We start from the raw sequence: 576,716 nt of genomic DNA, 5'->3' as shown, positions 1-576,716 counted from the left end.
TCCTGCTCTAGATTTTGCTTCAAACAGAATTCAGTACTAGACAGGTTCCAAAGTCTCATCTGGATCATCTCCAGCATAAAGAAGGGTGCAGACTTTTGCTCGCACTTACATTTTATGATTCACTGGATGAGCCATAACATAACCTTTGCTGATTTAAACCAAAATAGACAGCAAATGACTACAGCATCCCCAGAGGTCTAAAACAGGTCATGCTATTATTATTATTCTTTATTGCAGATTTCAACTTCTACATTTCCAGGAACAGGTCTTTGTTTTTTTGGTTTAAACTAGGGACAGAATCCAGCCCTAAATGTGCAGATAATGACCTGCCACATAAAAATAATCACTTGACTCGTTATGGCTGGAAATTTCATTTATGTAAAATGAGAAATAATTTAATTAAATCTGAACTGCGAGCCCCATATGTTTAATTGGATCCAAGCTGCATGTCTCTGGGTGGATTCTCAGGGCACTTCCTAGGGAGCATTTAGAAGAATAATTATTTGGCTGCAATGACATTCTGTGACAATGACCACATTCTTGATTATGGTTATACATCCAAGGAACATGCTCTCATGAGGACAGACACATCAGATCTCAGCACTGCAAATATGTAGTCATTTCAAGAGAGTCCAGGTTTCAAGGTCTGCCTCTCAAATCCACACAGGCAATATTGTAATGTGGGATTACGCCTCTATTAATCCCACTTGTATATTGGCTTTCATTCAGGATTTGATGGGTAGAATACATGCAGCTATTTTGTATTATCCACACAACATCCCTGTGAGGTAGGTTTGGCCGATAGAGAATAAGGGCTCCTCCAGACTTCGTTCCATGGGTTTAAAAAAAAAAAAAGGTGAGCCCTAAATTGGGCAAAGTCAGTTATGAAGCTTTGTAGCTGATTTGGGAACAGAAGAGAGGCTTAAATAGCACCTCATCCCATATCATCAAAAGACAGAAGTTTGGTGGTATTGCTCAGTGATAGAGTGATATTGCTCAGTGATAGAGTATGTGCTTTCCATGCAGAAGGTCTCAAATTCAATTCCAATGGCCAGGGATGATGTCAGTTGTATTTCAGCAACATCTGGTCGGTCAGGGGTTTCCTACTCCTGGGAATAAAACCAGAGAGTGCCTACCAGTGAGCTGATGTAGACAATACTGAGCGAGATGTACCAATGGTCTGGCTCAGGTCCATTAAGGGGATTCAACTTTTACCAAGTCCCCTCTATCCAGTCACCACATGGTTTATCCCAGATGACATGGGGGCCCACAGGAGAGCCTCTGGATCAGGGTTTCCCAAACTTGTGTCTCTAGCTGTTTTTTGGACTATGGTTCCCATCATTCATGACTACTGGCCCTCCTAGCTAGGGATGATGGGAGTTGTAGTCCGAAAACAGCAAGAGAAGCAAGTTTGGGAAAACCTGCTCTGGATGATTCAGTGGCTTGGTCGGCTGATCAGTGACCCAAGAACTGGATCTCAAGCCATGTAGACATCTGACTTTCCTTTCCCTTTCCCTCACATTCATTACAAAAGAGAGCTTCAGTTTAGTAGTGCCTGAAGACACAATAAATGGAGGGACTGGGATTTAAATGTTTTGAACAACTTTTAAAAAAAAAATTGTCGCTGTGCATGCAATGAACGTGACCCTGAATGAATGTGAGGGAAAGGAATCCACATGGCAGGGGATAAATTCTTGGCCAGTTCCAACCCCTCTGGCATGTTCTCTCTTCTCAGAACTGCGGGAGCCACCATTTCCACTCCTGGGGCAGGTGGGTGGGGAAGAACTTGGCTGACAGTAGAGTTACACAATCATCACCTGCTGCTAGTAAATCTAGATCATATTCTCCTGGCCGGTAACATTTAAAAAACCCTTCCTGGATAACAATAAAACTGTTTAGGGTATCGAAGCCAGGAACCACTGCTTAAGGAGATGTAAGTTAGAAGGAACTTCAGCAGTGTTGGCTTGCAGTTGAAATGAGATGTGAATATGGTGGCCATGTGTCCTACTTTACAAAGAGCAGTCCTCTATCTGAAGGTGCTTTCTGCTTGAAGCGCTGTCCAAGTGTGGTTTTAAGATAAAGACATTTAAGAAGGGACAGCAGGAGGGGCCTTGAAGTTGTCTGTTGTCAGTTACTATCTGGACAGTGGACTGAACAGGCATACAGGTGACCACAGGTCAAAGTCTTCCCTGCTACACCAAGCATAGGCATATTGTAAGAACCCCAGCTAAAATTAACCTAATTCTGCAGGCTACGGCTAGCTGGAACCAACTCTTTTGTGGCTTCCTCCCAAAATAGCACTTTTTCTGGGCAAGGTGCTCAAATGCACACGTTTTTGAGAACCGCACAAAATCATGGCCCCAAAATCGCGCCGAAAAATCACACAAGATTATGGCAACCAAAATGGCTGCCGTTCTCTTCCAAAAAAAAGTGGAATGTCTTGGTTCTTCCCCTGATCAGCCTTCCTTTTTTAATTTCTCTTCACTGGCCAAGGCTCTTGGATAAGGCCTGAGAGCCTTATCCAAAGTGGAAGGCAAACAATACTGTAAACAAAGAGAGGTAGTGACTGATTTTCAAGGGAGCAGTAAATACTCAGAGTTCAACACCATTCAAACAATTATGCTTTTGTCTGCTGTGATGTGAAGCCTTCTCATGTAGAACATATTGTATCACGTGGCTTTGGCTGCTGATTCTTAGCTTCCATGACATGGAGATGATGCCTTCAGGGCAGCTCTTTTCAAAAAGAGAAGGTTGTATTTCATATGTAAAACTGTCAATCTGACCTTTGGGCTGTGGTAGTGAACTGTGAGAAAACAAAACAGGGCCTGTGTCCTGGGATGTATGTGAAAGACAACGGTGTATTGCTGGTCGGAGGCATCACAAGGAATGTGTCTTGAGACTACCCAATGATCAAGAATCTAGATGGCGGATTGCTGGCATCACCTACATATGTATAGGCAGCAGGTTTCCCTGTCTTCCAGCCTGAAGTGAAAGGCCAATGCAGGCACAAGATATGCCTTGAAACGGGCACCCTGGGCAACCAAGCTGAAAGAGGAGCTGGAAACCAAGCCTTATGAGGATCAGTTGAGGGTGAAGAGAAGACTGAGAGATGACATGATAGCCAGGCGAAAATGTTTCTCTACAACCAGGCTTTTGGTTGATTGAACATTCAGTGGCCTTTTAGATGTCTTTGTGGGAGCGGGGTTATTGGTTCACTTTTCTTGTTTTAGTATGCATTTTGTATTTTTATGTTGTGAAGCACCTTAATCAACAACAGTCATCTTCAAATATCTGAAGGTCCTTCACATGGAAGATGGCTTGTTTTCTGCTGCTGTAGAGGGTAGGACCCCAACTAATGGATTGAAATGATGTCCCTAAATATCACTTCCTGAGAACTGAAAGTGGGAAGACTGCTGTTGAGTTAAGGTCTTGGTTGCAGGCTTTTTTCTTTTTCTTTTAATTCTTTATTGAGTCCAAAAGGAAAACAAACAGTCAACATAAGAATAATACACATTACCAAAAGATAAAATAGTTTCATCATTCATAACTTCCATAATGACTTCCGATCACCCCATTGTGGGTCCTAAGTAGTTTTTGCATATCACACTTATCTTTTATCAGTCAAATAAAATCTCAAATCTCTGAAATTCCTAAGATTTTCTACTTTCCTTCAGAGGTCACTCCAGACCTGCCAACAAGTTTTTTACAATGCTCCCTGAGATATTTTCTGTACATGTCCCCTTCTCTCATAAACGTTTGTTCTGTGTGGTCCCTTAGTTTTTCTGTCATCCTTGCTAGTTCTGCGTATTCTAACAGTTTCGATTGCCACTCCAGTTTAGTCGGAGTTGAATCTTCCTTCCAATTTTTGACTATTAGAATTCTTGCTGCGACTGTGGCGTACAGAAATATATTCCTCACCTTTTTTGGAATATCTGTGCCCATTATACCCAAAAGGAAGGCTTCAGGTTTTTTTGTAAAGGAAATCTTAAATATCTTTTTGAGCTCATTGTATACTGTTTCCCAAAATTCCTTTACTTTCCTACAGTTCCATCACATATGTAACATTGAGCCTTCCGCCTCTCTACATGTCCAACAACTGCTTGAGATATTTCTATACATTTTTGCAAACTTTGATGGTGTTAAATACCAATGATAAAGCATCTTCATAAAGTTTTCTTTCAAAGTATAGCATGCAGTAAACCTCAAGTCCTCCTTCCATAATCTTTCCCATGCCTCCATTGGAATGTTATATCCAAAGTCTTGGGCCCATTTGACCATCACAGATTTTTCCTCCTCCTCCTTGACTTCCCAGTCAAGGAGAAGTCTATACATTTTAGAGAGTGTTTTCTCTTTAGATTGAATTAACTCTTTTTCTAGGCATGCCAGCCATATCAATTGTCGAAGCCTTCCAAATCTAACAAATCTGTATTTTGTAATATCAACCATTTCCAGATCCAGGAGAGACAGGCTGCTTCGTGGTATAGTTTTAAATCTGGTTGCAGGCTTCCCATCTTCCCATAGTGGCATCTAGTTGGTCGTTATGAAAACAGGATGCTGGACTGGATGGGCCTCTGGTATGATCCAGCACAGCTGTTCTTATGTGTCCCTGTAATAGTTTTCAAAGACCCTCAAATTGATTTAGAAAAAATTATAGGTTTTTAATGTGAAAAATCAAATAATTGTCAAGTGAATCTAGGGTAGCCCATATAAGGGACAGCTGGAGAGAAGATAATTTTCAAGTTGCAATAGGATGCATTAATGAAACAAAGGTCATCCTTGAAAATAACTGGGGATATTATGCTGACCAAACAGCTAAATCTCAGATCTTATCATACTTCACGTGTGGTGTTTTCTGTGCTTTTGTTTTACCCCCTACACCCACCTCGATTGGATTAAAAAAGCTTCAAAGAGTAACGACAATAGAAAGAAAACACTTTTTTCTGAAGGTCTTCCTCTTGTAGCTCTTTATGGCTCATTCTTCTTATATAGCTTTGCAGCCTGAGTCTATTTTAAAAGTATTAGGATTGTGCACCAAATTCCTGAGGAGTTCCAGGAGTGGTTCATAGAATCATCTAGTCCAGCCCTTTGCAATGCAGGAATCTCAACTAAGGCCTCCGTTACAGATGGTCATCCCACCTCTCCTTAAAAACCTCCAAGGAAGGAGACTCCACCACCTTCCACTATTGAAGTTCTTCCTGATGTTTAGTTGGAATCTCATTTCTTGTAACTTGAAGCCATTGGTTTGAGCCCTACCCTCCAGAACAGGAGAAAACAAGCCCATTAGAAACTTGAAGATGGCTGTCATAGCTCCTCTCAGTCTCCTCTTTTCCAGGCTAAACATACCCAACTTCCTCAACTGTTCCTCATAAGGCTTAGGACAGCTTAACCGGTAAAGCAGGAAACTCTTAATATCAGGGTCATGGGTTCAAGCCCACGTTGGACAAAAGTTTCCTGAGTTGCAGGGGGTTTGACTAGATGACTACATGAACTCTATGATTCTATGGTTCTGTCATTGCCCTCCTCTGCACTCATTCCAGCTTGTCAATAAGCTTCTTAAATTGTGGTGTCCTGAACTGGACATAGTACTCCAGATGCAGTCTGACCAAGACAGAATACAGCAGAACTATTAATTCCATTGGTTGAGGCACTATACTTCTGTTCATGCAGCTGCTTCCTTCTTGTAGTTTCCTGACCTTTAGCAGGCTTCTGTAGCACCACATCAGTTTCCTGAGCATCAGAGTGGTTAATTCCACCCTGCCTATCAAGATTAATATGTGGTCTTTCCTGTGGTCTTTCCATTTCCCACTACAGTGGTACCTCAGGTTACATACGCTTCAGGTTACAGACTCCGCTAACCCAGAAATAGTGCTTCAGGTTAAGAACTTTGCTTCAGGATGAGAACAGAAATCGTGCTCCAGCGGTGCAGTAACAGCAGCAGCAGGCCCCATAAGCTAAAGTGGTGCTTCAGGTTAAGAACAGTTTCAGGTTAAGTACGGACCTCTGGAACGAATTAAGTTCTTAACCCGAGGTACCACTGTATAGAAAACAAGATGCTAGACTGTTGGTTAGATCCAGCAGGACTCTTCCTATATTCTTGGAGGTGTTCTTGTCTTTCACGCTGGTTCCTAACTCAGAAAAGTTTATTCTTCCCTATCTCTTCCGCTAGCTCGACTCTGACATATGGGTTGTCTTACACTGTTGGGGTTTCATGGAGGGTAGCAATGCAACAGCTATTCTATTCCCTTGGTCATCTGTGACCTACTTATAAGAAGCCCAGATACAAGGCACTTGAAGCCCTTTCTACATGTATTCTATTTTTAGAGAGCACTCACTTTATGGGGGCACTTATGTCTGTCATCAACAGATCAATGGCCAACGTCTTATTTCTGCTACTGTACCGCGACACAATGTCAAGCCTACAATTTCGGTGGTCCATTGAAGGTCAACACTTTTCTCGCATTGTGACAAGCACTGTCTTGTTAGCTCTGCAAGCTGAGCAGAAAGAACTTCAGAACTTCATCGAGCCCAAACTTGCTATGTAAAACAAGAGTGAATGATACCTACCATGCCACCAGCAGCTGTCTTGTTCACAACACAAAGAAGAAGGTGAAAGCCAAGGCGCTTTATGGCTGTGGTGTCCTTCAGAACAACAAAATGTGGAGAGACATAGGCAGTTGCTTTCTACTAAGCCAGATCTATGCGGTTCAGTAGTGTCTCCTCATACGGTTGGCTGCTGTGAGAACAGGAGGCTGGACTAGATGGGCTCAAACATCTCTGGCAGATCTTTCTCATTGTCCATTACCTGTTCCTTTTTAAAAACTGGATATAAGTAATGGGAGAGAAAGTCAATTCAGTTTGCATTAAGCTGAATTTACAAAATATGCAGTTTCTGAGCGCTGCCGCATTTGAGCGGCTAAACCCTGTCCCCAAGCCTCGACCTGATTGGTTGGCTGCCCGGGGGCGTGGCACGGCAGCCGGGATAGCTGGGCAGGGTCCGAAACGCCCCCTGCCAATGCGGGAAATGGCTCTTGCTCACAACTCCTGCCCTCTGCAAGGAGGAGATGCTTTTCTGAAACAAGATGAGAAACACTTCTCTGACCAAACAGTTGCTGCATTGAGCAACCATACTGTCCTACCCTGGAAACTGGCCCCCCTCCTGCCCCAGGCCGAGCCTATATTTGGCTATATCACATGCCTCAGGCCCTTTTGAGCATCATTTGTTTGTGCAAGCCCCCGACTCCAGCCTGTGCTGGATCTTGGCCAAGATCTGACAGGTCTTTTTTGGCTTGTATTTGCTGCAGCTGAAGAGAGGAATAGGATCAGATTGTGAGTCTATTTATACTTTTCCTCATTCATCAGCTTGACTTCAGATACCTGATTATCTACTTACAGAAAAGACATTGTCATTTGCAATCCTCTGTCCAAGCGATCTTCCTACTACCATCGCTGTGGACTTTGTGCTTTTATACAATATAGCTGGGATAGTAGCTTTGTTTAGATTCGTGTTCTTGAGGTTGATGCTCTCCTCATAACAAAGTTAACAGCTGGTGGATAGCATGGTACTCATGGCGAAAATAACCCTGGGTTTAAAAAAAGGCTGTTTTGTCCCATTTTTGGAAACAACACAGTGCTGTTTAGCCATGGCAATTATTTGTATAGACAGAAGGTTTCTGGTGTCAGAATTGTGGGTGAGTGTATGGGCCAAAATGGGGATTAAAATATACTGTTTCCTGGATTCCAGCGTTAAGCATAATTTTAGCATGTCCATCCCTGTTGTGTAAATATAGTACAATCAAAATTCCTTATTATCAATGGACAGTTGGTTAGCAGCTTCATATAACTTACTTGATTGAGTTTCTCATTAAAATCTTCCCAGGTAATCAGGGGCATCATATATGTATGGAGATGCACAAGAGAAGCACGATTGTTCTTTTGTTATTCATATCAAGAGAAACATTAAACTAGAATCATAGAGTTGGAAGGAACCCTGAGGATCATCTAGTCAAACCCCCTTCAATGCAGGAATATGCAGCTGCCCCATATAGGGATCGAACCTTCAACCTTGGCATTATCAGCACTGCACTCTAACCAAATGAGCTATCCAGTGCTCAGTTAGAAGCAAACATTTGATGTCCACATCAAAATGGCAAGATACAATACACAGCAAAAGCCACACTGGACAGAAATATTAAAATTGATCTAATGGTGGTGTATGTCTTATTTCTGGAGGAAGACTATTCCAGAGGGCAGGTGTCACCACAGAAAAGGTCCTCTTCCTGGTTGTGACCAGATGGATGTCTACAGGATGCTGCATAACCATGATCTTAAGTAAGTAAGTCTGTATGGGAGAAGGTGTTCTCTCAGATATGTGGTACTTTTATAAGATTGTGTATAAAAATATAGTATAGGCGTACTTTTAGTGGCATAGAATAGTGAATTGATGGAAAGTTTTGTTTGGTCATTGACAGGCAACAAAGACCTATGGGATAAAGCCAGTAATCAGGCACAAAGTGTCAAGGCTGAATGATGATTCAAGGGAGAGGCTCAAGAAGCAAGTTAGAAGTCAGAATTAAAGGATAGCTAAGGATACTGAAATACACCATAGCTCAGGAAAACAACTTATACACCTTCCTGCCCATTCTCAGCTGGAATAGGGAGCACCAATGGCCAGTCTGGGAGGACAGTCAATCCAGAGTTTAAGAGTATTCCACTGACAAGTTGCCACCTACATTTGCGTGGCTTAGCACATGGGGCAGCTGCCCCCAGTTCCCAACTCTTTGATTCTGAAGACCCTCTATGCAATAGAGTTTTAAAAGAAACAAGCAAATTAATATCCTTGCCATTATGACCACTGCCATTCTAGCGGTAGACAATTGTGAGCGTAAAGTATCTGTAAACAATAGTTTGTACTTTCACTGTTTATTGTTCATCCAATAGAGCAAATACTTCCAAGGTTAGGTGTGTTATGCAATGCATTTTTGATGGTATCTGCATTTTGTTATCAACACTGAATGCTGACATTGCACCTGCTGTTTCTAAAAAGTGGCAGAGGAAATCCTATAATATACTCTGCGATTGCATTACAGATCCTGAGGCATGTAGCTAAGAGCTCCATAAAGCCCCCAATGACAGATTGCCGAGTTAAAAATAGACTGAAAACCCACATAACCTGTCCAACATGTAGGTTGCAAATGAAAGACATTTATGAAGTTCGTGTCTATGATTGGTTTGACGGATAGTGGATGTCTGGCTGACCTTGCCGACTCAGCTGCAACTTACTTTCAAGGAGTCAGCAGGCAAAGCAAACAAGCTAATAATGAACCAAAACCAGCAATATTTTTGCTCTGTTTGTCCTCACAGAAGCTCCTGAGCTGATGCCTCAGTATGCAACCCAAGGTATATGAAAGAGGGGAAGATGTGTGCTGGGTTGCGTGTGGATTTTATACACTTGGAATCCAAACAAGGATTTCCCATGTCCATTAAGGAGAGCCGTTGAGAACCATGCCTTGTGTTTTCTGAGCCTCATATATGCTGGATCAATTAACTGGAGAAACACACCCTGCCCTGCAGTAAAATAAATCCCAGTTGAATATGCCTTAATACTTGAGTTTCATGGCATTTCCCCCTCAAAATCCGCCCCAAGATAGCTAAAATGACCCCCTTTTCATAGGCTCCAAATGGGGGGCATATTTTCTCCATGATGGATAAAAGTGTAAGTCTACAAGTTGTATCAACCAAATTACACAATAGGCATGACTGCAGCAGGTAGGCCGAGAAGCAGAAAAACAGTCTCGATTAGGCATCCCCAACCTGCGGACCTCCAGATGTTTTGGCCTACAGCTCCCAAGATCCCTAGCTAACAGGATCAGTGGTCAAGGATGATGGGAATTGTAGTCCAAAACATCTGGAGGGCCGAAGGTTGGGGATGCCTGGTCTAGATCACCAGGCCATCTTAGAAATGGATAGAACACATGTGGGACTCACAAAGCACAGGATGGAGTGCTGCTGTTCAGAATCCAGACCACTCCACTTGATTCCTCATGCCTCCCACCCATTTTCCATTCACCTCCTACACATAGTTAGGATCTGGTGCCACAGAGCATGCTCAATCCTCATGAGAGTGTTTTTAGGGCTCCCTCCAAATTTAGGAATAGCTTTCTGATTTTTTATTTTGTTTGCATTTCTGCAAAACTTGGAGTTCTAAGCTTACTGATAAATTTATTGTTCTAAGCGGTTTAGTCATGCTGGCCACATGACCCAAAAAGCTGTCTGTGGACCAACACTGGCTCCCCTGGTCTGAAAGTAGAGATGAGTGCTGTACCGCATGGTCGAATTCGACTGGACTTAACCATCATGGGGTCCTTTCCCTTTCCCTTTTACCTACCATTTGGGCTACAGAAACAATGTAACTCTTCCTGAACATCATCATCATCATTCACAGCAGGTCTCAGCGCAGGTTATAACAATTTATAATTAAAAACAGTTAAAAAAAACGACAGTCACAGGAATAGGGTGGGTCCTATACATCAGAAACACAGGGAAGAAAGTGACTCATGCTTCCTGTTTTCTGTGCGTCTTTGCAGCATCCACGGAGGAGCTCTCATTTCTTCCCCTGTGGTGAGACATCTGAACTGTCCACACATTAGGACCTTGTGTACATCACTATCAGGGGAAGTTGCAAGATTTGCATGGATGTCAGATGTTACAAAGAAGTACAGAGAACAGGAAGCACTTGCCACTCACGCACTCTTATTTCCATGCAGCCTTTATGTGGGGATGACAAACCGCAGATTCCTCATAACTAAGGTACAGATCTCTGGAACCTCCCTTGGTCACCAAGCCTTATGTGACCTGATATGTGTGTCTTTTTCATTCCAGTCCTGACCATGATAAATGATATACTCCCATTACCTAAGTGATTTGTAAGTCGTTATTGTGCAGGCAGGATCTTGCTCCAGGGCAGGAAGCTGTACTAGAAAACTTTCAAGTCTCTTCTAGACCAGGATTCTGCTAGCCCCAGTTGTTATTGGACTCCACAGCCAAGATGGCTGCTCCCAAACATTGGAGCTCCCTTCCTAGAGAAGTTAGACTGGCTCCTTCCTTATTGTCCTTTCACCGGCAGGTGGAGACTTTTATTTCGAAAGGATTTTGGGAACTGAATGTTTCTGGGTTTTTTAAGGAAAGGGCTTTAATAGTGCTGTGCTGATTTTATTATCTGTGTTTTAAAAGATTCATTTTTCGTGTTGTTTTAATTCTATTACAGTTTATCTATTTATTTTATTTATTTAGCTGATATACCACCCCTTCATCAGCAGATCAAAGGGCGGTTTACTGTAGGAATTACTTTATATGGAGTTTAATTACCTTTTAACAACGATATATAATTACTTTTTATATATACTTCTCTTTTGTATTTTATCTCTCTTTTAATTTGCATAAGCCACCTTGAGTTCTGGGCTGGGGAAAAGGCAGGATCTAAATAAATATAGTACCAACAACAACAACTTGGTCAATGGTCAGGGCTGATTCAAGTTGCCTTCCAAAATATCTGAGGGTGTTTCCAGTTGGAGAAAGCTACTCTGCTATAACATGATGGTTATCCAGAAACATTTGGTGGGGCACAACTTCCACATTCTTATTCTACTTCCTTTTCTATGATTACCTACCATTTTCCCTTATGACTATGGCTTTCACTCTCCTTCGTATTCAGCGCCCCTCTTGAATCATAGCTGACTTTTTCTCTGATGACACATTGGCTTTCTATAGCTGCCTATAAGGGAGCTGTCTGTGAGGAAGCCAGTTAAGGCCAGTCGAAACCCTTTGGAAAGCCTTGCCTCTCTTAACCTTTGACAGCAGAGAGAGTTCCTCTGATGATACAGGTTACTAAGTACAAGGAGGGCACTGTTGCTATGTATTACACAAGGGTCCATCTGGGGATAAGTAGACAACAGGTTACATTACAGCAGACCTTGGCCTTAAATCCCAGTGACTATACTTGAAAAGAGTTCGACTAATTTGCCAGACTGGCCCAGGAATGGAGCGTATTAATCCAATTACTTGACCTAGCTTCTCAAGCCAACACACAACCAATTGTCAGAAGAGTTTACACTCCTGCTGTTGGGATGAAAAGTTAGACTTTGTGTGTTTATGGCAGGCCTAAAAATACATGAGAAAGAATTCAGAGCACCTGACATCATTATGAGGCCCTTCTATTTCAACCAAGCCCAATTACGCATTTGCTAAAATTTGCAGTTTGTCAGTGGTGCAAGCCAGACTGTTTTAGCTCTCCCCAAGATTATATCAGACATGTTTTGCTCACTATAATGGAACAAGAATACACCCCCCACCCCCCCACCCCCAAATATTTACACTAGGGAGAGTGGGGGCAGGGGACGATGTGTAGGTATTTCAGGTAGATATTGCAAGTGACCCATAATTCAGCACCTGCTATAATTTCTTCTTCTTGATTCTCCAGTGACAAGTAAGTGTCAAGCTAAAAAAAAATAAATCAGGTTGTTTGTGATTTTCAGAGGGAAAGGCAACTGGTGGCTAGAGAACTCTGAGATGCCAGGGGGTAAAAAAAGTTCCTCTTTAAACAGGCCTTTGGCTGAGTGACAGCCAATGTCCTTTTAAAATGTGTTGGGGGTTTATTGGGTTGGTTTCGTTTTCATTTTTATTATGTATTTTGCATTTTTATATTGTGATTTTAGGTTTTAACCTTCCTGAGACCTGCAGGCAAAAAGCAGTATACAAATCTAATTGATTAATTAAAATAATAGTAATTATTTTATTATTATCCTGTCAAGCTCCTAGCATTGTTCTAGATCACAAGTGCATCCTTCTACCATCATGACCCTAAGTCATACACACTTTTATACAGAGTTACCTCTAGTTACGAACTTAATTCGTTCCGGAGGTCCGTTCTTAACCTGAAACTGTTCTTAACTAGAGACATGCTTTTGCTAATGGGGCCTCTTGCTGCTGCTGCGCTGCTGGCACACGATTTCCATTCTCATCCTGGGGCAAAGTTCTCAACTCAAGGTAACTCTTCCAGGTTAGCAGAGTTTGTAACCTGAAGCGTTTGTAACCTGAGGCGTTTGTAACTCGAGGTACCACTGTACACGCTTTCTGCAAAGCAATTTCCCCGAGAGAATACATTTTATATGCTATTTTCACAAATATACACTTTTTTATGTACACTTTATTCCAGTACCTGCATTTTTGTGCCTATCACTTTGGGCTGTAGAACTGCATCACAATATTCAGAGAAGTGCAAATTTCAAAGGAGGGCTGTGTTTCGGTTCATATATTGTTCTGGAAAGTGTGTGACTGATCAGGTTGGTTTGCATTTAGATGCAAATTGAATGGAATTCCTAGGGAAGGAGACCTTGGGAAATGCTGTTCATAGTAAGAGCCACCAACCATTTTGGGTCCCTCAGCTCTGCCTATGGAGTCTTGTCTTTTTTTGTATATGCCCATAGCATTACATTCACTGTTTACAAAGCTCTCCCCGGGATCCATCTGTCTATGCTGAGAGCTGGTTGTTCTCAAGTGAGAACACAAGCATTTAGAAAAGGGCCTGCGTTTGTCTGAAGTTTGTAACATCTCAATGGCTAAGATATACAGCATGATATCCTTTGGACTGATGGAGCCATAAAAGTGAACCTTGTAAATTCCCATCTAATGAGCTAGCTGCTGTTTTATAAGAAGCCCCCTCATGAGATCCTTGGGGACTATGTGGCAAAAAGAGGGGGAGCATTATAATCAGGAAACCAGAGTGATCTCATGCAGTACAGTGGTACCTCGGGTTAAGTACTTAATTCGTTCTGGAGGTCTGTACTTAACCTGAAACTGTTCTTAACCTGAAGCACCACTTTAGCTAGTGGGGCCTTCTGCTGCCGCCGCGCCGCCAGAGCACAATTTCTGTTCTCATCCTGAAGCAAAGTTCTTAACCTGAAGCACTATTTCTGGGTTAGGGGAGTCTGTAACCTGAAGCGTATGTAACCTGAAGCATATGTAACCCGAGGTACCACTGTAGTGTTTCAGGCATGCAGTTCCTTTTAACTACTAGTTATCATTCTTCCTTCCTTCTTGGATATACACAAATTTATATATTTATTGCCTGCGGGGTCTACCTTTAGCTTGGAGAAAGGCCTGAACAAGGTCCTTCTTTTTTACTTTTTTACTCAACCCTAATAAGTCTCAGTAGGAGAAACATCTACCACACAAAAAACTGGCCATGAATATGAGCCTTAAACCAGGGGTGAGGAACCTGTGAACCTCCAGATGCTGTAGGACTACAACTCCCATCATCCCTAGCTGTTGGCTATGCTGGCTGGGGGTTGGGAGTCCAGTGACATCTGCAGGGCCACCAGCTCCTCCTCCCTGACTTAATTGCAGCTAGAATCTCAGCACATCTCAGTGCATTTCCACTGACAGTGGTGAGGGTGAAGGGAATCTAACTGCCATCAAATCAGCTGCCTAAGAGAAGAATTGTGTGGTGGAAACTGTCCTCATCTCTTGGCTGGGCCATTGACACCAGCTTTGCTGGTGATGTAGCAGGGAGAGTCCTTCTGGGACAGGGCTGCTCTTTGTCAAGAGCAAGACAGCCAGAACCACCCCTGATCTTGGCAGGGAGTTGTTGCTTTGCTAGGCAGCCAGAATCTGCTAAAGAAAACTATATAATTGCACTGTAAGAACTGTAGCTTTAAGAATTTATGCTTGAGCTTGCTTTTTCCTCTTCCCTCCCATTCCATTTTTCTCGTATGTCATGACTTGTTCAATTGTGAGCCTGAATGCAGGAAGCATCTTAAGTACTGATTTTTGAAAGCCATTCTGAGTACCCTTTGGCTAAGGGGCAGGGTATAAATGCACAAATTAAATAAACAAAGCTTTACACTTACACTTGTCCTGACAGATTCCTGCTCACCTTCGTCACAGAAAGGTGAATATATCCTCACCCCTCTGTTCTGATATTTGCCATCTTCTCTTCTTTTTTTGCCATTAAAAACTTAATATCAGCATGAAAAAAACCCTATGTGGAATTAATCAAAGGAAGGCAACCCCCACTCCCTTTCCAAGTTATCATTCAGCCAAAACCACATATATAGTACTATGCATTTTTCATCGTCTTGCCTTTGTGTTGCTATTAAAAATGATGGGTGATGTTTTAATGTTGCTGGAATGATGCAGCGCCCTGTGAATGCTGTGAGCCTGCCAATGAGAGTGAGATAAATGGGCTAGGATTCATCAACTATTATTCATTCAAAACTAACCAGTCATAATAGTCCTAATGTGTGTGCATTAATGCATTAGTGTCTGTGTGTGGAGGGGGGAGGAATAAATGGACCCACACACAAGCCACATTCAGCCCCGATGCTGAGATAATCTAGAGTGGCCTCACAATCCATCCCCCTACCTAAATGATTAGGTAAAGGTAAAGGGACCCCTGACCATTAGGTCCAGTCGTGGCCAACTCTGGGGTTGCGGCCCTCATCTCGCTTTATTGGCCGAGGGAGCCAGCGTACAGCTTCCGGGTCATGTGGCCAGCATGACTAAGCCGCTTCTGGTGAACCAGAGCAGCAAACGGAAACACTGTTTACCTTCCCACCGGAGCGGTACCTATTTATCTACTTGTACTTTGATGTGCTTTCAAACTGCTAGGTTGGCAGGAGCAGGGACCGAGCAATGGGAGCTCACCCCGTCGCAGGGATTCGAACCGCCAACATTCTGATCGGCAAGTCCTAGGCTCTGTGGTTTAACCCACAGCGCCACCCGCATTCCTTTCCCCTAAATGATTACTATAACTTAAAAAGAAATGCAATACGTCTCACCACAGTGGGGAAGACTGTGAACAAGTGACCTGGGTGCCTGCCGAGTCTGCTTGTTTAGGTGTCAGTTCTTAACTTCAAGGCCCTTGCCATCCCTTCTCCTGGTTCTTTTATCTTTAATTCAGTCAGCACGTCAAATAGAGGGCTGTCCTCTGTACAGTAGGATGCATTGTCGCACTGTCGCACTGGTTTCACAGAGGATTTCTGCATGATTACAGCATGGCCATGATATATTGGATTTGAAAAATAGATGGAATCTTGCACCCAAACATCCTCCGGAACAGAGAGAAAGCAGATGCCATCTATCAAAACTGTGCAGTGCAGTCAGCAGTTCATTCCATAATTGCTTTGTCAAGGCCAGGACTTAAGGAGGCCCCCATCTGATGCCCATGTAATTCAGACTGCAACTGTCAGCCAGTCAAGGAGAAGCACTGCAGTTGGCACAAGTTTCTTCTCTCTAACAAAAGTTTGCTTGCAATGTGTTGACCGTTTACTCCAGAGAAGTCCTACTAACTGAAGACAACTGAAGAAGTGACTAGAACAAGCTCGTACCCAGAGCCACAAAGATTGCACAGGTGAACCTGAAGGTGGTTATTTTGCAAATCACCATGTCTTTAAAAAAAATAAATCATTGAAAGCATAGTTAGAATAGCAACAAATTGTGATTGCAGTGATGGCATGGGGTTTCCCTTTTCTTTGTTTTAAAAATGAAGCTAGCTTGAAAAGGAGGGTCCCTAGCTTAGAGGTGGAGCGTGCCCAATGGATGCAGAAGACCCTCCCCCAGGTATCCTGATGGCTATGGAAAACACTAATGGCAAGGTGTAGTCAGTGAAAGAGACTTGAATGATAAAATGGAAAGCTATTTTGGTACTTGAAAGGAACTTGAAAGGCAACCTATTGGCACATGGGAAAAAGGCTTCATTGCATGTGCTTTGAAATGAACGGTGTGGAATTATGTAACAAATTCTTTAAAACTGCAGCACAGACTGAGAGGGAAAATGGCAAAGACAGGTTATTTATTGGGACAGTGTGATTTTTGCAGCTGATGTTAAAGTTGCAAAACACGGGACAGAACAATGGAGAATTTCTGAAACAACAATGGGATATTAGCTCTTCCCAAGGCATGATGGAAAACAGCAACAACCAGGAAAAGATAGACATAACGTTTTACAAGGACGGGAAGAAACATCATGGACAGAAAGATTGTCACACAAACTTGGAGAACAAAGAACCCCTTGGGAAGAGAGGGAACCTTCTTTTCTGAAGCTAAGATGACATGGACTAGAATTGACCAAATATGGGTAACTAGAGGAATGGCACTAAAGATAAAGAAAGTGGAAATCTGCCCAAAAACCTGCTCCGACCATAATGCGGTAAGGATGGAGTTGAAACTAACATCAACTGGCTCCTTCAGATGGAGGATGAATGACACCCTATTTAGAGATGAAGAAGTTTATAAAAAGGCCCAAAAAACCTTGAGAGACTATTTTGAAATAAATATGAACACTAATGTAGAAAAAAGAGTAATCTGGGACGCAAGTAAAGCTGTCATGAGAGGGTTTCTGATACAACAGAATGCAATAAAGAAGAGAAGTCAAAATGAGAAGAAAGATAAAATTTTGGGGAAAATAAAAGAAAGTGAAAATAAATTGAGAGCAAAACCAAAGTCGCAGGAGATTTTGAGAGAAATAAAGTTATATCAAGTACAATATACGGAAATGATGAATCAGGAAATAGAATGGAAAATTAAACAAATGAGACAAAAAACATTTGAATCAGCTAACAAATGTGGGAAATTGCTGGCCTGGCAAATGGAAAAAAGACAAAAATTAAATACTATCACAAATTTAGAAGTGGAAGGAAAGAATATACATAACCCAACTGAGATTAGAAATTGTTTCCAGAGGTACTTTAAGCAACTATATACACAAGGGCCACAGAAGGAAATGGATATAGACCGATTTCTGAAGACAAATGGATTACAAAAAATATCCCAAGAAAGTAAGTTAATGCTGAACTATAAAATATCTGAACAGGAAGTAGAAGGTGCCATTCAAAATATGCAATTAGGCAAATCTCCAGGACCGGATGGGCTGACTTCTAGATATTATAGATCTTTGAAAGAGTGGTTATTACAACCTTTAAAGGAAGTCTGCAATGAAATATTGGAAGGGAAAAGGGCACCAGAGTCTTGGAAAGAGGCGTACATTACACTTATACCGAAGACAGAGACTGAAAAGACTCAGCTTAAGAACTACCGCCCCATATCGTTACTTAATGTGGATTACAAAATTTTTGCAGACATTTTGGCCAAGAGATTGAAAAAAGTATTGATGGAAGAGATTCATAAAGACCAAGCGGGCTTTCTCCTGGGAAGACACTTGTCCGATAATTTGAGGAATATAATTGATATTTTGGAAAAACTAGAAGTGAACATAAATACTAAAGCAGTTTTGATATTTGTGGACGCGGAGAAAGCTTTTGATAATATCTCTTGGAGTTTTATGAAGAAGAACCTACAGGGGATGGGGGTAGGCCAAGGTTTTGAAAACGGTATAAGTGCAATTTATTCAGAACAAAAGGCTAAACTAATTGTAAATAATGTGGTGACGGAAGAATTTAGGATAGAAAAAGGGACAAGACAAGGTTGCCCAATTTCCCCATTGCTTTTTATATCTGTCCTGGAGGTTCTGTTGAACATGATTAGAAGGGACCGGTTGGTTAAAGGTACAAATTGAGAGCATTTGCAGATGACTTAGTATTGACGTTACAGGAGCCAGAATCTAGTACCAAAAGAGTTTTAGAACTGATTCAAGAATTTGGTCAAGTTGCAGGATTTAAGTTGAATAAGTTAAAGACCAAGGTTTTAGAGAAAAATTTAACACCAATGGAGAGAGAGAGTTTTCAGAATGAGACAGGTTTAACAGTGGTTAAGAAAGTTAAATACTTGGGGATTAACATGACAGCAAAAAATGGGAATTTATTTAAAGACAACTATGAAAAATGCTGGGCTGAAGTGAAAAAAGATTTAGAAATTTGGTCAAATTTGAAGCTTTCACTGCTGGGCCGTATTGCTGCGGTAAAAATGAATGTATTGCCTAGAATGTTGTTTTTGTTTCAAACACTGCAAATTGTGGACAAAATGGACTGTTTCAAGAGGTGGCAGAGAGATATTTCTAAATTTGTCTGGCAGGGCAAGAAGCCTAGAATAAAATTTAAAATATTAACAGATGCAAAGGAAAGAGGTGGATTTGCCCTGCCAGACTTTAAACTTTACTATGAATCAGCAGCTTTTTGCTGGTTGAAAGAATGGTTGCTTCTTGAAAACACTGACATTTTGGATCTAGAAGGGTTCAACAATGTATTTGGATGGCATGCATATCTGTGGTATGATAAGGTCAAAGCACATAAAGCATTTAAAAATCACATTGTCAGGAAAGCATTGTTTAATGTCTGGATAAGATACAAGGACTTATTGGAAAATAAAACTCCAAGGTGGCTGTCACCGATGGAAGCAAAAGCTCTGAAAAAGCTCAATATGGAGGCCAAATGGCCGAAATATTGGGAAATTTTGGAACAAGACGGAGATAGACTGAAATTGCAGAGTTTTGAGAAATTAAAAAACAAAGTGCGAGATTGGCTTCATTATTATCAGATAATGGAGGCATATAAGTTGGATAAGAAAATTGGTTTCCAGGTGGAAAAATCAAAATTAGAAACAGAACTATTAGAACCCAAAACTAAGATTTTGTCAAAGATGTATAACTTGCTGTTGAAATGGAATACTCAGGATGAAATGGTGAAATCTGCTATGATTAAATGGGCACAAGATGTTGGACATAACATAATGATGGCTGCCTGGGAACAGTTATGGACCACAGGTATGAAGTTTACGGCACGTAATGCCTTAAGAGAGAATATTATGAAAATGATATACAGGTGGTACATGACCCCAGTCAAGCTTGCAAAAATTTATCATTTGCCCGATAACAAATGTTGGAAATGTAAAGAAACTGAAGGTACATTCCTTCACCTTTGGTGGACGTGCCCAAGGATTAAGGCTTTCTGGGAAATGATATACAATGAACTGAAAAAAGTATTTAAATATACCTTCTTGAAAAAACCAGAGGCCTTTCTCCTGGGCATAGTCGGTCAATTGGTGCCAAAGAAGGATAGAACTTTTTTCATGTATGCCACAACAGCAGCAAGAATACTCATTGCAAAGTATTGGAAGACACAAGATCTACCCACTCTGGAAGAATGGCAGATGAAGTTGATGGACTATATGGAACTGGCAGAAATGACTGGCAGTATCCGAGACCAGGGAGAAGAGTCGGTGGAAGAAGATTGGAAGAAGTTCAAAGATTATCTACAGAAATATTGTAAAATTAATGAATGTTAGAACGATGTTGGATAGAAATTAAGTGGTTTCCAGCTGTAATGCTTTAAGGGAATATGAAAAATGGGTTGTTAAGAGGTAAAAATCTAACATTACTATTTTAAGACCAAAGATTAGGACAAATAAAGAGGGTAAGGATTTGCTGAACCAACAAACTGAACTGGAATACAAAAAAGGGAGGTATGAGGAGGTCCGGGAAACAAGCTAAGGAAAAATAAGCAATGGAAAAATTGAGTGGTTTTTAATCATTTTTATTTTGTATTTTTTTTTCTTTTTCATTTGTTATTGTAATATTTAAAAAAATCTTAATAAATATCTTATAAAAAAAAGAAAGAAAGATTGTCACACACAGGAAGAACAAGGACACAGTTTGAGTGCCTCACTTGTAGATTTATATATTATTTAATGTGTCAAGATGAATGGAAGTTGTTAATATGGCAGTTGTTGTATAAAGGATTGTTATTTTGACTGGAGTGTGATTGAAATTAATAAGATTCTGGAACACAGAAATAAAGTAAATCATCAAACCATCAATTCTAGCATGCAGGCGGCCACCTAAATTATATAATTTGGTATTTGAATGATTGGTATTAGTAATTGTATTATAATTTGGCACTGTTATAATGAGGCTATTATTGGAATGTAATTGAAAACTAATAAAAATTATTATCAAAAAAATTGCAGCACAGTGAACAGCAAGCTGAATAACATTGTTTTTGCAGGAAAGTGAACTGCAGCAGAACAAGAACAACGCTGCATGTGATGCATGTATGCATGTGGGATAGAATGGAAACTGATACCTTACATCCCTAGTTATAACTCAACTAATATTCCTTGGACACTCACATTCCAGCATTCATTTTTACCCACCTTTCTTCATTGTGTATCCTTTTCTATCAATCTCCAGTGTCTTTTTAGTTATGCCACTTATTGCCATTTGTGCCTAATTCCAAAGTCTCACAGAAAGCCTCACCTTGTTTTAGTGACAGTTAACTCTACACAAAGAGCTCAGGGTCACAGAGTCCCCTCACAGAGTAACTAATTTATCCTGAAAAGGCATGATTGCTTTTAAGCACAGGATAGAAGCATAAAAGGTCTGAGGACACTAATGGTCATAATAGTGTGCTCTTGTGTTCTGACACCTGTCTGGTTGAGGCATAAAAAGTCCTTCATGGCAGTTTAAGAAATGGTGTATGTTTGTGAAGCCACTCTTATTGTGTTTTGGGGGTAGATCAGGGGTTGGCAAGGTTTACCTCACCTGGGCTGGTTCACTCCAGCGGAGATCCCTCCGTGGGCCACAATTTCCGGCGTCTGTGTCTGCGCAGACACAATTTTCGGCGTCTGAGCATGCACAGATGCGATTTCCGGCACTGTGTAAGCGAGTCCCCGCGCCGCACTGCACTGGTTTAGCGCAGCGTGCGGGGACTCGCCGAGCGGGCAGCTCGGTTTGGGGGCGGCTCGTGGGCTAGTTAAACAACCCCCATGGGCCACTTGTGGCCCATGGGCCTTAGGTTGCCTACCCCTGGGGTAGATCAATCCCATATTTAAAAAGGTTGAAATGCTTATGTTTAAGGGCTTGATTAATTACTCCATCATTTGCCAACAACTTTGGGCCAGTGGAGACATTTTGAATTTTGATGGTGCTGTAGGTGCTACTCACAAGATGGCCATCATGGGTTGTGTGGCCACAAAATGGCTGCCACATCTAAAAGAGCAGAAAAAGAGACAGGACCACAAAATGATATAGTCAGGCCCCTACATCTGCCACTGCAACACCCGTTCACAGAGAGAAGCTCTTTGCATCCTGGTATCCTGTTATGTAGTGTAGTTTCACCCTGGGCCAACAGGGGGATACTGTATATAGTTTTCACTCAGGTCTGTAGATAGTTTTCACTCAGGTCCGCGCCAGTTATTTTAGGCGGGAACTCTGGGCTGTTGTGGTTACAATGTTGACAGCCGGCTGCCTATAAATACAGGCCGGCTGAGCTGTTCGCAGTCAGTTCTATTCCAGCTTACCATAATAAAGAGCTACTTGAAGAAATCGCTGTGCCGGCTGCTATGTCAACCCACGACTTAACACTGGCGACGAGGATGGGATGGATGGACATCAGAGCACAGCCAGATGCGGCCAGCCTCTGAACTAAGCTGAATCACTGAGCTGAATCACAGAGCGAAATCACTGAGCGAAATCACTGGGCAGAACCAATTCAGAGCTGACTGTTCTGGCTAGAGCACTGTGTTCCATCCATCGCCCTTCACGCCGGCATCGGAATCATGGCTTCACTTGTGCCTCTACCGCCGTTTGCGCCAGCCTCTGAATCATGGGACTCCTACCTCGCTCGGTTCGACTGCTACCTCCAAGCCAACGAGCTGACAGCAGTATCAAAGGATCGGAAGCGGGGCCTATTCCTCAGCCTCTGTGGGCCTGAGGTGTTTGAGACGGCCCGAGCGTTGGTTGCGCCTGAAGCAGTCCAGGCAACACCATGGGACACGATCCAAGAGAAGCTCCGCAACCACTACGCACCAAAGCCGTCCAAGATTGCTGCCCGCCATGCGTTCTACTACCGGAACCAGGTAGAGGGGGAGTCAATCAACAACTACACCACCGCCCTGCGACAGGCTGCAATGCACTGTGAGTTCCGAGACTTAGACGATGCCCTGATGGATCGAATCGTCTGCGGGGTCCGGGACATCCATCTGCAACGGCGCCTCCTAGCCAAGCCAGACCTCACGCTACAGAAAGCCATTGAGGAAGCTGTGGCCTCAGAAGCTGCTGAACGCTCCGCCCAGGAGATCCGCAAGTCCAGCAGCCCGCGTCTTGCTAGGGAGCCAGTTCCGGTGCATCATGAAGAGGACAGCAGTGAGGAGGCATCCTCCAGTGAAGACGATGACGTGCACCAGACAAAGCGGGAGCGCAGGAAGTTCCAACAGAAGTCCAAGGGCCAACCGGAATGTGCTGGCTGCGGAGGCAACCATTCCCGTGCCAAGTGTCGATTCAGAGACGCCATCTGTAGGAAGTGTTCCAGAAGGGGCCACATCGCTAAGGTCTGCCGATCGGCTCCGTCTGACACCCCCCCTTCATCGACTCGCAAGTCCAAGTCTTCACTCCAGTCTGCCAAGGAAAGTTGTTTCGCTCCGACCAACTGCCGCTGCCCGTCTGGAACCACGATTGGCCAAACCGACTCGCCTACGCGACGCAAGCTGAACGTCACGGTGCTCATTGAAGGAGCTCCATGTGACATGGAGATCGACACCGGGTCTGCCCTGTCCATCGTGTCATGGAGCACCATCAAAAGACTGGTACCCAGAGTGTCCAAAAGGCAACTTGACTCTCACCGCGTACACCTGAGAGACTACCAGGGAAACGACATTCCCGTGGTAGGCGTTGGCCGGTTCCGGATCGCCTTCAAGGATTTTTCGGGCCTGCTCCGGTTGGTGGTGGTCGAAGGTCAGCGGCCAAGCCTCCTAGGGCTAGACTGGTTTGATGCCCTCGGCCTGGAAGTCACCGGCATCAACTGCATCTCTAACGCAGAGACTGAGGGTCTGGTCAAAGACTTTGCCGAGGTTTTTGACGGCACCTTGGGCCAATATACAGGTACGCCCATCTCCTTTAGCCTTGATCCACAAGTCGCCCCCATCAAGCTAAAGCCACGCCGGGTTCCCTTTGCTCTCAAGGCTAAGGTGGACGAACAACTGGACAAACTGATCGCCCAAGGAGTTTTGGAGCCGGTTGACCACGCAAAGTGGGAAACCCCCATTGTCACGCCTGTCAAGCCAGATGGGTCGGTGAGAATCTGCGCTGACTACAAGTGCACGATCAACAAGGCACTTCAGCAGCACGCTTATCCGGTTCCTGTTGTCCAACACCTGCTGCATTCCCTGGGTGAGGGTAAGGTCTTCGCTAAGCTGGACCTTGCCCAAGCCTATCAACAACTGCCAGTCGATGATGCCACTGCTGAAGCCCAGACGATCGTCACCCACCGGGGGGCATTCCGTTGCCGCCGGTTGCAGTTCGGGGTGAGTGTGGCTCCTGGCATCTTCCAAAGCCTTATGGAGCGTCTCCTGCAAGGGCTTCCGGGCGTGGTACCATATTTTGATGACGTCTTGGTGTCTGCAGACTCACACCAGCAGCTGTTCGAGCGCCTCCGTGCCGTGCTGACCAGGTTCCAGGAGGCCGGGCTCAAGGTAAAGAGGGAGAAGTGCCAGATCGCCGTTCCACAGGTAGAGTTCCTGGGCTATCTTATCGATGCCTCCGGTCTTCATCCAACCACATCCAAGATCCGCGCTATCCAGCAGGCCCCCACCCCAAAGAACAAAACGGAGTTGCAGGCATTCCTGGGACTGCTGAACTTTTATAACATGTTCCTGCCCCACAAAGCCACAGTGGCTGAGCCTCTTCACCGACTCCTTAGCACTAAGACGCCTTGGGCCTGGGGTCATCGGGAGACAGCGGCCTTCAACGCGGTCAAGGCTCTCCTTTCTTCAGACAGTGTGCTGGTACAGTACAGTGAATCCAGGCCGCTGGTCCTTGCCTGCGACGCCTCACCTTTTGGCATCGGTGCTGTCCTTAGTCACCGTTTTCCAGATGGAAGAGAAGCAGCGCTCGCCTACTTTTCCAGGACTCTATCTCCGACGGAACGGAATTACAGCCAGCTCGACAAGGAGGCGTTGGCACTTGTGGCTGGAGTGAAGAGGTTCCATGAATACCTCTATGGCAGGACTTTTGACCTCATCACTGACCACAAGCCACTCCTGGGCCTCCTCGCCGGTGATCGTCCAACTCCACCGGTCCTCTCACCACGCATGCTGCGCTGGACTGTTTTCCTGGCTGCCTACCACTACCGGCTCATCCATCGCCCGGGGAAATCGATGGGCCATGCCGACGCCCTCAGCCGTTGCCCTCTTCCAGCATTTGTGGAAGACCCGGCTCCAGCTTCATCGCTCCTTCTGATTGAGGATCTTCCGGCAGCGCCTGTATCGGCTGCCACTGTGGCCTCCGCATCTGCCCAGGATCGCACCATCAGCCGGGTGCTCAACTGGGTGTGGAGGGGGTGGCCACAAGGGCCTTTTGCATCGGAGTTCCAGCCCTTCGCAACCAGACAACAGGAACTCTCAGCTCATCGCGGCTGTCTGCTGTGGGGAGACCGCGTCGTGATTCCCCAGGGACTCCGTCAGCGCGTCCTGGAGGCTCTGCACGTTGGCCACCCGGGAATTGTCAAAATGAAGGCGTTGGCTCGGTGTTACGTCTGGTGGCCTAATATGGACGATGCCATCACTGCCTGGGTGTCCGCCTGTCAAGCGTGCCAGGAGTCGAGGCCTGCACCACCGGCAGCTAAGGGACACACCTGGGAGACGCCAAAGACACCCTGGTCGAGGGTGCACATCGATCTGGCTGGCCCCTTTCACGGCCGGACTTTTATGGTAGTGGTGGACGCCTATTCCAAATGGCTGGAGGTCGCCCTGATGCCCTCCACCACTACCGAAGCTGTCATCCGGGTGCTGCGAGGCCTGTTTGCAACGCATGGGTGTCCTGATGTCCTTGTCTCTGACAACGGACCGCAGTTCACGTCAGGCACGTTTGAGCGGTATCTTTTGGGACTGGGCATCCGCCATGCCCTAACGGCACCCTTTCATCCATCCAGCAACGGGCAAGCGGAAAGAATGGTGCGCTCGACAAAAGAGGCACTGGCGCGCCTGGACCGGGGAGACTGGCATGAGCGGTCGCCGAATACTTGTTCGTGCAACACATCACCCCTCATGCGGCCACAGGGAGGAGTCCTGCTGAGCTGCTTATGGGCCGCCGCCTCAGGTCACCGCTCGACCGGCTACACCCAGACTTTGCCGTGGCTGAACCCCCAGGCTGTGCCAACGCACCACGGTCATTTGTCCCAGGAAACCAGGTCTTTGCCCGGAACTATGTGGGGGACATCCCTTGGGTGCCAGCCACAGTAGTGGGAGTCACTGGACCTCGCTCGTACCAGGTGGCACTCGAAGACGGACGCTTGTGGCGACGGCACATAGACCAGCTTAGACGCAGGGTTGGGGACTTGGACACTACCGAGGTGCCCCCAACTGCGCTTGCGGCTCCAGAAGAGACACGTACAGATGGCGAGGCCCCACCTACACCTCCCTCGCAAACTGCCAGCGTGGAGCCGAACCAAGCCGTTTCAGAACAGACTCAGACCACTCCACTTGCGGAGGCTCCACCCACAGCAGCGGATCCAGGGGAGTTGGTTCCAACGCCACCTAGGGTCGCACCACAGCCTCAGCGAGAACTGTGTGGCCCTCCGGACTTGGCTACCAGTCCCCGGCGGTCTGGCAGAGTTTCCAAGCGCCCAACTTATTTAAAGGACTATGTTGTTGGACAGGTATCACTGTTGGTCTAAGTATGGGAAATGTAACCGATATGCTTTTGTGCCTAATTGAACCATTACGCGTAGTGCTGTATATAAGGAAACCATTACGATTGTAACTAACGCCTTATCTCGGTGGGGAGGGGTGTTATGTAGTGTAGTTTCACCCTGGGCCAACAGGGGGATACTGTATATAGTTTTCACTCAGGTCTGTAGATAGTTTTCACTCAGGTCCGCGCCAGTTATTTTAGGCGGGAACTCTGGGCTGTTGTGGTTACAATGTTGACAGCCGGCTGCCTATAAATACAGGCCGGCTGAGCTGTTCGCAGTCAGTTCTATTCCAGCTTACCATAATAAAGAGCTACTTGAAGAAATCGCTGTGCCGGCTGCTATGTCAACCCACGACTTAACAATCCTATGAAATGTTGCCATGTTCAAAGGGACATGTCCAGTACAGGAGAGCCTGGACCTGGAACCAAACTGGAAGAGCAAACATTCATTCACACACTGTGGATTTCTGAGGGGGTATTTACTGAGACCTTTTGGATGCACTGTAGCAGGCACTTGTGGGCATATTGGTACCTGCAGGCACCATGCTGACAAGCTCTGAATTATTCACGCTGGTGGAGCTTCACAAACTGCTGAAGAGCAATGCTGTCCAATGGGGTGGCAAGTCTTGCTCGAATTATCTTTCTCTGGCAGGGCACCTGGGATTTTATCAGCCCTGTGGCAAGCAGAAAAGATCATCTCACACCAAGGAGGTGAAACAATGCAGGAATATAATCAATTCCCAGAGTGGTTTAACAGTCTGGGAACTCTGGGAATTGTAGTCCTGGGCGGGGGGAATAGGGGTCTCCTGACAACTGTCAAGAGTCTAGCTCCCAGAATTCTTTGGGGGGAAGCCATGGCTGTTTAAAGCGGCATCATAGTGCTTTAAATGTAGTGTGTAAATGTGGACAGAGTTCCTGGAGGGGCTGCCATTGAAGTAACGTGATAGTGGGCCTCGCCTTCTGACCTATTCAGTGCTGCTCGGAATGGGAATGTGAGTTTGTGGTTCTCACGTGCTTCTTTTGCTTTCTGACAAAACAACATATAATTTTGTGCCATGTGTCCTGTTTTCCTCTCAGTAAAGGGACCCTCTATTAAAAGAAGGGAGAGAAGGGGGTCTTTAGGACCCAGGCGGCAGAATGAGCAGGTACACAAGATGTCACCTGGCCACAGTCTTGCCAACCATGGGGAAGATGCATTCTATTTTGGTTTAAAATAACAGCCCTGATGTCTAAACTAGCATGTGCAAATTGTATGCAAATATATGTCTTCTTTTGCTCTCTCTCTCTCTCTCTCTGATGCCTGACTCTGCCTTTCCACGGCCATCTCTTTGAACACATGGAATGCGCACAGCCCTGAGCTACAGCCAACCCAACACTTCAGAGGGGCGTTACGTGATTTATTTATTAGCAACAATGGATTCTTTTCATAATTCAAGTGTGCGCTCAATTATTTATTTCTCCTCTAAATAGGGAAAGGATCTTCAATATTTGATGGCCCCAGCTTCCCTAGCTCCCACTGCATTTACTAGGACTCTCCTTGTTCCTGGTACATTTCATGGACACTGGCAAACAGGAGCAGATCCACAGGAGCTGTAAAAAGCTTTAAAATCTGTTAAAAGAGGATTGGACAAGTTCATGGAGGAGAGGGCTCTCAGTGGCTACTGGGAATGATGGCTTTGCTCTGCCTTGAGAGCTAGTAATGTTTCTTTTCAGGGAACTCTGGGAACTGTAGCTCTGGTAGGGCATCTCTTAACAACTCTCAGCACCCTTAACAGACTCAGGTTCCTTTGATGCGGTTGGGGGAAGAGCCATGACTAGGCAATCCATCCATCTCAAACCTTCATTGGCATATAGACAAAACTCCGAAAGGTTCAATACAGTAAAACCGCTCAGCAAAATCTACACCTAACAGTTAAAACACTGCTGTATAATATTCATGAATCCTCATTGCGTGTTACAGAAACCTGGCTACTATCTCCATCTTATCCCCATCTTGAGGAACCCATCCATTAGGAAGGTTACCTTACATTTGTCTGAGAGCCACTGTCTGATAACAACTAACTGATTAATGAACATAGTTCAAATTGTGTGATACAAGAGGTAGTGCAAAAGAACATGCATGACTGGTTCTATACCATTCAGTCCACGGGGGCATAGTCTTTCTGTGAGGAGTATTTTCTGGACTCCTCCCTCTAGCATTGCTGAAGGTAGCACATTCAGTCTTGCTAGCATGTATGCCCTGTGTTGATTCGGGTTGGTCAAATGGGAGAGATAAGTCGCTGTTGGCTATTCACATCGCACCATTCCCAGACATGCACAGTCACTATTCCTGATTTGGCTACTAATTTCTTGAAATTCGTTGTCTAACAATCTACGTTTAATGATCTCAAATGCAGCCTTTTCTGATAACTAGTCCAGGGAGTCTAGTGAGATTCCTATCGGTTTAATTTTGTTCTCAATCCCTCTTAACCCTCCTGATGATTGGCATTCAGCTAACAGGGCCGCAACAAGACTATTAGATTCAGATCTGTAATGCAGCCGAAACTAGTCGACATGGTATTGTAGTGCTTTAAATGTCTAGGGTGAATGTGGTCAGGGTCTGTATGCTGAGGTGAGCCACTACCATGGTTCTCTCATTCTTTTCTTTCTTTCTTAATTTTTTTTTATTTTGACAAAGTAATAATAATAAATGAATAAGACCATTCTATTGTAACTATCCAACCTCCCAAAATTTCAACACCTCTTGTGACAGTTTGACTCTTTTCTGTTTTAACAGTACAAATTCTACAAACACCCTCCATATCTCCTCAAAATCATTTCTCCTGCATATTCCCCGTCTTACCTTAATAGCATATTAATTTATCATTAATAGCTATATCCCACACTTCTTTATACCATTCTTTCATTTTATATTCTGCTTGCCCCTTCCAGTTCCTAGCTATAATAACATGTGTAGCTGTCAATAAATTTGTAGGCAAGTCTATAGCCTGCGAACCTTCCACCCAATCGTAAATTGATAATAATGCTACCTCTGGACTTTCAGTCAGCTTTAACCCAGTGATTTCTGTTATCTCCTTAAACACCCTTTGCCAGAAAAATTGTACATATTTACACCCCCACCACATGTGAACATAATTCCCCGTTTCCTGGTATCTCCTCCAACATAACACCGAATATTCCTTATTTATTTGATTTAATCTGACTGGTGTTAAATACCATCTCCAAACTGATTCATAATAATTTTCTTTTATTCTTATAGACAACATTATCAATGTACCGTATGTTTCACCACCTTCTCTCTCCACCTGCTGCCACTGCTCCACCCTTTTTGCCTTGCACACACTTTTGTTTTGTTTTGTTTTGTTTTGTTTTGTTTTGTTTTATTTTATTATTTTGTTTTGTTTTGTTTTGTTTTGTTTTGTTTTGTTTTGTTTTGTTTTGTTATTTTATTTTATTTTATTTTATTTTATTTTATTTTTTTATTTTATTTTATTTTATTGCATTCCCCTCTATTTCTCTCCCTCTGGGCTTCTTCCCCCAGCTGCTGAGAGACATAGGGACACAAAAGGCATATGCTGTTGCCATGGTTGCAGCATTGCTGGAAAGCCAGGGTTCAAATCCCCACTGAGCCGGTGACCTTGGGCCAGTCACTGTCTCTTAGCCTAACTTACCCTCACAGGGTTGTCGTGAGGATAAAATGGTGAGGGGGGAGAACCATGGGTGGCCCCTTGTGCTCCTTGGGGAGAAAGCCAGATATAAATGTGCAAATAAATAATATAATATAATGGGTTCCCAATCCCTAATTTAAATCAATGCATCCTGCCTTGAATTCTCTGCTGCTATTCTAGACTGTCTATAGGAGCAGTCCAATTCTAGGAGCCTTATCTACAAGAGAGGCATGAAATTTGCTCCCTGCACATTAAAAGGTATTGGTCCAGTAACTGCAGCAAAGACTGCAATGCCCATTTGACCGGCATTCCATCTCGAAAAGATTAATACAAATAAAAAAAAATAAAAAGTGAACTTGTAAATCAGCAGATATTTAGGTGGTTAAATCTTCTATAGTGGAAGGAGTGTGGGGAGAAGAGGAGAAAAAAATAAAATATTTCGGCTTTCCCCTTTCAAACCCAGAGCATGGTTTGCTATCGTGTTCCAAAAGAAAGAAAAATAAAAGACATCTGCTAAATAATGTGGTTGGAAAAGATTCCGCTAAATAATGCCAACTTAAAGAGCACTGATGTATTTTCTTACGAAATGACATAAACCTCGGTGGGTGATGCGCGGCCTCGACTATATATAAAGCCAGCTCAGTCAAGTAGAAGTCCCCTTGGGCCTGTGGTGGAAACTTGCCTTTCCCAAATACGTTGAACACACAAGCCCAAGGCTGAAATGCAGGATTCCTGAGATCAGGGCTATTCTGGTGCAGACAAGTTATGCACTGCTGATAGGGGAGGATTAATGAGCCAGTCTGCTCATCCGTTGCAATTAGAAACAACACACTGGAACTATTCTGGGGCTGTTTCTGCGCCGAGAACGACAGCTTATCAGAGCCCAGCCTCTTGTAGGCCTCCATGGAAAATGAGGCGAGTTATAAATATAGGGTAATCAAACTGGGAGCAGAATCATACATGCTGCTCTTTGTTTATCGAGGCAAAGGGCTGTTTCTTAGCAGTCACGGAACAGTGTTCATAAAGGATAGAATGAGGGAGCAGCCATAGCAGGATTTTTAGTGTCTCTTTATCAAGAAACTCAGGTTGTCCGAGTATTGTTTACCCACAGAAGGGTGCGCAACAGCTCACAGCTCAGTGGCAAGAGCAACTGATTCAGCTGAAGAAGATCCCAGGTTCAATTCCCAGCACTGACATGGAGAGGTCTGTGGCCTCAGAACCTGGAGGTTTCATATTGCCACCACGGCTAGAAACATTTCCCTTCTTTATCTACAATCCCCTTTTAAATCCTCACAGAATCAGAGAATAGTAGGAAGGGACCCCAAGGGTCATCTAGCCCAACCCCAGCAGGAACTTCCTAAATTAGTATCACCACACCTTGTTGCAGTCGGTTCCATCAGTTAGGAATCTAGGAAGCTGTCTTATACTGAGACTGACCATTGCTCTACCTAGTTCAATGTTGTCTACCCTGACAGAAACCGTCCTCATGAACTTCCCATGGTATTCAGAGTCTGCCAATGGTTTAGAATTACATTTGGAAGATTCTGGAAATTTGCAACCTAAAAATTGCACACCACTGACTGCTTAAGAGGTATGTGGTCCCTTACTATTGGCCAAGTTGCATACATATAAAAAGACACTGTAAATATAACCATTGTGAAATTTGGAGAGCAGCAACAGAAACCCTTTCCTCTTTACGCTTTCTGAAATTTAGTCTACGTGCTGTTAAGCATATGTTTAACAAATTGTTGAATGAAACGTGCGCTTTGTATTTTAGTTATTATGATATAGAGGCATGTGCTAAGTTTAATGGGTTGTGCCCAGTGTTAGTCATACTCAGCAGAAACCCGCTGAAATTAATGGACATGACTAACATACATGCATCAATTTCAGTGGGTCGAGTTCCAGTAGAATGGAGCTTGATGCAGTCCAATATTTATAACTTTTTCAGGATGGGTGCAAAGAATTGGAGAAGCAGCCCTAGAAATTAGCCAGCTCATTTTAGTCTAATGTTCTCTCACCATTTTTTCCTGAAACTCAGGAGCCATCTACTTGTGGCCCTTCTTTGTATTAACAAAATTCCTTGAGAAACAAAACCCAGACAGAAAGTCTACTACTGTTCAGAGAAAGCAAAAATAATCAATCCTTGTATAAAAATAGTTTAATAAAGGCATAAATTTTCAAGAAAATATATGTATAGTAACAACATTGTTGAGTAAAAGTGCACAGCAATTTACACATCTGGGGTCAATATACACAGTGTTCTTTTGGCACACCTCACTTCACTTTATTCTGCCTGTACAGAATTTGATCTGAAGCAGTGGGGTGGGGAGCCTTCACTGCAGTACAAAAATCCCACAAAGGTCATCTAACTGGAACATCTCTCTAATCATTCCAAATTCATACTAATAGGAGGCACAACTCACTGGGAAGTTCTTCAGCATGCTCCATTGAAATGAACGGAAACTGCATAAAAGCACTCATTTTAATGGCACGAGCAGCAGAACTTTACCATGGATTATCTCCAAGCTTTGGACTGGCAAAGGGAGCAAAATAAAAAAAATCCTTCCAGTAGCACCTTTAAGACCAACTAAGTTAGTTCTTGGTATGAGCTTTCGTGTGCAAGCACACTTCTTCAGATCTGAAGAAGTGTGCTTGCACACGAAAGCTCATACCAAGAACTAACTTAGTTGGTCTTAAAGGTGCTACTGGAAGGATTTTTTTTATTTTGACTATGGCAGACCAACACGGCTACCTATCTGTAACTGGAAAGGGAGCAAAGACTAGCATATCTAAATGAGAGATCAGTGATAGCCGCATCTCACACTGATGTGACCATGGCCAAAAAAAATAAAATAAGGCTGGGTGGGCAAATGAAGTCAGCTATAGCTCAAACACACAAAAAACTACTCAAAAGCACAAGGAGCTGGACACCAAAAGGCCTTTTCTATGTGGGTGTTAAAATTAGTCAGCGAACTAGTGGAGGAATGGGGAAAGCAAGGCTCTGCAGTGTTTTCCACAGAATGGATTGTTACTGAGCATCCATTCTGCTTCTATCCTGCTGTTTCCCCAATTGAAATTCTAGCAAATGCAATCGAATCATGTTTGTTTTTTTAATGTGGAAAATGCTCCAAGTGATGCAAAACGGTAACTGGTTAGCAGGCTGCTGACCGAAAGGAAATCCCACGTTACTGAGGAAATCCCTCATGTTACTGATTCATCTCTTATACTTAAAATGGAGGCATGGATACCTCCTAGGGTTGCCATATTTTGAAGAGCAAAAAAAGAGGACGCTATGACGACTCTCATTTTAAATACCCCTACTATATGTAGGCTATAGAAGCTGTGATATATTGCTGAGGGGAACTGGAGAAGAGAAGAAGGAAGGAAGGAAGTCTTCAACCACCAGTTATGTCTATGTCTCATCCAGAAAGTATACCTTCAACATTCAAGCATATGCACTGAAATTCTCCCTTCAGGTATGCGGACAACTAGGGATCAGTGCATGTGCTTGGCAAGTGTTAGCGATGTGTGAAAAACCACTAGCTAAAAACCCTAGGTGGATGTAGCCTACAATAATCAATATTTTCCCTACCTAGCTCCGCATATACTCATCACAAAAATAGCAGCTCTCTGGAAAATGCTGGAGTTGGCAAGCTTGCAGAATAAACCTGGAGTGAAAAAGGAGAATGGGAGCAATATAAAATTGACCCAATATGGAATAAAATGGGATTGGACGTCTGTATTACAGAGTACTCAAGGCCTGTTTAAGACTGCATGGGAGCCACGAAAGCAGCATTCACCAGTGTGCCCTGTAGCTGCCATCTCGTATGAGCATCTGGACACACATATGCAGTCTGGGCCAGGTTGGGGTATGCCAATTCTACATGCAGATCAACTTGTTGCCCAGGCCCTTTCAGACAAGAGGAACTTGGTCTGAATAAACCATGGTTTATCAGACTGAAAACGAGTTATATTAACATGCATCCTCTTCCCTTTCTGTTGTGCATCTAGGACTTTTTTTTAAAAAAAAAACCGCCATTTCTTATTAAGTCTGAGAAACTGTCCTTTAAGAAACCCCAGAAGGTAGGGTTGGGGAACTTTGTGGTTCTCCAGATGTTGCCAGCTCCACTGCCGATCTCTCTTGACCATTGGCCAAGCTGGCGAGAGTTGGACTCTGAACAACGTTGGGAGGACCACAGGTTCCCTATCCCTGAGAGAAAGGGAGAAGGAAGTGTATGGGCATCATATGCATTCTTTGTCCAACAAACCATGGTTTCACTGGACCAAGGCCATAGTTAGATGAGATAGGAGCCACATGGAACATCTGCATGGCAAGTACTACCCCCCCGTGCCACAATCTGCCCTCCCACCACCGCACCATGCCCTGCTGCATCTTGCAAGTGGAAAGCTACCTACACAGGAGCGTTCACGAAAGAAATAAGGAAAGGGAGACACACGCACAATTTCTAAAACAGTTTTCATTTTTATAATCAAACTTTTTACATGAACAGAAAAACACACCAGTATTTTGTGCGAAAAAATATTTTAAATAAACTTTGCTTGCTCTTGATCTTTGTACATTCTGATATACATATTTAACAAGGTGTATGGCACTATAACCAGAATCGGAAAAAGGGGAAAAAATAATTGCTTTTTTTGTTGTTGTATACCTTCTTCTAAATCAAGCCAGCCACCTTTATGCTATTTAAAAATATTATTAATATTATTAATGGGCAGCCAGCTGTAACTGGTTTGAACACTCAAAATAAAGAACTCTTTCCATTACTCAAAACTATTATTGCACAAGAAGCCAGTAAAGGCATATGGCGTAAAATGGTCAAGTCCCTTGGTGTTAGCCTACCCCCAACCCCCAAATAGAAAAATAGTACCAGAAGATGAAACACAGCAAATAAAAAGATTTTCTCTAGTCAAGAGGGCGAGAAGGGATTTGCAGATAGTTTTAAGCTGCTCTGATCTTCTTTGCACCAGCAAGCATTTTGCTTAGGGTTTCTTTAGCAAAGCCTTTGCAAACTCAAGGCCGCCCGTGGGTTTTAGTTGTCTTTTCGCTTTTTTATTTTGGCTGGTTGTATTTTATTTTGGGGAGAAAACATAACTGTCTTCGGTCTATGAACCTGCACAGACTACTTAGTCATAATCTCTACAAGTAGCTGAATAACCAAAAAGGGAAGAAAAAAATATATATTGTCCAGTTTCTCTCTTACACGCATGGAGACTTTTAAAACTGGTTTCTTCAAAGCATCCCCACATCATCCACTTTTCAAGAAGGGACTTCCAAAGGTATCTTGCCCAACGCTTGTGAAGTCCTTGTATTTTTAAAACCTTTTCTTCAAAAAGGTTCCTGTCCAAAGTTTTGTCTTATAATAAACCCTTCTCAATAAAGCTAAAAAGAAAAAAAAATGGGGGAAATCCAAGCCTTCCAAGTCCATGTCAAGTGAAGAACACGAACATCTTTTTTTAGTCACGTGCTTCTTTGCCATCACACGACAGTCTCTACCCCAATCAGCTTTGGCGTGAGAATTCGCGGCGTGACTCCGTTGTTCAGATCTTCCTCAAACTCCAATAACTGCCCCATAAAATTAAGATTAGGAGAAATGATTGGTCGCTTGCCTTTGACAAACTTATAGGCATCAGTCATGGTCATTCGCGTGTGCTTCATAAGGTAAGCGATGACAATGGTGGCAGAGCGGGACACACCAGCCTGGCAGTGGATGAGGAGGCCTTTTCCACACTGGTGAGCTTCCTCTGGAAAAAAAGCACAGAAATAAAATGTAAACATTCACTTCAGCGAGTGAAAGCTAGAGGTCAAGAGACCTGAGCTCCTAATGCATTCCTCAAAATAAGCAGCAGCCAGAGATTCACTCGCTTAGAGTTGGGAAGCCTACAGCCCCTGCAGAGGTCACTGGGCTAGAACTTCACCTATGAATCTAATTTCTCTCATTTGCAACTCGGAAGTGGCCAAAAATCATTGTGCCCCTCTCCCTCCCTAGATCTGTAGATTATTCTTGCTATTACCAATTCCAGGCTAATGCATTTGTAAAATATTTCTCCCTAGAGAAATGCACGTTTCTATGAACTCACACATTATATTATTCATTTTGTACTTCTAACAATGTTGGACATGTAGAATATGCCACAAAACCAGCTCCTGACATCAGGGAGAATGTGCTCAAATGAACAGAATAAACAGCGGGTTTTGAAAACTAGGTGCAGCGCCTCCAAATGATGTAAGGCTTTCACACCATACCAAGTGAACCCACAGACAGGACAAACTGGAGAATATGTTAGACATACCATTGCCATCATTTGCAATATGCAAGTCCCACTTTTTTAATACCACTTTGTTCATGCACATTTTAGGGGTGGTGTCTGGACCATGGTCACAATGGCCTCTGTTAGTGCACATTCTTCGTTCAACAACATAACACAACCATTGTGGAATGCCAGGGGGGAGGGGGGGAGCTTTAGATCTGTGAAACTGCAATTATATAATAAAACAAAAAGTGCTGATTTTATATTAAAACATAATGTCGTGGTGTGGAATGCACCTGTTCTGGGGGTATTTGTGTATGTGCACCATAGGAGCCAACTCCTAGGGGTCAAATAAAATATGTGAGCCCCCCTCCCACTTGGTGGGCATTGTAATTCAAATAGTGTGCATGTGCCAGGTCTTGTTATCAGTTGTGGGGGGCGGGACGTGCCTGCTTCCCCCCCCCCCCCAATATTTTATTCAAGTTGGCATCCTGGGTACACATTCACATTGATCTTCTCTTGAAACACAGGGAACAGCAAGAAGGAAAAATGAAGTGCTGCCTTAAGGGAAGGGGAAATCATTATTAGATAAATTCTGGGTGGCAGATGTGGTTTGTTCTACATGCCACAGGTGACCCACCCCACACAACCTTTTCTCCCAATAGCCCTTCTGATCTGGTAGGGGGGAAATATTCATCTTTTTTTTACACTCCAGCAAGTCATGTGTGCCTTTTATCCAAGGCTCACCAAAGCCAGCTGAATTATGGAAACCACATAGAATCCAGAATTTTTGTTTCGAAATTGTTAAGTTTTTGTCATTCATGAGTTTTGCAAGGGCCAATTCACACATTAAGGGACAGCAACCTGGGAATGCTGGGAAGCCACATTTCCCCTGCAGCAAACCTCCAGTTCCTAATGTGTTGAGCGTGTGCTTCTCCACATTTGCATATATGTTTAGCTGCAGAAAAGGTGATGTGAAAGTGACCTTCAAAGTGACCTAAGCCAGGTGGATTGGTGGCCTGATCCAGCACGGCTTGTCTTACGGAACCAGACTCTGCTCAGGTTGATTCTTGGGAAGGACACACATTTATTTTCCACAGGCCTTCTGCCTTTATTTCAGCCTTCATAAAACCCTGCTTTGGGAGCAGGGAGAAAATCTATTTAAGACACCCAGATCTTTGCAGATCCAATTTAAACTGTCCCTAGGGCAAAGCTAAGCTCTGACTAGTTACTTAACAGAATATTTATCCTACTAAAAAGTCAAGACAAAGAAATATATGTTCATCAAACATGCAGGCATAGCTCTAGGATATAGTCACCAAAGTGAAAAGGGTGGGGTGTAAGAATTTAATTTAGATAGATAGATAGATGATAGATGATAGATAGATAGAATTGCCCATCGTATAGCCTTAAGTGGTATTTAAGAGACAGTCTGTAAAAGTATTGGTTAAAAAAGGACCAGTCAAGGGTAGACATTTTTTGCCCTCTATTTCATTGTCCTCCCATATTTATGACACAGTGGTAAAAGAAAGATGCAAAAAGGGACCAAGATTTCCAAAAAGACAACACTGCCTCTGCTTTCCTTTATTATGAACATCTGCCATAAACACAAGAAGGCATTAACGGTATGTTAAACAGGAAAAAATACTGGGCCTCAAAACATTGAACAAGCTTTTGAGTTCTCCAGAACTCTTCATCATTGTATTGTATGTCTATGCAAAGTCTATACAGGGTGGGGGTGGGAGAGGAAAAACACAACAAAAGAACTTTAAAAGCTTGCTCACTATTTTTGTGATGTTTTGGTTGGTCCAAATAAAAGGTATTGCTCAACTGTGGATTTCAGAACTCTGGCACTGAGTAAACATTTTTGTCATTTGGTGAGATCAGTGACTTCAAGAGAGAAAGGCTTGCAATCTCCTTTGGTTGTGGTTAAAAGCAGTTAAATTTTCAAATGGGAGAAATCCTGTAGTCGTATCTCTTACTGTAGTAGAATTTAGGATTAGTAATATCAGGTGGTACCTTTCTAGGAAGAAAGCCACCAAATTATTTTTCCCTGATAGGAAGGATAGGAAAACTGACTAAGAGCCACAGCAGATCAGCCCAAAGGCTGATCCTCCTTCGTACAGTGACTAATCAGATGCCTCTGGGAAGCCCCCAGGCACGACATGCATGGGGGCAACTGGCTTCTCTCACTGCTGATCATCACAAAAGGTTTTTAGAGGCCTAATGCCCCTGAAACCAAAGGTAGTATACAGTTAGGGATGGGGAAATAAGTTGTTCAGTCTGCTTTTCACAGCAGACTGATGTGATCCAGCGCTCCCAAAAGTGCAGGCAGATCAGAATGTAAATCCCCTGTCAATTATGTACTTTTCTAGATGTTGCAGTGTAGCTTGTGTGCAGATTGTGTGAGAGATACAAGCAAATTGCATATGTTACAGATTGGAGAAGCATTAAAAAGTGTGCATTCTGCATACAAAATGCACAAAATTTAAATGTGGATTATATTTATCACCTATCGATCTAGCTATCATCTATCTATCATCTCCATCCCAGAACAAAATGAGCCTGTGTCTGAGCACCATCAAGATTGAAATGAGAAAGAGTTAGGCTATTCTATCCATCTCCTATGTAGAGCTGCCATGACTAGCAGTCATTGATAGCCTTATCTTCCACGAATTGGTATATTCCTTCTTTTTAGAAATATTCACATTGGTGGCCATCGCCACATCTTCTGGCAGCAAAATCCCCTATTTCTACCACCCCTTTAGCCAATATTCTTACTCTGAAAGGTAAAGCCAAACGGGAACACCCTCCCATCAGATGTCAAAGAGATAAACAACTACCTGACATTTAGAAGACATCTGAAGGCAGCCCTGTTCAGAGAAGTTTTTAATGTGTGACATTTTAATGTATTTTTAATCTTTGTTGGAAGCCGCCCAGAGTGGCTGGGGAAGCCCAGCCAGATTTGCGAGGTACAAATAATATATTATTATTATTATTATTATTATTATTATTATTATTATTTTCAGCGTATGCCCAAAATACCCCACTGATGTCACCTACTGTGCACTGGGGTGTTCATAGAAACTCCTTGCTGTCTATACTGTACAGTGGTACCTCAGGTTACAGACGCTTCAGGTTATAGACTCCACTAACCTAGAAATAGTACCTCGGGTTAAGAACTTTGCTTCAGGATGAGAACAGAAATCGTGCTCCAGCGGCGCAGCGGCAGCGGGAGGCCCCCTTAGCTAAAGTGGTAAAGGTAAAGGTAAAGGGACCCCTGACCATTAGGTCCAGTCGTGACCGACTCTGGGGTTGCGGCGCTCATCTCGCTTTATTGGCCAAGGGAGCCGGCATACAGCTTCCGGGTCATGTGGCCAGCATGACTAAACCGCTTCTGGTGAACCAGAGCAGCGCACGGAAACACCGTTTACCTTCCAGCTGGGGCGGTACCTATTTATCTACTAGCACTTTTGATGTGATTTGAACTGCTAGGTTGGCAGGAGCAGGGACCCAGCAACAGGAGCTCACCCCATTGTGGGGATTCGTACCGCCGACCTTATGATCGGCAAGTCCTAGGCTCTGTGATTTAACCCACAGCTCCACCTGTGTCCCCCCAGCTAAAGTGGTACCTCAGGTTAAAAACAGTTTCAGGTTAAGAACGGACTTCCGGAACGAATTAAGTTCTTAACCCGAGGTACCACTGTATGTCATATGTGGAGGTGGAAGCAGGATCACACCCATTGGCCCCACTCATAATGTCCACATGTTTCTGGCTTCCTCCCCACTAACATCCACACACTCAATGCAATGCACCAATGAGTTGCCAACAGATTAATGCACTGCAGGTGTGACTGTGGACATGATCTTCCTGCCACCAGTACCCAATGGCTTGGCTTTTATGTCAGCCTATGTTTCTCATTCTATCCTCCCTCTTGCAGCCACATTTCCTACCCCCAAAGCCTCAATGTATAATTGAGGCTGCAGGAGGTTGCTGGGGGCACTCGTTTCCATGCAATTTAATTCCAGGAAAAAGATCCATTTGCAGCCACCTTAACCAAGAAAATGATGGAAGTGAAGTGATGAAATTTGGGATGTTATACTGGCATACTGTTCTTTCCTGAAGAGAAGCACACATGTGTAGAAAGGGCGTGGGAGGAGCAACATTGTCCAATGACATTTGTTCTTGTGTCACACCATGGCCACTGTTGGGAATGATGTTTAGTGTTTAGTGTGACATGCTGGTATATCCATCAAAACACTGCTCCATAACAGGTACTGCAGTGTGCAAGGTGCAGAAGTGCTAGCGTTATAATCAGGAAAACAAACACAATATTCCCCATGTCCAAAGGCAGCCAAAGTGTGAATGTGAGAAACAGGTGTTTTGCAAACATCTGGCTCATACGAGAATGGGCGCTGTCAGCAGCTGCCCATTTAGCACGCCCCCTCCAGAAAACACAGATGTGCTCCTGAAATCTTGCAAGTTTAAACACACATGCACATTACAGAATCAGAGTTGGAAGGGACTGCCAAGGGTCATCTATTCCAACCCTCTGCAATGGGGAAATCTCTTGCCCATTGTAGGGCTTGAACCCACAACCCTGAGATTGCAAGTCTCATTCTCTACCAACTGAGCTACCCCAGCTGTCATTATGCTGCATAATGTACAAAGAGGCCCGGAAAACAATAATAAAACACGGGAAGCGACCAGATTTCTTTGGCAGCCCTACCATAGGCCGATGGAAAGTTCTGCAAGCGCCGAAATGCTCAGACAACAACACAACATGATAAAGCTGCTTCCCACCCCCTTGGGCAAAGATAATCAGTTCCACGCCTGTCAGCCCGGAACTAAATGCATTTGCGCCGCCAAAGCAGCCATTGCGGCCGTTTTGCTAGGATAGTTACCAATGAATTCGAAAGCCTCTTCGAAGTACTGCCTGAGATTCTGCTTGTTGCTGTCTGTGGCCGGGAGCCGCTTGTAGTTGAGCAAGCCTTTCTCGTAATGGTAGAGAGGGAGGTGAGTGGTGACGTTGATGACGTAGCCGATGTTCAGCCGCTGCATCTTCTCCAAGTCCTGAGCGTCGTGCTCATTGCCAAGAAACAAGAAGGGCAAGATGGGCGTGAGCTCGGCGTTCTCAATGTCTGGGGTGGTCGGGATGGACTGAGGTAGCGTGCAGGTCACCGCGGCAGCAGCACCGCCCCCTCCTCCGCCTTCGGGGCACTCTTGGAGTTGGAGGGAGTTGTCACAGAGGTTTTCGTGGTTCTGTTTAAAACTGCTGAGTCCACCTGCAGCACAGAGAGATTTTAAAAAGGAGAAGGTCAGGAACCTGAGATATTATTTAGTTAGTATCATCATTATTAATATTTATATCCCACTCGTCTACCCTAAGGAGCCCAGGCAGACAAGCACACAAATGATAAAATGTTACAATTCCATTATTATTATTATTATTATTATTATTATTATTTATACCCTGCCCATCTGGCTGGGTTTACCCAGCCACTCTGGGCTGCTCCCAACAGAATATTAAAAACACAATAAAACATCAAACATTAAAATCTTCCCTAAACAGGACTGCCTTCAGATGTCTTCTAAAAGTCAGATAGTTGTTTATTTCCTTGACATCTAATGGGAGGGCATTCCACAGGGTGGGCACCACTACTGAGAAGGCCCTCTGCCTGGTTCCCTGTAACCTCACTTCTCACAGTGAGGGAACTGCCAGAAGGCCCTCGGAGCTGGATCTCACGTGTCCCGACTGAACAGTGGGAGTGGAGACACTCCTTCGGGTATACAGTGGTACCTCGGGTTACATATGCTTCAGGTTACATACGCTTCAGGTTACAGACTCCGCTAACCCAGAAATAGAACCTCGGGTTAAGAACTTTGCTTCAGGATGAGAACAGAAATCATGCTCCGGCGGCGCAGCAGCAGCAGCAGGAGGCCCCATTAGCTAAAGTGGTGCTTCAGGTTAAGAACAGTTTCAGTTTAAGAATGGACCTCCGGAACGAATTAAGTACTTAACCCGAGGTACCACTGTACAGGGCCAAAGCCATTTATGGATTTAAAGGGCCGGCACCAACACTTTGAATTGTGCTTGGAAACGTACTGGGAGCCAATGTAGGACTTTCAGGACCAGTGTTATATGGTCTTGGCAGCCACTCCCAGTCATATAGATGCAGACTTGGAAATATTTCTACTTGAAAGGCTTGTTGGAAGACAATGGTCTTCAGTAGATGGTCTTCAGTGATGGCACCTATGTGATATTTAACAGAGCAGAAATTCCAAAGGGTAGGGGAGGCGCCTCAACACTAAAGTTTTGAGTTATACACTGTGTAGAGCCTGGATAGCTCCGTTGGTTAGAGCATGGTACTGATGACCCCAAGGTTGCAAGTTCGATCCCCGTATGGGACAGTTGCATATTCCTGCATTGCAGGGGGTTGGACTATAGATGATCCTCAGGGTCCCTTCTATGATTTACCCATTAGATTTGGAGGTTTGCTTTCAATCAACTCTAGGATCTCCTAAAGGCATCTGCAGGAGGCTCTCAACTTCCGAGTGCACTGATTGATTGAGTATATAAGGGGTGAGATGAACTTTCTGGTATCCTGGTCCCCCAACTGTAGGGTGTTATACACTGGTAGCTAATTGGCACACAGAAAAAGTGGAATACTCCCAATACTTACCTGGGAATTGTAGTTTGTTAAGGATGCTGAGAGTTGTTAGGAGTCCTCTATTCCCAGAGGGGTTTAACAACCATTCCCTCTTTCTAGATATTTCTAGTACTGTCTCCTAACGACAATTAGCACCCTGGACAAACTACATTTCCCAGGATTATTTGGTGAAAGCCATGCTTGTTTAAAATGGCCTGCTTTAAATGTATAGTGCATATGCAGCCTCCCCTACATCCAATGATTTCAATGGGTCTACTCTGAGTCTTACTAACAGTGGATATCACCCAATATATTTTAAGCATGCCTATTCTGAATGCACTCCAGTGACTGCTAAACTATTTTTCAAAAACATAGTTTTTCAAACTTTTCAAACACACACACATACACACACACACGGTTGTATTACACAGGTATTTTATAATTTTTTCACTTCCCAGATAGCACTTTTTTCAAATGCAGGAAAGGGCTAAATAAATACCGCCCCACCTCTCTCAAATCAGGGAGATGATCCATTTAGATTCCACAATAACATTTTTGTTTTGCCTGTGAAATGGTAATACTCCTTATGTAGTTCCATAATTGATTATTCTGCTTCATAAAAGATGATTTCTCAAAGAGAGGACACTTGAAGGGTGAGGGGGTTTCAACAAATGCACCCCAGACTGATACACTTTTTAAAAGAATATTGTCCTAATGTACTTTGGGATTTTCCAATCTGTTGTCTAACGCTGTTCCACAAAATCTGAAGAGAAAAACAGAAGCTTAAGAACTTTCTACACCTCGTTCTGAGATGACATCAGCTCAGGCTCCCCACCTGCCTGGTTTCCATGGCAATTACACAAAGACATACAATGACATCAGCTGGGCATGACATCAGCTCTTTGAGAGCAAACAATGCAAGAAGAGCTACTTTGTTTCAGGCCTTTTGGTACAACTGTGTTCTTGGGAGCCAGTGATGTAATGCTAACAGGTGGTTGGAGCAGCATTTGCCTAACAGGGAGGAGGAAAAATACAGCTATATCCCTTGTGTACACATGGGTGATTATAGGTTAAGCTTTCACTAACGGCATGTGAAATAAGGCACTAATGCAAGAGAAATGTAGCTTTATGCAAACTGACAAAGATAAGAGAAAATTGCAAGAACCAGAGACACCTTGTCTAAAAAGTGATGTAACTCTTGGAAAGAAGGTTGAAAAATAATAATAATTGCTTTTGGTAAAAGGCAAAGGTTCAAACTATGGCAGCTCAGAGACTTTTTAGTAACAACTCTTTATATTCTTATCTTGTCTATAAGCCTATGTGCCAGAATAAAAACCTTTAGACATTCCAGCTAAGATCCGCCCAAACATAAGACACTTATATTTTATACTAACAACAACAAGAATTTATTATTTGTACCCCACCCATCTAGCTGGGTTTCCCCAGCCACTCTGGGCGGCTTCCAACAAAGATTAAAAATATATTAAAATGTCAAACATTAAAAAATTCCCTGAACAGGGCTGCCTTCAGATGTCTTCTAAACGTCAGGTAGTTGTTTATCTCTTTGACATCTGATGGGAAGGCGTTTCACCTTAACAGAGATGCTTTTACACCATGTGAAATAATGAAACACCAACCGGTTATTTTAAGAGAACACAAGGTAATAAGAACACAGGTAAAGAGGTGGTGGACAGAGATCTGATTAACCTTTTGGCATTTTTGTTTGCTCCCTTATGAATCAGAAAAAGGCATTTCAGAAAGTTTGGCATAAGTGAGCTTATTTTGCTTTGGGCTGCATCCAAGTCCTTAATGGTCCCTTTCAGCCAATTCAGAGCAAAGGTAGCTGGATAACTATTTTTACCTATGTCTTCCCTTATTACACAAGAAAGGTTAGTAGCATCAATAGATCACAACTCTGGCTTTAACCACAGCTGCAAACATTTTTTCTACTAACTCTCAGTGCTTATTTAACCATACCCTATTGTTCTTTTGGGGGGGGGAGTATGGTTGTCACTCCCCTCAACACACACTGGAAGCCAGTGCAGGCTGGTCCATTAATGCTAAAGGGGCCCAGGCCCAGTAGCCTCAGTTTACCCTCAGTCCGCCTCAACCTACCTGCCTTCTTACTTACAAACAGCCTGACAGCTTCCTCCTCTTTAGTTTCAGTGCTGAAACAAACTTTGTAAGAGCTCATCAGGGAATAGGGTGGGAGAGAAGATTAGAATTAGTTGGCTCCGCCTGTCATTGGCTCCGACTCCAACTACCCTTGGTTTCTGCCCTACTAGTCCCAATGGGCACCAGCCAATCGGGACAGAAGCTCCATCTCTTTAACAGCCACAGGATGGCAAACTGCAATCTGTGCAGACTTTCTTATCTCTATACTGTACCTGATTCATTTTCCTTGCTATGCAGCTCCTAAAAAACACAGAGCCTCTGCCCAAAGAGAGGGAGCAACCTCTTCAGTACTTCCTAGAAATATAAGAGCATTTCCGACTTACAAAAATGTATTATTAGGGGAAATTTCTTGCAGAAAATTCTGTGTTATTTTCCCTAACATTTGCATTTTTGTGCACAATACACACATTTCTTGCAAACCCAAAAGGCGTTTGATGGTTGCTGCAGGAGAGGGACTGCGAGGAACAACATGGGAGGGATGTTTCTAGGACTAACGTCAAACTGAAGCTCCCTTGTTCTTATTGCTTTAGGATGTTGCATGTTGTTTAAAGAATCTTCTTATATTTACAGTATTGAAATATGGTTTTGGAGTAGGTTGTCATATTTATGTTTTGCTATGTTATTATGAAATGGTTTTTGTAGTGTTTGAAATGCATCCCTGCTTCTTTGTTGTGAGCCACTTTGAGCATGTTTTATTTTCTGTAGAAAATCAGCATACAAATAAAATGAATAAATAAATGAATAAAAGACAGCTATGTTTCACATTGTTTTGAGAAGTGCAAATTAGGTAGGTTCACCTTGAAATGCAAAGGGAAATCAAATTTCTCCTCTCTCTCTACTAAAATGGCAAGCAAGCAAGGGAATGCAGCCACCTTAAAAGGGATACCAGTATAAGGGGTAGCCAATAGTCAACCCTAAGCCTATACAAAAACACCCTTTCCTAATTCCAAAAAGCATAGGGCCAGGAAAGTCACCAGCAACCATAATATGGGAGAGGGCAGGCGATTATGAACCATAGAAACTGATGAAGGGCAGCATATAAACATTTTAAATCAACAGTGCAGATTCCAAATTTCTATTTCAGGGAAGTGTACAACAGTAAATAGCAACAACATAAGCAGAAGTGAATAAAACAGAAACACAGAAGTACTATACACATTATTTTAAAAAACCTGGGTAAATAAGAATGCCTCAGCTACTGTCTAGCAGGCCTCCTTTCCCCATACAGAGCAGGCCAGTCTTTAAAACCCCCTGGGGAAACCATACTGGTTGTTCAACGACCACCCCATTGTGACTTCCTACAAGGCAGAAGTGCGCCTCCTGCGGCCTAACCCTCTGTAGAATCCTCCCTTGTGTAATTCATGAGTTAAGAGACTGTCGTGACCTTTAAACACTTCTGCTTTCCTGGACTCTTACCGTTTTTATTTTCGTTTTGTTTTGTTTGGTACACCACTCTGTTTAATTTGAGATAAACAGCTGCATTTTATTTCCCTCTTGCTTTTAAGGAAATTTTACTGGCATGTATTGTTTTTATGCAAGCCACTTTTTGCATAAATAAAAGTGAAAATCAATAAAATAGAAATAGACATTTTTATTCTTTTATTAAGGAGCACAAGGGGTCATCCTGAGTGATCCAAGCACCTTGTCTACATGCGCAAGCCTTACTAACTGAAACTCATCCGACACAACAGGACTAGAGAGTGCTCCGGACACCCCTTGAAATTAATCTGCTGTAGTAGCAGAGTCAGGATCCTGGGGGATGCAAACGATTTTCAAAATGCTTTGCAAACAAGCAAAAGATAAAATCTACCCGGGAAGGACTAAAGTTTATTTTTTTTAATTGTTTTTATTAAAGATTTTCTTGGGTTACAAAATTACACCTTGGTTTCCAAGCATTTTGGAAGTTGAATGGACTTGTGGAACGGATTCTGTTCGACTTCCGAGGTATGACTGTATAAAATTGGGGGAAGAGACGTGGAGAGGGGGGTTGTAAACTTCCATTCTTGTACGTGTGAGGTTTTACAACAGTAAACAGGTTCAGACAGTCCATGCTTAAAGCATGGAGGGGGGAAATAGGAAAACTGGCTAAAGCAGATACATAAAGGCTTACATTTAGCATACATTTATTTATAAATGAAAAGATTAATGTTTTTGGAATCTGACTGTATCAGTAACAATATGTATTGAAGTCCCCGCCAAAACATGCACCTGGGAACTATTGGGTTGCATCTGATTAAGTCAAACTCAGAGTTGTCCCATTGAAAAATCAGCTCTTTCAGTTGATCTGCTCCAAGTATGACTTAAGACACAATCCATTGGTTGTAATTGAGTTCAGAGTATGTTGTTGTTTCTAAACATATCTGTGTCATCATGTTGTTAGCCAGAGAGTAAACCAAAATTATATCCTGCTCGGAGATTATTGCAAGCAAGCTCACAGAGACCACCCAGTTATCTGAAGCTATCTTTTGGATGTATCTATACAGAATCATAAAAAGAAGTTATCAGATCCTTTCTGCTAGCAATGCCCCACAGCCCATCAACAATGATCATGGAATATGTGCTGCAAAGTTCACTAACATCTAGTGATGGCATTAAAATATAAGTTTCGAGTCTGAAAAACAAGCACTTGATATTCCGAAAAGTGTTGCCGTCCTTGCCCATGACAGTTGATGAACTTTATATTTAAAAAATGTATTTTCAGCATAGCCCATTCCTGAAGGCCTTGGGGCCTGTGCTGTGTAATGTTTTATAGCTCCATTGATTTATTTTAATTCACCCAAAAGCAAGTTAACCAACCACCAGAAAGCCCTTCTTCTCCCAAGGACTTTCTGCGACACACTCTGGTTTATACTAGTTCAGCTATGTCTTCATTAGAATGTACCACTGAGGATAAAAGATCCTCACTAAAGCTAGTAAATGATCACGATGATCAGTAACAAGTTGTGTTGGGGGATGGCATAAAGACGGCTCAGTTTTTTTGGGGTGCAACCGATAATTCTCTCATGCTGCCTCCAACCTTTCTCTGTGTCCTATGTAAAGCAGATATGGCAATGCTCTTAGATGTACAGTGGTACCTTGGGTTACATACGCTTCAGGTTACAGACTCCGCTAACCCAGAAATAGTACCTTGGGTTAAGAACTTTGCTTCAGGATGAGAACAGAAATCGCGTGGCGGCAGCGGGAGGCCCCATTAGCTAAAGTGGTACCTCAGGTTAAGAACAGTTTCAGGTTAAGAACGGACCTCCAGAATGAATTAAGTTCTTAACCCGAGGTACCACTGTATTGGGTATTCTTTGTGTTTAGGTTGTAAACCACACTGTGAACTTTGGATGAAGAGTGGTATAAAAAATTAACAAATGATAACAATAATCTCACAAATGCCAGACCTCAACCTGCCTCTGAACTTGGCTGGGATTATCGCAAAACAGTACCATTTTAAAGCAAGAAAGAAAAAAGTGCTGTGCGGAATTATGGTGTACAGGTAACTTATACTTATTTTATTTACATGATGGCAGCGAGTGGGTGCGAGGGGAATAAATAAATAAATGGAGAGAAGAGAAAACCCACTCATCATTTATTTACACACACTCGCCCCTCAACACACATACCTGCACAAAACTTCAGCTGCCGGCTTATCCAGCTTTGGGAAGGCAGCGTGAGGCTTGGCCTTTGGGAAGGAGGTACGAGGGCTCTGGCAGACTCCTAGTGCTTACTGGGCTTTGGGAAGGTAGTGGGAGGGCTCTGGAAACCTGTTACAGCCCTTGTGCCAGCTTTCAAAAGCCAGGCAAGCAGCCCTCCACCTTGCAAGGGGGCAGGATCCAGGGGTTCCTGGCTTTATGTTATTTTACTTATTCATACAACGGCCAGGAATATAACCCCCCCCCCCCGCATTCTAAATATGTTCAGGAGGATTTTTTTTATTATTATTTTTAAGTTTGGAAAACTATGCTATTTTGTTCATGCTCTCTACCTGAGTCAGCAGGCCATTTTGGAAGTTCTGAAGTTTCCCCAGCATCACCCTTTCAAAAAAAAAAAAAAAGCTGCAGAAAACATAGAACCGTTATCCTGACATTGGGTGGCGTTTATCCTCCCCACTCTCCGGAAATTCAGACCGGAGAGATCTTCTTGTGGCTCAAACAAAAAAGAGCTATCAATTTATATAACTCATATTAGTAGCCTCATAACGTCAGATCTATTCCCTCCAGCAGTGAAGCTGCTGAACCTGACAGTTCATTCACAAACACTTTGCTTAGTTCACTCTCAGAAGAGCCTCTGTCTGGACGGTCGGAGTGGTAGAGTGGGTGGTGTTGGACTTAACACAGGCAGGAACTGGGTTTATATGCCCATTCAGCTGGTAAGCTCACAGGCAGACTGACCTAGAGTAATAGGGTGGCCACTTGCACATTGTCAAAAAGACAGAGATTTGCACAAAAATTGCACATGCCAATTGATACTGTAAGTATAGGTGCAAATTTAGAAATAGCTGCTGTATTCTGCTGACAGCACACAGAATGCTCTAGTAGGATTCCCAAAGCATGTCCACTCTCCACTGAGCAACAACAACAGCAACAACAACACCACAACCCTATAGCTTTGTGGAGTTTTGTGGGGGGAGGAGAATGAATGGCTATTAAACCAGTTTAACTCTTCAGTATAGATATACCTGCATGCATCAGTTTCAAAACTAAATGGACAACTTAACTTTGTGTGTGTTTGTGTGTGCGGATCCTGTCCTAGTGCATCTTTTTCTCCCAGGTTTATTTTTAGAGTCACATCACTGCACAAGATAGAAGTTCAGCTGCTGAGCAATATTAGATGATTGACAGGAGATGGTACAGATGGAATTAGTTCAGACAGTCTGGGGATTTAAAAGACGGTTATTTCCAAAACTGGTATCAAATAAGTAACATTGGGGCAGTAAATTTCAAAATGTAGGCATATAAATACACACACACTGTTTTGAGTGCACACTTGTGAGGTCCTGCAAGTACAGCCTGTTTAAGAACTGTGACCTCATTTATTTATACTGCTGCAGAAAGCCTTGCCAGAGCAACAGCTGATGACAGCCTTATGTATTTTTCCACTAAGCCAACAATTAAATGGCTTCTGTGGTTTTAATGAGCAGAGGACATTATGTCAAAACTGATTCAAAGCATGAGATGGTTGAAGGATAAGGCAATGTCATTTAAAGTACAGAAAAACAAAACACACACAGCAGGAATATACTTTGAGCTTGGGACCTTTCCGGGATACTGATCTCTGTAAGAGTATGAAAAATTGCTTAAGCCAATGTGGAAACACCCGCTGGTCCTTGCTTAATGGGCTAAAATTCGAAGTGACATCACCGAACAAAAATGTTAAGGTGGGGAGATATGAAAAAAATGTTTTGTAATCCACTCACATGTGCTGACTCTGCTCAGGCAATCAGTCCTGGGGTTCATTCCGAAGTATACATTGCAGGGACGGGGAACCTTTGATCCTCCAGATGCTGCTAGACTACAACTCCCATCATTCCTGGCCATTAGGCATACAGGCTGGGGCTTGTGGGAGTTGGGAGTCCAGCAACATACAGGTTCTTTGACTTTTAGGGTATAGGACTGCAGCCTTACTTGTCCATTCAACAGTGCATTTCCAGGCATAGGCACCAGGTATACAAAATTGTACTCGCCAGAGGTGGTGAGAGAAGAGCAAAATATAGATGTCATTAACTGGCAGGATGATGGGGAGGAGGAAAAGGATCCCAGCAAGGTGCGTAGCCAGGGTTGGGAGATGCTGAGGCAAGGAAGGGTTGGGGAAGGAAGCACAAACAGGGTGACTGAGGGTGGCAAGGGGATGGAGGTCAATGCACAGGAACCAGAGCAGGAGGACTCACCACCGTAACCAGAGGGGACCTGTCTCCATGAACACGGCAGGCTCTAAGGCCTAGGGAGCAGCAGGAGGGGTGCTCTAAGAGGCTGAGGCAGGCAAGGGCCTACAGCTCAGCTTCCTAGCTGGCCAGGTAGGGCTCGTTAGCTCTGGGAGAAGGTGTGTAATTCCTCTGCTAGAGTGGGTTTGGAACAGGTGAGGGTCACCTGCCTCGTGGTGTGACAATAAGCATGCAAAGTATGAAAGGGAAGCAGAGCTGAGGTGCTGTGTCTGCTCAAGCTCCCCTGTTGGTGGACCTTGGCTTGGATGCTCCTGGACTGTGCTTCAGGTTTGACTCTGGACTGCATCCTGACTGCTGGACTTGGCTTACTTGGACTGACCCTGGACTGCGTTTCCTGACCTTTGGTCTTTGCTTGCTTGGATTGATGCCGGGACTCTGAACTTTGGACTTGACATACTGACTTGCTACCAGGTAGGCCAGAGGTTTAGGACAGCAGAAGTCAGTGGTGCTGTCAGGGCAGGCCTTGGGGACTGAAGCCTAGGGTCTTGTCCTGCAGAACGAGCCTTTTTTTAAAAAAGGAGAACCATGATAATTCTTGGATTACAGTTGCTGAAGTTCTACCTGTTGGTTCTTGGATAGAAGCCAAGCAGACTATTATTGCTTACCTTCCACATAACCTTTACAGATGATGCACAATACAGGGCTATCAACCTGCAGGGCACAGGTTTCATTAGGCAGGTTGCCCCATGCGTCAATTATAATTATGCACAAGGCAAGATGAAACGCTCCAGCAGAACTCCAAAAGGAAGACACACTCCCTTCTTGCTCAAGGCAAACTCAATTCAAGCGAGTCTTCATTACAGCCTCCACCAAACTTTTAAAGTAATTTCACCCACCAGCGTTAATCCATCAGTATCACCCAGGGATGTCAAGGAGAGGTTTACTCTAAGGAAATTCAGCCCTTGGGTTTTAACTAAGGCAAACCACTCTGTTACTGTCTTATTGTCTCTGGCAATATCAGAAAATGGAAAAAGTACTACATATATCTTTAGGGTTACCACTAATCTGGATTCCTCATTGTTCTTCTAATCAAGCCATCAGGCATTCTGGTCAAGGAGGTCAGGTCAGGGAGGTCAAACTATTCCATAAAGGGAGGGAATCCAGGTTTAGAATTTATGTTTGACTCACAGTGTTATTTTTTAACTAACGTTTGTACTTCCATTCTAGTTGTACAGTTTGCGCTGAAGATCAGAACAAGGAATGGTTAGGTCAATGGAGGCTGAAGCAATGATAAAGGGTTGATTCTTGGCTTCTTGGCTGAACTTGTGGGAGGGGGAGAGAAATGGATCACAAATTATTATGTCCAGCATCACCCTACCTAGAATAAGCCTTTAGCCTTCCTATGATTCTTACAGCCAACAGGTCCAGAAATTTATTTTCCAGCTCACAGAACCCATCTTGCTACATCTTTTTTTTTCAGAATTCAAAGTTAAATTACCTTTTATCCTCCAAGAGAAAAAGGGGGAAGCTTGTTATCTTAGTTAACATCCTTCCACATACACACACTCTAAAAAACACACCCAAGTTGTTCAGAAAGCAAAAGATATCCAGGCAGGGATCAAGGGAGCTGAGAACTCTAGATGTAATTATTTTCCCCAATACAGCCATTACTAATTTTGAGAAGTAGTAAAAGTGCAACATTGATAATAATGGAGTACATTTGTACACCTATATCTGCATTGTATAATTATTCTAATCAAAGATTTTGGCAGAATTTTATGGCCGAATCCTGTGTATATTTACTTGGAAGTGGTCCCACTGATTTTAATGAGACTGGAAAACACTAGAAATGTGTACAAGTTTTCAGCCTTAAAAGCAGCAACCTTTGCTTAATGATCAAAGAAAAGGAGCACCCTCACACACTTCAGCCTGTGTGTCATCATCTCTACATGTGGGGTGGGCAACAAGGGGCATGGTCAGGGACCACATGTCAGTGGGCATGGCCAGAATAGACCATGGGTGGAGCATGGGCTGCAGATAGGTAAGGCCACTGATACTTATTCCTCTGTATGCTATCCAGCACCACAGGTAGACTCCACTCAGCCTGCAAAACAATGATTGGGCAAACTGGGGGAGTGAGATTTACCTGCAACACTCAGTGGGTGAGGATTCAGAAGTATGGGTGGGCTTGTAAGAACATCTGGGGACCCAAGGTTGAAAAATGCTGCTCTAAAGCAATACTGTGACGACTCTAAACAAACTGTACTATAGAACTTACTCTATAGGAGGGATTGTGGTTTCATCGTTGGTTGCTTTTTTAAGATAAAGGAAGCTAACACTGAAAAGCTGGGGCGTGCAACCAGCAAAGAAAATCAAGTGGCAGGCCTCTGCAATAAGAGGAAGTGGGTAACCTGATATGTTTCCACTCTTTTAAAAAGGCCTACAGGAATTGCATAACATGACAGCTCGAAGCCTATGGTGGAAGAATGCTCGAGATCTAAATAAGAAAAGAGACGTGTGCCAAGACAGCATGAGTAGAAGATAGTTGTTCATCACCACCACCAGTAATGTTACGGTCACTATCCAAGCATTGCTTTGGATTTTCACAGTTATGTTCTACTAGGGTTGTCATGCACCCAGAATTTCCCAGACATTGCCAGGATTCAGCCATTGGAAACAGTGTCTGGGCAGGAATTGCTTTAATTTCTGGGAAAATCCAGACTTATGGCAACCAAGTGTGTTTTAATAGATCTTGCAAAACTAAAAGAAGCTCAACGACTTTGGCCAAAAACAAAAAGCTCAACAACGTTTGTGTCCGGATTTCCACTTTTTGAAATACAGCAACCCTAGTTCTACACATGCTCCAAAAACCTAATGAAAACAGAGGCTGAAAAGCATAGGGTTCTGCCTGCTGTCAAATAATTGTTCTCTGGAGCCTTCAAAATGCACAGGGTTCTCTGCTGTGGCAGAGGCGCGGCATGGAACAGATATCTAGATTCTTTCCAGAGCAGAACACATGCATTTGTACCTTTCTTTAAAAAGTACAAAAGTACAAACTTCCACAGCCCATGCAACCAACAGACGAACATGGCAAAAAAACCTTGTGAGTATTTCTTAACTCTCCAATGGGGGTGGGACACTTGGGGCCCCCCGAATCATTTCTGGACTCCAACTCACATCAGCCTCGGTCAGTGGCCAGGGATGATATGAACTGCACTCTAGCTATATCTGGCAGGGGGGGGTGTCACAGGTTGCCCACCCCATATACTCTGCAATAGGGGGAGAAAGATGTGGCAGCTAACTGACAACCAGAAGAGTTCCTTGGAAGCCACATTTTCCCCGAGAGCTTCAAAGGAGGAAAAAGGAAATTCCATTAGGACAGTTCTTCCTCCTACCCAAGTGTCAGAAGAGTAAGCTCATAGACTTACTCTTGAGTTCCTACTCAATTCCAATACTCAGGTTGTGTGTCATTTGCCACTAGCCGTGATGGCTATGGTCTGCCTCCGCTGTCGGAGGCAGTTTCCCTCCAAAGACCAGTTGCTGGAAATCACAGGCGGGAGTGTGAGCTGTGCTGCTTATGTTCCGCTTGTGAGTTTCCCATAGGCATCTCTGGTTGGCCACTGTGAGAACAGGATGCTGGACGAGATGGGCTTTTGGCCTGATCTGGCAGGATTCTTCTCTTCTCAACGATATAGCCAGTATTGATTAACAACTACCCAAATTACAATTCCTAGACACTGACACACACCCAACATCTCCACCATTAATACTTGAAATGCAACATTCCTCACTAAGCTTCCATTCTAGAAAGTTAGGGTTAACACCAAATGGATTTGTTTAGACATGGGTTTTATTTATAGCAAATGGGGGTGAAATTCCAGGATCATACACGACCTTATATACCATAGTCTCTTTCTAAGTATAACTGTACTTGGGTACGCATATCTAAAAAAAGATTCAAGAACCACTGCGAATTATATGAACTTTCACTTCAGATGTAGGTTGTGGGTAGGTATGAAATTCCCCTGCATACCAAGCTCTTACCCTACAATGACAGAGTGTCATTATAGGCTTGTTCACATGTTACTCTTGAACACAGGTACAAGCAATCTCTGCAAAAGTGTTTCTGTGAGAGTGTCCACTTGCTGATGGGCGGGGTGTAATTATTTATTATTATTATTATTATTATTATTATTATTATTAAGCATGTGAACACCACTTATGTGATAAACATAGCATTGCTTTAGGGGCTTCAAAGGGGGTATGGAAACAACCAGCCCTTAGCAGCTGGCTTCATACACCTCACCTCCACCGCCCAACATAACACCTCCAAAAAAATGACAATATGCCCCGTGTTTTACTTTTGAAATCAGGCTGTGAAACAGGGGGCATTTTGACTAAAGCCCAGCCTGTATCAAATGTGTGAAGGAAGCACATGGATAATTAAATGTTCCTCCCTCCAGAAGCTGAGCACAATTTATGCCAATATCTACTCTGTCCACCATTTTGATGGTTTTATGCCATGAAGCAGTCTATAAGCTTGGTTCATAATAACACACATTTTTCACTCAGAGGGGAGGAGGCAAGTGTGTATATTTTACGTTTTTCATTTATTATTATGTAATAAGAGGAGATTCTAGCTAAACATCAGGAAGAACTTGCTGACATTAAGAGCTGTTTGACAGTGGAAAGGTCTCCCTCAGGAGGTTGCGGACTCTCCTTCCTTGGAGGTTTTTAAGCAAAGGTTGGGTGACCGTCCGTCATGTAATGATCTAGTTAAGATCCCTACATTGCAAGGGGTTGGACTAGATGACCGCTGGGGTGCCTTCCAACTCTATGAGTCTATGGCATTTATATCCCTCCTTTTCTCCAAGGAGCTCCAAGTGGCATACATAGTCCCACCCCATTGAAATTACCCTCCAGTCCAGCATCCTGTTCTCACAGTGGCCAACCAGATGCCTGCAGAAAACCAGCAAGCAGGACACGAGCGCAAGAGGCCTTTTCCATCCTGTGGCTTCCAGCAACTGGTACCGTGGTACCTCAGGTTAAGAACTTAATTCGTTCTGGAGGTCCGTTCTTAACCTGAAACTGTTCTTAACTTGAGGTACCACTTTAGCTAATGGGTCCTCCCGCTGCCACCGCCACACAATTTCTGTTCTCATCCTGAGGTAAAGTTCTTAAGTGGAGGTGCTACTTCCAGGTTAGTGGAATCTGTAACCTGAAGCGTCTGTAACCCGAGGTACCACTGTATTCAGAAGCATTACTGCTGCATATGCTTTACTCACTCGAAATATTTTGCACATGTCACACAACCAGCCTCAGAAAAAAGAACTTCTTGAACTTTCTACAACATGACATGCTCCTCAGAATTGTTGGCTGTGACACATGAAAGGCCACTTCACACAGGCATGGACATCGCTCAGAATCTAGATGATTAACAACTGAACCTGTGAACCACACGCCAGAAGAGGGGACATTTGCCTGAGGTTTTCCCATCTGCAATTGGATTTACAAAGCCACTGGTCACTCAAATGTTTCAGTCACAGAGTGACTCGACAAACTTGCGAACCCTGACACACTTGTTTTTGGAAAGCAGTGATACATTACACAATGCTTCAAAATCAAGACTTCTCTACCTTCTAGAACAAGGGTCATTGTTGCTGTTGTGTCTACAGCCCCCTTCATCCATTAGTCCTGCAGGCTGAGGCAGGCTGGGAGTACAATGGGACAGCGTTCTTCAACCATGTGTCTCCCATCTTCCTCAGCTCACTTAGCCAGTGGTCAGGAAAAATGGGAGTTGTAGTTCAAAACCTGGGGACACAAGGTTGAAAAGCACCAATCCAGAGAGCCCCATATTAGCCACCCCTAGTCAGGCTCCCTTCTAACTGCAATTCTGTGATATTATCAGGCACTGAAATGCTAGATCCCAAGCGCTATACCTTTTCAGAATGTCTGAACTCATATTTACTAGCTAAGTTGGTAGAGGACTACACACTAAGGCTCTGCTTGGAGCACACACCCCCCCAAGTGCCGTGCAGGGGACAATATCTCCACTCTGCATGCCTTGGAATCCTTTGTACATGTGCTGAGAAGCTTAGCTGCACTAGCTTTCTCTGTGCTCGTCCAGGGTCAATTGAGGAATCCATTCTGGGTGCTGCAATCCACTCCAGAGTTTGGGTAGAACAGAACTGGATTCCACTCTCCACCAAAAACTCCCCAAGCAAAATTGCTAGAGAGGAAGCCAGTTATCTAATCAGCCAAATATGTGCAGTTTGAACACGAGCGCCTATATTAGTTAAACAGCGGCAACTAGAACACAGAGAGAAAAAGGGTAGGTGATGTTTGCACTGTGGGAAAGCATGCCACTCATATGAATCCGGTTTCTCTCCGTGCTCAGACATCATGTGGCAGAGGGCAAAAGGGTCCGTTTCACTTTTCCATTTCTCAAAGGGGTTTGGAAAGAGGAGCCTTCTGCACGGCCCCTCCCGTTCCCAATCGCCAGCATTCAAGCACATCCACCCCTCCAGTTAAGCTGTCAGGGTGAATAATTTGCAGCGCTCTGGAACAAATGAACTGGGAGCGTTCCATCCACTGGCAAGGTCAATTCCCCACCTCCACCCCCATTCCATTCGCTAGTTACCTGGAAAGGCAGGTTCATAACCAAACTCAGTCCTAAAGTAGATCATGACATAGCACTGCAGTCCCTTTTGGGTATTCGAAGCAGCTAGTTTATAAAGGATTCACACCCCTGGGCATAGCCAGGATTTTTGTTAGGGGGGTAGGCTTTTGTTAGGAGGGGGCAGAACCTCAGATTTGTATTGATTTTGATTGATTTGGGGGGGGGGACAGCTGCCCCCTGCCTCCCCGGCTACACCCATGTCCAGACCCTGCCCTTTCATCATTCTTCGCAGAGTGCCTTCTCTCCACAAAACCTAGACTTCGGGTGGGGAAACATTGCCCTCAGATATATAATTTAATCGCCAAATGGTGTCTTAAACCTAGGTTATGGCCGCCACAATGGAATGTCTAGGCACCATCACCCCGCCATGGAGTTTATTGTTGTCATTTCTTTACCGTTTTGTATGTTAAAGAACTGATCTCAAAGTGGTTTACAACACATCAAAACATCAAATAAAACAAATTCAGGCTTCAAGGAAAATATTTCAGGTCCTTCTCTAAGTGATATTTTGCTCCCCCCCCCCCCCCCCCAGTCACCAGCCTGGCATCCAGAGATCTCCACATGGTCACAATTGGACATGAGCTAGTCGTAAAATGCACCTGGCGCCTGGCTAATTTCTAACACTGATCAAAGGTGGTGGGAGTTGTAAGTCCAGCAACGTCTGAAGGACCATAAACTCCCAATTCCTGATTTAGAATCATAGAATTGTAATTTGGAAGGGACACACAGGGTCATTTGGTCCAACCCCACGCAACGCAGAAATCCTGCCCTCAGCTATCCTTGGGTGGGCTTGAACCACCAGCCTTCTGGTTAACAGCCAAATGGAAGCACTGAACAATTAAGACCATCATTTTCTTTTACTCCCAAGTCTTCAGTATATGAATGCAAAACAAGGTTGTATCAACTAGAAGTTGAAGGCGGGGGTGGGGGGGGTGGGATCAGGATGAATGATGGGTGGGAAAGGAAATATAAGATTTCCCCCCACTTTTGAGCTATTGCTATTCTTTAACTGTACTTCAGAATTTAGTTCTCTCTCCTTCTATCACGAATGCATACATTAATTAAAATGTATATCCAGAGAGATATTTGTTTCTGCATGACAATGCTGAGGTCAACATAACCATTTAAGACTAGATGAAAGCAAACATTCCCCCCTGTTTTCCCCCAATTAGCAAAACCTAAGAAACCTTAAGGCAATTCTGGGATGATGCAGAAGCCTGCAGCTATATCAACATGGGTATACTGTATTTGGAATGACTGTTTGAATAAAGCTAGGGCATTCATATTTTTTAAATACATAAATTAAATATGTGTTGTGTGTGCTAAATTGTACATAATACATGTTGATGTTTCTGTCTGCAGAAAAGCAGAGTTGCCTGTATTGGTTTAAGGCTCAACCCTTGAACTCTAGCCCAACACAAGACAACTTTTTCGGAGGATTGCCACTGCTCCAAGTTACCCAAGCATCTTCAGTCTCTAAAGCAGCGGGACCTTGCCTTTTACAAACTGGTTGCTCCAATGGAATCTTGCGCCTGGGGTCAATGAATCAGTTAAGCTTCACTGGGCTGGTACAAGCACTTATTCAAGCCATATTGCTGGTTCTTATCATCGTAGTTTAGAACCACTGGCTGTAGGGATTCCTCCATGGAGGAGAAATGGAAGAAACAATTCCAGGAAATTTCTTTCATACAGAACAGGATGATGGATATTCTGGAGTAGCAGCAGTCTGAAATAATTTCCCCCAATAAAGCCCATGAATGCCCAACCTCATACTTTTAAGATGACGTTTTTATTCTGGAAGGTTAACAACCCCTCAACACTGTAAACTGATCTCAGTATGATTTTGTATTGTTTACAATGTTGAATATTAATGGTGGAGTTGTTATAGCTATATTAGTAATTTACTGTGAGGAGTATACAATGCTAAAAATGCTTTGAATTAAAGAAAAGCAGGAGGAAATTTCTCTCTCATCTTAATCACGATATAGTGCTCTTTTTGTTTGACTACATATTCATTTCTTTCCAACCTCTGTTTACAGTCCCCCAAATTTGTGTGTGTGTGTGTGTGTGTGTGTGTGTGTGTGTAGACCTGCAATTCCTGATTAACATGTAAGATGAAGTGGACTGTAGTCTACAAAAGCGTATGCCATAATAAATTTGGTAGGCTTTAAGTTGCTACAAGACCCTCTGCTATAGTGGGGGGTGTGCGGGGAGAAACTTGGTTTGGTTTCCGTTTTAATTCATTAATGGCTCTAATTTACACATCCCATAAGAATGTGCAAACCAAATTGCATCGATCTTCACAATCCTCCAATTTTTGTGATGCAATTCTCCAACTAATGTATATACACTGTGCATATTAGGGACACTGTACATATTAGGGAAATGTGTATGTAAAAAAATGCATTTATTTGTGAAAAATCAAATATGCAAAAAAAGCAGTAAACCGGGGACACTACCTGACCCTTGAGGTCCCTTCCAACTCTATGATTCTACATTCAAAAATGTGTCCTGTTAGGAGAAATGCAGACTAAAGTAATGAATTCTTATTAAAGACTTAACAAACTGATGCAGAAAAGTGGCGAACCAAATTCAAGATTTGAGAAATGATATAAGTGAAGAAACTGACAGATCCTTCGATCCTGCTTGCAACAGCTGAACATGGTTGTCCCTCTGGAAGTCGTTACAGATTTGTTCCCCTCTCTTCAAGTCAGCAGATGCAACAAATATGTTAGCATGTAATATCTAACTAGTCTCAGAAAACCTTTTCTCTAGATTAAAGGAGACCTCTCTTTCTAACTCGAGTCACTGTAGAGAACAACTAGATATTTGTTTTTGTTTGTCCACTGGGCTCAAGGAACCCACAGGCTGATTAAAGCAACAGAGAACTATAAATGCCACAGAATTTCCCCTGAAGCAAGACTGGAGCCAAATTTGGAGGCTCCTCTGAAATGAAGCATCTGTAGCAATTTCTGGGAAAAGATCTAATACTTCAGTTAAGATCAAAGGTATTTCCTGCCAGGGAAGAGTTCACACCCCTCTAAGCGAAACAAAATACTCTGCCGATAATAGAGCAATATCAGAGACTAGGACACTCTAACTTTACAGCATCAAATACTGAGTAGTACAGTGGTACCTCGGTTTAAGAACAGCCCTGTTTATGAACTATTCGGTATACGAACTCCACAAAACCGGAAGTAGTGTTCCGGTTAGCAAACTTTACCTCGGTCTACGAACAGAAGCCGAATGGTGGAAGGCCACCAGCAGCAAGAGGCCTCATTAGGGAAAGCTTGCCTTGCTTTAAGAATGGCTTTGGTTTAAGAACAGACTTCCGGAACGGATTAAGTTTGTAAACTGAGGTACCACTGTAGTACTCTGGTGTGCTAGAGAGGTGTCACCGCATCTTAAATCTGGACCACCAAATTAAAGAAATTGCTCTCAGATGGAGAGAATTTCAGAGGAAAGGCAGTTCAGGGGGCTTGATCTAATCAAAGTTTAACTAAGAGAAATGAAACACAAGAAAAAAGATTGAGATTTGCCCCCTTAAGCAAAACAGACAACAAAATGCAGTGTGGAGTATTCCTGTTCACTGTTTTAGCCAGCCATGCCTTTTCCAAAAACACTCCCTTTGATTTCTACACCCTCCTAGTTTTTTGCTCCAGCAGTCAGAATTTTGCACTCACAGAGCATGCTCAGGCTAATTTTGGGTCATCCTCCTTCTACACCCAACCCTTAGGATTCCCTCCTCAATGTTTTTCTGCTCCTGCAAATCCTAGGGTTCTCCCAAGCCCGCTGATCCCATATGGCTAATAAGGATGGGCACTTTTAAGAATGCGTGCACTAGAATCTTGCAATATGCTTTACATGCGACTGCCTTTAGAGAGACGTCTAAAACTCCAAACTGGTACAGAGTGCAGCAGGAAGAATGCTTGTGGGAATCAAACATCAGAGCATATTGCTCTAGTTTTGACTACCAGCTCCCATATGCATCTGTGCAAACTCTACAACCAGTTTCAGAAGCCCTGCACACATCCATCAATAAAAGGGGGTTAGGGCTGATGGGTACAAGGCCTTTTTAACTGTGGCTCCATATTTATAGAATATGTTTTCTCATGAAATGCACACGGCCCTGTCATTAGTGACTTTTCAAGGAAGTATCAACACATTTTAATTTTGATCCAGTTATTAACTGCCATGTCTTAATGGTGTTATATTGCTCATTTTTCCATTTTTGAACACACCACCTAGATCTGGTGTGCAGAACCTTTGGCCCTTCAGATGCTGCTGAGCTGCAACTCCCATCATCCCTGGCCATTGACCATGCTGGCTGGGGATTATGTTCAGCAACATCTTGAAAGCCAACAGTTCCCCACACCTGACTTAGAGGAAGAACTGCATTTAAAGTTCAGAGAGGTGCAAATTTCCAAGGGTGGCTCTGTTTTGGCCCATGCATCATTTCCAGAAGTGCAAATCAAGTAGGTTCACCTTTAAATGTGAACTGAACTACACCCCACCCTTCTCACTACTTCTAGTGCACCTACATGGTACCATATCCTCCTTTCATCAAATTCCTCCTCAAGACCCGCCTTTCCCATGGAGACTAGGGAACAGACTCCCCATAGCCATACAAACCAAGCGCAAGCATGTGGAAGTAGAATAAATGCATACAGGCACACAGGCCCCATTTACGCAGGTGTTACATTTCAAGGCACCACGTGCATCAGTGAAATCCTGTATATTTGAAAAGCCTGCAAACCCTCCATTTTGTCTCTGCCCTGCCCTGTTCTGCCCCCCTTTTGGTGACATTTTTGGGTCACTTCCTGGTTTGGTGCAATGTGTGTATGTGCAGTTGCACACGTAAAAAGAGGGGGGCTGCCTGTATACTTACCTGTCTCCCTCATTCGTCCATGATGAATTTTAGACTGTGGCCCAGACCTGTCCTCTGGTTTGGAACAAACCAATAATGAGGCCATGTGGACATTCTTGGAGGAAGAACTCACAGCGGCTCATTTTGCCCACCATCCGTGATGAGGAGTGGGGCAGAAAATGGAGGGGCACCAACTGAAAATACAGTATTAGACAAGCTTGGTGGCTTCAATGTTTCTAAGCTTTGTTTACAAAATGCATGTTAAACAAACATGCTAAACTAGGTCACTCTCCAGGGCATCGGGGGGGGGGGACCCATGCAAATTACCCTATGCAAATTAGCCTAATTTGCACAGGATTTTTCTCCCCAGGAAGGAAAACTTATATCACTGCCAAAGATATCTAATTCCCACTAAAGAGCTCTCTGCTGGATCAGAACAAAAGTCTATTTATTCCAGACCACATTTCCATAGTGATCAGCCAGATGTTCCTGGGAAGCCCAAAGAGGTAGGAACCAAGGACGACAGCCCTGTCCTGCTCTTCCTTTCTGCCCAGCTGTGATTTTCTGCCTAACTTTAGCAGGATTGGAGCCTATTCCCTATAGAGTTAATCATTACAATGACGGAGTGGCGGATTGAAACAGGGATTCCAATGTGAGAACCTCTGCATGATCTTTCGCATGCAGAATATAAGAACAGAAAGGCCTGCCACCTCCATTGTGCTCACACCCTGAACCCTCTGCATCTGTTACCTTATTCCCTTTCACCAAGGTGATTTCCCCCTCCATTGCAAAGAAGGACAAACCTGAGGATGCTGGATAGCTCAGTTGGTCGAGTGTGAGACTCTTAACCTCAGGGTTGCGGGTTTGAGCCCCACGTTGGGAAAAAGACCTTGTGGTTTCTTCCAATTCTACAATCCTATGTGGCCCTTCCAGTTGTCGTTGGGCTATAACTCACGTTTCCCCCAACCATTGGACATGCTGGCTGAGGGCGCTGGGAACTGTAGCCCCAAAACATTTGGAGGGCCACAAGTCTACCATCTCTACCTTGGAGCAGTTCTGCATGCAACCAAATTGTTCAAAGGCCTATGTATTTTGCAGAGGAAGCCCTGGGCTTTTTGCCCATCGCTACATTTTCAGGATCCTTACCCTTTTCACAGAAATATACTTTCCTTGGATGATGGGGGAATGTTAAGGAACAGTCTCCCTCGGGAAGTTGTGAACTCTCCTTCCTTGGAGTTTTTTAAGCAGAGGTTGGGTGGCCATCTGTCCTGGGTGCTTTAGTTGAGATCTCTGAATTGTAGACTAGATGACCCCTGGGATCTCCCTATTCTGTGATTCAAAAGCATATTCTCTGAAAATTACCTATACAGAACATAAATGTCTATGTGCTTCGACTCTGGAATATTTACATTAGACTCTGATTTGAAGTGAAACAGTGGAGAGGAAATCCAAAAGAGCAAGGCATTAAAGCATGTGCCTCATTTTTTACATAAGCTGAAGGTGCTTTATCACTTTGCACAGACTTAGTCAGCACACGTGTCTGCACTGAGCACTCAGAAAGGGACTTGTATGAAATATTAATCTGCCCATTTGGGGATTTTAGTGCTGATTCGCTCCTTCATCCAGCCAGCCGGGTATTGGTATCTAATGCAACACTGACTGTTTGCCCTTCATTGCAGCCCTCGTTCCGAAACAAAATCAGCAGCTGGCGCTGTCATGTGGGGGATTATGTGAGCATTAAGACAACACAAAGGGCAACATTCAGCGATTTGGAAGAGGGGCGACGTAAGAATCTCCTTGGGTGGATTTAGAGATCTGAAACCCTGTGAAAGGTAGAGAATGCTCATTTTACTTAAGCCGCAGGTTTAATGAAAAAAAACCATGTTTACAACAACTGTGATGCATAAGTCAGCTTTTTTTACAGCAAGGAACAGAGCATCACCACCTCCTAAAGTCCACAGATGAAGTACAAGAGCAGCGGCCGGCCAAAAGTTGGCAATCCCAAGTGTGCCCTTCCTTCAGCTGCAATGTTATCTGTGTTCTCCTTCTCCAGCATTTCTCAAAAGGCTTGTGACTAAAGCTGGGGAGGGGAAGAGAGTTACTTTGCCCATATAATAATTCTACCCTTTATTCATTATGTGGCCCTGGATCCCAGCCAACGCTAACACTAAAATGGAATTGTTGTTGTCTGGAAGCAGGGCTGTCACCACAGGAGAGGCAGGGCCCTTCAGGGATATTCCAGGCCCTCACCCTGTTTGCTCAGCTCTCAGCAGGAAGCCATCCCCTGGCTTCTTCACTCCTGGAGATATACAGTAAGGAAAACCAATCAGATGGTATTTGAGCCTACTGCTCGCTCAGTAGTTCTTAAGGAGCATTGATGCGTACTCGCCTACTCTCAGTCTGAAATAGTACAGTCCAAGGGCTATAGCATGTGATTCCCCTGATCATCAATTTCAGTTTTAACTCCCAGACTTCCTACATCAAACTGCCTGTTTTTCTCAAGATGAGCATAAAAGGGGACCAAGTACGTATTCCATTTGAATAGTGAACCAAGCAGTGTTTGAAATTAGCCAGGTGTATTTTACACTTGGCTTTCGACCACTTGTGACCAAGTGAATATGCCTGGGCTCCAGGATGGCACCTGACATCTCCACCATCTGGAGGTGCCTGCCTGGGAACCACTGGATCTGGACTGTTTTCGCACACTAATACCCCATTCTGTAGAATTCTACCAGTTATATTTTATCTGCACAATTGGAATGAATTTCTGGAACCAAAATGTTTTACTATGTTTTTATATATGCTGGAAGCCGCCCAGAGTGGCTGCGGCAACCCAGTCAAGTGGGCGGGGTACAAATAATAAAATTATTAATTATTGTTTATTATTTCTGTGCAGCCTGAGCAGAGGTCAGAATAGGCCTATAGATATGTGGACTGTCCCTGGGTCAAGTGACTTTTCTTCTTTAAGTTATTAGAGTTCTTAACCTAGCTCAAGGTTGTCATCTGAACTAGCCAGATGTTAAACTGATAATCTCAGTCAGTCCATCATTTGAAAAATAAGACTTTAGAACTCTCTTGCCCCTAAATTCCAACTAGACATTCCATTTTGGTGACTGCAACCTTGGTTTAAGGAGCCATTTGGTGCATGGCTTATATATACAGTGGTACCTCGGGTTACAGATGCTTCAGGTTATGCGTTTTCGGGTTGCGCACCGCGCCAAACCCAGAAGTACTGGAATGGGTTACTTCCAGGTTTCGGCGCTCGTGCAGAAGTGCTAAATTGTGCTTTGTGCATGCGTAGAAGCACCGAATCGCGACCCGCATGTGCGCAGACACAGCACTGCGGGTTGCGAACGCTGGGGGTTGTGAACACGCCTCCCGCACGGATCACGTTCGCAACCGAAGGTTCCACTGTATCCGAGTTTCCAACACTAAAACCAAGGATGATAAAAACATTGATGGCCACCAGTTTGGATGGCATTAAAAAAGGACCAGACAAATTCATGGAGGATAAGGCTATCAGTGGCTACTAGCCACGATGGCTCTACTCTGCCTCTATAGTCAGAAGCAGTAATGTTTCTGAATGACAATTGCTGGAAACCACAGGAGGGACGACTGCTCTTGTGCTTGGGTCCTGCTTACCAGTTTCCCACAAGCATCTGGTTGGCCACTGTGAGAACAGGATGCTGGCCTAGATGGGCCAGTGGCCTGATCCAGGAAGCTGTTCTTATGAAATGCCAAAAACAATGTAATCAGTTCTGACACACACAACAAATGGCCTTGCCCAAGTCAGGGGGACTGTCTTGATCTCTGCTTCTCAATCTTCACTTATTCTGAAAACACAATGAAGGTTTAAGAATAAAAATGGCACTCACACACCATTTTTAATTTCGAATGTGCATTTCGAAAGCCATTTCAAAAGTATAATTCATTTAAAATTGAAAGAAGCAATCAAATGTCCAGTGGAAGAAAACGAATGCTCCTGGCAAAGCTATTTATATGAACAAACCTGGCAAAGGCCTAAAAGCTGGAGAGAACAGCCAACAAGAACTTTGATGGAAAATCCTGGCAGGACATGAGAAAGCGCACGATAGAGCATGATGAGTGCTCCTGTGGGGAGGAACATGGCACACACATCCCCAAGATGCCTTTGTGTAAATATTGGCATCTCTTTAACTAGGAAGTAGCTCAACCAAGTGATTACATGCTGAAGCGGTGAGTGGAGTTCTAGCCCATTTTACAGAGAATCCAAAATTTAGGGATGTAGAGAAAATAATTGACTGGATAGCTCAGTTGGTAGAACATGAGATTATTAATCTCAGGGTTGTGGGTTTGAGACCCATGGTGGGCAAAAGGTTCCTGCATTGCAGGAGTTTGATGACCCTCATAGTCCCTTCCAACTCTACAATTCTCTGATTCTCACTCAGGCTGACACTAGCAAGACTGTCCTGCAGAGAGCTCCTTACAGTAGTGTGGTCACCTTCTAGCATCCTTACAAGTAGCATGGACAGCTTTACTGCAGGGCAGATGTGGACAAGTTTTAAAGGGGTCATCAGGGTAGGCTCAGATAATGGCCTAACCCTGGTAATTAAGAACATAACAGGAGCCTGCTGAGTCAGGTCAGTGTCCCATCTAGTCCAGCCAACCAAGATGTCTATGGGAATCCTGCAAGCACGAAATGTGTTGGCTAACCAGTTCCATGGTTTAACTAGGTGCTGCATTCATGCCATGTGGCTCCTATAAGCAGGGACCATGGGACAATGGAACTTCAAAAGTTGCCTTATAGGTAAAAAGGTGAAGGTAAAGGACCCCTGGACAGTTAAGTCCAGTCAAAGGTAACTATGGGGTTGTGGCTCATTGTGCTTTCACGCTGAGGAAGCCAGTGTTTGTCCACAGACAGCTTTCCGGGTCATGTGGCCAGCATGACTTAACAGCTTCTGGTGCAACGGGACACCATGGCAGAAACCAGAGTGGACGGAAACACAGTTTACCTTTCTGCCGCAGCAGTCCCTATTTATCTACAGTCCTATCTCGGGTTAAGAACTTAATTCGTTCTGGAGGTCTGTTCTTAACCTGAAACTGTTCTTAACCTGAGGTATCGCTTTAGCTAGTGGGGCCTCCTGCTGCCACCGCTGCACAATTTCTGTTCTCATCCTGAAGCAAAGTTCTTAACTCGAGGTACTATTTCTGGGTTAGCAGAGTCTGTAACCTGAAGCGTCTGTAACCCGAGGTACCACTGTACTTGCACTGGCATGCTTTCAAACTGCTAGGCTGGCAGGAGCTGGGAGAGAACAACAGGAGCTCACTCCGTCGCAGGGATTTGAACCACCGACCTTCCGATCAGCAAGCCCAAGAGGCTCAGTGCTTTAGACCACAGCGCCATCCGCATCCCAGGTCATCAATTCCTGTGTTGTCCCCACTGACTGATGGCAGCTCTCCAGGGTTTTAGACAACGTCTTCCCAGGTGCCTGGAATCGAACTAGGGACCTTCCGCATGCAGAGCATGAGCTCTACCACAGCCCTGCTCAGATTCTGACAATGGGGGGGGGGGAGCCTATGGTCACCTTTGCTTCTCCTCCACATCCACTGACATGTCATGCTGACTGCTGAGCCTTGCCTGCTGGATTCAGACTCTAGTAGTCAAGGTTCAACAGTAGCCTATCAGGCTGAGTAATAGCTCCTTGGCAGAGTTCTACAGACAGGCCTCCTAGAAAAATGGGAGGACACCGCCTGTGCTGGATTTAAAGGGACAGTGCAGAGAACACTTAATATATTATCCATTCAGGGGCCACTGAAATTGTAGCAATGTGTTACACAGCAAGGTCTGCCAACACCTGTACCTGCCAGCTTCTAGGAAAGAGCATAAGATAGATTATTTATGAGCTTTCCAGGACTTTTTCATCCATTATGCTTTCCATTCTCTCACAAAAAGACTGTGCTGTGTCTAGTAATTCACAAGCTTCCCTTATGGAAATTCTGGACCCTTAGATTAAGAAGCTAGCCTTGCACAGGGTCCCTGCATGTATAAAAACAGCCCCCTCCCAATCCATTAATACTATAATTCCATTCTTTCTCTAAATGAGCAGAAGACTGCATGAGCAAACATTCTCCAGAACCCTGTAGCCAGAATTATTTGCCTCTCATTGCTCTGATCCTGCAACACCCCTACAACATTGCCCCTTCCACTTTCCAGCACAAATGCCTCATTTCCTTCATTGTTCATTTAAACCCAATTTAACACCCACCCTAACCATTGTAAAGACCTACTGGGATGCCTCTTAATCAGGGTTTACAAAACCCAGGAAGCTATACAAGTTAGATTGGCAAACCTGCCAACGCTGACTAGCAGCAATTCTCCAGGTTCTCAGACAAGAGACATTCCCAGTCCTACCTGGAGATGCCAGGGAATGAACTTGGGACTTTCTGCATGTAAAACAGTTGCCCTACCACTGAGAGCCCTACCCCAACCTAATTAAAGGCCAGCTCCAAATCGTATTGGCCACAGATTAGCACTCATGCAAATGTTAAACACTAACCACAGTTAAGGCTGACAAATGAAGAGCGGCAAGTTTTGTCATCCGAGAGAGGAGTCCACCAGTCCCTTAACCGTGGTAAGAGATTAGCAAATATTGCATCTGCACTGCAACTGCTTTTAGACCAATACAGCTCTGAAAGTTTGTAGAACATGATCTCAGTAGTACAATCTCACTAAGCCACCTCAGTAACACCAAGTGTGAGTCATCTACTTGTCTTTGGGGATGACAACCCTTCCAAAAATTGCTAAGAAAGCAAAGCTTTGCTCAAAGAGAGTTGTCATTTCACAAATATCGCACCATAGGCTGTTCTCAGTTCTGTATCAGGAGCTGCAGGAAGAAAAACATGATGTTCAAAGAAAGGAATCCGCTCGAGAAACGGTTTTTTGGTTAGAAGAGTCACATGATAGGTATCTTCTTAAAGGGACCGAGGAGGAAGACTGCGCACATCAAACTAAGAAGCCAGATGCAGGAGGAACTGCATGGAGCACAGCTGAGTCCGTCCAAAATTGCAGCAGGCTAGCTTGGGACTCTCAACCACCATTCACTCTCTGTTATGAAGGGGTCACTCTCTATCAAAGCTTGTAATTTACAAGTCAGAAACAAAAACTAACCATGGATTAAAAAAAAAACATTCCATAGCTAATGTCTCAGGAACGTTCCAAACGCCTTTGGAGCAAGAGAGAAAGGATAAGTGTCAGGCGTGACAATGAAGAATTTCAGAACAAGGTGCACTGGAGGAGGGAGAGAGGGCTCACCTGAAAATATCAGCATAAATTATCCATTTGATAGGAAAGAGTGTGTCCATCTATAACACCTGTCCCAAGGTCACTGCCATTGTATTATAGTATAGCAGCTTTGCCCACCAGGTGCCCTACAGATATTTTGGACTACAACTTCCATCATCCTTGACCACAGGTCATGTCGGCCGGGGCTGATGAAGTTGGAGTCCAACAGCAACTGGAAGGCACCATGTTGGGAAAGGTTCAGCCTCAAGACAAATTTGTTATTTCTGTTTTAAGAAGCAGCTGTGAGCCATTCATGGTACTTGCAGTGGCCTACTGGTCAACACGTCACTTAACTCTTAAGAACTGCAGCCCGGCTGCAAAGAACACATGGCCATGGTGCTCCATACTCTGCTAACTTCCAGACTGGATTATTGCAGCGCACTTTATGCAGGGCTGCCCTTGAAGACAACTCAGAAACATCACCTGGTCCAAAATGCAGTGGCCAGACTACTGGCTGAAGTTGCCTTTAGAACTCTCATAATCCCTGTTCTAAAGTACAGTAACTGCATTGGCTGCCAGTTCATTTCTAGGCCCAATTCAAAGTGCTTGTGTAGGTTTTCAAAGCCCTAAATGACTTTGGTCCCAAAATATCTGAAATATCCCTTCTTCCCCTACGGTCCCTCTGGCATTAAGATCAGTAGAGGGGGTCCTCTTGATAGTTCTGCCTCCCTCTGAAGTTTGGGGTGGGAGGTGGCATTCTCTATGGCAGTCCCTGAGTTGTGGAATTCCCTCCCCATAGAGGTGAGTCTGGCTTCCTCATTATTGTATGTGGCTTTCAGTGAATGATGATGAAGATATGGCCCTTTATTCTGGCCTTTGACACGTGTAAGATAAGCGTTTCAGGAAGACCCACCCTGTTCGTTGTTTTAACTGTTTTTTTTAATTCTGAATTTTAAATTATTGTAACCCACCATACGATCATGAAAGGTGGGTAATAAATACAACAACAAAGCAGATGACTATTAGCCCTTTTCAGTGCTGCATTTCACCCAGCAGAGGTGATGGGTAAACAGTGGTTCTCAGCTTTAGCAACAAAATCATCTCCTCTGCAGGCACAAGTCCCTTGCATAAACACGACTCCCTTGAATCAGGGCCACTTCATATCTACTCATTATAATGCATGCACAAGCTGTTAATTTTGCAGAGTGCTTTAATGTATTTTTTCTCCTTCAAAACCCTGTTAGAAAGTCTCACTGTATAAAGCATGGGACCAAGGCTCCAGTTCATATTTAAGATGAGGAGATCCACGTTCAAACCCCTGCTCAGTTATGGACTCTCTAGGAGGCAACCACTACCTCAAAGACTAACCTAGATCATCATATCATGGGAGAGAATTGGCTAACCTGAGATCCTTAGAGAAAGAGTCGCTAATCTAGTGGCCCTATGCATATTGCTAGGAATACAATTCCCACCAGCCAGCACACGCCATACAGAGAGACACAGGGAGAACAAGCTAGAAATGTAATGAAACCGAACCAGTGTTTTCAAATCTATATTCCAGTGGACACATTTCAACTGTATTTTAACAAAAGGGCAGCCTGGCCTTCTATTGGAATTGTCACATTTCTGCACATCACAGAGCACCAGCAAAAAAAAGGCACTAGACGTCTAGAACAGGAATATATATTTGATCGAGGTCACCAGCCAGAGCTGTAAATTAAGCCTGTAATTTAATCCCTAGGGGCCAGGGCCCTCTGATCAGTTTCTCCTCTGTGTGACACTGTACCACTGAAATGGCAACAGAGAGCTGCCTGCTTGACAGGCAGCACCAAACATGGAGAACATGGCACTGGATCAGTGGATGTGGGGAGGGGGGGCGGGACAAACTTGGATGGGGCAGTTAGCAACCAATGTTTACAAACATAAACTGGGAAGATCAGATGGGCCAGCCATAAATTATGACTGGATCGCAGTCAAGGCAAGAGCCTCACTCAACATTAAAAGCAAGAGGGGCTTTAGAGCCCAGCTTCAGTTTTAGTTCAAACTCTAAAAACAAAAATTGCATCACATGCAGGACATTAAGAGCTACTGAAGCATGATGGAAAAAATTCCATCCGACAAGTGAAATTGAATAACAAACACCTCTCTGGCCACACTGCAAGCACAGATGCTGAAGCAGAGCCTTATTATGTCTCCTCGGTCCAGATCACACTTCCAAACAAGGCAGGGATGAGAAAGGGGCTTTTCGTTTGTTGTCCTCGCCTTTAAGCACTGCTGCTTTAAAAAGAACATATGGAGATGTGGCCATCGCTCCCTTTCCTGCTCACTCTTTTTTCTGGCCACCGTTAAGTAAAAAAAAAACCTGCAGCATTAATCCCTTGATCTCTACCCACAATTTTTCCTAGCTGGCAGAAGGGGAGGAAAAAATTAATCTTTTCTTCTAAAGCTTCTTTAGATCAAGCGGCTAAGTGCTTTTGGCTAATTTTAAAACTCCCAGCTTCAGAGCAGGGCCAGAACAGCGTTTGCTGGGTGACATTGTGAGGATTCTTTTCCCTCCCAAATGATGCAATCAAGGACTAAGAGGCAACCCAAGCCTTTGAAACTCTGGGGACTTCATTCCTAAGGACTACCTGTCATATTTCAGCCATCACATAGACATATTCACTGTTCTATTGGACCCCAGTTTTCTAATAGTTAAGGCAGAATTCGAGCAGTGCACTAAGTCATGGATTTTTGAATTTGTGTCTCTGTGTGTGTCCTTTCACAATTCCTATAGACTCAAGATTGCTAGCAGAGACGGTAATTTGAGATGGATTATTTCTCTATAATCTCTGTTCTCAATAGTCTTAGTGATTCAACATAAGCTAAAGGTGCACATAGGGCAATAAACTGTTATTATTGTGCTACTCAGATGATATTCACATCTAAAACATATCTAAATCCCAAGTAGCTTCACTCCAGATGTCTACCTGTGCAAAGGAGCCCATCCTGCTGGTGGCTCTGTGCTCCAGATGAAGTGCATAGAAGTCTTTGTGCATATGGAATATGGATGCAAAGCTGTGTCACTGAAGACAGTCACACTGTATGTATGGACACCAGGAGGAGGAGCTACTCGAGGGTGCGGCTACTCAGTCCCTCTCTTCACATGTTGGTTTTATATACAAATACAGTAACAAACCGTAACCATTTAAAAACATTCATGCACCACTTAATGTTTCAGAAACCTCTAAGTGGCATAGAGTCTAAAACACCAAACAATATATCATTATAACAGAAGCATAGCCTAAAAACAGGTCACCACTTTGAGTAGAATTTTCTTAGGTGATACAAAGGATTTCATGAGTCTGTACGAGGGCAGGAGGCCCAAATGGGGTGTAAATATAAGTTTCAGCAATTATCACTACAATTTACATTCCATGTATACCTTCTTCATGTTGTTTATCTGTTTAGTACATTTATACCCCACCTTTCTACTATCATGGAACTCAAGGTGGAAATGATGGGGACATAGTTCAGCCCAGACACGGAGGTCCAGCTCCGAGGGCCTTCTGGAGGTTCCCTCACTGTGAGAAGTGAGGTTACAGGAAACCAGGTAGAGGGCCTTCTCACAGTGGTGCCTACCCTGTGGAACGCCCTCCCTTCCGATGTCAAGAAAATAAACAACGATCTGACTTTTAGAAGACATCTGAAGGCAACCCTGTATTGGGAAGTTTTTAATGTCTAACGTTTTACATTTTTTATGTGCTTTAAGCCACCCAGAGTGGCTGGGGAAACCCAGCCAGATGGGCTGGGTATAAATAAAAAAATCATTATTATATTATTTAAAATATCTGCATGATGGACTTAATTTGGTAGGTCTTCAGAACATAAGGAGAGTGGTGTTACTTGCAAAGTTTACTGCTGGCTGTTAGACTAGGTATATTGTGTGCAAACACAAACCACAACTTAACAGTAAGTGCAACCATGTCCTCCAAGAGATTAAGCTGTCTGTTAAGCACCTGTTTATCACCACCCATTTATTAGCGCTTAAAGTGGTGCAGAATACCATCCCACTTCTTTTCAGTGAATGCAACAGTCAGGCTTCATCTGTAACAAAGCCACCTCACCAGTTCTTCCCCGCACCCCTTCCGACTTATGCTGAGCCTATGCATATTCCTCCAGAAGGCAGGGCAGGGCAAGTAATTGAAAACTGGTCCATCTAGCTGAATATTGTCTGCTCTGCCTGGTTGCATCTCTCCAAGATCTCAGGCCAAGGTCTTCCCAAGGCCTACCTGGAGACGCCAGGGATTGGATGCCAGACCTTTTGCAAGCAAATCATGCACTTTACCACCAAGTAAAGTTCTTCCCCAGTGTGTGATGCAGCGCTCACATTACAGGGGAAATGATGCTGCGCCCCCTACCTTTGTGATTGCCTACTTCTACAGGTCGGCCTTCATACTTTTGACTAAAATCAAAGCAAGTCAGAAGCTGGAGGTTGTGGTTTTCATTAAAGGACCTATTGCTTTTTCTCCCCATTAATGAATTAAAATAAATTATTATATTCAAATCCCAACTTTTCTGCTATGAAGTCATGGTAGCATACATGGTTCTGAGTGAGATGAGTCAGATCCTAAGATAGTGACTGGCCCAAGGTCACCCTGGGAGTATCATTACTGAGTGGGAATTTAAACCAGAATCTTCCTATTCCGATACTGTGCTCACAATTCATTGGTTCCCACAAGGATTATAACTCCAACTCCCATCAGCCCCAGCCAGCATGTGCAGCAGTCAGGGTTGGTGCATGTTGTAGCCCACAACATCTGCAGGGCCACAGGTTCCCCAACCCTGCTTTAACGAGAGATGCTGGTGGTTGTATCTGGGACCTCCCTAATGCCAACATGTGTTCTGCCAAGAAACTGTGGCTTCTCCCTAAAGAATGCTGAGACCATCGGGTGAATCAAATTTTCAGCTTCTAGTTTATTGATTATCTAGTCCAGCAGTTGCCAACCTTTTGGGGGTTTGTGGACATATTCTGGAATTTTGAGAGGTGTGCTATGGAAACTACCCTCTCTCGTTGATTCTCCCTCCCCCTTTTCCCTGGATCACATCCACCACCCTGACAAAAAGAGAGAAAGCCAACACACACATATAGATTATTTGCTTTTCCCATGAGGTCTGGGTAAAAGCTGGATCCAGTAGAATTAAAATGGATTTTACAGAATTTGCATGAATTTATGGCAGGTCCTCCGAAACATCACCAAATTAAAGCTTACACTGGTAGACTGCTGTACAAAAATTTGCTTAGGTGCTTGCCAGCACCACAAATACATTGACGCAAGGCACAGATCATGATTTGTACACAGGATGACAACAAAACCACCAAATCACAGAACACATCTGTGGACACAGATGTGACCTATGATTTGGTTCTAGCTTTGAGGGGAACCTTTGCAAAATTATGAGCATCATACCATCTGTGCCTCAAACCCATGTTTTCACATCATTTATTTAGGCTACTTATATACTTAATTACCAAAGTCTGTATGGTGTACATAATTAAAAAATGTGTAATAGATAAGATCATTTAAAACAGACATAAAAATAAACATGGCAGTACTGAGTCTTTTACCTTCAGTCAAAAGACAGATATGATCTGATGCAGGGAGGAACCCTTTACAAATTATGCAATTTCATGAGGATCATGTGGTGGTATGAGTATGGGCCCCACCACAACCTTCTCCCTCTCTCTCTCCAGTCTGTCTTGCAAATCTTGTGGCACCCTCTTCTTCCCGCTATCCTGTCTACCCCCTTACTCACTATACTTTCTTTTCAGCAGCTCATGTAATAATCTAAGTTTTGAGAAGCATATTGATCTGAAAGAGGAAGTAGAGAACATTTCTTCTTTAAACTTCCTCCTTCAGTTCTATGCATTTTCAAAGGAAAGAAAAAGGTACGCTGCCCTCACCAACTCATTACAAAGGGGTCAGCAAGGAGGGGCTCAGAAGCAACAGGAGATGTCCTCAAAGGCACCATTGATCCCTCAAGTGCCACACTGGTGACCATAACTCTAGCCACTGGATCTATGATCACCTATTCCTGCAAATGACGTTCTAGTGGTTAAGTTTCTCAATCACAATGACCTTGTTTTATTGCATGACCTTTGTCTAAAACCATATTCTGTCAATAGATTAATGCAGTTCTTGGTTGCTGTATGCACACGCAAAGTCATAGCTAACCTTCATGGCTCACTAAAGTAAAACATGGATGCTAATTGGTTCTAGTTAATACATGAACACACAAAAAAGGCACACAATTACTTTAATTACTGGTAACAGTTTACTGTAGTAGTTACCAGTGTTGTCCAACACAACGCTAAGCCCATAAACAGGCAATCCTAAACACACACTCACAATTCCATTGCACTAATGAAGCTTCATAGCTATGTACTGTAAATGTGTTCAGGTTGCTGGGCCAATAAGATCAATAACCATTTCCATAAGCGGGCCATCTCAACTATATTACCTTTTAGGAACTCTGTTCCATCATTCCATTTCAAAGTCACTCTGACTATTTCATATGTTACTAGAAAGTGGCAAAAAAAGGAACCGTAGTTGACTTGCACTACCTCCACAGCACAGTGAGCAGAACTCATCTTACTAGCTTCAAGACCCATGATCTCCATAAGCTACCTGGGCCCCATAGCTTTCAGAGCTTTCCACTTCCATGTTCAAAAGGAAACAAGGAAGCAGGAAGTTTCAGTCACTTGCCCTTCTTCCTCTTTGGGCTCATGCTGTGAAGCGGCTAACAAGGGACTCATCAGTCTTCAGTGTAGTTCTCGTCAAGGTCAAGCTCTACTCCTGCCCCTAGATTCGCTGATGCTACCGAATTTGCCTTCTAATTATTCTGGACCCAGAACATTTCCCAACATTCATCTCCAGCTTTGCTAACATGAAAGTTATCGGGTGTTTTTTTTTGCAAGGGACCTGAGAGTTTAAGTGCCAAGGACAGTTGCTGATTCTTTAGGGTTTTTTCTCATTTCCAAAAAGGATGTCCTCATTTGCTTCTGTAGGCTAATGCGCCTCCACATAACCCACCAGATGTTGAAGAAGGCATGGTTCTAACAGTTACCACCATTAAGACTGAAAGAAAATATACAACAGGCTTAACCAAATGCCTCTCCAATCTCTATTAGGAAAATTATCAAGCCCAAGATAAATCCTGCAAAACCTAGAAGTTTGCATACCACATTGTGAGCATTAATCCCAAGGAAAGGCACTCCGTCCGCTAGCCTTTGGATTAACCTTAACCTCACAACCATATTAAGAAATGGAAAAAGGTACCAAGACCACATCCTTCCTTTTTCAAGTCCTTCTGCATCAAGAGATCATGAACTATCTCCACAAGAACATGCAGAGCTTTGCCTTCCCAGTGGCCTGGCAAATCGCCGCATCCCTAGAAAAGGAGAGAAGAAAGGCAGCAGAATATGGGTCATAAATACCTTTGAGAACCAGTGGCTCCTTGCCTTCTCGCTTGAGAGACTCCAGCACTATGTGCAATGGCTGCGAAGGTATGACTCTGCTTGGCTCATTGGTATTCTCGTCATAAACAACTATTTCTTTGGAAAAGATCCTCTTGAAGGAGTCCTTGCCTTCCCGGCAAGAGATCAAGTCCAAGACGGTAATCTTGCCCTGCTGAAGCCTTCGCCGGCTGATCTTGTCCGAGCAATTGATGTGGACAGCTCCTTGGATGTGGCTCTTGTTGTATTCCATGAAGGGCCGGCAATCGATGATGACCGGCCCTTGGTGGCTCTTGCTGCATTTGGTCATCTTCTTTGCCAGTTCATTGGGATAGATGATTTTGACACTAGGCAACTGCTTGGTTGGGCCCGAGACTGGGCTCCCTACGCCGCTGGAGGGACTCAACGGGCCAGAGTTCTCATTGTTGTTGACCATTTGGTTAGCAGGGCACGTGGTCGAGGTTCCTACGTTGGCAGAAGTGCTGCTGGTGCTGGCTTGAGTCTGGGCCTGATTGTCTTTGTCGTACGTTGCCACAGTGCAGCAACTGGCACTGCTGCATCCACAACTCAAGGAGCGAGCAGAGCCGTTGGATGAGGGCATATACGTCAGATTCGCAGCCTTGAGGGACACAACAGCTGTGCTGAGGAGACTCACGTGGCTCTCGCTGGCAGAAGAGGCAGAATCCAGATAGCTGGAATCTAAGCAAAGGTTGAGATCCTGAGGTCGGACGGGCCTGGAGAGTGCCACTACTACCCTGTCGTCTAGTGGAGATGGAGGCATGAGGAAGCTGAGAATGGCAAGTCAAAAGGAACTCAAGCTCTCTGTTAAAAGGGGGAGGGAAATAAAATAACAATAAGAAAGTATCTCGCAACACACAAGAGTTCCATCATTATTCCCGGATAGCAATGCTCTAAATATTGTTGATCAAATGCTTTGTTTTTCATAGAACAAGGGGAGAGCCATTCTAAAAGGCACACAGTCACCAAACATGGAGTCATAAAACTGTAAGAAGCTGGGAAATTATCTATCCCAACCTTTATGCCATGGCAGAAACTGCCACACACTGGCTGCCTCCAACCCAGGATTGCGAGTCTGCTGCAGTTGTGGGGGTGCACAATAAATGCTTGCTGGTCACTAACAGAATTCAGCTTCAGCATCTCAGCGTGCACTTACATTAGAAGGCTGTTTTATAGTCCTTATTGCTAAAAAATATATTAAGGGCTGTAAGGGGTCAGTATCAGAAAGCAGAGAAGTTGCTAAATAAGCCTCCCAGAGAGTAGAGGGCTTCTGCACCCTGTAAGGACGGAGGGATTTGGAAAAGTGGCAAAAGATGATATAATAAATAATGGAAAAAACGGGAGATTGTGCAAATCTTAATTGGCATAATTTATGCAAATTTTAATTGATATGCACATTGAATCATTTTCTTCTTCTGCTACAGAAATTAGGTTAACTTGGTGCAGAATGTTGATGCTTTATCTATGTTTTGAGAATATTCAGGCCCGATGAAGACTAACCTAAATAGTCCACATTACATAGGCCAAACACCAAAAGGTATTTGCAGAGCAACTACCATCATGTACCCAAGGCTTTCTTGCTCCAAGGGAAGGAAGCTCATTGTGGAAAAGGACCTGCCCTTACTTTATCCTCCCTTCTGCAAATTAAAAATAGACAGAAGCGACCAGTGTGATGTTAACAATTATCAATAATGCAGGGCAGCCAAATCTGGCCTGAGGTGATGTTCTAACTCCCTCCTAGCACACAGTTTTCAATACTGTTGGCTTCCTGTAAAAATCCACCAAAAAGGGGGGGGGGGGGAGAGAGAGAAGTTCGCCAGTAATCTGAACACATACTGAAAAGAAATGAGAGATAAGAAACAGAGGCTGCCATGCATCCCTTATGAGCAGAACTGCTATTCCGGAACTGCCATTTATTCAGATACTAGCACACTCCTCATAAAAGGACAGGCCTGGAATATCAAAGAATTCAGGTCCCAACCTTCCTGCTCTTATACCTTAGTTATCACTACCATAACACAAGGAGGGACAGACTGAGATGATCCACTGTCCTAAATTCAGAGTTCCCTGCAACTCCCACCCGCAAGCAAGTTCATAATATATATTGGTTTTATAACATTCATTTAATGACCAATTATGTTGACATTTGGCAGAGTCCAATTGAGGTCAGTCAAATGACACTCACTTTTTAAAAAAAGTTATTACATCACCCTCTCAGCATCTTTTAAGGCTGAAAGCATAAGCATACTTATCAAGAACTCCCATTTGACTCAAAAAGGGATTTTAAATTTTTTTACTAAGCTTGCTTAAACTGGACGAAGTACAGGATGACACAAAATTAAGGACAGTCATGTGGAAACGTGTGGTGCCTCCAGTCAAAGAAGAACGCAATTTAACTCAATTCAAGAATACTTTTTAAAAATGTGAATTCCCTTCCCTACATTCTGCTATCTGTTTCTATAATCTAACTATGTCCTACCCCCTCAAAACCCCAATACACACACTTTCCATTAGGATGGGTCACTATCCTAGGATAAGAAACCAGAAAACATAAAAACCCCATCTATCTCCTCCTGAGGATGAATGGAGAGAGAGAGAAGTATTTGCAGAATGGTCTTAAATTGTGACCAGAGGAAATACCATTTATCAACTATGGGGAATCAGAAAACATGAATTAAATAAAGGGAGAGGAAATGTAATATATAGAAAACAAGTTTCCTTTCCCCACCTTCTATTTGTGAAGAGCAACAAATAAATGTACAGAGAAAAACAACACAACACCATGCATTCCTGAGAAATAAGAGAAGCAAGGATCGCGAGAAGGGAAATAGTACCCTTTTTCTCTTTTACAAAAAGAGAAAACAAGGGGTTAGTTTAGTAACCAAATCACGTGCGAGACCAGTAACGTTATGTTTGAGTTTGGTTTTTTAATGTTTGGATTTTTTTTTTTTTAAAAAGAAACTAATAAAGTATTTGGAGACCGGCTAAGGGAACCCTGTTTGCCTTAGGATGGCAAAGATATTTGGGGAGCTCTGCATCTCTGCAGCAGAGGTAATATATTTCCAGCCAAGCCATGAAGTCAGACTTGGGAGTTAAAAGAGCCCAGCCAAATTGAGGCACCTTTTCACGCTCACCGATCCGGAGCTGGTTCAGGACCTCACGGAGGGGGGAGGCGTTTTACAGAACAGGCGTAAAAAGGAGGGGGGGAGGAAGAGAAGCGCTACAAGAGATGCTGCTCCGGAGAGCCTCTTCTGCACTCCGATCCCCCCCCTACCCCCCTAGATACTGCAGCAATCCCGGACGAGAAAAGCCTCCGTTTCTGACAATCCAGTCGGCGAAACGCACGCAAGTCGGCGGGCTCCAAGCGCAGACCGGCGCGGGGACGGATAACAGTGCTAGTTCCCATTGCTCCCCAACATTTTTTCGCATTTCCCAGTTTGTTTCCAAACAGGCATCTCTCTCTCTTCCCCAAGACAGGGCAGATTTATTCTAGGAGACGCTACGCGGTCGACCTACGCACCACAACCGCTCCTCTCCGTAAGGAACCGAAGTCTCCCACTTACTTCATAAAGAAATATTTCCCTCCAGCACCCGGCGCTCGTCTGTGGCTATCGATTTACGCATTAAGCCCCCATTCACTCGGCTTCATTGATCTCCACCAGCAACATACTTACTTTCTCTTTTGCTACACAGTAAATGTAAGGTTCGAAAAGGGCGTGGCCAGGGGAGGGATAGACAGCGCGCTCCCCCAATAGGGGCTCTCCGGGAGGAGCTGCTCGAGCCCCCCCTCGCGGGGATGCTCGGGATTGGCGGCGGGTGGGCAAGGGGGAGGAGCCACGCAACTCTTAAGGGATGGCTCGCCCGCCGCTGCTTCGGGTCCTGTGTCAGAAGCAGCGGAGGGAGTGATGTCATTGGCAGCCAATCAAAGGCACGAGTGGGCCAGCCGGAGCCGGAGCGGAGCAGCTGCTCACTATTTACATGTAAACTTAACCAGGAGGATGCGGTTAACTCTTCCCTGCGCTTAGTTTTCAATGGAGCATACTTTTAACTGCCTTCTCCAAATGGTCTTTTTTTCTCGCCCGGCACCTTCGCTTAAATGTCTTTATTCGCTCTGCCCGTATTTCCCCAGCTTCGCTTTCTCGCCTCCTCTCCCTTTAAGATCCACTCCCCCCACACCCCGGCTTCAATGAATGAATGAATGAATCAATGAATGAATCTCACGTCCGCTGAATTCTTCTTACACAGCAGGCGACACACCAGAAGCTTGAATGGTGATTAGTTGCTGAGTTGGCCACCTGAGGACCACGCAGCAAAAAACAAAAACAACTCTCCGAAACGATGCAGTTTTATACAATTTTCATATTTACCTGCTATCGCTCAGAAACTGAAAATGGGGGGGGGGGAGTCGATAGGAGTTACGTGCCTAGATATGGTAACATCCCCCCCCCCATCTGTTTCATAATGAATGCAAGGGAAGGGAGGGGACGGACCAGAGAGCAAACTGCATGCATAAGCCATTCATGGTAAATTCTTTGAATAAGAGACCCAAAATGATGGGCTGAGACTGCAGTCCTAGGTGTGCTTAGTGGGAATAAGTGCCATTGAACTCAAGGAGACTTCTACCAAGACATGCATAAAATGGCCCAGTAAATCAAATGTTCTGGATATCCCTGCATTTTAAATATATCTGCAGAACCATCATTTTGCAATAATCAGACCTGCACCATCAGTGCTCAAATTGCAGAGGTTGGTGGACATGCTGCTGCTGCAGCAGCAGAAATGCATCACACATGCATAAGAGGCCTGAGGTTTGTTCAAAATTTGTAGATGCTAATTTAAATGCACATTGAGAAATAACCATGGCAATTTAAATAAAAATAGAATGCATCTCATTACAGTGGGGGAAAGTGACCTGCTTGCCTGCCTACTCTGTCTTGCTTTCCAGTTGCTAACCGCAAGTAGGCAAGCTCAAAGCCCATCCTGCTCTCCCTAATGGTCTTTTATCATTAAATCAGACTCGGTCTAGACAGCCCATGGAAAAGAGGACTGTCCTCTGTAAACTAGGAGGTGCAAAGATGGAATCAAGCCCCCTTACCTGTGGTGTTGGCTTTTGAGAAGGCAGTTGTCAAGAAGCCTAGTTCTTCTGCTAGGCCTTGCCCTCCAAGGATGGTTCTAATGGGAGCTTAGACTTCTGGGTAAAGAGCTGAACTCATGAGGAAGCTGTTTCTTGCTTGGCTAATTGCCAAGTGTTCTCATGGCTTGCACCTGTGTGTTGTTTTGTCTTGGCTGAAGATGGCCGGTTAGCTAGCTGGGAAAATTCCACAGCTTTGTAGTCACATGTACACTCAGAGACTCTCTGTTCTGGAAAGTTACAGTTTAGATGACTAGTTGTTGAAGACCCGTGCTGGTTGCTAAGCCACAAAGTTACCCATATTCGCTTTTTGTTCCATACCTTCCTCACTGGTACCTTTTGTAGGGTCTTTAATGGTTAGCAATGTATTAGACTGGATTAGCTTGTATCCTTAACCATGTTTTCCCTGTTCTGTTCTCCTACTGGTAAACAGGTTCCATTCTATGCTGCTACCCTGTTTATTGTTAATAAAACCTCTGTTTCCATTCTGATGTTTCCTTGGATTAAGCCTCAGTACTAAACCAGTCCCTTGGCCTGCTACTGTATAATTTGGTTTTCTGCTTGAGACCTCAGAAGCAGAGAGTGGTACTTTGAACTCTTGATTCTTGGGATCTTAAAGATGTTTGTTGTACAGCCTGAGATTCTCCTGGCTCTGATTGGGTGGGATGACAGGAGAGGTGATGGCTTCTATGGACAAGGGTTGGTTTTAACTCCTAGACTTTCAGGCACCATCTGAACCAACAAGAGCTCTGGCCTGGGTTTTGCGGGCCGGGTTCAAGACTGCAATAGTGGGAGATGATTTGCCAAAAATTGGAGTGTCAAGACATGTAGATTTCACCCCTACCTTCAGGATCTGTCAACAAATACGGATTTTTGTGAGTTCATTCTGCACTCCATGTCCATTCCTAGTTCAGCATTTGCCTCCCTACTGGTACCATCAAAGAGAGCAGTTGAAGCCAGTACAAGCCCTTGGGCTCCCTAACAGACTTGTACTTTGATAGGGTTACCATATCTTAAGGAGCAAAAAAGAGGACAGCCTGAGCCACTGCCAGTCAGAGCCGGGGAAAGGGGTGTGCGGCTGCACAGGGCTGTTGACGCACCTCTTTTCATAGTAGCCCCAGCCCAAAAAACACAGAAATTTCTATTAAAATGTAAAAATCTGCCTGGATGGGCATGTTGTCCCCCAAAAGAGGACATGTCCGGGTTTTCCTGGACATATGGCAACCCCAACTTTGAGCATGGAAAGATAAGCACCGCACTGTCTGTTACGCAATGGTCTGAGGACCTCACTGTCCTTGCTACATTAGAACATAGGTAAAGGGTAAAGGGGACCCCTGACCATTAGGTCCAGCCGTGGCCAACTCTGGGGTTGCGGCTCTCATCTCGCTTTATAGGCCAAGGGAGCCGGCGTACAGTCATGTGGCCAGCATGACTAAACCGCTTCTGGTGAACCATAGCAGCGCACGGAAACGCTGTTTACCTTCCTGCCAGAGTGGTGCCTATTTATCTACTTGCACTTTGACGGGCTTTCGAACTGCTAGGTGGGCAGGAGCAGGGACCGAGCAATGGAAGCTCACGCCGTCGCGGGGATTCCAACTGCTGACCTTCTGATCGGTAAGTACTAGGCTCTGTGGTTTAACCCACAGCACCACCCGTGTCCCACACATTAGAACATATTTCCTATGAATGTCAATCTCAGGTGGATAAAAATGTGGACATCTGGGTGGCTTGTATCAACTTACATATTTAATTTAAGATGAAAGTTCTGGTATCCTTAATTTGAGCTGATGACATTATTTATTTATTCCCTCTCCTTTGCTTTTTTTTCATTTTCTTTTCACCATTGTTAAATCTGCTAATGAAAGCCTATGAGATGGCTATGAAAGCTGCTAAGAAATCTTACTTTGCAGCTTCCATTGCATCCGCTAGCTCTCGCCCGGCACAACTTTTTAGAATAATTAGGTCAATAACGTGCTTAGGAGGACAACCAAATTTAAGCACAAATTCGACCCACAGCTGTGAGGCATTCGCGAGCTTTTTTGCAGAGAAAGTCCTGTTGCTCCGCCGTGACCTCCCTGCCAATTTAGATACAGTGACTGAACTGGAGGCCCCTCGACTGACTTCAGGTCCAGTGTTGGACCATTTCGATCGGATACTCCCTACTGATGTGGATAGATTCCTCCAAGTTGGTAGGCCCACCACCTGCCTCCTTGATCCGTGCCCGTCTTGGCTGATTAGGGAGTGTCCAGATGTTGCGTGGACCCCCCTGGTTGAAATTATCAATTTGTCCCTTGACACAGGGACATTTCCAGGGGAACTGAAGGAAGCAGTGGTGTGTCCACTCTTAAAGAAAACTTCATTAGATCCCTTAGACCTATCCAATTACCGCCCAGTTTCAAATCTTCCATACCTGGGTAAGGTAATTGAGAGAGCGGTTGCTGAACAGCTTGGTAGGTTTCTGGAGGAAACATCGGCATTAGATCCATTTCAGTCCGGTTTCCGTCCTGGTTTTGGGATGGAGACGGCTCTGGTTGCCCTAACAGATGATCTCCGTAGACAACTGGATCAAGGCGGGTCAGGACTGCTGATCCTTTTAGATTTGTCAGCAGCCTTTGACATGGTCGATCATGATCTTCTGGACCACCGCCTCGCAGACGTGGGGATACAGGGCATAGCCCGTAACTGGTTGTGCTCTTTTATCTCTGGTCGGGGACAGAGGGTGGCACTAGGGAGGGAGATGTTGTCGCGCCACTCCTTGGTGTGTGGAGTGCCGCAGGGCGCAATCCTCTCCCCGATGCTTTTTAACATCTTTATGCGCCCCCTTGCCCAGATTATCCGGAGCTTTGGGCTGGGCTGTCACCAATATGCTGATGACACTCAGCTCTATCTGTTGATGGATGGCCACACTGACTCGGCCCCGAACACACTGACCAGATGCTTGGAAGCTGTGGCTGAATGGTTTCGTGGGAGCCGATTGAAACTAAATCCTTCGAAGACAGAGGTCCTATCGCTAGGTCGGGATGGCATGGGGATGAGGGACCAACTCCCTTCTCTTGCGGGGGCCCAATTAGTGCCATTGCCTTCCATTAAGAGTTTGGGTGTAATCCTTGACGCCTCCCTTTCCATGGAGGCACAAGTTACAGCAACAGCCAAGGCGAAATTTTTCCATCTTCGCTGCATCAAGCAGTTGGTCCCTTACCTTTCCCGCCCCGCCCTGGCCACAGTGATCCATGTGACGGTCATCTCCAGGCTTGACTACTGTAATTCGCTCTACGCGGGGCTGCCCTTGAAGCTGTCCCAGAAACTCCAGCGGGTGCAGAATGCTGCAGCGAGGCTCCTCACGGGGTCTCTGCCATGGGAGCATATTCACCCAGTGCTTTTCAAGCTGCACTGGCTCCTGGTGGAGTACACGGTCAGATTTAAGGTGCTGCTTTTGACCTTTAAAGCCCTTCACGGCCTAGGACCCTCGTACCTACGGGACCGCCTCTCCTGGTATGCCCCACGCAGAGCCTCAAGGTCCATAAATAACAACACCCTAGTGGTCCCAGGCCCTAAGGAAGTTAGACTGGCTTCAACCAGAGCCAGGGCCTTTTCAACTCTGGCTCCGGCCTGGTAGAACGCTCTGCCTCATGAGACCAGGGCCCGGCAGGATCTGATTTCTTTCCGCAGGGCCTGTAAGACAGAGTTGTTCCGCCTGGCCTTTGGCTTGGAGCCAATTTGATTCCCTCCCTCCTTCCCTCTCTTTCTTTTTTCTTTTCCTTCTCCTCCTGCGATGAGGCTACATTTTAATATTTTAATGTTCCATTATTTTAATGTTGTATTTTATTTTTGTTTTTAAGTTGTAATCATTCATCTTGTTTTTATTATTGCTTGTAAGTCGCTCTGAGCCCGGCCTTGGCTGGGGAGGGCGGGGTATAAATAAAAAATTATTATTATTAATGAAAAATTTATTAAAAGGAAAAGGTACCAGACTATATGAGGTATTGCTGCAAGGTGTTTTGAGAACTTATAAAGTGTGACAGAAATGCAATCAACAAGCGACAGATGAGCAGACATGGTATAAGAAGCTTTAGTTGTTTTTGTCATAAGTGTGTTTTGGTTTTAGATTCTTTTTTGGACACACACATGTCACATTGGTCATATGAATAAACTAAGTTCAGTCTAGTGGAATTACCAACAGTACATCATGATTATGATAATTAAAAACAGAATAGAGAGTTTGGAATACAAGGACAACATAATTAAACAACACAATAGCCATTTACAGTAATATAGAGCTTTCTGCACCAGGTCCTTAATCTTAGCTAGCTAATTGGCAGCCAGTGCAATTTTTTCAGGAGTGTTGTGACATTGCTCCAAAAAAGAAGAAAAGAAAAGAAAGACACAGTTGAGCCCCTGCATTTTGTATTAAGTGCAGCTTCCAGGACAATATACAAATGCAATGATTGCTTACACCGACTGTTCAGTTTGCCTGTTAAAAGGCTAGCTGTGTTATTTAATTATGAATTAATGTGCATCTTTCTCAGACTTTGCCACCGAGTGGAAAACACATGGACAATAATGTGTTAGGTAGCACTGTTAAGGAGGGATTTGAAGTGACTGCCAAAATAAAATAAAACAAACAAAACCCACAATGAAGACATAGGCTCAGTTTTGGAAATCACTCTAGCAAGATTAGAGAAAAATGTGGGGGGAAATATACTGTTTGTATATATTTGCATTTAGCTACTCGCTGGATGCAGTTTTGGTTTGAGTTCCTTGGTCTGGCCAGCTATTGAAATCTTGCTGAATTGTGCTGTGGTTTTAGATAACTAATCTAGTTCTTTGCCTGCTAGACTCCAAGGGCAAAAACGATGACAGATCCCTGTTCACTGCACTGCAGGTAAACGTGTATCCGAAATAGGGAAATGTAGATTTAACATGGGTGTGTCAAGGGATATTATTTGTCTATTTGTACTGTTCATAGGACACTCTGTCATGGAAGTTCTCTGGGTGGTTTACAAGATAAAAACAAGTTAAAACAATCACAGTGACATTAAAGATAGAATAAAAGGAAGCAAAAAAATTGCAACTGTAGGACCAAAAAAGACCACTTTAAATACAAAAGAGCAGAGGAAAGGATATATAAATAACAACACAAAGCAGAAGGATAAATATTTACAGAGGTAAAGCAAATTGCCCATGTTTAAGACCGAAAAAAGTGGTTTTGTGTATTTATTTGCACTCCAGGCAAAGCTTCACTTGCTTACATTGACTGGGGAATTGAGTTACTAGCTTATAAAAAATGTGAAATGTTGCTGTGATCCAAAATTCATTCATGGAAGGCTAATCTGCTTCTCCTAATTGCCAATGACATTATTTCTTTATTCAGGTTTCCTACATAAACCCCTCTGTTAAGACTTCACAGGAGGAGATAGATCAGAGCCAGCTATGGGCAGTTTGAGATGTGCCCTTGACATCTCTGAAGGCTGAAGTGCTGCTTCAAAGCCAGTTATCAGCAGCGTGAAGAGTCTGCATATTGAGGAATAAAAGCCTACATTTATGAACAGACCTTGGTTTTTTACAATGATGATGTGCAATATTTCACACCAATTTTCAGAAGGCGTGTAAGTTTTTAATCCCTTCTGTAAGAACATGCCCAATAAATTAAAACACAATTAGCAAGAGAGTAGGCCAGCCCCTGATCTCAACTAAACCACAAAACATCATTGATTCCTGCCCCCCTCCCCCGCAAATAAACATCAGTGGCTCTGCATCTATGCATTTGTAAAGTCTCCTTCCCAGAGGCATATATCTGATTGCCCTTTCCTGGTGGCTGGTACTTTGTGAATAACAAAGTCCTCTGTGTTGGGTGTGAATTAGCCACTTCTGCAGCTGTCCTGCTTGTCAAGGTTTAAAAATAGGACCAAGATTTTCAAGGCATGTATAGTCTGCTCCAGAAGATGCAATGATGGCACACAGAGCGCTCTTACACCAGAGTCTGGTTAGAAGGAAGATCTGGATCAACTGATCACTGGGGAACAATTTTTTTTTTTTTTCATTTTCTGTTGCATGAGATTTTTCAACTGTTCTTATATGTTCTTTCAATGCTGATTTCAAATCTGAAATCGATTTTCGTGTACATGCTATACGTAGTTATCTTTCAATTTCCGACTTCTGCCGATATGTTGTATTTACACTGTGGATAAGTGGACACTGACACGTTAATCTACCCTAACCACATGGTGATTATTGTTTTGTAAACTTAATTTTTCTTTATTTTTATAGTTTTGTAACCTACATATTTGTATTTTTCAGATCGGACCATGGCTTCTTCAAGTAGACAAAAATGTGTAAATCTTGAGGTGATTTGCAGTAGATTGGCAAGAATTTGTGTCTCCCAGTCAATAGCAGAAATAAAACTCCCCTCTCCCCTCCACCCTAAATTATACTGCTGAAATGAAGAAAGCTTGATGTTTTTGTGTATAAAGTCCATGGACTCCATTTGACTCTGGTACTCAAAACTCAAAACAAATTCCTGGGCTCAACATTATTGGTGCCCGCCCTGTGGAATGCCCTCCCATCAGATGTCAAAGAAATAAAAAAACTATCTGACATTTAGAAGACATCTGAAGGCAGCCCTGTTTAGGGAAGTTTTTAATGACTGATGTTTTAATGTATTTTTAATCTCTTGTTGGAAGCCGCCCAGAGTGGCTGGGGAAACCCAGCCAGAGGAACGGGGTATAAGTAATAAATTATTATTATATATTATTATTTAATTCAAAGTGTCACTTTTAAAAACCTGGCTGAATAATAGAAGGATAGAGTTGCAAGGGACCCAATGGATCATGCAATGTAGAAATATCCATCCATACAGGGATCAAACCTGTGACCGTGGCATTATCAGTGCCACACTCTAACCAACTGAGCTAACTGGCAAGACAGGATGGTGATTCTCAAGGTTCTAGTTTAAAAAACAAATCAAATTCCAAAAGCATAAGGTCTACCCACCCTTATCATAGCAGCTTCTCCACAGCCTCTCTACACCAGTGTTACTTGTAGAGTAGCACATGGAGTCAGCAGGGGATTATGTATTGTTGATTCCACAATGTCCATCTCCGCTTATCTGGGCAATTTATCTTCTGACCACTGAGGCCACTGTCTGAGTGAATCCCTTTCCTTTCTGTCATAGAAACATGGAATCGTAGAGTTGGAAGGTACCCCCGAATATCATCTAGTCCAACCCCCTGCAACGCAGGAATATGCAGCCTTGAACCTGCAACCCTGGTGTTATCAGCACCATGCTCTAACCAACCGAGCCAAGAGTAAATTTGTGGTGTTCCTTTCTAAGGCCAGTACCAACTCTCTCCCTGGGTCCCTGCGATTTTCAGGCTTTCTACCCAACCCCATCATGCTGGCAGGCAATTTGTGTGTGTGAAAATTTAGCGGGGTGGTGGAGGGGGGGAGTGACAAAGCCTGCAGAAGAATCAGCTTGCTGATTCCACCAATGCATTATACAAGGAAAGGAAAAACATACACAGTATGTGCAGAGAATAAGATGCTGTTACTATTAGCCGGGCTGCTATCTTTCCTTTGCAGGTGTTTCAGACAGCCTTGATTGAAAGGCCCTAAAATTACACTGAGTGCTTGTCCTAAGCAAACAGGTTAACAAATTTGTGTTCCCGTAGGAATTTTGCCTTGCAAAATTAAGGCTCATTTTTGTACTCAAAACCCATCCATCCGCTCCCCGCCCCCTCTGCTGTTTCTTTCTGTCATGCTGGGATGTCAGCATCTTTTCCGCAGTTAAAATAGTCTCAATATATCCTGTGGTGGAGGGTATTAGGAAGAATCATAAGAACCTGAAGCTTTAACTGCCCTGAGACCCCCGGGTATAGGGCAGTATATAAATAAATAATAAAAATAATTAATAATAATAATAATAATAATAATAATAATAATAATAATACAGTGGTACCTTGGGTTAAGAACTTAATTCGCTCTGGAGGTCCGTTCTTAACCTGAAACGGTTCTTAACCTGAGGTACCACTTTAACTAATGGGGCCTCCCACTGCCACCGCGCCACCGCCGCACGATTTCTGTTCTCATCCTGAAGCAAAGTTCTTAACCCGAGGTACTATTTCTGGGTTAGCCGAGTCTGTAACCTGAAGCGTCTGTAACCCAAGGTACCACTGTAATAATAATAATAATAATAATAATAATAATAATAATAATAAATAACAACAACATTTGAGATACATGAGGTCATCCACATGGAGTATGGGGTGTGTGTGTTCCTTCTCCATCACATGAAGAGAAGCATTGCATAGCCAACTTATGAACCTGAGACTAGTCCTACTACATGTCTGCCACAACCTGACTGGAAGATATTTTGCTGCCTCTCTTCATGGGTTGTGCACTGGGTATGGAATAACTGAGACCATCTTAGGATAAGAAGGGTTTTCCGGACAAAAACAGTCTCCATTTGCCATGGTGAGTGATAGACTTTGTTCCTAGAGTTGTTGCTTGAGAGATGCAGAGATGGGTCCTGCAAATATACTTCTGTTCTAGTTTATGCATCAGTGTCCCAGCCTTAAAATATTGCCATTGCCAGTCTAAGTGTGTGTTCTGTATATCCCTATAGGGAAGTCAGGCAGAGCGATCTGCTATGAGCTGTGACAGAAGGCTGCACTGGGTTGTCACTGCGTCAATCATTCATGACACATAAGGAACAAGTCAGGGGTGCCTCAGCAGTCTATATACATGTCTGTTGTTAATATGATTAATGCATCGGCTCCATATTAATCTGTTTAGCTATTTAGTAAATTGAACAAAAGCACTCCCGACATTCCCCCCTCTCTCAAACACACAGCGTGATGCAAGCTGTTATTTTTAATGGAAGCTGCTGCTTTGCTAGAGTAGTCATCATAAAGCTTTCTTCCAATATTTCTTCCTCTTCTTGCCCTGACACTGAGAAATTTACTTTCATTTCTTTTCTAAACACTGACTAAATTATTTCTGAGAGTTCTTTTCCCTTTCTTATCTACTGAGTATTAAATTTGCATGTGATTTAGCTCAGCCAAGGCTCATGTTTTTAATCAACATTAATTAACTAATCCCTGGAGGGTCAGCGTAGAATTCCTGTTTTAAACATCTAGAAGGAAAGGAAACAGAGGGAAATCAGTGGCAAAGCATGGGTAACCAGAGTCGGATATCGGGGGTTGAAGATTAGGTAGTTGCACTTTATTCTCCTACGCCGATGATCATTTTATTAAGTAACACTGCCTGGCACTGAAATGGTTAAATCTTATTAGCTAACGTGATAATGCCACTTCATATTCCTGCAACTCAAAAATGGATAACCATTATTTGTGTAGCCAAGTAATTGACAAAAAGATGAGGGAAAGGCAACCAGGTTCCACACTATGCAAGTCTCATGGAGGAAAAGTGAAACAACTCCTGCCTTGTGGCTTCTGTACACAGCAGGTTCATACCTTCCAATATTCCTCAGGTGTAGGGACATCAGTGACCCCCTAGGGACATCAGTGACCCCCATTCCCACCCCACGCCTCTTCCTCAGAGGCTGGTGCAGGGACACAGATGTAGCAGCTGAACGAAGCAAGCTAGAACCAAGTGACCATAGTAGCTGCTGTTCAACACCCATGACCCCTCAGCATCCCTCACAGATATGGCAGTGACCTCACAGTGACCCTGCCCCCTTCACTCTCCAACCCACCACTTTCTTTATGGGAGACTGGCTGACTGAGGAGTGGGGAAACTGAAAAAGTTTCTTAGGGACATTGAAGTGACCCAGACTCCCCCCCCATAAAAACAGGAAGTGACATCATAATGAGTGGTGGGTGGTGGAGGAAAGGGAGCAGGAAACATAGATATAAGAAATGAGTAAGAGAGATGCTTGGATCTGACGTCATGCTGAAGGGATGCTGTGCTGATGGGAATTTGGGAAAAAGTGAGAAGCCATGATGGCTTAAGGGGTTTTGTGATGATCTTGGTATTTTCAGGTCAGTTGGAGGGTCTTAGAGGATTACTGTGTAGTGCAATTTGCCACTCAGAGGATGTACTAGCAGCTAGAGGAAGGGGTTCTTGCAATTCTAACACAGGGGAAGTCAACATGATGCTGCCCCATAATCCTTGCCCATTGGCCATGCTGGAGAGGGCCGATGGGAGTTGGAGTTCAAGAACATCTGAAGGGCTCCATGTTGGCTCCCTCTACATAAGAACATAAAAGCCTGCTGTATCAGGCCAGTGGCCCAGCTGGTCCAGAATCCTGTTGTCACTGTGGCCACCCAGATGCCTTTGGGAAACCCACAAGCTAGACCTGAGCCCAAGACCACTATGTCCTCCTTTGGTTTCCAGCAGCTGATGTTCAGAAGCACACTGCCTCCGACTACCCTTGATCTAGCGGAATACATTGCATGATGTTGTGTAAGCGATTAAGCTGTGCTAGCAAGCATCTTGACCTTCCCCAAGAGAGATGGTGCAAACAGAAGCACACCTGTGGATATCAGTTTTCATTTGTGAGGATCTTCAAGTAAGTAAGAAAAAAACCCTTCTGTGGGTAAAATACACCTCCAGTTTGTAGAGGGACATCTCTGAATCTAATCCAGATGATACAGAGAATCTCCATGCCGCCATCAGCAGGAAACTTTGCCAGTGACGTGGAAGTTTTCCAAGTGCACTATATCTTATCCCTGTCATGTGGAGAAGCTGATATGCAGAAGCTGTTTCAATCAGTTGTCCTTGTGACTGACAAGACTGTAATGTGTGGTCCCTATGGACAGGCTGTGGTGGTAAAGCTATTTAAGAAGTGGTTGATTTCATGATGGGGGGGTGTCATCCATTAGCATGAATGTTTTGTTGAGAATAACTTTTCCCTTCCATTATTAGTACCTCACTTATTGCAGATGCTTTTAAAAGTGCCACAAGACCAAAGCTCTCCTAATAATTATTAACTCATGCGACCTGCTGTATACTAAACTGAGGTGAGCGTAATAGTGACAAGGCCAATACAATAAGAAAACCCACCAGGGCATTTTACTATCTGAGGCAAAGGACAAGATGGCACTCCCCACATTCACCATAGAGAAGACAACTAAACCACCAGCTGAATCTTTCTTCAACACTGGGGACTGGACAGTGCGCCTGAGAGCAGCAAGCTAGGTTGAGAGGCACTGAGTGGCTGGTGCGGCACAAATAGCTATATTCTCCAACAGAGGGAAGTGACCAGGGGGCTCGGGAGGAACATCCAAGGGGTCTGCCATTGCTGTCCACTCCTGCCACCCCCACCAGCATCCATTGCCTGAGAAGGCTGCCTCATGTTGTCTTATGGTATGTCTGGCCCTGATATTCACATGGTTCAGCCAATGAAGACATCACTATGTGAATACTCCAAGCATTAGGGGTAGGATTTGTTCTCTCAGTTGCAGCCCTTTCCATCTTGACTAGGAAAGAAGTGTGTGTCAAAAACTCTTTCCATACACAGATCCCTTTTCCTGGTTTAGGATGTGCATGTTTATATCTCTACCCCAAAGCATATACAGCTCTGCTGCTGTTGTTCTCAGGATTCAAAATGTCAGTCTTCTTCCGCTTCAGGTTCTGTGATGTCTGTGAAATGAAGTTCTCCAACAGCGGAGCAAAGGAAAGGCTCACAACCTCTTATCTCTCGTGCTGCTGCCAGCTGTTCTTGCTCTTGTATAAGAACCCTTGGTGTGGAGATATCTCCATTCATCCTTAACACAGCCAAACCCAGGGTGGTGACATTCACCTCAAAATTGTTTCAGATCTTCAGAGATGAATCACCAAAGCTTCTCCAGCTCAGGAGCAGCACATAGTCCCACCATGCACCCCCAAGTAACTGTTATAGCTGTTCTGATTACACACCAAGGTAGTCACCACATTTCCCGCATGGTATTTCCATGTTGTGCTTTGCAGTTCTTACAATCCTTTTCCAAGAAGCAATCAGCCCAATGACAAATGGAACAAAATGTTCTGATGATACATGGATTTTAAGCTGATTCCCATCAGTTTCAATGGGCTTAATTGAACAGGTGATTGAGCTCAATGGCTGGTAGCCATTTCATTTCCCTTTGGGCTGATGTATTAATTGGAAACAAAGGAATTCAGTGAAACTCAAAGTCTGAGATGAAATTTTGCAAAAGTGTTCATTTAATAATTTGGTGTTTTCAATGGGCTGAAGTCAATCAAGTTGTCTGCTTGTGCAATGGGACTTTTCCATCTTTCCTCACCACAGATTCTCCCCTCCCCCTAACCTGTTCCAGAGAGTTAGGGAATCACCAGAATAAATTTAGGGCCTGTGTTGGGCTCAGGGAAACAAGAAGAGGAAAGTCCCACTGTGTGTGTGTGTGGACCTCATTTCCCACATGCATACCCCACTTAGCAGTATATTAAATTCCACCAAATGTTTTCAATTAATTTTAAAATGTGGTTTGAGCACTAAATTTACCAATCACAATCACATGCCCAGTATCAGGTTGCCGATTTCAATACTTTTGTATTTTGATGATTTAGCTGTAACATTCTTAGATATAGCAACATCTGTAACACGGAATATTGGGGTGGGAAAATGAATTAGAATACAGTGGTACCTCAGGTTAAGTACTTAATTCGTTCCGGAGGTCCGTTCTTAACCTGAAACTGTTCTTAACCTGAAGCACCACTTTAGCTAATGGGGCCACCTGCTGCCGCCGTGACACCGGAGCACGATTTCTGTTCTCATACTAAAGCAAAGTTCTTAACCCGAGGTACTATTTCTGGGTTAGCGGAGTCTGTAACCTGAAGCGTATGTAACCTGAAGCGTATGTAACCCGAGGTACCACTGTATAAATTTACAGTTTTTCAAAGAAATGGTAACTAGGCAAATCTTGGATTTGCCCCCTCTCATCCAAAGTCTGCGGGAGGCAGTGGAAGACAGAAGTGCCTGGCGTGCTCTGGTCCATGGGGTCACGAAGAGTTGGACGCGACTAAACGACTAAACAACAACAACATCCAAAGTCATTTCAGTGAGGAGTAGGGTTGAAATGCATTTGGATGGTTTAAAAATCAATTGATTATTGATATTCCAATAATATAGTTATCTTCTGCTGAGTCCACCACCCCTCACCTATCAACCTCCAACCTGGATTGGTGCAGCTACATTTTAACCTAATGATGCACCTGGTAGGTCATGGACTGGTAACCATAATACCCCACCACTCTCAGTTTCATTGGTTTGCATGTTGGGAATCTGGATATTGGATTATTTGACTCTGCAAATAGTTTGGTTACAAATGCAGGGGGAGGTCAATGCAAAATATATGCGAATCAAAACAATCATATTATGTGTTCTATTAATGATTGTTAAGTCTACATCAACTGTTGACTGTACACTCCTAAAACAGGAATAGGAAACCTTCCCTCTTGTAGACAACATTCCAGCACGGCATGCCAGTGGTGGGTGGGACCAAAGATCAAAGTAAGTGGGGCCAAAGAGTGGGCAGGGCCAAAATCATTCTGCAACACTATTCAAACACACATACACACCCCATCAAACTCACAGTTAATGTTCATGAAATACAAATTATTAAGGGGGCATATTTTTAAAATGCATGCAGATATAGCGTGTGTGTTTAAAAACGACGTGTTGTTCATCTGTTTCATTTGTAATCTTGAACATTTGTTGTTGACTCATAAAGAATTTAGTCATTTTTGGTATTGTTTATCAGAGAATGAAATGTACTCTCAGGTTAGGCTGTCTTTCAATACCTATCACAGTTTTGTTTTCTTTTAAAAAAAGTTTTATTGCCTTTTCAGATGAACATAACAATGAGAACAAAACCAGATCATAACAATGTTGTCCACAAAGAAATTAAGCTCTATTACTGTGCCCACATCCCTATGTGTCTTTCCACAACAGGGTATCTGTTGCAGGTGGCTGTCATTGTCTTCATTTGAGACAATGTCCTCATGTGTGGTTTGAGTTCTCCGTGCCTTTAATGTCTTGTCAGTTTCCCCATCAGAGTGGGACTCCAAATTTGCTGGTACCACTCCCCCAGCAAGTGTATACTGAATGGTCTCCAGTGTCGGGTTAGAAGAAGTTCAGCCACTACAAAATGAATTGCCTCCAGCTCTTTGTACACAAATGCCCTGGTCTCACCCTCATAAATTGATATGAGTGCTATCTTGGAGTCCAACGGTACTGTTTGAGCAATGATCATGCCTGCTCCCTTGGTCACCATCACCCAAAATCTTCACACTACGTCACACACACACCACATGTGGGAATGTGCTTCTCCAGTGCAGTAGGCTAGTGTTTTTTGTTATCTTACTAAGGACATAGCGAGAAAGGTACAGACTATGTGTAGCCTTTATAGCTGTCTGTAGAGGAGTGGTGGGAGGCACCTGCTGGGAAACCCCCAAGGGAACCTCCAGGGGAAGAAGGCTCAGAGCCAGGGTACTGGTGGTGGGATGACAATGTGTGGTCAGAGAGAGAAGAGGGAGCAGGCTGGGAGAAGGAGGTGGTGTTGGAAGCTGAAGAGGCAACAGGGTTTAGTGAGCAGAAAGAGGCTGTGGAAGAGAGCCGTCCAAAATCAGAGGCAAAAGCAGAGGGCAGTCAAGAGGCAGACAGCAAGCAGGATGCTAAAGATCTAAAGGAATCTCCCCCTCCTGCTGTGACTAGCTCCCCTCCCCTTTGGTGTTCCAGAACACACAGAGAAATGAAGAGGGCGGAGGCTCAGATTGCTGGGGAAGGACCCAGGGGAGGAGTCTTAGAGAGCGCTGCCTCACTTGGGCAAGGCCTATTAGGAAGATTTGCTGTGATCACTAGGTCTGTACAGTTTCTTTGAATAAAGAGTTAAATTCACTGACACTGGGTGTTTTATTGCTGACCAGCCCCTAACTCTGGCTCCTGACAGCAGCATTTCCTCAGACCAGCGCTGACACTGATTTAAATCAGGGATGGTTCCCACCATCTGCCCCAATATTTTCTGACAATTACACTTCCTGAGTCCTGCTCCCATGCTATTTTCAAATATTTCTGGGACCCCGTCATTTCTTTCAAAAGTATTTTGTATAGCTGAGACATCTGTCCCTGTTCTGCCAAGCTCTTCTGAGAAATCAGGATCTCAATAGAAGTTAATGTCAGTTATAACCTAAGGTGTTCTAATGTTATTAATTCTGAATTTCTTGTCCTTGTGAATAAAATGTAGAGGATTTTTCGGCCAACATTTTAGCTAATCTCTTTCCATCAATATTGGTATTTTCGTGAGGGGGAAGGAAATTTGTGGAGGATCAATTTTCTGGGGGTCAGTGAGGGAAGGCTCCCGTGCTACAGGCCAATACAAAACACTCCAGGTAGTTTATCCGTCTCTTCTTTGGAGCTGCAGTTGCTGGAAGACTCTGCCTCTGAGGAGTTCTGGCCCAAGGCCATGACAGCACTACGTGCTCCCTAAGGTATTTGTTGTCTCCAGGTATTTGTCTGCTTTAGAAGCTTCTGGAGAAAAGTAGGAGAAACTAAAACTCAGTTGAATGAAGCTATCTGAGGTCACCAAGCATACTATCCCACTCCTCATATCTTACAAGTCTGAACTGCTGTGTTATTAATTTTAAGTGACAACTCCACTCGTGCGCAAATGAGTGTAGCTGAAGTCTTGTTCCAGATTTGTAGCCTGAGCTCCAATTTCAGCTGTCACTCTTTCCTAGTGTGCATTGGGTCTTAATCCTCAGTATTGCAGGAGATGTTGCTTTTAGGTTTTCTCTTCTTTTGGTGCCAGTCATAAGGGTCTCTGGATCAATCCTCCTTGTTATCCTCTTCACCCGCTGTGCTGGTTCCAGTCTCTCCTTGTTCCAGCCCCAATGATTTTGGGGTTTTTCTTGTCTCTCAGCATGAGGAGACAGTTTCAGTTTTATTGTCACGGCTAATAATAAGCTGAAAGGGATAACTGCACTGTAGCAGATCCCCACCTTAATTTAACTGTTATGTGCAGGATTTGAATTCCCTCCAACTGCATGAAATTTTAATGCTTAAACCCTGAAAGAGTAAAATTTAGGCTTCCTCACACTCTGATTTATCCAGGGCCTTTGCTTTTTGTGTTATTGATTATTTCACAAAATATTTGGGAAATCTTGACATTATAACCTATGGCTTTCCAACAGGGGGAGGTCTTGGGGGAGCGATCTATGCACCCGTTCTACATCTCTCGATACCACATTTAGATCAGGAAAAGCTAAATCATCCACTCCATATATTTAACTGGCAAGTCATGGGTCCTAAAAGAGTCCATGATGTCCTGATCCTTTAAATCCTGCATTTGAAAGCAGAGATCCATTTGTGATCTCATCAGAACTATTACGGCTATTTTGTGTTTGATCTTGATATGGAATTGTCCGGGCTGTCAATTTTGCAGACATCGCCACCAACCCTTCCCTTCAAAGATTTAATTGCATGTGGCCATTCTTCAGAGAGCTCTTTTCAAAACTGATTTCCCATATGACCACCATTGTGCTTAAGCATTGATGGGATGCGGGTGGTGCTGTGGTCTAAACCACTGAGCCTCTTGGGCTTGCTGATCAGAAGGTCAGTGGTTCGAATCCCCGTGACAGGGTGAGCTCCCATTGCTCAGACCCTGCTCCTGCCAACCTAGCAGTTCGAAAGCACATCAAAGTGCAAGTAGATAAATAGGTACTGCTCCGGCGGGAAGGTAAACGGTGTTTCCGTGCATTGCTCTGGTTCTCCAGAAGTGGCTTAGTCATGCTGGCCACATGACCTGGAAGCTGTACGCCGGCTCCCTCGGCCAGTAAAGCGAGATGAGTGCCACAACCCCAGAGTCGTCCGCAACTGGACCTAACGGTCAGGGGTCCCTTTACCTTACTGTGTTACAAAACTCAGGGACTGTGTTAGGGATCTCAGTTCCTGTTCCTTTGGTACCCAAAATCCTTGATTTATTCCCTGCTTAATCCTGGACTCATGACTGTTTATAGCAGCGATGAGATATAATTAATTTTTGTGGGGATGAGCTCTAGATTAGCATGCCATCTTGGATTTATGATGTCATCACCCCATTCATCACTTTTTAAAATAAACAAACAACTGAATGAGTTTATAGGTGTGTCATCTTGACCGTAACATTTTTGGACTATCCTTGAATAAAATCTAGCATTAATCTGGTCCGAGGAGATTAATACCAATATAATTTATTGGGCAAGGTACAACATTTGCAGTCTGATCTCCACTGAGAAAGAGAGAGAAACTGTGAAAGGGATGTTGAGGGAAAAGAACCAACACATATGCTTCACCACACTTCAAGCTTCAAGAGCCTTGCTCTACCCTGCTGCAGTTGATTTCCATCTGTACCCACCTCTCAATAGGTCTAATATATTATAGCAATTAAACTTCAGAAGGCAGCTGTATGGGCAATCATAAAGGTAATATCTATTTAAATGTGACTAGAAGAAAATGTGAGATCTTGGTCATACTGGACAATATATCACACCATATGGCAGAGGTGGCCAAGATGGGGTACTGTCAGACTATAATACCCAAGGGGTAGTACCTCTGGTGGTATGCTCATTCTACTGTACAGTGGTACCTCAGGTTACATACGCTTCAGGTTACAGACTCCGCTAATCCAGAAATATTACCTCGGGTTAAGAACTTTGCTTCAGGATGAGAACAGAAATCGTGTAGCGACGGCACAACGGCAGCAGGAGGCCCCATTAGCTAAAGTGGTTAAGAACAGTTTCAGGTTAAGGACAGACCTCCAGAACGAATTAAGTTCTTAACCCCAGGTACCACTGTAGTTTGTTCACCTTTGGTCCCCACCCTGCTCTCAGCTCTCACCTGTGGCTCCTAGAAGCTGTCAGCATGTTACAGAGGCCACACTGCAGGAAACAGCTTCAAGCGGCTGGCTAAACCAGGTGAGGGTAGCCTATGAGTCTCAAACCCTTGGTGAATTAGGGACCTCCCCTGTATGTGAAGGTAGGCTCCAGTGAATTGAGTGGACAAGACCAAGAGTGGGTCCAATGGTCAAGAAGGCAGTTTCTGCAAGATAGGGCTTGTCAACCTGAGAAGGCAGCCTGTCTTGGAGAAAGAAAACTCTGATCCTAAGCCTCTGCTGCCTTGTGGTATATCTTTAGGGGAAGAAAAAGCTAAGGAGTAAACCCAACACAAATCTGTAGCCCGAGTGCCTTATACACCTCCTTCCGGGCAACTCCTGCAGCTAAGTTGGTGCCAAACATATTGCTCTGCTTTCCTTTCCCCCACATCAGGGGGGTTTTGTCATCTGAGCATCCCAGCACCTCCATACACACTGTCTGGGCTTGTGTCCCAGAGAAGTCACTTTGGCGCTGCTAATGCAGCGGTTTGACTTCACCCCTGGAAGTGCACTCCATTGTTTCTTGAGACAAATGGATGTCAACCAACAACATAATTCTCATCATTGCCGACTATTGGCAATGCTGACTGGGGCTGATGGGAACTGGAGTCCAACAACATCAGGAGGGTGGGATGTTGGCTAATTCCTGCTCTGTGGGAATTTAGCACATTTTGGTGACCTACTCCTAAGACTTTATATATATATAGAACTTCAAATCAGCTACTCTATTCTTCCTAGGATCTCTAACTGCAACATATGGTCTGGTCATTATTTTCTGCCAATGCAACACATAGCTTACTCTTATTCCTGTTTCCTCAGAAGTAAGACCACACAATTTCAATGGGCCTTACTCCAAGATAAATGTGGATAGGATTCATTTTAAAAAACTATCTCTAAACTTTTAATGAGCTGCTATATTCCGGCTAGAACATTCACCCCACACCCACTTACTCACCTGCTGTTCTCTCCTGATCTTTAAAACATTTTTTTTAATTGACCAGTTTATATTTGTCAACCGAGCTCTGTCTTGAAATGTGTTGCTTCTGCATTCAACTTAACAATTTGTAACGCGTCAGAATATTTAGTGCCCTGTTCTCCATGAGGAAGAGAGAGTTGAATATTTTGGATCTAGGTGCAGTCCCCAGCAGAAGTGAGGTCCCAGTTGCCCTCACCCTGGCACTAGCTGGCAGCTACAGCAAATGTTCTCCTCCTGCTCTGTGCAGTGAGCAGATCTCAGGAGAAAGGAAAGGACATTGGCATTTCCCCATTGCCATTCTCAGCTGGCACTGTAGTCCTGGAGGGATCATCTCCAGCTGTCATAAATTAGTGCTGCCCTAAGGAACTTGCAGTGAAGCAGCAGGGCTTCTTGCTGGAGCATTCAGAAAGCGCATTATGATTTGTTGGCATTCCTTGGTTTCTCCCTTGATGAAGCAAGAGGGAAGGACTGGGCTAAATGAATGGAGCTAGCAACGGAATTAGACATTTGCTAAATCAGTGCAAATTCACACCTGCTGCCCTTAAGTCCTAAGGCATCAGCATGGTCTGGACATCCACTTACCTCTACAAACAACAGTAATTTGGCTTTGGATCCATTTCAGTCTGGCTTCCATCCTGGTTATGGGGCCGAGACGGCTCTGGTCACCCTAACAGATGGGCTCCATAGACAGCTGGATTGAGGTGGGTTGGGACTACTGATTCTTTTAGATTTGTCAGCAGCCTTCGACATGGTCGACCATGAACTTTGGGACCACGGCCTTACCGACGTGGGGATTCAGGGCACAGTCTTACAATGGCTGCGATCTTTCCTTTCAGGTCGGGGACAGAGGGTGGCACTAGGGGAGGAGTTGTCATCGCGGCACCCCTTGATGTGTGGAGTACAGCAGGGCACAATCCTCTCCCTGATGCTTTTTAACATTTTTATGTGCCCCCTTGCCCAGCTTGTCTGGAATTTTGGGCTGGGTTGCCATCAATATGCTGATGACACCCAGCTTTATCTGTTGATGGACAGCCATCCTGACTCGGCCCCGGATACCCTGACCAGATGCTTGGAAGCTGTGGCTGGATGGCTGCGTGGTAGCCGTTTGAAGTTAAATCCTTCGAAGACAGAGGTCCTTTGGCTGGGTCAGGATGACATGGGGTTGGGGGACCAACTCCCATCTCTTGCGGGGGCTCAATTAGTGCCAGTGCCTTCCGTCAGGAGTTTGGGTGTAACCTTCGATGCCTCCCTCTCTATGGAGGCGCAGGTTGCAGCTACAGCAAAAGGCATTTTTCCACCTTCACAGTGCTAAGCACCTTTCTCACCCTGATCTAGCCACAGTGATCCATGTGATAGTCACCTCCAGGCTCGATTGTTGTAACTCGCTCTACGCGGGGCTGCCCTTGAAGCTGACCCAGAAACTCCAGCGGGTGCAGAATGCTGCTGCGAGGCTCCTTACAGGGTCCTTGCTGCAGGACCACATTCATCCAGTGCTATACCAGCTGCACTGACTCCCGGTGGAGCACAGGGTCAGGTTTAAGGTGCTGGTTTTAACCTTTAAAGCCCTATACGGCCTAGGACCCTCGTACTTACAGGACCGCCTCTCTTGGTATGCCCCGCGGAGGACCTTACGGTCCACAAATAATAATATCTTGGAGGTCCCAGGCCTCAAGGAGGTTAAACTGGCCTCAACCAGGGCCAAGTCCTTTTCTGCTTTGGCCCCAGCCTGGTGGAACGCTCTATGGCAGGAGACCAGGGCCCTGCGGGATTTGACAACCTTCCGCAGGGCTTGCAAGATAGAGCTGTTCCACCTGGCCTCTCGTCCGGGCCCAGTTTTACCCCTCTCTATGGGACCCTGTAAGTTACCTCTTTGGCCCTTTTATCGGCTTATGTGGGATCAACATGGGAAGCTGGCCCTGATGAATACTTGAGGTTCCCGACCCCTATGGTTGTAATTCATGGGCAGTCATTTAATTTTATCCTGATTCTAATTTTTATGCTGTATTTTAATCAATTGTTTGATTGTGTTTTAATGTATTTGATATTTGATGTTAGCCACCCTGAGCTCAGTCTTGGCTGGGGAGGGCGGGGTATAAATAAAAATTTACTTACTTTACTTACTTACTTACTAATTTAATCCCACAATAATTTTGGCAGTGAAATAATCCACTTCTTTCGCTTTTAAATATATCTCTATCTGTAGGATCGCCTCTCAGCCTGTGAAATATTTTTAAAAGAATATTGGAAATCTTGTTAATGTTCCTAATTTGAAATCCACTTTCTGTGATATCTGAACTTTTCTTTTGCCTTTACTTCAGTTTCACGCATGTAGACATGTTTGATCTTTAATGATGTGTTGATACTGACCAACCTGAGGTTGATTGGCGTGGTTGTTTAGCTCATAGCAGACAGAAACAGCATGTGTAAACCATACAGAAGAAAATTGCTTATTTAATCTTTGTTAGAAGTGGTTTTACAACATTTTCATTTTCTAAACAGCCAAGAATATATTCTAGAATGTCAAGAATACGGTTGATATTTTATTCATTCATTTATATGTGTATTTACAGAGTGCTTTTCAACCTTCCTAATGGCTCACAAAAACAATAAATCTGTAGATCTCATGCTACAGATGGAGATCTCATAGTAGAGATGGGAGAAAAATTTGATTTGGTTCACATTTAAAGGGGAACCTGTCCAATTCACACTTTCTGAAATAACACATGCATCAAAACACACCCATCCTTCAAAATTTGCAATTGTCTGAATTTTGCAATGTAGTTCTCCAGCCAAGTAATGTATACAAAAGTGCATATTATAGGGTAAAGTGTGTATAAAAATGCACATATTAGTGAAAATAACATACATTATGTTAGGGAACACTGCTTTGCAAAAGTATGGTTACTGGAGAAAATTGTGTGCAAGTAAGTGCATATTTGGAGAAATGTGCACTTGGATGCTGATGAATTTTCATGAGCACTTAAAAAAAAATCACAAGCAGATGTGGAAATGCGGAGGTCTGAACTTAAGAATGGAAAAATGAAGAATGGAAAGAAGCCAACATTGACAGAGTCACCCATGATAGATTCACCTATCTCTATCTTGTAGTTCATAACAGACTTATCGAAGATTCAGTTTCATAGAGGAATTTTGCATTATCAGTTCAGTCAGTGGCTTTTTTGTGGGGTGGGACTACAACATGAGCCTATGTCACATGTGTTTTTATAATTACTGTGGGATATTATAGAGCTATTTCCATTAATAACATCCATGTTTCTCGTATTATTCACAGCCCCCATTAACTTTGTCTGTTTTTGGCCTGCTTATGTAGGTGCATGTAAGGATTCAGGCAGGATATCTGATCTGGCCCAAATTAAGTTCCTCCTAGCATCACACCTAAACTTGTGGATCCAGCCTCATCCCCATATAGCAAGTTGCCAAGCCGTAAGGAATGCATATGCCAATGTTGTAGGCTTGCATGAAAATAAACCACTCTTCTATATACAGAGGGCCTTTACTGAGCTGGATCTAGTCACTGAGATTCATTCCAGTTGTTCTGCTAGTGAGTGGAAACAATTCCTTTTCCCTTCTGTGCTCACGTTTGGCTTCTGGTGAAGAACTCCAAGCCCCCAGCAAGACATTGTCTGTCTCTCCTCTTCTGGTTTTCAGTACAGAACAATGAAGTTCAATCAGCTTAAATGCTGGAGATTACATTCCTAATTATTATTAGGGAAGTCAGGCATCATATCCACTCCAGCGCTTTTGCCACGGCCAAGGCTCGGTCAGATTATTAAAAGGCATTAATGAGAAGGCAAGCCATAACTTTTCAACACTGCTGTCATTCCTTTGCTGCCCACTGCATTCAGATCAAAGTCATGAGGCCAGCAGCGGCTAGTGGGACTGTGCAGCTCTCCTGTATGGGGCAGGTGGGAGCTGTGGCAGAGCCAATCCAATGCTCCTGATCCATGCTGTGGTTGTGCCACACTGAGCTCCTGCTGCCTTTGTTGGGGTTGTTGGGTGTATGCACTGCAGAGGTTTAGTCAGGTGGTTAAGCTCACCACAGAAAACAGCCATTTGGTAGAGTTATCTTTATTAGGCCAACACCACCGTACACTGCATTTCATACATATGCACGCTATTTACAGATGGTACAAGTAGTCTTCTCTTTCTGAGCCCAGATAAGGTTCATTGTTTCAAAGTCCTTGCAGTCCACAGCCAAGTCATTAGTTCTGTTGCTTGCAAAGTCCTGCTACTGATAGAGTCCTACTCTGAGCTCTGAAGTCTGGCAATTTTCCAGGGATTCTTCAGCAGTGAATTCTGCTTTGCAGGGAGTTGGACTAGATGACTCCAACTCAGCACCTTTAAACCCTGGTTTTGGTTTGAACTATTTTAACCTTGTGAATTTTACGTCTACATTTTTCCATCTACAGGCAACCAACGCCGACAAAGAAAGCAACCTGTTCCTTGGTTTTCATCTCGTTACTCTTAGTGCTTTTTCATTTCCTTTTTCCTGCTTTCACTCTCAGTTGACCTCATTTGGTTCACCTTTTATTTCTGCTATTGTTGTTGTTGTTGTTCAGTCATTTAGTCGTGTCCGACTCTTCGTGACCCCATGGACCAGAGCATGCCAGGCACTCCTGTCTTCCACTGCCTCCCACAGTTTGGTCAAACTCATACTGGTAGCTTCGAGAACACTATCCAACCATCTCATCCTCTGTCGTCCCCTTTTCCTTATGCCCTCCATCTTCCCCAACATCAGGGTCTTTTCCAGGGAGTCTTCTCTTCTCATGAGGTGGCCAAAGTATTGGAGCCTCAGCTTCAGGATCTGTCCTTCCAGTGAGCCCAAGGGCTGATTTCCTTAAGAATGGAGAGGTTTGATCTTCTTGCAGTCCATGGGACTCTCAAGAGTCTCCTCCAGCACCATAATTCAAAAGCATCAATTCTTCGGCCATCAGCCTTCTTTATGGTCCAGCTCTCACTTCCATACATCACTACTGGGGAAAACTATTTCTACTATAGTTCACCAAAAACATTCAGAAATGACACACAAGAGATTCAGGGGTATGTCTTACTGTGCTTTAAATTATTGGAAGCCACCTAGATTGGCTGGGGTATAGTGATGGTGATGATGTCCAGCATCCTGTTCTCACAGTGACCAGCCAGATGCCTACTGAAATCTCACAAGCAGGACCCATGTGCAGCAGCAGCACTCTCCCTAGATGTGATTCCCATAAACTAGTATTCTGAAGCATAAGGCATCTGGCAGTGAAGGTGAGACATAGCCAGCATAGTTAGTGGCTGGTAACCATTTCCCCAAGGGCTTGAGGGCATATGTACAATATTCTCCTTCCTTTGTTATTCTTTGGTGCTATAGATGCTGCCATATCAGTGCTTCCCTCCTCTCTCAGGCTCACATTACTTCTTCTCTTTTTTATTAATATCATGATTAATCTCACCAAAACAAGAGTAACACCCTGAAAAGGATGGTGTCATAAGACTATGCATATTTGGTCACCGAGGACAAGTGAAGACAGTTGCATGTGAAAGTAAATAATGGTAATATGAAGGCAGAATGGAACATTTTTTCAAAGACATTTCTCCCCCAAATCACTGGAAATGGGAAATATTCACCAACATACACACACACTCCCCGGTAAGTACTTTCAGCTCCAGCACAGAAGAATTCAGGTGCTGCAGAGAACCCCCCCAAAAAGATCTTGAGGTTTCATTGTCCCTCATACAGATCAGTAAAGAAGATGCAAAGCAAGAATAAATCTATACGAGTCAACAGTTCAGGCTCTCTATGATTTATATTTCATATTTATAATTATATTAAAGATTATTGGTTGCATTAATAAAGTACTGCACTTGTGGTTGGCTTTCTAATTGATGTTTACTTTGAATTGCCTATCTTCTTGTGCTAGTTTTACAACCAGGTACAGCCAACTGGCAAAAACGTGCAAATCATTTGTCCTTCATGCCTCAATTCACAGCAGCCTTTCATTAAGGCATTCATTCACGCACATCCAGGTAAGCACAGATCAGCAACTGCTCTGTTTGTTTTAGGTGTGAACAGTTCACAGAATATGGAAACGATTATCGCTCCCCTGCCCTATCTTCTGCGATGCTTGTCCACAACTTAAAACAGAGAGAGGTTTTCTCTAGGCACCAGGAATCCTTGCCAGATCATTGGCTCTTCACCCTTGATCCTTGGGCAATATTCCCGAGTGTCTGAATGCCTGTTTCTAAAAGATTTGCCACTTCATATGCAAAGTCAGGCCAGCCCAATATATTTTGCTGCCTGTGGCGCTAAGTGATGACGTCTCTCCCTTCCACATACAAACTGGACTGCCAACTGAGTCTTACTTCAACACTGGCAAAGGGATATTGTCCTCCACTTAGGGAAGCAGACTAGCCTAGGGAGTACAGGGTAGGCCACATGGCACACACTGCTCTGTCCTCCATCATGGACATATGTCATGAATGTTCTAGTTGAAATTCCTACATTGCAGAGAGCTGGGCTGCATGATCTTCAGGGTTCCTTCCAACTCTACAATTCTAACATTCTAAGACTGCAATAATAGGAATAGAGGAAGCTTTTCTTCTACTGAGATAGGCCATGGGCCCATCTAGCTCAGCAGTGCTATCACTGAGTGATAGTAGCTACCTAGGCTTTGAGACAGATGCCACTCCTAGTTCTATCTGGACATACCAGGGATTGAACTCAGGACCTTCTGCATGCAAGGAAAGATGCTCTGCCACTGAGCTATGGACCTTCCATGGTGGACAAAGGTCACAAGACAACCCAAAGCTTTCTTGGCTCTTAGGATTTTCTCCCAATCTGCAGTCAATTGAGCTAGGCTCAAGTTAGGGTTCAGTCCTATTGGAGCATCATCAGGATGTTAGAGAGATGGTTTTCTCCACTCTCATAAATACCAAAATAAGGACAAATGCAAAATGCTTGTGGGGTTTCTCTTGAAGGCAGCATACCCTAGACAACATGATGCATTGTTTACAGGCAATATATGTATGCATATTAATACATGCTATTATATAAGATTATGTATTGAGTGTTAGGGGAGGGGTTTATGCAATTTAGTTTATAGTTTAGCTTATTAAACTTGTTCATTGCTTCCCACATTGAAAGGAGTCCTGAAGCAACTTACAAAAATACAGAAATACCACTGATAACAAAATATTCATTAAAACAATCCTAGTATACAAAAAATGCTCATCCGGAGCAATCTCTGACTTTTTTTCTTTTCTTGTTCTGCTTGTTTCTCTGCAGAAGCCACAGCCGCATGAACTGAATCTCTCTTCTGATCTTTATGCATGAGGCAAAACATAAGGCGGCAGGAAACAACTGTCATTTACTGTATCAAGTATCAGAGCACGACAATGGTGTATAAATGTTGCCTTTTTTTGATTACAGACTCTCTGCAAAACTTTGGCAACAAGAAATAGCTGCAGTTTGTGAAACCCTTCTCTTTGGCCTCCCACCAAAGTGACAGATTTCTCAATTGTGGAGACTGTGAGTGAAGTGCAGAATGCGTTTCGGAATAGCAAAACAAATACACCAATTCTGTTTATAATGACACAGTAAGCCAGTCGCCGGCGGGAGGAGAGTGCAGCTGTTTTGTAAGGATAACAAATGGCCAACTGTAAGAGAACACAGCAAACTATCAGGGAAAACAGTGATGAGGAACCATAAGTCATTTTCTTTACAGTCTTCTATACGTGGTCAAAGGCTGTAAGGAAATAGGGAACAGGAAGCCAAAACTCTGCTTCATGACTGGCACTTAACTCTGTTATTTTGTCTAGCTTGTATCCTTCATAACACTGAAAATTGCCTTGCAAGGTTTATATTACATGGCTCCTGTATTTTTAAAATATGTATAACTATAATCTGGTTTGCTATATAGCCATTGTTCTGTTGTTTCATTTTTACCTTATTCCATTCAGACTTCTAAACTGCCTTGATGAGAAGACTTGGTTGCATACAAAAATCCATATAAAATTCAGAGTAAATTAAACATATGCTAAATAAGGCCCCACAAACACTACATATTTAATGCACTATAAGACCACTTTATGGCTTCATGACTTCCCCCAGAGAATCATGGGAAGTGTCATTTGTGAAGGGCACTGAAAGGTGTTAGGAGACCTCTATTCCCCTCACAAAGCTACAATTCCCAGAGTTCCCTGGGAAGAGGGATTAATTGTTAAGCCACTCTAGGAACTATATCTCTCTGAGGGAAATAAGGGTCTCCCAACATCTCTCGGCACCCTTCACAAATTAAAGCTCTCATGTTTTTTTCTGACATGACTTCTTGCCTTCATCTGCTTCCTCTTTGCTGTACCACCTGAATGGAGTTGCTTCTCCCTGTTGCCTGGAAGTGCTGGCCCCATGTTGAAAGCCAGGATTTCTTGAATCAATCACTGGACAAAGCAGGGCTGCCATAAGTCCAGGGGGAGTTACTGGGATTTCAAAGGCGGAATTGACGTCCAGGGGGAATTTCTGAAAGGTGGACTTAGGCAAGTCAATTGAAAAAGCTCAACAATTTCAGTGGTTTCCTGGTTTTTACTTCTTGAAATATGGCAACCCTAGGATAAAGCCTAGCTGATGAATGAGTGAAGGACAGCTGTGTTGGTTATAGAATGGCAATTTGAACGGGTGAGTTTTGTGTCTGTGGCCCTCTAGACGTTGCTGCTCCAACTCCCTTCCTCCCTGACCATTGCCCAGGCTGGCCGAGGCTGATGAGAGTTGGGAGCTGTTTTCTTCAAAGTCCAAGGCCTGCGCTACACTTGGATAACCTTGTGCTGTTTCTGCCAGGGTTCATTGCATGTCAGATGCTTCGAGAGTAGGGGGTTCTTGGGAGTATGCTCATGGTGAATGGGACTGAATTAATGGGGTGAGGTGAGTGATCTACTTCATGGTGGATCTGAGTTGCTATGTTCTTGGGACCTGAAGGTCCAATGTGCTTGATACTGTAAATGTCAGAGAGAGGAAGTGGGGGAAGACTTGGTACTCATGGATCATTTTCAGGTTCAAGATCACTATTGAGACCTGTTTCATCTGGGGTAACTCTGTAGATTCCTATCTTCTGATATTAGTGTAGGTGTGGGGGGCTTTGGGCTCACCAGGTATTGCTGAACTTTGACTCCCGTCAGCCCCAGCAAGCATGGCAAAATACCTGCATCCATGCCTGTTGGAGGGCTCCCCAGAGCCAGTCCTACCATAGCAGTTGCTGCGGATGAGGAGTGGCATGAGGCAGAGCAGAGCTTTGTATGCCACACAGCCTATCCTGCTCCCCCTAAGCTAGCCTTCTGCAAGGCAGGAATAGCATCAAGGCTCAGTATTGTCTTCCAGGCACCATGCTTGGGGGGGGGGGAGACTAACAAGAGACCCTGGAACAGCTGCAGCAAGGAAGTTGACTCATAGAGTCTTGCTCAAGGACCCTCCAAAAACTGGAGTCAACATTGAGTGGAGGACACCATTCCTTTGACAGTGTTGCAATAAGACTCTAGTGCCGGTGTGCTTGGCTTCTCAACAGGGATGGAACTTGAGGTATGGGGAGAACAATCTCATCCTTCCCCTCAAGCAGCAAAATGTCCTGGGCTGGCTCTGGACCTGCTTCGTAACACCAACAGGTCATCAGATCTTCTGTGGAGCCTTGTCACACAAGAAGAGGGCAATTTCCTCATGCGCTTTCTCATCATTTCCTCTGCATCATCATTTCTACTGGATGTTTTCGAGCACATGCAACCCCTTGCTTGTCGCTGTATTAGATTGCCACTGTACCATCTGTCTTCGCGGACAAATAGTCTTGCCCACCACTGGTAGGAATGCACTTGTTGGCTACCCTGAGAGAAGACATATGGAAGGGGAACAAGCAAATGAACAGTAGGGGGTTGGGAGCTGTTGTTTCACAAGCAACGTTGAGTTGCTGCTTACTGCCAGTTGTACATATTTGGGGGATTTGGAATTAAGTCAGTTGCAGGATCACGTTTCAAGCAAAAAGCCACTTCCTTTCCGGTATGTTGCTACAAGCGTTTGCCACAGTTTTATCAGCATCTGTATCAGCACATCGACATCAAAACCTCAAATGTCAAACTACGCCAAAGTGATTTTCGTAGTAGCTTGTGTGTGTCACTAAATGTGTCATCCAAAAGCATGTCAGGGATTTTTGATTCTTCAGTACCCAGGCATGAAGACTGCAACACAAGGGGAAGGGAGGCTTAACCTTTTCCTTCCCAGTCGTGATCCCAGTGAAAAAACCCCCAGCTGCTATTAGCCCTAGAAAATAACTGGCATGGGCACCAATGGTAGCTTTGGCCCCCTTCCTGTAATGGCTAAGAGTACCATTGAGAGGGGAAAGAATTTTCATCAGAATTGTGGCTGGGGAAGGAAGGGTTAAACCTCTCCATGCGGTGCAGTCCAGATGAAAATCGGAGTCCCATGCCTATTGTTCAATGATTTTTAAAAACTGACATGCTTTCTGATGGTGCATTTAGTGTCACGTGTAATTTGTCCCTAGACTGCTCAATACACAAAGCAATTGCTAGATTAAACACTAGTCAAAAAGGCACTTGTGCATAGTTTACATGGGAAGACTCCTCCTTACTGGTGGTGCAGGGGAGGGAGAATTGCAGGGGAGTGCGGCTCTAGGACTGGTTTCAAAGCAAAAGCAATGACATCATCTCCCAGAGTACCGCCAGGGTAGTTGACAGACCCTCCTTGCTCTGGGGAGTGAATGAGGTGAGGAAGAGGCTAAGCAGTTTATTTGCTTCACTTTAGCATAGCAGGGAATGAGGAAAATAATCAGACTGGCTATTTCTTCCCTTCCCTTTGAGGGTGTTCCTATGGGATGTGAGCAGTGTACAAATCAAAACAAAACTACATGTAACTCCTTGATATGGTATTCTATCAATGATAATAAAAATATAACAAAGATTTATTGCACCACATGACAAAATTTGACTTCCTCACATTATTCCTGTTTGTGGAATGCTCTCCCCAGGAAGGTTTGGCTGGTGCTTTCACTATACACCTTTAGGCACCAGGCCTCGGGCTGATTGACATCTGATGTCCTTTTAAATGAGTTGTGGAAGGAGGAGATTATTGGGTGGTCTTTGTTCTTATTTTTATTGTGTATTTTGTGTTTTTTATATTGTAATCTTAAGTTGTGAACTGCCCTAAAATCTACAGCTATAGGGCGGTATACAAATTTAATTAAGAAATAATAATAATATTTTGATCTATGTTAGTAGGAGGCCCCTTGTTTTGCTGGGAAAAAGTAATAAAAAAGACCAGAAAAAATGGGAGATGCATGTGTAGTGGAGTGTAAGGAAGTCTAGCAAAGTTTTGATTTCCCCCCCATGATGACTGCATTGCAGCGGAAGGAAATAGATGAACTTTTTTTGAGGGGGTGTCCCTTCTCAATCTACAATTCTATGACTATTTTGAAGTTCTTTTTGAAATATCAAATGTCACCCTCCCCCCAAAAAAAACACCGGTCAATTTTTTAATGCCCCTCCTTTGCTGCTGCCCTAAACACAAGCTCGGTCTGCCGCTTGCGTAATCTAACAATGGATCCCTGAGAATACTCAGGTTAATGCATGCAAGTACCAAATGTGAGACCTTTGTTGGATATTGTTTTGGTAGCACCATCTCCATTTTTTATTTTCAGAACCATGAGGCCAAGAATTCAAGTGGCGTTTGAAAAGCTACTGCAGATGCCCAGAGCATCACTACACTAGTCAGAAAGTTGGGCTGCTTGAACATGCATCTACTCTTTTTTACTGTTTACTGTTTTACTGAATACATACAGTGTTTCTGCTTTCAGTTCATAGAGCCCTTTCTACAGCTCAGTTATAGTCAATGTGAGCCACTAATGTTTTAGACAATACTCTTGTGTTTCTTTCTCTTATTCTCAGATTCGTGAGTTTTACTCATCGCTAGTGCAGCCACCTTGTAATTAGCCGACCACTTAAAAACTCATTTAAATAAGATTTTATGGAACCATTTTTTCAATCACTTAAGGTAATTGCTTTGCGGCTAATTTAAGTTTCCCTGGGAGCAGTTTTGATTCCCCCCACTGAACTTTATCTAAAAGGGACTGATGTATAGTCTCATGATATTTTCTGGATGTCTATCTGCAAGCGCTGTTATTCAAAAGGCTTGAGAAAGAGGTAAGGCAGAATTGGGGGAAATGTGCCAAAGACTTTACTGAGATACAGATCGGAAGCATTTCCAGTTGCATGTGTTCAACTGAAACATACATTTCCCTCTTCAAGCGAAGTATGTGTACATGGTCAGGTGGAACAATGCAATGCCAGCAGCAGATGCGCTAGTAATATCTTGTGGTTGCCTGGCAACATTCAGAAGATGTGATAAAGCAGTGGTCATGAATGAACGAGTGAGTGAATGAATGGGAGAATGAATGAATGTTGGCTGTTTAATATAATAAACAAGCAAGTTATTGCTTGGAAAAATTATTCATGTCGGTAAAGCAATATAGTCATTTATGTTCTGCTATGTTACTAAGAAAGCCAGTATAATATACTGTAGTGGTTAGAGTGCTAGACCCGGGTTCAAATCCCCACTTGGCCATGAAGCTGACAGGGTGACCCTGGGCCAGCCATTGCCTCTCAGCCTAACCTACTTTGTTTGGGGGATTAAATGAGGAGAGGGAGAATCATGTACACCACCTTGGAGAAAGGGAGGGGGCTATAAATCCAATAAATAAATACAAATATCCTAGGGCTTATTAAATTCTCCCTTCCATTATGCATTTGCATTTTACAGACTTAGTTGGGTTACACGCCACCCCAATCTCTGCTGAGCAGTGCAAGAGGTACCAGGCACACTCACCAGGCTCTGTGTTTCCCTTTGCACAATGAGGCACAGAGGAGACTGTGGTGTCTTTATGATATGTGGTTTATTTGCACATATATACAGCCTGATTCTATTTTTTTTTAAATGATATTTATTGAGAATTTAAAATTACAAAGAAAGAAAGGAAGAAACAAGAAAGAAAGAAAAAGAAAGAAAAAAATAGACAAAAATAGCAATTGAACAATACAAGTCAATAAAAACCAAAGTCAAAGAAAAAAACAAAACACACAATACATCAAAATCAAAAAACAAAAATAAACAAAAAATTTAAAAACAAATCCAATATTCCCAAATCTTTATCTTTCATTAGTTTGTTTCACCGACCTCCTCGCACCTCCCTTTTTTGTATTCTAGTTATTAATTATCTCAGCAAATCCCTTCCATCTTTCACAATATTCTGTCATTAAATTACCTTATCTTACCATAAAAAACCCTAAAGCTTAAAACTTAAGTCTTATTTATACCTAATTCTTTTTAGCATAACATATTCTTACATAATTCTTTTTAACATTTCTACTAAAGCCAAATAATTTCATCCCAACATTTTTCTAATACTCATTAATTTTACAAAGATTTTCTAAATGAATTTTTAAAACTTTCTTCCAATCTTCATCCATCGTCTCTTCTTCCTGGTCTCGGGTTTTGTCAGTCCTTTCTATCCCATCCATCTAGTCCATCAACCTGGTGACCTTCTATCCGAGGCTCTTAAGTCTTTTCCATGTCCCTTCCGCAGGTCTTCTTCATGTTTATACCTGTACTTTACTTTATCTTCTGCTGATCTTATTCTTAATTTCCTTCCTTTCTCTCGGGGAGACTCCAACTTGACAATATCTTTATCCCTTCTCGACAAGTCAGCCCATTCTCCATAGTCGACACTGAAATCCATATGATATTTAAAGGCATGTTTCAAAGTCCCTCCAAGGTTAAGGGCCCCCACAACTCCAAACTCCCCCTGGCCCAAAGCCAAATTCGAAAAGCCAAAACATCCCTGCATAGGGGGATCTATCCAGCTTCCCATCTCCAAGCCAAACAGAACTCCATCTCTCCAAATCTGACTTTCTCCAGGTTCATTCGTCAAAACCAACAACTTATGTTCCTGCAGGGCCGCAGCTCTCTCCATTTCTGCTACTTGAGGTTCAGCAACAACCTCCTCCTTTATCTTCTTCACCACTTGATCTGTCAAAGCACATTCCTGGATTAATTCCTGAGTGGGTTCTATATAGGTATTCACTGCTTGTCCAAAATTTCCGACTGCAACAGTCATCAAATCCATCTTCTCATGTAGCTGTTCCAGTAAAGCGCTTGTCTTGCAAAGAGCAAGCACTAAAGCTTCTTCTGGGCACATTCTTGTTCAAGGTCAAAGTCTGGTCCCACGATCTTTAATCTCTACAGCTGCAAAGTTCCCCAGATCGTCTCTAATAACAGTTTCACAGGCTCCCTCTAGGGGAAACAATTTCTATTTGTATCCGTCTTTTTAAAAGCAGATCTAGCAACAAAGTTCCTTTCCTTTTTCGGATATTTTGTTCCTTTTAAATGCAAAAGGGAACACTGGAATCAATATGTTTCTCTTTTTTAACTATCTGTCAAAAACGTTTTATCCACAGTCAATGAACTTCCCCAAAGTGTCTGTCCTGACACCCCGCTCCCAGGTTCAAGACGGTGGAAATTTATCTTTCTTTACTCTCTCTTCTGCAGGTTTAAACAGTCTAAAAAGATTCACCCCTCTTCTCCTGCTTCCAAGGGGGGTTTAGTAATTTTAACTGATGGAAATTTAGTCCTTTACAAATGACTTTCCAGACTCTAGCTTGCAATGTCTTTGCTTCAATCTATTTACAAAAGCGGAAGGCGGACTTCCTGTTTAGACCTTCCCACTTCGGTGCCAAATTAAGAAATTTCATAGTCCAATTTTCCGTTCTACTCACGGGCAGTTGTTTAAAATCCAATTGTCCACAGGAAAAAGTCAGCGCTCTCCGGCAACAGCAATGCGGCTTCACTCCGTGAAAAGAGCAGTCGATTCGAAGCACCGCGCCATTCACCCCACGTCGCTCCGGATCCCCGAAACCGGGTTTCCCCGCGAGTAGGGGAGGCGCGAAAGGTGCCAGCTGAATCCCATGTCCACAGGCTTCTCCCGCCTGTGGTTTTTAGTGGGTCTCCGCCTCGCCGCGGCGGTCCAGACCCTAATTCTCACGAAGCGGATTCCTCCCGATCAGAGGAAATCCGCCATTGCCAGAGGCGCTAACCTGGAAGTCTTATATACAGCCTGATTCTAGTTGGACAGAGTTCAGAGCATTCACATGCCAAGAGAACCTCTTGCTTCTCCCAGAAGCGCAGCAGACGTGGGTTTCAGAACAGAGAAATCAGCCATGGTCATTCAAAATGCTGGTTTTGACCTATAATGCCTTAAACAGCTCAGGACCACAATTTCATTAAAAAGAAAAGTCAAAACAGTCTGCAACAATTATATACATATAATAAAAACTAAAAACACAGATCACCAGCTAACTATTACAGAAAGATATACCCCCCTTAATTGTCTGCACAACCTGGAAGCATAAAAAAGTGTTCAGCAAACATTTAGAAGCACAGAATACACCTGCTGAATCTTTATTGGGAGTGCATTCCACTTTGCTGGGCTGATGACCCTGGAGGCTCAGTTTCTTGTTGACATCAGATTAGCCTCACCAATCTGGGGGGCAACCAGTGATGTTCCTACAGATGATCTATGTGATTGAGCTGGGGAATTAGGATTTGGGTCTCTTCACTCACTTTCCTAGGGCTCCAAGTGCCTTTCCCCCATTCCATCTTTGTGTTATACTCTGGAATCCATTCCCTCTCTGTTTCTTTGTTCTTCCACTCAGGGTTTCCCACTGCCTCTCATCTCTCCACCACCTGCTCCTTGTTTGTGTCCACTAGTCTCTCCCTCTGCCCTTCTTCTCTAGGAATCCCATTCACAAACTCTGTGGTCTCTCCTTTTCCTTTCCCTCCTCCTCTCTCCCACCTCTATGTCACCCCTCTTGTCTGCCTTTTCTTCTCTATAGGCCTCTCTTATATCTTGAGCCCAATTGCAAACTGATGTGGAAATGGGGAGAACTGAAGATTGGAAAACTGGGAAAATGAGAAACTGAGAAAAATTAAAAGAGAGATATAACAACCATCCCAAGTGAATACTCACTTAGCATTATGGCTTAGCATTACGAACAAATTGCACCATAGACAAGGGTGCCTGGCCATTCAAATACCTGAATTAGAGCCACTGACAAAAGAGCAACAGGGCTGGTCCAAGACTGGCTGTGCTTAAGACAAAGAACAAGATGGCTCACACACCAGCGCCGTTTCCACACATGGATGTCAACTGAACTGGCAGCTGACTCTTACTTCAGCACTGGCAATGGAACAGCATCCTTCACTGCACCTGAAGGTCTGTATGACACACCCAGCTCTGTCCCCCAACCTTGTTGCTGCTCCCTGCCCGCCCCCCAGCCTGAGGCAGCTGCCTTACTCTTCCTAATGGTAGGGCTGGCCTGGGAACGTAGCTCTCATGCAGCTGGGGTAACATTTAAAGGGCATCTGACTCTAGCCTCCTTCAGCCACATATGGCCATATAGTTGAATGAGTCATTGAGATAATTGCTGGTTATCGCTGGGTCTTCTTCACCCAGCTCTTAATGCATATGTGTGTTTTGCATTTAATCTTTTTTGGCTATCTTTGTTTTTAAGTGGCCCTGCTGGATGTCTGTATTTTTAGCAAGTGCCCTGGAGGCGCTTGGCATAAAGGGCATCCCACAAATATGCAGGTTGATTGATTGACCTTTTTGGAGACGCTGATGTTAATAGCGCTCATTGGCAAGTCACCAAGAGACATAGAGCAAATGCCATCTATGTCCTTCCCCCAGAGACTAAACCACCTTTCTCATGCTTTCAGCCTTAGCATGACTGCAAATGCCAAGGACATGGCCTCGTTCGCATCTCTGTCCCTATGGGTGCTGGTTAACTTTTTCCTCTGAATCACGGTGCAGAGGATGACCAAGTAAATGTGATCAGCCATTCTCACACATGCATCTCAAGGTTGCTGTAAACAAGTCCCAGTTTCTCAAAATAAAGAAGGTGCATTTTGAGTTATAACAGAGATTGCCTTCTCTATACAATTCAAGCAAAACTTGGATATTCGTAGGGCCATGGCAATAGTTTGCTCGCTGCAGTAGTGCTTCAGCCTCAGAACACTTCCCTGGAATGAAGTCTCTTGAAATTATCCAGGTTTCCTTCTGCTGAAACATGGCTCTGTTCAGGATTTCAGGATCTGCGTGGCTCAGATCCAAAGCACCTACCTCAGAGAAGGTGCATGGGTCCGAGCCCAGGTGGCAGCAACAGCCTTTCTCCCAATGCGCAGCTGCCAGCCCAGCCCAGCACCTGCTACTGCTGCTGCTGCTTGCCCAGTTCCATGAAAAGGCAGTGAGCAAGGTTAGGTCCCCGAAGGGCATGAAGCAAAACAGGAAGCAGGAAGCAAAGCCATATTGAGTAGGTGGGAGGGAGCGGGAGGCAGAGGTCTAAGAAATGTGGTCAAGGGATGCACTGATCTGAACTTTCGGTAACTTGTTGAAATGCTGTACTGAAGGGAAGACTCCTTGGGAAATTGGGACTCACTGTGAGAAGCTGTGGTGGTTTTTCAGGACGGTCCCAGCATTTTCAGGACAGTTGGAGCATATGTGGTGGTAGTGCACATACTATCACAGGCCTAGGAAGGCCCTTCCTGAGCTGAGGGCAAGCCCAAATTCTCCATCTCTGCAGCAAAGATAATGGAACAGAAATGGGTCCCCAGCTTTGCCAGTTGCTGACAGCCTTTGGGTACAGAACTTTGATTCTCCATTTTCATCTTTCTTTACAAGAGTATCAGTCAAACTGGCTAGAAGTCTGATAAGAATGATCAAGGAAGGAATCACAGGGCTTTCAGGTGTCCCATTGGTATTAGAAGGAAAGCAGATTTTTTTCATGAATGAGACCACGCTCTTCTTGAAGGGCAGACAAAACTTGCTAGTGGAGACATTTGCTCCCACATTACGCATCTCAGCTAATTCCAAGGGAAAGATTGTTCACTCAGAGTGCAGGTTATTCTGCTTTGAACAATTGCAGCCTTTGGGAGGAGAGATATTTTGACACATGCAGGTGTACGATGATTAGGGCAAGGTTATGAAAAACAAGTTGAGCTGCATTGCATCCAGGAAAAAACCATTCTACAACATGCTTAGTTCTAAAACCAGACAAGATGACTTCAGAACTTTCAGAACTCCTTTGGTGTTAGCGTGGCTATCTCCTCCTGCCAACTTGTCCCTATCTTACATTTACAGTCACTGCTCCTTTGGAAAAGGGTCTGTCACATTCATTAGGGCTTGATACTGACGAATGTTCCTTTATCTCCCTCGTAAGATGAAGGAATCGAAGGGCAGCCTTTGCAACTAGCCTAATATGAACAGACTTTGTGAGAAGGTATCACTTCTAAAACAATATCCAGACAAATCACTTGTGGGAAATGTTCTGGGCTCCGAAAGGATGACATTCAGAGGAAGACTTTAGCTTGAATTTTGGGAGTTTGGGACTTGAATATTGGTGGCGCAACAGACTTCCACAATTACATTGGATGTGTTTGTTAAGTTTTTAGAAAGCCTAAGGAATCCTTTTGGAATACCTACTCACACAGACCCTCAGTCAAGGCCCTGCAAGTGGGAAGATAAACCATGACCCTAAGTTCAGGTTGGGCAGGGCTGAGGGCCACTGTGAGAACAGGATGCTGGACTAGATGGGCCATTGGCCTGATCCAGCAGGCTCTTCTTATCTTCTAACATTCTTATACAGTAGTAAGCAAGGATTCAAACCCAAGATTTTCACTTTCCAAATCCAACTCTCATTGAACTGCTTAGCACACTGGCTCTCATGCCCTGTGCTGAAGAAATGGCCATACCAGCTATTTTTATCTGTAATTTGACATAGCTCCTTGCTGCTTTCCCCGTGGTGTTTCTTTTTCCTCCTATCTCTGCTGATGCTACCCTTCTGTGGTGTGAGATTTTGTCTTCTGGCATTTTCAGCCTTCTTTCTCAATAGTCAGGTTTCGTCACCTGTCAACAGGCAGGATGCACAGGTTGCAGAGGGCTTGCTTTAGGCAAAGCCCCCTTTGGTGTGGAAGAAATGCCTTCAGCTTCACTGGCCCAGCCCACATTCCGCCTTATTTCAGTTTCACCTCTCTGCTCACTAATTCAGAAGAAGAAGCTTGCCTCTCTTGTTCTGCTTCTGTTTCTATTTCAAGAGCCTCAGCATGGGGCTGTTTGTGTCTCTTTATTTCCCCCCATATAGGTTTTATTTATTTATTTATTTATTTATTTATTTATTTATTTCAATTGTTGCGTTTATATCCTACCTTCGACTTCAAGGAGCTGAAGGTGATGTGCATGGCTCTCCCACTACTCATTAAATCCCCCACAACAACCGTATGTTAGGCTGAGAGACTGACTGGTGCAAGGTCACCCAGTGAGTTTCATGGCTGGGCAGGGCTTTGAATCCTGGTCTCCCAGGTCTGCAGGGAATCTGAGGTGCGGTACTCACATAGCAGAATTTGCCCCCAGTTCCAGTCACCACACAGAGGCAGCTTAAGGTCCAACATAGTTTACTGCTGCAGAAGATAAGGCTTCAGTAATACAGTTCCAGACACTGATACATACTTTCAGCTTGTAGGAGTTGCAGATACAGATACAGTTTTATAGAAGTACATAATATATCTGTTGCTCCAGCAGACCAAGACAACACAGACTCCGACTCACTTCACAAGTCTGACCCCAACACTCAGACAGCATGAGGTCCCAGACCTAAGGAGCTGACATGCCTTAATCGCTTATATAGTCAGCATTGGGTCATTGCCAATTCAACCGGCTTGGCTGACCTTGAACCTGTTATCTCATCCATAGGGTGATTTGCACTCATGAAAGAAATGAACCCCTTCCCCATGACCAGTTCCTCCAACAAGGTCCTATTCCAACGCTTTAAGCTCTGGCTCTAAGATGAGTTTTGAGATGAGTTGGTTGTTGTTTAGTCGTTTAGTCGTGTCTGACTCTTCATGACCCCATGGATCAGAGCACGCCAGGCACTCCTGTCTTCCACTGCCTCCCACAGTTTGGTCAAACTCATGTTAGTAGCTTCGAGAACACTGTCAAACCATCTCATCCTCTGTCATCCCCTTCTCCTTGTGCCCTCCATCTTTCCCAACATCAGGGTCTTTTCCAGGGAGTCTTCTCTTCTCATGAGGTGGCCAAAGTATTGAAGCCTCAGCTTCAGGATCTGTCCTTCCAGTGAGTAGTTAGGGCTGATTTCCTTAATAATGGATAGATTTGATCTTCTTGCAGTCCATGGGACTCTCAAGAGTCTCCTCCAGATGAGTTTAGGGATGGGTAATGATATTATCATGAGGATGGATGAATAGAGGGAGAGATGGGAAGCAGGGTCACTCCTTTGGCTCTGCTGAGAGATCGACACCCTTGGCATCCTCCCTCCATCAGCTGTAACCTGGCAGCAGGCCTTCCATCAGGCTTCAGGCGAGAGAGCAGGGGAGGGGAGGATGGGAAGGAGAAACAGCAGTGGCTGGTGCCCATTGGATTGGCGCTGATAGGGTGGAAGGCAGGGAGACCAACAGTAGGAAGAGTGAGAGTCAATGACAGGCAGAGCCAGAACCAATGATGAGCAGAGCAAACTAATTCAAGTTTTGCCCTCATCCTTCTCCTTGCTTCGTTCTGCAGAAGCAACAATGAGACTAAAGAGGATAGAGCTAACAGGCCCCCTGGAATGGATGTAAGTAAGAGGGCAGGCAGATGAGGGCAAGCAGAAGTCGTGGGGCAATGCCTCATTCACCCCAATGGACCAGCCTCCACCACCAAAAAGCAGTGGCACTTCATCAACTCAGCTGAGAGTCCAGCTTCACACACAACTGTGAACTATTTCCATCTCAGTTGCTTATTATTGGTAGCATCATTATTATTTGTAACTTTTAGAACTGGTGTCCACGTTTGTTTGTTTTCTCCTCCCTCCCTACCTCTGTTTCTGTTTGTGTTGTGTCTTTTTATATTGCAACCCAGATTTTTGATTATCTGTAAGCCACTTAGGGAATCCTTTTAGCTTAAGAGCAGGTTATTAATGCATTAAATAAATAAATGCATTGGCTTATGGGGGGGAGGCTAGGATAGTTCATGTGAAAAAGACAACTGGTGAGCGATTTATATATGCACACACACACATATGAATGCACACTAATGTACATATACAGGAGAGGGAGGGGGAGAGAAAAGAATCATAGAATCATAGAATCATAGAATCATAGAGTTGGAAGAGACCACAAGGGCCATCGAGTCCAACCCCCTGCCAAGCAGGAAACACCATCAGAGCACTCCTGACATATGGTTGTCAAGCCTCTGCTTAAAGACCTCCAAAGAAGGAGACTCCACCACACTCCTTGGCAGCAAATTCCACTGTCGAACAGCTCTTACTGTCAGGAAGTTCTTCCTAATGTTTAGGTGGAATCTTCTTTCTTGTAGTTTGGATCCATTGCTCCGTGTCCGCTTCTCTGGAGCAGCAGAAAACAACCTTTCTCCCTCCTCTATGTGACATCCTTTTATATATTTGAACATGGCTATCATATCACCCCTTAACCTCCTCTTCTCCAGGCTAAACATGCCCAGCTCTCTTAGCCGTTCCTCATAAGGCATCGTTTCCAGGCCTTTGACCATTTTGGTTGCCCTCCTCTGGACACGTTCCAGTTTGTCAATGTCCTTCTTGAACTGTGGTGCCCAGAACTGGACACAGTACTCCAGGTGAGGTCTGACCAGAGCAGAATACAGTGGCACTATTACTTCCCTTGATCTAGATGCTATACTCCTATTGATGCAGCCCAGAATTGCATTGGCTTTTTTAGCTGCCGCGTCACACTGTTGGCTCATGTCAAGTTTGTGGTCAACCAAGACTCCTAGATCCTTTTCACATGTACTGCTCTCAAGCCAGGTGTCCTCCATCTTGTATTTGTGCCTCTCATTTTTTTTGCCCAAGTGCAATACTTTACATTTCTCCCTGTTAAAATTCATCTTGTTTGTTTTGGCCCAGTTCTCTAATCTGTCAAGGTCGTTTTGAAGTGTGATCCTGTCCTCTAGGGTGTTAGCCACCCCTCCCAATTTGGTGTCATCTGCAAATTTGATCAGGATGCCCTTGAGTCCATCATCCAAGTCGTTGATAAAGATGTTGAATAAGACCGGGCCCAAGACAGAACCCTGTGGCACCCCACTAGTCACTCTTCTCCAGGATGAAGAGGAACCATTGATAAGCACCCTTTGGGTTCGGTCAGTCAGCCAGTTACAAATCCACTGAGTGGTAGCATAGTCAAGACTGCATTTTACCAGCTTCTTTACAAGAATATCATGGGGCACCTTGTCAAATGCCTTGCTGAAATCAAGGTAGGCTACATCCACTGCGTTCCCTTCATCTACCAGGCTTGTAATTCTGTCAAAAAATGAGATCAGGTTAGTCTGACATGACTTATTTTTCAGAAATCCATGCTGACTATTGGTGATCACAGCATTCCTTTCTAGGTGCTCACAGACTGTTTGCTTAATGATCTGCTCCAGAATCTTCCCTGGTATTGATGTCAGACTGACTGGGTGGTAATTATTTGGGTCCTCTCTTTTCCCCTTTTTGAAAATAGGGACAACATTTGCCCTCCTCCAGTCTGCCGGGACTTCGCCTGTTCTCCAGGAATTCTCAAAGATGACTGCCAGTGGTTCTGAGATCACATCTGCCAGTTCTTTTAATACTCTTGGATGCAGTTCATCTGGCCCTGGAGACTTGAATACATCTAAACTAGCCAAGTATTCTTGTACTATCTCCTTAGTTATTCTGGGCTGTGTTTCCTTTGCTGAATAATTTGCTCCAAATTCTTCAGGTCGGGCATTGTTTTCTTTATCGGAGAAGACTGAGGCAAAGAAGGCATTGAGGAGTTCAGCTCTTTCTGTGTCCCCTGTTTGCATTTCACCATCTTCTCCTCTGAGTGACCCCGCTGTTTCTTTGTTCTTCCTTTTGCTACGGACATACCCATAAAAGCCTTTTTTGTTGCTTTTAACCTCTCTAGCAAGCCTGAGTTCATTCTGTGCTTTAGCTTTTCTGATTTTGTGTCTACACGTGCTGGCTATTTGTTTGAATTCCTCTTTGGTGGTTTCCCCCCTTTTCCATTTTTTGTACACATCCTTTTTTAATCTTAACTCAGTTAAAAGTTCTTTAGATAGCCACCCTGGCTTCTTTAGGCACCTTCCATGTTTCTGTCTCATTGGTATTGCCTGATGTTGTGCTTTTAGTATCTCCCTCTTAACAAACTCCCAGCCATCATGAACTCCCTTTCCTTTTAGTATTACTGTCCATGGGATCTCACCCAGCACTTCCCTAAGTTTTATGAAGTCAGCTTTCTTAAAGTCAAGAAATTGAGTCCTAGTATGCTTGGCTGCTCCTTTCCACTGTATAGTAAACTTCAGAAGAGCATGATCACTCGCGCCTAATGATCCTTCCACTTCTACCCCACTAACCAGGTCATCAACATTGGTTAGGACCAGATCTAAAATGGCTGTTCCTCTTGTTGCTTCTCCCACTTTCTGGACAATGAAGTTGTCTGCAAGGCCAGTGAGGAATCTGTTTGACCTTATGCTCTTGGCTGAGTTTGACATCCAACAAATATCCGGGTAATTGAAGTCCCCCATTACTACTATCTCCCTTCCTTTTGCATGCTTGGCCATCTGTTCCAGGAAGGCATCATCTATGTCCTCCGTTTGGCTTGGGGATCTATAGTAAACTCCCACAATGAGGTCACTGTTATTCTTCTCTCCCTTAATTTTGACCCAAATGCTCTCACTTTGGCTTTGAGGTTCTAAATCTTGGATCTCTTCACAGGTATACACATCCCTGACATATAACGCCACTCCTCCTCCTTTCTTGTCTGGTCTGTTTCTCTGAAATAGATTGTATCCCCCCATTATTACATTCCAATCGTGGGACTTATCCCACCAGGTTTCAGTGATGCCTATTATGTCATATTTAGTTTGCTGTACCAAGAGCTCAAGCTCATCTTGTTTATTTCCCATGCTTTGCGCATTAGTGTACAGACATTGAAGTCCATTAATCATTCCCCCGTGACTCTTATTTAAGGATTTTTTCCTCCCACCACTAGGTCTGCGTGCTGTTTGCTCCATTTGGTCTATGACATTTGGATGATCATCTTCATCAATTGATAGACTCCTACCTTCAGGAGCACTGTCTCCCTCCCCCACATTAGTCAGTTTAAAGCCCTCCTGATGAGGTTTCTGAGATTTTTGGCAAAAACATTCCTCCCAACCGTTGTGAGGTGCAGCCCATCGCTTGCCAGAAGTCCATCTTCAAGAAACTGCAGTCCGTGATCTAAGAATCCAAACCGTTCCTGTTTACACCATTTGCGAAGCCAGCTGTTCACTTCCACTATTTTCCCCTCTCTCCCTGGGCCACGTCGTTCAACTGGGAGGACAGATGAGATCACAATTTGTGCATTTAATTGCTTCAATTTCCTGCCCAGAGCCTCGTAGTCTCTTTTGATCTTCTGGAGGCTATTGCTTGCAGTGTCATTGGTTCCCACATGAACCAAGAGGAAGGGGTATTTGTCAGTGGGTTTTATGATTCCTTGCAGTCGTTCAGTTACATCTTGGATCTTAGCCCCGGGGAGACAGCACACTTCCCGAGACATCTTGTCAGGCCCACAGATCACTGCTTCTGTTCCCCTCAGTAGGGAATCCCCTATCACCACTACACGCCTCCTCTTAGGTTTGGTCGGGGTTCTTCCGTGAGCTGTCCGCTCCAAGGTCGCCTGCACATTCCCTGAGGACTGACTTTGCTGCTCGTCTTCATATACCTGATCGACTGTAATGAGGGAGAGATCCTCAAATGGAGTCTGCTCTTCGTCTTCCATGCTAGGGGAGAGGACCTCAAAGCGATTGTGTATTTCTAAACAATCAGAGCGAACCCTGGGCCTCCTACTTCTTTGAGTCACGTTTCTCCATATATCTGGCTCCTGTGTTGGTGAACTAGCGTCCTTCTCAGGGGAGTCCCCTGTCTCCTCCTTGGTGGAGACGGTGTGCTCTGTTGCTTCCAAGAAGAGCTCCAGCTCTCTAATTCTTTGGAGCGTAGCTACACGTTCCTCCAGTTGCTGGACTTTGTCTTTTAAGAGGGCAATCAACATGCAATTGCTGCAGGTAAAGCTGCCTGCAACCTTTGGCAAGAAAATTCAGAGTAAATAAGAAATTATGTTTGCTTTCTCAGAACAGATCTCACTCTCATGCAGCTACTTTCTTAAAAACAGCACTGGTTATCTATGGAATTCATTGACACAGCTCATTGATTCTCATAAATGCTCACTATAAAGAAGGATGAAATAATAGTTCTATTGGCCACTACCAGCCATAGCAACTAGAAATAAACTCTCCAGTGTTCAGGGACAATGCATCTGTGAGTACCGGGTTCTGGGAATTAGAAAAACAAAACAAAACAGGGGGCTTAATTTTGTCATCTTGCCTAACTTCCTCTGAGCATCTACATGGCCAATATCAAAATAAGAATGATATGCTAGATTAACAGTCGCCTGACTCAGCATGTCAGCTGCTTTGTACGAACATGCATCTCAATGTGGGCTGGGTGTTTTTTGTTTAGCTATGATGATAACAATTCTATCAAATAGCTAGAAAGCTGTTCAGCACTTCCCTATGTCGGTCATGCTTCAATGGTGCGCCAGAAACGTTGCCTGAAAGCTAATATTTAGTGCTAAGAAATGGAACGTTCTTTCACCTTGTCAACCACCTGCTTTCTGTCATGAAGACACTTCCATTGCTATCATTTTGCTGTGATTACCCTTGGAATTACACATTGTGCCCTGGTGCAGTTACAGGTGACCATCGTATTCGCACCAAGCTCAAATCTCATTGTTTAGGTGCCATAGCCCTGATTCTAGCAGGCAAGGAACTTTCAAATCTATGCCTCGCTTGTGTGCTCATTTTCTTTCACTTCCCCATGTGAACTATGTCACACAGAGATTTACTTTTCCCTGGGGCAGGGTATTTAATTAATTCATCAGTTAAACTGGTGAAATAAAAAACCATTTTCACTGACACCCCGGATTAATTGGGAGAATATGCTTTTAAGATCTTTTACAATTATTTCTAATAAAAGGATGGGGCAGTGGTGCCCCTCCATGCTGCCTGGGGCTGATCGGAGAACATAAGGGCATAAGAAGAGCCTGCTGGATCAGGCCAATGGCCCATCTTAGTACCGTAAGCAGGAGCTGGGCACAAGGGCACTCTCCCCTCCTGTAGCTCAGCCATCATGGTTAGTAGCCATAACAGCCCTTTCCTCCATGAATTCGTCCAATCCTCTTTTGAAGCCACCCAAGTTGGTGGCCATCACTGCCTCCTATGGGAGAGTTCCATAGCTTAAATATGACGGTGTCCAGCAACAGCTAGACTGGTGACTGGAAGTGGCCGCCGAGACCATATAACACCGGTCCTGAAAGACCTACATTGGCTCCCAGTACGTTTCTGAGCACAATTCAAAGTGTTGGTGCTGACCTTTAAAGCCCTAAATGGCCTCAGCCCAGTGTACCTGAAGGAGCAACTCCAACCCCATCGTTGAGCCCAGACACTGAGGTCCATCACTGCCCCATTCCTGCTACCATCATTGCCCCCATTCTTGCTGCCATCACTGCCCCACAACAGGGAAGAGGAGAAGGCATATGGGGTGACGGTTTTCAGCAGTGGGAATCCCTACCAGGGTGTTAACCTCAGGAAGTGGCCAACCCTGCTGACTTTTGCCATTGACCATGGACAGAGGTAATTCCTCCCCCCAAAATGTGCAAGAGCCACTTGAGAAAAGTGCCAAGGAAGCCGTAGTCTGGTGCATCCCAGTAGGATCAGAGATTACAGATCACTGTTACAGAGAGAGCAGCAGCACGGGAAACAAAAGAGCTGGATGGGAATTACCTTAGCAGTTGCTCAGTCCAGCCTTCTAAGCTATTCACTTCTATCCAGAGAAAATAGCTGGTTTCTAGGAGCCCGGCATTGAAATGACTTCTCAAACATATCATCAGTGCAGCAGTTTGTCCCCTGAAGTCTATCTTCAGGGAGCAGAACAAAATATATATAGTTTTGCAACACATCCTGGAAACATGCTTAATGGTTTGTGCTGTAACCTTTAGAGAATAGGGAAGAGTGACTTGTGAGCAGCTGAACTCATAGCAAACAGCAAATGGTGCATGGGCAGAATCCAGCCAAAACGAAGCACTTTCAGTCTCCCAGATTTCAATGAGTGCATGCTTAAGTTCCCCATGAAAAGCAATGGGATTTAGTCATTTAATTGTGGCCAGCCAATGCCCTATGTTCAGCATGTACAAGGGAGTGTGTGTTCTGTTCAGGACTGAGTGAGATCAGCCAACTGACCCTGTTTTGTTTTGTTTGTAGGTGAAGCTGCAGAATAAGTTGTTGCCCATGAATTGTGCTGTTGCACTGAGTGAGGAACCCCTTTGCCAGGGGGATTGTCAGCTGGCACAAGACTATTTATGCTCAGACTCTATTTTTGATAAATTTAGTTACAGATAGGTAGCCGTGTTGGTCTGCTGTAAAAAGGTAAAGGTAAAGGTACCCCTGCCCGTACGGGCCAGTTGTGTCTGACTCTGGGGTTGTGCGCCCATCTTGCTTAAGAGGCCGGGGGCCAGCGCTGTCCGAAGACACTTCCGGGTCACGTGGCCAGCGTGACAAGCTGCATCTGGCGAGCCAGCGCAGCACACGGAAACGCCATTTACCTTCCCGCCAGAGCGGTACCTATTTATCTACTTGCACCCAAGGGTGCTTTTGAACTGCTAGGTTGGCAGGCGCTGGGACCGAGCAACGGGAGAGCACCCCGCCGCAGGGATTCGAACCGCCGACCTGATGATCGGCAAGTCCTAGGCGCTGAGGTTTTACCCACAGCGCCACCCGCGTCCCTTGGTCTGCTGTAGTCGAAACAAAATAAAAAATTTCCTTCCAGTAGCACCCTAGAGACCAACTAAGGTTGTTATTGGTATGAGCTTTTGTGTGCATGCTCACGAAAGCTCCTACCAATAACAAACGTAGTTGGTCTCTAAGGTGCTACTGGAAGGAATTTTGTTATGATAAATTTGATTGTCTGCAACACGTTTTATATGTGGGGCTGCCCTTATATCTGGTCCAGAAGCTGCAACTGGTACAGAAGGCAGCGGCCGAACTGTTCATAAGTTACTGGCAACACCTTACCGCCCTGCTGGCGGAGCTGCACTGGTTGCCAGTTTGCTACTGGGCCAGGTTCACATGGGTTTTTTTGTGTTCATTCACAAAGCCCTAAACAACTTGAGCTTGAAGTACTTTATGATTCCTTATGCTCCACCTCCATCACTGGTTCTGTACACGCAATCCATTTAACACACCTGACTTTCCCCAAAGAATCCTGGGGAATCTAGTTTGTTAAGGGTGCTAGGAACTGCAGCTCCCAGCATTCCTTGGGGGAAGTCATGTGCTTTAAATTCATGAAGTGTGTACAGGCACTGAGATCCTCTGATGGGGCACTTCATGTTCCCCATGTCCCTGAGGTTTGGTCATCATTTACTAAGGACCAACTCTTTAGTGTGGTAGGCCCTGCCCTGTGGAACTCCCTGCCAGTAGAGGCTTGGCAGGAATCATTCGTGTCTTCTTTTAGATGCCATGGGAAAACTGTTAATTCAGACATGCTGTTGAAATGTGAAATTCTTTTCCCCAACCAGTATTTACTGACGTTTTTATTGACCTTACTGTAGCTTTGTATGTTGTGTGCCGCAAATATTTAAATAAATAAATGTTTTTAAAATGTGTTTTATTTTGTTTTTTCATCTCCAAGGTCCTAGGCTGACACTCTAGCCACAACACCACACCAGCTCTGGTGGGTGAGGCTAAAGAAATGGGTGTGAAGCGGCAATTTTCACACACAATTCCCCATCCAATTTCAGATAACTCATGCCAGAAGAAAGCTTCAATAATGCTCATGGACTTTCGCTGGATTGGGGCGATTGTCCTTGTGGGTTGTTTTTTTTAAAGCTTGCACAAAGTTTCTCTCTAGAGAACATTGAACCAAGTTGGGGTGAAGTGAGGAGATTTCTGAATTGATTTTTTGGCGTCATGATGTGGTCTCTGGGAAGCAGAAATAAAGGATTTCAGAGAGTTATAACACATGCCATTTATCTCCTAAACACCTTATTGATTTATGCTTGCAGATCCTACCTTTGGCTCTGTCTGCTGTTGAACTTTATTTGTATTGATTGTGCCGAAACTGACAAGGTAGTAACATGTATTAGAGGGCAGCTTTTCAGCTTTTGATGTGAAGTTGCACCAGAGCATAGCTAAAACAGGCAAGGAAGCCACTAAGCTTTGTCTGCTGAAGAGTGTGGCACAAATGGGGAGCAGCTATGTTGCAATAGTGAATGTCCAAAAAAAAAGGGCGTTTTGTCTGTGTGAGGTATTGAACCTGGGACCTTCTGTCTGTGAAGCAGTTGCTCTGCCCCTGAGCTATGGCCTTTCCCCATCTCTAAAGCCCTCTTTTAACGAGATATTTTTTTTTAAAAAAAATACTTTTTATCAAATTTCGACAAATTTCACATATAATTCCAATACTTAATTTTTGTTTGTTTGTTTTATCGAGTTCCCATCCCATTTTCTGTGGTGTTTTTTATTCTGTCTCTGCTGTATCTTGTTTTCACTTTTTTATATCATGACCATAATACAATAATCTGTAATTATTTCTGTTGCCCATAGTTCATATCCTGGTTGCAAATTCATCATATTATAATATTTCTTTAAACAGTCCAAAAAAGGCTTCCATTCTTCCATAAAACAGATCTTTGTATGAGGCTCATACAACAAAAAATAATAGAGAGAATATACTGGACCCCTTTACATTTGTTTTAAAAAGGGGCTATCTAATGCATCTAACTGTTGGAGATGCAATAGGGATAATGCTTCTCTAGAACATATGTTTTTCATTGTCCTATATTGAAAGAGTTTTGGCTGAAGGTAACGGAAACCATCAACAGAACTGTACGGAACAACCTTACATTTACAGAGCAAAATATCCTCTTGAATTATATGCCCAGGACATGGAACCTTACAAAAGGACAATATGAGCGGACTCTCTGTGCCCTTACCACAGCAAAAAGACTGATAATGATGAATTGGAAAAATAAAAATGCGGCTCCCTTCTAAGATTGGATTAAAGACTTATACAAACTCACAACATATGAACAACTTGCATATAAATGCAGACTTGCCATGGACAAATTCAAAGATATTTGGAATCCATCTTACACTGTTATGTACTGAAGTTCTTACCCTGGGCCAGCAGGGGGATACTGTAGATAGTTATGCAAATGAAGGATCGAAAGTGACGTTCAGTGATTGGATAGTTTTAGAAAATGGCAACAGTTACATTGTTTTGGAGCCAGTGGCGTAGCGTGGGGGTGCAGGGGGGGCCGGCCGCACCGGGCGCAACATCTGGGGGGGGCACGCTCGCACTCGCAGCTCTCTGCCCCTACCTGGCTCACTCACTCTCTCTCACTGCAGTGCTGGCTGTGCGAATCCGATCCGAGCCGCTGGGTCGCCGCCCACTGTGGAGGGGGTGGGTGCCAGGCGTGTGGTGCGGAGAGAGAGCGAGGGACTATCTGGGGGAGGGACAGTGCAGCGGCCGCCCAGCGCAGCGCTGAGCGCGGGAGAGAACCACACCAGACCAGACCAGGCAGCAGCAAGAAGAAGCTGGCAGCGGCGGCAGGTTAGGGGTTAGGGGGCGCAAATTACTTGCCTTCAACGCGGTCAAGGCTCTCCTTTCATCGGACAGTGTGCTGGTACAGTACAGTGAATCCAGGCCGCTGGTCCTTGCCTGTGATGCCTCACCTTTTGGCATCGGCGCTGTCCTTAGTCACCGTTTTCCAGACGGAAGAGAAGCACTGCTTGCCTACTTTTCCAGGACGCTATCTCCAACGGAACGGAATTACAGCCAGCTCGACAAGGAGGCACTGGCACTTGTGGCTGGAGTGAAGAGGTTCCATGAATACCTCTACGGCAGGACTTTTGACCTCATCACTGACCACAAGCCGCTCCTGGGCCTCCTCGCCGGTGATCGTCCAACTCCACCGGTCCTCTCGCTGCGCGTGCTGCGATGGACTGTTTTCCTGGCTGTCTACCACTACCGGCTCGTCCATCGCCCGGGGAAATTGATGGGCCATGCCGACGCCCTCAGCCGTTGCCCTCTTCCAGCGTTTGTGGAAGACCCGGCTCCAGCTTCATCGCTCCTCCTGATTGAGGATCTTCCGGCAGAGCCTGTATCGGCTGCCACTGTGGCCTCCGCATCTGCCCAGGATCGCACCGTCAGCCGTGTGCTCAACTGGGTGTGGAGGGGGTGGCCACAAGGGCCTTTTGCATCGGAGTTCCAGCCTTTCGCAACCAGACAACATGAACTCTCAGCTCATCACGCCTGTCTGCTGTGGGGAGACCGCGTCGTGATTCCCCAAAGACTCCGTCAACGCGTCCTGGAGGCTCTGCACGTTGGCCACCCGGGAATTGTCAAAATGAAGGCGTTGGCTCGGTGTTACGTCTGGTGGCCTAACATGGACGATGCCATCATTGCCTGGGTGTCCGCCTGTCAAGCGTGCCAAGAATCGAGGCCTGCACCACCGGCAGCTAAGGGACACACCTGGGAGACGCCCAAGACACCCTGGTCGAGGGTGCACATCGATCTGGCTGGCCCCTTTCACGGCCGGACCTTTATGGTAGTGGTGGACGCCTATTCCAAATGGCTGGAGGTGGCCCTGATGCCCTCCACCACTACCGAGGCCATCATCCGGGTGCTGCGAGGCCTGTTTGCGACGCATGGGTGTCCTGATGTCCTTGTTTCCGACAACGGACCGCAGTTCATGTCAGGCACTTTTGAGCGGTATCTTTTGGGACTGGGCATCCGCCATGCCCTAACGGCACATTTCATCCATCCAGCAACGGGCAAGCGGAGAGAATGGTGCGCTCGGCAAAAGAGGCACTGGCGCGCCTGGACCGGGGAGACTGGCACGAGCGGGTCACCGAATACTTGTTCGTGCAACACATCACCCCTCATGCGGCCACAGGGCGGAGTCCTGCTGAACTGCTTATGGGCCGCCGCCTCAGGTCCCCGCTCAACCGGCTGTACCCGGACTTTGCCGTGGCCGAACCCCCAGGCTGTGCCAATGCGCCACGGTCATTTGTTCCAGGAAACCAGGTCTTTGCCCGGAACTATGTGGGGGACATTCCTTGGGTGCCAGCCACAATAGTGGGAGTCACTGGACCTCGCTCGTACCAGGTGGCACTCGAAGACGGACGCTTGTGGCGCCAGCACATAGACCAGCTTAGGCGCAGGGTTGGGGACTTGGACACTACCGTGGTGCCCCCAACTGCACTCGTGGCTCCGGAAGAGACACTTACAGATGGTGAGGCTCCACCTACACCTCTCTCGCAAACTGCCAGCGTGGAGCCGAACCAAGCCACTTCAGAGGGTCTGCCAGACTTACCACAGACTCAGACCACTCCACTTGCGGAGGCTCCACCCACAGCAGCAGATCCAGGGGACTTGGTTTCAACACCACCTAGGGTCGCACCACAGCCTCAGCAAGAATTGGGTGGCCCCCCGGACTTGGCTACCAGTCCCCGGCAGTCTGGCAGAGTTTCCAAGCACCCAACTTATTTAAAGGACTATGTTGTTCGACATGTATCACTGTTGGTCTAAGTATGTGAAATGTAACCGATATGCTTTTGTGCCTACTTGAACCATTACGTATAGTGCTGTATATAAGGAAACCATTACGATTGTAACTGACGCCTTATCTCGGTGGGGAGGGGTGTTATGTACTGAAGTTCTTACCCTGGGCCAGCAGGGGGATACTGTAGATAGTTATGCAAATGAAGGATCGAAAGTGACGTTCAGTGATTGGATAGTTTGTATGCAAATGAAGGATCGAAAGTGACGTTCAGTGATTGGATAGTTTTAGAAAATGGCAACAGTTACATTGTTCTGGAGTTCTATATAAGCAGGCTGACTGAGCTCCTCAGTTAGTTCTGTTCCAGCTTACAAATAAAGAGCTGTTTTGGAAGAATCGCTGTGTCGTCTGATATGTTTGCCCACAACTTAACATACACATACTGTAATAGGTTAAGATCTGGTGAAGTACAACAACAACCTTGTAAAGTATACAGTTTTGGGTTTTTTCCTCTCCCCCCTTTATTTTCCCTTCTACAAGGGTTCTGTTTCTCTTTTTCTTCTTTTTCTCTTTTTTTATTTACGCCTCACCATGTTTAGTGCACATATAATTATGTACTTTTTGAATTTTCAATAAAGATGTTTAAAACAAAAAAACAGATCTTTGTTAACAAGATCTTATGTAGCAAGCATGATTACAACAGGAAAGCCGGGCGACACAAGTTCATCTTTATGGATCATGTTTCCATCTCTTGTCCTTCATCTCTCTCTCTCTCTTTCTCTTCTCCTACCCAAAACCAGCCCAGCAGTACAAGCTGCCAACCCGAGTGGGCTAGGCTGTGCTTCAATATCACACATTGTGTCAGTGTGGCTGTAGCGACAACAGGCACTTTGGAATCAATAACATGATGTGACTGACAATCCTGACAGCCTGTCAGCCACTACATGGCACGAAGAATACTGGGCCTGAAAAGTACTCTCTGTACGATCCTTGCTGCTGTGGCTGCTAAATTCGACATGGCGCCCGCATCAGAAAACATGGCTGTTTTCATGATCATCCGGACCCTAATGAGAACCTATCATTATAACACTTACAGGCCTGTCAGGTCTTGTCAGCCTCCCCCTGTGTCAGCCATCAGGTTTCGTTGGCGCTGACGTGATGTGGGGGAGGTGACTAGATATTTTCTCTATAATTAAGGCCAAATCCATTAAAAGGTCGTGGAGGGTGGAATATCTTCAACTGTCCTGAGGCTAACTTTAGAGTGGGGCTTTGGGGCAACGTCAAATGCACATTATAGCCCAGCTAGAGGAATTCCTGACATAATGGCAGCCAGTGAAGCAAATGGTATGGGGTTAGGTCGACAGGAGTGAGGCCTTGTCAGCATATAGCACCTGTTCTCGGAGATGCACATGGGTTACCAATTTGCTATCGAGTCAGGTTCAAGGCTTCTTTCCAGCTGGAACTCTCTGGAACTCAGTTCTGGAACCTCTCAGGTGGGCACCATTGCCATTACAGGAGAACAAGGGAGGTGTTCATGGTGAGTTCCGGCACCTCTTTCTAGATATAATGCCCTTTAAAACTTGGGACCAGTTTATCTGTGAGATTGCCTTCCCCCACATGTGCCCACTCAAGTGCCTTGATTGGTGGAATTGACACCACTACAGATGCCACAGAATACCTGTTCCACATTTGTAAAAAAATTGATCATTTAGTATGGCTGCATCTACACTTTGGATTTCCCTGCCTATTGAGCTCAAGCAGGTGCCTTTTGGTCCCTGCTAAAAACATTCCTGTTCAGACAGACCTACCCAGATGATTAGAAAGTTGAGGTAATTTTAATCAGTTTTAGTATTTTAAATTTTGCATATTATAAAGTAGGATTGTGACCCCCCCCCTTATTTCATCTTTTGTAAACTGCTTTTAGGGTTTGTTTGTTTGTTTGTTTGTTTGTTTGTTTGTTTTTACAACCAAGCAGTCTATAAATTTTATGAAATAAATGAACCAGGCAGCTACAACTGACAGCAGATTGCTTTTCAGAAGGGATAAAGGTAAAAAGGTAAAGGGACCCCTGACCATGAGGTCCAATTGTGATCGACTCTAGGGTTGCAGCACTCATCTCACTTTATTGGCCGAGGGAGCTGGTGTACAGCTTCCGGGTCATGTGGCCAGCATGACTAAGCCGCTTCTGGAGAACCAGAGCAGCACACGGAAATGCCGTTTACCTTCCCGCTGGAGCGGTTCCTATTTATCTACTTGCACTTTGACGTGCTTTCGAACTGCTAGGTTGGCAGGAGCAGAGACCAAGCAATGGGAGCTCACCCCGTCGCGGGGATTCGAACCACCAACCTTCTGATCAGCAAGTCCTAGGCTCTGTGGTTTAACCCACAGCGCCACCCGCGTCCCTTCAGAAGGGATATGAGCCCCCCCAAAATGGTACTTCCTGGTCCCATCCTTTTCAGTTGCCCCAGAAGAATGTCAGTGCTTGATATTATCAGGCACTACCAAGAGATCCAGGAGGAGCAACAACATGGTCATGCTCCCTGTAGTATCACTGTCTCTGGTAAGCTTCTAGCTACATTTAACTGAATATGGTTAGACTCTCCAGTCAGGGATGATCATGCCCTACTAATCATGCCGAGATCACATGACTTCGCTTGAATGCCTGAATAGCCTTAACATTTATTTAACAAAGCTGAGGATACAGGATATCATATCATCTGCACTCATTACATTGTGGTAATGGTGGGAGTCCATCTGTATTGATGCTTCCCCACCACAGCTGCAAAGTGGCTGCTCTAAGTTAATGTACTAACCAAGCCTATGTTTCTAGCCGGTGGTATAGCAAATTCTCTGCTATATGAGTCATGATTCACTGTTATGTTCCAGCTGGAGAAAGGTATAAGCATTCGTGCTTCACAAATGCTTCTAGGAGGACTTGTGAAATAAACATAGAAACGTTCTTCTTCTTTTCTTTTGAAAGTTGTGTTGATCTTTTGGGTGTAAGACAAGCGGCTTGTGGGATTTGCATAAAGAACCTTGTGGCTAATAAGCCAATGTTATGACACCAAGGACTCCAGAGATGCCGCAGGAGCTATAAATACCAGTTGACATCATTCACCATGTCTGCCCACATAAGCTAAGTTGCGTCCAAGGAGTGGGACGTTCTAATTTTATAAATATTGTGGCACTCTAAACCCTTCAAATGGTTTGTTTATTTCTGATGTTCCCACAGCAATGTATTCCTCCCCCCAGTCTGAATTGCCCTCCTTCCCTCCAAAGAAAACACTTCAGTGGGGATTATGTAATGGGTGCTGATTGCAATCACACAAAAACCCTCTGCCCTCACTGAGAATTAGCATCTCAAAACCCCTTCTTCAACATTTTGTGGCAGCTGTGAACATCGTTGAACAGTTAAGTGTACCTTCTCTCTGCAGTACCATTATAAGAACATAAGAAGAACATACTGGACTAGGCCAGTCCAGCATCCTCTTCTCACAGTGGCCAACCAGATGCCTGAGTGAAACCTCCAAGCAGGACCAAAGCACAAGAGCCCTTTCATCTTCCTGTGATTTCCAGAAACTGATATTCAGAAGCATTACCGCCTCCAACTATTGAGGCAGAGCAAAGCCATCATGGCTATTAGCAATTCATGTCTTCCACGAATTTGTTCAATTATTTGTCACGTGTCTTGATTCTGATAGCTGTGAATGCTGAGGCAAGAGGAGCAGACGTCATTGGACAGCTGTGCCCCCACCCCAAACAAGCAGGTGATCTATTATTGTCCCTTGGCCCTGCCCTCTTTCTCCTCCTTCTCCTCCTGTTCCTCTTCCTTCCTGTCATTTCCTGCTCACCTGTCCTCTCCAGTGATAAAATGAGGAGACAGAGCAACATCTTCCATTTAATGTCTTTTGTTCTGGGAAGTTATACAGACTTTGCAAGTGAATGGATTGCAGGGACAGCTGGTGAGCCCAATCATGAAGGGGACTCACTGACTGCACCTTGCCCAAGGCCCCCCCCCCCCAAATGGGCTTCGGTTGAGTCATGTCTTAATAGGATGTCTTTAAAGATGCAAAAATGAGCTACTGAGTTGCTCTGATGGTCGGATTTTTGTCCTGCCTTAAATACTAATTACAGTGGTACCTCCACTTACGAATGCGATCCGTTCCGGGGTGCCGTTTGCACCCTGAAAAGTCTGTAAGTAGAGCGCCACTACTGCACGTGCGTGAAGCGTGCAGATTGCTTCTGCACATGTGCGAAGCACGCAAATCGCTTCTGTGCCGCATTCATAACCTGAACGTTACGTAACCAGAGCGGTACGTAACTAGAGGTATGACTGTATAACATCAGAGAAGCGTGAACGTCATCTCATAGTTACTGACTCAATTAATAGTCAGGAGTTAATGTGAACTGTATACAAACCAAGTCCATGATTGTCATTGTAACCTTGCAGGTAGAAGTATGAATAATCAAATATGGTAAACACTGGTCTTGCTGCACCTGGTAACCTTTATATGTTGCTGGACTCTAAGCTCCTGTAATCTAGGACCTTGGCAATACTAGCTAAGGCTGATGGGAATTGGAATCCTGCAATATATGGGGGCACCAGGTGGAGAAAGGCCAGTCTACATTCGGCGAAATATGGTTCACCAAATCATTTATTGTAGTTTGATAAGCCTCCTCCTGTTTTTCGTCACTTACTTAGGGAAGCAAAAACGGGAGTTGTTGCCAAACAGGTTAGGATGATGGCCACAATACAAGACAGATAGGCTGCATTCAGCCACAAGTTGGAGTAAAAAATAAACACTCTGTAAAACACCACAATTTCAGTTGTTAAATTTAAGCCCGGTCCACGCCCGGGTTTACTCCTCTGTGTGATTGCTTTAGCAGTGAACAGAGCTGCCATCAAGCTGACAGCCTAGCTGGAACCACACAGCGACAGTGCTGGAGTGAACCACTGTCTTCTTCTAGGCAGGCTGTGAGCTTATCAGGTGCTAGGCAAGGCCTGGGGAGAACTGAACTTGAGCAAGACAACAAGAAACAGGTTGTGCAAGATCTGGGAGGGCTCCAAGTTTTTGCAGATGCTGACCCAACAAGGCTCAAAGCAGGAGCAACTGGTGGGAAAGGGCAGCCCCATGCACCTGGCCTCTTGGAAGGAGCATCACTACTGCCTATTGATCTGGACCAGGAGTGGGACACAACAGTGATGTAGTCAGGGCAGTACGGGGGCATCCAGGGCCGGATTTAGGTTTGATGAGGCCCCAAGCTACTGAAGGTAATGGGGCCCTTTATATGTCCAGCTGTCCTTTGTCAACAACAAATTGTCACCGTTTATTGTGTTGAATATATGGTAATTTATGGACCTAATGGGTATCTAAAGACATTTGCACATAACAAAATATATTATCAAAGTAATTGTTGAACTGAAATACAATTAAGAAATATATTAATAGTGAAATATATGCTATGCAACCGGTCCATGCAGAACGAAGGCACCCTATATATAGAAATGAGCAAACCAGTGATATTTTAGGGAGCAGGCTAGCAGGTGGGGCCCATTACTTACATCACAGGAGCCTACACAACACAAAACACTGTCGGTGTATGTATGTTTTATTTTATTTGTTTTTTATCTTATATTTTGGAAATGTACATCAAGGTTTTTTTCCTTTAATTTTTGGGGGGGTCCCCAAGAGAGTGGGGCCCTAAGCTATAGCTTGTTTAGCTTATACGTAAATCCGGCACTGGGCATCGGTGTAGCCAATCTGGTGCTCCCACTTGTGCGTCTGCAACACCATGACACTGTTGCTGCCCCATTCTGCCCCATCCAGATACACAGCAATGACACTGATTCTGGGAGGTCATAGACACAGTGGCATCCCTCTCCACTGGTCACTCCTAGTTCAAAACTGGGCCTTTTAATTCCAGCCATCAAAGAATGTGAAGGTATGGCTCAGAACTCTGCACTTTGGTACCATTGGATGGCCTCAGATTTTGTCCTCTGCCTTGTCCAGTGAGGCCCAGAGAAGAGCAAACAGCCTTGGGAGGTAGAGGTTTGTCACAGGAGGGATGTTTCCAGCTATGCCATCTACTTTTAGAAGCTCTATAAGAAGCTGTGGCAGGAGAGGGACACTGGGCAACATCATGGGAGGATGTTTCCAGGCCCACGGTGAAACGGTCAAGCTCCTTTGTTAATTTGGCTGTTTCCTGGAGGTTTAGTGTTGTTAATGCCATCTTCTTATATTTATAGTACTGAAATGGTTTCATTTTTGTGCATGTTGGTTATTATGTTGTTTTATTACATTACTATGAAATTGTTCTTACCTTGGTTGATTTTGAGATGCATCCCTTTGTTGGAAGCTGCTTTGAGCATGATTCTTTTTGTGGAAAGGTGGCATACAAATCAAATGAGGAGGAGGAGACTCCGTTCAGATTCCTCATCTTAGAAGTTTGAGCTTCTATTTCCAAGTTTGGTAACATTACCTCTCCTCCTCAGAGAAGTGTTTACTAAGAGGCCCACCTCAAACTCTAGGGTTGGCTGATGATGAAGCCATAGAGCTTCCTGGGCAGATGAGTCTGGCTTGCGCTGAGATGGGTCACAGGGATTACTCAGATCTTGTAACATGTACAGAGTATATGTAAACCCCATGAAACAGGCGGAAACAGGGCTGTCACCCTGTCAAGTGAATCTTCGTTCATTAATCAAATATTTTTATTACATTAAACCTCCATGCCTTTCTGTATGATTAAAGCAACTTTTTTTGAAGAATAAACACGATGCATGTACATGTTGCAGCATGAACTATTTTAGGCAAGACATTCCCTTCCGTGTGAGAGTGAAAATGGAATGTGTCTTCTAAGATGACACCAACCATCGGAATCTGCATGTTTTTGTAAGTACAGTACTTCTATTAAAAATACTTAACTTTTTTTCAGATACACATTTTAGTCCTCACTTAAAAAGTCTTTAACTGATTAATCGAATCCAGATAACAGATTAATTAATTAGCGGTTGCAACACTAAAGAGAAGTGCTTACGTAACAGAAGTGTGATTGTATAAGGCGACAATTCCCTATACACTTACCTGACAGTTATTTCTGAACAAATAGCTGAAAGATTGCACGGTTAATTATTATTATATTATCCAAGATGCTCAGGGCCAGAAACATGCTTTCCCCTCCCAAGTCAATCTCACAACTACCCTATGTGGTAGTTTATGCTGACAAAGGAGCTTTGTATCTAAGTGGTGATTTGATCTGCTTAATCCAATACTCTGAACTGGTTTGCAATTAACATGACATATTTATGCCCTAGGACCTTGGGGTGATGGGCGGATTATAAATACTTGGAATACATCATAAATAAAATTGTTTGTACAACAATGCTCTATGGCCTTCACATTGGCCCATCGCAATGTGAAGGATCATTGCTCATTAATTCTCCTCACAGGGATGTGTCTAGCTCCTTCACTGTGCAGCTTTCCTTATATGTTGAAGCTGCACCTCTGCCCTGGCCTTTGACGCCCCAGATATCTATTGGATGGCTTTAAAAGAAGATTTGAAAAATAAGGCTATCGGTGGCTACTACCTTAATGCAGATATTCTGCCTCTTCTGTCAGAGGCAGTAGGCCTCTGAATACAAGTTGCTGGGAACTAAAAGGAGGCGAAAGTGCTCTTACAGGCTTCCCACAGGCATCTGGTTAGACTCTGTGAGAACTGGATCCTGAACTTGATGGGCTGCTGGCCTGGCCCCGCAGGGTCCTTCTTATGTTTTTATATTCTTAAAGCAAAAGTTATGGATAGGATACTTCTGAGTTTCCCATGTGTCATTTCTGAATGTTTTAAAGGATTTATAGCAGATATAAAAAGCTGGACCAAATGAGGCTTGTTTTATGTTCTGATATTTTGGAGCGCCCCCTATTATCTTAATTGCAATCTACTTTGACTTTTCTTTGGCTGAAATACTATTTGTGAGCAAGCCTTTCATAGCCTGCGAACCTTCCACCCAATCGTAAATTGATAATAATGCTACCACTGGACTTCCAATCAGCTTTAACCCAGTGATTTCTGTTATCTCCTTCAACACCCTTTGCCAAAAAAAAAATTGCTCACAAACTTATTGACAGCCGCACAAATTATTATAGCTAGGAAGTAGAAGGGGCAAGCAGAATATAAAATGGAATAATGGTATAAAGAGGTGTGGGATATAGCTATTAATGATAAATTAACATGTGCCATTAAGGTAAGACGGGGAATATGCAGGAGAAATGATTTTGAGGAGATATGGAGGGTGTTTGTAGAATTTGTACTGTTAAAACGGAAAGGGGTTAAACCATCACAAGAGGTGTTGAAATTTTGGGATGTTGGATAGTTACAATGGAATGGTCTCAGGAGTGGAGTGCACATTTTTATTCTAATTTATTTATGATTATTACTATGTCAAAATAAAAAATAAAAAGTTATTTGTGAATTGTTGTAACCCATCCTGGGATGTCATGGGGAAGCACAGGGAAGAAATCAAAATCAGTAGCATCAGTACTGTATGAACTGAAGCAGATGCTGGCAGGCTGCACTGATATGAGATCTATGCTGGTCAACAAACTGCACACCAGTCATATTTTATGTTTGCTTCCTCCATTCCACGTGTGGCTTAAAACCAGTGCAGTGTAGGGGATAGAGTGTCAGGTTTGGACCTGGGGGACCTGGCTTCAAATCCCCACTCAGCTGTAAAGCATAGCTGTCAACGTTTCCCTTTTTTAAAGGGAAATTCCCTTATTCCAAATAGGATTCCTCACAAGAAAAGGGGAAAGTTGAAAGCTATGCTGTAAAGCTGACTGGGCGACCTTGGGCCAGCCACTGCCTCTCAGCCTAACCTACCTCACAGGCTTGTTGTGAGGATTAAATGATGAGAGAGAGAACCATGTAAGTCACCTCAAGCTCCTTGGAGAAAAAATGTGGGATACAAGTACAAAAAAATAAAATATAAATAAGTAAAAATGACCCCCAAGTGGAGCAAATGCTGGTTCAGCAAAAGGAGTATAATTTGTGTTTATTTGTAGAGTTAGATAATCTGTTGGTAACACTGAAAATATCCTCTGTGGCTTTGCTTTGTAAAGTGAAAACCATGCCCAACTTTCACAGCAAAACCAACATCACTGTTCCTGGTTTGCCGGGTAGATTTTTGCCCTTTGTCTTCTTACCTTGTTAGCGTGCCAAAAACAAAGGCAAGGAGAAGTCTTGGAAGCGACTGTGTGTGTGATGTCATCTCAAAGCCATTCCGTAATCTAAATATTGAAGGAAACTATCCGACAGCCATTCAGAGTTTACATTAGCCTGCCTGAGATAGGATTTCAAAGAACTGGGTCCACTGGTCTAACGAGAAAAAGTCAATCTTAATTTCCAAGAAGGGGGGCAGGGAACTGTGTCAGAGAGCTAGCCCCATGGCTACCTATTTAGACTGCAATCCTAACTCCATTTGCATGATAGTAAGCCCTGCTGAATTTTAAAAGGCTTCCTTCTGAGCAGATATGGTTAGGTTCACCGCCTAAGTCTCCTTAATTAAAGGCTAGAAGGACTCCAGGCACCCAAAGGAGGAAGAGATAGATACTGATCTTCTCTTGAAATCCACCTGCTTTTGCTGGGGGGAAGGGAAAAAAAGAGGATTTCCATTTTCTGATGTTGTGCCAAGAGGAGGAAAACAACATTTCCTGATCTGTTGTGATATTAGATTTTACTCAAGGCATTTTGTGAACCAGTGGCAGGAAGAACAAGGCAAAATCAACGGCTTCTGGTCTCATGATACTGTCTGCAACATGTGCTTCAAGGAAAATTAAAACTGTAGGAAAAATAAATGTCTCCACAATTATGCTAGAGGGTAAATAGGTGACGTTCTCCAGTAGGCATCCCTTTTGTAGAACATTCACCTGGTTGTTTAAGATCACTTCTCTACCTCCCAATAGAGATGTCATCCTTTTGATAATCTGGAGGACAGAAACCTGCTCACCTTCAAGGACGTTCTGTTACAGACCCAGTGGGACACGGTGGTTAGAGTGTGCCAAACTAGGACATGGGACATCAGGGCTCAAATCCACACTCAGCCATAGAGCTCACCTTGGGCCAGTCACTCTTAGCCTAGCCTACCTCATAGGGTTGTGGTGAGGATAAAATGGAGAGGAGGAGAAGTCTGTGCATCACCTGAAGCTCTTTGGAGAACAGGTGGGATATAAATGTAGTAATTAATAATAAAAGCAAAGATGGTCATTGGGAGTCCTTCATTGTGATTATATTATAATAAATGGGAATTATAATGGTGTAGGCTAGGAAGGAGGGATTCTGTCAATTTTAGTTCCTTATTTTCCCAGTATTAAATTAAATTTGCCCTGCTCCCACATTAGTTTGCAATAATTAAAAAACTCAGCTCAAATATTTATATTCATTCATGTGCACTTTTTCCCCTAATATGTGCAGTTTTATAGAAAATTTTATTTATTTACAAAAATATTTTATATATCATAAAATTCATAAAAATATTTTGCCACATGTATACATTTTACTAAGCCGTTTCTCCTAATATAGAGCATTTTTCTGCACTATTTTCACTAATATACCTATTTGTGTTTGCACTTTCCTCCAATACATACATTTTGTACAAATGTTTCGGTTGGTGAACTGCATTGCAAAATTCAGAATACTGTGGATTTCAAAGGACAGCTGAGTTTCTTTCTATGCACTGATTCAGGAAGTGCGAATTAGGTTTGTTTGCATTACAATTAGCAAACAAACAAAAAATCTCTAGCTTGGGCCACATCTCAGTGGTACAACATCTGCTTGGCATGCAGAAGGAAATGGGCATGTAGCCCATTTCTAGCTAAAAGACCTCTGGTAACAGGACTGGAAAAAATCTCAGGCTTTCCCTGAGCCGCGATCCAGCCATGTTGATGTATTAAGCTGATCTGCTGATTTTCAGTGTATTTTGTTTCAGGAATGCAGTTTGATTGTTGATTTTATGCTCTTGACTTCCATAATGTTTTTTCTTAATGTTGGTGGTAAATATTTTTTTGCAAATGAATAAATGCATGAATGCTAAGGCAGGGGATGGGGAACCACCACTGCTTCCCCCACAAAGGATGCATTCACACTGAGGAAAGTCGCCAGGGACTACGTACCAGTGGTGGGGAGGAGCAAAACCCAAGTGGGTGGGGCCAAACCTTACAAATATACACCCACCTTTACACTCTCTCTCTCTCTCTCTCTGTGTGTGTGTGTGTGTGTGAGAGAGAGAGAGAGAGAGAGAGAGAGAGAGAGAGAGAGAGAGGAATGACAACACCAGAGATGATAATGTTTTCTACTACATAACACAAGTGACAAGTATGGTGGGAGAAAGTAAAAGGAAGAGAAAAAGAGAAGAATTCATGAGCGATCTTGCAAACAGAGGGAAAGTACAGCATTCTGAAGGGAATGCAAAGCCTCAGTTTGCTGGATGTCCTCAAATGACTAGTTCCTGAGATATATTGCCCACATAAAAGTTCATGTGCTGCCCGTATTTTGCTGTAGGCCATTTTGTGCAATGGGAAAAGTCTGAGGTGACTAAATTTATGGATCCCATTGACAATACATGCATCATAGATAAAATCATAGTGCTGAGAGAAGAGGAAGAAATAAATTCCAGTGATATCAGAGTGGTGAGAAGCATCATCGTATAAGTACAGAAAGAAGATTCCTTCTGGATCAGACCAAAGGTCCAGCCAGTCCAGCATTTCCCCCCATCCCCAACAGTGGTCAACCACATACCTTGGGAAGCTTCCAAGCAGGAAACAAAAGCCACTTGCAGCATCTGAAATTCCCTAGCCTCCAAGGCCACCTGAGTATCCAGTGAAGATGCTGGATGCAAGAATAACCCCAAGCTACAAATCAGCTCCCTCCAGATGAGGCTGTTTCCTTACCTCCTGGGACTAGGAACTCAAAATGATTAACATCTTTGTCTTTTCAGGCTTCAGCTTCAGTTAGTTGACCCACATCCGGCCCATAAGTGCCTCCAAGCACCAGTCTAGGACCTCATCTGCCTCTTTTGATTGAGATGGAACAGAGGGATAATACTGGTTATCATCAGCAAATTGGTGATACCTCATTCCAAATCTCCTGATGACCGTTCCCGGTGGTTTTCGGTAGATGTTAAATTTCAAGGAAAACTATTTGTAATTTGAATAGGTGGTGTATCACTGTAATGATACATATGTGTAACCACAACTTGCAAAATGACTTGAAGGGCTACACAGAACTAGGTTCCTCTTGCCTATGTGGTGGAACTGCCCTCAAATCCAAATTTCCCCCAAATTTCTTTGAGCATTGAAACAACACAATTTATTTATACCAACATAATCCAACATTGGGCCTGGATGAAGAAAAGCTCTTGGCCATTCACTAAAAAAATGCAAAAGAAGAAAACAAGAAGATGGTCGTGATATGCAATAGGAATGTAAATATTGCATTAAAAATTATTTCCAGCAGGCATACTTTGGGCATACTTGCATAGATTTAACGCCAGCTAAATTCCCCGAGAAACAAACATTGCTGTCAGACTGCGTGCATGTGACAAATGCATTTGGAACAATTAGGTGCAAAGGCTTGTTTGAGGATAAGAGCTAGATAATGCACTTTTGATGTAAAAGTCTGCATTTTTCATCGCTGTCATCACTGGTTTATTCATCTCGTGCAATTCATGCAGAAACATCCCCTTAGCACTGTGCAATCCAGGACACAGGCGAGCTGAAAGTCACAGCTGATAAATGCAGAGTTCACTTAGGCAAAGAAAGAAATTATGACCCAAAGACCTTCAGGGATTTTACCTCCTTACAGGCTTCTGGAAACACATGATGTTCTTAAAACTCAGGTGCTTGGATTGCACATCAAAGGGGCTCTGCCCAAGGGGCTAAAAGCTGTAATTGCAGCTACCTGCATCTGTGAGTGACTTGGATATGGTTAAGCTCTTGACAGCAAAGTGTCAACCTTGAAAGGATTGATTAATCTTTTCTTTCTGAATGTCAATAGCTCTTTCAAGTGTGAATGCGTGGAAATGGAATCTTTCTGATGTAACAACCTGGAAGAACACGCTTAGCTTGCTTTCCACTCTCCCAGCACTGTTGAAAAACCCTGGGAACCTATCACAGATCTGGCTCTGCCAAATGGAGCAGGTGTCCCAGGTGTGGAGCTGATGAAGGCTGCCTAAGGGCTAGGTGCAACAGGACAGAGATAGGGCGGAATGAAATCCACAATCCCACAACAATTTCTTGTGGTAAAAGGTAAAGGACCCCTGGGTGGTTAAGTCCAGTCAAAGGTTACTATGGGGTTGTGGCGCTCATTTCACTTTCAGGCCGAGAGAGCCAGCATTTGTCCACAGACAGCTTTCCGGGTCATGTGGCCAGCATGACTAAGCTGCTTCTGGCACAATGGAACACCATGATGGAAACCAGACTGCATGGAAACGCTGTTTACCTTCCTGCCGCAGTGGTACCTATTTATCTAGTTGCACTGGTGTGCTTTTGAACTGCTAGGTTGGCAGGAGCTGGGACAGAGCAACGGGAGCTCATCCCATCATAGGGATTCGAACCACCAACCTTCCAATCAGCAAGCCCAAGAGGCTCAGTGGTTTAGACCACAGTGCCATCCGCGTCCTTTTACCTTTTACTACCTTTTACCTTTACCTTAATTTCTTATGGAGAGTACAAGGATCAGTAGGCCTTTAGGGCAGAAGTCCAGGACCCCAATCTGATGTGGCAATAGGACTTCTTCTCTTGGCTCTTACCCTCTGCCTTTCCATCTTTGAGCGGAAACCACCATCCATCAGTGGACCTGGAAGAAGGAAGAAGGGGATGGAATGGGGACAGGGCATAACGGAGCAGGGACACTTAAAGCCACTCCGCTGACGCATGTGTGGGGCAGGAACAGAACCCTCATGCAAAACGGTCACCACCTGTAAGTGTAACAATAAATGTTACAAAATCAATTTTTAATAATACCAGCAAGGATGTACACTTCATAACTTTTAAAAGGAGGTTAGAACAGCGCTCCCCATGTTTTGGGCTACAACTTCCATTTCATTGGCTAGCAGAAGCTCTGGGTGGCATCAAGCCAAGTTATAGTCAGAGTAGACCCACTGAAATTAATGGACCTAAGTTAGTCATGTCTGTTGGTCTGCTCTGAGTACGACTAATGTTTGATACAATCCTCTGGTTTTTAGAAATCTGATCAATTATCACCGTCTCCCAACAAATGGGGGAGAAACATTTACACATTAAGTAATGGAATATCTAGGAAAGTTTATGTCCTCAGTCTCTCCGTTACGACAGACAAAAACACATAAATTATAAAGATATATCCCTTCAAGCACAGGAGGGGGCATTTAGTTAAATGCTGAAAAGGGTCAGCACATTTTTCAGTGTGAGATTATTAATTCCAGTGAAATAATTCTCCAGTCCGTGTGGGTATTTAAACATGACATACCAACAAGCAATCTTGGCATTAGTTAAGGAGAATAAATCAGGCTGAGAATGTGAATGTACATCTCTCACCCACTTTTAAGAAATCCAGTTTTGCAATATTAGACTTGGATCCTAAAAAAATAATCAAGGGGGAAACCAGATGACTCAATCAACTGCCTAAGGTTCCAAAAAAATACCTTTTACCGGCTTTGGTTGGTAAGACAACTACCGCCATTTCTGGATCAGGATAGCCTGACCACTGTCATCCATGTGCTGGTAACTTCCAGACTGGATTGCTGCAATGCACACCATGTGGGGCTGCCCTTGAGGCTGACCCAGAAATAGCAACTCATGCAAAACGCTTGACATCTCATTGGGGGCAGAATTTTACCATCATATTACACCACTGTGGATACAAGTGCACTGGGTGCCAGTTAGATACTGGGGTAGCTTCAAGGTGCTCCTAGTGGCGTACACATGCTTTGGCATGTACATAGATTGTGTGCAGAACTGATTTACACTCCAAGGCCACCACACAAACAACAAGGACTTGGGAGACCACCGACGTGGTCTGTGTATGTTGTTCCTAATTGCTACTGCCAGTATGAACACATTCAAGAGTTTTGCCAGATATCTCCCCTATCATTCTTGGGCTCATTTGGGATTGTGGTGAATTTTGTTGTCATTGTCATCCCCTTGAAGGAGGGAAGTGCCATAGCTTAGTGGAAGAGCATCTGCTTTGCATGTAGAAAGTTCCCAGTTCAAATCCTGGCACCCCCAGGGCTGAATCTAGACATAAAAAAAAAGTTTCAGGAAAACGTGTTCTAACGCTCATAATGGGAAATCACGTTGCTGAAGGATCGCACTCTATGGCGCTATCGGGTGTCACAGTGTTATGATGCATTTAAAACACTCCCCTCCCCCCAGTAATGTAACTGAGTCCCAGGTAGAACTGGGAGAGGCCCAGGTCTGAAAACCACTGAGAGCCACTGCCAGTCAGGGCAGATAATACAGAGCTAAATAGACCAGTGCCTCAGTATAAGGCAGCTTCCTACATTACATTTGTGGACTTGAAAAATGACAGCAAATGTGGGTTGCATTCGCTTGCCTGATTGAAGGTGGACATACAAATTAAAATGATTTCTGGTACCATTTCTGAATCCATCAGAATTCTCATTCATCCCTAATGGAGCTTAAGTAAGAGTCAAGGGCCAGTTCATTTGGCTTCCATATGTGGAACAGAGGTTTAATCTCCTCCTCAGGCAACAAAATGTCTGCTGTTTGGCACTTCCGCATTCAGGCGAACTTCCTGCTGATGTGTTGTGAACAGGGAGGAGTGTCAGCCGCAATCCTTTCTCGAGAGCAGCTGAACAGCCCGCTCTCCATGAGGATTGTGAGCGATTTTCTCTCTCTTTGGAAGATGAGAGACAAGCAGAGCCAGCCTCTCAGAGCAACACTGAGCTGTCTAAGTGAAGCCATCTGAGTCAAGCAGGCCTGTGGCGGTGTTTTTCCCTCCAGAGAGCAGCACGCTTGCCTGTAGGCTCCTTGTCTATCTCCACCCCCTCAACTAAGTGTGTGTTTGTAACTGTGCCTTGAGAACAAAGCAGATAGCTCAGTCCATAGAGCATGAGTCTCATAATCTCCAGGTCATGGGTTTGAGCCCCATGTTGGGCAAAACGATTCCTGCATTGCAGGGAGTTGGACCCAATAACCCGCGTGGTCCCTTCCAATTCTATGGTTTTATATGACAGCTACTTTTCTATATGAGAGCTACCAGGTGGGGTGTGTTTGTGCACTGCATTCGGACATAACGTTATGCCTGCACACTGTCATGTCACCCTCAGAGGCGTGGTCAACCCGCTGGCCAAAGAAGGTGAGTCAGCTAATATCAGAATAGCTAGACTGGCCCAACCTTTTATCTTTTTGTTATGTTCTGATCTGTCACCTCAACCTGTCTTGGGTTTCAGAGGATCACAGTGTGTGTACGGGGGAGAACGAACAATAAATAAACTCATTGGCTGAAAAGAAGCTGCACGCTTGGTCAAACCACCCCATGTTTCAAGAGCTGGGCTTTTTTTGTCTTCGCATCCCAAGGGGCTTGCTCTGTAAGCTGATCCTTAGAAATGCTTGCGCAAAACATTCTAGACATAATAATTTCCATATTTTTGGCAAATCTTTGTATGTTTGAAGAATTTTAGTAGGTTGTCTAAAGTTCAGAGGCCAGTCAAATGATATCATGTTTCTTTCCTCAAGTCTCTGTGGTTTTTCCAGTCAGGCGGTGGAGATTCATAGGCAGAAGGACTCCGGGCTTCTAGTTTTAACTATTTAAGAGCTGCCTTTAAGATGCTCTCTTTGTGAATGTTAGGAAAATGTTGGAATGAAGTTATATGGCTTTAGTAGAAATGTTATAAGGAATTAAGTATAAATAGATTAATAGAGTATTAAAGGGAAAAATAAGGTTAGAATGTGTTAAGATAATTAAAGCAGAGGAAGATGGAAAGGAATTGCTGAAACAATTAACAGAAGTGGAATACAAAAAGGGAGGTGTGAGGAGGTCATGGAAATAAGTGAATGAAAGATAAGATATTGAAACTGTTTGATGTGTTTTAAACTGTTTTTGTTTTGTTTTGTTAGTTTAATGTGTTAGTGTGATGTACTGTTTTTGTATTGTATTGTTTATTTTATTTTTTGTAGTGTTTAAATTGTTGGAAAAGTAATAAATACTATTTTAAAAAAAATTAAGATGCTCTCTTTGTAGCTCCCATGCCTTGGTCCCATGCTTTGCCTCTGGCCTACAGAGGTAGGGAGCAGGCAGCTCTCTGCCACCCACATCACTCAAAAAGCTCTAATGTTTCAAAATAATCTGAGATAATCTGAGCCCACTCCATCATCTTGGCTGCCATTTAGCTTCTCCTCTCCTAGAACGGTCATCTATGCAGCCATTGCACTGGGTTGTAGCAGACAGAGCATTGTGTCAGCACAGCCAACTCCATTGGTCAGCTGGGACCAGTTGCCATTTGTCTCCAGCTGCCCCAGGCTGTCGTGTATTCACCACATGTAATTGGAGGAAAGGTGGAGGCAGGGCTAAGAGGAAGGCTTGCAGAGAACATAAAATAGGAACCCTGTCTACCTCAGGGACTACATAATAACAATAACAACAATAACAATAACAATTTATTATTTATACCCCGCCCATCTGGCTGGGTTTCCCCAGCCACTCTGGGAGGCTTCCAACAGAATATTAAAATACAATAGTCTATTAAACATTAAAAGCTTCTCTAAACAGGGCTGCCTTCAGATGTCTTCTAAAAGTCTAGTAGTTGTTTTTCTCTTTGACATCTGGTGGGAGGGCATTCCACAGGGCGGGTGCCACTACCGAGAAGGCCCTCTGCCTGGTTCCCTGTAACCTGGTTTCTCACGGCGAGGGAACCGTCAGAAGGCCCTTGGCACTGGACCTCAGTGTCCGGGCAGAACGATGGGGGTGGAGATGCTCCTTCAGGTATACTGGGCCGAGGCATTTTAGGGCTTTAAAGGTCAGCACCAACACTTTGAATTGTGCTCAGAAATGTACTGGGAGCACAATTATCTGAGGCCTTTGAGCCAACCTTTAGGAGCTTTCACACACAGTATTATATGTGTACAGGCAATGACTGATTTAGGAGCATCCGATTGACACATGAATCACAGTGACCCAGAAATGACTGGAAAAGGGGACAGAATGGGGCTCGGTCAGGGTAGGGGTGGAACAGGAAGGGTGGACTTATGTCCCCCCCCCCCATTGTGCACGATGACCTGGAACACAACTCCCATACAAATTGGGGGTTGCCTGTACTAATAGAGATTTTATGTTCCAAGTGCCTATGCACAAGAGGGAAGTTTCAGCATTTCCAGGGCAGAATCCCAAATTTAGAGATGTGCAAAAAACCCCCACAAGATCGCTTAGGGAAGGAACCCAAAGGATCCTCATATGGGCTGAGCATCCTCAGTGGGCAAAACATCAAAGGTTTGTAGGGTGGGGGACAAAAACTCAGGGAGGGAAGGGAGTATGGAATGGCATATCTTGGAAAGGGGCATGGCTGGCTGGCTGGCTGGCTGGCTGGAACTCTGAAGCCCTCTGATTGAACGCAGAAGCCCTTTCTGACACTAGGGAAGTAGAAAAGCTCAAAAGACAGTTTCAGTGCTGCTCTCATCCTTCAAAATCCTCGGTGGTTGCGTTTAGTTTTTTCCTCTCTGCATTTTGAGGTCAGCCTGGGCCGATGGTCATGGGAGCTCACCCCTTACCAGCCATTCCATGACAGTGTCAGAACAGGAATGGCTGATGGCAGGGAATTACACATTTCACCATGCCTGTGGCTCAAATCCTCCGGAAATTCTCCCTGTGACCCAACCAGGGTAAGGCTGATGTCAGTGAGCCGGCTGCTGGAGTGCTTGCATGGGCTAACCCATATATAGGTCTCTGGAATCTGCCAGCTGTGACAGCTGTTTGCTGTGTAGCTTTTTGTTCCAAGGGCATCGGCACTCTGTTTTCTATGGAGCCTGGTACAATAAGCCCTGGCTCTCGTTCGGCGCTAATACAGCTTGTCGTCAGAAAAAAATAATCGTTTAAAATAATAGGGCCAGCAGGACTCTAAATTACCACGAAATGTTCATTTAAAATAGCCGTGTTTCAGAATTCAGTCTGTTTATTGAAAGAGCCGAGGAGACAAATCTGATTTTTAGGTGTGTCTGTAAGATGGCTGTGCTTGGTGCAGCCTTCATCAGCCTAGTGCCCTTCAGATGTTCTGGACTACAATTCCCATCATCCCTGATCATAGCAGTGCCAGGTGGGGGTGATGGAAGTTGTAGTCTGGAAGGCACCAGGTTGAGGAAAGCTGGTTTCAGAGAGTGGTAGGATTAGATGATGTTGGGTTTAGGTTTTCTTTACTCCATTTATTTATTTATTTATTTATTTATAATAAATTTATTTATTTGGTTTTTCAGATTAAAATTTTACAGTCACATATCGAACATACAACATAACAACAAGATTCCAAGGAATCTCCTGGACTTCTCTCCTCCCCTCCTATTAATCATTTCCTCCTGCATCTTTGATGATAATCCTTTTTTTTTTTTTTTTACATCGCCATTGTACCCAAAATTCACCATTAAACTACAAGTGATATTCCAATCCTGCTAACGATTTTAACTGTTTACGATGGTTTTTAAGATAGGTTATAAATTTCCCCCATTCCTTATTAAAATCTTGATCTTCCTGATTTCTGACTCTTCCGGTCATTTTAGCCATTTTAGCATGATCCATCAACTTGATCTGCCATTCTTCTCTGGTAGGGACTTTATCTTCTTTCCATCTCCAGGCCAATAACATTCGCACAGCCGTGGTTGCATACATAGTCTTTTCTGGTCCCTTGGGATTTCAGCCCTAGCATTCCTAAAAGGAAGGCTTCGGGTTTTTTAAGAAAAGCTTATTTTAAACATTTTTTTCAACCCATTATATATCATTTCCCAGAATTCTTTTACTCCGGGCATGTCCAAAGTCCATTTCGGGGGCCTAATCTGGCCCACCGGTCATTTTAATCTGGCCCTAGTTAATCCTAGTTTATTTCCTGTGGTAAAATCCTAAAATATAAAGAAAGCTCAACAACTTCAATCCTAAAAAAGGTCAACAACTTTGCTCGGCCATTTGGTCGGCCCTCACGGCCCTTCACTTCATCAAATCTGGACCTCTTTGAAAAAAGTTTGGACACCACTGTTTTACTCCATTACATTTCCAGCATACATTTGACCCTGTTTTATACATTTTTGCTAATTTACTAGGATGGTATACTGTTTATACCATCAGTGCATCACTTTCATTCTTTACTCCTTTTACAGAAGGTTCCTGTTTTCATCGCAGATGTGTCTGTGAGCACTTATTCTTGCTGTGACTTTATTCATCACCATAAGCAGCCTCTTGGTTGCTTGGAAGTTTGCACAGGCCATATTAGGGGGGGTGGGATGAGGCCTGTGGGAGTCAAATGGATGAGGTGTTCCTGGCAACATCTTAGGCCATCTCCCCTGCCAGCAACAGCTGAAAATGAAAGAGGATAATGAAGTGCCAAATGATGGAGGAGCACCCAGGACTGCCACAATTGCGTTCATACGTCAACAGTCACTAAAAAGCCATTATCCTGGGATATTATCTCTTTACAACCTTTCGCTGAAGGAGAAACAGGATTGCAAAACAGCAGTTTGCATCTGCAACCGGTGGTTTAAGGCTTACAGGGAACCGTGTTTTAGCAGAAGCAACAAAGGTGAACATATCACAACCCAAATCTATCACCACCACTGAGGGTGTCAAGGTCATCATTTGGCATTGAAGATCCAAATTACTTTTGTTACAAGATAGGTTTTCCCTAACACGGCCAGCCGATTCGACTCAAAAGATGTAATTACACATTGACTTTTCCTGTTTTCTTTTCGTAAGCAATTACAAGTTCCTGGTCTTGTTTGCAAGATGGGGAAGCTCTGTCAACTGTGAAGACAAACACATCTGTAGGCCTGTCAGGTCCTTTCCCAGAGATGGTGCTTACAACTTTAAATATTCTATCCATCCAGTGACCATGTCTCTTACTTTACCTAGCGTACACCGCTAGTTGAAAGGCTCTATCCAGGCCGTGCCTGTTCTAAACCCCCCTTTAAATCCATATCAACGAAAAGAAAAGAACTCACACTGAAACTCACCTGCAGGTGGTACCTAACACCAAGGAAACTAGCGCTAATACACCCAGGAACCTCACCAAAATGCTGGAGAGGGTGCACCTCCACAGGCACATACCTCCACATGTGGTGGGAGTGTCCCAAAATCCAACTATTCTGGACAACAGCCATACAAGAAATATGTAAAATAACTAAGCAAGTAATAGACATCACCCCAGAATTGGCCCTACTAAACATCTTCCAAGACAACAATGCCCATTTACACCACAAAGAACTCATAACCCACCTGCTCTCAGCAGCCAGAAACACCATAACCAGACACTGGAGAGACCTGTCAGGAGTAAGCATGGACCAATGGTACCAAATAGTATGGGAAACAGCACTACTAGAAAAATTAACTAATAAACTGAAACTGACACGGGGACAAACAGAAGAAGACTCCTTCACCCCGGTATGGCTCCCCTTTATCACATACACAGCCCAACAGGAAAATGACAATAATCCACCAACAGCATACAAATCAATATGGCTAACCTGATCCAAAACACCCACCCACCTCACTCACACACGAAAACAAAGATCACCACAGCCAATCACAAGCAAACAATCACACCCTAGGCCAACCCCAACCTCTCTCACCACCAAAGGCACACAAGTGAACAACACAAGCAACGCTGACACCAAACTCTACATGCATTAAACATAATAGAAACACTGCCACCCGACCCCACCCCATCCATCTTCCCTCTCTCCACCCCCCCTTTCTTTTTTCTTTTTCTTTTTTTCCTTCTCCCCCTAATGCCTCAACAAATGAAATGGATTTGTAAAAATGTTACATGGAAAGAAAAAAATACGAGGCACTACACTTCTGTAAAACAAGAAAATCCTTAATAAAATATTTAATAAAAAAAAAAAGAACGGGGGGGGGGGGGGAAAGAGAGCAGGGTATTTAAGTTGACTATCCACAGGTCACCTGTCACAATCTTCCCATGATGGTGAGATGTATTATTAGACTGCTATTATTTCCAAATTTGCATTCCTCATATTCACATTTCGGGTAAATCTGTGTCATATTTTATCCTCCTTTTTGGAAGGGATCAGGACTGACCTGCCCTGATAGGCTCCATAAAGGACTACTGCTGCTGCTGCTGCTGCTGCTGCTGCTGGGCAGAGAGGCCTCTGTTTTTGTTTTGGTTTTTTTCAGTTAAAAAATGCTTTTATTTTTTATCTATGTCATTTTAACTTGTGATTTATATTAATGCTGTATTCTTCATTTTAGATTTTATGGTTTATGTGGAAATTGTTTTCCATTTGGCTGTGTACTTTTTGATGTGTTTTATTTATTGTTTATGACTTTTGTTATGTTGGTAATGGTGCATATCTTGTCATGTTGTAAGCCGCCTTGAGCATTGTTTTAACTATGGAAAGGCAGCATACTAATAAAATGATGAATGGATGGATGGATGGACCACAGTGGGAGAGCCAATATAGTGTAGTGGTTAAAGCATTGGACTAGGACCTAGTAATCCTGAGTTCAAATCCCCACTCAGCCATGAAGCTCACTGGGAAACCTTGAACCAGTAACTGGCGGAGGAAGATGGGGGCGGGGGGGAGTGTACCACCCCCGGCACCACGATCCTGATGGGGTGCCATTGCAGCTGCCCCCCCCTTACTGGATGCCACGCCCCCACAGGCGGTGCGCCACTCCCCCGGACGCAAGACATGCCCCCCAGATGCGTGTCACGGCCACGGGACACACGCCAGCCATGCCCCCGCCTGCTCTACGCCCCCGGTGCCGGAGCATGAAGCTCCGCCACTGGAACCAGTCACACGTCTTCTGCATCTAACCTACCTGATATGTTTGCTGTGGGATCGAATGAGGAGCAGGGGAACTGTGTATGCCACCTTGAGCTCCCTGGAAAATAAATACAAGAGATAATTCTATCATTTCATTTCCCAACTGCTCCTCTCCTGCAGTCAGAGAGTGAGTGAGAGGGCTGGCAGATAAAAGCAGAAAGGGTGGGTCCAGGGACCAGAAAAAGAATGGGAAGGTATTTGTGAACTATTTATTCAATTTATATCCTGCCCTTCCTCTGAGGGAGCCCAGGGCAGCAAACACATAATAAATTATAAACCATTCTAAAAACAGTTAAAAGTATTCTCTCAACCATCGCATCTCAGAGTTGCTAGGAACAGAGTCAAATGTTTAAGTAAACAGGAATTGGTATAATTCCTCCTAAAAGTCAATACTGAGGGAGACAGACACACCTCACCATGAAAGGGATTCCACAAAGGGGAAAAAGAGCACTGAAAAGGCCCTATTACAGGTCAATGCCAATGGGGCAGCTCCCAGTTGAGCTAGGTGCAGTAATTGCGTGCTGTCTCTGTATCAAGGACTGGGCTTTTTAAATGTCTCCCATGTTAAGGATTTTAGATCTCAGTCTGTATTGTTTGCTTTCATGATAGCAGTCTTTCACATTTTTATTGACATTTTCATTTAAACTTCCTGAGATGAGATCTCTTTGGATATAGGGTGGTAATGTAATAAAGGGTGGTAATGTATTGTAATATAGTCATACCTTGGAAGTCAAACAGAATCCATTCCGGAAGTCCGTTAGACTTCCAAAACATTCGGAAACCAAGACATGGCTTCCGATTGGCTGCAGGAAGCTCCTACAGCCAATTGGAAACTGCGGAAGCCCCATCGGACATTCAGGTTCCAAAGAACATTTGCAAACCGGAACACTCACTTCCGGGTTTGCGGCATTTGGGAGCCAAAACGTCCAAGTACCAAGGGGTTCGGGATCCAAGGTACGACTGTATAATATAATATAATATAATATAATATAATATAATATAATATAATATAGTATAATAATATAATATAATATAATATAATATAATATAATATAATATAATAATATAATATAAATATAATAATATTATGATACGAATGTATAGACCAGTGGTAGCCAGTATAGTGCCTTTCAGATGCTAGGAACTACAACTTCCACCAACTTTGGCCTTTGGAAGTGATAAGAATTTTAGTCTAAAGCAACTAGAGCAGGCACCCCCAAACTCAGCCCTCCAGCTGTTTTGGGACTACAGTTCCCATCATCCCTGACCACTGGTCCTGTTAGCTAGGGATGATGGGAGTTGTAGTCCCAAAACAGCTGGAGGGCCGAGTTTAGGGATGCCTGAACTGGAGGGCCCCACCTTGGCTACCTCTGGAATAGTCAGACACTGAATCCTGCCAAATGACCTGATAACTCACCAGGGACATTTTCTGAATTTGAAGATTTGATAGAAAGCAAGTATTCACATTTGGGATATGAAAAAGAATTTTACCTAAAAATTCATGTGCTATGAAGTTTTGGCATCTCTGGATTGTTTTGACAGGCATCAAAGATGATGATCATGACGGATGGATGTGACCTCCTGGATCAGAGGCAATGTTGCTAGGACAACGCCGTCTCCAAGGCATCTAGTTGGCCACCATAGGAGACAAGAAGCTGGAACTTTGGTCTGATCCATCAGAGCTCTACTTATGTTCTTAATAATGTAACGAAACCTGTCTTCTCTCTCGCTCCCTCCATTACTTTCTACTCCATCATATCAACATGTTTCCCTGCTCTCCCATCTCCCAATATTCCTTGCTTATTCGCTTACTCCAAATATTTATGCCCTCCTCAGCCAGGAGATCTCTTGATAGCACCCATCCATCTTCAGGCTCTGACTCAGCGTTGAAGAGAATGTTTTCTCAGCTGGCGCTGATCTCTCAATTGGAGCTAATTAATCAATATCTGCTTGGCTGGCTCACCCAAACCTCCTGAAAGCCCCAACAGAGTCCCCACTGGGAGGTTTCAACCTGCAATGACTCTGACACCCTCCACTATTCACCCTGGTTCACGGGATCACCACAGCCATACACTCCATTTTCCTCTGTCATTAAATTTAATTGAAAAGGTTTTTTAAGGATAGTTTTTTAACCACAGTTAAAATGCATCCTTTTGTGACTTACTCTCCATGTAGCAACTTAAATGGCAGACACCTTGTTAAACAGAGCATTTTGTAGCTAATTTCTTTTTCTTTTATTTGGTATCTTGAAATCCATCTTTTTGCATCTGTCCAGTATTCAACCACAGTTTTGACTAATCGGCTGCATTCACTGACTTTTTTTATTTTAAGTAATGCACTCTTAATATTATTGTGAGTTTGGGGGGAGAGGTTAGGCTGAATGCCCAAGTCCCTTCTAATTCCTGGATCCAGCAAGGATTCAGTTCCTGGAATAGCCAGGCCTTGGTGAGTTAATGGCCCCTAGGTATGGACTCTGCCCTTCCATCATAGGCTCATGTTATATATGTGTTTGTAAATAAACCATATATCATAAAGACACCAAGGTCTCCACTGAGCCTCGTTTCCAAAGGAAGCACAAACCCTGGGTAAGCACTGTGACCCCTGGAATCTCACACTTCCTGGAGATTGGGGTGGAATACAGCAACATGGTTCATAATGAATGGAACCTTTATTTGTGCGTTTCTTGCATTTCACATTCTGAAGATAATATTTTGAGATTGCAGCTTTCTAAAGACAGTCTTCTCACCACTGTTTTGCCCTGAATTGATGCCTGATCATTCGGAGGCAGGACAAAGAAGAATTAATGGCACAGGATGGGCAGGATTTTTTTTTTGAGAAATACAGAATTGCAGAGTTGGAAGGGGTTGGGTGTCATGAAAGAGCAGGAAATTGAATGGTTTAATGTCGTCTTCTTCTTCCATTTATATCCTACCTTTCTTCCAAGGAGCTCAAGGTGGTGTTCATGGTTCTCCACCTTCTCATTTTATCCTTACAACAACTCTGTGACAGAGAATGACTGGTGTAAGCTTTTCACAGCATCCGCGTGATGTCATTGACACCCCATTATTAGCCCATTTCCCCCTCTCTCCCGTTTAATCTGGATTTACCTTTGCTGTGAGCAGTCTGTGAACAGTCTGAAAAGTTGGGGGTGGGCAGAACCTGTTGCCAACAATCCATTTGTGATATCTGAATGACCTATTTGTGCTATTAAGCCCTATCTGGAAATCCACTCTTTCGGTTCTTCCACAACAGGCATTTAGAGTTGAATAGGGTGGCGCTGTGGGTTAAACCACAGAGCCTAGGGCTTGCCGATCGGAAGGTCAGTGGTTCGAATCACCGTGATGGGGTGAACTCCCGTTGCTTGGTCCCTGCTCCTGCCCACCTAGCAGTTCGAAAGCACATCGAAGTGCAAGTAGATAAATAGGTACCGCTGTGGCGGGAAGGTAAATGGCACCCACATGGCAACATTACCCAATAATGGTCCTCTTTGTAGTTACTTTGTCTCTTGAAACTGCAGAAAATATTCCATCATCATCACCATCGTTATTAGCAATGCAATCATCACAGGCATAGATCATTCTTAGATACATTTCTCATTAGCTCTTCTTGAAAGTTGTTGAGCTAAGTCTAGTTATTAGATTTGTTGCTGTTGTTTTAATAGATGAGAAACAAAAACCTTGAGGTGGCAGAGAAATATGTTTCAATGATCCATATCATCGTGCATATGTATGCTTAGATCTGGGTGGGTTAAAAATGCAACAGAATTAGAAGGCATTCCTTAAGTTAATAAAGATATATATTTGGCTCTTGCAGTGATTTCAGTTACTTACCCCTCATCTTCCACTTACCTAGATCTGGCCCTGGTGGTAGTAAGAATTGGCCTGGTTAGTAAGTATTTGAAAGGCTCTTACTGCGGACACGGAGATGTTCATGAATCAGCATTTTCCAGCAGAAAATGCTTCTCTTGGAGATTTACTGGCCAGCTCAGTAGCGTAACTAGGAAACAAAAGCAAAACAAAATTTGCTTGCCAGACGCAGAGTATTGTTCATCATCTGAACCATACTTTTCAGAGTTACAATAACAATTATTTTTATTTTTATATCTATTTAGCTAGGTGCTAGGCGCCACACAAAATATACAGAAAAAGCCAATGCGCCTCCAGTTAACCCCTAAATGGGAAAGTCTCAACAAACATTGCTATATATGACATTGGAATGCCAATGGGGTTGTTTCACTGGTGATTTGAAGTGGCATAAATGGGCCATGGAAAGTGCCTTGCAGACATTTTGTCATGAAGACCTTTATGAGGAGGGAGATTATCTTCTGCTGTGTTCTTTGGTGAACTTGTAAACTACAAATCACATGGTGCCCTATCTAGATCTCTAATTTATGCACATGGCAGATACAGAATGCTTCAGAACAAATTTTTAACACAGAGAGGATACTTCCAGACATAGATGATTGTTTTGGTGCAAATATACATAGAGAAAGGATCATTTATGGATGCCCATATCCAAGATTGGATGGAAAGGCAATTTGTGTCGTGTGGAAGAGTTAAATACTGTCAGGGACTGGGCAGAGAAGGAACGGTGGAGGCCTCCCCATCCTGACTCTTCCCGGGAGGAGGAAGAGGAAAACAGTATAGATTTACAACATGGGTTTGAGAGAGGTCACAGCTTGGAGGCAGATGAAGGGAAAAGTTGGGAAATCATGGGAGAGCCAGAACATTCCAGACCCTCCATCTCCCAGAACCCGGTGAGCCTTAAAAGTAGGAGAGCAAAGAGCTCAAAGACAAAGGGCACATAGCAGCACCCATAGAGGAGATGATGGGGGGGGTGGAGATTCACTTGGGACAATGCCATTATCCAAGAGGCTGGGTTCTATAGTTTCTCTCTGTAAAGACTGAAATAAAAAAGGACTGTAAGAAACATTTCCTTGTCTTTGTACTTTCCTGGGCAACCAGCTGGGAGCCGCTGATAGCATCCTGACAAATACTGCCCCCTCTCTCCACTGTAATATGAAGGAGGAAGAAACTGATATAGATTTGATTTCTAGGGTGAAAAGATGAACCATAAAGAAGGAAATAATTGAAGCAATATATATAGAGAGAGGACATAACCACCCAAACAACCTGCTGAACAGCTATAGAATAGGTTACCTACACCTGGGGCAACTGTACAGCTGTTACACTGTTTTAGGAACCTCTCCAGATGTCCTGTTTTATTGCACGTTCATTATACAATGGTACCTCGGGTTAAGTACTTAATTCGTTCCGGAGGTCCGTTCTTAACTTGAAACTGTTCTTAACCTGAAGCACCACTTTAGCTAATGGGGCCTCCTGCTGCTGCCGCGCCGCCGGACCACAATTTCTGTTCTCATCCTGAAGCAAAGTTCTTAACCCGAGGTACCATTTCTGGGTTAGCAGAGTGTGTAACCTGAAGTGTATGTAACCCGAGTTACCACTGTAATTTGTGCTCATGGTGTTACCAGGGCAGTTACAAGCAGTCCCACTTTCCTTTGAGGTGTTTGCCAGCCCCACTGCTTCATTTCCTACCTGTTCATATCCTGTAACTTCCTGCTGATATCTCATTCTTTTTTACTTCTCGAATGTTCTGTTCATTTTTGTCCCACTTTTATTGAGGTGTAGCCTGTCCAGATGGCAGTAAAGTGGTAGCATTCGGGAAGCATCACAAGCAAAAGCAGAATAAATCCACCACAAAGGTGCTATTATTGTGTTAAGGATGGGTTGCATTTGCCATAAAATATCAGCCTGGACTGGAGGGACCCAAATAAAGTCAGGTTTTCTGAGCTCGATGTGGGGTTGGGGAGTCAAGTAAGGAAAACACAGGGGCAAGATGCTTTGTTCACAACATCATGCCCTTTTAAAATGCCCCTTTAAAACATGTTAGTGGGACCATTGGGTTGTTTTTGTTACTATTATGTATTTTGTATTTTTATTTTGTGATTTTATGTTGTAACCGCCCTGAGACCTACGGGTATAGGGTGACATGCAAATTTAATTAATAAAATAATAAAATAAAATAAATGCAGGTGTAGTGTAAAAAGTGAGTGAACAAAACACAAGTATTGCACAGAAAAATGGCCAGTGTGGAAATGGACTCACGCCTGTGCTCATTACTAATCATGCACTATTACTTACACTGTTATGAGAGCCTGACATGACATACTGGGGGGGGGGGGGGATATAATATTTGCTTCTCGACATGGATGAATAAAGCACAACTCAGCAAGCACTGTGTTCCTTAAGCACACTCAGTGCTACTTTTTGCATAGCTGAACAGGTGACAGCCAGCGCTGTTGGTAATTTCACTGAATAGCATAAAGGTATGCATTAGCATTAGCAGCCGTTACGCTGTCAAACTGCAGTTGACTTTTTCATTATTTCTCCTCCACTGCCTTCGCTGATAATCACTCATTTTACAAAGCTGTTCTCTCCCGTCGGTTCACAGGAAAAAGCAAAGCATTCCTAGAATCCCTCCCAGTGGTAGCGATGACTGAAGCTTCAGCAATGGGCAAAAAGAAAAAGAAAAAGAGTTGGAGGTGGCCCCAAAACATTTATAAAATCAGTCGCAAGAGACTGTCAGTACTGTCAGCATCCATACTTTGCCAGTCTTCCAAACTTTTAATGACGCTCCGGGGTCCAGTCTAGAATTACATGAGGATGGACAAGTCACTTCCTCTCCAAAGCTAGCTGATTACTTCTGGATATGCTGGCTATCTCAATATTTCAACATTGAGTACTTCCTGTTCATTGTCCAGATTTGGATGGACTCCTGATCTAACTTGCAGAACTGTTATAAGTATTATGGCCTAAAGAGTACTTCTGACACATGGACACCCCCATCCCAATAAAAAAAAATGTGGTCCATGACCAGCAGTCTGAGATGAGTCAGGAGAAAGAACTTGGGGACATCCAAGAAAAATGAATGTTGGAAGTTTCAGGACAGACAAAAGAAAGAATTTCTTCACAAATGTATGGTTGCAGTATGGAATTCAAGAAGCAGTGGTGGACACCAATTTGGATGGTATTAGAAGAGGATTTGATAAATTCATGGAGCATAAGGCTCTCAGTGACTACTGGCCATGGTGGCTGTTCTACCTGAACTGTCATAGGTTGTTTGCTTCTGAATACCAGTTGTCAGAAACTGCAAGAGGGGAGAAGTGCTGTTGAACTCAGGTCCTTCTCGCATCATCCTATGGTGGGTGGTGCTGTGGTCTAAACCACTGAGCCTCTTGGGTTTGCTGATCAGAAGGTTGGTGGTTCGAATCCCCACAACGGAGTGAGCTCCCGTTGCTTTGTCCCAGCTTCTGCCAACCTAGCAGCTCAAAAACATGCCAGTGCAAGTAGATAAATAGGTACTGCTGCGGTGGGAAGGTAAACAGCATTTCCGTGTGCTCTGGTTTCTGTCACGGTGTCCTGTTGTGCCAGAAGCTGTTAAGTCATGCTGGCCACATGACCCAGAAAGCTGTCTGTGGACAAACGCCGGCTTCCTCAGCCTGAAAGCATGATGAACCGCAACCCCATAGTCGCCTTTGACTGGACTTAACCGTCCAAGGTTCCTTTACTTTTACTTTTTTACCTATTGTCCTCTCTTAACTGAGCTCACAACCCTAAATTTCACCACTTGTGGCACCTTAAAGACTAAGTCCAAACACCATTCACCTTTAATAAGCTGCACTGAATGCAATAGGATTTACTATTTAGTAGATGTGGTCAGGATTACTCTGTTAGGAGCCTATCCAACTAAGTCATACCCAGAGGAGATCTAGTACAATCGATGTTCATGGCCAACTTAAACCCACAGATTTCAACAGGTATCCTTGAGTATGACATAGTTTGATGCCACCCTAACACAATAAACTTGTTAGTCTTTAAGGTGCCGCAAGACTCATAAAAAAAACAACACCTCCACATTTAATTTCCTCATTTGGAAGGACTTTCTGCATGTGAGCTGTATTTTTAAAGCCCATTGCTGAAAATATGGCAGCTCCCTCTTCTCCACACAGCAGTTGTGACTCTATAGTAAGTACAGTCGTACCTTGGAAGGTCGAACAGAATCCATTCCAGAAGTCCGTTCGACTTCCAAAGCTTGGCTGATTGGCTGCAGGAAGCTCCTGCAGCCAACTGGAAGCCACAGAAGCCCATTTGGATGTTCAGCTTCCAAAAATAGTTCACAAACCGGAACAATCACTTCTGGGTTTGCGGCGTTCAGGAGCCAAAACATTTGGGAACTAAGCTGTTTGAAAACCAAGGTACAACTGTATGTGAAACTGTTGAACAGAAGCCAAGACTTCCACTTGCCTGTTTAAGCCTTAAAACAGGCTCAAGTTTCAGAGCGCAGCTTGAGGAGAAGGGTTTGTGCAGGGTCTGACTTTTGCACTGTACACCAGTGACGTCTTCACACTCAGTCAGTTCCAACCTCATAAAGGCTCAGGACGGCTTTCCCCATGGAGGTCAAATACCTTTAGGTTGCTTCACTCAAGGGGAAACCAGTGCAGGGTTGGCTTAGGTTGGAGAGTTCAAAGGGTCTTCTTTAACGTTGCTTAGATCTGGGGAGGGAGAACTTTTCCAGGGTGGGGTGGCAGCACCAAGCATACATGAAGCTACAAAAGCTCCCTGAACCCAACAGAGAAGGGAAAACTGCCGCTGTACTCTCTGACCTGTATTCCCAATGTTCTTTTATTTATTAACAGGTTGCCAAAAATAAAAACTCAGCTGGCTTGGAGCAAAGTAGCAACATGGGTCTTTTAAAATAAACATGGCCCCTGGAGTCATCTGGTACAGCGCATGACACTGACAGTTGACACAGTCCAGCTTCAGATGCTCTCCTCTCCAGCAGCACAAACAGAGAACCACGAAGAGTTCAGAAGGCAAGAAGCCAGTTATTAATGCTTTGCTCCCTTTGATTGTGCCTGCTTATAAGATGCAATCTTCTTTTCTCACTCCTCTGGTTTGTCCTCATTCTGGGGGTTTGTGGGTGCTGCAATCTCAGATCTGCCATAAAGCTTAGATGTCAGAAGTTAGCCTAGCCAAAGGCACTAATCCTGAATCCAGTGCTATTTTTCTAGAAAAAGAGGTGCTGCAACTCTCATCCTACTTGTCCTCTTACAATGGCAATGGTGCCCACCTGAGAGGTGCTGGAACTGAGTTCCTTTGGGGGGGAAAACCCTGACTAAATGCCTTTTCATTTTAGCTGCCCTGTTCTCTGTTTCCTTATCAATACCTGCCCTCCACCAAGCCTGGAGGCCTCAGAAGAGAAACAACAGCGCTTACACTGGCAATCATGAAGCATCCTTTCACATGGCCAGCAGCCATACTGTCCAACTTTTTCAGATAAAAAACCGGGACGCATCTTTTCTGGGACACACTCCTGGGCAAGGCATGTGGCCCGTGCCATGTTCTTGTCCTGAAAAAGCACTTTTCCAGGGCAAGATAGTGGCATGAGAGAGCACGAGAGCACGGCACCCAAAATGGCCGCTGTGATCTCGGGGGGGAAATGGGATTTCCCTTTTTTCTGGGACACTTGGTGGGTGTGCTACACTACACAACCCATGACCCCTTCACAGGTTCTGTTACTATGTGACATAATTAATGCCCACCTCACTCTGCAATCCATTCAAGAAGTATGCCTTGTTGAATTCAATGACATTTACTCCAGGATAAGTGTGTACAGCTGCAGGCTTCTTCACAGTAATCAGGCAACTTAACAACTGCAGTAAGTGCTTTGCATATGTGAAATGTGCTAAATATTATTTATTCATTGCATTTACATCCCACCTTTTTCTCTGAGGAGCTCAAGGTGGCATATACGGTTCACTCTTCCCTCACAACGCTTCTGTAAGGTAGGTTAGATTAGGAGGCCGTGACCGACCAGCTGAAGGTCACCCTGTGAGCTTCAAGGCCTAGTGGGGATGTGAACTTTTGTCTCCTAGGTCCTGGTCTGACACTCTAACGCCTACACTGGCTCTATTCCTCTGTTCGTTTCCTCTGTCTAAAACAAGTCCTGTCTTCCTCAGCCTCTCTCATAATGTTTCAGGTTTCTCTCAGGTCCATTCATGTCTACAAATGAAGAAAGATCTTTCAAAGGGAACAAATCTGGACTAATTTAGCTATACAGAAGCAAAGGTCCCATTGCAATCAAGTTTTCATCTAGTCATTTGTGAGGGCCTTACTTTAATACGAGGAAGCCGGTTACCCGGTGACATTTCTATAATGTGGTATGGGGAGATAAGAGGCCATCTGAGAACAAACTGTTCTGCCCTGGCAGTACACAGGAGACCAATTACCTCCGAATTCTTTTCTCATTTGGATGAAGTGATGTAATCATTTAAGCAGAATGACCCTAGTTATTCTCTTTTACTAGCTTCTCCCTTCTGTTCATCGGTCACATGGAACTCTGAGGTCAGGGTCCACCATTTAATAGAGGTGAAGCAAGAAATTCACCATTTACAAATACATACACTGGGGCATAGCCTGCAATTTTCCTTGAGCAAACAGAGGTCATGGATCTATTTCCTACCGCTGCAGGAGAGAGAGAGACGATCACCGAGAAAAATAAAATAATAATCTACTAGTGTAGTTTGGAAGTTTGTTTCCTTGCTATGCTTTAGACACCTCTTCAGATATTTTAACCAAATTTTGCATGATCGTTCCTGAGTTGAAGGAGCAGGGGTTTTTTTTACTGTGTTTGGTTACAATTGGACACCATTTTGAATCAAGAGTAAGGCAATCTCACTTACATGCTCTCCAACATTTCTCTGATGGAAATAGGGACATCCAAAGGGACATTCCGGGATCTAATCGGAAACCAGGACGGCTTCTGTAAATTTGGTACTGTCCCTGGAAAATAGGAACACCTGGAGGGTCTGCACTCACTTCTAAACCACACTTACAAAACACATCAAGAAGATAACAGGATTTGGCCCGTGCCCCACCCAAGGTCTGTACATTCAGCAGATGGTGCAGCTGGGGCTCTTCAAACCCACAACAATGTATGCATACTGGATATTTAATATGTTCCTTGACTCTGCAGACATAGCCTATGTATCTACATAGAGCTCCATTCACACCTTCTGTAGCGCATACATCTGTGGGGATGATCCTGCTGCCTCCTCCATGTTTTCAGTGAACATGGTTTGAAGATAGAAATAGTCCTATGCCTTTACCGTTTTGCCACAGCCTCTAATTCTAATTCTGTTCCTCCAGAACAGGATAGCAGTGAACGAATAGGAGATAGAGGATTAGCTCCCCGTTGGAATCAAGCAGCAATTCCTTCTTCGTGTCACTATGACTAGCATACATGGCACAAAGGGAAGCCTGGATGAGTCCTTAGACTCTCATGCATCTCCCACCAACGGGAAGAAGAAGAATGTCCCAGTGCCATCGAGTGACAAGATATCAAGTGATGAACATTCACACGTGAATCAGCCCTCCATTCAGCGCAAGGTTTTCATATTTGCATGGCTGCCAGCAAACTAGGGATCATGACTGCACTACTATAGCCATATTCCTTAGGCAAAACAGGATCAGGAGGATCAGATGGGAAGAGCAAATGCCACACCCCCACACGCTGACATTCAGCAGCTTTGAAATCAATTTGTGAATGAATGCTTCAGTAGAGATTTGTGTGCATCAAAGAGCAACCGGCTACAAGCTTTCTCCTACAAACTGAATTATTAATACTGATTATGTAAGCGTACAATTCACCTTCAGAGCACTGCAGTGAGTGTTTAGGAAAGGCACAGCCAGAGAGATCATCCCAAAATGCAACTTTCCCTGGCTGTTGTTGTTTTTTAAACAGAGTAACAATTTCATGTGAAGATCCGCTGTTCAAGTTCAGGTGTCATTTTCCAAAGTGATAGGATTTCCCACTGCCAGGGGTAGTTGAAAAACATGCATTCCATATGCTTTTTGCTTTTTTTTTTTTTAAGTGGGAAGAGAACAGGATTGATCCTAAGATGCCACTTAGAGATGGTTGAATCTGACAATTTCAATTTCTCCCTGTTTCTCATTTTTCCACACTTGAGTTCAGTTTTCCACACTTACACATCAGCATTTTACTGCAATTTTCTCAAAATGTGCACATTTTTCTATGCATTTTTGCCTAATCCACACATTTTTGTAAATCAGTTTCCCCTAATACAACGCATTTGTTATCCTCACCGATACATGGATTTGGATGTGGCATTTCCCTTGGTAAAAAAAAAGTGTACACATTACTTGGCTGGAGAACCAAGCTGGAAAAAAAAATCTGAGAAATGCAAATTTCAAAGGATGGCTGTGTTTCAGTTTGCGTATTGTTTCAGGAAGTGTGGATTTGGTGAGCTGTCCTTTAAATGCAAAATGGATCAAAAATCCCCACCCCACCATGCTTGGCCCTCACCCAGTCCACCATTGCTTCCATTGACCGTCCTGGCACCCAAATATCCTCACATTAGAATGATGGAGCGGTGGAGGTGGGGGTGAAATACCTGATTAGGGCTTGTGAAATTTCCAAATCCTCTCCGTAATGATAGTCGCTGCTTGGCCTGCACTTGGTATCATTCTAAATCCTCTCCAGTATCAGATGCCTAGAACTATTAGGTTTTTGGAGGGAAATCAGCATTATAGATGGGAAGCTGTCTTCCACCAAAAGCATTGCAGCAACCTGCACTGAAGAGCCTGAAATATATGCAATTATAGTAATTCAAAACACCAGCAATGTGAACTATTTATTTATTTATTTATTTATTTATTTATTTACGATATTTACGGTATATACCACTTCATTATCTTCTAGTGATAGTAAGAACAATCCATAGAAAATGGGACAATGAGAGACTTAAAAAAAATTCTTGAAAAACCCAAACCTTGCAAACAACAGTAAATACTATGAACCACCAATTGCCTTTCTTTTGTATTTTTTTCAAAAAATCTGTTTCAGCTCCAAGGCTTTCACAAGTTTAAGCAACCGAGGAATGGCTTCTCACTCCTTAAGAAAAGTTCTTTATCAGATTCCAGCCTGAGTCAATAATAAGCTTTGGTCTCCTCAGGTAAGTTGTGGTAGGAGCAATTCTTCACTCTTGCAATATCAATCTTTATAACAGGCTGCTTCTTACAAAAAAAGTAATTTTCCTCCTTGATAGTGTCTGTATAATATTAGAAATAACAGGCATATATTAGGAATATCAGACAAGGCTACACATTCAACTGACTTTTAGCCAATTCTGCTTCTATAGAAAACAGACGCTTCTATAGAAAAACTCTGTTATGTCTAATTATACTCAATTCTAAATCCTAAATAACACAATTCCAATCACATGTTGGGAACGAAACATCCAACAAGGTCTTATGTTGAATCTGTATGTAGGAAGTTCAGGTTCAGATTCCCCTCTCAATGGCAAAGCCTGCTGGGTGGCTTTGAGCAAGGAGCCATCTCTTTGCATACTCCACCTCACAGGGTTGTTGTGTTGTGGCTTGAGATCTCCTGTGACCCACTTAGAGGAAGGGAGGAGGAGGAGGAGGAGGAGGAGGAGGGTGGGATACAAAGAGAACAGTGATTTTTAGGACTCCTTCATTATTCTACTTTATTTTTTTCCTACCCACACTCTCAGCTTTGTAAGTAAGCTGCTGTTGTTGTTTAGTTGTTTAGTCGTTTAGTCGTGTCCGACTCTTCGTGACCCCATGGACCAGAGCACGCCAGGCACTCCTGTCTTCCACTGCCTCCCGCAGTTTGCTCAAACTCATGTTAGTAGCTTTGAGAACACTGTCCAACCAGTAAGTAAGCTAGGCTTGTCATTTATACATTTAAAGCAGTACCTTGTTGTTGTTGTTGTTGTTGTTGTTGTTGTTGTTGTTGTTGTCATCCATCTGTCTTGGGAGACAAAGGAGGAGTGTGCCTTTGGGGGCGAAGTCAAACTGTTGGAAGTTTGCAGTACCTGCTGTGGCTGTAGAGACTGATATAGGAGATATGTGTTCTGTTGCAGCTGGGGCAGATGAAGGAATCCAGTTCTGCTGCCATAGATGCACCATTTCTTCTCTCTGCACTCCTCCCAGCAGTCATTCCTCCTTTGGTCACTTCTATGGATACAAGCAAGGGACACGGGTGGCACTATGGTGTAAACCACTGAGCCCTGGGCTTGCCGATTGGAAGGTCAGCGGTTCGAATCCCTGTGACAGGATCAGCTCCCTTTGTTCGGTCCCTGCTCCTGCCAACCTAGCAGTTCAAAACCATGTCAAAGTGCAAGTAGATAAATAGGTGCCGCTCTGACGGGAAGGTAAACGGCATTTCTGTGCGCTGCTCTGGTTCGCCAGAAGCGGCTTAGTCATGGTGGCCACATGACCCGGAAAAACTGTCTGCGGACAAACGTCAGCTCCCTCGGCCAGTAAAGCGAGATGGGGGCCGCAACCCCAGAGTCGTTCGCGACTGGACTTAACTGTCAGGGGTCCTTTACCTTTACCTTTTTATGGATACAAGACCTGTCTGTCCGTCTCCAGGCCCTGCCGTCATCTGCAAGGGATTCCATACCACTTTAAACAGGCATGCCTGCCCTCCCAAAATCATGGGAACAGTAGTCTGTTAGGGCTGCCAAGCATTCCTAAGTGCCACTATCCCCTTCACAGATCCACAATTCCCAGAGTTTTCCCTGAGAAGAGGGATTTGTTAAATCACCAGCAGGCTCCCAAACCAATTTAGGAGCCTTTCTGGCTAAAGAACAGGGTAGAAATGCTCTAGATAAATGAATAATTACAGCCTCCAAGGTTGGCTGCAGATTGACCAGAAGTTCTTCTTGTTGTTTTTAATGATAGTTAATGTTCAGGAATTTTAATTAGACCCTGCCATGCTACATGCTAGTTTGCTTTTGCAAGCAGAAGTTCAATCCCGAAGTGTGACTCAGGCTCTCCCTAATAGTTGTTGACTGATTTAATTCATAAGAAGTCTCCCCAACACTTGTCTCAAATGATCAAATGATTCCCTGCATTATCTCTCTTTTGCAGCATTTTTTAAATGTACATTTGCAATGCAAATCGGAATGTTGCTCATGGATATATTTGATGAGCCAATGGCCCTGGTTAGCTGAGGAAATGCTGATGTGTTGGTCATCACCGTGCTACATAATCAATGCTTAATTGCTTCCAACAGCTTTGCTGACAGAATGCTAACTAGCAAAATTATTAATTGCAGTAAATCACTTTTTTTTTTTAGAAGAATGCTAGGGAGGGAATAGGGATAACCCAAAGAATAGAGAATATCTTCGGTTTTGATGTATTTCGTGCAGAGAATAAATTCAGGAGGCATTCAATAAACCTATAGTTCATCTCATAAAGACATGCTAAGTCTCAGCACTGTCATCTCTTACTTTCCCATCTGCATGTGGCATGAGGTGAAGTGGCGTTTTCATTCAAAGAAGAGCTTTGTATGATGGGATTATGCGCTATGCAGGGCTTCCCCTGAGGTTGGCCTGGAAGTTTCAGCTAATGCAAAATGCAGCACTTCAGCTGCTCACTGGCGCGGAATATCACCCCCATGTTACACCACTGCTGAAAGAGTAGTACTAGCTGCCAATTAGCTACCAAGGTATGATCAAGGCCTTCGTACTGGTGTATAAACCCTTCTGCATCTTGGGACCAGAGTGCCTAAAGATCATCTCATCCATCATATAGCCAAGAAACCACTGCATTCTGCAGGAGGCCTCCTGGAGATATCATCTCACCAGGAAGCTTGTTCCATCCAGTGTAGGAAACAGTCCTTTAGTATCGGAGCATCTTTCCTTTGGACCTCGATCCTGTTACATATCTCTGTTGCCTTTGTGGCACTTGCTGGCCCCTTTTCCAAAAGCTTTAAAAGTAGAGATTCTCATTCCAGTCTGAATCTGTATTGGAACTGCATTTTTTTATATAGATAAATGTTTTGTTTATTGTTCATATTTTATTGAAGTTTTATTGTCCATCACTTTGGGGTGTTTCATGGAAAGTGATTCATAAATGAAATGAAATAAATAAAAGACAAATTTTGAGTTGTCTTATAGTGCGCAGATTAGGCATTAGAATCATAGAATTCTAGAATTGTGGAGTTTGAAGGGACCACCAGGGTCATCTAATCCAACCCCCTGCAATACAGGAATATTTTGCCCAACGTTGGGCTCAAACCCAAGACCCTGAGATGAAGAGTCTCATGCTCTACCAACTGAGCTATAATGAAGGCTCAGGCAGTGAGGCTCCATTAGTGCCTGAAAGCAGTTCACAGGAGCTTCATTTGTTGCTGACTCATCCCTTTAGCATAAAACGACAACTGTATCCCACTGAGAACTTCTTATAGATAAGTAGGGATGGCATTCAAAAGATGAAAGTCAAGAGCAAAAACGTCTGCTGAATTTCTGCAGGAAGTATATTCCACAGCGGCTAGTGACGCTCAATGCCTGGCTTCTAGTTGAAGCCAGCTGGGCTTCTGAAACACAGGGAACAACGAACAGTGCTCCTCTGGATGATTTCAGCGATTGAGCTGGCATGTAAGGACACAAATGGGCCTTAAGATATCCTGGACCCAAGTTTGGTCTTTGACAAGAGCCTTGAACTTCACCTGGGAGCTTATGGGCAGCCCATGCAGATTTTTAAGCAGAGGTGTTACATGCTGTCAACCATCTGTCTCCCTTAGCAGTCTAGCTGATGCCTTCTGTGCTAGATGGAGTTTCTGGACCAGGCTGAAGGGCACATAGGCAAACTGGATAATCGGTTGCGGGAACCACACGCATAAACACTACAACCAAGCACAAGCTCTAAATTATTTTATTGGGTCCAATAGAATGCCTAATTTCAGTAGAGGGAGGGGGCATGTGGGCACCAGAGAAGGCCTCTGCAGGCTAACTAGTGGGCACCATATTGGCAAACCCTGAATTTGTGAATGAAGAAGGTCCTACAAAGCTATTTTGCTCCACCAAGGAATAAATACATTCAACCATGAAAATTGTAGAAACTACAATCCTAAATGCAATGGGAGTAAGTCCCGTTGAATTCAGAGGGGCTTACTTCTGCATAGAGCTGTATAGAATTGCACTGCTGGTGATATTAAAGAGATGCTAAATACATACTGCAAGCAAAAGAGAAGCAAAATGCGGCAGAGGTGTCAAGGGTCAATAGAAATGCAGTATCTATGAAGGAAGCACGATGGTTTGCCCTTGTGCCAGGTCATTTTTCTCCCCATTTTCTACACCGTACTAATGGAGCATAATTACTAGCTGTCATTATCTCCAGAATCAAACACTTGCTGTCCCTGGAGCATGAGCATCAACACCCACATTTATCCTTCCATCTTTGGTGATGATTCAAGACAAGTGAGGTGGGACCAGGTCACTGGTTTCTCTAGGTAGGGGAGCTTAATGCAATGGCAGTTATCCTTCTCAATTTCTACAAAGTTATCCATCTTAAAAAAAAAACCAGGAGAACTGCCAGTTGGCTGAAGCAAGGGTTGCAAGAAGAAAACTTCCCTCAGCACAACTTGGAGAACTTCCTCCCTTTAACAACTTAGACCATGTTGGGCCCAATCCAGATATCCATTGTGTTTGCTCCACCCCACTCCCACAAGCATGTTATTGTCAACCTACCAGAGGTTATTGAGCAGTATAAAAAATGTTATAATTAAATAAAACAATAACTGGCAAAATGGAGTGCATTTGCTCTGAAAATAAAAACCCACAAAGTCTGCGAACTGGCATATTAATTAAGAAGCAATTGTTAATGAGGACATCCACCAAAAGGGGTGTAATCTTTGAAACACAGAGTAAGTGTTAATTGCTGCAGAGACAATATGCTCAGCATCAGGATCCTGATGAAATAATTATTCTTTTTCTGCATCTATTTATTTCTCTATTATTTATTAAATTTGCATACCGTAGATCTCACAGGGAGTTCACAACATAAAATTCCTATATATAAAACACAAAATACATAATAAAAGTAAGAGCAAAGACAACCCAGTAATCCCTTATAATAAACATACTGTGCCCATTCCGTTTTTCTCATGTACTGAAACCAGATGAGCAATTTTTCTTTCCATCTTATATCAAGACCATGCATCAAATCCATACCAGAAATGTATAAATGCTGCAAAATGAGAGGACAACCCACCTTTCAGCTGGGAAAAGCTTGTGTCCACTAAGTGGGAACTTTTAGCTATTGGATAGAAAGGAGTTCTAAAAATGCAGGGTTTGGGAAAAAAATTGCTCAGTAATAAAGAAGAGTGGCAAATCTGCTACCACCAGACATAAACCAGTTATGAAATACAAATTGATTTCTGATAGCAGAGTTGTGAAACTTGAATGGAAATATAACAGCCTTAATTTAGCTGCAAACAACTTTCTGATCTGGGAATTCAGTCTGCCCTCTCTTGCCTGACATTCATCTCATGGAGGAAAGGAACAGTTGCCAAGACAAACAACTTAAACAATTGCATTTTTCATTCATCATGGTAGCGCGGCCATATGGAAAAGAAGGCTGAGTTGAAATCTGAGAGCTTATCAAAAACAACTGTGTTTGAAACTGTCCCAGGAACGAATGTGAAAGGCAAACAGCTCAGCAAATGGAGATTGGTACTGGATCATTGTCATTAATCATTTGAAATAAGTGTCATGTTTTAAATAGAGGTCTACTGAAGATACAATCTCATTTTCCCAAGCTTCACCAATCCAGCAAGGAAGATCTATGAGCAGAGGCAGGGGGGCTGCAAACACATTTCCTCTGAGTGGTTGCTTGCTTCCAGCCACTGGGGCTATGCACACAGTTCCTGATGTGATGCTGAGAGCTGTATGCACAGTGCCCAATGCATGCGGGACTCACAGCAGATCTGGGAACGCACCATCTGATTCCCATCAGTACTGCACAGCATGGATGAGGATGCTACATGTTACCATAAAGCACCAATGCTGCAGCAAGCAAAGGCTCTAGCAGCTCAGCCAGCTGCTTGTGGCTGGAAAGCCAGACAGGATGTTTGTGACTGTTGCCATGGGAACAAAGGGGCAGTCCATTCTGTACTGAGCACCGGATGTTAGCTCAGTGTGTGTGTGTCATATGACCCGTACTGGATGTACTTGGGAGGAGTTTCTTCTTGCTGTTGTTGAGTGCAGACATGATTCTCTGTACTGATGTAAGAGGCAGAAATAAATGATGTAAATAGTTTTCTGTCTGCTTCTTTCCCCTCCCTGGGGACACCAAAGGGGAGAGAGGAAGAACGGTGTGTTCCTCTCATACATCTGAGAAGAATCGCCGGACCTCGCCTGCTTATCAGCAGAGTGGAGACGCGGGGAGGTCGACAGGAATATCTGCCGGTGCCTACGCTGTGGCACATTCCTCTGACCCAGGCAGAATTCCAACAGTGGCAGCCTTCGGATGGTTGCGATTCATCGGACATCTGCATGAGAGGCTGGTGGATTGTCCTCCTCTGCTCCAAGGAGGAAGGCAAGCGTCTGACAGAAGCCAGAGGCTCCACAGACAGCTGGTGGAAAGAAGAGGTGTTTTCCAAGCAACGGAGCTCAAGGTATGCTGCATTTCGGGCTAAAAGTGTGAACGCAGGAAGATTAATTCCCTGGTTCACGGGGCTGCGTTTCAAAGAAAACAAGAGCTCCGGAGGAAGAGGCCTGCAGCTTGAAGGCTGAAGCCTGCATTCCACAAATTTTTGTGGTAGATAAGATGTCCTATTGAAATGCATTGTTGCTAGGTAACGGTCCTGGAAAGTTACTGGCAAAGGGGCTGGACTCTGAGTGTAAGCCTGGGAAAGCGAAACAAAACCAGAGAATGTTTTGGCTACAAGGTTTACGAGCTCTTCGAAGGGACTTTTCAATAGCAGCCTGAGTTTAGCTGCCAGGTGCAAAAAGCACAAACAACTTGCAGTTTTGCTGCGTGAGAAAGGAAAAAACAACTGTTGGATTTTACAGTTTGTTTGACATTGTGAGCTGGAGGCTTGGCTTCAAGATGGATGCCAAGAAAGGGGGAGGTTTGCCTTGCCCACCTCCCTTAACCAATGACAATTATTCATCTTGGTCTGTAAAGATGAAGGCCCTGCTGCAGAATCAGAGGCTTTTTGATGTAATTGAAAACCCCATCCCTGCAGCACCAACCAGAGGTTGGGAGTCACAGAATGTAAGGGCCAGGACTGCTATAATTCTGTGTGTCTCAGATGATCAGTTGGTGCATGTTCAGCATTTAGAAAATGCGAAAGAGGTATGGGACACGCTGCGTACAACGCATCAGAGAGATGCTGGTTCTTCAGCGTTGCTGTATTTTGAGAAATTGACCAATCTGAGACTTGCGCCTGATGGAGATGTTCAAGCACACCTGACAGAAATGAAGTTTCTGCGTCAACAGATGGTGGAACGCAATTTTCGTCTTCAGGAGGAAGTGTTTTGCTTCATGATGATAAACAGCCTTAGCCGCACCTACAAGGTTGTTGCCAGTCAGCTTGGTTCCCTACCGGCCGCGCAGCTGACCGCGGAGAGAGTTTGTGCTGTGGTCCTGAATGAACACGACAGACTTGCTGCACTGGAAGAAAAAGACAGGGGGAGGGAAGAACAGAGTTCTAATTCCCCCACTGCTGATGCTACTGGGGAGCATGGTGTAGCATTGAGTGCTGTCCGATGCTACAATTGTGGACAGACTGGGCATCTACAGCGAAACTGTAAGAAGCCGCGCCAGTCAAGAGGAGCAAAGAGCAGCTCTACGAAGCCTCAGGCGTCAGGCAAAAGCCGTACCAAGTGCCAGGTGAAACCTGCAAAGGCTATGATGGCGAAAGGAACCACGCCAGATGTTGGGAACGCATTCATAATCGACACGGGCTGTACAAAACATTTGTGCCCGCACAGAGGACTGTTTTCGACGTTGAAGAAGCAAAGCTTCACTGTGAAACAGGCCAACGGTCAGGAGTTGGAAGCGACTGGAATTGGGACTGTGTATCTTGAGAGTCTGAACTTGACTATAAGTGATGTTTACCTGGTTCCAGAACTGAGATTTAATCTGCTGAGCGTGTCGCAGATTGCAAAGAAAGGACTGAAACTGTCCTATGATGCTAAAAGCTGCAAGATCTACAAAGATGGAGAACTGTTTCTTACTGCCAAAGAGAAAGATGGACTGTATTTGTTGACTTTTGATCAAAGTGATTACATGAAATGTAATTCTTCTGATGTTTCTAACGAAATCTCTCTTGCAGGTGTGACCAGTGTGAGCACCAGGAAGGTGACCAAGACCAAGAAGGTCGACAGAGCATTTCAGCGGGTGTATGCTGATGTGATTGGTCCTCTAGAACCATCTAGAGGCGGTGCACGATATTACCTTTTGTGTGTGGATTGTTTCACTAATTATTCTTGGGTTTATATGATGGAGAAACCACAAGAAACTTTAGAAAAGTTTCAGGAGTTTTGTGACAAGGTTAAAAATATGCATGATGCTAACATTGATTGTCTTTTCACAGATGACAAACAAGTTTTTCTGTTACAGAAGTTTCAGAAGTTCCTGGATGGAAAAGGGATAGACCACAAAGTGGCAGTTTCGCAAGAAGCGTGGAACAGGGGGGTCTGTGTAAAAGTGAACAAAGAATTGCAAAAGGGGATGAATGCGCAATTGCTGAGTTCACATTTGCCACATGAATATTGGGCCGAATCGCTAGCGTCCTATCTTCATGTGTGGCTGAGAAAAGTCTCAACAGAGTTGGGATGTTCTCCTTTTGAGAAGCTGTTCAATAGAAAACCTTCTGTTGCCTATTTTAAGGTTTTTGGGTCTCATGTGAGAACAGAAGCTCCAGGTGGTGTAAAGAATGCCAGAGGCATTTTTGTGGGATATGAAAAGGGTCTCTACAGAGTAATTTTGTCTGAATCTGGTCAGGTGATTCTCACAAAGTTTCTAGAAAGTGCTCCTGAACAGGAGAGGTTGATTGTTCACGCATTTCCCACAGAGGATTCTGATGATGATGAGTTTGATCTTATTGAGTTCAGTAGTACTGATGATGACAGCGATAGCTCAGACAGCTCAGTTGTCACAGTCATTGAGAGGAAATCTCACATAATGACTAGACCCTCAGAAGAAGAGGATGAACCATTGATTAAGCTTAGTACTGGTTCTCCAGAGAGTTCAGAGGTTGAACCAGTGAGCACAGAGGATCAGAACCTCTTACGTAGGTCTGAGAGAGCAACGAAGGGTGTACCACCCAAGAGGTATTCAAAGGAGTTTGCTAACCTTGCATATGTTGCTATTGTAAACGACCAAGGACAGATTGAAGCTGTGTCTGAGTCAGAGACAAAGGCACAACAGAGAGTTGTTAACCGAGGTAATGCGAAGTCACACAACCAGAGAGGTACATTGGTTAAACCAGTGGCGGGTAGTTCCAAGGGTGGAACTGAAACAACAGGGGAATGTTATAAATATAACAACTGTTTGTTTTCTTCTCTGGATGACGCTTTGCTCGCGGCACACATTGATACTTTAGGGGGAGTATGTTACCATAAAGCACCAATGCTGCAGCAAGCAAAGGCTCTAGCAGCTCAGCCAGCTGCTTGTGGCTGGAAAGCCAGACAGGATGTTTGTGACTGTTGCCATGGGAACAAAGGGGCAGTCCATTCTGTACTGAGCACCGGATGTTAGCTCAGTGTGTGTGTGTCATATGACCCGTACTGGATGTACTTGGGAGGAGTTTCTTCTTGCTGTTGTTGAGTGCAGACATGATTCTCTGTACTGATGTAAGAGGCAGAAATAAATGATGTAAATAGTTTTCTGTCTGCTTCTTTCCCCTCCCTGGGGACACCAAAGGGGAGAGAGGAAGAACGGTGTGTTCCTCTCATACATCTGAGAAGAATCGCCGGACCTCGCCTGCTTATCAGCAGAGTGGAGACGCGGGGAGGTCGACAGGAATATCTGCCGGTGCCTACGCTGTGGCACATTCCTCTGACCCAGGCAGAATTCCAACAATTCCATCTGCTTTATGGTTTCGCTTCTTGTTCTCAGTCATCTTTCGTGTGGGACAAGGTCAATACATATACCATGAACTGAAAGGCTGGTTTTAAGTCTGTTGGGGAAAAGGGACTAATCCTGAGCCCGCTAAAGACAACAACAAGAAGAGTGTTCACACGTCTCAGAATTCAATCATTTGCAAGCTGTTTGTGCAGCAAAATTAATCTAATTTGTTTCAGTCCACGGAAAGTTAGGTGTTCCTAAGTCTCACTGAAATCAATGGGAGTGGATTACAGTGAAGTCAATATAACAACTCCTAATCTGCTTCTGCTTCTTTTTTTTTACTCTTTTATTCTTTCAGTCTGTTTAGAAGAAAATTTGCAACATTAATTTGCTTGTCTTGGGCCAGTGCTAATCTTTAAACCCATTAAAGTGTTGAATATAAGTACCTGAAGGACTGTGATGTCCCATATAGTAAGTTCATACTCGGAGGCCCATCTTTGGGTTTCTCCCACCTTCAAAGCTCAGAAGGTGATGACTGGGAAGTGGGGCTGTGCACAGACCCCACAACCCACCCCACCGCCCCAATTTTTGGCCCCCAAGTCAAGTTGATCTGACCTGTGCTGACCTGAGGAGCACCCACCCTGGATCCATCCCCAAAGCAATTTGGGGCACAGGGTTTAAAAAAACCTTGTTTTCAGCATATGGTCAGACAAGGGAAGAAAGAGATATTGCATCTTCCCAGGCTGAAAGAGCAGGTGGGTTCGATCCTGCAGAGTGTTTCACCTTCACAAGCAGGTTCCATGCATGCAAGGAACAGCAACCAGCACCCTGCAGGACAGAATTCTTCCACTTACCTGCAAACATGAAGATTCCACCCTGTGGGGTGTTGTTGCTTCACAAGCAGTTTCCCTGCGCTGACACCATACAAGATCTAATTCTCCCACTTACCAGCCAATAAGTAGGATGATTTCATCCTATGGGATTGTTGCTGTTGTTGTTTAGTCGTGTCCGACTCTTCTGGCGCCCATGGACCAGAGCACGCCAGGCACTCCTGTCTTCCACTGCCTCCCACAGTTTGGTCAAAGTCATGTTGGTAGCTTCGAGAACACTGTCCAACCATCTCGTCCTCTGTCTTCCCCTCCTCCTTGTGCCCTCCATCTTTCCCAACATCAGGGCCTTTCCAGGAAGTCTTTTCTTCTCATGAGGTGGCCAAAGTATTGGAGCCTCAGCTTCAGGATCTGTCCTTCCAGTGAGCACTCAGGGCTGATTTCCTTAAGAATAGATAGGTTTGATCTTCTTGAAGTCCATGGGACTCTCAAGAGTCTCTTCCGGATGAGTTTAGGGATGGGTAATGAAATGATCATGAGGATGGATGAATGGAGGGAGAGATGGGAAACAGGGTCACTCCTTTGGCTCTGCTGAGAGATCAACACCATTGGGATCCTCCCTCCATCAGCTGTAACCTGGCAGCGGGCCTTCCATCAGGCTTCAGGAGAGAGCAGGGGAGGGCACTCAGATAGGTTTGATCTTCTTGCAGTCCATGGGACTCTAAAGAGTCTCCTCCAGCACCATAATTCAAAAGCATCAATTCTTCAGCGAGAATTAATTAATTAATTAATTAATTGTATTTATACCCTGCCCATCTGGCTGGGTTTCCCCAGCCACTCTGGGTGGCTACCAAGAGAATACTAAAAACAGAATAAAACATTAAAAACTTCCCTAAACAGGGCTGCCTTCAGATGTTTTCTAAAAGTCAGTTAGTTGTTTATTTCCTTGACATCTGATGAGAGGGCGTTCCACAGGGCAGATGCCACCACTGAGAAGGCCCTCTGCATGGTTCCCTGTAACTTCACTTCTTGCAGTGAGGGAACCGCCATATGGCCCTCAGTGCTGGACCTCTGTGTCCGGGCTGAATGATGGGGGTGGAGACACTCCTTCAGGTACAGTGGGCCGAGGCCTTTTAGGGCTTTAAAGGTCAGCACCAACACTCTGAATTGTGCTCAGAAACGTACTGGTGAGCGATTTGCCTATGTGCAGGGAAGCCTCTCACAAAGGGGAGCAACTGGCACTGTGCAGGATTGAATCCTCCCACTCGATCCAGATGGTAAGCAGGAGGATTTGATCTTGTGTGGTGCTGTTTCAGGGGGCAGGAAGGAGAATGAGGAGCCTGGTGGAAGAAGGAAAGTTAAGCAGGGAAAACATTCACCTAAGTCTACCTTCTCCTGCAAAGATGTAGGCTCCTCCTTTTCACAGTTCGTCCTTCTCATGCATGCTTGCCTCTCATTCTAGGTCATGCAACCAAACCTGTGGTGATCTTGAACTATCTCAATCCGATGTGACTGACACCTGGATCCCCCCCAATTCAGCCTGATTCAGCCCATTCCAGTGCACAGATCACCGGGAAAGAGGGTGTTCTTTGTGCTCTCTTCCTACTTTTGGTGTGCTTTCCCTTGGGAGACTCACCTGGTGCTTACTCATATCTTAGTGATGCCAGGTGAAGCCTTTCTTCCCCCAGGCTTTCTGAAATTGTGATTTAAATTGCTTTTGTTCCACTGCTGTGGTTTTATGTCTTTTATTGTTGTGTTTTTATTGTTTGATATATGATTTTATTCTTCTTGACTCTTTTTATATGATTTGTTCGCTGCCCTGGAAGTAGCAGCAGTGAAAGCTGGGCTATTAATCCTACAAATGAAACAGAATAAAAGCTCTGAAGCCTCAACTTTGTAATATTCTTATGATCAAATGCAGGTGGTGTTATGCATATTTAATTAGATTAGATTAGAGCATGCTAGGTGCAAGGCAGATTTCACATCAAATCTACGGCGACTGAGACAATGAAGCAAACAAAAGCTACACACAAACGTGTTGATGGAAATATTTTCTTTAAAAAGTTACGTAGGTCATCTTTGTGTTGAATTAGACACAACAGCTAATACAGTATCTGGGATTACTTCCCTGTGTGGTGCACTCTGTGGTGGGTCGAGGGAAGTGCTCTGATACAGTCAAGCACACCCGATCTCTGTGGAAGGGGTGAGGGGAGAACGAGGGCGACGTAGACACCCCCAGAAAAAAGCCAGAGAAGAGGTCCTTAGCATTTCTAGGAGCTGCAGTTCATAGGAGCCAACTCCTAGGGGCCCAGGAGTCTTCATCCCCCCATAAAATATTTGAGGGAACCAGCCATTCAAATGGTGTGTGTGCACCGTGTCATGTGATCGATTATGTGGAGAATGGCTTACTTGGCCTCCCTCACCACCAATATTTTACTCAACTTGGCACCCCTGCTGTAGATAATGAAGCAGGCCATAAGATGAAAAAGCAAGTAAAAGGGGACATGATAGAAGTGCATCAAATTATTCATGATATAGAGAAAGAAGGCAGATAATAGTTTTTCTCCCTCTCTCGTGACATTAGTGTCATTGAAATTCTACTCAGTATTGACCCAGAGCAGATTCCAATGTATAGTTAGCAGAGTGAAAACTTAAACACATTCCAGGATTCTCCACAAAAATAGACCAGAGACAATTGTATTTCATCCAGCAGAGCTTTACTGCTACTGAAGGCAAATGGACAAAATGGTCACAAATCCAATACAGTACATTCAGGATTGGTACTGTTCATAAGAAATCCAGTTGCAGCAGACTTAACTTAAACTTACAATAACTTACAATAAGACTAAACCTTAACACTATATATAGAACACCACACCAGAAGGAAAAGAGATAGAAAGAGAAAGTGAAGCCGAGGCTCCTTCTGGCCCTACTTTTATAGTCAGCATGACCTTGACAGAAGAGATAACAAAACTAGCTGTACTCAGCTTCTCTGAAGGAATAACCCAAACATCATGAACTTTCTGCTTGTTTCTTTCACACAAAGAAGCTTCCAGAAGCTTCCAGAACCCTCTTGAATTAAGTAAAAGGTAAAGGTAAAGGTACCCCTGCCCGTACGGGCCAGTCTTGTCAGACTCTAGGGTTGTGCGCTCATCTCACTTAAGAGGCCGGGAGCCAGCGCTGTCCGCAGACACTTCCGGGTCACGTGGCCAGCGTGACATAGCTGCTCTGGCGAGCCTGCACCAGCGCAGTGTTGAATGGTTTCTTTAAATGTAAAGGTTCATCATTGTTTCACCCGATGTGTATGTCCTTAAGGGGCCAGAGCAAGGGCCAGAGCAAAATAACGAGACCCAGCTTTACAGCTGTGAAACATAGCAGGTGCTGCTGAGTTGTATTGATTAAGTTGTATCGGCATTTGGGTGTAGTATATAAGGAGCAGCACCTAGCTCTCCCATTATCCTGGGGGATGGGTTGGTGGTTGGGTCTGGTTTGTTGTTGATGTATTTAGTGTATAAGGAGTTTTTGTTTTTGTAATTAAAACCTTGTTTAAGCTATTTTTGAGTCCCTTTTTAATGCATGGTCTCCCCAGTAAGCTCTCTGCAGCGCTACCATACTGCAAATAGCTAACACGCAGCACACGGAACGCCGTTTACCTTCCCGCTATAAAGCGGTACCTATTTATCTACTTGCACTTAAAGGTGCTTTCGAACTGCTAGGTGGGCAGGAGCTGGGACCGAAAGACGGGAGCTCACCCCGCCGCGGGGATTCGAACCGCCGACCATACGATCGGCAAGTCCTAGGCACTGAGGTTTTACCCACAGCGCCACCCGCGTCCTTGAATTAAGTAGAATAGGAAAAATCTCTACACATCAGATCAATACTTTCTGTACTAAGAAATGCAAACTGACCATTAGGATGTCCATTGTAGCTGAATGTTGGAACAGGGCATATGAAAGAAAGTCCAGTGCATAGTTAAACTACGAGAGGTACTGATGGCCACCAACTTGGATGGCTTCTTTAAAAAAGGGTTAAATTTATGGTACAAGGTTCAGGCTAGGCTACCAAGGGATACTAAACCGTGTGGCAAGGTTCTAGCGCCAAAGATCTCAGAAGCTCACTCTGCAATAACTCTGAGCAGGGCTTTTAGTGTGGCTGTCCCTGTCCTGTGAAATAGCATTCCTGTTGAGATACAAGAGGCCCCTAATACCTGCCCTTCCGGGGGGGAGGGGGGGAGGATAAAGACATTTTTCTTCTGCCAGGTCTCTGAAATAGGCATATATTTTGTATTGTGTTTTGTTTTAAATATATCGGCTGGTTTTCCCCCGGTTGTTTTTTAGCTGTTTTCATTGATACATATGTGTGGAAGGCGATAAATAAATAGTACCTCCTCGGCAGTGTCCTTCTGAACACCAGTTGCTGGGAAACACAGGAGGGAAGAATCCTGTTGTGCTCAGGACCTGTTCTTATGTTCTCATGGCTAGAGTGCAAATGGTGGAGGACTTGTAGCGAAGCTGACCGAACACACCTTAGAGCACAGAATCATGTCTGTTACGTGGCAGTGAAGGCAAAAAGGTGAGTAACTTTGCTGTTTTCATTGCCTCCTCAAGTAGCCACGCAGCAGAGCATTTCTAAGCGGGGAAAGGTTTATTATCATTTAAACCAAGGGATGAGGTGTTACAGCCGTCAGAGGCCTACTGTGACAGATTTGCTAGGCAGTTTGAGGATAAAATTACTCCTCTCAGCAGCAACTTATATGTCATGGTTACGACAGGTCCTGTTGAGAAGGCAGTGCACCATGTAGTCTGGTTTTATCGATCCATTTCAGCTTTACATGCCTGGCAATGCAGTCAAGGTGCTTGAAACAATTAAGGCAACCGCATCTCTTCTCAGTGTTTGCCTGTTGTGGCTTATTTGGGCTAACCGGGTGTGGTAAACTTCTCATTACATGGAGGGGAAGGTGCCTGTGGCAACATCCTTCAATAAAGGTGGGAGTGACTGGATTTCTGGATGGTTTAAAACTCTAGACTCTCCCTGTCAGAACACTTGAACAGTCCATTACAGTGGTACCTCGGATTACATATGCTTTCAGGTTACATACGCTTCAGGTTACACACTCCACCAACCCAGAAATAGTGCTTCAGGTTAAACACTTTGCTTCAGGATAAGAACAGAAATTGTGCTCCGGCAGCGCGGCAGCAGCAGGAGGCCCCATTAGCTAAAGTGGTGTTTCAGGTTAAGAACAGTTTCAGGTTAAGTACGGACCTCCGGAACGAATTAAGTACTTAACCCGAGGTACTAATGTATTAGGTATTGTTTCTTCATAACTCTGTTATCTTTGCTTGATCTCACAGTGACTTCTGATACCGTCAATTAGCTATGTAAGATGGGAACCATAGGCATAGTTTTACAGTGATTCTTTCCCTACTTATAGGACCTGGTTCTCTAAGCTGAGGCTTAAATCACTTTACTAGAAAAAACTAACTAGTATGCAGGGGCATACTTACAATGACATCAAGGTCAAGTGCATCAGTAAAAAGCTATATGAGCAAAGAAAGCTTCTCCCATCAGCACATCAGGCCCAGCGAACTTTGATAAGTTGGCAACCCTGATCCAAGCCTAGGAGCAAACTGAAGTTCTCAAACCTCTGCAAAGTCCTAGTAAGCTCTTTCCCTTCCTCCTGCAGTGTCATGAAACACAACAGTGGATATATGTGAGCTACAAATATATTGTTGTGCGCCACCCAAGCGGTGCAAGATTCTAGGGGTTCCAGCAACTTACCCAGGGTTCAATTTCCTTAGAATGAGGGACAGTGGAGACTGTGTGGGGTCTTCAGGATATATGGTTTATTTACACTCATATATACAACCTGAGCCTATGATGGAGGGGCTCACAACATCAATACCCCAGAAGGTCTTGCTTCACTCATAGCCACAAGTCTTGGTTTCAAGCAAAAATCACTCTCGGGTTTCTGCCTGCTTCCTGCTTCTAGCTCAGCTCTCTCACACACTCAGCTATGGCTTTTGTTTTCTCACTATCAGCGCGGTGATGCAGGGAAGCACAGAGGGACTTCATTTCTTAAACTAATAACACACACTTAAGGCCATTACCAGGAAGCTGGCCTGGCTACTTCAACAATGGGATCATCCGTTAGATTTTAACCCCTGCTGGATTCGGGAATGAGAAAGTATTCAGGCATACCACGCCCACCCCACCCCTGAAATAAAGAAACTCAAAACAATATATATGTTTGATAAGAGTTATAGGTTATAAATGCCACAGACTCCCCTAAAGGGAATGATAGTTTGGTGAGGGTGCTATACCTTTTTAGAGATCTCTAATTTCCCTCAGAGAACTACAAAAGAAGAAGAGGAGTTTGGATTTGATATCCCGCTTTATCACTACCCGAAGGAGTCTCAAAGCGGCTAACATTCTCCTTTCCCTTCCTCCCCCAAAACAAACACTCTGTGAGGTGAGTGGGGCTGAGAGACTTCAGAGAAGTGTGACTAGCCCAAGGTCACCCAGCAGCTGCATGTGGAGGAGAGGAGACGCGAACCCGGTTCAGAGTCTCCTGCTCTTAACCACTACACCATCAGTGCACAAGATTCCTTGGGAAGAACGAATAACCAATAGATCAGTTACGCCTAGAGCAGGGGTCAGCAAACTTTTTCAGCAGGGGGCCAGTCCACTGTCCCTCAGACCTTGTGGGGGGCAGACTATATTTGGAGGGGAGAAATGAACGAATTCCTATGCCCCACAAATAACCCAGAGATGATTTTAAAGAAAAGCACACATTCTACCCATGTAAAAACACACTGATCCCCGGACCATCTGTGGGCTGGATTTAGAAGGCGATTGGGCTGGATCCGGGCCCCAGGCCTTAGTTTGCCTACCCATGGCCTAGAGGGTAGATGAAGAGGCCCTGTGACAGACAAGCATAGGAACTTCAGCTGTGGTCTAAAAATCCATGCTAATACATCTTCCTACACCATCAAGGTGATGTTGCCACAGTCCTGGAATAACATTGTGCTCTGCTCTGTTGCACTGATAAGTCCCCATGGGTGCTGGTCTTGGTAAACCCAAACACCCTCTTAAGGGTTTGGTGCCAGTCTTTCTAAGGAAATGATCAAACAGATTGTGTGCCTCCAGTTCTCCTGCTCAAACTCATTGAAATTCATCGGCTTTGATGGAAATGTGTTGTAAATCTGATTGATGTAGATTTTCTGGAGGGGGGGGTGTATTGCACAGAAAGCTAATATTTCCCTGGGTGAAAAGAACCAATCATTTCAATAGCCTTTATAAATTAAACTTTGAATATTGCATAGATTGCGTGCATGATCTATAAAATTTAAATTCAAAATGCTTTTTAAAAATAATATTTGCAAATTTTGTTTGCATATTCGTTGCCATAGAGGATGTTAGTTCCTTTTAATGTAAGATGCAGAGATAGGGGAATAAATATAAGTAGGTTCTAAGTCATGGTTTCTTAAACGCACACCAGACCACTTAATTTCTAGGAACCTCCTCGATGTAGTGCCTTCTTTATTCTCAGCTCTCCACATGGAAATGTAGTGTGGTTTCGGATGAAATGCAAATGAGGTGGGAACAGGAAGTGCAAGTGCTTCCTACTTCCTGTTCATTTAATAGAAATGATAATAATAATAATAATAATAATAATAATAATAATAATTCTATAACTCCCTTTATACAAGGATCACAGGGCTCCTGTCATCAAGTTCCAGCATTGTAATCATACTTAATTACTTGTATTATTTTGTCAACAATTCCCCCATCATGTTTTGCCATGTGAGACAGGAGTTAAAAGCACATTTGCTTGCAAATTGATAGCTTATTATCACAAATTTTATTATTCAGAAAATGTGTTTCAGTCCCCTTTTGTAGTGATGCGTTACATCAGTATGATTAATTGCTACTGAATTTCGGTATAAATAACTAGGATGTCAGGTGAAGATAAAGCACGTTTGGCTGTAAGTAGAAAAACAAATTAAATATATTCTACTTGATACAGTTTTCAAGCCATTAATAATCAGCTTGTATTTCACTGTTTTAAGAGCAGACAAATGGAAGACAGCAAGCAGATTCATCAGTTTTTAGACATCATTCATTTGCTTTGGTGGAATGATTTGGCAAAGGTGGTTCATTTCCCAGTGGAGTGTTGGCAGGAGGTCTTCATTTCAGCTGGAGTTTGCCTGCTTCTGAATCTATTTTCAATGTCAGGACTCTGTCCTGGAGCACATAAAATAGATCAAAATCTGGTAGTCCATATTAGTCTAGCAGAATAAAAAACATAAAATGAAGAGAACAATTTCACCTGTCAGGAAAAACCTGCCTTCAAAATGCAGTATGCTCAAACTTATATCAATATTCAACTCCCCCCACCCCACGAAGACTTCAAACTTTTGAATGCAAATTGTCAAATTTGAAGTCCCATTCTAATTTTGAATGTGAAACTTTTCGTCAAGATTTGGCTTTTGAGTGCATTAAACATGTCGATATCCCTTTGGATTGCGCCAGGCATCCCCATGTAAAATCTCAGGAGCTGTCACTTGGTGATTCCTGTGAAAGAAACAGCCCAAGCCGAAAAACTGCTTAGCACCTGGCCGAGGCTAATCTAATTAAGTCTATACAACTCCCTGAAACTATTTTAAGACAGTTTCAATTCACAGGTGTAATAGCATGCCCGGTTTTTATCTCTTGTCGGCCCCCGCCCCACTGTTTTGCTTGTCTAGTTGAAGTAAAATCTTGCTCATTATTTTGTGACTTTTTGATGACTCACAATGAAGGTATTGTCCTACTGTGGATTTTGAATTCGACCCTTCCTTTTTTCTTTTTTTAAATATTTATTTATACAACAAGAAGAAAAAAACACAAATACCAAATTACACACATATTACAAAAATAACCATAGACACATAATTTTCTTGGCAAACAATAAAACATCTATTGGTCTTAACACTAAAGACCCAACTTCCCGTCTATTACATATTTCAAATTCATATTACTTATTGCCAATACACATTTTTTTCATAATTAAACTTATTCTCAATAAATCTAATTTCTTCTATCTACCCAGCAACTATTACTGAAGTTCCTCGGAATTCGACCCTTCTCATTAGAACAGCATGGTTATCTTTTCCTTTTGCATGTTAAATAAATTGCCCTGTTATCAGTCAAAAATGTTACGTTTCAGCATAAGTGCATAAGTGAAAATCACGTAAATATGGCGCACCCTCTAAACACCCTTTAATTGCCCTCTTTTCTGCTCTTTCTCCAATCCAGATCAAAAATAAGTTCTGAGACAGGAAGGTTGAATAGCCTATACAAAGTCCCGCTGCACCTCCAGTCTCTTCTCTGTCCGCACTGAAGTCCTCTTCAGGCTCCAGGGAGGGTCTCCTCATGACCCATGAGGACTCTCCAGCTCTCTCCCATCATTTCTAGGTTTGAATTGAATTACTTAATTATTCCCCGGAGCCACGCAGTCACGAGCAAGTCAATCACACTCAAGTATTAAACACTGCAGCTATCAAATAGTGTCAGATATCAATATCATCATAATCATCTCACCCTTCACACCAAGGTTCCAGGGTAGGTTACAACTACCAATCACAGAAATATGATGCATTTTTAAATATTATTTTCATAAATATATGCATTTTATGCGCCATCTCCCCTAACATTGGCCTTTCTGTACACATTGCTTCGCTAAAGAGCTGCAAAATTCAGACAAGCTCAAATTTCAAAGGATTGCTGCATTTTGATTCGCAAACTATTTCATGACCTGCAAGTTTGACAGGTTCACCACAGAATGTGAACTGAACTGGATTTCTCTTCCAGTCATAAACATAGCAAAGGTACTGTTGAACTGCTGGTTTTTATCTGCATAGATCATGCATCAAAAAGAGTAGATATGAAGACAAATAGATCAAGTGTTATGAGTTAGCACAGTGATAGATTTACGTTCATGCAGGATAAATTGAGTGAACAAGAGCACTATTAATGAGTAGGAAAAGGAAGAAGCCAATACTGGAAGCTTTGCCAAATAAAAGCTGCTGTGTCCCTCCCAATTTTGTTCATTTGCATCTCCTGTGCTGTCCAGCGCATTATCTTTACATCACGAGGTTTATTTTGGAACATGTCAACACATTTCTGAAAAGGTCAGGCATATGATGGCCCAATCACTTCAATCCAAGAAGCACTAGAGATAAAACTGTTTTCCCTGAAAATACTAATTAGAAGGCCTTCTTTGCCAGGGAAGATCTGATGAAGCAGGTAAGAGTGGAAAGCACGAACCCATTTCAGCTCTCTGGTTATAAACTCCAGGGTTCTCTGCTTCACTCAGAAGTGTCGTCTTTGGCTTGGAAGGATAAGTGTTGCCAGCTGGTTTTAAAGCCTTGCCACGGAAGTAAGGACTCCAACCACTTGCAAAGCAAACTATATTTATCAGTGTGTGTTCAGTGGAGCAAAAAACCCGAGAAGCCTTTCATCTTAAACTTCCCCTTCTTTAAGAGGCAGCTGGTTAAGAGTGGTTTTATAGTGAAGAAAGACTCTCCTTCCAAGCCAGTAATCCTAATGGTGCAGGAAATGTAGGGCATTTTGCATGCGGCTAAGTGAATAACACTTTGATTAAGCAGTTAATTGATTCCACTTATGATTCAAATTTGCCAGGGTTTTCCACTTTAATTGCTGATTGGGAAGATTCACATACTCTATTTCGTAGACCAAGAAAGAAAATTTCAAGAGCATTCCTCTTCTTGGTTGAAAAACCATCCACCTTGGAGCCTTCAGTTCATCTTCAGTGGCCCCCCAACTTTTCTCACAAGCTCATATAAGATCAGTATAAACAGTTAGGCCTGGTGAGCATTTAAGGTCCCCATCCCTAATTTGCTGGGCTGCCATCTGATTGGATTTCACTTTGATTCTGATTTTATTTTAGGATGCATTTTTATTGATTCTTTGATTTTATGGTAATATGTTATTTATTGGATGTTAGCTGCTCTGAGCCTAGTTTTGGCTGGGGAAGGCGGATATAAATATATTATTATTATTATTATTATTATTCAGGACCATGTCTGCACTGCCTAATTCCTGCTGTGTTTCCTGCATTGCAGGGGGTTCAGCTAGATGGCCCCTTGGGATCCCTTCCAACCCTAGAATTCTACTATTCCTATTTGGTCATCTGCTTCTTACGTGGTCTCTGCATTAGAACAGCAGCTAACATTCATATGGACAGGGTTATTTGAAGTTAACTGGTTTAGCCCTAAAACAGATGTGCTTTTTGACTCCTAAGGGTCAAGGATATGCCTCCTAAGGGCAAATGGAGACAATATCACAGACAGGAGAAACCTGGTACTGAGGAGAATAGCTTCATTGATTGCCAGGAGCCAGAGTCAGGAGTAGGTCAGTGATAAAACACCCAATGTCAGTGAGTTAACTCTTTATTCAAAGAGACCAATGAAGCAGTTGCAAGGACTGAAGGTCCCCACCTTCCCAGCAATCTCTAAGACTCCTCTCACAGTTCCTTCCTCATAAGCCTAAGGCTCTGTCGTCTTGTCTCTCTTTGTTCCACCCTCTTTGTTTCTCTGGATGTTCAGGGAGATCAGGGAGGAGGGGAGATGGTCGCAGCAGGAGGTGGTGAGACTCCCTGGCTTCTTCAGCAGCCTGCCTCCACTCTGCCTCTTGACCCCTCCCCTCCTGCCTCTGCTTCTGGACTGCTCTCTGCCACAGCCTCTTCCTGTTCAGTAGACCCTGTTGCCTCTTCAACTTCTGGCACCTCCTCCTCCCAATCTGCCCCCTCTTCTCCTTTTGACCACTCATCGTTGTCCCACCACCAGTCCCTTGGCTCTGAGCCTTCCCCTTGGGGTTTCCACCCAGAAATATGCAACTGTCCCATACAGGGATCAAACCTGTAAACTTGGCCTTACCAGCACCATGCTCTAACCAACTGAGCTATCTTGGCAAGGGAAATCTGAGTGTAGTTGGACATGCACTCTGTCTGACTAGGACACCTGGCTTGCCAGAAGTACATGTGAAACGGCTCTAGGGGCCTTAGTAGACCACCAGCTTAACATGAATTCACAGTGTGATGCAACAGCAAAAACTGCTAATGCTATTCTAGGCTACATCAGCAGAAGAATAGTGTCTAGATCAAGGGAAGGCATAGTACTGCTCTATTCTGCCTTGATCAGACCATATCTGGAATCCTGTGTCCAGCTCTGGGCACCACAATTTAATAAGGATATTGACAAGCTGGAATGTGCACAGAGGAGGGTGGCCAAGATGATAAAGTCTGGAAACCAAACCTTCTGAGGAACGTTTGAGGGAGTTGGGTATGTTTTGTCTGAAAAAGAGGATAGTGAGAGGAGCTGTGATGGCCATCTTCAAATATCTCAAGGGCTGTCACATGGAAGATGGAATAATCTTGTCTTCTCCTGCTCCAGAGGGTAGGACCCAAACCAATGGCTTCAAGTTACAAGAAAGGAGATTCTGATTCAACAGCAGGAAGAACTTTCTGACTGTAAGAGCTGTTTGACAGTGGAACTGACTTCCTGGGAAGGTGGTGGACTCTCCTTCCTTGGAAGTTTTTAAGCAGAAGTTGGATGATCACCTGTCATAGTTGCTTTAGTTGAGATTTCTGCATTGCAGGGGGTTGGACTAGATGACTCTTGGGGTCCCTTCCAACTCTACAATTCTGTGATACAGCAGGGGTAATCAATGCGGTGCCCTCCATGTGCCACTGACTATGTTGGCGGGGCTGATGGGATTTGTAGTCCAAAACGTCGAGAAGGTACCACACCTGCTGTTTGTTTGTTTGTTTGCTTGCTTGTTTGTTTGTTTGTTTGTTTGTTTGTTTGATTAAAAGAATCCTTCCCTTAAAAAATTAGGTGAGAAAATTATATTACTGATGTCCAAGATTAGGACATACAGAATAAAATAAGACTGGAATAATATGGCTTTTTAAGGTTTTTAAAAGAGATTTCATCACTGTTCACTCTCTGTTTTCTTGTGCCACTCATCTGTGATGCTGCTTCAGTGGAAGTGGCAATACTTTCATGACATCACACCATCTTTGTTGATCTCGCAAATGCCAGCATGGGAAGCAGTGGATGAGCTGGGAGTTACAAATCACAGGGAAACTGGCACTCCTCTCATAAGCAATTATCTCATGATGGGGTGACGTTGAGTTAAAGAAACTGTGGATGAGTGCTTTCTCTGAGTAATCTCAACAGACATATGTCTAAATGTGTCACTCTCAAGATGAATGAGGGAGGGGGTCACCCAAGCTTTCCTCTACACATAAGGGAATAGTGTGTTTCCACCAGGGATGGTGAGTGCAAGTCTTAGAGGAGCCCAGGCAGACAAATGCCGGAGCACATCAGCATCTACACACACACACACACACACTGTATATTTCAGCAGTGGCTCAGCCTTCTGTCTACTATCTAGAATGTAGATCATAGTAAATTTCTCACTGGGAGATGAGGGACTGTGATGTAACACTTGCTGTGGCCTACAGCTAAAGCCTCCCATTAGGTGTATACAAAAATTCAGTCCAACAAGAATGGAAAGCGGGGGAAGCTATTGGAAACAAAAGCAAAACAAAACAAGAAAGGAGTTTATTGAGCCAACACATTTTGGACTCTAGCGGTTCTTCTTTGGGGCAATTCAGAGAGCAAGGATTCACAGGTGAGTCTCCTATTTCCATCTTCGGTCTCCTCTGCAACCTCTTTCTTGTGGAAACCATTGTTTCATGCTTTTGATTCCAGTTTGCAAGGGTGGGGGGAAACAGCCTAGTTGGTTACCAAAAAACAAATTGCAAGTCTGATTCATTTGTAAAAAAAAGTGTAAGAGAGAGAGGAAGGGAGGGGCAGATATTATATCAGATGGATATGAAATCTTCTCTTAGTGGTTCAAGTCTTTGTTCTTCAGTTCCAGAGCTTGAGACTAAACCACCTTAGGCAACTTCTGCCACAGCAGCAAAGGAGTCAGGGTTTAACTCTGAATCACAGGAAATATAGTTCAATTATTGAAATGCAGCAGCAAATTAAATTTGAGAACTCATGCAATGGGAAACGGCACAAGCTAGGGAAGAACATATTCCATACCTTTTGGGATTTTATTTTTTTATTTAACAAATATATTTGTGGTATAACCTCAAGGTGGTTTACAAACAAACAACAACCAAGGAGATCTGTTAGAAATCCCCTCCCAAAAAAATGTGTAGGAGGATGAAAATTAGACCCCACTCTGAGCCAAATGTTACTCTTCTCAAAGAGATATTTGTGTTGACGTTGAACTATTGAAAATAAAAATTCCACATCTGCATTAATGATCCAGTGTCCCTCAAGATTGTAACCAGAGACACAGAGAGAGCAGAAAGAACATTTGAGTTTATGATGCTAAGAGTTTATGAATGCGTCTTAAGGAGAGTTTTATCCCAATTGGCTCTTTGCCCCTGAATAATATGCATACCAAGGTAAAAAGCACATTACTTTATGTAAAAAAACCACCAAGAACAAATCAATACACATCTGCTGCTTCTCACTAAACATCATTAAATTAATCTCTTCCGAAATGCTCTGCTGTAAATGCATTTCATCTGAACAATAATGGTGTTTGAGTAGATGCCTAACACAATTCCCTGAATGAATAAACAAACAAACAAATAGGTTCCCCCCCCCCAAACTCTGATTTTTAGGAGGCACTTTTAATTCTAAGCCCTATAGAATTAAGGGAAAGGGAGCAAACCAAACAATAATGAGCAGTCTGCTTTTTTCCCCAAACTACAATTAAGAAGAGTTTGTTTCCATCCTGAGGTCTGGCTGTGATGCCTTCTCTAATGCCATATTGATCTACTTGCAATCCAGTTGAAGCCTCAGTGTTTCCCCAGGCCCAACCCTGTGGAAATTCTTTTGAAAACACTTTCCAGAATGAAGACCTCTGGTGCAAAAGAAAGGAATATATTACGCTGTGCATCTATTTTATTACAGCTAAAATATGTACACGCACGAATAATTCAACTAAAATGTCTATCAACCATCACACATTGATGACCCTGAGATGGATACATAGGGGACATTACAGATTGAACACTGACTGAGTACTGATAACAAGTCACTTGGGAGGCTGCCAAGCCAGAGTTCTTGGCATAATGATATTAGAGATGACATTTCACCAAATATATAAAATGGTCTCCAAACAATGATCTCTAAAAATCTTTCTCAACAGGAAAGAGAGATTAGACGGGGCAAGGAAGGTAACAAGAACTTGGATCACTAGAAAATCTACATGCCCCATAATAACCCTTCAAAAACCCTTCTTAGGTCAAACAATCAAATCCCCCTGGAAAAGATGTAATTGACAACTCTATAATGTGCAATTTATGCAAGATCTGGCTGGCTGGGGTTCTTTATGAATCCAGATTTATTCTGATGACAATAGTGGTTGTAGGTTCCACTAAGTTCATTTATTCATAGGTCACATTTCTGGAATTTTCAGTGTAAAAAGAAATATCTTCAAGTTCTTTTACAGATTAATTAATTACATTGGAAATTCTCATGGAGACAGAGAGAGGAAGAGAAGATTTGTTTCATTTATTTATCACATTCATATTCCACATTTTTTCTCCAAGGATCTCAAGATAGCATACGTAGTTCTCCCTCTCCTCACTTAACTCCCACAATAACCCTGTGATGTTGGTAGGGCTAGGAGGCAGTGACTGGCTGAGTAGGAATCTGAATCCTGGTCTTCCAGGTCCTAGTCTGACACTTCAACCACTACACAATGCTGGAACGATCCGGGTTCATTCTCCTTGTCAGCCGGCATGCTGAGTTGGGCCCAACATGGGGAGGGAGGTGTCCTGCATGTATGACATCACACGCACAATGCCCCACCCAGTCCAGCCAGGCCGTGAGGGTGTCCCTTTGAAGGAAGGCACTCTGGTGATCATGGTGGGGAGTGTGGAGGGTGAAAATTGCCCTCCATGCTTCCTTTTTTGTTGATGATGATGAATTTTCTTTTTTAAAAAAAAATAAATTATATACTTTTCAAGTTTATACTTTTCACTAATTTTACAATCATTTTGACATTTCAAAGCTTGACTTCCTTCCCCCTCTTCCTGCAGTTCCTTAATTTATTTTTAATATCTTCTGCATATCCAAATTAACGCAATTTACTCATTTTTTCATCTTCTTTAAATATATACTCTTATAAAGCTGCAGGTTATTACAATAATCCCACCAATGTTCTAATCTTTAAATATTCAATAAACCGTTTCCATTCTTTTATAAAAAGTTTGTTCTCTTGATTTCTTATTCTTCTGGTAGGTTTCGCCATTTCTGCATATTGTATTCCATAAGTTTTTGTATCCATTCTTCCTTTGCTAGGACTTCTGCTTCTTTCCATTTTGGGGCAAGTAACATTCTTGCCGCTGTTGTAGCATACGTGAATAAGTTTCTATACAGTATAGGTAGTTCTGTCCCTATAATTCCCAAAAGAAAAGCTTCTGGGTTGTTGTTTTTTACAAAGGTTATTTTAAACATCTTTTTCATTTCATTATATATCATTTCCCAGTAAGCTTGAACCTTACTAGATGTCACAGTGCAGCTCACAGGCGATCGAAGTCCCGGCTGGGGACATCGGGACCGGGGGCAAGATGGCGGGGTGGGAGCAGGAACGGGAGTCCAGAAGCCAGGAGTCGGGAAGCCAAGAGTCCGAGGGTCAGAGAGCTGGGAGTCAAGAAGCCAAGGGTCCGAGGGTCAAGAAACAAGGAGTCACAAAGGCAGGGGTCCGAGGAGCAAGGAGCAAGGAGTCACGAAGGCAAGGGTCCGAGGAGCAAGGAGTCAAGAAACCAGACCCCGCAAGGCAGGGAACATGTTGCTGTGGCAAAGAGCTGAAAGGAAAATGCTGACCTTATATCCCTTCCCAGCTCTTGCCACCAGGTGCTGTGAGTTACCAAGCGGCGTCACCTGTGCGGCCGCGCCTTGCCTCTTCAGAACAAATTTAGGAAGGCCCCAGTCCTGCTCACAGGGCCTGGCTCCTGCATGCACACCTGACACTACAAGAGCACGGCCTCCATGCTTCCTGCCCCCGCCTGGCGGGCCAGCATTTGCCCAAGGATTCTGCCCCGGCAGTATCCTCACATGGCACTGCGCAGCCGAGGAGAGACCTGACCCAGGAGCTGCAGATGGGCACGAGGGAGCTGGTTGTTCCCTCACAAACACAGCCCTGTACAGGAGAGGGGCAGTGCCTCTCCTCCACTCTGCCCTGGCTTCTGTTCCCAATCCCAAATGCCCCCATTTTGTCAGTTTTGGAAGCCTGCTCCATCCTATTTCTGCATTAATCTGCAATGTTTTTAAAAACCTGTGCAAACCTTCTCTCTCTCTCTCTCTCTCTCTCTCTCTCTCTCTCTCTCTCTCTCTCTTCTCTCCTTGCTACAAAATAGCAGCAATTATTTGGTTTCTGGGTTAGTGAATATTTCCAAAACTGTGGGAGGCATCTAGATGAGGAAGGCACACGAGGTAAAGTGTAGAGTATATATAATTGTTGGTCAAGATGCCTAGATTGTGGCATGAAAGAAAAGGCAGTCCCTTTGATTCGTCTCTTCCACCTGCTATTTCGAAACTCAAAGCTGGCATGGTTCAAAAGATATGTATGACCGAGGGGTCTCACTTAATTCACCTGGCTCTTTCAGCCACAGCTCTCCCCACATCTTTTTTTGTTATCTGCGCTGAAGACTACAATAAAAAGTCTAAGCTATCTCTTTCTACATCATATAATAATAATAATAAATGAAGCAGCGTTGTAGATTGGCATTGTTTCATTTTGATGAAAGCAGCGCCTGAGCACAAAGGCATGTTATTGAATCTGAGAGAAACAGATCACCATCATTAATTTAATGCAAATCAGGCCAAGAAACTATTTGCAGAGCGGTCCCCACAATGTAGCTCTCATAGTACCATAGAATAGTAGAGGTGGAAGGGACCCCAACGGTCATCTAGTCCAACCCCCTGCAAGGCAGGAATCTCAGCTAAAGCATCCATGACAGACAGCCATCCAACCTCTGCCTGATAACCTCCAAGGAAGGAGAGTCCACCACCTCCTGAGGGAGACCATTCCACTGTCAGAAAGCTCATACAGTGGTACCTTGGGTTAAGAACTTAATTTGTTCTGGAGGTCCGTTCCTAAGCTGAAACTGTTCTTAACCTGAGGTACCACTTTAGCTAATGGGGCCTCCCGCTGCCGCCGCATGATTTCTGTTCTCATCCTGAGGTAAAGTTCTTAGCCCGGGGTACTACTTCCAAGTTAGTGGAGTCTGTAACCTGAAGCGTCTGTAACCCGAGGTACCACTGTATTATGAAATGAGAGGGACAAGAGCTGGTGCAGTATATGGGCTAAGGCATGAAGTCCCTGGTTAAAATCTCACCTTTGCTGTGAGCGCACTACTTGGTCTTAAGCAAGCCGTTCTCTCGCTTGGCCATGGAACCCCACCCACATCTCCAATATGGGAGATAACGACACTGGCTTGTTTTTACACAGGATGGGAAGCCAGATATTGTTAAGACTGCAATTTCCATCGTTTCTGTTCATTGGCCATGCAAGTTGGGGCTGAAGGGGCCTGCAGTCCAATGATCCATGGAAGAACACAGGCTCCTCACCCCTTGCTTACAGGGCTGCTGTACACATTGCAACTAGAGAATGGATGTGAAGCACTGTACAAACATTAAGTGTTATTACGTGTTTTAAGTGTTTTCCCCACCTCATATGTGGGGGTTTAGTGACATTGTTCCCAGTGTAAATGCTTTTGAATCTGAATGTATGCCTTTCGAGACATTTTGTGAAGATAGGAAAGAACTTAGAATGCCCAGGATTTATGGATTTTCTTTATATTTACAAACTGGAACTCGGAGTGGATGAGTAATGTTGATCAGAACAAATTGTTTTCATTACATTACAGCTAGCACTCTTGGATCCGAGTCAGCTAATATGCTTATTGGCTTTTTATTGTGTTATATCATTGGGTTGGCACTGTTTTGTTCTGGGTTTCTTTTTGCATATCCACTCACCATTGTAACATTTTATAACAGTCGTATAGTTACACATGCATGTGCTCTAGGGCCGTGCTGCTTGTTAGAAGGAGTTCCGGGATTCTTTGGGGGCATTGTTACATAATGCAGTTGTTTAAATGGTAATTTGAAATAGAAGAGCTTCTTCAGTCTTTCTGCCTGTGTCTTTTTTCTGCAGGAAAGTAGTGTGTGTGTGTGTGCAGAGTGTGTGTGTGTGTGTGTGTGTGTGTGTGTATGCGCAGAGGCTTTTACCTCCCACTGGGGCGATTGATTTTCATTGAAAAAGCATGCTGGTAGGGAAGCCACAATCCTGTTTACAGTGGTACCTCGGGTTACATACGCTTCAGGTTACAAACTCCGCTAACCCAGAAATAGTACCTCGGATTAAGAACTTTGCTTCAGGATGAGAACAGAAATCGTGCTCCGGCGGCACGGCGGCAGCAGGAGGCTCCATTAGCTAAAGTGGTGCTTCAGGTTAAGAACAGTTTCAGGTTAAGAACGGAGCTCCGGAACGAATTAAGTACGTAACCAGAGGTACCACTGTACTTGTTTTTTCCAGTTGGGTTAGCTAGGTCATAATGTTGGCCTGATTACATACACACAGCGCGGGTGGCGCTGTGGGTAAAACCTCAGCGCCTAGGACTTGCCGATCGTTAGGTCGGCGGTTTGAATCCCCATGGTGGGGTGTGCTCCCGTCGTTCGGTCCTAGCGCCTGCCAACCTAGCAGTTCAAAAGCACCCCCGGGTGCAAGTAGATAAATAGGGACCGCTTACTAGCGGGAAGGTAAACGGCGTTTCCGTGTGCTGCGCTGGCTCGCCAGATGCAGCTTGTCACGCTGGCCACGTGACCCGGAAGTGTCTTCGGACAGCGCTGGCCCCTGGCCTCTTAAGTGAAATGGGCGCACAACCCCAGAGTCGGACACGACAGGCCCGTACGGGCAGGGGTACCTTTACCTTTACCTAGATTTTTTTCTTTCTGTGTAGTCTTACATTCCCTTGAGGGTAACCTGTCAGGGACTGCATGACAGCATAAGTGGGACTGAAACCAATGCATGGAGCCAATGCATGTAGAGCCAGTGTGGTGTAGTGGTTAAGAGCGGTGGGCTTGTAATCTGGTGAACCGGGTTCGTGTCTCCACTCCTCCACATGCAGCTGCTGGGTGACCTTGGGCCAGTCACACTTCTCTGAAGTTTCTCAGCCCCACTCACCTCACACAGTGTTTGTTGTGTGGGAGGAAGGGAAAGGAGAATGTTAGCCGCTTTGAGACTCCTTCGGGTAGTGATAAAGCGGGATATCAAATCCAAGCTCTTCTTTTCTCTCTCTGTCTCTCTCTGTCTCTCTCTCTCTCTCTCTCTCTCTCTCTCTCTCTCTTCCTTTTTCTATTTCCTTCTGACACCTACTTTTCTCCCATCTTCCGCCTTCCCTAATGCCCTGCCAGGGAGGAATAGATTGCTCTTGCTGGAGGGCTCAACTAATTACTTAAAGAAAAGATTTTGACATTGGGCCAAGGGGTGCCTGCAGCCCCAGGGCCCCAGGTTGCCCATCCTTGGTGTAAAGAAACCATCAACACAACTCCGTTATGGATTTCTGGACATTAATGCTCAACTTCCTTTTGGTCTTCCACTCAATAGTAGGTCCACTTTTCATACATAACTCTTGTCAATGTGTTACAGAAAGGAACACAAAATAAAAAATAAAAAAGGAACACAGTTAGATTAGGTCCTGAATCCTGATCGATAGCATATATCACCATATGGTAAATCTTGTCATGACTGCATCAGTAGTACTAAAATGAATAAGCACCAGGCCAATTAGAGCATAATGGGATACTTCTTTAAAAAATAAAAAAACCTTCCAGTTTTCAGTCTCAAAAGAGACTTTACAGCAAGGTCTGGTTCATCTGCCCAGCGCACAACGCTCTTCGCAGCTGCCCTTTCATCCTGTGAGCCAATTTAGCCACCCCTTCCCACCATGACTCATGCAATAAATTACACTTTAATCTGAATCTTGTGCATTATTGCTACTACAATAGCTGGGCAATTTCATCATTGCTTCATTCCTCGGCGTCTCCCTTGGATCCTCTTTATCAACTGTATTGTTTCATATTTAATAAGTTACCGGCTCTTGGCATGGAAATGAGTACCTGAGAGACGGTGCTCACTTCAGGAAACTGAGACCGCCTTCTAAGATCCAGCTTTTGCTAAGGGACAACACACACGACAGTACATCCCATTTGAAGATAACGAAGTCAAGGAACTCTGAACTGCACCAGGCTGTTAAGTTCTCCATTAAAGCAAAGAGTTCTTAAGCTGCTCAGCTTTGAGGAGCAGATTATAAAGAAAGCCAGAGCATCATAAGAACAGTACGTTGTACAGCATTTCTAACAATGGAGTGTTCAACTGGACCATGGTGTGTGTATATGTGTGTGTGCTCGCGCATACATTTTGGGTTGAATCCACACAAGGTTGGTTAAACTTAGGGCTCACTAAATCACTGGGGGAAAATACAGGGTGCCAACTTGAATAAAATATTGGGGGGGCAGGTAAGCCCTGCTCACATAATCAATCACATGATTCAGTGCATGCATACCATTTGAATGGCAATGCCCATCAGCATGGGGGGTGGCCCCCTCAAATATTTTATGGGGGGCAAAGCCCCCTCAGCCCCTGTTATAGGGCTGACTCTATAACAAAATCAGTCACACTGATTTAGCGGTTATCAACCTGTGGGTCCCCAAATGTTGTTGGACTACAACTCCCATCATCCCTGAGCTCTGGCCTTGCTAGCTAGGGGTGATGGGAGTTGTAGTTCAACAACATCTGGGGATCCACATGTTGAGAAAGGCTGGAAATTCAACTAACTTAGTCTGGGTTTGAGCCCTTGGGCAGGATGCATCTAGCAAGTCCCATTGGGGCTTGCACAATGGGGATTTTCAGAGGGAACAGATTTGTGCAACATTTTCCACAGGCTAATTTATAGATGTAGATGCAAACATAGAAAGGGTTGTTGTAATTTTAACAGAAATCCAAGACCACAGTGTGGATGGCTGTAGCTAGATGGCCTGAGTCTCTTGCTTAGTCCGCTGTCCAGGTATTAATAAGCAACTTCAAAGCCCCTGATTTCCCTTCTCACAGATCTTCATCATTAAACTGGATTTGAACCAGGCAGCCCTTGAAATAGAAAACTTGATCAAATACAGGGCTGTGTTCTGACCGCCCTTCAAACGTAGGACTGCCCTCTATAAAGGCCATGCATGGCCTGTACTGTGTACCTAAGAACCCAGAAATAAATAAATTAAATTAATTAAACAAACAATCTCCAGGTATTTTACAGATCCAGTATATATTGGAACCAGTCACAGCTGCAAGATAAAGATATACACATAGACATACATTTATATTAACTTCCTTGTTTTTAACATCTCTCTTCCTCTCCAGAGAAGAGCTGCATGGAAATATATTCCTCTCCCATGTTTCCCTCTCTGGACTGAACTTCACTGATAAATGCACAACTCCCGTTTAATTAGGCATGGTCTGTGCACAAGAAGCTGAGCCAGAAGCTCCTCAAATTCTCTTGCCAGTTCTGACATTGGCAGCTTCTGATTGTAGCCTTGGGCAATCACTCTAGCTCTTTCCTACCATTTCTGTTGCTTAAAATAATGAGAGAGAGAGAGAGAGAGAGAGAGAGAGAGAGAATAAACTCCCTGGGATAATCACCCTCATTCCATCAAGACATGAAGGTTCTTGGAAGAATTAATCAGCCATTTCCATCAGGCATGTACATAGTGGGTCAAATATCCAGGAGTGGGACCTTTTAGGACCACTTCCCTCCTTATGCAGCAGCCACATCCCACCAATGTCTATTGTAATGAACAAATAAAGAAGATGGGTGCATGAGAGTGGCAGGAGCTGACTGGAAAAAAACCCACCCTGGACCTGATGGTATTTAACAACCACAGTGGTACCTCGGGTTAAGTACTTAATTCGTTCCGGAGGTCTGTTCTTAACCTGAAATTGATCTTAACCTGAAGCACCACTTTAGCTAATGGGGCCTCCTGCTGCCGCCGCGCCACCGGAGCCCGATTTCTGTTCTTATCCTGAAACAAATTTCTTAACCTGAAGCACTATTTCTGGGTTAGTGTAGTGTGTAACCTGAAGTGTATGTAACCTGAAGCGTATGTAACCCGAGATACCACTGTATTATCCTGTTGCAAATACCTTCTTTTTGAACAAAGTATCCAAGAGGGTTGTGGTGACGCAGCTGCAGGCATTCTGGGAAGAAACTGAATGTCTGTCTGTCTGTCTCTCTCTCTCTCTCCCTCTCTCTCTGTATATATTGAGTTTTACATAACAAATTTAAATTCAAACATTAAACATCCACATCGTCATTTAGGATTCCCTGAATCTTACAACTCCCCTCCGCCCTTCCACTGTCACCATTATCAATCTGTTTTTCCAACTGCTTCCCTTAATTTCTCCATTTTTAAAGAAAAATAATCCATTTTTTGCATAGTTTTTCGTACATTACAAGCATTACTCAACTCCTGCCAAAGTTTTTAGCTGTTTACAGTGTTCTCTTAAATACATTATAAATTTTTCCCATTCCTTCTTAAAATTCTTCTCTTCCTGGTTTCTGATTTTCCCAGTCAACTTTGCCATTTCGGCGTGGTCCATCATCTTCATCAGCCATTCGTCTCTGGTCAGGACTTTGTCTTCTTTCCATCTCTGGGCCAGTAGTATCCATGCTGCTGTCATCAGAAACTGAATGTCTCAATCCATTTCACTCTGGGTTCAGACCCAGATTCAGGACTGAAACTGTCTCCTCCTCTATTGTGAGAGGTACAGGGGGAGTGTTGCTCTTAATTGCTCTCTTTTGAAACCATTGACCATGGTATTTTCCTCAACTGGTCATTCCACAATCAGGGGGCCATGAATAAGAGGGCCCTCTCACGCACTGCTGCTCCTTCAACCACAGATGGTAGTGTTGCTATCAACAGGGGCTTCCCAAGGAGAGTGGGAGGTTGCTACTCCAACCAAGCTAGGGAATTTGGTTTAATGTCAGTTGATAAAGCAAGAAAAATAAAAGACAAAGAAACCTTCCTTGCTGGATTATGCTCCCAGTCGTTTTGGTTCTTTCTTGTATTCCATATCACTGTCACGGACGGTGGGGGGTGGGGGAAGCACATGTAACTATAAGTCAAATAAATCTTTGCTGCAATTCTTATGTGAAACACAACTTTGAATAGCTTGACTATTAAGCATTTAAATCCTCTCCCATAATCTTACATTAACTTTTTGAATAATGTTTACATCAACTACAGTTTCATTTCCTACTCATGAAGAGTGAAGATTTGTTGTTTCTTTGATGCAGAAACTGTGCATTGTAAATAATATCAAAAGATTCCATGGAACTCACAGAGAAGTGTTAATTTATGGAAATCGCTTTCTCTCTCTCTCTCTCTAAATCCCCTTCAAGTCTAAAATGAATATTTTGAATTCCTCCTGGGGCTACTACATGCCATATTCACAAAAACATTAAAGGACCATTGCAGGAGAGATATTTAGTGATTATTATTATTATTATTATTATTATTTTAAAAAGATAGGAACTATAATTACTAAGGTTTGGTGAATCAGTCAGCTTTCTATTCATGACATGTTCTCATGTGTTCACCCATAAGTCTGTTCTACCACGTTGACACATTAATCTGTGAATATGTTTTGTTCCGCAGAAAACTTTGTGCTTAGATACACATTTCCAAATGTTACTTTATCTCACCATACACACATTTAATATATTCTGAAATGGTTTTTTGAACCAGGATGTGTAATAGCTGGTGGAAAACGGAGTTCCACTCTGCATATCAGTGCAGATCAGGACAGTTCATAATAGAATTACAAAATAACAAACTACTGAACTGATATGCTTATTACAGACACTGTTGTATTTCCTACAATCATTTTTCCAAAACAATGACCCATGTGTCCAGCTGAATATGTTCTGGCAAATTATAGACCAGTTTACACATTGACTGCTTGCTTTCTCGTCCCTTCTTTAACCAACCTTCTATGACTGATTGCATGAAACACTCTAGTGTTTGAGAAGATGTTGGCTGACATAGAATTGTAGAGTTGGAAGAGACACTTAGGGTCACCGAGTCCAAATCTCAACTAAAGCAGCTGTGACAGGTGGCAATCTAAATTCTGTTTAAAAACTTCCAAGGAAGGAGAGTCCACCACCTTCCAAGGGAGACCTTCCACCACTGAAAAAGCTCTTACTGTCAGATAGTTTTTTCTGATGTTTAGTCAGAATCTCCTTTCTCATAATTTGAATCCAGTGGTTTGGGTCCAACACTCTGGAGCATTTCGTACAAAGATTACCGTAATAAAGGACAAACTGCCTCCCGCAGTTTGGTCAAACTCATGCTGGTAGCTTCGATAACACTGTCCAACCATCTCATCCTCTGTCATCCCCTTCTTCTTGTGCCCTCCATCTTTCCCAACATCAGGGTCTTTTCCAGGGAGTCTTCTCTTCTCATGAGGTGGCCAAAGTACTGGAGCCTCAGCTTCATGATCTGTCCTTCCAGTGAACACTCAGGGCTGATTTCCTTAAGAATGGATAGGTTTGATCTTCTTGCAGTCCATGGGACTCTCAAGAGTCTCCTCCAGCACCATAATTCAAAAGCATTCCCACAAACACTAGGTCCCAACAATATAATGTATATAAAGTCATGAAATACAGATCGGCCATTTCTTTCTCATTATTCCACAATGGCTAAATGGTTGTCTTCTATATTTTTTCCCCTATATACACACAGACACACAGACACTCTTCTCTATTATTCCTGCACAGAGACTTCTCATTTTGCTTCCAGCTGAGAGGAAGGTGAGCAAGTGGCTGCATTTGTGCAACTGATGTAAAATGACATCTCTGACTTGCCTTGCTGAATAGCCATTGTCTGTTGTGCACCTACAGGGAAAATCTTTTTTTGTTGTTGTTTTAGATTGCAGGGCAGCCGAGGTTACACAATGAACCCGAATCTTGCTTCAAGGTAGAATACATGTGCTGCGGTTTTAATTCTAGTCTAGCAAGAGCAAAGCCACCTGAAGAGTAGGAATCGATGGATCCCTCTACTTCCATTCCATTTTGCATGTTTTCATTCATAACATCCATTTTGTCCATCATCCCTGACCACTGATCCTGCTAGCTAAGGATCATGGGAGTTGTAGTCCAACAACAACTTTGAGACACACTGGTCTAAATAATATTTAGCACAAGAGGATAGGAAAGAAGAACAGAAATTAAGAAAAAATAAAGAGAAAAAGAAATGATATATAATTAAGAGCACACCAAGTAATTAAAAAATACCGATGCAAATCTTAATTCAGATTTTTTTTAAAAAATGTAATTTTTTATTATCATTATTTCTATTTATTGTTCACTTTCTCCCAAAAAATGACTCATAGTGACTTTAAAAAAAAATGTTGTTGTTTAGTCATTTAGTCGTGTCTGACTCTTCATGACCCAGAGCACGCCAGGCACTCCTGTCTTCCACTGCCTCCCACAGCTTGGTCAAACTCATGCTCATAGCTTCAAGAACACTGTCCAACCATCTCGTCCTCTGTCGTCCCCTTCTCCTTGTGCCCTCCATCTTTCCTAATAACAGGGTCTTTCCAGGGAGTCTTCTCTTCTCATGAGGTAGCCAAAGTATTGGAGCCTCAGCTTCACGATCTGTCCTTCCAGTGAGCACTCAGGGCTGATTTCCTTCAGAATGCATAGATTTGATCTTCTTGCAGTCCATGGGACTTTCAAGAGTCTCCTCCAGCACCATAATTCAAAAGCATTAATACAGAACATTAAAAATATTTTTTTTAAAAAAAAACAGCCTAAAATACACAGGTAAAAAACAGATCCAACTCCACCACACCTCGCTAAAATTAAGATCCAAAAGACTGTGAATAATAATATTTTTGCTGGGTGCATAAAAATAGCTAGTGATGGCACCAGGCGTAACAGAATAGACCAGATCTCAGATGACAATGTGTTTGAAGTATAGCAAGTGACTTAAGGGAAAAGGGAACAGGGTTAAGGAAGTGAAAATGCAAGATTTAACATGAAGAAAAGGGAATGCAGAGCTGAAAGAATGAAGAAGGAAATAAAATGCCAGGAAGGGTGGAAAGAATGATGGAACCAACAAATGAATACATTCATACATTAAAAGGGAAAGTAGATCTGAAATGTGTAAATTTACCGAATGAGGAATAAACTTAGATAAGAGCAGTATGAATATACCGTATTTTTCGCCCTATAGGACGCACCGTCCCATAAGGCGCACCTAGTTTTTTGGGGGGGAAATAAAGGGGGGAAAAATTTATTTCCCCCCCAGGCGCGGGGCTGGGGCGGGGGAAGCCCGAGCTTCCCCCGACCCCAGCCCCCAGAACAGGCAACTCTCCGCAAGCAGTGGGAGCCCAGCGCCGGGCTCCCGCGCCTGGCAGAGAGGTGCGCGAAGTCTGGGCGTGCTGAGCTCAGCGCGCCCAGCCTTCGGCATGCAGGCAACTCTCCACAAGCAGCAGGAGCCCAGCGCCAGGCTCCTGCGCCTTGCGGAGAGGTGCACGAAGCCTGGAGAGCGAGAGGGGTCGGTGCGCACCAACGCATCTCGCTCTCCAGGCTTCAGCGAAAGCCTGCATTCGCCCCATAGGACGCACACACATTTCCCCTTCATTTTTGGAGGGGGAAAAGTGCGTCCTATGGGACGAAAAATACGGTACTTACGAATGGAATGAGTCAAGTAGAAGAAAGCAGAAGAGACAGAAAGTGAGACAGAGGAAAACACATTTGTAATCTGACTTTAAACTACTCATGGTGATGACTGAGACTTCATTTCCGTTGCTTTGAAGAAGTATAAATAGTTACACTCCTCAATTACACTTATCCTCTAGCATCTGTAACTGCATGACCTAGAAATTGATTAAAGAGGTGTACTTGTATTTCTGTTTTAAAAAAATGACTCTGCCATAAATGATTTGTAAAAGAGCACTTTGAACAACCAGCAAGACAGCATTAAGAGAAGTACCAAAATACTAAGGTATTACGGGATTTATCATGTATTACATTTGGAGCCTGCCTTTCTCCTCCCTCAAATCATCACAACAATGGGTAGGTTAGACCAAGAGAGAGTGAACAGGCCCAAAGTCAGCCCAGAAGCTTCAGAGTTGAGTGGTGATTTGAACACGGGTCTCCCAAGTCCTAGGCCAACACACTAAGCCACTGTATCACATTGGCAAACCCTCTAAGTGCCCCCATTTTCCAGGGACAGTCCCAGATTTACAGAAGTCATTCCGGTTTCTGATTTGATCCCGCAATATCCTGCTTTTCCTTAGGGCATCCCTATTTTCATCAGAGAAATGTTGGAGGGTATAACTCATGTGACCCCTGAGCCAAGGAGATAAGTGACTGTACAACCTTTAGAAGACATCTGAAGGGAGCCCTGTCGAGGGATTATTTTTTTAAAAAAAAATGTTTAATTGTGTTTTTATATATGTTGGAATCTGCCCAGAGTGGCTGGGACAAGCCAGTGAGATGGGTGAGATATTATTATTATTATTATTATTATTATTATTATTATTATTATTATTTAGGGCATCTCTATTTTCATCGGAAAAATGTTGGAGGGCATGCACTGACTCATAAAAGGAGCATGAAAATTGTGTGAACTGGATTCCTTGAAAAAAGGATTGACTCGACTGCTATATATTAAAGAAACATACTGTTTTCACACGTTGGCTTCAGAACAACGAACCAAAACTTTCAGCCTTGCAGCGACTTATCCCATTGCCTGCACTGCATTTTGGGTAAGAGGAAGCATATGGCATGCCAGCTCGTGAGTTGTTTCCATCCAGCAGCTCATGCTTCCAAGGTCACAGAAGACAAAGAATAAGCTGAACAACTGCTAATTTTATAGACCAAAAAAATGCTTTCAAAATGGATGAAATGCAGATATACGCACATGAATCCCCCAAAGCAGACTTCTAACGTATCAACTGTTTCCTTGCAATACTAACTGATTACTAACTTTAGTAATCAGAAACCAGATATTGATCTCGCTGGTAGTTGACAGCAGCTTGAATTACGATACGACACATACAATTATTATTATTTTTGGTCACACCCATAGGCTGGAACAATGCAGTCTGAATTATGAATTATCAAGATCAGGTTTAAGTGAACTGATACTTCCATCAGATGATCATGTCAGTCTTTTTCTGAAGTCTCTTTACTGGCTCCCAGGCACGTTTTGTGTCATCGTCAAGATTATAGTTATAACTTTAAAACTCCGCACCTCTCTGCCCTGGGCAATATGTCCTCACACGATTCCTCTTCTGTTCCCTCCAGCACACACCACACTCTGCTGGAGTTCATCTCCTGTTCTTGTCTCCACTTTCATCCCTGCCTTGATTCAGACATCCAGTACTGAAATGAATAGCAGGAGAACCTACCCTCCGCTACACAACCTCCAGGGAGAATCTCACCCTTCAAGGAATCTCCCGGCTGTATAGTAACCCTGATCACATGATTTTTTGGTGGAAAGGAAATGTGAAATCTCCTCACATATACTGATCACCATTCTCAGAAAGGTTATCAAATTTGCTAGCAGCACCTACCCTCGTCTTAAAGCCAAGCTACCCCCTCATCCACACCACCAGACTCTCAGTCTTTTGTCACATTTTATGTATTCTAAATGATTGCCTTGGTGGCTCTTCTATAACATTTCATCCATCCATTCATTCTTAAAAGCAAAAGGGCTCGTTTAATTGGTTGGCAGGTCTGTAAGTAGTATCTCCACTGATCATAACTTTTATATTTTCTGGATGTTCTCCCAGTCTAGTGAGCTTTATTTTTTATTGCACACTTCCAAATTTTATATATATACCGGTAATCAAGTTCTACAATGTTCGCAATTAGTTCTCAAAGCAATGAAATGCAGTCGGGCCCCAAGTTATTCTGAAATAATTTTCCAAGGTGGCAAACGTTTTCTTCATTTCAAAGAGAACATTAGATATGCTGGATAAAAGCTTAGCAGAACTTCTAGCCAGACAGTGTGTATTCCACCTTCATTATTCCTCGCTATCCCCATAACTCCACATAAGCCAGTAAATTGCTCGTGAATATAACTGCTTCTTCTGGAACTGAATTTCATCTCGAGACCTGAATTCAAATCCCCACATGACTGCAAGCTAAAAACATCCCACGGAATATGGGCATTCCCCAACCACAAGATTTAACTCATATCTGTAGCTTTGGAAGCAGCCCAATCTGCTGTGGAGTTACTTAATGACCGATCAGGATCAAAGTGAATCTTTTAGAAACAAAGCTATATTTTCTTCCCATTCACTGTAATGGAGAATCTCAAAATCTGAAATTTGTAGACATAACAGTCCCTCCTGACAGGAGGCATAGGCAGATATATGTAGGGATGCTCATGAAGGCACCTTGAAATTTGTTTTCCTGAAGACAAAAAGTCTATAACTTTTTCATTTTCTGCCACAATTGGATGCAATTTGCAAGCTTGGTCACCCATTTCAAGGGGATGAAGCCTGACCATTTTCAGAATAAGAGATTCAGTAGTTCTTCCACAAGGGCAGATTTTATTTTGGGGGGGGGCGGAATCATAGGAGGTGCTAGTGAAAAAAAGACCATGGCTCCCCAGAGAAGACTGGGGTGCAGGAAATGTCACCCTCCCAGAAAGGATCACCTAAAAAACATTGGGGGGATAACCTTCTGCCCCTGCACATGGATTGGTGATGGTGGATAAAGCCTTGCCTCTTTGGGAGAGGAGATCTCTAAGTTGATTTGCTTAGGTGAAGGACTGGGCTAGTGATGGTCCGATTCTTTCAATGATCTCCCATGTAAAAAGCTTTCTGCATGATAATAATAATAAGTAGTAGTAGTAGTAGTAGTAGTAGTAGTAGTAAATTATTTACATGCTATCTATCTGACTGGATTGCCCCAGCTGCTCAGCAGCTTCCAATAAATTAAAACATCAAACACAGTAAAACATCAAACATTAAAAACTTCCCAAAACAGGGCTGCCTTCAGATGTCTTCCAAAAGTCAGATATTTATTTCCTTGATATCTCATGGGATGGAGTTCCACAGGACAGCCGCCACTACCAAGAAGGCCCTCTGCCTGGTTCCCTGTAGCCTCACTTCTTGCAGTGAGGGAACCACAAGAAGGCCCTCGGAGCTGGACCTCAGTGTCTGGGCAGAACGATGGGGGTGGAGACACTCCTTCAGGTATACAGGGCCAAAGCCGTTTAGGGTTTTAAAGATCAGCACCAACACCTTGATTTGTGCTTGGAAACATACTGGGAGCCAATGTAGATCTTTTAGAACCAGTGTTACATAGTTTGGGCAGCTGCTCTCAGTCCCTAGTCTGGCAACTGCTTTCTACCTGGTGTGCTAGTTTTCTACATACAGGGGGCTTTGTGCGCTAGGGAGCATTTAAGGCTATAGCTCCTATGCACTCTGAAACTGGCAATGCAGAGCTCTACCTCTTATTCTGTATAACAGGTCAAATAATGTTAAATGGGTCTAAAAAATAAAATAATAGCCACAAAGGTGGGGAGAGGCAGTAATTATTAGAACTGCAACAACCCAGGAGAGGTTTAATCATCTTCCCCCTGTTGTGGTTCCTATGATAATCTCTCCTTTGAAGCTGCTAGTTGCACTGGTAGGGCACTCGCCATTGTCTTTCCACCATGGCGCATTTGACATCACTTCTAGTTTGATCCTGCATAAACCATGATTTCCATACCAATGAGAGAGTCATCATGACTGACAGGGCAATGAAAGTGGCCACTTTTAATCTACCAGAACACACACACACACACACACACATTAAAGCATTGCAGACAGGTTTATATAACCTCTTTCATACCTAAGATAAACTCAGAGTTAAAAAGGAAGAAGCCGTCTGTTAGTAAAGCAAGCAAACACAGCTCTTCCCGCTGAATTATTTCCAGGCCACGGAACACGAGTGCACAATGTGAAATGCTAGCCACACTGTGTAAAAGGGTTGCATAACCAGCGACGTGCCGGTGTCTTAAGCAAATGCTTTCTTTTGCCAGGGGACAAAGTCACCTGCAGAGTTTGCTTCGCTGGAAAAAAAGATGTCCTTAGGTAAGGAGGGCTGCATCTCACCAAATGTACTATCTTCCCTTGACATCAAGGGCAGGCAGTATGGGTGGTGCAGCTGAGGAAGAGTGAAGCCAGATCCTACTGATACGTTTCTGTGAGTCTTTCCAGCTCTTCCATTCCAAAGGTAAGCATAACAGCCAGTAGATCCATCTCTGTCCTATGTTTGGGAATTTAGCCAATTGGCTCCCAGTTGGAGTGCTACTGAGTTTCTTTCTTTTTAACCAGGAGTGGGGAACCTGTGGCCCTCCATAGGTTGTTGGGTTCTAATTCACATCAGTCCTATGGTTGATGAGAGTTGTACTCTGAGACCATTCAGAGAGTACCAGGTAGCCTACACCTAATCTAGCCATTGATGTGGTTCACATGACACGGTAAGCCAAACTAAACCCTTTCCTGTGACACCTCACTGATAATAATAGTAATAATAATAATAATAATAATAATAATAATAATAATAATAATTTATTATTTGTACCCCGCTCATCTGGCTGGGTTTCCCCAGCTACTCTGGGCGGCTTCCACAAAGACAAAAAATACACTAAGGTGTCACACATTAAAAACTTCCCTGAACAGGGCTGCCTTCAGATGTCTTCTGAATGTCAGGTAGTTGTTGAGTGAAGCCAAGGCTGATCTTAGGATGCCATCAAACCAGGACCTGTGGTTCAGGGACTCAGCTACATTAGCCAAGAAACAGCATTGTAAACATGCAACACCAGATAGCGCCAGAGAGCAAAAAAAAAAAAAATTCTAAGTGATTTTCCATTGTGTGTTTTTTTCTTAAATTATAACAATTTAATTCCTGACTTATTTATAATGTTCTTTTCCTGTGTGTAGATCCACCCCAGGGCTATCCTCACTAACTATGAGCCACTTTGGACAATATACTAATCTAAACCTTGGCCTAGCTCTGCAGGCTCAGGGTGCGTAAAGGCCCAGGGAGGAACAAAGTGGCTGCAAGCACACTGGTCCCAAATAATTCCGCATTTAACTGGGCATTTGCTTCCAGTCTTTTCTATCAGTTGGCACATACTTTCTCTACAGTTCTATGATTCTATGTTGAGATTCCTGCATTGCAGGGGATTAGAATAGATGACGCTCGGGGTCCCTTCCAACTCTACAATTCTGTGATTCTATGATCTAGTCTTCGATCGAGTCCTTTGTTTTCAAATCACTTATTCCTTCATTTCCAGAAAAGTGTTCTTTCCTCATCGGAACGGGGGTGTTGGCAATAGCAGCGGAGGGAGAAAATAACTAGAGAGAGATAATGACATATAATTCCCTTCTATGGAAGTTTTGAAGCCAAAATCACACACATATACACACAAATATCTCCCCCAGTGCGGTCCCTTCAATAACAATTTCATATTAATGAGGCAAGGATGATTGAAAGGCTCTCAATAGCTCTACGATGCTTTTCTATTCGCGTCTGAGGAGTGTGTGTTACAGGAAGCAGTTGGATAATAAAGACTTCAGCTGGCTTCAGTATTTTTAGCAAGGCTTACAAAGAGCAATAACACCACATCATTTTATTCCCCATTAAAATGTTAATTAACAAGGGGACAATCCAAACACCCTTCACGTCAAGGGAAGTCTTTATGCTGAACAAGACTCTTTTGTGCAGTGTCAATAAAAGTTATATCGGCTAGTATCGTGTGGAAAACTTCCACAGCTGAAGACGAAGGCTGGATCTATACACCCAGCAGAATAACAGGCTAGGGACTTGCGGGATGAGAGTGGTTGGTAGCATTCAGAGTGCAGGTGGAGGTGTCATTTTGAATGTTCTCCCATGGTGTATGGAGATCCCCAGGGAGAAAGTTCTGTCCCAGTCCTTTTCCTTGTCAGGCAAGTTTTCTGCTTGCCATAACTTTGTTGCTGCTTTTTTTACATGACAAAGATTTCAAAAATAGAGGGTGGAATTCAACACCACACTCTTTCAGTAGTTATGTCTGCAAAAGCAGTTCAGCTTGCCAGATGGAATGATCCCCCTCTCCTCCCCCATGTCCTGTTTGGGAGTTCTCCCAATCCCCCACAGAGGCAATTTTGGAGGGTATGGGGGCACATGGGGGAGGAGAGTGGGAAAGCACCATTGCACAAGTAGATGTCCTTGCTCAGGGCTTCTGCTGATGGGGTGAAACTATATTTTAATATTTTGTTGGAAGCTGCCCAGAGTGGCTGGGGGAGCCCAGCCAGATGGGTGGGGTATAAATAATAAATTGTTGTTGTTGTTGTTGTTGTTGTCGTTGTCGTTGTTAACACTGATGGGATTCACCTTCTGCTAGAAGAATCCCTCCCAAACTCTTCTGGCCTAGTGCAAATCTGTAATATCCCCCCCCCCCCCCGCCCATTTACAAATTGTTGTGTTCTTTGGTTTCTTTTTCTTCCCTTTGTCTCTTGCATCTCTGCTTGCATGCCAAGGCCCCATGACCCCACAGTTCTCTAGGAAAATGAGTAACCACACATGGTCAACAACCTTTGGGTTTGGGCTTGAAAAAACAGGGCAGAGCGCCAGGCAGGCTGCACCCCTAGGAGTGGGCCCAAGCCTCCTGATTGGTTAGTTGGGTCTGCTGCCTGGGGAATGTCTGACCAAAGCCTACTGGCATAGGCCAATTAGCCAGCAGCTGGTTCATCTGGCCTGCCATTTGCTGGATCACTTGCGTGGCCCAGGGCCTGGCCCCAACACCACCCACCAAGGAAGGTGAGCGGACTTGTGTGGTTTGAATGGTCAGCCATAGCAACAGTGTGTGTGTGTGTGTGTGTGTGTGTGTGTGTGTGTGTGTAAAAATGACAAATGCCCTTAGACAGTGCTATCTATGGTTTCATGCACTCTGAAGGTCAGAGGCCTAACTAAAGTACACATAGATGCTGTTGCACCCATAAATCTCCCAGCTCTAGGAGTACAATATCCCCAATTTTTATAGGGCTTGTCTCTCCCTCCTACTGCCAGTCAGATGACACACTTTGTTGGCTTCTTCTGTCTGTGCACAGGAGCTGCTCACAAGTTCCAAGGAATTCTGGGACTTGTAGTTTTTGAGAGAGTACTGTAGAATGGTACACTTTCTTCCATTGTTCCCTTGCTAGAATTTATTTTACAAGTCTCTGCATGTTGTCTCATGGGTCTAGAGAAGGGCTGAAGTCAGCAGCTGCTCGCTGTACTTTCAGGCATGTCCAACAGGTAGATTGTGATCTACCGGTAGATCACTTGACGTCTGTGGTAGATCACAAAGCTCAACAACTTTGGCTATCAATAACAATGGGTAGATCACAGCCAATATTTTTATACTGTGAGTAGATCACAGTCTCTTGGGAGTTGGAGATGCCTGTTAGCTTGTTCTGTTCTACCACTCCTTACATCATGAATCAGGACTCCTGACCCTAGGACTTTGCCATGTAGAGGATTCTGACCCTTCCATGGCAGGAGAACTGTTGGTTCCTGATTCAGGGACCTTCTGCCTGGAGGATGTAATTGTGCCACTACCTTCAGATTCAGAAGATGAGTCTCTTGCAGTACCTCCATCTTCCTAGCCTTGCAGAAGTCAGATAATACAAGACCAAGCAAGGGCTTTTTAACAAAGCAGCCAACTTGTTGGTGTGGTTGGGTGTGCAGGATGGAGCCAACAATAGCACAGGTCAGCCTTCATAAGGCTTCAGTTTGCATCAGCCTTCTGCTGAGACATCATCCTACAGCAACTATAGGAGGGAGGGAGCTTCAACCAGCAAGGATCACTTGGAGCTGTTCAAGGTCCTGCTTTTTGTCCTCTGTAAAAGGGATACTTTGGTCTGACTTGCCTTTTCTTGAACTAACTCAGCCTACGGTAGTTTGACTTTTGCTGGGTTGGACTTTGCTTGCCCTAGAGGAAGGCCACACAAGGATTCAAAGAAGTGTTTCGAATTCATGCTCCATTCTGGAAGTATAAAGTTGTAGTTCTATGTTCTAAATCCTGTCAAGTCTCTTACTGCTTTTTTTGGTGTCAGATTCTCAAACTTGTATGGTGAAAAAGAGAGGGGCAGTTGCTTGGACATGAAATGACCATTTGTCTGTTGGTTGGAATTTGAGAGAAACCTTGCTTGAGAATACAACACCGAAGCATCTGTGATCATGGAACGGGGACTGAGATGAAATGCTGAATCATATTTAAAATATTAATTACTAATGTTCCCCCAAATGATCACATGCCTTGTAGGCAGGAGTTGAGAGAACAATATCTAGAACACCACGACATTGCTGAATGATGAAATTTTAACTAAGACATCTCCATTATAAAACATGAATAGCATCTTACCATGCAATATTCTACATGTTTTAGTAATAATTGCTTAAGAGGATGTCTCATACACTATTTAATGAATGTCAAAATTTCAGCCCATTTGTCCTTCCTGTCACTTGTGATTCTCTGCCCAGGACTCTTCCTTAGAATCATGAATAAAAGCTTTGGTATTTCAAACATGCTTTTTCTTGTAGTGAGTCTGTTAAAAGTATCCTTTGTGTTGTAAGTTAGAGAGAGCCTCATTTCTTCTTCATTTTTAAATGTATTTGACCGGAGGATTTGAAGTGCTGATAGGCTGCTGTTGGTCATCGCTGGTTATGCTAGCCACTTTACGTAGAACCACACTGGCAAAAAGTAAATTTGATTTTCAATTGGTTCTCATCTGCTTTCTACTAAAAACACATACACATAATTTTTAAAAGAGACATTCTCACTCCATCTACATGTAGTAATAATGAGCAGCCTGTGCTTTGTTGTTCTGTAGCCTCATTTTCCTTCGCCCCACACCTACAGGGTTGGGGAGCCTGTGATACTTCAGATGTCACTCTACTCCAACTCCCATCATTCCTGATCACTGGCCATGTGGGCTGGAGCTGAAGGGAGTTGGAGTCCAACAGCATCTGGAGAGCTGCAGATTCTTCATTCCTGACCTCCCCCAGCTAATTTTCTGGAATTCAGTCCCTAGTTAAAGTCTCTAATAGCTGTGAACCCTGAAACACACAAGCTCTTGTTAAGCTGACTGGAGGCCAAAGATTGTATCCAACAAAGTTGTCCCTTTTGTGAAGGAACTTCCCCTCCCTCCCTCTCCTCTCCTTTCCCCACATATGTCCTGCAAAATCTGAGAGCTAGGGGAAGCATATATTCGGAGAGTTGATGGGTGGAGGAAAGTGAGGGGAAGTTCTGTTGTGCAAGCAGAAGTCCTTGTGCAGATGGGACAGCTTGGATACAACCCCAAAAGTTTGCAGATGGGTCTGATTCTACATGATACAATTTCCAGTCCCTCTGTGAAGCAAGTCACAGCTTTGCTGACTGCTTTAGGTTCTGTTTTCTGACTAAATGCGCAGCAAGCAAAAAAGAATAAAATAAAAACAACCTAAAATAAAACACACACACACACAATCTGTTGTGAACACAAAGAATCAGCTGCTCAGAAGTGCCAGCTGTCTTTATGGCACATGGGGCTTGAAGTCATCCAGACGGGTTCATTCTGAGAGAGGAAAATATGTGCATTCCTTGAGAATCAAAATAGTTAATGTTAGCAGGGATGCTGTGTGTATACATATCGCCTGATCTTCAGTCCCTTCAGTTGCAGCAAATGTTTGATGGGAGTTGAGGCGATGTAGTACTCAAGCGCAAACATGCGTGAGGTTAAGCATCCTTTGCCATCAAAATTCCTTTTCCTGAATCACTTGGGATGCTAACAGATGGGTTCTCCCAATTTAGAAAAGGATCAGTAGCCTGAAAGCATGCAAACTGAACCAGACTGTAGCAAACATATTGTCCATTGTGTCCATGGAGATAAAGTGTTTTGTCAGATGAACACATGCCAGAGATAAAAAGAAGCTAACAGGGTAGTCTGATTTTGGTAAATGTACATCAACCAGAACAACAGGAGTCTCCCCAACAGACATTTGGGCATTTGCATAATATGAATGAGATTGCAAGGGCCAGACTCTAGCCACATTTTAATCAATACTCAACCTTCTCAATCTAATGGTAGTGCATGTGTAGACTATATTCATGATGCTATAACAAAGACCAGCATCACCCACGCATATTCCACTCAGAAACCTAAAAAGACAGTAACAGAGACATCCTGGTCATTGACATAACCATGCAATCACCCAATTGACCACAACATCACGGAAGAGGCTTGGATATTTAATCAAATTAAGACCCCAGCAAGCAGAAGTAAGGCAAGAGCATCCCAAAGTAGGGTGCCACCACCAAGAAGGTGCTTTCCCTGACCATCTCCCCACCTGTGGATGCCAGGAATTGAACCTGGGAGGTTCTGCATGCATAGTCACTGTCATTCCTCCAAAGTGTGCTAAAAGCCACCAGGCCTAACAAATTATTAGCAAGTATTTTTCCAAGTTTAGCTGTTATTTCTTTCCTTCCTATCACAGACCCCTCGCTCTAACCACAACCTCACCTTTTTTGTAAACTGTTTTGAGGGTTTTTGCAATCAAGCGGTGTATAAATTTTGTGAAATAAATACACCTCTTCCACAATTGTTAACACATTCTCCAACTGTCCCTCACTCTTGCCGTCCTTCCGCTTTCTGTAATGCTGGCCTAAAGAGATCTTGAAATGCTTTCTCCAGAAGGTGCTCCAGGCCTTTGTGAAGCTGGTCACCTAAGGAAAGAAACAATGTGCTGATGAATTTAGAAGCAGTAACTTTACATCTTGCTCCAGTAAAGGTGGACATTGAAATAACATTGTCTCAAACAGTCAAGTAACTCACTAGCTAAGGACATAATGTGTAATCAGCAACCACTTGCAGAAAAAGCAATATGTATATCCCAGAACACCCTTATTGTCAAAGTCAAATTCATTTCATTTTAGAAGTTATGCTTTAAAGGCCCAGTTGCCTCGTTCTACAGAAAGACAGCAGAATCTGGGAAATGGGAGAATGTAATTTATTACGCAGCATGGTGCATACTCAGAAAGGTATGCACTGTAATTCATGATCAGAGACAAACAATATAAATGCAATAACTGCCATCTAAGAGTCATATAATTTCCATCTGATGGTACCCTGTAAGTATACAATGGTGACCAGTACAGCAAGTTCATAGTGCCCTCTGGAGGCAAAGCTGTTCTTTTCTCTTACATGTCAGATAGCATCCCATAAACCTCCCCCCAAAAAAGGTTTGCCCAGTGGTACAACATCTGTGACTTCTCCCAAAAACCTCACATTCCACTAGCTCATAGTGAGTCAACCCAACTAAATAAAAACAACATACCTGCAAGAACAGAGTCCAAACAAGTGCCAGAAAGCCAATTGCCTCAAATGGGGTTGACCACATTTTGCAATTTGGTGGCAAATACTTGGTTGCATCCAATGTCTCATTTGTTTTATACCCAACCCTCCCATCCTAGGCACTCCTTATCCCCTTTACCTGATTATGTGATTTTGTTACATCTTAAAGACGACCAGATTTAGGCTGCAATCCTATATACACTTATCTGGGAAGGAGCCCATTGAACGCAGCACATTTTATTTATGAGTAGATATGCATAGAAGCTCAAAGTTTAAAAAAATGGATCAGTTAATTGTTACATTTGACTGCATATTTGTCAGTAGGAGGTGTTTTCATTAGCTTATTGGTTATGACTGTTTAAATTTTGTTACATCTTGTAACTGTTAATGAGTCATGTAAACTTTTGATGTTGGCTTACTACAGAAAGGTGGCATACAAAGCTGGTGGTGGTGCAGTAAAATATAAGTAAAAATAAGAAGATTAGCAACACAACAGTGCAGGGGGAAGTGTGTGTGTGTGTGTGTGTGTGTGTGTGTGTGTGTGCAGGCGGGCGCCAGGAGAGCAACGGCACGTTGATACATTTCCCAAAGCTGCAATAAAATTCACCTTGCCCTTTATAGAGATTAAATGTTTTATCAAATCCTCACACCCATAAAATGTGTATTAAGCTGTAACGTTTATGGCGAACAGCCAGTTTGCTGCTGCAGTGCTCAATCTTATCTGGTGCTACGAAATGCCTTTCGTCCCTGCAAATAACACAGCTGGCACTGTTCCGTATTTGCGTGAGCAAGATGGCAAGACAGGCAGCTGGGACCCCTGTATGTAAAGCCACAACCAATCTTGCCTCCTCTTCAGACTGAAAGTTACCAGCAGGTCAGGTCTGGGAGCACTGGCAACCCAGGCATGCAGATGTGACTGGAAGCTCCTGCCCATTTAATCGCTGTGAAGAAGAGGGCACTTTGGTGGGTACAGCTGCTCATGCAGGCACGGGGCAAGCCTAGGTCTACTGAGATGTCCTTTTCTGATATAACAGAGGTCAACAGAAATGATCTCGCATCAGCAAATGTTCTCAGAATTCACTGCTTTATTACCATTTAAAATTGGGGTTTTGTGCCTTTAATTTCCCTTTGTCGGTGTGTTTGCTTGTCTAACTCTTCATATTTGCATTTATGTGTCCTGCACTGTACTGAGTCAGTTCCCTTCTTTTTATCAGTTTCCTTCCTTACACCTATTCCACTGAGAGTGCCCTAGCAGCTTGCGTATTTGACCTGTATTTAAAACATACATAGGAACATAGGCAGTGGCTTCGTATTGATATAGAACCTTGGTTCCTCTAGTTTGGTCTACCCTGACCAGTAGTGGCTCTCCAAGGTTTCAGACAGGGGGCATCCCCAGCCCTATGTGGCGATGTTGGGCATTGAACCTGGAACTTTCTCCCTGCAAAGCAGATGATTTACTACTAAGCTATGGCCCTCCCTATTTACCTTACACTGTTTATTTACAGTCCTCATTGTGTACTTAGCAAATGATGTCTCTATGCAGGAACAGGCCTTTGACCATTGTTCTCATCCTTGCCCCTACTAAATTTGATGTGACACCTTCTAGGTGCCAACACCTAAGGACAGCTAAGCCCCACACCAAAGTATGTGGGACGGGGCTGAGAACACCCCCCCCCAAGCATGAGGGGCTGGGCCACGGTGGGCCTTTCTGAGGCAATGGAGGGCCTTGTTGGGCCTCGCAGCCTCCTCCCAATGTGCATGACATCACACGTGTGTGCCCCCCCCATGTCACATGGAACTTGACATCTCTGTTTCTCATCTTCTGCACTGATAAAGCAGGAAATATTAGGAAGTCTGTGGTTTCATAGGAACTTGGAGGGAACATGCCATTAATCCAAACTCAAAAGAATCCCCTATGTAGGGTCTGTTATTCCACATGATCGTGGCTAATCACAATAGCGAATCCATAATTGTCATTCATGATCAGCTGTAAGAGTGTAGATAACAGTCGAACCAATCCTGAAATCCATACTTTGCTTTGTTCATTACATCACTTTCATTTCTCAACAGTAGAATCAATTTTTACAGAGCTTATAGCTGTTTCACATTAGATGTTCCCTCCCGATCTTCAAGGGCTGCTCTTTTGTTCCCCGATATCCTTGCAAAGCTTCCTCTTTAAGCAGGAGAAGATAACATTCTGCCGCTCTTATAAGTCAGTGTCATGTCGCTAGAGACTCTCACACGCTCTCTATGCCAGATTGGCTTTTACAAAAGAAATTGAACTCAATTGCATGTAGTACACATCCCATGTCTATGATTTTATGGGCAGATGGCTCTTCCTTAGCACTGAGAAGCCAGCATTGCAGCAGTCCACTCACCTAAGAGCCTATCCACACCACATATTTGTATTAGCTTCCTTTAAGGAGGCATGATTCAACATGGAAAGCCTTTTATAAGTGCCTGATTGGAACAGTCACAAAAAGCTCAAGGATATGTGGGCTGCCCACTTCTGCAGCTTCCATGCAGAAAGTCCTTCTCAACTGAACTCATACAGTTTACTTCGCTGTGGGGACCTACCATTTTATCCTCACAACAAACCTGTGAAGGGAGAGTAGAGCTGTCAAGAGCTGCATTTTCCTTGAGCATAATCTCTTGGGGGCACATTATTGAAGGTGGTGATGGAGGAACCAGAGGCAGAAGTCCAGAGCCAAAAGGTGGACAGAACCACCTCCTTCCTCACTCTATTTCTGCTACTCCCTTTCCACACATTTCCCCCCTTGTTGCCAAGGGCTGTGTATGGTTGACCCCCCAGTCCAAGGGCCACAGGTTGCTAATCCCTAGAGTGGAGAGTAAGAGGGCTACTAGCTCAAGGTTATCCAGTGAGTTTCATGGCTGAGACCAGATGTAAGAGCCTGCCTCCACAATCTATGCCATCTTCACTTTTTGTTTAGCTAGCCAACGGAGCCCCAATAGATCCTTCCTCCAATCCTCCTCGAGTGCAGGAAGGGGAGGGTGTTTGCAAATTTGTGAGAGGACTGATGTCTGGTGAAACACACAAATCAAATCCTAAGTTTTTTGGGAAACAGAGGAGACAGGAACCAGCATGGGTGAGAGAATCACGGTCTCCAGATGAACCTGGCAGAGTGGCAAGGTTAAAAATTAGGTTTTGTAAATGATTTGGAAAAATAAGAAAGCTCATCTGTATGGAAGCAATAACAGTAAATGGGGGGGGGGAGTACTGCTGTATATCGTTTTGATGGAGAGTTTTCTTCCATCAGACTGGATGTAAAATGAAATGAATAGCATGCTGCATAATTGAACCCATATAAATCAAAGCCAATGTTTGCCACTAAAGCAAATTATACAGACTTTACCGCCCATGAAGAACAATTAGGAAGCCAGGAAAGACATTTAGATTAGAGAAGGAATGAAAAAAGCAGAACCAAGTTCTCATTCCAGGTGACTGACGAGTTGGCAAGGATAAATGATGCCCCCAAAGTACAAGAGACCCCACTTCGGCTGAGTTCTCTTGCTTAGAAAAAAAAATCTAGAAGATGGGTGGGCTTCATTGGTTCCAGCCTAATTCTGGATTCTATGAAGGGCATCTGTCATATGTCCCATTTGTTAATCCTGAGGCTAAAATAGTTAAATAGCTAAAATAGTTCTGAAACTGGGCTGCCCCATCCCATTGCCTCTCAGCCCAACCCCACCCACACTCTTACTGCAAGGCTATGGTGAGATGGCCCCACTACTGTTCTCAGCTTCTTAAAGAACAAGCAATATATAACTCAGGGGTGGGAAATCTTTGGCCCTCCAGATGTAGCTGTACTTCAACTCCCAGAATCCCCAGCTCTTGGCCATGGTAGCTAGGGCTGGTGGAGTCCAGGACCATCTGGAGAACTTCAGGTTATCCACCTTTTATATGAATGAAATAATCGTATTGATGGGGGAGGGGAGAGAGAGCAGGAGAAATGACAGACTTGGGGTATATGGGTATATGGGAGAGGGTTCCAGCTGAGAATCAGGGCAGAAAAGATGTCGCTGAGCTACTTAAAATCACCCATATGTAAGACACACTATCACAGCTTCTAATTGCCATTTGTCACAGTGGCAGAACCAGTAATACGGAAATGCAGGTAAGTGCTACTGCATACGGATGTCCACTTCATTCCCATTTCTGAGATCAGCAGTAATTCTAAAACTTCCAGGTGTCTTAATCTCCATCTCTCACAGTCCAAGGCTGCTGAAGCCTTGTTGTTTTATAGTCCAAGAATCCCAGAAGTGACAAGGGCTACCACGAAACCACCCATCTTTTCTTCCTCTCTTTTACGTTATGTCTAGAATCCTCGACTGCAGACATGAATCATGTATCCTATATTTGTAAAGGGTTTAGTGGCTAAGCCACACCATGAGGAAAACCTACCGGTCTCTGCACTAAATTCTCAGCAGAAAGCCTTCTCTCTGTTGTAATAGATTTGTGGTCTCCCTTTGTGTGTGGGTATCTATTGACTCAGCACTCACACCAGACAGGCAAGGCTGTGAAATGATTCTTCAAGATAAAACTCACAACTGAGAAACCTTCATAATCCTTCTGACTGATTATAGAATGTATGTTAATACCACTCCTTGCCCACAATAGATTATGTAACTTGGAGAACATCGATCACCCTCACTTCAGAGGGGTCAGGATGCCAGCCAGCCACAGGCAAACTTTATAATTTTACAGAATTGTGCATTGCATGGAGAAAAGTGGACAGAGAAAGGTGTTTTTTCCCTCCCACTCTGATAACACTGGAACTTGTGGAAGTCCAATGAAGCTGAATGTTGAATTCAGGAGAGGCAAAAGAAAGTTCTTTTCCAAATAGCACTTAGTTTGGAATTCACTCTCGGGGAAGGCAGGGACAGCTACCAACTTGGATGGCTTGAAAAGAGAATTACATGAAATACTGCAAAATAGAGAAAGAAGAGAGATTAGTTATGAGATTTAAAGATAATAATTAAAGTAAGAAATGTATATTAAGTGAATAGATTGGAAAATTTTCAGATGTGATTGATGGAAGTCCAAAAAAATTTGTATAATATGTAAAAGTATGTTTAATTATTTGAAAATGATATGTTTAAAAAAAACTAATAAAAATTTATAAAAAGGAAAAAGAAAAGAGAATTAGGCAAATTCTGGAGAATAAGGCAATTAACACCTACTAGCCATGAAACTATGCTCTACCTTCTTCCACGCTCAGAGGGAGCACTGTTTCTGAATGCCAATTGCTGGAAAACACAAAAGGGGAGAGTGTTCTTGCGCTCAAATCTTGCTTGTGGATTTTCCACAGGCACCTGGTTGGCCATCAGTGGTGGACCTTTAGGTCTGGAATTTCAGTGGTGCCCTGTGCAACACCAAAATTCGGTGTGTGTGTGTCCCCACCACCACCTCTTGCGCTCCGTATGAGAACATGCAACCCCACGGTGCAGACCCAGTGCAACTGAACTGGTCCCACTCCCCTAAATCTGTCTCTGTTGGCCACTGTCAGAAAAGGATGCTGGACTAGATGGACCATTGGCCTGATCCAATAGGCTTTTCATCTCTGCCTGTGTGCAGCCATTATGATGATGATGATGATGATGATGTTGATGATGATGTTGATGATGTTATATGCTGCCCATCTGACTGGGTTACCCCAGCCACGCTGGGCAGCTTCCAACAAATAAAAATACAATAAGACATCAAACATTAAAAACTTTTCTATACAGGGCTGCCTTCAGGTGTCTTTTAAAAGCCAGATAGTTGTTTATTTCCTTGACGTCTGGGAGTTCCACAGGGCAGGCGCCACTACCAAGAAGGCCCTTTGCCTAGCTAGAAAATAAAACCGCTACTGAAGTATCCTTCTAGGATTCAGCATCTAAGGACTGTGCCATCCTTGCCTAAATTAAAGCATCAAGCAATAATTCCTAATAAGAGTAGTCAGTAGTGCAGAGCCAAAGCTAGATTTAAGGGAGCTCTCTGGAAAGAGCCCTTCCATTGGTTTCTTCTTGTGTTGGTGGGCTCCTGGCAGATTTTTCTGGACTGCATACACACCAAATATTTAAAGCACATGCCTTCCCCCAAAGCATCCTGGGAACTGGAGTCTATTAAGGATGTTGGGAATTGTAGTTCCATGAATGGCACAGCATTATTTAATCCCCTTTAATTAGACAAACCTAGAGTTTCAGTTTGTGTTTGAGTCCCTCTTGCAAAATAGTGCCAGCTTTGTGGTGACTCCTGTTCAGAATTAATGCCTGCAAAGGGCTCTGGTCCACCTACATTAAATAAAAGCAAAATCTATCTTTCATATTTCTGTATATATCAGTAGCCTCCCTTAATATTTTTAAGATTCTGTGTCTAAATTACACAAGACAGCCCACTAATGAAATTGAAATGAAGTTTTGTGCCGAGATATCTAAAAAGCAGATTTTTCAGGTGAACCCAATAACCAAAAAATATGGCACTTTAAGGTCCCAGAGGAGCTATAGCTCCATGATAATGTTTGCAAATTGCAAGACTATGTTGTCAAAAAGAATAGTAAATTGGTTTTTCCATGAATGATAGCTTTCGATGCTGAAATGAAGCACAGCAGGTAGAGAGATCTTTCCCAGATATCAAGCAACATTGCTCAATCATGCATTAAATGAAAGTTTCATAAAGCCATGAGCTGCACCGGTTGGCAGAGATGACCTCAAATAGCTGCAAGAATCTTTGGAGCATTTCCCACTAATTTTTTATATCTTTGTAATGGAAGAACCTGAATTTAGTTAGGGCTTAACAATGAACAGTATATCAGCCTAATCAAATCCTGCAAGATCAGCAGGCAGAGAGCTTTGCAAAAAAGCAACTCAAAGGGAGGAAAGGGATTATTTGCAAATACAGCTCAGGGGTTTGATAACCCAGATGTAAAATAAAAATGTGTCAGAAGAAGAAGCGGGGGTTGCATTCTACAAAGATATAGCACACAGGCAGCCCTATCATCAACAAACAAACTGGGCCTAGCTAATGTGATTTAAACAGCTAGAGTGTCATTTAGGTTTTTTTTGGAATAAATCTATTGAAATGCAAGAGCTCAGATGCGGTTTACCATTTGTGGATAAAAGGCCCAGTCTCTAAGTGCCGCATGTTAGCATACCCCACAACCATCCATCCTGTTTTTTGTGTAAGAACATGGTGGCCATTTTGGGCACCATGATCTCATGCTATCTCACCCCAGAAAAGTGGGTTTTTTAGTGGTCACATCCACTTCTAGCCATACCCACTGCTGGGTCTTGTAGTTTTTTAATCTTTACTCTGGAAGAAGAGGAAGAGGAGGAGGAGTTTGGATTTGATATCCCACTTTATCACTACCCTAAGGAGTCTCAAAGTGGCTAACATTCTCCTTTCCCTTCCTCCCCCACAGCAAAGACTCTGTGAGGTGAGTGGGGCTGAGAGACTTCAGAAAAGTGTGACTAGCCCAAGGTCACCCAGCAGCTGCATGTGGAGGAGCGGAGACACGAACCCGGTTCACCAGTTTACGACTTCACTGCTGTAACCACTACACCACACTGGCTTTCTATGCAAGCACCACAGAGGCTGGCACAAAGTAGCAGGCACCTCTCAGCACATGCAGACAGCTACGAAGGAGTAGGAGAAGAGGGCATCTGCTCGGAGCAAACTGATGTTCCAGCTGACTTTCCCTTGCTCTGCCACACATGGCGCATCAGCCTTTCTCCTTGCTAACTTCTCTTAACATGAAAAACCAGTGCGAAGAAAGGCAGCAGAGACTGGCAAGTATGTTCTAATCAGTAATGCCGGCCTGCCCATGAGTCAGACTGAAGCAGCCACCTCGGGCATCAGATTATCACGGGGCTGCACCCCCTCTGCCACTGCCGCCAGGGTCACATGGCAGTGGCACCTTCTAGTGGGTTTTTTTTTAATTGGTTTGGGGGTTTTTTATTGGTTTATTGTTTTTGGTTTGATTTTATATGCTGTGGTCTTGTCTGTGAACCACCCTGAGACCTCCGGGTACAGGGAGGTGTATAAATGGAATAAATAATAAAATAACAATAATAGTGAGATCTCACAAGATCTTGCCAGAAGACACCGCCACATGACCCCGGAAAGCAAGGCTGTGGCAGGGAGGCAGCAGGGGAGGCGGCATCTTCCCATTTTACCTCAGGTAGCGAAACAGGACTGGACAGGACGGCCCACTTAATCAGCAATGAATGGTCCCAAGTTCTCCAGAGAACTTGGGAAAGAAAGAAAGAAAGAAAGAAAGAAAGAAAGAAAGAAAGAAAGAAAGAAAGAAATCACAAACTGATGTGGAAAATTGAACTTAAGACTGGTAAAATAAAAAACTGAGAGAAACCAACATTGACAGATTCAGTCATCCCTACGGGATGGGGAGCAGTATTTAAGCTCTTTCTCCTGCTCCATTTCTCCAGTCTAAGCCCCCCTCCTCTTCACTATTAGGTCTGCAAGGAGGGAAACAGTGCTGAGGAGTCCCTTCCTCCCCGTGCTCCTTTCCCAATATTCCATCAGCTGCGCCGGGGCTGTGACTTTGGTTAAAAGAAGAGGGAATCCTAAATCACAGATCTGCGCATGACTCAAGACCATCTGGTCTACAGACTTTGGCTGAGCACTGGAAAGAAATTTCCAGACAGATGGAGGTAGAATCATAGGGTTGCCATTGGTTATGGTCCCGCTGATCATTTTTACTCTCCTGCTGTGGTCTCCCTCTGGTCAAATGGCAGGTTTCTGTTGCACTTTGAGCAATAGTTGGGAGAAGCTGAAACTTGTTCACAGCAGCAAAGCTAAAGTGGCCAGGTGAAAAAAGAAGACTTTAAAAAGTTGCACATTTCAGCAGGTCTGCTTGCTATTAAAGGTGCAGGAGCCCTGACCTGTTTTTCTTTTAACCACGGTGAGCCCAGCCCACACTGCTACAAACGGATGTGTGGCATTGAGTGTGAGTGTCATCTTGGCTGAGGTGTGAAACATGCAGACACACTTCCCTGCACACATACAACCACTATGCCTGGAGTAGTTCTGGAACTGCTTTTAAATGTTTCACAAACGGTTGCGCAAAGATGTGCACTTAGCGAGATACCTGCACATCTAGGTCTAAAAACAACCACCAAAAACCCTCTTCCTTCCCTTTAGTGTACTGCTGTTCTGCCGTTTTCTCTTGAATGCGCAGTGTTAATGCCAGATGCCATCTAGATGGCACTTGAGGGGAGGGGAGACGGAAGGAGTGAAGTGGTTCAGGTTCTGTTGAGCGGATGTTGACTCATGAAGAACTGAAAATGAGGGGGAAAGCCTGAGATATAGCCAGATCTCTCACTAAATCTCAATTCAAAGTGCTATTCGATAGCCCTGCAGAAAACTGTGAGTGGAAACTGTACAGGGGATTCAATTAGCAGGCATTTAGTCCTATTATGCTGCACACCAGTGAACCTATCCACTCTAATTATTTCCCCAGGCTTAAGCATGGTACACTCTAAAGCACATGGGGTCAGGGACACGGTGGGGTTTTTTCCTTTCGGTAAATTTATGCTAGAATGGGCCCATGTGGGGATGATGAAGCCGAACTCCTCTGAACTTTGCAAAATATGGATCTGAATTCAGAGCTGTTCCTTCATTTCCCAATTTCACTCCTGCAAAATGCTTTATCTATGGTTCCCACAACCCTTTTTTGGACACTCAATCCAATTCCCCTTATTAGTGAGGAAAGGGGATGGAATAAAACTCAGAATGCATGAATTTTGCCAGATGTATACATTTCCAGTTTCCCTACAAGAACTTCATGTAGAAAAAGCACACGGAGATTTGACAGCGACAGTGGCCTCTTCCGTTGACAAGATAATAGGAACTGTTGTGTATGTTTTTCATAACTTAGCCTTTCCCCCACTTAAATGGTTTTGTAATGCACTTAGACAGTTGACCTTGGTCAGATTGCTCATTTGCATTACAAATGCCTCTCCTTTCTATTCCATGTGTACAGGAGGGATGTTCAGATAAACATCTCTCACCCATTGGGGGAGTGCGGAAGGTCATGCCCAGGAGTTACATGCTCACTGCCAGCTCACACAGTGGTCTTGCCACCTGGGTCTTTGTCATACAGGAAGGCGAGTTGTATAGGTGTTTGTTGGGCCAATCAGGACTTCCCTTGCATGGAGGAGCACATGCATCACTATGCACATGTGGCTTCATGCATGCAATCAACTTGATACATACAATTGTGTATCATCTGACCCGTCTACTGCAATTATTAAGTTTGCAGATGACATCACCATAATGGGTTTAATAACAGGTGAAGACAAATCAGCGTATAGAGGGGAGGTCCAAAAAATATCTACATGGTGCCTAGGGAATAACTTGCACCTTAATATCAGCAAGACAAAGGAGATGGTGTTGAACTTTTGGAGGAAGAAAGGAGAACAAGCCCCGCTGTACATTGGGGAGGGCTGTGTGGAGAGAGTCTCTTCCTTTAAATTCCTAGGAGTTTATCTCAGTGAAGACCCTACTTGGAAAATCAATACAACCCAGGTGGTTAAGAAAGCCCAACAGAGACTCCATCTCCTCAGAGTATTGCGAAAGAACGATGTCAGTCAACATTTGATGATCTCCTTCTACCGGTCCTTTCATACTGCATCACGGTATGGTACGCTGGTTTAACATCAACTGATAGGAAGTGCCTACAGAGGGTGGTGAATACAGCACAAGATATTAAGGGCTGTCCCGTGAATCCGCTGGATGAAATAGTGGAAGAACGTTGCCTCAGAAGAGTGAGGAAAATTCTCAGGGCACTTTCTTGATCTGCTGCCCTCAGGCAGAAGATATAGAAGCATGATTAGTCACACCAACAGGGTAAAGAACAGCTTCTATCTGTGGGCTGTTAGGCTGATGAATGAAAAGATAACAACAGGGCAACAAACTTTTGGGTTTGGTGGGTGTGTGTCAGTAAACGAGGGGAATTAAGACTAAGAGAGCTAAGAGCCGAGTGGGGGGTGCTCATGCAATCTCACTGTATACAAGTTGTACAAGTGACAATAAAGTATTTCAAATAAGGGCCTTCACGCTTTTCAAATCATGCTGTCCTGCTCACAGATTAGTAAAGTTCAGTCATTTCCCCCAACGCTTGCAGTTCATGCTTAATCAAAGACGCTAACCAACATTAGCCATGCAGTGCAGGCTGAGATGCACAGTGAGCCTGTACACAAACTCCCAATGGGTACAGCTTCAAGGAGCTTCAGCCTGATGGCTACATTATGCAATGTTTCTCTGAGAAGGACAAAGCTGCAAGCTAATTCTGAATGCATGCAACAAAACCCCACCAGCAGCCACTTCTGTTGAGGGAGGGAGAGGATGGGCGCTTCAGCGTGGGACAATTGGGAGTAGAAAAGTGGTGGGAGGGAAGGGGTCCTTCCATCTTTTCTCACCCATATCGCTTTTCCACTACAATACCTTTCCCCTAAGCTTTTCTCTTTTTTCTATTAAACTGCTCTTGCATTGGTAAACACATGACTGGAACACTGTGAAGAGAAAAACAGCTTGCAGTGCAATATTCAGAAGCAAAGTGAGCATTATGGGAGAGGGTTAAGCACTCAACCACTCACCCTCCATTCCAAATTGCCCTCTTCCAAAGCAGCTTCCCCCCAATGTTGTGGTACACGTGTTTGCAGGTGACACGTCGTTCTGCACTAAGAATTTAGAACTTCAGAGAGTGACACAGCTGACATTTGTTAGGTCTGAATGACTGTTGCAGTGAGAACAGAGCACAGCATGGTCACATTCTGTCCCCCTCAAGATAACTTGGAATGGCATCTCACCAGCGCCCCTGTTTTGCTAAATATACAGCTCAAGAGTCGGGTGACCTTCTCCTGCCATTTCTTATCTGATTTCTCAGCTGCCAAACCAAAGATATCCATTCGTATTACTCTTCAGATCTGTCTAATTCTAGAAAGCACCTGCAGATTCCACATGAAATCTGTGTTTTCCTTAAGTTCTTCCACCTTGAATGCAGCTGCCAGGACACTGGCTTGCTTATACGGGATGCTATGACTTACACATAGCAGAAACTACTTGAGCTGCCATCACTCATGTTTGGCAACCACACCTAAACACACACACACACACACACACACACACACCCCTCAGAAATAGTCAATTTGGAACCTCCAGATGCTGTGGATTACAAACCCTCCAATTATCCCTGGACATTGGCTAAGCTGGGCTAGTGGGAACTGTAGTCTGAAACATCTGGAGGGCACCAGGTTGGCAAAGGCTGTCTTTACCTATGCTATACCTGGCTTTGAGCCAGAGGAAGGGCTGTGGTGGAGCACGTCCTTTGCATGCAGGAAGTTCCAGGTTCAGTCCTACATATTCTCACAAGTTGTCACAACTGACAAGAGTCACAACTGTTCATATTTCAGTTGCCAACTAACTAGAAGGAAGTGCCCTGAAACCACAGTGGTGGTACATCTAGGGCTGGACCTCAGGGCTGATGCTCACATTATTATATTATCCTTTTCTACAACCAAATGCTGCTTATTCCCAAGCAAATATATGAGACAGCAGGAGCAAAGTTCATTTTCTTCCTGAAGTCACAATGGTGCTATAATTTCAGAGAGCTGGAAATGCTAAATTGTGCATGCTCAGAACCTTACTTTTTTTTATCATGTTTGGCATGCTGTTTTTGTGTAGAATCACAAACTCAGGAAGGGTGGGGGGCATTAATTGTGCGCTTCAACAACTCAAATAATGTACACGGGAATCTAAAGAGGGACCCCATATAACCATTAGGTTTTGGGTCTAAAATTACCAAGTTACTGGCCTCCTTCCATGCCTTGAATGGTGGCCTGATCTACAGAAATGAGCAGGGAAAGGTCTTCACAGCATGGAAAGAAACAAGATCACCTGCCCTTCAAACCATTGCTAACGACACAGCTACAGAGACCAGCTGAAGTGTTGGCAACCCTAATTAATATTCCAAACTGAATTGCACATTTAAAACAGGCACGTTGAGAAGCCACGGAAGATAAAGTTACAGAGTTTTCCTCTTGGTCATTAAGAAAGCAGTAAAGCATCTCTGTCCATATGCTTCAGAAGTTCCACTCGGTAAAGCAGAAGGAAGTGACCTCAGCCCAGATGTAAGATCAAGCAGTCCAGTGACTTCATCAGAGCAGTTCTGGTGCTCATCTGCAGCACAGAGTGACTATGCCACAGCACTGCCTATGTTCCTCTAGGCTGCAAGCTGAATGCATTCTGCAGGAAGAGGGGGATACTGGGTGGTATTCAACTACGTTTTACTCAGAGCAGAACCATTGAAAACAATGGCCCCTATTTACTCATGTTCATTCATTTCAATCGATCTACTCTGAGTAAAATTTAGTTGACTGCCACCCTTTATTTCTCTCACACACAACTAGTTACAGGTAGGTAGCCGTGTTGGTCTGCCGTGGTCGATACAAAATTTAAAAATTCATTCCAGTAGTGCATGCATACTTCTTCAGATGACACTTCTTCACACTTCATGTGCATGCACATGAAAGCTCATACCAATAACAAACTTAGCTGGTCTCTAAGGTGCTTCTGGAAGGAATTTTTTTTATTTTGTTTTGACATACAATAACTGGCAGTGGGTTTTGGGGGGAAAATGTTTACCTTCTTCAACAGAGCAAGAACAACCTCAGCTTGTCTCAGCCTCTTGGTTTCCTTCCCCCTCCTTTTTCTGCACCTTTTCCCAGCTCCACAATTTCAAATTTGGGGTGCATCAACCAGAATGGCACTTGATACAGCAGATGCACCTTGAACCCCTTTCATACATTCAGTGAACATATGAAGGGGGGTCACAGGATCAGAGAGAGAGTCCTCCTCCCCCAGCCTATGCTTGTTACTTTCTAAGGTACAAAGAAAGGCCTATGACTGTACAGTTGCACTTACATAGCCATATCTTCAACGTAAAGTTATGTAGGTTGTGGGAGCGAGCGGAATGTGGCCACAATCCCACTCTCTCACCCCATGCACATTAATTTAATGTCTGGAAGGGATGGTGATGAATCAGTAATGCCTGTCATAGCTGCCTGACCACCACATATGAAATGTTGTGGGGCAGAAAAATGTCAATTGCTGGACCCCAAACGGCAGCAAATATGCGCTGAAATTCTTGGAGACTTCCTCCCTGGAAAATCTGTGATGAAATGCCTGCACTCCAAATACATTAAAATTTCAAGCATGAAAACTGCAGTTGGTGTTCCCCATCCTCCCAAATGCTATATGATTATCCTTAGGTATTAAGCACCCTAATGTCAGGGGATGGCTTTCATTGAAATGCAGTCTATGTTCCTTCCTGTATCCAAACCTTTGGTCCTGCCTCCTTGCCATTTCATTCTACTGTGTTCAGCCTTGTGTGGGAAGGAACATAGGAAATGGTTGCAGCTTTTTTTAAAAAAAAAACAACAACAACCAAAACCTATTTTAGCAACTCTATCAGCGTGACAGTGACATATATGAGATTACATACACAGTTAACACATCCTAATTATCAGCCTGATGGATTAAAAGCATTGATAAGTGTTCTCATCCATGACCTTGTCTGACGCAAGATATTGATCTGCCTCACATTTTGTTTGCATGCAGCAACTATTCCTCTCAAGCAAGAGAGAAATGGCTTCTTCCTCCCTCTCCCAAGAGAAGCGTTTTGCTGATTGTAGCTGCTAAATCAAGACACACCATTTTTCTTCTCTCTTTTCTTCCAAAAATGACGCAGGCCAAAGCACCGCGTCTGCGCATGCATGCGGAGTGGTTTTGAGCTTCTGTGCATGTGTGAGCGGCAAACCTGGAAGTAACCCGTTCCGGTATTTCTGGGTTTGCCACGGATGTTCACCAGAATGGACGCAAATGGAGGCAGACGCCACAGGACGAGGTTTGACTGTATTGTGAAAACTTTAACAGAAATGTCTGCAAAAACAAAAAAAGACATACCATTTTCCATTTGAACTCTGTACACATCAATGACTTAAAACACAGTGAAATCATTTTCCTCATGGCATTTCAAGTCGTGCTTTACACACACACTAGAGAGGGATCAAGAATGTCTTCGCCTGAAGCGCATTACAGTACCCAGGCTGTTTTCCCCCACACCAGCGAGCCCCTTGAACTCCTACTCCCTGTAGCTGTCATCTGCGCATGCACAACAGCTGCCTCCACCGTACATGCCTCAGCTTAACTGCAAAGTGAATGTGGCTTACATTTTCAAATCGGATGGAAGCTGCTTTGAGGGAAAGTGCATCAAGCAGCAGGAATTTTCAAAAAACGACAGGATCAGGGCTGACTTAAACATATGCGGTGCAGGGGTGCAAAGATACACCCAGCACGTGCCCTCCCCTGGTTGCCCAGTCCCAGGCTTGCAGGAGGGTGGAGCCAGTCACCTCAACGTCTCGCTGGCTCAGTCACCCCCAAACTCGTGCCGCAGCAGAAGAGCCCACCGCGGCGCTCCAACTGACAGATGAGCTCTTCCCTGGATTCAACTCTCGGGCCCCGGACTCTTGGCCTGGCGCCCCTGAGAGCCCTGCGCCCGGGTGCCCCACACCCTGAGCACCTATGGGTAAGAGGGCCCTGGACAGGATAGATGTGGATTGTGGCCAACGCCATTGCTGGGAGCCATGACGCAGTCCCTCCAAGTGTCCCTATTTTCAAGGGACAGTCCCAGAACTACAGAAGCTGCTTAGTTTCTGATTTGATCCCAGAATATCCTGCTTTTCTTTAGGACGTCCCTATTTTCGCCAGAGAAAAGTTGGAGGGGATGCGGGAGACGAGAGGGCTCATCTGGTTGGCCACTGTGAGAACAGGATGCAGGACCAGATAGGCCACTGGTGGCAATAAGTTCACCATCCCTGCCTTACAGCTTCCTGAGTGATCTACTTTGGAAGTGTGGGGTGCGGGAAGAGCTATACAGTGATAATAGTAAAGGCTCTGTAGTTTTAAAATCACCTGGTCATCAGAGGATGTGTGTGTGTGTTCATGTATGCTTCCCCCCCAAAAAAAACTGCTCTGATCATTAGACCCTTCATAAGAAAGGAGAGCAGATGGGTCCTTTTCTTTGTGTCTGAAAAGAGATGTCATTGAATAAAGATGTTTTAATAGAGATGTCTGATGTTTCCTTGTTCTCCCCTGGTGTAGAACAAGCTGTTTCTTGCATCGCAGGGGATGAGATAGAGAGGGTTTCATAAATGCAAAGGCGCCTACCTATCTCCATGATGCCTTGAGTTTTCCTGTTGCTGCAAAAACCATTATCATACATTTCTTTGTTGGCTTGGAAGCTGGGGTCAAGCAAACGGAAGTTTGGGGTTTTTTAAGAGTTATGTGTTAGCCATTTCAACAGAGTTGTAGCGGAATGTTTCATCATACAACAGAACCATTGCAGCCCAATCCAAACCATGTGTACTCAGAAATAAGTCAAACTGATGTCAACAAGACTTGCCTTTAAGTATTTTATCATTTATTCATTTAAAGTATTTCCATGTCACCTTTAAGAGTGAAAACTCTCTTATGGCAGTCTCATTGAAAGCTGTAATATTCAACTAGCAATTCTTTCCCTGTTGAACATGTTGTGTTAAGAGCTTTCTATGTTCACTGCAAAATGCTGCAAAATGGCGGCTGTTAAAGGCTACACACTACCTTGAATCTGGATGGCTGTCAGTGGTGGAGGGGTGGGCCCAAGTCTCTGTTTTTTCCATCACTGGAATAGACACATTGAGCCTATGCAAGTGAAGCTACCATGCACCAGAAGCTACCATTCCGTGTTACAAGAACCCAAATAGCAACAAATACCATTCACACACAATGGATTTTGGAACAAGTCCAAAACAATCCAATGGGAGGGATTCTGACAGGGCCCTAGAGTCCTCCTGCCTCCTTCCCAAAGCCTAGGTTAGAGCTTTCCCAGCTTTGGGAAGGAGCTGGTATGGCTCTAGGACCCTGCCAGAGCCTCATGCATCCAATCCAAAGCCCAGTGCCTTGCTTAGCCGACTTTGGGGAAACAGCGCCAGGGCTGGGGGGCATCAAATTTTGGCCTTGCTCCCCCCCCACACACACATGACAAGGCAGTGTGTGTCCCGCTCGTTCTGTGTCAAAGTACTCTTGCGGCCTACTTGGTATAAAAAGTTGGGCTGCCCTGGGCTAGACTCTACTGTCTAGATGGATAAATAGCCTGACCTGGTTCAGTAAGACCATCTATGAGAGTTGCAATTAGAAGATATGAAACCTGGACATCTGAGGTAGCTCTTAGTACATAAAAGTCATCAGGAAATTTTATTTCTGTAATCAAGAGAGGGAGCCAGAACATCCCCTCCCTTGTTTTTATTCTAACACACTGTGTTACCTCTGGAGAAGTCTGTTAACCTCGTTGCTCTATTTAGTTGTAATCGCTGTTCATGAAGCAGACTCCAGATGAACAGTAATGCTTGCTGAGAAAGGAATCTGTCCCATATAAGAGGATCACCAAATGTCGCCACTCATAATTAAGCTGAGCTCGAATCCTGGCAAGATGGAGGCACTGCGGGCGAGTTGTTCCCATGTCCAAGAAATTGGTCAATTGCCTGCCCTGGAATGGGTTGCACACCTCTGTGCGACCACATTCACAATCTGGAGGTTCTTCTGGATCCAACTTTGTCACTGGAGGTCCAGGAAGCCTCAGTAGATAGAAGTACCTGTTACCAGCTATGGCTACAGCCATTCCAGGACCAGAAGAGCTTGACCACAGCAGTTAAGGCATTGGTGGCATAAAGACTAGATTACTAAAATGCACTCTGTGTAGGGCTCTGACAGGAGAAGGACCCTGTCAGCATATCACGCCTCAGCTCAGAGATTGGCCGATTTGCTACCAGATCAAGCTCAAGGTGTTATAGTTCGTGTAGTCCTTAACAACTTGGAACCAGTTTATTTGTGGAATTGCTTTAACCCATATATGCCCAGTGTGGAACTAGGACTGTTATGGGTGCCATATAATACTTACATTCCCTCCAACATTTCTCTGATGAAAATAGGGACATCGCATTCCACAATGATAATTTTACTATTTAGACCCCACACATCTTACTGGGTTGCCCCAACCACTGTGAGCAGCTTCCAGCTTATATAAAAACATAATAAAACATTAAACATTATTTTTAAAAAAACTTCCCTATACCGGATTGCTTTCAGACAGCTCAGGGGTCGGAAAACTCCATACCCTCCAACATTTCTCCAATGAAAATAGGGATGTCCTAAGGAAAAGCAGGACATTCTGAGATCAAATCAGAAACTGGGACAGCTTCTCTCCATCAGGGACATCACTGGAAAACAGGGGCAATTGAAGGGTCTGTACTCGTTCCACATTTGTAAGAAAGTGTGACAGTGCCTGCACTTTGGAACATAAAGCACCTAGCTCTGCTGTACTCTTTCCGGTGCCTGCTCCCATTTTTATTTATTTTATTTTTTTGTTTAGGCAAGCCTACCCAGACATGCTGAATGCTGACGTGGGTTTTAATCTGGTCTTCAGTTTACCAGTGATTTTAATAATCTTTGAATTGTTTCTAACTACCTGTTTTTAACTGCCTTTGATTGATAATGTTAACATTTGGTGTTTGCTTTAGTAAAACACTTAGAGTTTTTAGTACAGTCAAGTGATATAAAAATTTTTGTTGAATGTATAAATAAAATAAAATTCAAAAAAAAACTGGGAGGAGACTAAGGTGTTTTAGAGCAGGCTGTTTGCTTGTGCTTTCCATAAAGACTTTTGAAACCTGCCTCCAGTTTAAACAGACTGAAGCAGAGCATAATAATGTCCATGGTTAAGTGACATTATTTGGAAGGCAGAACATCTCTGTACTTATTAGTGAGCAGAGCTCCCACTTAGGCTTTTAAAATGAGCTATAGTGCTGCATGTGGTCTCCAAGTACCAGAATCAATTGTACTTTTGTGTTATGAGCCCACATGCATGATTGTCGTCTTGCTTATTAAGCTGTTATCAAGTGAACAAACATCAAAGCATGACTAACAAATGACATGGCAAGACAGAATATCGCTGATTCATTTGCACCTGTTCCTTTTCTATGGGGCGAAGTGACAATTTTGCTGTGACTAAGTTGATATATTCCAACACAAATTTGTTCCAACACAACCTCCTCATGCTCCGTTCTACAACCAAATTCCTGTGTCAGATCCAGGGCACGGCGTTCCATTTCAGTCTGACTCCTACTCAAACTGACGGGGAAGAAATTGGGCTCAGGTCTCATTTAAAGTTGAACCTACCTAATTTGAACTTTTTTAAACAATACAAGAACCAAATTTGCACTTCTCTGAATTTTCCAGGGCAGCTCTCCCATTATGGAATGTGTACAAAAATTCATATACCGGGGTGAAGTGTCTACTAAAAGGCATTTATTCATGAAAGTAACTTTTACATATGCATTATTTTGGAGAAACTTGCTGGCAAAAATGCATGCAAACATGTCTATATTTGGAGAAATTCACACTAGAATGATGAAGAATTTTTATGAGGACTTTTAAAAAAAGAAAAAGAAAATAACAGTTTATGTGGAAATGTGGAGAGCTGAACTTAAGATTCAGAAAAATGAGAAACAGGGACACTGAAATGGACAAAACGAAGAGTGGCATTGCAAGGCCTCTTTAAAGCGCTTCTCAAAAGTGCTGCTTGCCCACTGCTGCCACCCACCTGTTCTTGTGAGAATTGCACAAAGTCTTTCAAGCAGTGCTTTTGAGCAGGACCAGGAGATATTGCAGCTAGAAAGCCCTTCATCCTTGGGGCATAGCTATGTGATGCAAACATACCACTATTTGACAGGGATGGAGCTCTAAGAATGAGAAACACATAACTAGAAAGTGGTGATATCACTTTCTGCTCAGACTAGCACTTTCCACATGGATAAAACCACAGAGGGATCCATCGGAACTAGCCTCGGCTTGCAAATTCCTGCTGTCTTTTACAGACCACATCCTGATAGAAAGAACAAATATGGAAATATATCACATAGTGGAAACTGCAGTCCCTCACCAAAGGCTCCTGAATAAAATTGGTTGCCATGGGAGAAGTGGAAGGGTCCTCTTATAGATCGGTAACTACTTTAAAAACTAGGCAGTTGTGAATAGAAATTTATGGGCAATTTTCCCAATGAAAGGAAGCAAGCTGTGGTGGCTCTTAAGGATCTGCCTTGGGAACAACTTGAGGATAAGATAGTGTATTAGCTACATATGCAAATAACGTCAAATTATTCAAAATGGTGGATACAAGGGCTTTTTATCAGCTGGAGCTCAGCTCTGGCACCTCTCAGGTGGGCACCACTGCCATTCTAAGACAACAAGGCAGAAGTTCATAGTGAGCTCCGTCACCTTTTTCTAGAAAAATAGCACTGGTGGATACCCACGTGCGTTACAAGTAGCTTCAGAAGGAAGTCTCCAGATTAGATGAATGGGATATCACAGAACAGGCAGATGATCAGCAGTTTAGCTGGCATTAAAGGCAAGCAAGCAAATTCATGGAGGGCGAGTCTATCAAAATAGTCTTGAGAGTTCAGAACCATCACATGCAGAGGCAGAGGTGCCACCTCCCTCAGACAACGCCACTTCTGCACACCCACCCCAATGGGGGAGGGGGGTTCTTCCCATTTCTAAACAAAACAAGCAGGAAAGAGGGACGATTGCAATCAGATCCATGACAGAGACAAAGGATTAATGGCTTGCCCTGTGCCAAAGTGGTAATCTGGACCAGCACTAGGCTGCACTGGCTACTGTTCAAGGGGGGGGGGGAGAGAGAACTAAGCAAATGTCACGCCTTGTTTTGTTCTGAGGCTTGCCAGCCTGAAAACCATTGCAAAGCATTTACCCATTTTTTAAAGCCGATGTACTTTGTGCTCTGACATCACTTTATTCTCTGCCTCTGCACTTATTTCTTTTAATGCAACCACCTCGTCACTGAGGGCTCTCTTTGACTGCTAAACGAGCCGATCACGTTCTTTAATCCTGTGAATGGGATTCATACATTGAGTCAAGCAGGCAGAATCATCTTTCTTCACATTGATTTTTAGTTCAACATACTAAAGCTGGCTGTCGCTAATCAATAAGGCACCGCAGGGAGCCCTCTTTGAATTCCATTTCCTTAGAAAGAGAGTCAAGTAGTTTTTTAAAATAATAAAAATAATAATATATTGCTGGCTCTTCAGAGCTTGCAATTGTTGCTATTGCTTAAAAACACAACCCATCGCTGATGTATAGCAAAAAAAAAAAAGCCTTCTTGGTTTTCTTTTTTGTCTTCTAGGATTTTTCTTGTTCATGGAGTTTTAAAGGCATCACCATCTTCAGTTATTAATCACCTTCAATCATCTCAAGCTGAATAAAAGCAAGAAAAAACAGCTTCCTCAGGCTGCTCACATCCATGTTCCAATCAGCTGTACCCCTCACACCCAGTTGCAGACTACAACAGCCATAGTAAGTTTCCCAGAGTGGGGAGCAAATTATGCCAAATAGGATTCCCCCCACTCCAGCTCTGACTCCATCCACCACCAACATATGTTCCCCCACCCCCATATCATAGATTTGGGGGGGTATGAGGCTGTCTCAAAAGAGAAGTTGCCCACCATCACCACACAAAGACAATGGGGTCCTTTTACAGCTATGTATGAGTTAAAAATGGGTTAAAAATACAGCCGAGGTTTTTAAAGCACATGGAAGTCCTTCCCAATTGCTGTATCCTTGATAGGGAAGCTGTCTTGCTAAAATCAATTCTCACAATAAACGGCTCCTATTTCAGTTTATGGTTGCAGTAGGCTGACACCTTGATTGCTCAATGTCTCTCCTCCCCATTAAAAGAGGAACAGCAACATCTTGCTTGCAGCTCAGGTTTACTTACCTAAATAGAAGTATCTTTTTAGGGAATTTCACACTATGTGGAATAATTGCATGGCACACAGTCAAAGTATCTGTACTTTCAGACAAACACCTCTCAGAGCTAAAATAATATTGACACTATTTGATTTCCTTCCTCTTTTTACATTTTTCTATCCATTCCGATGTTTGGCGATTATCACCAAGCATTCCAAAGTAAAAATATGACAGGCAACCAATTAGTGAGATTTTAAAATGTACCGATAACCCCACCCCACCCCCACCCCTAAACACACACATACTAATGTATTCAATTTGAACTCATTCATATATTCCAAGCAAGGTCTTGTTGATGTTGCCTTAATGTTGATGTGTTCCAAGCCCAGGTCATGGTCTGCAACTGTGACCATGAGCTAAAGGGGCCTCTCCTGGTAGTTCTGTATTATCCAAACCAGAGACAAACCTTCAGGAAGAACCCTCTAAAAACCACTATGAGGCAGGTTGTCAGCTACTGTACCTGAAACTTCCATCATCCCATCTGGGCGAGAGATATGGGATATACTATTCAGCTTTCATTATGGGAGAAGTTATGGAAAATTGATTTGAAGTTTACGGCATGCTATACGTTGAAAGAAAATTATATGAAAATGATGGACCATTGGTATTTAATTCCTAGTAAGTTAGCAAAAATGTATGACAGGTACAAAGATCTGTTGGGAGTGCAAAAAAAAAGGAAGGCACCTTTTATCATATGTGGTGCACTCTGGGAAATGATATATAATGAACTGAAAAAAATGTTTAAAATAACTTTTCCCAAAAAAACAAACCCAAAGGCTTTTTCATTAGGAATTGTAGATGCTGAAATTCCAAGGGAGCAGAAAAGACTGTTCATGTATGTGACGATAGCTGCATGAATGTTGCTAGCCCAGAGATGGCAAGAAGACAAAGTCCCTATCAGAGAAGAATGGCAGATCAAGTTGATGGACCATGCCAAAATGGCAAAAATGACCAGAAAGATCAGATATCAGGAAGAACAAAACTTTAACGAGGAATGGGGAAAATTTATAACTTACCTTGGAGACCACTGTAAACACTTAAAATTGTTAGCAGGATTGCAATAACACTTGTAATGTAACGAGAACTATGGAGATATAAAAATTTGGACTATTATCAAAGATGCAGTAGAAAGGGTTTAACAATGGGACCCACAGAGAGGGAGGTTGGAAGTCCAGAGATTCATGGGAATCTTGTACTGTAAATGTGTTGTGGTATGATTGTTAATTTTAATATGTAAAACCAAATAAATAAATTGGGGGGGGGATTTCCATCATCCCCGACCATTGGCCACTCTGGCTGGGGCTGATGGGAGTTGTAGTCCAACACCTGGAGGGTGCCATGTTAGCTATCCCTGCTATATCCCCTGGAACTCAGATCCCATATCATTTTAGCTCCTCCACCCTGTTGAGGTTGACACCTTGTTTTTGATAGGCTGCTCTGCCAGCTTGGGTGACCTCTGCAGGTTCGCTCCTGCCTCGCTTGCTCTTTGATGCGAACGAATCATGAAGGAAGAAACAAAAGGGAGAGTTCAAACGCTAGAATATCCTCTAGGAGGACTGAATGGAGGACTGAATGGAGAAGGTGAAATCTGACCTGGCAGATACCAATTCCCAGCAGCAATAAACAAGAACAGTGGCTGAGAAACATGCTGCTGTGCTCTGACAAATTGCCACTGGAAAGTGCAGTTCATAATTACAGAAATGTTTGGGCAGATGTTTGTTCATCCATCCAGTTTCATCTCGCAAGGCTGCTCTGCATGGGGAATTCTCTTGCATGTTTGCCGGCCCAGATTCTCTTCGGTCTGAGATAACTTGTTCTGAACTGCATAACATATAAGCTTTATTGCCGAGTGCTCTATTTAGGCTGCCCTGTGCATCCTTAAGTGGCAGTCATTCGCACATTTGCAATTTCATAACAATGTCATAAACGCTTTCCAACTCAGTTGATGGCATTAAAGGCTTTCATTGCATGACACTGAGTTTGAGGGCAACTGCAAAAGAATAATGTTCTTTAATGTCAATCAAGTATCATTAAATATGGGATCTTGTGGGCTGGTTTGCTGTACTGTGAAATAGGATAATTTGCTATTATTAAGAGTGTTAAAACACTCATAATACAATTCCATCAACAGGTATAGTGAATAAGGCACAGACCCCCATTATGTGAGCATTAATTAAGACAGCCGAGCTTGACCTTTAAGAACAATTAGGTCATATTTATAGTGCATACATATTGGGTTTTAATATTGCCACAGTATTTTCCAAGGAATCCTCAGCATGTTAGTTCAGTTCAGAGCTCAGAACAGAGCCCAAGGAAGAGACCCACATTTTACTGGGGCCCAGAAATCCAGGCTTTAATCCTCTTACCATGAAGGGGGGAACTGGATCTAAACTGTAAATTTTGCTTGAGGGTATTTATGGAAATGTATTCCCCTGTGTCCTGTATTTATTGTCCAGAATCAGTGCTAGAGCTGAACTAGCAATCTTCTCAACACTTAGATAACATTAACAGAGGATTAGATGAATTCATGGAAGATAATGTTATCGTTGACTATGTTCTACCTCCACAGTCAGAGGGAGTGTTCTCTTGGGGCTGGTGGGAATCCAACAACATCCAGATGGCCACAAGTTCCCCATACCTGGTCTCATGACATGACTATAGCTGTCAACTTACAGATTTGAAAATAAGGGACCAGCAGCCTCGAAAATAAGGGATCAGCAGCCCAAATAAGGGATTTTCCAAGCACAAGTATGTTCGACTTCTGAGCCCCTCTGAGCCAAAGGCAGAAAGCCCAGCCAGCAGCCAAATGAAGCCATAAGCGGTGGTTCTCACAGCACAGCAACTGGCAAAGGGGATGCAGCAAGGAAAACCACCGTCACCTCTCCGCTGGGAAGCACTGAGCAAAGGCGAGTCCCCAGGCAACGTGGCCAATTTGATCGGCACAAGGCATGCAAGCTCCACCCCCCAGTCCTTGTCAGACTCCTTATTGGGTTAGCAACGTAGCCAAGCAATACAGTTGGAGCCTCCCTCCTCCCTGGCCGGCAGGGAGGGAAGGAGAGGAGCTGCTTCCTTTGAAACCCGGGAAATTTAAGGGACATTATCAATAAGGGACAGCAGCGGGACACAGCACTGGGATAAGGGACTTTCCCGCCAAATAAGGGACGGTTGACAGCTATGGACATGACTGTCATCCATTCCGTACTGTTTTGTTTTGTCTCTCCCAGAGGAAAGTCTCAGGTTCTCAAATACAGCAGATCACTTCTCATACCTCTTGGCTTTTGCTTACAGTATCTCTTCTTGTTCCTTCCCTTTATTTGCAAGCATTTTATTATTATTATCGCTTAATTCTGTTTGTGATATCAATGCAAATCATATTGATTTTGAAAAGATCTCACTCATCTGATTTCTTCCCTGCCGTGACTGTTTATAACTGGTAATCTTATTCCTTTGTACAATATTTTAGCCCTTCCTCGGCCAATGGCTCATTTATAGAGCTTCTCCAAGTTTTTGCAATCAGATGTGCCAGCTGCTATTAACATACGGGATACCAAACCAAACCTTTAACTCCTAATCTGATGTTTCACGTCCTAGAAGGATTGTCTGTTTCAAAGTCACATCTCAACATCCCTCTAATAATATCATTCATTTGTTCCATATTCCTTAATTATTCCTACATTATATGGACAAAAGTGTCCTTTTTATTACATCTCCAACATAATTTAGACACTGATGGAAACATTAGTAATAGTCGGTCTGGAGCATAATGACATTGATGAAGTGTTTTTTTAAAGTTATTTCAATAATAGGTTTATCAAATTTTTTCCCCATCCCATACTGATTCCATTCTTCCTCTGATGTGATAACCTTACCTTCTTTTTTCTTGTTTCAGTTTTATTGAACTAGTGCTAGTGTTATTAAGTCTAATGAAGCTCTATATCTTTTAAAGGGATGACCTTTTGGCTGTTCTGAAAGAAACAATTTATGAAAATCAGTAAGATTTCTTCATGTACTTATTCCTCTTACGGTGTACTGAATATAATTGTAAATATTGATAAAATGGGAAGCTAACTTCAGGATGTCTTTACGCTATTTGATTGTGTGGCATTAGGACACCATGAATCATGAAACCTCCTTGCTTCCAAACTCCTTGATTTTATTAAACTCAGTGAAACACTTACGGAGGAGTTAGGTAAAAACACAGAGGCATGAAGAGAGAACTACATACCCGCTATGCGTTTAAAGCACAGTCATCGTTGCCTAAGAATTGTGGGAACTGTAGTTTAGCACCTCCTAGAGCTACAGTTCTCAGCACCCTTCACAAACTACATTTCACATGATTCTTTTTTTGGGGGGGGGGAGATATGCTTTAATTATATGGTATGTACACAGCCTGAGACATCTGAGGTGCTTATTATTCTGAACTCTTTCTACCATTCCATCAGTGGTCCATGACTGGATGACAAGCCAAAAGGAGAAGTCTTTGTCCCGAGGATCTTACAATCTAACAACAGACAGTCCAGAGGAGCAGCCTTCTGGGAGAGGCAAGAATCCATCTGATTTCCCACTCCAACTCCCATTGCATCTGACCATAAAGGAAATTAGAGAGAGATCGAGATCTCTTGTTTCCTTCTTTATTAAAGAAACAATCTCCCGTTTAAGTCTTTGAAAGCTTTTTCGCAGCCTCTGTCATTCTCAGAATAAATTCAGTGACAGCCCTGCAAAAACATTCAGAAGCAAATGGCCAAAATATGTTTTGCAGGCATCAGAAAAATACCCTGAGGAGGAAGTTAATGGGAACAAGCAGAATAAAGCTTTTGCAGAAGAGTGAGATAGTGCGTGCATTTTATCTCAATAGCATTTTTTTATTTTAAAAAAAACCTAAAGGTGCTTTGTGATGTTTCTTCATTTCAGGGTAAATGATTCAAAAGACTACTTTTAAATGTATATGTTTAACATTAATGAAAATTCTAGCTTATTTTATGCCTGTTTATTACATTCTCCACACCAAATATTTATATTTCCACATTGAGTATTTAGCTTAGATGTATCATGCTTCCGGGAGAGCTAGAATAGATGGTAAGATACAAAACGGCTTTCTTTCACTGCTGCTCCAGAATATTTCCCCTGGAAATGCTGGAATATCCACACACACCCATCTATGTTGCTCATCACAAATGATTAAACCAATATGCAGGTGAAATGAGCCTTTCCGCTGTAAATTTGAATTGTATTTGAATAAAAGAGCATTTCAGAAAAATTGATATTTCCGACTAAAATTAAACTTTAAAAACACCTCTGGGATTGGAATTCATCAATGCAATAAGTGGGCTATGCATGCATGCAATGAGGTCTGGTGGCACAACAAAGTTTTCTCCCCTCTCCTTCCCCCCCCCCCCAGGTACCCCCTAAACACATTCTGAGAGTCTCCCCAACCCTCCAGTGCAAATTTAGGGAGGGGAGTGATGCGGGAGGAGAGTAGGGAATGATGTCCCATTGTGCAAAAAGATCTCATTCCGTGCACACAATGTGTGTTCTGTTCTGACTGACAAGGGGTGATTCATGAAGAAGAAGAAGAAGAAGAAGAAGAAGAAGAAGAAGAAGAAGAAGAAGAAGTAGTAGTTATGGTGGTAATGATGATAATAATAATTATAATAATGGTAACAAACATCACAAAGTACAATACAGGAAACTTCCCATTTTTGTGGGGGTTATGTTCCGAGGCACCACACATTTATGTGAAATTGCGGATATTTGAAACACCATTGGAAAAGCCTGCAAACACCCTCTAAACCTCTGGAAACCCTTGAAAAACACTCTAAAAAGAACCTACAGAGCCAGTGTGGTGTAGTGGTTAAGAGCGGTAGTCTCGTAATCTGGGGAACCAGGTTCGCGTCTCCGCTCCTCCACGTGCAACTGCTGGGTGACCTTGGGCTAGTCACACTGAAGTCTGAAGTCTCTCAGCCCCACTCACCTCGCAGAGTGTTTGTTGTGGGGGAGGAAGGGAAAGGAGAATGTTAGCCGCTTTGAGACTACTTCGGGTAGTGATAAAGCAGGATATCAAATCCAAACTCTTCTTCTACAGCACTTACCAGATGCCAAACTTCACCACAATTGCTCCCTCCAAACCTCTTTGCTCAAATTCCAACTCTCCACAAGCTTCAATGGTCAGTGCAAGGGGTCATGGGATTGCACTTACAAAGGCTTGTGGGATTGAAGGCCCTGTTCTGTGCCTTTTCTGCACTTTCTGGGCTCTTTTAGGGCCATTCTGGTCATTTTTAAAGTCACTTCCAGGTTCAGCTCAATTAGTGTGTTCACACATGCGGGCAGTTGCACATCAATTGGGTGCTAGTAAATTGGTTGTTACATATATTTAAAAAAAAAAAAAAAAAACAGAAGAGGACATGTGAAGACAAATGTCCCGAAGAATCCAGGTTGATCACATCATAATTTGAATCTGAATCCCACAGAACATGATTGATTCATCTATTGAGCCAATCTATATGATTTGGAACTGTCAAGGAATAGGACTTTCAACCATGTTGTGTTTGGGTTTTGGTCATAAACCTTGAGCTTTTTTTGTTTTAAAGGCTGTTCTGCACAGTGATGTCAAAAGTTCACAGGGAGATTGAATGTACAAGGGGATTTTTGCGCAGAAAATTCAGCACAGGAGGGTCAAAAGCTTAAAGGGGGTATTTGCTCAGGAGGTTTTGCATAGGGCAGTCAAAAGTTCAGTCTGGAAGCCTAAGGACAAATAGAAACTTAACCAGGAACCTACTCTCTAGCTGATTAATTAAAAAGATGGAGGGGTGAAAATATTGTACATAAGTTGAACTGGAAGCAGTTATTTTGGTAAGGTAGTTATTTGAATGAATTGAAGAGTCAGAAGGCTCTGGAGTAAAAAACAAAACAAAATGAGTGGCTGGATTTGAAGAGCGGAGAGAGAGAGAGACTGCTTTAAGAGAACTGGAACACTAGGAAATATTAAGAGAGTGCAGTTGGGTACTGCAGCAAAAATGAGCTATATAAAAATAAAGATATCCACTTTAGTGGCAGTAGTGAAGTTAAGAAGAGGTAGGGTAGTTTGGCAGGTTTGCTTGTCTCCTTTCCCTCTCATGGCACAGGATACAGCCTGAGCTGTCAAAGAGACCAAAGGAGTTACCTTTTTGAACATTATTGGCAATGTCAGAAAGCTATTTTCTCGTTGCACATTCTAGCACAGATGTGAATGAGGAAAATATATTCCGACGCAGAAGGGGAACCAACTTGTTTCCAAGCATCTCCTAAAATGTTTTCGCAAGCCTGAGCTTTTATGTGCTGCCTAGATCATTCTAGCAGGAATCGAAAGAGCCCAGAGCAAATGTGATTCATCCCATTCCAATTAAAACTCTTGGAGTTTATCGCCCACTGAACTTCCAGTGGTAAGAGCTCTCGCCAAGCAAAAAGATATATCTTTAAATGCCCAAATGATGTATCATTAAAAACAGTCCTTTGGGACTTTTTTAAAACAGTCCAACAATCTAAACTTAGAAGCTGTGGCATTCCAGTGCTTCTGAACTTCCGATGCCAGCCTTCCACAACCTGGCAGTTCACTTCCAAATATTTTGGACTACAATTCCCATCAACCCCAGCCAGCCCAGCCAACAACTCTCATGGGAGGTGCTGTCAAAAATATGTGCAAGGCACTGGCCAGATTGGGGAAAACTGGGGTCAAAATGCTTGATCACCACAGAAGTTTTGGAGCACCTCAGTTTCCAAGTTGTGCTGCCCAGTTTGTGGAACTGAGTGCCATATGGAGATCAGGAGAGCACCAACAATGGGGTGCTTTTGCAACTAGCTAGAGATATTTCAGATATTCCAGCATTTTCAGACTGTTGATACTGAACTATTTTTGTTGTTCTGGAGGCTGCTGTTGTTGGGGTGATATGACTATTTGGATGTTTTAACTCATTGTTTATTGATTTTAATGGTTTTGTGCATACTGTGAACTGCTTTGAGATTTTAAAGCAAATAATAATAAATAAATAAAGAGAGATCCACATATTATTTTTTGCTGACTGAGAGTTTTTACTGCACTCAGTTTCAAGAGCTGCAGCCCCAGACAGCACAGCCTACATCTCTGATGGGAGAATTATAGAGCTGGAAGGGAGCTCAAGGGTAATCTAATCTAACCCCCCAGCAATTCAGGAATCTCAATACACAGTGTCCCATCCAATTTAAAACCATACCAAACCCTGCTTAGCTTTGCAAATGTGCTGGCAGTTTTATTGCTGCACCACCAGGAGGAGTACCAAGGAATGCAGATCTCAGGTGTCAAGATTTGCAGCAGGGAATGACATCACTCCAAACCCATATCAATATCTACATAACTAGGAGACATTGATGATGGGAGGTTTGATGATGGGACCCTTTCACAAACAAGCAAACAAAATTCCAAAAGCCAGGGAGAACAAGAAATGGAGAAGTGATGAATCACACATTTTCAAAACTCTTACCAGTACTCTGATAAGAAGCTGGTAAGTTTCCCCCATGCATCAGAGAAGGCAGCTCTGTTGGTGAACACCAGACACTCCACTCCACCTATTATAATTGCTGCATGAACAGTACTCATGACTAACTTTGCCGTATAGGATTTGTGTCAGGGCAACATGGAGCAAAAGAAGCAGAGGCAAAGACAGAGGGCCAAACTACTCATTACATTAAATGCATCTTCACAAGACAACAGATTGCACACCATACAAAGTGCGAACAGCTTATGTAAAATAACTTTTCCCTTGAGAAAGAATAGTGTTCAAAACACTTTGGAAATTAAAGAAGGCAGACAGGCAGGCAAGGTCTGGCTGAGGAGGACATATTGAGGTTGGTGAGGCAGTGTCCCCTTTGCCCTAACGGACTAGCCTCTGTTGATGGAGGCCCCCTACCATTGGCTGAGCATGTTCCAGCTACTTAGCCCTTCACTCTTGCTTCAGAGAAGCGCTCGGTGAGAGTGGATATTTAATAAGCCATGACATCACGGAAGAGCAAGGACAAAAGCAGGAGATGCCATCTCAACATTCCCAGCCCCATACAGACAATGCATACTAGGCTTGAATGTTTTATTGTAAGAATATTTTGTAAGCTGCTTTGAGAGCCACTTGAGACTTCAACGTGGGATATAAGTGGTCTAAATAAATACACAGGAAGAGCCTGTTCATCCTGGATCTGGGCTTCTGTGTTTGGCTCCTGAACTCCGCTGAAACAACAAGCTCCTCTAGCCTTACATTGCAGCTCCCAATCATTTCATGTTTCAAGAGGGTTGAGATACAGTTCATGAAATGAATAGTGAATCAGAGTAGGGGCGGAAATGTGTTCAGCTGACCTTATTTGTCATACCTTACGCAACTTCATCAAGCGAGGGGCCTCATCTGCACAATACATTTAAAGCAATATTGCATACCCTCCAAGCGTCCCGATTTTCCAAGGACAGCCCCAGGATTACGAAAGCCACCCCAGCTTCTGATCTGTCCCTATTTCCCCTGCCAGCGCCACTGCCACTGAGCTCAGGGAGGAAATGAGCTGGCGCTTGTCCAGGGCGGCAGCTGCAGTGGCTGCGAAGAAGCACCCCAAGGCTTCCATGGCCACTGCTGCTGGCCTCCTCCCTTTGGGCAGCTTGTAGTGACCGCTGGAGAACGGAGGAGTAAGAGGGGAGCCTGCCGCTGCCAAGGCCCAGCCCCACGTGATGCACCAACTCTGGGGGCAGGCAGAGGGCAAATAATAATAATAATTTATTTATACCCCACCCTTCCTGGTTCAAAAACCGGGCTCAGGGCGGCTAACAACAAATTTAAAACACTTAATTGTAAAAGCAGCATAAAATACAGTATAAAAACATGAATAACAATAAAATTCAAAATTCAGAAATCAATTTAGGGGAAATAAGCATTAGATAATCCCCAGGGCTAGCTGGCTGAATTGGTCCTACTTGGGCCAGCGAGGAGGCCAAGGGAGAATTAGCTGTGGGGTCTCAGAGTGGGTAATCTTCATAAAAGAGGAGGGGGAGGGAAGGGAAGGGAAGGGAAATAAGAGATCAGGCTGAATTCAAATTAAAGGCCAGGCAGAATAGCTCTGTCTTACAGGCCCAACGTTTTTAAAAAATACTTTGTGCAACCGTGTCTGCTCTGTCCCCTTTCTAAAGTGTATTTATTGGTGTATAAGAATAAAATAAAATCAGGATTAAGGGGTTTTCTTAGGATGGCAGAGGATATGTGTGCTGTTTCCCATTGGTGTAGCGGTGATGGCACCCACCCTTATTCTGATAGGAAATGCTCTGTGGAGAGGGACAAAAAATGGGGGGGGTCGAGGGGGTCATTTGTGGGGGAGAGAGAAATGTCCCTCTTTTCATCTGAGGAATGTTGGAGGGTATGGTATCACTTTAAGTAGCCATTGCTTCTCCCCAAAGAAGTGTAGTTTGTAAAGGCTACTGAGAGTGGTGAGGAGATCCCTATTCCCCTCAGAAGGTCCCCTTGGAAGATAGATTGGTTGTTAAAATACTGTGAAAATTGAAACCCTGTGGGGGGAAATATGAGTCTCAGCACCCTTAACAAACTTCATTTCCCAGGATTCCTTGTGATGAAACCATGACTGTTTAAAGTGGTACGATACTGCTTTAAATGTATAGTGCAGACAGAGCCAGGGGAAAAAGAAATTTCTTTAGGAGGAGAACTATTGGTGTAAACCAACTTTCACCAATCTGGTGCTCTTTGGCTGCTTTGGACAACAACTCCCAGTCCCATCAGCCACAGCCAGCACAAATGCACATTTTAGTCCAAAGCATTTGGAAGGCAGCACTTTGGCAAAGGCTGAAGCAAGCTGTATTTTACACACCATGGCAATCTTCAGCTTGGACGATTACATAGTCTAAGATGTGCCAGTGGTTCGACCAAAGGAAGCTCCATGATGTTTTAAATGTTTTGGGTTTTTTTTGTCAAAAGAGTGTGTTGGTAATAACAAGGTGGTGCGCTGCACATAGAGTCAAAAGTAAGATTCCGTTCTGGTTGCTGTTGCCAATTCCTTCTTTCCCCATAGTCCCAGGCAACAGATCGAAATCTCACTCAATTCTTGCATTAAAATCACCCAGAAGCGTTATTTTATCCTCCGTAGGTGTCTCTGATGGGATGGCATCCAGCTGAGAATTAAAAAATTTCTTTATTGTCTTCATTGGCATCCAGTGTTGGCGCATAGGCATTTAAAATAGTAGCCTGTTTGTTTGGGGTGAGTTTTATTTGAAGGCTTGAAAGTCACTCATTAATGCTGGGAGGGATTCCTGGCAACAGCTTCACAAGATCGTTTTTGATAGCAAGGCCTACTCCATGTATTCGAAGTTCTTGTTCAGGTAGACCTTTCCAGAAGAATGTGTAGCCTCCTTTTTCTTCCTTCAGTTGTCCTTCACCTGCTCTTCGAATTTCTTAAAGCGCTGCAATATCAATGTTAAAATGTCGCAGCTCTCTTGCAATGATGGCAGTCCTGCATTTGGGGTGCTCATTATCTGTGTTATCCAACAAAGTCCTTATATTACATGTTCCAAAGTTCAATTGCCTTTTACGGCTGCTGGGTGGTGACCCCACTGGGCACGGTAATCCAGTCAGGGAAAAAGGGAGGCAGACTACCATATGTTTAGGGCACATTTTCTAGCCCCTCCTCCTTTTGGGGATGAGCAGAGTGGATCCTAAACTGGACTGCTGTGTCATGGATACAGCTGGAAGGAAATGTTAATCCCCCTCTTCCTCCTGCATGGGGGACGATGGGGATTTTAATTTTTTTTAAGCACATAAAATTTAGACCCTCTAGCATGCCTAGAGTTGGATGATCTATGCACCATTTGTGATCCCCTCTCAAAGAAATACTTTCCATCTGCACATCTGAAGCAGCTCTGGAAATCTTGTAAAAATGCACTCAAACATATAACTCTGGAGAATCAGAACTCTGTCCACAGACGGCTGTATACACCCTATACCTTTAAAGCACCTTTAAAGCACACAACATCCCCCAAAGAATTCTAAGCTACAGTTCCCAGATTCCTTGAAGGGAGTCATGTGCTTTAAATGTATGGTGCACAGACAGCCTATGGGAGAGGTCCTTGCAACATATGCACCTCAAGGCACAGTCTTACATTCAGCAACCTGAAAATATGCCATAAATGTACGGTATTCATTTCTACTGATACAGTACAAGAGTAATCCTGCTGGGTGACATTTTCCAGTAAACATTTTTGAACGACACTTTTAAGATATTTTACTTCTGAATGTATCGGATGCGCATCAGCATCAGAAGACACCCATATAAACAGCTGGTTTTTATATCATTTTTGCTAAGTAAAATAATCCAATCAGATGACCTGAACTGAGATGATTTGATCCCCATGACTGTGTCCTTGCAGATATTTGCATGTGTAAAGCAATTTCAAATCTCAATTGATCAGCTTAACCTCTGGCACTAGAGATAAAAAATAATTTGCTTTGACTCCTGGCGCATTGGGCTACATCTGGCAAAACTGATATTGTAATGACCTCGAAGCCAAACAACACAAAGCTGTCGCGTCACTTTCAAAGCCGGGATCTGCTTGGCTTAGAGTAAGGGTAATTAACCTCCGAATAACCTGTAAATATACAGGCTTCAAGAGCATCCGCGGAGACTCGTAGATCAGATCTACACAAATATATCTTTTAAAAACTCGTATGCTCCAATAAGTTGTCCATCACATGTTTCCTACCGGGTTTACAAAAGGCTTTGAATGGTCTGCGGTAACCTCGTAGTTCTGGCTATATCTGCATCTGCTGTGTTTCATGTGATATTTTCTTGAATGGGCAGTAGTTACGTTGTTTAACCCAGACATTTTTTAACATTCATGTCCCAGATTAGGGTTAGACTAGGACAGTGTATTACTGTCAATAGTGGCTGTCCCGTTCCAATAAGTCTGATTCCTGCTCCCTGACACACTTTCCCCAACTCTGCAATAACTACATTAAATAAAGTTTAGGCAAGAACCACATGCTACAAAACTAGAGCATCAAGCACTTATTCCATATAGCAGGTATTTAGATCGTTCTATAGTTCAGTGGTGTCTGACAGATACCTTGAGACGTTAATTGGAGCAATCTTTGTGTCACTTTCCATGGAAGGTTGATTGTTTGCTGCAAATTCTGAATCATGAAGCCTTTTCATGGAGGTATATGCGGGGGGAGCACCCATTGATTCCATGTTTCCATTGTGCAGAAACAAGAGAAAATGCCACCTGCCCGTCTACTTTTGCAAAGAAGGATTGCACGGGGGGGGGGCGTATTTAATTGCACTTGGCATTTCTGATCTCAAATTATGGCATCTTCCTCTGCCCAGGACATACTCGTAGCAGAGGGTCATAAAACAAGTCATCCTGCCTCCTTAATAGATTATGATATGGTGCCATTGTCTGCCACAGGATTTCCTGCTTACAGAAAGCTAGTAAAAAGTACTCCACTGTTACAAATAGCATGACACCCAAGAGCTCATAATGGCTTTCCCAGCAGAAATCAGCCTTCACTGACTTACATAGCCTGTTTCAGCAGCTGCCTGAAACTTTCATTAAATACATTTTACTGGCTCCATAATTCAGCTGGTGCACTTCTGGAGATGATGTCTTCTGTTATAGCACTTGGAAAAAGGAAATGCTTTTCTATTTATCTAGCTACTTTCACCCCAGATAATTTATGTCCGGTTCTCGAGCACAGCATCCTACTATTGAGATTGAGGGGAGGGGCTGTAGCTGCATGGTATAGACTTGTTCACAAGAGCCCACGGTCAATCTACCCACTCTGCATCACCAAGTAAGGGCTGGACATTTATTATTGTATGTATTTATTCTACTATATCTCTCCTTCCTTCATGCAGGAGCCCAGGGTGGCAAACACATAAGTAATAAAGGTTTGGGGAGGGGCTGGCGCAGGTTTTTAGAGCACGTAGGCAGAGGAGAGGAAGGAGGAGTCCTGTCGCCTGAGCAGAATACTGCTTGTGCAGCATTGTATGCAATCCTGGGGCTTTTTGCTTAGGGCAAAATCATGCATTGAATGTGTGTGTTCTGTTTTTTTAAAAAACAAAAACCCTACAGTGGGGTAATCAGAAATGAAACCATGGCTTGCAAGAAGGGGTCCATTCTCCTTTTTAAAAAATAAAAATAAAATAATATTTATTAAAATTTCAGAAGAAAAAGATTACATTAATAAGAAAAATAACAATAAAGAAAGAAAAATACATAGTACAAAAAAGAAAAAACAGTTAAAAACAATTCCATCTTTTCATCGCTTCTCTTACGTTTACTTGTTTCCCGGACCTCCTCATACCTCCCTCTTTTGTATTCCAATTCAATTTGTTAGTCCAGCAATTCCTTTCCCTCCTTTTTAATCCTGATCTTTACTCTTAATATATTATAACATTAAATTTTTACGTATTAAAAACCAATTTTTCCATATTCTTTTATACCAGTACAGCTAGAAACCACTTAACTTCAATCCAACATCATTCTAACATTCATTAATTTTACAATATTTCTGTAAATAGTCTTTAAATTTCTTCCAATCTTCTTCCACCGACTCTTCTCCCTGGTCTCGGATTCTGCCAGTCATTTCCGCCAATTCCATGTAGTCCATCAATTTCATCTGCCATTCCTCCAGTGTGGGTAAGTCTTGTGTCTTCCAATGCTTTGCAATAAGTATTCTTGCTGCTGTTGTAGCATACATAAAGAAAGTTCTGTCCTTCTTTAACACCGATTGGCCGACTATGCCCAGGAGAAAGGCCTCTGGTTTCTTCAAGAAATACCTTTTTTAATTCATTATAAATCATCTCCCAGAAAACCTTAATCCTTGGGCACGTCCACCAAAGGTGAAAGAATGTACCTTCAGTTTCTTTACATTTCCAACATTTATTATAGGGCAAATGGTAGATTTTTGCAAGCTTGACTGGGGTTATGTACCACCTGTATATCATTTTCATAATATTCTCTCTTAAGGCATTACATGCCGTAAACTTCATACCTGTGGTCCACAACTGTTCCCAGTCAGCCATCATTATGTTATGTCCAACGTCTTGTGCCCATTTAATCATAGCAGATTTCACCGTTTCATCCTGAGTATTCCATTTCAACAGCAAGTTATACATCTTTGACAAAATCTTAGTTTTGGCTTCTAACAATTCTGTTTCTAATTTTGATTTTTCCACCTGGAAGCCGATTTTCTTGTCCAAATTGTATGCCTCCATTATCTGATAATAATGAAGCCAGTCTCGCACTTTGTTTTTTAATTTTTCAAAACTCTGCAGTTTCAATCTATCTCCATCTTGTTCCAAAATTTCCCAATATTTCGGCCAATTGACCTCCATATTGAGCTTTTTCAGAGCTTTCGCTTCCATCGGTGACAGCCACCTTGGGGTTTTATTTTCCAATAAATCCTTATATCTTATCCAGACATTAAACAATGCTTTCCTGACAATATGGTTTTTAAATGCTTTATGTGCTTTGACCTTATCGTACCACAGATATGCATGCCATCCAAATACATTGTTAAAACCTTCTAGATCCAAAATGTCAGTGTTTTCAAGAAGCAGCCATTCTTTCAACCAGCAAAAAGCTGCTGATTCATAATAAAGTTTAAGGTCTGGCAGGGCAAATCCACCTCTTTCCTTTGCATCTATTAATACTAACTAAATTTTATTCTGGGCTTCTTGCCCTGCCAGACAAATCTAGAAATATCTCTCTGCCACCTCTTGAAACAGTCCATTTTGTCCACAATTTGCAATGTTTGAAACAAAAACAACATTCTAGGCAATACATTCATTTTTACAGCAGCAATACGGCCCAGCAGTGAAAGCTTCAAATTTGACCAAATTTCTAAATCTTTTTTCACTTCAGCCCAACATTTTTCATAATTATCTTTAAATAAATTCCCATTTTTTGCTGTCATGTTAATCCCCAGGTATTTAACTTTCTTAACCACTGTTAAACCTGTCTCATTCTGAAACTTCTCTCTCTCCATTGGTGTTAAACTTTTCTCTAAAACCTTAGTTTTTAACTTATTCAATTTAAACCCTGCAACTTGACCAAATTCTTGAATCAGTTCTAGAACCCTTTTGGTACTAGATAGAAGGGGTCCATTCTCCCACCCCATGTTGTGCTCCTGACAAAAATCACCCCCTGGTTATTTACCAGGGGAGCAAAGCTGCCCCTGAATGTGCCAGAGTCTTGCTCCTGCTCCCCCACAACTGCTATTCGAGTATGTGGCGGGGTGGAAATAGACACATTAAATGCAAGAATGTATACATAGGTTTCACTTTACGGACATTCTCAGTGCTAAAATTCATTTATCTGAACACATGGAATTAGCACCCAAACCTTCCATCGCAGATTCAGATATCCAAACAGAAAGCAAGTTTTTACTTCCTTGCTTGCCTTTTGCTGGTTGGCTGAGGAAAGGAGGGAAGCTGGGGGGGCAGGAGTGTTCAAAGAAATCAGAGAACATTTTTGGGGAGATTACCTGAGTATTTTTTGCTTTTTAGAGTCAAAATTTCATGGTTGGGAATGCATTAGGAATTTCCCCATAGGAATCAATGGAAACTGATGGCTCATAATGCAAACACTCAGCTTATGAACAGTTTCCAGGGAACACATTGTGTTTGATAAGCGGGACCTGCATGTACTTAATGCAACATGCAGTTATGTTTGGGGGAAAGTCGGGTGGGGGGGTCATGGAAAGTAATGAAGGCTTAGTCCTGAGTCCTGCTTGCTGGCTTCCTATAGACACCTGCTTGGCCACTGTGGGAACAGGATGCTGGACTAAATGGGTCATTGGCCTGATCCACCATGGCTCTTTTTACATTCTTATGAAATAAGGAATGCTATGTGATAATTACTGGGGGGGGGGGTGGTCTTCCTCTGAACACCAGAATTCAGCAACTGCCTAATGCATCTGTTTGGAATTTGGTGGGGACAAATGCAAAGAACTACATCCTTGCACAAGCATAATGATTTTGTGGGATTTATGGTGACAATATATTGTGATTAGGATTGCCCCGCTTTTCCTTTGCTTTTAAGAGCTGCAAGGCAAGGAGGCTTATCCAGGTGTACAGAGCACTGTAATGAAAATGACAGGACAACGGAGGGTGGGAGGGTGAGGGTCAAGTTAACACAGATAAATCTGAAGAATTTCAAAGGAAATGAGACATGGTGTTAGAAAGAAAATACACGATCAGAGCGTTGGCTGCAGGAAGAGTGTTGCAGAAAGCTTAAAGAGCTGGTATGATCATAACAATGTTTTGGGGAGAGATGTTTGGCAGAGGCATTCAGCACTGATTGAAGTGGGGTGATATGCCAGAAGGCTTGTTCGCTTATTGGCTTCCAGGAGACTCTGGTTATTTCTGGGTCACATAGAGGCAACTCTGTTCTGACTAAATTCCTTCCACCTGACCTGGAAATAATGAAGGTCGGACGGATTCCATTCAGGTGAGAAGCACAGTGTTAAGACACCCCCTCGAGGAATCTGCATATTTTCTATCCATTTCTCAGCCATTTTCCTATATGCATACACAAAAGTCTAATCTTTTGCTACCAGGTACACATCTTGCCTCAAAAACTAACGCCCAAAAGCTATAAGAACTCAAATAGAATTTTTAAAGTAACTGTTTTCACAGATGGATAGATAATGGAATGTGAACTAGATAACTAAACCTAATCATAAGACACACACCCCACCTCACCAGCTCCCAGGTTAAATATTCATAGCTTTATACTATTCATTCCTGTTTTAGGCTTTCTCTTGCAGGATTCTCCTATGTTATTCTGTCCAAGTTGCATGAAAGCCTCCGTCCACATCTTACCCAACTGAAGTACCAAGAGGTATACATGGCTGTGATATCCAGATTTATAGCAATGCAGCTGATAACATATCTTGTAGACCGTTTCCACTAGCCAAACTAAGAGATAAATAAAAAGACATATGATTGCAGAATTCTTTTTAAAGAGATACACACACACACACACACACACACACACACACTTTTACACTGAAGCTGAAAATTGAAGAAGAAGATGGCCATTTGGAAAGAGGGTCTTCCTAACCCTTCCCCTCCTGCCATTTTCCTACGGAAGCTTGCCCACCCCAAAACTATTTTTGCTCCTGCTGGATAAAAAGTAGGACAAGTGCCTGTATCTTTTCCCTGTAGTGGTTAAAGCAGCTCAAGGGCAAAACAATGGAAGATTAAGAAGGCCCTCTTCTCCCTTCCAATTGCAGCCTTGGGGGCTGAAATGTGTTTTCAGAAGACTCTGCAAAAAGAAAGCAGAGAATGACATGGAACATGACTTTCCACCCCTAAAATATAATCGAAAAGCTGTTAGCAAGCAGCAATATAAATAAAGAGCTCAAAGAGAAAGAAAGCCTGATAGATTTCCTCAGAAAGCACTTTTCATAATATAGGTGCCATCATTGAAGAGGCCCTGTTCCAGGCCCCATCCACTCTTATTCCAACACCCAAAGACATATGGAGCAAGGACATATCCACAAGAGCTCAAACAACAGGAGGAATATACTGGACATTTTGGAACTATGCTGCTACAAAGAAGGCCACTTGCCTTTCATTTCAAGGTAAGGACACTAGGAAGAAGACTTCAATGACCAGAGAGCCTTGTATGGGAGTAAGTTGTCCTTGAAATACCGAAGTCCCAAACCTAGATGTACTTCCAGCAACAAGTGCCTTGACACCACAAGCTGGGTCTTCCAGACTGACTTCTCTTCAGTGACATGAAGAAGGCAGAGAGGAAGACCCAATCTGCTGTGTGAAGACTGCAGTAGTCTCTGAAGGCTCCAAGCAAATCTGTTTTAACTAGATCTGCAGAATCTGTTTCTGGTGGGATGGAGAGAACTGTAAAATCTGTCCAGATACGGTAACATAGCTATTTTTCAAAAACATTTTTTGATTCTTTTATAATAAAGCTTCTCCTCTTGATTTATACTCATTTGTATTTTTAAGTCTAAATGGAAATGTTCAGCCAATTTGACCAAAACCATTTATTATACTATTGAACTGGGAGTGGGGTCCATAACTTACGATGACATCCTTGCAAAATATGAAATAAAATTGCTGATAATAAGTCAGGCATTTAAGGAAGTCAGTAGCAAGGGCATTAATGTAATGTCTATGGGTAACCTTGTGATGAAGGTGGGGACCCCTTAGATATTGTCTTGAATAATAAAGTACACATCAGATATAATATAAAGGATCAGAAAGTATTGTTTCCTTACATTGACCTTAGTACAGAATTTAAGTTGCTCTACTAAATCATTCCCAACTCCCCTGAGCTGCCAAGATCAACATAGGAACTAAGCAAGTGTTATCTTGTTGCGGCATAACATTTTACTTACTTACTTTAATTATTTAACGTGGAGACAGAACAACATGCCAACTAGCCAAAGAAAAGTTTCGTTCACTCAAATGATCAATACCTTCCTCTGTAAAGGTAAAGGTACCCTGACCGTTAGGTCCAGTTGCGGATGACTCTGGGGTTGTGCACTCATCTCGCTTTATTGGCTGAGAGAGCCAGCGTTTGTCCGTAGACAGCTTCCAGGTCATGTGGCCAGCATGACTAAGCCGCTTCTGGCGAACCAGAGCAGCGCACAGAAACACTGTTTACCTTCCCGCTGGAGTGGTACCTATTTATCTACTTGCACTTGACGTGCTTTTGAATTGCTAGGTGGGCAGGAGATCTTCCTCTGTATGATACTCTAAAAACAATGGAGGCAGATTTTTGCTTTTTACAGAAACTTACCATATCCACCTATGCATGTTAAACTGATGTTAGAAAGGGAAGAAAGCAACAGTCATAAAAGGCTAAAGATAAACACAGCTTTGCCCTCAAATAAGGGTTATGATGGCTCAATATGCTCAGGTATACAACTGAGGCATGCAAGAAAACATATGCACACAGACCCCTCAAAAAGTATGCCAACTCCAATAATAAATTTAGGCTGGTTCAGATGTAAATGCTAACCCATGGTTTGGAGAAAACCTTATTGAGAAAATGCCTTATTGTGGACCCTGTACACACATCTGGAGCTGAAGCATTCAGGAGCGGTCCTACCATTAGGCAAAGTGAGGTAATTGCCTCAAGTGGAAGAAACCAAGGGGGCAACAGTTGCATCCATCCTCCACTGCCCCCCTAAGCTACTGGGATCCCTTAAGCTTCATCCAGGCACAGATGAGAATGCTACCCCATTCCAGTGCTGAAGTACAGTAACTTCAAATCTACTTCAGCTTTTGTAAGGAGAAACTGTATCTCAGTAGTAGACCCTCTGCACTGTGTGCAGAAAGTCCCAGATTGAAACCCCAGCCTCTGCAGGGAGTCCTGGAAGAGAACCCTGTCTGGAATCCTGGAGAGCCATTGCCAATTAATGAAGATGGTCCTGAGCTAAATGGACCAATGAGCTGGCTCGGTTTAAGGCAGCCTCCTGTGTTCTATGTCCATGGAATGACAGGGACATCATCCTGTCCTTTGCCTCAGGCAGCAAAATGTTTTGGGCTAGCCCTAGAAACAGTCACTGCAGAACATAGAGTGCAGGGAAGAGAAGGTAATTTAAAAAGGAATACAAGCTCAAAGCATCTGCGGCTGAAACGGAAGCAGAGGGATGCAACAGAATGATTATTCTAGTAAATAATCCTCACACACCAGAGGCAATAATATCCCTCAGATGCCGGAAAGACCATTCCTTCTCCATTGGCTTTGTGTTCCAGCTCACTGAATCTCAGTTTAGCTTACATTAGCCACAAGGAGGTATAATTGCCTGAGGGGATTTATTAGTCCAGTGGAGAAAAGCAAAACAATGGGCAAGAGAAAGCAGCAGCAAATTGTGCTGTATCCAGACTTACAACAGGATCAATGTTGCGTTTTTGGAGTACGTGCTCTTGCTTTACAAAAGTAAAACACATTGGTGGGCTGCAGGGATTGCAAAGCGTGGAAAGTGGATTGTGCAAGACTGAAGTTGACCCAACCCTGTTTCAAACCAGAGAGCATTCTGACCTCTGTGGACTTGTGGAAATATGGGAAGGGGAACTGAAAAGGAAGGGGAACAGGACCAGGCGCACACAAGTCCTATTCAATAACCCTATGCCATGGAGAATTCCTGGAAAGGCCTACAGAGATCATTTTGCATTGCCTTGATTTCTGGCATCCCAGTGCTGCCTGGGGCTGATGGGAGTTGCACTTCAAAACCTCCAGAAGGCACTAGGATGGGCATGGCTGGTGCAGACCAGGAGTGGCCAAGACAAGGGCTTTTTGTCAGCAGGAACTTACCAGAACTCAGTTCTGGCACCTCTCAGGTGGGCACCATTGCCATTCTAATAAAACGAGGGAGGCATTCATGGTGAGTTCCAGTCGCTATTTTTCAAGAAAAATAGCACTGGCCAGGACAGTATCCTCCAGATGCTGCTTCACTACAACTCCCATCGTCCCTGATAGTTGGCCATGCCGACTGGAACTGATGGGATTTGTAGTCCAAAACATCTGGAAGGTGCTACCCATGGTGTGTAGACAGTTTTGAGCTAGATAGATCAATAATCTGGTTTGGTGTACATTCCTATGTGTTTAATGTGATGGATTTGTATTTCTTCTGTCCTTGCTTGCTTACAGCATGCAAAGCCACTCTCAATCGCTTGCCATAGTTCTGAAGGACACTCAGACAGCCATCATATTTCAGGTTGTCCATCATGTATGGTTTAGAGCAGGGTTGGGGTGCCCCTCCAGATGTCATTGGGCTCCAGTTCCTATCAGCCACTGCCAGCATGCCCATATATATGAATGAGTATATGATTACATCTGAATGCCCATATATATGAATGCTACCGGGGGGGGGCATTCCGGCAGCAGTGGAAGTAGTGGGGCCGGCAGAGCACAGCCTCCTGTACTTCTGCCACCTGAGGTGAGTGCTTCACCCCACCTCATGAGTGGGCCAGCTCTGAAGCCAGATTATCCATCTAAATTTCCTCTCATAATTTCAGGCTGTCCGGTCCAGAACAGTGTTATCAGCAAATACTAGATAAATTGGCAAAGTCAAGACCACTGTACATGTCCCACAGCTAAGCCAATCCACAGAGGATCATATATATGATCCAAAGCCTGCTGGATCAGGCCAATGGCCCATCTAGACCAGCATCCTGGTCTCACAGGGGCTAACCAGATGCCTGTGGGAAGCCTGCAAAAGTCCTCTACCCACCTGAGATTCCTAGAAACAAGTATTCAGAGACAATCTTTTGCAATCCTGGAGGGCCACATGTACAGGCTAGTGGGAAGGCCTCAGAATACAATTGTCATAACTCTACATAAATGTGCTGTCTGGCCTTAATCACTGAATAATTCATTGTATCCAATTCCTTTCCAACCTATGTATGTGCCTGTTAAGGAAAATGTAACTTTAACAAACATACCACTGCCATATCAGGGGTTTTTTCTGGGCAAACAGATCAGGAGGCAACTTCACCGCTCTAGCAAATGTATTATTCATCCTTTTAAAAAAACACACCATATTTAATAAGCAACACATTATTGCCATTGAATTATTCATTTTATTGCACATTCGCCACATCCATTTCTGGTTCGGAATTGATTGCCAGAGCAGAGGTAAGAGCAGTGATGTGAAATTGTTTATCCACATTACGCAGGAATAACAAATACTTGAGGGGATGAGTTGTTTGAGCAAACGTAAAAACATAAAAAAAATGCAAGCATCTTCTTAGCAGCGTATAACGTTATCAAGACATTGGCCCTGACCCACAAATGTTCACACACAGCATCCTGCCCTCCCTCCAAGACAAAAGACAGAGAGGCACATTTGGGTGAAGAGAGAAATCTGTGCCCTTGCACATTGCAATGCAGAGGTGCATCATGTGGGCATTCAGGCTAGGCATGCAGCTCCCCATTCAGCAAGAAAACAGATCTATGCAAATCACTTCTGTGGGCTTATCTCCCTAGCTAGATCAGAGCATGAACCTGTAACTAAGCAAGGGTATTTGAATGCATTATGTGTAGGAAGCTTTGGAGAGGGGCTACTACTTAACAGCAGAGCATGTGCTTAGCTCTCATAGGACCCAGGTTCTGTTTCCAGCAGCAAGAGTTGCACAATAAAGTTGCAGGGCCTCTGCCAGATACCATGAAGAGTCTGTGCCACTTGGCACACTTGATGGTGCTGGCCTAAACAGACCAATTTGTTAACTGAAGCTATACGGTCCATGGGGGCAATTTGCAAATCTTCAGTGGCATTCAGGATTGTAGGCAGTCCTATCTCTCCTCTTGCAATGGCTTCTGGCAGCCAGTGGAGAATTGTGTGATATATGCGGCTCATCCCACCCTGAGGATAAAATCTCAGTGATAAAATGGCCAATACAGTACAGTCATACCTCGTGTTGCGTTTGCTTCATGATACGTTTTTTTCAGGTTGCGTCCCGCGGTGACCCAGAAGTACTGGAAAGGGTTACTGCCAGGTTTCACCACTCACGCATGTGCAGGCATGCAAAATGACATCACGCGCATGTGCAGACATGGCGAATCGCAACCCACACACACGCAGACGCACAGACACGGGTTGCGTTCTGCTCATGTTGCGAATGGGACTCCGGAATGATCCCATTCACAACCAGAGGTACCACTATAATTATCTTCAAGGAATTGTTTGTATGAACAGAGCCTGCTTATGTTGGTTTCTGCTTCCTCACTGAGCAGCGAATGCATGTCACAAGACATTGTTTTGCATTCCACAGTAAGAGTTACTGTTGGGTTCCCACGGGAATGGGAGACTGGATGTGACGTACACTGGTTTCCTGTTTTTCAGTGTTCTCTCGGTTTCTTTGTTAGAGAGACAGTTGCTTCTCTGCTCTCACAGAGGCAGGATGCATGTTTGTATGCTCTCAGCATAGCTTGTAAATAAAGTCAGCATGTGGCACATTATCTGCTTATCCTTCTGCTGTGTGACGACGCTCTGCTTGGGCTCAAGATAAGGCGAGCCTGTATCAGCTTCAGAGGGGCCGAAGCTGGTCAAAATCTCACATTTTTGGTTATGGGCCCAGAAAAACGGAATCAGACTGAAGAATGACTGCTGGCAGAGGAACAGAGGAACGGATCGGACGTTATCTGCTCTGCGTGTCAAGATGATTGATGAGAGGTATGTGCTCTTACAACGGGCAGCCTGCCAGTTCCTAATTAATGGCTATAAGGCTGGACTTTGAACTTTTCAAGCCGTTTGCAGCGGCAGAGGCTCAAAGGCTTGAGAGGCTTGAAAACCGAAAGTGCTTTTACAAGTGCTTTTGGAAGCAGCTGTACTCAGACGCAGCTTGATTGATGACGCCGAAGGCTAATGCCAGAGTCATGGCGGCCCTTCGGGATGCTTTCGGGATTCCAAAGCTCGATAAGAAGAATTATGCGGAGTGGGCATTGTATGCAGAAGATTTGCTACGAAAAGAGGGTCTGTTTGAAGTCATAACAGGTACCCCCCCAGCTCCAATGACGGATGAATGGGCAGCTAAGGATTCCAAAGCAAGGGGAACTCTTACATTGATGGTATCCCCAGAAGAGTTATGCCTGTTGCGTGATAAGACCTCAGCCAGAGAAATTTGGGACACTTTGAGAGATGCTCATTTGAGAACAGAAGCTGGTGCTTCTTTGTTCTACTATGCCAAGCTGCATGATATGGCACTTGCTGAAGGTGCAGATGTGCGTACACATCTGATGGAGATGCAGAATCTGAGAAATGAGCTGCAACAGAGAGGACTCACCTTTCCAGAGGCTGTGTATTCCTTCTTGATACTACATTCTTTGGGTTCAAGTTGGGAGTCCGTTGCCACTCAGATTGCTGTTCAACCAACTGCTCAGCTCACAGTAGCCCATGTTACTGCTGTTGTTCTGAATGAAGCGGACAGGTGGGGTGCTAGCTGCATCGGTAAGGGGGAGTCTTCACAGACGTCATCCCAGAATGCAGTGGAACCACCAGATGGCGCCAAAGCTTTGAAGGCAGTAAAATGCTACTCGTGTGGACGTCTAGGCCATATGAAGAGGGAATGCAGATATCCCAGGGCCAAGACAACAGAGCAGCGCAGCGAAAGCTCAACGCGTGGAAAAGGCAAAGGCAAAGGTCCGGTGTCCAGAACAACGCAGCACAAGGCAATGGTCTCACGCTTCACTCCAAAGGTTGCAAAGGTCCATAAGACGTCTAGATCTTTCTTCGTGGTGGGTTCGGGCGCAACGCGCCACTTATGCAACGACAAGCGACTGTTCGTGTCTTTTACACCGCAGGAAGGTGCGATTCACCAGGCGGATGACCACACGATCTCCAGTCAAGGCTACGGAACTGTTGTTCTTCACAGTTTGGACTTGTCGATTCACGATGTTCTCTACGTTCCAGATGCTGCACACAATCTACTCAGCGTTGCGCAGCTGAATGAACGGAACACTGACGTTTCCTTCAAGAACAAGAAGTGCACCATCACAAAGAAAAACGATTCTGTATTGTATGCTGAATATATTGATCATTTGTTTGTTTTGTATTTTGATGATGTTGTGCAGGATGAAACTTGTTGCATTGCAGGTTCTAACAAAACTTTGCATGCAGGATGTATTCATGATTTTCACAGGAAATTTGGTCATTTACATTTTGAGGCAGTATCAAAAATGCCTGCCTTGGTTGAAGGTATGACTATTAAACCCTGCAGGTACCACATGAAGTGCAAGGCATGCGCAGCAAACAAGGTGAAAATGGCTGCGAAAGGTAAGGTGTCTAGTAGACAAGCTACAGAACCATACCAGGTAGTGCATGCTGATTTAGTTGGTCCACTATCGCCCTCTTTGGGTGGAAACAGGTACTTCATGGTTCTCATTGATGCATTTTCCAGGTATATTTATGTGTACAATCTCGAGCAGAAATCAGAGGCTTTTCCAAGGTTCAAGGAATTCTGTGCTTGGTTGGAAAATGTGCATGGTAAGAAGATAAAAACTCTTTTCACTGATCGCGGGGGGGAGTTCACTTCTCAGCAGTTTGAAGCTTTTCTGACTGAGAAAGGAATTCAACATGATTTGTCAAGTCCTCGTTCGCCATGGCAGAACGGACTTTGTGAGAGAGCAAATCAAACATTGCTTCAAGAGTTGAAAACCTTGCTGCATGATGCCAATCTTCCAGAGAGTTATTGGGCGGAATCTTTGGCCTGTTTTGTTTACAGTTACAATCGCAGATTATCATCATTGATTGGTTGTACCCCCTATGAGAACCTTACATCAAACACATGAGAATTTTTGGTTCTGACATGTGGGTTCACACACCACAAAGCTCCAAGTTAGGCAAGCATGGATTGCATGGTATCTTTCTAGGTTATCAGAAAGGTTCTTACAGAATAATGATGACTGACTCTAAGACAATTAGGCTCACAAGAAGTGTTGAGTACAATGCCAAGTGGGGGGAGAATGTGGGAATTTTCCAATGTTATCCTGATGACAGTGATGAGACTGAGGATAGGCCACAGCAACAGCAGCAGCAACAGCCACAGCTGCCACAACAACCCACACCCACTGATGAAGGTCCTGATTCTGAGTCTGAGACTGAATCAGATGATTCAGAGGATTTCAAGAGTGCGAAAGCCTCAGTGCGACCCTCTGAAGGCTCTGATCAAGAATTGGAGGAACCATTGTTCACAATAGGTCACTTTTCTCCTAAGAAGGAAGAGGAGAGTGTTGAAGACTTATGGCTAATTCACAGGTCTCAGAGAGCCACTAAAGGCAGACCTCCAAAGAGATTTGCTGATGAATTTGCTAAAACAGCAGTAGCAGCTGTTAAAAGCTCCAAGAAGGTATTTGAACCTTCAAGTTTCCAAGAAATCCAGGATTTGGATTCAAAGGATGCTGAGCCATGGTTAAATGCCATGAAGGCTGAGCTTGATTCCTTAGAGAAGAACAAAACATGGGAGCTAGTTCCAGTAGTTCCAGGAATGAAACTGCTTGGAAGCAAATGGGTCTTCAAAGCGAAGACTGATCAAAATGGCAAGATAGTCAGACACAAAGCCAGATTGGTAGCCAGAGGTTTTTCACAGGTACCAGGAGAAGACTATCACGAGACCTACTCACCCACCATGAGATATGAGAGCATTAGGCTTATGCTCAAGCTTGCTGCAGAAGAGAATCTTCACGTTAGTCACCACGATGTGAATACAGCGTTTTTGTACGGATCTCTAGGTGAATCTCTTTATATGCTTCCACCTGATGGCGTACAGGTAAAACAGGGATTTGTTTGTGCTCTGAAGAAGTCCCTTTATGGTCTCAAACAAACTGCACGGTGCTGGCACACTAAACTCACTGAGGTATTGTTTTCTCTAGGTTTTCAGCAAGGGAAAGTTGAACCATGTGTATTTGTCAAAGGGGAGGGGCAAAAGAAGCTGTATTGCTTGTTTTATGTTGATGATATTTTGTTCTTTTGGAAAGATGTCACAATGTACAATAACGCCCTAGCTCAACTGAAAGAGCACTTTGACATGAAAGATCTTGGTGAGGTAAACAACTACCTATCTCTGGAAATAAAGAGAGATCAAGATGGTAACATTCTAGTACACCAGTCACGGAAAATTGCTGATGTGTTAAGCAAACTAAACCTGATGGATGCTAACCCTGTAGACACACCGATGACAACAGGTTATCAGGTAGATGACACTGAAGAAACATTTTCTGACACTACACTGTACAGAAGTATGCTAGGCAAACTAAACTTCATTGCCAGATGTTCAAGACCTGACATTGCGGTTAGCTGTAATTTGCTAAGCAGACAAGTCAACAATCCTACTGTTAAGGATTGGAAAGCTCTGAAACGCATAGCTCGCTATTTGAAAGGCACTATGCATTACAGACTGAGATTTAGCAATCAGAAGTCTGGTGGTCTTGAGATATTTGCAGATGCAAGTTTTGGAAGTGACACTACAGACAGGAAAAGTACATCTGGAGTTTGCTATATGTACAATCAGGGTCTATTTGATTGGTCATGCAAGAAGCAAACAACAGTTAACTTAAGTACTTGTGAAGCTGAACTGAATGCACTGTCTTATTCAATGAAGGATTGTGAATGGTTATTACAATTGTGCAAAGACATGAAAATTCCTGTCAAATGTCCAATCCAGGTTTATCAAGACAACAAAGCATGTTTGGCTTTGCTGAATTCTGAAGGTTGTAAGCAAAGCACGAAGCACTTGCAATTGATACAGCAACATGCTAGGGAATGTGTTCAGAAGGGACTCGTAATGGTGTCCTATATGCCAGGTAATGAAATTCCTGCTGATGTATTGTCCAAGATTGTATCAAGGGATCAACACTGTACCTGTGTGCAGAAGTTGGGTTTGTACTAATATTGTACGAACACGCTGCCCAGTGATGTTCACAGAAAGGGGGAGGATGTTGGTTTCTGCTTCCTCACTGAGCAGTGAATGCATGTCACAAGACATTGTTTTGCATTCCAGTCAGAGTTACTGTTGGGTTCCCACGGGAATGGGAGACTGGATGTGACGTACACTGGTTTCCTGTTTTTCAGTGTTCTCTCGGTTTCTTTGTTAGAGAGGCAGTTGCTTCTCTGCTCTCACAGAGGCAGGATGCATGTTTGTATGCTCTCAGCATAGCTTGTAAATAAAGTCAGCATGTGGCACATTATCTGCTTATCCGTCTGCTGTGTGACGACGCTCTGCTTGGGCTCAAGATAAGGCGAGCCTGTATCAGCTTCAGAGGGGACGAAGCTGGTCAAAATCTCACAGCTTTTGCCTCGTCATATATAGTAGACTTTGTATTCTGTACACATGCATCTGATATGCTTCGCCAGAAACGAGACCTCTTGAGTACCACAGATCGCAGAGACTGCCTGCTAACACGAAAGAGTTGGCTGATGGTCGTCATCAGGCACGAGGGTTTCACTGAAAATATGCCTGATATCTATGTGTATTGTTATAGGTTTGGGAGGTTCAGTCTGGATTATTCCCTTGTTGTTGTTGTTTAGTCGTTTAGTTGTGTCCGACTCTTCGTGACCCCATGGACCAGAGCACACCAGGCACTCCTGTCTTCCACTGCCTCCCGCAGTTTGGTCAAACTCATTTTGGTAGCTTCGAGAACACTGTCCAACCATCTCATCCTCTGTCGTCCCCTTCTCCTTGTTCATCCAATCTTTCCCAACATCAGGGTCTTTTCCAGGGAGTCTTCTCTTCTCATGAGGTGGCCAAAGTACTGGAGCCTCAGCTTCAGGATCTGTCCTTCCAGTGAGCACTCAGGGCTGATTTCCTTAAGAATGGATAGGTTTGGTCTTCTTGCAGTCCATGGGACTCTCAAGAGTCTCCTCCAGCACCATAATTCAAAAGCATCAATTCTTCAGTGATCAGCCTTGAGTCCTTTCCAAACATGAGATTCTTTGACTGTGAGGGTCGAAGCTACAAGATGAAATCTGGTAAAGCAGTCAGTCCATATCGAGCAATACATCCCTCTTTTTCTTTTTCTTTTTTTGCAAGAGGACAGCAGCCATTTCAGGCTCTGTGAACTCATGGTGATCTCCTCCTGGAAAAAGTGCCACAGCATCCCAAAAACACACAGGCTATTTCCACACCCGGTGCTCCTGTAGTCTCTCTGCGCTCCTTTCTTTATGGTCAGTGGAGGCACAAAACTACACTTTTCACAGAGAGATTAAGAGAGGATGAGCATGCAGATATTACCCATGCCATGAAGATGCCCAGTAAAAACAGTATCTCTCTGGTAGGTTTATCCACCCCACTTTCTCCCCCTGTAATATTTAGAATCATTAACTTCACAATGCAGCAACCCTGCCTCTGGCAGCCAATCATGTAGTCTGAAGGCAAAGAAACTCACAAGAAAATGAATGCTGGGAAAGGGTCGTAGCTCACTGACAGAGCGTATGCTTTGAGTGCAAAAAAACCCAAGCCCCAGGCTTGATCCCCTGAATCTCCAGTCAGGGCATGGAAAGGCGATGTTCTTTCACCTTAGGCCCCCCAGATGTTTTTGGACTCCAACTCCCATCATCGCCAGTCAGCATAGCCAATGGTCAAGTATAATGGGATCAGTCGTCCAACAACATTTGGATGGCCAAGGTTGAAAAACACTGTAGACATGTGAGAACATTGTAGACAACAATTTGACCCAATTTAAGGCAGCTTTCTGAATCCTTTGAGATGAGTGTACCTAAGTAATATTAAAGAAGGAATGGTCAGAAGTAACTTCTGCTCACACATTGATTTTATTCACAGCTAGGTCTGTGTCTAAAGGCCACAGAAAACACATTTCATGATTTTACTGTTTTAAGAGTGCACCTAAATTAAATGAGTGCACACTTACTGCATGTTATGTGTGAATGCAACAAACAGGTTTGCAAGCACGGGTCTCATAAAGCTTCTCTTCTCACTATGCCAATGGAATCTATGCAATGCAGGAATCTTTTTGCCCAATGTGGGGCTCGAACCACATGGAACCTGAGATTATCATACTCTACCAACTGAGCTGAGCTTATTCATACTGGCAAACCTACATTTGCTTCCACATAACACATGAAAAGGCCTGAAAAGCATGTTTCCCTCATCTGCTCTTGATTCTGTAGCAGGTTCCATAGCGTTTTTGACCGCAGCAGATGTTGAAATACTCTTCCTTTTCGCTGCAAAGGGCATCTGCTTTCTTTGTTTGTCAAAGCTCTTGGAGCTGCTCACAGAGCTTCCTAAAATATACATGTAATAATAGCATGGCCCCACTGCATGAACATTAACCTGACCATTTGAAGTATTCCCCTCTCCTAATTGACTTCCATAAATTTGGCCAAAGCAGCCATTTTTGCTAAGTAATTACCTTTGGAGCATCTTGCTGATTACATTTTAAATTCTTAGAAACCCATCAGCCTGTCTTCTGACTCACACTTGCCATTCTGATGTATTACAGCCATCCATCACCCTGACATCTTTTCACTGATGACAACTTCCTCCAAGCTTGTAGCCAGAGAGATCCATTGTGGCTTTTCATTTAATTCCGCGCCCCCCATTGTAAATGAGCTGGAACTAATCAGGCCTCCCTCATTCAGCTAGCATGTCCCTCTGTGGATGTCTGTGTTATCAACAACTGTTTTGTGAATGACCACTGTTAATTATCACAGTCCGGTTTTTTCTGCATTTCATTTCCTTCTGACCTCACGGTAACTCAGGATGCCACTTCAAGCATCTGATGAAGTGGGCTGCAGTCCATGAAAGCTTATTCTGCAATAAATTTGTTTGCTTTTAAGATGCTGTAGGGCTCGTTGTTCTTTTTGCTGCAGCCTATTGATAACGCCAAGAAACAGCAATGAACCTCAGCAGCTTCCAGGTGTCCTGAGACCTAAATCAGTGAGAAATTAAACAAGTAGAACCTGCAACAAAATGAAAACATTTTAACAACCACCAGTCGCAGCAGCCAAACGTGAATTCATGAGGTGGCAGCCACTCTAAATCATTCCAAAGGCTTTCCTGAAAAGCCACGTTCTGGCTGCCCATCGGAAGACCAGCAATGAGGTAGATCTGTGGGCCGGTCCTACTGTTAGGAAGGAGTGAGGAAGCTACCACAGGTGGTTGATTTTTTGGTTGTCATTAGAAATGGCAATTTTATAGTTAGTTAATTTATTATTATTGCATTTTTTTACTGCCAGGGAAGGAGGGAGAGAGGGGCAGGTGGGATTTTTCTGCCTCAGGTACCAAAATAACTTGGCAGGCCTTGAACTCTATGCCCCTTGAGTGGGGTGAGAGTCTGTAGGGATACCAATTGTTACTCCATCTCAGGCAGCAAAAAACTTGGGCTGGTCTTGGCTTTTCCCAAACAAGGTGCTCAAACAGAAAGATCCTGTCACACATTCCCACTCACTTGACTTTAAACACTGAGAGGACAGTTAACTGGGCCTGCACTGTTGAACAAAGAGTCCTAGTGGCAACACCCCCCTGTGCCAGAGGCACTGCATTTGGCAAAATGGCCACGAGGTCAAGGAGGTTTGGGATTGGTCACACTGCTGTCTCACCCCACCCCATCCCCACCCTGGTAAACAGTGCTTCTGGCACTCTGCCTTCCCCAAATGCACTACAGATGGATCCACGCACGACTGTTTGTTGCAGTGAGGGATGCAAGAAGGCATTACTTCCCATTCTAAGCCACATTCGTCCCACGCAGTGCTGTCTCTGTTCCACTGCAGTTTGGCTTCCAACAAAAAAACTACAACTCACTGTTTGCAGTCAAGGAATTTTACGCATTTAATTACATTATCATTATGTTATTCCACACTGTTCCTTTCAGTGCAAAGGAAACACAATGCAAATGGCAAAGGAGTCGGCAGTTATGCCTGTGGACTGAAAATAACAACAGCAGCAAATACGGATTGGATTCATCGGGTTGATTTCCATTCTGGACAAGGGATGACTAAGCAGACATTGGCAATTTCTGCTCTCATTTCCGTTAGAGTTCTCCAACACCCCTTGTTGCAGTAAACATGTAGGTGGAGGGAAGGGATGCATCCTATAATAATAATAATAATATATTTTTATTTATACCCCGCCCTTCCAGTTTAGAACCAGGCTCAGGGCGGCTAACAGCAAATATAAAACATTGATTAAAATGCGACTTAAAAACAGCATAAAATACAACATAAAATGCAGCATCAATATCAATAAAATTCAAAAATTCAGGGGTCATTGGGGGGGCGCGGGGGAGAAAACCCAGTCAGTAGACATCAAATGATCACTAGGGCTAACTGGCCAAGTTGGTCCTACTAGGGCCAGCAAGGAGACCAGGGAAGAATTTAAATGTGGGGTCCCAGAAAGGGTTTCTTTATAGAAGAGGAAAGGGGGAAAGGGAATGGAGGATCAGGCTTATTCAATTTGAAGGCCAGGCGGAATGGCTCTGTCTCACAGGCCCTGCAGAAGGAGATCAAGTTCTGCAGGGCCCTAGTCTCAAGGGACAGAGCATTCCACCAGGTCGGAGCCGTCACTGAAAAAGTCCTGGCCCTGGTGGAGGATAGTCTGGCTTCCTTAGGGCCCGGGACCTTCAAGCTATTATTATTCATGGACCTTAAGGTCCTCTGCAGGGCATACCAGGAGAACTAGGGGACTTGAGCCAGAGGCTCCACAAGCTATATACCAGAGTGTTTAGGCCTGCATGTCTGGCCTTCATCCTGTTACAGATGAACGGCAGAATTACTGCAGGAAACACGGATGTCATACTCCTGCTGCTATGGCAGACATGACAGTTGGTACATGAAGTACGATGTAGGGGTGGAGGAAGGGGGTGTGGTGGGGCGGGCCACCCCGGGTGTCACCACTGAGGGGGGTGACAAAATGCTGGGCAGCACTCACCGTGGGACCTGCAGCACACCCAAGCCACATGTCTCTTCTGGGAGTGACGCAGTGGCTTGGGTGCCCGCAGGCTCCGCGCTGCCCCAAACAGTCCGCCCGCTGCCTCCCCCTCTACTGTAGGGTGGCTGAGTGGGAGGAGGCAAGCAGACTCCTCAGAGGCCTGTGGAGCGTCCGGGCCTGGCTCGCTCCAGGCAACCGATCGGCTTGCTCTGCCGCTGGTACGATGCAGCTCCAAGTCATGTCAGTATTGTGAACAAAGCTTGCATAACCACCAAGTGTCGCCCCCAAAAAGGGACATTCTGTTTTCTGTGTGAGATTGTGGCACCCATTTTGGGAGCTGCGCTCTCACATGCTCTCATGCCGCAATCTCACCCTGAAAAGAACACTTTTGGGTGCCCACAATCTCACGTGGCACCCAAAAACATGAGTTTTGGGGCCCTGCATGAGATTGCACCCCCAAAAGTGCTTTTTTCAGGGTGAGATCATAGCACAGGTCATGTGACTCACCCACGAGTGAATCCCGGAAAACGAGCATCCCAGTTTTTTATCTGAAAAAGTGGGATGGTATGAGCTAGCTGTACTCAGGGGAGATATTGAAGCAGGCTGAAAATTTGGATCTGTGATTTGCATAACATATGAAGCAAAGTGGACGGTTTCATAGACCTCTGTTTCAAAAAGACTTGTGCAACTGCTGATGATTTTCCTCTTGCATCCAATATTCCAGCTAAAGAATTATTGCTTTCATCAACAAGGCTCAGGGATGATCAAAATGAACAGCGTGAAGAACAGTTTTTTGTTTTCTTTGATTACAGGAAACAAAGAGTGTTTGCTGCCTTTTGCCTAACAGCAATGACAGCTTTTAATTAAATACGGTTTGGTGGTGGGGGAGGAAGTATCCATAAAACTGGAAGTAATGTGTGAAAGGTAATCTGAGTGTGCCTCAAATTTACGTACAACCATTTGCCTTAAACTATGTCCTTACTGTTAATTTGTTGTTGTTGTTGTTGTTTAGTCATTTGGTCGTGTCCGACTCTTCGTGACCTCATGGACCAGAGCACGCCAGGCACTCCTGTCTTCCACTGCCTCCCGCAGTTTGGTCAAACTCATGCTGGTAGCTTCGAGATCACTGTCCAACCATCTCTTCCTCTGTCGTCCCCTTCTCCTTGTGCCCTCCATCTTTCCCAACATCAGGGTCTTTGCCAGGGAGTCTTCTCTTCTCATGAGGTGGCCAAAGTATTGGAGTCTCAGCTTCAGGATCTGTCCTTCCAGTGAGCACTCAGGGCTGATTTCCTTAAGAATAGAGAGGTTTGATCTTCTTAGAATGGATAGATTTGATCTTCTTGTTAATTTGTTACTGTCCCTTTAAGTAAAAACCAAGTACAACTCTGGGAAAAGAGAGAAAAGGAACAGAATTCTGGCACCATTACGGAGGAATTCTAGCACAGAATTCAGAGAATTAAAGAGCCTTGTGCAAACTGAAGGATGCCGCTGGATACAACCCATATAATTTAAATGTCCACTCCTGTGAGTCAGAGAACTAATCCCTATAAAAACAGGGTTGAGCATGCAGGCTTTGACAGGTTGCTAAAGATAGCATGAAGACCACAGGTGTTGCTTCCTTGGAGATCTATTCCTAGATTCTTTATCTTCCTTCAACACCTCCTTGGGGTTTATAGGATGCTTTGCTCACCCAGGAAATAGGTGAAATAAGAGCTAGCTCCTAGAGTTCCTCGCAGTAAATCCATCAACAGCATCTGAAGGTTGGAGGATGGAAGTGTATTAGGTCACGGTAAACTTGACAGTGTTACTGAGCCCTCACTACTGGCCATTTTATGAACCATCAGGGGTTAGATAGTTGGCCAGCAATATAAGATGATTTTATCCAGGAGTCTTAAGAGTTGTTTTTTCACCCATTAAGAATATGACTTGTAAAGGTGATTGATAGATAGATAGATGATAGATAGATTAGATAGATAGATAGATAGATAGATAGATAGATGATAGATGACAGATAGATAGATAGATAGATAGATAGATAGATAGATAGATAGATGATAGATAAGATATAGAATTATAGAATTGTAGAGTTGGAAAGGACTCCTTTGGTCAAACCCTTTGCAATTCAGGAATCTCAGCTAAAGCATCCATGACTGATGGCCATCGAACCTCTGCTTAAATACTGCCAAGGAAAGGGAGCCCACAACCTCCCAAGGGAGACTGCCCCACTGTCAAACAGCTCTTACTGTAAGAAGCTTTTTCCTGATGTTCAGTCAGAATCTCCTTTCTAGCAACTTAAATCCATTGGTTCAAGTCCTACCCTACAGGGCAAGAGAAAACAAGCTTGTTCCCTCTTCCATGTGACAGCCCTTATGATAGCCATCTTCAAATATCTCATCACCTTTCAGTCTCCTCTTTCTCAGGCTAAACATACCCCGCTCCTTCAAACATTCCTCATAAGGAACAGTTCCAGACCCTTGATCATATCGGTCACCCACCTCTGGGCGTTCCAGCTTGTCAACATCCTTCTTAAATTGTGGTGCCCAGAACTGGACACAATATTCCAGGTGTAGTCTAACCAAGGCAGAATAGAGTGGTACTGTTACTTGATCTGGACATAAACGTACATAAAGTCAAGCTGAGCCAAACTATTGCTTAGTATGAACGCATGAGTGTGCAGGTTCACAGAGAGATCACGGGAGCTTTGCTTGTCCATAGTCATTTTGCATGGCATCTGAACCTTGGCTCATAGTTTATCTCTCTCCAAACTAACCAAGAGATGTAACCAAGGTTTGTCCTATGGTTTAGGACTCATGGTTTCTCTGGGATAGTTAATCCATGAGCCTGGGTTTAGATGACACCCTAAACTGTGGCTTAGCTCAGCACAGCATCCAAATGAGTAGAGAATAGCAAAGCTATTGCAATCTTCCCCCCCCCCCGGCACTTGCACATTTCCTCACTTGCGCAAAGCCGCAGTTTGACATGTAAAGAAGCCAGTGTCTTATATTTCCACAAGTTCTCAGTCTAAATATAATTTTGTACATTGGGGTTGGCAAAGCACAGCCCATGGGTTGCACCCACCTTATGTCTCAGTCAAGCACCATCAATCAAGCTGCATAAACTACCTCTCAGTTGCATTATTATAATAGTGATCTATCTTTCAATCTATCTTTCTCTCTTGTTGACGAGGCTGGAGTTTTTATGTGGTGCAACAGCTACCTCTGCAAATGGAATTGCTAATGAGCAACCAAGTGGTAGAGTTTGTCCTTGTTCTAGTGACCTAAAGAAAAGAAAAAAAGAAAAAGGAGTGCAAACACTAGAAAGGAAAAGTGCTATGCTCTAATGAAAGTCAGGAGATTAAAGTACAAGACTTCATTTAAGCTCTTGATGTATTTCATTTGTCAAGTGTATTGGCACACTCCAGAATAATTTTTCATCCTCTGCTGTCAGATTTCCTATACCGGAGGAACAGTATAGGTCTTATCTCAGCCTGTTTAATTGAACAGAATACAACAAGGATAGCCCAATACATTTTGTCTATATAGACTAACAACAGATTGGGACAAAGGGTGCTTCATTTGTCTGAGCTTGATGCAATACCAGTAGCATTAATACTTCAGTAATCTCTCCATTGAGCCGGAGCCAAGGAAAACTCAAGATTTTATCTCTGAAATTGTTATATCAAGCTCTGCAATGTCTGCCCTGTTATGTCAAGGATCCTGCTTGGTGCATTTATTTTCTAGTGTATAACCAATAAATATATTCCACTCACTAGATTTCTGAGAGAACACAAAATTAATATTCTGTTGCCACCTTCATTTCAAGGTGTCTCTTTCCTTCCCCCCCTTTTTAAAGTTTGGTTACATTTGACTACATTGTAATGGATTAAAAATAGTGCACTCCTTAAATTCTAATAGTGCACATCTAGTCAGAAATAATCCCAACAGGGGTCACTTTCAGGAAAGGGAGTATAGTCATACCTCGGAATCCGTTCCGGAAGTCCGTTCCACTTCCTTTAAAAAAAAAAAATCATTTTTATTGATTTTCCAATAAAAAACATCCAATTAATATATCCAATTACTTCCAAAACATTCGGAAACCAAGACATGGTTTCTGATTGGCTACAGGAAGCTCCTGCAGCCAATTGGAAGCTGCGGAACCCACGTTGGACGTTCGAGTCCCAAAGAACATTCACAAACCGGAACACCCACTTCTGGGTTTACGGCGTTTGGAAGCCAAAACATTTGACTTGCAAGGCATTCGCCTTCCAAGGTACGACTGTATAGGATTGTAGCATAAACAGGGGTGCCAACTTGAATAAAATATTGGGGGGAGGTGAGCCCCACCCCACATAATCAGGTTGCACACACACCATTTGAATGGCAATGCCCATCAACTTGGGGGGGCAGCCCCCTCAAATATTTTATTGGGATCTCAAAGGGACCTTGGTTCCTATGAGCATAAAAGACTATGGGATGACAGGCAGGGAATGACCCTTGTTAAGTAATTGTTTAATTCACACTGAATTGGAGAATTCCTGTATGTATTGCTCAAAAGGGTTTAACTGGAAGATTCCATTGAAGCTTAAGTAGTGGTCTCTGTGCTTTAGCTGGCTGATAATTCTCTGTCATGTTCCTGACTTAGATCACATGGAAGAGACAGGATTGCACTCTGTGCATATGTTAATCTGTGGGTCTGCAGTTCGAAAGCACGTCAAAGTGCAAGTAGATAAATAGGTACCACTCCGGCGGAAAGGTAAACGGCGTTTCCGTGCGCTGCTCTGGTTCGCAGGAAGCGGCTTAGTCATGCTGGCCACATGACCCGGAAGCTGTATGCCAGCTCCCTCGGCCAGTAAAGCGAGATGAGTGCCGCAACCCCAGAGTTGTCTGCGACTGGACCCAACGGTCAGGGATCCCTTTACCTTTACCTTTATTTCTCTGAATGCCACAGAGGAAACAAAGGAGGTGTAAATGATGAAGCTCTCCAGGAGCACACAACCTCAGACTGCAATGGAGGCTAGAATGCGGGGAGGGGGAGAGAGTTTTGATCTCAATCCTGTTTAAAGAGGCTGAACCTATGCTGGATATGCACAAAATATTGTACAACTGTTTGGGTGTATCATTTACTGTTTTTTGGTTTTGTTTTGAAGAAAGTTCTGCAAGTAAAGCTTGAATCAAATCTATGGGAATGGACAATGTTTTATTCCGAAAGGAGTCAGTTTTTATGCATCCACTTCAAGCTGCACAGTATTCCTATCTGCAATAACCCTTGTCTGAAGCCCCAGAATTCTGCTGTTGGTCAGACAATGCAGAGCTGGACAGCTCAATGGTCGAACTCTGTATAATACATCTTCGTATGTTCCTGTGTTCCAGTCCCAGGCACTCATGTCCCCCTTGTCCCTGACATGTCTGGCTCATAATGGCAATACAATAATCAAATACAATTTGCCATTCTGAACCACCATGGTCCCATCCCATGCCATCGCCTAGCCATGGCCCCAAATATCCATAAAAAACAAAAGCCCATCTGAAACTTTTGTGCAGTGACTTTCTTATGACTGTCTCGTGTCTGTTATCATGGGAAATTTACTACATCCTCCTGAAGAGATAAATCTTCCAGGATGTGGTTGACCTCATGTGCATAACAGCACAGTCAAAAGAAAAGCTTGCAATTGCCAGTGGCTCCAAAGTTCAAGCCAGGAACTTCATGAGCTAGGCCTGGAAACTGAACTGGTTAGTTATGGTTTGGGAACAGAAAGGAACAGGGGGCTGCAATATGAGCCCCTGCCATCAGCAGGCAATATTAAGCTTCTGGACTGGCCTAGCCTGGTAAAAATAGTAAGAGATGGGGCCAATTTTGTCTCAACATGTAGGGCTCCAGCTCCCAGTTCAGGCCACTGACTGTGGAGTGTCCCAGCCAAGCTTCTGGCATGGCTCTAAAAATGAGGAAAATAATGAGTCCCTTTACTACATCGGAAATAAATGTGAGTGGCTGGCCTGAGTCAGCTATTTATTGTTGCATGTGAAGGCATATATTTGCTTAGTGATTAAATATGATGCTTGTTTCGCTGGCCTGTAAAAAGCAGCAACACTTATCACGTAAAACACTTAACCTCTGTTTTCGTAGTGGAGCAATTATGTCTGTAGCTGAGGGACAGAGAACCAATCACGGCAGCAGTCACAGAGCAGAATAGGGAACAGAAGTCAGCAGTAGCAGATAGCATAGAGGGACAGCAACACTCACCTGACCTCCTGACAGGGGTGTTGCTGCTGCTCAGGAGAGAGCGAAAGTTGGTGGGGTACACAGTCTTGCCCTTCCCCCATCTCCCTCCCAGTAAGTAGTAACGACTCAGCTGTCAGGAGGGCAGGGGGATACTGCAGCCCGTCACACCTCCTGCTAATAGAAGCCAAATCTCTTCTCTCTTAAGGTCCGTCCCACACCCTCCAACATGCTGAGTCCCCAAACCAGGATGCATGTCTTCCTATCCATGTTCCGGCACGAGTCATGTGACCCGCACAAGATCACGGAACCCAAAAGACACACTTTTTCAGGGCAGCGATATCACGGCGTCCAAAAACATGCATTTTGGGGCAGTGTGAGATCATGGCCTCAAAAAAAAGTGCTTTATGTGGGGCAAGATCTTGGGGCAAAATTGCATGATGTCATACTGCCCAAAATGGCTGCCATGCTCAGAAAAAGTGGAGTATAGGACTTACAGGGTATGTGTCCGCATCACACTCCTGCTAAGATTGCCACCTGATGTTCTCCCATCAGAATGAAACATGGTCCGTGTGTCGTGGGGCATCTCCAGACTGTGGCAGTTTCAAACCCGTCTCTCACACTTTATTTATTATGAATTCTTACAGCAACATATTAATGCAGTATTGAAATCAGCTTAAACCGTTTACATTAGGAAACCAATGTAGAAAGTAAACCAATGCCAAACGGAAACCAAAACAGGGACTCTCAAATATAAACAGCTATTGCAACACTACCCTAAAACCGCCTCTGAGATCAGGCACTGGCTGTGGTTCCCAGCTAGGCTGCCCCTGGCTGCCCTCCTTGCTGAGCCTCCAGATGACAGTTTGAGTGGTGGGTGCGAAGCAATGTCAACTTCTGAATGGCAGCCAAACATGCCTCCCATCCACAGCAGCTTCCCACCATTTTCATTTCCCCAAAATGTCATACCTCAGCTCTCTTGGCCTGGGCCTGGGTGACTTATTATGGCGGGCAGCCATTGCAGATGGGAACTGTTAAGTTGTGGGCAAACATATCAGACGACACAGCAATTCTTCAAACAGCTCTTCTTTATTCAGATGCCAGAACAGAACTAACGGAGGAGCTCAGTCAGCCTGCTTATATAGAGCTCCAGAACAATTGTAACTGTTGCCATTTTCTAAAACTATCCAATCACTGAACGTCACTTTTCGATCCTTCATTTGCATACAAAACTATCCAATCACTGAACGTCACTTTTCGATCCTTCATTTGCATAACTATCTACAGTATCCCCCTGCTGGCCCAGGGTGAGAACATCAGTACATAACAGGAACCAAGACTAACTTCCTTTCAAAAGGCACCACCACCCACCCACCATGATAATGTTGTCTAGGGTCCCAGTGTGGAAGGTGATAAGAAAAAATGTGTGCTATATGGCAGGGTATTGGGCAGTGGGAACCCATCAACACCCTCATTCTAAGGACCCCCTGAAGTCTGGCTGTGGTCCAGCATGGCAGACAGATATTTAATCAAATTAAAACATCAGTCAGACATCAGTCTTTCTTCTCCCCATCAAGCATCGGGTAGGCTGTTCACCCTTTTATTTTTTTAAAGGTGCCACATATACATATATCCATTTGTGCGTTTATCATTTGTCTTGTTTTTAAAAAGCTGGTAACATTTTTAAAAAGTTGCATAGCTGCTCTTGGAATTAGTGTGTGCAGCTGGGCTGGTGATAATATGGGCACTAGCCAATCAGCACTGTTCACAGATGGCCCTTCCTACAAACTTGTAAATATTATTATTATTTAGAATTTGACCCTGAAAGGGGGGGGGGGGCATTTGCAGCAAAAGTACTTCCAAACCAGCCCCACTGCTGAACAAAAGTTAAATTGATCACCCTTTTTTTGCCAGGCAGCTCTGCAGATCTCTATGACAATTTGCCCAAAGCCTTAATGGGTCACATCAGGCCATTGACTGGGAATAGTCCTTCCTCTAAAACCCACAGTGTGATAGTTTTGTAGAGTTTAAACTTGTGATGCTGTCAAATAAGTGCTCAAGGTTCCTTGTTGCTCCTCTGCCTCCCCAAAGAACTCAATTCTCAGAGTAATGCACCAGGGTAATAATTTAATTCTACAGCGAACAAAAGCAGTCATACAGAAAATTAAAATGTTTCCCTCCCTCTCCCCTCGAAACCAGCAACAACAGAACAAGGTTGCATCAATACTAGCTCAAGAGCAGAAAAGCACTTCAGTGCTTTAGCCTCGGCTGTTCTTTTCATTCAGCCTATTGGTGACGTCAGTCTGGCACTCATAAAATCCTAATTAGCATATCACCTTGTGCGTTGGAATGTACAAGTGGAGCAGTTCCTGATTCTCTCTGGCATGCTAGCTAAAAGAGATTAAGAATCATAAAAATCCTCTGCGCTTCACGCAGTGACAACAGCCCAACGAGGCTAACATATGAAAAAATCCTGACATGATCCTCCAAGGGGATCAAGATAAAATGTAAGCGTTCCAGTTTCTGAACTACATTTAGTTGAGTCTGGTTCTGGGATTTCCTACAATACTTCTAGATGCCTGCATCCAAGCAGCAAGTCTGCCCACATCAAGAGCCAGGGTGGTGTAGTGATTAAAGCATCTGACTAGGACCTGGGTTCAAATCTGCACCCGGCCATAAAGCTCACAGGGTGACCTTGGGCAGGTCACTGTCTTCTCTCAGCCTAACCTACCTCACAGGGTTGTTGTGGAGATTAAATGAGATGAGGGGAACCACGTACGCCACCTTGAGCTCCTTGGCAGAAAGATACCTACAGCCCCCAGCTGTCATGTGTGGGTGGGGCAGCTGTGGAATCTGTCAAGATCAGTAAAATTAATTCTCAAATTTCATATGTTGAAAGGAGCTCTTGGCAAAGCAGATTGTATAGCTGGCTGCATTCTATCCGTGTACGCGGGATGTGTACTGAGTGCTAATATGCCTTCTAGCTTTCCAGACTGCACTGGGGGAAAGTGCCAGGCCTAGCAATCTAAGAGTGAAAATTTTCAATCTGGACTCTTAACACAAACAGCTCTGTCACTAAGCGCCCAGACATTGCAAGAAAAAGTTGGCCTTCATCTAGCAAAAGGCCATTATTAATAGTTCTTCCACACTGCCAATCTTTTTTTATGGTGATTCATCAAAATAAGATGTGTCCTTCAGCTTCTTCCCAGGCTCCAGAATGATAAGATGTTTTATTGTCCTGAGAGTTTAAAAAACAGTCAAAAGTGCCAGCAGCCATAACATTCAGATAACTCACTCCAGGAAGGAAGGAAGTTATGTTCAACACGATCCTATTTTCAGGTTATTTTTCAGTGTCTCTCCTCTGAGAACCAACTTAACCTGACAACCAAAGCAGGAAAAATAACACACACAAACCAACGTACCTTTCCCCATCTTCTATCTAGAATTGATTCAATAAATTTATCATTTCCCAAGTTCCCCTGAACAAATTATTAATGAAAAAAGAATGAAGATGTAAAAAAAATCAAATCAGTAGCATCTTGCTTTGCGTGAAAAGTTTTTACACCTTCACTGAGAGTCAAAGTTGCTGACAACTTTTCTGGCTCCACCAAAGAGGACAATATCTAGCCTCTCACCACCGACATCATCCGCACAGGTTATTTCAGTTAGTTTAATTGAATGGCTTTTATTTTGTCAATTTCCTGACATTTATGCATATTTGTGAAGGCTGGGTGGTGCACTTTGCGAAGGGCTGAGGCCTCTGGGAATTTGCCTCCAGCAGAAAATCAGATCTATGGGCTGTGAAGACATGCCAGTTGAAGGCATAATAATAGTAGTAGTAGTAGTAATAATAATAATAATAATAATAATAATAATAATAATTTATTATTTATACCCTGCCCATCTGGCTGGGTTTCCCCAGCCACTCTGGGCGGCTTTCAACAGAAACACAATGGCTAAAAAGGTACAGTATCCTAGGGACACAACTGAGAGCTCAAATTAAAGCATGAATAATAGACAGCAGTTTGAAAATATATGACAGATAGCAGGTCAAATTGAACAGTACCTGACAGACGACTTGCAAAAGAATTTAGTACATTTTATATTTCTCTTAGGGACGTGGGTGGCGCTGTGGGTTAAACCACAGAGCCTAGGACTTGCCGATCAGAAGGTCGCGGTTCGAATCCCCACGACGGGGTGAGCTCCCATTGCTCGGTCCCTGCTCCTGCCCACCTAGCAGTTTGAAAGCACTTCAAAGTGCAAGTAGATAAATAGGGACCGCTCCAGCGGGAAGGTAAACGGCGTTTCCATGTACTGCTCTGGTTCGCCAGAAGGGGCTTAGTCATGCTGGCCACATGACCCAGAAGCTGTACGCCGGCTCCCTTGGCCAATAAAGTGAGATGAGCGCCGCAACCCCAGAGTCGGCCACAACTGGATCTAATGGTCAGGGGTCCCTTTACCTTTACTATATTTCTCTTAAGAGTAGGGGCTGCTGACCCTGCTTGCTGCATTTACCAATCCCACTTACCCCTTGGCCCTTCCTCCACACCTGACCAGCCCCCTCCCGTTACACCTCACCCCCTACTTATCCCACCACAGCTTGACCCAAGCCCCATCCCCTTTCAAAAAGGGGGGTGCTTCACAAAGCAGCTTGCTAAACCACCATGTGAAGGGCCTCGGTTAAACCTCGCTGCAGGTACATTTAACCAGAGGCGGAGCTAGATGCTCCAGTTCCCGGAGCTGCGTACATGCTGTGCACCTGGGGTCGGGGCCAGCATCCCAGGGGGTGGGGCAAGATGCTCAGGGGGGCGGAACGAGCCATCCATGGGGCTGGAGTGAGCCACCCATGAGGGGGCTGCTTCCTGGGCAGGGAGGAGAAGGGAGTCGTGCCACTTTGCCAGCAGCCTTCCTCCCTTCCATCTTCCTTTTGACAGCTCAGGGGAGGCTTCCTCCCCACAGGAAGCATTCTGGGAGCGGGGGGCAATGGCGCGCCACCTGCCCGCAACTCCCAAGCCTCCCCATAGCTGTCAAAATGAAGGGGGAAGGAGGGAAGGCTGCCGGCAAGGCGACGCAGCTCCACCCCTTCCCCTGACGGCTCGGGGTAGGCTTGGGAGTCGCGGGCGGGCGGCACGCCGAATGTCACCCCCCTCAGTGATGACACCCGGGGCAGACTGCCCCCCCCGCCCTCCTTCCTCCGCCCCTGCATTTAACAGAGGGGGGAGGCTTCCCCCACTCCATTAAACAGCTTGCCTGGACCTGCCTGCTGTTACCCGTTCTGATATTAAATTTCAGTGCCAAATTCAGACATCACATGCTGACATCAAACCCTGATATCAAAATCCTAACTCTGCAATTTTGAAACATTTTCCTTTCGTCTCTCATTTAAAACATCATATTCTTGTCTCCTGTTGCCTCGGGAGCCATCCAATCAAACCGACAAACCTAAAGGATGCTTAAACTTGGTAAACTCAGATTTAAGCAAATGCAAAAAGTAAAGAGCATGGCTTCATGACCAAAACAATAAAGATTTTGTTGACTTTCCCACTTATGCCTAACCAATGAGCTACAGTCCTGTTCTTTATTTAGCTGCTTAAAAGAAAAGCTCTTTTATTGAGACATTGTAATAGTGTGTGTTAATGTGCTTGTGTTGTGCTGAACAGAAAGAGAATTAAATGAAAACAAAGGAGTAATCAAGGTTGCTACATAACAAATAGCTGCTGACCGCTATGAAATTCTCGACAAATAAATGAAATAGCTTTGAGGATCTCTAACAGATGCATCAAACCTACGGACAGGAGAAAACATTGAATATGATGTATGTTACTATTACAGCAACATTAATCATCTACTACACCAGCTCATTGATTGTGACCTTCAACAGAGGCCAGGACATCAAAGATACTCATTTTGTTAGATTAGCAATGTTACATCTTGTAGAAGCATGCTGAGATTGTCGTTACTCTCTTGGTTCTGTGTTTTAATTAAAGGTGTTCCTTCACCTGGGTAAGAACAAGTGGTGTAGAAGTAAATTCTTACCATACACCTGAAAAGGACTATGTTTCCTTCTGAATATACATTTGAATTAGCTGCATAATAAAACTCAATTAAATAGACATATTTGCACATCGAAAATCAGTCCCTGCACCTTTCCTTGTTACTTATGTACTCGTAGTAATAACCTGCCCTTCAGCAAATGGTCCCAGGATGTGTTACAAACAAATGCAAATTCTGATAAAATTGTAACGTTAAACCACAAAATTAAACCAATAACGAAGTTGACAAGACAAAAGAGCAATGCATCAAGAGGGAACCCACCCAGCCAAAGGCCTGGGCAAAGATTGAAAAGCATACAATGATAACACAAGACACGCCTTGGAAGGGAGAGCATTCTACAACCTCGGGGCCACCACAAAGAAATCCCTTAGAATGTGGCCCAAAAGACATATGAATCAGCTGTTCTGTATCTGAAAAAAGTAATGTCAAGCTCATCTGGCGTCTTAGTTACCTACATTTAGGCGCCAGGCAAAAATTTTCCTCTTATCCCAGGCCTTTGGCCAATTAAACAATCTATAGCCTTTATGTGTTGGTGGGGGGGTATTGTTTTTGTTTGTTGTGGTGGTATTTCTGTGGTTTTATGTTGTAAACTGCCCTGTAATCTATGGGAGAAGGGCAGTATAGAAATTTAATTAATAATAATAACAATGACCCAGATTCTCATGAATTGTTCTCTGTAAGGTCAAGGAGATAGTAAATAATAATGCTCTGGAACAGAGTTGGAAGGGACCACCAGGGTCATCTAGTCCAACCCCCTGCAATGCAAGAATCTTCTGCCCAACGTGGGGCTCGAACCCACAACCCTGAGATTAAGAATCTCACGCTCTACCGACTGAGCTATCCCAGCCCTCTTTGATAGTGGTTCCAATGGCATCTAATGACATCATAGCTGATATTTGTGTTTGTGGTCTTGCATTTAGTTCCCATTCCTTTTAACTTCTGTGCTTTCCTTGGTACTACAGAGGAATGATTCCAAGCAGACAATCGGTCCAGACATTGGTTTCCCACTGGAAGAAGAAACCACCAGGAATGTGGTGCATGTGGGATGCCCTTGCAGTCCCCCCTGCAAACCAGCAGTGAGAACCAAAGGCATAGCACTGGGCCCCGTCAGTTTGGTGGGCTGGCAGGAAGGAACACAGGCAAAGGCAGCTGTAGGATCTGAACTGAGCTGAGGAGACTGGGAGCTCTTGAAACAATACTTTGCCATTTGCAATTAGAGCTGTCTGGACATACCTTTAGGCCTGCACTACTTACATTTATTCTAGTTCTCAGGAGATCACTTGACCAAATTATTTCTTTTAAAGTTGGTTAGTCAGTAATCACGGGTAACACTTCCTCCACTCAAACTAGAATTGGGCTTTCCATAATTCCCACACACCTTTAATTTTTAAAAAATCAGAAAATACATCCAAAAGAAATTTTGAGCCTAATTCTGAGCCAGTGTGGTGTAGTGGTTAAGAGCGGTGGACTCGTAATCTGGTGAACCGGGTTTGCTTCCCCGCTCCTCCACATGCAGCTGCTGGGTGACTAGTCACACTTCTCTGAAGTCTCTCAGCCTCACTCACCTCACAGAGTGTTTGTTGCGGGAAAGGAAGGGAAAGGAGAATGTTAGCCAAACTCTTCTTTTTCTGCTTCTTCTTGGAAACCCACCATGCTCTTCATACCTTCCCTGGGCATGTGATGGGAGCCAGGTTACTTCCAGGCCAATATCTCCCTTTCGAAGCCTCAGTTTTTGAGCCTGACTCTGCCACTGGCTTCTCTTTGCCCAAACGTTACATACGTCAGTGTTGCAGTGGTGACTGACCAGGATTCCCCTCTGCAAGGCACCCGTCCCTTCCTGGTCCCTAGAAAACCAAAAACAGCCTCCTGTGCACCAGGGTCACTGTAGTTTCCATGGGTTCCTCAGTATTCAGTAGGGTAATCAGACCCCCCTCCCCCCAGGAAACAACATGTTCCATAACTCTTTGCTGATCTATGCATTCCCAGAACCCAAGAGAGCCCAGTCTATTAGGGCAATGGGTCACTGTCCCACCAACCTCAGTCTGCCCTCAGCCAGCCTCCACCTGCCTAACTCCAGAGGTTATCTCTGGCTGTCAGCTTCCTCTTCCCTGGTCTCAGAGGAACCCTTGAAGAACTCAGCAGGGAGGAGGATGGGAACAAAACCTGAATGGGATTTGCTTATCATTGGCTCTGGCTCCACCTACTGTTGACCTCCTGCATTACACCATACCACTTCCAATGGACACCTGCCACCATTGCCAGAAACTCTGTTTATTTTCCAGGCTGGAGCACTTCTCAGAACATGTTGCTTCATCCATAAAGGCAGCAGAGAATTACAAACTGTTTTTCCCCCAAGCAAGGCAAATGCCAATTTTGGCAACATTGCAGTGACCAACGGTTGCGCTCCATTCAGTGCCGATGAATGCCAATCCCTCTGTACCGTGAAATGAATTTTTGATGTGGACAAACGTGAAGTCTTAATTTCCAACACTTTACATCCTGGCAACTGGAATTTGTCAGCCCTGCCTTGGCCTTATCAGATATCTGAATCTCAAGTACTGATTTGTCAAGCTCATGTAATGTTTCCACTGTAAATCACTTGGTGGGACAGAATCTGACTTCCATTGTAAACAATAGCAAACCTTCACTCTTCCTCTGTGTTACAGTGCTTGTATTATATTCTGAGGATTATATTGCTTGATCCTGATCTCGTTACCTGAAGCTACATAAAATCAGTTTTCATTTTTTTTTAATTAAGTCTTTTGTTTTGCTTTGGGTTTTTTAATAGTAATATTTTGGGGGAGGGTTAAAAAATATATATTAGCAGGAAATCTCAGGATTCTACAGACACCATCAGTCAACGGAATAAGGCTCATCTCGCACCCCACCATCACTAAAAGCCTGCAACAATTTGATGAGTTTGGTGCAATTCTCTCACAGTTCCTGAGCAGCCAGCAGGCTGATGAATTCAAATGGATCCATATTGGTAGGAACAGAAGAGGTTTCTTTGTGCCAGGTCAGACCATTGATCCATCTAGCTCAATATTGTCTGCTCTGACTGGCAGCTGCTCCCTGAAGTTTCAGAAAGGTGTCTAGCCTGGAGATGCCAGGGACTGAGTCTGGAACATTTTGCATGCAAGGCATGTATTCTTACACTGAGCTACAGCCCTTCCAAGAACTCCCATTCAGAGCCAGCAATTCTAACCCAACAGCATAAATCAAGAAGACGACAAAGGTAGTAACAGCAACCTTTCCCTTAATTTCCCATCTCTAAACCAGGAATGAGGTAGCCCTGAAATACCTTTTGTACAACAGGCATGCTAATGATCAGTGCTCTTCTTTTCAGGGGGTATTCAAGGGAACGCAGTACCAGCACCCCTTGGGGGGGTTAAAAAATGTGGCACTTACTGTTAACAACTTCATGGTGAGTACCAGCACCTATTTTTCTAGGGAAAAGGCACTGGTAATGATTGCAGAAGTACTCAGACAGCTGCAGTAATAATAAGAAAAGGACAGGATGGAACATGTGCTCCCTCTTCTGGCCAGCCATGAAAATGCCTGCAGCAGGTGGCAAAACTACCACGAAATATTGCCATTTCTTTTGAGTATCATAGAACCAAAGCGTTGGAAGGGACCCCGAGGGTCATCTAGTCCAAACCCCGGCAATGCAGGGATCCTGTCCACAGCTGTCCCCGGGTGGACTCAAACCACCAACCTTCTGGTTAGCAGTCAGACACACTAACCCACTGTGCCACCTGAGCTTGAGGACTCTTTTCTATTACGAAAGCCTTAACTCATATTTCTCAATATATTTTTATCAGTTGATCCGATATCTTGCTCTTTCCCACATATACTGGCAAAGCAGCACCCAAGGGGATTGACCCCTTGCCCATCAAGTGGTGTGATTGACAGGTCGGCATGGTTTGGGGGGAAATGGCTTTGCAAGCCAAATTGGACCCCCAGGACGGAGGTTCCCCACTCTTGCTCTAGAAGAAGATGAAAACCTGGTTCACCTTATCGGTTGTTGCTGTTTTTGATGCCCAATCTCTTGTGCCCTTTGGCGAACTCCTTCTCCCCCAACCCCACACACACTTTGAGTGGTTGTATGGAAGTGTAGATGTCAAGTGGGATTTTGGCGACAGCTCAGAAAAGAAAGAAAAGTAAGCTGCGACCATGCCGTTCGTCCTCATGGAAATCTATTTTATGGGTTTCTCAGTCTGCATCACTGGTTTTTCTCCACATGAAAGAGCCAAAGACAACATAAGCGAAAATGTCACTTGTAGTAGAAAGGAAATCAACAGGAGGAAAGGTCAGTGCACACAAAACAGTTTGTCTCTATAGGCTGTTTTCATTTGCTCTTGAACTAGAACTGAGACAAAAAATAAATAAATCAGAAAAAAATATTTCCAAGAAATTAACCAAGAATTTTATTTCTTGTGCACCCCCTGAACTGTTAAGAGAATTTGCAGAGGTGGGGTGGCTTGGAGAATATTTAGCAATGCACACACACAGTGCCAATTTTGCCACCTGTCAATAGGGTGGTGAATTTGGGGCACGACAGTGGGTGCACAGCAATATATTTGAATATTGCTGAAGGAAGCATCAGGGCTTGGCTCCTACACATTCCAGTCCTCCTCCAAGCCCATGGTTTCATTCGGTATTAAACTGAGCCAAAATTTCTCAGTAGAGAAGTTCCTTGGAATTGTTCTTTTGGGGGTCTGTTTAAGAATTCACACCCCAGGAGGAATTGGCACAGTGCAATATCATTGATGTGACATTGCTGTTACTTATCGGGACAAGACAGGGTGGCAGCAAAGTTGGGGTGGCTGAGGCACACCAGTGAGAGTGTCAGAAAGCACTTGTCCCTGTTAGAATTCCTGATCCATGATTGCAGTCATGGGATTGTTGTCTATCACATGACGGTGTATGTTTTGACTCCACAGAGTGGGAAGTGACGGAGACAGGATGTTTGTGTTACTGTGCTCCATGAAGTGGGACTGTTGGCCTTTGTTCTTTTTCTCTTTGCTGTCTGATGCTAGAGAGAGAGGGAGCCATGTTGCAGTGCTCCGTGTGTGTTTATATGTAAATAAAGTAGATTAGCTAAAATGCTGAGTTGGCGAAGTCTGTCACGCAAGATGCACAAACTCTGCGGATCCCAAAGTGTGCCGGTGTCAGTTGGCATTGGTCGCTGTGATATTCAGGCTGAAGAAAGCTTATGAAGCTCCCAAATGCTCGACCAGAAGGGAGGGAACATGCCAGTCGGGTATGTGTCTCTGCCAGAGTCCTACTCAAATGTAGGCTGAACTCCTGACAGTCCCACCCATCCTAGCAGTGACACCGCATCCAGAAGGCCAATTCTGTGGCAGTGCCGCATCCCACTGGCCACCACTGCCACCCATACACAGGTACGGAGAATATCTGATGAAATGCCAGCTGCCCAATTTCACCACTCACCAGTAGGATGGCAATTTATGGGAGACCATTTTTGCTCAGCTCTCTGCACAGAATTGGGCCGTTTTTCACAGCACCAAAGGCTGACATTCAGGTGTGTCTGAAGTAATATACAAAAGAGCTTTAAAAGGCGGTTAGTTAGGCTGTGAGAGAGGGTACCGCAGCAGAAACAGCTCAGAGCTGCAACAGAGATAAGAACGGAGACCTGTGAATCAAGCAACCAAGTTCAGACCCTCCAAGTGTCCCTGATTTCCAGGGGTGTCCCTAATTTAGAGAAGCTGTCCCAGTTTCTGATTTGATTCCGAATGTCCTGCTTTTCCATAGGACATCCCTGTTTTCATCAGAGAAATGTTGGAGGGTATGGAATTATCCAACCCCCCAAGCCGTCCAAAGGCAATCCTGTATAGGGAAGGGTTTTTTTTTAATTTTAATGTTGTACTATGTTTTTATATATGTTGGAAGCTGCCCACAGCAGCTGGGGCAACCCAGTCAGTAAGAGGTGTGGGGTATAAATAGTAAAATTATCATGATGGAATGGGGTGCCCCTATTTTCATTGGAAGATTGTTGGAGGGTATGCAAGTTCTTCTTTGAGAAACATGGGTCCAGAACTCTAGCTGGGGGGAAAGAAGTTGTGAGGGAGAGCTGCAGAAAGAAAGGAACTCTTATTTTTGCAGCATTTCTCCCACTACAAATTGCTCCCTCCTGACATCACTTTGCAGATTTGCAGGCCAATTAGGCTAAAGAGGGGGCTGACAATATACCTTTTGATTCTGTGATACTGAATGCTAACATCATATGGTGGCTAGCAGTGTGTCTACCTAGGATCAGCAAGAGCCGAGTTCAAGTCCTCACTCAGATTTGTATACACACACATATATTGAATTACATGCCACTCAGATGTACTGCACAGCTGCTGCCAACTTTCGCAAAGCTGTCCTTGTGAATTATAGTTTGCATCCCTAAGTATTCCTTTGTGTTTTGTTTTAATGCTGTAACTGTTGCCAACAGAGTAATGTTAAGAAAACGAGAATGCTTTCTGTTTCCAGATCGTGCCGTATGATTGTCTGCTCTAATGCCTTTATAATGGAAGGCATTTTTTCATAACTTTTGCTAGTGGGAATAATTGGGTTGTATGCAAGATTTTAAAATTTGTTATATGCAGTAGACAGGGTGGAATTTTTTGCTCTTAAATATTGCGCAGATTAAAGGGCCTGTTTCTGTATGGATCTGCCTGTTCACCAAGGGCATCCTTGGAGGTCCATCGCTGACTGTCTCCACCCTCTGAATTTGGTGGACAGTGATTACAGAGAAGACCACCTCAGAAGAAGCAGCTTCCAATTCCTCTCACAACTGGTAGTCTCCAAACTCCAGCCATCTGACGTGGCTCTACCCAGTTAAGATTCCTTTGCTTCAGGGCGAATATTTCAAAGTCATTATAATCACCCTGACAAAGTCTTCTTTTACCTACTATGGATGAGTGCATGAGTTAGGGTTCTCCAAGGACATGTCGCAGAAGCACAGAAAAGATTCACCTGAGGGGTTTGACATCCCCTTTCTTCCCTTTGCATTTCCGCAACATTTACTCCCTGAAGCTGCCCTCACCCCAGAATTTCTTATGGGGCCTTCAGTCTCCCACAGGCAGTTTTCAGTTTCTGTTCCTAAAAGAGAAGGCACCTATTTCAGGACAATGTGGGAATAGGTTCTAAGAACATCATAGGACTCTTCAATCTCTCTGGGCACTGGCTCCATCCAGCCCTGACTAAGTTAGGCTTGTTTTTCAAATTAAAATTTTACAAAGATATATCAAACATAAATAATAAAAACAAGATTCCAAGGAATCTCCATCCTTCCCTTTGTAGGTCCTACTATTCATCATTTCCTTCTGCATCTTTTATGATAGATTCTGAGTAAACTTTAGTTGGATCCTCTAGGCTGGCCCACCCATAAGGCAAGGTGAAGCAACCGCCTCAGGCAGCAGGACCCACAGGGGCAGAAGATCCCAATGCAGATCTTTATTACCCCTTTGTTCCTCATGTTGATCTTCATTCATCCATTCTTATCTGGCGAGGAAGGGCCGCCATTTTGTGGTTCACCTTAGGAGCCAAAATGTCTCTAGCCTGACTTACTTATCCTCACCAACAGGGAAGAACTGATCAATAAGGAGAAGTAGTGGGTTCCTTAGGAGGAAGTGACCACCACCCATGATCAATAACCACATGAAGCAATTCTTTGGAAACCAATCAGTATGGAACAACATCTGTCTCACCTGTTTTACAGATCAGCATCCATCCTCCTGCTAAACACCTGGGTCAGTATATCTGCTTTGGGCACTAATACAATGTCTCAGTTTGTGAAGCTGCATACATTTTTGGAACTGAGCACATTTGCAGGAGAAATTTAGTTCTGAGGAAGAATCCTAAGTCAGCTATCAACTATTTCCTTTCTCTTGCTTTTCCAACTAAAATTGCTGCCAGGTCTTTGGCCAAACCTTGATTAAATTCTGATAAGGCTACAGGGACCAAATAAAATTCATTTTGAGGCCAAATCTGGCCTGCAGGCCACCTAAAGTTTTTTTTATATATATAAGCTCACTATTATTGCTTATTGCTCTTTTCATTGCTATACACTGGTGGTCTCATAGCTGAAGAATTAATATCTAGCAAAATCTACATCTTGTGGTTTGAAAAACCAGGAAAGCACTCGCCTTTTTAAACATTAACTGCTGATCCATACCTGTATAAGCACCAAAAGAACAGTTTTCTATGTGTTTACTCATAAGTAAAAACCACTGTGTTCAATGGGACTAACTCCTTAATACTTCAGTGTCCTCAGTAATGACTGGATGGTCAGTTTTGTAGCCAATTAAATCTGAAATGTCAAATGCAGGTCTTGGACTAGAAAACCATTTTGTTGCAACCCAGTAAGAAGCTGATGTTGTGATGTTGGTGTTGTGCGTGCAACCCTTCTTGGTTAATCAGCTCAAACAAAAGTGGGGGAAAGATCCCAAAAGGAAAGGAAAGAAAGTTATGGTGGAGGCAGAACATAGCACAAAATTAAAACAACAGAGAATATGCTTGATTTCCCTCCAACCCTCTGCAAATAACAGTATAGCCTTTGCTAAGAAATTAAACAGAAGTGAATTTGGTTTAATCACTTGCAGAGTCCTGAGGAACTGGTCTGAAGTGCACAACCTGAACAACCAGCAAAATCAGCTTGTTGGGAGAAGGCAGAATCGGAGCCAGGTGAGTTCTAGGAAGAGCTCAGCATCTCAAACAGCAGTTGCCAGTCAAGGTAGATCATACTGTGGGGAAGGGTATTGTTTTTGTCTGTTATACTCCATTACGAATTTTTGTGTTTTTATATTGGAAACCATTCCTGTGATCCTCGGATGAAGGGCAGTATATATATTTAATATATACATTTAATTGATTGATTGATCAATGGATTAATTAATAAATTTATAGATGGGCCAATAAAATTATAGATGGACCAACTTGTTTGGTATAAAGCAGCTTTCTCTTTTCCTATGACTGAGAGCATAAATTTATATCAGTGTCTCCAGGTGTGCTGAGGGTGGGATAACTGCTGCTTCCCTGATAACATAAACAGAGGCTGCAATAATGAGAACACCCATCCTTTGTCCCTAGTCTCTGGACTCCTCCCTTAAAACTTCACACTACCAGCTTGGAACCTGCATATCCAAGCCTGTCTTCTCCATGTTGCATATAAGGCACGTTTCAGCTTGCCCTGCCAAGAGGAGTAGGGATTGCATTTTATTTATGTTTGCGGTGTCACTTTTTATAGAGCAATCTGTTTTAATGCAGCTTAATATAAACCTGTAAATGTCTTTGAGACTTTACTACCCCGATCAGTCACCCGGCCCAGCCATCTGCTGAGAAAGCGTCTACAATGCAGCTTGCAGAATACAGGAAAAGCTTGGCAGCTGATTGGCCCAGCCAATAAAAATGTGCCTTTGGAGTGTTTCTGCTCCTGTCCTGGGCAGGCAGGTGTCACTAGAGGGGGTTTAGTTCCTGAATTCCCACCCCACACACGTTCAAAGAACATTCTCCAGCCACCTGTATGAGTGTACCAATGCACATAACAACACATGTAACATTTTGTGCACATTAAACTTACCTATAACAAAAAAGTCATGTTTGCCAAAGTTCCCATTCCTCTCATTTTCTGCAATACCAACTATGTGGAAGTACTCTCTCCATACCATTTAATGTGTTTGTTTTAATACTGTTCTGGGCCTTTATTGCCGTTTCAACAGAAAGGTGATTAATACATTTTAAAATATATAAATGCATACCATATTCCCAGGTTGCTAGCTTTCACTGGTTTAATAGTTGGACATATGAACTAATGCTTTACTTGATTAATGAGAGCACATTTTAACTGTTGAACCTGAAAGCTAAAGGGCACTGTTTTTATATTTTTTGAGAATATTTTAGTTCAGGTTTACAATATAAAATATACAGTGAATAGCAGAGTTGGTTTAATAAAATCAAGTCCTTGCACATTTTTCAGTATCAATCTACTATATGAAGGTATTAGTGAGATGCATGTTTAATTAAATGTGATAGAAAGTGAATCACTTAAAAGCCATCCGGTTAGGTCACTAAAGATTATTTAATGCAATACCTATATTGCAGATATAAATCACACCTAAATTGGAGATAGAACGAGCCAAAATGGCTGTGTTCTGCCTCCGAATATCACTTCCTGGGAATGTATTATTTTATTATTATTTATTGCATTTACAGTCATACCTCGAGTTGAAGTAGCTTCAGGTTAAGCATTTTTGGGTTGCACTCCGTGGCAACAGAGCGCATTACTTCCGGGTTTTGCCGCTCACGCATGCGCAGATGCTCAAAATGACATCACGCGCATGCGCGGAAGCGGCGAATCGCGGCCCGCACACGCGCAGATGCATGGACGTGGGTTGCATTTGCTTCAGGATGCGAACGGGGCTCCGGAACAGATCCTGTTCGCATCCAGACGTACCACTGTATATATCCAATCTCCACAAAAACCCTGTGAGGTAGGCTAGGCTGAGAGAAGACAGTTCCCAAAATCACACAGTGAGCTTCATGGCCAAGTGGGGATTTGAACCCTGGTCTCCCAGGTCCTAGTCCGACACTCTAACCACTACACCACACTGGCTCTTGATGGCGCATCCGCCATAGGTAGCGAAGCAGACAAAAAAGCAGACAGACTTGCTACTTGGAAGTGGGTATCTGGAAAGTTATTGTATGAAATCCTAGAACTAGGCCTAAACGAGAAGGAAGCAGAGAATGTTATGCAACCTGAATAATCGCCACATTAGCCTTGCCGAATTAGTTGTTCAAAATCATAACTTCTCTTTAAAGAAAAATGGTAAGGGTTTTAACACAGAGTGCGAAAGGAACTGCTATCTTTTAGCCTGATTAATCAAAACTAATGAGTTCCAAATGCCGTCTGTTTCTCTCGACCCACATCCCATCTTCAGCAAAGCCCATTCCAGAACAGCCAAAGGGCCTGTGCTTGCAACCGCAGAGCAATTGCCTTTTCTCTCGTCAAGTACAGCTTGCATAAATTTCTAGAGCAGATGGTGGAGCTGTGAGACAATCAGATGCCTCTGAAGTGTTTAATACAATTAAGGATATGCAATGTGTAAATGCCCCAGGCCCAGACATTTTGTCCACTGATTTCTGTAATGCTTTCAAAAAACAAATCTGCATAGCCAACCACCACTCCATTTTTTTTCTTTTTGCATGAGCTTACTACTGATTTCTATGCCAACAGCAGGAAATTTCAGCAGTTCTTTCTAAGTAAACCATATATTGATTCTCCTTGATGAACTCTTTCAGTTCTGTTAATTAGGGCTGCCATACGTCCGGAAAATCCCAGACACGGCAAGGATCATGATCCCTAAAATGGCATCCAGGCAGAATTTGTTGTGTCCATTCTAAATGACCGGGCAAACCCGGGTTTATGGCAAAGTGGGGTTTTTTTTGCCAATTTTCTTAAAAACAGCCCAAAAACTTTTTTTTTCTGGCAGTTTTGCAAAAAAAAAAAAAAAGCCCAACAACTTGGACAAAAAACTCAACAACTTTGCCCCCTAAAAACACTTTTTTGTCCAGATTTTCACTTTCTGATATATGGCAACCCTATAATGAACATACTTTGGTTGTGTTAGGCCCCACACCAATGGGTCTTCTAGCACCTATTTCACACATTAGGCAGCAGCAAATTTTGGTTTGCTATCAAATGTATGCCCAACTACTAATGCCTGTATAATTCCAAGTTGTACCTGTATGTCTTCCTATATACATATAAATGTTAGGCTGCCGCCATGCTGCAATTTTTCTGATCACCAGCAGGTGGCTACACCAAGGCAAGCATGATGACAGAATGGCAGGCAGACAAGCAGTTCAGCAAACCCCTTTCTGGAGCACTCTGTTAAATACGGCAGCAGCAAGCTTTAATAGAGGAGGGGAGGAGCTTCAGAGAGCAGTTTGGCAAACAACTTTTCTGTCCAGATTTTCACTGTTTGAAATATGGCAACCCTAGTTGACACAATAATAGTAAAGGACGCCTGACAGTTAAGTCCAGTCACAAACGACTCTGGGGTTGTGGTGCTCATCTCGCTTTACTGGCCGAGGGAGCCGACATTTGTCCGCAAACAGCTTTTCCGGGTCATGTGGCCAGCATGACTAAGCTGCTTCTGGCGAAACCAGAGCAGCGCACAGAAATGCCGTTTACCTTCCCGCCGGAGCAGTACCTATTTATCTACTTGCACTGCTTTAGTTTTTTTTCTGGGATGCTTCCCCAATGCTACCATGTTGTTGTTATCCAGAAGGGCTACAGTGCAAACACTCTTTCCCTTTGTCTCCTCTCCACCCAGTTGTCCTCTTCTAAACCTGCTTTTGATTTTGATTTTCAAAAGCTCATTGGAGAAATATTCCCCCAGGTCTGCATGTAATCCATCGAGTTCAGCCTTGAAGCCAGCACTCGGAAAAGCTGGCCATTGATTAAAAACTCCGCGAAAGAATGAATCCATTAGACACCATACCTCTGAGTCATAATCCCAGAATGCACTTCCATAACCTTTTTTTTTTACTGTTGTTATTCAGCACTATTGATCAGAACCACTGGACTGACAGTGATAAATAGGACAGAGCCCACAAATGTACTCACATTCTCCCAAGGACTCGCTTTTAGCATTGGACTGTAGGAGTAATACGTGAGCAGCTGCTTCACTTTGGCTGGAGCATCAAAAAGGCGGCTTGGGGAGAGGAATTACGCTCAGTATATGTCCCCTGCGAATAACAGAGGCTTCATTGTGTTCTAAATATGTAAGGTGTGACGTTCTGCACGGACTTAGATCTTCCCTTCTTTTTTCTTTTCTTTTTTTGATAGCAGTTTGTACAGGTTATGGTGCACAGAATGTTGATATTCTCCTGTGAACCACTTTGAACCATGCTTGCGTAAATGTAAAAGGAATAATATTTATAGTTGTTTTTCAGGGCTTAATTTAAAACTTTGCTCACTATTTGACTGAGGTCAGAAAAGGGCTTGTTTGCGACGCTCAGTTCCCCAGTGAGATAATGGGATGGAGGGATGGAGGTTAATCAAAACATGAGATTGTAAAGAGATACTTGACAGACATAATAGAGCAAATGTAAAGGAAAAACAAGGAGAAAGGGGGGGAAATATATACAGCAAAAATTAAAAGCCAAATACTGATTGTCAATCACACGAACTTAAAAACTGGCGAGAAGGGAAATAGTTCAGTGGCAGAGCATGGTGTTTGCATGCAAAATATCCCATGTTTAAATATCTGGTGTCCTCAGATAGGGCTGGGAAGCAGTTTTCCCCCAAAACCCCTCAGCTTGACCACAGCTTCTGTTTTCTAATTGAATGGAAGCTAGCTTGAGGAAAAGCACATCCAATAGGAGTATTTCCCAAGAAGCTACAGGATACAGTGGTACCTCAGGTTACAGACACTTCAGGTTACAGACTCCGATAACCCAGAAATAGTACCTTGGGTTAAGAACTTTGCTTCAGGATGAGAACAGAAATCACGCGGCAGCAGGAGGCCCCATTAGCTAAAGTGGTACCTCAGGTTAAGAACAGTTTCAGGTTAAGAACGGACCTCCAGAATGAATTAAGTTCTTAACCCAAGGTACCACTGTACCTACAGATTGCGGCTAACATTATGTATACAGTGGTACCTCGGGTTACATACGCTTCAGGTTACAGACTCTGCTAACCCAGAAATAGTGCTTCAGGTTAAGAACTTTGCTTCAGGTTGAGAACAGAAATCGTGCTCCAGCACTGCAGCAGCAGGAGGCCTCACTAGCTAAAGTGGTGCTTCAGGTTAAGAACAGTTTCAGGTTAAGTACAAACCTCTGGAACGAATTAAGTACTTAACCTGAGGTACCACTGTACTAGGCTTCAAAGACTGGAGCTGCAGTAAATGGTAATGTGTATTCTACCCAATATATTTCTGTTTTCATTATTAAAGTTGGCTTTATTTTCAAAAGATGTCATAGATTTATTTATATTTATTGGAAGGCGGAGTAACATTACATTGAACGAACGAATAAGCAAACTAACTAATCTGAGGATGCCTTAATAATCAGTTATTTGTGATTCCTGCATTGCAGAGGGTTGGACTATTTATTCGTCTGTTACATTTATATACTGCCCTTCAGGGTGGTATGCAGTATTAAAACACAAAAATACAGAACATAATAAATAAAATTGTAACACCTCTCTCAGACACACCGCCTTTAAAAGGCCATGAATTGTTTAATTAGCAAAAGGCCTGGAAGAAGAAGAATGCTTTCACCTGGCACTGGAAGATATGTAACGAAGGTGCCAGGCGAGCCTCCACGGGGAGAGCATTCTGCAAATGAGGAGCCACCTCAGAAAAGGCCCATTCTTGTGTTGCCGCCCTCCAGACCTCTGGTGGAGGAAGCACATAAAGAAGGGCTTCAAATGATGAGTGCAGGGCCCAGGTCAATTCGTATGAAGAGGCAGTCCTGGAGGTATTGTGGTCCTGAGCCATTTAAGGCTCTATAGGCCAAAACCAGCTGTTTTGAATTGGGCGCAGAAACTGAGAGGCAGCCAGGATTTGTGTTATATGCTCTAACTGTCTTCCCCGGTGAGCAGCTTGGCCACCAAATTCTTTTCTTTTTTTAAAGTATTTTTATTAAACAATTTCAGCATAACAAAATATCAATCCACATAATCAATCACCTTATTTTTTCCCCTTCCCCCCCCCCACCAAGGACTTCCCTCAGCTCCCCTCTCTGATTTCTTTGCACATATTGTTCTCTGCATATTATAAAATTGTACATATCCTTGCTTTATCTATCATGTGTTCAACTAATAGATTTGTGGGTGTTTATTCAAAACCTGCCAAGGAGTCCAGATCATTTTGTTGTCTTGTAAAAAGGTCCCATTCTTCCTTGAAGTCACCGTTGTCCTTTTCACGCAGTTTATATGTCAATTTGGAGCCTGGCCGCCAAATTCTATACCACCTGAAGTTTCCAAACTGGCTTCAGAGACAGCCCTAAGCATAATTTGTTGCAGTAAACTACCCTAGAGGTTACCAGAGCATAGACAAGAGAACCTAGGCTATTCTTCTCCAGATAGAGGTGCAGCTGGGCCACCAGCCAAAGCTGATGGAAGGTACTCCATGCCACCGGGGCCACGTGAGTCTCCTGTGACAGCAGCAGATCCAGAAGCACTCTCAAGCTATATACCTGCTCCTTCAGAGGGAGTGCAAGTCCATCAAGAGCAGGCAACTTTCTATCCATCCAGTCAAGGGAACGGCCCAGTGACAGTGCCTCTGTCTTATCTGGATTGAGCTTCGGTTTGTTAGCTCTCATCAGTGGCCCAGGACATCGACTGCCACATCTGCAGGTGTAAAGGAGTAGAGCTGGGTGCATTTTGCTGAAAACTCCAGAACGCCGAATAACCCCACTCAGTGGTTTCATGTAGATGTTAAACAGCATAGGGAATTCAACTGAACCCTGAGGAACCCCACATTGAAGACTCCATGGGACTCCAAGCATCACCCTCTGGAAACATCCATCCCACCCACCCTGCTCCAGAATGATACCATGGTTGATGATATCAAAAGCCGCTGAGGGGTTGAGGAGAATTAACAGGGGCAGTTCAGAAACATCTGGAGTACCAAAGGAACTCCTGGTTAGACAATACGAACTAGATGAACCAGTGGCCGGACAACTTACTAGGTTCCTATGGAAATATTAACTAAGCCAACGAGTAGTATCCTGCCCAGTTTCTGGAAAGCAGAGCTCATTAACTCAAAGCATCTACTGTCTTTAATCTAATTATGTACTAATTCAGTCTTGGGTTTTGCTTCTCCCTTCATGGTAAACTGAAATTATCACCTTAATATCACTAAATTGATCCATAATCCAAATATAATAAAATGCCCATAGTTCTGCATTAGCCTTCATCTAGAGCATGCTCTCTTGCATATCCATTAAGCACATATATATTTATTTAATTTAAATGGAAATTAGTGAATATATGCATGTCTAAGCTCTTCAAAAGACCCATCATGTATGAAAAGAAGCTATTAATGTGTATTTATTTTACACACAGACCCATAGAAACTAACATTCTGATTTGTGATTAGAGAAGAATTCATCCCCCCCCCCCTTCTCTTTGTCGTGATCTTGGTGCTCTCTGCTGATATTCTCGATGGTGCAAAAGTCCACTGGTGAATTTGATTCCAGAGTTAACATGCTCATTCTGCTTCAGGGGATTTGCTTGAGTTGCCAAAGATCAGGCTTGAAATAAACCAAGTACTTGATAATGTCACCCCTCTGCTCTTTCCACCTGGATTTTCTGCTGGCCACCCACTCCATAAATGAGACATGACCTAATTTGCACAAAATAAACACCGAATCTGAAACCAGCTCTAGCCTGACACTTGCAAACAGATCTAGTGGCCTTTTCCAACCATGAAGAAAGCTCCTCTATTTTCAGCCCAACAATCAGAGCGCCACTTCAAATTCTTTTTTTTTTTAAATGATATTTATTGAGAATTTTAAAGTTACAAAGAAAAAAGGGAAAAAAGAAGGAAAAAATAAGAAAAAGAGGAAGAGAAAGAAAAGAGTAGATAAAAGTAACAATTAAACAATACAAATCTATAAAAACCAAAATCAAAAAGAAAAAACAAAACACACAATGCAACACAATCAAAAAACAAAAATATACAACAAATTTAAAAACAAATCCAATATTCCCAAATCCTTAACTTTCATTAACTTATTTCATCGACCTCCTCACACCTCCCTTTTTTGTATTCTAGTTGTTGATTATCTCAGCAAATCCTTTCCATCTTTCACAGTATTCTGTCATTAAATTACCTTAATCTATTTTAACCTGATCTTACCATAAAAAACCTTAAAAGTTAAAACTTAAATCTTATTTATACCAAATTCTTTTAACCATAACATATTCTTACATAATTCTTTTTAACATTTCTGCTAAAGCCAATTAATTTCATTCCAACATTTTTCTGATACTCATTAATTTTGCAATACTTTTCTAAATAATTTTTTTAAAACTTTCTTCCAATCTTCATCCATCGTCTCTTCTCCTGGTCTCGGATTTTGTCAGTCATTTCTATCCCATCCATCTAGTCCATCAACCTGGTGACCTTATATCCGAGGCTCTTAAGTCTTTTCCATGTCCCTTCCACAGGTCTTCTTCATGTTTATACCTGTACTTTACTTTGTCTTCTGCTCCTTTCACTCTGGGAGACTCCAACTTGACAATATTTTTGTCCCTTCTCGACAAGTCAGCCCCTTTTCCATAGTCAACACTGAAATCCATGTGGTATTTAAAGGCATGTTTCAAGGCCCCTCCAAAATTAGGGGCCCCCACAACTCCGAGCTCCCCCCGGCCTAAAGCCAGACTTGAAAAATCAAAACATCTCTGCATAGGGGGGGTCCATCCAGCCCCCCCATCTCCAAACCAAGCAGAACTCCGTCTCTCCAAATCTGACTTTTTCCAGGCTCATTCATCAAGTCCAACAACTCATGTTCCTGCTGGGCCACAACTCTCTCCATCTCTGCCACCCGAGGTCCAGCAACAGCCTCCTCCCTCATCTCATCTGTCAAAGCACATTCCTGGATTAATTCCTGAGTGGGTTCTATATAGGTACCCACCTCCTGTCCAAAATTTCCTATCGCAACTGTCATCAAATCCATTTTCTCATGTAACTGTTCCAATAAAGCACTTGTCTTGCAAAAGGCAAGCACCAGAGCTTCTGAGCACATTCTTGTTCAAGGTCAAAATCTGGTCCCACGATCTTAATCTTTTACAGCTGCAAAACTCCCCAGTTCGACTTTAATAACAGTTTCACAAGCTCCCTCTAGGGGAAACAATTTCTATTTGTATCCATCTTTTTTTCCTTTTTTTTTTAAAGGCAGATTTAGCAACAAAGTTTTCCTTTTTCGGATATTTTGTCAAAATTTTGTTCCTTTTAAAAGCGAAAGGGAACAATGGAATCAATATGTTTCTGTTCTTTTAACTACCTGTCAAAGACGTTTGTCCATAGTCAATGAGCTTCTCCAAAACGTCTGTCTTGACACCCTGCTCCCAGGTTCAAGACGGTGGAAAATTACCTTTCTTTGCTCTCTCTTCTGCAGGTTTAAACAGTCTTAAAAAAAAAGGTTCTCCTCTTCTCCTGCTTCCAAGGGGGGTTCAGTAATTTTAAATGATGAAAAATTAGTCCTTTACAGACGACTTTCTGAACTCTAGCTTGCCGTGTCTTTGCTTCAATCTATCTACAAAAGCGGAAGGCGGACTTCCTGTTTAGACCTTCCTGCTTTCAGTGCCTAATTAATAAATTTCACAGTCCAATTTTCCGTTCTACTCACGGGCAGTTGTTTGAAATCCAATTGTCCACAGGAAAAAGTCAGCACTCTCCGGCAACAGCAATGTGGCTTCACTCCATGAAAGAAGCAGTCGATTCAAAGCACCGCGCCACTCACCCCACATCGCTCCGGATCCCCAAAACCGGGTTTCCCCGCGAGTGGAGGGGGCGCAAAGGTGCCAGCTGAATCCCACGTCCACAGGCTTCTCCCGCCTGTGGTTTTTGATGGGTCTCCGCCTCGCCGTGGCGGTTCAGACCCTGATTTCCACAGAGCGGGTTCCTCCCTATCGGAGGAAATCCGCCATTGCCAGAGGCGCCAACCCGGAAGTCTCCAAATTCTTTCCAAAATCAGTTGGATTGGTGTGTGCAAAATGATATGAATGGCCGTATCTTGAGTGGTGGGTCCAAGTCTGATGACTCCTTCCCATGACTATACAACTTTTGTGACCCACCAAGCCAAACACAGCCATATCACCCATGTTTGACAGCTCATGTGTCCTTTCTAAACCTCCTCTATTGGCTGCCTTGCTGAGATTTCCACTGGAGCAGAGGGGATTTTAACCAGTCGGCAACCCATGGCTGATGGTCTGTGTTTATTAGATACAAATTGTTATCATTATTATTTAGGCTGGGATTCAACTAATGAGTCCCATCAGCAGAAGCCCTGCACAAGGACTTCGGCTCACACAACGGGACCTTTCCCCCTCTCCATCTCCCATGCCCCCTCCCAAATTGAACCAGTCACTGCCTCTCAACCTACCTCACAGGGTTGGTTGCTGTGGGGATTAAATGAAAACCATGTACATCACCTTGCGCTCCTTGGAGAAAAAGATGGGATACAAATGCAATGGGTTATATAATAATAATAATTTATTATTTATACCCCGCCCATCTGGCTGGGTTTCCCCAGCCACTCTGGGCGGCTTCCAACAAAACACTAAAATAAAAAACACTAAAATACAATAATGTGCTTATTGCAATGGGCTGCCCTTGAAGACAACTCACAAACTTCAGCTGATGCAAAACACAGCAGCCAGATTACTGGCTGTCTGGGGTTCCATTTAGATGATAAATCATATAATCCCTGTTTTAAAACAGCTGCACTGGTTGCCAGTTCATTTCCGTGCCCAATTCAAGGTTCTCACATTGGTGTTTAAAACGCTAAACAACTCAGGGCTCAAATATCTGAAATATTGCCTCCTTCCCTGCAGTCTCTCTTGTGCGCTGAAATTGGCAAAAGGTGCCCTCTTAGTACTTGCTCAGAGGCTCGGGGGTGGCAGCTCAGGTGGGGGTCTTCTCTGTGAATTTCTTCTCCCCAAAGGTGAGTCTGGTACCTTCATTATACAGCTTCTGGGATTGCTGAAGATGCACCGCTTTATCCTGACTTTTGACCCTTGAGGTATAAGTTTTTAGGACCCATTTATTTTCATGGTCTTAAGTTGTTTCAAATTGTTTTTAATATTGATTTTAATGCTGTAACCCGGCCTGGGACTTTAGGGTGTAGGGCAAGTAATAAAGAAATTAATAATAAAAAAACCAGGTGTGATTAACCATAATTTGGTGAGTGAACAGATGTCCATACACTAAATGACCAAATGTAGTACAGCAATAAAAGAAAGTTGAAACTTCCACTAAATCAGATAAAATGTTGATAGGGCATATGAAATTCAACATTAGGCTGTCCAGTAGATTTAAAGCACTAATTTGCTCTACCATGTTATTTTTGAAACACATGGTAAATTCTTCTAAACTTTTTGAATCTGACATTGCCTCCAGAATTCCCTTCTCCTGGGTTTTTGTGTGATATATTGGCTCCACCTAGCGGTTCTCAATTACATTGGTCAGTACTGATCCTGTGGACGATGTTTAACAAAGAATTAAGAGTTTCACCAATGCATCACTCTGATTATTACTTAAGAGTTTCAGCTTAGTTTATTGCTTTTATCAAATTGTATAGCAGGTTAAATATACAATAATTAAATCGGAAATGCTTCAAGAAAGAGGGATTGTGCCAAGGCAATTTTAAAGGTTTAGGCAGAGAGAGAGTGTGAGCGCATTGCAGCGAGGAGTGCATTTTGTGGTTTGCCTCAGGTTACAAAATGTCTTGGGCCGGCCCTGCCCACAAGTGTATCCGTTCTGGGAGTTGGTTCTTACAGAAATGAGTGTTCTAATAAACTGCACAATCACAACTGATCCGCAACTGGATCTACTTTCAGTTTCTTGTGAGAGGAAAATATATACAGATCCATGTGGACCCACTTGTGTGAGTGAACAACAAAAAGAATTGTCTGGGTTAGCACGCGGAGAGCCCAATAGCAGAGTATTAAATCCACAAAAATAGGCAGCACAATGAAGCATTAGGCATGTGGGTTGTAAGACTTTTCTTACCCTGCTTACAGTGCCCCCCTCTTTTGACCCCTTTCACACAACACATACCACTCACTGCTTTACTTACAAATATATAAATATATTTTTTTAAAATGTCCAGTAGCACCTTATTTATTTATTTTTTTAAATGATATTTATTAAATTTTCCAATAAAAAAACCACATCAATAGAAGGTTAAACATGAAAACATAGAAAAGAAATACACAATTTAAAGATACATACATAATCCAAAAAAGAAAAAAGAACAAAGAACAAAGAACAAAGAACAAAAGACAAAAAAGAAAAGGAAAAAAAACAGTTAAAAACAATATCACCTTTTCATCTCCATTTTTGAGTTTACTTATTTTCTGGACCTCCTCATACCTCCCTCTTTTGTATTCCAGTCCAAATTGTTTGTCCAGCAATTTCTTTCCCTCTTTTTTAATCCCAATCTTTAATCTTAATATAATATAACATTAAAATTTTACCTCTTAAAAACCAAATTTCCATTTCCTTAAACTTTTTTAATCCTAATCCTTAATCTTAATCTATCTATAACTTTAAATCCTGTACAGCTGGAAGCCACTTATTTTCAATCCAACATCACTCTAACATTCTTTAATTTTGCAATGTTTCTGCAGATAGTCTTTGAATTTCTTCCAATCTTCCTCCACCGACTCTTCTCCCTGGTCACGGATTCTGCCTGTCATTTCCGCCAGTTCCATATAATCCATCAGTTTCATCTGCCATTCCTCCAGCGTGGGAAGCTCTTGTGTCTTCCAATACTTTGCAATAAGTATTCTTGCTGCTGTTGTTGCATACATAAAGAAAGTTCTATCCTTTTTTAACACCATTTGGCCGACTATGCCCAGGAGAAAGGCCTCTGGTTTCTTGGGGAAGGTATATTTGAATACCTTTTTTAATTCATTATATATCATTTCCCAGAAAGCCTTAATCTTTGGGCACGTCCACCAACGGTGAAAAAATGTACCTTCAGTTTCTTTACATTACCAACATTTATTATCGGGCAAATGATAGATTTTTGCGAGCTTGACTGGAGTTATGTACCACCTGTACAGTGGTGCCTCGCAAGACGAAATTAATTCGTTCCGCAAGTCTCTTCGTCTTGCGAGTTTTTCGTCTTGCGATGCACGGTTTCCCATAGGAATGCATTGAAAATCAATTAATGCGTTCCTAGGGAAACCGCCTTCAGACCAGGTCCGGGGACAGTCTGTCCCCGGACCTCTTCTGAAGGCTGGGGGGGGGGGCAAGGGCTTTTCTTCCCACCCCCAGCATTTTAAAAAACCCCGGGACAGCGGAGGACTTCTCCGCTGTCCGGGCGATCTTAAAATGCTGGCGGGCGGCATTTTAAAATCGCCCCGGACAGCGGAGGACTTCTCCGCTGTCCGGGGCGATTTAAAAGCCCCTGGGAAGGCAGGCAGGGGGGACGAAGACTTTTGCCCCCCGCCAGCCTTCAGAAGAGGTCCTGGACCTCTTCTGAAGGCGGGCGGGGGGCGAAAGTCTTTGCTCCCCCCTGCCTTCAAAAGCCGTCCGGGACAGGCAGGCAGGGGGGAGCAAAGACTTTCGCCCCGCCCGCCTTCAGAAGGTCTTCCCTCCCCCCCGCCCGGCTTCGGAGCACCGTTCCGAAGCCGGGCGGCGGCGGCAGGTCTTCCCTCCCCCCGGCCCGGCTTCGGAGCACCGTTCCGAAGCCGGGCGGCGGCGGCAGGTCTTCCCTCCCCCCGGCCCGGCTTCGGAGCACCGTTCCGAAGCCGGGCGGCGGCGGCAGGTCTTCCCTCCCCCCGCCCGGCTTCGGAGCACCGTTCCGAAGCCGGGCGGCGGCGGCAGGTCTTCCCTCCCCCCCGCCCGGCTTCGGAGCACCGTTCCGAAGCCGGGCGGCGGCGGCAGGTCTTCCCTCCCCCCGGCCCGGCTTCGGAGCACCGTTCCGAAGCCGGGCGGCGGCGGCAGGTCTTCCCTCCCCACCGCCCGGCTTCGGAGCACCGTTGCGAAGCCGGGCGGCGGCGGCAGGTCTTCCCTCCCCCCGCCCGGCTTCGGAGCACCGTTCTGAAGCCGGGCGGCGGCGGCAGGTCTTCCCTCCCCCCCGCCCGGCTTCGGAGCACCGTTCTGAAGCCGGGCGGCGGCGGCAGGTCTTCCCTCCCCACCGCCCGGCTTCGGAGCACCGTTCTGAAGCCGGGCGGCGGCGGCAGGTCTTCCCTCCCCACCGCCCGGCTTCGGAGCACCGTTGCGAAGCCAGGCGGCGGCGGCGGCAGGTCTTCCCTCCCCCCGCCCGGCTTCGGAGCACTGTTCGGAAGCCGGGCGGCGGGGGCAGGTCCCCCCCCCGCCCGGCTTCGGAGGAGCCTTCCGAAGCCCGGCGGCGGCGGGAGGAGGTGTCCCCGCCCAGCCGCCAGGCTTCGGAGGAGGTCCGAGGACAGTGGGGAAGACGCGCTGCGCTTCCCCGCTGTCCCTGAGATTTCCCTATGGGCTGTCGTCTTGCGAAGCAAGCCCATAGGGAAATTCGTTTTGCGAAGCGCCTCCAAAACGGAAAACCCTTTCGTCTAGCGGGTTTTCCGTCTTGCGAGGCGTTCGTCTTGCGGGGCACCACTGTATATCATTTTCATAATATTCTCTCTTAAGGCATTGCATGCCGTAAATTTCATACCTGTGGACCATAACTGTTCCCAGTCAGCGAACATAATGTTGTGTCCAACGTCTTGTGCCCATTTAATCATGGCCGATTTTACCGTTTCATCCTGAGTGTTCCATTTCAGCAGCAAATTATACATTCTTGACAAATTCTTAGTTTTGGGTTCTAACAGTTCAGTTTCTAATTTTGGTTTTTCCACCTGGAAGCCAATTTTCTTGTCCAATTTAAATGCCTCCATTATCTGAAAATAATGAAGCCAGTCTCGCACTTTGTTTTTTAGTTTTTCAAAACACTGCAATTTCAGTCTATCTCCATCTTGTTCCAAAATTTCCCAATATTTCGGCCATTTGACCTCCATATTGAGCTTTTTCAAGGCTTTCGCTTCCATTGGTGACAGCCTAAAATGTCCAGTAGCACCTTAGAGACCAACTAAGTTTGTTCTTGGTATAAGCTTTCGTGCGCATGCAAACTTTCACAAAACCTTATACCAAGAACAAACTTAGTTGGTCTTTAAGGTGCTACTGGACAATTTTTTGATTTTTTATATATATTTCGACTGCGTCAGACCAACACGGCTACCTACCTGAATGCTTTACTTACAGATTCATAGGTCTGATACATGTGTTGTTCCATGCAGCTGCATGGAGAAACACAGGCAAATACTCTTGAATAGAAAATACAGAATATAGTCCCAGACCCGTGCTCTTAAGTTTGGGAGCAAGTTAACACATGCCTCCAGATGCAGAGAGAGAGAGAGAGAGAGAGAGAGAGAGAGAGAGAGAGAGAGAAAGGTAGGTTTCACTTCCTCCTTCTCCAGAGATGGTGTGTGACCTAACTGAGTCTGTCCAGCTACACATCAGCCTCGAAATCTTACTGAATTGGAGAGGATCTGCAAAGAGGAGTGGGACAAAATACCTCCCGAGATATGTGCAAACCTGGTGGCCACCTACAAGAAACGTCTGACCTCTGTAATTGCCAACAAGGGTTTTGCCACCAACTACAAAGTCCTCTTTTGCAAAGGGATCAAATACTTATTTCACTCATTATAACGCACATCAATCTCTGACTTTTTGTCTTCTGGGTTTCTGGGGGTTTTCCTGTTGTTCTTCTGTCTCTCACATCTACAATAAACCTACCATTAAAATTATGGAGTGGTCATTTCTTCGTCAGAGGGCAAATGGGCAAATTTAGCAGGGGGATCAAATACTCCCCCCCCCTCATTGTATAGTGAGAGGGTGGGGAGGGGTATTACTCAGAAGGGTGGTGGGAATGGGTGATGGGCTGATAGATGTGGTAAACCAGTTGACGACTGTTAACGAATGCAATTGGACTGCATTTCTGAGGGTTCAAACTTGGATAGCCCAAAGAGTTGGTAAAATTCATAGTAATAGCATAGGGGAGGCTGGGAGAGAGAGAGAATTTACTTCTTCCCAATGGCAGCTGTGTCTAAATCCTGGACTTCTCCCATTGTTTCCTAATAGGGTGTCAGCCGCTTCCTTGCAGCTTCCAAATTTCCTGGGGAAAATAAATTTAGACCAGGCTGCGATTTTCATTCTTCTACCCTGACCCACCCACCTCCCCACCTCCTATAGGGCCTGCATGGTTTTTTGCAGTCCGATCCATCATGTCTACGCAGAAGTAAGTCCTCGTGTAAGTCGATCGGGTCTTACCTTAATTGTTGTTAATAGGAATTCCAGACTAAGACCGAATAAGGAGCTCTTTCTGCAAAACGGGGAACGGGGAACTGGAAGCGGCGCTGCTTGGAGCAGAATGAATTTATTTGTATGTTATGATGATTTTCATACTATCTGGTAGAAATCGCTCTTTTGCAGTGAGAAGCGAAGTAGACATCTGCACAAACCCAAACCTTGAAAAGCGTATAGGTGAATCTGAGCTGGATTTTGTGATTTAAAGAACCCTTTTTAGAGACGGCCGGGTGGGGGCGAATGCATTGCAACAATAAGCCGTCCTTGGATTTGCTTTTTTAGCTGGACATCACACAATCATGTTTGTGGGGGGGAAATATCTCTCTCTTCAGGTCCACAAGGAGAATTGCTTTGGAAAACTTCCCCGGGGACGCACGATTCGGCTGTGTCTCTGCTTCGGGGCTGTAGCTTGCTTTCTTTTTTCCCGGCGTTATGCACACAGCGCTTGGGGGGATTTTTTAATTAAAAGCTTGCTTTTCGAGTCTTCGCGACAACATCGATCTAAGAAGTCGATAAAATGGTAGAAGCATCCGGGTAGCATAGAACAGTACCATTCATTTGTATCAGCAGAACTGATAGGTGGCTCCATAGCTCAGTGGTTAGAGCACTGGTCTTGTAAACCAGGGGTCGCGAGTTCGATCCTCGCTGGGGCCTGGGCGTTTTTTTTTCTCCTTTTCCTCTTTTTTTTCTTTAAGAACTTACAATTTAATGCAAAACGTTTAGTGCAAGATTTGAAGCTCGTTGATAGAGCTCTGTGGAAGTCAAGACTGCTGCCCTTCGATCAACGTAGAAGAAAAAGTGGGGAGGGACCACTATGGCTTTTTTTTTTCTCTACAGCAGGAAAAAATAATTTTATTAATATTTTTTTAAAAAAACAACAACCATAAATCATATTTACGTTCTGAACGCCTGCTTCAAAAGTGAAAATTACTCTTAAGAGATTGGAAGGTTCGAAAGGACAGCGGGGAGGCGTCGCTGGTTGCAAAGGCTGCAGTTTCAGGTGTCTTTCCAGCCTAAAGCCAGCAGGTGGCGCTAAAGGACAAGGAATCTGCGCGGGTCTCCGAAGTGAGAAAAGATCCCTGGAAAAAGAGCCGGATTTATCCTGGGCGGGGGGCGTTGCGCTGGGGAGCAAGCCATGTGCTTCCAATGGATGGTTGTGTACGCAGCCTTATTGGGAGCATTTGAGGTCTCCCCTAAGTGGTACTTCAACCACGTGGCACAATCCGAGTGAATCTCCGCTTCAGAGACCCAAAGAGAAAAAATGTGTTACACTGCTACTGTATTCTTTATTATGTAATAAACTCACGAAGAAGTATTGTATATCCCCACCCATTAAGACTGGTGATCAGGGCTCCAGGCAGCCTGGACCACCTGGGACAAGTTTAACTGGGGGACGGGGAGGGAATTAATATTTTCTTAATTTAGTAATATTGCACAGGCACTTTGCTTTCCTGTGTTAGATATACAAAGCGCAACAGGCTGAATAATAATAACTTTAAGCATTTTATTGGTTATTTCCTAACGTAAAGGTCTAGCCCAGTATGTGCAACGTATACAGTTCATATGTACGGTATATAACCTATGAGACTAATTCCATTATTAATACATTTCTTCTTTTCTTACTGTTTCTTCTTGTAAGTTCCTGTATAACACAATCCTTCGGTAAAAATAGAAAAGTCCTCAAGGTAATGAGTAGATCGTCAGTGTGTATAACAGGTACATAAGTAATTATTATACATGAATGGTTCTCAGTAGTAAAGATACTGAATTTGTTTTGACATTTTTTTCTGTGTTAGATGGCAGCTAAAAGCTTTTTTTTATAGCAGCGTGTCTCTTCCAGACATTGTTTAGTTATGTATAATGGTTTTTAACATTTTATCTGTGTTTCATGGCTAGTTGTTTTACACAGTTATGTAACCTGCTTAGGTGTTTTTTATTAAGTGATTTGTATTATTTTTTTCTAAATAAGGATACATTATCTAGTTGTATAGCGCTAAATGAGAGATGCATCCGTTCCTGCAAGTCAAACATTAGTGTGGTGGAACAGGCTGCAAATGCATTGGAATTATGGCAGTCATAATGTGAAAAAATGAAGGAGGCAGCAAAGATGCCTTCCTTGCCTTGCTTGATTTAGGGATGGCCTTAGTCTGACCCTGGAAAGTCATTCTTAAGCCCTTGCCCACTACTAGACATAAGGTTTACTGCAAAGCATAGCTTATTATCCTAATTGTTCCTTTCCTACCCATATCCAAACACAGGTGAATTCCCACCCCCCCAATACTGGTGCGTTTGGAATTAGTATCTGTGATAGTACGCTCTGAATCCCAGATGTCCAGGAATATTGTACACCTGCATTGGGTGTTGATAGGATGTTGTCTAATAAAGTGACCAGGTGAGACCTACAACAAAAGGTCGCAGCATTTTAAGTGCTTTTGTTGAAACATTTTTTGCCTTGTAAGAGAATCACACAAATAGACACACTTTGATTTATTTGTTCTCATCCAGTCTTTTATTATAGGGAGAGAGAAAACACGTGTGCTTTAGAATGTATGTTGCAACTGATAAAAGAAAATCAACTGCCCAGTATCATCAAAATATCAGACTGGGCAATTTAGTTAATTCTGCTCCCTGTAGTTAATTCCTTAGAAGGTTTGCATTTTATTAGACTGTTCAGCCATTGAAATGCAGCCAATGTTCCTTGCTTACTAACCTTTTGAGATACAGCCTTGCTCTCCCCGAGACAAAAGTACCACAGACTTATTAACCTTGCCATCTTTTCAGTGGTGCTTTTTGCCATGCAAGTCGATGGGGGAACTGAATTTCCCGAAGAGGGTGCAAATCAGTTGCTGCTTCACACAGCCAAAGCAATCCCACTGGCATTCCTGTAGAACTATACTGCTGTAAATGGCCACCGCGTCGCCTCCTTAAACTGATTAAACGGTCATCGGAGTAAGATTTCTGCAAAGCAACAACCTGGAATCCATCTGGGGCATTTAAACTCCTCATTAAGCGAATGGCTGCATCTGCCACAGTGGCCTAGCAGCTGCTTGCTTTTCCTGGAGCGGAATGCTTTCATTCATATACATATATATATTTATTTGGCGTGTAAACTACACACTGATCTCACTCTCTTACTAAGAGCGGAACGGAAGCAACTTGCCCAGCAACTTCATCTATATTCACATAACTGGTGTATACTGGAAGTTCAAGCAGCACTTCTTAAGCCGGACCTCTTTCTCTTCTTCTGCATTTTCTCCTTAGCCGCTGACTTCAGCTTTGGAACCTGTTTCTTTTGGGCTCTGGTTAACCGGGAGCCTTTTTTCTTTGGCGGGGAGGTCGTCACCGTCGCTTTCGAGACCCGTGGAGGCCTCGCCTTTTGCGCCATTCTGTCCGACTTCCTCTTGGATCCCTGGGCCTTGGGGGTTTGGGTCATTTGCTGCTTTCTGCCAGACCTGGAAGCCTTCGCTCCCTTACGTTTAGTAGGGTCTTTGTGGGAGACAGGCTTCTTGGACCTTTGAGTGGAAGAATTTGGGGGCGGTTCAGTAGCATTGAAGGCTGTTTTGGGGGGACGGGTTGTAAGACGCTCTTTAAGCAGTTCAAGGACGGTTTCTGTGAAAAGACATTTTAAGAGGTTACCATCCTTGTTTCAACAGGTTGAATTACGATACGATACGATACGATACTCTTTATTGTCATTGTGCCATACAGAACAACAAAATTGGGGGGGGGGATCTACATAAGACCTTTAAAACCAACAAGCCTGCTATCTCAGCTATCCCAACCTGGTTAGCCCCCTAAAAACTCTGATACTCCTTTTTTAAAATACAATATACTCCCATAGAGACTCCTTATACTGCATTTAAAACCAAAATCTCATTTGGATAGAAACTGTTTCTCAGGCGGCTAGTCCTAGTCTTTATAACCCTGTACCTTCTCTTCCAGAAGGCAGAAGCTGAAAGAGATCATTTCCGGGGTGTGCACTATCATGCGCTATCTCTGCAGCTTTCTTATGGCACCTGGAAGCATAGATTTGATCCAAGGTGGGAAGAGTGCACCCAGTTATTCTCTCTGCAGTCTTTACAACCCTGGACAGCACTGTTTTTTCCCTGGCCATGCAGCTCCCAAACCACACACACAGACCATAAGTTAATACACTCTCAACAGTACAATGGTAAAATGCCATCAACAGGTCCTTTGAGAGATTGTTTTTCCAGAGGATTCTCAGAAAATATAACCTGCTGCACTCTCTTCATCAGGTCTTTGCTGTTTTCTCCCCAGGTTAGGGGAGCAGCGATACAGAGCAACTTAAGATGGTGGGTGGGGAAGGAACAGAAAAGATTATTTATGTATGTGACAACAGCAGCGCGGACACTACTAGTCCAGAGATGGAAAGAAGAAAGAGTCCCTACCAGAGAGGAATGGCAAACCAAGCTGTTAGACTACGCCAAAATGGCAAAACTGACCGGAAAGCTCAGGGACCAAAAAGACAAAAACTTCAAGAAAGAGTGGGAAAAATTATAATTTATTGAGGAGACCGCTGTAAGCAGATGGAAACATTAGCAGGATTTTAATCTCGCTTGTAATGTAACAAATACTATGGACAATATGGATAGATATAAAATATAGATTATGAAATAATATGCAGTTGAGAAGGTTGACAATAGGACCCATGGAGGGGAAGTCTTGAGATTCAGAGATCTCTCTTTATATGGATATGTTATTTGGTATTGTTATAAATCTATATTTGTAATATCAAAAACGATTTTTTAAGAATGGTGGGTGGGGTGTCATTATCACAGAACTTTGCAACATTGCCTGAACCCCTCAGCCACCCTTAACAACAGCACCCCTGCCTTGAGTCAGTCTATCCCTCAGCCTCACCTACCTCACAGGTTTGTGGTAAGGATAAAATGGAAAGGGGGGGAACTTGGGAAATATTCTGAGCTGTTAGGAAGCGATTTGCTGGCTTGTGTAATCCACCCTAAGCTTCAAACATTTAGTTTTGGGGTGAGGAGCCATTGACCAGTGCAGAGTTTCCCAAACTTGGGTCTCCAGCTGCTTTTGGACTACAATCCCCATCATCCTTGACCACTGGTCCTGCTAGCTAGGGATGATGGGGGTTGTAGTCCAAAAAACAGCTAGAGACCCAAGTTTGGGAAGCCTTGGACCAGTGAGCCAAAGTTGGGATTTTGATTAGGCCCACAGGGCCAACCCTTGAAAACCACGCCCACCTGCCCCCCCACCTGATGTCATCAAGTGTGGAGCAGGTACCCATGTAGCCACATGGGACTACAACTCCCATCATAAAGAAATGATCGAGAGCTTAAAGTGAGCTCCGAATTGCTCTTCTGCAGGAGCAAGACTTGTCCCCCCTGTTCATCAGCTGACGGAGAGCAGGAACATGCCAAACACCAAGTGGTTTGCACTCAAGCCGCTTTGAAAATGGAAGAGAAAAGGTTCATTTTAGCCGGCACAGACCCTCCAAGTATCCCTATTTTCCAGGGACATCCCTGATTTAGAGAAGCCATCCCGGTTTCTGATTTGATCCCAGAATGTCCTCCTTTTCCTTAGGATGTCCCTATTTTCCTTAGAGAAATGTTGGAGCGTATGGCATTATCCTGACCCCCGAGCCGTCTGAAGGCAATCCTGTGTAGGGCAGGTTTTTTAAGTGTTTAATGTTTTATTTTGTTCTTATACAGTGGTACCTCGGGTTAAGTACTTAATTCGTTCCGGAGGTCCGTTCTTAACCTGAAACTGTTCTTAACCTGAAGCACCACTTTAGCTAATGGGGCCTCCTGCTGCCGCCGTGCCACCGGAGCACAATTTCTGTTCTCATCCTGAAGCAAAATTCTTAACCCGAGGTACTATTTCTGGGTTAGCGGAGTCTGTAACCTAAAGCGTATGTAACCTGAAGCGTATGTAACCCGAGGTACCACTGTATATGTTGGAAGCTGCCCAGAGTGGCTGGAGCAACCCAGTAAGATGTGTGGGGTATAAATAGTAAAATTATCATTATGGAATGGGACCTCCCTATTTTCATCGGTGAAATGTGGGAGGGTGTGGGCGGTTTCAGTGACAACTTGGACTGGTATCCAATCCACCTTTCGACAGGGGTGGGGACAGATAAGGGTCTGGTCCCCCCAGGCTGAAAAGTTCACCTCTGATTCAGACAGATATACTTAGAACAGAATATATACATTCAGACTGGAGGGTTTTGTTGTTTTTTCGTATTCTGAAACAAGTCAGTGATACAGTACTATTGCATTAGTGATGGTGGATTTACATTGGAGTGTCCACACATCACATGACTTTTTTTGTTGTTCTGCAATGCTTCCCCAGCGATACGTTATTAGTGTCACCTAGAAGGGCACTGTTGGACTACAGCACAACAAAAGCAAGCCAATTCCTGCCTCCCCACCCCCCCCCAAAAAAACCACAAATCCTAGAACATTTGTTGCGCCAATTGGAAACCTGGCAGTATGTCCATTGCAAAAGCGATTGCAGGTGCAAACAGTGTCAAAACGTGATTATGTATAACCACCCCAATACCATCATGAGCAAAATAATCACAAGTGTACAATAAAGAGGGGGGGTAACTAAATTGATAATTGATTGATTGTAGTATTTACTTAGTTGGAAGCCTTTAATGGTTGGTGCATACATCAACAGTTCCTTTCAATGTGTCTTAGCATTTGTGCTACATAGCAAACAAAACAGAAAAATGCCACATATGCTTGTTGACTTACTTGCACGGGGAATGAATGGGATTCGCTTACTCTTTGTTTTCACTGGAATAGGCTTCTGTTTACATTTCCCTGGTGGAGCTCTCCTAAAAAACAAACAGATTCGGTCACAAAAATTATGTGTGGACATCTTGAGAATGGATAAGGAAGCCTGTGTTTGTGGTGGTTTTCTAGAGGCAGATAGCCAACTTCAGTCTTTCTGTTAAATCATGAGCTTGCCAGCGAAAGACCTTGAAAGCACTCTGATGCTAACAGAACAAAAGCTACCGGTATATCCTGCCCGAATCCTTCCATTAGTTTCTCTCGTTGTGAAGAAGTGGATTTTCAGTTAAGGAAAATGTCAGGCATTTTGTACTTGAAAAGAACTCTCTTCCTGATTTAGGTTTCCTGTGGATGATATTTGCCTACTACCGGTATATCTTTGGTTTTAAGTCTTTCCACTGCTCTGCTAAATTAATTGGAACTGTGATACAGTTATCATTCCCAACGGGTCACATGCGCGCCATACTTTTAAAATACATGCCCTCCCAAAGAATTCTGGGAACTGTAGTTTGCCCCTCCTAGAGCTACAGTTCGTAGCATTCTTTTTTTTTTTTAATAATGAATTTTATTAGTATTTTCCACACAACAACACAAAAGCTATCAAAAAATAACAATACACAACACACAAAAATCAACATTCGAAAACTTAAAAACCAAAACAAAAAAACCAAATCCATATCTTACAAGTTAATATTATAAACACTAAAACAAAGACAACAAGACATTGACTTCCACCAATCCCACAGCACCTCCTTTATCTCTCATTGTGTCTTCCTGTTTTCCTGTTTTCTTTATCCACTCTATCCTAACATCTAGATATAAATCCTTCTTTCATATCCTTTCACTTCACAAGGTTATTCCAGACTCAGCCAGATTTCTGCTCTCGAACCTTGACTTTTGAGGTATTCATTTAGGCACTCCCATTCTTTTTTTACTTCACTTTTTGGTTTTTGTCTTATTATATCTGTCAATTTAGCTAATTCTAAGTATTCTGAGAGCTTACATAGCCACTCTCCCCTAGTGGGTAACTGATTCCTTTTCCAGTACTTAGACACCAGGATTCTTGCTGCAGACGTTGCGTATAAGAAAAAATTAGTTTTGTCTTTTGGGATATCGTCATTTAAAATTCCTAAAAGGAATACCTCTGGCCTTTTACTACATGATATTCTTAATATTTTCTTTATTTCTTTGTGGATCATGCTCCAAAATTTCCCAATTTCGGGGCATGTCCACCACATATGGTAGAAGGTTCCTTTTTGTATCTTGCATCTCCAGCACTTATTATTATATGTTTTATTCATTTTTGCAAGCCTTTCTGGTGCCAGGTACCACCTGTGATACATTTTCATATAGTTCTCTCTTATTAAGTAACGTGCTGTAAAATTCATATTTTTTGTCCATAGTCTTTCCCATTCATTATATTCCATTGGGTGGCCCAGATCTTGTTCCCATTTTTAATAGCCTCTCCTTTTTCCTCCTTTTCTACTTTACCATTTTGTAACAGTTTATATATTTTTGAGAGAGTCTGTTCGTTGTTGTATAAAATTTCCTTTTCCCATACCAAGATTTTTTTATCAAACCCCTTAAGCTTACTATCCTTCTCAAATATTGATTTTAATTGGAAATAGTCTAACCAATTCACCCCCCCCCTTTTAATTCTTCAAATTTCTTTACTGTTGGGCGATCTTTTATCTCTTCTATGAGTTCCCTATATGTTAGCCAGCTATCTTTCATATTGCTTCTATGCAAGGCTGATGACTCTATAGGTGATAGCCACCAGGGAGTTTTGGCTGTTACTATTGTTTTATTTCTTTCCCAGACTTCGAATAGGGCCTTTCTCACCAAATGATTAGTGAATCCTCTATGTGCTTTTATTTTATCGTGAGCTAGGTAGCCATGCCACCCGAAAGCATTCATAAACAAACTACATTTCCCAGGATTCTTTGAAAGAAGCAAGTTCTCTAGAATCTCAGTATTTAGTGGGAGCAATTCATTTGTAGTAAAAGAAACAACTTCAAGGGTAAATATGAGCAAGTGAGTGATTTTCCACAGGAAACTCACATGGTGCCCTGTAATGGTTCCAGGGGTTGCTCGTGCGTAAGCCGGTGCAAACACCTGGCTGGGTTGCCTGAGTGAACCTTTTCTGTCCGGACAGCCACTCACCCGTGGCTGTCTCAATCGCTGGCAGAATCCGTCAGTGGGCGTTTCTTAAACTTCTTCCAGCAAAGAAGCTCTTTGACGCCTAGTCTCCTCCTACTCTCTCTGCGTGAAAGCCTTCTGCGCAAGGAGGGCGTAGGCAGCGGAGGACCTCTACTCTCCCCGCTGGTCCCCGGCAAGGAGTCATGGGACCGCCTCGCCGCTTCCCCCATCTGCTCCCCTTCTCCACTGGTGCTACGCTGATTCTCTTCCCCAGAAGATGGGCTGCCTCTCCCAATCCCGGGACGCTCTCCGGAATCCCTCTGGATTTTGCTCTCTCCCTCCGGCACTGATGGCAGTTCCCTGACATGCCCCAATCCAGATTGGACCCTATAGCTACATTTTATTTTATTTTACAAAACAGGCCTGTTTAACCACACTTTAAAAAAAAAAGTGTTAAACAATATAACATGTCGTTTGGCTTTGATGAGTTTGAGTTCTCACATTTCTCCCTTGAAAACTCCTTGGCCTTTTAATGCTACAGAAGTTGAGACAGTTCTCACTGTCTCTCTTGAGTGTAATTCACAAACATGGTAAAGAAATGAATGGGGAATATAGACGTCTAAAAACCTGCAGAAAGGTCCACTGATCTTCCTGGAAATTCTTGTTGGACACTTTTTCCACCGAAGGTGAAGTAATACCCATTCTCAGATAGCGTGAACAACAGGTTGGTAAGTTTTGTTGTTTTTTTGTTGTGTGTATGTGGTGTTTAAAGCCTTACATTCTCCTCCTCCCCCCACAAAAAAAAGAGATTAAATGGGAGGGAAATAGATGCTGGTGGTTTGATGCCAATGCCATCATGTGGATGCTGCAAAAAAAACCAATAACAAAACCAAACCCGCATGCATAAGAAGCATCCATCCCACAATAAATGCACATCTGAAAGCACCCATAGGCTCAGAAAAATAAAAATAAAATCTGGAAAGTGTGTATCAAAGAGATTAAAGCTTCCCAGAACTGCTTGACATCTTCATAACAAGGTGAAAAGAACATGAAAATTACTATCCGCCCAGAAAAGCATCCCAAATGTTGATAGGCCTGGATGTCTTCCCTGCTTGGGAGCAAAAGCGATGCTTACTTGGTACATTAATCTTTTGGATATCCTTTGGATAAAAGGAGATAGACAAACAGTGAATATTTATTACTGTTGTTGATGTGCCCTGCCATTCCTTGGACGGAAGCTCTGTCAACAACTCTCATGTTTTTCTAGACTAGTTCCTGAGTCTCAGACGAATTCTATGGTTGGTCTCAACTTCAAAATAAATACAAGCTACAAAGAGATGTGTTTTTGTCTGCTTTCTATGCTGCGGGTTGCCTGCAAGCCAGCTCTCCTTGAGCACAAATGGGGACAGAGTTCCCTACAGTAGGGGTGAAAACAGACACAATATAAAACGAGTAACTGAACTGAGATGTGCGCAACAGCAGACTGAACACTGGCCAGGCCTAGCTCCAGATTTCTTTCCAATTTTTCCTATTTGATAAACAGGTCTCATGCTATGCTGCTGTTTCAATTATTACTAATAAAACATCCACCTCTTCATTTTGGGTGTGCTTATTTTAGTTAAGCCTTGGTTCTAAACCAATTCCTTGGACTCTTGAGTTACAACTGCTGTAATTTGGCTTCTTTTGCCTGAGGCCTCAGAAGCAGAGAGCAGTAATTTAGCTCTTGCTCCTTGGGGTCTTGGGGACAGCTAGTGTGGCTTTACACACAGAAGAAAAAATACTATAAATAAGTCAGAAATTAAATCGTTATAACCAAGGGGTGGGGAACCCCTATGTAAAAACGCTAGGGAAAAGTTTTGTGCTCTCTGGCACCATCTGGTGTTGCATGTTTATAACACATTCAAATCACCGGGTTGTTTTGTTTACTATTGTAGCTGAGTCCCTAGAGTACAGCCTGAGATCTCCTGCGCAAGTTGGGTGAACAAAGCAGGAGTGGTGGTAGCTCTTCTACCTAACATGGTTGGTTTTTTACTCCTTGAGAGTTGGCACCATCTGAACCACCAGGGGAAGAATGACCTAGGGTTTTGGGTCAGGTTTCTTGATATCAAGTGTAGTAGCTTATGCGATATTTAATTCCTGTTACTGATGGAACATGCTCCCATGCTTCACAGTATTTTGTTATTATGTGCACTGCACACACACACACGAAATACCTTCATGAGACATTCTTCCCTCAAAGAATCCTGGGGACCCTTACAGAGTTACCACTCCCAGTAACTTTTAACAAACTACAGTGCCCAGAATTCTCTGAAGGAAAGAGGGTCGGGGAAAACAATTGTGGGGCTTTCAGGGCTCTTGGTTTCCTAATCCTCAAGTCCCTTAAAAGTAGTTTAAGCCTGTGGGCTCCCACTGATTTAACTGCAGCCCAATTGCTTTAAATCAATGTACTTCATTTTAATTAAATTAGTCGATTGGCCTGCAAGTGCCAGAGCAGGAAACTGTGGCTTCCCAGGAACATAGTTGTTCTGCAGGTTTAATGCATGAAACTGAAATCCAGTCATGTGAATGGAGTGGTTCTGTTGTATCTGTTAAGTTGTGGGTGAACATATCAGACGACAGAGCGATTCTTCAGACAGCTCTTGTTTATTTACAGGCCAGAACAGAACTGAGCTGAAGGGTTCAGCCAGCCTGCTTATATAGAGCTCCACTAGAACACAACAGTAACCATTTTCTGTAACTATCCAATCACTGAACGTCACTTTCAATCCCTTATTTGCATATGTGGACCTGAGTGAAAACTATCTACAGTATCCCCCTGCTGGCCCAGGACGAGAACTTCAGTACATAACAGTATCTATCGCCCTGGAAGAAAACTGACGAATGTTTGTGTGTGTGTTGCCGATGCTGTTCAGAAAATCAGCGGGACACAGGGACATTCAAGGACTTGAAAAAGTACCCACCTTGCAGGATCCACAACTTTGTATATCGATCCATGTGGTGCAAAGGCACTGGGGTAGGACGTAGCCATAAAATAGAGCTCAGCTGGAGATAACAGGAAGAGAGGAGAAAGCTAGGAATGTGAAATTCATCAGACAAAGTTGCAACAGGTTGATAATAGTGCAATTTTTCCTCTCTATGTAAGCCAGGCCTGCGCAAGCTGTAACCTACCACCAGCCTAAAGAAACCATGTGGCCTTCCAGGTTCCTGACTATTCCAGGGTTGCCATATTTCAAAAAGAAAACCAGGACACCCCAAAAGTTGTTGAGCAACTCAGAGTTGGTGGCCTCCCAAAAACATGATTTTCTAAGAAAACAGACACAGCAACCGACATTACCTGCTTCATCCTCAGCGAAAGAAATGATGTATTTGCTGTAAGAGCTGACCATCCCTGGAAAGGCACAGGCTTTAGCGCTACCAATACAAATGTCTTGCTTCTTCCATTTATTTGATCTCTCATCTTCTTGCAAAGCCATAAGCCGACTGGATGAAAAAACAAAAGCATATGTTTTATGGTTTCACAGTTCCACTGTAGCTTAGAAAAACTCTTTCTGGTATATCCCAAAATAGATCCAAGGCTTTCTCTTGGGCCGTAAATACTTTTTGCTACTCCCCGTTGCCATGAACTGTTTGAGCCCATGACTAGGGATGAACCAAAAACCAATATTCTGAGATGGTCTATAGGAAACCTACCTACTGTACTGAAAAGTCAATGGAAAGAAGTTTGTTCCTTACCCGTTCATAAAATCACCAAATATGTATAGGCCGTTCAGGTTTGGAGACTCACATCCTCTATACACATAACCTCCAGTGACTGATTTTCCCACTGAATGGCTGTAGGCAAATATTGGAAGTATATCATCTGTTAAAAACAGAGAAAATGCACTTTAGTCAATTAAAACTGTTTGATTATCTTAAAAGGAAATAGTCATCCTTCTTCAATGCAAGAGCATTTTTTTTTCTAAAACAAACTGGGCATTTAAAGTAAAATTAGTGTAGTTTATAGCCGTGTTGTCCAACCTTTTTCCGCCTGTGGCCCCCATCCGACCTAGTTTCCTTCCTGTTGCCCCTCCCATGGGCATAGGCACAGGAGACAACTGCCCCCCAAATAAGTGAAAATCAATACAAATCAGAGGCACTGCCCCCCCAAAGAAACCTGCCCCCCTAACAAAAATCCTGGCTACACCTATCCGTGGCAAAAAAATAAGGGAGAGAGAGAGAGCACTAGGTCTTGGTGGCCCGCCCCTCTACCCGCTTGTGATTGGCCAAGCAAATAGATAGCCAATCAGGATTTCCCCCTTCACTTCTCATTTCCCTCTGTGGCCCCCTAGCCTCGTGCTGTGGTTCCCCCATTTACGCATTGTTCACTGTGATCCCCTTGGGATATCTTGGTTTATATGGAAACACTGGTTTATAGGACCACCATGCATTCACCTTTGCAACTGACAGACCTCTGTTTGAAGGCATCCTCTGGTTGAATGGCTGATGGGCCCAAGACTGGTTTAAAAATAACTAACCATAAAAATGGAGAGAAGGGGTGTTGAAGTTACACATATTCAGAGACCTCCAGCAGTGGAGGCAGATCATCACTACCACGACTAGTGGCCATGAATAGCCTTTTCTGCCATGTATTTGTCAAATCCTCTTTCAAAGCCAGTCATGTTGTTGGCCATAACTATTTCCTACGGGAGCAAATTCCATAGTTCATGTGCGCTGTGTGAAGTACTTTCTTTTGTCTGCCCTGAATCTTCCACAGTTCAACTTCACTGAATGCCCCCAGGCTCTATGAGAAATGGAGAGAGAAAATGTTTCTCTACTCATTTTCCCCACCTCGTGTGATTTTAAACGCCTCTATTGTGTCTCCTTGTACAGTGGTACCTCTGGTTGCGAATGGGATCTGTTCTGGAGGCCCGTTCGCAACCTGAAAAGAACACAACCCGCGTCTGCGCATCCGCGCACACGCGGATCGCAATTCACCACTTCTGCGCATGTGTGCGACATCATTTCGCGTGTCTGCGCATGCACGAGTGGCGAAACCCAGAAGTAACCCTTTCCGGTACTTCCGGGTCGCCATGGGACGCAACCTGAAAATGCGCAACCTGCCTGAAGCAAACGTAACATGAGGTATGACTGTACTTGCCTTTTCCTGAAGCTAAAGCACTCTAAATGTTGTAACTTTGCCCCCAAGGATCTTATCCTTAATGAAGTGTGTGTGCACTTCCTATCCCTTCACAAAGGAATGACAAAAATGATAGCTGCAGAATTAACAGTTAAACCAAATACAGGTAAGATAAGGCCTTCCCACGAACACACTAAAAATGACAGGTAACATTCTTTACCTAAGGAGGAATTTTGACAAAGCTTGATGTCATAGCACTCAAAGCCTTCCTTGGCTCTCCAGCCGTAGTTCCCGCCTTTAACAATTATGTCCACTTCTTCAAACTTGTTCTGGCCGACATCTCCACAGAAAATTCTCCCCCTTCCTTGACGACTGAGCGGGTCACCTCTGTCCACAGAGCAACGCCACATGTTCCTCACCCCATAGGCATAGACTTCTGGGAGAGCTTGAGGGTCAGAGGCAAAAGGATTGTCAGAGGGGATGCGGTAAGGCTTCCCGTCAGAACTTCTTCCATCCACATCGATCCGCAAAACCTTTCCTAGTAAACTACTCCTGAGAGGAAATCAAGGCATAAAACAAGGATTAACGAACGTGACAAAGAAACAGAAGGGAGACTGTTGTAGCAGTTTCCATATATGCTGGCTGGCTGCTTGACTAGATGGAATATCATCACCTTCTGTCAAATGATACACAAGGGAACTTACATGAAATATTTTTTTTTAAAGCGATAAATGATAAAATAATCTTTAAAAAGCACCCTTGAACAGAAAAGCAGCATTATTTTTAAAAGTTTAATTTGCCTTTAAAGGCGAACTAAGCTGTCTCATATGCAATCAGCACTTATTGAAGATGGACCTTACCTGTTCTGAGCATTCCCAAATTTACCAAAAGGGTCCCCGGCTTTCCCTCCATCCCCTGTAAACAGGTACATGTAGCCATCCAGGCCAAAGAGGATCTGTCCCCCATTATGGTTTGCAGCTGGTTCTTCGATTTCTAAGAGACTCCTGAAGGGGGGGGGGGGGAGAGAAACACAGAGATCAGAAACTAGGAAAAAGAGCAAGGGAGGAAGGCTGGTTAACATTCAGGGCCTTACTAAGTTCAAAGACGTATTTTAGTTATTCAGTCACTAAGCAGAACATCTTATCTGCATAGCGCTCAATCTTTCCCTTTTCCTAGACAAAGCAAAAAAGGACCTTAAAATTCCTGGGATAATTCTATCCTTCTGATGAAATCTGTCTGCTGGATAGAGCCGTCTTAAGTGCACATCTGGCACTCCCACTTGCCCTCCCAGGAGAGAAGCTGGGTCAGAATGTGTTGCATCCATCATCATGCATACATCAATGCTTATGGAAAGGAAGTCAATTAATGGCTTTGTTTTGATCTATGATAACTCTTATGCCAATAGGCAATCACCCGTGGTGGACTGCACGACACGCTGAAGGTCTAAGCCGTAGTCAAAGCAGGAAATCCTGACGGCAGATCAGCACCGCTCCTGGTTGCAGGAGCGGTGCTATTTTTCCAGAAAGAGAGGTGCCAGAGCTCACCATGAATTTCTCCCTTGTCCTCTTAGAATGGCAATGGCGCCCACCTGACAGCTGCCGGAGCTGAGCACCAGTGAACTCTAGCTGGAAAAAAAAAGCCCTGCGCAAGAGTGTTAACTGTGCAAGGTCTTTCTGCATCCAGCCATTCCTATTTGGCAATATACTTCTCGATACATCGATCCTGCTTCCAGGCACATCTTGAGGTGGCAGCAATTGAACGTGGGTGGAAAAATATTCAAAACTATGACCCTCAATAAACTAGGAGACACTGTGGTCTGGTAGGTGATAGGTTGGGTTGGGTTCTGCGCTGGACATTAGGCCCTGCACAGCAACTGGAAAAGTCACCAAATTCCCAAAACAGCCAATGTTTGGATGCAGAGGGTGTTCCCGATTCTTCCTTTGAATGACCACCTTCAGTTCAAGCCGACAACACAAAGGAGCATTTTTCCTCTGTTAACATGGATCAAGTCATATCTACAAAGGGGGGGGGGAGGAATTCCTTTTCATCACTGGCTTCAATTATGATTGAAAAGTGGGTAGCCCTTCCCTACAATGTCAAGAGAGCTCAGGATCCAGCCTGTCAGAATCTGGGTCCTGTTCTCTGTCTCTGCTCTAGAGCATTGGCTGATGCAACTGATGGGTCAGGAACCCAAAACTGGCCATGCCATGGTCTAAGATAGGGAGTAAAACACTCACCTAGAAGACTACAGTTTGTCATATATAGGTGGAAAAATAGAGCCAATGAACCTGGCAGTGATCTCCATTGAAGACAGTGGAATCAGGCTGCACAAGTAACCCCCATGTTACAGGCTGAAACTGAAACTACTTTCCAGGTTGAAGATTTGTCTAGATTCTTTCCAAAGTACTGAGCATAGGGCTGGCAAAACCTCCTTTCTCCCCTCCCTATCACATTTTGCAAGCATCAGCTGCAAGTCAGAGCAGTCTCTCTTGTGGCCTGTGGCTACAAAGGAAAGCACACACCTTTGCTTTGCCTGCAGACACCTGTTGCCTGCTAGGAACAGGCCCACACAACCAATGAACAATGTGGACTTCGCCCATCAGTTGCTATCATGAGTGACATCAGCTGATTGACAGGAGGATGTGGTTGGGCCTCATGGATCAAACTGGAACCTCTGTTGGCCAGCATTAGTCTGTGAGCTGAAGGTTACCCACCCTTACTAGCGACCTGGGTTCAAATCCCACATCTGAATGCATTCTTTTATCTTGGATAGCACAGTAGTGCTTAGCACCTGAGTCCACCTCCACCCACATACCTATAAAATTGTCCTTTTGCTTGGCCAGGGAAAATAAATCACAGAGCACAGAATTCATTGTTTCTTGAAGCCCAGTTGGGATTTGGGATTTGCTTTAGCACAGAGTCGATATGAGGACTAAAGGCAACAACTTCACCCTAAGTCCTTGGGAGGAAGCAGAGATCCCAAGAAGATGGAAGAAGGAAGGAAGCTTGGGGAAAACATTACCTTTCTGTGCTTGCATCAGCCTTGTTGACATCTGACACGGAAACTCTTAATTCACTGATCCTGATTTTCTCCACCTTTTCCTTGTCCTGGTAGGAGTAATAAATGTAGAATTTCCCATTGTCCTTGTATTTGGGGTGGAAGGCCATCCCGAGGAAACCTCTTTCATCTCCTAACCAGGGGGTGGTCAGCACCATGTTCTTAATATCCAGAAAAGGCTCTTCCAGGCGACTTCCGTCTGGAAGAAAGACCCAGATGATGCCCACTTGTTCAGCCACAAACATGCGATGGGTGTTGTCGTTCGCGTGCACCATCAGCACAGGATTCCTCAGCCCGTTGGCCACCTCTTTTAGGCACAGCTGAAGGCAGCCTTTCTTGTCCTCCACCACAGAGCCCAGGTTACGGTTCAGGTCTGTGTTTTTTAGCACGTCGGGGAAGCAATAGTCTTCATCCTGGATGTTAAGCAGGTTGCAGAAGCGGGTCTTGTTCCTCTCACAGCATTCCTGGATGTGTTTGTCGTCAGTAAGCAACGTGATGGCAGAACGGCAGTAGAGGTGGAACTCCGAACAGTAGTCCGAGCAAAGGCCAGGCAGGTTCCGCAGGGGCGTCTGAGGATTCTCGGCATCGTAAAGATGAGCTGCGTAGGGTGAGCATTCCTGTTAAAGGGCAAAAAGCATTCTGAATGTGCTGTGCAACGGACTCGATCTGTGTGGCTGCTGCTGTAGCACGGTCATGCCTGCTCAGTCTGCACATTTATGTATTACAAAGACACCTCAAATAGCAGGCCTGGATAGCTCAGCTGGTTGGAGCATGCTACTGATAATACCAAGGTTGCAGGTTCGATCCCCACATAGGACAATTGCATATTCCTACGTTGCAGGGAGTTCTACTTGATGGTCCTCGGGGTCCCTTCCAACTCTGCAATTTTATGATTCTATAATTCTAAGTGTGCAATGCTTCCTGATTTTAAGAAACGTAACAGCCCCATTGGATCAGACCAAAGGGCTATCGAATCCAGGGGGACCTTTGGCCCTCTGGATACTGTTGGACTGCAATTCCCATCAGCCCCAACCAGCAAGTCCGATGGTTGGAGATGATGGGAGACATAGTCCAACAACATCTGGAAAGCCAAAGGTACCCCACCCCAGACCTAATCCAACATCTTGTTTCTCACAACAGCCGTCCAGAGGCCTATGGAGAGCTCACATGCAGGACATGAGGAAACAGCCTTTTCCACTGTTATTACCCAACAACCAGTATTCAGAGCATGGTGCCTCTGATGCCGAAGGTGGCATATAACCCATACCCTCTCACATGCCCCAGCGGAAAACCAGGATGTGCGGCTTTTGGGGCCGTGCTCCTGCGCGAGTCACGTGGCTCGCATGAGAGCAAGGCCCTGAAAGATGCAATATGGCTAGAATTGTTTAAAAGTACTTTTCCAAAATACCAAAGTCCTTTTTGTTGGGGATAATTCAGACGGATATTCCCAGGTATCAAAAAGGGTTATTTATGTACGCCACTACTGTGGCCTGTGTTTTGTTAGCCCCAAAATGGAAAACAAGCGAGGTCCCAATTAAAGAAGAATAGCAACTTAAGCTGATGGAATATGCGCAGCTCACGGACTTAACATATAGAATAAGAGAACAAGAAGAACATATGTTTAAAGAAGAATGGAAAATGTTTATTGAATATAAGGGGGGAAATTGTGTACATTTGAAAACGCTGGCAGCATTAAGATAAATTCAACAGTGTAAATAAGTTTTGATGGATGTAATAATGGAATACTGAATGGTTTATTTTATGTAAAATATGCAAGGATTTATGATATGCAAAATGAACCATGGAAAGAGAAGAAGGAAGGTCATTGATATTTTAAGGATGTTTAAATGAGTATTCTAAATTGTAAAACAGAAAATTGTGTGTGTGTGTGTGAGAGAGAGAGAGAGAGAGAGAGAGAGAGAGAGAGAGAGATGTGATCTCGCATGAAAGCACCTCAAAAATGGGGTGTTCCCATTTTATTGGGGCAGTTGGGTATGATAACCATTGTTATTAGCAGCCAGTGATAGCCATATCTTCCATGAGTTGTCTATTCTCCCTTTAAAAGCTATCTATGTTGTGATGGCACTTGACTGCCACAACCACATCTTGTGGAGACAGACTCCATAGCTATGTCCAAAGAAGTGTGCCATTCTCGCCCTCACACAATAGCATTTCTCCATCTTCTCCACACAGAGAACCTACTACTACTACTTGCTTGCTCTTCTTCTTGCTTACATAGCTTTTTGTTATTCCAGTCCAAAACTAACCTGTTAAATCCAAAGCTCTTGTTTGGCTATTGACTATACAGTTGTACCTTGGAAGCCAAAACGAATCCGTTCCAGAAGTCCGTTTGACTTCCAAAACGTTCGACTTCCAAGATGCAGCTTCCGATTGGCTGCCAGATGTTCGGCTTCCAAAAGAACATTCACAAACTGAAACACTCACTTCCGAGTTTGTGGCGTTTGGGAGTTTGACTGCTAAGGCGTTCATCAACCAAGATACGACTGTAACTGGGAATCTCAAAGTGGTTTAGCGATCAATCCTTCTTTGCAGAGAGCTCTGGGAATGGTAGCTTTGTGAAGGGAATAAGAGTATCTGAACAAGTATCAGCATCCTTGACAAACTGCAGTTCCCATAATTCTTTGAGAGATGCTATGATGACTGTTTAAAGTCGTGTGATACTGCTTTAAATGTAAAGGGCAGATGGGGCCTAAATCTTCAGAGCTCAGTATAGTATGCTGAAGTGCAGTTCAACAAAATGCCCCCTCTGACAAGCCTTTGTCCCACCATTTGCTTTGGATCCTACAGTGTCTCCTTGTCTCAAGTCCAAACTTTGCCCCTGCAGGGGCTGTCTTTCAGAGAATGCAAGTGTCAACCCCCATTTGCGGCTAAAAATGTCTGAGGTCAAGACATTCCTAAGGGTCTACATAACAGTTGCTAGGATTAAGCCGCCTTGCCAGTAAAAGGCTGGCCCATCTGTTCCTTTTTCCTCATCTATGTGAGAGGTTGCAAATGGTGTTCTGCTCATTGTTCCACCCTCTATCTCAGAGGGGCTGATGAAATATTAAGTCTTTAGGTCCCTCTGTGACTACTGTGTCTGCCGTTTTATAAGGATTTCCTCTCCCTGTCTCCCTGTCTGAAAAGTTGTTTCCACATAATAGTATGTGGAGCTATGCAGAATTAACTATTGTCCCAGTTGTTAAGGGTTGGTGGGAACCGTAACTGTGAGAGATAAATTAGAGACACTAGGAATTTTTTTGAGGTGTGGAAAACGTGCTTCAAAAATGCTTTAAAGGCACAGTGTGCTAAATGTGTTTTTCTGCATTTAATGAGCAGGGGTTTTGAAGTGAAACTTTTTGCATCAGCTTGGGTGGTGGAACTGATAATTAACAGGAGAGAGAGTTTAACCCTTCACCCCCTGCTGCAGTCCGAAAGGAAATCCCTTCTCTGGACCTAGTATTTGCATAGGCAGGAATTCCCTGCCCTCTCGGGCACCACTGCATTTTAAAAGATCTGCATATTGGGTGCAAAGACATATTTGAGGTCACCTTCCTCTTTGGCCCTAAGACTGACATTAATTAATTAATCAATCAATCAGTGTCAGGAACCGTCACATTTATTCACTATTTCCAGCAGTGGTGCCATCACAGCAAGATTTGGGGGCAGAGGTCTGAGGGGCCCATTCAGCAAAAGGAGCAGAAGGGCTCACCTTTGCTGACAGACCAAAATACATTTCAGATTAAGCGGGGCAACAAACACATTGCTATCTGAAGAGGGGCAAAATCTTTAAGTCCTAAGTAAACTGAACCACTGGCTTCATTTTCCATCCAGGTTGTCTTTGCTTTACTTTAGACCAATTCCATCCCTGCCCCTGACACACACAAAGTGCCCCACACTGGGAAAAATATGGGTTCCTGTGGCTATGGAATTATTTTTAAAAATAAGCAGCTTCCTTTTGACTTCACAATCTGAGCAGTGTTGCCCCTTGAAGAGAGCGTATTCAGTGCATGCAGATAATATTTTAGCGCTGAGGAAGCTTAGATGGAAGAGTGCTAAGTGTTTGCCTGGTGTGTGTTTTGGCTCCTTTGTGCTGGCAAGGAGTGAATCATTGACCTCCATGACTCACTTTAAAAGGGGAACCCTTTCTGCTCATAAATCACTGGATAGGCAGGATGCCAATGGGAGCTGCACCCTTTGCTCATTGTTCTCCTGCTACACACACTCTGGCCGGCTTCTGCTTTCAGCCAGATGGGCAGCCTTCACTAGAAAGCAGGGGGAGCAGGAACCGAGCAACTGAGACTGGAGGGAACCCTTTCCAAAAAGGCATGGGTGCCAGCTGTTTGATCTGAGGCTGCTTTCAGAACTGCAGCTTTCCAGGGCACCAGGCAGGAGCACAATCTAAACACATCGCTTCATGGCATCTGGGAATCAAAACACCAAGGTCCACTTTGCTCAGCCCTGCATAAGCCTCCGAGCGCTGCCCAGTCTCGGTCTGCATTTATTTGCAAAGCAAATGGAAGAAACACTTATCTTTTTGTTCCGAACCCCAGACACAAAATGATTAGCTTCGCCACCTTTCCAGCAACGGAGAGCACCGCTGCTGCTTCATTTGATCTAGAATATTAACTTGAAAGTGTGTTTTGTAGCCCAAAAACCCCCTGCTTCACAGCTCGCCTTGAGCCTCACAACAACTTTGCGAGAAAGCTTAAGTGGCCTGCCAAAGGGAGGCCAAGAAGAAGACAGCAGTCCAAAGAGATTTTGCTTCTCGGCGTGTGCATTCGTATTTCTTTTGTCGCACTTTTGCCACCGTTCAAACAGGTTTGGCAGGTTTCTGATATGAAATCCACAAAATCTGTTTAGCAGGGGTTAAAGTAGCATGAGTGAACAAGTTGCAAGCTGTGATTGCTCTTCCAAGCTATCTTCAAATTTCTGGGGGGGAAGACAATCATTCCTTGCTCTCCAGCCTTCATGTGAGAGTGAGGATGTGAGATTTTCACCACTGTGTCATATTGGTTTGAAACATTTAAAAAAAACAACCCACACCCTAAGATTATACAGCTTAATACCTGTATGCTAAGCAGATATGTAGAATGAATCAATTGAATATTATCCTCATCCTTCCCCTGAACAATATTACTTTATCTTTTTACATACATAACAATTTGTAAGCAGGAAAGATGTGACTTATATATATTCCCCTGTAGCTGCTAAAGATGCTGCTAAACATATATATATTCTACACACACACACACACACACACACACACACACACATAGCTGCTTAGTTTTATTTAATTTCTGTTCTCTGTCTTCCCTCCTTAAAAAAATAAATAAACCAACAGTAGAATTTGCAATCAAGTGTATATCAGTGACGCATAATGAAGGTTACAACCCACCCATTGCCTTACCTGGCATAAAATATCTTTAATATATCCTCCACACAATTTGTGAGCCTGCGGATCGATATAATCCATCACCTCCCAGTATTTGGCTGCAATCGTATTGTCTTTGTCCTGATCACAACAACCAAAAGTTTCATAGGCAGAGCAGAACTCCAGGTGGAAGGGAGGCTGGAAAGGAGGACCATAATCGAGGCACTGCGGGTGTCCCAGGAGTAGCCCACTTTGGCCCAAGAGCATAAAGAAGACGCCGGTGAGAAAATTTAAAGAATGGAAGGAAATCCCGACTCTGTTGCTCTTGTAGGAGCTCACAGTAGCTTTCCTCACAGAAGTTTTCCTCACAGAAGTTTTCCTGTTGCTAGATGTCTCCAAGATGTGACCACCTTGAAGATTAGGGTTATTCATCTTCTGAGCTTTGAAGCATCCCAACCAGCAGAGAGCTCAGTGTTTGCTCAAGTTTGCTTACACACCCCTCTCTCTGTCTCCCATTAAGTTTACTATTGGTGTGCTGAGAAGCAAAGCCTTCAGACCGCCTCTTGGCAACTCCACACCTCACACTGCAGAATACTTCCCTCCTTCCTTTTTTTGCAATATTCTCTGACCCCTCGGATAGAAGGAGGCAGATGCCACACAGTAACATACACTGTGTGTGTGTGTGTGTGTGTGTGTGTGAGAGAGAGAGAGAGAGAGAGAGAGAGAGAGGGAGGGAGGGAGGGAGGGAGGGAGCTTAAAGCATAAATTACAGCTTCTGCAAGCATTCTATACTATCTGGTCGACAGTTATAGAAAATAATCATTTTTTCCTATTCACAAAGCTCAGGAATCCAAAGCTCAGCAAATACTGTAGTAGCTGGGAAAGAAGATGAATCATTTCTGTCCATTACATTCCCACTCTCATTTACTTGAAATTAATCAAACTGAGATCACATTCTAAAGAAATTATATAGGATTTCCCCTTTACCAAATTACAAGCATGTGGATTTCTTAAAAAAAGGGTTTTGTTAATCGATCGTTAATATGCTTCCCACCACAAAAGCCTTGGGTTGTTTAATACGTTCATCCTGCCAATAATATTTTTCAATGACAATATTACCATAGACATCCTTTTTACAAACTGGAAACGAGCATATTAAGTGATTTATTTGATGCTACTTAGTAAATCCTATATTTTGACTTATTTTTTGCCACCTTGGCACATATGTATACACACTACAGAGAGAGAGAGAGAGAGAGAGAGAGAGAGGATTTTTGTACCCTCCCAAAGCACTACTTGTTACCCTAATTACATTCAGTGTTCAGAAATGAATTCATAGACGCATAGAACTGTAGTGCTGGAAGGGACCATGAGGATCATCTAGTCCAACCCGCTGCAATGCAGGAATCTTTTTTGCCCAACGTGGGGCTCAAACCCACAACCCTGAGATTAAGATTCTCATGCTCTACCAACTGAGCTATCCCAGCTCATAGCCCCATATTGAACATGGGTTGGTCCTGTAAATATTTATGTCTAATTTGCTCTTACTGGTTTCATTCCCTTTGACCGACAAGACTTTTAAGACTCTGAACATGAAGCTGCTGATAATAAAAAATGACCAGTTGCCAGAAAAACATGGCCAGGTTTGTTGCTTCAGGGGCAATTTAGCTTGAGTTGCTTCTATCCACCCTGCTTCCCTTCTTGACCTTTTAAAAAAAAAGCTGTACATTTTAGGAGAACAGTGTTTGTGTTGGACTCCACTGTCAGATCTGAGCTCTGGCTCCTGGCTGTACCCCTTTACCTGCTCTGAGCCCCACCCAAAAGGCTAACCAAGGTGAGCAGTGGCGTCCGTGCAGATGTAAGGGTTAATGCTGGAAAGCTCTAGTAAATATGAACAAAAGTAAAATTTGCTTCTCTGCTCAGAGGCGTTCAAATTTAAAACTAGTACTTTTGGTTACACTTCCACACACAGGTACAGCGCTTCCTTCATAGGTTGATGGCATGCACCTTTAAGAATGCTTGCTTTGGCTGCCAAATTGCAAAAGGCCACCGTGACCCCTGCAAAAATGTGGTGAATGCTATTTCAAAAACAAAAAGCGTATCAACAGGTGGCAGACTTGCAAAAGATCTGAGATTAGTGAAAACTTCACCTAGGAACAACTTTTACAATGCGGGTTCATCCAGTGCTGCAGATGAGAAAATGTTGTTGTTGTTTAGTCGTTTAGTCGTGTCCGACTCTTCGTGACCCCATGGACCAGAGCACGCCAGGCACTTCTGTCCTCCACTGCCTCCCGCAGTTTGATCAAACTCATGCTGGTAGCTTCAAGAACACCATCCAACCATCTCATTCTCTGTCGTCCCCTTCTCCTTGTGCCCTCCATCTTTCCCAACATCAGGGTCTTTTCCAGGGAGTCTTCTCTTCTCATGAGGTGGCCAAAGTATTGGAGCCTCAGCTTCACAATCTGTCCTTCCAGTGAGCACTCAGGGCTGATTTCCTTAAGAATGGAGAGGTTTGATCTTCTTGCAGTCCATGGGACTCTCAAGAGTCTCCTCCAGCACCATAATTCAAAAGCATCAATTCTTCTGCGATCAGCCTTCTTTATGGTCCAGCTCTCACTTCCATACATCACTACTGGGAAAACCATGGCCTTTACCATACGGACCTTTGTTGGCAAGGTGATGTCTCTGCTTTTTAAGATGTTGTCTAGGTTTGCCATCGCCTTTCACCCAAGGAGCAGGCGTCTTTTAAGAAAATACTGTCTTTTATTCTACCCAAATGAACACAGGGTGCTGACTTATACCAATTTTGTCCATCTGGTCTACTATATCTGACTGGCATCAGAATGGATCCCAAGGGTCATTTAGTCTAACCGCCTGCAATGTAGGAAATTAATCAAGTAAGCAAGGTCCATGACAGGTGGCTATCCAACCTCTGCTTAGAAACATCCAATGAATGAAAGTCCACCACCTTCTGAGGGAGTTTGTTCCACTGCTGAACAGCTCTTACTGCCAGAAAGTTCTGGTATTTAGGCAGAATCTCCTTTCTTGTAAAATGAATCCATTGGTTCAGGTCTTGCTCTCCAGAGCAGGAGAAAACAAGCTTGCTCCATCTTCCATGTTACAGCCTTTGAGATGTGGGTGGGTTTCACATCCCTTGTTTCCTGAGCACCTTTTAACATGAGATGCCAGGGATATATCTAGAACACAGAATGTTCCCTTATACCAACTCAGACCATTAGTCCATCTAGCTGAGTATTATCTATGTTGACCGGCAGCAGATCTTCAGGGCTTCAGACAGTGGACACCCCCAGGGGTATCTGTAGTTTCTCCATCGCTGATTTAGATGAATAATAGGATATGCACAAATGACAATAGTAGTATTATGTACCGTATTTTCCGGCATATAAGACGACTGGGTGTACAAGACGACCCCCCAACTTTTCCAGTTAAAATATAGAGTTTGGGATATACTCGCCGTATAAGACTACCCCTCTTCCAACGCACACTAAATAAAAATTTTAAAAACCAGTCTCCAGTCCGGCTCAGAAATACGCTCCACTTCCCAGTGGCCGGGGGCTTCTGGGGCCAATTTTCAAGCATATTTCTGCTTCGTCTAGAGAGCTTGGTGTCCTCTGATTTAATTTGCTGCTGTTTTATCCCTGCTGTTTTATCCTGCAGGGAGTTGCTGCAGGAGCTGCTGCTGTAGCCGCCGTATAAAACAACCCCCGACTTTTGAGAAGATTTTCCTGGATTAAAAAGTAGTCTTATACGCCAGAAAATATAGTAATTCATTTCCCATTGTTGTAACTTGATGAAGTCAATAATATACTGCATTTGTCATTTAAGTGAAACTGTTTAAAAACACATTCCAGTTCCACACTGCTTCTTGTTTTTTTTAAAAAAATAATATTTATTAATAATTTCAGAATTACAGAAAAGAAAGAAAAAATAAATAACAACACTACAATGCATAAAAAGAGGAAAAAACGCAAAACATAAGACCAATACAACAATACAGCAAAAAAAATAAAAAAGAAAAGAAAAAAAACACAAATCCCACATTACATATCTTTAACTTCCATTTGCTTGTTTCGTTGACCTCCTCACACCTCCCTTTTTGTATTCTAGTTTAGTTAGTTATTTCAGCAAATTCTTTCCATCTTTCTCAATTATTATTAAATAATTTATCTTAACAATTTAACCTATTAATTAACTCGACAGATCCTTTCCATCTTTCCCCATATTCTGTTATTCAAATTACCTTGATTTATTTAACCTTATCTTACCATAAAATACCTTAAAGCTTGAAACTTAATACTCAGTTATACATAACTCCTGATATCATTTCTACTAGAGTCATATAGTTTCATTCCAACATTTTCCCTAATATTCATTAATTTTAGGCTAATTCCCTAAATAAAAAATTTTTCTTTATGAATTTTCTTCCAATCTTCATCCAACATCTCTTCTTCCTGGTCTCGGGTCGTGTCAGTCCTTACTGTCCGTTCCATCTAGTCCATCAACCTGGAAGTCTTATGTCCGAGGCCCTTAAGTCTCTTCCATGTCCCTTCTGCAGATCTTCTTCTTCTTGTTTATACTTGCACTTTTCCTTGTCTTTTGTTGGTCTCTTTCTTAATTTCTTTCCTTTCTCATTGAGGAGTAGGTCTCTGGGGGGTTCCAACCCAAAATTATCTCCGTCTCCCTTCATCAAACCAGCCCATTCCCCACAGTCCCACTCCCCACAGTCATCAATATAATCCAAAAAATGTTTACGAGCATATTTTGAAGTCTCTCCAAAGTTAAGAGCCTCCTCAGCTCCAGACTCCCCCTGGCTTCAATCTTCAAAAACAGCGGCTTATGCTTCTGTAGGGCCTTGGGCCTCTCCATTTGTATTATTTGAGGTGCAGCCACAGCCTCCTCCATTATCTTCTGCACTTGCCCAATCAATACAGGTTCCTGAGTTGGACCCTGGATGGTTTCTATATCACTATTCACTATTTGTCCACAGTTATTGGCCACAACAGTCATCAAATCCATTTTTTTCATTCATCAAATCCATCTTCTCGTGCATCTGTTCCAACAAAGCATTTGTCTTGCATAAAGCAAGCACGAAAACTTCCTTCCAGCTCATATTTAGTCAAGGTCAAAAGGACTAATCCCACGATCCTAATCTCACAGCTGTGGATTCCTCAAGTAGACTGCAGCAACAATTTAGCAAGCTCCCTCTAGAGGAGACAATTTCTATTTGTATCCATCTTTTTAAGGCAAGTCCAACAAAGGAAAATTACTTTCATTTTTCAGATATTTTGTTTCTTTCGAATGCAAAAGGCAACATTGGAATCAGTTTATTTCTCTTCTTTAGCTATCTGTCAAAGTATTCCATTCACAGTCAATGAACCTCTCAAACAATTTCTGTCTCTGACACCCTGTTCCCAGGTTAGAAGGGGGTTTCAGTAGTTATAAATGAAGGAAATTTCGGCTTTTTTAACGACTTTCCAGGCTTTAGCTTACAAGGTTTTTGCTTCAGTCTATATACAAAAAGCGGAAGGCGGACTTCCTGTTTTGAGCCTTCCCGCTTCAATGTCAAATTAAGATATTTCTTGATCCAATTTTCCGTTTCTACTCACGAGTACTTGTTTTAAATCCAATTGTCCACAGGAAAAAGTTAGCGCTCTCCGGCGATGGCTGTGCGGCTTCACTCCGTGAAAGTAGCAGTCAGTTCGCAGCACTGCGCCGCTCACCCCACTTCACTCCAGAATCCCAGAAAGGGGTTCCCCGTGGTGCCCTGCCGAACCCCACGTTCCCAGGCTTCCTCCGCCTGGGATTTCTAGCGGGTCCCCACCTTCGCCGCGGCGGGAAGACCCAGTTTCCACGGAGCTAGTTCCTCTGGTCGGAGGAACTCCACCATTCGCCGATGGCGCTAACCCGGAAGTCCACACTGCTTCTTGAACCTCCTCCAATGCATGGTGTTGTTGCTGTATTCCACCAATACAAAATGTACTTTGCACCACTTGTAGCAGTTCTCTCACTTATGTCCGCTCTTTATTAAACATTTGTTTTCATGTATTTGCAGGGAAGTTATACAAGGGACATTCACAGAACCATAACCACTGGGGGGGTGGGATGGCTGGCTGAGGTTTTGGCCCCGGGTGAAGCCTCCAGGGGGCGCCATTGAGGCTCCCAGCCTGTGTGTGTGTGTGTGTGTGTGTGTGTACACAAATGCACAAGGGGGGTGTCAAACTGTGTCTTTGACCCAGATAAAATAAAGCCTACTTTCACCCCTGGACATTCTTCTGTATTGGTTTGCACAGGAGTTACCGTATTTTTCGCTCTATTGGACGCAGTTTTTCCTCTCCAAAAATTGAGGGGAAATGTGTGTGCGTCCTATAGAGCGAATGCAGGCTTGTGCCATAGCCGCGCGCAACCCCTCCGGCAGGGAGAGGCTGCATGGGGCTATGGCTTCTTTAGCCCTGCGCAGCGTCTCCCGGCAAGGAGAGGCTGCACGGGGCTAAAGGGGAAGCCAAAACAGCGAGCGGGATCCATCCCACTCGCTGCCTTGCCTGCTTCCATAGCTGCGCACAACCCCTCCGGCAAGGAGAGGCTGCACGGGGCTATGGATTCTTTAGCCTCACGCAGCCTCTCCCAGGAGGTAGAGGCTGCACGGGGCTAAAGGGGAAGCCAAAACAGCGAGCGGGATCCATCCCACTCGCTGCCTTGCCTTCTTCCATAGCTGCGCGCAACCCCTCCGGCAAAGAGAGGCTGCGCGGGGCTAAAGGGGAAGCCAAAACAGCGAACGGGATCCATCCCACTCGCTGCCCTGCCTTCTTCCATAGCTGCGCGCAACCCCTCCGGCAAGGAGAGGCTGCGCGGGGCTAAAGGGGAAGCCAAAACAGCGAGCAGGATCCATCCCGCTCGCTGCCTTGCCTTCTTCCATAGCTGCGCGCAACCCCTCCGCAAGGAGAGGCTGCACGGGGCTCCCTCTTCTGGCAGGGAGAGATTGTGTGCAGCCTGTATGCTGCTCTTTGGGGCTGGGGGGGGGGGGAATATTTTTTCCCTTGATTTCCCCCCCTAAAAACTGGGTGCGCCCTATGGTCCGGTGCGCCCTATGGTTCGAAAAATACGGTATACATTGTTCTGTCAATTGTTCTTTATCCCATACATGTATTTCCTTATCACTTTGCTAACCACAAAAAGTGTGTTTTTAAAGTGGATTTGTTGCACCAGAGCACTGTAATCCACTTTAAATGCACAAACCTGAATTTCCAGTTGAATCCTTCCTGCAAAGTACTGTAGTGGCAGTCTGAAGGCAACCAGAGTCTAGACATTCTCTGCAGGGTGCCTCCGCAAGCCACTCTCCCAAGTCAGACTTCTGATGAAGTCACAATTCAAGGCTGTGCCAAAGTGATGACCATGACCAGCAGGAAGGTGCGTGGGGGGAGATTAATTAATCCATTCACAAGCTCCATCCTAAAGAAAGCATTTCATATGTTTGAATGCCACAGTGCAGTACAAGCAAATAAATAGTTCTACTGGGTACAACATTCAGATTCCTGGGATTCTTGAGTTTTCTTTTCTTTTGAAAAAGAACATGTTTCTAACCCTTATGGTATGAACTTTTGGACTGAAAGGATGCCTCGGATACCTCCGAGAAGCTGCTGGTCTCGCCGAATGCAATGTCTAGTAGGCAGATGGCAATGCATTGGATTACCCAAGTCAATTGTGTGTATTTGCTAAATGTTCATAATGTACACAAAAGTTGCTAAATGAACACAGAAGAATTTCTTGGGGTTGCTCTGGGTTTCCCTGCTTTGCCTAATGTACTCAACCATGCATACTGACTTCAGGTCTGAGCATCTTGCTACCTACCGAGTTACCAGACACACGCTGCAGTGTACCAGCTGCTGTCTCCATTTTTGTTACCCAAGGAGGGCAAAAGTGCCTGCAAGTCAATTAGCACCAGAAAGCCTCTACCTCTCTCAAAAATATGTGTAAATGTGCAAAGTGCATGTGCACAGGTTCTTAAAGACATGTGTTAATAACAGTGCACAGAATGGGCTGGTGTGGGCCTCTTCTTTTAACTGCATGATGGGTGACTGGAAGAATTTCTAAGGGCAAACAATTCTACACTATTATTATAGGATGCAAGGCAAGCTGTAGTCACAGCATGCCTATATTATATATTGTCTGCTACAGACACACACACACACACACACACACACACACACACACACGCACCATCAATTCAAGACCATGTTTCAAAGGTTTTTATATGAAGACTTTGAAAGATAAATGATAAAATGTGTTTCCTGTGAAGTTTTATTTTAGCAATGACTCAAAGTAGAATTCCTTTGGAAACATTTATTATAAAACTGGAACTTCATTTTTTAAAAATGGTTGTCAATTATCTACAAGGTTTTTTCATTGCAGGGGAGATCTGTATGCAGACCAAAACATGTACAATCGGGGGGTGGGGGGTGGGATATAGTTCCAAAAAGAAAAGAAAAGGAATTTCGCCTCTAAAAGCAATCAAATATCAGACGATCTTCAAACTGACCCAGCTGTGTTTTTTCACAAATGTTTTCAACGGTTTGAACTTTTTCTTATTGGCTTCACAACCTTGTCGCATGACGTATCTAAAATATTTGCAATCTAGACACACAGAAAAGTGAAAATAGCATTAGAATGCATGAATGGGATAAGATTAACTGGACACAATCAGACCCTTAAGAACATGTTGTGATTATGACATGGAGCTTCTGAAAGGATAGAGAGGGAGAAGAATAAAAAAATCCCACTGAGCATCCTCAAACCTCAGTACACCACAAGTGTCAAAATCTCAATGTATAGAAAAGTTATGGGTAAATTATCTCCAGTATCGTTATAATGTGGAGCAAATAATCCAGCGACGTTAGCCTACATCTGGAAGTCACTTTGCTTAATGACAAGGTCCCAATGCAGAAGCCTGATGAAGTTTGACCATTTTCTTAAAAAAATTATCTAGACCATTATTACAAGAGCTTTGAAGGTACTGTATAGAGTTTAAGATACTGGCAAACAGCACTGTTAATCTACAGACCATGTGCTCATCTCTCATATTAGATGTTTCCATTAGGGGGTCTGATGGGTGCTGGGTTTTGTACATGCAAAAGAAAATGCATCATCTTGCTTTGTTTGGACTCAACTAATGCTGTAATGAGTAACCAGCAGTATGCATGGTATTCCGCCCTGTGGAACGCCCTCCCACCAGATGTGAAAGAGAACAACAACTGCCAGACTTTTAGAAGACATCGGAAGGCAGCCCTGTTTAGGGAAGCTTTTAACGTTTGATGCATTACTGTATTTTAATATTTTGTTGAAAGCCACCCAGAGTGGCTGGGGAAGCCCAGCCAGATGGGTGGGGCATAAATAATAAATTATTATTATTATTATTATTATTCCCATCAGCAGCTAGAACTGCCTCTCCTCTCCATTGAAGGCCATGAAAATAACACACGTAAGAAGTAATATGAGGTTCATTAACTTCCCACATTTTGTATGGTCTCTCAGCACCTCAAATTTCCTTCCTACAAAAGGGAGGAAGGAAATCCCATTGTAATAACTGATGCTTCAACTGGGCTAAAGGTGGAATGCTCTCTCGGGGCATCTATAGAGTTCCACCTCTCTTTCTTTCTTTGCATCGCTCCTCAAAATTGATCTCTTCTTTCAAGCTTTTGGCTTAACTCCACAGCCCAAGCTGAAAGAAAGCCTAAGAGCAACAGTTGCCTCTTCCTTTTGTCGTTTCCGCTTGCCGCTCTGGTGAACTTTAGATGCTAACTGCCTTGGTGCAAAAACCAATCACTTTTGCTTATGTTACTTGATACAGTTCTATGCACCAAATGGCAGTGTGGAGCAATAGATTTAGTGTTAGACTAGAAGCTGGGAGACCAGAGTTCGAATCCTCCCTTGGCCATGAAGCTCAGTGGGCAACCTTGGGCCAGCCATATTTCTCAGTCTGACCCATCTCACAGGGCTGGTGCAAGGATAAAGGTGGTTGCAGTTGAGAGAAAGGGCAAGATAAAGCTTTATGCAATATACGCTTTGCCAGGATTCTAATTATTGCATGTATACAGGAGACAGAACTTATATTGGGGGGGAGGCAGTTACCTTTTCCCATCAGCATTCCAGCCACCAGTACTTTTTCACAAGCGAGACATTCATCTTCCTGCCAGTTTCTTTTTGCCAAATAAAGGCTGAAATGCAAGGCTGGCCACCAGTCCTTTCGAGATGCCCACTTGTTTTTGAGCCAGTGAAGCTGTTTGTCAGAGCTGGGGGTGGGGAGAGGGAGGGGGAGAGAGGGAGAGAGAAGAGGGTGTAACTCAGTTAGAGCCATGCTGAATGCTGATAGATTTCTGTATTACACCAGAACACAACTAAGCTAGGCTAAGATGTGTGTATTACTTATGCTTGTCTACCAAGCTCTGTGCACAGGCAATCTCATCATGGTCCAAACTTCCCTTTTTCGTTTGGAGTTTTAGGCTAGAAGTAGCCAACGTACAGTGGTGCCTCGCAAGACGAAATTAATCCGTTCTGCGAGTCTCTTCGTCTTGCGGTTTTTTCGTCTTGCGAAGCACGGCTATTAGCGGCTTAGCGGCTACAGGTATAAACTCGTTCCCGCAACTGCAAGCCTCGACCCCTAGGGAGCATCTGGCCATTGCATAAGCCTCGTCCGGCCTCTTAAGCAGTCCCTCCTGACGCGCTTACATAACACAAGCCCCGACCGCCGCCATCCCAGCGACCCCGGAAGATAAGATCTGCAGCAAGCACCCTGCACCTCCGATCCCGGGGCGCGCTCAGCCAAAGCGTCCCCGGACACCTGTCCCGCCGCGCCTTTGCGCAGCGCTCTGCAGAGCGGAGCAATGAGCCCGGCCGATCACAGACAGGGCAAGCGGCAGCGAAGGCGGAGAGAGCGAGGCCCAGAGGGAGGAGTCTCCGGCAACGCCATTGACAGCCCCGCCGCAGCTCCGGGTCCTGGAGCCCTCCGGCTGCCAACTGCCTTTATTTTGCTGCAGGAGCCTCCTCTGCACCGGGATCCTCGCACGCTCCCTCCGTCTCTCCATGCCTTTTAGGTGAGTGGCGTGCTCGGGCTGACTTTGGACGACCCACAGCGGGGCTTCCCTCGGCCGCGCGACCGGAGCTCGCCTTTGCGGTCACTTTGACAGGCGATGGCGCCACCCTCAGCCTCGGTTCGGGGGCACCGGCTGCTGGCAAATGGGTGCCCCTTCTTCCCTTGACAGGGATCATCTCCCCCCGCTTCCTCGGAGATGGGCAGGCAAAACTTTTCATGTCCCCCCCCCCCCGCCCAGTCTGCCGTCCTTGGGATCTAGCGGTCGCCGCGCGCGCTAAGAGTGCAGACGGGGAAATCCCACCCCAAGCCGGGTGTCGCCGCCAGGTCCCCTCCCAGTTCTAAGGCTGAAGCCTAGGAACTTTTCGAAGCGGCGTGGGGCAGTATCACCACCGGCTGTGTTTCCGGACGCTAATAATGTATCGATTGCTATTACTATTAGATTCCCCGCTGCCGCATAGATAGATTGGCGGTGAAAGCGGTTTGCGCGCGGCACGGATCAAGCCCTTCGTCTTTCGAAGCAAGCCCATAGGGAAAATCGTCTTGCGAAGCGACGCAAAAACCGAAAAACCCTTTCGTCTTGCGCGTTTTTCGTTTTGCGAGGCATTCGTCTTGCGGGGCACCACTGTAGTATTCTCCAGATGTTGTGGACGGCTGCTCCCACTGTCTCTGACTACTATAGTCTGTCACATTGGCTACCCCTATTTCAGGGGCATGGAAGATTACTTATGGTTATTTAACTCAGTAATTTAAAAGGGTGCATTACTAATATTAAAATGCAACCTCTTGTTTTTGGCTGAGCCCTTGCAGTGAAAACATGTTCAGTTTCCAGTTAATGTCCTAAATTCAAGAAGAAAAACATGCAACCTGCTCTGCACATTTTTGATATAAATTGGTGCCGCATGGAGTAAAAAAAAAAGAAGATAGGCTACATTTTGTAGGCTAGCATCTTTCATGAATGCAGGGCTGCATAATAAATTATTATTATTATTATTATTATTATTATTATTATTATTACTATTATTATTATTTGTATCCCGCCCTCCCCTGCCGGAGCTGGGCTCAGAGTGGCTAACATCATATAAAACACAATATACATAAAAATAAACAAACGAACAATTAAAATGCATCCCAAAATTAATTCAAATAAATTAAAATTAGACTGGACAAATGGCCATCCTCAAGTTAAAATTGAAAGCGGTTAATACTCACCAGGACCAATTATTTCCACTGATATAATAAGGACCTATGAGCGGGTTGGGAAACCTCCTTCGTACTTGTTCATACAAAGAGAAAATGAGTCAGACTGAACCCTGGCCAAAGGCCTGGCGGAACAGTTCTGTCTTCCAAGCCCTGCGAAAAGATGTCAAATCTTGCAGGGCCCTAGTCTCTTGTGAGAGAGCGTTCCACCAGGCCGGGGCCATAGCCGAAAAGGCCCTGGCTCTGGTCGAGGCCAGTCTAATCTCCCTGGGGCTCAGGATATTCAGGTTTTTGTTATTTGTACACCGTAAGGTCCTCCGTGGGGCATACCAGGAGAGGCGATCCCATAGGTACGAGGGTCCTAGACCGTATAGGGCTTTAAAGGTTAAAACCAGCACCTTAAACCTGATCCTATACTCCACCTGGAGCCAGTGCAGCTGGTATAGCACTGGATGAATGCAATCCCGCAGTGAGGACCCCATAAGGAGTCTCGTTGCGGCATTCTGTATCCGCTGGAGTTTCTGGGTCAGTTTCAAGGGCAGCCCCATGTAGAGTGAGTTACAATAATCAAGCCTGGTGGTTACCATCACATGGATCACAGTGGTGAGGTCAGGACGAGAGAGATAAGGGACCAACTGCTTAGCTCAGCGAAGATGAAAAAATGCCGCCTTTGTTGTAGCTGTAACCTGCACCTCCATAGAAAGGGAGGCTTCAAAGATTACACCCAAACGCTTGACGGAAGGCGCTGGCACCAGTTGCACCACCGCAAGGGATGGGAGTTGGCCCCCCAACCCCATATCGTCTTGACCGAGCCAAAGGGCCTCTGTCTTTGAAGGATTTAATTTTAACTGGCTCCCACATAGCCATCCAGCCACGGCTTCCAGACATCTGAACAGTGTGTCTGGGGCCGAGTCAGGGTGGCCTTCCATCAACAGATAAAGCTGGGTGTCATCAGCATACTGATGGCAGCCCAAACCATCTCAGTCCCATGACCAGAGAGAAAACCGGACTGGAATGGATTCAAAACTGATGTTTCATCCAGAAATCCGCCAAGATGAATGAACTAAATGAACTAAAAGGTATTATGAAATGAAAACAGCTTTAAAAATTAACCAATTATTCCATTAGAAAACTGGTGCAGTTTTGAATACAGGTAAAAGTGTCTAAAACCTTCCCCTGACATATTTTCAAATATGTTGAGATGTTTTTGAATGAGGGGGCAGTCAAATATCCTCAGTGCACCATCTGCAGAGTGCAGTCAAGCAAGAGATACATCACACAGGGCAGCTGATTTCACCATTCACCCACTTCTGCAATATTTCTACAATCTCCTTTGCCAAGCAGCTCCAGGCTTTGACATTCTCCTTCCACCCAGCAGAGTCCAAAGCTGCAAAAATAACTTCCAGCCGTAGCTTCTGGTTTTTCCTTTTTTCTGAAATTAAGAGCGAATCGTATTAAGGGGGGAGGGCAGGGAGGCAACCTGATCCTAATTCTGTGTATCTTCAAGCACAATAATTAAAATGCCTTACTTGACTTTTTCAGCATGGCGTAATATTCCAGCATCAGTTCGTGAGAAGGGACAAGCTCGTGCAAGATCTAAAAAGAAACAGACAAGACACTAAACATCCATCTTGAGACACGGTTATGCACTTCCCTATCCCACCAGTTTCAATGGACAAATTATGAGCAGAGGCTTGTGCCGAAGTTCACTATAGCAGGGGACTGGATTGGTCCAATAATTTCACTTTATAGCTTAAGTATACACAGGGACAAATAATTTCTTCTGCAATTCTGCAACATCAAGTCTGAGGGGGTGTGAAAATTGAATTTACAGCGTGCTTACAGGAAAACAAATCTCCATGTATGTGTGTATAATAAATAATGAAAATAATAATAATTAACAACAACAACATTGTTCATAGGCTTTCTGGACATAGTGCACCTCAACCTCATGTCATAGTGAACCACAGTTAATGGATTACTGTGACATTTTAAAATTTAATCACTTTTATATCTCACTTTTCCTCCAAGAGCTCAAGGCAGCGTACAGGGTTTTCCACCTCTACAATTTCTCCTCACAACAATCCCTGTGAGGAGGGCTGGATTGAGAGACAGTGACTGGCTAAAGGTCACTCAGTGAGCTTCATGGCTGAGCAGGAAATTGAACTCTGGTCTCTCAACTCCTAGTCCAGCAGTCTAACTGCTACACAATTAAATGGTGACCATTAAATAAGGCCTGAATATAATACCTGGAGTGCAGACATCTGAGTTTTCCTTGATTCACCCCTTCTCTTTAGGAACTGATATAGGAAGACATGTGCATTAGGGTTTGGAGGAAATTTGGAATTATATGCATATTCGCTCAACACTTCTCTTGCTTCTTCATACTCCTCATAATGCTCCAGCATCTGAGGAAAAACACAAATGTACAGCTGATTATTAAAGTTAGGGACCACATTTTCACCTTGAGGTACCCCAAAAAGTGTTTTGCAACAAAGAAAATTTTTTTGAAAGAAAAATCTTCTCATGTGAACACAATACAGTCAATGATCAGGTGACTGAAATGATTTTTTCAAACAAAATGTGTATCCCATTTGATTGTCAAAAAACCAAAAAACACCTCTAAGCAGTTTACCAAAAAAAACAACCCATTTAAATTATTGATAAAAAAAAGTTAAAATGAGGTATTAAAAAATATTCAAAGGATTTAAAATCAACAGCAAGCGGCTAAAAAGAAATAAAGCATGTTTAACTTCAACGTGTCTGGATAGTCTTACCTAAACAAAAATGTTTTAAGCTGACACTAGAAAGATTACAATGAAGGTGCCTGCCTGATGTCAATACACAAGGAGTTCCAAAGTTCCACACGAAACTATCCATTTCTTACAAGTGTGGAATGAGTATTTTGTGGCAACTGTAACAGTACCAGTTCCACAGACTGAAGAGGCTAAGTGGGTATACAGTGGGTATACTTAGTTGCCGAATGTTTTGGCTCCCAAATGATCAAAAACCGGAAGTTATTGTTCCAGTTTTAGAACGTTCTTTTGGCAACCGAACGTCCAACAGGACTTCCGAGGCTTCCGACTGGCTGCAGGAACTTCCTGCAGCCAATTGGAAGCCACACCTGGGAAGTCAAATGTTTTGGAAGTCGAACGGATTCCGGAACGGATTCCGTTCGACTTCCAAGGTACATCTGTTATAGGGATAGGGTGATCCTGCAAATAAACTGGTCCCAAGCTGTTAAGGGCTTCATATACTAATTGTAACCTCTTGAACTTGGCCTGGCAGCTGGGCGCAGACCTCTGAGCAGAGGCGTTATATGCAGGCAAGGTCTCACTCCTATCAGCAACTGGGCTGCAGCCTTCTGCAGCTTCTGGGTCAAGCACAAGGGAAGCCCCACATAGAATACACTGCAATAATCCAGTTTAATGGATCAGAAATAAGAGCTTTAGAATAAAAAGCAAAATCCAGGAGAGAACTTATGGCTGGATAATATATACACATCGCTAAATGTGATTGGTTTGGTGCACACAGAGAGAGGAGAGGGAGAGGGAGAGGGAGAGAATAATTTGGATCAAATTGCCAAACCATGGTTCGGTCATTGGGTTCAAAACTTGGGGCTGACAGGCTTTCTCCTCCTACAATTACCTTGCTTCCTGATCCAAGCAAACTCCAGTTAGCCATTACATTTGGATTGGCAATCTATCTAGTATTTTTTAAAAGCCACATTTTTTTAAGCCAATGAACATCACCATATGTTATGGCAGAAAATTCCCAAGACTCCCCAATGCTTTCTAGACACTTTTTCAGAGTCTTATTTTACTAATTGCTATGAAAGACGTTTTTCGAGTATTCCCCGAGCTACAAAAACTTGGAACAGCCAGCAATTACTTAGATCAAGATTTAGGGGGGGGGGGGGAGTAAGATGGTTGTGAATCATGCTCTTACATCCACATAACACGTCACAAAAGGATCCCAAACTCCAGGAATTTTAATGATCTCCTTGAGGCTGACTTTAGCCTGCCGGTACAAGATGCGCATTTCCTGCTGAATAGAAGACACTGCGTAGCTGTCCTCATCTGCGAAAGACAAGACATAATATAACCTCTTATATTAAGCACGGTGATCTGCAACTCAGGTAAATCATGACACTAATCTCACTTTCCAAGCACCCTAAAAATAAAAATAAAAAGCTTTCTGAAAGAGAAGAACCAACGAAATTCACAACATATCTTTCTGGTCCCAAAAGAGTCAAACAGAGGACTATTAAGCAGGGAACCTCTTTCAAGCAGAGGCCACATTGACAGGTGAGCAACCCCACCCACCTGTTCAGGCAACAAATGATGATTAAGCTTTATGTTTACTGCAAGCCAATGAATCTGATTAAACTTAATGGCAAAGCAGACTGAAACAAAAGCATCAGTCAAGTCTGCTTTACCGAGAAGGCCACTCAGTTTGAGTTCCTGCGGTACAGATGCAATGATGATAAGAGCAAAAAACTCTCAACAACCTGTTCAAAAAAACTAACCTTCACCTGATGAGGCAGGCAGACTTAACAACGCAATCCTAAGCATGTTTGTTCGTAAGTTCCGTCGAGTTCACTGGACTTACTCCCTAACAATTGCTTAATGCTGAAATCCTAAACACACATGACTTCTGATTTAACTGTGACCTCAGGACAGTTTAGTAGTCCAAATACCATTGGCTGCTGCACTGTACAGTGTTATTTTGTGTGTTGTTCTTAATTATTGTTTCATACTGACTATTCCTTTATTCATTCATCCTTGCCGTGGGTGGGATACAAAACAGACAGACAATAAAAACATAATTAGGACTTAGGGATGCGGGTGGCACTGTGGGTTAAACCACAGAGCCTAGGACTTGCCGATCAGAAGGTTGGCAGTTCAAATCCCCGAAACAGGGTGAGCTCCCGTTGCCCGGTCCCAGCTCCTGCCAACCTAGCAGTCTGAAAGCACGTCAAAGTGCAAGTAGATCAATAGGTACCACTCCGGCGGGAAGGTAAACGGCGTTTCTGTGCGCTGCTCTGGTTCGCCAGAAGCGGCTTAGTCATGCTGGCCACATGACCTGGAAGCTGTACCCCGGCTCCCTGGGCCAATAAAGCAATAAAGCGCCGAAACCCCAGAGTCGGTCACAACTGGACCTAATGTTCAGGGGTCCCTTTACCTTTAGGACTTAGGTGCATATTCAAAGTCCAGCATTAGAGTCTCATTCTATGCTTCCAATTTCAAGAGCTGAGCATAATAATCATGGCCATCTATGTCTTGCACCGATTTTCCCTAAGGTGCATACTCACCAAGCCCCAACATGTCCGCCTTCTTTTTCAACCACTTAGAATAGTCCAGCAGCCCCCTGTAACCTTGAATGAGTTTCAGTTCTTTGTTCTGAATGACTGTTTGTTCTCCGTACTTCCAGCTTTCTGCCAGGACCAGGTTCTGATAAGCCTCATCCTCAAACCCGTTGCACAGGAGGTGGAAGACGTGCTCTAAAGAAACCTACAACAATTTCAACCTAGCTTACAATCCTCAGAAGCAGCAGCAGCTCTGAATAAAATGCTACAATGCAAACCCAATGGGCTCAGAGACCTCCTACATCTGGAGGTTTCCCCACTACTTTCAGTGAAAAATTTAGCAGCTTTGCAAGAGCAACAGAAACATGCCGTTTGAATGATGCTGGACCTGGAAATAAATGGGGGACCACTGTCAAACTGGCGATGCAATTAACATCAGCATACGGCATTCAAATCTTGGCAAATGCAGTAACGCTCACTGGATCCCAGTCAAGGTTCAAACTGGCTCAGTAGCAACCCAGTGGAACACCTACTAAAGCTTCTGCACACCAAGAAAGAAAGAAAAAGAACTAGACTTCTGAATGTAAACCAAAATGGAATTTCTGCATTTACTGATATACAAAGCTTAACATATTTTTAAAAATATATATGCAAATGATATGAAATAGAATTATAAATGAGTGGAAAACTGAATATAAAGGAATTGATACAAAATCAGGGAAAATTTTTAGAGACTCCTAGTTTGAACTGTAAAAGTATACAAATGGTACACTTTTTGCATGTACATGGGGCCAATTTACTGCAGATCAAGGTGCAGAACTGTGCATACACACACACACACAAATAATAATATCCAGTTCAAAGGGTTGCATCCAGTGCGTCAGTGCCATGTGCGCTAGAGACTTCCTTGTGCACAATGGAACTTCCCCTTCCTCTCCTGCCATCTGCTGTGCCCCCTGTTCTGTGATTCAGATGGTTGGAGGACCAGATTTAGGCAAAGTGTGGGAGGAGGAGAGGAAGCGGAAATCACACATTCCAAGAGCATCGGATACAACCCAAAGTCGCATGAACTACATCAGCATTCATTGCTCTATATTATATTTATTATTATTATTATTAGATTTATATACTGCCCTTCAGCAAGAGATCTCAGGGCGGTTCACAGAGTAAAATGCAGGATAAAAACAACTAAATAATTAAAAGAAAACAGCAAAACAACCACTCTATTCTGTAATTAAGGGTATGTTTTACCAAAGAAACTTCTACTAGGAGTAATGGACATTGCTACAAATCCCCGCAACAAGAAATAGAAAGGGTGAGGAACCTCCGGCTCATGGGCCTAATCCTGCAGAGGTCCTAATTATGTTTGTGAGACCATCTCCCTCAAACCATGCCCACCCGCTACACCCCTAAAGTCACATGAGATATCGGGCGAGAGGAAGGCAAAAGCACAGCCTGCACACGAGAGCCAGTGTGGTGTAGTGGTTAAGAGCTGTAGTCTCGTAATCTGGTGAAACAGGTTCGCGTCTCCGCTCCTCCACATGCAGCTGCTGGGTGACCTTGTGCCAGTCACACTTCTTTGAAGTCTCAGCCCCACTCACCTCACAGAGTGTTTGTTGTGGAGGAAGAAGGGAAAGGAGAATGTTAGCTGCTTTGAGACTCCTTAAAGGGAGTGAAAGGCGGGATATCAAATCCAAACTCTTCTTCTTCTTCTGAATTACGTTAAAAATAAACCACTTTGAAACACACTTCAAAGGAGTTGCCACCCAAAATCGCTATGGTGAGCTAAAAAGTTCCCCATCCCTGCTATACGTGGGAGAATGAGCAGCACTCTTAATAATAGCAATACAGTAATAGCAATAATAATGTTAATAATGTTTTATATGAAAAATAAGTATTATGATCTTAAGGATCCTTTGGAACTCTCCTCACCTTTAAATATCCTTTTACTCCTAAATTTTTCATCTGATCTGCAAAGTGGTTGGTCTCGTGAATATTGCTCCGTGGATGCCGCTGCAAGATCTCAGTTCCTATTCTCCAGATCTCCTAGCACGGAGAACACACATTCAGAACACAGAAGCAAACAACAGCTACAAGAAGTGAACATAAGCATAGCTTTGAAGTATATGGTCACTTACAACAGGCACAAAGAGCACTTCTAATTCCATAATGCAAAAATTTGCAGCCATCGTGACACAGAATTAAATGCACAACAAAACAGCCTAAATTGGGGATAGGCAACCTGTGGCCCTTGGTCTAATTTCATGTGGCCCTCAACACTGTTTCAAAAGCCTTCTGCAAGCAATCAGGTTATATCTCTGGCAAGCGCAATCTATCCCTATCCCAGCAGCCCACTGGCTGGAGAGGGAAAGACGGACAGGAGGAGCATAGCTCAGTCCGATAAGCTCAGTTGGTAGAGCATGAGACTCTTTACCTCATGGTTGTGGGTTTGAGCCCCATGTTGGGCGAAAGATTCCTACATTGCAGGGGGCTGAACCCCAACTCTCAATAACTTTCGATAACCATCAACCATGGTATCCTTCTGGAGCAACCTACTTGGCTGGTCGTTCCCAGAGGCAGTGTTCTTTGGCCCCACAGAACCTTCAATGTGGGATTCCTGAGGGTTCAATGTTGCTGTTTAACATCTACATGAAACTACTGAGTGGGGTCATCCAGTGTTTTGGAGCACGTGGTCAGCAATATGCTGATGACAAACAGCCCTACTTCTCTTTTACATCCGCAGGTGAGGCAAAGAAAGTTATGGACCGTTGTCTTGCCTCACTAATGGATTAGATGAGAGCCAACAGGCTGAAACTCAATCAACATTCATCTTCAGTCAGGTGTTTGGCTGATGGCTTTTAAAATGTGTTTGTGGGAGGGGCTTTTTCAGCTTGTTTTTGTTTTTATTATTATTATTATTATTATTTTCCTGTTGGGAACTGCCCTGGGATCTTCGGAAGAAGGGCGGTATACAAAACAAACAAACAATAAATGACCCTCGTGGTCTGTTCTAACTCTACAATTCTATAATTGCAGTTTAATGTTGGGAACCACCCTCAGATCTATGGATATAAGGCAGTATATAAATTTAATAATTATAATTTTAATAATTCTATGAGATGGCAGAAAGGAGAAACCACTTTAGGTTTTGTCCTTTCCACCACTAGTATGTACTTCAACAACAGGCTATATCCAAGAGAATAGAGCCATCAATAGAAGAAAGGCGGCCCACCCTTGGTCCAAAAATTGCTCTACCCTTTTCCTAAACATATTACATGATGGAAGCATAGGACACAGGAATCACAGAGATCCTTTTCCACCTTTCAGGCGCAGAATCGGGGGATTAGCTCGTCTACTTACTTCAGGAGCAGCCCGCAGTTTGTCTTTACTGTAATGCTCCAACATTTCTATGTAGCTTATGATTAATTCTGCAGCCCTCTGCAACTGGCCTTGCAAAAGGGAATCCTGGATGCAGTTTAAACAACCTTCTTTTGCCTTCTGAAATTCCGAGTGCATTCCGACCCTAGATGCTACAACACAAGAATAATTTTGGTAACAGACATGAGAATAATTCTGATGTGTTTCTAATGCGGTTATAGACTTAAATTGCAATTCAGAGGAAAACACAAAAGCCCATACATTCTTGGTTGCATCTGGCAAGTAAATACAGGAATCAATCCTGTATTTCATCTTTGGAACATAAAATCCAATACCATACTACTAAACTGTCTAACTTCCTTCATAGCTTCATGCAAACATAACTTCATGCAAAAAAAATGTGCTGCTGCCACCTACTGTAGGCTGATGAGGGCATAAATGAGGACAAGGTTTCCCACCATTTTTGCTTCTTGCTTCCAGTGTTGATAGTCCTATCATACCATGCAAAGCAATAAGGAATCTTACCAACTAGCAATCAAGAACTTACTTGTGTAGTGAAAATATCTTGGGAGTAAAGGTAAATAAATTCCTGGGATGGGAGCTGTCGTTGTTGTGGCTGCATGCGCATCCTGTGTTTCTCCTTCCAAATTTACCTGCCCTCTTTTTCTTCTCAGTTCTTCAACAACAGTATCCATTTCTGTAAAAGGAAGATGGGGAAATATTTATGCTTGCAGGTCAGGCAAATCAAAATAAGAAATGAAGCAGAGGGAAAGAGACACTTTCAATGTCTTTAAAAACAGCTGTACAAGGAAGCATAAGTTTAGTTTTTTATTACTATTTCCAATTAAATATTGCCCCTTTACAGACATGAAATGGAAGCAGGGTGCCTGATACAAGTAGGGAATAGAGCACCTTGCTGAAATTTCAGTCAACATTGCCGCAGCTACAGTGATGTGAAGGTTAACGTGTGCATCTTAGAAGAAGGTGGAGGGAGAGGCAGACAGACGGACAGACAGACAAAGCAGGGCACTGCAGGGCTGGAAAAGCCTTCAGCATTGCTCCCCATACCATTTTTATTCCTTGCCTTGTGCAGAATCAGAATTGGAAAGGATGATATATCACCCATCGGGGGGCCAACTTGAATAAAATATTGTGGGAGCCCTTGTAAGCTCCGTCCCACATAATCAATCACATGGCACAGTGCACACACACCATGTGAATGGGAATGCCCATCAACTTTGTGGGGGGCCAGCCCCCTCAAATGTTTTATTGTGGAGCCAAAGCCCCCATAGCCCCTAGGAGTTGGCTCCTATGTCACCCATTTTTCAGAAGTGGGGCATGACAACAACTCAACATAGTCATGGTCCTCTCAGTGTTTCAAATTGGTTTTAACCTTGGAGTTGTGCTTTATTCTTGCATTCATGTTGCTTTTCATTTTATGTTTTCGGCTGTATTAAAGTTACTTTCATACTTATTTATTGTAAGCAGCTGAGAGAACATTACAGCATGGGCCAGCATGAAAGCGTCACAAATAAATATTACACTGCACTGTAGAAGAGCAGGGGACTCATTTTTAATTAATTTGTTAATTAATTTGTTAACCCCACATATTAATTAAGTTATTAGGCTGTAATGTAACACACACTTAGATGGGAGTGAGTTCCATTGAACTCAATGGGCCTTAGTTTGGAATAAACATACACAGACTCACACCATGAATAGGCAACGTAGTCAGCCAACTCCTGGTGAGGGCACTTAACCTAGTCCCTGGAGTGTTCTGTCGCCCCACAGCCCCTGCGGAGGAGGCACCGGTACCCCATTCTACAGCATCCCCTGGAGCAGTGGTTCTCAACCTGTGGGTCCCTCGATGTTGTTGGACTACAACTCCCATTATCCCCGAGCTCTGGCCTTGCTAGCTAGGAGTGATGGGAGTTGTAGTTCAACAACATCTGGCGACCCACAGGTTGAGAAAGGCAGCCTGGAGTGGATTGCAACTTTCGTGTCATTTCTTTCTAATGGGCCAATGCAGTGATCTCTTGAGTTTTCTATACTCCATAAAAACCACTAGATGGCATCAGATAACTTACGTTTCCCTAACACGGAAGTCCTGGTCTGCAAAAGTAACAGTGGCACAAACTTTTAACAATTAGACAAAAAGCCCAAATTATAGGTTGACGCTAAACGCTCCCCACTTTTTTCTTCCTTTCCCTTCCTATTCATCAGAAGTGAGAAATCCAATATTTTAGTGCACCTGTGGCAAAATATAATCAGCAGGCTTCCAGACTGTCACTACTTTTCAGTTGGGATACAATCATATACTGGCAAATTCAGGGTGGACAGTTAAAACTGCTTTGGAACTCTTGCTCAACAAACCAATTTCCCACCTGAAGTTTGGGCTTTCTGCAATGAGGAAAGTGACAAGAAAATGCACTGGGAAATACAGTTAATGCTTGTTTTGACGTGATGCCCCCTAGCATCTCTTTCTAACAAATCAGGATGAATGTTCAACAAACAAGTGGCCTTTCCAAATAAATAATTTTTTTTAATAAAGAGGGGAAAAAACAAGTGGCCTGGAAGTGCTCAGAGTTACTAAAGCTACCAACTGCTTTCTATTACTTTTTGTTCCAGGACGAAAGTGCTGCTTCCTAATCACAGCTACACTCAAATTCCCAGTTCCTCCACTGCTTACTATGGTCAGCCCTCATCCGCAGAACTCCAAAAGGACCCAAGCGCAATCTAGTCCAACCTGCGTGTCTCCTCAAAAGGAGCCAGGAAACTCTAAACTCCAACTGCATCTGATTCCGTAGCCCACGAAAGCTTATGCCGTAATGAACATATTAAGCGTCACAGGTGCCTTCGCTGTTTTTCCTGCAACAAAGAGGCTGCCAGAATTCTCTTCCTTAACTTCAGAAAAGTGAGGTGCCAATCTAACCTTTTCCTATCTCTATAGATATCGGTTGGCTACCACGTGTTGTCTCCCACGGGAATCTATTGGCTCCCTGATACAAGCGCCGTGAGCTCCGAGAGAAGCCTTCGCCGGCCAACCTACCTGGATGCGGAGCTTCCTTCTGTCTCTCGGTAACCTCTCCTGATAGGGCCCGGTCTCGCGCTTAACGAGGGTATGGAATGTCTACGAGGGTACTACGAGGGTATGGAATGTCTAAAAGGCCATTTTGAGTTCCTTCCAGCACGCCGACGCGGTCCTCGCCGCCATCTTTGACCATGGCATAACCCGACTTCCTGTTCGTACTACGTAACAACCGGTTTTCTTTCTTTTTTTTTAGTTAGGGGCGGGGCTGGAGGCCGTAAAGGACTTTGCAGTTATATGCGCGTGCGCAAAAACTTTTGAGGCTTTGTGGTTGTTGCCGCGCAGAGTGGACGCTCCTTGTGCTTGCGAGGTGTCTGAACCTTGCCGGTCATCTCTAATGAAGAACAGGATATAATTTAAAAGATGCAGAACGTATTCATTTTTCGAAGCTTAATTTTAGGTGGCTAAAATTATGCACAGAAGTTCCCAAACCCCTGAGAGCGAACAAAAACTTGTCCAGTGTGGTGTAGTGCTTAAGAGCAGTAGACTTGTAATCTGGTGAACCAGGTTCACTTCCCCGCGCCTCCACATGCAGCTGCTGGGTGACCTTGGGCCAGTCACACTTCTTTGAAGTCTCTCAGCCCCACTCACCTCACAGAGTCTTTGCTGTGGGGGAGGAAGGGAAAGGAGAATGTTAGCCGCTTTGAGACTCTCTAGGGTAGTGATAAAGCGGGATATCAAATCCAAACTCTTCTTCCTCTGAGCCCCACCAGGAAAAAAGCCACACAATTTCAACCAGAATGTCAAGTGCTGTTTATAGGACTGTAGGGAAATATCCCTACAGATGGTGAAAGCAGTCACGAAATTAAAAGACGACTGCTCCTTGGGAGAAAGGCGATGGCAAACCTAGACAGCATCTTAAAAACAGAGACATCACCTTGCCAACAAAGGTCCATATAGTTAAAGCCATGGTTTTCCCAGTAGTGATGTATGGAAGTGAGAGCTGGACCATAAAGAAGGCTGATTGCCAAAGAATTGATGCTTTTGAATTATAGTGCTGGAGAGTCCCATGGACTGCAAGAAGATCAAACGTATCCATTCTTAAGGAAATCAGCCCTGAGTGCTCACTGGAAGGACAGATTGTGAAGATGAGGCTCCAATACTTTGGCCACCTCATGAGAAGAGAAGACTCCCTGGAAAAGACCCTGATGTTGGGAAAGATGGAGGGCACAAGGAGAAGGGGACGACAGAGGACGAGATGGTTGGACAGTGTTCTCGAAGCTACAAACATGAGTCTGACCAAACTGCAGGAGGCAGTGGAAGACAGGAGTGCCTGGCGTGCTCTGGTCCATGGGGTCATGAAGAGTCGGACACGACTAAACGAATAAACAACAACAACAACAGGGAAATATCCCCCCCCCCTTTTTTAGCAAGTACCAGCACACTTCTCTCTCTCTCTCTCTCTCTTTCTTTCTTTCTTTCTTCCTTCCTTCCTTCCTTCCTTCCTTCCTTTCTTTGCTGCCATTGGTAGCTGTTTTGTGCTGGCACCCATGGCAGTTTTCTCAAGATACAGGTACTGGCACCTCATCTCTTTACCGTATAAAGCCCTGGGAATCTCTATTTGGAAGTAAAGCTTTCTTATAGTAGTGATTATGCCATAGGAAATACTTACTGCTCACTGTCATAGCCTTCTATTTGACCTACAGTACAAAAAAAGCAATTACAATCCTACATGCTGACTTGGAATTAAGACCCACTTAAACCAGTGATCCATACATAGGGCCAAGCTAAATCCCAACAGCTGCATTTCTGCAAGGAAGCAGGTAACCACCATAGCACTTGGCTCTGAGTAAACATGCTTTGGATTGCGTTGCAGCAGCATTGCTGCAAATCCTAAATATTCATACCCAGAGCTAAACCGTTGGCTTACTAGGGTCTATTTTTCCTAAATGCACAAATAGTTGCAAGTTCGTTTTTTATTTCATTTTACATATTTCAGTCATGAGTCTGCTCCACATGTGCTCTGTTTGGATGAGTATGTCTCATCCCTGCAACAAAGGCAGCACCTGGATCTTGGCAACAGGACTATATCCTCCCCCTCTGCCTCCTCCACCACCACCACCTCCTGTTCATTCCTCCCCTGCATTGGAGGGACAGAGGAGAGAGAGAGCAGATCTGCTTCCCCTATCTTTCATTTAGAATCACAAGGGGAGGACCTCCCTTCTCCATCTCAGGGTGCTATTTAGCACTAAATAGAATAGCACTGAGAAGAAGGCACTTGGCTGATGTTAGTAGGCAGAGAGTGTAAGTGCTGCCACACTGAGCGATTGGCAGGTAGTGCAAATCTCTGTGCAGAGGAGTTATATGCTAACAGGGCCTCGCTCCTGTCAGCAAATGTGCTGCAGCATTCTGCACAAGCTATGGTTTCTGGATCAAGCACAAGGAAAGCCACTGAAGCTACCTGGGGCTCTAGTCACAAAGCTGGATACAGAATCACTCCCAGAATGTATACTTGTTCCTTTGGGGGTAGTGCAACCAATTTTCAGGGCATGCAACTGACCAATTTTTTGGACATGGAAACCACTCACTCACAATGTCTCCATCTTGTCAGAATTCAGGCTCAGCTTATTTTTCCTCATCCAGCCCAGGCATCTGTCCAGGCCTCATCCCAGGGCCGTGTGGCCCTCCTGAATAACATATCATGGAGAAATAGAGCCAAATGTCAGCAGTTTACTGGTGGCACCTTGCTGTAAAACTCATAATGACCACTTCCAGTGGCTTCATATAGATAGTAAGTAGTTTTGCGGATAAAATAGCATAGCTTCCAGGGGGCCCCCAAAAATACCCTCCCAATGCTACTCTTTGCACTCATAGGTAGGACCCAAACCACTGTAACACAGTGCCTCCAATTCCAGTTAAATGCCAGTGAAGGAAGATACCATGGTCAATGGTACCAACAGCTGCGGAGTTATTGAGAAGCAGGTGCAAAGTCACACTCGTCTTGTCTGACTCTCTGTAAAGGTCATCCATCAGGATGACCAAGGGTGACTCAAGTCCTGTAGCCAGGACTGAACCCAGACTGGAATAGATCTAAATAATCCATGTCATCCAAGACTGTAGCTGACCTGTCATCCAAGAATGCAAGCAACTGCAGTTTGGAGGAGAGAGTCAGAGGTTTTATCATCTCTTGACATTAAGTGTGCAAAAAAACCCCTGCTGATTAAAGCTCTAGAACTCTGCTCATGGCATCCATTCCATTTAAATTGGTTTGTTCTCTTTTTTTTTTACTTTGCTACTGGGATTGTACTCAGGGTGAGATCTGGAGCAAATTTAGGATTTGCATGTTCCTGTTTCCCCTTACTGTGGGTAGTAAAGGTACTGTAAAGGAGACCCTGCTATCTATGGGACAGGTAACAAGCAACCAGGTCATACATCTCAAAATGATGAAAGTTGGGCAGGTCTTAGTCATAAAAACGTTTGTGGAAATAAGCTGATCGCAACAAAAGTTACTTTCACATTTAGAAGTGAAAATTTGGGAGCAAGTATCAGTGTGTGTGTGTATGTGTTTGTTTGTTTTTTTAAAAAGGCTTTCATGTTAACATACTTTTAAATTCCTCTGACTGGGTGAAGAAGAACAGTAGAACAGTTCTGTTTTCCAGCAGCCAGGCAATAGTCACTGATTATTTGGCTCAAAGTGAGATAGTACACAAGAGAATAGTATGCAATGAAAATCAATAATTTTGAGTATATGATAAGAACATCGGTTTCACTTCTGATGTAATTAGTGGCAAAGATTACTGTTAGCAATTTCAGATATCAAAGTAGCAATAACTGGAAGAGCACAACAGACTGCTACTTATGTAGTCACTCAGCAAGCCAACTAGTTCATCATTATTATTCTCTCTGTGCTGCTTGCTACAAGGGACACTGTGTGCTTTACATATTTTAATTATCGTAAAAGGCCACTTCTGCATACTGCCAAATGTGCAGAGATGAAAGCATTTACATTGCAATCATTATCCTATTCTGTTATGTTCTTTTCATATTAAGATACAAGTTAAGTTCTAGCAAACCTTGGCTTCTTTTTGTTAGAATCCTGGATGAACATACATTTTCCTGTATAGCATGCTTGTTTCACATTGAACCAGTCAACTGGTGCAATGTAATCTAAGCACAAATGCAAAGTGAATGTATAAACCAGCAATAACCTTAATGCAAACAAACTGAAAACATAGAGGAATGTTCAATACTACCACACTGTATCTATGTCTTAGCCAAAAAAGCTGACATAGCAACTCTTTGTATCATCTGAATGTTCTTTACCAGATGCCCTGGCCCAGTCAAATGTCATGCAGCTGCACTGAGAGCCAGTGTGGTGTAGTGGTTAAGAGCGATAGACTCGTAATCTGGGGAACCGGGTTCGCCTCTCTGCTCCTCCACATGCAGCTGCTGGGTGACCTTGGGCCAGTCACACTTCTTGAAGTCTCTCAGCCCCACTCACCTCTCAGAGTGTTTGTTGTGGGGGAGGAAGGGAAAGGAGAATGTGAGCCGCTTTGAGACTCCTTCGGGTAGTGATAAAGCGGGGTATCAAATCCAAACTCTTCTTCTATATATCTGCAGTGATGACTGGCACTGGTGTCAGATACTGCACATAACTCAAACACATGCATGGTAAGGGGTTTTTGAACATTTTCCAAGCCATGTAGATTGCCGCACATGGATAAAATATAGGAGTACCAATTTTAAATTAGTTCCCTATAGATAATATGGGAATAACAGCAACAGAAGGTGCTTCCAGACTACCTGTTTATTGAACATTCATCCTGATTTGTTCGCATGGAGATTAGGCAATGTTGCCTCCGTACTGAGTTTTCATTCTGATTTCTTTGAGAGGTGGTTAGATGGTGTTGCATCAAAACAAATGTTAATCTATGCTTTCCAATGCATTTCCCCATCACCTTACTTATTGCAAAAAGTCTGGTATTTTGGGCAAGTGGGTTTGTTGCACAAGATCCCTTATCAGCTATAGTTGTGCAACCTGAATTTGCTGGTATCTTTGGGATAAATAAGAAACATTTAAGAAATAAAATTAATCTGGTAATAGACATAGTGCCTCTGTTCCTGGAGGCAGCAAATAGCCATCATTAATAGTGACCACTGATAGTCTTATCATTCATGAATTTGTCTCATCCTCTTTTGAAGTCATTCATGTTGGTAGCCATCACCACATCTTATGGAAGTGAACTATACACTGTGTGAAGAAGCACAGTCTGTACTTAATCTCCCACCATTTACCTTCATCGAATGACCCTGTGTGATTTTTCATGTGAAATGCACAAGGAAGCCATTCAGATTCCACATCAGGGTGAAGTGGAACAGTCCATGTGACTTGCTGAAAGAATGAGGTGCTAGACGAAGTTTCGGGCAAAACTACACATCCTTTAATCTCTGGCCATTGCCTATACTTGCTTACTTCAGCAACATCTGGAGGGCCAAAAGTTTTCCACCAGTTCTAGATTATCCTACACCCTTATGTGCTAGATATCTACTTGCAGGGAGGCTTTTGTACATAGGGCGGAATTATGTGAGATGCATGGAGCCAACTTAAATAAAATATTGGGGAGGCCCAGGTAAGCCCCACCCTGCATAATCAATTTACAAGATGCAGCACACATGCACCATTTGAGTGGCAATGCCTATTAACTTGGGGGGGGGCACTCAAATATTTTATTTTGGGGGTACCAAAGGGACCTCGGCCCCTAGGAGTTGCCTCCTATGGTTAGATGTGATTTTATCCTCCTGCAGTCCGAAATGACACTTCCTGTTCTACCACCTCAGGACCATGGACATAGCCAAGATTTATACTGGGGGTGGGGGGGGACCTCAGTTAAATATGTTTATTGATTTACTTGATCTGGGGGGGCAAGTGCCCCCCAGCTACGCCCACGCTCAGGATTCGCCATATCCCCGTACCCCCTTTCTTCAATTTAAATTTTCCTGCGCCTTTACAACTGCAACCCTAAAGACCCTTACTGCGGAGCGAGGGCGCGCTGGGGGTGGGGGGAAGAGTAAACAAATCCCAACTATTTATATCGCGCGCAGGAGACGAGCGCCTCTGCTGCAAAAGCGTCAAAACCCCGCGGACCTCCGGACTACAACTCCCGTCGACCCCTCGGGCGGGCCACCGTGCGGGCAGACAGGGCCCGACGGGAGCTCTCTCGCTCCACGCGCCCACCGTGCCCTAGTGAAAACATACGGGGCGGCTTGGCGAGCCGCTGAAGGACGGCCGGAAGCGAAGTTGTGTTTCCCCACTGACAGGGGAAGGTCCCCCAAGCCCGACCTGTTGTTGTCAGTGCTGCCAGATACAGAACCGGGGGTGCAAAGTGAACACACACATACACACAAAAATACAGTCGGGGGGTGGAGGGAGAGGCGAGCAAAGGGAGAGAGAGAGCGCCTGAGGTGCATTTGCCTCAGGAGTGGGGCGCGCGCGCCTATTCTTGGTCCTCCTCCTCCCTGTGGACAAGCACCGCCGCGCAGGGTGTGGTTCCCCTCCATCCTTTCCTCCTCCTCCTCCTGCTGCTGCTCCTTTGGGGCAGCGGGCGAGTCTCCTCCTCCTCTTCTTCTTCCTCCTCCCCATATCCTTCTCCAGCCGGGCTCTGCTTGCTGCTGCTGACGTGTCTTGCTCCGGCTTCCCCCCGCCCGGCCGCCCCACGCGCCGCTTCTTTTTTTTTCGGCGCCAGCCCGGCAGCCTCGCGAATTCCCAACATGGCTGCTGCGGCGCGGCGGCGGCCCTTCGCCCTGCCGCCTTGGCGGATGCTGCTGCCGCCGCCGCCGCTGCTGCTGCTCTTGCTGTGCGCCCAGCTGCCCCCCTGCGCCCAGTCCGGCGGGGCCCCGGACCGCCGTTTCGCCGAATGGAAGCGGTGCGCCGACCCCGAGTGCAGCAGTAAGTGGCGGGGAGGGAAGAGGCAGGCGACCGGGTATCCGCCGGGTCCCTGCGACTGTCTGCCCTTGCAAAGGCGGTGGCGGCGGCCGCATCTCCGAGGCCGCGTCAGAGAAGACGCTCTGGATGGGGGCCGCCTCCTGCCTCGCAGGGTGGGTTGGGGGGGGGAGAGCCGCGAGGGTGCTTCTGCCCCACCGCTCTTCCCACGTCCCTGGAGGGACGGCGGGGATCTCCATCTCTCCCCCTGTCATTTTACACCCTTGTCATTTTAAATATCCGTCCACGTTGCCTTGGGCCCGCTGCTCCTGGCAGGGTGGCCCCCCCCTTGCCACGGTTTCTTAGCTTGTGCCAGAGCGAAACTTGCAACAACAACAAAAAAAAAACACACCACCCGAGCTTAATTGAACACAGTGGGATTTATTTTTGAGGGGGAGGGGTTTTGGGTGTGAATGAGGTGTTTAGGATCGGAGCTAAAACTGGGAAGTGTTGCCTCAGTCTCTCACCCCCCCCCCGGCCGTCAAATGCGCTCTTGCAGGTTGCTACCTGTCTTCTACTTTGTAAAGTAGCGCGTGCTTTATTCCTTCCCTATGTGGAGACGGCGATAATTATCATCCCGATCACCATTATTACTCTTTCTTATACATTGCTGACTTTAACTGGAAGCCCGGGGGGGGGGGGGGCGAACCTTTTACATTTTATCCCTCCCACCCACCGAAACAGCTCCACCACGCAGTCTGAGATGTCCCACGGTGTCGAAGGGTCTTAGGCTGCATCTCTTAAGTTGCCCATGACTTTGGTGCTTGTCACCCTAAAAAATTGTTGCCCCAAATGATTTCATGGGCTGTTTTTGTTTGTTTGGGCTAACCCAGGGGAGGTTCTGATTCATCACCCAGTAAAAACTTATTGCTGGACCTGTTTCTCTTACTGCTGTCTCTGTACTAATACTGTTGTCACCAGGATGATTTGCTTTTAATAAGCATCAAGTATTTGTCTTCCTTTCTGCTTGTAAACAAACCTGCATCCTTTAGAAGCCTTTTTTTTAGGAGAAGCAAATTCTTGACCTCATTCTCCTCTTCTTCTCATTTCATTGTCCTGTATCAAATTACTCAAAGAAATCTGATATAGGAAATTCACTTTCTTGGAAATATTCATCTATTTGAGTGGTTCGTAGCTAATTAGATGACTGCATTTGTTTGTTTAAAATGTATTGTTCTGATCCAGAACTCATTGTAAGAATATCTCAGATGTTTCAGATTTGTAGGTTCAGATTCAGTGCGTTTAATTTTTGTTACTGACAGCCCACTCCTCAACTTGTTTAACTGCAAGGATGACTTCCTTATGTCTTGTTAAATGTGCATAGGGATTGCACCTGTACCTATGCAGGCTTACTTGGTAGTTAGTCCCACTGAGTTCAATGGGGTGAAGTTTGAGTATAGGATTGCAGCTATAAACTGTGATCCTATCCCCCATTAAACTTAGTGACACTTACTTTCAAGTAAGCATGCATAGATTTGTGCTGTTGATTTCACATTCCTAGACTAAAAATGTAGACTTTAATATTCAGTTAAACTAACTGTACAGTTGTGTGTGCTCATGCATGTGTAGAAGGACTCTCTAGCTACATCACCTTTCAAAGATAAGCTTTTGTGAATTATAAAATAGAATTTGGAATCCTTTCCATTGATTTTGTTTATTTATTAAAATATATTTGTTCTGCCTTTCTTTCCCAAATAAATTAATTTAACTTAAATTGAAACAAATGTACAATATCAAGGTTTTATTTTTTTAACAAAATCAACCCAGTTCAGCATGCTCTTCATAGGGCAACACACTTAGCATCCTCATTGTCAATGTTTAGGAAACACTCAGTTTTTGTGGTTAAATTAACATCTAGTGTTGTGCTCATATTTTAGTGGAGTGGCTGGTACAGGACTTGTTCCTCTTATTGTATTACTGGATGAACTTTTTAGGAACTTTGTCTTGTATTTTGTTTTAAGCTTAGTTTTAAATTGATTTTATGTTTATTTTGTTGGTTTGAGATTTCTTTTTTGCATAAAGGAAATAACAAACATATTTAATAAATAAACAAATAGCACCCTGGTGCATAATGCATATGACTACATGCATTTGGGACATAGTGAAGGATTGTGATACTGGGATATATTCATGGAGTCTATTACGTTTTTCCAGGAGAAACGTCTTCAATAAAATGTACATTGAAACCTCATTATGTCCTTTCATTGCCTTAACAAACATTTTAAGACACAAAGTAACTTCGATACCAGATTTTCACCAGCCATAACTTCTCATTCCCGGGCTACATTGTTTCATACACATGGACTGCAAGTTATAGACATGTTTCCTTTTCTGTTGAGAAAACGGCTCTTTATTTACTTTGCCATTTTTTTTCTCATTTTCTTTCAACAGTGCTAATGTGTCGAGGGAAAGCAGTGAAGGATTTTAAAGGCCCAGATTGTCGTTTTGTAGATTTTAAAGAAGGTGAATCGGTGTACGTGTATTATAAATTAACCGGCAGAACACATGAGCTTTGGGCTGGAAGTGTAAGTTTTTAAGTACTTTATATGGTTTAACACAAATTGGAAAAAGCAGTATGGGTGGTATTCAATGAAGCTTTACTCAGAGAAGGTGCATTGAAATTAATGAACATGACTAAGTTAGGTCCATTAATTTCAGTGGGTCTACAGTACTCTGAGTAAAACTTATTAGAAGTGACATGGGGTGGTATTCAACTAACATTTTAATTTTTCTTTCTTTCTTTCGCTGCCTCCCCCAGAGATGTTCACAGGTATTTTCACATTGTGCTACAGTATGTTATCTTACATATTCATTAAATAATCCCCACTTTGCCAAGAAGTCAAGGGATACTGCTACAGCCTTTTAGTTTCCTCAGCATGAGAGAGCATAAGAGACTTGTTAACTTTGAATTCTACAAGCAAAGCCTATTGGAAGTAAATGAATGCTTACAAAGAGGCAATACAATCACCAAGCTGCTTCCAATCCAGCTAAACTCACCACCTCTGCAGTTTTGTTTTGTTTTGTTTTGCACTAGAAATAGCACACCATCAGCTTCTAATGCAGAAGAGATTCTGCCTTGACTCAGAAAACTTTGAGTAAATGCAAATCTACCAGATTACCCAAGCGAGACAGCAGATTCCTGTTACTTATAATAGAATTGTAGAGCTGCATGTTTGAGAGTGTGATTAAGTTCCCTGGAAAGGTGGTTTTGGTTGAGAACTTCACAAACCCTTGAACAGATGAGGTGGTGTTTTTTGTTGTTGTTGTTGTTTTGCTTCAACTTGACTTAAAATTCTGTTTAATATTTAAATGTCAGCACCTATGATTGAAAAGTCCAGTAACTCATATTTTCCACTGGGTATTTGGAACCATTTTTGCATGACGTGGGCCTTCACTGCTTTGGAATCCACACATAGGACTCTTCTCAGTCCCAGAGATTTTCCTGGAACGGTCTATCTATACTCATGCCCCCAAGTTTTATTTTAAATATTTCTCCTTTGTTCAGAAGGTAAATAGTCAGGGGGTTAATGGTAACTGTTAAATTCAGGAATCTCAGCTAAAGCATCCATGACAGATGGCCATCCAACCTTTGCTTAAAAATCTCCAAGGAAGGAGAATCCATTGGTAAACTATCATTTGCAATTAAAAAATGCTTCTTTTGTGGCATGTATTACCACATTTTCAAGGTTTTTTTTTTTTTGTGTTTAATGGTAGCATTTATTTTGAAAATGGCTTGAGCCACTAAGTATATATTGCCCACAATTGCATGTTACTTTTACCTATCTGTTTCTGCCATCAACTTTTGCTGAAAAGCATTGTGTACTGCTTAACCCTCTCCTACTCTGCCATTTGTCCATTCAGAATTGTGTCTCCATGGGAGGAAAAGATTTTGGGGCCCTGTAATTTCTCCCCTACCCCATGATCGGGAAATGGAGAGCAGTTTGGGGTGACTCTTACAACTACAAAATCTGCAGTTTGGTCCTGAAAAAATTGGAAGGATATACCGCAAAGGCAGTATTGCACAAGAAAAATATTTTAATTGCATTCTGGAGCCTGATAAAGGATCTCATCTGTTTCATATTGGGAGCATAAATTGTGCTTTCTAAAAATGTGGTACACTGACAACACAAAAGAACTAACAATGGCTTGGATACAGAGACATGCACACTTGAATCCTATTTAAGGGCCCTAGCTCAATGGCAGAGCAACTGTTTTGAATGCCAGAGAGCCCAGGTTCAACCCCCACCATCTCCACATCTAACACAAATGGGAAAAAACTGTATGGGTGGCATTCAACTAAGATTTGTTCACAAATAGGCCCACTGAGATTAATGAACATTACTAAGATAGGTCCATTATTTTCAGGGGGTCTACTCTGAGTAAAACTTACCAGAAGAGATATGTGGTGGTATTCAACTAACATTTTAATTACTCTTTCTTTCTTTCACTGCTTCCTGCAGAGACGTTTAAAGGTATTTTCATTGACATTGCTCTGTGCATTTTAAAACATATTCATTAAGTACTCCACACTTTGCTGAGAATTCAAAGGGTACTCCTACAGCCTAAGTTTCCTCTGCATGAGAGAGCATCAGAGACTTGTTATTTTTTAATTCTACAAGCAAAGCCTATTGGAAGCAAGTGAGGCAACAAAACTACAGTGGTACCTCGGGTTAAGTACTTAATTCGTTCCAGAGATCCATTCTTAACCTGAAACTCTTCTTAACCTGAAGCACCACTTTAGCTAATGGGGCCTCCCACTGCCACCGCGCCGCCGGAGCACGATTTCTGTTCTCATCCTGAAGCAAAGTTCTTAACCCAAGGTACTATCTCTGGGTTAGCGGAGTCTGTAACCTGTAGCGTATGTAACCTGAGGTACCACTGTACTTGCATTAGATTCCTAGATAGCAACAGTGTAGACACATACCACAATCACCAAGCTGCTTCCAGTTCAGCTAAACTCACAACTCTCTCTGTGTTCCCAATTTAGTAAGTGCTAGTTACTTTCTTTCCTATTCCTATACCATGAGGAGCACTGGTCTTGAATCCCATTCTTGTGGGTAAATTTCCCTTTCAGAAGAACATTTAATGTCAGTAGCTTCCATTGAGGAACGTTTTGTTTTGTTTTTGCATTACTCGGTATAAGGCTGCTTCCTAGGTTTCTACTGAAATGAATGGGACAAGTTAACAGCAACTAACATAACCAATGGATCTTAAGTACTACTCACTAGATTGAGGCCTCTGTTAAGGTGATGGTGGCTTTCAGTAAACATGATAGACCTTACTTCAAATCTTACTTCCTCTTTGCAATGAGATGTCAGAGAGGTAAGATAGACTTATAGATACCTACTAGGCTATAATTTGTCACTGCTAAATAACAAATGAACAGTCCCTTAAAGTTGGGTATTCTGACTGCAGGCCTGTGCAGAGCTTGTCAGAGGCCTAGGATGTTGGCAGGACAGTGTAAGTCCAGGGCCCTGGTGGGCTCCTGCAGGCAACTTAGCCCTTCGAGGCCAAGGAAAAGTGTACCTGGCTGTCCCCTGCCCCTTACACAGACTTGTCTGGTTGAACGAATTCCTTGTAGCATGCTGAGCATATTTTTTTCCCCCTTTGTAAAGGAAAGTCTGCCACTATGAGCCATTACAACACCATTACAACTGCTTTCACTGGAATACACAAGTGGGATTATGGCACAACAGACTCTCAGCCAGCAATAGAGTCCAATTAAAGTTGCACAGTTGAAACAGGAAAAGCACTGCATGCAGTGAAAGTGGCAGAATGGAATCATTGTGTTCTTCCAGTAATTCCCCTCTGACATTACTGTGCCACAAATAACCTGGATAATTAGGAGGCATCTGTTTCCAGGCTTGCCAGCGCTTTATAAACACAAAATATGAAGACTTGAGAGAGCCGGCTCTGAAACAAAAGGCTGGATAATTAGACCCTCAAGTTTTTAAACAAAAGAAATAATTAGAAAGTTCACACCCACATTAGCCAAATTAATGTGCATTCAAACAGCTGTATACAATAATAAGTTTAAGGTAACTCAGCAAAGGTCAAGGTGAGAGTACAGTACAATATCTTAAATCCTTTGTAACTGATTACAAAGTTAATACGGAAAAATTGTTCATTCCTGCTACAAAAAAGATGCAGTCCATGTCAAGAACACCTATTGTGCAACCTTGACTTTGGATGTTACTAGTTTGCACCAATATTTAAGAATAAATATTGAACAAAGGGAATAACACATCCAGCTAGCATTCTGTTTGTTCATAGAAGAGTATTATATACTAGACAGATGTTCATTTTACTGTACCATCCTATAAGCCAGATAAATCCCTGGTTTAATTGCATACAAAAATGATGCTGATGCTTGGCATTGTTTTTCCATCTCTTCGTAGGCCTGGCATCTAAGAGTTTGATGCAGACTCCTTAATAATACAGTGGTACCTCGAGTTACATACGCTTCAGGTTACAGACTCTGCTAACCCAGAAATATTACCTCACGTTAAGAACTTTGCTTCAGGATAAGAACAGAAATCGTGTAGCGGCAGCACAGCAGCAGCGGGAGGCCCCATTAGCTAAAGTGGTACTGAAGGTTAAGAACAGTTTCAGGTTAAGAAGGGACCTCCAGAACGAATTAAGTTCTTAACCCAAGGTACCACTGTAATAATAAAAACATATGAATCTGGCATCGAGAAATTGGAAATATATTTCTCAAGCCCTATGAAAAGACATCTGAATCACCTGCTCTCAACTTTTACTAACTTATTTGAAGCCAGGAAATGGTCCATTTAATTATTAGTAAATATCTGGGATGTTTTCCTGGCAATAAAACCACCAGGATATTTAGGAAAGGGGCAACACTCATGGAGTGCATTCTAACTGAGTACATTATCTTTAGCGTTTGTTTACTTAATGTGTTCTGCCAGTTTCTAAATGCCTCAGTTATCTAATCTCTGTAGCAATTATCGGCTGTTAATATTGGCTTCCTGATAACAGTTGTAAGAACTGAATGAGAGCAGAAGTGTGAATCTTTTCTAGAAAGCAGTAAGCAGGGATAAAATCAGAAAGTGCATGCCTATGCATGTTTACTCAGAAATAAGCACCTCTGTGTTCAGTCTGACTTACTCTCTAGTCACCACGTTTAGGATGAGAGATTTTGCTTCCTTCCATAGTTTGCATTTTACTAGAGTAGCATCTTGCCTCTTGTGTGGAATTAATGATTCTTACTGAAATACACGTTGACAAAAGAAGGGTGGTCTTGCATTGATGTTGAGTGTGAATAATTTAAACAATAGCAAGGAGTCAAATAGACTTTAAAATACTGGGAAATGTTTGCAGAGTGGTGGTGGAGTATTTGAAAATATGAGAATATCACAAGGGCATCTTGAATGTGATGTTGGCCTACAAACCATAACTTATTCTGCAAATATGCTATTTGTTAGAAAGTAACTTATCTCATGCTAGGTTTAAGAACAATGAAAACATCTCATTGTTGTTATATTCAATGGTAGAAAAATGGATTTCGAGGAGAGCAAAGTAGGATGGGGGGGGGAAAACCTGCTTTGTTTACGCAAAATTCATATTTTCTCTTGCTTGTATAGAAGCTGGAAATTCCAGTCATGCTCTCCCAGTTTTAGACAACGTAAGAATGGCTTCTACCTCTGAGCCCTATCTCTCAGAACCAAATTCGAGCTTTCCTGCCAGTGTAAATTGCAGCTTCAGAGGAGCAGAAGACTGCAGCACAGGAAGGAAGATTTAACCCCGCTCTCCACCTGTGATTGTGATCCCAATTATTTTCCATTGGCTGCTATCAAATGTAAAAATGCAAAGATGCTTTAAACATCACACCTAGTTTGATCCTAAGTACCACAATGCCTGTTGGTTTTTACATTTAATTTCTGAAGAGTATGGTGCTGAATATACACTGTTAAATACAGAATAATCAAGTACAAGAAACAAAGACAAACATCAGCTTTTGAGCCAGGCAAAAAGAATGCAATCTAGATGAAGTTGGGCACACCTATGCCCACAGTATGCTTCAAATGTGGATCAAAGGTCCCAGTAAATTCCATAAGTTGAAAGCAAGTTCCATTAAAGGAACCTCCAAATAAATATGCACTAGTGAGAGTGCCATTCCCATATTTCAGCAAGACTTAGAACTGCTTTTTTCTGGAGTTTGACTAATAATCTAATACAGTGGTACCTTGGTTTAAGAACAGCTTAGTTTATGAACAACTTGGATTAAGAACGCTGCAAACCCAGAAGTAGGTGTTTGGGTTTGTGAACTTTGTCTTGGAAGCAGAACACGTTCCGCTTCCTGTTGAGTGTAAGTTGAATCCCCCACTGCTATGGGAAAGCACACCTTGGTTTAAGAACGCTTTGGTTTAAGAACGGACTTCCGGAACCGATTAAGCTCGTAAACCAAGGTACCACTGTATACCTTTCTGCAGTGCTCTAAGCTGAAGTGGCGAAATTCTGCATCTAGGCATTGATGTTTCACTGCTTTGCTAACTTTCCATATATTTCCTTTACATTCTCAGTGAAGCTGAGGCAAAGTATTTGCATATAACAGATGCCTCAAACTGTTATTGACCCCTAATGCTTGATGGTTTCAATCTTTAGGGTATGTGGCCTTTGACTGTGCCTATTTGGATGAATTTCAAATAGTGCCTTTTTAATGGCAGCTGCCATTTAAACTTACTGTATTATTTCAAATACATAAAAACTTGTTTTATTCTGTATTCCTGACCCCCATTATTCTTAAAAGGGTTTGCAGGGGTCAGCAAACTTTTTCAGCAGGGGGCCGATCCACTGTCCCTCAGACCTTGTGGCGGGGGGCCAGACTATATTTGGGGGGGGGGGGGGATGAACAAATTCCTATGCCCCACAAATAACCCAGAGATGCATTTTAAATAGAAGGACACATTCTACTCGTATAAAAACACGCTGATTCCGGAACTGTCCGTGGGCTGGATTGAGAAGGCGATTGGGCCGGATCCAGCCCCCGGGCCTTAGTTTGCCTACCCATGGTTTAAGGGGGCCAAAAATTGTACTAAATAGGAAATTGACATGCCAAGTATCATGACCAGTTCTTCTGATGCACTGCAAGTGCCACTCCTATGCATTCGCAGCAAAGTTGCCTCTAAACAGGCAGAAATACTTAAAACAAAACCATTTCTCATACTGACCCTTCTATTTCCTTGTTTTCCTCTCAGGTTGGAAATGAATTTGGATATTTTCCAAAGGATTTACTTGAGATAAATCACATTTATACCTATGAAGAACTAGAATTGCCAACAGATGTAAGTTATTTGCGAGTTTCTTTTGAACTACACACTATTCAATTCTCAAGGCTCAGGAATATGCATGGATAAATCCATGTCTTTTAAAGGGCTCACTTTAAAAACAGACCATATAAATGAACCCAGGAGAAGAAGGGGAAAGAGCAGATTGAGATGGAAAAAGAAGAAAAGCTGTTATTTTAAAGAAATATTTTAATTTTCTCCAGCAACAAAATTCTCTGTATTTTAGACCAATAAATTCCTCTGTTTGAGATCCAGGATGACCCCAGCACAAGCGACAAAACTTCTTCCCCCTTCCCCTCTGCAGCTTCCCACACACTAAAACAACAGCAGCAACAACAACAACCCGGCTCTGGAGGGCCCCCAGTCTTCTGGAGCAGATTTTGTGGGAGGCTGCGGGGTGGGGAGCAGAGGAAGGGGAAATCCTGTTTGCATAAGCAAAATCCATTGGGCAATTGGTACATCACAATTTATCAGGGTTTCTGTTCTGTATAACCTGATCCTATGCCTGTGTCTATAAAGCCTTATTTCCAAAGAAGCAGGCACAGGATTGTAGCACTAAACTTGTTCAAAATCTAAAGGAGCTCTTACTATCCATTTTAAATAGATGACTCCCTTGTGGATCTTAGTGGGAACAATTAAAATCTAAATTTCAGCTAGGTTAAAGCAAGATGCCAACATAGTAGTAAATTTTAGAAGATAAATTATTTCCTTAAGTAACTAAGATTATTTATTTTCTTTCAGGAAACAGACTTTGTTTGCTTTAATGGAGGCAAGGATGATTTTGACAATTATAACGCAGAAGAGCTTTTAAAATTATCAGAGGACATGGTGGCTAGTGATGCTGAAGCTCAGCTAGAAACTGAAAAGGAAGAGGAAACGGAAGGTGCTGAGCATACAGAGTCAGTAGAACCAGAGATTGATGGTTCTGAAGTGGGCTCGGAAGTCGACAGTGAAGACCATGCGAAAATGGGTCAAAAAGACAATTTTATTTTTGAAAATAACGAGAATGTAGAGGGAGCTCTTGATTCCAAGAGCAAGGACCTCACTGTAAATAGTAACACAGACAATCCTCAGGGAGACCAAAGTGCACATCAGCCTTCAGAAGAAATGCTGCAAGAAACATTAAAAGTGCCAAAATATGAAAGTGCCAAAAACTCTAGTGTATCTCAGGGCAAAGCTAAACAATCAGATAATGGAGGCGAAGATGATGGCACTGACACACATCTACGCCAACACGAAGTATTGGAAGACTTGAAAACAACACTTGGCTCAACTGCAGATGCCCTTGTGTCTGATGATGAGACGACTAGCCTTGTTACACCTCTAGATGATGATTTCAGCGAAGATCTGGGCATTGACTCTTACGATACAGAGAAGCTTGAAGAACCTGAGGAGCAGTCAGAAGAAATCCCTTTGCTGTCTTTTACAAAAGAAACAAAATCATCAGAAGACCCAGAAGCTGAAGAGAAGCCATCTGATGGGGTTTTTGAATCAGAAACTAGTGACCTTGACGATGGCATTGCGGAAGCTGCAGGAAGATTTGTTCATGAGAAAAAAGATGACTCTAGTTTACTAACAAATTTAGGCGATAAATTTTTTGCAATTGTCAGTGGAGGTGAAAGAACAGTTGATGAAACTGATGGGGACAAGGAGGAGGAGGAAGAGGAGGAAGATGATGAAGATAATGAAGAAGTGGTCCTAATCAGCAAGAAGGAAAATACAGATGTGTTAGCTGATTCAAAATCTTCAGCAGAAGATGATAGCATCACACCAGAAAATGATCTGATTACAAAGAAGATACATAATGTAGATGTTGGGGACCCTAAGGGGGAAAAACATGAAACTCAGGACTACAAAGAAGAGTATTCAAAAGCTGAAGTTGAACCCACCATAGAAGAACTGCAAAGCACTTCTACACATGATTTTGGTGCCTTTTCTAATTATGGAGGTGGCCAGCAGCCTAAAGCATCCATGGGAGCTAAGGAAAAACATTTAAAACCACCCCTAGGTGATATCAAAGATGACCCAGAAGGGCTTTCTCTTCATAAAATAATAAAAGGAAAGGAAACAAGAGATGGTCACATTGAAGATAGCTTAGAAAACGATACAAAACACAAAACTTTATGGGAAAAAATAGGCAAAAAAGATGGCGATGGTAAACAGCCAATGAACATTGTACCACACTTGGTAGAAGAGCTAACAAATGAATCTCAACCTGAACTGGGCGCTTCTGACCTTTTGGAAGGCAAAACAAAGCAAGACGGAGAAGATCTTGAACTTGGGAAGGTGCTCAGTAATACAAAGCAGTCAAATGACTCTGCTATGGAAAGCATTCCCACAGAGGAAGATACTGAAGTGCCTAGTGTCCAATCTGAACAAGCGACTGTAACCCAGGATTTAAAAAAGGAGGAAGAAGAGAAGAAATTGATTATAGAAAAATCCACGCAGGTTACACAACATAGAAACCTTACTCAGCAAAACACGGAAGAACTTAAGCCTGTGGAGTTAGATGCTGAAGAAGATGATTTCCTTGAAGTACTAGAAGAGGAGTTACTACAGGATGAAAATGCAGTGAGCGCAAAACTGTCTAAAGAGAGACTTGCAGATGAACAAAGTTTCACGTTAGGGGCTGAAAGTGGTACTACTCAGTTGCAAATGCCAAATGGTGCTATTTCAAGAGCTGCTAATCCTGTTGATGCAATAGGAGAAGATGCAATAACAACACTTGAGCAGGCCAAGAAAGATGGCATGGAAGATTGGAACGAGGCACAGGAAGGAATACAAATAAATAAAGATTCTCAGCTGAGCGAGAAGGAAATCAAAGAGGAAAATCAGGAGGAAGTGGCGCCTCAAGTGAAAAATTCTCTGTTTCAGGAAAAAACCCAGTATATACATGATAAAATAATGTCAAATAAAATAAATACTTCTGAGTTAGAAAACAAGAATGACTTTCATGAAGAGTTACAGACCTCAACAGAGCACCAGTATTCCAGTGATGACTTTGGGCCTCAAGAGGTCTCAGAAAAAACAAATGAAGCTGCAGAGCCAGAGTACAGTGAGTCTGTGAGGCAGCTCAATATAATGAAAGAATTTCTTGATGAAAAACGTATTGCACGTATCCAAAAGTATCTTGGACCGCAACATATCTTCAGGATAGAATCTTTGTTTCATGACCTGGAGTTGGAGCTGATGTTTGCTCAGAAACACACTGATAACCATGCAGATACTGAAGAGGCATTGGACCGGATCCTTGAATCTTCAGAGTCTAATATTCTGGATGTTCTGAACAAAGTTTTAGATTCCAGGGAGGAAGAAAATAAAGAAGAAGTGATCAAGGAAATTGATTTGTTTGATGACGAAGCTGCCTTAATGGATGACATCCAGGAACTAATGTATTCATTAAGGCAAAAATACTCTCCAGTTAGTGAGAGTGCTCCACTTGCCTCCCTTCTGGAATCTGGGATGGACTCTAGTGAATCCATTACAGGTAAGTCTTGAGTCTGCAGTCCTGTGCATTCCTAGGAATAAGACCCACTGGACTTGGTGGAACTTACTTCTGAGAAGATTTGTGTAGGATTGTGCTATATTGACAGGGCTACAAAATATGCCAGAAACCCTTGATGCATAGGCACCTGCAAACTTGATGCTGAACTTATTTAAAGTGTTTCTCGAACCCTTGTCTAGGATAATTGCTGAGGAAACTTTTTAAGACAGCTGATGAACTCTGAATCAAAATGATTAATTGATCAGTGAATTTAACAAATTAACTATTTCCAGATTTAAATCATGGCATTTTACTCAGAATGGAATTGAATGTGCTTCATGTTGAAAGCCTTGATGGAAATACCCTGTGTACCCTGTGTACCTCTGCAGAGGGTGCTTATTTTACATTCAAATGTGACACCCCACCTGCAGTCTGAAGGGATACAGAATAGTATGCAACTGAGCTTTACTTAGAGAAGACCCACTGAAATTAATGAACATGACAAAGTTAGGTCTATTAATTTTAATTAGTCTACTCTGAGCAAAACTTTAGCTGAATACCACTCACAAGGACTTTAGTGTGACAAGTGGGACATAAAAAAATAAATAAAAATACCACACCAATAACTAGCCTGTTTTTTGTTTTGGCTTGAGGCTTGTGAAGGCCAAGTGTGAGAACTTCATTTTTACTTAGAAAGTCTCTAATGGGATAAGCCAGCTTGTCATATTAGCAATGAGGTCGTTCTGTTTCCCAGACAGTGGTCTGGGGCCTGCATGCATATTTTGCCACACAAATTGACCACCTTTACGGTTGCTCAGCTGGCACTATCTGGCAGTAAGAACTTTATAATTATAGAACATATGTTCTTAAAATGTTTGATTATTATATATTTACTACATTTAAAATGAACATGAGAGATGAAGCATTAATTTGTGGAATATCATGATTTATTAAAATTTCAAACTCTTAAGAATGAACTTGATGACAAAAAGTTTTACCATATATTTGTTTCACCACTAGTTTACCAACCTTGGGATAGACAATCGTAATTTGTATTCTGTGCTACTAAGACAATAAAATAAAGACTGAAAGTTTGATCAGTCTTGAAAGCCCCACTGAAAATGGACTGCATTTCCAGCTTCATATAATCTGCGTATCCATGTTGAAGTTTTGGTTGCTAATCCATAACCATTGGAAATGTTTCACTTGTTCCTTTTGAGGAACAAATGTTAAACAGCAGAAATATTTTGAGTTGGCAAGTCCTGACAATGGCCTGTAAAAATCCTGAGGCTGAATATATGCTGGTTGTTTGTTGGTCAGTTCTTAAACTTTTAAGCTTATCTCTCTAGTTGGAAATTTATTTATTTAAAACGGAAGCTAGAATTATTCAAAGTGGTCAATCTGAAACAACAATATGCAGCAATGTTGCTGAAGCTAAGCTGGTCAGTTGGCCTGCACAGAAGAAAGTGTATATGTCCCTTGAGTTCTATGATGTAAGAAAGGCAGGATAAAAAACAGAATAAATTAACAAAAGTTCACAAGTCCTGCAGGGGATAGTGGCCATTCCTACGAAAAAAAAGTGTTTCATATTACTAATATTTGTATTCTGAAAAAATGTTTATAGAAATCCCTAATTCAGAGTTACTGAAATGAAAGTAATGTATTTACAAACAAAGAAAAATGTGAAATTTAATTTAAGAAGTAGGCAAGGTGCTGGCAGGTGTATAACCTAACTAAAATATATACTTCTGATCACTGTAGCTAATGCAAAGGAAACCGAGCATGACAGACCTTCTATAGAAAGCCCTGTAGAGAACCCTGATCAAGAGTTACCACGAGATTTGGAACAGATGTCAACAGCAAAGGAAGACATTATTCACCCAGATGAACCGAAAGAACATAGGAATATTTTGGAAAAGACTGGAACTTCGGATGAAACAGAAATCAAGGTTGTCATTGACAGTGATAAAATATTGCCAATTGCAGATATGACTCTTACATCAATTGATTCAGGAATGGAGAAGGACGTCGTTCCAGGTAACCTTTTTGATAACTGTTGTTATTTAACTTCTTTCTTTTAACAAAAAGCAATGTAGTTTTTAAAGGAAGCATACCAAATGAAGTCTATAAAGTAGGCATACAGTGGTACCTCAGGTTACATACGCTTCAGGTTACATACTCCGCTAACCCAGAAATAGTGCTTCAGGTTAAGAACTTTGCTTCAGGTTGAGAACAGAAATTGTGCTCCAGCAGTGCAGCAGCAGCAGGAGGCCCCATTAGTTAAAGTGGTGCTTCAGGTTAAGAACAGTTTCAGGTTAAGTACGGACCTCCGGAACGAATTAAGTACTTAACCCGAGGTACCACTGTATTTATATTCAAAATGGTATATTTTGCTGGTGACATTATTGTATAGGTTTTTAAAGATTTCCAATGCCCAGAGGCATATTTACAAAGAAAAATATAAAAACTTCTCATAGAATTGTAGAGTTGAAAAGGGACCACAAGGGTCATCTGGTCCAACCCACTGCAATGCAAGAATATTTTGTCCAACATGGGGCTTGAACCTGCAACCCTGAGATTAAGAGTCTCATGTTCTTCCGACTCAGCCATGAATGAAATTACTTATGACATTAAAGTCAACACCTTAATTAAGCAACTTACTATGATTGCAGAGCTTCTGGTGCATGTGGAGTTCTCCCATCCAGATGAGCTCCAGCTCATTTCTGTAGAAATGACAGATGCCTCTGTACATATGGCGTTTTCTCCATTTAAACGAGAGATGCACAGAGGGCTCAGAATTTGAACCTGTGTTATAGAAATCCTACCTTGATATGCTAGTGTAAGATAATCAATGGTGATTTTTTCACCATTTTCAATTCAGCAGACAAGATCTTCTAAAATTATGGTCATCAACAGAGAAAATGTATCTGCATATAAGTAAGGTTCTACAGACAAATCTCTTTAGATTTAGAAAGTTTTTCTCTAAATTGTGGTATGATGACGATATTGCATTATGAGTGAATCAGTAGTATATTTGAACTGACTTAACCCACTAGGGTGAAATTCTAAAGACATTTACTGGGACATAAGAATTACTAATTAGTGAACATGCTTAGAATCATGCTGTTAGGTTGCAATAGTATGTGCACTTACAGCACAAGCCAGCACATATTTACTCAAAAGTAAGTCCCATGGATTTCAAGACTTACTCAGATTGACTAATGAGTAAACAAGTTGCAATATTGAGATGTACAGGTCTGGGGCTCGATCTAGACACATTTAAAAAAATGTTTCAGGAAAATGCGTTGTAAACCTCATAGCGGGAAATCATGTTGGCGAAAGACGGGACTCCACAGTGCCATCTGGTGTCACAGTGTTATAACGCATATAAAATGCTTTTTCTTCACTAATGTAGCTGTGTCCTGGGATACACTTAAATTAAGACTTAAGTAGGGCCTCTGAACAAATATACAGTAATTGATAAATTTTGATTGCCTCTTCCTGCATATTTTTGGACTAGAGCCTACTTGCATGAAGTGTCTTCCTCAATGTGTAATGCACACAAAATGTAGAAGAAATGTAAACAGTGAGGGCGTATCCTTGTGAAATACAAGAAACTAGTCTGAATTGTGACCAGTTTTTATTGCATTTATTTATTTATTTATTCATTCATTCATTCATTCCTTCTGAAGGGATGTGGGTGATGTACAACAGAAGATAAATGTGTTAATAATTATGCCAAAAGTAATGTATGTCTTTAAGATGCCTTTTTTTGCTGAAAACATTTAGTGAAAATAATATATGGAACTTTTTTTAACCTAAGGTATAATTAATGCTAAGGATGATGCCACAGAAGAGAGTAGTAATCCATCAGATGCAGACTCTACCGCTCCACATATTACTGCTGCCTTGGATAGTGCTATCTTATCAGCAAAGGAAAATATGCGCCCCTTCACAGAGCTTGTGAGTACCTACTTAATGGTGTATATAATCAGTGTGGTGTTAATGTCTAAATACATGTTTAATTTAAAATTTGTAAAGACGTTTAAGCAATTTGAAGGGTATGCAGCTGCCTGATCTTGTGCATATGTGAGTCCCACTGTGGTTCGGTTGAGATCCCTCCCATGTAGAAATACAAAGGATTGCAGCCTTATGCACCCAAGTGTGCTTGCAACAGAGTCCGAACCACGTTCACACAGAAGGATGTTCAAAGACAGTGGTACCTTGGTTTTTGAATGTCTCCGTTGACAAACATTTCGGTTTTCAAACGCTGTAAACCCAGAAGTAAATGCTTCAGTTTTCAAACACGCCTCGGAAGTCAAACATGTCATGCAGCTTCCGTTTTGAGTATTCCGTATTGAGGTTTCAGCTTTCAAACGTTTCAGAACTCAAACGGTCTTCTGGAACAGATTACGTTCGAAAACCGAGGGACCACTGTAATTTCAGTGACAGTTGACTGCTGTTCCAAGCATGTTTAACAGATTTCAGCAAACACACACCTGGAACCCTCTACAAGAAAAGCAGCATGCATGGCGATGATTTTTAGTTGTTGAAAACCAGCAGTAGGAACACCAGTGCTGCTCTCCTGCTTAAAAAAAGAGCCTTCATTGCCTGTTCTTCCAGACTTCCCGTTATATACAAATAGGTGGTTCCCCCCCGCCCCTTTTGCACACACCTGAATGTAAAAGGTACGCGTTTGCTCTTGAAGCCAAACAATTTTGCCTCCAAAGTAACTTAAACCAGTGCCGTTTGAGGAGCTGAGGCCTGTGGTCGCCTCCAGCCGTGCTCTCGCTGTAACTCCCGCTCCCCGTATTAAGTGAACGGCTACAGCGCTTTCCTTCGGGAGTCAGAGTCCGCGGGAACGTGCTGCCACCCCATTGCCAAGCCAACAGCACCCGTCCCGGTCTGTCACCGCTGCTCCCGCCCTGCCCGCCCTCACCGACTTCCGGCAAGGACCCGGCGCGGCCACCTTCCCTTCCGGAATCTCCTTCCCCCTGACCTGCCGGCACGGGCCGATGACGTCACGGGGTCGCTCGAGGGTCAGCGCGAGGTGACGTGTCCCTGCGGGGAACACAGGCGCCGTATCAACGGTCGGGGAGAAACGGGCCAAGTTCGCCGCCGCCGCCGCCTCCTTCCCGTTCAGATAGTGGCAAGCGTCTCTCCCCGCCCACCTCTCCCCATATGGAGTCCGTCAGTCTTCCCGGCGCCCCCGGTGGCGGCGCGGCGCTTCTCCTGGGGCCGCTGTCCCGCGGCTACGCTTCCCTCACGGGCCGCCTTCTGGAGGTGAGCCGGGGGCTGGCGGCGAGGCAAGGGGCGAATCTCGGCGGGGTCCCAGGAGAGGGGGGGAGTTGTAGTCGCAGGGGTTCTTGTCGCCCCCTTCTCGCAGGCGGGCCGCCTTCCAGGGCTCTTCATATTTTAACGGCTCCGAGCGCCCGTTGGGGGCTTCCGTCGCACCTGGGGAAAGGACCGTGGCGGCGGCCGAGGGATGCGGGTGGGGGGTTGGGTGGAGGTGAAAGTAACCCGATGGGCCTTTAGAGACAGTGCGAGGAGAAACTAGGTGAAACTAGTGCTTAAGATGACACACGGAGAAGGGGAAACGTGGGTTTCCATACGACAGAGGAGGATTTGTTTACTCCTTGCCTCTCTCTGCACCCCCTTTTGCAGGGCAGATGTGATTCGGCAGAAACGCTAGTCCGGTGCAGCTGCTGGGGGTGGGGAATGTAATGCTGTTTTCAAAACGCGTACACAGCCCAAAAACAAGTTGTGCCCTGAAATGACTTTTGCAGAATACAGAGTTCCAGTGGGGATAAACCTGTTTAGATCAGCTTTTGTAGTTCTTGCAAGTTCGTGGGCTCACAGGAGCTAGGAGTGTAGAGGAGATCAGACAATTTTCGAGGGTTCAGTAAATGGCCCTGAAGTTGTATCTTGACTGCTTTCTCTAGTCCCAGCCCCCATTTTACAGTGAGTTGTTTGTAAATGTTTGTGGCTCTGAAACCTCATGCTCCTGTATCATGTAACCTCAGACTCTTCCGGGAAATAAATAAGGCATACTTCCCTTCCACTTTGCTCTAGAAAACATAAATTAGAATTATGCACATTTCAGTGAAGTTTTCTTGTTTGTGTCTATATGTTTTGGGAAAGAGGTCACATAGATCCTGTATTGCTATATGTGTCATAAGTTTCAGTATGACAAATACTTAATTCTTCTTGTGTGGAAAGTTCTACAGTGACATAGGAACCTGGAATAATTGTGTTTTGAGTTCTGTGTGAACAGAGTCCTAGTTTCTCCACTCCACCCCCTGTTTTCTGTGTATCAGTACATCTAGTGATGCAAAGGTTTCTGGGAATGAAACTGAAAGCTTGTGTAACTCTCAATAACAAGATGTTGTAAATGTGTGGTGTAATAGCAAGCTATCAAGGATCCAACAGCTTTAATTCAACATACATACCTTTGATTCAACACACAACTTCAAAACTTAGTAAAGTATGGGTTCTAAAATGTACTTTCTGAATTTTTAAGTATATATATTTTGAAATTCTAATGAGGAATAATGTAAGAAAACTAACAATTTGAAAGTCATCAGGGATTTAGACTTAAGATTATGTTAGGTTTAACTTGGCTAAATTTAAATGTGTAGGATGTTGTTGTTGTTGAAGAAGAAGAAATCCAACAGTTAACAGTAACAGGGAATATTGATTTTGTTGTTGCTGGAAGAATTAAAAATTAGAATTTCTTTAAGCAAATTCAGAACAGAGGGAACTGCTTGTGAATTCCTTTCCCACAACCCAGCTCAAGCTGCCTTATCTTTGGTGAGAGAACCCCTTAGATTTTGTCATACTTTACATTAAGTCCTTTCTGTTCTGGTCTGTGTGCATATGATTAGGCTATAGTTTTTGGTTGTAAGGATGAAGCTTTCCAGGCATATGAGACACAATTGGGAGTGGACCCCATTGAAATTAGTGGACATTCTTCTGTGTAAACTTTCCTATGAGTTTCTATGCTTTTTCTAAATATGTACTCACTTGACAGCTTTTAAGAAAAATAAAATTTGCCAACTTTTTTCTTAGTTGGTTTCAACACTACCTGAAGACATGCAGCCTGGTCCTGACTTCCATGGACTTCCTTGGGAGCCCATTATTATTACTGCCTTTGTGGGATTTGCTACACTTGCCATTTTCTTGTGGAGAACTTGTCTATCCGTAAGTATATTTTCAAGGTCAGATACAGTATACTGATGTTTAGTTATCTGGCCGAACTTTGACAGTTATGATTATGAAGTCTTTCAAGCTTCAATATTTGGTGTCAAATATTTCTACCTTCAACAGTAAAGCATATAAATTTATTTTAAATACTTTTTAATGAAGTGTTTTAACAGAAAACAAGTCAGTGCTGAACATTTGTGTCAAAAGTGCCACATTGATACTTACTGGAAACGTACTGTTCTGCAGTTGCTAAATCCAATGTTAAAACTGAACAATAAATAGTAATGGCAAAGATGGATCCTTGCTAGACAGTTTCAGTACTGATAATATGGACAATGGTCTACATTCTCAAAATAAAGGGAGAAGTTTCTATAATATATATAATGTGTGGCAAGTTTATTATTGCCTCAAATTACAACATCATCAATGATAGAATGGCTTGACGGGCAAGCTTCAAACTGGTACTTTACTTGTTGCTCTTTTAGTTTCAAAATCAAATGTTTTTAATTGTACCCACACAGTACTTGCATAACCAGAACTTTGGCCTGACTTTGAAGCAGAACCTGAAAGCTTTTATTAGAAGCTTGCTTGCATAATGTAAATTGATACTTGCAATGGAAACCATGCTTGTGTTGATATTTCTTAAAGCGGTTATTGACAACCATTTACTTTTCATTGTTGATAGCATTAATAAAATGGCATAATCTTTCTCATAATGCTGTCTTTTATCCATTCCTTTTGTAGGTGAAGAGTAGAATGTATCAAGGTAGGAATATTTTGTCCTTGCGATATTGCAGATTGTATGGCAGGATTGCTTTATTGCTTAATATAACTTTGAGCACTTAGTATCAGAATTTATTATTTAATACCACGTGTATAAAGAGCCATTTGGACACTTCAGTATTCTGGCTGCTCTTTACTCTGTTGGTCTGGGCAGATCAGGTTGTAATCCAAAGATTGCATGTACCTGTCCCTTAGGTGTTTACCTGGACTCATGGGAACTACCACATCTGTCTCTACATCTTTGTGCTGTGCTGGATTCTACTTAGGAGAATCTCCCAAGGGTGGTTTTGTTTTTGTTTTGAGAGGGTGGGGAAAGCAGTGAGAAAGGAAGGCCTGAGAAACTTTGGTGCGTATACAGGCCTTTGAATCATGCCTGTTTCCCATAGCCCCCTTTGTACTGTCTGCCTAACTCTTTCCAGTGCATCTTGAATGTGTCTTTCCACACTACCTCACTGGAGCTTTGACATAATAGGTTTCAGTATGAAGAATATCTTCCCCTTGAGTTCCCAAGAAGGGTCATAATGCAGTGTGTCCATTAGCATAAAATGCAGGAGCTTCACACTGAAGCCTAATAGAAGATCTCCAGGGTGGGAAAAGAGCCCTTTTTTCCAGTGTACTGCATGCACACTGGAGTTGACAGCCCCAGTTCAGGGAAACTGAACCTAAGTTGAATGATAGATCCATGATATATTGTGATGTCTAAGCTCACCATTTTCAGCAGCTGACATCAGTGTTGTGGGGTGGGAGCCATGTTGGGGCATTTTTTGTTTGTAATTGTTGAGGTACATGTGATGTGTAAGGGTTAGCAGAGTAGCCCAGTTCTACAGAAAAATGCTCCACATTTGTCCCTAATTTTCTTTTTTCTAGTGACAGAAAAACAACTTGTAGAAAAAATTAAAACTCTCTTAAAAGAAAAGACAGAAATCTTAGAAAAGATGTCGGAATATGATCAAAAGGTAGTGTGCTGTCTGCATGTCTTTATTATTCTGAAGTTAAAAATTTAATATCAGTGTTTGGATAATCTAAAATGTGCGTGTCCTCTACTCTCTTTTAGTGGTATAATTGGGAATATAATTTGGGATATCAAAAATGAAATTAATGTTAAGTTTCTACATTCCATGTTTGTTTGTTTTCTTTTAAAAAGATAAAAGCAGCAAAAGAAGCTGTGAACGAGGCCCAGAAACAAAACACAAATCTCTCAGATGAGGCTACAGGACTTAAGGTATGAAACAAGGATTTTATTCTTATGACAGATGTTTAAAATATTTAAACAAAATAAACATATCTTTCCATTGCTGTTAACAGGACACAATCAGGGGGCTTAAAGAAACAAACCATCTGTTAGACGAGCGAGTGAAAAAATTGCACACCATGCTAGAAACTGAGAAAGAGCACTACTCAGAGAAGCAGAAACAAGTAAGCAAATTTTCCTACTTTGCTCCTGGCTGTTGGCATGTTTGAGAGTGTGGTTAAGCTCCTTGGAAAGGTGGTGGTGGTTGAGAACTTCATGAACACTTGAAGAGGTGAACTTTTTTTACTTCAATTTGACATTAATTCTGTAATCTGTTTAATATTTAAATGTCAGCACTTACAATTGAAAAGTCCAGTAACTCATATTTTCCATTGGGTTTTGGAAACCTGACCATTTTTGTGTGATGTGGGCCTTCACTGCTTTGGAATTCACACAAATGGCTCTCGTCAGTCACACATGCTTAGAATTTTCCCTGGAATGTTCTATCTACACTCATGCCTCCAAGCTTTATTTTCAATAGAGTTAATGGTAACTTTTAAGTTAATAATCTTACAACATTTATAGAATTGTAGAGTTGGACGGGACCCCCAGGGTCATCTAGTTCAACCCCCTGCAATGTAGGAATCTCAGCTAAAGAATCTATGAGAGATAGCCATCCAAGCTCTGCTTAAAAACCTCCAAAGAAGGAAAGTCCACCACCTTCTGAAAAGTCCTTTACACTGTCAAACAGCTGTTACTGTCAGAATCTCCTTTCTTATAGCTTGAATCCATTGTTTGGGTCCTACCCTCTGGAGAAGGAGAAAACGAGCTTGCTCCATCTTCCATATGACAGCCCTTTAGACAGTGGCATAGCGTGCGTTTTGCGCCCACTACCCACCTTGTGGGCGTTGTGCGAGAGGCAGCAGGTGGCCTTCGCTGCACCCTTGCGGTGGCTGCTTCTTACAGAGGTTGCCTGCTGGTTACTCTGTTTGCCCTCTCAGCTCAGTGAGCTCCCAGTGGGAGCTGCGGCTGGCACTCCTTGGCAGACGTGGCAGCATCCCAGCAGTGCTGGAGCTGCAGCTGCAGCAGGCCTAGGAGGAGGGTGGCAGAGAGCAGGCCAAGCAGCCAAGCACAACCCTTCCCTGGCCCCCTCTCCTTGGCCGCGCAGTGCAAGGGTGGGTGCTGGTGGACCCCAGGCGAGTGGGTGGCTCTCCTCTCTGCATTCCCACCTCAGGGCATGCATCTTGCCCAAGGATACCCGCCAGGAGGGAGGCCCTAGGGAAGGACTGGTGTGGGCCGGGGGGAGGTGTCCCTTCCTTGGGACCTAAAGCAAACATTGTGGCTCTCCAAATGTTGCTGAACTACAATACCCATCATCTCTTATGGAGGCGGCTGAGGTTGATGGAAGTTGGAGTCCAACAACATGCCTAATCCCTGACCTTAATCATACTGGTAATGCTTATATTTATTTAGCACATTGCAGTATTCAGAGTACTTCATAGAGCTTATTTCAGTCCTTGCAACAGTGCTATAAGGTAGGCTAGTAGTATCCACATATGGTGTTGGTGAGACTGAGAAATAGTGACTTGTTTCCTAAGGCTATTTATGAATGTGCTCCTGACGCAATATGAGCCAGTATTCCAGCTCAATATGTAGTTACTATGCTATCTTTTCTTATTCTGAGACTAGTAAATGTGTTCCTCCTATCTTTGAGGGGATAAGGAACTTATTTCTCAACACTGGGTTTCATTACAGAACTTGAAATAAATTATATTAGGTTGCTGGTAACCTGATGGCCTGCTTAACTACCCAGTAGTTTACGTATTACACATCTCAGTAAATGTAATGTCAGTATAGCTCTTTCATTTTCAAGCCCAATATGTATGCCTTTTTTATTTCTATTCACAGCTCACAGAAGCGCAGAAGTCTTTGGAGAACTTCCAAGAAGTCATCACATTGCATTCTGTAGAGCTCTCTGAGGTAACACATCTGGATTTTGAATTCAAGTAAATCTTTGACCTGATATCAGCATCACTTTAAACCACAGTTAAAAACAAATTACTGTTCAATGTGAATGCACAATTTGCTGGTGCATGCTGCTGAAAAGTTCTCATTCTGCTCTTCGCACTCCTGCTGTGCTAGCAGGACCAATTAAGTGTCTGGCTTGTCCTGATGTTCAAATAAACAAATCTATGAGCAATAAACAAATTTTGGTCTTGGCTCACTGCTTGCAGTTTGTTCAGGGTTAATACCATGAGCCTGGATTTGAACATCACAACAAGCGAGAATCTATCATGTTTCAAGATGGTGCAACAGAAGTGGAGGGAGGAATGCTGTAGGAATTTTTTAGCTGCATGCACATACAGCTTGTGCATTTGTATTAAACCATAATTTGTTTTTAACCATGGTTTAATGGGAGGTATGGTCTCCCAAGATAATAGAAGAATCTAAATTCTGAATGTTGCGGGTTATTATTCTGTGCTTTTTTGGTGTAAGCTGGTATTTTTATGTGGTTTGCATATTAAACTTGAAATTATTGGAATTTTTAGGTGCAGATAGCTCTTAATGAAGCTAAACTAAGTGAAGAAAAAGTGAAGTCTGAATTGAGTCGTATTCAAGAAGAGAATACGAGACTTAAGAAGAGTAAGGAGCAAGTGAGTGTGCCGTTTTTGTTAAACTGCTGTTCTTCATAAATTAGGCTTTGCTTTGTGTACATATCAGACCAAGTTAATTCTGCTTGAAAAGTTTGCTCATTTTAAAATATTGAGGGGCATGAGTAGTTGTTGACATCCATCTGCCTCAAAAGACAATGGAGTGCACCTCTGCAGGTGAAGTCTAAACGCTGTGTTATCAGCACCGAAGTGACCTCTCTGGGATGTGAGCCTGGGCAGTATATAGGGAGGTCCTGGACGACCCTCCTCTCGGCCTCACTGATGTGGTCCAAAGGAAAGCAGAGCAATATGTTTGGCACCAGCTTGGCTGGAGTTGCCGGAAGGAGGTGTACAAGGCGCAATCCAACCATCTTAGTGACTCTGCTCAGATTTTGTGTAGGCTTTATTCCTTAGCCTTTTCCTCTCCTGAAGATATCCCACACAAAGCAGCAGAAGTTTAGGCTTAGGGTTTCCCCTCTCCTAGATGGGCTACCTTCTCAGGTTAATAAGCCCCATCTGCCCCTTACTTCCCCCTACAGCATGTGTAGAAACCACCTTCTTGACTGTTGGACCCACTATTGGTCTCGTGCAGTCAGGGATTGGGCAGTACCTGGGCAGCACTGGGGAAGGAGACAAAGGACAATGAAGATAGCTAGGTGCTGCTGTGAGTGTGGCAAACTCTAGGGGAAACAGTTGACCCCTAGGAGCTAAAGCAGGGATGGGAAACCTTTTTTCTATTTGAGGGCTGCCTGACAGCAGTGGGCAAAACCAAAACCAATGGTGGCCAGGCCAGGCTTGTGTAACTCATTTCATGGGATGGTTCCTTATTTAGTAAAAGCCGTTTTTAATATTTTTCCTTGGAAAAGCAGTATTGGGAACATTTTTTGCCAGTTCTGTTGCCATCATAAAGGCATTGCTTAATACCTTCCTCCTTTAGCAGAACAATGTGGGAGGAATGCAAGAATAGGGAAGGAAAGGAACAAGAGTCTGATAACTCTGGGGCATAAAACTGGCTGAAGGTTTCATCCGGCCTCTGGAATACGCATTGTCCAACCCTAAGCTAATAGATTGTTGCAATCAGGGGTGGTGAATTTCTTTGGAGATTCTCAGCAAAAAGAATACTTTATATCTGTAATGCAAGTGTCATGCTTATCCGTTAGCTGAGATGGTATTGTTTTGCGTCCCCATCTGTGCACAGAGGTTAAGGAGCAGCAGCAGTCTTTGTAGATGTATTTGACCCTAGATATATTTGACCAGTGCTTTTTTTCCTGGGGGTACGCATAACCCTAAACATTTTGTGAATCTTTGTACTTTTGTCCATTTACTATATTTATTCCCCCCCCCCCATTTGAACTATAAAATGGTGATTTTCTTGAGTCAAAATGATAGTACCCCTAAACTTTTTTTTTAAAGAAAAAAAGCACTTTATTTGACCATATCGAGCTTCACACTTTCTTTTATTAAATCCTTTGCTTATATCACAAGTACAGTTCTTTACAGTGAATTATACTTGCTGTCCTGTTTAAAGCTGGTTATTGCAAAGACAGTTTGGAACCCTAATGCTAGGAGGCTGATTTCATTGATCTGTGAGAGAATGAAACCTGATGACAGTGTCTCTAGTTCCTGTGACTGGCAAGAACAGCTGCCCACCCCCACAGCCATGCTCAATGTTGTTCCTATGCAGTTTCTCAGTGTCCGGAAGGTCATTTCTGGCCATGCTCATCAGTGTCTTCCTAACTTAAAGTTACATCCATATGATGCCAGAACATAAGTGACAAGGGGAAAGCACATTGAACAAGAAATACTTTTTGACCTTGAGAGAGAGAAAAGGAAAGCTGATGAGAAGTCCAGGTCAAACTTCCTTAGTTGATGATTCCTAGACTGTTGAAGAAATTACCATAGCTGTATCAGCTGTAGTTATCAGACCTTCTCTTCCAATGACTTCTGGCAACATGTTAACCTTTTGTTACATTGATGATATTGGAGCTAGAGAAGATGGAACCTTGGTAGAAGTGAAACATGAATGCACAATTGTGGGGAAATAAGTGGTTAGGGACCCGGGTGGCGCTGTGGGTAAAAGCCTCAGCGCCTAGGACTTGCCGATCGAAAGGTCGGCGGTTCGAATCCCCGCGGCGGGGTGCGCTCCTGTCGCTCGGTCCCAGCGCCTGCCAACCTAGCAGTTCGAAAGCACCCCCGGGTGCAAGTAGATAAATAGGGACTGCTTACTAGCGGGAAGGTAAACGGCGTTCTGTGTGCTGTGCTGGCTCGCCAGATGCAGCTTGTCACGCTGGCCACGTGACCCGGAAGTGTCTGCAGACAGCGCTGGATCCCGGCCTCTAGAGTGAGATGAGCGCACAACCCTAGAGTCTGTCAAGACTGGCCCGTACGGGCAGGGGTACCTTTACCTTTACCTTTAAGTGGTTAGGAAACTCCACCATAGGAGCTGCCAGCTACAATATTTACTTGTGTAGAATATCTACATCTTCATTTATATTCCTGAGAAGCTCTCAAGAGTAGCTTATAGAAAAAATTCTCACCCAAAATGATGTCCCCATCTGGTTTTGGGAACTCTCTGTGGTTCTCTGACACAGTGGAGTGGGGATGAACAGCTGGATCGTGCTCAGGTTATGATGAAGGCAAGTCTCCCCTTGCTGACAGTTGACACTGATGGGCAGCAGCTCCTACTGAGGTCATTTGAGGCAAGGGAATATACCGTATACAATACACTTGCAATACACTTTCTCAGTATATTGATAAATTGGAGAAGGTGGAAATGTTCAACAATGAATTCTAAAGGAAATATAGATGGTTAGAGAGATGCTGAAGATGCATGTTATGGTTAGGTGAATCCTATCCTGGTTTCCTTTATGTATCGGGTGGGTGCCTTGTGGTAGCTTTAGAAATGTTATTGCTCCAGGGAGAACATTAAAATGCTGATCCTCTGTGCAATCCACCCACCCCTCCTGTTTTCTGGTTTTATTATAAGATGATATCTAAATATATCAGTTAAAGCTGTGTTTTCATTTTAAAGGATTTTCTGCATGGCTGCAGATGATCGTTCTTTTGCCTGTGCCTCCCCTCATTATGAGCCAGCATTATTTTTTAAGGGGTGGCATGTTCTTTTTTGTTTTGGCACAACTTTAACTTTGACATATCTAGCCATTCTGGTGTAGTTTTAAAACCTGATGGCCTGAGTTATATGATGTTTGTCATCCCAGTAATATTGTTAATATTGTACTTGTGTTCTTTCAGCTGCTGCAACAAGCAGAAGGCTGGAGTGAGAGGCACAGTGAGCTCAGTGAACAGATCAAGTTGTATCAGAAATCTCAGAATGATATGGAAGAAGCACTTGCCTATAAAGAAAATGAAATTGAAGTAAGCTCTCTTGAAGAACAACTTTCTTCTGTGTTCATGACTGTGATTGAACTACTACACCTAATGTTGTGGTCCTATAGTTTAAAATTTGGCTTTTTGCTGCTGCTTTAGGTTTTGACTAACTGCATTATGCAGCTGAAGCAGCTTGATGCAGAATCTGAGTCAGAAGGCAAGAGGGATGATGGAAATGATCTGGCCAATGGAGAGCTCTCAGGTACTAAAATCTTAGATAACCTGGTAGACCATTCAAGCAGCTAAACTTGAGGAAGCAGTAGCTGAAGACTCTTAGGGGCAATGGTACACAACAGTGAATAATTAACATCTGTTATGTGTCAAATAGGAACAGATACTCCTAATACAAAAGACCAGAAATTAAGATGATGTCCATCTAACATACTGGCTGTGTCACTGAGAAGTAAATTTCTCAACTCTGAATTATATCTATAATGTGAGCAATTCATCAGATAAATAACTGGATTGGATTGCCATCGTGATCTGCCCTTTCTTGAGTCAATTGTGAGCATCAGTAGCTTTTAATTTCTATAATTGAAATATTTTCCTGCTTCATGTTGAAATGTGTTGCTTTCATCTATACACTTCTAGATATGGAGATTTCCTCTTGCCATGTTTTGAAAATTTTGCTTAAACAGACACAGTGAAAATAATTTTTCTCCCTTCTAGATACCAGGAATGAAAAGATGAAGAATCAGATTAAACAGATGATGGATGTTTCAAGGGTATAACACAGATGCTTCCAATCTTTCGGGGGCAGTGGGCACATTTGGGATTCTTGAAGTGTCATAGCAGTTTCACAGAATTGCTGCCATGGGGGCATGTACCTTCATAAAATGGCTACTGTGTGGGCATGCCCAAGCACAAAACACCCATTTCATATAACACAAACTGGGTAGGCTGAAAGATAACTATCCCACGGATCTGAGTCCAAGCAGAGCCCCAAAATACAAAATGCTTTTGAGCCCATGTTAACACAGATCCCTTCCCCTTACCCACCATAGTGTAGAAGCTCACAAAAATCTGAAACACCTTCAGTAATATTCCACTAGTTATAGCAGGGCTCAAAGGTGCTGTGAGAGAATCTGGGGGCAGTTTAGTACATGAAGTAACCCCATGAAAACATTGTTTTGTGTAATCAATATGGCCCAAGTTTGTATTCCAGGAGAGTGTTTCACTGGCCATTTGTTGCCTTTTTGCAGGTAAAAACAACATTATCTATCATTGAAGAAGAAAGAGATCACATGCGGTCCAAACTTAATGATGAAGTAGCAGCAAGGCATGAGTTGGAAGGTGTGTTCAGCAGATATATAATTTGGAATGACAAGTTATTTAAAAGAAACCACTGCAGTAACTCATCAGTTAAGGGGGTTCCCATTTCCATTCATTAATAGACTAGAAACCTTGGGGCACAAGAATGGTTGGTTAGTTCAAATCAGTCAATGAAATCCATCTGCTTTACCCTGCTTTTTGTCCCTAATACTTCCCTTGCCAGTGTGTAATGATGTGGTGACGATAAAGACTACAGTCAACCACTTAGATCTCTCACTGTCTCAGCTCTAGATCCAGCAACTGCATTCCCCATTGGCTGGCATTCATCAGCCTTCTAGATATTCTTTGTCTGCTCATTTCCTTCACGCCAAGAGAACATAGGGCCTAGAAAAAGGGAACAGTTGTGCATAGTCTACTTTTTCCACTCCCTGTTGTGTTTGCAGATTCCTGGTTTTTGGCTGCTGACTACTACTTCAAACTATCTTACTTCCCCTAGTGCTTACAGCATCTCCTTATCTTAAGCTCCGGGGAATTTCTTTACAGCCCTTTCTTTAATAGACTGCATTTTGCTTAATTCATGGTCTTATTTCTGCCTCTTTCCACCTACCCTTCTTTCAGCCTCCTTACTTCAGGGCTCCATCTTTCGGTCCTCCTCTTTATGTTGGGACCTCTTCCAAGTCACTGGCCTGTCTTATTTCCACCCAAATTTGCAGTTTTTCCTTCTGTCAAAGAGCCTGGAGTGAAAACTGTCTTGTTTCCTGAGCAATTGAATGTTCTGTGTCACCGTATCTTAGCTCTCACAAATGTTGTACTAAATAGGTTTGTCTTATTGCAGAGCAAATCAAGAAGCTGGAACATGATTCTTGTTCCTTGCAGAGAGCAAAATCTCAGCTAGAAAGTGAATGTAAAACTCTGCAACAGAAAGTGGAGATTCTCAATGAGCTTTATCAGCAGAAGGAAATGGCACTTCAGAAGTAAGTACTGGGCTTTTTAAAGATGATAAAAATACCCCAAAACATGGTATAAACCAGTTTACCCCAATCTGGCACCCTTCATATGTTTTGGATGACCTCTCATCAACCCAACCAGCATGGCCAATTGTCAAGAGATGATAGGAATTGTAGTCCAACAGTATTTGGAAGAAATAAGGTTCTGGAAAGTTTGTGTAAGCTATAACATCATTTTTCTCCTTTTCTGTTTACCTTTCATAGAATCTTGGTAGGGACCCAAGGGTCATCTAGTCCAACCCCCTGCAATGCAGGAATCTCAGCTAAAGCATCCATGACAGATGGCTAGCCAACATCTGCTTAACCACCTCTCATGGGAGTCTGTTGCACTGCTGAACAGCTCTTGCCATCAGAAAGTTTTTCCAAATGTTTAATCGGAATATCCTTTCTTGTAACTTGAAGCCATAGCCTTGAGTCTTAACCCTGAAGAGCAGGAGAAAATAAGCATGTTCCCTCCGCCGTGTGATAGCCCTTAAGATATCTGAAGATGGCCATCATATCTCCTCTCAGTCTCCTCTTTTCCAAGCTAAACATACCCAGCTTCTGTTTTTTCAGCCATTCCAATAGGGCTAGAATTGATCTCCATAGCTGCAAATAATTAAAAAAAAAAAATTACCCCACCATTGAATCTAGGAGAGGCTGAAACGCCAATTGACAATTTGTCATGGTTGAGGACTACCTGAAACGTGGAGTTGTGTAAGAGTGATACAAAAGCTTTAGAACTTTTTCCAATGCTGTCAGGTTGTGTCTGGCCACAGAGGGTTAATTATACCTAAATTTCTGCTTTAGGAAGTTGTCACAAGAAGAGTATGAGCGTCAAGAGAAGGATCAGAAGCTCTCTGCTGCAGATGAAAAAGCAGTCCTGGCAGTCGAAGACGTGAAAAAATACAAGTAAATAGATCGATTGATGAATGTAATGTCTCATATTTTCAGACAGTGAGCAGAAGTAATCTCTCAAATTCTTTGACAGAAAGAGAATTGATGAAATCGTTGAAGAACTGCAACAAACAGAGCGATCTTACAAGAATCAGGTGTGATTCTATCCCAATAAATCTTTCTGAAGCAGTAGATGTAGAATATAAGCCAATGTGCAGACCCAAATAAACTTTCCTTCCTTCCTTAATGTTTTAAGATTGACATCCATGAGAAGAAGGCGCATGAGAACTGGGTAAGGATTTTATTAACGCATATAAAAAAACCTTTTCATATAGTTGAGCAGGGCAGTTAATGCTTTTCGCAGAGCAGCATCAATTAGCCTTTAATGTGTATTTTCCTAGCAGAACGTGACTTTCACTATTTTTTTCTATTGCAGCTCATAGCACGTTCTGCCGAAAGGGCATTAGCTGAAGAAAAAAGGGAAAATTCTAACTTAAGGCTCAAGTAAGTATGTTCTCTACTTGGTAACTGCAAAAGGTGCTTGGTTTTATAGACTGCCACTAATACTAAGCTGGGACGCGGGTGGCGCTGTGGGTTAAACCACAGTGCCTAGGACTTGCCGATCGGAAGGTCGGCGGTCCGAATCCCCGTGACGGGGTGAGCTCCCATTGTTCAGTCCCAGCTCCTGTCAACCTAGCAGTTCGAAAGCACCTCACAGTGCAAGTAGATAAATAGGGACCGCTCTCCGGCATTTCCGTGTGCTGCACTGGTTCGCCAGGAGCAGCTTAGTCACGCTGGCCATGTGACCCGGAAAGCTGCGGACAAGCGCCGGCTCCCGGCCTCTTGAGCGAGATGAGCGCGCAACCCCAGAGTCGGTCACGACTGGACCTGATGGTCAGGGGTACCTTTACCTTTACCTTTTAATACTAAGCTATTCACAACTGCAGGTTTCTTGGTGAAAATGCATATTATTTAATGGCAAATTCCTTCAGCGACTTGCCGACTTTCCCCCCACATTGTGGGAGTGCATCATGTGATGTGTTATGTTACACATCATGTGACGTGTCCTGCCCCACCTAGCGCTCGTGCGCCACACCAAGACGCTCAAGCATCCTGCTGCTGCGATGCCAGCACTCCTGTGCCAGGTGGAGAATGGGAAGCGCAAAGCAGGGCTCCGTGCTCAACCTCTTCCCCACACGACATCTGTGGGGATTAGGAAGTGGAGCGGGGGCTACAGGATTTTGGGGGAGCCCAGCCCCCTCCTTGAAAAAATGTTGGGGGCTGAAGACCCCTCAGCCCCCAACCACATGGCGCACCTGCTTCAGCACTATATCGTACAAGCATGAATGCACTTTGAGATTAATTTTGGATTTTTCCCCCTTTAACAGATTAATAGAGATGGATCAGAAAATAGCTGCACTTCAGAGACCACTAATTGTGAAACCAACTGCAGGCCGACCAGACCATCAAGCCCCCCCTCGCAGAGGTAAATGCTCTGTTCACCTTTTGCTAGGGATCTGAAATGTCAAGCCTAACCTTTCAGAAAAGGAAATAAATAGTTGACACCAGTGACCATGCTTTATTACAGGTCCATTAAGTCGAGATGGATCCTTTGGGCCCTCACCTGTGAGCGGAGGAGCTCCTTCCCCACCGCTGATGATGGAACCCCTTGGGCGGCCCCTTTCTGCCAATCCAAGAGAAGGTTCAAGAGGTGAAGATGGCAATAAATCAATCCTTTTTCTTTTTTCCTTAGGTTGTCTTGCTATAGAAGCCTTCTTTATTATCATTGATCACTTTATAAAAGTTTAAAGGGCCCGTTTTTTATTTTTAAAGGGCCCGTTTTTTATTTTTACGAAATTCTCTCACTTTTCCTTCTTTGGTTTAAGAATGAAAATAGTAAAAATAACAAAGCAGTCCTAAATTAGCCAGAATGGCACACTGTGTTTAAAGATATTGGGTTATAATCCAGTTAATTTTAAGCCTTTTCTGTCCTGTTGACCTTAATAGGAAAATAAAGCACCTTATTTTTTGCTAGCATATGTGCACAGTTTGTAAATGGAGTAATCCTTAATGCCACAATGCTATGCTAATTTCTGCCCTTTCTCCAAGGAGTTCAGAATGGTGTGCAAGGTTTTCTCCCTCCCCCCTTTTATCCTCTCAAACCTGAGAGGTAGTTTAGGCTGAAAGTCATTGGCTAAGGTTGCTCAACGAGCTTCCTGGCTGAGTGAGTGTTTGAAACTGGGTCTCCCTGGTCCTAGTCCAATGCTCAAACCACTGTATGCGTTACTGTTCAGGGAGGAAGGGAGTGCATAGTCCAGGTCTCTAAACCAGAAGTAGGGAATATGTGCTCCTCGAGATGTTGCTGAGCTACAACTCCCATTCTGTCTGACAATTGGCTGTGCTGGCTGGTGCTTAGAAGCCATTAGGGCATGTAAGTGGTATATAAATTGAGAAATAATTTTTAACAAAATGTGCATACCACTTAGAAGAACAAAATATTTCTAAGTTGTAGACAAGCAACAAGTGGGTGTCCACAGATTCCTCATCATTGCTCCAAATAATGCTGCAGAAATAACTGCTCACCAAGCTATGATTTCCTGAAGACATTCTGAACTATCTAGAAGAATGTTCCAGGGAAGACCAGAGACTGCAGCTATACTGATGGCAGGTCAACTGAGAAAGTGCATTTCTTTTCAAAATGGTAAAAAATATGTGGTCTTTCTCTTTAGAGCTTGGCCCTGCTGTAGCATCCCTAATGACCTGTGGGCCAAGGACATCATCTCCTGCTGCGGTAGTGGATGGAATGGTAAGCAAGGGGCAGGGAGGTTTTTAAAAAAAATTCTGAGATGGCATTTTGGGAAGAACCATGTGTGTTACCCCACTGTACAGGTCTCATCACCTCTTACATATCATGTTCTTATTTTGTCCATCATCTTACTGTCTTTATGTTGCTGGGGGGGAAATAAAGCCAAACCCTCCTAAAGAGCCTGAAGCCCCCTGTGTTTCTACTGCTCCACCTACATCTGTTGAAGCAACTGCAGTGAGTACCAAGAGGCTGGGAATGGTGCTTTTGCTTTCCCTGGTTTGATGGAGAGGAGCATGATGCTTCATATCTTGGCATGGCAAAATGAGCCCCGTGAGACTCATTTTAGGTTACAACTCTTCTGGGGCTTCTTGACTTCCTAAGGTTGCATACATTGGTGAGGGCAGCTAACATATACTACATTTTTAAAAGCTATGCTTTGGTCCTGAGTTATTTTCTAGAAATCTAATATAGTAGATATTTGAGGCTTTTTTTTTTTTAATCCCTTGGGTACTTTTTGGATTTCTCTGTGTTTAAATTAACTGTTTGTTTGGGTTTGCTGGTGCTTTAAGAAATACTAACTACATGGATGATGGTTTTAGGTGGTTAAATATTCAGGATTGTAACTTAGTTGAAACACCTGTTTTTTGTTTAGCCAGAGTATTCAGGAAAAGGAAAATCCCCATAGCAGGGGTGGGGAACGTTTTTCAGTTCAGGAGCAGCATTTCCTTGTGCGGTCTGCATCCCAATCATGGGTGGAGCCAGAGGCAAAAGTAGGTTGGGCAGTGGATGAGAGTCTTGCCTTTGTACAGCAGACTACATTCCACTCAAAATTTGAAGACTGCTATACACACAAGACTCTACATTCTCCATTCAGGCAAGGAACAGGCATAGTCTTAACCAGGCAAAAGTACTTGATGGGCACTGAAAAGGCTGTGCAAGGAGGAGTTTAGTCTGAGGCTCATTTAGAGAGGTTTGGAGGGCTGCAACTGGTCCCCTGGCCTGAGATTCCTCACCCCTGTTTGGTAGTATGCAGTGAAAACGAGTTTGAAAATACATAGCTTTCAAACACTTAACATTTTTGGTGGAAGATCAGTTTTATATTTCGCTGGTGTATATAGTAGAAGACTAACTTTTCTGTCTTTACACAGGTTAACATGGGTCCTAAAGGCCCACCACCTTACCCAGGGGCCCCCGTAATGGGACCGCCAGCAGCTGGACATTTGCCACCACCTCCAGTTTGTGTGGGACTTCCACCCCGGCTACCCTATGGACCTCGACCTCTTCCCTTAGGTATGGTTGTTTTTCCATTGTGCTTTTTTTTTTTTTTTTTTTTTAAGATGTTTATTTGAATTGGCATTACAGGTTCAAGAATCTTTCTCACAACCTGTTGCAGAACAAAGTTATCTTTGCGGCAATGAGTGAGTGGGCAGGGGTGCCTCATGGTGAATTTGTGAGAGCTGAGCAATGTTAGCAATACTAATTTGAGAGCCATAACCTGCTTTGAATATTTGGCTGAAGTATTTCATCTGAATGTTGCCTTGATAGATTTGGTGAGTCTATTGATAGCAAAGCACAGTTGTAACTATGTGGGAAAAGGACTGGAAGTGACAAGAGAGGCATGCAAAATACAAATGGTTCCTTTTCTGAGAAATGGAACATTTTGTTGTCTGTTCACATATTATCTGCCAGGCATAAAGGCTTCAAATATGCTTCTTTAAAATGGAAGTTGGTAAACTTGGAATTCTGTGCCTGCTGTTTGGTTTCTGCCAAATTTCTGGGGTGAGATTGCATGTACTTCCTGCCAGTGAATAATTCACTGTACTGCTTTTCCTTCCAGTACGTGGAGCCCCTCCACCACCTCTTCCAAGAGACTATCCACCTGTCCCTCCATTTGGAATGAGAGACTTTCCACATGGTCCACTACCACCTCCTGATCAGAGAGTATATCAGCGCGGACCTCCTCCTTTCCGGCCTTCATACCCAAGAGATTATCCTCCAGGCCCTCCACGGCTACCTCCGCAAGGATTAAGGGACTACCCCCCTCCTCCTGCCAGAGACTTGCCACCTTCAGGACCCAATGACTACCAAGGAGGTCCTTCTGGTCCCCCATCCCCAGCTAGCTCACGGGACTCTGCACATCATGCTGAAGAGAAACCATGACTTTGGATTTCTGGACTGATCTCCATCACGTTTCATGTGGGGAGGATTTCATTAGCTTCAGAACCAACTCTTCTTTCCTCCTCTGGACTTGGTTTCTATGTAGCTTTTTTCTTTCTTTCTCCTTTGCAGAAATAATTTCTCTAGCAACGCGCATTCGATCACCTTTAAATGAGGACTTGTTCATCCTCTTGGGATGCACATATAATTTTTCTGTGATGAACCTGAAGCCTGCTTCTACAGCTGTGGCTGACCTGCAGCTCTCAACGTGCAATATATGAAAGTACCTGTGTGGTTAGTTTTTAATTAATGTAGCCTATGTAATAAGTTGGTGAATGATTTCAAAATGATAATTTGAACATTTCCTGTGGAAATACCTTTGGTAAGAAATGCTACCCCTTCACATATAGCCTACAGTGACTGTAGACAAGTGGTTTACATAAGGATTCTAATGCAGATATTTTTAAACTACCTGGTATGAAAGACCAGAAACAAACTACTCTGTACTGGAAGGACAAATCTACTAATAAAGTGAGCAAGATCTCTTTCTCTTTTTTTGCTACATCTAGAAGAATGAATTTTGTACAAATCCATTTTCCTTTGCAGTAATGAATAGTACTAGTCACGAGACGGCTTAAGAGGAAAGAATAGAACAAACTCTTCCAGCTAGTGGGTGATATTCAGCTAAGTTTTAGACCCATTGCAATTAATAGGCCTAACTTAGTAAGAGTCATGGATTTTAGTCGGCATACGCTGAGTAAAACTTAGTTGATGACCACCCAGTGTCATGCCTCCATAAAGCACAAAAAAATCACAATTTAGAGCCCTTGCACCCCAGGAAATTTCAGGTAAGGAGCAAATTTTCCATGTCAAGTGCAGATTCCTTAATCGCAGGCTCAAAAAATTATGAGTTGAAATAGTGCCATTTTACATCAAATCACTTGGTAATTGTTATAAAACAGCACATTTGAGTTGAATCTGAGGGGGACGTGAGTTGGTAGCTCCTTGCCTAGGACTCCTTCCATTACCCCACCCCAGCTGGCTTCATTGGAGTCATTTGACCCTCCTGAGCAGTATGGGCTGTGGAGCTGCAGTGGGGAAGGGGTCTTGGGCAGATGCAGCTTCCATGAGCCAGTACTGTTGAGGATTCTCTAGAGATGCTAGCACAGAGGGCTGCTGAAGAGGGACTCAGAAGCTCACCCTTCCCTTGTGCTCATTTTGATTCCTTTTTGCATGTCATTTTTGGCTCTGTAGTAGGCCAGATCTTGTTTCAAAACTACATCAGTCAAGAAGATAGCTCAGATAAGACTACCTTACAGCTCAGCCTTAAACATGTCTACTCAGAAGTGACCCCAGTGGGGCTTACTGCTGAATATGAAGATGTTTAGAACAGTAATCTCAATGTGTAATTGGTTTAAGAGTAAACAAAACTTAGTCCAGACTTGAAGCACATGGAAAGAGGATTCTATAGGCTGCTGCTTCTATGCTAAAACAAATACAAACTTTCCTTCTTTGGAGTACAACACACAGCTTTCTATGGATGTGCTGGTATGTATGAAAGGGCATTTCTAGGAGAATTAGCCCCATCATTAAAAGTAGGCTTCAATGTTCTCTTATAATTTAATGTTGGTCTTTTGGAAGCTTTCTAAAGGATCAGAAAATGCTTTGAGTATTATGTAAAGAGACAATTCACAGTTCAAAGAACAGTTCCATTCGTGATAATCACTTAAGGCATTCTGGGGGCGAATAAATACTTTTGCTGGGTAGCATACAGTGGTACCTCTGGTTAAGAACTTAATTCGTTCCAGAGGTCTGTTCTTAACCTGAAACCGTTCTTAACCTGAGGGACCACTTTAGCTAATGGGGCCTCCCACTGCTGCACGATTTCTGTTCTCATCCTAAGGTAAAGTTCCTAACCTGAGGTGGTACTACCAGGTTAGCAGAGTCTAACCTGAAGCGTTTGTAACCCAAAGCATTTGTAACCTGAGGTACCAATGTAGTAGGAACTACTCGTCTTGACTAATAATTATTTTCAGAATGGTTCTTGATGTTAAGACTTAATTCATGTGCCTGCCAACAAGAAGAACAATCCAGCTGTGGCTTTTCTTTTCCCCCTTCTTCTGAGTAAAACAAGTTTTACATTAGAAAGTAAACTAGCCGGCAGTAGCAGGATTGTTGGATATATAAGCAAGCTCTGGGTATGTGACATCGCCACCTCAAAGAAAGAACTGGTCCTTGCTTACCAAGGCTCTTGAGTAAACTTGCAAGATAATGGTTCCTTTCCTCTTATGGATCAGTAACTAGTTAATGCGCAGCAAGTAATAGGTAAGTGAAAACACTTGGCTGGGAACAAACACTGAATTCAGTAGGATTTCCTTCAGAGTAGACATGGTTAGGACTGCTGTGACTCATGTGACCTAGTTTAGTGATGTATTGCTTTATATCTGCACTTTAAAAAAGCATTTTGTGCATTCTCATCTTTGATCTGTAATTAATCCAGAGAGGATTAGGCCTGCCAAATTATAAGTACAAGGGCTTTAAGGGAGGGGAAGTAAAGGGATACATTTTATTCCACAATCCAGCGGGGGGGGGGTATTCTCTTTTACGTTAAGTGGTGTGTAGTGTTGCTCATCTATTTTTTGTTGTTTTTTTAAAAAACCTTTGCACACTAACCCATCTCCAAAAGACCTTATAACATGAAGATGCCCAGAATGGTGCCTGTGGATTTCTGAAGAGCTCCCCGTTTGTTTCTGTTAAAGCAGAGCAATATAGTTCCTTTGAAAAAAAAAAGTAAATGAAGCTTTTAATTTAATGTTTTTTAAAAACCCTCTGCTGATCAAACAGTCCAGAGCTCTTCAGGCAACATTTGGACAGCCCTACTTCTTGCAGAGCCTAGGGCCCTAAGAAATGGAGATTATAAAGCATATAGCTATCACCCCAGTTGGTCTCATTATTTGGCCTCTCCACAGAGTTGATGCACACCCCCTTAGTTAAGTATCCATGCAAGTCCATGATCTCAAAATTATTTTGCATATTTCCATTCTCTTAAAGATAAGGTAAATTTCACAGGGAATTTTGTACAGAGGCTGGCAAAGAGCTCAGTTCCTCTGGTAACAACAGTTGTTTCCTCCCTTAAGGTTGTTATACAATTTGTTTTTCATATAACAAGGTAATTAGGGTGGCTTAATTTCCTTTAATGATCAACGTAGAAAATTCAAGTCAGTAGGCAAACCAGCTGATTATATATATATATATATATAATCTCAAGCAGCCTTTCTTGTGATCAGCAAATTATTCCTAATTTGCTTTAGCAAGTGTAAATTACCTATTTATTTTCAGGAATTCTGAAGCACCATGATTCATTTGTAGCTACTTTTGTCCCCAAACTGAAGAAAAACAGGCATATGAAAAGATGAAGGCAATCAAGGGCGCAGCATCCTACTTTGGAGTCTTACTCATGACCAAGTATCTTTTTGTATCAAGTAAATTCAAGTGCTTTTTTGTGGGGGGTCACCTTCATAAAATCAATCCATTGACTAGAGAGAGATGCATACTTGAAGAGTTGCAGCAACCACCACGATAATAATTTTGTTGATACTGGCACATCTTTATTGCTGTATCAGGTCTGGCGGATGAGGAATTCCCAACCGCCTTAACTGGGGTGTTCTTATATGGGCGTAGAAACCAAATTACAAAACTGAACTCTTACAACCAGCCCAATTAGGAAAATTCACAACACGCTTTGGAACATCTGTGATAAAAATATACATTCCAAAGAAAACTGCACCTAGGTGGCAGGGCTTGGCTGCTGATCCACTTGATGTGCGGCAGGTGATGGTCCCATTTGACTTGCTGGGTAAAATGCAGCCATTTCCCCTGCGTCCTGAAGGATGAGTGCTACATAAGGCAGCTGCTATGGTTTTGTGGCAAGTGGTTCAGTTCACAAAAGTCACTCTTTGTGCAGTGTTTGATGGAGGTGAAGATAAAGTGGCTTCTTGGTCAACAATTGGAGTTTCTTCCTCTTGAAGTCAGTGGGTTTTTTGTACCTATAATGACATAAAGAACTGTCAGACTCTTCAGTTTAATGATCCTTAGGACATGTGCATGCACAAAGTTACGATGAACCTGCCTCTGTGCGCTGCAGCATCCCATGTCAAGATGTATTAGGTTTTGATTATCACTCCTGCTATCTTACCTACTAAAAGTTTTAATACTTTGACAGAGGATGCTCAGCATCTTTATCAGTCTAGCAGACTTTGAGCAGCAATTGCCAATCCAGCATAGCACAAGTAGTTATGTTCTTCAACATGCAAGCAATTGGTAGGATCCGAGTGTACAGGATGTGCCCAAGGTCACTTACAGTTCTATAACAATTGGTCCAGGTTTAATTTCATCCATCTCCATGAAGGCAAAGCACTTGGTGCTGGTGAACCTTTTCTTAGGCTTATAGTGTTTAAATTCAAAGAAAATAGCTGCACCTGAACAGAGGGGAAAAGAATCATTCCTTGAAGGGAGGAATCTAGGATACAGAGGGTGAAGACCCCCAACCACATAGACTCATAGAATTGTAGAGTTGGAAGGGACCATGAGCGTAATCTCGTCCAACTCCCTGCAATGCAGGAATCTTTTGCCCAATGTGGGGCTTGAACCCACGACTTGACTGAGCAATGTAGAGATGACGCAGAGCTGTAGCAACACAGTGCATGTTACATGGCAGAGTGCTTCTTTTTATAGGTTTGGCACAAAGCTGCCTCCCATTAAACAACATTTTTTGCTTTACGTTATAAAAGGTACTGAGCAATTATTAGAAATACTGTTGTCAATCTGTCACGAAAGCAAAACATGGAAATGTTCTTCCTCCCCACCCTAGATTTTTGACTTCTGAAGTGGTTCTAAATTCAGCTTTGATCAGCTGGTCCTATTTCAATGCAACAAACCTTTTGTTAATTTTTCAACATGTTTCTGAATCTCGATGTCCACATTAAAATGAACGTATGTGTCCTCCTTCCTTGAAGCAACTGGTGTGTCCTGCACAGGGGTCAAGTCTATCCCATTCAAATCTGTTAAGAGGCAAAACATGATGTTTTTATCAGGAGAGAGAGCTGTTTCAATTCTTAGAAAAATACAAGGACCACTGCATAAAATTTTGGAAGCCTCCATTTCTGAAAATGTAACAACGGAATTATACATGTTACTAGTGAAAAAAGCATTTGTTTTTGGGAACAGCACAAGAATCACCTTTAGACAAGGCGAGTATTTTACATGACTATCACGTCGAATCCAAAATTGTGTACATAATACCACAAGGAACTGACGTATCACACCTATTAGGAATTCTCATTGTGCATCACTTGTTGCAAGAGAAACACATGCATATGACAACATATTTATTTAGGGTGAAATCCAATGTTGCCATTCTGCTTAAGGAATCCTTTTAATTCAGCAGAAGCATTGACTAACATAAAAAAAAAGGGAAGACGGTTTTTCCTACTCCTTGTTGCAGTATCCTGCACCCCGCCTTCTGCTCCAGATAGCTGAAGGACCCTCCAATACAGCATGGAGGGTGGTCTAGACTGAAGGGGAATTGGTTAAAGAATGCCACTTTTCTAACATTAGCAGACATCTCCACTGGATCAAAAACATTTCTGTAAGTAGAATTGCAGTGTTGTTCATTATGTCTGTATGGCTACTCGGTAAAATATATTTTCTTATAGTGTATGTTCTTGGAAGCTCACAAAATAAAAACAGCATTAATCATTTCCTTTCTTGCAGATTAAGACTCGAATCTCATGTTTAAAAAAACTCAAGTAGTTTAAAAGGCCTGGATAAATACAAATATTTTCACCTGGCACTGAAAATACAATGTGGTGGTTGCAGGTGAGGCCACTGCATAACTAGGATATCACCCTCCCTAGTAGTATGCTCAAGGTATATGTTATTTCCTATCCAAGGGTGATTTTGCTACAGAAAATCTGACATGTTAGATCTGAATGCATTTGCAGTGTATATTACAGGATATTGTCCAGTAAACTATCACCCACCAGTAACAGTAACAGCAGGCATAACATAACTTCAATTCTGTGAAGGGCACTTTCCAAACATATAATCCACCTTTTTTTTGATAAGGCTCAATACTTTCACACCTCAAATGTCACTTGAAGATTTTCAAGAAATCCACAAAATATGTTGCTCTATTTATTCTTTTAGGAACACTTTGTTATTAGCATTTTTTAAGAAACAGAATGATACAAAGGTAGACAAGGCTTTTATATATTTGAACACACTTTCATCGTCAGAAGAAGTTAATCTAACAGAAATCTGTCATGACTTGCTGAATGTTAAAAGCCAAGAAAGATTCAAACACTTATGACTTGAAAGTGAGCATTCATTTCAAAGTGAAAAGAGGAGCTACGATGTTGAGGACTTGGAAGAAGTCTGGATAATGCACAACTCCTAACAGATGCAGGATGCCTCTCAAAACCAGTATCTTGGGGTACTGGCATGACACAAATGTGTCATTTTTCAGCCCTTCATAAACACTGATTGAGTCAGAAAATGTGTACATGTTGAGGGGGAAAACTACATGCTTGCTGTGGGAGTCTTAAGCAATTACTGCCAAGTCTGCTGGCAGCCGGGAGTAGATCAGAAGTGTCAAAGGAACAAAGCTTGACTTAATTGCCTCGCCAACGCAACTAACACAACAACTACCTTTCACACTAACTGTGATATAGGGATCGATGCACTGCCCAGCATCTTTAAGACCAATTTTCTCTATTTTGAGAGTAAGCAACGTCATCCCGGGTTCAGATGGCAATCTGGGTAATAATGTACCTGGCAAGAAAATAACACAAGGGGGTGTTAAAGAAACAGAATTATAGCCCTTCAGCACAGTTTCTACCACTGTTTTCATCTGCATTCTGAACCTGGAGGATTCAATCCACTGACTGTATTCAAGGAAAAACGGGGCTGCCTAATGTCAAAGGACCACCTTGAGCCACAAACAAACAGCTATTCATTTGGATCTGGCAGCAAGTCTCATGAGTTAGAAGTCTGCAGGTCCTTTTCAAAGTTCACCATATGGGGAAGCAAGGTACCAGCCACCAGTAATCCAGTACACTTGGATTACAAGGATCAGATACATTATATTAGTACATCTAATCCCCCAAATAAGCACCGAACAGATACACCCATTGTGGGAAGACAAAAGATTCACCTCTGTACCCAAAGACCTCGATTCAATTGAGGTGGGCAGACTTCAGGGGGTTGAGGTCAGCTCTGAGGTCAACTTCATTGCTGTTTAACTGGAACTCTGAGGTCCAGTAATTGGAACCAGGTGTAAAATAGTGGATCAGGGAAATGGCAGAGCCAGATGCAAAATGGCGGCTCAGGGCCAATTAACAACTGTACTCGCAGCTCTATATGGTGATAAACCTGTGTGTATATATAAGTACAAATCTACATTTGAGTCACCTTAGATAAAGGATACTAACAAAACAGCAACTGGCAAGGAGAGTTTCACAAAGGTCTGATCAAAGGTAACCAATGAATATTATTATATGTTTGAGTTCAGAAATAAATATCAGCATAAATTTCCTCCTTTTGAAAGAGATAGTACCAGGTATTAATCTGCAGGATCTACTCTTCAAATTACAACCTCCCCCTGCCGCCACCCCCAAAGTGGAATTACTTTCTTCATGTGACCTTGGTCATATAAAGCAATATGGACACTTGGAGATGTTCTGACTTTGGGTTTAATTGTGTGGTGGCATGGGCAAAGAGCTCTGCAACATCTAGCATTTGTTGCTGTGGGCAGGATGATTTTACATACAAGAGTTTTCACATCCAAGTGAAAGCACAAGGCCAGTGCTCTGGCCAATATGAACACATTCACAATTAATAGCTGCTCACATTAAGATATTATCATACCTTCATTGGCTCCTGTGTTAGATGAATTATGTAGTATATGGTTACACGATGGAGCCATGCATGTAGAAGACAAGACCACGTACAGTTAGGCAGCACAATAATGCAATAGGGGATCCATGGAAACAAGCAGATTGTACAGGCAAAGCAAGTACAATGAACAGTACAAATTCAGCAAAGCAGCTGATTGAGAATAGCAGTATAAAATGCCTCCCGAAATCTAGGTTGCATGAGTCACCTTAAGCCTTTCACATTTAAGCCCTTCTGTAAAAAGTATTTCAACACTATGTTTACACGTATCTACCTACAAATTTTGTCCAGACATAGAAAACAAAAATGAAAGTGCGTGCTGGTGGTCTAACAGCCATTTCAGACATGGCAATTTGCCAGGGAACAGGAAGCACAACTATCAGGTGCCCTGCACACCTCTAGAGATTCATCAGCTATAGGAGTGGAGTCAAGATCCCAATGGATGCAAGTGATTTTATACTCAAAATGCTTTGCAAATAAGTCACAGCGAGCTACTGTTGGTTCTACCATCTCTTTTAGAACAGACTATAAAAGGCCCTGCACCACCCGGAAAAGTTCTGCTGGACAGCACAATGAGGGTGCAATGGAGGCAGCAAAGTTTGCCCTCTTTACTGCCTTCACTGCTACTAGGTAGGCTTGATGAGGAGCCCTCACCAGTGTTCGATTGCATTCAATTGCAATTTTCCTCCACTCATGTTTGAGCCGTATCCCAGCTTGTTTCCTCTGAAATATACCAGGGAGCCAAATGGGCTCTACAAAGTGGGAGACAGCATTCAGGCTGATCATGTCAATGGCATGAGCCTTTGGATGTTCCAGAGGTCAGCCAGGGCTTTGACAGGAGCGCCAGTCATATCAGCCAGAAAATCCTCCAGAGCCATCTGGAAACCCACTGGATCCAGCAGCCTCTGGGGTAGTGTTTTTATAGGATCTTTTATTTTGCATTGTAAGCCACCCTAGGAATTTACTCGAAGGGCGGAATATAAATTCCTACAATAAATACAGTAACTTAGCTGCTGAAGAAAAGCAGATACCTTGTTGACATCTGTAAAATGTTTCCCCTTTTTGGCCTAGTATAAAGAATTCTCCAAAATTAGCAAACCTATCTCATATCCAACTAGTAACCAATAGTTTATTACTATATGTAAACTATGTGAAAAGAACTTTAGCAAAGCTTCTATGCACAGACTGGTACAGAAGATGTACCAACTGGTATTCATCCATTAGCTAATGACCATCCAAGTGTGCACCTAAACACTTCTGCAACAAATCTTAACTCCCACATCATCACCCTCATCCTAGTAAATGACATTTGAAGAAAATGATGCCCCTACTACCTGGAATTCTGGCAGGAAACGCGTCTGGAGATCCTGCTCCAGCTCCACCCTCCTCCTCATCTTCTTCAAATTCCAAATCTTCCTCTTCACCAGGTGCTAAGATCTTCCTTTAAAAACACACACACCACAACTGAGGGGTGATTATGCACCTTCATCACTCAATTATTTTCAGATCAATGTGCCTGCAATGAACAGTATGGCTTGAGGAAATATCCGTAGCCTTCCAGAGGGTAGGAAGTTAGAAGTGACCTATAACAATTCCCTGTTAGACACTATACTCCAATCTCTGGTATAGCTTCCTAAAGCCCTCTCCATATATACTTCTAATTTATTGGTTGCTTACCTTGGCGGAACAGGCTGAACATCAAAGGGGAATTCTTTATTATAGGAAAGAATATTCTTTAAGACTGTAAGGGAAGACAGACAGTCACCATCAACTATCAAAAAACCTAATTAGTGTATAAATGAAATAAACAGGCAGAGGGTTTCATTCTTGTGCCCTCCCAGAAGACACCTGAAAGAAACAGTGGTTCCTTACATACAATATAACAACAGGGTCACTGTAATTGTCATTTTCACAGTCACCCCCCCCCCAAATTCTGAATTTTAAGTAAGTAGCTAATTCATGCAAGAAAAGCAAAGAATGAAAGAAAAAGGGTCAAATGCATGGTGAGAAAAATTACAATCGTATTTTAAATCAATGTCACTGTGAGAGCCATACTTTCTGTCTTTTCACGTTGAAATAGCTTGCTCTCTTCTCAGAAAAAATAGCAACTTGCAAACACTGAGAACCAATAGTGTTTCCTTTCATTCCTAGTAATGCTCAGACAATAATCTCTCGGAAATAGTATGAAGAATTAGTGATGGTACTTTTATGATTTGTTCCCACACAATGACACACAGTATGTATTTATTTAATAGAACAATATCTACTACCATCATGTAAATTAAAGGGGGTGGGGGGGAGAGAATAAGGCATTGTATACATAGGACTCTTCTCCAGAATAAGATGGAATATCCAGTCCTGATAATATGAGGAAGTTCTATAAGGTTGCTGAACTTCATGAAGTACAATTAATCGTGGCCCTGGTTACAGATGGACAAGACCTTTCATTTCAAAGTAATGTTTCATATTGTGATTTTGGATTTACAGCTACACTGTTTACACATACAGGCTCTTTGTTTTTAATGGTTTACCTGTGATTTACCCAACACACTGAGAAGTTAAGGAAAGCACTTTGCTTTCAACGCTTTACTACAGAAGAATCCAATTTCACCACTCTCCTGTTCAAGAACGGAAAAATTCAGGGCACCTCTCTCTTTTGTGAAAAAGCACACTAGAGACTAAGGCTGCAGTGTTATGTACACGCTCCTGGGAATAAACCAAAATGAGCAAAGAGGGGTTCAGACTTGCATAGGATTGTGTCCTTAAGAGTTACGAGTGGAGAAAAAAGTAAGTACCAGGTTCAGAGCAACATCAATTCAGTCCGCTTTGCCCAAATCAAAATATGACACTACTGTTTTCAAGCTTTCCATGTGTGAAGAAATAGGATTTTCAATCATGCTACATTTGGGTATTGGTTAGAAAATTTGGGTTGTAAAATACTTGCTCTCGCAGCTCTCTCCTGCATAGGAGGGTCAAAAGTTCACAAGAAGGTTAAAAGTACAATGGAATGCTTCACTCATGATGTTTGCTTATATTGATTTATTTAAAATACTCACATGTCATCCTTTATTTAAAAAAGTTCCAGGGTAGTTCAATCACATAGGAGGCTGTGAAAGCCCTACCCTCCATGAATTGCATAACTTCCTTTTAAAGCCATCCAAGTTGGTGGTTATCAAAGCCTACTAGGCATGGTGGCTGCACATGGTCAGAGGCAGTAGGCCTCTAAATACCAATTGCCAGAAACCACTGGAGGGTAGAGTGCTTGCAGGTTTCCCATGGGCATCTGGTTGGCAATTCTGAGAACAAGATGTTGGACTAGACCAGGCATAGGCAAACTCAGCCCTCCAGATGTTTTGGGACTAGAACTCCCATCATCCCTAGCTAACAGGACCAGTGGCCAGGGATGATGGGAGTTGTAGTCCCAAAACATCTGGAGGGCCGAGTTTGCCTATGCCTGGACTAGATGGACCATTGGCCAGATCAGTCAATACCTTACATTAAAATAAACCCTTTGGATCAAAGAAAGCTGCCTGCCAAAGTGGAACCTGCGCACTGGTTTGTATTCAACTTACTTCTGCTCAGAGTAGAAATATTAAATTAATGGACCTAGGTTAATCATGGCCATTCGTTTCAATGAGTCTACACCGCGTAGACATTTCTTGACTAAAACCCATTATGGATCTGCAATAGTCCCTGTTCGGGACATGCATTGTGAGTGGCTCACGTAGGCACATAATGGGCAGCTGTCTCAGAGGAGGGATAATCTATCTTTACATCAACAGTGACTGAATGATCCATACACATCCTCCTCCTCCAAGCAGAATCCGATTGTGCTGGAAGGGTAAATAGCCAGTGAATCATGCACAGGTGCAGTGGAAATCTGTGCCGATATTTTCATTTCAAAGGTAACTTCTTGTTTAATTAATTTCTCATGATGCATTAACAACTTTTTTCACAGCATTCATTTTATGAAATTCTGGTCTAGAAAGTTGCTTCATCACTTGCCTGATGGAACAGCATGCTTGGAAGATTATTTTCCTGGAGAAAACCAATCAGCTCCTAGCTCCTTACCAACAGAAACTTTATAGAACTGTATGGAATACATTCATAGCAATCAGGTGCCCGAGCACCTAGATATAAAAACCAAGACCATCTTGTGGGCCCTCCAAGCTGTTCTTTGTGATGCATAGTAAAGGAAACCAGAATACCACAATAGCACAGCTGACTGAACACCATCCCACACTGACACTGCTTTTAAATTATTATTGAAATTAAAAGATACTTACTTGGTTCTAGTTTCTTCAGATCCTCTAGCTTAAATTCTTCCTGGGACTGTGTAGACTAAAAGGAAAGTAGTATTACATATCTGTATCTACTATCCATTGCTACAGCCAGTTACAATGGTAAAAGTAGTGCTGGTTTTGCATTTTGTTCTACCTCTTGTTTCCTGAAAGGGCCCTGTATTTCAAAGAGAAACTAACTGTTAGTTCTTTGGGTACCTTTGAACTTGTTTACCTAAAGGGAAAAAGTTATTGAGACACAAAATCCTGCTGATGTAAAAAACTGACTGGAAAACATGTTGAATTATCAGCATGTCTTTAATGCATCAAAAAAGACAGCATTCTCTCCAGCTTCATGAAGATTCATTAAGGCATTAGAAATAGAAAAAATTATTTCCCTCGTGAGTCTTAAGCAATACCTGCTCTCTTTTCAAAATTTGAATATGGTACTAATGTCCAATCATTTTCCATATTAGATCCACTTTATCACACACACACACTGGTCCCTTATATATTTTAATTAAACCACAGGGTGGGAATTTTTGTGTGTGTTAGGACCACCAAAATTCAGAACAGGGTTTACAGGACTAAACTGTGGCCTTTCAGATGTTGTTTGACTCCCAAATCCAATCATCCCTGACAAGTGGTCATGCTGGGGATGATGGGAATTGGATTCAAACGTGATATGGAGAACTGCAGGTTACAGGACTAGAACCAGGACAAAAAACATCAAGGATCATGGATGTGTTTTAATTGCTCATGTGGTCAGACCAGGCCAAAGGTGAAGAAACCAGTGATAAGATGTCTGATCGGGCAGAACTAAGGTGGGGCCTTGTGCCAAAATAACTTTACAAGGAGAAGATAGCAGAGATCAAGACTGGAGGGCAAAGCAAGTTATAGACCAGGAAGAAATAAAGGCTGCAGTGAACACAGAACAGCAGCAACTACTAGCTTACTAGTCACTGCATTTAATTAATTAAACATCCTGGTGATGCTCACATATTATATTGCATGGAGACCTGTTGGCAATATAGATAGATATCAAGAAGTAATTATGCTGGTGTTGAAGGCAGATAACGACACATTTGCTTAAGACTGAAGTATTGGCATGTTGAAACAGCATGCAATTTAGTAGTATGTACTTAAAAGAAAGCAATGACACTGTAGACTTTGGGTTGATTTGTTTAAAGTCAGAGCCCAGCGAAACATTATACTTACTGTGAGAAAAATATAAGCCACGGTCTAAAGGCTCCCCCAACAGGAAAGCTGAAGGAGCTTGTCCTGATGTCAAACTGAAGGGAGAGAAATCCACAGGCAGCAGGCTTATCATCTCTACTTTTCTTTTTACAGCTATGAGAGATTAACTGAGTAAGATAACCAGAGATAGAAGTCTGCCTGTTGGCCAGCAGCATTTCTTCACCTCTCAGTGTGATACCAAGGCAAGCACCTCCATCTCCTCTCGACTACGGGGAGGAAGTCTTCAGAAATCTCAGTGACTAGAACCTGGCTGCTTTTCTTATGGCAAAGGAAACATACTGCCGTGTATCACGCTTCTCAGTTCTATTTTTTGTGCTCCAGCAGTAAAGCATACATATGCTTTGCATGCAGAAGGTCCAAAGTTCAGTCCCTGGTGTCTCTAGTTAAAAAGATCTCAGATACCAGGGTTGAGACCTCTGCTTGGAGAAATTCAACCAGTCAAGAAAAGTAGACTATGGACAATTGCATAGTCTGGTTCAGTATAGGGCAGTTTCACATTGAGAATTTCAGCATAAGCCCAAAGGGCTTCATTCCTGTGCTTGTTGTAGTAAAATGATTATGAAACAGGTTTCAGTTTGCGCTACTTTCTATTGTGATCTAACATGTCAGTAGGAAAGGAACTAAAGTTTCTCTGAAGAATATATACAAGTGATGATGTTACTTTTTCTTGCACAATATCTATAGGAGAAAATTTAAAAGGTGAAGAAAAGCAACAAATAAAACTAGACATCATTCTCATCCTAGACCAACTCCAAAATACATCACTGCTAGTGAAGTGATCAGTCTACTTTACTTTGTTGTTCATGGGACAAGAGTACCTTTGTGAGGTACTCCTAAGCACTTTGGTGATATTTAGGAACACTTCGGTGATATTAACATGGAAGGCTTGAAAATACAGGCAGAAAGCCACCACCTTCAATATTCAGAAGTTGTTTTAAGAAGAACATTGACCGACCGGAGGAGGGTAGTCAGAGCAGTGAGGGGTTTGGAAACTAAGTTTTATGAAGACTGACAGAAAGAGAGCTGAGTGTGTTGAGCCTGGAGAAAATAATATTAAGGAAATACGTGATAGCAATCTTCAAATATCTAAAGAGCTTTGATGTTCCAGAGGGCTAGAGACAAAGAATGCAAATTGCAAAGAAGACTTCAGCTAAGCATTAGGAGAAACTTGCTAACAAAAAGCAGTTTGTCAATGGAACAGACTGCCCTAGGAGTGATGGCATCTCTGCTGGAGGTATTTAAGCATAGGATTGTCAGGAATGCTGTAGCTCCATTCTGAATTGAGCAGGAGGTTCGACCAGAAGACCTCAAACAGTCTCTACAATTCTATGATTCTATTCTCAACCACTGCTTAATTTTATCTCTCCTTCTGCTTCTGATTCCCTGTAATAAGTGGCTAACAGGAATAGAATACAATATATGTAACAAGCCATCTTTCCATAGATAGTGTATTTTATTTAACATTCATTGAGACCCACAAAGAAACTGGAAGTCACAAGGTGAAAACTGAATTAACTGTACCTGCAAAGCTGCACTCCTGAGTTCCAAACATGTTGCGATCTTTGCTAAGGTTTTCTGTAAGTGAGAGGAGAAAGTTAACTTTTTTTTTTACTAACAGAATATTTCTTTTCAAGCTCATGCACAAAAGCAGCAGCAATTCAGTTGTGTGTGTAAAAGATGGAAGAGACGGCAAAGTGCCTATCTAAGTATAGAGGCAGAAATAGCGGGCAAGAATATTGTTCTGTGTTCCTAAGAGCTGTTTCCCATATGCAGCCACACTCCTGCACAAAGATATACATTTTATTATGCAAGTTCAGCTGTGCAACACATGTAGTCTGAAAGCAGAATGACAACCAACTTCCAGACTGAGCTACAAGAGACTACATCTTCATAGATGAACGCAAATCAGAATATATTAAATTCTAATATGAGACTCTTCCCAAATACAGTGTTGTAAACAAGAGGGCTAAAGATGTTCTCTTCTTTTTCCTCCACCCACATTCCTTCCCACTCACCCCCTGCACTGAGCCAGAGGCAAGTGAGGTATCAGTCTGCTTTCCTTTCCTGGCTTAACAGCTAGGCTTACAGCCCTATTTCTTCTCCCCAAATTAGAGCATTACAGCTGCTTGAACTTGCCAGCTGCACTTTGTTGTGGAGCAGAAAGCTTTGAGATGTGTTAGAAGGCACTTGAGAGTTGAAGAATGATAATGCACTCAGATTTGCTTGGGAGAGATTTAGAGCCACAAGGAATAGGTCTGGTTTGTTATTTTTTAAAGAAAGAAACTGAGATCTATTGAATGGTGGCAAGATACCAGCAAGCATTATTCATAGCTATTTCTCAGGAACCACACCCAACACTAACTTTTTTTAAAAGAAAAAAAACCCCAAATCCAAAACACTACAGCTAGATACAGCTAATGTTTTTCCAAGTGTTGCTTTTCCCAACAAGATGCTTCATTTTTCAGCAGGGAAAACATTTATCACATTAAAAGCATTAAAGTTGTAATGTCCTTGCAAGTGAGAATCTTTGTCCACAATTTATGTTAAAACTGAATCTTAAGAGTGCACTATTGGATATGTTAACCATTAGCTCTGCTGTGCAAGTAATGTTTGTGCTACTGCACATGTTTTTCATCCAAATTGAATTTTGCTTTGTTAGAGCTTTAAGTCTATTTGCTAGTAATCAGCTATAAGTACGGTATGTTTCAACACAATGATAGTTTGCAATGAAACAGGATTTTCATGACTTCATACTGCTAAATGTAACAGAAAGATCAAGACACAACCCCCCTTTCACAATAGCCAAGAACTCACCATGGGAAGAGAGGTGTGACCAGTAAGAAGGAATTAAACAACAAAGGGATTAAACTAGTGAAATTTCTATCTCATTTGACTTTATGTCCTCTATGATGCATAGAATGACACAATGTCCATTATGGCCGCACCTGTCCTTCCTATAGAGTTTGTACCTAGAGATAACCATGTCACACTGGTTCTCTCCATTACACCAGGTTTCTGTTATGCCGATTCTACCTATGCTTGCCTTCAAAACCATGCACTTCAGCTCACCCACCTTGGTTTTGTGGATTCTAGTATTAATGACTGAACACAGTTTCTCTCTCCAAATGTTTTTGGCACTTGCATATTTATAAAAGAGAGAGATGTGGCTGAAAAGTTCTCAGTCTAATTCCAAACCCAACTCCATTCCATTTAGTCACCTATCCACTTCTCCCTAAAGAAACACATCATTCATTTGCTTCCTGACCCTTCCTTCTTAGAACATCAGAGCCTGAATGCTTTCTTTGCTCCTGTTCCCCCCTCCCCCGAACATCTTCCCTTTCCATGGAGGCGCAGATTGCAGCTACAACAAAGGTGGCATTTTTCCATCTCCGCCAAGCTAAGCAGTTGGCTCCTTACCTCTCTCACCCTGACCTAGCCACTGTGATCCATGCGACGGTCACCTCCAGACTGGATTATTGTAACTCGCTCTACGTGGGGCTGCCCTTGAGACTGACCCAGAAACTCCAGCGGGTGCAGAATGCTGCAGCGAGACTCCTTACGGGGTCTTCGCTGCGAGATCACATTCACCCGGTGCTATACCAGCTGCACTGGCTCCCGGTGGAGTACAGGATCAGGTTTAAGGTGCTGGTTTTAACCTTTAAAGCCCTATACGGCCTAGGACCCTCGTACCTACGGGACCGCCTCTCCTGGTATGCCCCACAGAGAAACTTACGGTCTTCAAATAAAAACATCTTGAAGGTCCCAGGCCACAGAGAAGTTAGGCTGGCCTCAACTAGAGCCAGGGCTTTTTCAGCCGTGGCTCCGATCTGGTGGAACACTCTGTCACAAGAGACCAGGGCCCTGCGGGACTTGACATCTTTCCGCAGGGCCTGCAAGACAGAGCTGTTCCACCAGGCCTTTGGCCAGGGCACAGCCTGACTCCCTCCCTCGGCAATCTTTGCAGAGCTCTGGCCCAATGGTTGCCAGTGGCTTGAATTAATTAATTTTATAATGAATGGTTTTAGAGTGTTGTTTGTGCTGTACATTTGTACTGTTTTATTGTTGTTAGCCGCCCTGAGCCCGGCTTCGGCTGGGGAGGGCGGGATATAAATAAAATTTATTATTATTATTATTATCAGAAATTTATGCACTGAGATGGCAGTGTCCAGGGAAGACCCGCCCCCTTCTAATTGCCATGTAGCAATTTGCTACTCTAGATAGGAAGAAGACTCTCTTTACATTAAAAAAATAGTCCAAAACAAAGCTGTTATTCTTTCAGAGATTGTATCTTGACATTTAAAGCAAGATCCATTAAATCTCATCATTTTGCAATGATAGTTGTACAATCGTCACAGCAGATATAAACATATAGCTGTGAAGAAATGAAGAAATGTCCTTGGCATTAACACCTGCTTGTTCTGCCTTTATCCACCCATCACTCTTTTGATTAAGATGGACCATAGATCTAACCAAAACTTTTCAGAGTGCACATTGGCTTCCCTATTGTGAATTATACTTCAATGCTATCCTAGAATGTGCCTTGAAAGGCAGGGAATTAATCTCCGAATCCTCACCATGCATACTCTTATTTAAGATCCATTTGAAGGCTCTACTACACAATGGCAGGGATTCAACAGAGCCCTAGAGTAGAAGACATTTCCATTAATGCAAGGGGAGACCGCCAATCTGCTGATCCTTCCTTCAGCTAAAGTCCTCATATTTCATGGTGTTCTGAGAAGCATTTTTTTTTTTTTTTTTTGCAGGGGGGACTGCAGTAGGAAGAAGAGAGGAGCTCTGTTCAAGAGCAAAATTTTGTCTGTTGTACTTAAGACCAGGCAGAGTCAGTTAAGCAATATGGAGACTCAATCAAAACTATTTTAGCATACATTTTTTCCTAAATTAGGTCTGGAAGCATTTACCTATTAAGTGATTCAAGCTCCAGATCTCAGTGGACAATTTACCCATACACATTCACTTCTATCACACATCATAGCCCCAAGGCTATGATAAACCCTGATTGGTATTGATTTAGAAAATCTGTTTCATCCAAGAGAGCCTGGATTTGGTTAGCAACCACTTGCTCACGAACTATGTACAAGAAGGGGACATTAGTAACTGGCTGGCAGCTGTTTAAATTTTGTGGATCCAGGGAAGGCTTAAGGAGTGGTTTTACCACTACATCCTTTAAGCAGACAGGGACCGTTCTTTCTAGTAAAGAGGCATCAATCACATCTGGCCCAACTAGCCTTCCCCTCTTTATTAGTTTTTATCAGCAATGAAGACCAAAGGTACAGACCCACACCAATCCAAGCACCTTGTTCACACCCTCAAACCATACCAATTGAAGTTCATCCAACAAAACAAGACAAAGCAGTGTTCTGGATCCCTCTTGAGATTCACCTGCTATGAAGTCAAGGTTCAGCAGATGCAAGTAATTGTCAGAGCTGCTTCCAGATCCTAGCTCACAGAGGATCACGCTAGCCAGCGATCATTAAACAAAAGTCTTTATTGAGTTACAGTTTCCATTCTCAAGCTGCTGCGTGCAACTCTACGTCTCATGGTTAGATCGGCGAAGCTCCGTCTGAGTCTCCGCCCCTTGTACACCAACTTAATATCCTAGCCCTGCTCCACCTTTTCCGCCTGACTGTTCTTCTCTGGGTCCCTCTGCCCCCCGGGGTCTCTTCCTTCCGGGATTCCTCTGACGCTGACGCTGACCCCCCTGACTCTTCTCCCTCCTTTCGGCGGGCTTTAGGACCTGGCTCCCTTTCCGGGCTGCCTACTGCGCCACCTTCCTGTGCATTTGAACTTGGCGCGCGCGCCCAACCTTCCACCTTCCGTCTGACCGTTTCTTCGCTCCCCGATGGAGGTGTGGCCACTCCTGACTCGTGCCCTCCCCCCTGTTGTGAGCTGCCAGCGCTTGATCCCTGGCGCCCTTCCTCTTCCCTGCTCTCTGGCGGTGACGCTGGTCCCGATTTCCAACTGCTCCCCTCTGAGTCCCCTCTGGCTCTATCTTCCTGGGGTGTCCCCCTAGGCTCCCCCCTTGCCCTGGCCACTGGTGCTCCTTTCTGTGAATCTTCTGATTCACTGGAAAGACTCGGAGATCTCGGGTCGTCGTCATCACTCATCTTTTCTTCTGCCTCCTCCCCTTCGCTCTCTGTTTCCTCCCTTGCCCTTGCCTCTGCTCCTGAACCCCTGACAGTAATTTTATCCTCAAAATGCTGCACAAACAAGTCACGGTGAGACACCATTAGTTTTACCACCTCCATCAGGCTAGAGTATAAAACGCCCTGTACTACACAGAAAAGCTCTGCTGAATGATGCAATGGAGGCAGCCAGGTTGGCCTTCTCATTAACAAATTGTGAATGGAAAGATTTGGTTTAAAGCCAAAATGACACCTGTATAATAAAATGAATGAATTTTCAATGGCCTGGCTAACTTGTTGGTGCATGGTGAAGCAGGGATCTCCTGCTTAGCAGTGAGAGTACTTTCTATCTATGGTAATCTATGTTAAGTTTCTTCGAACAAAATTTATTCTCCTGAAAGCTGAATGCCCAAAGCTTTAGAGGGCAGATAATGACAAGGCAGTTTTCAGACATTCACTGCCACACAAAACCCAATATTTTAAAATGGCTGCCCAGATAGTACTTCCTCTTTTCTCTTTACCTCCACCCAAAGACTGCAAGGAAAGGGTTAAAAACTATTTTAAAGAATATTCCACCACCAATGAACATACACCATCATGTACCTTTTGATCTTCTGTGAATTCTGAGTTGTTGGGTTGAGACTGGGCCTCTTTCTGTAGATGCCTTGCTAAACTGGAAAGAGGGGAGACACATAGTGAAATTTAGGGTCATAAAAAGGGTAACTGTGCTCTTAAAATTCTTAAAAACAGGTTTAAACAGGAACCTGTATTTTTTATGTTAAGAGGCAGACAGTGTTCTCAGTAATGAAACAGCATGTATATTATATAGTGTTAGGAAGGTATACAAGAATTAAAATAAGGACAATCAAACCAAGATTTAAAAACATGCACTTCCGCAAACATTTTCACCTAGAACTAATTGAGACATACATTAATTAGCCACCCAATGTTTCTTATGTTTATGCTTGGAAAACACAATTATGTTGGTCTATGTTGCCTCCATCATTACATTCTACATGGAAATTCTTACTGTCATTAACGCAACTCCCACCTATGATGTAAATTCTGAGTAAATAAGAAATAGTAAAACTACTACTGTACATCTCAACCAAGCCCCTAACCACACCTGTTACTATTCTCTATAAAAAGCCATAGTATATCCATACCATTTAGCATCTCTGTAGGTCAAGTCCTTATCAGAGAATGACAGAAATTGCTTTATATTTGAGGAAGCATTTATGTGATCAAGGGCACCAAAACACTCTCAAAACGAGATCCCTGTTCCTATCATTTTTAAAATCTATAATCTGACTTGCAGGAAAGTTGAGTTTGAAGCAGATATACAACTTCCAATGCACTTTCTAAGCAGATGCAATCAAACCAAGGAGTTACGTAACATACAGGGAACTGAAGTTATGCTGTTTCATATAACAGATAATGCAGACTCCAGGCAACTTAATCCAAGTTCACACAAGTGGCAGGAATTAGGGCTAGGATATAAACAAAAGTACGCCCAATAGTGCTTCCGAATCTCTGCCTCCCAACAGCAGCTACCCACCCTTGTTGGCAATGCCCCAAAAGCTGCACCCGGAACTGGAAAGCTTCACGACAGCTAAGGTACTAGTGTAGTAGAGCAGCAGGCAGCAACAACCTGTTAGAGGTGTGCCTAAAGGTCTTGCTGGAGCCTGCTGAACATCAGGTTATTGGAGATTCCTTGGAATAATGATCGAGAGCAATAAATTCATTCCAATCTAGACACTGAACTTATACGATCCATTTCTACCACTATTTCAATCAAAGCTAAACAATTTATACTTGCTTCCAAAAAATACTCGTACAGAAGCGGGCTGTTGGCAATTCTGTTTCGTAATCAGTAAGCCGGTAACATGTGGAACTTCACTGAAAAAGTTCATTATTATTAATGAGAAAGGGTCAAGATGAGACAAAATTCATTTAGCAGGAATCTACCTAGGAGCAGGAGCCATCAGAAACCCCTCTTATTTTTACTGATCTTTCCTTACATGACCTCATTGGCTGTGTTCCAGGGTAGAAAAGCAATTATTATATATCTGGCTAACCAGCTTTGTGAACTGTGTACCCTAGAAACCTTTGCAACACATAGCAGCTCCCCAGCAGGCAAACCAATGTGCACAGGGCTAGTTGAAGACAGAAAGCTTGAAAATGGTTGCCACAGCTTACAGGGATTCTGAAAGTATGTACCAATATTCTCCCAAGTCTAAAATAAATAAGATTGCACCTCTGCCTGTGTGGCAACAAAGACAGAGCTAATGCTTGCCTCAGGGAATGGGCCATGCAGGTCAGTGGCAAACAGCAAAGTATGTGGCATGCCCCAAATCCCCCAGCAAAGAAGCCCAAGAAAATGCAGAAAACAGGTTGTTTTGACTGGTCACCCGCAGATTTATTCAACACACTAAGTTAAGGGTAGGGATACTCAGGCCCAGGGGTCAAATGTAGCCCTCTGGGCCTCTCAATCTGACTCTCTCCAGTTACATACCCTGTCCCCAAAGCCACACACCCTAACAGCCTTGCTTCCCCACCCTCCTTGAGTGCCTTTGCCCGGCTGGAATGTGCCCTTGAACTCTGATGAAGATTCTTGCTTGCCTGGATGGAGGATATAGAATTGGGTATGTGTGTGTATAGAAACTAGGCTGGTGCATTAAGGTAAAATTTACAATTACTGCTCTGCCCACTCTTCCCTCTGGCCTGCTCATCACTGGCATGTGGCCTCCATGTCACCTGAAAGGGGATGTGGACCTCAGACTGAAAAAGTTCCCCTAGCCCTGCAGTAAATGGAAACAGGGCATCAATTTTCCACTTTTAAAAACAACAACAAACAAAAGACCGGGGAAAGCTTTTATACCCATTATGCAGGCCAACCAAAAAGGTGGTGTGAAAAAAATATCAGAAAAGGCTTGCCTCTCTCCTCACAACTGCATACCGCTCCATGAGAAATCCTTCAAATTATGGGGGAAATGTAAGCCTACACAGCACATGGCTTGTAACACATAATTTCAGCTAGTAGGGTTTTTCCAGATCAACCATCAGACCATTTGGTATTTATGTTACCTATATGCTGCTTCCAGCAATGCACAAAGCCAAGTGCACCTCTTTTCTCAGGTGCTTGAAGTAGATGGACCAAGAGTTCAGTCCACTTTTCCTCATGGCCTGAGTTGCCAGGAGCTATAGGTTCAGGTTCCTCCTGAGTGACAAGATTCTAAACCTCTTGTATAATGGAATAAGAGATGGGAGACCAAAAAAAAGCAAGGTGGGGAAATGCTAGAGATTTTGGAGGTATGTAGTTGAGAAGGCAAAAAGGTGTTTGAAAATCTTAGGCAGGCTTCCTCAACCTCGGCCCTCCAGATGTTTTGAGACTACAATTCCCATCATCCCTGACCACTGGTCCTGCTAGCTAGGGATCATGGGAGTTATAGGCCAAAAACATAGGTTGAGGAAGCCTGATCTTAGGTACATGGAAAAATATGACTTCATTAAAGTAGTACTACTTTCTTTATATAAATTAAATGCATAGCATACAGCATACATTTGAAAGAGACAATAAATCCCTTTGCAGGGTTATACAACCCTGTAAAGTGACAAGGGCTATCAATTTAACAGCAAGAAAAACAGTGAAATGATCTAAACTTGCAAATGGAAACTCATACTTACCTACCTGGAAAGATACAAAGAAAGCTGCACACAGTTTATGTTGCCTAACAACTCCACAAATCTAAGTGGAACAGTCTGAACAATATATATTAACTTTCTAATTCTGTACATGTACTATAAACTGTCAATTTTGCAAGATTTCTATACAAGCATATAGATTTCTGTCCAGCACACCCTCTTTTGCCTTTCTGAAGTATGAGATTTGTGATTTCATTTCAAAGATTGAATTTGCTCATCTTAAACCTAAATGATGTTAAGCCAGAACAGCAAAGACTGTCCCTACCCATCTATAAAGCTACAAAAAATATATAATATGAAGAGGTGAAACCTGACATTTTAGGAGGAATAGCAAAGGAACAATTCTCAAAGTGGGTTTTAAGCGTGTCTTATTTTCACCTTTGATATTATGTGTTTGTATGTTTTGTGACTCACCCTGAGAACTTTTTATGATGAAGAGCAGAATGTAAATGTAAAAATAATATAAAATCTAGCAAAGTTGATTGCTCTTAGAAACCATTTTAAGGGAACGAAGTTCACCAAACACCAATATTTTAAAACAGTGCCTTTAAAAGCATCCCATCCAATATTCTAAAAGAGATAAGTACTTAATGTTTTCCCCACTTACCTAAAATTTTCAATTTCCCCACGTAGGGCTGAAAACAGGAAAAAAGTTTTGCCCCGCAATATTCCCAGGCCTCCATATTGCTGCAGAACTGGGATAGGCAATCTGTGGCCCTCAGTCTAATTTCAAAAGGTCCCTGCAAGTTCACATTTCTAGCAAGAGTGCTGTGGCCTGCTCAGCTGAGCAAGTCCTTGGCAGTATGAAAAAGGAGAATGGAAGAATGGTCCCATCTACTTTTTGCTCCAGCCCCATCTACCATCATCACAGAATGAAGCCCTTGGTATGCAAAAGGTTGCTCAAATCTGTCAAAGAATCTAACAGTTATTGAGGCACCATTTTCAATATTTTAAAGATGGGAAGCTAAGTTGGGAGCTGGCAAGTTATCCAAAGGCACACCATGAGTCAAACTGGCAAAACTGCAACTCTGAATGCATGAGATTCGGATGCAAATCCAAATCCGCCCACAGGATTACTCTGCCCTATTTTTGTCCTAGAAATACAGGACCACATTTGCCATTTCTAGATTTCACCATTACATCTCTTAGGGCAGGTTTGCACACTCATATCAAGTGAAAGTGTTGCAGTAGACAGCCCTGAAATACAGTTCAATGAAAAGGGATGTTATGCTCCACCACTTAAGCAGCTGCCAGGGGAAAAGAGTGTCACACTGTTACTACTGCTTTCTGATGAGACATTAGTGATGAGGTTCATCACTTCTGCCACCTGGTTTATCTCCTCCTTCAAAAACCTGTGAAATTTTTAAGAGGCAAGACAGAATGGCTAAATTCCTATCGCAGAACCATTTGCATGGTTTTCCAGGAAAGTCTGAAACTAATGCATACTGCACAAACCAAATCAATTTAACAAGAAAAAATTATTGGAGTTCCACAAGCCTACCGTGAAACCCTACAGCATTTTCCATGTAAAATCTATATTAAGTTCCATCGCAAACATAGAAATGAACCTTTATTTGCACAGACCATCTGATGCAGTACTGTACTTGGCATCTCCTTGAGTGAATTGTCCTCTGTATTAACATTTTACAGGCAATTCCAGTGGAGACCTAGAACAGCTCCAGCAAATGTCAACAGCAGGTATTTAAGTGTTTTCTTACTTGACAACCTGCATGATACATAAAAAGTGATACATACTCATAAATCAGTAACACCAATTGCAAATCAGTGGCAGCCAAAGGTAGCTGAAACCAGTGGGACAGCAAGGAAGTCACAGTGGGGTGGCCAATAAGGCCATGGGGACATAGCCAAGTTGCACTGGTTTTCTCTCTATCCTCCTCCCTTGCAAGGATATAGTGGACATTTAAGTAGAGTATTGCCTTTGTACAACTAACTACTTAGTGCCTAACTAAACTGAAAAGTGTCATACTTTAGGTTCAGAAGCAGTCACAGTTGCTTCTCTCCTAGAAGAAAAGTTGCATGGCCTCCAACTGTTCTGGTTCTCTTAGTTTAGTTGTACAAATACTTTGTTGTTGTTGTTGTTGTTGTTGTTTAGTCGTTACTCTTCATGACCCCATGGACCAGATCACGATACTTAGTACCTAACTAAATGTCTTAACTTTTAAATTATTTAATTATTTATATACCACACTTTCATACGTTACAAGCAGCTACAACTTAAAAGCACAACTCTAGAATAAAAACAGTAACAACTTGAGGCACCTCAGTAAAAGCTGGTTGGCAAAGAATCTCAGGTTCAAAAAGACCAGTGCAAACCTTGGTTCAAAAGATATGCCTGCTGTGACAATGTCTACTGTGGGTTCATGCCACAATAAACGTACATTACTCAGAAATAAGCCCCACTGAATTCCATAGGGATTGCTTCCTGATATGAACAGAATTGCAGTATGAATTGGTAAGACTTTTTTTAAAGTGCCACAAAGGACTGTTAACTAGGGACCCCATAAATTTCCAGAACTATGGAGAGACTATTTCCCTCATCTGGCCAATCACTCTCTCTTAGCCTAACCAAGCTCTCAGGGTTGTGGGTACAAAATGGGGAAACTGAGACCCATGAATGCCACCTTGAGCTCCTCAGAGCAGCAGTGGGGAACTGTGTTCAGCCTGAAGGCCCAGAAGGGAATGTTCTGAGGGTCAGTTTGTTCTAAATTATTATTATTATTATTACTATTAGTAGTAGTAGTAGTAGTTTATACCCTGTCCATGCACCCCCTCCATGAGTGGTTCAGAGAGTGGCAACACAAGAATGGGCCCTGTCTAAGGTGGTTCTGTTTCTAGAACGCTCCCTCTAGGGAGGCTCACTTGATGCCTTTATTACATATCTTTAGGTGTCAAGCGAACACATTCCTCTTCTCCCAGGCCTTTGGCTAATTAAACAATTTATGGCCTGTAAAGGGAGATGAGCGCCGCAGCCCCAGAGTCGTTCGTGACTGGACTTAACTGTCAGGGGTACCTTTATCTTTTATGGCTTTTTAAACTATGTGTAGGGGGTGCTATTGTTTTGTTTTTTGCTATGTTGTGTGGGTTTTTTAATATTGTAAACTGACCTGTTATTCTCAGATGAAAGGTGGTATAGCAATTTAATAAATAATAATAACTGGGTTCACTGTACTCTGATTAACAATGATGTGGTGGCACGGCATATACTAACAAGGGGAGGCCTAGAACAAGCTTCAGCGTATGTCAATAGAGGGCATATAACTGATTCTACACTTCACACCTACATGGCACTCAAAAAGGGATACTCCTATGTTGTGGGAGGGACAGAAAAAGATTCTGAAGTAACTTGTAACGCACAGTGAATAACTATTTGAAAGATGAAGGGCACATGTTCTAAGACAAGACACCAAAGAATTATTAATCTCATTCTGTGAGGTCAATGGGTTTTTAAGACTTCTTTTTCTTGAACTGGAGCCCTCCCCATGCCATACTGACTGGAAGTCACGAAGGCGCTTTAAAAGCTGTTTGTGGTATGGCAGGGAGGATGTCAGCTGTTTGAATAGGAACAAATTTAACTGAAAGCCCCTTGCACGAGTTTAAGGCTTAAGCAGCTCTCTTGGATCTCAGCCTGTCTTCTGGCTTTTTGCAGATTTGATTCAAGTCAAGAACAGCAGTCATAATTGCTTCCCAACAAGCTATTAATATTATGCAGCAGTCCCCAAGTGCCAGCTGGGTGCCGATCGGCGAAACATGAAAGCATGGCAGGAAAGAGAAGGTGGGTCTATCCAATTTTTATGGAGGGTAGGTATCTAATTGGCAAGCACAGATCTCCACGGCACGGCATCCAAAGCACCTGCACCTGCAGAAACCCTTCTTCCACAGATGGTTTCTAGAGTTGCAAGAAACCCTGTGCCACAGCACATCTGGCAGCTCCAGCGAGGGCTGAGAGATAGTCGCAGCATCCAGATTAACAATGTGGACAACAACAGGTGGCTCCCAAAGGCAAAACTTTCCCCAGACACCACACAACTGGCAAACACACAGATGTGCCTGGGAAAGCAAGACGTTAACAAAATTATTTAGTCTTATTTCTAATGTGAACTTTAGGTTTCAGGGCAGAACACATGCACGCACACGCACACACACACACAGAGAGAGAGAGAGACCCAGGGCGAGGACACTGAGGCGGAGATATCTCCCCATCCTTCCTTAAGGCTTCAAAGCTCAATGTTGGAGGCAAATATTTAGAAATGGAGATAGGAGTGATCTAGTTCAGCAGCCCTTCCCACGGCTCCCCAACGCCTCAACTGAAGACGGCCTCATCTTCACCCTCAGGCAACCCCCCCGGGACCTTCGTGGCCCTACCCCCCCAAAAAACCCCACAGCAATCCTCCTGAAGTGAAGCATCGACACATGGGCTCCAAGCACGCAGAACCTCTTGCAGCCTTCAGCCCCCCCCCCCCGCCTCCACCGCCCTCGTCTCCTGAGGAACCGGAGCCTCTCAGCTCCTCAGCCCCACCCAGAGCTTTTTCGATGCTTGTGCCCTTCGGGTCACCACCCTCGGCCTCCGCCCAGAAACGCCAGACCCACCCAGGCGCCCGCAGCCCTCCAAGTGCCTTCGCCCCAGCCTCAACTTCTTTGCCCCACCCAGTGCCGCCCGCCGCCGCCGCCGGGCTGCCCAGCCCTTCGGAGCCGCCTCGCCTCAGCAGCCCCAGGCGCCGCCGCCGCCGCCCACCCCGCACTCACATCTGATACTCGTCTATCGCCTCCACGAGCTGCCCCCAGGAGTCGAAGTCGGTGCCTTTCCTGAAACTGGCGCCCCAGCGCTGCAGGAGGCTCCGGGCCGCTTCCGACATGGTCCCAGCGCTGCTAGGGCACCATTTTCACCCCCGGGGCCGCGCGGGGGGGAGGAGGAGGAGGAGGAGGAGGAGGACTCGCGCCGGGCAACCGCCGCTCCGTCCAAATCCTGCAGCACCGCTACTCAGTCACCGACCAAGCCCATCTGCCACCGCAACCAAACCTGGCGGCCGCCTCTGGGCCGGCTCCGCCTCCCCGCCATCATGCTCGGTTGTGCCCGACCCGCCTTCCGTGCTCTGCTCTCGGGCGCATTTAGAGCCGCGGTGACACTGGCGAGCGAGCGTCGGCTTTGGATGCGCCGGGGCCTCCCGCCAGTCCGTTGTTCCCACTCCGGAGTAAAGCCGCCTTGAGTTCCACGGGGCTTAACTCCCTGGTCAGTGAGCATATAAAGACGGCAACCTAAAGAAGGGGCTGCTGGGTTTACATGCTCGCTGGGCTTTCCCAAGGAAGCCAGCAGAGAAATTCATTTCCCCGGAGGCTGCGATCCAACGGCAGAAGCAAAGACAGGGCTCGTGATGGAGCTCGAGCATTTCTTGCGGGAAATATTTATTCATTTCTATGTGCGCACGCAAGCGATTATTGTTATTCCATGTCAAAAATTGGGAGAGGGTGGCTTTTAGGACAGCCCTCCAGTGTAGTCTTGTGTCCCTTTCCCCATACTGGCAGGTGAGCAGTTGAGTAAGCGCATGAGACCATAACCCAGCAGTGTAGTCCAGGCTTAGCATCGGGCGTAATTGCGCATCTAATGCACCGTCGCCCTCCTTTCGTAGAACAATAGGGAATTCCCCCCGGGGATTATATTGTTAGCGGAGTTTAAAGGTAGGCCCTGCAATAGAAGTTATATGCTCCCTACATGTCACTTTATATTTAGGGCTATATAGATATTCGCATACACACACGCAGACACATACAAAATCCATAGGATTGCTCTAGGAAAAATGTAATCGAGTTGTCCTCTCCACCAATACGCAGCGCTCAGCTAGGGCTCAAGGCGCCTTGCCTTACACGCACTTCGTCGGGGTTTGCACCCCTGCACAGCGCGCATGAAAACTCAAATTCAAACCCGGAGGCAGAGGAGGGGCGCGTGGGCGTGGCTACCTCCTGTGGGCAACGTGCCGGGCAACCAGTGCAAAGAAAAAAGGCCAGGCAACATAGAGACACGGATGGTAGACTAACTGCCCCGTTTCTGCATTACGGCTCTGCACTGCGGCTTTCAGAGGGAATCGGGAGGCGAGCTCCCCTAATAAAAAGCCTACATGCTCTCTCTGCTTCCCGATCTTACTCAGCCGTTACCTCCCCAAGGGGCACCTAACCCAGGCGTCGTCGCTACTGAAGCAGCCGCCCCGCCCCATTTCTACGATGGCACCAACCGAAGCACTTCCGCCTCGTTACCTGATTCTTGCCAGGGCAAGGGAGGACACGTGATCTTCGGCTAGTAGATCTGTCTCGGGAGTTTAGGGTCTCTCTTAGCGCATTTATTGCCAAGGTCTTGGATCAACCTGTTACCACGCTCCTGCTTACCACCACATCTGGATCTACATAAGTGGGCTAACCAATCCGTCGTGGGTAGAGGTGAGTGCTACAGACAGACTTTATTTATATTATCTAAAAATGTGCGTTTATCTTACGTTTCAATTCCTCCACACCAGCATCCGAACTAAAAGACAACGGTATGTACCCTGTCTCCTTCCTCTCTTTGCCGATCGTAGTGTTTTAACAGTTCAATCCTTTAAAATGTTTACACGGAAGTGCCATTGCATTCAGGTAGGGCTCAAAACACCGCGACAGCCCGATGCTTTCATGAAGAATTAGACACAGGGCGCTAAGAAGGCATGTTTTCATCCTTATATTGTGTAGGGGATATTTGTGGATGTGGACATAAGAGAACTTCTGTACACTGGGGTATTTCCTTCTAATGCCACCTCCTTGGCTTTATTTTGTCTACTCTTGTACAGTATGCATATTATTGCCTAGCTAAGCATAGACTTCACTTCTCGAAGGCTTGTTCTATTTTTCAGGCTGCGTTCCCCCCCCCCCCTTTCTCCCCTCACTAAATCCATTTCCTGGCTTTGCTATTACAATCCTTTTGATAGGAAGTACAATCTCAGCGCTGTCTCCAAAGCAAACTGAACTGATTTCAATGGGCACGGATTGAATCTTCAATTAAACCCAAGTTCCTACCTTCCATGTGATAATTCTAAGAGTTTTAGCAACTTAGTTACCTAGGAAGTGAATCCCATTGGTTTCAGGTAGGATTACCTTAAAAGTAAATTCACTGATGACCGCAGCCGAAGACAGTTGGGAACAAAGCTCGTGGACAAAGATTCGTATTAACACGGTAGTCAGCAGCCTGATGCAATGCATGATTACTTAGAAGCAAACCCCACTACGTTCAGTGGCGCTTACTCTTCAGTAAATTGGCATAGGATTGTAGCCTGAATCGCGCGAAATTAGACCCCCCTTTATTCCCTATTATGTCTGCCTAAGGCAGTTGCTCTAACAAAAGGGAAGGATGGAACAATAAGGTCCTCCTACTTTCTCTTGCAATTGATAGCTCGTGGTGGCCATTAGCTCGAGTGAGAGAGATCGCAATCTACAACTTTTTATTCCAGATCAAATTGGTCTTGCTGTAGTCAACGGAACTACTTCGGAGCAAGCCCACCCCCCGATTGCGATCTCTAACAGTGAGCAACTTTGACATCCATAGTTTACAACGCAGTGAGTTAATATAAGAAGTGTCCTGGAGCAAACCGATGAGCAGGCCATGGATAACCTTTCCCCCGCTGATAGGGTCTTGGCTCCTTATCAGGGGTTGAGAGGAGAGGAAAAAACTGTGCAGGATGAGTCCCTCAGAATGCACGCGGGTGGCAGATACTAAAGCAGGAAACTGATTAAGCCTGTACACTTTGTGGGAAGCAGATCACCCATTAATTGGCAGGGTTTGCATCCAAGCAAGACTGGAACCTATGTGTCTTGCTTTGAGCCCATGGCAACCTGTCTGAGGAACAGACTGGCAAGGCCATCGGGTGCAGGCTAGCTTAAAATCCCATTGGGCTCCGTGGGCTTTACTCCCTCGCAGTCCCGTCTCTTTCCGTCTGGGAGCAATAAGAGACAGGGGCGAGGCGTGGGGATCCGCTTCCCCCCTTCCTCCTTCGCAGGCTTGAGAGGTATCGATGCGCTCGGGCTACTGCGAGGAGGCCGCTCCGCTGCGCGAGCGACTCCCTGGGCTTTCGCGGCGCGGCCATTTCGCGCCTGCTTCCCGGATCCGCGCGGCACCATAGAGACCGGCGGGAGGAGAAGCCGGCGCCGGAAGTGGAGGAGCTGCTCCGCCCGGGATCCTTCTTATTATATCTCGGTCTCTTTTCCTCCCACACCCACAAGCAGGAAGTGGTTGCCGTAGCAGCGGCGCAGCAGGAAGAGCTTGGCGGAGAGAAGGTAAACAGAGCAGCCCCGCCCTGGGGAGGAAAGGCCGAGAAAGGCGGCCGGTGGTGGGGGAGACACAAAAACACACGCGGGAGGGTTGGCGGGGCGCGACTTCGTGCCCTTTTTAATACTCCGGTGTTTGGCCCGGTTGTGTGTTGGTGAGGCCAGAGTGGGAAGAGATTCCCCTCGGCAAGGCCTGCGACGAGTGAAGTAATGTTTATAAGCAAAAGATGACCACGCCCTGTAGAGAAGCACTACTTCGCTTTTCTCAATCTGCTAAATTTTGACAGGGATTTGAGGGAGATATGTTCAATCCTACATGCCGTATACTCAGAAGTAAGTCACATTGAGTTCACTGGGGCCTGCTGCCCAGTAGGGAGGTAAAGGATTGCTGCCCTGGGGTAGAAAAGTATTGATTCAGTGCAAACATTTGTACGGGGGTGAGGTGGGGATAAGCGATGGGGGAAATCTGCTTGGTCACTATAGTGCTCTGGTGTGAAGCTGGGGCGGATGATGGCCATCCTTGACTCCTCCGAAACATTGCATGGAAAGTGTGTGTGTGTGGCAAACAGGAGATTTCGGGGAAAACATATCCGATGATACATATTCCTCCTCCATTAATGATCTACCCTATTAACCTGGTGGACGCTCTTTCCTGTTCATGGCTTAAATAGTTCTGTGAAGTGATTGATTTAGGTCAGAGGCTCCAAATTAAGTATCCCAATGGATTCTTTATATTGCATTGTGAAGGGGTAGACATCTAACAGCTTAAAAGATCCTTGAGGGGTATATGTGCTATCAGGAACACCTCTTCAACCCCAATTTACTTCCCTTCTTCCATTAGTCCCAGACTGAGAAGAAGCATGCAGTAATCCCCTTTTGTTTAGCCCAGAGGTTTTCAAGCTTTTTGAGTCTATGGCTCCCTTAACCAACTACATTCTTTCTGTGGCACCCCTGTGGGGCTCAGGAGCCCAGTTATGTCACCCCTTGCTGCAGAGCTGGCAGTGCCTCACCCTTTTCAAACATCCTCCTTTGTGGAGTGTTCCTTCAGCCTCCTCTCCTCTCCCATCTCCTTGGGAGTTCTCTGGGCAGCTGCTAAAGTTATCCCTGGTCTATGAGTTGCCCACCTTCCTTAAAGATAGCCAGGGCAACTGCAATAAACAGCTGTGAAAGCCTTTGGGAGGCAGAGATGTGAGGGCATCAGAGGAGGGAGGGGAGGGAAGAGGGACAGAGGCCAGTGTTGCCCCCAGCACCCCTGACCATCATTCAAAGCACCCCAGGGTGCCACAGCACACTGGTTGAAAACCACTGGTTTAGCCTAAAGGTCATCCAGCGAACTGAGGACTTGCAAGATTCTCCGCATAGCTGTCAACTTTTAGATTTGAAAATAAGGGATCAGCAGCCTCACCTGTCCCAGGGACAGTCTACAGGATATCTAACAATCTGGGGAAGCAGCAGGAAATGGCGCTGGAATAAGGGAATTTCCCGCAAAAAAAGGGAAGGTTGACAGCTATGATTCTCCGGCATGAAACAGAGGTCAGTGTAGTGGCTTAGGCATTGTTAGGCTATTATTTGGGTGTTTTTATGACTGTTGGTTAATAGCTCAGTTAACCAGTCCTGACCTTATAAGTATGACTTCTTGTCTAAACATCCACATATGCATTAAGCTGTAATGGTGGACTGAAATAACAAATTTGAGAAGGACAATATTTATTTTTAAGAACTGTTTTAATAAAATAGATGTTAGATGCAAAATGGTGTTAGAGTAGAACCTGGGCTGTGGTTTTAAACCTTTGTGCTGTTACGGTAGAAAACTACATGCACAATTGGGGGTGTCTTTTATATTTTTTGCTGGAGCCTCTTGCATGACGGATCAGACAAGGTGCTTTACAGTTTAAAATCAGTTTGCTTCTTGAACTGTGCAAGTGCCTACAATAGAACTTTCAAAGATAATTCCAGCTGTATGTGTTCTCACTATGCATGTATATAGCTTCACATGCACATTGGATCACAGCCCTTGTTTATGCCATTTACAAATGGGGAAAGATTCAGTAATGTTATTTGTAAAGGAAGCCTGCACTGAGGGTTTTGCTCTAAAGAAGCTTGCTAAGAAATATCAGATGAACATCAGCATTTATGTTGTGCAGTATAAGTTTAGTGGTTGTGCAGCATCTCAGTCAATAGACTCAAGCAGAAGTTTCTTAATGCTCTAAAGTGATACTCATTAATCAAGAGAGCACAAGCAACTTCTAATTCTATAGATGTGCTTTCTGTAAATATAGTTTGTCTGGGGCAACTGTAGTAAAGTTATCCCATTCTTATGTTCTTGAAAAACACAGTGGGGGTGAAATTACAGTAATTAGATTGTTCAAAGTGTTGCTTTAACTATCCTAATCACAATCTACTTGCTTTTAATATTTAATTGTACTATGAGTCCATTCTGCTAGGAAATATTGGTTTTTTCCCCCAAAAAGCAGCTGCTGCAGACTTTCTTCTGCTTTAATGTAGGCTAAGCTTGTGAAAGGGTTGGATGCTTTTTTACATACATGTAAGCATCACAGTTGAACAAATCTACTAATGCAGGAGTGGGCTTACAACAAAAACCAGATATCTGATATGAACAGTCAAGTTTAACTAGTTCTAGCAAATATTTCTGACACTAAAGCAAAGGCATCTTATGGACTAGCGTGAACTCACAGGTACAAAAGACAAGTTAATAATGGCCCCATTGATAGAAATTCTGAGTAGCAAATCTAGTTGATGCAGTTGTATAAGTGCTCTGTACTTCTTGCCTCTTAAAATATTCTTGAAGCTCTGGATATTGTTTATTCCAGAACAATGCCTAGCTTATGAAAACTGGAAAAGATAACATAAAAGAGATTTATCCTTCTGCAAAAGTGTATCATGTGATGAATGAATGATTGCTATGTAGTATATCTCTGCTGCACTAGTCATATTAAACTGGGTGTGAAAGGGTTAAGCATTTCCGTGTTGCCACCTTAGCTAATACTGACTTAAAAAAATACAGTAGATGTTTCATATAGTGCAGTCCTTTCTCAGAAGTAAGTGCTCTGGAGATCAGGCAGGCACCAACTATTAGATGCTTCCCCCAGTCACTAAAAACATTCCTTTTACCCAAGCTCTTTTTGACTGTTAATACTAACTCCTGGCATATTTGGCCACTGTAACTGTAATTGATGTTTTACTGATACAGCTTTTATTGTTACATTTTGTTAGATGTTGCTGTTTTTATTGCCCTGTACACCACTTTATTGTGTTTGGAAATGCAAGACAATACTGTATACAAATAATTTTAATACAGTACTGGTAAATAAATTGTAAGGGAGATGTGCGCTGTAGTAATGTGTCTAGGATTGTACCCTTAAGTCTTTCCTGCAATGAAGAATTATTTCTAAGTAATTAGATACTTTATCATTATTATTTTTTTGCTGAAGATTGGTATTTATGTGTATAATCTCTGGTTTCTTCCCTTCCCTTCACTATTTCAGGCTTGCTGTAGTTCTAAACCTGCAGGAGACACTCAGAAATGACTCACTGGTTTCATCGAAACCCTTTAAAGGCTACAGCTCCTGTCTCATTCAATTACTATGGGGTAGCCACCACTCCAGCTGCAACAAAGATTTGCAAGTAAGTGGTTCTAAAAACTCAGTGGGGCTTCTCAACATACAACATGCATTTGCAAGTACTGAAATAAGAGACAATCCAACACTGAATCTCTCCAAAATATCTGTCTTTGAACTGTGTTTTTGGTGTGTTTCTTAATACAGTGATCTAAGATTATCACGAAGCCGACTCTTGGAGCTTTTTACAGATCTTAGTTGTAATCCAGATATGATGAAAAACGCAACTGATTCCTATTTTTCACTCTTGAAAGGTAAGATATCAGTGCAGCTGGCATAGTTGTTCTGGGTTACTAGTAGTTTCAGTAAATAAATCTCTGTGCTTGGCACTAGAGAGCACAAATTCTCAGCTGTGCTAATAAAAGATAGAAATGGGACACTAGCCCAATGGGCATGATATGTGTATCAGTGGCCCAGAGATTCATATGTCTAGTGGATGTACTTGACATATTTGAAACCAGTAGGAAAATGCTGTACTTCTATAGCTTTCTTAATTCTGCTTTTCCAACTAATAATGAAACAATTTTATTTAATATATTTATTAGCCGGTTTATGCAATGAGCCTGTAGAAGATGTACAGTACAATATGAAGCATTAAAACTGGCCCCCAATTAGCCCAGTGGAGTAGATCTTGGGGGCTATTAAATAGTGAAAGTGCACATATAAACAAATTACGTATATAAGGCTGAGTAGTAGACTCAGGAACAATTGCTGAAGATCAAAATCATCATTTTGAAAGTTACTTTGAATTTTAGAGGAGTTTGTTTGTTTTAACAGGCTTTATAGTTTCATTGGATGACTCTTCACAGGACAGCAAGCTGAGATATATTCAGAATTTTAAGTGGACAGACACCTTGCAAGGACAAGTACCAAGGTACTTACTTACATGTAGTATGGTTTTCAGTGTCTATTGTAACTATTTTTATTACTTCTGTTTATGCTGTGCCCTTTTTTTCAAGGCCCAGTGATAAAAATATCATTTAAAACATTGTATAAATGACTAAAAACAATTGCATCCTATCAGCTGATTGGCTTCCACTTATCCTTTGTTCCAAGAGAAAAAACCTGTGAGCCTGAGTTCTCAAGTAGTCCATATTTTGGTAACTGAGAGGCTGGATTGTACAGTTGTTCTGCACTGCTTTTCCACCTGGAGAGCTGGACCATGAAGAAGGCTGATTGCCGAAGAATTGATGCTTTTGAATTATGGTGCTGGGGGAGACTCTTGAGAGTCCCATGGACTGCAAGATCAAACCTCTCCATTCTGAAGAAAATCAGCCCTGAGTGCTCACTGGAAGCACAGATCCTGAAGCTGAGGCTCCAATACTTTGGCCACCTCATGAGAAGAGAAGACTCCCTGGAAAAGACCCTGATGTTGGGAAAGATGGAGGGCACAAGGAGAAGGGGACGACAGAGGACGAGATGGTTGGACAGTGTTCTCAAAGCTACAAACATGAGCCTGACCAAACTGCGGGAGGCAGTGGAAGACAGGAGTGCCTGGCATGCCCTGGTCCATGGGGCCACGAAGAGTCAGACATGACTAAACGACTAAACAACAACAACACTGCTTAGATTTTCTTTATGAATTAGTGGTATATAAATATTTTTATAAATGAATACTAATGACAAGCCGCACAGTGACTTGCTTCCTCTCTGGCTTGGCAGGAATGAGGGGCAAGCAAAGCACTTGTGTTTTCAGCAGAATGCTAGAGCACATTGCTCATTCACATTAAACCAGGCCACTATGATTAGGCAAGATGTTGGTGCCTGGAAACAAATCTATATTTATTTTTTCTCCTATGATTTGGTCTTCCACAATACCTGCACATTTAGGGTATTTGTATGGGTAATTGCAGCCCCCCCCCCGCCCCCCGAATTGCAAACTCTTCTGTATCATACCTGCCCAGAATGGATGGAGAAACCCAGCCAGATGTGCAGGGTATAAATAATAGTTTATTATTATAAATTATTATCATAGAACCCCAGAGAGAAGAAGATTAGTTCATATGAAATTTATCTTTACAGGGCATGTGAATAATTTTGCTTAAGATAAATGTTCTATTTAAAACATCAACTAGTACATTCTCAGTTGCTCTTTATAGGGAACTGTAAAAGTTCTGACTGCTATTCTGTGCTTTGTTTGGAGGGGTTGATGGAGACTTGGATTTTGCACAAGAGTTATGCTTCAACCATTCTTAATCCAGTTTAAAACAAAGCATAAATTGTTTCTGACTAAACAATTATCCTTTTCAAGTTGTCTGAAATCTATGTGAGGGGAGCATACATTTGAATACTCTGGGGTTTGCTCACATGATTTGGGATGGGAGGGTGAGGAAGGAACTAAACATAAGATTGTTTGTTCGCCTTAGAAGTCTCTAAAAGAGAGGTGGAGTACTTAACAGTGTGTTGTAGTTGATGCAAAAAACCATTTGAGTTTATATTTTTCTTTCTTTCTCTTCCCTTGTCCCTTAGTGCCCAACAAGATGCTGTGTTTGAATTAATTTCCATGGGATTTAATGTGGCTTTGTGGTACACAAAATATGCATCGAGGTTGGCAGGGAAAGAAGAGTAAGTATTCTCACTTTAGTAATAGGCTTCTAAACTATCTACCTCTTTTCCTGTGCAGAATTAGTTGTGCTTAAGCCCATTGAAACATCAATTAAGCCAACAGACGAAATTGTGAAGTAGCATATATAGTGGTTATATAAAGCACATATATGGCTTTGGACCAGCATATCTGAAGGACTGCCTGTTGTTATCTGAGCCTGCCCTTCTCTGATATTCTCATCAGAGCCCCTGCTCCAGGTTCCCCTTCCTTCAGAGTTTTTGGTACTTGGTGACCTGATATAGGCCCTTCTCTGTTCTTTTCCTCCAATAGACAATGAAAGAGTGCTGTTGTGCCCATGTCCTGTTTGTAGGTTTTCCCTAAACATCTGGCCGGTCACTATGGAAACAGGATGCTGGACTAGATGGGGCTTTCATCCCATCCAGCAGGGCTCTTACAGTCTTGTTGCTCCGCCATGACCTCCCTGCCAATTTGGATACAATAAAGGAACTGGAGGCCCCTCGACTGTCCTCGGGTCCAGTATTGGACCACTTCAATCGGATATCCCCAGCCGATGTGGACAGACTCCTCCGAGCTGGAAAGCCCACCACCTGTCCTCTTGACCCGTGCCCGTCTTGGCTAATTAGAGCGTGTCCAGATGAGGTGCGGGCCCTCCTGGGGGATATCATCAATTTGTCACTTGGCACGGGGACATTCCCAGGGGAACTGAAGGAGGCAGTGGTGCGCCCGCTCTTAAAGAAAACATCATTAGATCCTTTAGATCTATCCAATTACCACCCGGTTTAGAATCTTCCGTTCCTGGGTAAGGTGATTGAGAGAGCGGTTGCTGAACAGCTTGGTGGGTTTCTGGATGAAACATCGGCTCTGGATCCATTCCAGTCCGGCTTCCGCGCTGTCATGGGACCGAGACAGCTCTGGTTGCCCTAACAGATGATAGTCGTAGACAGCTGGATCAAGGTGGGTCGGGGCTGCTGATTCTTCTAGATCTGTCAGCAGCTTTCGACATGGTCGATCACGAACTTTTGGACCACCGCCTTGCCGACGTGGGGATCCAGGGCACAGTCCTTCAGTGGCTGCGCTCGTTTCTCTCTGATCGGGGACAGAGGGTGGCGCTTGGGGGGGAATTGTCATCGCCCCACTCCTTGGTGTGTGGAGTACCTCAGGGTGTGATACTCTCCCCGATGCTTTTCAACATCTTTATGCGCCCCCTCGCCCAGCTTGTCCGGAGTTTTGGGCTGGGTTGCCATCAGTATGCTGATGACACCCAACTCTATCTGTTGATGGATGGCCATCCTGACTCTGCCCCAGACACACTGACCAGATGTTTGGAAGCTGTGGCTGGATGGTTACGTGGGAGCCGGTTGAAGCTAAATCCTTCGAAGACAGAGGTCCTGTGGCTGGGACAGGACGATATGGGATTGGGGGAGCAACTCCCATCTCTTGCGGGGGCGCAATTAGTGCCAGCACCGTCCGTTAAGAGTTTGGGTGTAATCTTCGACACCTCCCTTTCCATGGAGGTGCAGATTGCAGCTACAACAAAGGTGGCATTTTTCCATCTCCGCCAAGCTAAGCAGTTGGCTCCTTACCTCTCTCACCCTGACCTAGCCACTGTGATCCACGTGACGGTCACCTCCAGACTGGATTATTGTAACTCGCTCTACATGGGTTTAAAGCCCTATACGGCCTAGGACCCTCGTACCTACGGGACCGCCTCTCCTGGTATGCCCCACAGAGAAACTTACGGTCTTCAGATAAAAATATCTTGAAGGTCCCAGGCCACAGAGAAGTTAGGCTGGCCTCAACTAGAGCCAGGGCTTTTTCGGCTGTGGCTCCGATCTGGTGGAACACTCTGTCACAAGAGACCAGGGCCCTGTGGGACTTGACATCTTTCCGCAGGGCCTGCAAGACAGAGCTGTTCCACCAGGCCTTTGGCCAGGGCACAGCCTGACTCCCTCCCTCAGCAATCTTTGCGGAGCTCTGGCCCAATGGTTGCCAATGGCTTGAATTAATTAATTTTATAATGAATGATTTTAGAGTCTTGTTTGTGCTGTACTTTTGTACTGTTTTATTGTTGTTAGCCGCCCTGAGCCCGGCTTCGGCTGGGGAGGGCGGGATATAAATAAAATTTATTATTATTATTATTATTCAATGATGGCACTCTGGTTATGGAATGCTCTGTTGACACTTGCCTTCCTAGCCATAAGGTAGCAAGTGAAGACAGTCTTGTTTTTCATGGGATATATATGTTGCATCTTTTGTTCTTACGCTTTCCATTTGAGGATTATGTTTTAGGTATGGAAACCTAGGCCAGGGTCCAAAGCAGGCATCCCCAAACTCGGCCCTCCAGCTGTTTTGGGACTACAACTCCCATCATTCCTGACTACTGGTCCTGTTAGCTAGGGATGATGGGAGTTGTAGTCCCAACACAGCTGGAGGGCCAAGTTTGGGGGTGCCTGGTCCAAAGGGTATTTGTGGTGAAACAGATACATACTGGAGCTGCAGTTGTTGGGCTGTGTTGACGACGTTTATAATTGGTGACAGAACACACATTACATACAGATGGTCCCAAGTTCCATCCCTGACATACTTAGTGAAAGAAATCAGTGTGTGAGAAATGGGAAAGGCATCTGCTTGAGACCCTGTCTGTCTGTCAGTACAGACAATGCTGAGCTAGATGCACAGCACAACTACAGTGGTACCTCGGGATGCGAACGGGATCCGTTCTGGAGCCCCGTTTGCATCCCGAATGGAACGCAAGACGCGGCGGCACGTCTGCGTGTGCGCAGGTCGTGTTTTGCCACTTCTGTGCATGCGTGTGACGTCATTTTGAGCGTCTGCGCAAGCGGTGAAACCCGGAGGTAACGCGCTCCCGAAGCACATTCAACTCGAGGTATGACTGTACTTTGATCTGGTATAAGACAGCTTTTACCTTCTGACTGTCTCGGCTGTATCAGACATTTAAAACAAAGGTTATTTACAGCAACCCCTCCTGAAATGGGGTGAGATAATAGACATTAGAAATAAACCTGGCCAATGAGAATTCTGGAAAATTTGATGAGGTTAAATGGGAGTAAATTCGGGTGATGTTTAATATCCTTGGAGAGTTGCAGTACTAATTTGTTGTTCCTCCTTTAGCATAACCGAAGATGAAGCAAAAGATGTCCACAGGAGTATGAAAATAGCAGCTGGGATTTTCAAACACTTAAAGGTACAAACCCATTTTATTTAAATAACAAAAACAAAACACACACACACATATTTCCTCTTATGAAGATCCTGTTTTCCTGTTTGTTTTTGGTCAGTATAGCTCTTGTTTGGGGGGATGTTCTGATTCCCCTCCTTTTATACAGTAACTTAATTTAGAGAACGAAGAACAACTTCAGATGTTTATGAAAAGTCTGTGGAATACCCACCATGGGATAGTTGCACAACAGGATTTATATGGGGGAATTGCTTGAAGGCATTCCAATATCACCATATTTGTATGCATGGAAAACTAGCTAAACAATGGGTTGGGGGGGGGGTATGGTTATTAGGGTTTTGACCTTATTACAGTAAAACAGAACAGTCTCTTATTCCCTCCCACAACCACCGCTGCCCAATTTTCCCCAGCCTGCCCTCATTTCATTGTTCAGGCTCACATGCTCAGAAAAAGGTTAGGATAAATGAGTGCCACTGCTCTGATTGAATCCCAAATTAAAAACTGTTAAACTGGAGAGGGTTTCATCCCTGCATTGTGCTTCCCACTTCTTCTAGTTGTGTAGATATTACTCTTGAGTAATGCCCTTTCAAAAATGCACTCCAAATCTCTTGGAAGCTTGTCTTTTTTACTTTTTCTTTTTGTAGTTTATAGGGCAAATCTTCCTAATGCAAGGAGATTTTGATGTGAGAGTGCATTCAAGCAAGGAATCAAGCGCAAGGGAGACTATACCACATGCTGTTTCTTAATTTTGGAATGACTTATTGACTAGTGGGGCCTGGTCTAATAGCAACTGTCTTTTGTTGATCCGCATTCCTCTGGAATTCCATGGTAGCCATAAATGCTCCATACACTTCACAAAGTCGGAGAATTCATTCCTTTGCTTGGAAGTAGAATGACACAATACTTTTACTTATTTGCAAGACTATTTATAAACCCACATTACATGTGAAAAATATGGCAGTGTGCAATGAAGTCATTAAAACATCATAATATTATAAACGTATTAAGTACAGAACGGTTGACCCACCACTGGATCAAATTAATTCTATAAAAAGCTGTGTCAAAACAATGATGTTTTCAACAACAGGTAATGAAATATAAAAACTGTAGGGGCCTGTTTGATTTCAATAGAAGCGTGTTCTAAAATAATGGTGCCACGATGCTAAAAGTCTCATTTGCTTAGAAACCGGGTTTAATAAATAAAAATACTAATATGTAGCAATCATGTGCCTGCTCCTTCAGGAATCTTTTCAAGATTCAGCTTCTATTTATTTGCCCGCATCCATCCCATCACTGACTCCAGACACTGATCCAGGACTTGCACAGCCTCCTCTGATTTAGATGTTACAGAGAAGTAGAGCTGAGTGTCATCAGGTCCCTGGTGACGTCTTGCTCTAAGTCTTCTATTGACTACTCTCAGTAGTTTGTTAAAAGCATTGGGGGGAAAGATGGTACCTTGAGGAACCCCATAGCAGAGGTGCCAGGGGGCAGCCAAATAGTATCTGAAAGCCACGAGTGCCCATCCCAGAGCCAGTCCAGGGTTATACCTGTGATCTCATTACTCCTTGGTCATTTCCTTCAGATGTTACCTGTGTTTGGTTATAGCGCTTCAAACATATCTTAAATTACATTTTCCCCCCTTTAGGAAAGCCACATCCCTAAGCTGATCACTCCTGTAGAAAAGGGAAGAGATTTAGAAGCTCGACTGATAGATTCCTACGTTATCCAGTGCCAAGCTGAAGCACAAGAAGGTACTCCTTAAATTTTTAAGGGCTCTCTCTGGATTTCTTTATATTTTCTCTCCTGGGGAACTCTAGGGTGGAATGTGGTTTGGCATTTTACCTCATACTTGTGGGCTGCCTGTAAGCATTTAGTTGGCTGCTGTGAGGACAGGATGCTAGACTAGATGGGCCTTTGGCCTGATGCAGTGGGGCTGCTTTTATATAGTAATAATGCAAAATCCAGATATTTTAGGAGCATAGGAAGATGCCCCTGGCCAGTATTTGTCCACCTAGCTGAATGTAGTCTGCTCTGACTGGTAGCAGCTCCCAGTGATTTAGAGATGTTTCTCATCACCTGCTACCTCATCCCAATAATTGGATGTTTCTCATCACCTGCTGCCTCATCCCAATAATTGGACAATCAAACCTGTAACCTCCATGGAGGGCTAATGTCCTTCCTCATAATGGATTTGAAAACATTGGTTATGAAACTCAGTAGATTATTTAACTGATTTTCTCCCTTTGTATCAAGTCAGTTAAGGAATATTTCTATTTCTGATCCTTGGAAATGGAAATACTCAATTGCTGGAATACTTAAAAAACAGGATCCAGAGAGGATCTGGTTAGCTTAATGTCTGTTCTGGAAAAACTGCTGGAAATATAGGATTACCAAGCATATAGAAGAACAAGTCTTGCTGAAGTAGTCAGCGCGGCTTCTGTGAGGGTAAATTCTGTCCTTTGGAGTCTTTTGAGAGTGTCAAGAAGAATATAGATAGAGGTGAGCCAGTCATGGACTTAAGACCTTCAAGAGCCTTTGATAAAGTACCTCGCCAAATGCTCCTGAGTAAGCTGAGCAGTAATAGGATAAGAGGAGAGGTTGACAGGGTTACTGCTGACCTCCTCATGTTCTGACATTGCTCTTGACATGGTAATTTCAATTTTCTATTCTGGCTTGAACACCTGTGTCCCCATCCTTTTCATCCTGACATACATGCACAACTATACTAGAACATTATTGTGATCTTTGGTATAATGCCCGTGTTATTAGCTTTGGGGCATCTGTCCAGTTCTATTACTCATGATATCACTTTTGCTAATTTAATTAGCTACATTCAGCCATGAGCAATGTTTGTACCTTTTTTCATTGTGAAATCTGACCTTTCCTGTTTCTACCAGCAGCTATGAATAATTCAGTTTAACTTTAAGATAGCAGAGCCTGGTATTTGAGCGGTTTCCTTCAATAATTGGGGCAGGGGTCTCAGGGTCTCAAAGTATTTACAAAGTGTATGGTTAAATTGTGGGATTTGCTCCTACAAGATGTAGTGATCACTACCAATTTTGGTGGTTTTTTAAAAAGAGGGTAAGGCTCTGAGTGGCTAGTAGCCGCAACGGCTGTGTTCTATCTCCTTTGTCAGAGGCAGTGTATCTCTGTATACCATATGCTGGGAATTGCAAGTGTGGAGAGTGCTGTTGTTTGTGGGCTTCCCAGAGGCATCTGGTTGGCCACTGTGAACACAAGATGCTGGACTAAATGTGCCTTTTAGCCTGTTCCTGCAGGGTGCTTCTGTGTTCATTCAGTGCAGCTCAATTGTGAGAAACATTTTATTTATTTATTTCTGAACAGGACTTCTGTGGCCAATTTTTCACTTATACTTTTAATCACCATCAACTACAGGAAATAGCTTCAGCATATCTATTTTTTGTTTCAGTGACTATTGCCCGAGCTATTGAACTGAAACACAATCCTGGTCTAATAGCTGCTCTGGCCTATGAAACAGCTAATTTCTATCAAAGAGCAGGTATGTCAAAAAGCATTGCTGTATGAATTCTTGATAGCTTCTTAAGCAAGTCCTAAAGTACAGGCTCCTAAGCTTTGAAAAAATACCAAGGAAATATTATGGACAGTAAATGATTTCCATGGCCTTCAGATTTAGCTAAGAAGGGTCTTGGTTTGGGTTAACCATGATTCCAGAAAGTAGACTGACTTGATAATGTTTACCTTTCCCTCTTTATAGCTAACTGGGGCAAGAAACAAACTTAGGTTGAGAACTTAATTGACTTGCTGTAGTTTTCTCCAAATAAGTGAGGTGTATCTTGCAACCATACATATTAAAGACAGTTTCCAGAGTAACTAGAGCTTTCATACCAAATTAGTGTCTCAGCAGTCACAGTAAGAGGATGGCTTTGTGAATAGACTGCTATTGTAAATGTAATGCTGGCTTCTCCTTCCAGATCAAATGTTATCCAGTCTGGACCCAGCATATACAACCAAGTGGCGAAAATACCTTCAGCTGAAGTCATGTTTCTATATGGCCTATGTGAGTGCTCTGACATTGTTTATAAACATTTCAAGAAGATTTCCAAAGGGCCATAAAATACTAGCATAGAATGCAATCAAAGCTTTTTGTTCTATTTAAAGCAGTACTTTTCAGGAAGAGTATATTTTTGATAGGATGCTCTTAAATTTCCTATAATATATCAGGCCCAGCATCTTGTCCCCACAGGAGTAATCCATTACCAGTACGATTCTGCTGCAATGGACAGTGACAATTGCGTACTGTCTCAAATAAAGATGTGCGTTGTAAACGAGAGCAGAAATGCACTTCGTACATATTCTCCTTTTTTGCTCCCTGGTTGGATTGTTGGTGATGCTTCCCAGGTCATGATTCTGCTGCTCTTCTGCCTCAACCCTTGAAGCAAGTGGCATTTTAATGTTGCTCCACAGCATGTCATAATTCAGGGGTCAGCAAACTTTTTCAGCAGGGGGCTGGTCCACTGCCTCTCAGACCTTGTGGGGGGCTGGACTATATTTTGAAAAAAAATAATGAATGAATTCCTATGCCCCACAAATATCCCAGAGATGCATTTTAAATAAAAGGGCACATTCTACTCATGTAAAAACACGCTGATTCCTGGACCGTCCGCGGTCCAGATTTAGAAGGCGATTGGGCTGGATCCAGCCCCCAGGCCTTAGCTTGCCTAACCATGTTTAACAAATGTATTCTTTCACCAGGCCTACTGCTACCATGGTCAAACACTCCTGGCCGGTGACAAATGTGGAGAAGCTATTAGGTCTTTGCAGGAATCAGAAAAATGTATGTATGGTGGTTTTTAAAAATTCTTTTAAACTTGTTCATAAATAATCTGGAGTTAAGGGTGAACAATAATGAGGTGGCCAGGCTTTCACAGATGATGCCAAATTATTCAGATGGTAAAAACAAATCTTGGGAAGAGCTCCAAAAAGTTTTCTCCAAGCTGGGTGAATGGACATTAAAATGGTAAAATGCATTGTTAGCATTTAGCTCCATGAAAGTGTCAGCACAGGGTTTGGCATCTGTGAGAAATGCAGATTCCCCGTTGGGGATCATTAGGAAAGGGATAAAAAACAAAGCTGTTAACACAAGAATGCCTGCATACAAATGTTTGGTGTGACTACACTTGGAATATTGTTTCCCATTCTGATCACTCACCTCTAAAAGACGTGTTAGAGGTGGGAAAGGTCCCAAACAGGGCAACCAAAAAGAGCAGCAGGAGCAATGATTACAATGTTTGGCGCTGCTGCTGTGTCTTAACATGAGGGGACATAATAGAGGTTATAAAGTTATGCATGGTGAGGAGAAAGCAGATAGAGAGATGATGTTCTCCTTCTGTTGTAATACTAAAGCTGGGAGCCATTCAATGATGCTGAATATTGAAGATTTCAGGACTGACTAAAGAAATTACTATTTTATACAGCACACAGTTAAACTATGGAATTTGTTTCTACAACATGTGATGGTCACCACTTCTGATGACTTTAAAATAAGTTTAGACAAATTGGAAATGGAGGAAATGGCTACTGGTGACAATAGTGGGAGAGAGCTACAGTGGTGCCTCGCAAGACGAAATTAATTCGTTCCGCGAGTTTTGTCGTCTTGCGATTTTTTTTGTCTTGCGAAGCACGGTGTCGGAAAAGTTTTGGAAAAGCTTCAAAAATCACCAAAGTCTTCAAAAACCTCAAAAAAGGCTACCACACCGTGTGCTATGAGTTGCTCCTTGAAGTCAAGTCGCAACTGTATTAACGGTGTTAAGAAAAAGGAAACAAACTTGCAAGACGTTTCCGTCTTGCGAAGCAGCTCAAAAAACAAAAAACCCTTTCGTTTTGCGAGTTTTCCGTCTTGCAAGGTACCACTGTATTGTCCTCCTGGCATCTGGTTGGCCACTGAGAAATGGAATGTTAGACAAGCTGTAGCCTTGGGTCAGATCAAGCAGGTCTGCTCTTACATTATTTTGTACCTTGTTGCTCCCTTCTGGAAAATATGGGATTTTACCTTCTATTTACCAGACATCAAAACATCCAAAGTCTTGCTCATAAATGCAGAGAATCAGAGTGTCACCTAAATCTCCCTCAGAACATTCTTAATAGGTCTGGGACTTGCTATGGTAAATATTCCTGTGCCAAACTGATAGGTGCGGAGAAATCATTAGTCTAGGAAAGACTGCACTGAGCATAATTGTAACATAAGTGTTTGCTGAAAGTATTTTCCACAAAGATATGATAGTCAGATTTGGTATCTGCTAATCGTCTATATGAGATTCTGCTTTAAAAAAGCTTAGAACGATTTACATAGGGGGAAATGCAATGGTTGTTGTAGTCTGGTTTTTGCCAATGTAGAACAATCAGCAAAAGTAAAAAAAGCAACCGTCTCACTTTGTGACTGTTCAGCTTGTTGTCATTTTCCAAGTACATGTCATCGTTCTACAAAGTGTAAAGTGTAAATCATGTCCATGATTGTGTTCTCAGTATTTCAAATCTCCTTTCAGGTGAAAACAGTAGATTCTCCAGCTTTTACAAAGAGGAATAATTAAAGAGCATGCTCTCACTTGTTGTTTTCTTGTTCAGTTTTTGCCAAGGCTGAAGCTTTGTGCAAAGAATATGGTGAAACCAAAGGTCCTGGAACTACAGCTAAGCCTTCCGGCCACCTCTTCTTTCGGAAACTGGGAACTCTGGTGAAAAATACCTTAGAAAAATGCCAGCGAGAGAATGGATTCATGTAAGTTTGTTACGTCTCTTCTGTGCTTTCAACAAATACTTGCATGGTTTTTAAGTGATCTTGCTTGTTGTTTTTTGAAATACAGTAACAGCCAAATAAGCCAAAAACATATTAACTAAGAAGTCGATCTTGCTGAGTTCTGTGGGAAATAATTAGTACTAATGGGTGCACATGAACGTGTGAAGATTGGCAGCCATTTTGTATGGCTGAGAGTAATGACGTTAAAGGCCACTAGCAGATGATATTCTTTCATACTTCATTCTCTAGTTAAAGAAGGAATTGGCAGGGCATGACTTTTATCCATTTCCCAGTTATAACAAAACTTCAGCAATAAAATAAGCAGCCTGAAGTGCTTGGGATATCTTCATTCCAGGATTCTTTTTGGGTTGTGCTCCTGTGTTGAAGACCTTAAATACGGGACAGCCAGTGAAGAACTGGATGTGGCCAGTGGGTGAGATCATTATCTCCCCTGCTCCTCACGGGCCATATTTGGCAAGTAGGCAGAGCAGCCCACCTGTCAATCACTTGGTGTCACAGTGGTGCCAATTGACCTTTTCGACCCACAGGAGTGTTCAGAAGCCCCTTTTCAAAGTACAGTGGTACCTCAGGTTACAAACGCTTCGGGTTACAAACTCAGCTAACCTGGAAGTAGTACCTCGGGTTGAGAAATTTGCCCCAGGATGAGAATGGAAATTGCGCACCGGTGGCAGCGGGAGGCCCATTACAGAAAGCGCGCCTCAGGTTAAGAACTGTTTCGGGTTAAGAATGGAACGAATTAAGTTTGTAATCTGAGGTACCACTGTACTGCCTTGCCCAGTGCTTTGAAAGGGACTTGTGAAGATCTGGCATCCAGCTGATGATTGGATCTTCAAGAGCCCCTTTCAGAGTGCTGCCTCACTCAGTGCTTAACATAGTGCTTTACAGCATAGCTGATTGGCAGGGCCTGCAAACCTTTCAGCTGAGCCAGATTTATACTTGCCCCACACCTGACATTTATGGTGTCAGGTGTAGGTCAGTAGGCAGAGCTTGGCAGAAATGGCTTGGTGGGCCAAAGGATGCTGCACAGGCCTAATTATTCCTTTGGGCCAGAGGTTCCCCACCCCGATATAGGAATGAATGTGCAGACTGTGAGGTGTGTTTGTTCAAATTATGGCCACTGCCTTGTGGCACGAATCCCGAGTCAAGAACGAGGAGGTTGCTAAGATTCAGCCTGGTGGTGTGTTTTTTTCAGTTACTTCCAGAAGATTCCCCCAGAGGCTCCCCAGCTGGAGCTGAAGGCAAACTATGGTCTGGTTGAGCCGATTGCTTTTGAGTTCCCTGCTTTGCATGCACACTGGACTTCAGAAGCCCTTTCTGCGTTTGATCTCACCAAAAGGCCAAAGGAGGACAGTGTAAGCAATTCATGCTGCTTTTTCCAACTTGAGTTACCTTTTGCATCAGCATCACCTTGCATTCTTGCTTTGTAGAGGAAGAATGGTGTTGATAGATATTAGTGCTGTGAAAGCATTGGATTTCGGTGTCTTGGATATCTTTGCCTTGTTCCAATGGCTCCCTGCACAAAATATTACTCCCTTGAAAAGCTTTCAAAATATGCCTTGGTTGAGACCACTATTGAATAATATGCAGCTGCAGTTTTATAGTACCTGAAGAACTGGCCTAAATTTAGAGTGCCTTCTGCATTCTTGTGTACCAGATTCAAAAAACAAAAAACTGAGTAATCTAGCCCTGTTTTGGCATTTGTGTTGCTCTTGTGAAAAGAGCAGGGGAAAGGTTGGGGCTCTATCAAGTCCTGTTTTCTGTTTACTGCCCTCCACAAGTTGGAGAATGAAGATCCACAAGAAGTGGAGGCTCCCCACTTCAAAACCTTTACCCCTCAAACTTATAGACTGAAGCTGACTCACTGGAAGCAACAGGCATTAATAGCAACGCCTCCCCCGCAAGGTCTCCATATTGTGGCTGTTTTCATGTGGTGAATATAAATGCACAAATGAGGCTTATTTGTCTCTTGATTCTGAAAGCCACATTGCTTAAATCTGTATTTAAAAGAAAAACAAAAAACATTTGCTCTCCAGTAACACCATTTTCTCCTTTTTATTTGTAGGCTAAACCAAAACCAGAGGAGGAAGTGAAACCTGTGAAAGAACCAGATATAAAACCTCAAAAAGACACTGGGTGCCAGATCTCTTAAATGCTTTGAAATAGCCCTTGTGAGCTGCATTTTGTGAACTCTGGGTTTTTTATCATCTACCTTGTTTTCTGGACTTTCTCATCCTACAAAGGAATTCACTGCTTTTCGAGTTTTTATAGATACTTTTCTTTTAAGCTCTCTTTCAGAAGAATTAAGCGATTAAAATTGGAATTGTCATAAATGTACCCTTCTCAGCATAGAAAGTGAGTGTTTAGATGAATTTGCACTGGAATATGGAATAAATGATAGTGAATACAAGAGATGAAACAGAAGCAGGTGAGTCTTGGGAGAGGCAGTATTTTGCGACGGAGGAAGACTGAGCAGGAGGAAATTTTGTAGAAGCTTTAAGGTGGCATGTAAAAGAGCTGACTGAAAATACGAAAGTCAAGGAACATTTTTAAAAGGTAGGACAAATTCATAGTACTGAATTTTAAGAGCAAGGATGTTAAGTTGAGGCAATGGAGACTTCTAGGGGAATCAAAGTAATAATCTATTTAAAGAAATGGTATGAAAATATAGTGCCTCACCTTGCTAAGGGAATAGAACGTTTTAGCTCGTGTAATTTTCACCCTGGCAGGAATACAACTGATGCCATGTTGGCACTTCAAATACAGCAAGTGAAATACATGTAAAATATGCTTTTGGAAGGTATTTGACCTTGAAGTCCTTTGACAGAAACAAAACGTCTTATTTTGGTCATGCTTGGGGAAGAGAGATTATAGGAACATACCGTATTTTTTGCACCATAACACTCACTTTTTCCCTCCTAGAAAGTAAGGGGAAATGTCTGTGCGTGTTATGGAGCAAATGCCTACGGGTGGCGGGGGAGATCTGCTGCAGTTGTGAGCAGAGGATCCATGGTTTCCTTCCTTCCCTCCTCCATGGCTCGCTTTGAAACAGCAAAGCGGGAGAAGAGCCGCTGAGTGGGGAGGAGAGAGGGAGAGAGAGCCTGCTTGCTTTAAAGGAGCAAAGCAGGAGAGGAGAGGAGTCCGGTTGGCTCCTTTAAAGCAAGCAGGCTCTCTGTCCCTCTCTCCTCCCCACTCAGCTCGCTAAATAGCATTATTAGCAGCATCCTTCTCCACACACTCCATGCGTGCTCCTTGTCCCTTGAGTGCTTTTCCTTCCCTCCCCACTTAAAACGTAGTTACAAAGCACGGATCCACATGGATCCTCAGGATTTTTGCACTGGGTCACCCCAAATTCACCATCAGATCACATAGCATGTCCATGGCTACATCTTGCACCAAAAAAATCACGCACCCACTGTTGCCTGGGGTCGCAGTGGTGCAAAAACGTGGTTACAAAGCATGGATCCACATGGATCCTCAGGATTTTTGCATTGGGCTACTCCAAACTCACTGTCAGATCACATGTCTGTGGCCACAGCGTGAACCACAAAAATCATACATCCACTGTTTCGTTTAGAATATTTTTTTTCTTGTTTTCCTCCTCTAAAAACTACGTGTGTGTTATGGTCTGGTGCGTGTTATAGAGCGAAAAATACGGTATGTTAAGCAAGATTTAGCCTTTGCATCAAAAGGGCTAAACAGAAGCAAAACTTTTACAGAAGGACTATGCAACTCTTAATTGAATGCAGAGCTGCCATGGATAAATATCAAGCTGCTCTGTTGTGTAAAAAAAAAATCTACCCACTCCAGAGTCTAGTAAATAACACATTATGGGGAAGGCCTGAAGATAATGGCAGATCTGTGTAGTAAATATGAAGAGGATTCATGTTAAGTATTCGATATTTGTGCCAACTGCTGTTATCAGAAATGGGGTAAAATCAATTTAAAAGGTTATTATAAGTGTAGAGAAAGGATGAAGGAGAAACAAAATTGTGGAGTTATGGGAGTTGCAACGAGATAAGACTAATAGAATGGAAAAGCAGAATCAAAACGTGTCATGGTGGATAGGGATGGTGTTTGTGGAATAGAGTGGCTGTACTGATTCCGTTCAGAGAACTGGACTGCGTCTAGACACATCAAAAATGTGTTTCAGTTAAAGGAGTTGTAAATTTAAACAGGGAAAACAGGTAGAGAAAAACAAGACTCCACATCGCCATCTGGTGGCACAATGTTATATCGCATATACAACGCATATAAATCGCCTTTTCGTTACCAATCTGACTGAGGCCCTGGTTGTGGATAACCAGCAGATTTCAAAGATCTAGAATTGTGACCTGGAAAACAAAGAAATGTTGACTCTTGAGAGCCAAGGCAAAAGAATGTTGCTGTATGTGAGCTACTTGGATTACGCTATGGGAAACTAGTAGAATTTGGTTTGCAGAACATTGCTTTGAAAGAAAAAGGTCCTGTAAAAACAACTACCGTTAACACATGATTGGGAAAATTGCTGCTGCTGCCTGCAATTGAATTTGTATATATTTGTATAAACAGAGTCCTCAGTAGATTACTCTGGCTCGTTACCTGTATTTGGAGAAAGTAAGGTAATTTAATGCAGTGTGGTATCAGCTTGGCTGGACTCACCAAAGCCTAAAAACACCTTTAAGATGTGACATGCTACTGTGCTCACGCCCTCCTTGTGGGCTTCCCATATTCACCTGGTAAGGATGGAACACTAGACTGAATGGACTTTTTTCTGGATCCAGCAGGGCTCCTTTTATTATTTGTGCCAGCTGTGCCAGTACAGGTCCGGACCCTTCTCTTCCATCAAAATTTAAAATCATCCAGTGGTTTAGGATGTCTTCCTCCTGCCTTACATCACACTGGATGAAAGAATAGTGTTCTGATGTATGGAAACATATATGAATATGCTCCATGCACTGAGAAGTTCATGGCAGATATAAAAGACTGGGAGGGTGTCCAGCCAGGGATTAGTAGGGATCAGATAAGCCTGAACGGCTTAACAAATCTTTGGAATGTATTGTGCTAAGGAACTGTAGATTATGTTCTTATTAGGGGTTCTGGTCAGTAACCTTAAATTAACCAGTTTGTAAAATGTAGTTAATGAACAGTTAGGAGTTGGCAAACAACCTGCCCCCAGGCTTAGCATAGAAAATAAGTTTCATAGCTCAGTCCTGGTTGTATGTATTCAGAGATAAACAGTCAGTTATTTCAGTGGAGCTTAACTCACATATAAGTGCTGCCTTTGCGTGCTTTCACTTACCATCCATATTTCTCATGCTCTTATTTATTCCATAACCTTTTCCTTGCATCAGGTGGGTCCCCCCCCCCCCCAACCACATGCCTGCAGGTTCAGCCACCTGTAGTTCTCAACCAGCAGTGTAAGAAGTTTTGGCTGCATGTTCTTACTCTTGTTCATCCCCTTATCTTTGGTTGCTCTGAAGCTGCCACTAACTACAGCACAAAGCGCTTTGTGTGCTCAGGATTGTGATTCCCAGCCCAGTACTCCAGCTTGTAGTGGATGCCCTTGTATGTTACATACATTAGTATGTACACCACTTTTTCATCTCTTGAGTTTTTCTTCCAACTCTGCTTCTTTCCTGCTGCCCTCGCTCCCTTTCTGACCGCACATTCCCGACTGATAAGATCTTCCTGAAGCTATTGGAGGAATAGGTGTGACATGACGGGTTAAAAGTCTTCAGTACACAAGCCAGTTTTAAATTAAATAGAAATGTGTGATTCCAGTGGGCTTATCGGCACTGTCCTCTCTTTTGCTCGTTCCAGGCACAGCCCACACTTTAAGACCCTGTGTCTGAGCATCCTTTCTTGTGCCTCCAGGGTTTTCCCTGTGAAAATCTGTTCTTTAAAGCTCAGTCGGAGCAAGCAGCAATCCACAGAAAATCTGAACTGATGATTTGGTGGGGCAAAAAGCTCCCAACAACCAATGCTTAGACATGGGGCTTTTAAGTGTATTCCTGTGCCTGGAAAGAGCAGGACAGAAGGTAAGGTTGGCTAAACCCTCTGGCTTGTTGGTGCGTTTCTGATGTTGAAAAGGCACTGCTTCAAATCTGTGGAAATGTTAGCTGGCGCTGCAAGATGCTTTGAAGAATATACTGATTTTTGTACCGGTCACTAATGAGGCAGCATGTTAGTGAGCGTATTTGCAGATTTGGGATTCCAAAATTATCCTTGGCAGTAAAAAACATTCCGTTTATTTTTAGAACAGCTGTGTTTATGTATTTAAGGTTTCCTAGTGTACATGTTTGCACACTTGCATACAAAAACACATGCTGAAAGTTCCTGATTGCTTTTTTGGAGTTGGGGAAACTTTACTCTTTACGTCTTGCCATTACTGGAATGCTGGTTGAGATCTGTATCAAGAGGGAATTAACAGATCTTCCTGGCCCCTTTCCCAAGCTTGGGTGGCCTTTGACTGCATATCAAGAATGTGGTATGAATGGAAATGAATCAACATGCTCTTGGATTTCTGTTTGCCTTTTACCATTATTTTGACTCGGATGTCATGTAGTATATATAATTATGTATATAATTAATGAAAACAGGGCATGATCTTTTTACACTCCAGTGTATATAGATTTCTCTTTTGTAATTGTGACATTTTTCTCTTGAAGGATAAGCTATTCAGTATCTGTATGCATTCCCTACATTTAATACTTCTGATTTGCCTCTTCGGTTTGCTCCCCTGCTTGCCATAACATTCTTAAGAGAAGCTGGTTGGGACTTTATGGACGAATGAGTTGCTTAACATGCAAGCTGAACATTTTCATATTATTTTCTGAATGTTGGGCTGCTTTTCCTTATGCACTCATAATTAAAATGTATCTGATGGAAAATGTAGCAATTGATTTTAAAACACTGCTATGTAAAAGCACCATGGAGCTGTAGGAATAATAAAATGCCTAGCATGTTCACAGCTTGTAGGCTGCGAGTGTTAATTCTTCAGCAGATCCCTGATGTCGCAGTGGGACCACGTAACCCCTTTGAATACCTTTTGGCTTAGCTGCTCTGATGTTGCTGGTGCACTGGGAAGGCTCCCCAGCCTCAAGGAAATTTTGGTGGGAGCTGCTACCTCGTATGACAACAGAGACCCACTAAAGCCAAAGGAGTGTCTCCACCCCATCATTCACCCCATCCTGCTCCAAGTGCCAACTGGCAGTTCCCTCACTTTGAGAAGCAAAGTTACAGGGAACCAGGCAGAGGGCCTTCTCAGTAGTGGCACCCACCCTGCAGATGACAAAGAGATAAACAACTATACAACCTTCTGAAGGGAGCCCTGTAGGGAGAAGCGTTTAATGTTTGATATTTTGTTTTGTCCCTTTATATTTTCTGGGAAGCCACCAGAGTGATTGGGGCAACCCGGTCAGATGGGCGGGGTATAAGTAATAAATTATTATTATTATTATGGCAGGAAATACAGCGCGGATAATTGATTTTCCTTACTGTTCTTACATTTCCATCCCACCTTTCCTCCAAGGAGTTCAAGGTGGTGTACGTAGCTCTCCCCTCCCCATTTTATCCTTTCTTTTTTTTTTTTTTTAAATCATATTTATTAGAATTTCCAATAATATAAAAATATAACAGAAAAGAAAAGATAGAATACATTTAGAGCCTTACTTTCGTTATCTTCTTTCTAGGACTCCCTCCTCCCCCCCCGACTGTATTCCCCTTTCATTAATTTGGTTCCACAAGCTCTCACTCCCAGTTTAAAACTTAATATGTTTAACCCATTAACCAATTTAAATTATACAATTTTATCATCATCCCTCATCATTAACAGAAAAAGAAAAAAGGATTTTTCCCCAAGATCAACCCCCATTTCCTTCCACGAATTCCCTTTTTTTTAAACATGCCAAATCAAAATACCATGATATACAAAAGTTATATAAAGAAATAGAAGATAAAAAATATAAGAAGGTTCAAAAAGATGGTTACATTAGCCTTTGGATTCCAAAACTCCCCCTTCCCTTCCCCGGTTTGAATTCCACATGTCCATCAGTCTATATGTTGTCAGCCTGGAGGTCTCAAGTCCATGGCCAGATTTTTCCCATTCCACCTTGCCGGTTTTCTTTTAATTTGTTTATTTTAATAATGTTTAACTTCAAAAATCCAGTCTAATAGAGGCCTTTAATTTCCTTGGTCTTTGCTGCTCCTCCCATTGTTCTTTCCGTGTCGTAGTTAGTCCTTTGTTCTTTTTATTCCTTACTTTCTCAGGTTTCTTGTCTTGTTCAGCTGCTAAAACGTTCTTATTCCGAAATCTGGTATCTCTACAGAGGTTTGTTGTTCAGGAACAAAAACTTACGTCCAGTCCCTTCCTTTCTTCAATAGAAAATTCTATTGTCTCCTTTTAATGTAAACACCTCTGTAGACAAAATACTATGTCAGTTTTGCAGCTTTCCCAGAAGATAAGTCCTGTGCGAATCCCAGAGTGATTTTCCACGTACGACCACTTGTAATGTCCCGAAACCCCTCTAGGGGGATTGTAGTAACTTTATATCCTCTAATCCAAAAGTCAAATTGTTGTTCCTTATTTTCCGACAGTTTATATCCATATTGTGTCAAATTGTAACAGAATTAGCCAGCAAAGTCCTTGTAACAAAATCCTCTTTATATTCTCCAACTTTGACAGCTACTTTGACAGCTGTCAAAGTCTCCGTCTCTCTTCGCCAGGCTCTACGAATCGCCCCGGTTCCCAGGGGGGGTTGCATTTTCCCTCTCACCCTCCACTCTTCTCCTCCAGCACAATTCTTGTAATTTCCCATCGTGGAATTAATGATTTTTGTCAGCAATAAACTTCTCTTTCGATCTTGGTTACCCAGTCCTTGTTTTAGAATGTTTACAATCGGGGGGGGGGACTGACTTCCTTTTTAGATCCCCCCCGCTCGTGCCGAATCCGAAAAAAATTTCTTTTTTTCTCCTTTTGTACCCGGTTTCCCAATTACTCACGGGTTGTTGTTGATAGTCCGAATTTCCAATGGAAGAAGTCAGCGCTCTCCGTCGAATGGCATGCGGCTGCGCTCGGCAGGGGAAGCAATGGACTCAAAGCACCACGCCACTCCCCGGCACCCGATCCGAAGCCTTTAAAAAGGCTCCTTCACGAGTCGGGAGGGCGCTAGCGGTGCCAGCCGAGTCCCCATGTCCACGGGCTCCGTGCCCGTGGTTTTTGAGGGTCCCCGCGTCGCCGGCGCGGTAGGACCCAGCCCCTGCCGAGCAGACTCCCTCCGGAGCTCGGAGGGAGTCCGCCATTCCGCGATGGCACCAACCCGGAAGTCCCCCATTTTATCCTTTCAACATCCCTATAAAGTAGGATAGGCTGAGAGTCAGTAAGTGGCCCAAGGTGACCCAGGTGAGTGGGAATTATACTCCGGTCTTCCATGTCCTAGTCCAACATTATCCACTATGCTATGTAAATTCTTTTCCTGTACCAGATTTTGAATGTGACGCTATTTTCTTGTAAACCACTTTTAGATATGCTCTGGGCGTTAAAGTGGACTATACAAATTATATATACTTTTACATGAACTGAGAGTAATGCAAGGTTTAAGAGACTTTACAGAACTTGGGATACTAGTGTTAAAACCATTTTTATTAAACCAGATATATAAATTTGTCAGCATGATATGGCCTTTAATAAAAAAGAACTGCATAAACTGCAGTTTCAGCAAACAATATGCTATGATAAACGGTATGCCTGAAATCTCCTCTGAGTGTTTTCTGTTTTATTTTAGCTCACAGGAAATAGCTAGCTTTGTTAGAGACACGCCACCCTAAAAGCTTAATTTCCCCTTTGGATATCTCGGACAAATCAGTAGGATTATTGGTTTTCAATGAAGAAACACTAAAGCAGCATGTGTTACACCCAAGTTTTCATTGAGCGTGCAGTGCTCGAGCTCAAAAGATTAGTATGTATCATAGCTAAGCATTTTTGTCTAAGCATGTGAGAACCTGCACTGAGGCCAAAGGTACTTGATTCCTTTAATTTTAAAAAAATCTGCTTGTGTCCCGATGAATCCTGTGATACAGCCTTGCACACAGCTGGATATTAATGTATTGTTGCAAAGACAACTCTGCACTTAAGAATTGTGATGCTGCTTATAATTTTGTGAATTATCACATGCTACTTGTACTGGTCAAGATACTAGAAGTAGAAGATTGACTACTGTAACCTACCTGATTACTTGAGCTAGGCCAGATTACAAACCAATGTTGAATTATTCTTGCAAGGTCGCCTGTTACCTGATTGGTTCACAGTCTCTGTTAGCCTCCGCTTATCTCAAGGCTTAACCCCAGGCAGGGGAAACGACAGGCTTTTTTACGGCAAGCTGTTATGGGGTTGTGTGTGTGAATTCTTCCATATCCTTCTGGTGCTCACTCTTTTTGGTGCCTAAAAGTTTATATGTCAAGTCTCCTTGTGAAATAAGCAACTAGCTTTCATGCAAAGGCTCTTCTGTCATTCATCCTTTGAAAACGCTTGATGACATCCCAGGAGCCCAGCGCCAACCAAAGTACCAATGTTGCAACCCCATAGTTCAACCATGGTATAGCAGCTGTTAACGGCTGCCAATTCAAATGGCTTTTAAAAAGCAGGAGACAAATTCATGGACGATAAGGTTATCGATGGCTACTACTAACCCTGATGTCTATGTTCAGTCTCAACTATCAGAGGCAGCAATGCTTCTGAATACCAGTTGCTGGAAGCCACAGAAGAGGGGACTGTTCTTGTGCTTGGGTCCTGCTTGTGAGAATAGGATGGTGGACTAGAGAGGCCACTGGCCTGATCCAGCAGGCTTTTCTTGTGCTATTAAACTAAGGTGCTTCCCTGTGCCGTGGTACCTCGGGTTACAGACGCTTCAGGTTACAGACTCCGCTAACCCAGAAATAGTGCCTCAGGTTAAGAACTTTACCTCAGGATGAGAACAGAAATAGTGCAACAGCGGCACAGCAGCAGCAGGAGGCCCCATTAGCTAAAGTGGTGCTTCAGGTTAAGAACAGTTTCAGGTTAAGAACGGACCTCCAGAATGAATTAAGTTCTTAACCTGAGGTACCACTGTATATTATAGTGTCTTAAGACTACAAGCTTGAGCTGGGACATCTCCCAGGTTAAATTTGTCTCGCCTATTAACTCCCTACATGACTTAGGCAAGCCAGTATCTTTCAGTAGGGTGGTCAGAGGCAAAGCAATCATGTGGAAACTGGAATATCAGCAGCAGCAGCAACTTGTCCTGCCCACACATCCCATAATGTGCCTTCATTGTTTCCCATGCGGCACAAGTCTTATTTGCAACTGGCTGCCCCATCTCTTAACCTCTGCCCCTTTGCGATATGCAAAGAATCTACTACCTCTGCTTTTTTCAGCCTTGCCCCCAACCGGATGTTGATGGACAACAACTCCCATCATCCCTGACTGCTGGCCCTTTTCTCTAGGGATGATGGGAGTTGTAGTCCAACAGCATTTGGGGACCCAAAGTGGAGAAAGCCGGGCCTACCTTATAGGACTGTTGTTAGGACTACTGACAGTGATTGACTATGAATAATTTTGAATACCTTGGTACACTATAAATTAAAACCTATTACCAGACTGAATCAGAGTTGGACAGAATCAGTCAAGCTTTGGAGAAGTTAAACTCAAAATAAATATCCCCTTACCTAGTCTGATTATGCCTTATTCTTTGCTATGCATACGACAAAAGCTTCTGATTAAAAAACGAGATAATGGCTTGTTCAAGTCGGTTCTGTCGGGAATCCGCAGCATAGCTAGAAGACCTGAGATTGCTACGTGTAACTTCCTAACACGTGGCACTTTCGCAAAACAAGCAGTAGGTGGCGCGGCATCCCAGGTCACAAGCGGCTTCTCTCCATTCAACAAAGGTGTGGCGTTGATTCTGGCTGGTTAACTGCTGGGAAAGAGCAAATACCACTGTGACTTTTAACCTCGTTAAACATTTTGAGGGAGGGAGGGCATCAAAAAGGAGGTGCTGAAAATGAATCCCTAAAACTAGATTTGGAAAAAAGAAATTGCAGATTTGGCAGCTTCCTAAACTATTATTGTTGCAGGTACTTGTTCCTCTTGGCTCTCCACCTCTCTGTTGCAATCATTTAGATCTGCATGACAGAAAAAGGAAGAAAAAAGCCCAGCCCACAATTCAAATACAGCCAGCCCTTTTTATGAGCGCAATTCCCTCCTGAAGCAGCTCTGCTTTTCCTGGCTGGTGTCTTCAGTTATGAGCTGCTAATGTTCCCAAAAGAGGAGGAGGCCCAGTTATGTTTTCTTGTTTTCCTCCCAACTTCTTCAGCATTTTAGTCAGATTTTCATTTCTGTGATGGAAGGGAGCCAAGGGATTCTGAAGGTGAGTGACTATTGTGGGTTTTTAATAGATCTTTAGCAATAGCTGCCTATTATAATTCCTCGCACACGGCAGCAGAGAAAATCCTTTGAACCTGCTTTTAACTCCCCTAGTGTTTGTCACAGTAGCTGGGAGATAATGGAGCGGTAAACAAAATTTTCTGCTCCAGAGCTAGATGTGTTTTTAGCACGATCCCCTGATGCATTGTAAAATATGTGTGCAAAATATTTTAAGTGCACAATATGATTTTATGGACTGTGCTGAAGCCCTGAGGTCTTCATATAGACTCTCATATTTTGTACTTTATCTGTCTGAGAAGACAAACACTTTCCCTCTAACTAAGCACAAATTTAAAACAACTCAGGCACGTCATGGGGGTGTGTTTGTATGTCCTGAACTTCTTCCCTGTTATCCTAGAATAGGGGTAGCCAACATGGAGTCCTCTAGATATTGTTGAACTCCCATCATCCTCAGCCAGTATAGCTGGTAGTCAGGGATGATGGCAGTTGTAGTTCAACATCTGGAGGACTCGTACCCTAGAATCAAGCCCTGCTCTTGTCTTCATAGCTCTGCTTGGTTTTTAGTTTCCTGGTCACTCTAAAAGTGTGGCCAAAAGTTGCAAAGAGTGCAATGGAATGTTAAGTAGATTCCATATTTGTATATGATATATACACAGAGGATATGTGCAGCGCACAACCTTATTACCAACTCACCGTGAGCGAAATAAAAATAATGATGCATATGGATGCTCCCACAATTTTCCTAAAATTGTCTCAGCTGATCACCATCTTTCTGATGAGCAGGAAGAAGAAAATGGTGGCAAACAGCCAGGAGATGAAGGTTCAAAGGGAGGAAAACCTCCAAGGAGGATTATTCATTTTACAAGTGGTGAAACGATGGAAGAATACAGTACAGAGGAAGAAGATATGGAGGAAAGCGACCACAATCCACTTCCTGACACTGTGAGAATGTTTTTAAAAACAGCAAATTTGTATATAACCTTACATTTTAAAAAAATACTCCCAGGGCAGCTAATAACACAAAACAAAAAGCAATTAAAATAAATGTATCTAATTTCCCACTGCATACACACTATACCTTTAAAGCACAATCCACACCCACCCATCCCCCGCAAAGAATTCTGGACACTGTCGTTTGTTTAAGGTTGCTGGGAATTGTAACAACAGCGCCCATAATTCTTGACAAAAATAATGTGCTTTGAATGTGCTTGAAAAGCAATATACGTGCACAGCATATGACATCAGGTAATTTAAAATCTCAGTAGAGCCGATAATGACCATCAGTTGGTCTTAATGTGCTGGAAGGCCTAAGCATTAATATATATACTGGCAATGACTCGGGTCTAAGCAAGCTTTGTTAAAGAGGGCATTTGAATATGCTGGGTGCCACGACAAAAAAGGCCCTTTTCTCCACCTGTCACTCCACCTGAGTTGTAAGGAAGACATTTTGTCTTCTGAGGTCAAAAGAGACATCCACAGCCCCGATCTCAAATATATAATCCTGCTGTTAATGGAGTGGCAAATGAGTTTCTGTACTGTCATTGGTAAAATGTTGCTTTTGTTTCATAGGTTCATAGCCTCTCCTGGGCTAGTTACCTGCGATTTTGGGTCCTTCGAATAGCAGCGACAACTTTTTTTAGTAAGCGTTTTCCTTTTCAATATGGTTGCCAGATTGATGAGGTGAGAACAGTCACCACATCAATTCACAATTGCTTTAAAAAAATGCCCATGTTGGGTCTGTGGACATTGGTTAAGTCTTCTGCTCCTGGGTAAGGACATCTGTCTGTCTTCATCTTCATCCAGCAAACCAGGAACAAGGCCTATCTTATTATAGCCACCCCCAGCTTAGGGCCCAACAGATGTTATTGGACTACAACTCCCATCATCCCTGACCAGTAACCATGCTGGCTGGGGTTGATGGGAGTTGTAGTCCAACAACATCTGGAGGGGCACCAGGTTGAAGAAGGCCATTTTAATGGAAGTTAAAATGTGGTGCATATGGTGTGGGAGGATTAATGTGCATCCATAGCCCACAGAAATCCATAGTTGCCCTATGGCCCATCTTTTGGTCTCCACATACTCTGCTCACAAGCTAGAGATCAACATGAGCTCAGCTCAGGTGGGATGTGGCTTGTTGTATCCGTTGGGATCCACTGGTGATTCCCACTTCCCTTCTATCCATTTTCTATTCTCTCTCTCTAAGATGAAGTTCCCAATTGCTGTTTTTCTTCAATATCCTTACAGCTTGCGAATTTCTTGGTGGGAAGTTCGCCGCGCTGTTTGGACTCAATGAATCCAAATATCAATATGCAATAGACGAATACTACAGGACACAGAACAAGGTAAGTGTAGTCTAGCTCCAAGTGGAGCAAAAGCAACAGGAATTAAGATCACTGGGATTGTTTGTGTTTGGTTAATTAGGGTTGCTTTATTATGGCTCAGGCCCCCAGCACCGATACTATTGAATTTATCTCCAGGGAACGACCTCCTTTTCTCTGGCAACTCTTCAGAGAATTCAGAGCAAATCTGTTTGTTTACCGATTGCCCGGTTATCTGGCTGTTTCATTGGAGGCTAAGAAGCTGCTAGGGATAAGCCCTCCTGTTTTCTTGTGAGTCTGCTGAGTGACAATAAAGATGAAGCTGGAATGCAATCAGCTTTGGATGTGGGGATCTCTGAAGAGCAAAGAAAAATGGGCCTGGCTGTGAAGTTTGGCAGGAAATAACAAAGGAGGGTCCTTTTGAAATTGGGTTACATGGGAATATTAAAGGCATGTTAGCACTCACTTCCCAAAACAAACATCTTGTATTCCTGCTGGTCCCTTTTAACTGTTTCTGCAAGCAAGTCTCCAAAACAGCTGATAAGAATTACTTGTAGCAGGTGGGACTCCACAAGACTTCATCTTTTCCTAGAAAACTTGCAGTCCCTTTCCCTGACACCTAGTTTAGTGTTGGATGGGGGAGCATTTCTTAAGATAGCACTCTCTCACACCTCCAGCCTGAATTTATGCAATTTTGAGTCATATGGAAGACTTCTCTTTCCCCTGCCCCCACAAGGGTCAGCCACAGCACAGCTGGAAACTGCTTATAGACTTTGCATCATAGGCCAATCTTTCTCAAAACAGCAGGCAAACGAGGTAGAGATTTACCATTTCACCTGCTGTTTTGTGAGAAGTCAGCCTCTGATGCAGAAACCTAAAAGTGGTTTCCAGCTGTGCTGAGGCTGACTGTGGAAGCAACAACACTTATTTTTCTTCAAAATGTCTGAGGTCTGCCTTTACACCTGATGATATACCTAAATTCTAATGTTGTTGGATCCAGAGAAACACCAGCAAAGGAGATGGGAGGAAAGGTGACATTTTCACTCTCTCCTTCTCCCCCTTGGTGTCTTCCTGAGGGCTCCCAAAAGCTTTTCCTTAGACTGAATAGGGCGGGCTGTGGCTTAGGAATATGGGGAGGCTGTCCTGTTCTGTGTTTATCACAATCAGTGCTGTTTCCATTCTGCTACGTTTCAGCTTCCATTAATACTTACGTTAAGGGACACGGGTGGCGTTGTGGGTTAAACCACAGAGCCTAGGACTTGCCGATCAGAAGGTCGGTGGTTCGAATCCCCGTGATGGGGTGAGCTCCCGTTGCTCGATCCCTGCTCCTGCCGACCTAGCAGTTCAAAAGCACATCAAAGTGCAAGTAGATCAATAGGTACCACTCTGGCGGGAAGGTAAACGGCATTTCCTTGCGCTGCTCTGGTTCACCAGAAGCGGCTTTGTCATGCTGGCCAAAGACCCGGAAGCTGTACGCTGGCTCCCTCGGCCAATAAAGCGAGATGAGCGCCGCAACCCCAGAGTCATCCACGACTGGACCTTACGGTCAGGGGTCCCTTTACTTTTAATACTTAAGTGATTTATTTCACAAAATTTAAGTACCACTTGATTATAAAAAAATTGGTAAAGGCTATTAATGGCTATTAACCATGATGGCTGTGCTTTGCCTCCACGGTCATAGAATCATAGAATTGTAGAGCTGGAAGAGACCCCCTGGGGTCATCTAGTCCAACCCCCTGCAATGCACAGATCTCAACTAAAGCATCCATGACAGATGGCCATCCAACCTCTGCTTTGAAATCTCCAATGAAGGAGGGTCCACCATCTTCAGAGTCTTTTCCACTGTTGAACGCTGGTTGACTGACTGAACCCAAAGAGTGGTCAGTAAAGGTTCCTCATCATCCTGGAAAAAAATGACAAGTGGGGTGCTGCAGGGTTCTGTCCTGGGCCTGTTGTTGTTCAACATCTTTATAAAGGACTTGGATGAAGGAATTGAGGGGATGCTCTTCAAATTTGCAGGCGACACCAAACTGGGAGGGGTAGCTAAAGCTAAGGACAGATTAGAGAACTGGGCGCAAGCTAACAAAATGAATTTCAGTAGGGACAAATGTAAGGTTATACATTTGGGCAGAAAGTACAAGCTGCACCAATATAAGATGGGGACCCTTGACTTGTCAGCTGGAAACCGCAGGACAGGAGAATGTGATATTCCTGTGGACATCCTGGACCACTGTCCTGATCCAGTAGGCTCTTATGTAAAATAAGAAAACATTTATCTAGCTGTTGTCACACGCCTCCCTTAAGACATCCAAATTGTTTTGGTTTTGAATTTGCTATTGTCTGGGGGTTGGTTTCAGGAAAGTGAAAGTGATGAAGATGGAGAAGAGATGCAGGAGATGGAGGGGACTGTTGCATCAAACGAAAAAGAGCACCTGGAGAGGCAGAGCTTTGGATATGGGTCCATTGATTCTAAAGAGACACCTGCATATTCTCCGGAAAACACTGTCGCAGTGGTCAATGAACTTGAAGAAGGTAGCCTCCCCAGTCCAAAATGAACTTTAGCCACTGTCAAGTTTGTAAATAAGCACTTGATGCACATCTAAATATGGAATGCTTTGAATAAAAAAACCACACAGCTTTGCCTTGTTACTGGAACTTCATGCTGAACGGACCCATTCATGCCCAGAATATAAACTCGTCAATTTTAATTGGGGGTAGTCTCACTATATTTCACCACAAGGTGGCACTGCACGACAATCTCTAATTTTGAGTTTGACTTTTCAAGTTGTCCCAAGACAACAGACTTCCAGTAAAAAGAGACATGGCTGCTTTTGTTTTCACAACAAATTCATTCAGCTTGAAAATGGTTCCTGTTCATTTGGTGGTTGTAATCTGGGTTTGAATTGGCACTTTAGCAGCCCACTATGTCGGGGAGTAATTATTTGGTTTATTGACACAAAGTGTTTGTTTTATTCAAGGAAGAATCTACTATATATTTTGGAAAGTGGCTTGTGTTTGTTTGTTTGTTTGGCTGTCTGTCTGTCCTCTATGGGATGCCCTCATTGCCAAATGTGACTCAAGGGTTCATTAAATATTAAATATGAAAAACTTCCCTAAACAGGGCTGCCTTCAGATGTCTTTTAAAAATAGGATAGCTGTTTATTTCCTTGACATCTGATGGAAGGGCGTTCCACAGGGCAGGTGCCACTACCGAGATGGCCCTCTGTCTGGTTCCTTGTAACCTTACTTCTCACAATGAGGGAACCGCCAGAAGGCCCTCAGCGCTGGATCTCAGTGTCTGGTCTGAACGATGGGGGTGGAGACACTCTTTCAGGACTGAGGCCGTTTAGGGCTTTAAAGGTTAGCACCAACACTTTGAATTGTGCTCGGAAACGTACTGGGAGCCAATGTAGATCTCTCAGGACCGGTATTAATATGGTCCCGGCGGCCACTCCCAGTCACCACTCTAGCTGCCGCATTCTGGATTAGTTGCAGTTTCCGGGTCACCTTCAAAGGTAGCCCCACGTAGAGCGTGTTGCAGTAGTCCAAGCGGGAGATAACTAGAGCATGCACCACTCTGGCTAACAGTCCACAGGCAGGTAGGGTCTCAGCTGTACCAGATGGAGCTGGTAGACAGCTGCCCTGGACACAGAATTAACCTGCGCCTCCATGGACAGCCAAAATGACTCCCAGGCTGTGCACCTGGTCCTTCAGGGGCAGTTACCCCATTCAGGACAAGGGAGTCCCCCACACCCGCCTGCCCCGTCCCCCAGAAACAGGACTTCTTGTCAGGATTCAACCTCAATCTGTTAGCCGCCATCCATCCTCCAACTGCCTCCAGGCCTTCACTGCCTTCACTGGTTCTGATTTAAAAGAGAGGTAGAGCTGGGTGTCATCTGCATACTGCTGAACACTCAGCCCAAACTCCCTGATGATCTCTCCCAGCAGCTTCATATGATGTTAAAAAGCATGGGGGAGAGGACGGAACCCTGAGGTACCCCAGAAGTGAGAGCCCAGGGATCTGAACACTCATCCCCCAAACCACTTTCTGGACACGGCCCAGGAGGAAGGAGCGGAACCACAGTGTGCAGCTATGAAACTTGTACACCCTGTTTTACCAAATATTGTGGCACAGCATGCAAAGTACAATGATGGCTTTTCAAAGCACCTCCGGGTCTCCCCAAAATGACCAGACATCCAAATAATAATAATAATACACCTAGTCTTGAACTGTAGTCATGGGAATAGGTGGCAAAGACAGAAGTGGGGAGGCTCTAGAACAGTGGTGGGACAACTCTTAGCCCTCCAGATGTGGACTCCAGCTTTCATCTGCCCCAGCCAGCGTAACCAGTAGGAATGCTGGGTTGTAGTCCAGCAACATCTAGAGGACCGTAGGTATTCCACCACTGCTATAGTTGGTTTCCAGGCCAAGTGATTTATCAACTGGACAAAATGACACCAGTGCCTTCTTCCATCTCCAATCAAAGATGAGGTCATCATGCTAAACCAGTCAAACAGAATCGGATAGCATATTTAAAGTTATACTTATAGGAAATTGATCTCACTGTATGACTCTTGTTTGCATCATTCAATGTATATCGTACATTCTACAGAATTTCCTGGTTGTCTCAGGAGATTATTTGGAGATTATTTGATAAACCAGAATTAGTTCGATTCTCTTAAGGTCACTTTCAGATATATTTGACACTAGGATGAAAAAGGTGTTGCTGTTTTTTTTAAAGTTACACACTGGGCCTCAAATCTTCCCAGAATCTCCATCTGGAGATACAATACTAAAGGAGCAGACTTCACAAATGCTCAGAGGCAATAAGTTCGAATGTATCCTACAGAGATGAACACCAGTTTATTGCCCAAGTTCCCACTGTAAAGGTGAGAAGAAGCATCAGTTCCCAGAGCCTTTTTTTATTCAGCGAAGTATGATGTGTGACCATTGAACATAGCTGAATATTATCACAGGGAAAACACCTGCTATTTTAGATGGAATAAAGGTCTCCAATTAGGCTGCTGCCTTTTCTTCATGCTGGAGACTCTGTGGCTTTAAAATCTGCCTACTAATTTAAATTCAACAGGTGCAGCTTTCTCCTATTACAGTAGTTATGAAAGCAGGGGTAGCTAATCTGTGCCCCACCCCCAGATGTTGGATTCTAACTCCTGGCAGCCCAAGGCAGCAAGGGCTATGGTCAGGGGTGATGGGAATTGTATTTCCAATGACATTTGGAAGCTCATGTGTTAGCCCCCTCCCCACCAAACCCATAGGAACCTTGCCAGAAAAAAGATGTCAGATCTAGTGTAAGGCACAGCTGTCTGCAAAGAAAATGTTTTTGGGACTCAAAGGTTATAGGGGATTGGAGCCTCCCTGAGCATAAAACCCCATAGATAAGAATATATTTATGTAAGTATGTGAATCTGGCAACTGACAGGTTATCCAGTTCCTGAGGGGATTATGTTTGTTATGCAGAGCAAGAGAGTGAATTTTTAACAGTGTTAAGGCTTGAGTCAGAAATATTCTTATCATCCCTTTCAACTCTGTCCCCTTCTCTGAGAAGACGTGAGAGTACAGAAACAACCTAGTGTCCATGGGAAGGATTATCTGTACCATGACAAGAGCTTTATGTCAGGGCCACCGTTTCAGATTTTCATAGCCAGCAAGGTCTATATAATAATAATAATAATTTATTATTTATACCCTGCCCATCTGGCTGCGTTTCCCCAGCCACTCTAAGCCCCACTCTTGAATACTTCACTTAAATGGTGAAAAAGCAGTCTAGCTGTGATTATTTCCTGCTTTGTTTATACTTCAGTTTTACAGTCCTCAGCTATTAGTCATAATCGCTTCGTGGGCATATCTCATCTCTGGATACTCAGGGAGATTCACAGCAAAGCATGAAAATAATGTAAGTATATCAACAGTACATTTTCTTAATGGCACCTTCCTATTTAAAAAAAAAAAACAACCATTCAAAAGTTTCATAATTTAAAAGTTACACAATTGAAAACACTTCAGTATCTTTTCACCCCCATAATTCATTGCTAAAGGGAACAAAGTCAGAAGTCCTGTGCCTTAGGAGGTGGTAGCAATTATATGCCAAATTGCTCCCCAGGTCTGACTGCCTGTGGTTGAAAACAGCATGCTTTTCTTCAAGTACATGCAGGTGCCCCAGCTATATTCTTTCCTTGAGCATTTCACCTTTCCAGCATTTATGTAATGGATGAAAATTAGGGCTTAAATCCTTAATTAATTAACCAATAAGGCTAATCAATGAAAACCCACCTTTTGTTAATGTGACCCCAATAAACTGGGAAGCAGACTTTAAAAAAAAAAAACCCCCCAAAAAAACAAACAAAAAAAAAAAAACAGGAGACTTCCGGGTTGGCGCCATCGGCGAATGGTGGAGTTCCTCCGACCGGAGGAACTGGCTCTGTGGAAACTGGGTCTTCCTGCCGCGGCGAAGGTGGGGACCCGCTAGAAATCCCAGGCGGAGGAAGCCTGGGAACGTGGGGTTCGGCAGGGCACCAGGAGCGCCCCCCCACTCACGGGGAACCCCTTTTTGGGATTCCGGAGTGAAGTGGGGTGAGCGGCGCGGTGCTGCGAACTGACTGCTACTTTCACGGAGTGAAGCCGCACAGCCATCGCCGGAGAGCGCTGACTTTTTCCTGTGGACAATTGGATTTAAAACAAGCACCCGTGAGTAGAAACGGAAAATTGGATCAAGAAATATCTTAATCTGACATCGAAGCGGGAAGGTTCAAAACAGGAAGTCCACCTTCCGCTTTTTTGTATATAGACTGAAGCAAAACCTTGTAAGCTAAAGCCTGGAAAGTCGTTAAAAAAGCCTAAATTTCCTTCATTTATAACTACTGAAACCCCCTTGGAAGCAGGAGAAAAGGGGGGGGGGACTTTGTGTAACGCCTGCAGGAGAGGGAGTGAAGAAAGATAAGTTTCCACTGTCTCTAACCTGGGAACGGGGTGTCAGAGACAGAAATTGTTCGAGAGGTTCATTGACTGTGAATGGAATACTTTGACAGATAGCTAAAGAGGAGAAATAAAGAAGAGAAATAAACTGATTCCAATGTTGCCCTTTGCATTCTAAAGAAACAAAATATCTGAAAAATGAAAGTAATTTTCCTTTGTTGGACTTGCTTTAAAAAGATGGATACAAATAGAAATTGTCTCCTCTAGAGGGAGCTTGCTAAATTGTTGCTGCAGTCTACTTGAGGACTACACAGCTGTGAGATTAGGATCGTGGGATTAGTTCTTTTGACCTTGACTAAATATGAGCTGGGAGGAAGTTTTGGTGCTTGCTTTATGCAAGACAAGTGCTTTGTTGGAACAGATGCATGAGAAGATGGATTTGATGAATAAGAAAATGGACTTGATGACTGTTGTGGCCAATAACCATGGACAAATAGTGAATAGTGATACAGAAACTACCCAGGGACCAACTCAGGAACCTGTATTGATTGGGCAAGTGCAGAAGATAATGGAGGAGGCTGCGGTTGCACCTCAAATAATACAAATGGAGAGACCCAAGGCCCTACAGGAGCTTAAGCCGCTGATTTTGAAGATTGAAGTTGGAGTGGGCCAGGGGGAGTCTGGAGCTGAGGAGGCTCTTAACTTTGGAGAGACTTCGAAATATGTTCGTAAATATTTTTTGGATTATATTGATGACTGTGGGGAGTGGGACTGTGGGGAATAGGCTGGCTTGATGAAGGGAGGCGGAGATAATTTTGGGTTGGAACCCCCCAGAGACCTACTCCTCAATGAGAAAGGAAAGAAATTAAGAAAGAGACCAACAAAAGACAAGGAAAAGTGCAAGTATAAACAAGAAGAAGATGATCTGCAGAAGGGACATGGAAGAGACTTAAGGGCCTCGGACATAAGACTTCCAGGTTGATGGACTAGATGGAATGGACAGTAAGGACTGACACGACCCGAGACCAGGAAGAAGAGATGTTGGATGAAGATTGGAAGAAAATTCATAAAGAAAAAATTTTTATTTAGGGAATTAGCTTAAAATTAATGAATATTAGGGAAAATGTTGGAATGAAACTATATGACTCTAGTAGAAATGATATCAGGAGCTATGTATAACTGAGTATAAGTTTCAAGCTTTAAGGTATTTTATGGTAAGATAAGGTTAAATAAATTAAGGTAATCTGAATAACAGAATATGGGGAAAGATGGAAAGGATCTGTCGAGTTAATTAATAGGTTAAATTGTTAAGATAAATTATTTAATCAAAAATTGAGAAAGATGGAAAGAATTTGCTGAAATAACTAACTAAACTAGAATACAAAAAGGGAGGTGTGAGGAGGTCAACGAAACAAGCAAATGGAAGTTAAAGATATGTAATATGGGATTTGTGTCTCCCCCCCCCCCCTTTTTATCTTCTTTTTGCTGTATTGTTGTATTGGTTTTTATGTTTTGCGTTTTTTCTTCTTTTTATGTATTGTAGTGTTGTTTTTTCTTTTTTCTTTTTTTTGTAATTCTGAAATTATTAATAAATATTATTTTAAAAAAAACAAATCGTACAGCAGACAGTCTGTTGGTTAAATAAGTCTACAAAGAGGGGGGGGGAAAACAAGCGCTTATATAAACTGCAGAGCACCATATTAAACAAAGGCATTATTCCTTCACACAGAGAGACATGTCTTTGCTTCTTCAAGGCAAAGTCAGAACAGGGCAGCAGGCTGATCTGGGTACAGGCTTGCAAACTGTCTTGGACTTGGTTGCACTTCCCTCAAAGGACCAAGATAGCAGCCTGGGGATTCTCCTGGATTTGGCAATGTCTATGGAATTGCAGCTAGCAGAAGTTACTAAGAGTGTTTTTTACCGGCATCTCCTTCCCCGTAAAGGCCCTTCCACAAATCTGCTTCAGGAGTCTTGGGGATGCTTCAGAATGAAGGAGGCTGAAGGGGAAATTGACAAAATTTGACCCTTATTCCCCTATCCGTTTCTACGAGCAGGATCACCTCCTAGCATGACAGCCATGTGAAATGTCTATGTAATCCAAAGGGCAGTGCTACTTAATCATTCTTCCACAGCCATGTGAATCTACCTTTTCATTGAACTTCTTTCAGACTCCAACTGGATGCTAAGATTTAGGAGAAATTCATTTACAGTAACATCCAGCATACTCCCTGTGGTCAACTTGTTTGTGTGTGTGTTTCCTCAGTCTCTTTCAAATCTACCATTTCCTTCCTACTTTCCTTCCTTCCATATTCTACTTTGTCATCCCCCCACTCATTATTTTTTGCCTTTGCTGTGCATCATTGTTGGGCTGAAATAACGACAGACGAGTAGCAGGTGTCATGTGAGAGGCATGTCTCGAGCAAGTCCCAAGAAGACTCTTTTATTGATTATTACAACATTGCCACAGGTGCGCTCGTTGCTGATTGGTTAACAGGAATACAATGTAAGGGCATTAATCATGAAGGTTGGGAAAGGGAACACATGGTTACTAATGATTGATATTGCATGACTTGAAAGAACATAACAATCGCAGTCCGTAGATGTGGTCAACAATGTGTTAAGAACAGGTCAAGGTACACTGTTTCATGAACTCAATGGGAACTGATCAGAACATTCTCAGACTCATGTGCAGAGGCAAAAACTTCCCAGCACATCATCATCATTCACTTTCTTCCTAGGTGACTCAAAGCAAACAAAATATAAACTCTAGTCTAGAACAAATTATAGTAAACCACCAATAAAAATTTAAACAACACATCTGTACCAATAAAAGGCAGGACTTGCAGATCCTGCCGTACAAGAGGCAACGAATACTTTAAGCCATTCAAATCATAGGCAAAACTGCATGTAATAAGGAACTTCTTTTGCCTGGTGTTTAAAATGGAAAAAGTTGGCACCAGCATGGAGCCTCCCTGGGGAGAGCATTCCACAAGTGAGGAGCCACCACAGAAAAGACCCCTTCTTTGTTTACATCTTCTGGATGGAAACCCAGGGAGAGGGCAGCCAGAAAACGGATTCAGGTGGTGATTGCAGGGTCCGGGGTTGGTTCATATGGGGAGAGGCGCTGGAAGTTTACAAGAGGGGCGAGAGCTCCCTGCCTTGTTATTCATATGACACCATCAGCGTGCATAGCGCTTTACAGAGTATAAAAGGAGCAGATCCCTGCCCCGAGGGGCTTCCAATCTAAAATTCAACACAAGGGCGACGACAGGAGAAAGAGAAATGGGGGCAAGGCCTAGATGCCTATCCCACCCCAAGAATCCGGCATACATTCAAACCATGCATTTCAAGTATATAATCTAACCGTCCCAAGCTGCATTTCGCAATTCGATCTAGGTTTTTATGGGACCCTGAGTCAAAAAATGGTAGTATATCCCTCCCCTCCTCAAAGGGGTAAACGTATTAGAAAGGAACAAGGGCACGCGCACCACCCGCCAAGCTTGTCCACCTTTCCCTGCTCCTGGAAAACCCGCTGCCCTATACCAGCCGCGGCTGCAGGGAGACGAGACCGCGTCGGGGTGGCGCCACGCTCAAGATGGCGGGGTCGCCTGCGCGCCGCGCTCAAGATGGGCGGCTGCTCCCCTCCCCTCTCCCTCTCTCCCTGGCCCAGACCTCTTCCCGGCAGTGATTTCCGGAGCGAGAGGGATTCCGTCCCATGGTAACAGGGCCACGGCGGGGGACGCCAGAGGGGCTGCTCACTTCCTGCCCCGCAGAGAGACGCGGCGCGGAGAGAAAGGGAGAGGACGAGGAGGAGGGCGACGAGCTCCACACGCGCCCCCTCAGCAGCAAGCCGGGCAGGGACCGCCCCCTCGCCGGGACCCAGGTAGGAATCGGTCCTGCGCTCCGCGGGGTGGGGGACGGGCAGGAGGCTTCTGCCCCGGGGATTTGCACAGGTAGCCAGCGCCTCGGTTGCAGAGGAGGCCCAGCCTTGTCTGTGCGGACTGGGGAGGTGAGCGCGCGACTGCGGGGGGAGGCGCGAGGACCCTCTGGGGAAAAGAGGAGGGGGCCCCGCTGCTCGTGAAGCCGCGCTTGGCCCAGCAAACGGGGGGACGAACGAAGGGCTTGCATCTCTGCAAGCCTGGCTCTACGGTTGGCTGCAGTACCCTTCCCTCCTGAATAATGCTAAAAGTGAAGAGTTGCGGGGTTTTTTTTACTCACAACAGCCTCCCTCTTGCAGAGCTTAAGCATCTTCTTTCTCGGGACTCAGTGACAACTCTCGTATGCAATTGTTTGCAAAGTGTGTAGAATTTTCCTGTCTCTTGCCCGCCTCACAAACCCCTTTCCAGTAGTGTATAAGGTCCAGAATACCCAAAATGAGCTTCACATCCGACTCTTTGTTAGTACTGTATCCATCTTCTGGAACGGAGGAGGATTTCCTTAGGTAGACTGTTGCTTTCCTCAGGTTTCTCCCCAAATTTAGGTTTCATCAACAGAACGGCTTTGTTTTCGTCCACTCTTCACATGCAGACATGCCCTTTGTATGTATTGTTCTGCATATTTTGGGGAGGAAACTTGACTCATTTTCCCGCAGGCATAGTCAAGGTAGTGATGTTGATTTAGCTATCACACTTGATCACTTTCTGGTTGGGGCTGATGGGAGTTGTAGTCCACAACATCTGGAAGGCACTAGCCTGGCTACCCCTGTGTTGAGCATGATGTGCTCCCTTTTGGATTCTGAATTGCACAAGGAGCATTGGAGGTGACGTGGGGAATTTTAGGGATCTTTTATTCAGCTGAATATGTGAAAAGAGCTAGGAAGGCAACATGGTCTGTGCTGTTCTCCATCTGTGTCAACTGTATGGGGACTTTCGTATAGCTCAGTTGTAAAGCACACATACCTTCCACAGAAAAGGTCCCAAGTTCTCTCCCTTGCATCTGTAGGAAGGATTGGAAAAGGCCCGTCTTGAGAGCCTGCAGAGATGTTGCCAGTCATCATAGAGCTAAATGGACCAATGGTTTCAGCATATGGCCGCTTCCTGTGTTGCTGGTTGAGGACTGGACTCTGGGGATCGGAATTGCTGAAAAGGTGCTTCATGATCTCCACAAATAGAGCAGTCTGGTCATGTTGTTATTATAAACATTACCTGACAGAACCCTGTTCTACTTCGCAGGGAGATGGGAAATGTTCCACTGATGGCTCATTCTTTGATTCAAATAAGACTCCTTTAATTAGTTATTTTCTGTGATGCAGGATTTTTATTCTTGTGTGTTTGAACTGGATATTAAGAGGATGCTTATGCACACATACGGTATCTTTCTAAAGGGGCTTTACAGATAAAAGATACATGTTGACTGAAGGTCAAGCATGGAAGGTGGAATTTGAAGGAAAGGACCACATGTTTTGTCTAGTCCAAGGATAGTCAATATGGTGGCCTCCAGTTCTTGTTAGACTTCCGTTTCCATCATTATGACTGTTGGCCATTTTAACTTACTGTCGCCTGCCTGCCCTAAAATTGGATCCAATTCCAAAGCCATCTCTGACACTTAAGTCAGAGACAGTAGGGAATTTCACCGCCTTTTGGGGTTAATTGAAATTATATTTGAATGCATTATCCTATAAAGTTTCTGTATGCTGGGTCAGATCATTCATCCATTTAGTTAAGTATTGTTTACTTCGCCTAGCAGCAGACTCAAGGTCTCATGTATTTCCCAGTCCTGGCATCTGAGAGCCTTTAATTGGAGGTGTCTGAGAGTGTACATGGGACCTTCTGTGCTGGTTCAGTGAGCCGCAATCCCAATAATCCTTTGGTTAATTATCTGGTGTACAAGAATCTGCTACATCAGAATATTTACATTCCTGTGCTAAGCACATATTCAAAGCAAAGAAAGCCCTTTTAACTTTAGGCATAACATTTATAAAACGACTGCTGCTTGTCTTGGATTGTTCAGAATTAATAAAGGCTCTGGTCATTTTATTACTCTGTAGTAGAAACAGAGCCTACGGATATTATTCCACTTATTTATTTTTTACCTCGGACGGGGCAGAATTTAGTTTGGGTTTGCAACAGGGACTGCATTTTTAAAGTACAGTGGTACCTCGGGTTACATACACTTCAGGTTACAGACTCCGCTAACCCAGAAATGGTACCTCAGGTTAAGAACTTTGCTTCAGGATGAGAACAGAAATCGTGCAGCAGCGGCACAGTGGCAGCAGGAAGCCCCAGTAGCTAAAGTGGTGCTTCAGGTTAAGAACAGTTTCAGGTTAAGTACGGACCTCCGGAATGAATTAAGTACTTAACCTGAGGTACCACTGTACTGGAAGCTAAGGCTTATGTTCATCTTCTCTCTTCCAAATATATCAGGGCTTGACAGTATTTCTTTTATCATTGAGGTGAGTTAGAACATGTCATTTTCCACTGTTTGTGTGTGTGTAGTTTTTTGTTTTTTAAAAAATAAACACATTGACAACATTTGGTTTCCCCCTTAATTTCCCCTTTCAGTTCCCGCCCACCATAAAAGAACTCAGACATAGCCCATTGATAGAAATGAATACAAGAGAAATAAATAAAGGTCACTTAATTACATGAATAAAACATTGTTCCACATGTCAGAAGAACCTTGGCTGGTCTTCCCTTAAATGGAGGTGAACCTAGAGTTGCAACCCTTTGCATACTTACCGTACTTGGGAGTAAGTCCCACTGAACGTAGGAGGGATTTAGGTCTGAGTAAACTTGTATAGGATTTCATTACATGTATGTCAACAGCATAGTAGGACCATCATAAAAATGTTGTAAGGTGAACCTTTTTACATATCGGTGCTCCTCAGCAAACCTACAGTCATGTGAATTTCCTGAGTTGATGAATTTTTAAGGTAGAGCATGCCTAAATTAGAAACAAAACAATTATTCAGTAGTAATGTAAACCTTCGCACCTCATCGGCTACCCAGCTGATTTTAGTAGTTGCTGAGGTTTCCTGTTTGGAATGGGATGTAGAATTCTGGATACTTTCCAATGCATCTGGTGCAGGAAGAGGAGAAAGAAGCAACCTTTTAAACTCAGCCTTCTCCAGCCTAGTACCTTTCAGATGCTTTGAACTGCAGGTCCCATCAGTACTGACCATTGGTTAATGGGAGTTGTAGTCCAAAAATATTTGGAAGGCACAAGCTTGGAGAAAGATGCTCTAACTTCTCTGTTGTGCCCTAGGGATTTTTTGTTAGTGAAATGGAAGTGGCCTTCAGCCATAGTATCGTCCTGTTACTATTTCAGATATTGGGTTATCTGTGGCAAAAGACAGAAGGTGATCATCCCAGAATAAGTATGAACATTTCTTCTTCCCCCACACCCCCTGTTTCTGCACTGGAGATGTAGACCGTGTCAAACATTGGAACTCGGGACTATGTTTTAAAGGGTTTTCCAGGAAAGAAATAAAGACTTCTTACAATGCTGACTCCTAAATCTTCATATTTTACAGCAGTATGTGTCAGTTTCCCACATAAAGCATCTCTTTTCAAATGCTATGTACAGTATTCTTCTTTGAGATTAGTCACCCTCTTAAAGTTGGCTAACAGACCAGAGTTAAGGTTTTTTGTTCTTTTTTCTGGTAGCTTAAATCCTAAAGTCACAAAGTGATGGGAAACAGGTGGCGGTAGGTATTCTGGAAGGATACAGTTTGTCACTCACATGCAATGTCTAATGAGTTGTACTGAATTTTCAGCCACATTTTGGAACATTTCAGATAATTCCACTAGGTGTTAGCCAAGGGGTGTATGAAAGAGCATGTGTGTGTTTGTGTGTGTATATAAGAGAGAGAGATGTCAGGTGACAACATCTTGGAATATTTCAAATCTGTTGTCAAGCCCGCAGGATCATCTGAGTGTTCCTTTTTTATCAGCAACCACCCAAATAGGGCTAGAGTTGTAAAATCAATGGAAAAAAGCCTAAGCACAACTAAGTTTTGAACCCCCCCCCCAAACTGCTCAGTTCATAAAATTTCAATCAATATTTCTCATCTTTCTGGAATCCTCTTCAGATGTTAATGGTTTGTACACAAAACTCTATCCTGAAGATTTGTGGCCGCTTAACAGTGTTTTAAAAGCATTAAAAAGCCTAATCAGTGAAAATAAAACCTACTATTAAAACTCTTCCACCATACCAGACACCAAAAGCCAGACTAATTTTTTTTAAAGCCTTGATAGCATTTCCAGAAGATGCTCACATGCTGCTTTGGAGGAATCCCTGGGGAGGGGGAAATTGAGGAGCAGAACTGATGAACAGTGACTTGATGTGCTCTTGCGCTCTTAAAAGTGGGTTAGTAGCTTTTTGCAATATAAGTAGTATTAGAAATTCTCCCTTCTCCATTATGTGTGGATGTTTTTAATTAATGCTGAAACCATATGAGGCTGTTTGCATGTATTGTATACTATTGAAGAAGCTTCTCTCACAACACTTTCTGGCTGTGACTTCTTTTCTCTTTGTGCTGACTGACTGCTGAGCTTCTTTTTAGAAGTTATTTCACCCAAGTTTGTATTACTTCTCAGAACTAGTGGCTTGGAACTGTTCTGTATCTGAAATCAGTCTTGAAAGTGGACCATAGTAAGCGTGTGTAGTTGAGCTGCATTTACATTTTAAATTTGCTAGTGTCTTGCCCAGTAAGGCCTTCCTAAAAGGTAAAGGACCCCTGACAGTTAAGTCCCATCGCAAACGACTCTGGGGTTGCGGCACTCATCTCGCTTTACTGGCCGAGGGAGCCAACGTTTGTCCGCAGACAGTTTTTCCGGGTCATGTGGCCAGCATGACTAAGTCGCTTCTGTCAAAACCAGAGTAACGCACGGAAACGATGTTTACCTTCCCGCCGGAGCAGTACCTATTTATTCTGCTTGCACTTTGATGTGCTTTCAAACTGCTAGGTGGGCAGGAGCTGGGACCGAGCAACGGGAGCTCACCCTGACGCGGGGATTCGAACCGCCAACCTTCCGATCAGCAAGCCCTAGGCCCAGTGGTTTAGACCACAGCGCCACCTGTGTCCCAAGGCCTTCCTACACAGACACATTTTTAAATAAGTTACTTTCATCAGATGAAGGCTTATTTAAAATGTTGTGTCTGAAAAACCTATGACTGTTGTTATGAAATCCTTTAAATCAATGTAATTTCTTCACTATAGTACAGAATTTCCCCCCCTCTGAAAATGTGTTGCAAACATTTAGTACTGTATTTCTATACAAGCTAAGGTTGAACCTTGACAAGATGGAGTTGCTGCAGACTGGAGTTCCCGGGTTTAGGAATTGGGTTCACAGATTGTTTTGGGTGAGGTTGCACTCTCCCTAAAGCAGAAATAGGGAATGTGTGGCCCTCCAGATGCTGTTGGACTACACCTTTCACCATCCCAGACCATAGGCCATTGTGGCTGGGGCTGATGGGAACTGTCATGCTCTGTGTTCCTGGACAGAGATAGCTTAGTCGCAGTAATCCATGCCCTACTAGCTTCCCAGCTTGCCCACTGTAAGATGCTCTCTGTGGAGATTTCCTTGAAGGTGGTTTGAAGGCTGCAACTTGAGCAAAATGCTGTGTGGGTACTGACATATTCAGTGACATACACAGTTTGGAAACATTTGCACTGGCTACCTGTTCATCACTGAGTCCAATTCAAGGTGTTAACTTTGATGTTAAGCTCTGGACTGTTTGGGGCCAGTTAGCTGAAAGACTGCCTCTCCTGATATGCTGAGAAGACCCTGTTGGTTGTGCTATCATTATACTTGGTGGGAACCTGGAACAGGGTCTTCTTGACTGTGGCACCCTGGCTCTGAAACACTCTTCTTCCCTGCTCTCCCTCTCCCAATAACAGGCAGACTCCTACATTGGGTGGATTCTGACAGGTTAAGGCATTTCTGTTTCACGCTGACTTTGAACATCATTACGTAGTGACTTAGGATTGAATTGTTATTAGATAAAGAATTGAATTCTTATTGAATTCTGTACTTTTAATTTTAACTAAGATTCTGTTTTTGTGTAATTTGGCTTTGTGTTATATGTGTATTTGTACAAATTATAACCTGTCTTGTGACCACGGGGTGAAGGATGGGATATAAATTGCTTTAAATAAAAGAAATATAGAAAACTGTTTGAGCATTGTGAAAATGCTAAGTTGTACAGTAAGCCCGCAACTTACACACCTAAAGCCAAAATAGTGTATAGTCAAAACACATTGGGTTCAATGGCGGGTGGGATTGCCAAAGTAATTTTCCCCAGAACCTCATTCTCTTTCCGGCCCCTTTTTATTTATATTTTATTTTTTGCTGAATGCGCACAAGTTGTGCAAGTTGTGAGCTTACTGCATTGCATTGCACATTCTAGTTACAAATCCACAATTTTAAAACTGTAACCACTTAAAATGGTAAAATATTTGCACCTTGAGAAACAGGAGAAGTGAATTCTTCTGTTCCTTTTTAAGTTAGGTGTATTTAGTCCTAGAGTAAACTTACTTTAAAATTCAAGGCTCTGTTGGGGGGCTAAAAAAATAAAAAGGATTAACTGTGGGAACAATTCACACACCTCCGGTTTAGCTGGAATGCTAAAGAATGATATTTCTCACATTACAGTTGTGCTTCAGGGTTAATGGCTGATTTAAAGGTGTGAACTAAGAATGCTTCATTGGAAACCTTTTATTTCTCAACCATAAATTACTGTTCACTGCATGGGTGTGTGTCTTTAAGTCTGAACAAAGAAAATGCTTACTAGTCTATTCAAACAAAGTTGCTAGTTAAGACTTTGCCATAGGCTGCAAAATTGCTTGGTAGATATCCCCTTCTTCTGGCAAAAGATGCTCCTAACTGTGGCCAACATTGTCTCAGAACTTTCTACTGTCTCAGAATTAAAATGCAGCACTTCTTAATCCATGTTTGTTTACTGTGTGCCGTTCCCCACATCAAAAAGGCCATTTAAACTTCTATTCGAAAATCTTGCCATTTCTTGGTCTCCTTCACCACTATCATTTATATCCTGCAGTGTATTGATTGATGGGTTAGGTTAATCAATTTTTAAAGAGTGCCCCATATTAATTGGGTAGTGGATTTTTAAGAAATTCTGTGACTCTCAGGACTGAACTGTGTGTTCCTTCTACTCTTGTGGCGAAACAGCATAATCAATTATAGATGGGAGAGAGGAAACAATTATGTTGGGACATTCAGGGTTTTTTAGGGTTTATTTTTTGGAAAAGTGGCCTAAAAATAATACTATACAAATTTGTCTATCTAGGTTAGAGTATACAGTGGGTGCTTAGGTTGCGAACGTGATCCGTGTGGGATGCATGTTCGCAACCCGCAGCGGCATGTCTGCGCACGCACGGGTTGCAATTCAGCTCTTCTGCGCAAAGCACGATTTAGCACTTCTGTGCATGCGCAACCCCCGAAACCTGGAAGTAACCCATTCCGGTACTTCCAGCTTTTGGCGGGTCCGTAACCTGAAAAAAATGCAACCTGAAGCGTCTGTAACCCGAGGTATGACTGTATATGAGTGAGCTTGCTCCAGTGAGAAATTATTCTGGGTTCCTTTTTTGCTAACAATACTAGAATTATAAGAGGGTTGGGTTGTTGTTTTGTTAAAAGGTGAGATGAGGTGGTTGAGTGATGGGTGGGTCTGCTCACCTGTCAAAACGTCGCACAGGGTGGGACAGCCCAGCCAGCCAGCCAGATCTTTCACCCCACACCTCATTTAGTGGGTTTTATGTGGGACTCGGGTGACTCTGTGGTCTAAACCACTGGGCCTAGGGCTTGCTGATCGGAAGGTTGGTGGTTCGAATCCCCACGACAGGGTGAGCTCCCGTTGCTCGTGCTCCTGCCAACCTAGCACTTTGAAAGCACGTCAAAGTGCAAGTAGATAAATAGGTACTGCTCCAGTGGGAAGGTAAATGGCGTTTCCATGCACTGCTCTGGTTTCGCCAGAAGCGGCTTAGTCATGGTGGCCACATGACCCAGGAATACTGTCTGCAGACAAACATTGGCTCCCTTGGCCAGTAAAGCAAGATGATGAGCCCAGAGTTGTTCGCTACTGGACTTAACTATCAGGGGTCTTTTACCTTAACCTTTTATGTGTGACTTCAGATAACTGCATATTTAATCAAGAATTGTGGTATTAGCAAACAACATAGCAACAGCCCATTTTTTCATGATATGGTGTGGTATAATGTTCTCATAATTTGTAGCTTCTTTCTGAGGAAATGATAAGAAAAAGAGAGTAAATACACACACGCACACGCACACGCACACACACGCACACACACACACCATCGTCAGCAGGTTTGCTTATTTGGAAGTATATATGTTCAGATAAGTGTACACCTAGGATTGCAGCCTAGGAGATGGAAAGGGTGAATTAATATCTGCACATCTAAAACTCAGCATCACCATAGTATCTTAATGAATAGCTATGTGAGCTTTCGTTGAGGCTGCCAGAAATTTAAAAATTCCTGTTGTTGGAGTTTAATTGCAGGAGTAAAGATTTAGCTAGATTACGCAACGCTTTAATTACATAAGAAGATAAGCTGTCCCAAGGTTTGTCATTATCGTAAACAATAGTCCTCTGAAATTTTACTATTGGTAACTAAAAGATGTCTGTAAAAAAAACCGAATGCAGGTATTCTGTTGCAGTTGAATGTAATGTCCCATTGACATTTTTATGTAGATGCTTAGAGCTTTGCACTACTTGGAAGTAAGCCTCCCCAAGTTCAGTGGGGGGGTTGCTTGCTAGTAAATATCCCTAAGATTGCAGCTTTACAGTTTTTGGAACCAGCCACTGATGAAGTAGACTGCTATGTCTGAGAAACTTGTTCCTGCTTGCTTTCTAATGTGTCACATTGGCTTCAGACATGCCTGCACATCATGCATGCTTCTTTGTCCAAAAGGGTTCTTAAAATATAGGTTTTCACTTTGGCATACATTCACATCTGAATATTGTTTTGCCTCTAGTGTTTTTTATGGCTTGAAAGCTGCCCCCCCCCCCAATAGCTGGCTTCAAGCACTGCTTAAAAAATGTCTGTGATTTATTTATGGCCTTCTAGAAAGTGACTAGCAAGATGTAAAGAAAACTATTTTGGATCAGTTCTGAAGAAAACACATGTGGTGCTTGCTTTTCCCTTTCCCTTTTCTGCAGTGTTCACCCTTACCCCAGTCTTCTTTATTTCAGTTTTGTGTTGGCTCTGGAGGTGGTGGCTTCTTATCTAAAGTCATACCTGTTTTCATGCACTCCAGACCAGAGCTACAGGCTTTATTTCTTCAGTGGTTAACTGTGGGATGGTGTCTTAGCCTCTCTACCGGTACCAGCTAAAAGGCAATAATAAAATATCCCCAATTGAATTTTTAATTTTCCTCAAACATTTTGAAATTTCATCAATACTTAATAAGGTACTTGTATTCTGCTGCTTTTTACCCTTTGAAAAACAGTGCTTTCTGTTGTTCAGTAGTACACCAAACTTGTATATATTGCTTTAATGTACAGGAAGAAAATCAGAACAATCTATCTACTCAGAGGTAAAGTCAAATCTGTGCAAATTACCGTATTTTTTGCTCTATAAGACTCACTTTTTCCCTCCTAAAAAGTAAGGGGAAATGTGTGTGCATCTTATGGAGCGAATGCAGGCTGCACAGCTATCCCAGAAGCCAGAACAGCAAGAGGGATTGCTGCTTTCACTGTGCAGCGATCCCTCTTGCTGTTCTGGCTTCTGAGATTCAGAATATTTTTTTTCTTGTTTTCCTCCTCCAAAAACTAGGTGCGTCTTGTGGTCTGGTGCGTCTTATAGAGCGAAAAATACGGTACTTTTATGGATGTATATATTTCAAGCAGCAGATGAAACCGCTTCAGTCATCGGAGCTCTGCTTATCTCTGAAAACTCAGACAACAAGTGGTTAATTGTGAAACGCTGTATAAACTGATAAAAGCATTGCTGTGGAAGAGCATGTGTAAAATTATAAATCATCCTTCACAACCAATGTTGGCCATAGCTCTGAAAGACACTTAGGCTGGAAACACATCAGAACTGGATAAAACCCGTAATGTGTTTCTTCATCACCTTAGATCATGAGCCAAATACGTACTGCTCCATATCTTCAACAGCTGCCTGGAATGCTGTGCCAATCCTAAAACGCTGTGGAAGGCAGAATTTTATTGCAGGAACTAAACCTGGCAAAACTGTTTTGCGTGAGTTTTTCAGTGACATGTCCTATGGTTAATGTCAGGGAACTGCCATCGGAAGGAAGGGAAGTGAAAGGGCTCACACAGGTTGGGAGAGACTCAGCAGCTGAAGAGGGAACCAGTAGGGGGAGAGGAGCTGAGCTGAGGGAAAGTGAGCTGGAGGGATGGCTCAGAGACACTTCCAGCGAAAACAGTGGGGAGGTTTCAGGACCTCCTGTAGGGACACCCACTCCTCGCCGGAAACTGTCACGCAGAGAGTCCAGAAGACGTGTTTCCGTTAAGGAGCTTTTATGTTGGAAGCGATTCCGAAAGCAACCACTGTCGGAATCTGCTAGTGACTAGAGGAGCCATGTCTGAGGGGCTCCGTCACAGACAGAGGTTTGTGGACTTGAACAAACTCTGAGGGGATACGATTTTACGCACAAGCAGCTCATCATCCCATCACAGCATTCCGACAGTCTTTGAAAGCAGCTTGTGCAGGAGAAGGCATCATGAGCAACCCAGCCGGAACCGGAGAAGCAGGAGCTGGAGCGGGTCCAAGCCTGGAAGAAAGGTACCGGGTGTTGGAGGTCCAGCTAGCGCTGCAGACGGCGAGGCTTGAGGAGAGGAGGGCTCAGGATGCAGACAAAAAGGGGAAAGACACCCAGCTCGCCAGAAAGGTACCAGGATTGGTGCAGAAGTTTGGGGGGGAGCCCAAAGACTATCATGGCTTTCGGACAGAGATGCAATATGCCCTCAATCTGCAGTTTGATGAATTCCCTGACGAGGAATCACGAGTGGCTTTCGTGATTGGGCATCTTGAAAAGGGGGCGAGAGACTGGGTTAGACCCCTGATGGCAGCGAATAGTGACGTCCTAAAGGACACGATGAAGTTCTTTCGCGCCATGGATCTGATGTTTTCCAGCGATATTGAACAGGGAGTGGTGCGCAGACAGTTAATGGCTTGCAAACAGGGGAGCCGATCTGTCCGTGAGTACTGGACTGAGTTCACCATGTTGATCCATAAATTGGGGTGGGATCTATCGGCGGAACCCATTCAAATGCTCTTTGAAGAAGGGCTTTCTTCGGCTGTGAAAGACGAACTTTCCCGGGCGCCCAGGGCGGAGTCTATGGACCAGCTGACCAAATCAGCGCTGACCATAGGAGCGCGCCAGGAGGCGAGAGCATTGGAGAGGCGGGAAGGGAAGGGGGAACGTTGGAAGGAGTTCCGCATTCCAGACATTCCAGAGCCAACTTTCCCGCCGGCAGAGCCGATGGAAATCGGAACAGCGCGCGCGCGCAGTTTCAAAGCCCAGTGAGGGGGGAAAGAAGGAGGGAAAAGGCGCCCGGAAATGCTATCTCTGCCAACAGCCAGGTCACTTTGCCAGAGTCTGCCCCCAGAGGAAGGAATGGCAAGGGATGGTAGGAGCTGTGGAGGGAAGAGAGGAAGAAATACCGGAGCAAGTAAAAGCCAACGCCTGGCTGCCACCGTCGGGGCACAGCAGCCAGGCCAAAGAGCAGTGAAAGTGCCCACGCCAGAACCTCCTAAACCCGCCCTAGTGATAGAAGTGGCGCTAGAGCTGCCAAACGGACACCCTCTAAAGATAAAGGCGCTGTTGGACTCAGGCAGCTCCTGCAATTTCATGAGCAAAGAGTTTGCAGCTGAACACCAGATACAGACGATCCCTTTAAGCAACCCCCTGCAGGTGACCACGATCGATGGCAGGGAGCTGTTGGGAGGAGAAGTCAGCTTGCAGACCGTCCCAATGATAATGAAGGTGGCAAGGCACACCGAACTGATAGCGTTTAATGTGGCCACCTTGGGAGGAGCTCCCATTATATTGGGGATGAGCTGGCTAGCGTTACATGATCCGCTGGTGGGCTGGCATCAGAGAGTGGTTTCTTTTGGTTCAGCACATTGCTTAGAACACTGCAAAGAGGGAAAGGGTTTGGCAGGGGCCCAAGCCACCCTAGCAGGGACTGAAGTAACGGAGAACGTGAAGGTACCACGACAATACGCAGATCTCCGCGACGTCTTCAGCGAAAGGGAAGCTGACCAACTACCTCCGCATAGACCCTTTGACTGTCAAATCAATTTACTCCCTGGGGCACAGCTCCCTGTAGGCAAGCTGTACGCCATGTCAGACAGAGAGATGCAGGAGCTAAGAGAGTTTATTGACAAGAACCTGAAGAGAGGGTTCATCAGAGAGTCCAGGGCGGTGGGGGGCAGCCCAGTGTTTTTTGTGGATAAAAAAAAACACGAACAAGCCGAGGCTGGTGTGTGACTTCAGGGCCTTAAATGCAGTGTCAGAACCAGTGGCTTTCCCTATGCCCAGGATTGACGACATTTTGACAAGGGTGCGGAAGGGAAAGATTTTCACAAAGCTGGACCTAAGGGGGGCGTACAACCTGATACGAATAAGGAAGGGGGATGAATGGAAAACCACCATGTTCACCCCTTTAGGGGCATTTGAATATTTAGTTATGCCCTTCGGCCTACAAGCAGGCTCCGCATGCTTTCAATCGTTTATGAACCACGTCCTGGGGCCTTTGCTTTACAAGAATTGTGTGGCCTTCTTAGACGACGTGTTGGTGTATTCTGAGAATGAGGAGCAGCATGTGAAAGACGTCAGAGAAGTGTTGAGCAGGCTGCAAGCCAACCAGCTGTGGGTGAAACTGGAGAAGTGTCAGTTTCATACCAAGGAGGTGGAATTCCTGGGGTATCGCCTGTCAGACAAGGGATTGGCCATGGATCCCGGCAAGGTCCAGGCAGTGCTGGAATGGAAAACACCCAAAACAAGGAAGGATGTGCAGAGGTTCCTAGGATTTGGGAACTTCTATCGTAAGTTCATCCGAAACTTTGCCCACCTGACGGCGCCCATTACGGACTGTCTCAGCAGTAAGAAGAAGTTCGTTTGGACTGAGGAGGCGGAGCGAGCATTTGAGGAACTAAAAAGGGCCTTCGCCTCGGAACAACAACTCCTGCATGTGGATTTACAAAAACCGATGAGAGTGGAAACTGACGCATCAGACAGAGCGATTGGGGCGGTGCTTCTGCAGCCAGGGAAGGAGGAGTCAGAGTGGAGACCGTGTGCCTTTTTTTCGCGAAAGCTGAACAAATCCGAGAGGAACTACACGGTGTATGACCGAGAACTACTAGCCATTCATGAGGCGTTCCGGAGATGGAGGCACCTGCTAATTGGCGCACAACATAAGGTGCAAGTGTGCACTGACCACAAGAACCTAGAGTATTGGAGGACGGCACGAGTGCTCAACCAACGGCAAGTGAGATGGGCCCAGGAGTTCTCCAAATTTAACTTTGAGATTTGTTACGTGCCAGGCCCAGAGAACATTAGGGCGGACGCTCTCTCACGCAAACCTGAATATTTGGAGGGGGAGGGAGCACCCGAAGAGAGACATGTCATTCCAGAGGACCGCTGGGTGTGTGGGGCGGCATTGGTGGGACAAAGAGAACTGGTAGAGGAAACAGAGAATGATGAATACGCCCAGAATAAGCTCAGAGGTCTTAGGGGTGAGGGAGAGGAACCAGGGGGTTTCGAGGAAAGAAATGGAGCTTTGTATTACAAAGGGGCACTGTATATCCCTGAAGGAGACTTAAGGGGGAGGGTACTCAAGCAGTTGCACGACAGCCCCACGGCGGGGCATTTTGGACAACACAAAACCATGTGGTTGGTCACCAGGGAATTTTGGTGGCCTAAGGTGAGGGAAGATGTACGGGAGTATGTAAGAGGGTGTGAGCAATGCCAGCGAGCCAAAGGGGAGAGGCGGGCACCGGCGGGGCTATTAGAACCCTTACCAACCCCAGAACGACCTTGGGAGGCAGTGTCGATAGATTTTATGACTGATCTGCCGAAGTCCAAGGGGAAAACAGCCATCATGGTGGTGGTAGACCTACTAACAAAGATGTGCCACTTTGTAGCCTGCTCGCATGCAGTCACGGCGGAAGAGACAGCGAAGTTATTTGTAGAACACATTTTTAGGTTGCACGGGGTGCCATTGAGGGTGGTCTCAGACCGAGGAAAACAATTTACTTCCAGGTTCTGGAGGAAGCTCATGAGCTTACTGCAGGTGGAGGTCAACTTTTCGACTGCCCGGCACCCTGAAACCAACGGGCAGGCGGAAAGAGCAAACGGTGTCCTCCAGCAATACCTGAGGTGTTATGTCAATGACAGAGAGAATGACTGGGTAGAAAAGTTGGCGCTGGCGGAATTTGCCTACAACAATGCCGAGAATGTGTCCACAGGGATGAGCCCCTTCTTGGCTAATTATGGGTGTCATCCCAGGGCTTTCCCAGGGGGAGAAGGGGAGAGATGGAGCGTCCCGGCAGCCGAGCATTTTGTAGAAGAAATGGAAGCAATCCATCGTCAGCTCCAACTCAACTTAGAAAGGGCGAAGGAAGAATACAAGAGGCAGGCAGACAAGAACCGAAGGGAAGGTGAAACCATAAGGGTGGGAGATAGGGTGTGGCTGTCAACCCAAGGGTTGCCGTTCAAAGGAGGTTGTAAGAAATTAAGACCCAGGAGATTGGGTCCCTTTGAGGTCATTCAACAGGTCAACCCAGTGGCTTTCAGGCTCCGGTTACCCAACCACATGAAACTGCACCCAGTATTTCACAGGTCGTTACTGTCACCGTATGAGGGGGGACGAGAAGGGATGGCCACTCGGGGACCGGTCATAGAAGAAAGGGAATGCAGCAGCCATGTGGCAGAAATCCTCGACGCCAGGTGGAAGGGGGATCAGGTGGAGTATTTGGTAGCGTGGGAAGGAGAACCGGAGTCAGAAAACACTTGGGTAATGGCAGAAGATATCAATGACGAGGTATTGATAGAAACGTTCCATCAAAGGTTCCCAAGGAAACCTCAGCCTGTGGAGAGGTTCCGGAGGGAATACTTTGGGACCACCGATGAGGAGGAGGAGTTGGAAGGATTCCCGGACTCGGAAGGGGAAGGGGAGATGGACTCTGAGGAGGAGGAGTACTTCGAGACCAGGAACCGCAACAGGTGGAGAGAAGTGTTCGAGACATCGGAAGATGAAGGAAGTTCATTCCGGGGTTTTGCCTCCTCACCGCCCGTAGAGGAGGGGGCGAGAGGGGATGAAGGGGGCCCTGGAGGGGAGGTGGATGTCAGGGAACTGCCATCGGAAGGAAGGGAAGTGAAAGGGCTCACACAGGTTGGGAGAGACTCAGCAGCTGAAGAGGGAACCAGTAGGGGGAGAGGAGCTGAGCTGAGGGAAAGTGAGCTGGAGGGATGGCTCAGAGACACTTCCAGCGAAAACAGTGGGGAGGTTTCAGGACCTCCTGTAGGGACACCCACTCCTCGCCGGAAACTGTCACGCAGAGAGTCCAGAAGACGTGTTTCCGTTAAGGAGCTTTTATGTTGGAAGCGATTCCGAAAGCAACCACTGTCGGAATCTGCTAGTGACTAGAGGAGCCATGTCTGAGGGGCTCCGTCACAGACAGAGGTTTGTGGACTTGAACAAACTCTGAGGGGATACGATTTTACGCACAAGCAGCTCATCATCCCATCACAGTTAATCTATTTCAGCCTTGAGATTCCAAGCGAACTTTAGAGCAAGTTATTTGGCTAGCTAAAGATTTTTATTGATTTCCTCCCCTGCCGAGCCATTGTGCTATATATTATGCTATTCTGCCGGGGTTCCTGAGTTTAAATTTGCCAGTTTGAGCATATCTTGTCACTCTTGAAAGATCTGCAATGCACCAAATCGTTCCTGGACACATTTCAAAGTTCTGATGTTAAAACCCCAAATAATTTGAGACCTGGTTATTTGAAGGACTGCTGTTTCCCATATGAATGTGTGGTGGGTTTTTTTTAAAAAAAAACCTTAGAGAGAAGAGGTCCATCTCTAGGTACCTGAGAGAGAACATGTGCTTCCCAGCAACTGATATTGAGAAGTATGCAGCCTCTGTTACTGGAAGTACTGTGCAGTGGTACCTCAGGTTACATACACTTCAGGTTACAGACTCCGCTAACCCAGAAATAGTACCTCGGGTTAAGAACTTTGCTTCAGGATGAGAACAGAAATCGTGCGACTGCGGCGCAGCGGCAGCAGGAGGCCCCATTAGCTAAAGTGGTGCTTCAGGTTAAGAACAGTTTCAGGTTAAGATCGGACCTCTGGAATGAATTAAGTACGTAACCAGAGGTACCACTGTAGTACATAGCCGGTGAAGACCTCTTCATTTGTAGCATCATGTCTGTGAAATGCCTTCCTTACACGAGGGGAGGGCACTTAACATTGACTAAGGTAACAGTGACTGTACCTACTTACTTAAGAGTAAACCCCATTGAACCCAATATGACTTATTTTTGAGTAGAATGATGTATAGGATTTTACTGTTCGGCACAGAGTTAAAACTTACTTTTATCAATATGTGGTTACTTCAGGATTTGCTGTCTTAGCAGCTCTGCTTCCTTACTGTTTCTGACTAAATGGTTTAATTTTGTTTGAGTTTCACTGGTTATGCTGCTGTTTTTTATTTTTCTCTCTAATGGTACATTTCCATTTTTTTATAGGCTGCTTTGTAGATCTTTTGATGTAGAAAAGGGGGATACAAATGTTGAAATAAAAGATTCCTCACATATCTTCCTTAGAACAAGACTTTTGAAATGTCCAGTCGCATGTACTTTGATTTTATTGTTCTCAACAGCTCTTGCTGACTTCTTAAAGACAAGTGGAACACACTCAAAACATTTTAAAATTAAACATCTTAAAACCGGAATTAATAAAGTTGTCTCAGCATGATGAGGAGTGTTTTCTCTAGGATGTTAATAAACTGACTTGTCTATATTGTACACATTTACACTGGAGTAAGACCCAGTGAACTCAGTGGGTTTCGCCTCGGATGATACATGTATATAGCACTCTGAATCTTATTGCAGTGAGCAACTTGCAGTTTTGAAATACATGTACAATTCAGTAAAACTTATATTCAAATATTGTGTGTCTGAAGCAATTTCAGCCAGGAACTTAAACATCAAATATTTCTCCCTGTGTTAAACTTGGTCGATAATGACTCGTATCTGTGCATAGTGCATAGTGTAGTGTTCTATGTCTTCATCTGAGCAAATGGAAGTTTATTCAAACCTTTCCCTTTTAAGTGAAATCCCTGGTGCATTACATGAGCTAAAACAAATTCAGACATTTGGTTTTCATTAGCTTTGTAACTGAAACAAAAACATATTTAATCCCAGAGTATTTTGAAGTTAATGTGCAACTTTGCTGGGAAGGTATTTAAACCGTGGTATCAGTTGCAAGTCGGCCACATGCCAATGTCTCAAAACTGTCACCGAACAAGATGTTAAATTACTTTTAATGTGCACAAGATTACATTTGTGTGGTGTAGTGGTATGAAGAGATTTGGGTGAGGTGCAAGGGAGGCTTGAGAACAAAAGCAACTGGTGAAAAAAGCAACTGATAATGAAACGCAAAACCAACCCTTGGCAGTTGTTTCTGCAATGATGGCTTTCTTGTGGCCATTGTGCAATTTTGTCAGCAACAGGCAGGAGTCTGAAGGGTGGGCAGAGGAGGCAGGGGACAGGAAGATGACCCAGAAGAAGGAGCTGGTGATTTGTGGGGTTCGGTGGTACCTGTGAGGCAGGGGGAGAAGAAGAAGCTGGGCAGACAGAGACAGAAGAAAAGCAGGCAGAGGGAGAGCTGCAGGGAGGCGTAGAAGTGGAAGAGACATTTTCACAGAGAGAGTTGGCTCCTTAGAATCTCCTCCATCCCCTCCCCACGGTCTCCAAGGTCAAGGAGGGGCTTAAGGGGCGACAGGAGCAGGTGGAGATGCCTCACAAGAGAAGTCCCTTGTGCACACCACATCAGAAGAGAGGGTTTAAATCAGTGATGGCCAAACTTGTTTTGGGACTACAATTCCCATCATCCCTGACCACTGGTCCTGTTAGCTAGGGATGATGGGAGTTGTAGTCCCAAAACAGCTGGCGGGCTGAGTTTTTGCCATCACTGGTTTAAATGGTCTGGAGGAGGCCTGGTGCTCCAACTGCTGGGATGGAGCACAGGTCAGAGGAAGGAGATGTCCAGCTAGCTATTTAGCAAGAGCGGTGCTTGAGATTCTTGCACTTAGGAGCTGATGTATTCAAGTGCTTTGCCAATAAAGAACTAAACTTCCAATTGCATGTCCTCCTTGCGGGGGACTGGATGTGCTCCGGAAAGATTTGTCCTTGTTATTCTACTTGGGAGTATTTAGTTTTAAAGGAAAGGAACTAAGTCTGTCGTCTCACTAAGGAAATCTTAGCTGGATAAAAAGTTTTAATTAAATCTGCAGGAATTGGCAAATGAATTAAAAACAAGGGAAAATATACCTTATTTGTGGGGGGAGGGTTTTTTGTTATGGCGATGGATATGTGTGTTATAGCAGGCAACCTCTTAGAAGAGGCCTCCTGTATAACAGTGTCAGGGGGAGGGAAAGATCATGCATTTTCCAAGATGGTGCCCACCTTCTGCAATTTTCATAAATAATTGTGTTAGAGATTATTTTTTCTTTTGAAAAAATCTGGGAAACATTTCTTAAAATTCCAAAAAAGGACCTTGACAATCAATCTACCCAGCCATGCAGACCTACAAAAAACCATTGTGGACAAAGTCTGTGGACCAGCAACAGGAAAAGAGGGCATAATGGAGAAGTGATGAGGATGAGAGATCCCAGGACAGGATGCAACATGACCAAAGAAATGGAAAAATGTATAGACAGGAGAACACAATGTGCTGATACAGGATGTTTGGATTGAAGGAGCATGCTATTACGGGCAATTATCACATAAAATACTATTTATTGTTACTCATTTATATACTGCTTATAGGCCAAAATAGTTTCTAAGAGCTAATAATAATAATAATAATAATAATAATAATAATAATAATTTTTTATTTATACCCCGCCCATCTGGCTGAGTTTCCCCAGCCACTCTGGGCGGCTCCCAATCAAGTATTAAAAACAATACAGCGTTAAATATTAAAAACTGCCTTCAGATGTCTTTTAAAGATAGGATAGGTACTTATTTCCTTCACATCTGAAGGGAGCCTGCCAGCTATTCATCTGAGAACTGCTCTCAGTGTAAATTATGACATCATCATCATAATTATCGAATTGTAGAATGTTAGAGCTGAAAGGGACCCTGCGAATAATCTCAGCCAATCCCCTGGAATGGAGGATTATACATTTGTCCCATACAGGGATCAAACCTGCAACCTTGGCATTATTATGAATGTTTTCTACCCAGTTTCTTATATTGCTTAAGGAATAGTGTATGTTACTGATAGAAAACTATAGAGTGACTGCACAATGTGTTTTTTGTTGTTGTTTAGTCAGTTAGTCATGTCCGACACTTCATGACCCCATGGACCAGAGCATGCCAGGCACTCCTGTCTTCCATTGCCTCCCGCAGTTTGGTGAAACTCATGTTAGTAGTTTCGAGAACTCTGTCCAACTGTCTTGTCCCCTGTCGTCCCCTTCTCCTTGTGCCCTCAATCTTTCCCAACATCAGGGTCTTTTCCAGGGAGTCTTCTCTTCTCATGAGGTGGCCAAAGTGATTTTTGAGGTACTATCCTAATTGAATTATTCATATTTCCTTACCCTGATTATTTATTTATTTTATTTATTTATTGAATACATTTATATATCACTTAATACCAGGACAGTCTAAGCAGTTTACAAAAAGAATAGTGTGTGTGTGTATACAAACAATGAAACTAAAATACTGCAGTACGAGATAAAACAGTAAAATCTCCCCTCCTGCCCGAAGGCAAGAAACACAGCACATTTCGAAAACATCTTAAGAGTCAGCGACCCCTTTGCTTTGTTGCAAAGGTTTCAAATTCTTCTCTTCAGATCACATAAGTTATTTTGGTGTCACATGAACTATGTAAGTGGATGCTTGCAGAATTGGTCTTTTATGCCTTGGAGGGAATAGTTTAGCCAGAAGAAGAAGAAGGAGAAGGAGAAGGAGAAGGAGAAGGAGAAGGAGAAGGAGAAGAATTTTTACATGGACCTGTCTTATATATTGTGTAGTATCCAGTGCTGTCACTTTGCTGATGGAAGGTGTGAGCAGAACAGAGAGGGATGCGATTTTTAGTGACTGCCCCCCACCAGTCCCTGAACTTCCCTAAATTTACTCTGGAGGGTTGTGGAGCCCAGAGCAGATTTTGGGGGTGCAGGGTGCTTCAGAGGAGAGAGAAAATCTCCCTCCTCTTCCACCTGACTGATGCCTTCTATCAGCAAAGGGCAACAGCATCAGATACCCCCGGCTCTTCTTTATAGCAGTTCATTGGTTCTCTTGACTTGAACAAGAGTTATCTCGGGGGGGGGGTGTATTTCTTTAACATTCAGGAAAAGGGCCAGGATCCTTTCAAAACTGTTTGTAGATTTAAGGTTAGGTTTGGAAAGTTCATGGTGAACATACCAGTTTGATGTTTAAAAGCACAATATATGTCAAAATGTCTTCAAATAATTGGGCCTTAATGGCAAAGTTCTGACCGTAACTGCCAGGCAGAAACAGCCATCTGTTCTCCATGTCGTTTCATTATTTTCATGCATGCTTGAACCATCCTTTGATTTCCACTTGCTTACTCCATTTCCTTTGAACTGTAATGTGCTTAATAATTTTTAGGAATGTGAAAGCCTGAAGAATTTAAAAGATGTATATTGGTGTCTCTTTAAGGTAGCAAATTGGAACTGACAACCTTTAAAAGGTTGTAATATTAACTTGAAGCTTTTTATTTTTCTTTAAGAAGTCAGATTAAGGATGCTCAAGATGGAAATAATCCAGTTTTGCTTCTAATGCAAGTTTGCCAGCTAAAATAGGGCAAATGTGCTTCCAAAGCTAATGTAGAAGTGGTCAGAGTACCTTTGCCGAAGAGCTGCCTATTAAAATCTTCACACTGTCAGGTCCCTCAGGCTCTGCTTCTGATACTGTTCTCTTTTACTGCAAGAAAGATTTCTGATGTCAATGCACCATTCCTCTTTTTTTGGGGGGGGGGTCATTTGATAGTTCAGTACATTGCAGATCTTCGATTTATTCAGATACATTTCTGAATTTCTTGTGGCTCTTTCTGTTATACAACTTATTTGCACTTCGTTTTAAAAATTGAAACTCCAGTTTTGGAGAGGGGTGGTACAAAAGCGTTTTATTATAACTCACCCTAAGAAAGAAAGAATGTCAAAAATTACACGTATCTGAACTGTAATATTAGATTTTGTGTGTATTTACTACATTTTAACAAATACATAAGGGACGCGGGTGGCGCTGTGGGTTAAACCACAGAGCCTAGGACTTGCCAATCAGAAGGTCGGCGGTTCGAATCCCTGCAACGGGGTGAGCTCCCGTTGCTCGGTCCCTGCTCCTGCCCACCTAGCAGTTCGAAAGCACGTCAAAGTGCAAGTAGATTAATAGATACCGCTCCGGCAGGAAGGTAAACGGCGTTTCTGTGTGCTGCTCTGGTTTGCTTGAAGCGGCTTAGTCATGCTGGCCACATGACCCGGAAGCTGTACACCGGCTCCCTCGGCCAATAAAGCGAAATGAGCGCCGCAACCCCAGAGTCGGTCACGACTGGACCTAATGGTCAGGGGTCCCTTTACCTTAACAAATACATTGTGGGAAGAGCCAACAAAGTTCAGTATATAGTTGTAATGGCTTCTACCATACTTTTTCCAGTAAACGTAATATTCTGTTTCATTTGGGGGATTTTCTGTTGCTGCAGCACAATGATGATCTATGTTTCCTTGATGTACCTCCAGTGTGCCCATCCAGTGCTAGTTAAAATGTATTCTTTATTACCTCAGCAGTGCTGAGCCAATGGATTTCATTAGGGAACCATTAAGAAAACACCTCTTACCTTTTCTTCTACAACAGAAAACTTACCGGTACTAATCCAGTCCGGTTTTTAGAAAACAGAACAGAACAACGCTACTCCATTGTGGGCTTGGATGTTGCCTTACTTTAGAGCAGGGTTTCTCAAACTTGGGTCCCCAGCTGTTTTTGGACTACAACTCCCCTCATCTGTAGCTGACGTCATGGATGATGGGAATTGTAATGCAAAAACAGCTGGAGACCCAAGTTTGGGAAACCCTGCTTTAGGGTAGGAAACTTCCAGCCTGTGGGCCTGTTCTGGCCTGTCACGGGGTCCAGTTGGCACATGCCATTTCCTCCAAACCATGCTCACCTGTCAGTCAGGTGATGCTTGCGGTATGCAGGCTTCAGCTGTTGTGGAATGGAGAAAGAAGTGATTTGCCAGCACTTTGCTCAGAGCTTCTTAAAGTGCTGAGCATAAGGCTAGCAATGCCCCATGAGCTGTGGTATCCAAGGTATTTTATTTTGATGTCTCCAGACAAAGCAGAGGTATCATAAAGCTATCATGAAAAGCTGAGAGAATGTTTCAGTCCTGGATGAGAATGGAGAATGAGAATGGAGCTGTGAAAACATATTTGCAAAGGGCGAGGAATAAGAAGAAGAAGAAGAGGAGTTTGGATTTGATATCCCGCTTTATCACTACCTGAAGGAGTCTCAAAGGAGGGTGGGACTACTGTAGGACTAATTGCAGTCATCAACAGGTTTACCATACCCACTGAGTCAATCACTCATCCCCTACTACCCTTCTGAGAAAAACCTCACCCCACCCTCCCACTATATATAAGGGTCTGGTGACTGCATGTACACGAAAGCTTATACCCAGAACAAACTTAGTTGGTCTCTAAGGTGCTACTGGACAATTTTTAAATTTTTAAATTTATTTCGACTGCGTCAGACCAACACAGCTACCTACCTGAATGTAAATCTACGGACTGCAATATGAGGGAATTGTAAAGGTGGTGTATTTTCTTTTTTCTTATTGCTGATTCTGTTTGGTGCAATAAATACTTTCTGGTCCAGTTTGGGCTACTAAATTGTAGATTGAACTCTGCATCAGGCAGAATGGAAAATAATCAGCTATATGGAGACCACATTATACTCTCATGGTTTAAACCTCAGCACAGTAGGACGGAATGCTCATAGTGGGTTAAATCCTTTTGCAAGCATCTATAGTCTTGTGACTAAATCCTAATAGATGGTATTTTTCTTGAAACTGGATTTCCTTTCCATGTCTCTATAGAAGGAAGTGGTTTAGCCAAAGAACACATTTAAGGACACAGAATTTAATTCTACTGTAGTCGAATATTCAGTTTTGATAAGAAATAATCTTTTGGACTAGGGATATTGTGTACATTTTGAATTCAAATAAAGTTTCCAAGAGCCTGTTAGTGTTATTTTTTATCTGAAAAGATTAAAGTAGGCTGTTATTGCCTTCTGTCTCAACTTTCCTATTAGCCAGCAGAATTATTTCTGCTTCACTGTTCCAGATTGTTAAGCTGTTGCAGAGAAAGTTATGGGCATACGGCTAGAAATTTCTGATAACCTCATGGCTTAGTCCAATTGATCCTATTAAAACTATGCATAATCCACCGTTGGGGGTGGGAGCAGTGGAGTTTCTTTGCTCTTACACTCCACATATTTTTACAACCAGTAGTTGTTATTGTTGTAATAGCTCTTGAGATGCATTTTTTTTAAATCCAAGGAAGTTCTTCCCTGTTAGCTTTCACTGTATCAGAAAGCACAACTATCTCATTATTACCCTGATTCACTGGGTCCCTTTTGCTAGAAAACTGTCAGGTATGCAGTAAAGAAGTTTTTTTTCATTTAATTGAAGTGCATTGTATTTGCAGTGGAACCTTGGTTGTCGATCACTTCGGAAGTCAAACGTTTCGGCTTCCGAACGCCAACAACCTGGAAGTGAATGCTTCCATTTTCAAACGCGCCTCGAACGGCTTCCGAGGCGTGTTTCTCCATTTTCTCAATTGATTTTGCCGACTGGCAATTGATCCTCGGTTGTCAAACGTTTTGAAAGTTGAACGGTCTTCCAGCATGGATTACGTTTGGCAACCGAGGTTCCACTATAGCACATGTGGAGGAACTTCTGGAAGAAATTTGCTGTGCATGCAGTGAATTGTTTCCATGAATCAATTAGTTGCCGCTGCTTAAATAGCTGGTCTTTGGGGTGGTACCGGGCCATGAATGGGAAGGATGGAATATTTCTGATGTGAATTAAGACTGGTTGGCCATGAGCCCCAGAAGAGCCTCCTATATCTGTAGGGCCAGAACCTGAACCCTTCTGGACACCATCCTCTGAGTCTGAGATGCCAAATAAATGCCTTCCCAGGACCTCACCAGTGCAGCTGTGCAAGGAATGCACCAGCCAGGAGACCAGGGAATGGAGTGCCTGTATTCAACCCATCAGCACGCCTCTTTAAGAGGACCTTGCCTGTCCACCAGCCAGAAGACTAAGGGAATGGAGTGCCTGACTCCAGTTCAGAAGGCTGGCTCTTTGAGAATCTACATCTGGTTACAAGGGAATGGAGCATGAGAGAGAGGTAGTCTTGAGAGCAGGAGCTTAAAAAGGTTTGGTCTGCTCTCAGTCTTCGTTGGATCAAGTTGCTCACTCGGACCTAGCTGTGGTCCTGCAACCCCCGATCAGCTTTGCTTCTAGCCTTCGCTGGTCATGCCTGCCCACCTTGGTGTCAGACCCATAATCATTCTTTATGACCATCCACTTTAACTTTAGCCATATTTCGATTTTGGATCAGTGGTTCTCAGACTAAGTGAGCTCCCTGAGTAGAGCATGCCTGGTGGGAAGGGGTGGGTGGGAGACACATTCCATCCAGAGCAGTGATGGCCAAACTTGGCCCTCCAGCTGTTTTGGGACTGCAATTCCCATCATCCCTGACCACTGGTCCTGTTAGCTAGGGTTGATGGGAGTTATAGTCCCAAAACAGCTAGAGGGCCAAGTTTGGCCATCACTGATCTAGAGGGTAGACCCAGCAGTGGGCAGAATTGAGACATTTTCCTCCAAGTAGCAGGGGTCGTGTTGCAGCAATCTAGACTGCTTTGCCAACCATGAACACTACAGGGAGGGCATTGGGGAACCCTCCAGAGCTGGGGAGGAGAAATGAAAGGCCCATTATACAATTGAAACTCTGCATAGCATTGGAAACAACCCTAAGAAAGGAGATAGTAGAAAACCCACCTCTTAGCAAGGACTCTAGTCCAGGAATCAGGAAGAATAATTCATACATAATGCTATAATAATGTCTGTTCCAGATATTTTAGATAAATGAAACTCAATTTTACAGTTGTTATATATTCAAATAGTGCATTGAACGTTGGCAAGTTCTTCTGTAAACCAGATATACCCAGCAAACAAGGTGGTCCAATATGATCAAATCAGCAACAGCCTAACAGTATGTGAAACCATCACATTATGGATTACTTTTCTGGGGCCTACTTTTGAACACATGGGATACCTAAGGGAGTTTTCTCCAGTGCAACTTAGATGTGTTTGTTACTTGCCAAAACCATCTTCCATATAACTCTGATAGTAGTGATGATAAATTATAGTCACTGAGTTAAAGTGATCCTTGACTATCTTAGCCAAAAGCAAACAGTGCTTGGTAGATATGGATTGTATTTTCATAAACTTGCAATTTTATATTGTAAATGTATTTCAATGTGCTGCTTTAATTCACAATGTTTGCCTCAGATCTGTGAGCTGCTGAAGCACTAAGTTTGAAGTTCCGACAAGCAGATCTTCTCTTCAGGTAGATCAAACGTTTTGTGGAAGGCTGAATCAGTCTTCACTTCCAGTAAGAAATGTTGGCTATTTATTATGTCATAAAGACACAGTAAAACGCATCTTAGATTTTTGTGTTTCTTTGTTTAGAGTATTTTTGTTTAAACCCCATTTTTAATTTTCTGCATCAAGTTAACAGCTGGGTTAACCGTTGCATCAAACAGATTGATGTGTGCTAGTAAAATAGAGGTTCAGTTAATGTTTCCCTTTCATCAATTTCCATTGTAAAATGCAGCAGCTGGAGAACTTTGAAGAACCACAATAGTATGTACACGTAGCTACTTGACTTTAAAGCAGTGTTTATTTTTTGAGGTAGTAATTTTTTTCGAATGCTTTGAAGTTCTGGTCATCATCTCTAGAGATGGCTTTGTAAAAAGATTACATGAGAGTTGATTCTTTAACGGGATTAAATCAGTGTTTTTGTTTTTACCAGCTATTACTATGCTACAGACTGTGTGGGGCAGGGCAGGTGTAGGATTTTATCATGTTTGACTATATTCCTGTGTGGATATTTACTTTCTTGACATAACTGTATTATGATAATGAACAGGGTGGTAAGAGATTTCCTGTTTTGGCAGATTCATAATCACAGAACATGGCAAAAGTGATTTTTTTGTGTGGTGTTACACCAGTCTCTTTCAACAGCAGTATGCATACATGTACACAACTTAAAATGTCCACATATGTGGAGCTGGAACCCCTAATTGGTCCAGGCTTCCGAGGAGGATGCACACAGGTCTTTATAAATGTTTTGCACTTGAATATGATAGCCGTACTCTGCGTATGGCCTTTCCCCAGTTGATGGAGAAGTTAACTTTTATTTATATTTTCCTGGATCTTTGTTGGGGTATGTTCTTACACTTTTGGGCAGCTTCACCTATACCTTAAAACTGATCTCATTTAGTATTAGTTATATCTAACCTCTTTGAAATATATGTTTAGGGAAGTTTTTAATGTTTGATAATGTTGCTTCTTTATTATTGTTATTGGTGTTCTGTTGAGAGCCATCCAGAGTGGCTGGGGAAACCCAGCCAGATGGGTGGGGTGTGTATGTATGTATAAATTATTATTATTATTATTATTATTTAATTAATTATTAATGCCTTTTTGAACCTTTTCTACCTGCTTTAAGACTGAGGTAGGAAAAAATAATGTTGCAGTTGGCCCTTCTCTAGGAAAGACTTTTCCATAACAAAAATCACATGTTATAACTGGTGTGGCTCCATACTTCAGGTGATAATTGTGCTCCTCACTTAAAAACACGACACATGTAAAGTGTGAAGGATATTCTAAACTTTTAGCATCAAGGTATTTACATCACAGGGGCCGTTGCTAAATCAGGACTATGCGGAGATGTGCGCATGGATCTGAATCAATTTTAGTTGCATATGCAGACAGTGACTTTGGAAATTAATGCATGTATATACAGCAGCTTTGGTCTTTTGGCAGTCATTAAGTGGTTAGTCTGAAACTAATTAAGCCCCATGAAGGATTTATGGCATACCTTGTCATCTCCCTTAAATATGTTTTTCACATTGTTGTAACATCTTCTAAATGGAATTTTAATGCACGCTTTAAACTTGATACTGATTAGCCAGTACAAACTATCTTGAATTTTGGGCGGGAAAGCCTTAGGCACAAATCCTGCTGCAAGGTCCTCCAGGGTGAGGAGGTTCGCATCTAGTGGAAAGGAAGCCCTGTAACCAAGACCCCACCACTCCCCCCCCCCCTTATGGGGGGAGGGAACCATGTTTAAAACTGCTAAGTAAAGATAGCTATCCACCTGTCCCCTCCCTCTCCCTGCCCTGTTTCCTCCAATTGGGGTTCCCACAGGTGATCACCCCCAAATGGTAATGACAAGAGTAGCAAGGCTGGTTGCGCCAGTGATTTTTGAGGTACCACTTCAGCTGACAATGGGTAGACAATGGGACCCTGCCCGACTTCCCTTGTGTGGTGGCATTTCTTTGCATGTTCAGACCCAGAAACCTCCTCCCTAAATAAATTTACATTTGACTCAAAATTTTGGTTTGGTTTTTGGCAGAATTTAGGTCACAACTTTATTGATTACAGAAAGTGACTGGTTACATAGGCTCTGGTTCAACTAGCTCCCTGCCATGCAGGTAGCGCTGACCCAGGGCACCAGCATAGTTCAGTCAAGGGTGAACACCTGGATAAGCGGAAAGCCGGGAACAGGCTAGCTCTGCCATCCAAATGGACTCGGGCACGGGCACAACCCCCTCTCAGGGGTTGACCAAACTATTGAGTCCCTGGATTCCTTTAATGGAATACCTTCACATAGGGACGGCGAGAGTGTTCTCCCATCCCGATCACCTGAACCAGAGCCTATCCGCAACCTTACAAGTTGTGATGATTTGCTACGCGGCAGGTGAAACCCAAATGGCAACAGCCTATCAGCCAAGTGGGGAAAATTCCTGCAGTGCCCCAATCCTAACGACAGATGACACACAACGACATAGTAAGGTCAAGCGCAACAAGCCCTAAAAGTAGGGAGAGGTGGGTGGGTGTTCCAAATGCATGCACCAAAAGAGGAAGCTCTGGGTCACGTGCATGGGCATAAATAGGTCCCTCAAACCGTTTAGACTGCGTCCCATTGGCCAGATTGTACCCAGCTTTGAGGGACCTACCAATCGGGTGTTGTGGCTAACCAATTGTACCCACCCACAGCACAGGGTGTCTGTTGTCCAGGTCTCACCGCAATACGTGCCCTCTTTAAGGGAGGACCTGATTTGCATGAGGCTCTCTGCCTATGTGTGTGTGTATATATATATGCAAATGCTGGTAGAGGGTGCCAAACTGGATCTTTGACCCTGGTGAAATAAAGGCTAGTTTCGCCACTGCTTGTATTATGTGCATGTATCTCTTTTAGTCTTGAATAAGTTATGACTGGGTGTGTGCTCACTGGAAGGACAGATCGTGAAGCTGAGGCTCCAGTACTTTGGCCACCTCATGAGAAGAGAAGACTCCCTGGAAAAGACCCTGATGTTGGGAAAGATGGAGGGCACAAGGAGAAGGGGACGACAGAGGACAAGATGGTTGGACAGTGTTCTCAAAGCTACCAGCATGAGTTTGACCAAACTGTGGGAGGCAGTGGAAGATAGGAGTGCCTGGGGTGCTCTGGTCCATGGGGTCATGAAGAGTCGGACACAACTAAACAACTAAACAACAACAAGTTATGTATACTATTCAAGGAAGGTTATAAGGAATTCTGGTTTTGTGTAGGGGTGTCAGAGAATATGTAAGCTTCACCTCTCATGGAGAACCTCTTGTAAAGCTAGAGATTCATTATGAGACACTGACTTGCGATAGCTGTGTTTTGCGATGGCCTCTGGCTTTTGTGGGGAAAAAATTAGAAACCAGAGCCTTTCCATAGTGCAGTAATAACAATATTGCAACCCCTTTCTTTGGGCAAGTTAGTTAGAAAGCTCTCTTTGACTTTAATTATTAGTTTACCCTGCCATGTGAGCAGAGCACCTCCTAAATCCGGTTTGTGCCTTGAAGGCGTGAGAATTTCTCTACTGCTTGAGGTCTGTGCAAATCATCTGCACTACAAAGGAATCACATCTCAGTCCATTTTGGTAATCTGGGAAGGACAAATATTTAGAAACGGCTGTGTAACAATAGCAAAAGGAGAAGTAAATTAAAGTGTGCTGGGATCTTGTCCTAAATTGTATTTGACTTGAAGTTCAGGAAGGAGAAAAATGCCTTCTTTGGTTTAGTTTTTTAAATGGGAGGAGGAACTAGAGCATCCCAAGAAAGCAAAAATAAGCATTTGATTTGTTGTTTTTAAAATAGTGTCTCAACTTTTTAATTTGATTTTTTTAAAAATACATTGGTGTAGCACAAGCTTTATTTTATAATTCAGAACAGTTGAGAAATGGTTTTATTTGTCTTGGCTGTTGCACCTTTATTTAATATACTTAAAACATTTATCCTCTGTTGAGCTTTAGAGATCACGGTGAACATGTAAAATTAGGAATTAGCAAATAAAACTCTCAGTATAATATTACATCACTGAAATATTGTGGAGTATTTGTGTATATTCTGCACATGAGCAGAAACCTGCTCCACCTGACATAAATATGCTTCAGAATAAAATAATTAAATGTGCAGTAAAAAGGCACCACAATAAAGTGAAAACTCTGAGGTCCTGTTGTTCTGCCCAGTATCTGAACTAGAGACTCTGAGGCCTGATTTATAGTTGTTGTAGAGAGGAGTGATATAAAATTATTAAATAGTGAGTGACCTGACTTTGTTCTCTGAAGGTTTTAGAGCCTACTTCAGGCACAAAGAGAAATGGAGTTGTGAAAGGTTGTTCTTTGTAACAGACAGACTTTACGAAGCCAGTGCATCCTGAGACAGATGGATGCCAGCAAGGGGAAAGTGAAATAAGTAGATTGGCCATGCCTGGTTTAAATACCTAAGAGCCTGACCTTTTGATCCAGCAGGGGAAATACGGCAGGACCTTCTGCCTGCTGATTTTAGGCATCCAGTTTTTCTAGTTCCTTGTAGCTCAAATCTCCAGCTGTAGCAAGCGAAAAACTGATTTTTGTTTAGTAGTCTTTGTTGGAACTACAGCTGCAGAGAACATACAGTGTGTGAATTATAGAATCATAGAGTTAGAAGGGACAACAAGGGTCATCTGGTCCAACCCCTTGTAATGCAGGAATCTTTTTGCCCAACACGGGGCTCAAACCCACAACTCTGGGATTAAGAGTCTCATGCTCGACCAACCAAGCTATCAGCATCTTAAGAGGTTAATTCTGTTATTGGTCTAACTGACAGCAAACTTAATTGGCTGGAGGTTCTAGTCTGTTGGGTTTGGGCTGTGAGTGAAGAGGAAGATTGAAATTTGAGTAATGGAGGAATTGGAGAGGAAAGTCGTTCTGCAGGCAGTTTCCTCCTTTTTAGGCTTGACGTAACAAAGACACCCCCCCTTCATTTCTCATCATATTATATACTGTTCTTGTTCAGTTGGTTAACATTAAAGTATTATCAGAATTTCATTTTCTCTCTGGACTCGATTCTGCTTTATTATTGTCACTCTGATGATGGTGGTTGGACACGTTAAACACACACAAACAGTTAAGTGCAAGGTATTGAACCTGAGATCTTTTATGTACAGTACTTGAATTTAGGAAAATGCCTCTTGAGCAAATACAGTGGTACCTCGGATTACATACGCTTCAGGTTACAGACTCCGCTAACCCAGAAATAGTACCTCGGGTTAAGAACTTTGCTTCAGGATGAGAACAGAAATCGTGCTCCGGCGGCAGCAGGAGGCCCCATTAGCTAAAGTGGTGCTTCAGGTTAAGAACAGTTTCAGGTTAAGTACGGACCTCTGGAACGAATTAAGTACTTAACCCGAGGTACCACTGTAGTTTGAAGTCCAAGTCAGTCCTCATACACTAAATCTCTTTCAGTTCCTACCTTCCAGCCAGGCAAGCAGCCACACAATTTCTCTGCCATAACAAAAATATTCTGTTTCTACTATAGCTCTATGAAGACCCACTGTTTTTTTTGGGGGGGGGGGTTGAGCTGGCTAGTTTTATGTTTTATTTCCTTCTCATTACTGTACTTGGAAAAGCACAAATTTGCTATAAGGTTTAGCCAGATTATTTAATGATGAGAAGCAGTACAAAGTCATGGTTCTGCTCATAGTATATTTTAGCAGAGCCTGCTGTATGGCTGGCTGCTTATTTAACATATCTGTGAATATTAAAAGAACAATCACATTAAAAATTCACTGGTCCATGGGTTTGTCACATTCTAAATAGCTTAACATTTTGCATTCAATTAGACCAAATGAAAGTTGTTGTTTTTTGTCAGAACAATTTGGTAGCTAGCAATGTCAGTACCTGCTTGCCTTCTTTTTCTTTTTCCGTACTTGCCTACTTTAAAGTGCTTTTGTTTCTGATCTTCATAAGCAACTGATGTTGAGCAGAGAGTGAACGAGCATTGATGGTACTCTCAGTGTACCATCTAATTTCCCCTGACCTGAACTGTAGCCTGTATTGTTGGGTAGAAGTGTGATATAGCACACAAACCCTTCTGAGAAATTATAGGGGTGGAGCCAATCCAAACACTGTTTTCATTAGCCTTCAGATTACTGAGAATGCTTGTCAGAAACCTTTGGTTTTGGAGGGTGATGTAATGATCATTGCACACGTTGCTTTTACAAGGCGGGCAAATATACAAAAAAAGCCTTGTGCAGTTCAGCCCTGAGATTGGACATGATGACACTTTAACAAGTATATCTTGGAGAGAGGGAAAAGGAAGGGTCTGTCCAAAGGAAAATGTGAAACTTGTTATTTTGCATTTTATGTACTGTTGGTTGTTACTTTTTATATATAGTTACTCCACTTTTACTAAGGTTATTTGAGAACACTTTGATTAAGATCCTACAACTCAAACATGCATTTATTTTAATATTAAGGCTACATTCCTAAGGTTGCAAGGGAGAGGAACTGAAGGCATTTGAACTGCTTTATCTTGCACCTGGCTGGGCCTATATGCAAGCTTCCAACAACAACTATACTCTTGACACTTTCCCTTTGCCCTTTGACTGTCAGTGGCTTTTCAGACAGGAGTCTTTCTCATCCCTACCTGGAGATACCAAAGATTGATCTGGGACCTTTTCCATACAAAACATGTGGTCTACCATGAGGCAGAGGAAAAGGGAAGGAGAGATTTAGACATGCTCAGAAGTTTATTTAACTTTCTCTCTGGTTTGTGGCCTGTCAGAGTGCCAAGAGGACTTTGGACCCAAGCCACAACTCAAGATAGCAGCCCCCTTCTGCTTCTTCAGATTATGGAACTCTAACATCTGTTGACTTTGAAGGAACCAGCCATGGGGAGGGAGTCTGTGACATCAGATGTCTGACATTGGAGGGGTAGATTTGACCTAACTTGCAGCCCCTGGAATGCCCTTCCAGATATTGTAGGATTACGCTCTGGGTTTCTTCATTCTGACAGTTTTCAGGGTCCTACTATAGAATCATTATATCGGCCTTTGTTTCCCTACCATTGGGGAAGGCTCAGGGGAGAAGTTTGGTTTTGTAGATGGGTTGTTTCAAAATAGGGATGGATCTCTTACCCACTTGAGAAGATGGCTGCTTCTTTGTAATGCACACTCATCCCTGTAGCTTTCAGATAATTTTCACTTCAAGGGAGAGGTGCCCCTAGTAGGCTGATTTGGTGTGTGTGTGTGTGTGTGTGTGTGTGTGTGTGGAGACTTCCGGGTTAGCGCCTCTGGCAATGGCGGATTTCCTCTGATCGGGAGGAATCCGCTCCGTGAGAATTAGGGTCTGGACCGCCGCGGCGAGGTGGAGACCCACCAAAAACCACAGGCGGGAGAAGCCTGTGGACGTGGGATTCGGCTGGCACCTTTTGCGCCTCCCCTACTCGCGGGGAAACCCGGTTTCGGGGATCCGGAGCGACGTGGGGTGAATGGCGCAGTGCTTCGAATCGACTGCTCTTTTCACAGAGTGAAGCCGCATTGCTGTTGCCGGAGAGCGCTGACTTTTTCCTGTGGACAATTGGATTTTAAACAACTGCCCGTGAGTAGAACGGAAAATTGGACCATGAAATTTTTTAATTTGGCACCGAAGCAGGAAGGTCTAAACAGGAAGTCCGCCTTCCGCTTTTGTAAATAGATTGAAGCAAAGACATGGCAAGCTAGAGTCTGGAAAGTCGTTTGTAAAGGATTAAATTTTCATCATTTAAAATTACTGAACCCCCCTTGGAAGCAGGAGAAGAGGGGGGCATCTTTTTTTTTTTTTTGGACTGTCTAAACCTGCAGAAGAGAGAGTAAAGAAAGGTAAATTTCCACCGTCTTGAACCTGGGAGCGGGGTGTCAGGACAGACGTTTTGGGGAAGTTCATTGACTGTGGACAAACGTTTTTGACAGATAGTTAAGAGAAATATATTGATTCCATTGTTCCCTTTTGCATTTAAAAGGAACAAAATATCCGAAAAAGGAAAGACTTTGTTGCTAGATCTGCTTTTAAAAAGACGGATACAAATAGAAATTGTTTCCCCTAGAGGGAGCTTGTGAAACTGTTATTAGAGTCGAACTGGGGAGCTTTGCAGCTGTAGAGATTAAAGATCATGGGACCAGACTTTGACCTTGAAAAAGAATGTGCTTAGAGGAGGCTTTGGTGCTTGCTCTTTGCAAGACAAGTGCTTTATTGGAACAGCTACATGAGAAGATGGATTTGATGACTTGCGGTCAGAAATTTTGGACAGGCAGTGGGTACATATATAGAACCCACTCAGGAATTAATCCAGGAATGTGCTTTGACAGATCAGATAAAGGAGGAGGTTGTTGCTGAACCTCAAGTAGCAGAAATGGAGAGAGCTGTGGCCCAGCAGAAACATGAGCTGTTGGATTTGACGAATGAACCTGGAAAAAGTCAGATTTGGAGAGATGGAGTTCTGTTTGGCTTGGAGATGGGGGGCTGGATGGATCCCCCTATGCAGGGATGTTTTGACCTTTCGAGTCTGGCTTTGGGCCAGGGGGAGTTGGGAGTTGTGGGGGCCCTTAACTTTGGAGGGACTTTGAAACATGCCTTTAAATATCACATGGATTTCAGTGTTGACCATGGAAAATGGGCTGACTTGTCGAGAAGGGACAAAGATATTGTTAAGCTGGAGTCTCCCCGAGAGAAAGGAAGGAAATTAAGAACAAGATCAGCAGAAGACAAAGTAAAGTACAGGTATAAACATGAAGAAGACCTGCGGAAGGGACATGGAAAAGACTTAAGAGCCTCGGATAGAAGGTCACCAGGTTGATGGACTAGATGGATGGGATAGAAAGGACTGACAAAACCCGATACCAGGAAGAAGAGACGATGGATGAAGATTGGAAGAAAATTTTAAAAATTTATTTTAGAAAATTATTGTAAAATTAATGAGTAATAGAAAAATGTTGGAATGAAATTATTTGGCTTTAGCAGAATTGTTAAAAAGAATTATGTAAGAATATGTTATGGTTAAAAGAATTAGGTATAAATAAGATTTAAGTTTTAAGCTTTAGATTATTTATGGTAAGATAAGGTTAAAATAGATTAAGGTAATTTAATGACAGATTATTGTGAAAGATGGAAAGGATTTGCTGAGATAATTAATAACTAGAATACAAAAAAGGGAGGTGTGAGGAGGTCGATGAAATAAGTTAATGAAAGTTAAGGATTTGGGAATATTGGATTTGTTTTTAAATTTTTTGTTTATTTTTGCTTTTTGTTTTTGATGTATTGTGTGTTTTGTTTTTTCTCTTTGATTTTGGTTTTTATTGATTTGTATTGTTTAATTGCGATTTTTCTCTATTTTGTCTATTTTTTCTTTCTTCTTCTTTTTCTCTTGTTTCTCCCTTCTTTTTTCTCTGTAATTTTAAATTCTCAATAAATATTATTTTTTTTAAAAAAAGATTGTGTGTGTGTGTGTGTGTGTGATCAGACCAGCACCTAATTGGTGCTAAACAAATATTTAGTTCATGACAAAACTTTCTGCTTGAGAGCAGCGCCTTCATTTCATCTTTGATATGTTTGTATCAACACCACGTGAATAGTCTTTCTGTTTTCTCAAAATTGATGACTGTTTCATGGTCAGTTACTTTACACAGGTTGACTTATGGGGAAATGAAATTGCCCTCATGTGTATTGATCAGGAATCGGCTTCTGATTTGATTCCAAACTAGATTTGATTATGGCACTTCCATGTGCATAAACAAGAATTGTCCCGGGAACTTAGAGCAGGGTCCAAGTTTTAAGACAAAAAGGGGCATAAATATGAAATTCAAAGCCTCCTTACCTGCAGCCCCCACTCTTCTGCTGTGCATTGGCAAAACACTTTGGGGAGAAAAGCTGTAAGTGATGGGGTAGTTTTGTACTTTGCATCTGTGAACTCTTTTTGGCTTCAGAATCCGACCCTTCCCAGCAAATGTTCTTGATTGATTGGGAAAGTTCATGTTTAAGTGCATGGGATTGCCATCATCAATTATATTTTTGTCCTTGGCTTCTCATTCTTACTGTGTGGATTGTAAAAGTTCTACTTATAGCGCAGTTGTGAAAGCAGCATCTAAACTAGCATTGATGCATATCAGTTTGTATGCCTCTGTCATCGCTGTAGAAGACTGTTGTGCAGTGCCTAACTTGGTGTTTGGAAGAGTTCTTATCCTGTGCACATCTCCTTCTGGTAGCTTAAAAAAAATCATTTGTCATTAGTTAAATTTATGGTGGCAGTTTTAGATTTTGAGGAAGCTCTAGTGACCTCTCAGGTAATTCAGTGAACCTGTCACTAATAATTCCATTCCTTAGCTAATAGTACAGAGTTTAATACAGAAATTATGAGCTAGGCCTCTTTCCCCCCTAGGGAAGATTTTTTTTTTAAAAAAAAACCCATTTTTGAAGGGTCATGGTGCATGTGTAGTGTATTTAAACAGGGGTTAGGAGATTTTGTACTCTGAAGAGGAGTTAAGCTTTCTCTAAGCTCTAAAAGTGTTCTCTTTTTAAGAAGACTCTTGATATAAATCAGTTATACTGTATAATAACCCTTGATTCTTAACTTTCTGTTCCTTACCATGAAACTATACACAAATTAATATGAACACTATTGGAATATCGGTGTACTTTCAAAGTTTTACATAGTTCTAATATTACAACAGTTCCAACTTGCCCAGCCATATACAGTATGTGGGCTCTGTCCTCATAACTTTCTGGCCTGGCTACAGGTTTTAGGGATTTGGGAATGTGAGAAGAAAGAAGTTGTTAGACTGTTGAAGATGGAGTCTGAGGCTTGCACTGTCTGTCTGTCTGTCTGTCTGTCTGTCTGTCTCTGTGCTGTGGTTGGCATGGAATTAATTGGCAGGCTCATATGTTGTGTGGAATTTGTCCCCATTTTTTGGAACAGCTTCCCTTTTCACTGGTATTACAGATCTGTAGAATGCAAAGGCTGACAAAGTTTATTTGGAACTAAGTGTTAAAACACTTATCAGCATTACCACACACTTTAAAAAGTAAAATAACACTGAGATTTACAGATGGGTTTCCTCCCCTCCCCCCCCCAACTTGGTTGTCATGGGTGCGCGGAGAGAACCAGTCTCATATGCGTAATATTAGCTTTTCTGCAAGTACAGCTCTTCACTCATTGCTGTTGGAGAAGATGGAGCCTGAAGCACCTTCACATATAAATAAAGGTAAAGGGACCCCCGACCATTAGGTCCAGTCGTGGCCGACTCGGGGGTTGCGGTGCTGATCTCGCTTTATTGGCCAAGGGAGCCGACGTACAGCTTCTGGGTCATGTGGCCAGCATGACTAAGCCGCTTCTGGCAAACCAGAGCAGCGCACGGAAACGCCGTTTACCTTCCCGCCAGAGCGGTACCTATTTGTCTACTTGCACTTCGTGCTTTTGAACTGCTAGGTTGGCAGGAGCAGGGACCGAGCAACGGGAGCTCACCCCGTCATTGCGGGGATTCGAACCGCCGACCTTCTGATCGGCAAGTCCTAGGCTCTGTGGTTTAACCCACAGCGCCACCCACGTCCCTGAGCCTTCACATATAGAGCTTCGTAAAAACAGCTATGATATGTATTGTAGATATGTAATTGATCACTATTCAACTATATTTTCTTACTTGTGAATAACAGTGAGGATGCTGACAAATCCTGTATTAGTTTAAGGGCTACGGAAAGCTGTGCAGTGGGAGCATATACGTAACTCCTTCATTGCTCAAGGTTTAGGTTTTTTGAGCTGGTGTAACTGTAAATGGGTTGAACGTTTCCCATAGCCTTGGTGAGTTTGGAAAGGAGCCCTGATAAATTTGTGGCAAGGAGGCACAGTGGATTATTTCCTTCTGTCTCTTCAGAGACTGTCAAATCGATGTAATGTCAGTGCTTTTTTAAAAAAATGAAGGTATGAGGGTACTTAATTAAAATTTTAAGTTGTTGTTGTTATTATTATTTTATTTATACCCCACCCATCTGGCTGGGTTTCCCAGTACTTGCAAAAGTGAGCCAACACATGTGCAAATAATCTTAAATGCACATGACGATTAGCGATTTCTATGACTTATTGCCTTGAAATTAATGATAACTTTATTAAATAAGTCACAGTAAGTTTAAGTCCCTTAGCAGTGTACTAGTTGTGCTAGTGGAATGGCTTTCACAGGAGACGGGCAGCAAGGCAGCACAGTTATTGTTGCTGGTTGTGCAGCAGATTATGGTATCCCTGATACTTGTTGCATAACAAGTTTCCGCTAGTATTGCGATGGATTTCTTATTGTGCAGCCATTATTCTTGCGCTTAATGCTACTGCAACAGCCCTTGCACTGACAGTCAAAAAAATGTTGAATTTGGGCTTCTGGTTTGAAAGAAATAGTTGAATTTATGCATTGTTTTCAAATAATAATAATAGTTATCTCATATATTTGTTGAACGAATCCATTTTTAAAAGTTACCAGCTTATAATTAGAGCTGGTGGTTTTCATTTAGTGTGAGCTATGCAAAACTGGAGTGTCCCAGAGACATTTAACACATGCTTCTGAAGGCACTGAAGGTTAGCTCTCTCAAAGCCCGGCCATTGATTTATCTGCATGCAAGAGGAATTCCCAGGCTCCCATCTCTTTGCCAAGAGACAACTAGAAAATATTGTCTCCGCATTGGAAGAGCTGTGTTTGGGCAGTGCTCTCAAACCCAAGCAGCCTAGTGAATAAACATTTAAATTTGTGCTCAAACAACATTTTCTCTTGCCTTGTCTGCTTCAGCCTTCATTAGTGTGTCAGCAAATCTCAGATCAGATAAAACCTTCTGTATGAGCTGTTGCAATGTCCGTTTACTCAAATCACTTGGACCTCTTTTGTAAAGAAAAAAACCCCTGTAGTCTTAATACTTATTTCATTACCCTAAGCAGGAAAAAGTGTAGGTGCTGAATAAAGGCAGCTATTAGAGTCCATGGTGTTACAGTTCTCTGACTTAAGCATCAACCTCCCAGGTTGATGCCATAACTGTTCATTTGATAAAAGAAACATTTATGAGAGCCATATACATAGCTTAAGTTGTCCCTAATTGAACATTCACAGCCTCCCCCTTTGTGTATGGAAAAACTTTAGCACAGGCAGATTCCAGAAGCCTGCAGAGAATGTAATACAGTGTTATAGAATATTCATTTGTTAAATGCCAAAAAACGCAAATCGAGTAAACCAAAGAGCCATCATAAGATGCAAAGCAGCACAGATTTTTTTAAAAAAATAAAATTAATGGCTGCACTCCGATTCATCTAGCCATGTAAAGAGTTGATATCATCTCATAAAGCTTAAAAACATAGCCATGATGAAAACAGACATAAAACATCAATAACAGTCTTGCATAATGCTAGTTAATAATGAAAGGTAGTGTTCTAAATTAGCCGGGTGAGTTTTGCAACTGGCAACCATGTGGAAATCTCTGGATGCTAGGTTGGCAATGGACGTCTCCATCTAGCTGTCCCCTCCAGCTTTCTTAAGCAGGCAAGCAGAAGAGATTATTTATTGTATTTACCGTATATCCCACCTTTTTTCTACAAGGAGTAGACAGTTCTTCCACTGCTCAGTTAATCCACATAACACCCTTGTGAGGTAGGTTAGGTTGAGAAGCAAAATGTCACATAGAGAAGGATCTGAAATATTTTCCTTGAAGCTTGAATCTGTTTTATTCTGTGTTGTTGTATTTGATGTACTGGTATTTGATGTTTAAATGTGTTGTAAACCGCTTTGATTTTTTTCCCCTTTAAAATGTAAAGCGGTATAAACATGAAATGAATAAGAACAATAATTGGACCTGCGCCAATAGCAAAACACACCTGGCACTGGGGAAATTTTGAACACTGCTGCAAGACCCAGAGACGTAAATGCTAGGTGGTCCAGCATTACCTGGAACCTGCTATCCACATAAAAGCAGAATCACTACAACCCAGTGTTGTCTCCACCCAGCTTGGACCGCTGCTCCAGAATTCCATGACTGATGATACTGAAAGCTGCTGAGAGATCTATTGTTACTAGTTCTCCTGAAACTAATAACAATAGAGATTGCCAGGACTCTTCATGATACTAATAGTAATTAATTAATACATACCCCACCCATCTGGCTGGGTTTCCCTTGAATGGTTTCCCCTGAATACAGTGCGGCTTCCAAACTTGTAAGAGTTGACCGGAGTGTGGGTGGGTGCAGTTAGACAGCTAGCTCCAATATGGTGGTTGTGCTTTTCACCTTGTCTTAATTCTCACAAGGTAGAATTGAGAATTCCTTTTTGTTCTAACAGCATTGTACATAAATGGACAGGTGATGTCTTCTCTAGATGCCTGCCAAGCAATGTAATCAGTGTATAACATCAAGATGGTGGGATTTCTAAAGTACCAACCTTGTCCAATTTATGAAGTGCTGCATGTGGCTTTTTGCATCATTTATTATGTTTACGGGTGATGGACTCATATCATCTCCCGCCTTGGCTGCTTGTAAAAATAGCCCAGTCTGGGGGTTTGCGTATACTTGTTCAAGTTTCCTATTAGTTGTAACTCATAGTGGAAAGCCAACACCTGTGATAATGGAATGCATATGACTGTGTAACTTTGTATAAATGTTAGTACAGCTGCACTCCAGTGTAAGTCATTTATTATTGGTGCATGTTTGTCAGATCAGGCAACTTGCTTGAAGTTACAAACAGGCGTCTTAAACTCTACTTTAGAAAGTCAAACTTCTGTGACTGTTGAAACAATTTAATTTCCTCATCCAATTTTATACATTTTGAGAAAGGTACACATTTTGAATGTTATTTGAAACATGCAAATTTTTGCACCTTTTAATATTTTAAACCATACGCTATAGTTGTTCGATTTCTTTCAATAATTTTGGTTTACACCAGTTGTTTAACAAGCCTTTATGGTGTATGATGGGGGGGGGGACTGAACTGATCTGCATGATTTGTTTGTGTTGTGACGTTTAAAATCGTAACATGAATTTTAATATTTACATTTTTATACTTATTCTGGGATCACTTGCAGTTACTTTATGTGGTACTGCAAATGCATGGCAAGTTGCTGTTATGAGTAGCCGAATACACAGGAAATGTGTCAAAATGAGAACATATTCACAGACAACTAGAAGTTGTTGAAGGCATTATTCCTCCCCATGTGTGCACCGTTGCACATGTGAGAAGGGATAAGCATAGTGTCCACTCCCTGCTTAATGCTTGGGTACCATAGATATTTTCTTATTTTTAACAGAATAATGCAGTCCTCTAGCCATCTTCCTCCTCTTGTGGATCTTGCTCGGTTTAAAAAATGACGTGTCCAAGAGTTTTATCATCTGGGGGAAGGAAAATGGGCACAGTGATGTAGTAATAGTAGTTGCTAGTAGTAATTTTTCACCGTACATAGGACAATGTGATCTTGAAAGATACCATACCATCAGCTGTCTCAAAGCGACAACTTAAGTCATAGTACACACCAAACCTATCCATTCTTAAGGAAATCAGCCCAGAGTGCTCACTGGAAGGACAGACCCTGAAGCTGAGGCTCCAATACTTTGGCCACCTCATGAGAAGAGAAGACTCCCTGGAAAAGACCCTGATGTTGGGAAAGATGGAGGGCACAAGGAGAAGGGAATGACAGAGGACAAGATAGTTGGACAGTGTTCTCGAAGCTACCAGCATGAGTTTGACCAAACTGCGGGAAGCAGTGGAAAACAGGAGTGCCTGGCGTGCTCTGGTCCATGGGGTCACGAAGAGTCGGACACGACTAAACAACAACAGCACACCATAGTGCATGCTGTTATTCCAAGATCAGATGAGGTTGTCTCTTAGTTGTCAGAATAACTGGACCTTGGGGTACATTACGAAACAAATGATTGAATTAGCCAGCAGGGAAAAAGCAAGTCAAACTGTACTTATTTAATTTCTTTGGACTTGTTCCTGCATATTTGCAGAATATAATATGCATGTATGCATTCTTATGTTTATAGGTCCATAAGTGCTATTAAGGTTGGCATAGGGCCAGCTATCATACCTCATAATACGCCACCAGAGCTTTTAAGCTGCTAAGGTAAGATACATATGACCCAACTCCACCAATGTCACACATTCCTTTGCTTATAACCAGCTGACTGTGTGTAGCGGAGATCACCCTGTTTAACAGATTTTGTGGTTTGATTGAAACTCCACAGGTGTGTGTAGTGTTCCTTTTGAACTCAAGAGCTTATATTGTTGGTTAGCTTATCCATAAAGAATTGAAATTAAAGCATGCCTGCTGAGGTTATTAGTCGGCCTCTATTGTATGAAACCCTTTTGGTTTCTTTACTTAAATGCCTGTCTTCACTACACGTCTCTATCACAACCACGCCTATTTATTTACAGAAAGAGAAGATTCTTGTGTCTGAAAAGCAGTAGGTAGCAGAAAATTGGCCGATAAAATCATGCTTGTGGAAATGATCATCACTAGTCATAGAAACAAAACAGACAGATTTCTACTGTTCATGAATTGTGACTTCACAGCTGAACTAGGCATCTTACTGCTTTTCATACGTGTTTAATGAGAAGTGGCTGCCATAGAGGCCAGTTGCATTTCTATAGTCTTCCATGGTTTTCAGCCTATCTTCACATGTTAACAAAATGCTTGTTCTTATTTTTGAGAGTTTGGCTACATCTTTCTTCAACATTTCTCTGGTTACTAGGATGCTGCATAATGCTAAGCTGAGTAATATGTGCAAGTCTCTGATTTGACACTAATTCATGTCTGGGTCTGTATTGTCAAGGGTTGCTCTAGTCTCCAGACTGTAGTCCTAGGGCTAGAATTACATTGGCCTATACAACTTATAGGCCAATATAAGCTACAAACATGAGCCTGACTAAACTGCGGGAGGCAGTGGAAGACAGGAGTGCTTGGCGTGCTCTGGTCCATGGGGTCACGAAGAGTCGGACACGACTAAACGACTAAACAACAACAATACAACTTAGCCTTTTGCACGAGCTCTTGTTCACTAATAATGCCTTCAATGAGGTAATGGCCAGAGTATTGCATATAAAACCTAAGGAATGATGTTCCACTGAGTTGTATAGAATCATTTTTCGCAGCCCTTGACTATTGTAGCTTTCCCAGGACAATGGTTCATGGCATTTGTGGAAGAGTGTGGTTCCAGTTACCTTTAAAGGAGCAATTGCATAACTTGGGAATTCTTGCTGCCCTGTTTAGGGAAGTTTTTAATGACTGATGTTTTAATGTATTTTTAATCTTTTGTTGGAAGCCGCCCAGAGTTTATCATTCCTGTTTGACTTTTGCTCCCGGATGCTTAGTTGACAGTTGTACCCATGAGTGTCATTCACCTCTTCTGATATAGTGTAATAAAAAAAGTAATGTAATATGTAATATGCCTTCCTGGAAGACGGTGATTTGGGCACTGTGGTATGTTCCTTTCTGGATTAATTACTGCAGTGCTCTGAATCGCAGTGAAGGAAGATTTTATTTCAGTGATTTAAATCAACAAGTTAAAAGGCTGATTTAAGAACATAAGAAGAGCCCTCTGGATCAGAGCAGCTGGCCATCTTGGCTAGCATCATGTTCTCACAGTGATGCTATGGGAAGTCTGCATGAGCACAACATGTAGATGGATAACTCAGTTGATTAGAGCGTGGTGCTGATAGCGCCAAGGTTGCAGGTTCGATCCCCAGTTGCATGTTCCTGCATTGCAGGGGATTGGACTAGATGATCGTCAGGGTCCCTTCCAACTCTACAGTCCTATGATTCTTCCTATTCCTGCTCCCTAACATGCAATGTGCTTTGGCCATAGCTGGGTCAGCATCTTAAACCAACCATCCACTACAGCCACAGGATTTCTTTCCTTGTAGGTTACTGCCAGTTCAGGCACCATATATGTGAGCTAGATTTTTATTTATTATTAATTTTTGCCCCAACATGCATCACTTTCCACTTGTTTGTTTTGCCTTTGCAATTTTACTGCCCTTTGCCAGGTTTGGGTAGATCCTTTTCAAACTCCTCTCAGTGCCTTTTTGTTTTGACCATTTGTTGTCACCAGCAAACTTTGCTCTCTCGCTATTCACTCCTAACTCTAGATCACTTATGAACAAGTTTAAAAGCTCAGGTCCCAATATAGATCCTGAGAGACCCTACTTCCTACATCCTTACATTGTGAGAACTGTCTTTGTTTTATTTTTTTACCGTCTGCTTCCTGTTCTTTAACCCACTACTGATCCATAAGAGGGCCTGCCCTCTTACCTCATGAGTAAACCTGGCTTAGCTTCCTCTTTGATGAGGGACTTTTCCAAGAGCATTTTGAAAGTCAGAGTATGCAGTGCCATCTAGATTGCCCCTATCCACATGCTTTTTGACACTCGAAGAACAAAACAGCTTCAAGTGGATTTGTTTAAATATAAGTGGTCTATAAAAATAATCCAAATAAATAAACGCTAAAAAGGTCATACAGGCAGGGTTTCTTTTCACAAAGACTTATTCTTCTAAGTCAGGGGTAGGCAACCTAAGGCCGGGTGGCCGGATCCGGCCCAATCGCCTTCTCAATCTGGCCTGTGGACAGTCCAGGAATCAGCATGTTTTTACATGAGTAGAATGTGTGCTTTTATTTAAAATGCATCTCTGGGTTATTTGTGGGGCCTGTCTGGTGTTTTTACATGAGTAGAATGTGTGATTTTATTTAAAAGGCGTCTCTGGGTTATTTGTGGAGCATAAGATTTTGTTCATTTTTTTTTCTTTTCAAATATAGTCTGGCCCACCACCTGGTCTGAGGGATGGTGGACTGGCCCACGGCTGAAAAAGGTTGCTGACCCCTGTTCTAAGTGCTTGGTAATTCTAGCTTTATCATCCGTATTGCTTTCTTTCAGTTTTCCCAGAACGGACATGTAATTTTCTAGATCTTCCTGCCCTCTATCCCTTTATAAAAAATAGCTGTTTCACTTTCCAATTTTCAGCCTTCTGTAATGGAGGCTGATCTTACAAGTTAAAATTTTTTGTTAGAAGATAAGCAATTTCACATTTGAAATCTCTTGGGTCGATGCCATCTGGAACTGATGATGTATTGCTTTTTATTTTGTCAGCAAGACCTAGATTTCCATCTCTTGTCACAACTGTTTACCTCAGTTTCTCAAACTTCCTTCCTGAGAAAATTAGTTCAGGGACTGGGCTCTGTCCTGCATCTTCTTCAGTAAAGATGCAACAAATTCATTCAGCTTTTGTTGTTTAGAGCATAGTGCTGATAACGCCAAGATTGCAGGTTCAATCCCTGTATGGGACAGTTGCATATTCCTGCGTTGCAGGGGGTGGACTAGATGATCCTACGGATCCCTTCCAACTCTACAATTCTATGATTTCCTCCTTTTGCACACCTGTTGACCTCAGATTCCGGACACATAAATTGTTTGACCGCAGATTCAGGAGACATAAAAGAAGGTGATTCGTTTATTAAACCCACTGCCACAAGATTTGGTGGCAGTGGCATCTCCAGACTTAAATGTCTTTTAAAAGGGTAGACAAGTTTGTGGAGGATAGATCTATTCGACATGATACCTAAATAGAACCTTCCAGGTTCAGAGACGGAATGCCTCTGCATACCAGTTGCCGGGATCTGGAGAACAATGGGAGAGGATTATTGCCTTTATTCCCTGCTTGTGAACTTCCCAGATGCATTTGACTGGCCTGGCCTCTGTTGGTAGCTGAATGTTGGAGTTGGTAGACTTTTTTGGGACTGACCCAGCCGTGCTTCTCTGCTGTTCTTAGTGTAGAGTGGGACTATGTTTGCAAAGTGTAGTGAAAAATCCTTATACGTGATAGATCTTACAAATGAGGTACCTGGACGCTGGAGTTTAAAGTTTCTCTAAAATAGCAAACCAAATAAGGCCACGAGTTCAGTTTAAGAGGAAAAACACAGATATGTTTAGCAGCAATATTATGAGCTTCTCCTGCAGAAAGGGGGGGGGGGTAGCCATGTTAATGGTAATATCCTGCCTTTCTAACCTTGCATGGAAATCAAGCCTTTGCCATACCAGCTGTTACCACTGAGCCCTTGCCCCTTGAGGCTCATTAGGAGAGAAATTCGGCTGTCCAATAGGAGAAAGAGAGCTAGAAATTCCAGCCCCCAGCAAGCCTGATTTAAGGCAATTTGCATGTGCGTGTCATACAGACTCCTCTCTGCAGTATTGCAGAGCAGCCTCTGCTAACCAGCTATTTTGTCTCTGCTGTTCTGAGCAGTTAACCAACAGCTTTTGCCGGGAAGACTTCATGAAAGATCGTGCATATAGCTTTGAGTTTTCTTTAGCTCATTTCAAGATAGCGATTTTAATTCTTCAGCACTGCTTTTATTTGGCAATCAAGGAGAGATTTCCTCCCCAAATATTTATCTCTAGTCTCTGCACTACATTTTTTGATGCGGCTTAAGCCAGGAATTTCAGAATAATTGGGTGAGTTAATGCAAGTATTAAGAACTTATGGGTTTGTTTATTTGTTTGTTTTTGCAAAGCTGTGTGAAGTATGCATATGATTGTTGACTTACAATGAGACTGCAGTTGAAGGGGGAGGCTTAAAAAGCCTGTGGCAAAACTTAACGGGCTGCCAGGGAACGTGTCTAAAGTAAGAGATTTCCTGGTTTTGTTCGGACCCAACAGGAGGCAAAATGCTTTTATAGTGATTGAAGAGAACAAATGCAAGTAGGTATTGTTTTTAAGGAAGCAGAATGTGACTACAAAACTGGCAGAAGGCATTCAGCAATTAAACTTGATTGGTATCTTAAATTTACTTGGGGATATGCATGTACGACAAGCAATTTTCTCATCTGATAAACTGAGATTAGGAAACCTGCACTGAATGTCATTTAAAACATGTTCATCGTATGTCTATTTAGCATGTACTAAAATATTGTATGGTTTTATGACTTTTTTTACAACAAAACACAGTTATTGAGTGCAGAAGTCTAAAGGTATTCGAACTATATTGTCACTTTGAAAAGTGTGCACATGTTTAGATACAAAAACATTTAACCAGTTATATGCTAAAATCATAGCTCAGCTGTCCTTAATGATTCCTGTGTGTCAAAGCCAGTTTAGTTTAACTCAGCTTTGCAACTTTTGTTAGCAGAGCACACTGGAAGGTTCTAGATAATACACATTATCCAAAATCGGTTTCAAACTTATTGTGTTATGTGCCTTTCAAATGCATGTAGCAGAACAATTCTTTTACAGTTGCGCATTATATTAACAGGATTTTCTACTGCTGTGGGTTACTCTAAATATTGACATTCCCTGTTTACATAATTTATTGTGGGTTCCTGTACATGTTTCAGTTCATTTTCAGTACAAGTTACTTCCTTTTTCAGCTGAAAAAATAGCATATCACTGTGTGTGTGTAGCAATTTTGTAAGAATAAAGGATTTATCATAATGAAAACTTTCCTTTACATAGCAATGAAAAGTCATTAAGGTGTGTATATAAGATTTAGTGTAATGATGGTGCTTAAAATTGTAGGGTGTATGATTTAAACTTCTTGCATTAGGATTCTTAGAATCCTTTTGCATTGTGCTAGGAGTGCACAGCTTTCTTTGCTTGATACAGGGATGTCTTGCAAGCATATAATTTCTAGTCTAAAATGTTATTTGTAAATTTACCTAACTCTTAAAAATGGCTCTTTTGCTGTTTGGTGAAGTGAAGAAGCTATTGACATATTTAGCTAAGAGTTCTGCCAGTTCCTCAAGTTACCTAATACGTTTAATTTTTTCATCTCAATTTACTTTAAGTTGTACAATGTTATTCTAAACAGAAACTACAGTTGTATATTAAAGTACCTTCTAGTTTGTTTGGCATCATCCCAGTGAAGACGAGAACCCATTACATGAGTTGTTCTTACTCTTGCATTTAATCTTTACCTTTAGCTTCTTCTAGGTAAGTTAACCTGTTGATAGATTTTAAAAAATATGGCTTTTAATTTCATCTCTCCATCCTTACTGCAGTCATTCCTTCACTCCATTACTGCCAGTGCTGAATTAATGTGCATTCTCTGTGCCTATCTGTAAAGCAATTTTTATTACCTTGGCATGATGATATCTGGAAAATCCCTGTCAGTGGAATTGCGATTCCTATCCCAGCCTTCAGCCCAGGAAATGAAATAATTTCTCAAGGTCAGGGCAGAAACATCAAGTCTTTTGGGATGTGGATTGGCAGTAATGCAACAAAACACTTAAATACAAGAGAAGATTAATCCTAAAAATATTTCGTGACTTGGAAGGTGTTGAATAATGTGATGGATCCATTTAGCTCTTTATGAAGGACTGGTGAATTATGTTGTGACACAAGAACCAGCTTTCTCTTTAAGACCGTGTTCATGGAAGACAGTCTTACTCTGCTACAAGTGATCGCCAAAGAAGAATAGGACAGTAGAGGCCCAGATGTGAAACACCCTCCCCTTGGATGTTTGGCTAGTGGCACCTACAGTGTAATAATTATAATATTGTTGTTGTTATTATTATTATTATACCCCGCCCATCTGGCTGGGTTTCCCCAGCCATTCTTTTGGTGGATTACATACTTCCCCAGCCTTCATAGGTGTTGAGATTATATAAGACGTCCATAGCATTTAAAAAATAATAATTCATTTGAGAATTGGTTTTATCTGCTTTATATGTTTATAACACACCCTGGGGTCAAGAATGATGAAAGGCAGTATAAAAGTTCAGTGTGTGTGTGACACATACATACGAGGATTTTAGCAATTTGCAACAATCAGCTGAGTGACCCCAGTACCTCTGAATTCATGTATTGTGAGCCAACGCTATGCATTAATGATTGATTTAGGTTTAAGAAGGATGTAAATTTTAAGTAGTATCTGCAATAACATATACTTACACCTGTACATAAATAAGAGCTGTTGCCTTTGCAAAAAGTTGCTGAGGAAACATTTACATCCAAGCTTCAGGGGTGAAGAATCAGATAATGGGCATCCTGCTTAACACATAATGAGTGCGCTCAGCTCCAAGTTCCTATTAGGAGGAGACAGAAAAGGGCTCTGCTCAGGTCGTGATCGAGGGAAGAGGGCTTTGCAAGCATATACCTCCACCCTTGTTTGAAGGAAAGGAGTTAAAATACTTCATTTTAACCATGTTGAACTTTACTTATTAATACTTATTACAGCAAGCTTGTTGGATTTAACACACACACACACACACACACACACACTTACTTTGTACACATTAAAGTAGACCTAAACTACTTCGCTTAGGGAATGGCATTCTGCAGAAACAGAGCTTCCTCGAGGAGTAAGTTATCATAGTTAAAGACGAGTGTTCAGTGTATAGCTAGCGGCCTATAAACAAAATAAAAAGCAAGTGCCAGGAAACTGTGGGAGACTCCCTTGGCCTGTGAATAGCAAAGGTACTAGGGAATTTCAAAAATGTCTAGCTGAGAGCCGGAAGCTAAGATCAGTGCTTTTTTCTGGGGGGACGCATACCCCTAAACATTTTGTGAATCTAAGTTTGACCTCATTGAGGGGCAGTATTTCAGTATAAGTAGGAAAATGAGAGTACCCTTAAACTTTTTTTTTAGAAAAAAAGCACTGGCTAAGATCAATGACATTAAGCATTTTAAAATCTCCTTAATTGCCTTAGGAATACTGGCTTGAGAGATAGCTAGAAAATCCAAATATCAAGGGCCGTCTGTCACTTCTCTCTCACCCACACACCCACATAATTTTGTTGTAAAATGAGAGTAGCGGAAGGGTGCAGGCTTGCTGTATAAACATTCTGTAGAAAATCATAGAATTTATTTTAATAATTATACAGCTTGTTGCATATCACTCTGTTGCATATTGCTCAGTTTGTCTGTCTTGCAGCATTTAAGGAAAACACCTTAATGAAGACTTTAGAATGAGAAGACGTATTTCCCTCAGCTAGCATACTGCAATCTCTTTATCTGGCAGGAATTCAATGATTTAAACCAGGCATAATGCAAACTCGGCCCTCTAGATGTTTTGGGACTACAACTCCTAGGGATGATGGGAGTTGTAGTCCCAAAACATCTACAGGGCAGAGTTTGCCTATGCCTGATTTAAACAGCACAACCCCCCTAAACCAGGATTGTTTGCTTGGGAGCTTTCTTTTCCAGCTTATATATGAAATAATTTCATGTGCAAGTTGAATCTAGGCTAAATTTTATAGAACAGTTGTCATTTTTTTAAGTTGAGTTTTTGTTGGATTTAGGAGAGGCTGGGGATGAATGGTTCAACAGCTAATTAGCTGGTTCCTAAGGCCATCTAAAGATTTATAATGCTCTGCACTAAATAGCAAATGAAACCACATTTCCAGTACTTCATTCCCACCTGATTTTGCACTTGTCTTTTTCAATAGTAAGTGGTGTTAGTCCAGATGGCTTTTCTTGAACCAATGTTTTTTTAAGCCTCCTTCTCCCACCCCCACACCCTTTCTTAATAATAACATTAAAAACCTCTTCATAGTAATGAAATACGTCATCTTGGCCTGAAGGAATGGGAGAGGTTTACGCACATCTAAAATTAATATTCACTTGAGTGAACACAAAATCCTGCACACATGTCTGAGTACAGTACAGCATTGCAGTTCTTCCTTAAAGTCTTGGACCAAACACAGGTGAGAGTCTATGTGGAGGTGATGGCATCAGAGACGGCTCACTTTATAGCCACAATTGCATACTCTGTGAACTACCTAGGCGACCTTTTCCTGAAGCTGAAGGGTCTGGTTAGTATCAGTCCAGCAGATGTAGCAACAGATCACTGAGTAGCCCACTGTACTAGTTTTGTGAAGCACTTTGAGGGCAAAGTCACTAATTTCCATTCCTAATTTGATGCTACTGTTGAAGCAGATCTCAGGGAGGCTGCTCAAGTACCGTCTGGTCCAGGTTTGTGGGATCACTTTCACTTGGTTTGGCCTGATGGGTTCTGACTATCTAGAGCAGGCATAGGCAAACTCAGCCCTCCAGATGTTCTGGGACTACAACTCCCATCATCCCTAGCTAATAGGACCAGTGGTCAGGGATGATGGGAATTGTAGTCCCAAAACATCTGGAGGACCGAGTTTGCCTATGCCTGATCTAGACAAAAAAAACTTCTAAAAAAATTATTAAAGTTTTTTCATAATACAATAAAATAAAAGATAAAAGAGATTGGTATAAATAAAAACAGAGAGAGAGAGAAGAAATCACAGAGTCCTGTCTCAAAGGTAGCCCTTAACCCTTGTCTCACACAGAAAGTGGTGGACCCTCCCAGCTCTCACCTGGGAACTTTCCTTTCTTCTCCCAATCTCTCATCCTGGGAGGTCTTCCTTTCCCTACCACTCACTCAGGGTCCTTCAATTCATCCACCGCCTTCATGCATGTGTAATCCTTGGACCTCAAAATTGGCCCTGAGCAGAGGACACAAAAGGAAAGAAGAAGAAAAAAGGAGGGGGGTGAAAAGAGAAAGACATTGCCATGGCTGATGTACTAACCATCCCATACCAAGGTAAATCCTTGAGTGGTTGTCTTAGCAGAAAGAGAAACCCCCAGAATGGAGAATCAGTTGTAGGATTAAAAAGAGAAAGGAACAGAGCTGTGTCCCCCCCCCCCCGCCTTCTGGAGTTCTGTAATAAACTGCTACCATAGCCATATACATCTTTGCCTCTTTTATTTTGGTCATAGTGCCAGACTCAGAACAAATTCAGACAAGCCTGCTGAAGCCTGGTAAACCAGTTCTCGAAATGATACCCTGGCAGCCCCCTCTCCATTTTTAACACCAGAACTACAATTTTCAACCTTCCCCGCAGTCTGTTCTTCTCTTTGGGGCAACAGCTTGCTGAAGGAGCCCCATGAGAAGCAGGACCTCTTTCGCCACCAGGTTCTATGGAATAGCCTCCCACAGTTTGACACCTTCCCTTTCAGCATTTTGCAAGCCGGTTAAAACACATGGGTTTCACTGTGCTTTTTGTTGCTAGCTTGCTGCTCTTTTATTGCTGATTTGTGTGTGTCTGCTGCGCCTCTTGTCTCTTATCATGAGCAGCCGGGAACCTGCTCATCTTTGCCCTCTCATCATAGAGAACAAAGAAACCACAAAATGTTCTCTGTAGACTTGGTAGGTCATAAAGTCATTTTTCAGCTGCCCTTTTTGTGTATTTGCATCCTAACAGCAAAGGAATTAGTCTGTCTTGTCCCAGTCATGACCTTTTTGGGTTGCCCAGAGTTCAGATCAATAAACGTTTATACCTACTGCTTTAGAAATCTTAATGAAAATATGGAAGAAGCTGTTGGTTGACTTGGATGCTTGAATTTCCTGTTCAGAAGATAGTGATTCTCCAGCGTGTCAATGTGCTTCTGAATCTGTTGCACAAAAGAAAAAGTGTACAGATGTCTCTTTAAGGGAAAAAAATCTTCTTTTTAATTGTGTGCTTATTGCTACATCCCTTTCTGTAGCCATTCTGAAATTGCCATGCAATCCATGAGAAAACTACTCTACTTCAGCCATACAGTATTTTAAAAATTAAATGTTTTCAGACAGCAACCAACTTCATTCAACTGCTTAAATTTAAACTTGGCAAGTGTGTGTTCAGTAACTTTTTAATGGGGTCTACTGGTTTAGGGTGCAGTGGGTCGGGAAAGAATATTAAACATAGGAATGCAAGGAATTGGATTCTGAAGGAAAATATTCCTGTCTTGAAAATGCTGTCAAGTTTTGACTGGTTGCCGTTTGGTATTAACTTTGCAGAGTGTCTGAGTGTAACATAGAACAAATAGTTTTAAGTTACATTATTCAGGACTCTTTCTCCTCCACCTCCTTTAGCTTTAGGCATTGAGGATTCCAAACCCAAATGGCTCTGAGATTCAGCATCCAGGGTTGTTAAGGGCAGCATTCCATTGTGCATAGCACCTTCTGTTCGATATTAGTGATGAACCAATTAAATAGCTTGGCTGGCTGTACAGTTTCAGGCACTCTTAACAGCTCAGTAGAAGAGAAGAAAGAGAAAATTAATGTTTATGGGTCCCTGCAGAGCAAGCAGAATCTTAGCAAGCTATTAACAATCACAAAGCTTTAATGTTATGTACATTCTAAAGATGTTAAATCAGTGATAGCAGTCGTCTCTTCTAGATCAGGGTGACTAACCTTTGCCCAGTGGTGTTGGACTCAAATTCATTTGTAGTTAGCTTGGTCAGTGGTCAAGGACAATGCAGAAGTCATGCGGGGGGGGGGGCATGAAGCCAGCCAATGTTTGTACTGTACTTAAAAAGGTAAAGGACCCCTGACAGTTAAGCCCAGTCGCAAATGACTCTGGGGTTACGGCGCTCATCTCTCTTTACTTGCCGAGGGAGCCTACATTTGTCCGCAGACAGTTTTTCCGGGTCATGTGGCCAGCATGACTAAGTTGGTTCTGGCAAAACCAGAGCAGCGCACGGAAACGCCGTTTACCTTCCTGCCAGAGCAGTACCTATTTATCTACTTGCACTTTGACGTGCTTTTGAACTGCTAGGTTGGCAGGAGCAGGGACCGAGCAACGGGAGCTCACCCTGTCGTGGGGATTTGAACCATCGACCTTCCAATTGGCAAGCCCTAGGCTCAGTAGTTTAGACCATAGCTCCACCTGCGTCCCTATACTGTACTTAGTTCCATCCTTATTTTAGACATTGTGATATATTGGTATACCGCGATGTTTAGCTGGCAATATCTCATGATGGTGAAATCCAACTATTGCCCAGCCCTAATTGTAACTGTACAGATACTTGGTGCATCCTTAATCCAGGTTTCTTTTTATTCAGCAGATCATATAGAACACTGAGACCAGTATATTATTGACAAAATTGTGCCTTTTTCATTTTTAACTTTTTCTTTCTTTTTCTCCCTTCTAGAAGCATTTCAGACCACCAGAACTTTGGAGCATGGCTACAAGCAATGGGAGCAATGACTTTGTCGTTTTGAGCAATGGTAACATCCCGACCAATGCAACTAGTCCTGATCTTCTTGCAACCAGTGATGGCAATGTTGCCGTCCAAAACCTCCCATCTAAGGAAACCACAAGAAGAAAAGTGAGTGCAAATGGGTGCCTTCAACTTAATGGCATGCTAAAACCATCGTTTCTGCCTGTAGATGACCAAAGAACTCCACAGGTATTATCACAGTGTTGTCGCCCTTGCCCATACCATCATCAGCCTCTAAATCACCATTGTAATCAGCAAGAATGCCTTTCACTGTCTGGCAATGCGGCGCCATCTCCATTAACTTCCTGCTGCCCAAACCTTCATACAGAATATTCAGCATCCGCTTGCCAAAAACATACACCCTTGTATCAGACTGCCTGCTGTCTTCAGTCCTCGCCCTCATTCTGCCTACATCATCAGTGGCCTGAACATTTTCAGCATCAGCCTGTGCAACAACATATAGCCAATATACGGTAAGTATATTTGAATTGTAGAGTTGGAAGGGATTACAAGGGTCATCTAGTCCAACCCCCTGCAATGCAGGAATCTCAACATATGGTCCCCCATCCAATTTGAAACCATACCGCACCCTACTTAGCTTTGCAAATGTACTAGCAGTTTTATTGCTGCACCACTAGGAGGACAGTGGCTCTTTCCTATAGCGTCTGAATTGTTATCTTTATATGCTTTCTACTTTACTTGTTTCACAATGTAGATAAAAGGTTTTAAAGCAAGCCTATAGTAAGCTAAATCATTCCCACTATAGTCCTAGTGCATCAGACATGTTTCATCTAGAAGTATGTGCAAACTTATGCTCCAGTAGCCCATGTTGAATTAAAGATAAAGAAGGTTTGGTTATTTTATATACCTTACATAAGGCATGGCATATCCAAAATTTGTAAGTCTTAATGATTGATTGTTAGGGGTAGCAGAATTCCAAATTGACACAAGTTAGTTGGTTGGGATTGTTGGTGCCCTTCTGATCTAAAACTATTTCTATCTTAAAATAAAAAAATCCTTCCAGTAGCACCTTTAAGACCAACTAAGTTAGTTCTTGGTATGAGCTTTCGTGTGCAAGCACACTTCTTCAGATACCTGAAGAAGTGTGCTTGCACACGAAAGCTCATACCAAGAACTAACTTAGTTGGTCTTAAAGGTGCTACTGGAAGGATTTTTTTATTTTGACTATGGCAGACCAACACGGCTACCTATTTCTATCTTAAATATTTTCACATTAAGACATGCCATTTTGTGACTTGTTATTACAAATACTTTTTGATGTCTCCATGTGGTGCCTTGTTTCCCGAACTCAATCCGTTCTTGAAGTCCGTTTGACTTCCAAAACGTTTGCAAACCAAGGCACAGCTTCTGATTGGCCCCAGATACAATACCAACAGCCAAAATAGATGTTTGGCTTCCAAAAAACATTCGCAAACTGGAACACTTATTTCCAGGTCTGCGACGTGCAGGAGCCAGTTTGTTCAGGAGCCAAGCCATTCGGGAACCTAGGTACCCGAAACCTTGGTTCTTGGAAAGCACTCATCTTTACCACACATTTCCTAGGGGGTACATTATTTGGTAGAAAAACAGTGGTAGGATGCAGTTCTATAAAATTGTAATGAGAATTGTTGTTCTTCAGCAACATCTGTCATGTCAAACCCTTTTCGAATCCCAACAGTTGAGCTAAACTAAATGCAGTTAGATCAGTGTTTACAAGCATTGTGATCTGTGGATTTTAACCTGGGCTTTTTGATTCTTTGTACTCTTCAGTATGATGATCCTAAAGAGGTTTCAAAACAAAACAAACAAACACTTGGTATTGGTAGGAAATGGCATTTTAATAACCAAAATGGACAGCACATTGATCCCCACATGAACTAGGTATAGGGTGTTTTTGGAATGAGCTCTGTAAGAAAATATACACGAAATACGTAATGTCAGAATTTTATCTCCATTGTGGACATTACTGGAAAGTTCTTTGAGCAGAATACTTGAGTCCTCTTTAGACGGTGCACCAGGACTGAGCAGCAGGCTCTGATCCATCTGCCCAATTCTTTTAGTGGTCCAGCCTAAACCAACATTACACCGTGGCATCTGGCTCTGCCACCTGCTTAGGTATTTCATAATTGGGTGCTGGCATAGCCTTTTCAAACTTTCTCTGGCACTTTGGCCAGCTCTTCTATATCTCAATTTCTGTTCTTCTTCTCTACACCCAGCCTGCTTGGCTTTCTTTTAGTATGAAGACGGAATCAAATCTACTTTTTTGGTAGCCCCCACCCCACCCCGCCGGTGCAAGTTAAAGTTAAATTAAGCATCCTTGGTTTGGAAGTTGAACATTGTGTGTTGTTCTATAAATATCCTTATCTTCTCTTATTTTTAAACCTCAAATTTAGTAAATTGTGCTATTTTTCAAAAATGGACATGAAATTGACTTTTCCCTATTGCATTAGATCTATTCCACACACAAAAATGATATTCTTACTTAGAAATAATGTAAGGGTCTTTTGTTTATTTCTATTTTTAAATGTGCACATTGCCCTGCACAGAGCATACGGACCTCGGTTTTGTCCAAAAGCTGGGAAGGCAATTAAAAGAAAAAGTGTGTAAAACAGCCCTAGTTGGAAGTCGTTCAGCACTGCAGTGTGCATGTTCTGACAGTGTAATATTAAATGCAGGTGTCCTTCCATTTTTGTATGACACATTAATTAAATTTAGTGTATAATGAAAGCAGCTTTCATTACTGTATATCTCCACATTGTTAACTTTAATTGGGAATTGAAAAAGGTAGGGGGGAACCAATATTATTCCAGAGGAAAGATCTCTCTACAAATTTAACGAAAAATTGAGACTTGGCAAGTAACCAGTTTGGCACAGCAGGTCATAGCAGGTTTTTCAAGCCGCCTGGAGCTTAGCATTTGTCAGTGACCTAACATTAAAAGAATGAAGTGTTGATTCTTCGTGTTCTAAATCAGTTTTTAAAAAGTGAAGAATTGCTTTTGCTGTTTTTCAGCTGAATTGAATTCGGCATAGTATGTACCTTTGAATTACAGAAACTCTAATGAATTTGAAATAACTGTGTACACTCAGATTGGTTTCAACATTTCAAATAAATGTAGTCAGTTTTGTTTCTAAAAGTAAAGCTGATACTATAGAGCTTGATATCAATAACTCACTAACTTTTTTGCTTTGTTATATTATGGAGTAATAGACAGCAGGGACATTGTGTCCCTGTTTGCTGCCCTGGGTGGGCACGCACGCCAGGGGATGCGGTGTGCTGGGGGCGGGGCGGGCTCACCCACTGGAGCCCAGGTGCCGGTGCCCCTCTCCAATGATGCTGTGGATCAGTGGTCAGCAACACTTTTCAGCCGTGGGCCGGTCCACCGTCCCTCAGACCATGTGGTGGGCCAGACTATTTTTTTAAAAAAAATATGAACAAATTCCTACACCCCACAAATAACCCAGAGATGCATTTAAAATAAAAGGACACATTCTACTCATGTAAAAACACCAGACAGGCCCCACAAATAACCCAGAGATGCATTTTAAATAAAAGGACACATTCTACTCATGTAAAAACACGCTGATTCCCAGACCATCTGTGGGCCCGATTGAGAAGGCGATTGGGCTGCATCCGGCCCACGGGCCTTAGGTTGCCTACCCCATCCTCACCACATGTGCCCCAAAACCACTCCAGAGAATCCTGCAACCCTCTGCAGCAGATTTTGAGGGTGCACAAGGAGTTTCAGCAGAGAGATGAGAGGGAAGTTCCATTGCACAGGTGTAATGGCAACACTGGATACAATCCTATGTTTTCCCTCGTCCACACAAATTTGGATAAAGTTTTCCAGTATCTGATGCCTTCAGAATGACACATTTTGTACTCCAGAAACTTCTGATCTATGGGTTCTCTGGAATGTCTGTGCATCAGCGACACTTGCTAGGCCTGCCTAGCTCTTTGCTCAAATAAATTAATCACAGTCAACATTAATTTAGAAAGTTTGTTCAGGCTTTATTAATATCTTTCCACAGATCCCATTTTGCTTATTTAGTGTGCATATGAAAGCAATATGCTGTAGTTTCATTAAAGCGTTCCCCATTGCCTTAGGTTCTATGCAAATATACCACACTGTATTGAAAACCATTTCAAAGTTAATGTCTGGCAAGTTAATGTCTACATACAGTCTGTAGAGGCTAAATTTTCTTAGTTTAATAAGATGGCACATTACATAGTCAACCTAAGGCCTTGTTGTAATTACTCTCTTTTTAGAACCAGAGTTCTTTGCAGTTTCCAAAAGGGTTTTGTAAATTCTTGCTTTGGCCTCTGCTACACAATCCCAGAGTAGTTACGTCTTTTGACCTTTAGAATCTGGCATTTGCAAATGGTAGCAACAAAGTGTTTGAAAACTCATTTCCCATGCCCTTCATCCCTACCTTCTAAGAAACAGAAGAATATTCAGTACTTAACCTAGTGATCTGTTAGTCCTTTGAACTGTAGCGTGCAAATGAGATAATTAATATAACAAGAATATACCTCCGTCCCACTGTTAATTATGAAAAGTATTATTTCAGTCCTTTTTAAAGCTTGTAGCAAGTTATGAACAAGCTATGCTTGATACTGCTCAAAATGTACGCTGAATGAACTGTGAGCATCTTAATTCACAGACAAAAAGGCTGAGTTATTTTGGGACGATAGATGAATAGCTTTCAAAACACTTAAGCAGCAAGGCCCTAATTCCTTAAAAGAATCAGGATAATTAGGGGGAGTCCAGACTCAACAAGGGTGTCTGCTTTTCAACATTCTTGAATGTGTGCAAGTGCTGGACTTTTTATTTTTCTGAAGTTTATTTATGGAACGTGAATGTCAAATATTTGCATAGTTTCAGATATATATTGGGAATTAGAAAGGTTACTCATGACTTCATGACATTTTGGTTGGTTCTAATAGAGGCATTACTTTACTGTAGATCTTGGATTTCTCTCTTTCTAATGGATTATCTACAAGTCTTCCAAGACTTCCTCTGATCGCCCTCCTTTACTTAAAGGCTCTTAGTGTGACCGCATATAATTTTAGAAGTTTACATGTTAATTTTTCAGCTAATCATAAATCAATTGCATTTTACCAAATGAACTTCTAACACAGTGGCGCTATGAAATTTGTTCCTATGATGCTTGAAATAATCATGGTCCACTATAAATGTGAGTAGAACGTGCCAGGACCCAGCCACTGTTGTTGGCTTGTTCTAGTTTAAAAAAATACAAGGGTCTGCCTTCAGGACAAAACAGACATGGAGGCAGCAGGCCAGAGTTTGAATCCCCATTCATCTGTGAAGCTCGTGGGGCAACTTTGCGCCATTTGCAGTCTCCCAGACTAACCTACCTCAAAGGGTTACTCAAGGATAAAATGAAAGGGGGGCTTCTTGGACGAAAGGTGGGATATACATATAATAAATAAAATGTATATGTATGTAGGAGATTTGAACTTGGTGGGGGGCAGTTGAGCTGAAAGCTGAAAACTCCACTCCTCTCTCGTACTACATTTCACTCCACAATTCGCCAACTATTGTTCCTCTTCTGGGACTCCAGAAGCAACCCATACCAGGAGAAAAATGGCTAGGGAGAAGTGATGTTGGGAGACGAACATTGCTGGGAAAAGGTTCGGGAACCTTTTCCATCCCTCCCAACTGCACATTAAATCACAGACCCTACTTTATAGGGATTTGACATGATCCAAATGTTCCACTGTAGGGAAATAACTAGGTTTCCTTGCTGGAGGTCAATAATAACACAGTAGTAAATCAAAAACATTCATTTTGCACGTGCAAGGTGGCAACTCCAGTGCAGAAGTCGCTGCAAAGGATTCCAACGCAATTCAAGCATAGGTAACAGCAACGTAAAATCACCAAACCCACCCACCCCTCTTCACTGTTAGTTCAGCACAGTCTCAAAGCATCATTTCAGCAACACTGACTAATTAAAGCATTATTTCAGCCATGCTGACTTAATTAGATATGCTGTTAGTCCCCTTTGTTACTACCCTGTTTTACACCATCAGCTATGCATAAGTGCTCCATCTTCCATTCTCTTTGAAGCTTCTGTAGCATGATTTGTTGCATTCTCCCATCTCCCGATGGCTCCAATATGCGTTCTTATCTGTAACGCAACTCATTCACTCCCTTTCTATCATGTCAAACAAGGCCTTGTTTTCTTTCCACCCTCCCGTGACCCAGCTGAACCGTACAAACAAGTTGCCTTGTCCCAGGCTCCCACTAGGTGCTGGGGCAAAACTACCTCAGCTCCCATGGTGAGAGCTTTGGCAATTTCCCCTGGCGCCTCGCAAGCTGGGGCCAATGCAGATTTCTTTTCAACATCACGGTATATCGCCAGACCGCGATGTTTGGCTGGTGATATACCACAATGTTGAAAAGCTGGTATCGCCCAGCCCTATTGACTTGGGGGCTTCTCTAGCATGTTCCTGGAGTAGTTAAAAAATCCTTTGGGGGCATTTTCTTAGTTCTTTTCTGTGGATGAAAAGAAACAACTGTACTAAAAGCACACCTTGTGCATATGTGCAGCCTTATCTGACATTCTGAATCACAGAATAATTTCTCAGGGAAGCAACGTTTTGTTTTGTTATACATTTGAGCGCTGCAGCCTTCCAGCAGCTTGACCTCACTCCCAAAGGGACACTCCTCCATTGTTGCCAACAGCATTTGAGGACTATAAGGTGGACAGATCTGTATATTGTACCAAGCAAGTACAAACTTTACAGCAGCATCACAGCTCGAAATGTTAGTGTTTGCTCCTCAAACATGCAGTTGGCTTAGTCATGCTGGCCACATGACCCACAAGCTGTACGCCGGCTCCCTCGGCCAATAAAGCAAGATGAGCGCCACAACCCCAGAGTCATCCACAACTGGATCTAATGGTCAGGGGTCCCTTTACCTTTACCTTGAGTTTGCTATACATAAAAATCATAATGGAGGATGGGAGGCAGGCTAGCACCGTTTCCCCTGACATCTTTGTGCAAGAACTTGTCACATCTATCCATCACGTAAGCCCCCACCTCTATTTTCAAGTTATTGAGTCTAGACACAGATTTATCATCTGAGAAGCAGGCCCAAATTTTGGTTGTAAGTAATGTGAAGAAGTATTCTTAGTATCTACCCCCAAAGTGACTCCAACAGGGATGCCAGAGCTATTGGTGTCACTACCTACAGGAAATGCTGCCAGGGTGGAAGAAGGAGAAGTGAGGCAAATATTAAAGGAGGTAAACACCAGGAAGGCTATGGGCCCGGATGGGGTGGCTGGCAGGGTGCTAAGAGATTGTTCGGACCAACTGGCAGGAATCTTTACGAAGATTTTTAACCAGTCTCTGGCCCAAGCCACTGTTCCACCCTGTCTGAAATCTGCTACTATTATACCCCTGCCAAAAACATCAAAGATAGACAGTCTGAATGATTTTCGCCCTGTGGTGCTGACACCCATTATAATGAAATGTTTCGAAAAACTGGTGAGGAAGCGCATCTTATCTTGTCTGCCAGTGGGACTTGACCCTTACCAGTTTGCGTACAAGGCAAAGAGATCCACAGAGGATGCTGTGGCAATGGCTTTACATGCTGTCCTGACTCATTTGGAGAAGCAAGGGAACTACGCGAGACTGTTATTTGTAGACTTTAGTTCTGCATTTAATACTATTCTTCCGCATAGATTGGTGCCCTAATTATTAGACCTGGGACTTCCACCATGTTTGTGCAGGTGGATATTAGACTTTCTATCAAACCATTCCCAAAGGGTCAGGTTGGGTTCCCACGTCTCTGCGGATCTCATCACGAATACGGGGGTGCCTCAGGGGTGCGTGTTGAGCCCGCTTTTATACACGCTCTATACAGCTGACTGTGCCCCCAAATACCCCACTAATAAGATCATTAAGTTTGCAGATGATACAACGGTGGTTGGTTTAATTACGGCTGGAGAGGGGGAGACAGCCTATAGGAAGGAAGTTGAGCAGTTGGGGGAGTGGTGCAGAAAAAACAACTTACTGCTTAACTTAAAGAAAACAAAAGAGATCATTGTGGACTTTAGGAAAAGTAAATTGAATATTCAGCCACTTATTATTGAGGGGAAGTGCATGGAACAGGTCTCAGTGTTTCGATTTCTGGGAATGGAGTTGAGAGACGACCTAACCTGGGGAGAGAACAGCAAAGACCTGGTGAAGAGAGCACAGCAGAGGTTATATTTTCTGAGAATCCTCCGGAAAAACAATCTCTCAAAGGACCTGTTGATGGCATTCTACCATTGCACTGTAGAGAGCATACTAACTTATGGTCTGTGCGTGTGGTTTGGGAGCTGCACAGCCAGGGAAAAAACAATGCTATGCAGGGTTGTAAAGACTGCAGAGAGAATTATTGGGTGCACTCTTCCCACCTTAGATCAAATCTATGCTGCCAGGTGCCATAAGAAAGCGGCAGAGATAGCACATGATAGTACGCACCCCGGAAATGATCTCTTTCAGCTTCTGCCTTCTGGAAGAAGGTATAGGGTTATAAAGGCCAGGACTAGCCGCCTGAAAAACAGTTTCTACGCTAATGCAATTCTGGTTCTAAACGCAGCATAAGGGGTTTCTGTACTATAGTGTGTTTTAAAATGGGGTTTTAGAGTTTTTAGGGGTTTTTGAATGTTTTATGTAGTTTTGTAGTAGTTTTATGTAGTTTTTATGTAGTTTTATGTAGTTTTCAATTTCATTGTTCCGCAAGGGACAATGACAATAAAGATATCGTATCGTATCATAAAACATGGTACTCCTTTCCCACAAGAGTATATGTGCTATATGACATGATAATGCCAATCTACTCTAGTTCTCTTTGTCCCAAGCCTTTTGGAATGGCACAGAAATGTAAATAAACACTACTGTGTTTTGTATCTGGTAGTTAAATTCTCTAAATCTTTTAACTTTTGCTTTAAACAATTAAAAACAATTCTGTACGCGAATCTCCCTTCCATTTCACTGCTCAGTACTGTAAGCACTTTAATGCTGCAAATTCTATTAAATTTTATCCCACTTCTGTTCAGTTACTCTCTGTATTTTTATTTTATTTTATTTTGGTTCTTTCCCCACACATAAAATCAAATGCTGAACTAACTGGCATTTTCTTTGGACGTAGCCTCAAATCTTTCTTTCACTTTTCTCTTAATGAAGACACCAGATTAAAGGAAATAGTGGGGTTTTTTCCCCTAAGCAAAGAAATTAAGTGTCTAAACTAGCTAAAGAAATTTAATAACTAGGTGTGTCAGGAGTGAGTCAACCCCCATTACTGGATATATAAGCAAGAGACTCGTTTTATACTGCTTGTGACTAAGCATTGCACATGCTTGGTGAAAACTACTAGTAGAATCTAGATCTCCTTAATGTTGATGCTGGGCTCCCAGTTCCTATGAAAACTGAGAGAGAAATAGCAGTAGAAAAAGAGGGAGGAATGTATAATAATTATATGAGCAAATACAGCACAACCCAAATTTTCCAAATGACCTAGGTGACATCTAAGTCATTCAGATATGTTTGGAGAGCAGGAATACTACTTTACGATGGTTTTGTTGACTTAGGCCCAAAGAGTAAAACGTCCAAAATTAGGATTGCAAACTCTTTTGAAGATGTGTGTGTTTGTAGGGGAGTTGCTTTGTACAAGGTACAGATTTAGCTAACACCCTTCAGGCTGTTTCTAAATTCCATCTCTTAAATAGCAATGTTCCAAAGCTGAACTACTTGATTCATTTTTAAAATCCAAGACAAGGCAAAGCAGCAAAACTATAAAATGGCTTGTGTCAGGGGTTGCAAGCCTGGTGCCATAGACAGCTGCAAAGGCTTTTACTGGTGCCCCTGGGCAGATGCCGCAGACTCTTAAGCTTTAATTTTTCTTTTTGAAAATTTTTCTAGCCCTTGGAAAAAGAAAGTTGTGGGGCAAAAAGTCATTTAACTGATTTCTGTGAAAATGAGAGTGAGTAGTGTGGCCACCTTGTATATTTTTCCTGGTACTTAGGAATGTGGCCTGTTGCTATTAGATAGCAATAATAACAGTGAGTGAGTGTGATTGTATATCTCCACAATTGGGACCAGTAGGGCATAGCTAACTTCCTATGGTTTCACATAAGGCTGCCAGGGGTGGCTGCCTTTCTAATTTTGTGTTGTACCACACACATAACACTCTCTCTCACACACACACACCAACAGCTGTTATGTGACTGGTGCCCCAAGCACTCTCTCAAAATGATCCAAAAAGGTTGGCGACCCCTGCCTTGGATCCAGGTGACATTGCAAATCACCATATCCAACATGACCCTTTCCATTCCCTAAGCTCCTACAGAGGGGCCCCTTCTCTATGTTCCAACTATGGAACCTCGACTGGTGGGGATGGAAGAAAGACCTTCTTTGTGGCTGCATCTAAAATACGTGAACTCTTTGCTCCATAAGGCTTGGTTGGTCTCCTCTGGGGTGGTTTACTCTATGGTCAAAATCTTTCTGTTTAAGCAGGCTTTTTTTAAAAATTCAGTACCTTTTTTATCTGATGCTTTTGGTTTGTCTCCTGTGTACCTATCTGCTTTGTTATATTGCCTCGGGTTTTATATTGTGTTTTTAATTGTTAGGTGCATGCGCACTAGAAAAATATTGGATAAAAATATGTGTATAAATACATCAAACCACCCCCCACCCCTCGCTGATCCATAATGCATGAGTAGCCTTTTGAAAGCCTTAGATGCTATGACAAACATTTGTAATATTTGGCATATTTTCACAAATATCTTGAGGATTTCTGTGTAAGTGCATGTGTTATCTTTTGGAAGGTCTCTGCATCATAAGAAAAACTTTTAAGGGATACTAGGAAACACACAGCTTGCGTTGAGTTTTCAAAACTGTAGTTTGGATACAGTAAAGAGAGAATTAGTATTTTTAATGAGCAACTATAATCATGCATATAACTGTCAATATTCACCCTTCGTGTCTCTCCTCTTGTGCAGTTTTGGAGGAGTCTGATGTCTCGTGTGATTTTTGCTGAATCGTTTCAGTTTCCTCTCAAAGATATTAGTGACTTTGACCTTGACCTTGTGATGCTGCTTGAAATAGGAGGTGTAATGAAAGCATACAAATAAAGTCTGTTATGGAAGCAACTATGTGCCAAAAATGCTGCTGAAAGCCACTTGGTCATCATTTAGGCCAACTATTATTCAATTTCATTTCGGTTATGGAAGGGATGTGGAGAAGGCAGCACAAAAGAATTTCATCTTATGAAGTATTTAGTAGTAAAATGCCTGCTCCAAATTAGATGTTGGCCTGTTCTCAAATTGTGACTCACAGTGATATTAAACTTTTATTATCTTTGAATATTTCAGAACCTTTTATTTAGCTAACCCAGCAAACTGTATCTTTTCATGAGAGGCCTGAAAGTGGGGTTGGGGGAGGACATTATATGCAGAAATGTGTGCACCAAAAAGTGTTTTTGCCATGTCTGTTAGGGTAAAGCAGATTTGGGCAGGGTTGATTTGGAGGAGAGAAGAGCCAAGAGGCCCTTTCTGTCTGCTTCCCTCCTGTAGACTTCCAGATGTGTGCATTTACTCTCACAAATGTGCACCTGTAATTGCTAGAGGGAAAAGCAGTTGAGGAGGTGGAAAAGTTGCAAGTAAAAAGATGAACACCATCCTCTTCTGCCAAGCATTTGACGTATAAGTCCTATGCTGGAATAGATGTGAAGGATATTGGCTGTTCTATCTTCTAATTACTTTTACCTGGCCTTGTGTTATTTTAAATAGTTGTTACCTATCTTGAAATACCATATATATATATTATAAATAAAAATAAAATCACCTTCTTCTTTGGCGATCACTCGTAGCCGAGTAAGATTGTCTTTCATAAACACAGTTTTAACAATGAGCCCGTAAGTGACTGTGGAGGCCAATTCTGGACATTCAGGGCATTATGCACCCATGCCAAAGTAATGCCCTTTGCGTCTTTGTGTAGGAAAAGATAATGTTTGAAATGGTCCTGCTGGTTCCAAAACTGAAGACAGAGAATGTCAGTAAAAAATAATTGCAATGGGCGATGCTCAAGGAAAAATAAAGATGCACAATCCTTTGAAATGCAGTATCTCGTTTTTGCCTTCTTTTTTAATGAAAGGTAGTGACAGCTGGAAAAACGACGATCTGTAAATCATTTCTAGTAAATTCCATTTCTTCCAAAATCCAAAGCTTAAGCACCATTTTGGATCCCAGCAAGACTCATCCATTTATAGTCAGTTCCTTTGATTTTCATGCCAGAGACGAATAGCCCTAGTGTTCAAAGGCTGCCAGGACTTTGTAACAGTCTATTTGGATGATAAAGTAATGCATAGATCTCAAACATTTAGCTTCAGTGCTAGGGAGGGGGTGCGGAAAGGGGATCTGGTTTAACCATCAGTCTCTTAAGAGAGTAAAGAATGCAGACCCATTACCCAAATATGATACAGGGAAGGGAACATTAGTAAAATCTTAGGTAAGGCTAGAGGCATTGCAAGCTGTTCTAAGATACAAATCCCAGCATATGGGGACAGCATTTTCACTAGCACAACCAATGTACCAGTTTCTAGATTAAGCTACTATAGTCACGTTTCACTATATATTTGACTGCTCTGGTGGTTTTCTATTAGCATAGTGGCGGGCAAATTGTAAGAAATAACATGAAAATCAGGGACTTTGCAATGATATTGAAAGACAGAGTGGCAGGATCAAATTGACAATGAAAGCATGACAACTTTGATACACATTTGTCTTGAGTTTTTCAATTGTTTTTATTGGGTGAAAATGAGTGTGCTGTTCAGTATGCATAGACCATTTCCCTGTAACTTTCCTGCATCTGACTATCTATATTGCCCACTTGGTGCGAGTCAGGCTCCCTCTGCTCTAAAACTTACAGTCATAATGAGAGCTACTTTTCTTTAATTACAGCAAGATTTCCCTCTTCCATGCTGTGGTGCTGTGGTCTAAACCGCTGAGCTTCTTGGGCTTGCCGATCAGAAGGTTGGCAGTTCGAATCTGCTCAATGGGGTGAGCTCCTGTTGCTGTGTCCCAACTCCTGCCTACCTAGCAGTTCAAAAGCACACCTGTGCAGGTAGATAAATAGGTACTGCTGTAGCAGGAAGGTAAACAGCATTTCCGTGCGCTCTGGTTTCCGTCACGGTGTTCCGTTGTGCCAGAAGCAGTTTAGTCATGCTGGCCACATGACCCGGAAAGCTGCCTGTGGACAAACACCGGCTCCCTCGGCCTGAAAGCAAGATGAGCACCGCAACCCCATAGTCGCCTTTGACTGGACTTAACTGTCCAGGGGGTTCTTTACGTTTACCTACCTATATCCAAAGACCTGCAAATACTGGGATTTTTCACATTCTGCTCAAGCAGGGATGAAGTACCCCCCCCCTTGCATATTATTGGGCTACAACTCCCAATTTTCCTCTCCATTGGCCATGCTGTCTGGGTCTTATGGGGAGTTGGAGCCCAATAACATCTTGAAGGCTATGTGTTCACCTTCCATGAACTAAAGGGTTTGTCTTGATATGCTGCCTCTTAACTAGAAACTCATTTTGAACCAATTAATCATATTGATGAACACTGGTGCAATGTGAATCACAGTGTTGTGCTTAAGGAAATGTAAAATAATTTGCAACTATTGCAGAATGCCACTATTAACAGTGGAATATAATAGCGTTGGCACTCCCCAAACCACCACTTTCCAACACGAGTTCGTAATTAGGCTGCAAATCCCCTTCCCCATCTAAATATAAAGCTTCAATTATAACCATTTATTTTGGATTTCCATTACTTTCACTGACTTCAACATACTGGAGCAAAAGACAAAGTTAGAAATCATTTGAAGCCAACATGACTGACAGGAAAGCTTCTCTTAATATGCACCCCAATCACCCATTATTAAGCAAGCTACAGCATCCTGTACCAATTTTGTGCTCTATGTATATTTGAACCCAAGCAGTAGAACCTTGAAATACAGGCCTATTTATGAGTGACAAGACACAATGTGAGAAGAAAAGTCATGTCCATCTTTAGGCAGAGCTGGGGGCGAAATGCAATTGGATGCTTTTTCTCAGAACTGCTAGCCAAGCATATGAAGCTTTAACTGTGGCACTGTATACATTTAGAGAGAACATTTGTTCTGCATTTGTCAGAATGCCAGCATCCTTCAATCATCATCTGTTTTGAACTGTAAGCCCTTAAAGTTCATGGATCAGCTTAGTATGCACTCATGACTTAAATTATATATACAGTAGTGGAGCCATATAAAATAACACTTTAGGTAAGGGTTTGTAGGGAAGAAAGCATCATTAAGCATTATCATGTTTATACTACCCCAGGTAACTGTTTATAGTTGCTTTCATGTCCCCTATATTTACTATATGTGGCTTAGGGCCCTTGTATTTATGGGACCGCCTCTCCTGGTATGCCCCACAGAGGATCTTAAGGTCCATGAATAACCATAGTTTAGAGGTCCCGGGCCCTAAGGAAGTCAGACTCTCCTCCACCAGGGCCAGGGCCTTTTCAGTGATGGCTCCAACCTGGTGGAATGCTCTGTCCCAGGAGACTAGGGCCCTTCAGGATTTAAACTCCTTTCGCCGGGCCTGTGAGTTAATCCGCCTGGCCTTTAATTTGAATTCAGCCTGATCTTTTATTTCCCCTTCTCTTTCCTCCCCCTCCCCTTTTATGAAGTTTACCTGCTCTAGGACTCCATAGCTAATTCTCCCCTGGCCTCCTCGCTGGCCCAAGTAGGACTAATTTAGCCAGCTAGCCCTGGTGACTATCTAATGTTTATTGGATGGATTTCCCACAGATTGATTTTTGAACTTTGCAAATAATACAATTTCCCTTTCTGCTTCATCTTGAAAATGATGGCAGTAGTTTTGCCAAAGCAATGGATTGAAATTTACTGCATGTAACGCTCTGAAAGAAAATGTAATGAAAATGATTTATAGATGGTATATGACCCCAGTCAAACTTGCCAAAATCTACCACCTGTCTGATAATAAGTGTTGGAAATGTAGAGAGTGTGAGGGAACGTTCTTCCACCTCTGGTGGACTTGCCCTAAAGTGAAGGTGTTCTGGGAAATGATTTACAATGAATTGAAAAAGGTATTTAAATATACCTTCACTAAGAAACCAGAGGCTTTCCTTTTGGGTATTGTCGGCCAAGGGGTGGCAAAGAAGGACCAGACATTTTTTATGTATGCAACAACAGCAGCAAGGATACTTCTCGCCAAACATTGGAAAACTCAAGATTTACCCACACTGGAAGAATGGCAGATACAACTGATAGACTACATGGAACTGGCTGAAATGACCGGCAGAATCCGTGACCTGGGAGAAGAGAGGATTGAGGAGGACTGGAAGAAATTTAAGAACTATTTACAAAAGTATTGTAATTTGAGTGAATGCTAAATAAGATGCTAGATTAAAATAACTGAGCACCACTAAATTTAGAAGTTTTTAAGAAAATAAGTAAGACTGTGAAAATTTAGCTCCTTCCGAGAATTATAAGATTATGAAATATAGAAGGGATATAAGAATTTAAATAAGATGATAAATTGCTGACAAAATGTTACAACGATGAAAGTGGGAGCGGGAGATGTGAGGAAGTCCAAAGAAAATGTGAAAATATGTTAAGATAAATGTTATATTGTTTATTATGTTTATTTTTATTGTAAAACCCAATAAATTGCTTTAAAAAAAAAAAAAAAGTTTTGCCAAAGCAGTCTTCTCTCTCATCATTCTGAATGTTGAGTTGGTTTAGTTGGTTTAGTTGAGTTGGTTGAACTCTCACCATAGTATACGATTTAGAGAGTTAGTTTATTAAACAGAGCCCAGAGACCCGAATTTTGTTCTTGAGCAAAACAAATTAATTTCTTCAGAGACCATAAGCTATCAGTGAGTATGTATGCCAGTATTTATTTCTTATGTCATACTTGGAGGAGACTCTCTGAAACGAATGGATTTAAGTCCACTGATTTCAGTGGGCCTATGCTGAGTCTGACTTTATTTGAGATAGCGTTTAAAAATAATTCACACATCTTTCTGGGAAACAAGGGCATGAATCCAAATAATTGCAGCGCAGCATTTTGTTTTCAAAAAGCAGGAACCACTCTTACCTTTCCCCAGCAATACTTCAAAGCAAGCCACTCTTAAATAAATAAAAAAAAGTAAGGAGTTTGAAAAGCTTTTGGTGACATGGCATGCTGAAAGTGTTTAAACACACACAATCTGTGCAGGCCGATGGATATGCCCAAAATTGTTCTGGAGAGATCCCAGCTTGCATCTATCTATGTTCCCTTTTTTACCAACTCAGTGGCTTTAAGCATATTTGAGCTGCACAAAAGCGATGATTAAGTCCTTCAAGTCTGAAATGTTAAAGGTCACACCTGCTATCAAACTGTTTTGTTTCCAAAAGTATGCATTAAAAAAGCTGTGCACCAAAATGAAGCCCTGCACTGTAACCAATACGTTGCAGCTGTTTTATGACGACTTTATTATGTTGGTTAGAAACATTATCCATCTTTGACTTTAACAGTCTTTTCTGTTATGCTAAAACGTAGAAAGGCATAGCAAAATAGAATTTTCCCGCTGCGTTAATGGATGATATGCACAGTTTTAAAAGGTTTTTTTATGCTCCAGTTTGGTTTGTCAAGAACACCTTCCCCAACCGCTCTGTAGAGAAGGGCAAACACTCCTGACTCCCCATGAGAGAATTGTGGATTAATGTAATTTATCCACGCATTATCCAAATGTTATCAAAAAGTGCATTCCAAGCAGGGCTTGGTACAACATAGCAGTATAATGAATTCTATAGAATGCCTAATTAAAGCAGTGATAAAGCACGACTAGGTCCCCACATGCTTTGCCCTAGATCCAAGTGTAGGTATTTTCTGTTACATATTGGAGAAATGTGTATATTAAGGACTGAAGAAGATGGAGTGCATAAGACTGAGGCTCATGTGTTTAAGAACACACTATTGTGTGTTGCATTGTCAAAAGTGGGCCACTATGTCGATTCTGATAGTCTTTGAATTCATAATTGCTTTTCATGGTTTCATAAATAGCATTATCATATAGCAATTTTGAAAACTATCTTCTTTCAAAACTAGAAACATCATAACCTTCCTTCAAATGAACTTTTCTTGGAAAAAAAACTATCCACCAACTCAGTAGCTTAGGATCAAACAGAAGCACCTTTTAGAGTTGACCTTCAATGTGAAGTAACGTTTCTTTTTTTTTAACCTGAAGCCATGGCTTAAGTTATTTCTGAACATCTGTTTGTTATGTTTGTCATGTCCATATATCTGGCATTTTTCGGAGGATTTTCAGCTTTCCCAGGAGGCCCTTTTTTAGTCATCTGATTAGAGTTTGGAAACCAAAACTTGAATTGCTTTTTCTAAATCAGAGCATGACCTCTTGTTTGTTTGTTTGTTTGTTTGTTTGTTTGTTTGTTTGTTTGAAGGCAGCAAACAGCTCAGAACTCTTGGCCACGTTCTCTTACTAAAATAATATTGGCATATTTGTACTTAGGGATCCAAGTAAAGATAATGTGTATTGCATTTTGGTGTGTACATGAAATATTTTCATATTTAATGCATAGCAGTTTAAAAGCAATTAAGCTATCTAAGAATAGAGGTTTTTAATTTCCTATTTGTTTCTTTCCTGTTAGCCAAGAAAATCAGTGTTGTATAGAGTGTCTTAGGTATGAGCTTGACTTTGGAAATCGACTTGGGAAACATTTCCAGAATACATTCTGTAGAAAGGAAAGGAAGTGCTGTGGATCATGCGCCCCCCCCCCCCCATTTTCTATTTAACTTGTAAAATTTGCCTTGGTTTTGCAAGCTCTTAATAACAAAGTACATCTGATATATCTGCATCAAAATACTAACACAGTATAGATCCTTGAAAACAAACTTACTGTATTAGTTTAATCCCTTCACTCCCTCTTGCTGATCTCTGTAAAATGTTGAGGCAAGGGAAATTACTGGGCATTGGTATATATGTTATCTATCTAAGATTATTTTTCTTTTGATTTTCAGGCCAGCCAGAACATTAACGTGGCCAAAAAGGTAAGATGTGAATTATTTCCATGCTTTATATTCTCTTCTGTGGTTTTTATTCATGGAAACATTTTTTGTGTACTAGTCCAATCCACCTCAGGACTCAAGCAATGAGGAAGCCAAATAAGTATTAAGTACTGTGATCTGGTGTGGCAAGAATCCTGCGGGCAGCAGGGGCTGAGGGGCACCCCGGAGGATACCTTCATAGTCTTGACCACATCACCATCTGATGTGACTAATTTATATATAAATTTGGTGTGCAGGGTGACGAATGATCATAAGAATACAAAATTAATTGAAAACAAGCCACAAACAAGAGACAGAGGCGGGAAAGTAACACCTTCATTGTATTAAGCTGAAGACTAAATTTCTGTCAAACAATCTCTCAACCCACAATGCTCATCTAAACAAAGTTTGGTGTGATCATTCTGTGATATTTTGGCAGTGGACAAAGCTATATTGTAACTTTTGAATAAATGTGTGTTTTTTTTATTTTAAAAAAATCTAAACAAAGTTTGTCTCGAACAGTGTAGGTAGGGACGGACCGCCGACAAGAGTGACTAGAGCATTTTATTGTTACCTTTCCCACTGTTAATTTTCTCTGCCTTGGTTATATAATACACAAATCTGCTCGTCTCACACACATGCTAGAGAAAGGTTGACGTCACCACCTTTTATCAGTTTTTGTTTAAATGTTGTTTTGTTTTATTTTATTTTATTTTTGTAGCAAACATTATCAGAAGCAGCCTGAAGAATAGATTCAGCTCATTTGTAAGGGGGGGGGGCGGTATTGTCCCTGTTTCTAATCCTTCCTAGTTTCTCTCCTTTTTTCTGGTGAAATTGATTGTGCATCTTTGTAGTCATTCACTAATGAAGACCGTTCAAAACATTCTCTTTTTGTTCCCAGTTTGTTAATAAGAAAAACAAAAACAAGAAGCCATAAGAGTTGCTAGCAGACACAAAACAACACATGCTTATGTCCTTAGGCAGCAAACTTTTGCTGAGAGTAGCAGTTGGCATCTCTTCCCCTTTTGCTGAATTCACATTTTCTTAGCTGAAGAGGATCCCTGCCTGCAAAGACAGTTAAAGCATTCTGCCTTACAGCTTATGTTAAAGAGAAATCTGTTAAGTGAAAAGAGAAACTTGCCAGAGTAGGCATTCCTAAACATTGCCCAAGATGCCCAAGACAGTCACACCGATGTCCAACAATACACTGTTGGCATATTTTTTGTGTTAAATAAAATAAAGATTCGTCTGAGTTGCCTACTTTTGTGAGCAGTGCAACACAGCAGCTAATTCTTCTAAGATTGCCCCCCTTGCAAGTTGGAATGTTCCAGTTTACAAAAGAGCAGTTGAAATCTCACATCAGCTCAATATTGTCAGAACATATTGTTGGAATTAACTCCCAGCATGGACCCACACCAGTCCCAATAAATGCAAGATTCCTTAGACAGAACCAACATCTGATCGGTATTCTAATAATCTTTATGGAAGAACTCGCTGCAACGTCTCTGGGTAACTGCCCTAAAATTATTATAGTTGGAAAATCCTTTCTGATATCCAGCTTAAATTTGCCTTGCTGCAATTGTAATCCATGTTTTTCATCCTTTTTTTTGTACATCTGGTAAGCATGTGACCTCTTTGTCATGGCAATGGTCTACTTATTTGGCCCTCTTCAGTCTTCATTCCTTTAAGTAAATATGGCCAGTCTTTTACCTTTTAATTGTGTCTTGCATACCAGATAAATCTTCTTCAGTTTGTTGGTGCTATAAAACTGGATATAACTCTTCAAGCACAGAGTAATACAGTACTGTTTCCTTTTATGTCCGAGCCACCGTGTTTGAGTTAACTGGGCCCAAAATTACATTTCCATGTTTTGCAATATAATTACATTAAATCCCTGAAACCCTTTACAGAGGAGCTGGAGCCTAGCCCTTCTCATGTTCTAACATTGTATGGGGTTTACTTTTGGTATTGAATTTGGAAATATTCTGACCAGACCAAAAACATGAACTTGAGGAAGAAGTTTAAAAAATCTCACAATACCCTGGAGCAGATTTAGGGGACACAGGGGAGACTGCAGGTAGAATGAGAGGAAGCAGTAGTCCTGTTGCATTCGTGCAACATTGGTTATCAGCCTGATGTATTTTGGAAGTGCCACTTCAAAATTGCCACAAACATTGTGGTAATTGTTTTTCTTTTTTAAATTATTTTCATGAATTAAAAACAGATTTAAAGTAAAATTTATCTTCTCCTTGGTTCTACACACACACACACACACACACACACACACACACCTTCCCCTTTTAAATAGTTATTTTCCATTTTCTTCTAGCTATGCAGCTCTGATAGCTGACTGGCCGGTGGTGGTTTTAGGCATGTGTACTGTGTTAATTGTGGTGTGTGCATTGGTTGGAATACTAGTCCCAGATCTTCCAGACTTCTCTGATCCATTATTGGTAAGTAAACATTATCATCTTGTGCTGTCAAATCGTTGTGTTATTTCCAGCAGTAATGGTAAGCAGAGAGCTGTAAGAATTCTCAGCAAATGTATTATATTGCTTTCAAATACAGATGTGCGCAAATCAAAACGCCAAATCTGAATATTTATGAAGTTTGGTAGTTGAGCCCAGATGTCTTCAAATATGTCTGCGCAGCTGCTGAACCTTTTAATCAATAACACACAAATTGAAAAGATTTCTTCCAGCAGCACCTCTGAAAATAATTTGAGTTTTGAATGTGCTGTATAGAAGGCAACTCCAGTAAAAGGAAGATTATGGGTTTATTAAATGGTAATGACTAGATTATAGAGTATAACACCACCAGTGTTATGAAATGGTACATGGAATATCTATCCTGTTAAATTTTAAAATGAGTTTACCAAAAGTCTTGTGTAATCATATTTGGAGTAGACGCATTGAAGTCAATGGGTGGAGTTCAACATTACACTATTAGAAACGTTCTGTCTGTGTAAGCAGAACAGCTCACCCAATGGAACAATCCTCTTCCCATCCTCCTGCTTGCTGACCCCTCCTGAGGCAATTTTGGGAGGATGCAGTTTAAGCGGGGGCGGGGGGGACCTTTGTGAAGAACTTCTGAGTATCTTTAGTTTTGCGATTTTTTTAAAGACATTTTATTAATTTTACAAATAAAAAGTACAAATAAACTCAAATCAGTAGAGTAATACTGTATGTGGAGATTCTCTGAATCTTGCTACTTCCCCCAATCCCGTCTATGAAGTCTTATTTTGAACATCTACAACTGTGCATATTAATCTGCACTCCAGTTTTTATATCAAACCACAATGTTTTTTACACTACAAGTGTGTCAAAATCCTGCTCTTGTTTCCATCAGCGTGCAATGGCCTCCTAAATAACTTGTAAATTTTTCCCATCCTTTTATAAAGTTTTAATCCTCTTGGTTTCTGAGTTTTCCAGTCAGCTTTGCCATCTCGGCATAGTCCATCAACTTGGCTTGCCATTCTTCTCTGGTAGGAACCTTTGTCATCTTTCCAACTCTGGGCCAATAACATCTTTAGTTGAGATTCCTGCATTGCAGTGGGGTGAACTAGATGACCCTTGGGGTTTTTTATGTTACATTTATATCCCTCCACTTTTCCTCCAAGAAGGTACACATGTCTCTTCCCCCACATTTTCTCTTCACAACAACCCTGTGAGGTAGGTCGGGCTAAACTGGCCCAAGATCACCCAGTGAGCTTCACGGCTGGGTGGGGATTTGATCCCTGGTCTCAGGTCAAAGTGGTTAAGAGTGGTGGACTCGTAATCTGGTTAACCAGGTTTGCGTCTCCGCTCCTCCACATGCAGCTGCTGGGTCACCTTGGGCCAGTCACACTTCTCTGAAGTCTCTCAGCCCCACCTCCCAGAGTGCTTGTTGTGGGGGAGGAAGGAAAAGGAGAAATGTTAGCCGCTTTGAGACTCCTTCAGGTAGTGATAAAGCGGGATATCAAATCCAAACTCTTCTTGTACTACTACTACTACTACTACTACTACACCACAATGAAATCGTTGCAGTCTTCCGTTCTTGCCTGGCATTTAGCCTCAGTGGTCAGGCATTTTGGTAATCGGAGACAGTAAAGAGGATAACAGTGGCAATACAACAATGATCAAGGGGTTGTGGAAATCACAGCCTGCTTAACACAATCTCCATGACTGCATAACTTAGCTGCTCATGCAGCAAACTACTGCGTGGAGATTTTTGCACATGTATTGAACGCTGTCAGTTTCTCTCTGTACTGCAATGAAACTCTGATAGTGTTTTTACAGTCACATGGAGACAAACCAGATGATGGCAGCCAGTAGTGGGGCACTTCGTACTGATGGATCACTGCATGTAGCAACTATTATGGAGGTGGCTTTGCACAGTCTCAGGGGTGTTTTTTTTCATGTGGAGCACGTCTACACATGCTTAGGTTATTGGAGAACAGCTTCATACATTTCAAAGCCCAGTGTGAGCAATATGGGAAATGTGTGGTCTCTCGAGACAGAGACAACAGAGCATGCAAACAATGGCAGCATGAAGATGAAAGAGGAATATTTGGTTAGTAATCGGCTTTGCTAACAATAAAAAACAAGCCATCAAAGGTACGGAGAGTCTTCTGGGCTGGGGGCAGGGGGAGAGAATAACTACACTATTAAAAGTTGTTGCGGAACCATCTGTTTGAACTATTTAGGTGAAGTCGGCTGTAGCGTGCTCCTCATTAGACATTAAATGTGCCACTGTTGGCACAGACATAAGAATCCATAAATGGTTAAACAAGGCAAGGATATGAGTCCAAGCCCTCTAATTTTATCTTATTTTTAAAGAAACAAAAGTTGGCAAGCTTTAGACAGTTTCATTTTATTGCAGGCACACCTAAAGCTATATTTCAGTCAGGGTCTAGACATCACAGTTTGTAGGCTTATTACTTGAGCAGCTATATTTTCCCTCTTGGACTACCATAGGGATTGAATACATTGTAGGAAAACTCTCAAACAACTAAGAACCATGCTAGGCACACCATTAATTGCATGAATGGTGTTAATGAGCAGCCTAGGGACCTTGGACTGGAGAAGTTTCACTCTTATTTGCGTTCTCGTGCTCTCTGCCACAATCCCAACAAAACTAATCCCTCTGAAGTTTCAAGTGAAATCTCCATTGTCACCTAAGGGAGCTTCCCTTTCAATGCAAATAGCAGCTTCCCAAAGGTGACCTTTGCAAGGCCCATGGTGGGGATAGAGAGGGAAGAAGGGAGGATAATTAAACATTTCTATCCACTGGTCCCCAGAAGGCTCAATCTGTTTCTATCTTGGCCTATGGAAGAGCAAGACTTGGTGGTAGTGAATTTGTTATATAGGAATTTGTTGCATAGGACTTCAGAGAAAGGACTTTCTAATGAAGGTTTCTCATCAATTGGACTTGCTAACATCCTTTTCAAATAGAAGGATGGCATGCGCTAATAAAGCTCTCTAATGTTTTGCCATAGGGTTTTGAGCCAAGAGGAACTGCAATAGGACAGCGGCTGGTTACCTGGAATAATATGGTGAAAAACACAGGCTACAAAGCAACCTTAGCAAACTATCCTTTCAAATATGCAGATGAGCAGGCTAAGAGGTAAGAGCTTTTCAACCATGTTCTCTTCTGCTGTTGTTTTCCACTTACGTATCATATGAAACGAAATGTGGGAACTTATTTTAAACCTCTCCTCCCCGCCCCCCCCACACCATACAACAAAAATAGCACTGCACACTTTTAACATCTGGCTCTCTTAATCATAAGCCCTGGTCAGTGTTAATAACAAGGTGGCATGCTAACAAGCATTTACAGTGATATAAAAAACTATTTTGAATATTTGAATTCTTAAACCCTGGAAGTCATGTGAAACTTGATTTATTTTCTTAGGGAATTCTTACTTTATCCAGCGGCCACAGCCAAAAATGTGTAATGGGGCAGTATGCCCATATTAGTATAAAAAGCAGAGAACACAGAGTAATGATGTTGTTGACCCTGTTTTATGTTAGTGTTCTTTTAAGGATAGAACTGTTCTTGAAAATCATGGTAGGAGCAGCTTGTTCTTTGTTTGGTTGTGGATAGGTATTCATCCCCCTCCCTCCCGCATTCAGCAATCTTTTAATTAATTTATTTCTAAGTGATTCATGGGCGGGTTGCTCCACCCACCTGTCAGAGTTATCCTGCAGGTCGTGGGAGACATAAGTTCCCCATCCCTGCCAAAAACTGTTCTGCCAACCAGATTTTCCTGACCCTAACCAGTGACACCCTCAAGAAGCTCCAAACATCTGAGTAAAGAGGTATGTCTTTAGCACCCAACAAAACTGGAGTACATGTATCTTCATAGCACTCCCCCCTCCGCTGCCGCCTTTTTGTGCAGTTACTATTGAAACAAAGATAACTGTTAAAAGTGTAAGCTGTTCGAATGCTATATTTTCAAAGATGAAAAATTGTTCTCTCTTAGCCATCGAGATAACCGATATTCAGATGATCACTATGAAAGAGAGAAGAGGGAAGCAGACTGGAATTTCCACAAGGACAGCTTTTTCTGCGACATTCCAAGTGAGTGTTAAGTGTGCAAAAATGTTAGGAAATGAATCTAAAGCAGGCATGGGCAAACTTGGCCCTCCAGATGTTTTGGGACTACAACTGGTTCTGTTAGCTAGGGATGATGGGAGTTGTAGTCCCAAAACATCTGGAGGGCCGAGTTTGCCTATGCCTAATCTAAAGCATGTGAGGAAGATTAACTAATATTTTACTTACAGTTGGTGCTATCTATTGACCTTTTCAATTTCCTAGGAAATTTTCTTTTCAGTTTGTGAAAAGCAAGGGATGATTACCAAGCTACAAGTTCTTTACTACATTTAGAGATTATCACCATAGTAGGGGCATTTAACATGCACTTGTCCCCCCCCCCCCCAAGTGATACGAAAATGTGCATGGGTGGAATTCAGTGTCCTGGTACTAGAAAGAGTGGGTCTACACAAGCATATCAGACAGAACAATCCTCTCTCCCCTCTGCGGTCACTGTCTGGGGAGTCTCTAGATACACCCCCCCCAAACCCATTGTGGGGGGCACACAGGGAAGGAGACTTCACACAAACAGCAGTCCTGCACATGGCTTCTGCTATCAGGGTTCATTAGATGAATCCTGCACAATATTTCCAGGAAATCAATTTTTTACTTCCTTAGTAGCTGCAGCTTTGTGAAGTTTGTGGTGTGGGAAGAAAGGGCATTTTGCATGTCCTCCTTTCTCACCACTGGAAGTAAATGGATAGCTGAATGCTTGCTTCTCCTTGGTGCTAGAACAAATGGGAGAGGTGTAAATCCTCCTCCTCCTTTCAGCCCAACCCACTCATGCCAATAACACATTGGTCACTTTGGCGCTATTTTTCAAAGTATATTGATATTGAAAGTGTATGCACTAAAATAAGACACTTGGCTCTAGCAACTGATTATTACAAACTCAACATTTCTGAAAATGAATGCTGACTTTATAAAACATCCCCCAGTTTCTATGTGCTGCTTTTCTTGGCAATTAGTTTCTATATGTTAATATAGTACAGAAGATGTTTTAGGCACACCAATTTAGCTAGGCTATATATTTTATTCATTACATTATAATTCCGCCTTTCCTCCATGAAGTCCAAGATTGCGTAAATGCTTCTCCACACCCATCCTATTCCCACAACAACCTTTTGAGGTGGGTTAGACTAAGAGAGTGTCCCAGGATGCTACTGAACTAGAACATACCCTACACTTTAACTCTCAAGGTCTATAACATCAGAAACCTCCTTGATATGTCAATCTTATTTCAGGTGATCGCTATTCCCGAGTGGTATTTACATCAGCAGATGGAAATAACTTGTGGAATTTACCTGCAATAAAATCCATGTGCAATGTGGATAATATGAGAGTAAGTACAGATATCAAATTTTCATATGACTAAATGTGAAACTTCATGTTCTTGTCTTTGATAATTACTAAAGTCTTGCTTGTCACAGGGTACTTATTGGCAGGCAACCATTAGGACAAAAGAAACTTTGCCTTTTACACTGGTGATGATAATGCTGCCCAACATTTCTTTATGACCCCTTCTCAAGGTTAACAGTGCAGTCTGTTTCATTTTTTCCTACACATTCCTATTCTGAATACTTTGTCTGAGGAGAGGAGCAGGATTTAGTATGCATTTTTCAGAATAAGACTTTGTCTTTCTCATTGATTGTTTTGTCATCTTGGCGAGGAAGTATTTTTTGCCCGTTTACAATACTCCTTAAAGTAGTTTTGTTGGGTGTGATTCCGTGAGTTGCTTAGGTTTGTAAGTCCAAAAGGGAATAGGTTGGCAATAGGGAACGCAGGCATATATACAGTAACTTGCATAAATACCCCCCCTGCAGCCCCCCAAAATAATTCAATCCAGATCGTGGTGTTCTGAGAAAGCAAAGTTTGCTTCCTCTTCAGAGCACAGGGGGATGAAAGAAGACACTTTGGTCTTGACTGCTCTGATCAGGAGAGAATGTTTTCCATCATCAAAATAGTTAGGGCCTTTTTTTATTCCCCCAAGGAACCAAAATGTAAAAAGTAACAGGCAGCCTCAGGGACTCCGTGAGTTCCTCCTGCATATGTTAGAAGTTAACGTTGCATATAGTTGAGAATGAAGTCTGGTTTTAACTAATGGACCTTAACTGATGCAAGGTCTTTGGTAAAGTGAAGAGAGTATGTTCATATTGTATATCTATGATATGTGAGCTTGTCACTCTCTGAATCTACAGTAGTTGGTATACTTTGACAGGTGCTGGAGCCTCAAAATATGGTTGGTTCATGGTCCTGATCCGGATTGGGTCACCATGCAAACTGCATGTGCTGGGGTCCAGTCCAGATTGGGACGGTAAAGGTAAAGGTAAAGGGACCCCTGACCATTAGGTCCAGTCGTGGCCGACTCCAGGGTTGCGGTGCTCATCTCGCTTTATTGGCCGAGGGAGCCGGCGTACAGCTTCCGGGTCATGTGGCCAGCATGACTAAACCACTTCTGGTGAACCAGAGCAGCGCACGGAAATGCCATTTACCTTCCTGCTGGAGCGGTACCTATTTATCTACTTGCACTTTGACGTGCTTTCAAACTGCTAGGTTGGCAGGAGCAGGGACCGAGCAACGGGAGCTCACCCCATTGCGGGGATTCGAACTGCCGACCTTCTGATCGGCAAGCCCTAGGCTCTGGGGTTTAACCCACAGCAGGAGACAAAAGGGCTGTTGTCCCCCTGCTCCTCTCACCATGGTCCCAATCTGGGCCTGGTGTCCTGTGCTGGCTATTTCCGAAAAAAAAAGCCACAGACAAACCACAGATTGGTGTCACTTGTAGTTTGCCCCTCACAGTGCTGCTTAGCAGGCTGGTGGGGAAGTGGAAAACTAGATTTTTGTGGGTTATCGGATTGTTATGCCCAACAATGCAAGAATCCATGCAAGTGGAAGTACGAGCACTCAGTTGTGGGGTGTGTGTGCAGGAATGAATGGGTAATAACTTCTTTAGGGTTCATGTAATCATTCATTGTTGCAAGGCTTTCACAACCCAACCTGCATGCTAGATATAAGGGGAAATGTTTCAGTTACTGCTTAATAATAATACTCTGCTTTTGAAAAAAGAATGAAAGAAAACCTGCTTTTGAAGCACCACAAAATTACAAAAGAACACTGAATTCAAGATGAAGAGCTTGTAATAGTGCTTTTAAAATATGTTCCAGTTCTACGTGATTATAATAAAGCAAACAAGCCATTTATTTTATAACATAATTTTATTCAAGCAGCTTTACAGCTTTGCAGCACACTTGCATGGATGTTTACTTTAGAGGCACTTGAATAATTTTTATTATCATTATGATGACGAGGACGGTGTCTAGCATAATCCCAACTGGGGTTGAGTTGAAATCGTGGGCTACTTTTAAACCAGATGATAGCTTCTCAAGTTATTTGCTATCCCTGTAGATGCTATCATGAGAATTTGGAGAAGTAGCAATACAGTGGTACCTCGGGTTAAGAACTTAATTTGTTCTGGAGGTCCGTTCTTAACCTGAGGTACCACTTTAGCTAATGGGGCCTCCCGCTACTGCCGCGCGATTTCTGTTCTCATCCTGAAGCAAAGCTCTTAACCCGAGGTACTATTTCTGGGTTAGCGAAGTCTGTAACCTAAAGCGTCTGTAACCCGAGGTACCACTGTATTACCCAGATATTAAAATCATGGCTTCTGGTTAGAAAAGCTTTCAATACTGAATGAGCTAGGGGAATGGGAACTGCATTTAGTTATTCTAACGGAATCATTTTTTTAAAGATTCATTGGCTGTTCAAACCATATGGAAATAGGTGGTGTTTTTAAGTGTGTCTTGTATTTAGAAAACAGCTCTACACTATTGCAAACCTCTGGATCTTTGAACTGAGGCTGTCTTGTCCAGTAATGAGGCATTGATGTCTTCTGTGGTCTTTCATCTTTATTAATGTCTCTCTCTTGTTGCCTGCTATCCGTATCTCTTTCCAGTTCATGTTCCTTTAAAGGCCTGACTCCGTCTGTGCTCAAGTCAATGCCATTAACTCATGTGGAAGCAAATCCAACTTGTTTGGTGTTTTGAAAGTTTAAGTTTAAGGTCTGCCATATTTCCTTTCTCTGCCATTATGTGTTTTAATGGAAACTTTGATTAAATTCCCAGCATTTCCATAAGAGGGGGCGGGATATTATAAATTGTATTGCCAGCTGTGTACCAGTCATACACAAATTGTCTTGGGCATGCTGTATCAGCTTTAGCCATCTGGTTTACTTATGCTTGGGAAAAGATCCTATAATTCTTCACACATTGCACCCACATAATCTTAATATTAATGCCATATGCAGAATGGCTACAGGATTCAGCCCCCAGTTTGTATATTGCTAACGTTTAAGCCCTTTTAAAAATCAGTCATTAGATTTTAACTGACCTAGAAATCTTCTCTAGGTTGCTTCCTAAAAACAGACTCACAAGTAAGATTCCAGTATAGGATAATCCTGCTGCAAGTAGATGTATAGATTTGTCTAGAACTATTTCAGTCTGGGTTTAGAACAAGGTTTGGGACTAAATTGGCCTGGAGAGGGAGAGGGGGCGTGTGACCCTGCTTCTTCTGGCTGTTCTCTCATTGGCTTTTGATATTATCAGCCATGGTATCCTCTTGGACCAGCCTTAGGAGATTTGCACTGGGCGCACTGTTCTGGCATGGTTCTGGTCTTATCTCCAAGAAAGGTTCCAGAAGATAGTATTGGATAAGTGTTTCTCAGTTTCCTGGCTTTTGAGTTACGGAGTGCTTGCAGAGCAATGTATTAGCTTCCAGTGCTATTGAGCATCTATATGAAGTTATTGGGATTGGTCGTTAGGAGATTTGGAGTGAGGTGTCATCCATTCATTGCTGATACCCAACTCTGTGCCACTGTAACAGAGAACTGGAACTGGCTAAGCGAGCACTGAATCAATGTCTGGATGCACTGGTGGGCTGGGCGAGGGCTAATAAACTGCGTGTGAATCCTGGCAAGACGGAAGCTCTGTGAGTGCGCAGTTCCCAGGTTAGGGAAGTCAGACAGATGCCTGCCCTGTATGATGTTGCACTATCCTTGAAGAAGCAGGTGTGTGGTCTGGGGGTTTCCCTAGATCTGGGGGTGCCCAAACTTTTTCAAAGGGGGCCAGATTTGATGAAGTGACCATGCATGAGGGCCGACCAAAGTTGTCGAGCTGAGAATTTTACCCCCAGACATATACTGCCATGGGGTTCCAGCGGGCCGAATTAAGCCCCCAAAACGGACTTTTGACATGCCTGCCCTAGATGCAGCTCTGTTACTGATGGTCTTGGAGTGCCTTCTACAGCAGTTTCTCAATTAGGACAGCTTGACCATGCAGTGGTAGCCTCAAGTTTGAATTGCTGCAGCGTTCTCTCTGAGGGGGCAACCCTTGACATTGTTCTGGAAGCTGTAGCTCAGGGGTCAGCAACCTTTTTCAGCCGTGGGCCGATCCACCATCCCTCAGACCATGTGGGGGGCCAGACTATATTTTGGGGGGGGAATGAACGAATTCCTATGCCCCACAAATAACCCAGAGATGCATTTTAAATAAAAGGACACATTCTACTCATGTAAAAAACATGCTGATTCCTGGACCGTCCGCGGGCTGGATTGAGAAGGCGATTGGGCCACATCCGGGCCTTAGGTTGCCTTACCCTTGCTGTAGCTGGTGCAGAATATGGCAGCTAAGCTGCCTGTGGGGGGTGAACTGCAGCCAGCACACAGGATCTACAATGCTTGCTAATTGCTGTTAGGTCAAGTTCAGGGTTTTGGTACTAACATACATGGCTTGAAACAGTTTGGGGACCAGGTGGTTTGAGGTCTTACCTCTTATATACCCAGGAGGTCACTTGTTCTGCAAAAGAACCCCTCTGTGAAGTCTCTAAAATATCAGAAGCCGCCGTCCACAGCAGGGCTTTTACTGCCACTGCCCACATCTTTCTATTGTATGATTGTGAATCACCTTGAAATTTATGTGAAAGCCAAGTCATAGATTAATAAACAAACACTTAGCAACTGCTTTCAAACTGTTTTCTGAGGAACCTTGGGGTTTCTTGGAAGCGTGTCCTCATTCTCCAGTGCGAAACATAGATAAAGCCCCCTAAAAGACAGGTCGTCTGCCATTACCAGTCTTCCCTTAAAACAGAGATGGCTAAACTGCTATCCTTCTGATATTGTTGGGCTTCAACTCCCACCAGCCCTAGCCACCATAAGTAATGGAAGATGATGGACGTTGCAGTCCAGCAACATCTGGAGGAGCAGAGGTACCGTATTTTTCTGTGTATAATATGCCCCTTATTTGGGGGACTCCAATTTAAGAAAATGGGGGGAGATCTATCCGGGTATAAGACTCCCTGAAATTTTGGACATTATTTTTTAGGGGGAAAACCTTGTCTTATACACGGAAAAATACGGCAAGTTCCTCCTGCTGTACAATATAGTATTACTAAGAAATGTGTGGGTTCTAGAGCACATGGTCACATTGGGAGTGTAAGAAATCTGAAAACCACAGAGAGATAATTTAAGCACAATATTTTCTTTAGATGGTTGCAGAACAAGTGGAAAACATCACAATGGTACATCTAATCTCGCATACACAAAGTGGCCTTGGCAACACCTTTTGATGTAGCAACAAAACAGACCCCTAACCCTTGCATGTGTTAGCAGTATTTCTAAAACAATGTTTTCATGAGGTATTTTGATAAGTTCCAGGCTAAGTCTCCCTTTCCAAGTTCTAACAGCCAATTTATCTTTATCTTTTGTGAGGCTTACTTTAACAGCAAATATGTAGGGTCTGCAGTGTGTTGAGGAATAGCAAGCAAACTCACAGTTTCAGATTGAACTTGAATAAGTAAAGTGGATGATAGTTTTTTCCTCCCAGCTTGTCTGGCTGACCTGAAGGGCTTTCATGTTGTATCCTCCCTGATACAACTGGACATGGGCCATGAAACATAAAGAGATGGCATTCCAGTGCTTCCTTTTATTTATTAGGTTGTTCGTTTTTTCCTGAGCTTGCATGTGTGAGTGTTTTTATCTGGAAACAATCAAATGTGAATTATCCTGTTTTTATGGAATGCTAGGTCATTATTGTTCTGAAATTGTTTGACAAAATTAAGGCCCTATTAAATCTTTTATAACGATCAGGAGAATTCCTAAATCCTGTTCTTTTTTGCCTCTGCTATAAAAGGATTGCACATAATCAGCCAAAGCAATTTCAATATGACTCAAAACCAGAATGTTTGGATGTCTGAAATGTGCCTGGCTTTCAAAAAGCTTAAGCACATGTGTAAGTGACTTAGTAAGACTAATCCTCTGATAATATTGGGAAAGTACATAAGTGTATCCAGGATTGGTCCTTTGTTATGCATTCCAAGTAGGAAATTTGACTAGTGAGTCCAGATGTACATTAGGCACAACTTAATTCTGAAGCTTTGCAGGCCTAACTAATGAGTATCCTGGCCCTTTGAATAGCAGTGCCACAAAGATCCCCACACCTCAGTAGGTGTGCCAACACAAATTAAGGAGCCTATCCCTCCTGTATTTCCATAAATATATATATATTCTGATTTCTGGGAGTGATGGAAGGAGTCTACATAGCAATATATTCTCTGAATGCATTGACCAGTTAGGAAAAGGTAACACTGGGGATTTTTTTGGGGGGGGGGTGTTACAGGTTTGTTGCTCTTGTGGGATATAGTATGTACATACCCTCTTTGTCGCATCATGTTGCAGTTGTTAAACTTGTCCAAGGAACTCTCTCAGATTCATTCCCTGTGTCTGCAGTCATGGGATTGTTGTCTGTCACATGACTCTGTATGTTTTGACTCCACAGAGTGGGAAGTGAGGGAGACAGAATGTTTGTGTTACTGTGTTCTGTGAAGTGGGACTATTGTCCTCTGTTCTTTCTCTTAGCTCCTTCCTCTTTCTCATCAGACAGCAAAGTCAGAATGCTCCGAGTGCTTTATATATGTAAATAAATGTAGATTAGCCAAATGCTGAGCTACTGAGTTCTGTTACGCCGACTGCGCAAACTCTGCGGCTCCCTAAATGTGCCAATGTCTGCTGGCATCAGTCGCTGTGATGTTCAGGCAGAAGAAAGCTTTTGAAGCTCCCGAACGATCGACCAGGAGGGAGAGAATATGCCAGTCGGGCATGTGTCTCTGCCAGGGTCCTACTTGAGAGTAGGGCGGATCCTGACACAGATATCTTCCAACATTCCCTATGCAAAAAGATAGCATGGGAACCAGTTCAAAAGACTAGTCTGAAAAGGTCTTTACATGCATATTGAAGCCTTGCCACAGTTTGTGCCAGTTAACTTCTAAATGTGTCTAGGAAAATGACTTTCCTGTGGTCATCAGCAACTTTAATAGATGTGTGCTAACCCTAGAAACATTGTGAAATGGCAGCCGTGTCAAGTGATTGAGAAATTCAAGTACCACATAAACACTTAACCAAGCCTCTTACCTGTCTGCCTGCATTGTTGCCTTTTCTTGATCTGGTGAAGAAAGGATTCATAGTTCTGACTGAGAACCGAGGAAAGCAGCAAAATTTAATTATAGTTTTGTCCACACAAGTCAGTCTGTTTTATATCAGATGATTTTTCTGTTCTTGGCTGTAGTTAAAGATACACTCAAGACTTCCAGGTGACCAGTTTTAACCAATTTGCACTCACATTTGTATAAATGTAGCTACAGCAGTGTGCTCAGTTGAGAATTCCCGGTGCCTGTATTTTCCTTTGCCTTCAGTATACAGAAAAAAAATATTTCTGACGGAGTATATTGACTTTTTTGGTATGTGTTCAAATGAATCTACGAGCAGTAAATTTAGTCTCCAAAGTATGTTACCTTTAAAATTACATCTCATTTGCTATCAAAACCACTGATTGCTTAGTATAAATTGCTCTTGCTAAATGTGCATAAGGGAAGGACAGAGCTCAAAAGTGTGTGCAATTAGTGATCATAAAGAATTGGTTCCAAATCACTCAAACGCTTCTTGAGAAATCCCACAGTTGGAACTAATATTTTTAGAGATGCTAAGAAGATTTTTTTGTGGGCAACGAAAATGTTAAAATGGTGTTTGAGCTTTGCACTTCTGCTTCTTATTATAATTCTTTCTGTCTTTCTTTACGCAGATACGATCCCATGCTCAGTTTGGTGATCTCTGCCAGAGGACCACTGCTGCTTCGTGCTGCCCCAGCTGGACGCTAGGCAATTACATTGCCATTTTAAACAACAGATCATCCTGTCAAAAGCTCGTGGAGAAAGATGTTTCTCACACTCTGAAGCAGCTCCGTACATGTGCCAAATACTACTATAATGGGACCCTGGGACCAGATTGCTGGGATATGGCAGCCAGAAGGAAGGACCAACTCAAGTGTACAAATGTGCCTCGTAAATGTACAAAGTACAATGCTGTTTACCAGATTCTCCACTACCTAGTAGACAAAGATTTTCTAAGCCCAAAGACTACAGACTATGTCTTACCAGCTTTAAAGTACAGCATGCTCTTTTCACCTACTGAAAAAGGGGAGAGCATGATGAATATCTATCTGGATAACTTTGAGAACTGGAACTCTTCAGATGGAATTACCACCATCACAGGGATTGAGTTTGGAATAAAGCATAGTTTATTCCAAGATTACCTTTTAATGGATACTGTGTATCCTGCTATAGCCATTGTGATTGTTCTCTTAGTCATGTGCATATATACCAAGTCCATGTTTATCACACTGATGACTATGTTTGCAATAATTAGCTCCTTGATCGTTTCTTATTTTCTTTATCGGGTAGTATTTAATTTTGAATTTTTCCCCTTTATGAACCTCACTGCACTGATTATTCTCGTCGGTATCGGGGCGGATGATGCTTTCGTATTGTGCGATGTGTGGAACTACACAAAATTTGACAAGTCTCAAGCTGCCACTTCGGAGACGGTGAGCATCACCCTGCAACATGCTGCCCTTTCCATGTTTGTCACCAGTTTTACCACCGCCGCTGCCTTCTATGCCAATTATGTCAGCAATATTACAGCAATCAGATGTTTTGGTGTTTATGCTGGCACCGCCATATTGGTGAACTATGTATTAATGGTAACGTGGTTACCTGCAGTCGTCGTGCTACACGAACGGTATCTACTCAATATATTTAGTTGCTTCAGAAAGCCTCAGGCAAGTGTGTACAATAACAAAAGCTGCTGGACAGTGCTGTGCCAAATGTTCCGCAAGGTTGCTTTCGCAGCCTCGGAAGCATCCCGGATCTTTTTCGAGAAAGTGTTGCCACACATAGTTATCAGGTTTCGCTACATCTGGTTGGTCTGGTTCCTGGCCTTAACTGTTGGGGGAGCATATATCGTCTGTGTGAATCCAAAGATGAAGCTGCCATCCCTGGAGCTCTCCGAGTTTCAAGTGTTCAGGTCTTCCCACCCTTTTGAACGCTATGACGCCGAGTACAAAAAGCTGTTCATGTTTGAACGTGTCCATCACGGAGAGGAGCTTCATATGCCAATCACTATTATCTGGGGGGTCTCTCCTGAAGATAACGGGGACCCCCTAAATCCCAAAAGCAAAGGGAAGCTGAAACTGGACAGCACTTTCAATATTGCAAGCCCAGATTCACAGCTCTGGATTCTGAAGTTTTGCCAGAGGCTGAGAAATCAGACCTTTTTCTACCAAACAGAAGAGCAGGACTTCACGAGCTGCTTCATTGAGACGTTTAAGCAGTGGATGGAAAATCAGGACTGCGACGAGCCGGCTCTCTATCCGTGCTGCAGTCACTGGAGCTTCCCCTATAAACAGGAGGTTTTTGAGTTATGCATCAAGAGGGCCATCATGGAACTTGAAAGAAGCACAGGGTACCATTTAGATAGCAAAACCCCGGGGCCTCGCTTTGACATCAACGATACCATCAGAGCAGTAGTACTGGAGTTCCAGAGCACCTACCTCTTCACCTTGGCGTATGAGAAGATGCATCAGTTCTACAAAGAGGTAGATACCTGGATTGCAGATGAGCTGAGCACTGCCCCTGAGGGTCTAAGCAGTGGTTGGTTTGTGAGCAACCTGGAGTTCTATGATCTCCAGGACAGTCTCTCTGATGGCACTTTGATCGCCATGGGTCTTTCAGTGGCTGTTGCGTTCAGCGTAATGCTGCTCACAACATGGAATATCATACTGAGCCTTTATGCAATAGTTTCGATAGCAGGAACCATTTTTGTCACAGTTGGATCGTTGGTCCTTCTTGGCTGGGAGCTAAATGTTTTGGAGTCTGTCACCATTTCTGTTGCTGTCGGCTTATCGGTAGACTTCGCGGTCCATTATGGCGTTGCTTATCGCTTAGCTCCCGATCCTGACCGAGAAGGGAAAGTAGTCTTCTCCCTCAGCCGCATGGGTTCGGCAATTGCTATGGCTGCGCTGACCACATTTGTAGCCGGCGCCATGATGATGCCTTCCACCGTTCTGGCATATACTCAGCTCGGTACCTTCATGATGCTTATAATGTGCATTAGTTGGGGCTTTGCGACCTTCTTCTTCCAATGCATGTGCCGTTGCCTTGGGCCCCAAGGTACTTTTGGTCAGATTCCTCTGCCGAAAAGGCTGCAGTGCAGCGCCTTTTCCCAGGCGTTGTCGGGGAACAAAGGGGACGGGGAACAAAACAAAGCTCAGCCTGCCAGTAAGTATCAGTTGGACTCTAGAGGTCAAAAAACGGGCATGGAACACGAGCATTATGAATTGGAGCCTTTGGCATGCCATGCCAACAACTGCAGCGCGTTAGAGAAGAGAACCTATGAAGAAACGCACATGTGCGCGGAGCTCTTGGATGGCAGGCTTGCAAATGAGCACGTCCTTCCCCAGTCAGCGTATAACAGCGACCTGAACGTAAGCAGCAAAAATGAATTCAGGATAGGCATGTTGTCTTCTGGTGAGCAGAACACCACTTGCCAGCTCTTATGTCAAAACCAGCAGTGTAGTTGCTCAGTTGATTATAAGCATGTGAGCATGAAATGGAGCCCCCACTCATGTCAGCAGTTAAAATTTGGGGTCAAATGAAACTTCATGCTACCTCTCTTCTCCTTTGTCCAGGAATGTGCATAGCCAGAGTTCTGTAGTTTGCGCAACTGCTTTGCATCATTCTTTCGATAGATATGTGACTACCGTCCCAGCAAGTTCTGCACTGTAACTGTCTACAGAGCAGGTTAAGATAGCCCCTGAAATATTTTTTCTCCACTTACAGCAACTGTTTCAATCCCAAAGTCTTCCAAATGCCAAGGAGAACTTGAGAACTCCTCCAAAGGAAGCAAGTTCTTCTCTGTTTATCTTCAAGGGTGTTGGTTCACTCTTGTTGTGAAATGGAGAAAAACCTATCTAATAATCAGAAGGGACTCTTGTGATAACTGAAGACAAATGGGTTGTAAGAGTCACTGAAGTAAATGGGAACGAAAACAGAACGTCGAAATCAAAGCAAAATCCACAAACTGAAACTGAGCGCCTCCAGAACTTACGACAAACTGCTTCAGGTGTGAGGGCTAACCAGAATAAATGGAAATATATAGAAAACAGTACATCAACAAAGGCTGGTTTTGAGTTGTGGCCTGAAAATTCCTGGTGTTGTAACAGAACCATAAAAATAAAGTGCAATTTTGTTGAGTGTCATATGCCAAACAGTGAAGCCCATGTGCCTGCTGTTGTTAGCACACCCAGAACTTTCCAATGAAAGTTTGCTAATAAAAAAACCTATAATAAATCTTAAACTTGTTGGTTCTGTCTTTTTTGTGGGGGGATCTTTTCTCTTTTTAAAAGTAAGAATATTCCAAGCTGTCAAACAAAAAGACATTAAAGTTAACACTCTCGAATTAAATGCTTCCTTAAAAAGAAAGGTGTATGTGTGTTAGTTCTCTTAACTCATACAAGTTAATTAGGTATTGTTCTCAAGAATATGAAGCCATGTTTAATTTAGGTCTTGGTGGAAAAAAACAGCAATGCATCCACACAAGCTGAAAAATAAAACATTACTAATCACCTTTTGGCAAGAGAGGATTAGTCATTGAGGTTATAATTATGTTGCTGAGGGGTTCTTGCGGTGTGGTCTGCATAAGTGATGGAGGCTCCGCCTTCCCCAGAGGAATAAAGTCGCAGCTGGCAGGGAAACAGGAAGGTCCCAAGCAGAGGAAAGAGACAGACCAGGTACTTGAAATGAGCAGAGAATCAATGTGTTGGAATGAAGGAAGCAGCAAGAAAAAGAGGAGGAATCTAAGAGAATGCATTACAGTTCCTAAACAACAGGTGGGAAAAACATTTCCTGGTCTGCCAAGACTCTCAGCAGTTTGCAAGTGGTGTGGGTGTAGGTGTGGAGTTTGTGAACCAATGTGCTGTATTATTCTGCCATTACTTACTATTCTCTTCTATTATCTATCTATTTATATTGGGTCAGCTAGAGACATCTCTTAAAGGATCAGGGAGGCTAATAAAACGACAAAATTCCCTGCACACAGATTTTCTCATCTGCTTTTAACATTGTAAAAATAATCTGCTTCTACCATATGTATCATGTTGCACATTGACTTGGATCTAAAGAGATTACAGGTTTAAAATGGCACCAACACACATTAGCTATTGGCATGATGTCATAAATGAGATTTGTCTAAATTTATTGCTTGTATAACATTCACAAAGAAGACTGAACCTAATCAGAAGCACAAATTGTACAGACTCTAAATGTTACCAATCTGTTTCACAACTCACGGAATAGTACCGTTGGGTAAATTAGTTCAAACAAATGCTTGAATTTTTATGTGCTTCTCACTTTACATTCCCCAAGAGTTCCAACTGAAAAAGCACTTTCCTCCTGCTCTTTTGGCATAAATGAATGTCATGGGCACCTATTTGAATAGCAATTAAAAATAGCCCACTCTTCATGAGTTACACTCCCTCTGAAGGAGCAGGTATGCAACTTGGGGATACTTCTGGACCCTGTTGCTTGAAGTTCAGGTGGCTTTGGTGTGACACAAAGTACCTTCGATCAGCTTCGGCTCATGTCCCAGCTACACCCCTAAGTTCTGTTGTCTATGCTCTGGTAACCTCTAGGTTAGATTACTGCAACACATCATATGTAGGGCTGCCTCTGAAGACTGTTCAGAAACTTCAGCTGGTGCAGAATTCAGTGGCCACGTTGCTCTCTGGGGCTGGATGCTTTGAGCACATAGTGCAAATCTATATTGTGGCCAGTTATTCCATAAAATCAAGATAATAATAATAATAATAATAATAATAATAATAATAATAATATCTTTATTGTCATTGCCCCCTTCGGGGACAACGAAATTACTTGACTGCTCCATAAAAACACTAATTAATCAAAACAGTATAATACAGCAAGGGAGATTAGATGACTTTCAAAGTCCGGGCTTCCCATTCAGGGCCGAGATCGCTCTGGAGAAGAAGCTGTTCTTAAGACGGCTCGTTCTTGTCTTCATCGTCCTGTATCTCCGTCCCGACGGCAAGAGCTCGAAGAGACAGTGACCAGGATGCGATGGATCTTTTACTATGTCCAGTGCCTTCCTATGGCACCTTGTGGCATAAATCTGCTCTAAGGTGGAGAGTGGGCAGCCAACAATGCTTTCTGCTGCCTTAACAACCCTGCACAACCCCATCCTGTCCTGGGTAGTACAGCTTCCGTACCACACACCTAAGCCATAAGTGAGCACGCTCTCAATGGCACAGTGATAGAAGGCAAGCAGCAGTTTCTGCGGAAGATGGTTTTTCCTTAGTATTCTCAAAAAGTACAGTCCAAGCATGGAGAAATTACCAGGTTGCAAATATCCTATAGTCTTGTTTGGAGAATTTGGAAAGAATTCATTATTTGCTACATTCCAGTCTTGCTATTTTCCCATGCAAAATTGGATCTAAATTCATGATTATCGTTGCTCTCTTCTGGAGAGCACAGCGCATGCGTGCCTCCAATACTGCTTCATCACCAGCACAATGACAGTCCATATCTGTTTTCCCATAGTTTTCTACAGGGGAAGGAAGACAAGGAGTAGGATGTTTGTCCCACTTGACTACATCCCAAACAGGATAAGTGCTTCTACTTCTTTTTCACCTTCCTCCTGCCCACGCCCATCCCCAGGCCATCTGACTATTTTATGCGGTTGAACTGTCATCGATCTACACACAGGAGGAGGAATCAGCAGGCTCTGGGAAACCAAGATTTGTAGAAATATAAATGATCTTGTTGTGTGGGGAGCCTAGGTGGGGTACCCTCCACCCAAAAGATATATCAATAAGGACAACATACTCACTGGAATGGAGTATCCTGGAAAGGGATGTGGTCCACTGGCAGGCACCCTGAACAGGAGCACACCACGCAACAGCATTTAAAGAGGACTACCAATATATTGAACTGTGCCTGAAATAGAAAGCCGTTACAATTGTTAAAGTGTTGCCGTAAATGCAACTCTCCTGTTATACAGATTGCTTCCAGTATGTCAGCAAGGTAGAAAGGCACAATTGGAAACTAAATCCTGTCACTTGTTTGAGATCCTTATCACCCATAGCCATCCTAAAAAAATAATAATTGTGACTTTCCTGTTGTTGGTTGCTTTAATGCCCAGGGAGTCTTTATTTAGAAGGTTTATAGCTCTCTTGGGGTGTAATTCTGAAAGTGCTAAAATACTACAGTAAATCAGGGCCAAATCAAAGCCACGAGAGTTGACACAAATAAAAACAAATGCTAAAACATGGAGAGGCTGCCTAAATAACATTTTTAGCCACCTGTTTAAAAAGGGCAGGCTCATTGTTCCAGAATCTTAGAGCCAGTCCTGAAAAAGATGGTTCAGCAGTGTTCTCCAGCCTGGGACCAGTAAAAGGTTCTCCGAGTGAGAAGGCATCCCTGGTCCAGACCATGATGGTCTTTAAAGGTAAGCATCACCACAGCCCAGAAACAAATCGGCAACAAGTGAAGTCTTTGCACATCGTTCCTTTGGCTCACATAAAAAAACTATTTTTGCCACTGCATTCTGAACTAATTGCAACTTATGAACAACCTTCTAGGGCAGCCCCCTATAGAGCACATTAGTGCAATTAAACAATTACCTGGACATGTGTCACAGTGTTCAAGAACAACTTTCTCTTAAGTGAACATGTTGCATTAAATTCAACATGGTGGTAAACCAGTTATCTCCAGCCTTTCACTGGACTTAACCATCCAGGGGTCCTTTACCTTTTATCTATCTTCGAAGTACAAAAAAGTGTTTTTCAGCCTTGGGTCAGTGTGTGTGTGTGTGTGTGTGTGTGAGAGAGCAGGTACTTTAAGAATTCTATTGTGAAAATCTCGTAATTTTGCTCACCTCTTTAAGCAGAACTGAGCACTGAGTGGGTCTTATATGACTCAAATACAGGGATCTCTGTTGGCCGGCATCTGTAGTCACTAATTTAACTTCCTTAGTGAAGTGACTGACAATCATTTTCTGCAAAGGAAAAGGCAAGTCACACATTGCTGGTTCATATCTCACTAGTGTTTATTTTTGTTCTTTTAAAGACTAGCCCCAAGCAATGTAAGTGAAGAGTTTAGAAGAGTAGCTGTGTTAGGGCCAAATTACATGTGTTTAAACAAGTGTGCTTAACCTTTCAGAGAAAAAGCAACCTCAGGGCCCCAATCCACGACTGATCTCACACTGTTACTGTTTTTCACTGAAAAGTGCTTACGTCTTACCTTTTCATTTAGTTTCTGTCTACTCGAAAATAAAGTAAGGCAAGCAATGCCACATTTTATTAATTTATTTTGGAACAGAAAGAAATTGAATATGCAGCCAGCTTATTCATGGACATAACCATGCCTGCTCTTCTCACCTTTGGAGTTCAGATTTCACTATTTTGCAATATAAAACAGCCAAACCTTTGACAGACAAAACATTTTAGTAGTGAGCAGCCATACTGAGGAGAGCTGGTTTAAAAAGCATTTAAAAAAACAAACAAACCTGAACAAAATTAAATGCTGATCAATTAAAATAAAAAACAACTGAACACTCTTACAACATAAATGCATGAGGAGAATGGAGAACACTATTTACTACTTATAATCGAAATGGTTAAAAAAGTTTAATTTTATTATCTTTTTATATCCATTTAAACACATTCAGGATTGAAATCAGAACAGAAAAGCGAAGTAGCAGCCAAAATCCATCTCAAGTGTTTCCATTTGAGCTCCTATAGCTAGTACTGCAGAGAGCACTAACATGGGGGCTCTCCAGTCCCAGACCAATCTTTGATCAGGATAGAAAGTGAAGTGAGACTCAGTGTGAGCTAAAAATAACAACAAAATGACAAAGGAATTAGGATTTTTGTTCTGCTCAGAGGAGAACCCAGTACAGTTAAGTCTGGTGACAGGATCTAGGATGAAGTTCACAGTACCTGATAAGGGGGGGGGGGTTTACACTTGTTTCATAGTACCAGCTACTAAGCACCTTCGATAAAATATTCAGCATATCCCAGTGGCTTAATACACCACCTAGTCCTAGAACATTTAGTTTATGGACATCAAACTACAGAAAACGGTCAGTTGCACTCCCGTTATTAAACACTTCATTACCCTGTCACAGCTGAAATAAAAGCATTCTAAATTTAGTTCTGTGATTCTATGTAGAACTTAAAATAAAACAAAGGGGGATGTAGCCAAATGTTTGTTTACTTTCTTCTCTTTCCAGTATCCTCCATCCCCAGTCCAGTTCTGAACTCATCGCGGGACATCTGGCATAGACTCTAACTTGCACTTGATTAAATTAGAATGAGGATGTTCCCTTGAAAATACATTTGGAGCACATTGCTTTCTGCCAGATGGAAATGGAGCACTCAGTCCAAGAAAAATCTGTGTGTGAAATTGAACAGGACTATGGCTTTAATATTTGGGTGGGGAGAAGGGATTTATCTAGTTACAGAGAGCTGATTAAAGATGGAACAATGATTCAATTTTCAGTGGTCAAGGAAGCAGTACAAAATGTTAAAATACACTGGTATAAGTCTGAAATTCACATTTATAATAGAGAATGTGGCAATGAGAGAACTGAATCAGAAAACTTAAAGAAAGGCAAACTTCAATGGTCTAAGACAGTGGTTCCCAAATGGGTGTCTGGGGGTCCACAGAACACACCCAGGGGGTCCATAGCACCATCTCCTGCCAGGGGACTCACTTATCTTGTTAAGTGTACAGTGAAAGCTTCTGACACATCATCCAGCCTCGGTTCCTGACCAGCGCCTGCTTGCTAGCCAGGGAAAAAACTTGTGAAAGAGTTGTTGGATGGCAAGTGAGCTGGGATTGAGAAAAAACCTCTGACGCAGTTTCTTAGGGCTCTTGCATTTGGGGGGGGGGGGAGTAAATGGCTTGCTCCACAGGGCAGGTTCACATGCCTATATTTTTAAAAAGTAAGGGCTCCTTTCCCCTTGCTCTCTACTTTTCAACTGCAAAGAAGTTCTAATTGCTTTCAAGGACTATCAGGCTTAGAGTACTCTCCCAACGCTTGTGAGTAGGGTTTTCAGTGAATCTTGCCTTTTGAGTTTGGGATTCATGTCTCAGCTTGGAAGTCCAACAGGGGAAATAGCTAAGCAAATGGCCACCCTCTGATGATTTAGTTTAGTGCAAAAGGCAGCCTGTGTAGATTTTGTTTTCTTGTTTTCTGTGTGAAGCTATGCGGCTACATTTGGGGGTGAGAGGAAACATGTACGGCGGAATCCTAATAAATTAAAAAGTTGGTAGTTCCTATTGGGTAATCAGCAAGAATAAAAACCTCACTCCAAATAAGTACTGTATTTAACTAATTAATCTCTTTAAGCCAGGGATGAAACTTGGGCACAGAAGGACTGTATTATTATAAATTACTACTACTACTACTACTATTACAAAAATTATATAATTCCAGCTGTTTTCTACCCGGTCTTCACCAATACTTTACCAAGCCCTGACCAAGCCTTCACCTATGTCTTGAAGGTGCAAGATCCCTCAGTTAGCTGCAAAGCTTTGCTAAAATGTACCATCTCAGATTACAAGTAAGGAATAGCATGTTTGAATACTCTCTCATATAAAAAGCCTTCTGCATATAGAACACCTGCAAGCTAGGGACGCAGTTTCTTTTTTTTATTCAGTTGTAGAGGAGCAATGAAGACAAGTTTTTCCTACTGTCTGGGGATAAGTAGAGCTCAGCAGTAGAGCATCTGTTTTGCACATGCCCTGGCATCCCTATCTGAAATCCTGGAGAACTATTTACTGCCAGTCACTGTAGAGACAACGCTGAGCCAAATGGATCAGTGGTCTGACTCAATGTTTTTCCCCCTGACAGATTCAAAATTTCATGCGATCAGTTGAACAACTTTGCATGGTTGTGTATGGTAGCCTACTTAGCAGATGTGGTCACATACTCGAGCTCTCTCAACACAAGCCTTCAAGGTAAGGTAAAGGTAAAGGGACCCCTGACCATTAGGTCCAGTCGTGATCGACTCTGGGGTTGCGGCGCTCATCTCGCTTTATTGGCCGAGGGAGCTGGGGTACAGCTTCCAGGTCATGTGGCCAGCATGACTAAGCCGCTTCTGGCGAACCAGAGCAGCGCACAGAAACGCCGTTTACCTTCCTGCCTGAACAGTACCTATTTATCTACTTGCACTTTGACGTGCTTTCGAACTGCTAGGTTGGCAGGAGCAGGGACCGAGAAACGGGAGCTCACCCTGTTGCGGGGATTCAAACCACCGGTCTTCTAATCAGCAAGTCCTAGGCTCTGTGGTTTAACCCACAGCACCACCCGCGTACTTGAGCTCTCTCAACACAAGCCTTCATGGTAGTGATGCGAATATTTTTTATGTTGAAGATAAGATTGAGGCAGTGATTTAAAAAATGGTGGTTATGCGCAAGCTGAGTAGAAGGTGGCAGCCTCACTAACATCCCAACACTAGAGATATTTCTGGGGGCCACTGACAAAAAATTGATACCAGAAGTAAAACATTACATCACTAAGTACCTGCTTGATTTAGTGACTAGCTTCAGAGATTGAATGTGGTGGTGTACAACTAACAACTATCTGCGGAAGAGCAAGATGTACCTGTTGACGTGACTTGTGAGTGTTAATTTTTCAAAGAATGTAGACAATTCTGGGCAAAGGTTTCTGCTGAAAAAGCTTTGAAATCCCTAGTTCCCTTTTGTTCCACATATTGTGAATACACATTTTCAACATTTTGTTATATGAAAAACAAGCACAGAAAACGACTTACTGTTGAGCCAGACTGGAGAATAAAAGTAGGAAATATTGAATCGGATGTGGAAGGGACAAAAAGAGGCATGGTTTCTCCCATCACATTTAGGTTGAATGTGCTTTTAACATTTTGTTGTGAGCCGCCCAGAGTGGCTCCCAGCCAGATGAGTGGCATATATTTAGGTTTAGTAGCTGCTGGACATGTCATAATTTGTTCACTTGTACTATGCGTAAATAACATTTAATTTGCCCCCTCCCTCAACTAAATCTTTGCATTTTGTGTAGTAATATCACAAATTTTATGGTCCTAGAACCCTTCGCTTATTAGGGGTTACCTCACATTTCCTTTTTTAAAAAAATGCCTTGCACAGGTAACTACAATAGAGTTATAAAATTTTTCAAAAGTAGGGGTCTGTGGCTTGCCTTTTGAAAAACAGGGGGTTCTTTAGCTAATTGGGAGCAACTGATCTAATATATCTCCTCTGTTACAGTATGATTGTGAACAGGAAAACATAAAAGAGTATATGAGAAGGTGAGCTCAGGACATGGAAAATAACATAAACCTGAAGGTTTGGGAGAAATTGTGGTGAAAAGATCATCCATTTAATAAAAAAGGAGAAAATTGTTTAAACATTATGGTATGGTGGCATCTGACTCCTATAAATTATTGGAGCAATAAATACATCATAGTCAAAAATGTGCTGGAGATGCAAAAAGGAGAATGGAAAATATTACCATATTTGGTGGATGTGTAGTTATGTGAAAAGTACTGGAAGGTAATAGCATCATAATAATAAAAAAATATGAAGTTCCCTTAGATCCATTATTAATTTGGCAGACCATATGTCGCCTATCACTGGGGGGGGGGGGGACCCACAAGGAACTTGCATTCCTATTTGTTAACAGCCACAATGATGTTATTTGCTCAAAGTTGGAAAGTTACATTCCTCCCTCCTTGGAAACAATGGCTTGGTAAAATTTGGCGCTTGGCTATGAAGGCAAAAAATAACATTTAAGATCGAGAACTGCAAGTGAATATAGGAATAAATTTGAGGGAAACTGGTTGCCCTTTCTACAATACTGTCAAGAAGATAATTACCTGCTATGAATGCAAAATTAAGTCGGTTTTGAGTTGGTGTTAGAATAAATATTGTAATTTTATGTTTTCACTGGATAGATCATGACCTACAACCAAGCCACACTGTGACAATTTATCTCACTTTATTTTAAATCCAGAGGAGAAAATAAATAGAAAAAAACTGAAACTGGGAGGAGAGAAATGCATTAACTTTTTTTTCTTTTTCTTCTTTTTTTACCATAAAATGACTCATGGGTCTGAAGACAGCTGCTTTAAACAATGAGAATCTTATGTGTTTGGGCAGTTTTGGACAGGACTTATGATTGTTATTCACATCTGCTTACTTTCAAATATACTCTGCATTTCAACAGTCACTGTAAATATCACTTGCTATTTTATTGCAGAGTGGATACAAAAAGTATTCTTTTATGGTTGGTTTATAGTGCCACGCAAGTGCTTTCTGAGCCTATTTAATCACTTATCTCTGTGATGATGATCTT

At 43.2% G+C, this 576,716-nt stretch overlaps 8 protein-coding genes and 5 long non-coding RNA genes across 24 annotated transcripts; 8 read left to right on the top strand and 5 right to left on the bottom strand.

Moving 5' to 3' along the window:
• The first annotated feature begins 7,225 nt into the window (after nt 1-7,225).
• LOC308474258 lies at nt 7,226-59,701 on the top strand. The gene is made up of 3 exons (XR_013984626.1): nt 7,226-7,326; nt 8,234-8,328; nt 59,307-59,701. It is a non-coding gene; the product is annotated as an uncharacterized lncRNA (long non-coding RNA).
• LOC308474249 lies at nt 33,076-34,320 on the top strand. The gene is made up of 2 exons (XR_013984616.1): nt 33,076-33,645; nt 33,681-34,320. It is a non-coding gene; the product is annotated as an uncharacterized lncRNA (long non-coding RNA).
• Nucleotides 34,767-81,281, bottom strand: DUSP10 (dual specificity phosphatase 10). Of its 2 annotated transcripts, none has more exons than XM_081000230.1 (4): nt 81,149-81,281; nt 77,550-78,389; nt 41,479-41,859; nt 34,767-36,066 (listed from the first exon to the last, which is right to left on the bottom strand). In XM_081000230.1, the coding sequence occupies exons 2-4, from the start codon at nt 78,346-78,348 to the stop codon at nt 35,801-35,803; spliced, it is 1,446 nt and encodes a 481-aa protein (XP_080856356.1). In that variant the 5' UTR covers nt 78,349-78,389; nt 81,149-81,281; the 3' UTR covers nt 34,767-35,800. The 2 variants fall into 2 exon arrangements, with proteins under 2 accessions (XP_080856356.1, XP_080856357.1); XM_081000231.1 differs by having other exon boundaries at nt 81,260-81,278.
• A 55,205-nt stretch (nt 81,282-136,486) lies between these two features.
• On the top strand, nt 136,487-352,867 carry LOC308474255. Its single transcript, XR_013984623.1, has 2 exons — nt 136,487-136,685; nt 352,653-352,867. It is a non-coding gene; the product is annotated as an uncharacterized lncRNA (long non-coding RNA).
• On the bottom strand, nt 314,983-336,271 carry HHIPL2 (HHIP like 2). Its single transcript, XM_080998663.1, has 9 exons — nt 335,791-336,271; nt 330,348-331,000; nt 328,186-328,329; nt 327,546-327,877; nt 325,942-326,068; nt 325,544-325,689; nt 325,170-325,251; nt 320,032-320,114; nt 314,983-316,894 (listed from the first exon to the last, which is right to left on the bottom strand). Exons 1-9 carry the CDS (start codon nt 336,184-336,186, stop codon nt 316,491-316,493), a joined length of 2,367 nt encoding a protein of 788 aa, XP_080854789.1. The 5' UTR covers nt 336,187-336,271; the 3' UTR covers nt 314,983-316,490.
• On the bottom strand, nt 344,048-362,382 carry TAF1A (TATA-box binding protein associated factor, RNA polymerase I subunit A). Of its 3 annotated transcripts, none has more exons than XM_081000234.1 (11): nt 362,362-362,382; nt 357,289-357,438; nt 356,724-356,893; nt 355,296-355,409; nt 353,370-353,568; nt 352,004-352,134; nt 350,305-350,463; nt 349,585-349,651; nt 349,364-349,487; nt 345,898-346,058; nt 344,048-344,403 (listed from the first exon to the last, which is right to left on the bottom strand). In XM_081000234.1, exons 2-11 carry the CDS (start codon nt 357,434-357,436, stop codon nt 344,288-344,290), a joined length of 1,389 nt encoding a protein of 462 aa, XP_080856360.1. In that variant the 5' UTR covers nt 357,437-357,438; nt 362,362-362,382; the 3' UTR covers nt 344,048-344,287. The 3 variants fall into 3 exon arrangements, with proteins under 3 accessions (XP_080856360.1, XP_080856359.1, XP_080856358.1); XM_081000233.1 differs by lacking the exon at nt 362,362-362,382 and adding an exon at nt 359,791-359,947; XM_081000232.1 differs by lacking the exon at nt 362,362-362,382 and adding an exon at nt 359,488-359,595.
• On the top strand, nt 360,195-361,415 carry LOC308474259. Its single transcript, XR_013984627.1, has 2 exons — nt 360,195-360,293; nt 360,534-361,415. It is a non-coding gene; the product is annotated as an uncharacterized lncRNA (long non-coding RNA).
• Nucleotides 362,383-366,522: 4,140 nt separating the features above from the next.
• MIA3 (MIA SH3 domain ER export factor 3) lies at nt 366,523-403,475 on the top strand. Of its 3 annotated transcripts, XM_081000082.1 has the most exons (28): nt 366,523-366,715; nt 369,140-369,273; nt 375,967-376,053; nt 376,798-379,543; nt 381,302-381,577; nt 383,364-383,503; nt 386,609-386,740; nt 387,488-387,509; nt 388,394-388,482; nt 388,671-388,748; nt 388,832-388,942; nt 390,666-390,737; nt 391,307-391,411; nt 394,661-394,783; nt 394,895-394,997; nt 395,465-395,520; nt 395,998-396,088; nt 396,903-397,041; nt 397,864-397,965; nt 398,045-398,105; nt 398,207-398,242; nt 398,387-398,454; nt 399,339-399,436; nt 399,539-399,661; nt 400,680-400,756; nt 400,919-400,990; nt 401,905-402,046; nt 402,594-403,475. In XM_081000082.1, exons 1-28 carry the CDS (start codon nt 366,538-366,540, stop codon nt 402,914-402,916), a joined length of 5,784 nt encoding a protein of 1,927 aa, XP_080856208.1. In that variant the 5' UTR covers nt 366,523-366,537; the 3' UTR covers nt 402,917-403,475. The 3 variants fall into 3 exon arrangements, with proteins under 3 accessions (XP_080856208.1, XP_080856209.1, XP_080856210.1); XM_081000083.1 differs by lacking the exon at nt 400,919-400,990; XM_081000084.1 differs by lacking the exons at nt 366,523-366,715; nt 369,140-369,273 and adding an exon at nt 369,279-369,297.
• A 3,024-nt stretch (nt 403,476-406,499) lies between these two features.
• AIDA (axin interactor, dorsalization associated) lies at nt 406,500-431,293 on the bottom strand. Of its 4 annotated transcripts, XM_081000293.1 has the most exons (12): nt 431,016-431,293; nt 423,150-423,219; nt 417,925-417,978; nt 415,304-415,324; nt 415,153-415,207; nt 412,544-412,607; nt 412,201-412,307; nt 410,840-410,851; nt 409,622-409,744; nt 407,851-407,973; nt 407,274-407,391; nt 406,500-406,959 (listed from the first exon to the last, which is right to left on the bottom strand). In XM_081000293.1, the coding sequence occupies exons 1-12, from the start codon at nt 431,123-431,125 to the stop codon at nt 406,863-406,865; spliced, it is 954 nt and encodes a 317-aa protein (XP_080856419.1). In that variant the 5' UTR covers nt 431,126-431,293; the 3' UTR covers nt 406,500-406,862. The 4 variants fall into 4 exon arrangements, with proteins under 4 accessions (XP_080856419.1, XP_080856420.1, XP_080856421.1 ...); XM_081000294.1 differs by lacking the exon at nt 410,840-410,851 and having other exon boundaries at nt 431,016-431,292; XM_081000295.1 differs by lacking the exon at nt 415,304-415,324 and having other exon boundaries at nt 431,016-431,292.
• Nucleotides 431,294-432,269: 976 nt separating this feature from the next.
• BROX (BRO1 domain and CAAX motif containing) lies at nt 432,270-453,155 on the top strand. 2 transcript variants are annotated; one of them, XM_081000254.1, is made up of 13 exons: nt 432,270-432,698; nt 438,059-438,197; nt 438,338-438,444; nt 438,968-439,064; nt 440,660-440,755; nt 443,889-443,961; nt 445,601-445,706; nt 447,386-447,475; nt 447,909-447,994; nt 448,690-448,771; nt 450,559-450,709; nt 451,941-452,100; nt 452,811-453,155. In XM_081000254.1, the coding sequence occupies exons 2-13, from the start codon at nt 438,097-438,099 to the stop codon at nt 452,895-452,897; spliced, it is 1,236 nt and encodes a 411-aa protein (XP_080856380.1). In that variant the 5' UTR covers nt 432,270-432,698; nt 438,059-438,096; the 3' UTR covers nt 452,898-453,155. The 2 variants fall into 2 exon arrangements, with proteins under 2 accessions (XP_080856380.1, XP_080856379.1); XM_081000253.1 differs by lacking the exon at nt 432,270-432,698 and adding an exon at nt 434,407-434,561.
• Nucleotides 453,156-462,950: 9,795 nt separating this feature from the next.
• FAM177B (family with sequence similarity 177 member B) lies at nt 462,951-468,100 on the top strand. Its single transcript, XM_081000356.1, has 5 exons — nt 462,951-463,128; nt 463,929-464,087; nt 464,715-464,784; nt 465,390-465,487; nt 467,821-468,100. Exons 1-5 carry the CDS (start codon nt 463,102-463,104, stop codon nt 468,016-468,018), a joined length of 552 nt encoding a protein of 183 aa, XP_080856482.1. The 5' UTR covers nt 462,951-463,101; the 3' UTR covers nt 468,019-468,100.
• A 7,891-nt stretch (nt 468,101-475,991) lies between these two features.
• On the top strand, nt 475,992-567,231 carry DISP1 (dispatched RND transporter family member 1). Of its 3 annotated transcripts, none has more exons than XM_081000099.1 (8): nt 475,992-476,280; nt 530,160-530,701; nt 548,324-548,353; nt 550,680-550,803; nt 553,827-553,954; nt 554,814-554,911; nt 556,168-556,265; nt 564,049-567,231. In XM_081000099.1, exons 1-8 carry the CDS (start codon nt 476,113-476,115, stop codon nt 566,956-566,958), a joined length of 4,098 nt encoding a protein of 1,365 aa, XP_080856225.1. In that variant the 5' UTR covers nt 475,992-476,112; the 3' UTR covers nt 566,959-567,231. The 3 variants fall into 3 exon arrangements, with proteins under 3 accessions (XP_080856225.1, XP_080856226.1, XP_080856227.1); XM_081000100.1 differs by having other exon boundaries at nt 476,141-476,280; nt 530,160-530,336; XM_081000101.1 differs by lacking the exon at nt 475,992-476,280 and adding an exon at nt 522,453-522,731 and having other exon boundaries at nt 530,160-530,336.
• On the bottom strand, nt 492,144-524,706 carry LOC308474232. The gene is made up of 3 exons (XR_013984595.1): nt 524,351-524,706; nt 524,108-524,214; nt 492,144-494,182 (listed from the first exon to the last, which is right to left on the bottom strand). It is a non-coding gene; the product is annotated as an uncharacterized lncRNA (long non-coding RNA).
• Nucleotides 567,232-576,716: the final 9,485 nt, after the last annotated feature.

The sequence above is a fragment of the Podarcis pityusensis genome (genome assembly GCF_964106645.2).
Source record: "Podarcis pityusensis genome assembly, chromosome: 3".
NCBI lineage: Eukaryota > Metazoa > Chordata > Lepidosauria > Squamata > Lacertidae > Podarcis > Podarcis pityusensis.
This window is presented reverse-complemented; position numbering and strand designations above follow the sequence as displayed.

Bases quoted from the DNA above. Each gene is read 5' to 3' on its own strand.
- TAF1A (XM_081000232.1), bottom strand. From the start codon at position 359,536: ATGCAGTTGGAGTTTAGAGTTTCCTGGCTCCTTTTGAGGAGACACGCA. The intron at 357,439-359,487 runs GTTGGACTAGAT...TTCCTTTTACAG, and splicing joins CCTTTTGAGGAGACACGCAG to AAATGGATACTGTTGTTGAA. The intron at 353,569-355,295 runs GTGAGGAGAGTT...AAATTGTTGTAG, and splicing joins GAGTAAAAGGATATTTAAAG to GTTTCTTTAGAGCACGTCTT.
- HHIPL2 (XM_080998663.1), bottom strand. From the start codon at position 336,186: ATGAATAACCCTAATCTTCAAGGTGGTCACATCTTGGAGACATCTAGC. The intron at 328,330-330,347 runs GTAATGTTTTCC...CCCCCCCTTCAG, and splicing joins GCTGATGCAAGCACAGAAAG to GAGTCTCTTAGAAATCGAAG. The intron at 325,690-325,941 runs GTAAGGAACAAA...TTTTTCATCCAG, and splicing joins TTTGGTGATTTTATGAACGG to TCGGCTTATGGCTTTGCAAG.
- AIDA (XM_081000293.1), bottom strand. From the start codon at position 431,125: ATGTCGGAAGCGGCCCGGAGCCTCCTGCAGCGCTGGGGCGCCAGTTTC. The intron at 423,220-431,015 runs GTGAGTGCGGGG...CCCTCTTTCCAG, and splicing joins GCGATAGACGAGTATCAGAT to TTTAGCAAGGCATCTACAGA. The intron at 407,392-407,850 runs GTTTGTTGCATT...CCCTCTGTTCAG, and splicing joins TGTTGAAAAATTAACAAAAG to GTGCAGCTATTTTCTTTGAA.
- FAM177B (XM_081000356.1), top strand. From the start codon at position 463,102: ATGGAAGGGAGCCAAGGGATTCTGAAG. The intron at 463,129-463,928 runs GTGAGTGACTAT...TCTGATGAGCAG, and splicing joins GGAGCCAAGGGATTCTGAAG to GAAGAAGAAAATGGTGGCAA. The intron at 464,785-465,389 runs GTAAGCGTTTTC...ATATCCTTACAG, and splicing joins AGCAGCGACAACTTTTTTTA to CTTGCGAATTTCTTGGTGGG.
- BROX (XM_081000254.1), top strand. From the start codon at position 438,097: ATGACTCACTGGTTTCATCGAAACCCTTTAAAGGCTACAGCTCCTGTC. The intron at 438,198-438,337 runs GTAAGTGGTTCT...TTCTTAATACAG, and splicing joins GCTGCAACAAAGATTTGCAA to TGATCTAAGATTATCACGAA. The intron at 443,962-445,600 runs GTACAAACCCAT...TCCCCCCTTTAG, and splicing joins GGATTTTCAAACACTTAAAG to GAAAGCCACATCCCTAAGCT.
- DUSP10 (XM_081000230.1), bottom strand. From the start codon at position 78,348: ATGCCTCCATCTCCACTAGACGACAGGGTAGTAGTGGCACTCTCCAGG. The intron at 41,860-77,549 runs GTATTTATGACC...TCTGTGCTGCAG, and splicing joins GGAGCCACTGGTTCTCAAAG to GTGGACTCAGCAGTTTTAAA. The intron at 36,067-41,478 runs GTAACTATCCTA...CTTTTTTTCCAG, and splicing joins AGAGGCTTTCGAATTCATTG to AGGAAGCTCACCAGTGTGGA.
- DISP1 (XM_081000099.1), top strand. From the start codon at position 476,113: ATGGTAACAGGGCCACGGCGGGGGACGCCAGAGGGGCTGCTCACTTCC. The intron at 530,702-548,323 runs GTAAGTATATTT...TTTGATTTTCAG, and splicing joins CAACATATAGCCAATATACG to GCCAGCCAGAACATTAACGT. The intron at 554,912-556,167 runs GTGAGTGTTAAG...ATCTTATTTCAG, and splicing joins CTTTTTCTGCGACATTCCAA to GTGATCGCTATTCCCGAGTG.
- MIA3 (XM_081000082.1), top strand. From the start codon at position 366,538: ATGGCTGCTGCGGCGCGGCGGCGGCCCTTCGCCCTGCCGCCTTGGCGG. The intron at 394,784-394,894 runs GTAAGCTCTCTT...CTGCTGCTTTAG, and splicing joins ATAAAGAAAATGAAATTGAA to GTTTTGACTAACTGCATTAT. The intron at 397,966-398,044 runs GTAAATAGATCG...ATTCTTTGACAG, and splicing joins GAAGACGTGAAAAAATACAA to AAAGAGAATTGATGAAATCG.